We start from the raw sequence: 447500 nt of genomic DNA, 5'->3' as shown, positions 1-447500 counted from the left end.
TTTCCCTTGGTATTTTTTCATCACTGTTCCTATGTCTTTTCTGCCAGGTTGAATAAAATTATGGTAGATTTAACAGGGAGGACTTATCTTAGAGCCAAACTTATATCATGACAAATCAATACATTATTGCTGCACAATGCAAAATGGAAAAAGTAGATAGATGAAGTGAGAGTGCTTAATACTCAGAAATATTTAGCATAACACTCAGGGTGCATATATTGCAAACAACTTTTTTAGATTTAGATAGATTTTTACATCACCTTTTGCACCACTGCCCTATTACTAAACTGAGTGGTAACAGAAGTCTCTAAATCACTAAGTCATTTGAGATTACTTCATCTTCTTGGTGTGTAGGGGTGCATGCAATTCTCACATGGGATCACCAATGCATATGAGCCCCAGCAGTGAGTGCTGCAGTAGATACCTGTAGTTCCTTCACCTTGACTAGAATATTCATCTTTGTGCTGTCCGTAATGTAGTTCATGTGTTCAACATCGAAAAAGCATATATGCCAAGTAATGTATTACTAGCCCTCTCACCCAACCACCCAAATAAACATCTCTCAGATTAAATTTAAAGAAATATTTGTTGGAATAACTGTGAATACAATGTATTTGTCTACTGACAAAATTAGCAATAGCCTAAGAAAGAGCAGATAATAACTTAAATCTACTTGGGAAAGTCAACATGATTTTTACAATGGAGAATCTTGTCTTCCAAATTTTACTAGAGTTCTCTAAGAAATCAACATGTACGTGGATGATGTTATTTCAGTTGACATTTCTACTTGAATTTCCAAAGGTCTTCTAAAAAACCCTTCACAGAAAGTTTTAAGAAAGTTGAGCAGTGATGGGACAAAGGGAAAGGTCCCTGCATGGATAAGCAACTGGTTAAAGGATAGGACAAAGAGAGGAAAAATGGACGGATAGTTTTTGCAACAGAGTGTGTTCCATCCTTAGAGTTCCTGGCATAGCCGATGTATTTATAAATTGTTTGGGAAAGTAAGCGAGTTTGTTCAGGAAGTTTATGATACAGAGTTATTCAAGACAACAAGGACAAGCAGTGACCAAAAAAACCCTATAGATGAACCGTATAAGGCTGAGTGGCTGGGTCATTAAATGACAAATGACATTCACTGTAGATAAATGAAAAGCAATGCACATGGGAAAAACAATTCTAACTCCACATATTAATATGATTGAGTTGATCATTACTCTTTAGGAGATAGATCTGGGGTTATGATAGGTAGTCCTATGAAAATGTCAACCTCATGCTTAATAGCAGTCAAGATGGCAAGTCAAATGTTAGAAAGTATTAGGACATAAATGGCGAACAGAGCAGAGAACATCACTGTGCTGCTGCAGAAAGCCATCATTCAACTCCACCTTGACTGATGTGTGCTGAAAACTGTCTGGCCCCCCTTCTTCCGAAAAGAATACAGGTAAAACAGAAAGTTTCAGAGGAAAGCAACAAAGATGATCGAAGCTGCAGAGCAGCCTTCAGCCTGCATATTAAGAAAAGCTACTCAGCAACTACAAAAGGAGATATCAACGCACTTTGTCCTGGAAAAATGATGATCTGTAAGAACATGATAGAAGTCTGAGAGATCATGAACACAACAAAGAGGATGGATCTTGACTCTTCCCACATGAGAACCAGGGAACATCAAACAAAGATAATATGAACCACATTTAAAACAAACACAAGTGCTTCTTTGTATGGTAGGTGGTAGACCTGTGAATATCATTGCCTTATGACGCTGTGGATGCATGGACTATAAGGAGATACTAGACTAGTAGATCAATCATCTGTTGCGAGTTACCAAAACTACAGACACGGCATCTCTTCAGGATAAATATAGCTGGAGTTTGAGAGAGTAGCAAGAGCAAGTATCACATGGAGACAGGTGTTGGGCTAGATGGGCCTTTGGTCTTACTAGTAATGGCTCTTAATATGATCTTACATTCTTCTAACAGTTTACTGCAGCTGGGATATTAAAAATGTGGTTGACTGACTATGATGAGGGAGGAAAGATGAGAGAATGAATAACACGCATGTTACGCAATTCAGACAAATGGTAGGTATCTAACACTTCATGTCAATACAGATTAAGGATAACTAGTAGCTGGCAGAAGGCAATGCACACTTTGCAGAAGTAAGCCCTTTAAGAAAATTAGATAGCTTCACATATTTCTTCTTAACTCACATGAATCAATCTCTTTATTTTCTTTAATTACTTTAACAGGACATTTCTTATACCAGAGAGACACACTTTTCCTCCTTCTGCTCTCAAATGAATTATGACAGAGATCACCTTATCTAGTGATCTGGGACAATTTGCCAGGCTCTCCCATTATCTTCCAGTGGAGCTGCTACCTTAAAGAAATATTTATACTTTGTTCACGATAATGAAATCTGAATGTTTTCAGATAATGAAGCCAACTGGGAAAGAAGAAAAGGATCTAAATTTGAAAAAAGACTTTGGGGGAGTGAGGCTATATAAAGGAAACTTAAATACATTGCTGTAAAGATGGCATCACCAGATGGAGCCGTTACTTACACTCTTCTAAATTCTCCTTTGCATGCAAGGACCCTCTTAGTTTCAAGACCTTATGTATTGCATAATTTCGTGAAATAATTTCTGTGCCCAGACTACAGCAAGCAGCAGGGGAGTTTGCTCTCTGTCCTAGTGTCTCTACCAGAGCTGTTACTCTGGGAAGTCTTTGGTGCTTTCTTGGGGCATCTGAATGAAGACATTGCCTGAACCCTTCCTACTCTTTACTCAGAGACATGACTACGTGTATAGCGGGAATAAAGTATCCTACAGAAGGACTACACCCAGTGCCTGCCACACTGATCTTGCCTTGTAACAGCAAGCTCACCTGCAAGGCTCTAGCATCCAATGTTGCTTTGGCAGCAAGACAATCAGTTACAGCTGATCCACACATAACCTATTGATTGTCTCCTTCCAGTCTTTCCAGAATAATGTTTGAGATGGGAGCTTCTCTCCCATTTTTCTTGCTGTAGATTTGCTTATACTTTTTGTTATCAGTGCTCCCAACATGCATTATCTCTGTGCATTATCAGTTACAACAAAGCCAAAAGAAGAAAAGCTCTCACTGTAAAATATTAAACTTAAAACCCCAGTTATCTGATCAAAAGCTTTGGCTCTTTCCCAGGGAAGAGAGCAGCCTTCAGCTTATTGCCCATAGAGGAGCCTATTCTTATTAATCGAAGCACCTCAGCACATTATTCAACGAATAGCCATACTCAGTGAAACTGGTCGGGTTGCTACCTCTGTGGATTGACACTTGCAAGACTGTGTTTAGAGAGGGTATCACAACCTTGACAAAAATTGTCTCCTGTTTGTTAAATTCTTGCCTGTACCAAATGTTATTGCAGGGCTTTTAATTCCGCTTTGAAATTCTATTTTTAGAGCTCAAGTGGATTTATATGATGCTCTGACCTAACACGAGCACTCTGCACAAGGCTGAATTTAGCCTTGAATGCACTTACTGCTAAAACTGCTGACTGTAATAAATTGAGGAGGGTTTGTTCTAAATATGTATAATAGGCTACCCTGTACCTTCAATGTGGCAATTCCATGATGGCTGAAATTTAACTAAATGCTTGTAGCACAATAAAAATGGCAAATTATGTTCATAAGTTCGCCTCTCTTTCTCAGCAGCATTTGTACTTCTTTAGTGAGTGTTGTAGAAAAATACCAACACTTTATTTTAAGAATGAATTAAATAAGATTTCCAGGTTATGTTCTCTTTTCAGCTTGGTATATGATAAAGCTGTTGTCAGCCCTGGCTCCCTTCACTTGCATAAATTTAAACTGTTGGCCAACTTAAGTACATAGAAGGGCACAGGGGAAGAAGTCTCATGGATATTAAGCTCCTTTGAGGTTTATTAGATAGGGCAGAGAGATCATATCCCACTGACAGAAACATGCTTAACCTATATTTGACAGTAGAGAAGGCAAATAGTAACATATAAAGACATAAATATCATAGAAAATTAGATGCTGTTGTTTTTGTTGCTCATGGATAACATGTTAATGTGGGGGAACAGATACACAAGGGATCAAGACCTATGTGCTCACAATATTGTTAGTTTTGTATGCTTTGATGTTTATGGTTCCAGCTGCAGGTGCAAACTGGGAAGCCATAAATGGAGGCCATTAATATAAAAATATAGATTAAAAGATCAGTCCTGAGTGTCTTGACCAAGTTCAACGAATGACAGAACATTTACCTATATTGCTTCAAACTGTCTGGTCTAGATAAATTTCTGTTGTAAGCCTGAGCTAGGGTGATGAAAAATATTCCCAGGATGGTCTCAATTTCATAACTACACATTACATATTTAAAAAAAAAAAAAAAAAAGGAGGCCAAGCAACTCACAGTAGTAGAATAAAGCAATGAAGAATGACAAAACCGATGAAGAAATCCACAATGTGTCTGCTTGTGCCTCACAGTAATTGGTGCTTTTTGAGATATTAGATAAACTTTTCTTTGTTGTAATAGAAACAGATTCCCCAGATCTCCTATTTCAGCTCTCAAGCTCCACCTTTTCTTAGCTTTGTCTGAAATTAGCGACATTTTCTACCACTTTAATAAACGTGGAATACAATTTGAAAATTATCTGTTTGCATCAGAACTGGCAATGAACAATAGCTCAAATTTTGAGAGTCAAGGCTTCAATAATGAGGCCTGATTTTCTTAGCAATCAGATGCATACACATGCATACACACACGCACGCACGCACACCACATGTCTTTGTGAATAGGGCCCAAAACAGCTGCAACCTTCCAGAAATTAATTGGATTCTGGATCATTTGCATTTTTATATAGTTTACCACCAAAAGATGGAGATAACTAGTATATTAATGTGAAAAAGAAGAGAGAGAGATGGAGAGGAACAGAGAGGGAGGGAAAGTGAACGTTTTGGTTGAGCCACTAATCCAAATTTTAACACACACAGTGCCTGTTCAACTTATTATAAGGCAGCAGATCATCCAAGTCGGAAATTGATATGCAGGTCTAAACTGCAGGCAGCTGTTAAGGACTCCTACTGCTGCCTAGGGCCTTTACAGTTTCTCATCTGGGTAGGCATTATGATTTAATAATGGCCATTTTCAGACAACACCCAAGGCAATTCTAGGATTTGCTGTCACAATAGACACACTGAAAATAAAGTCAGTGTAAATAGATTAAGAAATTGACAGAATAACAAGGCAGAAAGAATCTGAATGAATACACAAATGGCAGATGACAACTCAATGCGTTGTGCTGCAAAGATGGGACAAGGGAAGTGGAGATGGAGGATTTATCTGCTGCCTGTGTGCCCGCTTACTGCTTGTGTAGATGCCTATTTCATTGAGAAGTGAAATCTTTATTAGATTTTTTATCTCTCTTGCTGCCCACTGTAAAACTTGCGTTCTGCTCAATCAAAAGTGAAAGCTACTAATGTGTAGATGTCCAAGACAGCTACAGTTTTTTCAGGTAGTCAGCTAGTGACCAGTGGGTAAAATTGACACCCCCATTTCACTTGGGAGTAGGAAGAAAATACTGACTTGATATTCAGAGGACAGAGTGACCCTCAACTTCTGTGGCTGTTGATGCGAACACTGGGTGATCAGGTGGCAACCAGGGCTTTATATTATACGATTAATTTACAAATCTTTTAGCAATGCTTGTGTTGAGATGTATGTGAGGTTTAGTGCATTAGCTGTCCTGTGGAATCCCTTCTTTGATGTCATTTTTTGGGCCATAAACAGATGGAATTTAATTTATTCACTTCAATTGTGATTGTGACTTAATCTCTGCCAAAAACAACTCCCAGATCTGCTCAAACCCAGCCTGAACAGCCAAATCATACCAGAGTAAACCAGGTATCAGACTAATTCCTGAGATTCTGAATGTGATTTAATGTGCAGAATAATTATGGATTGTAAATACTTTGTTGGTTGGTGTCTGTATGACAGACCCAGAGTATATGCAGAGATGGAATATTGGGCAGCAACAGCCCCAGTAGTTTGTTGGGTAAAGAAAGGTCTAGACTCCTCTAAGGATGAAAGTGAAACTCAGTGTTGTGGTAGTGCTCAGCTGGATGAGGATCCAGCTAATTTCACTTCTGTGTTAGTGCAGTAAGTGCTCTTCAGGACTGTTAGACCTGTGCACAGCTTTTCTGTTGGCTCATGGAACAAAAGCTGGAGGGGAACATGCAGGAAACCAAGGCAGTAGCACTGCATAAAGCTGTCCTTCAGCAGCAGATAGCTGGGGACTCCATACAGCAATAAACCAACCATCTATTTTGCCTGTGTGAGGGGTTTGGACAGCAAGATTGGCCACCAAGGAGAAACTGGAGTAAAAAGCACTGTTGGGAGGAAGAAGGAAAGAGTAACTTTGACCACTGGGACAACATGAGCAGCAACTTGTACCTTCAACTATCCAGGCCAGCTCCACCTTTTCCTTCAAGCCCTTACCTATTTACTTGTTTTGCTAAAATCACTGAGAAGCCTTGAGGCGGCTCTTGTGTTTGAACAAGGCAAATCGTGAACCGTCAGTGCAGGATATTCAATCAACACATTTTGAGTAATCTGCAGGGAGCGTAGGCTCATTTTGAGTGAAATACTTAGTTTTGCTTGACTTTGTGGGAATTGGGCCAGCACTTGAGTGCTGAATTGAATCAGGGACAAAATTATATGAGTGGTTTGCATAAATAATAATTACATTAATTATTTTATACAGGCCTATTATCTTTATGGATCTTGTATATGTAACTTCTCCATTGAATTCTGAAATACAATGCAATGAAACAGCTTTGAACTTTGATTTCCTTATCTCTTTCCTCCTGCCTCATTTCTTTTATCCAGTAAGTGAGCTCCATGATTTTCCTTCATTTTCTGGGGTTTGTTTTCCTTTTGCATGAAGTTTGGCCACTACTTCTATGAAAACTTGACCACACTCCCCACTTCCACAACTTCTTCCATTTTTTCTTTTGTTCCTTTTCCTCTTTGCTTTCTTCCTTTAGATATTATTTTTATACCTCTTTCTTTGAGTATTCTCAGCTGCTTTTGTTTCATGCTTTCTCATTCTCCTCTTTCTCTGATGAAGTTAGAACCCCTCTTTTTCAATTTTTATACCAAGTACCTATTGACTCTGTTCTTCCCCCTTACTATGTCCTTCAAGGTTAGAGAAAGAGAAAAGATGATGGTAGCAATGGTCAGAGAAAGGAGAAGTCAGGCATCAAGAATGACAAGAAAAGGGTAGAATGTCACAGAGTCTTCAAACATGAGGAAGAACAAGGTAGAATAACAATTATGAAAAGAAGAGGAGAGAAGGTTTCCATAAAGAGCATGGAAAAAAATATAGAAAATAAGGGTACTGGGGGAAGAACTACAGTGCTACTACTTTTATTCCCAAGTTCAGTGTTACCTTATTTTTGAAGGATCTGAAGCTGAAAGCAGTAGGGAGCTCCATTTGGCCTTAAACCAATCCTGTTAAAAGCAATACCTTGATTACAGTTAGCTTGCCAGCATTTAGAAATGACACAGAAACATGGCCAGCATTCTTCTGGCTGAATACACAGATATAGAAAGAGACATTACGGAATGATAAAGTACCTCAGTGCACCAAGCTCTTATTTATCTAACTTTTTTAACCTTACCAGAAAGCCTGCCAAAGTATTCTGGTAGTACTGAAATGCCAAGCAAGTGATAGTCTTATAACTAGGCAACATTTTGCATGGCACAAATCACTGTATTTGTACTGCTTAGGGACTTCATAGCTTCCTGCTTTTGACACAGTCCAGAAATGCAGGAAGTGTAAGCTTGAAATCCTGGTCTCACTGAAGTCAAGGGCAATATATCCGCTTAACTTCTATGGGGCTAAGTGCAGCCAGTTACCAATTAAAAGGGAGATGACCGAATGCTGTCTGTGTGAATGTACCTAATTCAGATGGTTATAAAAAGCGCCAGAGAAGAAAATGCATAAAGCTGATGAATATTAGGGCAGGAGTGACAGAGAAACTACAAGTAGAGCAAGATCATGAAAGGACCAGGCTGAAAGAGTGAAGGAGAAAGCTTATCCAGATAGGACTGCAAAAGGAACATATAATTGTCAGGGACTGCAGATGAGCTGAAAACGAGGATACAGGTAATGAGGACTCAGAGCCACTGTAGGCAAAGCAGAAGATGTTGCTACCAAGTGGGCTGAATTGAGGGCCATGACAGAAAAGCGTGAAGCTCAGGATATGTCTTTGGAAAGAGAGAAGTATTCTGTGTTTGTGCCTAGGAACCTGGCACAATATTGTCATAGCTTGCATCTGTTCACTTTGTAGGTATAAAATACATTTTGCTTTCAAAAGGCACAAAACATATGAATTATTAATATTTAAGAAGTACATAGCACTCAGCTGTATTTCAAGGGTGCCACACCTGAAGTATCCCTGGAGACTGCCTTCTCCTGGATGAGAAGGCAACACCAGGGGCAGCTCTGCTCAAGTGAAAAGCTGTATTTCACCTGTTAAAAATCTTGCAATGCTTCTTCAAGCAGAAATACAAATATTAGACTTCTGCTTCACTAGGCAATATAAATTTATTATTTTCTTCTCTATAGTGGGAAAGGACTAATAAAGCACTAATTTTATTCCCTGAGAGACAGCAAGAGGAAGAGGCTGTTACTTCACTACAAACAAATCCTGGTAACAGAGAACAGTATTTGATATTAATTTTCTGTTGTCTTGTCAAAACTAGTTTAAATTCCCAATGGATAGGTCTTTTGCTACTCCTTCTGGCAGCATACTCTGTTATTCCTAATGTCTTTTTCTTGATTTTGTCTTTGCTTTACAATAAGGTAATTTTTCTTTCTCTTTAGCATTTAAATCCCATAAACATTTAGAACTTGTTACATTTCATCTCAGTCACACTTTCACTGAGTTACCTATACTTGAGTGTGTTATTTTTTTCCGTGCTACTTCATCTTCCTGCTGTCCTTCTCCAGATTTGCTTTAGTTTATCAGCTGCACTCTAGCAACACGCTAAATCAAGCACATACCTGGTATTCTAGCCAGGCTACAATGGAACTACACAGAGAGGGCTATTAAGACAGGACTTAGTGATGCGTGGCTTTTGCACACGCAGCCTGAAATTATGCTACACTTCATTGCAACTGTGTTATGTTACATATGCATGCTTAATTTTCTGTTCACTATTACCTCTTAACAATATGGAAGACAGTGGTATAAGGCTTTTCAGCTGGTTTACGCTCTGAGCACTGTTTGAATGCTAGTAATGATGCCATTAAAAACCCCTGAAATCTCAATTGGGCTACTGTGGACTTTACCCAGAAATTAGAATTTTATTTTATTTCTGAGCTGCTGTATTATGAGAGGACTCAAGTTTAGCAAAATATTTACATTTTGCAGCTTATGTTTTTACTTAATGAAAACAGGTTTTTGCTTTGTGTAGTTTGAAGAAAGCCCACTCAGATCCTAAGCTATCCAAACAAAAGAAACAGTTTTGCTAATTAGAAAACAATTGTAATGCTCCAATGGACATAGTTAGTTCAAAGAGGACTTGAACTTAGAGGACTTAAAATTAGAATGGTGTATAGGCTTGGTGAGGAGTTGATGCAGCACTTTCCTGAGACATTATCATCAGTACCTTGTTGCTGCAGAAGTGAAAGTTCCGAGACAAAATATATACATAGGATCTTCAAAAATGCAACTTATCAGGAGAAAATACTCCAGAAACAGACATGTATATACAATTTTGAATAGAGTATTGTCCTCCCTTTAGATATACAAGGCAGAATCTGCCTCGAACTATCTGTAGATGTGAAACATCCATTACAGTGTAGCATTAGTACTTAATTAGTATTTGTAAATCATTCTGGGGTAAAAGATGAGAAGGAGCTGAGAGGAATATTTTTTCCTTCACTGCCTATGTGCTGTTCATCTGCAAAAGAGGGGATGCTCTAGCAGCATGGATGGCTGCCTTGAGAAGATGTGACAGCAGCTAGTGTAAATGTACCCATGCTACTAGTAAATTGTTTTCCTTCAATAGCATGGACAACAGCATAAGCTGCTCACATTTGCCTGGGACCCATGGTACATAGTCAGATGGATAGTTTACATGGAAGTCTAATTCACATTCCACTGCATTTCCATGCTGTTAAAAAAGTTACGGTTGCTCAGGAAGCAATTAGTCCTTCTCATTGCAATGTAAATGCTGAAAACATGCAGGAAGCAAAACATAGTCCTTGATCCTTGTCACAAGTCCTGCTACGCTGAATTCCTACCCCGAACACTAACGGTTGCATACCAGAAGTTGTGCCTTCCAGCTGTGTATTCTCTTCCTTTCAGATAAAGAAGATATGATCAGCTTGAGACACTGCAGATGAGAAACTTACAGTGCAATGTCAGCTAATTCTGTAGTGTTTATAAATCATTTTCAGATAATGGATGCCATGGAATTCAGATTATTATTGACTCTTTAATCTGTCTTGAAATTGATAAAGCTAACATAGTTTCACAAGCCATCTTTCCTGTAGGTATAGAAACTGGTTTGTGCATAAACTAGGCTTAAACCAAGTTTGACCCTATTAGTACTGGCAGCCCAACCCACATTTAGATCAAAACTGCATGGAGCAGTAAGTTTTTATGCCAAAGTAATAAAAACTATAATGAGACTCACACATACACAAATTGCTATCACAACATATATACATTGTGTCCGAGGCATACTTTTAATCTATGCCTAACTTTTTTAGTAGCGACAAAGCACCTTTCAGTCATTACTAGAACCATTAATTTAAGTATCAGCATTGCCTGGATGTACTGTTCTCCTACAGTGCCTAGGATGTCCACACAGCCATTGATTTAAGAGACAATATCACTTGCTTCCAAGTTTATGAGGCAATAAACAGCTCCCGCATATTGATGAATGCAGAGGTGTTTGCTCAGCACATTTGCAGGGGACGTTTATTACCCAAGTGCTGTGCTTTAAAAGTAAATGAAATTGCAACTATTTTCACTTTCTTCTGTTAGGGTGAATGGAGAAAAATACTGTTGTTTTTAATTTGTTCCTCCACCTTCTCTCCTCCTGTGACTCATTAAAATGACTGACACAGCCATGGATGTTTCCTTCATCTGTGCAGCTGACGACTACAGTCATTTTTTCTTTGTTGGCTTTGCATGAAACTGCTTTAGAATAGGGGCAATTGTCAGAGTACCAGAGAGACATGACTAAGATGATTCCTTCGTGCTTTATTACCCTATTATCGCCTTCCAAGGGATTAAATTAACTCATCAGCATAACCGCTTAGAGTTACTAACACTATAACAATATTCATTGCTCTGTCCATACAATAAAAGAAGGAAATAATTTTTAATCTGCAGAATTGGGATCATGCAAATGTCAGGGATTAAAGGATGAGCCTTTGAATCATACACCTGGCAAATCTAAACTCCTCTTAAGTATATGATACTGTGAAGGAAGAGAGGGTGGAGGAAAGAGATGGGATTGATTGCTAAGCTGCATGCACACTGAGTTGTTATGAGGATGCCAAACAGAGAAAGCAACCCGTGAAAAATGTAGTAAATTATCAAAAGCACAAAACTGATTTAATAGCTGCTGTAATTTCTCCTTTGCTCTTTGTTCCCATGAAAAGGATGTAGGGACAATATTTTCTTACAGGAAAAAAAAAGTCTCTAGCTGTTATTAGAATATATACAAATGTTTTAAAACTATTGTATTTAACTAGGTCAGGAATTCAAACAGAAAGACAATTGAATGAAAAGTTGGAGCACAAAATCTATTAAGCAAACAAATATTTTCCAAAATTCTTGAGATGAATGCAACATTGAATCTCCAGGTTTGTATGAAAAGTCTTTCATCTAAATAGCAGCGTATCTATTGTTTTAAGAAAAGGATGTTTGAAATTTCTAGCAGGGCATATAGTTCCCTTCTTACCCTTACAACACGAGATTAGGGAAAAATATTAACTTAAAATACTTTATAATGCTCATTAACTTTCTTTATTGTTTGTCTCTTCATGTTCTCTTCTAATTTAAGATTCAGATATGCTAACCTGCATTCATCTGTATAAACCTTTTCACCTGAGTAGTGCCACTAAAATCAATGGGATGCATTCCTCGGACAAGCCAGCTGTTAGCAATGTTATGCCAGTAGGCTGTAAAAGATCATTATTTTCCTTCATGTTTGAAAAATGCCTTCAGTCCTTTTGGAGGTATAAAATTATAGCATTAAGAACTAATACTTCTATTTAAAAGCAGAAAAACTTTCATTGGTTGTACTTAACTAGCTTCTATTATTTTATACTGTTAGAAAAAAAAATCTACCATATCTGCTTTAATCCATAATCTTGGTCTTTTCCATTATGGTCCTTTTCTTTCTAATACTTTTTCTCCTCTTTTCAGTTGTTCTGATTTTTCATTTTGCCTTGATTTTTGTCCTTCATTCTCATTTGACAGAGTGAATTTCTTAAGAAGAAGTGAGAGGAGCTTCTGGGGATAACAAGTTATGCTAACACTTGTTCAGTTTTTGTGCGCTGGGCTGGGGCTGGCTCATTGCAAACAGCCAGACTCCAGTTTACTCTGCTCTTACTGTCTTTTGCCTTCCTATTGCTGTGGGTTAAAGGGTAGTTCCTGTAAGTGAGAGAATAGCAGCATCTATTTAATTTACAAGTCAGTTGACAAGACTCAGTTTACATCATTAACTTGGTAATTCTAGGTTATTATGGATTCTGAATTGTGGAAATCAGAAGGAACAAGGCTTCTAACAGATTCTACAACCTCAGTGACTGTTGTTTGGGGAGTTTATTGGGGCAGGATATGGGTGACCACTTAAAGCCACATATTTAGATTCTGCTTTACCATAACCAAGCTGGCTGCAAAAAGTGTATTCCAGAAAGCCAAGGAACTAAAATTGATGTTTTTCCATCCTTATAAATGTAAACAATGGATGTGTGGAATTCTGAAACTGGAATTACTTAAAAAAAAAAAGTCACAGCGATAATAGATAGAACCAGCTCTTCAGTTGGAGAACTAAAGTGAAAATGAGTGTCATCATAAAACGGTGTAAGTTAGATCTAGTTACCTCAAGTGTGAAACAAAATAATGGAAAAGAACGTTTATTACCTATTTTTAAATGTATTTTGTTCTATAACAATCGGGCTACTTGTGAGAACTGTTACGGGAAGCAGCTTCAGTTGCTCAGTAAGCTTTACTACATAATCTGCTCCACTATTATTAGAATTATCTGAATGCCTTTACAGAAGTTCATAGTAGCCTAGACTACAGTCCATGCACGACCTCATCCTTTGCAGGTCTGGGTATGACAACAATTTGCTTAACTGGCAGGGAAGAATGGCAGTGTAGATGTAAATGAGGCATCTCTTTGATTTAATGTACCTAGAGAGCAAAAGTAAATGGCAATATATAATAGCACAGGGCTACCTTGTCTAATACAGAAGTTTTAAACTAAAAATATAAAATAATTCACAATCAAGGTAGTAAGGAAGAATCAAGCCTGATGGTACATACTGGTGATAAGGTATAATATGTCAATGACATGGAGTAAAACAGAGTATGTGATTTCTTTAAATAAATGTTTTTGAAGAGTTGTTTGATTTATTCAGGTCGTCATTGAGGAGGAAATCTGAGTGTAATTTTTGTGTCCTAGTTTGGGGGTTTCATCTTCATAAATTTTTCTATACAGTAAAGCTCAAGACTACTGACTCCTATTTTTCTTTCTTCCACCCTATGTGATTTTCGCTCCCCCCCCCAGCCCCGCCCCACCCCGCCTCAAAGCAATGGGAGCAAAGCAAAGTTGCCTCTAGGAAGTATAACAGTGGCTTTTAACACCATGTGCTGGAGATAAACATCAAGAAGGAGCAAATAGGAACAGTGACTAATCTTTGTTAGGAAAGACTACTATCCATGTCCCATGGAAAAAAGTGGGTGATGGCAACAATTTTGGAAAAAGTCACTCTGAATGTGTGGGCAGGTGCCTCTGTCTCATTGAAAAAACTAGGAGACTGCAATGATTTTGAGAAAGGATAATTTTTTACACATATGATGTGCCAGCCTCTGCAGGAGGAAACTTCAGAAGCATATACCAACCAATAAGACACTTTTCCTTCCCTATTTTCTTTGCTAAAGGTCTCAAATATGAACAATGCAGTGTATTCACTAAGGTTTAATTGCAGGGATAGACTATAATACTTGGTGTGAAGATTATTAGGCAGTCCCCAAAAATCTCACATTGAGTGACTACTTGCTAGCAGCAGACACATTTCTAATTAATTTTAACACAAATTATTCAGATACATTCTTTCATTTCTGAAAATTCATAAGTTAGTTATGCCATTTGCATATGCTATTTGGCCCAAGAGACATGCTAGTGCTGGCAGCAAAAGGAAGCCAAAAAACCACTTCTGTTAAAAGGAGAAAGGAGTGATGCAATCAGGTCTATTCTCTGATGCAGTTTTACTGTGCTATTGAAAACACATGTAACCTCCATATCTCCAAACACAGAAAAAAAACCCTAGGTGATATTCACACTCACAATTGCCAAGTTTGTCTCCTCAGTCTGTTCTGTGCCCCAGAAATTCTTCTCCTTTCTTCTGTTCCCTATTAAAGCTGAAAAAGCACCTTGTATATCCACCTGTAGCTGGAGAACTCCTCATGGCACTCAGCCTGAACTTGAATCAGGCCTTGACATGAAGCCCTTTGCTAGTGCAGGGCACTCTTACTCTTTCCAGCTATTTCATTTGCATAAAGGGGCTTAATCAAGCCTTCCCTTCAGCCAGAATCAGGGGTGTTTAGCACACCTTTAGCTAGAGCTGCCATAGTCTAGAGATCACAGGCTTATTTGACAGCAGCCGCTGACACTTTCTAGCACAGCAATATTGCATCCAGCTACAATACCAGATATGATTTCTTTTCAAAGCCCTTTTGTTCCTGCAGGGGTCCCATCAAGCAAAGCATGCACCTAAAGTATAAATTCATAGAAAACACTGGCTCCCTACATGGATAGGAGATATGTGTTAACAGGGAAAAATAAAAAGGAATTATATCTGGCCTGCTGCTTATGTGTGATTTTCATAATAATCTGATTTCATAATCAGATTTATCATTATTTTTATGTATCTCTTGAGAAGCACAGCTGACTTTTTTTTTTTTTTAATTAGTGAAGAAAATCACATCTCTTAAGCACCAAGGGTGAGAGTCTAGCTTGGAGACAGGGCAGTACTTCAAAACCATACCCTGTGTGTGAGGACACTTTGGATGAGCCCGTATGCATGGGAAGTATGTATATACAGGAGTACTTTAGAGGTCTTGAAAGGAAAGCAGTCCCTTCCTTAATGAATTAGCACAGGCAAGCTTTGCATGCTGAATTTATTCACTCCCTCCTCCCCCCAAAAACACCACCACACACTTAGCTCCTGAAAACTGCACTTTCAATGTGTTCTTAATACCATTTGTTATTTCCTGGGCAAAACTGAACTGTGGCTCACCCTCCAAAAAAAGCAGACGTAGACCTATAAAAACTATCTTGCTATAAAGGACTCTATAAAACAGTATGTTTTAATTGCTTCCTGGCTTCAGCAGACTGTTTTATACTCAAAGTTAACATTAGGTTGACACTTAACTTCTTTGGGATTTTATTATTTTAAAACATAAATTATCAGAAGCTATTTATTTTAGCAGTTGCTTTCATGAATGGAGATAGCATTTGCATGACTGATGAAGCATTTTAAAAAGCACCCCAGTTTTTAATTAGTTGAACAAATTATCACCAAGCACTGCAAATTTAATGTCATCTCTTCTACAATAACAAAATAAATACTGAGCAGGTAATAACACATTTGTATGGATCAACTGAGTATCCTGTGGGTAGGTTACTATTATACTCACTTGGGATAGAGCAAGAAGGGGTTGAAGGAGTTGCCCAAGGTGATGTGCTCAACTGATGGCTTGGGCTCTGAAACTGGGACACTGGCAATTCAGGAAATGAGGATGTTTGGCTTTGTGCAGAGATAACCAGACCTTCCTTCCCCCTGTATAAAATAGTTTAAGAATCACAAATATGATCAGCTGACCAATTACTGCCTTTCTTGGAAAAAATACATGAAACAGTCTCTGTTCGCATTGTATATGTCTAACAATGTTTTAGTGCTCAGCCAGCTAAGTCTTTCCCTTAATAACCTGTCTTCTCACAGGTGTTGAGCCTGTAATGTGGCTACTAAAATGTATTTTTAAGGTTTATTAACTTTGAGACTCTTCTGAAATCTGTGTCGCTACAAACTGGTATCATTCGGGAGAGAAAGATATACAGTAGCTTCCGTAGTGAGGCTTCAGCACTGTTTCTCTCTCAAATGAGATACCAGCTCACGAGGTTAAAAATCAACCAAGTGAATTTTTACATTATAGATTCTCAGAGGAATCAGAAGAAAACTGATGACATGCAAGAGAACTGAAAGCACACGTGCTGCTTACAGCACAATCTATGGTCATTAAGAGCCTGCTCCCAGGTATCAGGTGGTAAAGAAAACCATGGTTGATCTGTAAGCTCAAGTTCAAATACACTTAGTTTTTTGAAAAAGCCATTCCACATGCTTCGCTGTGAAGGACAGGAATGTACAAAGAAAAACAGTATGTTACTTAAAGGTAAATAAGCATCCTATGGAAAACAACAAAAATGAGTCTGCACAATGTGATGACTTAGCCCTTTTCCTGGAGCAGTCAAAACCTTATAAGCCACAGCAGAAGCAACATTGAAACTCTGCATCAGTAATGATATTTTCCTATAACAAGTGCTCTTCCAAGGTCAGGCTTTTAAGGGAGCTTGCAGATGAAGTCTGATAAACCTAGCTGCAGCAATTTAGGATGTTATTTAGAGTGTTTGGTTGGATTCACCTCTCTGCCATGGGTTACCACAGAACACAATGTGTGCTCATGTTTCAGCCCAACTCAGCACTGTTGCTGGAGTGAATGGAGCTGGCTGACGTGCAGACATGCAGGATATTCTGCTGCCCTTGCAACAGTGGCTGTAGCCTGAGGTGGAGGAGCAGGCCAGCTATACTCTCCATGGTGAGATCTGCCTGAACTTGCCTGTTGAATTCACTAGGGCACTCTACAATTCAGAGGCTTAACTGCAACCCCTGTAGATAAGAGTTTTCAGCTGCCAAATATTATGCAGGATCCCTGATGGGCTCAGCAGCCTATGTCAAATCTTGTGAGGTTGTAGTTACCATCATGCTACAATCATGTATCTGAACTGCAGGCTACAATTGCACCTTAAGAGAAGCAGCACTGAGAGAACATCATAACAGAAACCTGTCTAGCATGCAATTCTGCCTCTTAACAGCAAATGCCTAGAGCACAATATGAGAACACAGGTACTTTTAAAGCCAGATGTAGCACCATGAACTTCTCTTGTAGGAATCTAGCTAATTGCTTTTGGAACTCATATGAACTACTGAGTTCTACATGAGGAGAAGCTCCAAATTATAACATTTTATTAAAAAGTATCTCTTCGTTTTGCTTTCAACTAGCCATTTGCTAGTTCCAGTACCAGCACATATTTCTTGGATTAGAAAAAAGCAACAATTCCTTGTCCACTTTCCTGCATCTCTCACAAATTCACAGGTCTGGATTGTCATCATTTTCAGCCATTGCTTCCCCAGACAGAACCATCCTAGTAATTTCTCATCTGGAAGTCATTTCCTACCTTCACTCACTCCTGTAGTTCTTCTCCATCTTCACCACTCTGCTAGTTAGGTAGGGGCAGCGCTCTGTCACCCCTGTATCACAGGAGTCAGAGTGGCTCATGACATTGACACACAGCCATAAGGAACAGCCAAAAGCACAGTGAACTTCCCAGCACTGGGGATGGCCACCAGTTTAGCAGCTCCAGAGGATGACATGCACATCCGTCTGTGACATGCACCTCCATGCTCTTAGCACACTCCCAATCACACACCCTGCACTATGGGCTCATGAATGATTTTCTGCTCCTCTCAGGCCTCTTAGATCTTGCAAAGGGATGAAGGATCCTTGCAGAGATGGAAACTCTCAGTAAATATCACAGCTTGGGTTAAACTGTAACTTTGTGCTGATATCAGATTTAGTCATAGTTAGAAAAAAATCTAAGATACAAGTACTCATTCTGCCCTCCTGCTGCTGGAGCCATTTGGTTAAATTAACTAAATAAGATTATTTCTACCTGATTGAACTATCCAAAGAAACAAACAAACAAAAAAGGCAAAGCAAAATACCAAACAAAAAAAAAATCCAGAGGCATTAAGTTGGATTCCAATAAGCTAGGAGACTACATTACAGATTAGGTTAAAAAAACAATAATAACTTGGGATAAATCTTTTGGTAAAGTAGGGATTCAGTTTCCGTGTTCTTTCAATAGCTGCAAGATGAAAAAGCTGACTTTTAAAAAGAAAGCTGACTATCTGATGCCAGAAGCCACAACTTGGAGGGAAAAAAAATAAATCAAAAAAAATCATTGTAAAGCCAGTGAAGGAGTTCTGGGTGATGACACCATGATTCCAGCCCAGGTCGAAGTCACATGAGATTTCACTCGTCTTACCATTTTCAGTTTGTGCGGTTAAAATGGTGAGATTCAGCTGTTTACAGCAAACTAGTGAAGCAAGACAGTTGTTTCGTATCATATATTAGTTCAGATACAGGTAGTCTGGATTTTATATTCATCTTTAGTACATTTCACGTTTCTTCTTTTCTATCTCCCCTTCTAAATAACGAGAAAAGACTTTTTGAGACTGAAAACATATATTATGGCAATGACTGCACCTTCATGTTCACAGCCTCAAGAGGAAAACTGTAGCTGTTGGGAGTTTGTATCTAGTGAATTCTCTTTTCAGAAAAAGAAATGGGAATCTGAGCAAACTGTGAATGAATTGCCTGAAAAAAAATGCAAAAACACCCAAATCTCATTACAGAGCATAAGCAACAACAACAAAAATACATTGTAAGGAAATTCTAGCCCTCAAAGAGTTTTAGCCAGCTGCAATTACAGTTCATCCAGTCAAGCTAAATACTTCTTCAAAGCAGTATTTTAACAGTATTTGCCCATTGTAATTCTTGATCATGAATTAGCCTTATGCTATTACTAAGCTATTTTAGTGGGGATTGCTTGACCATCACAGGTCAAATCAAGCCCTTACCACTTTGGTAAGATCACTAAATTAACAGAGATGCATAATCTAGAAGGCAGGGCATGATTTGCCATGAATATTCAAAGGGAGTCACATCTTTTCTGTATTAGATTATATTTGCTTTAAAATAAGAACTCATTATTACCCACAAATTTGTACAGGTCTCTCCCTTATCATGTCAGAAACCGGAAAAAGCAGTACACCTGCAGTCCGTATGATTCATGTATGGAAAATATGTAAGGTTTGCTTGATTAACCCCCTTCCTCTGCCACAACGCTACGGAGAAATACAAAGTAGGCAACATCAACATCCATTGCTCTACAAACTTCCACAAACATAAAGAAATTATAAATGCCTAACAAATAATTATACAATAAATAATATTAACCATGGTATCAGACTGTATTAGTGCCTTTAAATATAATTTTTATTCTTGTCCCCAGAAAACGTATTACATTTTTTCATTGGAAATGAGGGCAAACACCCAGTGTATAAAATACCTCAGAGTTTGTTAATTATGAAAGTAGAAATGTAATTCATAATAATTATTGGGATCAGTTTATATTCAGTCTTTCTCAATTAACCTTCCGATCAATCATTTTCCTGGAGGAGATACCGAAATTTCTCAGACCTTGGCAAACCAAATTCTGTATGTGAAAAAGATTCATAAAAGATTGCCATAGAGCAAAGCATGGGCTCTGTTTAAACTGTTCTTGAAGACAGTGATGTTCAGATTTTGCAGTTTGCAGTAGAATAACCTTCCTGTAGAACACATTCAAAGGGTGACCCTGTTCTACTGCAGCCTCTGCCAGTGGTAAGCTGGACTTGAAGAGGGAATGCAAAGGGAATGTATTTTGGCCCGTGTCCATCTTTATTTCTTGATGTGTATGCTGGCAGCCACTTGCCTCTGTATGTAGTTACCTTCCTGGGCTGCTGATAGCCTATGTTGGAAGAATTCACTATTTAAATATTGCCATCAGTTCTAACAGTAAAAACTCCTTTTTAGTGCAGGAAAAGCAACTTTACAGTGAATGAAAGAATAAAGTAAAACATGGTGGACTATGGGCCATGCTATTCTCTGTGGGTATAAAATAGTCTTTTATCCCGTTACACCTTTAAGGTTTGTCCAGCTAGCAGAATCACAGCTACACTTAGGAACATTTTCTAGAAATGTATTTTACCTAGAATCATATCTAAACATTTTGCTCATAGATAGGGGCACTTTTCAGTGCCATTCAGATTAAATTACATTCCTGGTACTCCTCTTAGATCAGCATCCTAAAGCATTTACTTGTGACACATGTGGAGCAGGAAGGCAACACTGTCCCAGAGGCTACATATGAGATATTTAATAATGTATAGTTATTAAAGCATACATATTTGATCATACAGTATGATCAAAGGCAATTATAGATGGAGTCTGGACTACTATGCTATACACCCTTTATAGATACCTCTGTAAGTATTTTAAGGTAAATATGCCTTGATTTGCTTTCAAAAAGTTTTATGGTAACCTTTTTTTTTTTTTTTTTGTATGATTGCATCATCACCAGGCCAAACTCCAATTAAGTGTCTGAAGCACATAACCAAAATGAGTTCTGTTTGCAGAAAACTCGTTTTTGTGAGATGCAGCTAGAAAGAGAAGCTATACCAAGAAAAAGCATGGAAGTACCTAGGTGGAAATCAGTTATTATGTTGTCACACATATAACTTCCATGTTACTTGTAAACACCCTGAACCTTAGTCAGTATCTGTGTAGCTCATGTGTCAGTATGCAAATAGCGCAAGGGGAAATTTATCCTAGAGTGCTTCTTCTCTAATAGCATCTCCATTTTTGATCCTATATAACCTCTTCTGTCTTTGGCAATAATTCTTTGCTTTTGCCTCTGATTTTCAGCGTATTACTTGGAAGTACATATTATCCATGAATACGGACTACTTGAAGATTTTTTTGTCAACGAACAGAATTTTTAAAGTACCACTTATCAGAAGCAGAGTATGTGGAAGAAAATACGGATAATTCAGTCAATCACTGTATCAGTGTGCTTGAAGTCTAGGAATCCAATACTCTGCTCTCTTGGTCAGGTTGTAATTTCAGATACTGCTGGGCAGCTATCTGAATCTCTTTGCATGTTTACGTGGCCTATTCCCACATGCTGACAGGTTCACACCTGTAAATCTGATTAGCAGACAATGTTTGACTTGATTAGTCAAGTGCAAAGCTCAATGCAGTCAGACATTTGAAATTCAAGATTTCCTGGAGTTGTGTTAATAGATTTGAGACCTGAGCAGTGTGCAAATGAAGCAACAGGAGCCACACATTCTTACAGACAGTATTTCATCTCTTCATGCTCAGGAAGTACTGAATCAGGAACTGTTTGAAAGTGACATGTCTCTCCCTTGCTAAATGCCTTAGGACGGACAGTGGTTGCCATCAGAGTTTTTCTGGAGCTTCTTTAAATGAAAAGTAACAAATTTGTCTAAAACTAACCAGCAAATTTCAGTTTTCTATTGACTACTGTTTGTGCATTCAAAGACCTTCAAAGGTCTAAAGGCTGCTTTCAGGTTGTTCCTTCACAGGAGAAAGAAGGATTATATTCTCCCTCCAGCCTTACACAAGGCTTGTCTATTTTCAGTCTCTAAGTTCATAGTCTTCTTATTGCTCTTCCATTCCCATGACTCCCATTTCTCCCCAAATTAATGTCAATGCAAAACCTTCTTTCTCTTCTAACACTATCTCAGCAGAGCGTTTGTGATACCACACATTATGGATGCCCATTTCAGAGTAATGATACGCTGTGTATGCTTAGAAATGCACTTATGTTTCCAAATGCCTCCTTGCGTATTATTAAGGTTAGTGAACCAAAATGATGAGTAGGTCTGTCAGCATAAGGAGACCAAAGAAACATACATGACTGTAGATACAGACTAGTCATAGTTAGCATGGGAAAAAGTCACAGAAGTGTTGTAATCTATTATTCATACTTGCCCAATATGCATACGGTATTTTCCTATCCAGTAGCAAGACATGGATCCTTGCCCCTTGATCCTGTAGGACCTGGAATATGAGAGAAATTCACGCTGCATTGGAGTAACTGCAGTATTGCAAACGCCTAACACTGATACAGTTTGTAAAAAGCAAAGCGAGATTTATTTTCCTGCAGTGTGCTCTATAACACATTGCAATAAGTAGTGTCTGGAATAAGCTCTCCCTTCTGGTACCACACCTGCACATCTGTATTCAGACTCTCAGGATACTGTCCTAAATTAGGTCAAAACACAGTACAAGAATAACAGAACATTATGAAAGGGCAAAGCAACAGTGGAAGGAAAAAAAAAAAATCAATAAATACAAAGAAAGGCCGAAAATTGCTTTGAGGTGAGGAGAGTTATTCCCACAGAAAGGCTATTTGCATTGATTTCATTTCTGACATGCTTTGTTTTCAAGACTTGTAATGAACCGTGCTATTACTGTTCATTATGACGCATTGTCAGAAGGCCTGAGCAAAGTCACGAATACGCAAGAACACCAAAGAAAAATTTTACTGCCTCCATGCTATCAGTCAAGGGAAGGAATCACCTACACAAATTAAGACATGAGCTAGATAAACAGGATAGGCAGGAGGCTGGGAGCAGAACAGAGTTCTGAGAGTGGCAACTGAGATGAGAATGGAGGACTTAACAAAAAAATCATAGGCACAATGCTTTAATAATCTTTGACCTTACACTAAGCAGTATGCAAAAAAGCCAGTGCTCCAGAGATTTAACACAGGGCAAAACCAACAGGACCAACATCAAACAGATTTCTCTCTCAAGTACATTATTCTCCTATTCATCTCTCCTTAGCCATATTAGCTGTGTCCCTTCTCCAGTATTGTAAGCCTGCTCTCCCCAGACAGTGGTTGTCTCTCTCTCTTGCCCCACTTCCCCTGAAACTTTCCTCTTTGAAAACTTCAGGGTAACATTTATATCCAAATCAAGTACTTACCAGTGAAACTGTGTTATTTTTGAGAAGACATTAACAAAAAATAAATCCTAACCCCAAAATTACAACACTATATTTAAACTGAGAAAATCTGTTAAATAGCTGGCTTTCATTTGGTGTTTATGTGGATGCATGAATGAATATCAAAAGGCTTTTTCTGGTACCATTTGCTTTATCGCAAAGCAGCCATTAGGAAACTTAGCAAAGATTTCAGTGAATTTGCATTAAGACCAATGTTAGTTACACTATCATTTGGCATAGCACAAGGCAATTTCAGAATTCATTTATTTTCAGAGCAAAGTACTCCTTGCTCGTGGACACTATCAAAATGAAACCCATACTTTTACAAAAAGGGAGTCTCGGGGATTGACTTCCCTCTGACATTCACTTTCACGTGTTTTGCCTCCTTTCTCACATCTTTCAAGAGACATGGGAAGGCGCTGTGGTTTTTAAGGGTGATATATCTGGTGCCTTCAGTCACAGAACAGGAAAGGAAGCAGCGTACTGCTGCTGGAGAGCATGAGCTTAGACAGTACCACAATCTCCTCTTACCCCATGCATTGAGTAAGTCTGCTTGGTGGATCAAAGGATTGATATTCAAAGGAAGTGCAAGTGCTGGAGGCTGCTCTATAAATGCATGTGATGCGGTGGTATGCTGAAGATGTGACTTTTAGGAGTTGGAACATCCTCTCTTCTCAGATCAAAATACTGGTGCACACTCACTGCTGCTTCCACTTCCCACCTCAGATGACCCAGTGCCCCTTTCATGATTCATCTTTCTCCTTCCACAGGTAGTGTAGAAACTTCTCTCACCCAGGCCTCCTTCACCTCCAAGTTACCCATCCCCTGTGTCTCCTCTTGAAAAATCCTGCTTCCCTCCTGATGAAATATAGCTGCAGGTTATATAGTGTGTGTACGCACATGTACACACACATACACACAGAGTCTGTGGGAAGGCATGAGGTAACCTACTGTTACATTGCCCTCTCAGTAGATATGACTTCCGCAGGTCTCTATCCCTATGGCAACCACTAGCAAATGCTTAGAGGAATCCTTAGGACAGTATTTAACCCAGTGTTTCCTTCACATAGAATGCATTCAGTGGAAATGGAGTGAGCAAATCACTGCTACTTTGCAAAAGGAGTGCATGGCCTCCAGTTTTGAGAATTTCTGCCTCAGGGAAGCAGGCAGTATGAATGGTATTTAAATGTTACCGGGGAAGGCCATTTAGAACAAACTCGGGGGACAGCATTTCTCTCTCTAACACACCATGGTCACCGAGGCTGACAGTATATGCCAAGTGCCTAATCTGGAAGGACCACTGCCATTCTGCTGCTGCTGCAGCAGTTCGTATGAGAGTTTGGGGTCATCTGACTCAGGCAAAACCAGCCAGGCTGGTGTCACCCACTGAAATGTGCAGTGTGAGTTTTCCTGGCTCATTTTATTTGAAGCAGTGAAGGCAGAGCTCATACAAACGGCTCCCCAGCAGAGCCGCAGGAAAAGGGCAGCAACGGGCAATTGGTAGGTAGTGGTGGCTTAAATCAGAGCTGTATGCAACATAAACGTCTGTGGCTTGGTCATTTGTCAGTACAGTCGGTGTTTGTCAACATGGCCAATGAGGTCATTTGTCAAAGCAAAACTCTGCTCAGTTCCCAGATGCCTGATTCTTTCATGTGAACTTCTCTAAAATAAATGGGGGGATAAAAATAATGTTCTTGTCGTTACAAGAATAAACTCATTAAAGGATAGAGCAAAATCCAAAACAATCACAAGGAAGCATTTACCTCTCCACAGACAGAATCTCTCGGTTATTTTTGCCAGCAATTTGGAAAACTAATTAAAATAATAGATTATTGTACTGAATATTTTAAACTAATCAGTAATGCTAACATGATATGCATTTGGTCTTTCCTATAAACACTTTTTTAAAAACCTTCCTAAATTGACACTTTTAAAGAAAAATAATTTTCTTGCTCTTTTTAATTGTTTCCAATCCAGTAAATCAGCTTGCTGATATTTGCATGAGTGTAAGAACACACAGGTCATTGGGCCTCGGTAGCTGAGGAGATTTAATAGCCCAAAGTATCTTTTTCCACTAGTTTCATCAAATTTGGCTTAGATAGCAGTGACTAGAAAGCATCAGCATAACAGAGCAGCTCGACTCCATTTCTCCAGGAGCAATGTCAGCCTCTGATCCTAGGATGTTGATGTACAAATAAATGCAGGTTCATCGACCGACACAGAATCCCATTAACTTAAATGGGGCTTTACACAGGCATCTGCCCTGCTTGCAAGAATCAAGAACTTTATGATTGGAACCTAGTTCCTGAACAACAGGAGTTCACATCTCATAACCTCCTTCCTTGTCCATGCCCCGGTCCCATGTTGTCATTCTGCCAACCGTTTCAGGAAATTTAGGAAACACAAAGATGCAAGAATTCACTTTTAATCCATAGACTGACTCTTCACTACTGTGACTGAAATATGCTTATTGGTACACACAGTAACATTAATGATGAGATGCTGTTTTGTGGATAAACGCTGCAACTAGGTTCACCAGGAAGGTAATATTTTATAAAGCCTTGTGATATTTTAAAGTGGTTGACCTTCCAAAAGGGTCGAGCATCTTTCAGAAGTCTCCACGTGAGCTTTCCAAAGCAGGAGGCCACTAAGTCAGGCTTGAATACCTTGCCTCAGGGTGTTTTTCACAAACAATACATACACATACACTCTGCTTCTAACGTCTGTCTGTTCCACTTGCCTGAGAACTGAAGTCCAAATAAGGGAAAGAGATCCTCAATTGAGTTATAAATTATGAATAGTTCTTCAGTGAATTGATCTTTGAAGCTTAAATAACAGAGCAGTGAAAGGCTGGGAAACTGAAAGATGTACAGTTTTAATTTAGTGCTACCCCCAAAACTCAGTTGAAACATTCAAACATCTTTCTTTACTTTAACCAGAATCTTCAATGGACCAAAAGTGCCTCTGGGGAATCAGCAAAGTGTTCTGCAAGATCTGAAGACGATTTGGGGCGAGGAATTATCTGCACTTCAAAGATTTTTTTCTAAATATCACTATTTCAGGAGAAGATTTACAAAATATTTATTATTTATACATTTAGTTATTTAAACAAATGTAATGTATTACTCAGATGAGAACAAAAAGACTTTGGAAACTTAATTTTTATGCTGTAAAAAAATTAAATCCTGTTGGACTGAAGTTTCCTTTGACGTTCCTTTCTGGGTTTAAAGAGATTTTTTTTTTTCAAACCAAAGGCAAAAATAATGTCGAGTTCTCACCTCTCTGTTGAGGTTCAAAGGATTTTTCCTCCTTCATTTTAGTATTATTTTGTATGGTAAGTATCTCATCAAATGAAGGCTGTGTTTGTTTGAATTTCAATGAAAAATAAGATAGAAGCAAGAAGCCAGAAGCAAGCAATCCACACTGATAGTGCTAAGTTCTGCACTTTTGATACAGCTATTCTAAAAATTCTGGAAAAAAAGAACAGAACAGCAATTGAAAAAAATTTAACCCCCCCATCCCCCATACTGATGTAACTTTGCTGTTATGCTATGTCACATCATCTAAAATTAGCTTCAGGAAACAGGAAAACGCTTTCTGAAGCCAGGGTATCCAGAGGTGGCCAGCAGTCACAGTTGTTTCTTGTGGGCAGGATGGCACAAAAATGCTAGTAGTTTTTTTTTTTTTTCTAAGTTTCTGTGTAATACAAAAATTCAGGAAGTCATTTAAGCATATGATGAACCTAAACAATATGCCTAAATTCTGCATATGACTTTAGAATGGGCTTGATGTTGTTCTGAGCTGGTGCCTAGGTGTGCAACAAACTACCACAACATTACTCTTTTGATTTCATCATTTCCAGGCCTCATTCTGCAGCTCCAAATCATTGCTGTTTCTTTGAAAACATAGATTTATTATGGGAGAAGTTTCATTCACCTTAAGCAGGCTAACGTTTCAAAAACATCTTATCTGCCAGGTGAGACATTTAATAAAAAGTGCTAGTGAGCACTGGCCTTTGTCCTCTGGGTCTTTGTGGAACAGGTCCTTTCAGGAGAGGAGCAGTGCAGGAGGAGCATGTACATCCTTGCTCTCAGTCCACCAGTTTTCCACAATCTCCTGTGCAGTCAGACGTTCTGCCTGGTGATCCCAGGTCCTTTGGGAGCATTTCCTCCTGTTAACAGACACTTGGCTGCACCCAGTCTCACTGCTGTGCCACGCTGGGCTCTCCCTGCTGGCCATGAGAGCATTGATCCTGTTCCACCGAGGGACTGTGCTGGTTTGTCTCAATGTGGTTCACCTGCTGCAGGTGCTCAGGCCCTGGGGAGCAGCCAGAAGCCAGCCCCTCCTTACAGCCTCAGAGCAGCATGTGAGCAAATGGGCTAGTGGCTGTCCTCCAGCAGCTTCCAGGCCAGCGTGGGAGGATGGGTGTACAGAAGTTTCTGTGCAACCTTTGACTGTGAAGGTGAGTTCCTACAGCCTACCCTAAAAGACAGTGGCAAATCAGAAGCTTTGTAATGGCATGTTGCACATTTTAGCATACCTTTAGTAGAATTAGAGGCTATTGATTGATTTTATGGCCATAGGAATGCTGTCAGCAAGACTAAAACGTATGGCAGGCCAGAACTGAGTTAATGTGCCAATAAGACAAAGAGCCTTTGCCAGCAAGGAACTGTAAAGCTCTGAATTCCCTGAGGCCGTAACCAGGTGAAGCAGAGGTATGGCTGGTTACCTATTGCTATGCTAATGTGACTTGTACAATTTACACAGCTGATGAGAAACTCCTAGAAAAATGGAGATGCCTTGGCAATAGTGTGCTTAGTTCTGTTGAAAGCATTGTAATGCTCATTTGCCTTCTCTTTGCTTGAAGTAAAATTTGTCATTGTTTGAGGAATATTAATGGCAAGGTTTTTAGTAAGCTTCTCCAGCATGCTTTCCTTTCTCTTCTTCTGTTATTTCTGTCCCTGCTGAGAGTCAACACCTTTTTCCTGGATGAAAGTTTGTGTTTCCTCAATCAGGTGCTGAACTTTTGCAAAAAGTTACTGCATTCAAATATATTTTTATTAGGGGGAAAATTCAGAACAAACCAGTTGAATTTACTGTTTTGATCATGTTTAATACCTTCGAAATCTTTACTTTCCACAAAATGATGTAGGTCATTATTCTGATTCATTTCCCATCTTTTTGTATTATGTTAAATAGCAGTTAGTGTTCTGTTCTAGGTAAGCTAGTTATTGCTATTCAGCACTGAAGCAATGATGTCCTTTTACTTATCAGTGTTTCAAAATTACAAATTGCCTTGCAACCTGTGTCTTAACAACCTCCTACCTTTCTACAAGGCTGGCTTCAAAATTCAAAAATACTCTCTGGAATGTGGGAAATGAAGTTATAATCATAGAAGCCTCACTTAAAGTTATCAAATGCTCAGTTATTGTAATTTCTGTACTGAAAACTCAGTTTAGATATTTTTGTTTACTGTTGCTCTGCATTAGTCTGATTGATTCAGCCTTCTCTTACTTCACGATGAATTAATGAAATGCAGAAGCTCTCTTGATGTGAAAAATGCGTTACCTGACTCGAAGTCCAAAGAAGCCACAGCTTCAGTGGTGATGCCATTTGCAGGGATGGCTTAAGTTAACATATTTAACAAAGGAAGTAACATTGTAAGAGCCAACACAGCCACAGTTGTTAGCAGCTGCCATGCCACGGACAAGCTTGTGCCCTGTGTTCCTCTGAACTCTTGTCAACTCTCCTTTGGGCTAGAGAAAGGAAGATTTAGGCAGGAGTTCAGAGTGCTGCAAACCTTGTAATGCCTCACAAAGAGCATTATAAGGCAGATCGGACCACCAAAGCCCTGTGGCTGGAAGGGAATATATAAGAACTTCAAGGTTAAGTGCGAACACAGATCCATAGCAGTTTGTGGTCTTTCAAATTAAGTTGTTTAGGAAGAAGTTCAGATAGAAAGCAGTCAGTCTGCTCTTTCATCTAGAGTCTACTTTTTCTGAATATCCGATCTAAATCTCTCCTGGCACAATTTAAGGCCATTTCCTCTTGTCCTATCACTTGTTGCTTGGGAGAAGAGACCAACACCCTCTATGCTACAACCTCCTTTCAGGTAGTTGTAGACCACGATAAGGTCTTCCCTCAGCCTCCTGTTCTTCAGGCTAAACAGCCCCAGTTCCCTTAGCTGCTCCTCATCAGACTTGTGCTCCAGGCCCCTCACCAGTTTCGTCGCCTCCTCTGCACTCTCTCTAGTACCTCAATGTCCTTCTTATGATGAGGGGCCCAAAATGGAACACAAAATATACCAGTCTTTCCTTCCAGTGCACCAATAAAAAATTATCTTCATTATCTTCTCAGTGGGTGAAAAAATAAGACTGATTTATTTATCTGAAATCACTGATGTTATTCAACTAATGACATGTGATTAAAAAGGCGGATAAGGGATGTGCGGTAGTCAGGATGAGGCGGCATGATGTGGGCACTGCCAGAGCCCTGTGGCTCATGGTGGCAGCTCCTGCCTCAGCAGCACAGGTAGTGTTTTCCCTGGGTAAACAGACTTGGACAGAGTGCAGAAACCTGCTAAAATATTGATTCTGCCACGGCTTCAAATTACAGTTAATTTAAATAGTACGTGTAAAGAGTTTTATGAATTGATTTCAAATGACGAAGAAATATTGAAAAAGCATTAAACCCAAGTGCCATTTCAAACAATAAATTTAAGCTTATGATAATTGAATCATGCTTTTGAATGCAAGCTGAAAGGCAGGCTTGAGGGGAAAAACACACCCTGTGCTGCGGCGGGGCTGCCTGTGGGATGGCGGCCTGGCTGCCCTGAGAACATTCTGGAAGGCAGGCCCCAATGGCCGCTGCGTGCAGTGGGGTGGCATGAGGGTCTCTCAAGGCCTCGTGTGTGGCCTTTGAGGGTCTCTCCCCCTGCAGCTGTGGGGATGGGGTGGGAAGGAGCCGGGCAGGCACCTTCCTGCTGCGTGAGGGGGGACCCAGCAGGATCCCAAGAGGTAGGCATGGCGCAGCAGGAGGGGTGGGCAGCAGGGCCAACAGCAGATCTCAGGACAGCTCTGCAGAGAACAAGGTCCCGTGCGTCGGACTGGGAGGAGCTGTGGGTGTTTCTTTCCATGTACCCTTGCCATCTGCCACCCCACTGACTACTAAATAATTAAAAGTTCAAGAAAGACAGGGAACAGCTTGAAAGAGCCCAGTGCAGAGCAACGAAGATGATGGAATGGAGCATCTCCCTTACGAGGAAAGGCTGAAGGAGCTGGGGCTCTTTAGTTTGGAGAAGAGGAGACTGAGGGGTGACCTCATTAAAGTTTATAAATATGTGAAGGATGAGTGTCACTAGGATGGAGCCAGGCTCTTCTTGGTGACAACCAAGGGGCAATGGGTGCAAACTGGAACATAGGAGGTTCCACTTAAATACGAGAAGAAACTTCTTCACCGTGAGGTTAACAGAGCACTGGAACAGGCTGCCCAGGGAGTTTGTGGAGTCTCCTTCTCTGGAGACATTCAAAACCTGCCTGGATGCCTTCTTGTGTAGCCTCATCTAAGTGTTCCTGCTCTGGCAGGGGGATTGGACTGGATGATCTTTTGAGGTCCCCTCCAATCCCTGACATTCTGTGATTCTGTCAAAATCAGAAGTTGGGAGCAACCCTCCCTCCAATCCCCACCACCGCATTCAGTCCCAAGGCAGAACAGCACTGCTGATGGTGGGGAAATGTCAAATTCATATGAATTAGGCAATTACCAGCTTTCTTCTGTGCCTGCTTACTGATGGCACTGCTGCCCAAAGCCTCATGTGTGGCCTTCAGGTGCTGCAACACCTTTGTGACGGATTGACCACCAGCTGGCTGCCCCCACGATGGACAGTAAATGAAAAGTCTTTCTTCTGGTCTTGTAGTAGAATGTGTAGTTTCACAAATAGCAGGTACAGACATTAAAAACCAAGCAAACAGAGTGCAGATTAGACTGCCTGTTAGCGGAGCTTAACAGGAGTTGTGGTCTCCTTTACGTAATGTTTATCAATATATTTTGTAGTGCCCTGTCAGGGTGAATCTGTTATGTTAGCACCACACCCTATGCCTGCGCCTGGGGCAAGCAGCTGTGCTGCACATTGTGCAGTCAGGCTGAAGGTCCAATGCATGACAGCTCTCTCTTATGGTAGGTTTTGGCATGCTCTGGGAGGTAAATCAAACCAACTGGTTCCTGGAGAGTTTGCAGCCAGCAACAAATCATTGTTCATGGTGTAATGGATGAATAACTCTGTGAGTATACGGTCACAGCAGCTGTCAGAATGTTCTGGGTGGGAAAACAAGCAAACCAAACACCAGAATGCATTAAGTGCTTAACCTGCTTTACCAGGGCTAGGTTAGAAACAGTACCACCAGCAGTAGTGCTGCCATGTTTGCAGAAAGGTAATAATTTCTAGGAGATAGAGGCCAGAAATGGTAACCTCCTCAGGTAAGGCCACAGCCAGAAGAATGAACCTAGCTGCAGCTGAAGATAAAATAAGCTAATGAAATTAGTCTTCTTTTTAAAATAAGGTGTTTAATGGATATCATCTGTACATACACATTAAATACTGGTATGTTTTCTTCTATAACAAAATATATCTCAGCTGATGGTCTACCAGTCAATCCTTTGGTTCTGTGAGTCACTTTTCCTAAACGCAATAGGCATGTTGTGGAAGGCTGGCATATGCTAGGATGATAAGTATGCGTGAGCCACTTGAGACACAGAATGAGCTGTGGCTGCACCGAAATTATGGCCTACATAATGTTATTTTCACAGGGTACACTGGTCATGCATCTAAGTGCTTTTAAACGGGCATTTTTATTGATATTTAAAGATCCCTCTCTTTACTCAAAAGACTATATAATAGAAAAGCTGGAGAGGTTATAGTTGCTGACTGGAAAGGCTGGTTATTTATTTTTACTATAAGTAACATGCCCATCTTTTGAAGAGGTGTAGAAATGTCAAATGTATAACTTGAAGCCTTTTTTTCTTCTTTACCTCTTCTCAACACATCTCAACCACCTCCACACTGTTAAGGCTGGGAGCCCATTGTAGTTACCTTTTCCCTGCAGGATAAGAACCTTCAGGAGATGCTGCTGTCTCAAGTGATGCAATCCAGCACAATGAAGAAATTATTCTGTATAGCAAAAGGTATCAATAATTGACAAAACCCGGGCTATTCACTTACTTAAAAAATCAGCAGTCTGTATTTGGTACTAATGTATAGGGGTAAGGAAGGAAGCAACATGAAAGCTATAGGGAGTAAATATTAGGGGGGAAAAAAAAAAAAGAAAAAAGAGAAAAACTTATGTGCTACTCTGTTATGAGAGATGCCAGTGAAACATGCATGACTATAGAAAATGGATGGAAATCCAGGGAAACGCACTTCTTAGGTGGGTACAGGATATTGATAACAAGTAGCTTGCTGTTACAAGTCTGTCTTCTCTAACTGCATATGAAGTGTATAGTGCTAGTTCTGCTGAGGAAGTCTTGTGCATGTCTCAACAGTTCTCAGTTACTTTGTTTCATTCTGTACTTAGTTTCATGTTTCATATTAAAAAAAAATCTATAAGGAGTGGTAGTGGTACAACCAGTGAAACATTGTTTCTTTTCAAATTCTCTCAGAGAAAAATATTTAATAGTTGACTTTGCAGTTTTTTGTTATAATTTGACAGCAAAATATATATTAGATTTAGTTACTTTTCTTCTCTGTTGTAGATGTATACATAGAACTGATAAGCAAATAGCTACATGTGAAGTAGAATTGCATTGTGGAGTGCTGTAGAGCTTTTTCTACCATGTGTCTAACAGTTTTTCATGTTAGATAACCATATATCTTCCTCCTGGCATGATAACATATAAACTTGCCTTTTAAAAATACTCCATAGTGGAGCAAAAGTCAGAACGTTTGTCCTTCAGGAGTCTCTTTGCAGACCAGAATAAACATTGCAGAGATGCTTGAGTCATTAGGGATTTGCTCTGCTAGCTAGGCAATTCCACCCCATCGCCCTTTCAATGTAAATAACTATCCTTAATTAATGGAAACGCAATATATACTACATAATGACAGGTCAAGTAAATTAACAAATGCAGGGTAAGACGTTGTAGCTGTATTGAAGGCATCAGATGAGAATCTTGGTCCTTCATCTCATTAGTTTAGGCCAGTTAGAAACAATCTGAAGTATAAACCTGCAGTTTTTTGCACTGTACAACAGCATTGAAATGAAATGCATTTCAGACTTTTGTTAGAATAGGGAATTGGAAACAGAGATCAAGTCATTTAGGTATGTAAATAGCTGGATTTGGAATGCAGTCCAGAACAGCTGCCTCCTGTACCCACAACTACTGACAATCATAGAAAGGAAGGTGAGACTTTGAAAACTCATTTCTGACAGTGCACAAATAAATAACTGGGGGTAAATTTAACAATGAAGACAATATTAATGCTTCCCCGTTCCTGCTGTCTTGGTGATTTGAAAGGTGAATGTAATTAAATAAAAACTGAATTTACCAGTCTGCATGTGGAGATTCATCCTTTTCCTTCACCTTCCCTTGTCTTGCTACCACTACCTCTTAAAAAGATCTTTTTACTTCCTTTTTCTTCATACCAACCACCAATGCAATGCCAAATTCCCCTAGTTTGGTTTAATTGTTCATTTATTTGGAATGATCCAAATGTAAAAATTGAGCAATGTCTTCATGTTCTGCCTCCCTTTCTCCAAATGACCATGTCTTTTCTCCCTTTCTTATCTCAGTACCTTTCTTTCTTCAGGCTCGATAATCCTTAAATTTGCAGGTGGTATGGGGCCGTGTTCTAAATCTTCATAATTCCACTCTACTACAAGAGTAGTACCTGCCTTTTCATTTACTGTTGCTTTTATTTCCATTTCCTCCTATCTCTCTCCACCTGCAGTTACTTGTTCATGACTTGGAAAATAAGCTTTTTGCAGCAGGAACAGTTTCGTGGTTTGTGTGCAAGTGTGCTTTCCACATCCTTGATATTACCAGGTCAATGGTGATAAAAATAGAAGTAATCATCTCTCTCTGGAGAAGTCTTCTCTCAAAATTTGAGACTGTGCTCCTATTTAAAACACAGAAAAGACTGACTTCTGTGATAGTGTTATTACAGTGTTTGGGCAATAGGTGTGTATTATTTCTTAGGTACACTAGTACTACTGCTTGCAGATTAAGGAGCCCACACACAGCTTCTTGAAAGGGTGAACTAGCTGTGTGCCACCTCAGTTCAGTTTACACATTCCAGTTCAATTTCAAGTTATCTTGGGCACCCGCACTATGGATGTTTACAACTCCTCTTGTGTGAGGGGTGGGAGGGGGAACAGAGGTGATAACAGTGATTTTTTTTTTTTTTTTCTGTTCAATGTTACTTAGTAACAGCTTCAGAAGGAGAGTGAAGCATGATGACATGAGTTAAAACAGTAGTTGAACTGAACCTACCCCCTGCAATGGCTTCATCTTTTTTGGCTGGAAGTGTTTTTGTCATAAACAACAGCTACACTTGAGTCTTTATTACTAAGAGGTGTTTTCATAGTATGTATGTGTAAAATAAGAGGTGTACCCTGCATTGCACTGTAAAAGTGTTGTGTAGGAGTGATTAATGTGGAAGACAGGCATGTGCTTTTGCTACAGTATTTCTCTAAGTGTTTCTTCTTGCTATATCCAGGCCAAAAAGGTAATAGTCTCGCAGTAGTGATGTATAGCACAGAGTTTACAGATCGTGGTGTTAAGCGGCAAAATAAGAGGAAGAGAAACATCTGGACAAATTTTTCTTCTGCATTCTTCCTTTCAGTAGTGGAAAATCTGGCTTTTCTGAGCAGCATTTTTTTTTTTTTTTAATGTGCATGTTGTGTTTTGTTTGTTTTGGTAGTGTAGGAAATGATGTTAACAAGAAGCAAACCCATTTTTTCTTGCCAAAGGGGATAGGCATCTTCTAATTCCTGAAGTGATTCTAAAGATCAGTAAGTTTCAGGGCCTCCATATATCTCATTGCTGCTCTTTCAGTACGTAAGCAATTAGTTGCTTGGGCCTGACAAAGGAACAGGTAGCTTCTATATATTTATATATATATATTTCATACTAGCCAAATATTTGTATTTGATTATTGCCTAAAATACTAATTGGCTGCTTTCCTGTAAATAACTAATTGAGTTTTAGAATTTCAGATATTGCACCTTCTTGTTGGTACTAGCTGGAGCTTCACTAGACAATCTGTGATCACATCAGCACAAAAATGTAATTTGTTTTTTTAAACTGAAAACCAAAATACCTCTTGTAGGAACAATACCAACAGCAGATCACACCTGTTCAGGATTCAGTTAGAACATGCGAAGTTCACAAGTCTCATGAGCACATCTGCTCCAAAGGTTTAGGGAACATTGTGGCAGAAGTGAAATTGTGCATAGACGACAGAGGGAACTGGAGTTCTTATGCTTTGTCTTCCTTCTGATAAATGTGCTATAATACTATACAGCAATTTGGATCATTCACTCCACCATAACAGCATAAAATCATGTTCAGGCAGAATCCGTATAATTAACCTTTCCCTTTCACTTTTCCAATTTCCCAGCTAGTTCTTGGCTTAACTGGAGAAGTGGCAGCAATGTTACATACATATGGACATCATGCGGCTGGCTGGATAGCTGGGTGTTTTTCTTCCCCCACCATGTTGTTTAACCAGACTCGGAGCAGTCCTGAATAACATGAAAAGTGCTGCCTCTGACAGCTCAGAGCATTTTGCCACAGGTGTAGTTCCTCCCAGAGGCCTCTGGGTCCAAATGCTGAAAAAAGAACAGTTGTCCTTTCTTGTCCTTGGCAAGAAAGGGGCAAGTATTGCTCAGCAGAGGGTCTACTTAACAGCTTGCTTGTGTCCATGGGGTAGTATCAAGCAGTGAAATGTTAGTAAGAAACAAGTTTAGCAGGGGATACTACTTTCACACTGCCCACTATTAAGCTGTAAAAATCATCCCTGAAATATACCTCCTTCTGTGATGAAGAGTTACAAGTGGGTTATAATTCACCACGTATTTCTGAATGCAGCGACATGCAAGAGAGAGACCACTGCAGCAGGTGATGTGGGAGTAGAGTAAGAAAAGCTAGAAGGAGAAATTACTTTTCATGACACTAGGGAGTCACGTTTCAAACTTGGCTTATAATTGTATCCATTTTACCTGCCTCTGAAATTCTCTTACATGTATTAATGTTATAGCAACCTATATGAACTAGATGGGCAGTATGCCAAAGGGGGTTGTAATTTTCAAGTACCTCCATATTGTTATTGGAGAGGGGAGGAGGATATCCGCTAACAGTGTAATTACATGGTAATTCCAGGGAAATTGATTATTATTAGCTTTTTATGATCACACTAACAAAGTCAATGATCCAAGATGAAACAGCAAAAATTAGTGCTTGCACAATAGTCAGCAACAAGATTTCACCAGGTGAGAGCGACTGTATCTGAAACCAGACAGTTCCTGAAACTGAGATGGCCATCTCCCACCAATTATAGCGATGGATGTGCTCTATTAAAGCCTGATCCACTTTACCGGGGGAGTCCCAAGATGAGAGGCCATGTAAGTATGCAAGGACACATACAGTATCGAGAAGTGGGTGGGTGTTTATTCTAAATACCCACAGCACTGGGGTATTTGCACCTTTCACCAACAGAGAGACTTACAGGTAGTGAATACAGATCAATTTCTTCAAGTTGGTTATTGCTTTAACAAAATCTTTTGTCACATTTCTAACATCCATCTTCGGTTCCCCAAATGCAACATGGAGGCTGGATACCTGCATAGTCAGAACTGTCACTTGCCAGCCATGTCTTCCCCTTTGAGGCTCCGTGGCTTTACAAATAATAATTAACACACTTCTCTGTGATGTGAGAAGGCTTTTCTAAAAGGAGAGCAACTTTTCTGCAATACAATAGCATAATATTTTTGAAGATCATAATAATAAAGTAGGGGAAAGAGAATAATCATTATTGCTCTTTCTTGTATTAAGTTTGCTTTCTGATATCCCACACTGCAACTAGAACATTATTCAAGAACACCCATCACAGTGCTTAACAAGATTTAATGTACATTTATTCTTAACATGTGGAACATATAAAGATTTTATACTGAATAAATGAAATTCATTAAGCCAGAGGAAAAGGAGGAATTTACATCAAGTTTTTTCTTTTTTAACTACATTATCTTGAAATACAAATGCAGATTCTTGTCACTGAAAAATCTTTGAAGTTGTGTTTCTTCCTTTTTTTTTCCCGTATATATGTTTTTGTCTGTAGACTGGTAACCATTTTCTTAAATCAATCCATACGTAACCATTTCCACACCTTGATTTATAAAGCAAATTGTGATCGGCTGCTCTCCCGAAATAGAGCATGACTTTATACATACAGAAACTTGTACATTACCCTCAGCTGTTGGTTTTCTGTGTTGGGTTTTTTCTTTTTTCTTTTTTTTTTCTTTTTTTAATTATTTTTTGAGATATGGCCCAAATGAAAGAAAAAATAATCCTACTATCACTTTGTAGATACCACATCATGAAAAAGAAACTAAAAACTTTGTACTAAAAAAAAAAAATGAGGGTATGTTTAATGTACAACTTCTATATACATCACGGCCCTTAGGCAATAAAAAAATATTTTAAAAAATGATTAAAGGAATTGTGAAGAACTGTCCTCGTGGAAGGTCAAAAAAACCACATGTAGACATGACAGTTCTGGTGAGGAAGCAATTGATGTTTATCATCAGGTTTTGTTTAAAAATCTTTTAACTTTTTTGTTTTGTTTTTGCTCCTAGCCTAATGTAACCATTTCTCCTGAGGAGAAATCGGGATGGTTTTGTATTTTGACTACTGACTGACACCCTCCTTGATCCCCTAACACCTACATCACTAGCATCTTCTATTGCACAGAGCTTTGGGTGATGGTATACAAGGTTGGTTTTTTTTTTTTTTTTTTAATCTTTTTTTTTTTATTTTTTCCTTATTTGAAAAAATAAAACACACAGGAACTTGGTATGTTGGTTATTTTTCACCTTTTTGTTTCAAAGTGGTGAGATTTCTTTTTCCATCATACAATGGTTCGCCATAACATTTTTTTTAAAAAGTCACTAGTTCGCTTCCCAAAAATATGCAATACAAACATGGAAAAGAACATTGAAAAGGATAATCTATGGAAAAAAAAGTGACCTTTGAATGTACTAGACAGCAACTTTGGTTAAAAAAAAAATAAAATAAAAAGATGTACTTATACACATAGACAGCAAATATTAATTTCATAACTGTTCAAATTAATAATTTCTTTAATTCCCAATTGGTAAATAGTGAATGGGGCAGAGGAGCAAAGATTCTTTTTTTTTTTTTCCTTCTTCCTACATTGGATAAACAAGAACAGAAAACAGCCAGTTATATGTGACCCTCTAATCTCCACTCACACATGCTTGGCTTCTCACTTATGTCATAACTGTCCAATCTGAAAAAGTACATCACAGATGACAGATGCAACCAGAGAGTTCAGGACAGCAGATATTGAGATATCCAGCAAACGACCCTCGTGCAATAGGAACTCCGAGCGGTTCTCGTCCACTCGTGCCATGGCCAGCAAGGCCTTGGCTGCCCTGCACATCATGTCTACGCTAGGCGGCTCCAGGGGTGGAGGCTGCATGTGCATGAGGTTATGCTGGCTCTGCTGGTACTGGGCCATGGTGACCCCATCCTCCAGGAAGCTTATCAAGTTTCCGATGCTTCCCTTCTGCACAGCTATTGCCCTTGCTGCTAATGTGTCCCCCTGGGCAAGGTTCGATAAGAGCGCCATGGACATTTCTCGGCAGACCGGGTTTTTGCGGTCCCCGACGTACCTAACTAAAGTAGCGTAGAGTTTCTCCTGACGACTGAATGGGGGGGTGGCCAAGATAAGGTCCACATTATTGTCCTGGATACTGAGCTTACACAGGGTCTCCAGCACAAGTCTCTGAGGCGAAAGAACTGAGTTGGGCCCCACGGTCGGAAAAGGATCCTGTGCCTCTGCAGACGGGCACACCATCCAGTGCAGCAAGCCATCCAAAATTGGCAAACAGATGCTTTCTGTGTAAGCAGACAAGTCTAGCTGCCCAGAAATGTTGGCTAATGTGACCAATGTATTATCCCTCAAGACCTCGAGGCAGTCCCACCACCACTCATCCTTGCTGCAGGCCACCCCTTTGTCCTCCTCTTCTTCTTTCTCGTAAGTCTGCGGTGCTCGCTTTCTTTCTGGATGCTCATGGTGAAGGAGGATCAGCTTCCCCAGGATCAGCACCAAGCCTGGATGTTTGGACATTTCGGTGTCATTGCCAGGCACAAAAGACAAGCTACGGACAATATTTGACACACAGATGCAGCGTTTGGCCAAGGAGTCTTGCCAGTGAGTTATGGTGCATAGAGGAGTCTCATCCCGGCTCCTTGGCTCATCCTCTAGCAGTTTAATATTCCGGTGGCTTTTGGCTTGATGGATCCCAAAAGGAAATTTACTGCTCTCTGTCTGGGAACTGGAGTTGGAGTCTTCAGGCAATGCTCCAGGACGAGCTGAGAGGACATCATCAATGGTTGCCGTTATACTTTTTTCTTGTTGTTCCTCAGATTCACCTTTCCCCTCAAGGTCCTTCTTTTTGCTAGGAGAGTTCAAGGGAGGAGGGGCTTTCCTGCGTGGAGGAATCTCCATCTTGCTTTCAAAGTGAGTCTGGATATGCTCTGTTGTATCACCACCGCCAAGCTGCCAGTGGAGAAGTCCACTATCAAATTCCTGAACGCGTCCAAGTTTGTCAGATCGGTCAACAACGAAGAGATTATTTTTCTTCACAATCTTTATTGGCAGCTTGTCAAATTTACTGGCTTGTTTTGGCCTCTCACTTGGATCAGCAATGGCACCAGGAGTGGAAAAAACAATGCTCTTTTCTTCTCCTTCCACCTTTTCATCCTCCCCTTCCTCCTCATCTTCATCAAAATAGTCAATACATTCATCACTCTCCTCTTTTCCAGTAACCTCTGCCAAGGACTGGCTATCATCTTTCTTGGCTGCTTTGTGATCAAGTGCTTTGTGGCCTGGATCTCCCACTTCATATTCCATAAGGATTCCAAAAATGTCAATCAGGCATTTTCTAAAATATTCTACTAAAAGCTCAAGAAATCCAGACAACTGAGGGGAGAAGAAAGAACATAAAAATCAGATAAATATTTTCATCTGCATGGAAATTTATTAGGAACACGGATGCATACACCTGTGAATATTTCCCTCCTCCTGCTGTGGATTTGTGGCTAGGTCCTGCATGGCACAAGTTAATCACAAGAAATTCTTCTAGTGTCTGTGCAAACAGTATATAATGTCAAACTATCACGGCTCCGTTTGCTTGAACTGCAACAGCTATGAGAAGTGCAGAACTATATTCGTATGTCTCCCTTAAGCTACAGCAGACACCTAGCCTAGCTGTTCTGTCCCCTTCAAAGTGTTTAGTATTCTTCACTTGCTGTAGACAGTACTGATGTTTCTAACTCACTTAGTTTTTCTGATCTGCACTTCAATTAGATGCCTAAGGTTTACAATTCTTACTCTTCTACTTTGTCTCTCTCAGTTTCTGAAACCAACCGCCCTGTAAGAATCTGCTGTTCAGGGTCTAGGTACTGACATCCTAGCTTAATGTCCCATCTCTATTGGAATAGTTCCATTTTTGCCTGGCAACATTTAAAAACTGTTTTTGGAGCCTGGTGCTGCAAGTCACCCTTCAGAAACAGTTTTCATTTATGTTTAGTCCTCTTAATTAACTTGTAATCACTTTCTTAGGGGAAGGCAGTAGTTGGACTTGGCATTCATTTACCCTCAGTGGCTTTATTATTAAAAATTCTTCACTGTTATGATGAAATTGTATTCAATCTGATTGTCTGGCTTTTTTTTTTTTTAATTGTAGCCTAGTGGGTTTTCAGCAAAATGTATCCTTTTCTCTGTTCTGTGTTCTCCTACAATTGCCAAACCCTTGAATAATTAAGAACATACTGATGCTTCTGAACTGCAGGAATTATCAGTCAACAAAGAGAGGCCTGACTGCCACTGGAAATAGAGTCCAAGGCAAAAGTAATAGAAAATATATACATTTCAAATATGTCTGGTATTCTGTGCAACTTGCACAGGGTGTATTAATGCAATTTCTAATATAATTCTGAGGGGGAATCACCTAACTTAACTTCAAATATCTGCAACAGTTAACACACCTAACCTAATTATCTAGATTCCTTTTATAATCAATAGTTTTTTGCGGGTCATTTCTAGGGTATGAGTCATCTGACCTATTTTAGATGTCTACTTTAGGATGAGATGAATCATGCTATAGATATCCCTAGTTCTAAAGTTAGGTGGGATGAAATGTACCATCTTTGTCTGTATTTTTAAAAAAAAGGTCATTATATTTAAAAATGATGAGTTACACTATTAGTAACCAAAGAATGAATGGAGCAGAGAAACTTAATATTTAATTTGCACAAATTTTAGATGATGTGCATTGTCAGCCTGTCATCTATTACTACCACCTAGCAGGCCACCAGTTAGAGCAGGGCTAAAAAATGCTGGGAGGTAGTGAGGCAAAAGCACACACTGTTAAATCCTGTGTTACTTGCATCCTGTGGACAGACAGTGACTTTCAGCTCTTAATTTGTCAATCTGGTATTTCTGTGCAGACTTAATTTACTGGAAGAAGAAACCAAACAGAAAACAGGTAATTAAAAAAATTCCACAGCCTAGTATGGAATCACTGAATAAGGCAGTCACCAAAAGACAGCCTCAAATCAATATAGTTCTGCAAAGCCTTTTATGGAAATGCAAGTTAAGCAAGATTACTAACATATCACTGCTTTCTAGGATTTTCCTTGTACTATCATGAGTGTGAATTTACACATTAATCTTCTGTCAGTGCTACAATTCCTATATTCCTACATGCTCCTTCTTACAAGAGATGCTTTTCTTTCAGGCTCATTATTTCCCTTATTCGCTCTAAAGCTCTCTCTTGTCGTTCACTGTTACCAACCATAAAAAGGGAAGTTTTGGAATATTCAAATCTATGTTAATTACAATCAATTTTAAAGGACTTCAACATTTGTGTAGGTATCTTACTTTAGTTTTCTTTCCTTGGAAAGTTGAGAAATATACTGCTTTCCCACCTACCTGAGACAGGTTAAAAGTAGCAACAGTGCTGTCATCATACAGAAGAATATTAATAGTGTCTAGCGCCCAGGTACTTTCAGCCAAAAGACCAGATTTAAGGGACATCATCACTCTCCAGGCTTCAGGAGTTACTGTAGAAAGAAAGGAGGAGAAATACAACAGCATTAGTGCATGCTCGGAGACCGTTAATGAGTTCTGAAAGATTAAATGATGACATTTTGAGGATGCAGAATTTAAATGAAATAGTTACCGAAACACTGTTCAAGACCCTGGTTTCACCACTTAGTCCTGTTCAATTTCTCTGTAACTGTTCAGCCTTAATACTGCAGAATATCCTAACAGAGCCATTCTTCCTGTCTTTGCTGAAGCCAAAATAATTTCATGAACTTAAGAGAAGTTGACTAAACCATATAAATCAGTAAATAAAGGTAGAACACACTGTCAGAAGTGTGGGAACTTAAGTATAAGAGCTTGAATGTATGAAATGTAACAGGAATTCAAGATAAGAAGATGCTTGGGAAAGAACAGGGAGAGAAACAAACATGACTAGTAATTTGGAATGAATAAATAGGCCATTCAAGAGAGGCAGAGACTATACAAGGCAGAAGAGCATGAGCTTCCATGGAACAAGAACACAGAAAGCTTTGCTCAGCTACACGCTGCACTGGTGATTTAACAGACATTCTGAAGGACTTTTCAACACAGATCACTTGGAAATCTGAGACAAACTTCATTTTTAATGCATTTCTAGAGTCCTCAGGTCTCCATGTAAAATATTACTTTCATTTCATGACAGATTGTCTGGGATGAGTTCTACCTATCATCCTCACTGTTGCATATGTTATTATATTTTTATTGAAGGCAATCACATTACAGTTACCAAAGCTAACTATTTGTCAAAATAGTCTCGAAATGTAGAAGAAAATCGAAGTCCCTTTCTCCCAACCTACTTTGGTATTTGGTTTTTGCTTTGATGCTTACCAATATCTTTTGAGGTAATCTTTCGTCTTGGTTTTAAGACTGGTTGGGATGCTTCTACAGAGCCTGGGGGGAAAGTAATTTCTCGCCTTATTGGTGGTGGTTGAGGTGGAGGTCCTGTGACCTGTGACACTGGAACTGTAGGCAGAACCTTTTGCATCTTCATGGAGGGTAGGAAAGGAGACTTGCTTGGAGACATACGGTTTTCCAAAGAGCGCTGGAAGGATGCTGGACTTGGAGCTCTAGAGATGTGGTTTGGCATAGAGGGTGGCGTCTGGTAGGATGACTGAGGAGGTCTAGTGATAGGCTGCATGGAGGCTGAGGATGACATATAAGAAGGCTGACGCTGGTTGACATGAGAAGGCCACTGACTCTCATGGTTTATCCTCTGGTCAGGTACCATCATATCGTCAGTGCGATTCATCCCTGGATATGGTGGGGCCTGTGCAGGGCCTCCTGGACCTTGCCTATTCTGGTAAGCGTAAGGCATATCATTTCGCGTTGGCCACATGTTCTGCTGAGGTCCTTCACTGGAGGATGACGACTGCATGGGGCCACCAATCATCTGGGGAGGTATTCCATGCTGCTGCATTTGTCCTGGGCCCTGCATCCTCTCCCTGTTATATGGATACGGATACTGTCCCTGCATGGGCCTCCTGTCAGGCCCCGTGTACGCATTGCTGTACTGGTTATACATTTCTTGTTGCTGGTTGCCATACTGCATGTTATACATATCCCCTTCATGGCGTTTGGCTGGAGGCCCATACATGCCATCCATGTGTCGTTTATAGTTCTGAAAAAAAATTTTGGAAAGAAAATGTGTCACTTTTACACCATACTCAATACAAACATCTTGGATGAAAACTCATTTAAAAAGGTGAAGCTGCTTAGTTCTAGAGGAATCATGCTGATTCCAAAGTCAGGCATGCAGTGCTATGGTTACACTTGATCCAGGGCTTTCTTTTTAAGCCTCTGTTTTGCTGTGCTTTTAACTCTAAAAGGAAACTTATCCTTGGGCTAAATTTTCTTGTGCTTAGTCTCATTTTTTCCCTTTCCCTTTCCTATATGTCAGATTAAATTCCACTGGTCATTTCAGAGATGCATGAAAAGGCAATGGTCCTCACCAACTAAAATATTTTCACTTATTTTTTATGCTTAGTCGACTAAGAAGAAAAACCTTAAAAAAAATAAAAACTGCTCAGTGCATCTTCTCAAGAGATAAGGGCTGAATAAAATCTTAAAATTACAACACATGCTGCAAGCATGCACGTCTGAAACACTGGATCTTAGGGCATAGCCTACACACAGCAAATTTATCAGTAGGAGAAAACATCTGCTGCATTTGCTACTCTGTGTGATTCTCAGGAACATCATCCTGTTTGGGCAACTGTCCTTCTTCCCAAATCATTTTAATCACATTTAATTTATTGTGAGATTATTACAGCAAACAGTCACGTTCAAACATTCTGGTTTAGTTTATGCAGGTTCCTACCCTGCTGATCAGGAATGAGTTCAGCAATGTAACTGCCACCTATGGTTTACTCCCTCTTTGCTTCTCACCCTCTCAAGTGGGGAATACTGTGTGAGGTAAGATGTTTTTCCTTGGGTAGAGCTGAGGTGTTTTTAAATCATACAAGCTTGTATGTATTTATGTTTAAGATGGTAGAACAAAAAAAGACGTTGCAGTTTAAGGGGAAGGTGGTAAGGTTTGCAGCGGCCCTTAGTTCCTGTGGGAGTTTGCTCCACAGTTCAAACCACACAGTGCTCTGAAGCAAAAAATGTGAATTAAATGGGTGATTTTTGAATATATGATCTATGGCAAATTCAAAGTTATGGCTCCCCCGGAAACTGTAGCTCAGTCACATTGCACAACGTATACTAAGGTACTAGAGTTAAGATCAGATAAATTCTGTATGTATTCAACGCCCGTCAGTTAAAACAGCTCTGGGATTCATAAAATCATCTTCCAACTTTGGTGCACATAAAACCACAACTACTGTATTGCATAAAAGTTTTTTTTTTTAAAAAAAAACTTGTTATAGAGCTGTCTGGCTATCTGAGAAATATCTATCATCTTCAGCCTTACATAAACTACTTGCTGTAGTAAATTCCACCCCTGGGGCCAATTTATACATCAAGAACTGACTTGGCAGTTGCCACACCTAAGAAACTGGTGTTTGTTTTGCCACAGTGACTCAGAGCGCTTGAAGTAAGACCCTTGGGAATGAAGTATATGCCTTCATAAAAGCAGTTTCGTACCCTTGTATGCATAGTGGCAACAGGCCTAATGGTAAGCAGAGCTGAGGACAGTGATGCACCTGAACTCCCCCTCCTGCATAAAGGTTTGACAGGAGACTAAGGCTGCACAATGTGTGTCTCTCTCCACCAGGGATGTGGAATTTTGAGCCCTCACAGAGGACAAAAAGACCAACACAGGTCACCTGCTGTGTAATAGCTCTCAGGGTACAAGGATTCGTACAGGAATTGAAAAACCTAGCTCAAGTGCTTCATTAGCCCCAGGAGTTCAGGCTGTAAGCACCTCCTTCCCAGGTCATTCCCTGGCCTTCAGGTTGTAAATAGAGCTTCAAAAGGGTCATTTTTCACATTCTTCCTGTACCACTGTGGAGTGAGATTTAGAAAACCGAAAATAAGCTAGTGGCAACCTAATCTCTAGCTAAATGAAGAAGTGGAATCCTATGGGAATGGGAGGGACAGGCTGAGGTCAGCCAGCCTCCTTGCCTTTCACTCTTCACTGCTTTTTTGCATTAATGCATTTTACATTCAAGAGTCATTGTACAAAGCATATAAACAGCACTAAGGACAGGACCAAATATAACTACAAATTCTAGCTATCTCCTTGCTTAAATGAACATGTAGTTAATATATTCTCTGCATACGTTAGCATGGAATATTATAAACTGTTCTGCTATATATCTTGGCTATTTCCCCACTAAATCACCTAGTCTGCTAGCATATGCTCATCATAACAACCAACAAAACAGGTTTTTTTATTACGCTATGTTAGAGAGATGTTATGAACCAAAGAGATAAGCAAGTAATTCTGAAATCAAAATTTATATACATTTTCAGTATAGTGCAACCTAAAATCCCCTCTTTTAGGCTTCCCCCCTCCAAATTTCCTAGTAAAACTATATCACAAACTGAAAAGGACTATCTGAAATTGGTTGAAAGCTAGCTTAAATTTTTATTTCTATATTATAAGGAAGTACTTTCTGTTTTGGAAGCTAACTTCAATTATTGTATGACTAAAAATGAATTAGAAACACACAGGATGAAACGCTGATCCTTCTGAAGTCAGTGGAGTTCTGCTATTGACTTATAAGATGGGATTTTGCCCACAAGGTATTAAAGATACATGTAACAACAAAAAAATCTTATTAATGATTATGATTTGTATCTTCAAAATTATTACAAAGTTATGGAGACTGGAACTACACATATTTAAACTATTTTTAACACTAATGATGTTCTCTCTCATGTATTTGTACTATACTGTTACTAGAGATAATGTGGGGAATAGGCCATTTGATCTATATTAAAGATAGGTATCTCATATGACCTGTGACAGCATTCTAAATAATTGAGAGGGCTGCACATTTTACTTTGTTCCAGTTTTCTGTTGGGTTCATTTGGCTGCATGGCATTAAGTTAAGGCCCCTCAACCCGGCAGCCAAGCAGCTTTCCTGTTCGTTTCTGGAACTGAGGCACCATCACTTTACTAGCCTCAAATTACGCTTTCCCAATCTGCTGGTTATTAACTTGGGACAATCTCTTGATACACATCCAAAGCCACAGAACATCTGTTAAAATTTACACTCTTCCAAAAGACATACATTGTATAAACAAATTTTTGAATGTATACAGAATTCAGGGGTGACATTTATTAAACAAATGTTATGAATATAGCTGTTTTCCCCTTTCCTACCTGCTGCTGTGGATACATTCCAGGCTGATGTCCTCCATATGGTGGCTGTCCTGAGGGAGGTCCTTGTCCTGGATACTGCTGCCCATATGGTTCATGCCTAAAATGAAGCATTCAAATCAACACTTAGAGCTGCTGGAATTTCTAAGCCACCAGGAAAAGTACTCTGATGATCTTGCGTCTTGAAGATATTTGCCATTTGGAAACAAGGTGAAGGTACAGTGTGGTATGGTCCTGAGCCTGATGTACTAAGCTCTGCTGGAGCTGGTAGTGGAAGGAAGGAGATAAAAGCAGATAGAAAAAAGGAGGAGCAGTGAAGATGTAACAGAGAAATTTAGAGGTACCAGTCAGGAATGGAAACAGGTAAGGAAGGCAGCTGCAGGTGTTGGGAACCCATCTAAAGTGGTAAAGTATGTGATGTACAGCTCCAGGGTTCCAAGTCATAATTCTCATTTTTTAACAAGTCAGTCTCCAAGCAAGACACTTTCTGGATTATTTAAGAATATAATCAACAGTTAACTGCCCTTTTCAAGTGAAATCATGATTTCAGTCTGATGACAGTGAAAAAAAATGAGTATAAATTTCATGACAATTTGTAGCATCTAAAATACATCATTACTGAGTAAAAACAGTACTCATAATTTTGCTAATGTTCAAGTAATTTTTAATTAAAGCTCCATAATGAAGCATACATGTAAGAGGCAGAGTTGCATTGCACTTGGAAACTTACCTGTGGCCATTAAGACCTCTGAGGAGCATTACAGTGCAACTGCAATATTTTTAGCATATCTGAATGAAATTTAGGTTGCTGAAATGAAGTACTTGGAAAGTATTAACATTGAAAAATAACACTCTATCACAGACCAATATGTCAGTAATTCCTCTCTGTACACTACCAGTGAGAACACATCTACTATTCAATTATGGAAGTAATGTATCAGGGAGAGTCAGAGAAACAGAGGACTGGGGAACCTGACACGTTAAAAGAACTAATGGGACCTACTTTTTCCAAAAGCATAGAAAACTCACATTATTTGAGAGCTGACCCGAGTGAAAGCAATAGCTGTTCAGTATCTCCTAGAATTATTATGTGGATGGAGAGAAATTACCTAATGCCAGTTAAAAGAACAATATAGCTGATGGAAATTTTCTGTATGTGTCCAAGACGGTACATGCAATAAGATAAAACTCAACAAAGCTACATGTATGTCATACATAAGGGAACACCTTCTAAATGTTAAATTGGTTAGCCACAGGATAACCACAAGCCAGGTGAAGTGGTGGAAGCTTCAGAAGTGATGTCATTTAATGCTGCTCTGGAGAACTTGGGCCTGTACAATATGTTGTAGTTCAGTGTCGGCAAGGAGATACTGAAGGTAGCATGTATAGTCCTTGTTTAACATCTGTGACTCTCTGGCTACAAAAAGTCAACTGATTCATCCAAGCCTCTGCTCTCCCCGCAAAACCGAACCAACAGTAAAAGCCTAAATAAGAACAGGCAAAAGAGAGATAATACACCAAGAGGCCACATCTTCTGTCTATGTGCCCTCACAGAGGCTTCTGGCACTCATTAGCTGGTTAATGCAGATATTACAAACAGAGAAATCAGTGTTCACCTTTGCTGGCCAGGGTAACGATTAGGAGAGTACATGCTTGGGTCACTGTTTGAAGGCACCATGTTGCTTTGACCAGGTGGTCCCATACTGCCTTCAGGACCCAGCCCATGATCCGACCTAAAAAATGACAAAGGAAACCTCATTCTGTAAAAAGCACTTATTCTACAAAATTGCCAATAAAATAAAACACACCCCTTAAAGAAAACATTCTCTTGACTTATCACCTTCCAGTGGAACCCTCACTCTCACTGAGTCCCCTGCAACGTGACCTGTTGGAACAACATGATTACACTTGTGTTACTCTACACATCTACTCCTTCAAACTACTAACTAAAAACTACTCTGCTGGTACACTTAGCAGACCCACACTTGCACCACTTTGGCTACCACCAGGAAACAAAAAGTGAATCTAAAGTACACAGCCTAATGAAAGTAGAAGTAGGAATACGGCCAGAACTGCAAAACCTACTGGAATACTTAATATAATACAAGCACTTCCAAACCACTCTGCTTGCTATACCAATGCTCAGACATCAGTGATTTTACAGATTTTTTTTTTCCGAAGCCTTTCCTGGGATAAACAAAAGAGGGCTAAATTTATTTTGTGTACTTTACTGAAAGACAAACTTATGAGGGTCCTGATGGACACACTGCAAGACTGGTGCCCCTACAACTCAGACAACAGATGCCAGACTCCTCTCCAAAGGCAATTCACCAACACACCACAAACTAGACGTGTTTGGGCTGTGCCTTGTGTTTTTCATAAAACACTCACCAACAATCGTTTAGGTGAAAACATGGTCAGAAGACTCACTCAAGCGCTACTTTATGCCATCACACCCCAGCCCAGCTGCCAGCTGAAGACAGCTGTCAAACACACCCATGTGCTGATCTGCTGCAGCTTGAGCAACTTCTAAGGTGTGACAATTCCTCCTTATTAATTTCTGTGAACAGCTAGACTCGGTCATTAGCAGTGGTTTGACTCCCAGTGATTTAGTAAGATGCTGTAGGAAACGCAGGCTGCTATGTTCTCTGCAAGGTCTGACGTGAAAATGAAATGAGGAAAGAGAGGATCATTTTCACAAATGGGTATTGCTTTTTCTTGGAGATTGACTCACCTCCTGTCATAGCCTCCATAAGAGAACTGCTGTCGTTGGCTCATGCTCATGTTGGACATGGCTCCAGATGGACTCTGGTTGTACATATCTTGTATTCCACTGTTAGGCATTTGTCCAGGGGTCATGAAAGGCTCATTGCTTCCAGGCACTGCATGAGTAACGGAAATTAAATATATTATTCTGGGTGTTTGAAGATATCTTTCCATTAAATGATGTATTTTAAAATAATGTTCAGACCCCTAATACTGCCAAAGAGAATCAGCTGGTGTCTGACAAGCTCTCCAGGGTCTAATGAAAACACATGAAGTAGGACCATTAGCAAGATGATCGTTATAATATTAAGGAGCTGCAAGAGAGGAAAGCAATCTCATCCTATGATACTAAGCTCATCAGGCACCAGGCAGCTTCTTCCCTGTGATCTCCATAGCTGAACATGAACTTATTCTTTTCACCCCAAACAATGCTAAATATGAACACAAACACAAACCACAAACATAAACCTCACAAAACTGATGAAAGAAAATCCCCCAGTTTGGATTACAAAGTTGTCTGAATCACTCTCTTCTTTTTCCCATAAAGCTCTCATACACACATATATACCATAATTTAGTTACGGAAAGGTTACTTTATTCTACTGTAGCTTCATGAGCAGGATGGGCATATTCTACAAGCCCAAGAAAAGGCACGTTGACCACTATATCGGATATAAATCCCCAAACAGATAGAGGAAGAGACTCTACTCTTTAGTCCCTCATAGCAGATACTGAACAGAAATATTTCTGTTTCAACAGGATGAATATGAAATGTATGACAAAGTGCAATAAACCCACTTAATCTTTCATGGATATAAAACCTACAGTGAATCTAAGACAGGGTTTTCCCTTTCTCCAACTGTGTTATGCTAGTGTCCCTAGTCCAGGTAAAAGGATTTAAAGGGAAGGTTTAAAAAAAACCAACATCAGAATAACAATCTCTTTTCAAGCATCTCCCCACTTCATCACATATCTCTCTTCCCCTTATCTCTGGACCTCTTTTTCCCATTTCTTCCTTTTGCTCCCTTTCAGTTTCCATTTTCTTAATTTCATCTCCTCCATCTACTCTCCTCTTTGCAGCCATTGTGAGCCCTGCTTGTGTCCTTTCATCCCACTTTCCTATATACGAGGCATGCAAGATTGATTAATTTTAGGCACATTTTACAATATCCACAAAACCATCTGTAGGTTAAGTGACCCAAAGGACAAGAGTCGGGTTTGACATTAATTTTAACTTTTGCTTTCTAAAAATAAGCAAACTTTGAGTGTGTTTATTACCTTTTGACAGAGGCTGTCCAAGTGAGAAAAAAAATCAGCTTTCCTATTCTGAAAAATATGTAAACTGAGAAAGCACTAGGAGACTTGCTCAGCTCCACACAGTGAATTCCCAGTTCAGCCCTAGTACAACCAGGCATGTTGCTTCACCATTTCACATTCTAACACTGAAGTCCATCATCTCATTTGCAGAATAGCTAATCACCCTCAAGAAACATACAGCGGTGCACAAAACCTAATCCTATGAATTTATGCCATTTCCTGAAATGTATTCCCACACGCATTTTTAGGATTCTGTTAAGTCTAAAATAAACAATATGACTCTAAGAGAGGAAAATATGACCAGACCAGAATGAAACACAACTGCATTGTACCTCTCTTTTTGCTATTGGGATACCATTTAAGCAACAGCAAAACCAGCAAAGCAAAAAAAGCTCATTGTGATGACTAGAACATCTTGATTACACAGAAGCAGGGAAGAATACTTAAGTTCCCACAAAGAAAGTACCTTTTCTCATTCCACCGAAAGGATCTTTATTCGGCTCATATGGCATCCTTCCCATCATATCTGGCATGTTTATTCCCTGCTGGTATGGTGCATTTGGCGTCACAGAGTTTCGCTTTGGGAACGCTGAATCACTTATATCAGAAAAGGGATCGTGCACACTAACTGCACTGTTTCTAGCAGATGAGAAAAAGGAGCCATTAACATCATCCCGTACTCACAAGAACAGTGAAAAAAAGACTGGACTGTAACACACCCAGCCTTGTGATGCTGCAGCAGTGATCAGTGCAGGATATATCCGAGGAAGATGCAAAACACTTTGACAATGGACAATCATTAAGAAAATGTACCCATTTTTTTCCCCAAGCTTATCTGACTACTTACCTTGAAGATCATGCGTTTAAATCTAATTCAGCTGTACATGTTCTTATTACACAAGAGTCTAAGCCTTTCTGAAATTTCACTGTTTGCTGCACTACCCTAAGGCAGTGAGCTCCACAGATTAATTATATGCTTTGTCACAAGAGTATTAGTTTTTATCAGTTTCATATTTATTACCTTTCAAATTTACCAAGCACCTCATTGCTCTCCTACTAGAGGAAAGACTAAACAGCAACACTTGATTTAACTCCCAAACACTATTCACTGTTATGGAGACGCACTAACCTATATGGTCGCAGCCAGCTTTATTCTAAAGCTCTAAAAATTTGGCTTTGAAAGTGGAGTTTCCCTGCTAACTATTGGATTTATCCTTAATGCAGAAGAATTTTTTTTACATCGTGAAAGAAAAGTCAATCTGAATTAAAGATTATTATGAAAGCTTCTTGCTATCCTTTCTGCAGTATTACAGATGGAGAAAAAAGAACGTAAGTATGTTAAGTTTAGAGTGATTCTGTATGTAGTTCAGAGCTCAGCTATGTGCCTGCTAAAGTCAGTAAGAACATTTTTGCTGGACTTCAGTGGGTTAAGGATCCTTCACGAATGGTGAGAAGGCTCCACTTCAGCTTCAGCCAGTCTATGTGACTTCCACGACATTCAACTGAAGGGGATCTCTTGGTCTATCCAGTCGAATCCTCTGCTATCTCAACCACTGTTAGTATATATGCTTTTCATAATCTGAATTTAAACACCACCTTAAAACCACACATTCCTCCCTCCTAAGCATGAATATCTGGAGCTGTACACCAGAGGAGGACAGGGTAAGCAAGGAAAGGAAGGCTGTGGTTCTAAGTTGGTGCTGCTGAGTTCCACCTTGCTCCCAATTGTTCGCATATTTCCCTGCCTCCCTTTGCACTGGTGTTTGTCTGATGCTTCTCTAGTACTTAGCTAACACAGCTCCCACTTCTTCCTCTCTTTCTCTCCCTCCCCTCCAAAAAGAAATAATTTTCTGCTGCTTTTAAGGCTCTGTCCGGTTCACCACAGAATCAGATGAGTGTCTGAGCAGTTGGGAAAGGGAAAGACCGGCTTAAACTGTTGTAGAACTACAGCCCCGCCAAATGCGGCAAAGCCCTTTTCATACCTGCCACCCTGCATAGGTGTCATCTGTCCATGAGGTGTTGATGCTGGTGTTGGGGGCTTCAAATCGCCTGGCACTTCTGTCATGGAATTACTACCAGTAGACTGTGGAGTCTGTGGGCCTTGCAAGGAACCAGAATTAGCTGGGAAATCAAAGAAAAAGGAACTATTAAAAGGTAGCAGCTGAATTCCTCTGGAAATAATAATCATCAAGGAGAGAAACCGGTCCTGTTCCCCATAAGTCTGCTTATATCATGCATCTCAGCACTTTACAACTTCCTCAAAATCCTCAGAGATCAGGATACACTGTGCAGTAATAGCCATCATCTTTCCTAGAACCATGAATTTAATCTGCTGCCTGAAGCAACATTAATAGAAATCACCTAGATGAAGGATCATTTAAATCAGAGGTCAGAGATACAAAGTTAATTGTCTATAGTTTACAACAGAGTAAATGAAGGTTGTTCTTCAGCACAGTTTCTTCATATAATCACTATCACAACACATACGTTTACAAGGCAAATTTAAGCCAGAAGCTTTTCTTCACAAATTTAAACTCCTGTATTAATAGAAATCCATAATTTAATTTATCACTAAAAGGCAGACATTTCTATGGTGAAACATGGGAAAAGATTAGTGGCACACTGCAGCCCCATGCCATCTTTGAGATAGCATGAGAAAAGGCTGTATTTAAGAAATGTAAAAGGCAATCTGGGATACGAAGAAAACAATCACTGAAAGCAGAATTTGAACAGGAGGCTATAGTTAATGCACCTAATATGATTGTAAAAATAGCAATGGACATCCTAATAAAATGAGTTAGGTTCATTGTAGAGCACATGTAACAAGACCAGGTCAATTCTGCAAAGCATCTATTTCATTTGCAGAAACTTCTATGTTGAGATCTCAGAACATGATGGAGCACCTGCACTACTGTCCTTCTCCATGATGGTAAATTGCTGTATTCTTGAAATGACAAGTGTAGAAAAGCGTGTACTGTTCTGTTCCAGTGAGACTGAGCAGTAATAAGGGCATTAAATGAACACAACATATAAGCTAATGATAGAATACATCCAGACCAGTCTTTGAAAGCAGACACCAAATTTACTGTTTTCATATGACTACTGAGAAGAAACAGCCCCCAACCCCAGAGATCTGACATAGTCATTTTCTGATTTAGAAGATGGTAAGTGGGAATTAGTAACAACGTCTAAGACTTGGATCTGATCAGCCTTGCAGCAGAAATTGTACTTGAGCAGAACTTCTAGAATTCCAATCTTCAGATGCAACTGGGAAAAAAAAAAATTACCAGCAGAAAAATTCACAAATCTAATGGACTCAGAAAGATGTGTCTTTGGCTTGAGAGGTCGTTTTTTTTTTTTTATGAACTGTCATGTAAGCATCTTACAGTGCCTGACTATCTGTGTTCAACAACCAATTAACCAAACTTTATAAATTACTGTTAGAAGGAAAACTGGAACAAGCAGTATGGGCTTTTCTTCTGTATGTGAATGAAAGAGTAGTTTATAATTGACTCAGAATGCTAGAACACTCATCATCTTGACAGGCAGAGCTTGTTTTTAACTAAAGAACACCTTTTTTATATGTGTTTCATTTATATCTGCAACACATGTTCCACTATCTGGAAATCAGTCTCAGTAGCAAGTGCATACGTAAAATCCACATTGTGTAGACCATGTTGTTCTTGTCCTCAGCTTTCTGAGGCATGTTTGGATTATGCTCACGCAGTAATGAAGTTCAAAAAAAGTTCAAGAAAAGTTCTCTGATTGCATTAATACAGTAACAACAACATTTGCAACAACTAATGCTACAGCTGACTGAAGGCTTTAGCACTATAATAAAACAAATCCATATGATAATTAAAAAATCATCATGTTCACATAAAATGAACCCTTTGTACATATGACCCGAGTGAGCCTGGATCATTCTCCTGCCCTTGAGCTTTAAACACAATTCCAGATTACTTCTAAAAAACTTGAAAACATTTTTGAGTTAAGCCACACATTGTCACATACCATCTTGTTATATTAGAACCATGTAAGTAAACCTCTTGGTGTACCCATTTACTTACTATAAAATACGATATTGCCTAACCCTGCATATTTTTCTTATCCTGGGCTACTAAGCAGCAATTAAATTCTTCCCTATCCTACCTAAGCAAGAACATAATTCATACCTAAAGGAAACCTAAAGAAAACAAGTAAAATTTTTTTTCAGTATCTATCAGCTGCATGGGTATAGAATCTTTAATATGAATAACTACGTATTTTATATAATCTTCTTGGATAAGGAAAGGTTTAAAAGCAAAAAGAAGATATCTAATTGAGAAGCTACAAGTCAAATTTCTATCTGCTAGATGGTGATTATAGGGTTGGTTATTTTTCCCACACCTCTTTTTAAACAACTGCATATGAATAGCTGAAAAAATGGAAGGCAAATGCTATCTTGAGAAGTGCCAAGTTTCTGGTACTGCTTTGTTAATATGCTGTGCTCTTGACATCCACTGGGTCAGGGCCACTTCTACAGCTGCAAGTGTTTCAATCTCTGGATTAGGTCATCAGTTCCCAAGAAGAGCCTAAGTGTGGATATGACCTACAATGCAACTGCATACACTTACAGGCCACTGAATAGTTCATCTATATTTTAGTAATAGCTTCAATGTAAATAGGACATTTCTTGAGAAAGAATAAGTATGCACTCTTAATGCTCACTGTTGGTAGAGCAGGTACAATTGTTTAAGCAACTTAACTTACTCTTGTATGATGTGATTTTCAGTACCTTTGCCAAGCTTCAGCCTGTCATCAGGAACTCATCCTGACGAATATTCCCCTCAAGCTAATTTTGATTTGGAATTTGCAGCTGTAACTGGCCAGCCATTTTTAAAAATATGCCTTTGAAAACATATATTTAGGCACCTTTTTCACACACAGCACCAGCGGTCCCTTCATTGTCTGAAGATGAAACTTGGTGGTAGTGTTGGCGACATGCCTGTGATGGGAAACTACTCTTGTTGTTCCAGTGCTTATTCTGATTTGGTCACATAAATTTGTGAAAAATACCTGCTGATAAGTTGAGATTATTAACTTGCTATACATCCACTGCTTGGTTTTCTGAAGATCCTATTTGTACTTATTTCAAGCTAGGGGTGAGCAAGACTCTCGCTGTAATTCAAAGAATTCAGTACTGGGAAGAGTCCAACACTGGGCATGTGAAATTGAATTTTGCACAGGAGGTTCTTAGATGTGTGTTCCTTTTATCAGAGAGTCTGTTTAGAGACACTGTTTTCCAGCTGTGCAGAACATGCAGGGCAACAGATGAGATCATATAAAGGGCTATATATGGCAAAACTTAGAAAACTGGCACCCAGAATTAGTGGATACTCATGTTGTAAATTTTTTGGTAGCCCAGTTCCTCTTCTGTAGAATGGGAATCATACCACTCAAATACACTCGTAGCGAGGTCGAGAAAAACCAAGGAGTAAATTTATAACTTTCTGTTTGAGTCTGGTTGAAAACTGTGGCACAAGTAAGAGCTGTGTACTGGAAAGTGAGGATAACACGAAATGCCGAGTAACTCCTCACTCACTGAGCACTGTTTGTTCCGTGTGCTGAATGATACAGATGTTGCATGGAAAAAATGTCAATGCGACTACATAATCAAGAATGTATTGAAGTGTTTTTGCACAAGGAAACATAATTAAGGTTGCAAAGATTATGTCTCACTTTTGACATTTCCTAACCTTTGAACACTTGACTTTGCATCAAAGCAATATACTTCAAACCGTTTTTGGATATAGCATGGACACAGGTGCCTGTATGCACACATGTTAAATGCAAACTAGTTATGTTCTCTCACACATTTTACACACATTGCTATTAGCAATATTTTCTAGTTGAAGAACATGACAACAACCCTTTCCTCTGCAAGAAAGTGCTATATTCCTTTTTCTTGTTTTACCTTAAATTTTACATTTGTTAAGCAGCTCTCTGAAATTTTTACATCTATTCTTGCAGGGTTTTTATTATGGTAGATGTTTAATTTTGATTGTGGACATCCCAAAATAAAAACTGTATCTTTTAAAGTGCTTTGTAAGGTTCAGTATTAAAAAAAAAGAACTAAGAAGGAAGACAATGTTCTTTTAAAAAAGATAATCTCTTCTTACATGTTTCTGCAGCAGACTTGAAGATATCCAAGAAAAAACCTGTGTGTACATAGCTACTGAATTCTTCATCTCACATCCATATGTAAGTAACACTTGTCTTTCAAGTGTCCTAACAGACTTGGAAGAATATGCTTTTAACAATAGAAAATCCATCCAAGATGAAATAAAATGAACATCTTTGTTAGTGAGGAGGTGAGGTCCCACAAACCCTTCTACAGTTCACTCAATGGCACGTGTTATTCTCGGCAGCATAGAATTATAGCATCAGCACGGCTTTTTCCTTGCAAAGCCTGCATGGCAGCAAGTACTGTTTTCAGGAATGACACTTTATCTACCAGAACAGAAACATGCAGTTAAAAAAACCCAAAAAACCCTAAAAAAAACCCCCAACAAATCTTTCTCTTGCCAGCATTTTCTCCCCTTCAGGGAAAAAAAAAAAAAAAAAGAGAAGAAAAGAAGAATGCAACCTCTTGAAACTCCATTAATAGGAAGCCTGACATGCTCTCTAGGATATCCCTACCTTTTGCCAGAAGCTACAAATGTATACTCTAAAGTAAACAATGGAAAGGTTACTGAAGGTTAAGTACATTCACATACTTCAGAGCGAACAGCCAGCCACCACGCTGGGAAGATAATTTACACAGCACGAACTCAGTGCCCCAGTTAAGCTGGGCTGGGGGCCGGTGGTTGCAGCAGGGCCCCCCTGAGGCGGGTGCTGGCACAAGCATGGAGGCACCTCTGTCTGTCCCCCCATCCACCCCTCCCGACCCCTTGCCATCCATCTTCCTGGGGATTCCCTGGCTGGCCTCATGACACGGTCCATGACATCACCTGCCTCCTAATAATAGCACTTCAGCCAGCCACCCGCCAGCAGAGACGGATGGGTTTGGTTACAGACGCGCTCACTGAATGGCTGTGTTGTGTGGTGCTGTGTCCTGTGCCCTCCCTGCCACCCCCCTCCCCAGCCTTGTTTTTCTGCTGCCAAGGAAACACAGGGAACACACTCTTGTCGTGCTCTGTTCCATCCTTCCAACACAGGCGCAGTTTTTCCAGGTCTGCTGCAATGCAATCTCTGCTGACATCAGGGCCAGCTGCTGACTGTTACTCAGGAGCATCCTCAGCTCTACCACCGCGGCCATCCTGTTCGTTCAGTGTAGCATAAACCACTCAGTCTCTAATTTTGAATCTTGTGCATACATAACTGCATACTGAAGCTCAGAATTTACAGTGCCAGAGTACAGCAATGGAAAATAACTCCTCCTTTGAAATTTGTTCTCCGGCATCCATTAGTGCTCAGCATAATGGCCCCCAGAATTATTGTCAGTTTAGAACTTGCCATATAATTAGTGCATATCTTGGTCAAAACCATCAAACACACATGACAGGAAGAGCATTTTGTCTTTGCACCCACTTCTGGAAAGCACTGGATTCCTAGAAGGATGCTTACGAAGACCTACAACTCTTCTCTCTTTCTAAGGGATTTTCCGTGCAGCAGAAGATGGGTCAACAGTTGACACGGACCTTGGCACAGATCTGACAATCAGGACATAAGGCCAACAGAGGTCCTCTAATAGCTAGTCTGCCATCAAGCATCTGCTGCTGACGGCATTATCTGACCCAGACAGATTGAAGCTGTGACAGAAAGGCCTCAGCCTACCACAAACATATCTTCAACTTACACAGCCTTAGAGCAGTGCAAGCCACAGTAAACCACACTCAGGCCCCCACGTGTCCCTGCGAGTTTGATGAAAGAGCAGAAGAGGTTCTGACGGTAGTATGAAGCCAGAACATTTATTAAAATAGGCAGGTAATGCTACCCCAAACACTCTGGTTACTGTGCAAACCTCTGCTGAACAAAGCCAAGCAGCCTGTCACTTTGCTGCTCTACCCTCCCCTTTTCAGCTTTTTATAATTGCTGACAATATTCTGAATAGCACTAAATAATTCACTCCTTTACACACCATTTACCTTATTAATGATGTTGTAAAAACCAGAAGTGATGGGAGAATCCCTCATCAGTGCTACAAGCAAATGGACAAACACATGGACCCAGACCGCTGCTTTGCAGTCCCATAGATTTTGCGGGTTTTTCAGTGTTCCTTCTATGATTCCATTCCCAAGGTCATCTGTGAGGCAGCCACATAATCATCCCTTGGATATGGGGACATCCGCAACAACTGATTTGCTCTGAACTGAGTATCACCATGCTCCCACCTTGAGAAACACCTACCTGGGAACTACATCTACAGAGGAACTGAATTCTTCTCTGTACCAAGAAGGCTGCCAGTCCCTATATATTCTTATATATATATTTGCTATACATTCTTCTGAGCAATTGAAATATTTAAAAAGTTCTATGAAGATGAGCTGATCTTTAAACTCTCATGACCCTGATTTCATAGCATCAGCTGGTTAGAACTGCACAAAACACAGCACTCTTTCTTCTGAGACAAGCCCCCCCAACTTTCTTACCAGAACTAACTTCAGCCCTAATACTGTAACTAGTTCTCTACAAATGGATTTGGCATCAAAGTGGCTCTGCCTACACTGAGCTAACTGCACAACAGAGGCTAATGGTGAAAGCAAGGACCTTTGGAGGCGACTGTTTCTTGTTGTATTGGGCTCCGATGCCCTCTGAATGCCAAAGAGTAACAGATTATCTAAAGTACATCGACAACTCTACTTCTTTTGTGCAGTTAAAATGTTAATGTTGGTATATAGTAAAGGAAAAGGAGCAAGAAAAAAAGCTGACTATTAAAGAGAACAGTCTTGTACTCTCTGCAGCATCTATACCTCAGCGGGATTTCATGTATTAAAGCTGATACACACTGGGAAAGCCTTTCTCCGTACAGAAGTGCAGTCCATTCAGTGACACGAGCTCTTTTCTTGCCAACAAAACAAACCTTGGGATCTTTGCTTGCTTCCCCCTCTTCTGGTCTCTATGTCCTGCTGTGTTTTTATTTTAGAAAAATAGTTTCAGTTCTCCTCATAGACAGCTTGCTTGAATGTTATGATAAATTTAAACTTGGACCTTGCCATTTTCATCTGTAGTGTCATGACGCAAAAAGTCCCTCTAAAAGTGGTATGTCTGACATTTCTGTTCCTTGTTTAAGGTTTATGTATTTAAATAATGATTCTTTATCTCAAAATTCAGTCAATTTATGGTGATGATCCCCAAACCAACTACTGAGAGCAGTGCTGGAGCGAGAGGCTAAAGGAGGAGAGAGCAAAGCAAAATACTCTTTCATTTTTAGTACTGCTGTTTAGTTCTAGAAACAGATGAATTTCCTCTTTACCCTCCCTAACAAGTTGAACAGTTTCAGCTCCCCTTAGCAGCTTTCTCTGGAGGTGACAGGTAAGTCAAACATCTTTTATTTTTTGCAATGGTACACACTCAGGAGAATCTATGCTCATTTCAGACAGAAAAACATTGGGACTACAGGCTTCACTTCTAGTACCAAGTATTTTTACCCATTTTCTAAACTTGCCTTGCAAAATAACCTAGTGATCTTCTCTATTAAATGATCAGCATTGGGGTACATAATAACCCTAGGTGTTAACAAGGTGGAGGAAATATTTAAGGTATTACACAAAGAGATGTACGCAGGAAGATTTTAACTAAACACTCCCCCAAATCCTTACACTGAATACATTAGGCTGAAAAAGATTTAAGCCTTATGGCCTTTATCTTTTTCAAAACTGACAAAGCGCTGTCATAACAAATGATCTTGTAAAAGCTAGAACTGTATTATGTGATTATAAAGGTCTTTGCAGTTTTCTGGTATCTACGACAGGAATTCTCAAACTGGAGCCACACAGCCTGCAAACTGCCTGGAGAGCTTGCTGTGTCCCTGACTTGCCACTTCCCATCTTCAATCAGTGAACTCCACTAACAGAAATTAGGGTTTTTAATACTTTCCTTATACTGCCCTCTAATGCAGGAAACTGCTGTAAACATTTCAATAATTATATTCTCTTGGCCGTAGAAGGTGGTCTGCCTAACAGTAATTGTGAAGTTAAGTCTTAACAAAATTATTTCGTTGGTCAGAAAAGCCTAATAACCAGCAAATCAAAGGAAACATTTCCTCTTTCATGGGTAGTCCAGAAGTCAACATCATAGACTCTTACTACACCTTTTCCAATCTACTTAAAATGTTACAACTGAAGAATTTTCCTGCCTTGAATATCATGCATGACTATCCAATCTTCAGAGTCTTAAGCCGGATTAATTTAGAAAGAAAACAGCATGGTTTCAAATACCACACTGTACGCTGAACACTGAACAGCTAAAATTGAGAATTTCCAGTTCCAGTTCTTCAGACAAGAAGATAAAGACAGTGATGCTAATGACTAATCTGACATATAGGATTAGCAACAAAAACCAGAGAGCGTGCCTCCAAATTGTGAGGTCTGGCAGTGGGGATGCACCATACTCTCAACTCTCTCCATCCGCCATGCATTCAGCGTGAGCTGTATCAGAGTCCAGCACCTGCCAGCCTGACTCCAGCTTGGGCTCAGAACACAGCTTCAGAGTCATGGTAAGGGAAGCACAAATACCAGAATCTGATCTTTAGACAAACGGACGTTCCTTTTAGTCCTGGCTGCCTCCTGTCCTGCAGTGCAAGCACGTCCATGCAGAATGCTCTTCTCTTTACTATGTTCACGTAACTCTGAATATTCAGGGTAAGCTGGTGCACACGTCTTTACATGTTAGAGTGAGCAATGACAAACTAGACACATGACTGCAGATGGCCCTTCAGAGTTAAATCTGACTTGACTCAGGAGCTAGCTCCAAGTCGGAAAACAAGATGTCAACAACATATTTTACCTTCATTTTTTTTCCCAGCATTAGCAAGGCACGCTTCTAAATACATAAACTGCAACACAGTGAGTATCTTATGCATTCAAAAAATGGTTGTGTAAGAGGCTGCAGTTTTCTTGACTCACCAGGAGATGGCGGCTGAATCTTAGGTTGTTTCTTGGTATCTCCAGTGCTGAAGACTTCTGGAGGGGGCTCCTCCCCTCGCTCAATCTTGCACTCGAAGGCAAACAGGTACTGAATGTATTGTTTTTTCAGGGAGCTGGCTGCACTGCTCGAAGTGCCAACGTTCAAGGTGGTTGCCAGCTCACGCCACTTCTTGTTTTTATTAACCTAGCAAAATAAATGGTACAATCACTGGTTTGCAGCAAAGCGTTTTGTTTAAGTCAGGAGACAAAAAAGGGGGCAAAAGAAAAAACGAAAAAAAAAAAAGCATGTAATGTCTTGGTTTACTTCTACATTTTTCCTCTTCTAACTAATGCTCATTACTCCCACACACAGTAATGCACAGACAGCATTTACAGTTATAAAACCATTAAGGAACCTGCTGATAGCTACATAAAAAGCTTTGCTTGTGGAGAGTCTTCTGCATGGTGCATCTTTTAAATGCCTTGCTCTCTCTCAGGGCCTATGCTCTTCAGTTAGCAATCCATCTCCAAGCAAATGCACGCTCATTCTCCCTCTCTCTGACACCCACCCGCACCCACCTCATTCTAATTAAAAAGCAGCTTCTAAAAACAAATTTAGAAAGCAGTAATAGCATTATTCTGCAATTTAAGTGTTTGAGCATTGAGATGAAAAATAAATTTTTCTGCAAAATAGCCACCAGCTGTCACACAGTTCAGCCTACAATTCTTTCACTTCAGAGTGTCTTGCAGGGACAGACCAGCGATCCCTCAGCTAGATAACAGGCAGAGTGAAGTGAGGTCCCTTAATTAATTAAGGTAGACTTCAAACACACAAGCGAGTCCGGCAATACTCTGTATTACAGTGCTGACTGCACAACTCTGCTGCGAGTTTTGTTTGCAGTGTGAGCCTGAGAATATTTAAAGACTCTGTTCATGAGTTCCTCAAACACAGCTGATCTGTAGTAACAGTGAAGTTAATTTCTCATCCTGGATGACGCCACTGGCTCGCTCAGCTCTACCACTTGCAGCAGGCCAGTATTTTTGCTGGTGCCCCAGAGTTCCTTCTACTTGTGCAACTGCTAGGTATCATCCAAGGAGGAGAGACAGCACGGAAATAAATGGGTTTTAAATGTCTGAGCATCTCAGCTTTTGTTGGGGAAGAATCCTGACTCCTGTGCACCATGATGACTCCTACTTGCCCTGAGGTCTGAGATTTTAATGACTCCAACTTAACTTCCACAGCTACAAAGGTTATCATTAGTCATACTGTTCCTAAGCCTGTGTGCCAGCAAAGGAAACAGTCCTTTGTTTCTCGAAGTGTTTAATCACACTAACTGCTGCCAGTCAGCAAAGATCTTTTGGGGATAGCACTAATAGCAAGCAGGCCAGCATGGCTATGCAAAGTGTTTTTGTTTCTCTGGTACATCCTGCAAGAACTCAGGAGTTAAAGGAGACAAGATTTTCATAAACTGCCCCCGTTAAGGCTTGAAATCCAGTCACACAGTCCTTTGTGCCCACTGACTTATAGCTAAGTGGTGCGCAATGAACACATCGCATACTGCAAACAGAAACATCCACACCTACATGCACAGTATATGGGCATTTAGAAGAAGACTGCCAACAGCTGGTCAGGTCAAGTTCTACACCATCAGCTGCAACTATCCAGACAGAATATGCACTGCTGCTGCGCAGCTCCAGCTCCACTCCCTGTCAGTCTCCAGGTAGAACCGTGAGGAGTGGAGTGCCGTGCTGCAGCTGGAGCAACAGGAGAGCATCACACAGATGCTTTTAAATAAACGGCAGCAAGCACCTCTCAGTAGCCGCGAACAGCTAAACACGGTGACCATTCACATGGGCACACCAGCAAAACCAAGAGCCTTTATTTTCAGTGTCAATTTTTACCCGTAGTGAAGCACACACACACACGTCACTCAAGCCTAAGTGAACAGCATCTATTCTTTGGCAAGGCATTATGTCTGTCACTGCAAATCAACACTGAGTGTCCCAAAAGAAAATAAATTTCCATAATAAGCAAACATGAATGATTCTCTAGAATAACCCACCTGCCCCCCCAGCTTGCTTAGTTTTTGATGCTAAGACTCATACTATGGACACAATCACGCTGTATGAGGCAGAGCAGCTGCATGATACAATTTACCTGTAATAAAGTTTCTGAGCTAAAAGTAATGAAATCTTTATGATGCTGGGGGGCATGAACTGATCACTAAAAGTGTCAGGATAACATCTCTTGCCCGTATACAGCATTTAACAACTGGCAAGGTGAACTATATGAGGTTTCTCTGCCTTCCTTTAATAACAGAAATAGCTAAAATCTCTGGACTTGAAGGGCCAATGATTTAATTCAATGATCTAATTCAATAGTCAAATACTACAGTAGGTATACTATTCAAAATAACATCGAAAATGGTACAAATTGATGTTGGACATTTCCTTCTTGAACTAACCACATAGATCATTGAAATGCGCTCTCTTTCTGAGGATCTAATTTATTTGACGTATTTTTGAGTCCAGATTTGTACTTACCATTAAATTATATCTATTTAAATATTAAATATTATCTATTTTATAATAAATACTGCAGATACATATTTATGTACATAGCTATGTTTAAGACATCATTTTGCAAAGCACTGAAATTCTACAAACATTCCAAAACACACAGAAATGATGGGTCTCTGCACTTCACAGTAGCTTCTAGCACCCAGCCAGAGAGATCCCCTAGATGCAAGGGATGTTTTGTAAAAGCATCAGGCAAGGACAGATGACTTTGAATACCAAATCTAAGGCTGCAAATACCGACCATTTTATCCTCCTTCCCCTTTTGGTGCTGCTAGGCAACGAAACATTTAGTTTTGCTCTGTGGTGGTCAGTCTTGTAGAACTCACAGGTAATTTCCAAATATCTTTTTGTAAAACTTCCAGTGAACTGGTGAGAACACAGACCAAAGCTGCTCTCTCCTGTCTGTGACTTTTGTATTTTCAGCTCTTCCTGCTTTCATTTTCCTTCACCTCGATTAAGTAATTCACCTTTTCCTTGTAATCATTATGTTTGTAAGGCAACTCAAAATACCCTGTAAGCATCTTCCAAACACAGGGATAGCACAGTCCCTGTCTAAGAAATAAATGTACTGTACAGAGATACTCAGAGATTAAAGATTTGGGATGAAGGACTGTGTTTCAATAATGTATCTCTGTCTCTTCTGTGGAGAGATGAATTGATTTGTCTTAGAGGCAGTATCCCTATCTGGGAAGGATGGATTTCAAAATCTCCTTTTCCTTTCAGCTCTATCATGTATTTCTTACTCATAACTTTCATCTAACGGCCTCTTCTTCTTTTCTTCTCTCGGTGGCATTACTGCATTCCCCCGAACAGGTAACAATTTCATCATTCAATGGCCAATTTTGATTCAAACTGTAGAGTTTTAAGGCAATTATGCAGAAAAAAAATGAACTCTGGACAAATATTAAAGCATGAAACTATTTTCTCCAACCATTGTCATGGCTGAAAATGTAACCATGTAACCAGCAGGAAATAGTCTAGAAAAAAGTGCATCACTTTTCAAAAGGTTCACTTTCAAGCTCTTCTCCTCACCTGTGCTAAACCTCCAATCTCCTTGACGCAGACATAGAGCCTGAACAGGTCCAGGGGCTTCTTGCCCACAGCTGGCAGACTGGCCACGGGCGTGCCCCTCTCCTCCATGAACGTCAGGTACCGATCTACCCACATCTTGCGCTCCGGCTCGTTTCCTAGTTCATAGACTTTTGTGATCTTCTCTCCAGTTGTGGTAGATGAACTTGATTTCTAAGTCACAAGAAGAAAAAAAAAGAGTTGGGGGAAGGGTGGGAGAGGGAGGGAAAAGAAAGTAAGAAACTCACAACACTGAAAAAGAGAAGATGTCAAACAAACTAAAGCTATCACACAACAGTCAGGAATGAAGGCTACTAGTTCAGGCACAAACAGTACATTCTGTCCATATAAGGAAAATTCAGCTTTTTAAAATAAAGGGCCCAAACTCCCCATTCTCATATTTCTTTCACGATCTTAACTTTGGATCCCAGAAGGCAAGTTTCTGATGTTGCCTCATATTATTTTAAGAAGATGTAGCTCTCACATAGTGCTTCTCATCCACTTATCTCAAAGTGCTTTGTAAGCAAAAATTTGGGTAAAGTCAAAACCAAGTTTGTCCCACACAAGTTTATATAATCCTAAAAACAAACCAAATCAACCCTCTCCCCTTTGCCCCTCAAAAGGGGCTAGAAAACCTGAAGGTGTTTCTCCAGAACAGGAATTGCACAAGAGTAGCCTAAAGCGTGGTTATGCTTTACTACCTCTTTACACCACTGCAGTCCAAGGAGCAAGATGAGAGTGCCTACAGTACAAGGAGACTGGTGGCCATACTCTTTGTGAACTGCTAATTAGCTGTCGGAGGCAATAATGCTTACCAGTAGCTAGTCCTCCCTTGAAGGAGAACAGAATATAGCCATCTCATACGTCCTACCTTGTAAAGAGAAAGTGTATTATGACCTGGGGAAAACCAAGGATGGAAAGCAACCAGAACTGAACCACCACCAGGAAAAGGGAAAGACTTGGAAAGAGCAGAATTTTCTCATGTGGCAGAAGTGCAGGAGCAAACCCATCCTGCTGCTGCTCTATTTGGGCTTTACAGCTAATGAAAGCTCATGTTGTCTTGATGCCTTTTCTTCTCTCTGTGGAGATGGAAGAAAGCACTGAGGCTGCTACACAAACTCTAACTTCTCACCATATCTTTTCTGTGCAATATAACACTGTGAGCTGGGCTCTGTGCCATGTGTGGACGGACTACATACTACAGCCTAGCTGAGGTGTCCCTGAGGCAACAGCACAGAGGGGCTGCAGCTACTGCAGGATAACCCTCCTGCGTGCAGAAGGCGAAGTGACTTGCTCAGCAGCGGAAGATGGAAGTGGTTCAGAATTAAATACAAGAGAAAAAGATTGACATAAAGCTTTGGGAAAGGAGACAAATATATGAAGGGAAACATATCCTTCATGTCTGTATAGTAAAATCCTGAACTTGGTTGTTGATTGTGGTAGACACTTCTTTAAACTCATCTAGTCAATCGCTCTTTCCCTCCTTTGCCTTCTCCTTATTGAATGGGAGACAGCACTATTCTGAAGCAAACAGGAACTTACTTCTAGTTGAAACACCTCTAAACGAGACCCCAGCTGCACCTCACAGATGTCACAGAATGACCCACTTTGTCCACCTCCCCACATCGTGCTGATGAGGACTGGCACTCAACAACACCAAAGATGAAGTGGGGTAGTGTCCAGCTGCCAAAGATTTTTAAAAGCACTGCCACCATTCATCTTGCATGTTAGCCTGGAAAACATGACAGGTTCTGTACATCCCTCCAGCCATTAGCTGAAACTTGGCCACAGTGGAGGACAGCCAGGGAGAAAAGAGATGTGAAGCCAATGGGGGTGACCCAGCAGTTCCGTGAGCCATTGCTGTTCTTTCCAGTGAATGGATATTCATTTTAATTAAATAAATAGCCTCCTGTAAAGATTTCTGCCTTGCTTCCTGATACTTTAACTTCTTCGCAGCAGTCCTTACTACAGACAGATATTATTACCTGTCTTATCTAGAAACAAGGTGATTCCTGAGTTTACCTGCACCAGATTCAGTTGTGTCACAACTCCTACTAAGGTCAGAGTCAAGGCTGAATTTGTTTTACTAAGTCACTGGCAGGAAACAAGAGTCCTGTAGATTATGCAAAGAAAGCACAAACTGACTCTGTAATGGCACCCAGCTTACTCTAAGCATCACTTGTTATGTATCTGGGTGTTTAAGAAAATCAGTTTAAATCTTTTCAACAAACATACTTTGCTAAAGATTTTTTGGGGGCGTGGGTGGAAAGAGGGAAGTAGGCAAGTCATGTTGCTACAAATTTGATTTTATAGTGAAGATATATGATCACATAGGCTTGAACAGCTGAACGAACTGGAGCTACCCCACCACCAACTGCAATATGAACAGAGTCACTGTACTGCTCATCAGCATTAGTTTTAATCTGACATGATACCATGGGACTCTAATAAAAATGAAGGTGGGAAATTTCAGCTTTTACTCAGAAGATTTTGCATGTGCTTATATTCTAACATGAGAAAACAAAATAGTTTCTGTTTCACTTTTCTGGTAGTTCATGATTAAGAATGTTCAGATTTACCCATTTTACATTTTCATTTTTATATGGTAAGATTATCTTTTTCAAATCAGATTCAGAGCAGAATGGAAACCAGTTAACCATTTTTCATTCTGGGTTTTTCTACTCTACATCTGAAATGATGCTGCTTTTCAGCAGTGTGGCAGCAGGCTCCAAAATGACAGTATCATCTGAAAACTTTTCACAGTTTACACAAGGTTAGAAGTGTTTCTTACTGTGTAAGCTTTCAGGTTGTCATGCTTTGCAAAATGGGTGCAATTTTCTTCTAAAGTGAAATGTTAACTTTAGAAGAATGCACCGGAGGGAAGAATGCTATTCCCCAAGAGTAAAGATCTTTTTATCTTCTCTATTTTTATAAATGTAAACATATAGAAATGACAGATGTGTGCAAGATAGTCTACACACAAACAAACTTCAGCTCCACATGGGCAGGTTCAGCTGGAAGCCTAAATTTGCCTACAGTTAGATGTTAACCCTCAGAAAATAAGGCTTTATTACAAAATGATCCAATTAGCAGATTGTTAACTAAAAGGAGTGCATGTCAGGCAATGCTGGAAGAATACAGATCACGAGTTTTTCTTCTGTTACATTTGTTGACAATTTTGGTGATAAAAGAATGCTGGTGCAAGCCTGTGGAACATAACTCTACTGATTCAGTTGCATCCTATTCTGCCCTCAATCCCCAGCCCTCCGCTACACGGTATGACTGGCCAAGTTTAAATGGTGATGTAGAAAACCCCGTATCTAAATACAAGGATACCAAAGCCAATTCTCCTACTGAATTTGTCAAACCCCATACTTTATTTTTACTGCACCTACCATCCACTAAAACTGTATTATACACAGACTCTTATATGGTGAGTATGCAGAATCCTTGAGAGCAATACAAATTTCTGTAGGAGTTCTTTTCATATTAAGGCAGTAGATGGTTGTTTTCTTACACATCTCTAAGCACCTATATTAGTACAACTATCTACTGTTCACTTTCACCACTTCAATAAAGACTGCCAATATTACACTTACAACATAGACCTATTTTACTACAGAACAGAGTTGACATACACAGGGCAGCAAAACCTGCTGAAGTCCAATCTCTGGCAGAGGTTTTTGCAAGACACAATTGTCTGTCAAGATTTCCTCCTGAAGGACTCTGCAGACCCCTCACAGCTAGCACCATGGAGATATAGTACTGTTCAGGTGCATTCACTATCATATTCATGTGTACCTATAGACATAAACAGCATTTTATGGGGTTTTCATAACCTACAGTTTCATTTCTGTTGCAGTGACCCTGCATAATTCACACCCACACTTGCAAATTCTCTTTGAATTTTAAAGCCACCTCACCACTGTCAGGGATGCAAAACTAGTATGCAAAATTAGCATAGCAGAAGTGTTCTTCACCATGAGGGTGGTGAGGCACGGGAACAGGCTGCCCAGAGAAGCTGTGGATGCCCCATCCCTGAGAGTGTTCAAGGCCAGGCTGGATGGGGCTTTGAGCAACCCGGTCTAGTGGAAGGTGTCCCTGCCAAAGGCAGGAGAGTTGGAACTAGATGACCTTTAAGGTCCTTTACAACCCAAACCGTTCTATGATTCCATGATTTTACCTATGTATCTGAAAAGCCCTCAAAACATAAGGTTCAACAATTTCTTCTCCACATTTTCTCATGCCTCACTTCCATATAAAAGTCCTGAAAGAGAGGATCCACTTAGTAGAATCACAAGGGTACTGTGAAGTGAATCACAGACCATTCACCCTTGCTTTTATTCTCTGCTGGAATGGAGAAGTTGTAGCACATGAAGCAGCTTTGGGATTTAATGAACAAATTCAGACTGTTTTCAACTGTAACGAAATGCCTGCAATCAATCGTTCCAGTCTATGTCAGGCTGCTGTTGCAGTCGATGGAAGTTATCCAATACACTGGCCTTCACAGGCAAAAAGTGATCAGCTAATTTCCAGCACTTTTCCACAGTTCCAAAGCACTGTATTTATCTGTATCTGTGTACCAAGAAGCTAACTGAAGCTAAAGATGCAGCAGCATTTGGACAGAAGGGTATTCAGAACAAACTGAAAGCACAAACTTGCTCCATTTATGTTTTCCAATGCTGTACTTTGGCATATTTACATGGAAAAAACTCCACATACATTCATGATGAGTCTAGGATTTGTTACGCAGTTTATGCAATGATCTCAGGAATGCGTTATTGCTTGGTAACCTTGCTGAGGAAGAACTCTATGTGTTATCCTGTGCAATAGCTCTCTTGCTTTCCTCCAGAAAAACATCCAAACAAGCAATACCCAAAACATTACTACAAAGAAAACTATCAAGAGTTTTTGGTACCACCCTTTCAGAAATGCTGTGAAGAAAAAGATGAGACTTTGTGGGAACAAGCAACATCAGCTGCCTTCTGAGACTCAAAGTTGTTGCCAAATAAACATCAAAACATTCAGGTGGTGCATTTCATGCCATGCTGCCCCTTTGCTCAGGGCTTTCACTACATGTCTGGTTTTTGGATGGGTAGATATTTTTCCTTCCGATTGGCCTTCCTCTGTTTGCCCTGAAACATTCTCTTCAGCATATCAATTTGTGAAAATTAAGTTATCATCTAATATCTGTATTATTAATCAGGAAGTAGACTCAGGTTAAAATTCAGTACCAGAGGTCTCTCTTTATGACCCCAATACTTGAAATCTGGGATTAGAATTGTTGCCCATTTAAGTACATGTTAACATTGGGAAAAAACCTTTATACTCTTCACAAGAATATATTTCAGTATTTTTTCTACAGAGAAATTATGATCATTATGACCTTTGGTAAAAAGAAAAGAGGAACAACATATGTTTTTCTAATTCAAATAAACAAAGCAAAAATGTTCAAGTGGACATTTGCTCCCCATAGGCCATATAAGCTTACGTCTGCATTCTCTTTTCTACAGATGTATAAAGATTTTCTATGTGTATATAAATAGATATATAGGATGAAATCCGTTTTTAGCACCACACATCTCTCAGGTTTTTCTTTACAACCTGTATGAGAATGACTAAACATTATTTATCTAAAAAATACTTTTCTAAAAACACATGTGCATCAGGTTTTTTTTTCTACTCACAATCTGGGTTATTTCAAAATAACTGAATGAAGCAAACCAGAAAGAATTTTGTTTTAGACTGTGCCCTGATAACCTCATTATTGTATTTCCAAATAGGCAATTGAAAATTAAAACTGTTTCAAAAACATACATGGCAGCTTTTCCATAGTGCTGAGCCTACAATTTCAACTTTGATAGATCTCAGTTTCAATAGAGGAGAAGGTTTCTCATTTTGTTTTGCTTTGTTTTTTTCCCTAATTATTCCTAGCAAAGACAAATGCAGCAACCAGAGTGAAGTCAGTTGTGTGAAGGAGTTTGGGCCCAGGAACAGAAATGGAACCGTCCTCAACAACACAGTCGGCATGCTTGGAAGCTGATGCATTACAGGAAGGATGTTTTCTTCACAACAACTGCTGTATTACCAGACAGCACATTTGCATGATGCACGCAATTTTACTCTTTCTTATTTCAAAGTGCTGTTTGGACAAATTTTGCTCTTGGATAAACATGCTCAGGCCCCACTGAAGCCAAGCAGTGGAACTTACAGTCATGTGTCCGAGAGCAGAATTTGTACCCAGTGTTATAATGAAAGAAAACTGTTTAGTGGATAAATAATGAAGAAAAGGAATTTACAAAACAAACAAGCAAGCATTAAAATATAATTAGTCACAAAAAAAAAATAAACAAAACCCAAAAAAAACAGAGCCACTTACAGGGCTTGATGGAGTCTTTGGCCAGCCTGGGCTGCTAATGCTATCACTTTCATCTCCATGAAATGAGGAGATGCTAGCAGAGCTTGGGGACATTGGGGAAGGGACTGGCAGGTTGCCTGGGGTTGGGGGCTGAGAAATACCCTGAGAGCTGTAGCTATCCTGTGGTAGAGGAATAAAAAAAAAATAATATGACAAAGGCAGGGCAAACTTTATTAAAAACAAAAAAAGTACATCCAGTTTAACAGACTGACCAATTTTTATATATAAAATATATATAAACAGAGAGACACATACAGAAAACACAAACATATATAAATATATTTATATATATATATAAGGTATTAAAACGACATTGTTAATTAGTATAATTTGGAAAGTTTGCTGGATGCTTGGCTAAAGTCACTAAGCCACCATGCTTATTTCAAGCTCACATGGAATGCTAAGCATGGGTTTCCCCTTATGAAAGAAAGAAAAAAAACCAAGCTGTTCACCTTATTTTATCAAATAAGGCAGGAAAGCAAAATATTAAAGTACGTTGCTGCTGCTGAGGCGGCCAAAACAGGAAGCTATAACTGAAGGCAGAGAAAAATGGCTGCAAGTATCGAAACCAGGCAAGACCCTTCTTTCCCACCCAGCTGGCACAGCCAAATCCCCACGCAACTTTTGGCTTGGGTTGCTTTGCCCCCGCAAGTTAAAATGCCGTAAGAACTAGTAACTTTCAGATCCATACAATGAAGGAAAATTAAAAAGAAAAATTAAAACAAACAAAGAGATTGCACGTGAATAGAAAGGCATGCAGGAAAGAACAGAAGTGGGTAGGCCAAAACCAGAAGATGAAGGACAACACAGCAGACTTCTGCGGGCTGAACCAACACCACGTGCAGAGGTGGTAAATACCTTTGACTTGCTCTCGGGCTGGGGGGGTCCTTCTTCTTTGCCATCTGCTTTGAGAGGAAGGGGTAGTTTGGACTCACCAGGTGTCATCATATCTGCAAGACCCATAGGTGCTAATCGAAAACAGGAGAAGCAGTTAAGCATGACTATGTTTGGCTTTGCAAGAAAAAAACACGCTTCCTGCTGCAAGATTGTGGCACCATGTCAGGCAGAGATTATCCCACCTCTGTCCTGTTATTCCTTGTCCGGAAACCTGGAAACCTCTTTGGTTGAAGTCAGGAAATAAAAGAGAACGAACAAGGCAAGAATACAAGTACTACACAGCAACAACAACAACCACCACTTTACAAAGTGAAATTCATTCTTCATGCTGCTGGTGTCTTCAACTGGCTCCACGTTTGACCGCTACATTTTAACAGAACAACTGTCTATTTTAATGACTACTGCACCTTCCCTTTAGCAATAGATAAACATAAATTAAAATGATGCGCATTTTGTTTGCAATGTTGAATCTGAGAGAAAGGCTGAATTACCAATTATATCTGTGTTAAGACTGGTGTCCAGCAGATAATTCCTGCCCCTACTGACTTCAGCGTGAATGGCTCAGTCACTGTGAGCCTTAACTACAGAAGTACCAGCTGTAAACTCCACTCTGTTGGAGAACTGGCACTCAACATCTTCCCCTCCTGTCAAAATGAGGTGGGACTATAATGAACACACACATGTCTTTCTCTAATAATGGCACACAGTTGCTTCCCAGGGGTGTGAGGAGTTAAAAGGGTTTTTTATTTGAAGATGCAAGTGCTAAGTATAGTATTATTGCTGCAGAGCTGCTGGGTTCCTGCATTTCTAGAAAGATGCAATGAGAAACATTCAAATAAGCAGACAGAAAATACTGGGCAGATCAGATGCTAGAAGATGCCATGACACTGAATCAATGCAAATAACCAGAGAACAACAGCAAGACATCAGGTGATTCTCTCCCTGCAGAAAACCATGTGCACAGTACTTAGGAAAGACTGGATTATCTTTCCTTCCTCTCCCTTTTTACAAAGAAGGATCTGAAGTAAGAAAAACACAGGACAGAAAAGCCTACAAGGCAATAAAAAGGAAAAAAATACAGATCCCAAACTTACAAATTTTAATAATCGACAAAGCATCGTTGTTTAAAAAAAAAAAATCAGATCATTACCAGAGTAGTGTGCCTCTCTGCGAAACAACAATGCCGGCTTGCACGAGGCAGCAGGCACACTGCAGAGCAAGCCAAAGAGAGGAGGGGGCAAAGCAGCTTTAAAAATACTTCACAGATTGGCCACTACAAAATGATTATTGCACATATTCATGTATTACTATGTTTTAGAAAATAATTAGTTTTAATTACAGCAGCGAGAGCATGAGCAGGACTCTGGCGAATACGCTGGCAAGCTCTGCAGTGCTAATTTGCTAATATCTTTCGCATCACTGCAGGTTGAGACTACGGGTCTGCCAAAAAAACCTACCCAGCCATGTGAGTTTACAACTGTATGCTCAATATTCAGCTTTGAACTGCCAGTGTTGTTCATGGGCACATTTTCTTGTTTTTTCAAAAGCACATTTGTAGCCCAATCAAGCCCTTAAAGTCATCACAACACATAAATCATAATTGAGACTTAAAAAAAAATAAATTCTTGCAATACTTAAGACTTGAAGAATTGGAACAAAAAGCCTTTTTCAAGTGATGCAGCTGCAGAGGAAAATTTATTGGGATCAGCTAAAAATGCTGTTATTTTTATGTATGTGTGTGAAACCTCAACAAAACAGCCAAGCAATATGATACTGGGAAGCCAGCATCCACTAAGCATTTGATTTGTATGCATTTTGCCCTTACACTCTGAGGAGCTGGGGCGGCTTGTGACCATTATGAAGTGAAGGATGGCAGCGTAATACATATTAGTTTTGAATTCCACAGTTTAAAAAAAAAAAAAGTTCTTTTTCTTTTAGGAATTTTTAAAAACTGTAGTACAAAATGGTCAAATGTATGCCACAGTCTGGTTTCAAACTAGGATGCAGAAGTGTTATACAAAATTCATTTTAACAGTTAACACATTTCATCCTGTGAAAGCGCTAAAGTAAAGTCTTAGTTCTAGTTTCAAGGCAACCAGAGATGACCCTTTCCCTCAAAGCATTTTGAGAGAGGTCAAACAAAGCAAAGTTAACAGTCATGCTTCTTCACCAGAATTCTGCATGGCTAAATCCTCTGCTGATATCTCACTGTTATCTAGGTTGGCACACTGTATTTCTGCTACAAAGAATATAATAATTGTGCCTGCTCCTGGTAGTCTTGTTTCCATCAGAATTCCCTTATAAGATTTCTTTTCTAGAGAGGTCAAATTTAAGACCTCATGTAAAGGCCAAGTAATGCTAGTCTGCAAATTACCACACATATTCTGACTGTATTAATCACGTTTAGAAATGTAAAAACACCAATTTGTTTTGGCTTTTGAATATTTCTTGTTGGCATATGCGATTATAACTATCAGCAGTTGGAGACTTATGGAAAAAAATTTCCAAAAGTCTGCTTTCACTTTTTGTTCTAAATTATTTACTTCATGTGCATCCTTTCTTTCTACCTGTAAAAGAAGAACTGCAAGGATTTTACTAGCAATTGCAAGGTTGTCTAGTGTGCCTATAGATTTTACCTAAGATGCTTCCACAGCTACTTTTCTATCCACTGCTGAAATGCTATTTCGTAACTTCTTGCAAATGTACTCTCCAGCGATTTGCTAACAGACATTCCTTTGCCTTTTAGCAAAGTGGTCCGGCAAGAACATTGTTTTGACCCCTTCTGAGCAGTGAAATACTGTTACTGTCACGAAACTGCTAAAATAAGACACGGTCTCTTTCTACACAGGTACTAATCATTCTGCGTGTGAAGTGCAGACCAAAGGATAAAACATTTTAGAGAGGAGGTTAACAGGGAAATCTTGACTCAAAAAGCATTGTAGCATACTGTGAATAGGCTTCAAGTACTAGCCTCTGGCTTATTATAAGAATTTAAGAGCTAGAATGATTTCAAAAAGCAAGTATGGGTCACGGTCCTGAATTAACTATTCCACACTGAATTTAATGTACTCAAAGGCAGATATTGACATGAGTAAAACTGCAGCAAAGAATTATTTTTTGCTAAAGGCTGCTCTATCGGTCCCAGAAGACGATGAAATACTGTAGGAGTAGCAACACACAAACGTTGTTTTTCACTTTATTGCTAGTGCAATAACAAACCACACTCTACAAAACAGAATATCACATCCTTTCTAAGACATCCCTTCCTCCCTTCCACCCCTGCCACTCTCCCTCCAAAAAAAAAAAAAAGTAAAAGCAGCAAATTTGTGACTCACGTGGAGTTGGCAAGAGGATCCCCACTGCTTTTTATGCCCACAGGAAAAATGGCAGAGGGACAACTGCATTGCTTAATGTCCTGCCACAAATGAACATGCACCTCCAGGGAAAAGCACAATTCTGGGTGCTCAGGCGCCTTATCCCAAAGGGACGAGCAGGACACCAAGGACCTCAGTGCTGCGCCTCCTCTCTGCCCACCAAGTCTCAGCCAAGGGATGGCAAGTGCATGCAGTCTGAGATGCGGGCATCTCTGTGCTGGGAGCTGGCTTGATGTGCAGTCACACAACGACCATTGTGTCACGGTCATCACTCGTTTGGGGTACAGGTGATGGGATATGTCAGCTGTTACCAACTGCTGACATCTTCCAGGAAGTTTGCTTAAATGTGCATTATATAATAGCTCATTCAAAAATATCCGCTAAAGCAAAAAAAATAGTGAAATAAATGGAGGTTTCCATTTTTCAGAAAAAACGTAACCAAGCTGCAAACCAGAGAAAACCGATCAAGATTTCTAAAAGAATGCTTCACATTCATAAATATGATAGCTTTCTCTGTCAGAGATTCATCCAAATAAATACAAAGTCAAATATATATAATGTAAACGAAAAGAGTGTTATATCTATTTTTAATTAAGAGCATCCATTTAATTCCTTTAGTTCCAGTAACTTTAGGAATCCTAGAATTTCATGTTTTATGTAAAGTAATATGGTGTTAAAAATTTGTTGGGAATAATAATTCCCAGAAAATGGAAGGTTTCAGTAGGACAGAGGTTGTGAAATTAGGAAAGAATCTTTGTAGCAGTAAGATTACTGCCTTTTTATTGCTTTGTTCACCTCCAGAAGTAGCAGAGATTATATGTGCCAGTTTCTGTGCAAGCACAATACGGAAATCTGTGAGATCCAAATTCCATATTACTTCTTTTTAAAGATAATTTTCAATGGAATTACCAAGGCTCACAGTAGGAAATTGTTATTTTATTTATGTTGGGTTTTGTAAATTTCCTTTTATTATATACATTTTAAAGCCTGAATTTAAAAAATGGGGGGGAGGGGAGAATCTAAAATATATATGGGAAATGTAAATTCACATAGAAAAAAGACAGTGGAGATTATACCATTTTTCTGAATGGCAATTTGTTCTGTAATTTTGAAGGGATTCTGGCACTTTTTCTTGAAGCATTTGTTGTTGTTATGGATGGGATACTTTATCAGAAGGATCTGACTTCTCCGATCTCATAATTTCAGTGCTCCTAAACTGCTCTACATGAGAAGAAGCTGGGAACCCACAGTTCAATGCACAGTCACTGTTGAAGTACCAGGATGCGTAACTGCAACACGATTTTCCTTTCAATTGTGACATTAATTATAAAAAAAATAAATAAAGAAAAAAGGATCAGTTGGTCATAAGGAGTTACAGATACGACTAAAAACATGTGGCAAAACTACTGTTACACTTAGCTGTACTGAAGCTCCAAAATCATATGAAAACAATGCCATTAGCATCAACAATCTTCCTCAATTTTAGAGTAAAACCATAAAGTGCATTTGATTAAAATGAGTATAACTAAAACCTACCTTCCTCCCTCAAAATAGGCAACACAACTGTACTCTCCAAAACCCAGACAAGAGATAAACTACCTTCTCCCTACTGCTTACCTCAGTTTTTCACCGGGCTCTAACTGAAACCACAGCTGTTGGTGCTCAGTGCACGTGAGCAAGTCAAGTAATGCAGCGGCCACTCAGCTGCATTTGGTTTTGACCCCACACATTGACCGAACCCTGCTTTATCTGACAGACGTGTGAATTTACACTTGTGGGGCAGGAAGGCCCAAGAGCCAGAGAGCCCAACTGGTATTTGTGCCACAGAAAATGCCATTTTCAAGGCCGTAAGTAGCCATCACCTGCAACGTGTCTCCACCTCATCAAACACAGGGCCGGAACTGACCCTGAAGCAGCACCCCCCTCCAGACATCATCATTTTAAGTACTGTGTTCACACTTGTCCTAAGCTCAGCCCTTCATTTCTTTAAGCCAAGCAGAAGGATGAGCCAGGACAGGGGCACATGCAGCATTCCCACATTCACACCATTTTCCCTTTTCGTTCCCCCCTCCCCATGCCATCTCTGCGTGCCCTCGGGGACCAGCTGCAGAAAGCAATCCAGATACACGTCTGCTCACACAGAGAGGAGAAGAGGTGCACTGAACTCGTCTACTTCATCTCATACTTACTTTCCATTGGGTAGTCTTTGACTTAATAAAACTGGAACAAAAGAAAACCTCACAAATGCAGCAGCAGAAAAACCTCCTGATAAATGTTTAAATTATTAAAAATCCAATATTTCAGAATGCATAACACAATAAAAAGAGTATGACTACCCCACACAAAAGACTGCTAGGATAAATGGCCTTGCATTGAACAGATTTCCACTGTATGAAATAACGAATGGCTGAATTATCTGAACAAAAAAGCCTCTGTGAATCTTCCTTTAAACTGGTTATTCCTTAGGAATACATAAATCTTCTTAGGCAGGGCACTCTGCCATCTGTTTGCTGTTGGTTATTTTCGCAGCTCTGGGGGCCAAAGGAAAAGGGGGAAAAATTACTTCTGCTAATAGCAAAATAGAATTTATAGCACAGTTTCAATGCTCAGAAGTAATTTTATTTCAGTAAGCCAGACAAAACACATAACTACACAAACAAAACATAATATTACCTGGGACAGCTCTGGTGGGGAAAAGCAAGCTATTATCTAATGGTCTTTTCAATAGCTTTTCCCTCTTCATCCAGACGGTGAAGTGTGCTGTCTGGACTAACCAATGGCTTCCAAGCCAGAACTGGAAAAAGTGCCCTCTTTTTTTAAAAAAAAATCTTAGTGATTAACAGCTTCTTTTCTGTTTCTTCTGCTATCCAGAAAGGTAACACAATATTATTGAAAAATACAACACTGTTAAGCGTCTCAGGAGCTCCCACGCTGAGGAAAGAAACCCTCTGGACTTAGACACTAGCATCTCACAGTGGCCATTTTCTGCCCAGAAAGCAGAGACACACACAAGTGACAGGGAGGAAGGACGGGGAAGGAGGCAAAGGACGAAGGAAAGATGCACACTAAGCCAGGCAGAGAGGAAGATACCGAAACAAAGGCTCTTGGTAAGACACAATTTAAGTAGTAAAGCACTTCTAAAGAAATAAACAAAAGTAGAAACAAAATCAGATAAAGAAGCAACATCAAGTCACCCTAGCACAACCTATCCAGGTTTCAGAAAAACTTCAAAGACCCAAACATTTCAGAAAGGTCTAATGGAAACAGTAAAGCATGCACAGAATCTCCATAACCGCAGTAAGTTTTTGGGAAGATCTACTTCAGGGTCATTGAAACTCCATCCAAAGCCATCCCAATCAAAGAACTGATCTTTACTGAAGTATTATCTTGATGAAAGATACTTGTTAGGAGTTCAAGCTGAATACGGATGATAAAGCACTTTTGCACAGAACTACATTCACCTGTCTTCACAGTCACACACAAAGCTGCAAGGAATTCTATATTCACAAGTTATGATATGAAGGATAAATCCAGCAGCTACACTGAATATGTTTTTTTTTCAAAAGGAAGCTATGATTACATTTCATACACATATTTAAATAAGTGAATGAAGAAACCCTATATATGGTTACATGAATTTTGGAAACAGCAAATATGGCCTATGTTTTCAGAACAGAGTGATTATTTTAAGTGCTCAACTTACAGCTTCTTCAAGCCAGAGCAGGTGCATATCTCTTTTTTTTGAACCAGGACCACATTAAACATCTGAAATTGCAATCTTGGGAACTAACACACTGAAAAGCAAGACCAGCAGCCTCTGAAAAGATGACGTTTTTCTCTCTCTGTCTCTTGCAGACACATACACACAAATATACATATACTTGCTAGTCAACAGCTATGTCAAACTGGGTCCGAGTGTTGCTGGAACTGTTCAGAACATTGTACCCATCTACATGCTGTGCAAAAGGACTTAATGAAAAATGTATGAGTTACTGTACGAAAAAGCGCGAATACCTTAGCCTAGTTTTGAATCACTCCAAACCACCCACCGGGGTGAATCAAATGCAGCAGGCTACCCCTCGGCCCCCAGCCCAGGGCTGGCAGCGTCAAGCAGATTGCTGGAGGAAGGCCACTGCTGAAAGGTTACCCACCATTACCTGTGGAACTGTTCACCATGTTAGGTGCCATGCTGTAAGGAGGAGCCTGCGGGTTCATCAAGCCAGAGCTGTTGTTCATCGGCTGAGTATAGGGGGAGCTGGATCCCATAATACCGCTCTGATTCATGGCAGGAAAATTGCCTTGCCTACGAGAAGAAAGAGCACACACACCATGTCTCATTACGTACCTCATTGCTGAAGGTGCTGTGGTTTGTCACAGAGTACATCTCCTATTGTTTGCAAATAGCTAAGGAGAAGACATGCAATTAGTTTGTTTTACCTACATGGGGAGCTATTAGTCTTGAATTAGTCACCGTATATTTAAGACAGAACTGGACTGAACAAAAAATTTAAGAGATGTATACAGTGTCTTTATATGTCATAACCAATCAGCAGAAAAATACAACTCGTTTATCCTATGAGTAGACAGCCGTGTGACCAGGAGAGAAATTAAAACCTAGGGTTGGCATAAAAAATTTTGGTGAATTGCAATTTTGACCATGTAATAGAAATCCTTTCTGGCCATAGCTTAAAAACCAGTGAAATGACCAGAAGAAAAACGGGTACTACAGAAATCTGTTTCAGATTACTGTATCTGATGTCATTGCACAGGAAAAATGCAATTGCACGCGAACATTTATCTTGAGCACTACTCATGACTGAAAGTGGCATTCGCACAACTCCCAGTGAAATCATACACATGTAACTTCCTGCTTCTCTTCTTCCTCAAAGCAGCACTTTTTTTTTTTTTTAAGTAATGCAACACGTTCCCATTTCCAATATTGATCTAGTCATAGTCATTTAGCAAACACCATTAAAGTGACCATAAAAGTGACTGCAGCATTGAAAAAAATGTACGTCTTATGGTACATGCCATCTATGTCCTTTCTATCTTCAAAAAACCACGTACGTACTACCCTTTGTTGAAACAAGAAACCCCAGCAGAACTGTTTTGGTCCTGAAAAATTAATCACCTATCTGTGTGATGATTTCATAACTGACGCTTAAGTTTCTCTGCAAAACTGCTTTGAATGAAGCCCTTACCTAATTCTCCACATTTTCAGATGTGAAGATCTTCAGAGCAAATATTTTTGAAGGCTAAACCTTTTCTGCTCTTAAGTTCTAAAAAGTACCTAAGTATACTTTGTACTTGATTTGGCAATTATATAGATAAACTGAGGCACAAGGAAGAAAATAATCACCCTATGTAATGCTTGATCCAACTTCAAAAATAATCTTTTATTCTTTGAATCCATTATACAATTATCTACCTTTTCTTGGTATACTTGAAAATTGCACATATTATGTGTATATGGATATAGACTTATACATATAAACCCAAATATATAAATAAAAACACATGCAAAAATATACTTACTTGTATATTCATAGCCCACATAGGAAAATACAAAACTCAGACCTGTTTCTTTAGTGTAACCCCTGTAAATTTATGCTGTTTTTCCAAATAAAGAAGGCAAGAAAGAAAGCAGCCACTCCTTTACATAGCTTTGGTACCTGTCTGCTTTTTTTTCTCATGAAAAACAAAGCATTTAATTTTATCCTACAGGCAGGGAAAGCTGCATGTCCCAGTAGCAAGATGGAGTTTTGGTATAAATTCTGCTTTTCATTATTATATTATTCAAGCAAAACAGACAACCCCCAAACCAACAACCCTGAATAACTTCAGCAGCTTCTTGTGTTCTCCAAACTAGTAGTAGATTCGTAATGCAATTGGTAGAAACAGATTTCTTTTTTAGGAGGTACAGGAGGAAGACCATTAAAGCGCTATCTGGCCTAATTTTTCTTGACACACTGTGAATTTCTTCAAAGGAAAAGAGAACGTGTTATCTAAATAAAGCATCTTTTTCCAAGTCAGTTTTGTCCTTTGCTCTCTGAAGACAAACTTTTCTTCACTCTGGCAAAGAAGGAAAGGCTTTCTTTTGATATGAAGGAGACAACTGCCATACAATGTCATTTCCCTCATGAAGCTTGCAGTGAGTAGTGGAGGGAAAAGATTTAAAATGCACAGTGGTGCAATGCTCCAAGGGAAGATTACAAAGGGAAGAGAGAAGAGCAGGACTGCGTGGCAGCAACTTTAAAAGATTTCTGTCACACAACCAAGCTTTTCTTATGTAAATACAGCATCTTAAACAGCCTCCCCCTTTTTTTTAGCTGAAAATTGCTGTATTTCAACAAATGCAGCTAACTGAAAAGTTCTTTTTATGCTGGATAAGTGAGATCCTTTCTGTTACTGGGTAAAGGTCCTAGTGAGGATGGAGGAAGTGTGCAAGTGCTTTTTTACACTTTAAAAAAGAATTAATAGATTTTAAAAGGTTCTTTTATGGAGTATGGCTGGGATTCTGGAATAGACCGAAGTCCCTACAGGTACCTGTTTCTCCAACACCCTTATTTTGCTTTAAAAATACACAGGAGATACGCACCTTGCAGGTAAGCTGAAATTAGTCCTGACCTGCTAATACTTCAATACTGCCTATAGCATGTGCATCTTCTAAGCTGTGGTGCTGTTGTCTCAAATCGAGGTACAACCTGTTTCATGTTACCCACTGTGGACATCAATCTCAATTGTAGTTCATCAGAGCACACTGCTGTATGACAGCTTTAAATCAAAAAGCAGGGAACTATTTCCAGTTTAGACGGGGAGCAGAAATGAAATAAAAGGAATATACTAGCTCTGGCCAGGACAGCAAGAAAACAACCAAAACCTAAAAAAATTGCTACTGCACCCAGAAAGACCTGAACGGCAGAGCCTAATTCAAAAATTTAATCTGGCAAGGCAATACCTTTCCCTTTCATCCTCCCCTGTAATGCTGCACTGGGAACAGACACAGCTCTCCATCTCTGGAAAGAGCCCAGCAGGTGAAAAGACTCAGCAGCATCCCTGACAGAACTTGGTCCTTCCCCCATCCCCTACCAAAGCGCTGACCGCAGCGCACCCGAGATAATTCAGTAACACCGAGGAGGCGACATCCTGTAACAGTAAATGTTATTTTATGCTGAGATTGGGTGCAGTTCGCAGTACAGAGCTCCTCCTCATTTTCTTCTGCTCTAGGATGGCTTGGAATGGAAAGTTTCTTTAGGGAGAAATAACCAGGTATTACTTCAGCCTTTAATTCTCACTCCACAGTGGGCCTCCTTTGAGTAAAGACAGCCGACTGTGACAAATTGTGCTGCATCAGTGCTATAATATGAAGTGGAGTCCATTAAGAACTGAGCTGAGATCACCAAACTCATTTTGATTAACCTCCAGGTCACTAAACACTTACAAATATGTTACACAGCAGCTGCTAAACATATTTATATATGCTTAAGGTCACAGCATCATCTGTTGGTTGTTGGAGTTAAGTCAAAAATCTTATGTTTCCTTCTGTGCTACTTTCAGTAAAAGCATATCCAACACACTATTTAAGAAGTAGTTATCTCAAAGAGTACTACCAGACTCTCTCCAACATCTCCCAATTCTCTCCTCGATTTTTCTGGGAGGCTAAATAAAAATCAAGTCTTTTAAAAACAGTCTGCTGTACACGTAGTGACATCTAATGGCAAAAATTCAACTGACCGGTTATGAATTCTGTAACAGAACCAACCCAGTTAAGTGAGCAATTTTACAATATTTACCACATAAATACCAGTGGTTAGGTTGCTTAGGGATGACGCAAATTATAATTAGGAATAATAGGAAGAAATTAAGACAAGAAACACTAATGTTGAGTATAATGAAAAAATGTCTTCATGGTGAGATGCAGTTACCCTTCAAGAGAGTGAAGGAAATCCCAGTACTTGACACTTCTGCACACAGACAACACATTAGAAAACGTAGTGGTCAGAGAAATCCTCCATTATAAATGAAATAGGTGACCTGTAAGGTATTTTCCAGCTCTAACTCCTGCCATACCATTATCCTAGGTCACATATTTTTCCCTGTTAAGAAGAAAAAGCAGCTGGGTTAATACTAATGTAGGATTAGGCTATCAATTTAAGCACCATACTTCAAGTCTACACATTTCGTTTATCTGCTCTACTGCTACAAGCAGATCTCCAAGTATTTGGCAGCAAATAGAAGAGATTAAAAATGGGAAAGGGAGGAATCTCCTTGCTTTTTGTGGTTTATTTGTTGACAAATTGGTAATTCGCAGCACTTGCATAATGCCAGAGACAGTTGTTACGCCTGAGAAAAGTGGTGTACCCACGGGGACCCAGACAGGCTGGAGCAATGTGATGACAGGAACCTCATGGAAGTCAACATGGACAAGTGCAAGGTCCCGCACCTCGGAAGGATGAGACCCTGCCGTGGTGCTGGCTGGGGCTTGACTGGGGGCAGTAGCTTTGCTGAAAAGCCCCTGGGCACCTTGGCAGACAGGGAGCTGAGCCTCAGCCAGCAGAGCGTCCTGGCAGCAAAAAGGGCCAGCAACATCCTGGGCTGGGTGACCAGGAACAAAGCCAGGAGATGGAGGGAACTGATAATCCCCTCCTTGCTCAGCACTCATTAGCCTCCACCTAGAGTATCGTGTTCAGTTTTGGATCACCCAGAAAAGGAATATGATAATAAACAGGAGTGAGTCTAGCACAGGGCCCCTTAGATGGTCAGGGCTGGAGCACTCACCCTGGGGGGGGCTGAAGGACGAGGGCTAGTTCGGCCTGGGGCAGAGACAGCCGGGGACAGAGAGGAACTTGACAGCAGCCCCTAGCACCTAAAAGGAGACCAGTAAGAGGATGAAGCTGGGTGCTCAACAGTGGGGCATGGCAGGAGGACGAGACACAACAGGTAAGAGTTAAAAGATGAGAAGTTCAGACTGGATGTAGGGAACCCCGTTTCCCAGTGAAAACAGTCAGACACTAGATCTGGTGACTCAGAGAGATTGTCCAGTCTCTGTCCTTGGAGGTTTTCAAGACCCAACTGGATGAAGCCCTGACCTCTCAGCTGAGCCGACTGAGGAGGAGGTTGGACCAGAGACCTCCTGAGGCTCCTTCCAGCCTGAATGACACCATGATCCTAGACTGTCAGCCTCATTGTGCTGTTGATAGTCTGGTGTGTTATCGGGTCCAAAGTAAAACTGGTCGAAGTCAAAACATTCCCTTCTGCTCTTTTGTTTTCCTTCATTTGACATCTACCTGAAGCTTAATCTGCACTTAATATTTTTTTTTTTTTTTTTCCTGCAAAACAAGTAGCACTAATTGTAGGATCTAATTGTGTCTTCTGAGCTAATGCAGAAGTCCATGTATTTAAAGAGAGGAGATTACATGTGAGATCTGGTCATCGTTAAAAAGCAGAACAAAGAAATTGTAAGAAAGAAAAGCACTGACAACACAAAGGAGCACATGAGTGACCGCAGCTGCCAAGCAGTGTCTCTTACACTGAGGTGTCTTCCTTTAACTGGACCTGACACCACCAGTAGATCAGTGTGTTGACTCTGACCGCTACACAGAAGTTACTCTGTAGCCCTCACATTTAGTACTTGCTCATGTGTGATGTAGTACCTCCTCAGTGCTTCCATCTGATGAACACTTTTACTGTTGTCTTCCTCAGATCTGAATAGACAACTAACTACAAAATTGAGTTCAGAGGCAAGTGTGGTTTAGCTACGAACAATGATGAAAGTGGATTATGCTTCTCAGCAGGATAAGAAACGAAGAAACAACTTTTCATACAGAAACATGTTAAAGCTCAGGCTTTTGCTGTGTGCAGAGGGATCAAGTTCTACCACATCGTGTGGATTTTCTGGCATGCAACTCACACTCTGTGCTCTCCTCACATCTAAGCCTGTAACATTGGAGGAAAGCCCTTCACAAAGCCAGAAAAAATGATCCAGTGTCTGTAACAAGCCCTGTGGCAGTCCGAGCAATGGGGGAAGTCAAGCACAGAAACGTGCAGAGAACAGAAGACATGTTCACAGGTGAAGAGTCTAGAAGGGCTGGAGAAGAGGAGAGTTTGGGGCAGAAAAGATGGAAACGGAGGGGTTCACAGGGGAGTCTCAGAAGCAGGGTGCTACCAGCAACGTGCCTTCATCCAGCTCCTCTGCTTGCGCACACTGCGGTGAGCCAGAGCCAGGCTCCGAGGCGGCCACCCGGGCCAGCAGCGGGGCAAGCTCCAGTCCAGCTGTGTGGCACAGTGGGGCGACGCTGAAGGAGTGGAGCTGCAAGGACTAGAGATGGAATGGGGCACATGGCCCAGGCAGGGAAGAACTGCCACTGAGTCCCACCTCACACATCCTGGTGGCTACAAGCTTGCATCAGTTATTAATTTTAGGCGCCTCTACACTGTGATTTCTGAGACATCCCACAGCACTCACTAACATAGGGATTTCTCCCAGTTATCTTGCCATAGGCACTGGACCTGAAAAATTATCCTGGTACTGCGACCTGGTCACCTGAGCAACTGGCTGGTGAAAAAAAAGCTCGTGGAAGTTTGCCATTTCTGCTCCAGATCTTTAACCTACATCAGTTTTGCAGCGAATGCACTGTAGCACCTCAGGGGAGTAATTTGTGTAAACATTTTAAAAGGAACATTTTTTTTTTTAATGCTGACACACTGCTAAGGTGGCTACTTGATTACAAACTGTGAAAATGACTGCGTTGGGCTGCACTCACAAATCACCGTGTACTGACCAAATTGCCCTGTGCTTATCTGTGCCAGGTCTGCAGCATGACAATATTTCCTCTCTCTTTTAAATGTCAAAGCATGATTTGGGGGGCTGTTATTTAAACACACTGACCCGCACAATAATCAGAAGTACTTTATTTACATCTGTCTTGAGCTGGGACTAGCCTTAAGCGCTTATAATCTGTCATACTTTAACACCAAATGGGTTATTATAATGAGAGTAATTCAGGAGTGAGACCTGTGAATGCTTTCTCCCTGGAAAATTTACACATAAACATGTGCATGCAGACACATATGCTCTTTTGTTATGGATATTCCTTCCTGCTACATTATAGGCTTCCTTGGAGAACTGAAACGGTTTCTGTCACCAGGGGATATGGGAGAACTGGAAGAGGGAGAAGAGAGTAAGGGAAAATAAACCCCAACACTGCTTACTGTGCTCTGACTGAAGTTGATCGGTGTGTCGGTGTCATTAGCAAAGACCAAGACACACAAAATCTGAATATTGTCTTGAGCAGCTATAAAAAGGCATTAAAGGCACTTCCCATGTAAATAACCCAAACAAATTTAACATCGCTACATCTGAAAGCTAAGTATCCCTGTCTTATTAGCTGCTACTGTAAGTATACTAACCTGGATTTACATGTCCTCTTCTGCTCAGTGGGGAAGCCCGCCACTTGCAATAACAAAGTTTTAAATAAGTAACCACAAAAGCTGAGATGTGACAGGTGTTATGTCTGCCACGACACTTTTTCTATTTCTCAGGTTAGAAGGAAAAAGAAAATGTCATACTTTTGTGTGTGTGCATGCATGAAAAGGGGTGCCCAAAGCTCTGAAATGCACTGACACTGACAAAACACTAGGAAACATGAACAAAAAAAGCATCCAGATTTGTACCGGGGTGCATGTGTCTGCTGACATCAGGCACACAGAACCAACACCAAACTGTTCTTCCCCATTGACCAGGTCTAAATGGCAATGCTAAAATGAGGAATAATTTTCTAGCATTATAATTATGTGATGGTACACATCACTTTGTATTCTACTCCAATCTGACCAAGTACACGGCCTGTTTTCTTCATCTGGCTGATCTAAAGATTACTGTGTAAGATACTTTTTGGAAGAATAACAGAAATAGCCTTTCTAAATATTCTTTTTGTGATTACGCAAATACTTGCGCCTTTAGCATCATCACCATTACTTAGATTTCACTAAGAAACAATCAAGGAGGGAGAAGAAACTTAAAAATCAGTTGTTCCTACCAGACTGATTCAATGCTCAGTCCCTCAGAAAAGCAGCCACCAAAGCTTTGTTTGTTGGCATGCTATTGTCATCACATTATCCATTTTTCCAATGAAAATATCTGCCCGATGGGCTACCTACTTGGTAGTCATTCAAAGCCCAATAAAACGCAGGAGTGTCACACCACATCAAACACTGGAAGAGCAACATAAGAGGCACATGTAATTCATAAGTTTAAGGCTAATAACAGAAGTACACAACATTCGTACTGCTGAATGCATGCTGAGATCAGAATAAATCTCCCTAGCCCATTTTACAGAGAGCAAAAACTGAGGAAGAGATCCAAGATTAATAATGGTCTAAAATATGGCCAGCAGAGTAATAAAGTAGTTGAATACAGTGAGGAAAGCATAGCATAAGCCTGCAGAAAAATAAGTCCTTAACTTCATTTGATTCTAATTATATAAGGGTGTGTGGCCGAAAAACACTGAAGATATTTAGTGAAATAGTGTACTTTCTTTTTTTTTTTGTTTGTTTGTGGTATTTTGGGTTTGTTTTTTTTTTTTTTTTTTTTTTTTTTTATAAGGTTGCAGCTATTTAATTTTGCTTTTATAATGCTCATTTTGTGTTAATTAAAGTTTTTTTGGTCTGAACTTCATGGTGACCGCAGTTTTCAAACCCACAGGGATTCCTTGAAATGCTTTTATTGCGCAGCATTCTTACAAGCACGGCAAGACCTCCGTATTTGAATTTAGTTGTATAAGAATAATCCAAGCCCTTTGTACTCATTGCAACCTGTACTGGCTAAACACACTACAATGCTGTGTGACAGAAAACACAGGACTACTGAGAAGCAGGCCTAGTTAAACGGCTGATAATCCCACTGAAGCTCCGCTCTCAGTGACCCCTGCCCACCTTCCTGACAACGCGGATTTAAGCAGCAGCTCTAAAGGCAGCTGCTTGTGCACTGTCCCACCACACATAACAGCAGAGCACTAAAAGGAGACCGAGTTCTTACAGCCCAAGCGGCGTGTGATGGGTAAGAGGGCAGCTGCGATCTGACCGGCAAGCAGGAGCTTGATGCCGTCAATCTGAACCAGAATGCCAAGAAGGACGATTTAGCCCGGCGTGACTCGGTATCAAAATGGGAATGACTCATATGACTCTCTCACTATGCACCTTCTATTTTTGTGCATGGTTATAAATAGCTGTATCAAGAAGTCGGAAGGCCCTACGAACTCTCTCCCAGAATGATTACTTGAAAGCTGGTAAGAGTCTGTTCCCAGCACACAAACAGCTAAGAGGTCACAAGAAGTGTGGAGCTAAAAAGCTATAGAAAGGTAAGGACACACCATGTGTGCCACTGATCCAGTTTCCTCCAGTGTGGCTCTGCCTCTGGGGAGGCTTGACCCCCTCAGTTCCCTCCTCTCCCACAGGGGAACAAGGACCTCCTGCCACCTCTCACCACATTCTTAAAATGTTCAATCACATCCACACACCATTTTTGAGCACCACTGCAGCTCCATGGAGCTGCCCGTGCTGGCAACCAACTGAACACCTAATAAAATCTTGATTGTTTGTTTCATGGCAGCTCTTCTGTGTATCTTTTCACAGTGAAACGTCACCCGGCTGACAGCAGGCCCAACGCAACTGTGCATGTGCAGCAGCAGGGTGAGGAAGTTCTCCAAAGGGATTTCCCAACAGATACATTTTCACTTACCTAACTTTGCCCTGGAGGTGTTACACGTTTATCAATATTATTACCACCACTATTACTCCAGACAGCTTCACAAGAGCAACATGGTGCATATGTCAGTATGGTTTTAGCTGGCTCTTTTCTTCACCTTTGTCTCAGAAGATGTCTGAAACCTACTGTGAAAACTGCAGCAGGTATTCAATCTGTTAGTGAAACTGCTGGCCATCCTTAAAAAGATCTTATTGCTGCTATGTTACCATTTAATAAGATTCTTACAAGGTTACTTATATGTCCAGTTAGAACCAATGTTCCCATCTGAACTCCATCAATAAAGGAAAGGGTTCTTCCCACTCATATTTCCCGGGGTAGCATTGCTAAAAAAAGAAAATTGTTTAATTTTCTCTCAACCATCACCACTGTAAAACAACCTAAAACCTTTAAACTCCTCTAAACCCTGAAACCCTCCTACCATTTTTTATGTCTCTCCCTTTCTGTCACAAAAATCTCAGGCTGTTCAATCACAGTCTTGTACTCGCACAATGTATGTGCCAAATCACACACAGCAGTCGTGGAATTAGCTTTCTTCGTGAGTCCCATTAAACAGATGGTTATTCTCCTGGTTTTTGGTCTTTTTCTTTTCCTCCCCCTGACTAGTGCTGTGATTTAAACTAGTTGATCTTCTGGCTAATAGGTAAAAAGACAAATAGTGTGAAAATCTAGTTCCCTCATCTGAAACATTTCTCAGCACCCAAGAAAGAGTACCGAATCTAAAATAACAACTCATGAAGGACTGCATTCTTAATGCCCTAAAGATCATATTTTGAAGTACAGAATTTCTACATAACGTACAGCTCTGAGGCAGAATGTTAATAAACTACACAGAGTCCTACACTGAAATTTTGTTTCAAAATAATTAGTAGGGCAACAGCTCTCCTAAATAACCAAATCGATCCAAAAAGAATCCTGACACAATAATAATGTAATTAGAAGTATCTTTAAGACAACTTAAAATTCTCATTAGTGACTCTGAAAATCACCCTTCCTTCCCAACACACTTCTGTTTTCACAATGTAAGAATGGTTACTCTCTGAAGGAGGGAAGGAGTAGGACTCTGGAGATCTGTGGTTAATCTCTCATGGCACGAACAGCATACAGCAGTCTACTTGATTGATGAGTAACCAAAACAGAAAAAAAAGTCTTCCCAAATCACTGGTTGCCCGCATGAGCTCTGCAGCACAGTGACACTCAGGGCTCCAAAATGATGGATTTACCTTTTAGCAAAACAAAATTCTAGATAAAAATATATTTCTCTCAGTCTCCCACAAAAAATGCCTTTGGTTGGCTTGGCATGTGAAGTTTCTTCCAATCCTTACATGATTTTATCAGCAATTTTGAGCTGATCTACAAAACACATTTCCATTAAAAAAAATAACCACAAAAGCGTGATTTCCAGCTCTCCCTTTACTATAATAAATGCATATAAGCTAAGCTGTACTTCATCCCTCCTAATACATCGTAGAAAAAAGCCATATATGGTTGTGCTCTGAAAAGCAAAAACATGAGGAAAGGAATTTTCCTTTAAAAAAAAAGGAAGAAAAAATTAAAAAGTCAGCTTGATATAAATGACTATTTCTCATGAAGGGGGAAGAAAAATATTAAGATGTCAATAGTGTTTGATAGCTCTCTTAGAAATTACGGTTACAGTAAGCAGTAATATTTGGACTTTAATCCCTCAAATTGCACAGAAACTTGGCATAAAGAGAAAAATCTTCCAGCCGTTACTGAAACGCCGCCAGCCCCAGGTGGAGCAAGCACAGCAGATACCTGGAGCTCACAGAAACACTGCACAGTCATTTGGGCCAAGAAGCAAAACCACTTCATCCAGCTGAAATGACACGTAGAATTTTTTTTATTTGGGAAGTCAAATGTAGTTTCACGGACTGCAATGGCCTGCCTGGGTATTCAAGGAGCACTAACAGAAAGCCACTTGGGGCTCATTCCAGGGTGATCCCTCAGGATCCCTAAAGGAAACCTGAAGTGTGGGAGAGCTCAGAGGAGCGGGACAGAGGGAAATGGCCGGAGACCTTGAGAGTGGAGAACTGCGAATGGCCTGATCTTGAACAGGAATAACTCCCACCCCTGTGACTGCATGCAAAATAAAAGACCCGGCAAAAAGAGCTTTTCTGCGAGGGGCTTATTTCAAAGGCCCGGCACTGGCTCCAATTATAGCTACCAGTCCTATGGCAGCCTAGTTTACTTTGGGGATTTCGCAGCTGGCAGCCTTTCATCCAGAAGTAGCCTGGTTTGAATAAGCAAAGAAACTTGAATGAGTACTTAACCTTCCTGCACTCCACCGCACTTCCCAGCAGAGAAGAACAGCACCTCCAAGCTTAAGGGGAAAAGGGAAAACAATGGAAAATATACACTCTCCCCAGGGATTATAGAGGATAAGTTTTACTGTAGCACTTCAAGTCTTCCTGCTACATAACTGCAGCTTTTAAAACCACAATTAGAATTTTAAACCCAAGTTTCAAGATCAAAAGGGCCAGACAGGAAAATACTGCGTAGAAACTGACATGCTCTAGCATGTAAAACACCTATAAGAGTTCTGTTTTTTATTTATATTATTATTCTTTTTAAAAAATTTATTCCCCATTTCCACCTCGTTCTTTTTTTCTTTTGACATTTTAATGCACCGTGTCCATTACTATATTTCCTCACCAGTACCTTCTAGTCCATCAGCAGTGCTGCATTACCCTGCTGTTGGAGAAAATAATACGGAAAAAGTGCTTTGCTGGCACCAACGACACAGAATATGAATTATACATACATAGCAGGAGAGAAATGCTGATGGAAGGTTAGTCTGCCTGTATGTGCGCAAGTGTGCATGTGCACGTATACACACATGCAGAATAAGAAGAAGACATATAGAATGTATATTTTTAACTCATGCTAATTTTTTAGCTCTTTCTCTGTGCAACAGAGATTCTCTAATATCAGTGCGGCTTTTACAGATCAGTTTTAGGACTGAATGAAAACTTATCTAAGTTCTTCTGACCTCACCATGATGAGGCTGTAGTATCTAGCCAGCTGCTAAGCAGTTTAGAACCAGAACCACATTGTAGAGTGCCTAAAGGAATGTCACAGCAATGCAACAGCGCACATTACTACAGAGACTTCTCAGGTGGTACGGGGAGCAGCAGAAGATAATGCAAATATCCACTTCAATTTAGCAACCCAATGGCCAGGATTTTAAATGGACAGAGGTTGCAAGTAGCTAAGCTGGGTCCCAATTCCTCAGTTTAATGAACTACAATGTCTAAATTGTCTCCTCTAAAATCAATGACACTCAATTCTAAATTCATTCAATCTATAAAAAAAATTGCTTTAATTTACAAAATTGCAACACGCAATCCTGAGAATTATATTACGGTACAGTACACTGAGTCAAAGATGTTGTCTTCAAAGACAGGACTGCTCCTCATGTAGGCACATCAAAAATAATTTTATAGTAATTACTTCAGGTATTGATAACCACAGTTGCACCAGCAAGACCCTCATTTTAGCATCCAGCTGGATGTGTATTTTACAGCCACCTAGTGCCGAATTACGTCTTCCTAAGGCCACACTGCTAACAGTACGTAAGGTGGCTACTTTGCAACTACGTTTTTACCTTTCTATATACTACAGTCACACCTTTAACTGCAAAGAAAACATGCTCAGAATGACATTCACTGCTAGCATGAGAGATGCTGAAAATGATGATGACAAGTATCTAGCTCCAAAAACATCTGTTAACTTCAGGTATCAACCTAATAATTTTCAATAGCATGTACTTACTGTAAGTACTGGGTACTTAATGGAAAGAAAAGCTCACAGACAGTGAATATCCAGTTCTTAAAAGTTTCAAGTTGGGCATCTGCAAACTGTGGAACTCAAAATCGGCTGCTACTAGAAGATACTGGCTAAATTTGCTGCCTTTCACATCAACAGGGAAAACGCCATCTCATTTGCTTAAAATTGTTTGTTTTTACTGAAGGTTTGTGTTGCAGGTCTGTACACACATCAATGCTTATCTATCACTATAAATACATGTATTATATAAGAACTCCAGTGTGATAAACAACTTTAGTTTTTGGAGCCACCTGGTCCTCAGAGGCCTCTGCTGGGTTCTAACCGCCAGCAGCAGAACCAGCCCTTGAGGCTGGGCCAACGCAAACCTAAGTTACGAAACATCTTTCCTTGGAGTTCAGTGGATATATTAGGTCTTCAACATACAGACCTTACAATGGGTGTGCTGAGACCAAGACAGATATAAAAAGGAAAACACTGTTTTATAGATCTTTCACACTGTCTTCCTGAAAATAAGGGGAATTACTGTACAGGGTATTAGAGAATTATTTAGCATTGCCTGCTCTAAACCGTTACCCAGACCAAGCTTGAATATCCTGGGTAGTGTGAAACCACAGATAGTGCTGGTTCAATTAAGAGGTCTTGAAAAGACCTTCCTTTCCTTTAGCCTCATTTGGAAAACACTGGCCTGCATGCACAAGACACAAGATTTTAGGTTACAGGGGAGGTATCACATAGCTGTAGAAATTAATCTAAGGTTAACACAGAGTAGGCCTCAAGACGAGGTCAAAGGCTAATTCAAATAATGTAAACTCACTATCTTCCAGAGCTTCCACTTCTATTTATATGATTTTATATCTTCTCTAATCAAAAGGGTGGTGGTCTGCACTGACAATGATACCTATGTACAACTGGCTGACACTCAGATCTTGATCATTCAGCCCAGGTTAATGAACATTGATTTTCTGCCCCAGTGAAGTGATTTTATTCTGATGCATGTCATTTAAATTCATTTTACACAGCTGCTGGGTGTAGCTTGGCAAGGCAGAGGCAAACCAGTTTTTCACATCTAAATGAGACTCCTGTACTGGTAAAGGATAGATCCTGTGGATTAACAGCTGAAGATAAATTTCTGTCCCCTATTTATACTCGGCTACTGATTCAACAAGCTGATCTTGAAGGGGATCACAACCAACTGTACAGAAATACTGCTGTGTAACCACGATTCTGACACAACCATTTCATTTTCTTCTTGATTCTACATAGAGAGGTGTGTTCTATAGTAATAAAAATCCAAGAGTTTTTGAAACCCACAGCTGAATCTTATAAAGTCAAGACATTCAAAGAAAAACATGGGGCATCTGCCAGTCCAGACTGGCTGGGATAAGCAGGCGACCTAATGTGTGGTGGCCTAATGTAGACCAGAAGAACAGCCTCTGTATTGCAAATATGAATCACTGTCAAGTACATTCCTTCCATATGCAAGCATGGAGGATTTGCAGGAATAGCCAAAGCTATTACGCTTTCTCCCGTACAGTCGACTTGGGATCAAAGAGGAAAACAGTGTATTGGCAGCCCCCTGGCATCAGAGGGTTGTGACAGCTTTCACTTGATTTGCAGTTTATAAATAGCCCTTCTGCCAGTATTTGCAATAGCAATTTGACTTCCAGGGATGCTGGATCACTAGAACAGGCAGTATGGAATGGAAAGGCTCCGAAATGGTGCAGTTTTGCCCAGGCAAAGCTAGAAACCAAAAGTGGTTTTACAAAACTGTCTTGGGAAGAAGGTCTGAGATAAGAGTAGTAATCATTTAACCTAGTTTTTGATCAAACACCACACACTATGCCCAAAGCCTAAGCTGAATCACAACCAAATACTTTCTGCTTAACATCAAGTCTTTTCTTGCTGTAAAGACCAACAAACGTGAGCTTTTCCTTTCATTACATGATTATAAAGTGTTCCTGCAGCTACTCATTTATTCCTTCGTGTCTGACCTATCAGCTTATAGTCTAAACCAGACACACAGAAACAGACTTTTTCAAATCCTCCTGGACAAGTCTGTTAAAAAAAACAATACAAGGAAGAGACTGCTGGTTCACAGATACCTGCTGGAATATGGTCTATTTTAAGGGAGTGTGGTTCTATTTTACTGAAGAATAACTTGAAGTACACTAAATTTACTGTTATTGTTTTTAAAGTTTGTTATTGCTTATCACTAGAAGCTACCTGTCTTTCAAACTCACAAAACAAGAAAGCAACAGAAACAGGGACACATTAGCCCCGTGTCTAGTTTTACATTGCATTGTGGAATCAGAGCAACTCTAGTATCCAGAAACACTGGTCTTGAATGATAAAAAACTTGTATGCATATATGTGCATCTGTGTATGCATATGCATAAATAAATGCAAGATGCTTAATAAACACACACACCCCCACATACTCCTGCTCACCAGAACAGTACAAACAGCTTCATGTAACTCTCAAACATAATGGAACTTCTTGTAACAAAAAAAGATAATAAAGACACCAGGAGCTATTTGAGTCCAGGGTAATGTGGAAATTATTTCATCTGAAAAATTTCCCAGAAAATATGATTTCGTTTTAAGGATTCAGGTATCTTAAAAATAACCATGGACGACAAAGTGCCTTTGCCAAAATCCATGTACAAACGTCAACGTGCAGTAATTCTGCCCAAAGTGGAGACCAGAAGACAGTTGATGGCTCCACTCTCTACAGTCCCGTTTGCAGGTCCTCTCTTAGGGATGCGTAAGTGACAGTTATCAACTCCAAGTAATTACAGATTGCTTTTACGCCTTCTCCTGCCTTTCCCCTCCAGCTGCTTCACTCAGCCTGCCCTCCTCTTCCCTGCTGCATGCTTGACTAGGAACAAGAACATCCCTCAGATGTGCCATCAGCACTGCTGCTCACAGCATGGACAGCAAATGCAAGAGTCGATGGGCAACTTCATAAGCTCCCTTACTCTCTGGCAGGGGCAAGTTGCCAAGGACATGTTGGCCCTCTCTCTACTGGAAATTATACATACATGTACAGCTAATCATTTTTAAGTTGCAGAGAGCTTGTTTTTGACTCCTAATATCACTGCAACCCTGTTGCAGTGTTAGGTTTTCCTAAAGCCTACTGTGCCAAAAATCAAACTGGAAGTGGCTGTCATCTCCATTGTCACAGCTGCTTTTCAAGAGGGTAACTTAGACACATGTTAACATGCTTTCCTCTTATGTTTAAGGAAAAATATTCTTCCCACATGCCATCTCTTCCCAGAGATAAGGGCACAGACAGAATACGTATAAATACATACGCATGCACATATAGAGTGCCAGTCCTTCAGAAATGACAAGAAAAACATTCCCACTCATTTAAACTCCTTTCACCTGGATGCATACCTGCTCTGAGCGGAGTTTGCAGCAGCCTGCATCACTGCAGCAGCCGCCTCCTGTGCCTTACGGTTCACAGTTGGCATGGGTGGGCCCATCCCGGGGCCCCCCTGCTGAGACATGCCAGGAGAATTGGGGGTCATACTGCTCATGTTTCCAGGAAATGGTCTGCTCTGCATCCCAGCTGATGGCATCCGTCCCAGGGGCATGGTACCGCAAGGCTGGCTCGGCCCCTGTCCATGCATCTGACTGTTGGCATTTATACCCATGCCAGGTCCTGGGCCACTGTAACTTGTGTTGGGCACACCGCTGTACGTCGGTGGTCTGGAGTAGTTTCCTGAACAAAATGATAAAAAGCAGAGAGAAAAAAAAACATTAAATATTTCTGTTTAGGAAGTTAACGGCTGCAGAACTTACACATGTGAACTAAAGCGAACCACGCTGGCCTCGATGTCAGAGCAACTTTTTCACCATGATGACAACAAGCAGTGGAACAAGCTGCCGGAGGAGGCTGTGCAGACTCTCCCCCTTGGAAGTTTTCACGACCCAGTTGGATAAAGTCATGAGTAACCTTGCTCTGATCTTATATCTGACCTTGATTTGAATACGAGGTCAGCCAAGAAGAACTCCTGAGCACCCTTCCAACTTGAATGATCATGTGAACCTGATTTTCACGTACCCATTTTCTGCCTAACATATGTCATGGGACAACAACAAACAGAAAAGTACAGTCTCCAGAGGGTTAACAACATCGCACACAGTACAAAACTGCCTTATGCAGCAAAGAGATACGTGGCATGTAAGAAAGCTATTACATAAGCTCAAGGGAGATTCTTATTTTTGTAATTTCATGTTCTCATCCTTCGCCTTTCTGCATTTTCAGCAATGGGCTAGTCTCAGCGGCTTCCTGCTCCTAATCATTCTGCTCATTTGTGTCAGAGACACTCTGGCACGGACTGGTAAGGATGGCTGCTGGGCCCTGAGAAACACTCCTGTTCCCTCCCGCCTTACCCAGCTTTCCCGGTAAGTTCAAACTTTGGCTACGGCAGCAGAAGGGCTGGTAGCTTACAGTGCACCTCTTCTGAGAAAACTAGTATTGCAAGAGTAATCAGCAGCAGCATAAAGATGCTAATGTAAACATGTGCCCTAGGAAGGATGGCACGAAAACCTGGCTCGCTCCCATCTATGTTGTCACGGGAGCAAACTGCTCTGCTTGTAGCAGCTTCACTCATTTGAGTGCTGATTTTCCTATCATGTGAAAGCTTAAAATAAGTGAGTGTACAGTATTCAGTGTTACAGAAACAAACCCAAGCAGCATGAGAAAGAGGAAAAAAATGATAAAGATACGATAGGAAAGTATTTTAGGAAACAGATCACATTACACTACTTCAGTCATCAGTTTTGACTTGTCTTTATTTCCATCTCATCCAGATTAGTGGAAAGGCGACCCATTCCCTCCCTGTGGGATGCCGCAGATCAGAGTTTCCTGACTACTCTCAGATATTCCCACGCTCGTTCAGAGGCAGCAGCCCTTGGACTCTTCCTCTGAACGTGGATATCAGCCATGTCTCTCCTCGGGCCTCAGCTACCAGGCAGAGGAGTCAGTAGCATGCAATCCTGTTTATATTTAACATAAATATATTCATTCATCATTTGAATGCACACATAATTAATTCATATGCTCCTGATACTGTGCTTTGGCTAATCCTGCCCTCCTCCCCACCCAGCAGCTGCTCACTCTTCTACAAGTTCTCTGCAGCGAGAACGCGTGAGACTTACTCTTCCCAAGGAAACGGAGCAACAATTCTCTCTCAGAAACCAAGTTTCTGCCTGAGGGTCTTCACAAAAGGATCCCCAATATGTGGTTCAACAGAGATGAAAGGCTCCAGATTCAGCTTTATGCTGACTTCAGACTGCCCTATCACTTCTCCTCCCCATGCTCCTGCAGGCTCGGCCGCTGACAGCTGACTATTTTCTGTTCTGCTAGCCATTCCCCCCACAGCCAGAGTTTTGGTTGCTGAGAATCAGAAGTCACACTTCTGATTCACCGTATGTGACAACAAACTGAAGGGTTCACTAGTTTCACACTGCTCTACTTCGTGTTAAAGGTTTAACACACAACTCAGATGTTGCTCTGGTTTTCCAGTTGCTTTGTGCAAGAAAAAATGTAATGCAGCAAGATGGTGCATATGTGTGCTCAAAGATTATACACGGCCAGTTAACACATTTTATGTACATGCTATTGGTAATGCTGCTTCCCAAAGTGAAGCAAATTCCAGCCCTGGATTAGCAGACCTGATATCAATAATCACTGGGAGCTACTGTCAGTCCAATTTACACAAAGCCAATTTGCTTTGTCAGTTAGGGTCTGCGAAATGTGGTTCAGCCGCATGCTTGGAGGAGCAAACACCAATGCTAAATACTATCGTTGTTTTGATGTTATTTTCTATTGGGACAAAAAAATGTCTCTTCTTTCATGTTTTGGCTTCTCCAGTGTAAGCACAACACAGAAAAAACAGCAGAATCTTCTCCATAAAAATATGTGCCTCAGTTAAAATAGCTCTTCATCATTCATCTCCAGGGATACAGGTCCAAAAGCATATGGAAGTGGTATCTTTTCAGGAAAGAAAATAAGTTTAAATGTTTTTTCCATGGTTTTTTCCCCCCTAAGCCTTTCCTCAATACCTCAAGAACTACCTATTCTTATACCTTTCCTAGACCACAAAAAAAAGGGCAAAATAAAAGCCAAACAAAATATGAGAGGAATTGCCAGGAATGAGGAGTGCAATCTTATTTCCATGTTTCTCTAATAGATTAGTAATTTGTTGGCAGTGGCTTTGACAGAAAACAGATGGATGCAGCATTAAACACAATGAATGCAGCAGATGCTAGGCCAGCCCACATCAGCTGGACGTGTCAGGCAGCCAAGTCCAAGAGCCCACACTTTTCAAGTGGGTACAAGCCTGGCAAAAGCAGCTGCACAACACTGCTGAACAACTCCTCCCCTCCATATCCGAGGGATTTTTGGTTCCAGCTCCCCCTCAGCAGAGTAGAATTGTACCCAGAGCAATGACACCAAAAACCAAAGCAGCAAATGGAATGAGGAAGGAAAAAACAAAACAAAACAGAACACCAAGAGTGTAACGAAGATAAAATACAAAAAAGCCTACTAACAACCTGTCAAAGACAGATGTGCGTACTTGTTGCTGACACTCTGGTCCACTTTGTCCAGGTTTGCTGAACAAAGTGCTCTGACATCTTGCCATTTCTAGGCAAGCTGAAAAGAGGGAAATCTGCGAACTACCTACTAGTTTTGCTCTCTGCTTTAGAGACATAGGTGAGAGTCACAATATTAAAAATAGTATCTTAAAATCAAGTTCTTCTTGTACAGACAATTGAAATGTATTGTTCTGAATTCCTCTGAAATTATTTTATCTAGGGAACTTCAGTAGATACGCTTGATATTTAAGTCTTAACTCCACAGGTTGTAGCATATGTGGGGCTGGATTCTGAGGTCCAGACTCTTGAGGTACTACATGCATCCCATTCTGAAGATGCTACCACTTTAAAAAGCAGGATTAAAACCAGTGAGACCTAGATGGCAAAGTGCTTTTGTGACATGAGTCCAACAACATTAAAGATCACAGAGCACAAATACCCAATTCATATTACTTCACCACAAAAAAAACATAGGGGGTTTAACCTTACTGTGAAGTTCTGTGATTGTGGTTCAAAGATATTCAGTAGTGGTTTCTCTCTTTGCTACACCCAAACAGAACAGTTTTACTACTGAATTAGTGCTAGAGTTAGGTTAGGTTAGGTTATGGTTGGACTCGATGATCCTGATAGTCTCTTCCAACTGAAATAATTCTACGATTCTATGAATTAAGCAGGAAAAGTCAGGGAGACAGGGTGCATTTCTGATACGTTCTACTGATCCACGGGAAGTTTTTCTCTGCCTCAGTCTTAAAAGAGCCAACTGACTACAGCATCTGACTGCTCTCCAGAGTGCATTTAAGGGACATTTTGCTGTGGTAGCAGTTTGATGCTCGGGTCATAGACCAGAGCTTCATTAGCCCCCGAGCTAGATGTTGTCCAAATGCAAACCAAAGAGACTGTTTTATTCTGTAACAACTGCCATCCTCACTATGCTTTTTCTTTTTTTCTTGAGGGCAGGAAAATGTTGGGATTTAATACAAAATTAAAACCAATGTTCTGTACTGCATGCTCCTGTGTTGTATCACAGACACACAGAAGCGTGGAGCCAAAGCCATTTTTCATTTTTGTAGGAAATGGTTTCACAGGATTGGACTAGGTCCCCAGTACAGAATTGCTTCCTGGGAAAATATATTCTACTCTTATTATAGATCTAAGTGTCATGTAAACATATGAAAACCAAATAAATCAACCATATCCATGAAACGGATCATTCTGCCCTCACGAACTCCGGGCTAATTCCTCCAACCCAAACTTACTGGTGTAGTCCTGACTATGGTGATCAATTCCACTGCAGAGAAAGGACATGAGCCCTGAGCAACAGTTTTCAGGACAGCACACAGTGAAATATGGCACTTAAACTTAAAGCTTCATGTTGCAGAATACTTTGACATATATATAAAAATTCGAGCAGTCCTGTTGAACTCAGCCTATGCTTAACAATATTCTGGCAGAAGGCCTACGTGAAGCAAACACAAAAAGCAAATAAAATCCTTGAAAATAATTTTAGTTTAATAATTTAAGAACTCTGTTGCAACCTAGTTAATTTTTAATATATTTGCTATTTTGGCAATAAAAGGCAAATGGGGTAACATTATTATATATTCTTCATTGCTGGCATATAATTGTGCTTTATAAGAGGGTATATGAAGAGATGCAATTACAGATTATAGAACCACAGAATGGTTTGGGTTGGAAGGGACCTTAAACATCATCTAGTTCCAACCACCTTGCCATGGCCAAGGATGCCTTCCACTACCCCAGGTTGCTCAAAGCCCCATACAGCCTGGTCTTGAAAAAATTAAAAATACTATTAAATCTAGGTAAATACATGACATTGAAATATCACCATCTTCATTCTAGCATTTTATTAACAGTGACATTAACCTGGTAAAAATGTAGTGTTCTTCTGCTCTGTTTGTTACCTGCAGAGCTGAAAGTTTACAGGGCCCTAATTTTATTATGACCGGCATACAGGATCACCGGTACTCTCCAAGAACTGGCAGAAGAACACGCTTTTCATCCATCACACTATTCACCAGACCCTTCTGAAACGGCCTGTTAATGACAATGATGCTCATTTTCTTCCTGCCCCTCAAGTTCACTTTTTAATAGCCTTTTCTTCCTGACCACGACCCATAAAATCATTACATAGGCACTTTCATCTACAGAGGGAGGAAAAGAACTGCTGAACTCAAGCAAAAAAGAAAGTGGTATTCGGCGTGTTACTTAAATGCATTGATTTAGTACAAAAACCTTTCCATTCAATCAGTGTGGATGGCTAATGTTTTACTGCACTTGACACCCACTATTCCCAGGGTTCGGAATCTCAGCAGCAGCAGTACAGCTGGAAGTCAGGATAGCACATCATAAATCCACTGGATTTTTACCAGTTAAGCTAGTTGCTCACTGTGCAGATAAAAATAAGCACTTGGACAGCATTTTATGGCTACAAAATGCTTTCCAAATAAAAGGAAAGCACTAGTCAACTGGAGTTAGGTAATTAATCTTCACACATGGCTATAAGGTATTACTAGCCCCATTTCACAGTTAAGGAAAGCGAAGCAGAGAAATGAATCTACTTGCCTAAGTTGAAAGACGGTGTAAAAGGCAGAGCCAAAATTAGAAACTGGGAAATCTTGGCTTGTAGCCCTGTGCTCAGAATGCTACAACAAATGCGACCCAGAGATGAAACAGAAAGGAACATTGCACAGGGCTGCAAGGTTCCCTGCAAACAAACATCAGAACTAGTTCTCAGAAACTCCGGAGACTAAAATAACCATCCTTGGTAGTATGGGCAAGCCACCGAGCCATTACAGAATTTCCCATCACTAGTTCCCGTCCTTTTTGAGGATTTTAAGTAAGAAAGCAATAGTAGGAAGTGCTGAAATAGAAAAGCTTCTGTATGTACCTCTAAAGAAAATACTGCCCTTTATATATTCTGTGGCTTGACTTCAAGTTCATTAAACCCCTAAGCAGATGCATACTTTATAAAGGTTATCCATTAAAGGCAAAACAACAGACAAGTTCAAGGATGTATGCGTTCAATGTCCAGGGGCAGAAATTGTGTATGCTATTGTTTAGTCTTCCAGCAATTCTGTCAAACAAGCAAAATAAAAGGAACTGTCTCTCTCACTCTGAAGGTTTAGTTAAGATTCACAAACCGTATGCATTAGAGCTCAATATTATACTCCCACAGTCACCACTATATTATTATGTTCGTTAGAAGACTTTAACCCTCACAGTCACCACGCAATTTCATATTGGCCTTGGGATTCCATCTAAGAAAAGAAGTCCTATTTTGGGATTGGTGTTGTGACCCTTATCCCATGCTCGGTCAAATGCGGCCTTGTCGTAGAGATGAAATGCTTGGGCTCCTAAACAATGGCCCTGGCAAAGCAACAGATTCATCATTTCCGTGCCCAGTTTAAGTTTGCTATTTTTATACAGAGAAAGGTGCTAATAACAGGAGCAGCTTCTTCCACAACGTGCAGCTCCAACTCTGAATGACAGTTTTGTATGTTTAGGTGTTTTTCTGGGGCAGTTTGTTGTGTGTGGGTTTTTTTGTTTGTTTGTTTGTTTTTAAGAAATCATATACCTACCTACATACACTATATATACATATTTTTTTACAAATATACATATTAAATTTATCATCTGTATTACCAGCAAGCATTTTACCTTGTGGTCCATACTGGCTCATCTGGGGCCCATAAGTACCACTTGAATTACTCTGCTGAAAGCTACCGATTCCAGGATGCACCTGGCCTCCAGGTGAGGGGTGTGGTGACATGGAAGGTCCAGTTTGCTGAGGTCCATACTGTGACATTTGGGGGTTCCTCTGTATGCCTGTCATAAAACCTAAAGGGGAAAAAAGCGCCAAAGCAAAAATTAATATTCAGGTAACTTTATTTAAGAGATCTTTGGCATTAACAAAAAACCAGCCCTCTTTAGTTATTTTTAGACTAAAGATACCCAGAAAACTGCTATTGTTCATATGAACAGAAACAAATGCATCTCCAAATCAGCAAAGCTGTCTCAACAACCAAACCCTGTATATATGTCTCAAGAACTCTTACTTGTAAAGGAAAGGGCAGTCCTGCCTAGTTACAAATGGCTGCTGATTATAAAATTAGAGAAAACTTCAGGAAAAAAAAATAAAGGCAATTATCTGCATTAACTAATAAGTAGTACAGAATTTGACTGATGACTTATTGTGGTGGTATCATAACTTCCAAAATTGTATGTGGCTACCAAAATGCATAACTTAAGCATATAGAAATCCACTGTAAATAATCCTACTGCCCACAAGCACTTAGGATCTAAAATTTCCCTTTATGTGAAGACTTCTAATATAAGCCAGAAAAAAATCTCATTTTAGTATGTATTTGTGCTCTAGGTCCTTCTTCTGGTCTGTGCCCAGCACACCTGTCTTGCATACTCTCCTTTTTCCGTTTTGTAAATGTATTAATGAATCCCAATTTAATTTAAGGTTCAAAAGCTGCAGCAAGAGACCTAGTGAGATGATCTTGCACCTCCTTGTGCCCAGTTCTTTTGTGCTATGAACAGCTCAACCCATAATGTGCTAAAACTCTAACAACCACAAGGTTTGGCAGAATATACACAGAGTTGTCCTGATCTTTGTGCAAGCCCCAAGACACAGGACTTGATCACACCTGAACCTCCAAGTCCCCTCAAAGACCGGCTCTGGAGTGAGCTGGGCCACATGCACTGGGTGAAATGGCAGCTTGGAAACAGGCCTGTACTGTTTGGAAAACTCCACACTTCCGCAAAGCAAAGCTCATATGACCTTCTCCACTTGGCTTTATTTTGAAACAGACCCCTTCGATTTTTAGAACAGTTCAAACTCTGCACGCATATCTTATTACAAAGCCTATGCCTTCTGCTGACAGTGATGTAACTAATTTAGAAACCTAATACAATCGTATGTCTGTATGAAATAAATGCTCACATTCCCAACACACATACACCACATACATCACACTCACGGGATCCATTTAAATAAAAAATTTTGTACTGGTCACACTAAGTTTTTTATTATAAAGATAGTAAAGTTACTCTTGTATCTAGCAGAGAAGTGAGGGTTTGCTGTTCACTGTGGGCCTTTTAATCTATATGAGATAACTTTCCAAACATTGTGCTAGTGATAAAGGTTTTTCAGCCCAGTTATTATTGCGGGCAGTACTTAATACCACAACGATAGATGATGCGCTGAAAAGCTATCATTTGCGTGGGCTGTAGTGATTTCCAGTAGTGATGCAGAGGGACTGGTGGTTGTTGAATCTAATGAAGAACATGGACTAATGTCTAATGGAGAATATCAGTTTTAGCCAGCTCTGCTGTGTCAGAAGGGTTCCTGAAGGGACCAGAGCAATAAGTGAAATAAATGTTTCCACTCAAATGGCCTCTTCTTCAGGAAACTTCTCTTAATCCGTTTTTGTGGAGTGGACTTGTGTGGCTATGTGTAGAGTCATAAATAAAACACACCGGGATGATTCCCTGGCCTGGAAAGCCACGTGGCACCCTCATGTCCATCCAGCTAAACCCTCCCACGCAGTCCTGGCAGTCTGTATGACTCCTGTGCGCAGTGCCTTGTGCTGCGTCATCCATGCCTGGGGCTGGGGCTCAGCCAAAACCATGCCATGGGGCACGCCAGCCATTCAACAGCAGCAATAGCTGTGGGAAACTACTCAAACTCATGCTCCGCTCTTAGTTTACAGAGATGTTCATTAACACAAGAAGAATGGAACAGACTCCTTAACAGCTTTTGATGTGAGGCCTGAGTTTCATCATCCCAGAGAGCATGAGATCCCTCAAATGAGGTTGGCTTTGCTGTCTTCTCTTGAGCATGGACAGGTAAAGAATTAAGAAAAAAAAAAAGCTTGAAATTCATGAAGAATATCTGTGCCGTATCACCTTCTATCACTGTCTGTACGGTATGTTGAAGCATGGCCTTAAAATAGGACCCGCTCCAGCTTTCTTCCAGAGAGCAGAAGAGTCATTTCAGCTATAGATGTGACATGGAGAAGAAAGCAATATCAGGTTCTTACTGGGATCTGAATTTCATCATGAGAAAGAGAAGTTTATTCTCATTTACCTCTGCGAGAGCCCAGTGAACGTTCAGAGATCAGTGCATGCGTCTGAAGTGCTTCGAATATTTGCAGAAAGCTCACATGTCTTAGAGAGAAAAGGGGTTCCTGGCCAAACCATTAACATTCTTGCATCATAGAGAGAAAACAACATCACTCCTAGAAATCTTATCAGAAATGAAAGGGAGCAGCTGGCATGCATTCCTTTTTCCTTATTTACACACATTTTCCCTAGTGTTCGTTTTATAAGACATACAAAAAGAAATAAATTTTCTTTCCAGAAAATTAGATCTAAGATAAAGTTTATTTTTGTAAAGAAGGGAAGCAGGATTACATTAGAGCTGCACTGGAGTAAAGCTGGTGGAGTGATTAAACAGCCAGACTGCATCTGACATGTCAACTTCTTCGACGACAACAAGGTGGGGTTTTTTGTCTTTTAAATACAATGCTGCAAAGCAGCTATGAGTTAAGACTTTAAAGACTGCAATGGCAACATGCTCATCAGTGAACAAATATTCTCCCTTCAACATTAGTGATAGAAGAGCTACAGATGATGCTTTACTTGCCAAGACAACAAGAAACTACTTACTGAAAAAACACGTGAGTGGATTTTAGCAAACTCAGCTATTTCAGGAATGGTTGAATAAAGTGAGCCTGCCAGAAGTATTCTCTTCCTTTTTCGTTATTTTTTGTACTACATTTACATAACTAAAGAACGATTGTCTTTATTAAAACACAATTTAAAGCTGTAGAGTCACCTTTGCACTTCTTAGTTCTAAATGGAAAAGTAGCATACTATTAACCACCAGAACTGTAACAAAATATGTCTGCATGTTCAAATAGAACATGTACAAGGTTTAAAGATAGTCAGGTAGCATATTTTCTTCTTTCTTTTTAGCAAAATGTAGAGAAACGTTACTAAATAGGTCATGCTTATGACAGAAGCGTTTCTGCTCCTTTGACAAAGGAAAACATAAAAATTAAACTTCTGTATTCCTATACAGTATTAATATCTGCTAATACCTATCAAATAGCTATTACCATTTATGATACCTTTGTAAAAACATGTAAAATCTTGGTTTTCCCTTATCATATTTATATTCAAGCCAGATGAACAACAGTAAATTACTGAGGTTTCATGAAATTATGCACTAAAGGTGTCTTAATTACATTTGCACACCGACCAACACAAAATCATCTGTTTGTTGAATATGATCTTAGCACTAATCACGAAAAACAGCCACCAAATGTCCTGGGTGTTGCTGCAAAATTTGAAATGGATTCTTCTGATATTTTAAAGTCTTGGCTTGAATACGAAAAAAAAACAAAAACCAAACACCTTTCCAGGAAAGCAGGAGCTCCAACACAAAGGAAGTGACAGCAGAGCACCAAGTTATTGTCCATTAGCTGATGGACAGCAACTGTCTGCTGGCACACACTGAACCTGCGGTCAATGAGAGGTCTTTTGATCTAGCCAGGAGTAGTGCATTGATTTTCATGAATGAATTAAACCTGAGAACACATGGAACACTTACTCATTTTAAGCTCACGAAAACTTTGGAGTTTACAGCGATAGCAGATCATAATTAGATTACGCATCTGATAAATAAAACATGAGGAAAGATACAACTTGCAACAGTACTTTGTAAAAAAGAACTTCTGTAAGATAAAGTATATCAGGCTATCGCTCTTTCTAGAGAGGTGAGCTTAAAGACAGAGCACAGGACCAATGCCACTGAGGAGCTCTTCTGAGTTAGGAATAGGGAAGTTTCCTTGTTCAAGGGCTAAAAAGGAGGTTAGACAGGCTTATTACTCTGAAAATCATGGAATAAGAAAAGCAGAAACAGACTGGATGCATTTGCTAATCATCAAATAATTAGAGAAAAATAACACAAAATTATCTACTTACAAATCAGCTCAAAAAAAAAAAAAATTGAAAAGAGATATTTTCCACTACCTATTAAGGAAAAGCTTGTGTGTATGGGGAATCACACATTTCCAATGCTTGGTATGTAAGCAAGGCACGGGCCAGCACCCTTGAGAATAAAGAGCAAATGTTTGCACACCCATGACACAGTTTTTGGCTGACTTTCCTTCCTCGGATGCTGTTTGGGCTGCAATTGCTATCCCACGATTTCCACCAGAGAATACAACAGAATTGAGATGGATCTAAAATGGCAACTCTGAAATGTAGCTTGTCCATGGGTAAACAATGCTGAGATAGAAATCGCAGGGCAAAGCTAAGCAAACAAAACCCAATATTCCGTGCAGTGGATATAATAAAATTTGGCAACCTGTTAGCAGGGCAGGATGCTCAGGAAGGTCACAGTGAGACTGAAACTCTGCCCAGCCCACCCGTCTCAGATGGTATGGACAGCTCAGGAAGTCTTCAGACTGGTGACCCACATCTGTGTTTTTGCCCAGTTAAATGTGTTCCCAGTCAGCACTTCAGAGCACTGCAAGGAAACATCCAACAGAACAAGATTCGCATGTTCATCAAGTGTTTTAGTAATTGAAAGAGTTTACTACTCTCACATAAACCTGGCATACCAGGACCCTAAATATGCAACCAGCTTGACTGCAAGGACTGTTGACGGTGCTGGAACAAAGATCTTCAAATGGTGTGGTCAAACCTGGAGATGAGCAGCTTACAGACCACAGGAGGTAAGAAAATACTGCTTATGGGGGCACAGTGCTACTTGGTCACAAACTACTGTCGATGGCAAAGAATGCCATGGCACCTCCTTAAAATATACATTTAAAACGACACAGTGAGAGGGATTTAAATATTGGGAAAAAAAATCTAAGGAGCCAAACATTATATAGAAGTCTAAACAACTAACAGAAATGAAGAAACTGGAGAAGGTTTGACCCATGTACCAGAATACAACCCAAGTAAATGAAGTGAAACCCTGCAGGTGGCATAACAAAACTGGCTTCCAGAGTAACTAGCACAGGATTTCTTTACGTTCATGATAATGTACTTTCCTCAGCTCTTCTTTTCACTTTTCAGAAGCCAGCCTTACTTAATATGCCCACCTGGACTGGTGACAGCACATACGAAACCTACGTTTGTCATACCATGGAACATCTGACCTAGTAATATACACTACGAAGTGATGGGTTGCTGAGCATGAGTAGATCAGCTTGTAGTGTAAACCTCATTTAGATGATGCAAATACTAATTTTCAGTATTCCTGTCCAATTAATAGGTTGGTAAATAACAAAACAAAAACCAAAAAACGCCTTCACAAACAGATGGCAAACAAGATTCTGATCCATATTTAGCACAGCTAAGTTATAGCCCTGCACCAATACGATATCTTTGGATGGCTCTGGTATGAACCTGTTCCAAGCAGCCCCACTGACATGAGTAATACTTTGGTATTAAATAGAGTAGATCTTTGCTAATATCCCTGGTACTGAGAGAATGCTTCTGCTGACAAGCAACCTCAGTAACTGAAGGGTAGCAGCATAAAAAGAAAACGTATTGTGACCACTGACATTGAAGAAATTAAAAGGCTTATTCTTTAGTCTCTAACAAGAAGGTTAACGATCTTCTTGCTAATTAGTTTTTACTCATATAAAAGCTAAAAAAAAAATAAATTCAAAAATCCTCATTTCTTTGTCCAATCACAATCTACTTTTTAAAAAAGTACCAAAGAGTTTTTAGGAGAAAGCTCGTTGTTGTTTCCCCACTAACCATGAACAACAACAACAAAAAACTAATTTCTACATTAAGCTCTTTCTTCAGCCCACATAAAAAACCTCATTGTCTTCTCCAAGTCCATCAGAGTGTCAGTAAAAACATCTGAAGTTGTCTGGGCCAGGGTAACAGTGACACGATTTCCCTTTGGTACCAGGACATTTTCATGTTGGCATCTACTAATACCTGCAGAAAGACCAACACATTTCTTCACACTCATTCAGCAAAGGATGTTTCTTTGACTATGTGACACAGCAGCTACAGAAAACATCGCCTTAGCAAAATCGGGGCTTCCTGCAAAGATCACTGCAGTATTTCTTCTTTTCGCACATGGATCAATGTCCTGTTTAAGAAAAAGTGCTGGATTGGTTTTATTTTTTTTTTTTTTAAAGTATTTTCTTATTATGCCTTAATATCTCTCTTAGAGTCTCCACACTGTTTATTTGTTTGACTGCTTCTCTTCACAATGTGAATAGCTTTGGGGAAGATGGAAACTAATGACCTAGCCAAGGTTTTAACCCAGACCCCCTAGTGTTTTACCAGCTGCGCTATTAGGTTAACTGGCTGAATCTCCTCTGCCTCTCTCTCTGATATTACAAAACCCAGTCTATGTATAGCACGCAATAATGTTTAAATTTTTCCCACCCCTAAACCTCCCTCTGCTACTGCCTAGTCTTGAAATTCGTATAATCTATCATTGATAAATTAGAATCTGAGGAAGGATCAGACAGATTACCCAGATGGTAGCTGGGCAAGGAATATCCAGCCTTTCCTAATGCAAACCTTGTGTAATGCTCTCTGATGTAAATTTTAAGTGCTACACCGAGGGCAGAGAAGTAAAGACATTTGTGGAGATGTTGATGCACAGATAGAACAAAAAAACATTGCTCCCACACCATTTTAAACATAATTTGTTACTGTATGATGCCTTACGCAAGATGCTTTTACTATGTGCTCGGAAAATCAGGGTAACAGTGAACTGTAGTACAAAAGCCCCACACGCCGCCCTCCCAGTTGCTCTGCAAGCGAATCCTTAATTTCAGTAGGTGGCTTGGGCTGCTGGAATTAATCCGAGCAGCAACATGAAAAACATGAGGAATCCATCTGCTGTATACAATTGACACTTGTCTGACTTTCCCCAATAACACACATATTTGCCAAAATCATGATGGAGAGCAAAGAACGAATGGCTTTTTTCAGAGTGTAATGTGCAAGGCCTGTGGACTTAATGGTCTAAATTTACGGTTTGAAAAATTTACCCTTCCTGGAGACTGCCATTCAAAGCTGCTATGGATCAACTCAGATCTTCCTTTTAATTAAATTAATATATTGGATACCACAATACATATAGATAGATTTTGTGAACAAGACTAAAATACACGTGGTGTCTCTTCTGTCTTGCACACACACATAAAATAAATAATAATATTTTATAATATTTTTTTCAAAAATACAAAATCAGCATGTTGTCCTCAGTTCCAAAATGCCTTTGTCTTGCTCTTATTTTACCATGAGTTACAATTCACTGATTCTTTCCTTCCTTGATTTGCAGCTGTTCCCTGACGAGCATTTATTCTGCAGCCTTTTGGGATCCTTTGGGATGAGAACTATCCATTGTTAGCTATAATATATACATTATATAGATTTCAACTCACTGTCCTATATATTAAATTAAAAAGACATAAAGGGTCTGAGATCAGAAGTTCGTTATTTTTAGAGAAGCTTCATAAAAACCGTAACTGAGGTACTGAGGGAGTAGAGCATCCTGGAAATGATGGTGCTGTTAAACAGGCAGAGCACCGGCCCTCCTGGTTTACAGGCCATGATGGGAAGCTGTCCCCAGGAACTGTACATGGAGCCTGGGAACAGGAATGTCGACTGTCACTTCATCAAGTTCTTCATCAGTGGCTACTTGTGGCTTATCTTGCTCTGAGCCCAGAGGCAGGGAATCTGATGGCTGCTTAATGAAGTCAGTGGAAACTTTTCTATTGAGAAGTCTCTTTGCTGGCAAACAGATAAACTCTCTCAGAATAACTCAATTCTGCTCCCTAATCTCAAAAAGAGAATCCCCAATTTAGTTTAAAAAAATGAAATAAAGATTTATCGCCAAGTATAACAAGATTTCACATCAGCATGAAGAAAGCAACGACCAGCTACTAGTATACAAAATTTACTTGGGAGACCTGATTCTGGGTTTTGATTGCACAGATATTATTATCTACTTCAAATCCTACTTCTTCAGCTTCCACTCTCCCAGCATGGCTTATCATATGTAAATCATACCCTTTCCTCTTTCAGTTCTTCTTGCAGACGGCCAATACTGCTGTAAATTTAGTGTAGGCCACGAATAATCAGATCAACCTAAAGTTGAAACTGGCTTGTGTATGTTTAAAATCCAAGGACAGTCTGAAACTAGCATCCTGAAATGGCAACTGATTTCTTTAAGAATTAATCTGGTTTGGCAGAGTAACATAATTTCTAATACTTTTGGGCAAGAAAAGCAGGTCTTCCTGCAATGCCTGAGACAGACAAAACTATTCACTCCCACAGCTCAGAGTGAGAACCAGTAACCTTTCATTCCAAAGATCTCAATTACTAGTCAAAGTAGACATACTGTAAGTTTTTTTGCTGTGCATTGCTACATGATGTGGTACACTACAAACAGGTAGAAAAATGGAGGTCTTGAGTGCTACTGTAATTAAAACAGCAAAGGAAAACAGAGTGCATACATTTCAAAAGCCTGCTCATCACACCAACACTATATTTCAGTGCACTACACTTCCACTTTTACAATCAAATTAAAAACACAGTGGTAAAAAATAATGATGGCCGATCTTTTTTTAAAGACTGTTGATAAACTTGGTGCTCACTAACTTGAGAAACTAACATAACTTTTTGAGTCACCACAGAAGTTTAGTGCATGTCTCTACTGCATGGCTCTGTCTTCTCATCCAGATCAGCTCTGGATGTTCCAATGTATCATGTTCCTGTTCTATCGTGTGACTTGAGATGAAAAATGGATGTTTTACAGAGCTAGCCATGCAATGAAACAACTCCTTGTAAAGATGTGACAGCTTCAACTGAAGCCTGTTTTTCCTCCTTATGTGACACACTCCTCTGGCTTTTGAGGGCACAACTGCTCTAAGCGCAGCTTTCTGAACATGAAGATTTCCTTCCAGCCTGGCACAGTGTTCCTGTGTACCAGCTGGCGCTCGGCTCCTCCACACTGACCCACCTGGTCTGATGTCCAGAAGAGGCACTCAGACATACCTGTCTTTGCACTCAATCCATGTCTCAAGCATCTTTCTTTAAGTGCCTGAAACACTTCAGTCTACACCAAGTAAACTTATTACCAAGTCTGATTTAGCCTTAAGTGCTGTCATCGTTAACACAGCAAGCAGAAGAATTTTAATGACAAAAATAATTTTATTCTCTAGTTTAGGGGTGTCAAACTCATTTTTGCCGGGGGCCACATCAGCCTCGCAGTTGCCTTCAAAGGGCCAAATGCAATTTTAAGACTGTATAAATGTAGGAGTAGTTATGTTTATAAATACATTTATATACTTCTATTTATACATTTATACGTGTATACATACATTTATACATTTGACCCTGCTCTAGTTCCTCAGTGCTCTGAATAGATCCCAAATCCCCAAATGAGAGCAAAAGACATATTCTCAGGGAAAAGCTCTTTCTAAAATCTAAAAGCAAATTACAGTATCTCTTTTTGTTGCAATAAGAATTCTTGGATCTATTTTCTTCCTTCTAGTTTCGTTTTTAAGGAGAAAATACATTTCAGGGAAAAGACTCTCTACCATCAAATATCAGTATTAAGCCATAAATCTGATCAGGAACTGTAGGTGCAAACCACCAGATTGGTATTCTGTGCCTTCCACACAGGCAAAACCACTCATATTTTGTTAGAAGAAAACACATGACAGTGGAATTTATGTGATGACAGAGTACAAATAAGCAAGCTCAGAAAACAGAGAGAAATACCTATACGAAATCTAATGGGCAAATTAGGAAATTGTAGTTGCAGGAATTCAGTTGCTGCTTAGTGTTTATAGGGAAGCACAAAGAGAACATCAAGATGCCTGATCACATCCCATCTGTTACTACCTCTTGCTGGATAACATCTTGGCTGCCAAAAAAGCTATTTAAATTTACTACATTGCAGCTACTGATAAATATCACTTCTGTGAAGACCTAATACTAAGTGAGGACTAGATCTGAGGATAAAGCTCACAAGCCGTTATGTCAAAAAGATCCAGATTTTGCTTAATATAACACCTGTACTCCTACAAGCCTTCAGTTTCTTACTCCCTGTTCCTGTCTGTGATATGTTTTTAATAGAGCATTCAAATGTACAACAATCCTCAAAGCTGGATCATGTCAACAACAGACAGAAATAAAGCTAGAAGGGAAAGAATGACATGAAAAAAAAGGAAAAAAAGACAAGGTACTGGGAGGAAGTGATGGAGAAGAGGAAGGCTACTAATTCAACAATTTTGGAGGTGTGTACTCTGGGCACTTTGCACATAGATCTGACAGGCACAGAATGGTGCCACGAAACTGCCTCCAGCAATAGAATACATTTTCCAGCACATCACAGCAGCTGCAACGGCATCAATTCTGCTTGCAATCCATGTCCAAACAGAAAAGTTCTCAGTGGTCCTATTTCAGCATATCTCAAGGACTAATTAAATCCTCATTACTATCTTCTAATTATTCCAGTGCTCTGGGATTTCACTGAGCAAGTCCCCAATGGTGCATTAGATGAAAAGGGTTAAATAACCTGTGTTGATTTTGAGACTCCAGATCTATTTCAGACCTTTAGCATATCATCAGCATTATCATGAATATTTAACTACATACCGCTGTGAAAATTATAAGGGGAAAACAATTAAAGAATTTTTTAAAATTAATTCTGACCCATATACATTTGCACTAATAAATAAGGCTTCTTTAAGTATCCCCATTATGAGAGTGCTTACTAGAGTAATAACGTGAAGTCATTAACTGGTTCCATTAAATTCAATGGTTTTCAGGAGCTCCCAATTCACTATTTTAATATAAGACTAAAACCTGACATGTACATATCCAACTGGATAAGCATGAAAAATACCACTTAAAAGTAGGTAAGTTTTCTAAGCTTTTTCAAAATTAGGTAAGGAAGCGCTAATTTCTGCAGGGGTAAAAGTGCCTATTTCAATAATTACTGTGACACATATTTTCCTGTTAGTGTTTGCATAGGTGAGTATTCACATAGGCAGACAGACGTCTCTGTTAGGTTACAGTGCGAGTATAAGCTAATGGCCAGGATGGACGGCTGCTTTTTCACACTGCAGCTTCAGGAGACTGATTTAGGGGGTCAACTGGGATATGCTGGGTTTCTATTTGATCCATACAAATAACTTCTAATCCATTCAGCAGTTTTGGCTACTAAGCACATCCTCAAGTGACTATGCACCTCCATTATTCGCCAAACGGTTATGACAACTGTGGTATCACCACTGTCCTACCTCTGGGGGCTGATGTTACTAGAGTTTCTAAAAGGCTCTGACCTCATTAAACACACAAAATCAAGCCCCTACTTTCGATCATAGCAAAGAAAAACCTGGAGTAGCTACATCAGAAGCAAAGAGCAAAACATTCCCTTTCCCCTCAAAAGCATAGCTAGTTTCAATGACTAGCTTGATTAGACTACATTTTCATGTGGCATCCCCCAGGTCATGGTAATTGCTGGGATTCAGCAGCAGGTGTAGGTGAGCAGCTCCTGCTTCCCCAAGAGACTTCTGCCCCCTGTCCTGCACAGCCTGCTCCTGCTGGCTCTGCCAGCCTGTTAAGGTAAATGGGCCTTGCTTCAGGTCCCAGTACTTTCAAAGACCTGTGAGCTGACACACAGGTCAGGCACGTAAAAGTACACGCAATTTCTTATTGTCTAGGAACACAACACGTGTCGGCAGAACTGAAAAAGTTTCATTGACTGGGCATCGAACAACAGAGGCTGGTTACTGATTCTGGGACAAGAACTGAAGTGGGCTGCCTAGAATAGCATGTTCCATTTACGCTGACCCAGGTCCAAATGTCCTACGGCTTGAGCAGGATGTGAGAAATTTCGAAATTACTCTGCAAAAAGTATTTTTGCACATATTACAAAAAGTATGAAATAAGCTATATAATAATCAAGCTGAGAGCACAGGAAATCCAGTTCCCCAAGAAATTCCTGTTACTGTACATAGGTACTTATGTTACCACTTCCCTCCTTCCACACGCAGAACGTACATGTAAAAATACGCTCATTGCTTCACGCTGCACTGTATGACACAGGATGTATAGCCTCAGGCAGGCGAACATAAAAATCCCAGCTGGGTGCTGAGTAACCATGAAAAGTAGGGTAAAATATAATCAAACACTTTCATAATAAAATACATAAGTGTAAACTTAATGGTTCAAGGTAGCGGTTTAGCATCCAGAAGTGCTACAGCTCAGACTTCATCTGTCAATCAAGCTTCACAATACCTGTTAAATAACATTTTTTTCAAGTATTGAGAGCAGAGGATTCCGCTCAAGAAATTATGAGCAGTCTTTTGTTCATTTCTCTCTCTAAACGAGGAAAGAAATGTTTTATGAAGTGCTAAATCAAACAACATTACCTCATCCTATGGATGGTCTCTTGTGCTTTTTGTTTTAATCTTTTTGTTCTTTTCTTTTTTTGGGGGGAGAAGGTGTGTACCAGTAAGCCAAGAGTTTAAATAACAGATGCCTATGGATCAGGTGTCCTTAGCAGCAACGATTTTCTGCTCAGGTTTTTATCAGTAAATGACAAGCACCTTCCCTTTGAGTCCCCATCACTCCCCCTCATTCCTTTCTTCAAGTTCAGTGGAAACCAGTTCAAGCAAGCAAAGGAATCAACTAATGTAACAGCCTTTTTAAAAGGTGAAGTTTTCCATTTCAAAGGAGCCTCTAATCAATGACAGGGCGCAGAAGGGAATGCACGCATGTTTATGCGCGTATTATACCACAGACTTTAGAGAAGCTTTAGGGAACATGTTCTGCACAATCAATATGACCTGGCTAGTTACAAATTTCATATCTGCTGCATGAAACACATGGACTGTTTGTACAAGCTGGGTCACGAGGATCATGTGTATTACAGCAGGTTTTGCATATGAAGAGTGCAAAAATCACAACATTCCCAAATACATTTTCTCTAAGAACATACCCACAATTTCCACCTACCCCCAATGAGAAAGAACCAGGCTAAATCAATCTGTAAATTTTATTTCTCTCTCTGTTACTTACTTGTTTGACTTCCTAGTGAGGGCAGCCATCTTCTGATTTACTTTCAAACACTCCTCTGCCTCCCCCAACCATAAAATGACCCCCAGTTTTGTTCTACAGCAGCAATGGAGAGGTTCGATCCTTCCAGCTCTGTCAGACCTGCCTAACACATCCCCCAAAGCCAGATGAGGAACACACACTCTGGAAATAATTATTGCTGGGCAGTGTAACATTTTGTGCCAAGACCCAGTTGTGCCAGATAATGCACACATCTGAGATGCGTGCATCTTCAAAGCCTCAGTCTGATCCGTTCCCACTGCCTTGTGACATTCTAACCCGCAAAACATCATGTATCTGTACTGGGTACCGAGGCCATTATTTTTTCACCAAATGTGTACATTATTCTATTTTTTTTTTAACGGGAAAATAAGTTCCTGCACTAACACCTCTATATAAAGAATGACCTGAAAAGGAAAAAAAAAAACCCAAAGAAGTGGAGTGTGGAATTGTGTGTTTTGTGTTCTCATTAATCAGCATTCCTGGAGGAGAGAACACCCAACATGGGAAAACAGCAAAAATTAAGACTCCCTCCTTCTCTCTGTAAGTCCTCCTAGTTCTTCCTGGATGCCATCCCAGAAATTTGTCATTCTGTGAGTTCAACTTGTTTCGCTGTAAGAAAACTACTAGTATTTATGGTATCCCCATATGGTGCTACTTGGAATATTTCTGGTAGCAAGACATGTTAGGAGGGGCATTTCATAAATAACTCCATGTTTATCACAGTTATCATGTGTCTGTTTTGCAAGCTTGTCGCTGGCACATGTTAACCACTGCATGGACAGGATGCCCGGTTTACGGCAGTTGATCATATGGCCGCGTAACAAAGCTGTGACAACCATCTTTCATGAGCTACAGAGGAAGGAGGTAAAAGGAAAAGGGCTTAAAGTTTATAAACAGTAGCATAAGGAAAAAAAAAAATCGCTGTTTATTTTGGTGAGCACTTGCTAGGAAGCAGTCTTTTAGAACAGCGCTGTTGCCTGCAAAGTTTTCCCTTGCAAGATTTCCACATCTTTGAACCATTTGACCTAAATATTTGATTTTGCTTTATATTTAAAGATATTTTTATTTCTACAACTGGCTAGAGAACTAGCTATCAAGTTCATGCAAAGACAGCAGAGATGAGAGCTTTAATAACAGTGGCAAAACTGCAGTGCTCCTAGCTAGCACTATTTCTATACATCTTAATTCCAAGGCAGACAATGGAAATTTGAATTCTCTAGCATACGAATCAGGTATTTACAGAAAACCGCCTTGATATTCTGGGCATTCGCAGTATTTTGAGAACGCCTTGTTTCCAACTGTATTTTGGTAAACCTGCTGTTCAATTGCTCTTTCCCCAGAGAAGGAAACCCCCTGAGCCTTTTGAATGAAGACTGTCGTTATTTTCCCTGGGAAAAGAAAAGAAATACCAGGAAATCTCACATGGCTAATGTGTGACTTTAAACATTTGGCACCAACTAAAAAAGCCCCAACACGCAACAAACCTCGGTCCTGTGGCATTGGTGACTGGCTCAAGGCAGGGTGGGAGCTGGATTCCGACTGGCTGCCAGGAGGCTGCGGTGGCATCTGACTGCCTGTGACACACAGGGGAAAAAGGGAAAAGAGACTTGCTTTTAGCATCACAATGCACAAACACCAAGCTCGTTGCACTTTTCAACCACTCAACATCAAAGAATGTACCAGCTGTATAAGATACGGGGCTTTAAAATACTTTTTCTTCTATTTTTTTTTACCTTTTTTTTTTTAAACCCACGGAGGAAACATGCATAAACATATTTAGCAACAGGCATGGTGAAATGTTCAATTTCGTATTGAGCGAGTTCCCAACCTCACTGACATGATCCAATTTATAGCTGCAAATCTCCTGACACATATTTCTGTTAGAGAGTTTAACAAAATCCAAGTCTGCTGAACAATAGGGCTCATCCTGCCGAGCTTAAACTGGCCTCCAGCCAGGCAGACATGGACTGCTGCCAACAATATTACCAATGAAAAATTCAGTCAATACAGAAATGACTAACAACAACAGTTTAAAAAGTATTTCAATGAATCAGTGGTTTTAATGTTATTTGAATGCCCATGTAGAATATGGGAATAAAGAATAAGATGTAGGTGCACGTGGCAGAAAGCGAAGCATGTTTGAAAGAGATCAAACAGAAAAATGGTATCTTATTATTAAAATAAAAGCAAAGGGAAGATATTTGCTTATTAAAATATCCACCCAGAACAGACAGACCCATTTTATGGCCTCATTCAAAAGCCACCCACACAGTCTATCCACTGCTGCCTGCCCACCCAAAGAGGAACAGCACTCGTCGTGCCGTCTGTGGGGCTCAGGACATGAAACACTGCTTTTCAATATTACTGGACAGCAAAGCAGGTGCTTATTGCACTGATGCAAGTCACTCCTCTGGGTCACCATTCGACGCCGTGTCAAGCAAGAAGGTCCACGCTCGCTACCACCCTCCCACAGCACAACACCCCGAGGCTCTGGTGCCTGACAGCCAACCTGCCACAGCCCGAGCAGGAGTGTGAACAAGAGAACAAGACGGGACATCTCCTGGGACCCTCCTCGGCTGCTGGCCTGAGACACGCCTGCTCCTGACAGCCCAGGCGGCTTGAAGACCACCTCAGGTGAAGCAGCGATACAGACTTTCAGCGTTTGGAGGCTATAGTGACGAGCACGGTATAAATAGCAGACAGATTTATATCCCCTCATCCTCTGAAACTGCTCAGATTGTTTTCCGTTTGGAAGAAATGGAAAGAATAAAAACACAGGCAATAGATTTGTGCCTGCTGAGACTCATTTCCTCCTGCTCAGCAGCTGCCCCTCCGCAGCGGCGGGGGCCAGAGTCCCACCGCCGGTCCTGGCGCTGGGAGCCGGGATGGGGGGGGGTGCCGCAGGGGCAGCTCTTTCTTTACAGCCACGAAGGGCCCCAAGCTGAATGTAAATGCAGGGCAACAAACGTGTCTGCCCTGCCCCGTCCACTTCCCAGCACCAAAGCAACTGGCTCTCAGCACTGACTCTAAAGAAAGGCCAGATTGGTAAAGAACAAAAAGAAAATCCATAAAACGTGGAGTGTAACCACTGCCTGGCTATTCAGATGAGGTGCATTTGTGCTAAGAAATATGACAGCCAACATTACCGGGAGCAGCTGTGACAACTGTCTCAGAGATGTAAATGCTGGACCAGAGGCAGAATCACTCCTCCAAAAGACCAAACATGCCACTCAGCGCCTGAGGCTTTGGGATCCACGGCCCATTCACAAACTAGAAGGCATACGACAATAATATTCTGGCTTCTGTTTTGATGTCACTCAAGAGTAGGCTGTGGAGATGGTAAGTGCCTGCATTATAATGAAAGCTTTCTGCTTGACAGGAAGGATTCAGTGACTCAAGACTGTAAACAAATAGCAATTCCATGTTAACACAGGGCACTGCCACTTCCACTGTGTATGCCTGAGGCAACGCTATCAGACAGAATACTTGAAGTAGATCTGAACCATCTAAGATTTTAACAAATTCTTGAAAAAGAAACCCCAAAAACCCAAAAGGCAGGGGTAGTGCTGACTGTACCCCACAACTCTCAGTGGGATCCCCTCTTAGGCGGAGGCTTGGCAAACTTTGCGACACATTAATAGTGCATGGAAGATCTATGCTAGGCAACGTTATTTTGAATACATTTATACATGCTCTTTAACTTTATACATTGATACTAACTTCAGTTATCTGGCAGAAGCCTTATCCTGCACAGGCAGGTGTGCAACCATGGACCGGGAAAATCAAAGCTCAAAGCCTCGTACATGTGTGACACGCTACAAAGAAATCATTTTCACCTGCATCCTTTGGGAATACAGACTCAGGACTTTTGGAAATTCACTGAAATTGTCAGCCTCTGCAAACATTAACACTATATGATTAGTTAACTTTTTAAAGTCTACTTCTGGTTTGTTTTGTGGGTTTTTTTGTTTGTTTGTTTGTTTTTTGTTTTGTTTTGTTTTTTGTTTTTTCTGTATTTAAAGCAAATTCTTGTTTCACAAAGGAAAACAATTTTGTAAACAAGACCAACTCTACACATACTCTACCAATAACAAACTTGCAAGAGAAGTGTCCACTATGCTGATTAACAGTGGTTGCTACAAATGATCCCCATGCTGGACATGAAAGTTTCACACCAAAATGGTTTTTTCAGTCAAACGGCATTTTATCCTTAGAGGTGATCTGAAAGGCAAAAGGAGGTTAAGCACACAAGTACCTTTGAAGACTTGAACTGAACTCTTAATTTGGCTATCTAACTCCTATTGATTGGGAGCTGATGACAGGACTTTAAAAACCTTTGAAGATCCTGTCTGCCATGCTTTTTAAGTTTCTTTGTCATGAAAAGAAATGACCTTAAAGATTTTCCATTCCTTTCCTTTAAATGATATTAATCCTTCTCTCTTTCAACCTGCATTGTAGTTGGGATTCTTGGAAGACACTTTAAATAATACATGAACGGACTTCTGTATTTTATTAGGGAAGGAAAACTTCTACAAAACAACCTCTTTCCTTTTTAAACATAAATTCTACAGCTACTTAAGAGCAAAAAAACCCAGCAATTATTTTCACAGACTACTGCCTCCACTGAGTCAATGATACACAGATGGAAGTTTAAACAGGGACAACCTCTTCCCATGTTTTGTATAGTATTGTTGCCACATTGGTGAGATACTCCACCTGCCAAAACTTAGGCAAAGTGAATGCTACAGATGTTTCACAACATTTTTCTTATGCAAAATCAAAGCAAACACAACAATGTATGTTAAAAGGATTGATGCTGCCACACTAGTTCTTTCACCTACATTTAACAGAGGAGCAAAATGGTATTCAAATCTATATAGCTATCTTGTAAAATTAGTTGTTAAAACCACCAAGCCTAGCAACCTACCTGATATCATGTCTGCCATTTGAAAAAAAAAAAAAAAAAAGTCAGTTGAAGAGATGAGAGAATTTTAAAATGCTTAATAAAACAGTTGTAAGCTGTTTTTCTATTTTTAAGATTATGTTAGCAATGCTTTTAAACATTTTGCATGTCACTTTGAAAATCTATGCTCGAAATAGTCAGGAGAGACTGCAGTGCACCTTTGGAGAAGATGGACTGAGAAAAGTACTAAATGGTGATTGACTTATGACAACAGCCATGAAATCTGAAGCTGAAGTGTAAAAAGTAAATACATTAGAGCCAACATAGCAAGAAAAAGCAGACCTCTGATACTGTGCTGAGGAGGGGCCCTTACGAGGAGTTACAGCCCAAATCGGTAACGTTTTGAAACACGCTGAGCGCTCTCCACGGCCATCACTGTAATGACATTGGAGGATGCTCTGCAGTGGTGCCCTGTGCCAGTCGGACAATACCTCACAGAATTGTGCCTGAACAATTGAATCAAGAAAGCACTTCAGCGAGAACTGGTCCCCCCTGGGAAATTACTAGTTAAGGAGGGAAGGAGGGATATCAGCAGCGGAATTTTAAGATGCCTGAGGAATTGGGCAACAGGAGGGCGGGGGACTGATCAGAGCCTGTGTTGAAAGGGGCACATAAGGCTGCAGGACAGGCAGCAGTTAAAAGATCTTGTGGGCTGTCTTTGGAACAATTCTCAATCTAATTTAGGAATTAAGATCTAGGACCGGATTAATGACATTGGCTGATTACAAAGTACGGAATCTTAGTCAACACAGAAGATGATCAAAATACCATCTAGGAAACTGGACCACCTTTTGGGTTGGAGTAATGAAAATCCATACTCGCAGACCAGAAACAGGCCTTTCCAAAGTGAAGAGCTGTAGGGTGTCACCCTGCACCAAACACAGTTACTATGAGGATGAATTAGGAGAATTGTTTCCAGTAGAGGTAAGGAAATATAGCGTCATTTCTGATGAGCCTTCACACAGACAAAACCAGAAAGCCTAATGCTAACTAGAATGGGAACCAAGAGCAGCGACCAGCAGGATGTGACAGGAGGCTCAAAGAATATTATTTAGTATCACAAAAACTAAAGCCGTGATTGTGTGACTTCTTTTAAAAATATATTGGCACTAAGTAGCAGGGAAGAAAAAGACCACAATGTTTAGGATGATAACAAAACCATTACTGGAATTTGAAACAACTTCCCTTTAGGAATAATGAGGTTCAGGAAACCTAGTGATTAAGAAGAAATCTGATAAAATTGATATAATGGGATTATATCACACAGTCAATGTGACAGTAAAGGCTCACAGACCGGAAAGGACATTCTGGGTCTTAGATCCCTACATAAGAAATGAAATATCATAAATAGGCTTCTGTATGGGACTGATTTAAATGAGCTTTTCAGGAAATTGGGAGTGAGGTGCAAATGACCTCAAAGGAAAGAAATTTTTCTATGGGTAGCAAAAAGGGAAACTGGTCATGTGGTTTGTGTTATCTCTTTCATCTTACAAAGTCTATGACCCCTCAAGAAGAAAGATTATTTCTTCCTTAATTTATGCATTGTAACCAAGCTTCCTGTTGCATCAAGAGTATTTTTAAATGACTTATTCATCCAAGTAAAAAGCAAGGGTTGCCTGTATATCCCCCCCAAATTAAGATGTACAAAATATTAAAATCTTCCTCATATCTATACAGTAACCTGAGCACAGATGCTTTAAAGGCCAGCGACATGAGGAGCCTTTCAGATAGAATGTCCTGGGTTGGAAGGGACCCACAAGGATCATCGAGTCCAACTCCCCCACAACCCCACAGTTCACACCATGTGTCTGAGGGCATTGTCCAGTCTCTTCTTGAACACTGTCAGGCTTGGGGCCGTGACACCTCCCTGGGGAGCCTGTTCCAGTGCTGCACCATCCTCTGGGGGAAGAACCTTTTCCTAATGTCTAAGAACCTTTTCCTAATGTTTAAGAACCTTTTCCTAACCTCTAGTAGTGCAGCCGTGCAGCCGTGGCCCCACTGAACCCCACTGAGGGGATACACAGAGTCAGGTGTGCTGGAACCAGCCTTCTGGCTCTGCTCAGTGCCTCGCTGCGGCTCATAACCCCACGCCCACAACAGCAATGCTGGTGACCCACTGCTGCCTGCTCACCCAGACCGTTTCCATCCCTCCCACCTGGGAGCTTGGGACCAAGCCCGCAGCCCTCTCACCCTGGGATGCTTTTGGTGGCTGCCTGCGTGACTTGCTGAAGGTAAGATTGCAAGTGGCTGATTTGTTCCACCGCAGCAATGCAAAACATCTGTAAATATGCAGATTAGCAACTTAAGCCAGACTTACAGATGTTACATATTGCTAAAAGTTATCAACATTGTTGCTAAGTCTGGCCCTGATTTTCCATATTACCTCTTATAACAAATACATCATGCTCCTAACACACACATGAGTATCACTCCCAATCCACATAAAATCAACAAAATGTAAAAAAACCACTCTTCATGAAAATGTGCATTTCTTAGACTACTAATCCTTGAAAGTTACACTCCATCTTCTTGTCCGTATTTGTGTTACGTTTACCGTATCAAGGACTGGCTTGTGAGCAGGTTCTAGACACGTCACATGCTAAATTGCTCTCAAATCTCCATTAAAAATGCAATATTGAGCAAGGGTGGCCTGCAGAAGCCTTGCTCTGACTTTTCTCTGCACAAACGCAATAGCATAAACATCTTAATTTCATGACCGGAAGGCACTTGTTTGATATGATATAACATTTACTTCAAAGCAAAGTTGACAATGACAGGATGAGGTAGCTATTCAATATTTTGTTTCACCCTCATTATTCAGCATGTAGTCCCAAGGTACTACTTATGGAACACCATCCAAATGTCATCCTTACTACAGAATAATTCATTGTATTATGGACATTTTTTTTTTTTTAAAGAATTATTAATAAGTAGTTGAAACTGGGGTCTGCCAAATTAGACATCCAAGTTTTATTCCCAGGTTGTGTAACCTCTGAGCAAGGTATGAAGACTTTAAACAAATACTCAAAGTGAAATAATTGCTAGCATTCCTTAAATTGACAATGGGCTGAGTGGTAAAGGGGAAGGAAAGCAAATATACTGCCCCTCAAGGCCAAAGCTCACTTTGCTTGGGACAGAAAGGGTGAGCAGCAGCAGCCTCTGCAAGAGGGTCTGTTCATTCACGCCCTGTCCAGAAGCCACCTCTGCATTTGGACTGACAGCATTTCTTTCCTGAGATTTTGGCCACAAGCCCAAAGCAAGCTGTCAATGGAGATCTTCAAAAAGCTGTGACTCAACCCAATAATGAACGGATTTCCAGACGGCCACAGCAAGCATCCGTCTGCCTGATAGCTATTCCTCTCCAACCAATTTCAAAATCCTGCTGCAAACCAGGAAGGCACTAGAGCTCCTCAAAATTAAGCATACACCATTTATTTATTTATATAAGCTAAGGCATAAGTCAGTGTAGATCTAGGGATCACTACTTCTCTATCCTCAGTAACACCCACCCCAGATATGTAATTTCACTTTACTGTTATGAGAAGTTTCATTTTAGGGGATCAAATTCTTTCTGCTTTCACCCCTGCCTAACTCCGTGCTCATTTAATGCATTATTTCCACTAAGCTGGGGAGAGTTCCCAGCCCAGGGTATGTCTGCTGGAGGCCGATCCAGAATGGCACAGCCCAGGATAGCAACCAGTTAAATCTTTTCTAATCCCTGCATTCAGAAATGGTGGCTCACGGCGGCTGGCATGCAGGGACTGAATAGAGCAGGCAAGCTTGTATTTCTTTCACCAGGCCAAATTAATAAAAACAAAACCTGATTTCTCCTTCTAGTTTTCCTATTCTTCCTGCTCCCCAATATTTTTCCTCTTTCAAACAATTTTTTTTTTTTTGTTTGAGAAGCTTAATGTTTGGCTGCCTTCTGAAGAAACGGGCACAGTGACAGATGAAAGGCCGTATTCATCGCCTAATTCAGAATAGGGAAAAACCAACTGCTGTGCATTTAAGATTCTAACAACCTTGCAATTTTGTATAGCCGTTTTCCCCAACCCGTTCTTTTGAAGAAATCTGCTTTTATTCTGTTAATAACTAACCACAGTTGCAGCAGCATGGATCCGATTAGCAGTTCTTACGCTACAAAGGAGAGGGGGGAGGGCTGTGAACAGGGTTGCCAATTTGTCCACCTGGGTCCCCAGGAAAAAGATTAGATGAGGCGCTTGCTCCTTTCTTCCCCACTTGCTTGCAGCTCTGCACTAGACAGACCTCTTCAAAGCTCAGGCACTGACTTCCATTTTTTGTATTTTTTCCTCTCTAAAGTCTCATTTAACTGCCCCTCCACATGTTTGGCACTCTGTGTCACCACGTCCCTCCAAAGCGACAGTGTGAATTGGGATGAGAGGGGTTGTGGCTGCAGCTTGTCCAGCGCTTTCTCTCGCACCTCTTCAGGGCCTCTGAATTGCTTTTCTATTTTGTAAATTATATTCTCTTAAATTTCTACAAACCGCTGGGAAAAAAGTGTCTATCTTCTTTAGGGAATGATCCAAATCCTCTACTGATACTATATTTTTACTCTGTCCTTTCAAGCCTTTCATAAAAATGATAGTTTTGCTTGCATTTAGACTGAAGTAGAAGATTGCAAAGCGTTGCATGGATTTAATCATTTGTAATTACTTGGGACATGACATTGCATGTTAGTTAATGCAAAAAGCACATTCTTCAGCTAGAGAAAAAACATTCTCAATTTCTTCATAAAATGTCAATTAACCAGAATATAAAATTGTAATTGATGCAAGTGCTAAATATCTAAAAGCTCCTAAGAAAGGACAGGGTAGTATTTCTTCCTTACATTTGGCCTATTTCTTCCTTCCAGAAATGAAACATATCCTGCCGCATACCTGAAACTTAAAACTTCAGAATTCCATTTAGGGAGATAATCCAGGTTCCAAAAGCAAGAACTTTTCATTATCAATGCTCATGCTCTAGGCTGGATTTATAACTACAGGGGCCAGTTCCTCATTGTGTCTACTGTTTTTAGGAGCCTGAGAAGCACAACAAATGTAGCAGACATATACTTCTGGTATTTGCCACCTAATAAAAACCTCAACTCCTAATTTTAACATTACCAAATTCTAACAAAACCATACATCAAATTTAATTTATAATCTTTGCGGTGTGAAAACATGCAAGACAAAGAAAGGGTGAATGTCAATTGCTGTTTCTTATACATATTTCTTTTCCCTTGATCCAGCAACACATAAGAATTGCTCAGAATAAATATGCATCACTAGGTGGCATTAACTTGAAAGACCAGCAGCGATGGAGTTTCACTCCTCCCTGCTCCTCCTGACTCTCTCAAGTTCAGGCAGGCAGGTGGAAATCGGAGCAGCACGAATATGTGGCAATGAACTATTATGCCAGTCCTGCCTGCTGCTTCTCACATCAGTCCATTTCTGTGATTAACAAGCATTTTAGTAGCAAAGTGTTTGTGCTCTCATTATTCCTATCCCCAGAAGGAACAAACTCTTAGATAATCTATATTTTCCTATTGCATTATATTGCATATTACACAGCCTTGATCTCAACAGTTCTCAGGGATGGGGGAGAAAAGTGCAAGTTGAATGCATAAAGTATAAAAGCACCTCGAGGCAAACTCACTTCCAAAAACCATTTGGTGGGTCTGATCTTCCTGAAGACAAGATCTATCATGCCATATTTCATCTCGCCTGACAACGATGAGCTCCAAAGACTGGCGCAGAAGCAGAGCAATTCTTCATGTAATTTTAATCAACTGAGAACTTTCATCCCGCGAGCTCCCTCCGCAAGGTCACACACACCCCACGCGCGGCCATGTGCCTCTCATGCAGTTTGCAAACGCCAACTTGTATGTCACCTTCTGTTTGGAAGGGGGAGTATCGACGCTAGCAACCCCTGGTTATATCATTTATAAACATGCAGATGTGGATTATTAAAGATTAATGCATTTTGGGATTGGTGTCGGCATTCCGTTTGTCTCACGCCGAAACCAATTCTGTTCTTCATTAGTCAACGACAACCCACATCACCCTGTTGTGGAAGAGAAATCAAAGGTGCAAGCATGAATTGAGAATAAGTGATGAAACTGATTACTAAGAAACTTAACGGCTGTAATCAATCAACACATCACAATAATTTGAGTCCACTGTTATCTGGAGATGGGGAACAAACAGAAAAGCTCTCTGTCAGAGTTGTTCTTTTGCGTTTGCTTTCTAAAAACCCGCTTTGCCATTTGACTTCCATATCTACCGACAGAGTGAGGCTGTCGAAGGGCCGTTTGAATCTTTCAAGCAGCAGCTCAACCTGCATGAATTCTGTCCCTGAGGAGAAAGAATATCTCACCTTTCATTAATTAAGAAACCCCATATTATCTGGAGATGGTGAAAATGTTCTTCTTTTGAGGCTAAATGGCTATTTTCTAGATGGACCACAATTAATTCATGCCATATTTACAATTGTCCAGGTTCCTTCTTCTAAGGAGGGACACACCGCATATCCGTCTAGCCAAGTCTGACACTTAACTGTGACACACGAAGGTCGCTTTAAATATCTCTAATGGCAGTGGTACACAGTCCACTGAAAAACTGGAAACTGCAACAGCCATCACAGCCATCACAGAAATCAAACCACTTATGACATTTATGCTCTGTTTTATCTAGGTGTAACAACGATCTGTCCACAACAACAAAAACATACTGATGGAAACCTAACAGACTTTTCCCCTTCGCTCATCAATCACTGCTTAGTATTGCAAAGGATGAGGAAGTGAAAGACAACATTTTAATTTATGATAATAGGTAAATTAATGCCCTATTTGGCAACACAAACAAGGAGAGGGAATCTATGTTTGTGTAGCCAAGTAACGACAGAATAAAAAATCCCAAATGTTCAAAAACAAATATACACTGTACTAAATTTCTTGACAAACACATAAGTGGGTTGAGCAAAAAAAAAAACATTAGAGAGAAACGCACAGGTTAATGATGAAATGTAAACAATAATTGTCCAAGGATGGCCTTAAAGTATACACCTAAAACGAACAACAAACATACCTGTCAAATCTTGGCAGCTGTGGTTAAGTATATTTGAGTTTTGTTACGTGAACCAGAGCACATGCATAGTTATGCAAAGATTTTAATTGGATTTCGACAGCCGTCATACTCCAGGTGGATTTGCAGCGGCACGGGGCTGCCAAAGACTGGCGGAGCCACCGGGAGCGGCTGGCTGCAGCCGCCCTGCCACGGTGCACAGCACCTGCTGCCCTGCTGGGACAGCGAAATCGGGCCTGGCAGGAACCAACAACGAGGACAAATGGGGCACGGCGCAGAGCGAGGCGATGGGAACGTGAGTGCTGCCCATGTGGGACAGGTTCAGACGAAGCCTTTGTGGGGTGCTGGGTGACCCTCAGGGCTGGGCCCCCCAGACCCTGCCGGGTGTTCAGGCCATGGGCCAGAAATGTTCGCCACTGGCTTACACGGCAAGTAAACACGGAGACTGAAATGCGTGACTGTGAAATACAAACATTGGTAAACCAGATATTAAGCAACTGAAAACACTTAAGACTAAACCCCAGAAATTACCCTTAAAAATAACCACACAGGGCATGCTGGTTTTGGTGACTGATTGTTTTTCTATCTGATGCTTAACTTAAGAGATGATGAAAAACAGCAGGTTCATGGCGCTGGAATATGAGACTCTCTGTCATCAGGAAAATCTAACAGGAGGAACTCAAACAGCATGTCCTTATCTCATTTTATCTCCTGTACCTGTTCTGGGAAGACCACCTCTGCAGAGGAACACAGCTCCCTGATCTCTGGCCAGACAGCGAGTCCCATAGCAGTTTTGACAGTGTCTTTTGTAACATGGTCTCTCCTCAAGAAACTAGATCAAGACTACTTAGTTATTTCATTCAGCCTTGAGACAACAGATTATTCATCAGTTGTGACCTGGGCTGAATTCTAATAGATATCACAGGTTAGAAGCTCCACATGCTAATATATCGAGCTAGAGCGCCTCGCTTATTTTTCCTCTTGTCAAAAGACAGAAAAACCCTAAATGTTGTTCAAACCCTTCAAAAGAAAGGGTTTTAAACTACTGCTATGTGAAACATCCACATATTTCATTTGTAAGCATTCTAGATTTGCAAAACTGCTGAATAGATGTTTTGTGCACTAGCAGTGATTAAGAACACAGCTACGTCAATGGCATTTTGCGTTTTGCTTTTTTCAGGTCTGGATGCCAACGAACAGCATGCATCTTCCTTGCAACAAGCTGTTGCAAGATTTTTGCCTCCGGAGAAGCTAAGGGGGAAATACTGATATATGTGTTAAAATGATCTTTCTAGACAGGGGTATCACATCCATTTTACAAGGATAACATCCCCTTTCTTGTTTCACAATTTTTTAGGGTATCTGTAAAATTTCAAACAAAAAATACAGTATTACAAATTCACTTTCATATAGTAGTCTTCTCTACTTCAAATACCTTTTGAAAATAGTCCATAACGTATAAACATACCAGTGGTCATGGTCAATGGATTAAGTATGTGGAATAGCTCAATCTCAAGCAAAAGATTCTTCCAAACTCCTGTTTAAAACAAGATCTGTCCGATCAGCTTGTCTTACTGCAGCCACTTCTGGAAACAGTTCAACTCTTAGGCTTCTCCTTTTATAAGGCATGAAAGAAAGCATCACTCCTATTCAGAGTTTTGCATAGTCCTTTTGGATTATGATGAACTATAGCTCATTTTTTTTCTTCTCTCAGCATTTTAGTCACTGTAGTCTATCCACACATTGACTAACATTCCCACCACGGCAAGATGTCCCGTTACAGCTCTGGGCAGCCCATTCTCCTCTCGCTCCTTTTTTGTCTGGAGTGCCAGTTGTAATTCTGATGAGTCCTGGATTTGAAGCTAGCTAGCTGATCAATACAGGAGGGGAAGACCTCCAGTTTGCAGATCACTGAATGGAACACGTCTATTGACCCATATCATTATCAGAATTAAAAATTTGGGTTCTTTTTAATTAGAGGTGGGTGCTGATCACTAATCAGCATAAATTAAGATGGCTGTCAATAATATTCCTAAGTGAGAATACCCACACACGGATTTCTTCCTGAAAATTACAACTCCAGCTGTATCCAAGCTCCTTGGCAAAAGAAGACATCAATACAATTGTAATAAAAACAGCAATGCAGTTGATGCCTAACAGAGTGAAAATAATCTTGTCTGTTCAGAAAGTAAATGTAACATGTATTAAAAGCACAAATCAAAATACTGATCTATGAGAAAAAAAGCGCTTTTACATACTTCAAAAGACGGCATTTGCTATTCATTATTAATATAGCGTACCTTTCTTTTCTATACAGATAAAAATTGATGTAGAGCTTTAAAAATATTAGAATCTATTAACTTGTACAAAAACTACTTGTCCATCATGGGTTAAGGGATTCCTGGCCTATCAGCAATCTTACACAGAACTCTTAATACTAAAAATTTTTGCTGCTTACACCGCAAGGGAGAAAGAGCTGACAAAAGCCTTTGGCCGGTGAGATCAAAACTGGGGATGGGGGGCAGAAAGGGGAGTTTAGCTTATTTACATTTTTGCTTTGTTAGTAAACTGGAATGGTTGGAGAAGGAGGGAAAGAAAAAAAAAAAAGAAAAGTAAAATTAACAGCCACTAAATCTTCTGGCAACAGCAGCGCATTTTGATGATGTGCTGTGTCAGCTTCCACTAATGGTTTAGGGTTGAATGAGGCACAGTTCAAGACCCAAAGGAGTGCAGGGCGTCACATCTAATTCTTTGGAAGAACATGTACCCTAATTATGAAGATGGCTACAAAATATAAATATCAGGATTTCTGACAAAGCAGAAACATGATCTACTTAACAGGAAACCAGAATGTCATTTTGAATCCCTAAAAATCAGTAGGATTTCAGTCCTGTAAAAAATGTGCATATGAATGAGAAGTGTTACCATTTTGAGAAAGGACTATCTTTCTGAACAAAACCCACCAAAGTTGCCTTTTTTCTCCTCTGAGGGGTTAATCTCCCTGGTCTATTCCAGTAACGCAAATGGAAATAAAGTCTGCGTATGTGTGTGAAACCACACAAAATATCCATCCAGTATTTCAGAGAGCACAGGAAGGAAATGCCCACTGAGCCAGGGACGTGCCAATGTCAGTGCTGCCTGTGCCAGTCCATTCCTGAGAAATTCACGGCATGACGCAGAAAGCAACGCGGGGTGGCAGGCTTGCAGTGGGGTGGGGAGACAGCTTAAACAGGCAGCGGAGGAGAATCAGCCATTTGGGAGGTTTAATAGGGGGCTGTTTGTTTGTCTGCCCTTTTGAGGTTAAATTAGTCTTCAATTTTGTTGCAAGGAAGGAGGCATTGGGAAAAGGATGCTTCCCTTCCAGTAAACCCTGGGAAAGCAACACCTTTATTTTAACGGCCTTCCCACCAAGAACCCCCTGCAACATTTTGGCTTTCCCTAGCCATAGCTATCAGCAACACAACAGCTGCTCATTTTACAATGACTTGCTGGAGAGGGAATGATTGAAAGAGCCAATCTATGTCACATGGAGAAGCTGTGGCACAACATTGCAGGAGGTAATAGGAGAGGAATGAGGTCAGAACAAACAAGGGTAGGGTGAGAACGGGGAGGAAAATAGCAGAGAACAAAATTATTAAAGGCGAGACGCTGTACTACACAATCTACGTTTAAAACCGGCCACAACCTGAACGCTGCAAACAACCACAGAAGCGCAGACGAGCTCCGTATTAGTTTCTCACAGGGTCTCGTGAATATGGCTGATGAAAAAAGCTCCCAAAGTCCTACTAATGAAGCACAATGATGGGAATACGCCTAGGTGAAAGCACAGTTTAATTCATATGGCTTTAAAGCCCCAGCACCTGGTGGTGTCCTGCTAGTCAGAGGGTTTTAAATAGCAGCCTCACTCGTGTCCTTTTGTAGCTTGAGAAACGCAGGAGCAGCAGCAGCAGCAACGTTACGGCAGCTGCCCGGCTCCCTCTGGAGAGTTCCGCGCTCGCTCACGCCTGGGAGTTCACCTTCAGCAAAAGAGCTGCAGAGAGCGGGAGCTCGCCCACGCCAGGGAAACAGCAGCGGGCGATTTTCATCTGGCACCATTCATAAAATCCCCTCCTGAGGAAGAGCTGCTTTTGTGTTGCCGCAGCAGACCAGAAAACCACCAAGCAAAACGGTAGCATGGTTTGTAAGAAGAGGCAATATTTTTTTCATTAGGCCAGTCACAAAAATGAGCTTTTAGGCTCAGCTGAAGTGATTAAGTGACTCTGAGCCTGACCTTTGGGCCCACACCCCTTCTATTTTTACCCCAGAGGCATCACTGGTTTCATAAAAGTTATTACTTTCCCCTACGCACTGTCCTGTTTCAACCCTTATCTACCATGGCTATAATAAAGCTACTTTCAATGTCACAACATCCTTTCCCTGTTCAGCAGTCAGGCTACTAAATGCAAATCCATTTACTTGCCCGAGTCCAACTTTGTGAAAACGTTTCCTTTCCAGCCAGGTGCACTATCTGGCTTCACTCAACAACAGGGATGGGTTTCTGTGCCACGTACCGGGAAATATGCTGCAAACACAAAGCTGCCACGCTGCAGATAATGCAAATACTCAGGTCCTGCCGCCGTCCCCTCTATTTCTGGCCAGCCAGAGCGGCAGCAGAGGGCAGAAATGACTGTAGGGCACACATGCAGCATCAGGGCTCAACACGCTCAGGCCACAGTGAGTACACAACATTCCTGCGTGCACTGAGCTTGCTCCCCTTTGCTTATCTAGTTTAACCTCTGCATACAAACAGGCGTGCACATTTTACACAGATACCTTTGTATTGAATACCAAAACACATGCCACTCACTGGATTTTAACCTGCATTTGGTTACAGCACATCTAATGAAAAGGCATCACTGGTTTTAATTCTTTTAACTGAGCTCCATGTTGATATTTTTGTGGTTTTGTCAGCAACTGATGTTATCCCTGGAGTAATGTCAGCAGACTCCTACTCTTAGGAATTCCCCTAATATTCACAATGTCAGAAAATAATAAAAAACTTGAGGATCAGAAAAAGAATAAACTCATCTGAAAAACCAAATACATGTTGCTCCCTGACCCCCTGCAAGTACCATTCCAGATGGGTGGGGACAAGGTAAGAATTGGAATTAATGCATGCTTTTCTTTGTTCTGGATGTCTTAACAGATTTCCACAAACTTCTGAATGTACAGGAGCGACCATGTGTCATGCTCTCTGTGGCACAACAGAGCAAGTGGCAAGAATGCCACTGGCATTTCAATCATTACTGGTGGGCTGGGTTCCAAGTATTAATAACTTGGCCTGTGCAAATAATTAGGAAATATACAATATTCTGTACTCGTGTCCAAAATTACATGATCACAATATAGGGTTGGAAAAAACATGCCTTGTCCTACTGGTCTGAAACAACCATACAAGTCCAAGAGCCACAGTCAACAAAAATACAGAGTAAAAACAAAAAAGAGGCCCTGTAAATAATACAGAGTAATATATGACAGAGAGATGACGCATGAACCAAATACAAAAATTACCATCAACTATTCACATTGGTCAATGATAAAGACATGTATCAAACACATATGTGGAGTCAAGTTCAGAATTTTTGACCACTCCGAGGATTTGGCAGCTGAAATTTAGATGGAATTTACCCCTGCTTTAAGAACACTTTTTTTTTTTTTCCAGAAAAAGGCCCTGAAAATGTATGATTCTCATAAAATAAATTAATTTGGAATACAGGAGTATTTCTTTATTTAATAAATGTGTCCATCATTTCACTTTTGTTTGTTGGAACAAACTTACTTGGAATACTTGCTGGAGAGATGGGACCAGATCTCGACTGGTTGCTCCCAACGGGAGAGCCTACAGGGGAAGGCGATGGGCCCCCGGGGATGCCAGAGAGATGTGGAGAAGCATGAGGGGAGAACGGAGACTGTGCAGGGTTGCTCTGCTCCCCTTGGCTGCTCGTGGAGCCTGATGCGCTGACGGCTGAGCTCAGGGTTGCTTCGGTTCCAGTCGGCAAGTCATCAATGGATCCAGATAAATCCTGAGGAAAAAGGAAAAAAAGAACATAAGTGATTGTACGAAGTAATACTCAGGCCACAGGACTCGAGACCTGGCACAGTGACGAGGTCCATTTGTTTACTTATTGCAGCAGATAACTGAGAGGTTGTCTTTAATGTTGGTTCATGTAGTTAAATGATGTCAGAAAGCGAGGATACTATGTACAATTCTTGGCTTAATCTCTAATTCTTTTGAGAAAAAGAACAAGCAAGGGTAACAAATGAATTGGAACCAAATTCACTCAACATTAAATTTAACCTTTTCCATCTGGATTAAGCTTTCAAAATTAATCCCACAAATTCTGCCCGAGCTTACTAAAACTAATGAAAACGAAACTTCAGTTTCGATTTCACAGAGTATTTCATTTTGGGGTTTGCTACCATTACAAGCGCAGCTTATATACTTCACTCTTTAAACCACCACCAAAATGAGAGAAGAAGGGTTTAAAATATGCAGCCCTTGGGTCCCAGTTTCAGCTGGAAAAGAGCGAATTATCTTCCTAGTAGCTGATATCGCACTGTGTTTTGGATTTAGAATGAGAATAATGTCGATAATAAACTGATGTTTTAGTTGTTGCTAAGCAGTCCAGGACTTTTTCAGCTTCTCACAGCATGCCAGGTGCACAAGAAGTTGGGAGGGGACACATCTGTGACAGCTGATCCCAACCGGCCAAAGGGATATTCCACACCAAATGATGTCATGCTCAGCATATGAAGCTAGGAGAAGGAGGAGGAAGGAGGGGATGTTCAGACTGATGGCATTTGTCTTCCTAAGTAACAGTTATATCCCACCGGGCCGAGTGAGTGAGCAGCTGTGTGAGGCTTGGTTGCCAGCTGGGGTTAAATCATGACACCTGGTAACATCCCCAGCTCCTTCATCATGCAAAAGACACACAAGAGGTGGCCCTGCCCACAGTAGCAGCACAAGACCCACTGGCCGTCTAAGAGCAAGGAAGGCTGCTTCTCTGTTTCCATCAAATACCAGTTTGACCAGTGTACAATTCACAGTTTCTCTTCAATTTCATTTGAATACACTGAAAAACAGTTGGTGCATTTCACTTCATAACTGCTGCATTTTCAATGAGAAATTTCCTCCGCAGGTCAAAGCACATCTGAATTCTAACTACAAACTGCTGGGCATACTTCCTAAAGCTGTAACACAGGAGTTACACTGGTCTTTGGATCTGTGGTGGTAATTTGTTTTTTTAAATCATTGTAAAATTAGACATGAAAAACCAAGAATGCTGTAACAAAGCAAATGTGTGGCCCTTAATCATCAGGAAAAATGTTAATTCCTAAGCATCACAGAAAAATCTCATTAAAACAGAAGAGTGCAAAGATAGCTGTGCTTCTGTGACTACTGGCAAGGTACAAGCTAAGGAGCACGTTGCAATTTTTATTAGCAAATTAGGATGCATACAAGAGGCAGGGAGCTACCTCACATATAAAACAGGTCACTAAATGACCCCTGAGGCTTCCAGTAACTGGGGTTACAGAGTGTGTTACTTTGGCTGATACTGACTTCACTTGTCTGGCTCATGCAAGTGATTGCACCATAGACAACAAGATCTGTCATCTGAGTAGCACAAAAAGAACTGGGCTCTGCCTGGGCAAAGAGCTCAGGAAGCAAAGCCTCACCCTCTCTAATTTTCATAACAAAAAATAAAGTTATTTTTAGAAGTTAGAGAACTTGGATGAAATGCAAAGTGGTTTATTTAGAGTTTGGCTTGATGCTGACTACCTCTGTTGGAAGGGAGGCTCCCAGCCAGTCTCCCCTAACAGGCAGCTATAGCCAGTCTTCCAAGGCATGGAAAGAATACAATTAACAGTTTAAACATCAATACCATTGATTAAAAGACACCTAGAACACTACGTGTTATTCCTCCTCGTGCATAAAGGTAGTAAGTACAACCCACCCAACTTAGGTCCCTGCAGGACCTTCTTTCCAAACGTGATACACACACAAATACTTCAGGCACAACTCTCACCACAGGTTAAATTTGCTTTTTCTGACAAGCACAAAATTGTACATTATGCATATGAAAAGCAACAATTAAGTTGGAAACTTCAGTCTATGCGTGGACTCTGCATTCACTCAAGAGTAGACTTCCAAATCCCTACAAATGGAAATTAAATTGTGAAATGGGCAATAAACTATTTTCATTGTTTCTTTTTCAAAACTATTAACTGTAGAAAATGTAAACAAGAAATAACACCATTTGATACTGTACAGAGCAATGCTAGAGATTTTTCAGAGTAGAATGTATTTGGCAAACAGGTAAGCAATTACTGCTTTCCCATACATAATATGGTATTCTTTTAAATGGAATCAAATCACCACTGTTGTGATGTGTAACAAATGCTGCAGGAAGTACTGATAAAACAAATGCTGTTGAAAAGCGTATAATAAACCCCTGAAAACCGAACGTAGCAGAATAGAGCCTATTCTAAAGGAATACAAATCCTGCATAAAAAAAACCAGACAGGCACCCAGCTGATAGAAGATAAATAAAACACAGGGTTTTACATTTAGAATAACGAAGATTTTAAAGGGGTGTTTGGATTAAAGATTTCGTTTGTTGCAGCAAGCCATGAAGTACTTGAAAAACAAACATGCCAAAATAATGAAAAGCCGCAAAGCAGTCAGGACTGTCCGTGATGAAATTATCTGCTGTTCAGAGACCAAGACAAAACGTGACCACTGCCCACAGCACCTCCCCAGCTTGCCAAGCACATGTGTGGAGAAGAACCTGAGGACAGGACTGAAGTTCACTTTTCCCATCAGGCTGCATCCGACTTCTCCAGCCTCCCGCAAGTCGGAGTGACTGACAAGTCCCAGGTGCTTCCCCAGGTGCCTGCCTTCCAGGGATTTCCTCACTAGCGGGATGCAACCCATTCACACAAGTGGAAAGGAAAGGAAGAGCTTGCCTCATGCTTGCCTCACGCCAGTCTATTTAAGGGCAAAGCCGCCTTGGCCTCCTCAGTCCAGGCGGAGGGAGCAGCCAGGTGGGCTCGGCACACCTGGGGTTCCCTGTGCTCCCCACATGTACTCAGCCTCAGCACCGGGATTTCCTCCCTGGGCTGAGGAACTCCACAAAATCCACCAAAATCACCTGCCAAGGATGCTATGGTAGCATTCATTTGTCAGGCCATCCAGAAAGCTGATAATGAGGTTGCTCTCAGCAAGGCATGAAAGGCTGTTGCCTTCTAGATGTCTGGGCGGTGCTACACAACCTTTACCCTGTGTTACAGTGGGCTAAAATGAGAAATATCAGCTGTTCTGCACAGGGTGGTTTGCAGATGATTACTTTGTATTTTTTTGTTAACATATACTTCGTGGCCTTTGCCAGTCTTCTAAAGCAGAAAGCCTGAGTAGGTGAGCAACTGGGAAACTTCCAGCACACAAAGGCTTTAGATACACCTCTGTTATCCACAAAAGCTAATTGGGAAATTAAAGAGAAGGAGAAGAAAGACTCTATGTGAAGCACCTGGAAATAAAGAGCAGAAGTTGACTTACTGTTCCTCTATTATCAGTATTTTAATACTTGCTTTTACCCTGGTGAAACAGAACAGCAATGAAGTCATGTGCTATTTCCACATCACAAACATTTATTTATATATAAAATACTGTACACGTACACATTGTGTATGTAAATTACATGAATATACCTGCATTTACTTGGCATATCCATATGTAAAGCTATTAAAAAGCCTACTAATAAGAGAAATTCACAGTGGTTTAAGCACACAGCCTAGTTAACAAAGAAGCTCTGTAACTAATACTGCTCTAGAGGACAATTTAGTCAGCAGGGCACCAACTCTATTCTTCTTTTCTAAGTACTATCAGATCTATGATGCCTGTAAAGAACAGAGAGACCTTACTTACTGCATCTCATTCAAACCAAGGCACCTTCAAGCTACAGTGCTTCCATTTATCTTGCTGGAAAGTTGGCAGGTTCGGTAATTGCTGGGATTCTTTTAAGGGGCTGAATTCCCTGTACCCTAAGGCATGCCTTAAATTTTGCCTCTTTTCAGAGGCATTTTCTGGATAGCACTCGTTTTTTTCAGTCAAATGTCACAAGTCCAGAATTAGCAGAAAGCTCTTGTTGTACCGATCTGTTTCTTGCAGAGTAATCTTATTATTCTTGTCTATGGTATTGGTTTGACTATATTTTCAAACGTGACAGCCAATGTAAGAAGAAATTTATCATAATTTCTTTTTTCCCTGTCACAAATCCATATCACAGTTCTGTACTCTCTATGCCAGCTTTATATCCTGTATTATTCAGGACTGCCCAAACAGCTTTCAAAGTTCATTTCTAGATAACACCTTGATTACAAACTGAAACGTCCCTGCGCAAGATTTATCTCTTTTAGCAAAGTGTTTTATCTCTGACTATCTTGACTTCTAGCCTCACCTTCCACCCATGCACCTCTATTCTTGTCCCTCTGACAAGCACGAGAGCTAAAATGAACAGGATCACATTGTGCTTGGGATTATAATGTTATGCCTTCCTGGTGGTACGATCTTATCAAACTGACAGGAGCGCCAGTCTTGAAAGAGCACACAATATACTATCGCAACACAGTCAACAAGGGGTAGAAGGAAGTAAACTGCTTATATAGAGCCAGGAAACCCAAAGTTACTTTACAAAGAGAGCACAAGAAAAAATACAAACACCCATATATAACATCATGTTAACTTACTCAAGGAATACACCTAAACCAAATAAACAGCAAAAGGAGACTATAGCAACTCAATAATACCACCACATCATTACACACAAAGTGTGACAGCATTAAAGCATTCACCACGGAGCAAAAATTTACACCGCAAACACTTCATGCAGTTTGCTTGGGAGTCTAGGCAGACAGAAAACAAGATTTTACTAAAGGTATCCCTTGCTAAGTACAAACAGTTGGAAAATGATGAGCACCTTATCTGAAATCGCTAAAAAGGGAAAGTGTGGAGCACCTTGCTAACTGAGCTCCTACGTTGCTAAATTATACCTCAAGTTCACTGACACGTTACTGCAGTTCGGGGCTTTCCTACAGGGCTTGTGTGGAGCATATACAAGCTGGGGCTTATTTAAACTTCCCAACTAATGCCTACTGGTTTCTTTATGCTCAGGGAGTAGAAGAAAGGCAGAGGTATTCTGTAGATATTAAAATTAAAGACACACAAAACCTTCTGCTCTCCAAAAAGCTGAACACCCCAGACTCAACCCTACCATCCGTTTTGCCAGCACGAATCCCAGCGCTACGTGCAGGGAACTGCAGAAACTGCCTGGCTGCAGGATCAAAGCTCTGTTCACTCCATTCAGGCCTTCCTGCAGTATTTTTATTAGGATGGAGGATGGCGCTGCTCAAAAGACGGGATCCTGCATGAAATATCCATCTCCTTAACACGAATCACCACTTTAGAAGTGAAATTATATATACACGCAAACATATTTTACATATAAGTATGTAAATATATATTCAAGCAGACATACACTCTGCTATTGTTTTGGAGCCATGGGGGATTATGAACAATATGCTCTGTAATTGAGATTAACTTTGAACAAATGATTTGGCTGACAAACACACATACGCGCACAAAGGGAAAACCCACAATAGCTCTGTTTAAATTTCAAGATATTTGTAAGACCTCTTTTCATCACAAAGCAGCCCATAATAGCATGTTTCAAGCAGTCTTCCAAAGGCCCTGCTGGTCACATTGTCGAAGCAGCGAGCGAGCTAACAGCCTCCTATCGCCTGCGCAACCAGAAAAACACACAGGCACAGCACCGATGGGGACGACGGGGAAAATCCTTTTGTATTCAAAGGTTGCCATCCCCTAAACAGGCACCTTACTTCCACACCAAGTACACCATGACCCTCAGCAAGCCAGCCAAACATACCTAACGCACATCCTTAAAAAGTTATTTTTAACAGCAGTCAGAAAGGCTGCTGTTAGATTATTGCCAAAGTGCCTTTTACACCCCTTTCTGAAATGAATATGGAAACAGAAAACAAGGCTCCTTCTCTTAATGTTGTTAATTCAAGTTTTGGAGAAGGAAAAGTAGGCAAGATTGCTTCCATTTCAAACACCTCCCTGAGAAAAAAAGCTATATTTTTATTAATGGGCGTAACTCTACCTCAGAAAATGCTAGAGAAGATTTGTTTCATACTAAAAAATTTACTCGCAAGACAAATGCCAACTTTAAAAATACTTGGCATGGGCACTTTTTAGTTACTAATGGTATTTGTCAGTCTTACGCCATTCCACTTCTAAATCTTTTAGTGGTTTCAACCAGATTTTTAACTTTAACCTCTATGTGGTAAACTATTCATGCAATGCTCTAGACAAAGGAATTTCTAAGTATATGGTAAAAATGCTAGCTCCTTGCACTAAATTTAGTGACAAAGCATCACTTGCTCGGGAAACACAGTCCCTTCATTCTGCAGATCTCACATATTCCCCAAAATAACTCAGTTACTGAACTGTGTTGCAAGGACTCCAATCAGTATCAAATATTCTCTCTGAGTAGTTACACAGGGAAGTCCCCAGGGATGCAAAATCTTTTCTCCAAAAGCCCTGTACTCACTCAAGCAAACAAGAAAAGGTGTAAGCAAACAATGCAGTGCCAGGGCTCTGCCTGCTGTCTTTTCAGCATATGAGATCCTGGAATTACATCAGTCTTCAAGAAACAATCTACAAAAAGCCAACTTGGAAAAGCAGATTCAAGTCACAGCTCACTACCTAATCACTAAGCAAACAACTAGTTTGGACAGTTCTTACTTGTAATTTGGGTAAGAAACTCATTCCCAGTCTTAAAAAATCCCCCTGATTACAAGTGCACAGAAAACATTCTTTCTAAGAAAAGTGTTAGTCCTAATAAATAAATGCTTTCCAAGACTGGGGAAAGAACAAAGGAACATTTGCTAGCTCTTCTTTTTTAAACAGGTTCACTAAAGCTGGTGTGAATTTTGCTGATGACTTTAACGGACTTGTTTTTTTCTCCAAACACTCAGTTAATGGGAATGTTTCATCTGTCAAATGTAAGGGATCTTAAGTGGACCCGCTGCAAAGTCAACCAGCCACCCTTTCCCACTCCCCTGTCTTTGTTTTCCCTTTATTTTAGGTAACTCCTGGTCCTACAATATGAACAGCAAAGTGGATGTGAGGAGATGGTGCAGAGTGTCGTTGGCTTGGATCCCCAAGTAAGGACCTGAGCTGTGAGAACCACATAGACTGTGCAGGAGAGGCTGTGGCTGAAAGAACGCTTTCTCGCTCAACACCTCCTTGCACAACACCTCCTCGCAGGCTTTCACCTTCATCGCCAGTGAACACCACTGTGACAAGCACAGCTCGCGAGGGTCAGGAGCTGTGACCAGTCTTCCTGGCTGCCCAGGTGGGACTGCCACCCTAATGAGGAATAGGATTTCGTTCTGTTGGATGTGGCACCTCACAGTGGCGTTCAATTCCCAGCTCATTTAAAGAGAGAGTAATTTCGTACTATATTTGCTAAACAAGCAAAGCATCTGTGTTTGCAAGATAACCTTCACTAAAAATAAAAACTGTTGACCTGTGTATACAGGTGTCCAAGAACGGAACATGATACGCCCCTATCTGTCAGACACAGGATGAGAAGAAGTTGCTAAGATGGATATAGTTGCACTTCTGTGCTTACAGCGATCCATGACAGGGTCTTATTTGCTTGTCCAGACAAGAGCTTTACAGCAAAAACAACTTAGGGCAATTAGAAATTCAAAACAGACAGAGTAGCTTGGAGGAACCAGACGGACACCCAGACAACCCCGCACCTCCCTGTCTGGGCTCAGCGCCGTGTGTTACAGGTCTGCAGCTCCCCGACACTCAACGGGAAGACAGATCCTGATGTCTCCAGCTGCACTGAGAAATATCCTAATGGCATTAAAAAAGTCGCTAGTTTATAAACATTGACTCCTGTGTATGGAACGATAAATACTCGTGACCAACGTGCTACCAAGACAAACTGATAAAGTCTAACAAGGACTGTAAACAGGTAAGACATACAGCTTGTCTGACAACAATACTTAATATCGAAAATAAAACAGCGAATCTCTTGAACAGAAAAATAATAACACAGCGTCTCTCAAGATACAAACTTCACTGTTTATCTCTGAAGCAGAATGCTTAGCACGTAGAATTTCTAGAAATAAAATTTAAAAACAAAAAGCCATGAACCCTTAGGAGCCATTTGTTTCCTCAGTATTGTGGCAAAGAAAAATTCTCAGCCAACAACTCTTGTAGCTACAGCATCAGCTATTTATCATCAATAAATCATCAACATTTAAAACAACCAAATCAATGAAAACCACAACAAATTATGCCTATAAAGAAGAAAGAAAAGTTGCGTTTGCATAACCGCAACCTAATAGAATTCAGCCGGACTCATACTACTTCCCATCCATAGTTTCCTCAGTGCCAATCTTAACCATCACTAAAAATGAAATCCCTTATGTTAAGGTTTTTTCATAAAAAGAACGATGAGATGACACACAACAACCTCCTTCTTTGGTGTCTCTTTGGATTACTGCCATTCTCTAGATGATGTAGCCTGCAGCTGCCTCCCCAGGGAGAAGACAGACAAAACTGGCAGGATAAAATAGGGAGCTGACTGAACGAAAACACACTAATCCAGAACCTTTGGGCTCTCTGGAGCTTGTTATTTTGGGGATCGCTATCCTCCTCCCTCTCTGCAGTATGCTTAGGATTTCAATGGCCACTGGGTGCCTGCCCTGCTCGCCAGCCCAGCCTGGATTCCCAGCTGTGCTTCTGGTCATGCTGAATCCAGCATCACAAATCCACAAAGAAAATACCACGTGCCCGCTATTCCCCCTCCCATTGCCTACTTGTTCTACTTTCACAGCCAGTGTAGAAAGAAATCAGACCAAGTAAGCAAGGAGAGAAGTACCGAATCATAAGAAAGACAAAATGGGTTTGGGCAAAAGCATATGAGAAAGAACAAGACATTACCAAAAGAACATGCGGGCCAGTAGACCTGAAAGAGACCTAAAATTTTAGCAGGAGCAGCGTGATATAAATTAGAAATTATTGCTTATTCTCTTTATTCCCTTTACTCTGGCTATCCTACTTCCAGAAACTTGCAGCATGTGCAGTAAGATACAGACCATCTATCTTGAGACTACACATTCAAAACCCTGATGTTTTGCAGGTGTGGCTCAAGCAAAAAAGAGCAAACATCAATTCAGACTACCGTAACAAGAAATGTGGTAAAAGTCATACCATGTCTACCCTGCAGTACATCCACGTGACTGCAGCGCACACATTCTCAATAGGTTTATGCGGTGTAGCTTACATAGGGCAAGCTCTTTAAACATGACCACACAATCTTGTAAGGCTTAACGTACCTTACTGTTTACTACTACAGGCATACCCTGAGTCACAACACACCTACCTTGCAATTATAAGTTAACATCTTTCCACATGTGCTTCTCAGACTATTCCATATTGCATTCAGAAGGCATCAGCTATTCTGTTAAAAAGGTTGGACCTTCAATACTATCTGACCAGGAGACTGCAACTGAGAGAACAGAAAAAGTGTTGGTCCAACAATCAATTGCCCACTGGTCACTGAAAGCAAATCTTTTCATCCCACAGTATATTAGGCAAGTTGATAATATGTGAGCTGTTCTGACAGTCAAAGGCCACGTATGTGTGGACCATGATAAAGGACTAAACCAACTGATGAACCTATACACCTGTATGCCCAAGGTTTAAAAACCCTTGATCTACGGTACTTGCCTTTTTTTTTTTTTCTGGCTCTTTTTTTTGGCACTTTGTAGAGTTATGATTTGATAAAGAAGATGTCCCAGCAGGTTACTGTGAGAATAAGGATCTACAAAACATTGTTTTTCGTTAGCTTAGGGCTTGTGCGTGCATCATACAGCGTCTCTTTCTTCTCTCTCCCACAACAACCCTGTAACCAAATACCACAATTCAATGAGAGGGTAAATAAGCCACAGACACATCTTACAATTCAAAACCACAAGTGCTTCAATAACCTCCCATCTCTTCTTCTTGAATCAGAAGCTGAAAGGAGCAGAAAGATGTATACACCAAAAACAGAGATAAATGTTAGAAGGGGTTCATTTTTAAGGAACTCAGGAGAACTGCCTCAGAGAACAAATTAATTAAGTCTTACTTAACCAGAACGAACTGGATATACAGCGTTATATTGGGGCACCAGGCAGGAATGAGTGTCACAATGTTTCCTGCAATAAATGCAGCTTAATTTGCAACTCTAGACTCATTCTCTCAGCATCACGCAGGAATCCCTCATACTCCACCCTCTTTCCTTCTGAATCCAGTGCACCTCAGCATCATGTAGCTCCGCAACCAGCAAAGCACAAACAAACAGGGCTGTGATCGCTCTGACGCACTTTGCTCCGCACCCAGACACAAACTGCTTACTCCTTTCTGAGGTTCATGGGCCACAGCAGCAAAACCAAACAATTATGCTTCAAGAGCTGTTCACTCAACCCCTCTCACCTCTTCATTTTCCAGTAACCTGGGAAAATGTTGGGAAATGAAATCCAAGATGGTAATAAAGCAGAAAATAAACTTTCAGATCGTTTCTCACGCATGCCGGCTAGAACCAGACTAGACTCCCTCTTTCACCCCAGGTTCTGAAGTTCACATTGCCTCGCAGTAATTCAGTGCTGGCTGGGCACACCATTGTGTGAAATATAATTGAGCGGCAAGGGAACGCGATATTTTGAGATGATACGGCGTTAACAGACTTGTGTAGAACTCACCTTTCAGAAACCTCTATATAAATTTCAAAAGGCTTTTGAAATCCTAGAAAAATGTCTCAGCCTCAGATTTCTTTTGAAATAATGTCTTGATTACCCTAGTAGGAAGGATAACTTGTAGTACTTCAATGAAGCTTTAAGAAAAAATTCTGAAAGCCCAATACCCTCCCTGGTCTACTGCGAAGCATGCTGTCCCAGCCACAGCTTACAAACCTTGCTTTTGGGGTGGGAAGAGGTATCTTGAGGCTAAGATGGTTGTTCTGATCATTGAATGTATTAAGATAATATTTATCCATCAGGTTCATAATTTCAGGTGCACTCTTGAAATCCAGCAAACAAGCAGAAACGTGTAAGATTCACTATTATGGAAGTGTTAAACCATGTAGACTATGCAATGTACAGAAAAAGCAATATACCAATTACTACTGTTCTTTAATTAATAAGACATAGAAAGAAAAGACTTCCATGATGAATTGTGAAAGCCAGCTTTTTGTGAGTTTTTGAGTTGCTGGGAATGCTTCAAAGTTGCAGCTTTTTCTATCATAGAGAAGACAGGGAGTCCTGAGATCTTTTAGATAAAGCTTTCAGTAGGTGTTTCCTCCAAAATTTTCCTTAGCTTGAAAGGAGGTTGTTGGTATTGCACAGAACTACCAATTCAACCTGATCAAAGTTTTGCAGTGTGGCTTGTAAGGTCACTGCTGCTTTCCTGCAGTGTTGCTTGAGCACCTGTCCCAGTCCCCCATTCGCAGTCTTCCACGTTGAAGACTTCAAATAGAGCCAGCATTTCTACACTGCTTTCTTAAAAAACCCCCAAACCTACCTATCCCACAATTTCTAAGAAGATCTAACTGATGAACTACCAAACCACAGCTCATTTCATCCCCTGAATTATTCATTAGACAAATCACCAAAAAAAAAAGAGAAAAAAAAGCAAGTAAGTAAGTTTGGTTTGTCACAAAGTCTCAAAACACTTCTGAAGAGTGCTTGTCAGAACAAACAAATGCACTAAAGGAACAAACAGCCTTATGAATTGAGTAAAGAAATAAATAAAGGGAAAACATGTGAAAACTTCAACAACCATGCCAATCTGTTGCGAGCTGTACCCGTGCCAGTGAGTGGCCTCAGGGCGCCGTAGGATTCCTCAGCGCAGTGCCAAGCTCCAGCAATATTGTTATGGTTAGAGAGGAATTTCTCACAAGAGCTAACAAAGGCAGAAGGTCATAAATAAACACAGCAGGATCGCCTTGTCAGTTCTCATTATTAGCGCTGCAGGCACTTGCTTTTCTATGGGCTGCTCACAGGTTCATTTAAGTGTACGAGCTCCTCCTCAGAATTTCACATGCTCATAAATAAAGACAACATTTCTCAAGAAAGAAAGGCACACCTAAGTTATTTTTTATTATTATTTTTTGCGCACACAGGAGCACACGCGCATGGGCTGCTCATGCTGTCTGCAGCCATCCTGTCCATAGGCACCCATGCGTGCTTCCCACGCTGGCCCAAAGCTTGTGCGCTAACCCAGAGCTGCAGCATCCTTCTGCACCAGCCTCTGTTACGCCACACAGGCCTCCATCAGACTGTGGTCACAATGAATGAGGAGAGCCTTCCTACTGTAATAATGGTCACAGGAATTACATCTGAGCAGGAAACGAGGCTGAGCTCCTAAACTGATCCTGACGTGCATTACACAACTAGGAAAGCACAGCTGTGTGATCATTATTGCAATTATAAAATGACATTTACTGTTAACTTTCTTTTGTCACTGCATTTTGAAACAGAGAGGGGGCAGTACCACTAGACTTCAGCGGTACAAACATGCAAAGAAGGGAGGGAAAAGTTCTTGAGATTTCAAGCGCTCTTCCTTCATCTCCTGTTAGAAACTAATGAACAGCCAAGCGAAAACATCTCACCCTTCCCATACACATACCTACCTATCTATATAAATGAATGAGAAGCGAGCTCTGTGTAAAACCAGATGCTCCCCACAGCGCTGCTGGTAGCAGGAGCTCAGCCCAGCCGAGCCCCAGAGCCTCCCCAGCTCTCGAGCAGGCCCCTGCTGCCCATGTGCTCGGGGCTGTGCAGCTCCCAAGACGTTGTCCCCGGCACAGGCATGACGCAAACCCTCCAGACACCCCGCGGAAAGGGAATTTTTCTCTGAGAATATACAATCCCTCTCTTACCCAAATTTTTTCTTCTCCTTCTTACTGATAAATCATCATAATCACCAGAACCCTCCATACAACAGAAAAATGAATGCATAAGCAAAGGGAAAAAAGGCCCATAATAAACTACATTCAAAGGATAAATGCACAAAACATTTTTATTCCTCCTTACTCCCAGTGCAAGACATAAGAGAAACAGACTGGGCAAGCCATGAAGCCCTCTGTGATCCAGCACAGTTCTCCTCACACCATCTGTTCCTTCCCAGCTGGAGACAGGGGAGAGTTTCACGTTGACTTCTGAGGTCTCCAAGTGTTCTTGACTTGTCGATTCCAAGTATAGGTATTTCTGAGAGCAGGAAACCCCAGTCAAAGTTGCATTTACATATTTTTCCCTCATTTTTTCTTATTAATTTTAAAAAGATTTAGCTATCAGACATGTTGCAATGAATTTATCTTCTCTGATCAAAACACATTTACTTCTGTAGAAACACTTCTCTGACACTGATTTCAAAAGAAGAGCCAGGTTTCAGCCCACTCACTCAAATGTGCATTTGTGCTAATTCCTGCATCTTGTAAATTATTTCAGAAGAAGGGGATTGCCTGTACAAGTCAGAAAGTGACTTAAACCTATTAAGTGCTGAGTGCTATGAGTGGCAGTGGACAGAGCTGAGAAGAAGGATGTTTCTAAGGGGTCTCTGCAGCACTTTGAACTCAAAGTGAAAAGCACTTTAGGTTTCTCAGGCTCTTTTTTTTTCCTTTTCTTTTCTTTTCTTCCTTTTTTTTTTTTTTTTTTTTTTTTAGCACAATCTGTTTTGTTCTTCTGTGTTTGTGGTCATATTTCAGTAGCATGACATCCCTAGCTTTATGGCATTTTTGGTATCTTGAACTTATTTTACACAGTTACACACTTGGAATTATACAAAACATTATAAAAATGTTTCAAGGGCTTCAGATTTGGAAATCAAATCATTAAATACTTTCTCATATTCAGCAGTATATTTCATTGCCATAGATGCACTAATGTGGAGTTTTTCCTCTAGGAATAGAAAATACTTGTTTTGTACAGTCTGAAAAAGGTAATTTTACATTTTTCAAGAGTGTGAAAAAATTATGCAAGGAACAGTTGAGGAAGGGAAAAAAGCACAGGACATATATTTCTCATAAGAATTATGGACGTATTTTCTTGTTACAAAATATCATTTGTTATTTTTCAATCAAAGGAAACTGCAAGGGAAGACTAAAAAGGTTGAACAAACTACTCTAAAAAATATGAATGTGCCAAAAGATCAAAATTAACATGTTAATGTCAGAATGTGTTCCCGTTGATGTCTCAGTATTTTAATTTTGCTTTTTAAAGGGAGAAAAGCAGAGAGAAACAGAGAAGGCATCATTAGGCTAAATCCACCCTGCCTAGCCTTGATTTTTTAAGCTAAAAACCCTAAACTGTGTCCACGATCTGTATCAGTTTGTACCTGACCACTTCAGCCGTCCCTGACACTTGACCTGCTTCTGAAAAGCAAGAAGTCCAATTTAAGCTGACGGTCCTGCGGGGAGGTAATGGTTTGACCCTTGGTCCCTCCAGCACAACCGTTCCAATTCTCTAATGATTTCTCTGCAGGGTTCATTTACCAGTTCTGGGTCAAAGACCAGCACATCCACGGAGGCAAGGGGCAGCACGAGCACCGCATGATGGATTTGGAAGTAAGTGCATCGTAAAGGAAACCTCCATCAATTAGGGATGGCCTTTGAATTCCAAACAAAAGGAAGCCAAGTGCAAATCATAATGTCTACTCTGCTCATTTTAGCGGCACACGGCTACACACGTTACGAGATGTATTCTAGCCTAGGTGCAGGAGTGGCAACCATCCCAGGACAAACAGTCCCCATTCATCCTCAGAAGAGACGGCCTTTCGCTTGCTCCGAGAAACCGTGAAGGCAAAGCGATTCACTGTTCGATTCCAAGCAAGCTTTTCGTACATCTCACTGCTTTGATATTATAAGCACCATGACTCTAACCAGAAATATTAAGACCTGCTGTAACTAAGAAGTAAAAGATTATTCAGGTAGACTTACACTTTTTGGAATCTGTGCCTTAATTTATCTTTACAGGGAACAGCAAAATTACCAGTTAGAAGTACTGCTTTTCCATCGACCTGTCGCCATGCATATATTAAAGCAGTGCTAATTTCTTTTTTTTCCAGTGGTCCTGAACACTGAAATGCACTACGTGCTTTTTTTTTTTTAAAGAAAGGTATGAGGAAGTAGATTTAGTTGTACAGAAGGAGATGCAGTAAGGGCACAAAAATATGAACACTGGAGAAAAAAAAGAGACCCTGTGCTTGTTTCTAGTGAAAGATAGAGGCGGGGTGGGGGGGGAAGAGAAGAATTATGCCCCTTATTACCAGTGAACATGCAAATTAAAAAAAATATGAGAATACTCAAAGGTCTCTGCTTTCCTGTGTGGAGTGACCAGGTGAGGCCATGTTAACAGCTCGGCTGATGCTGGTCTGCAGAAGCTGTGGCCATGGCTAGTGGTCACTGAGCACTCGTCCAGAGAATCCAGATTAGTTGTAACAACCATGGAGTGTAGCCATATCCACACATGCAACTGTTCTGGTGCTACAGTTATAAGACCACCAAAATTAAAACACAGAAAAAATCCTACAGTGACACTGTCCTCTTTTTATGCCATGCTTTTAATACATCTATGTTTCCCTTCCCTATTAATTTTCAAGGGACAGGGGAAACCTGCTTATATGTTTGTTATCATGCCTCTTGCCGAGCTGTTTCAAAATCAATAGTGACTGAAATCCTGTAGAAATACTCTGATTTTCCAAGAGTTCCAGGAAACCTGGAAAAAAGGGACTTCTTCATAATGTTTCAACATCAGCATCTGAAAATCACTGCTTGCCTTGGAAACTTTTGTCTGCCTGTGCACACGAGTATCGCTCACGCTCTCTCCAATATTCTGCTCAATACCAATTTGTCTCTATTATTCTCCAGCACAAGAGGCATATAAATCTGAGTCTGACTAAAACAGAGAGAAAGTAAAACAAGACAAAACAAAACCACGAACAAAAACCAACTACCACCACCACCAAACCCCACAGCCTCTTTAATGTGACTTTCTCCAACAATACGTGTCTGGAAAAAAATAAAGAGTATGATTGGTAAGACTGAGAACAGCCAAATTTAAACAGGGAGCAGAGAGAAAAAATTATAATGAAAGCATTGTGACAGCCCAACTTTTTAAAGCACACATTTTCTTCACAAATTCAAAAGTGAAAAGCTTTGTAAAACCCCTGGTAATGGGCCCATCAAGCTTGCAGACCTTGAATCTTGTGAATTACCTCCTGAAGCCTTTAGTATTCTCAGTCTGACTTTGGCAAAAGTGAGGGACGGGCAACAGCCCCTGGGATCTGATTTAACAGGGCCTGTCTATCCAATCAGGCTGGCTGAAAATAACTTCTTGTTGCCAACCACACTATATATTACAGGAAAACTTTTGTTAATAAAAACCATATTGATGTACTTGTTAACGACCTGAACACCCCAGTTATTTGAATTTAAACCAGTTAACTAGTCACCAGGGCTTCATCAGCCCACCTCCTTCATCTCCTCTACCCCTGCCTTGTTTCAAAGCAACTCGAAGGGTTTTACACCACCACGGCCCTTCCACCATTAGGTGAGCTCAGGAAGCATTTGAGCAGCTCATTTGAAGTGCTCTTAACTGCGTTTTTCAAAGAACAAAGCAGTTTTATAACTCTATACAAACGGAAGGCACTTACATGAGAGCTTCTCTTACTTTCCGTCCATCAATACGTGACATTGGTACACTACAACTGGCGACCACCGTGGAGACAAAGCCCGTCTGTCCCTGACCTCATAAGGATCAAATCACATCAATATTTCTGCGTTGTGTTTTTTGTTTTTTTTTTCTTAATTAAAAGGGATCAGGAAAAGAAACAAAGCCTCCCCCAGAGTACTCAAGCCCCAGTACAAAAAATGTTTTAACACAAAGTTTTTCAATTTCCTCATCAGCAACAGTATTTGAAAGCTGAATTACTAAAAGGTCGCAATCACAGAAAAACTGTTTTCAGGTTTGGGGTTTTAAAAAAGTAGTAATTATTTAATTATTTTCCCTTATTTTTCATCAATTAATTTAATTTTTGTGTGAGTCAACACAAGGGAGATGACAGTAAAAGCCTGATGCAGCAAACCTTTCTGGAGGTGCTTATGCCAAGTGATTTCAGCTTGTAATCAGGTTATGCTACATGGCTCCACATCTACTCTAAAGTGTGGTTTTCCATGACTTCTGCTAGCCTGCAACATTCTGCTTTTGTAGTTGTATGCAAAGAATGGCTCACTACAAACATTATTGCAAAGAAATGATCTAATTTGTTTATTTTTACTTGAATTAAATTACTCTGTGTGCACATCATTTATCTCACACAGACCACAATTTACTGTTGCAGGTGGGAAAAGAAAAGCCAATAGTTGTCTCTAACTTCACACTGGGTCTAAGACCATACAATAATCACACACATTGCAATACACTTGCACAACAACATTTGGGCAGCATCTCGATGGATTGATAGCTTGTCTGTAGAGATGTGAACTTATCAAGGTTCTGCTTGGTGTAGATATCCAGACAAGCAGTTGGCAGCAAGGTTTCTTCTGCACTAATTACATTCTTTTCCAAAAGTTCACCCTGCCTGGGTGTCCAGGTAATTGCAATTAAGGCAGGAATCTGGTAATTAGAAATTCAAGTGCCCTGCCAAGAACAATACACTTCCTCTTAACGTGCTGCCCACAGAACTAATTCACTTGGAAGGGACAGAAGCTGATGTGAAGTGACAGAGTAGATGTTGATTAAGCAACAACCACAGAAATAAATTCCCTTCCCCCTAAAATCAAATTCATTACATCTCATTTAGACTCCTAGAAAGTGTTTTATTACCTTTGAAACATTTAAAATAAATGAGAACTCAGAATTTCAGACCGCCAAACAGCAGCATTTTCTGCTCCCCAGCTTCAGAGCCCCATCTGCTTAGAACTGCTAGAACACCTCTTTTGAAGCTGGAAATACAATGCTGGTCATACTCCCCTTTAAAATCTCACCAAAATGCTAACTCTGTATCGCGACTCAGCAATTACTGCTCATGGACATTTTTTGGTAAATATCAAACCGCTCAGTAATCTTTGAAATATGTTTAACACAGAACAACAAATACGTTTTTTAAAAGTATAAAGCAAAGCGGCTCACAATTCAGCACTCTCACTAGATAGAAAGATGCTACACTGTCCTCTAAATTCCAAATTTTTAAATGGTAATGCTAGCTGGAAATGAACGGTTATTTTTTACTCTCCCTATACATTTCTTTCTAATTTACAGTTTTCTTATCAATTCAGAAAAACACCTCTATCTCAAGCCTTAGCCTCTTATACTTTATACTAGTTTTTTCCTTCAGGCAACACAAAAAGCCTTTTTCTACTGGTGATAAGAAAACTTATTGTGCGTATATTGTGTGCATGTGCATATTCACATAAAGTTACATGAACACAGAGGTTTCTGTTCAAATCAAAGCCCTGGAAGCAAGTCCCTGGCTTTAGACATAGCGATGTCTATTCATTTTTATATCGTTAAATAATTTGAAATTCAAAGTTGGAGGGCTCTGGGCTGCCACTGTTTAAAATTACTGGAAAGAAATGGGGTGGGGTAGGAATTCCTTCCCTTTCTCAATAAAAATCAATGCCAGGTCCATGTCCGTGCCAGATGAGTCAAGGAAAGCGCTCTCCCCAGCACGGCACTCTGTGGTTCCCCAATAGCTTCTTTGGATGACACCGCTACCTCTTCTAATGAGCTACTGAGGCACTATCAAAGGAGCTTCTGCTGCCTTGTCCCATGTTTCACCCACTGGAGGCTTCAATAAACTCCCATCACTGGGATTGATCTAGGGATCAAAAACCACCACGAGCAGCACTCACATAATCCGGAACACACTTCACAAACGGAGCCCAGAGCAGCGCCGCAAAATGTATATAGAGCCCTGATGGAAAACTATGAAAAGGAAAGGATGCTTTGAAATTCGCAAGATCTGTTATTGGTTTGCTTTCATAAAGCATTATAAGAGCAGTTCTGCCCCCCTCCCGCCCCCAATGTTTTTAACTCTAAAACATTACTCCGTTCTCTCCTGACCTCTGTTCCCTATTGCCTTAGTGGGTTTCCAAGATGCCTTAGATCATACCCAAACATAACTACTAAAGGAACAAGCTGAGATCATCAAAACCTTATGACTGAAACACTGAAAACAAAATAAAATGTACAGTTTTCACCACCCACCCCAGAAGTACATCAAGTGCACCGTAAGAAAAGCCTACAGCAAGAAATTACCTCTCGCTCGCTGCAGCAAAGCCTCAGGAGCTAATAATACAAGAAATAAAACTGCTGTTTTGATTGATAGATCTGTTAAATTTTCTTATCGCTTATTTCCAACAATGTCAGTCAAATATGTTTCATCTTTTATCAGTAACAAAACAAAGTTATTTTTGCCTCAGAACCTAAATTATAGATACTACACGTAGAGAAATAGCACTAAGCCAAGCAACAATTGAGGGCTAATATTTTCCAATTGACCTAACAACGTATTGAACAAAAAAATAACAAAGATTAACTATTACGAACTAACACACTGTTCCTTCCTGTATTTCATTTCAGCTGATCATAAGCAAGGTGTTTAGTTCAGGTATATTGTTTTTCGTTTTAAGTTAGTCTTCCCAACTGTACCTACTATAGGTACCTCTAAGAGCACAGCAGAATAAGCCAAAATTCTCTGCTGCATAGGCATTTGCATCACAATGCAACACAGAAATTAACTATATGGATTCTGTGTTCATGTAACACACGAATCTTACATGTGTTACACATGTATTTACACGTTTTTACATATTTATGTAAATACACGCATATATACAGACAAGACATATAATGACAAATCTTTTAATCAGTAAGGCTGGGTACTGAAAAATGGCTCACTCTCAGCAATATTTTGCTGTTGTATTAGAAGTGATTTTTATTTTCCTGGGTAAGTTAAAATTTATTGTTCAAGGAGCATGAAAATCCTCTGTACTGCACGCTGATTTCATAGTTACGACACGCTGAAAGTCATTGGATGCTTTGTACAAGGCATAATAGTGAAAATAGCGCTTTGCAGGGAATTTGGACTAGAAAAGACTGAAAAAAAGTTAGTACCCTTATCCTCATTGTATTTACACAGAAGCAAATGAATGGCTGACTGCAAACATGCAGCTGGATAAGATCATTTCCCAGGGTGCCAAGGCTATCTGCAAAGGAGCAGGGCTGGGCCCCATTCCCTTCCTAATTACAGGGGTCCATCACAACCCAGAGAGCAAGAGAAAACTGTGAAAGGCCACAACCACAAAAATGGCAGAAGGCTTTAGACCGAAAAAGAAAAGGGTATTTGTCATGTCAGAAGTTACCAAATCCCAAGCAGATGCCACACATGGGTCTGTCCAGCAGCATCTGCATGATGATGGAGGGACCCGCTCCCACCTGGGACCCGTGCTGAGCAGCAGATCCTCTGCCCCTCTCCATAACCCCTCTCTCATCATCTGTGTGCTGCCAGATAGACTAGGACTACAGCTTACCCATGTTAGACCATGCTTTTTCAACGTTATCCCCCATCGGCTCTGTGCAGATGTTAAAGACCCCAGCAGAGCGCCAAGCACTGGCCATGCTCCCCAACACTGGTGGCCATCAGGGGCATCCCGCCTCAAGAAGCAAAACCGCCTGGGTCTCTCTCTGGATGGGAAAAGGCACTTTTTTCACATTAAATATGTTATTACAAACCAAGCCATGTAGAATAAACTTTCTCTTGTAACATCTTTAAAAATGGTTAATAAGGGATTTTTAAAAGTCAGATTTTTCTATATAACACTCCATAAAACAATAACATTACAGCATTTTACTGCTTCTTTCTTCAAAGATCCACAGCTTTTCTGAGAGCTGCATCCATTCAGCTAATGGAAAGGAGCCAAGGTGCAACCAGAAGCACTCACATTCTGAAATCCAAGTGGTCATTTTACAAAAATTATATTAACCAGTACATAGCAATATAAATTGCTCCATAAAAGCAGCAAACTGCCTTATAAACTGCTCTTTTAAAGCTAACTTAAGAAAAAAAAAATTAAGTTAACAATGGGCTGCACAGCTGTAAAATAAGTTGCCAGTCTCCAACTAAGATGATGAAAAGCAGCCATAAAGAAATTTTGGTGAACGGCAGAAAGAACAAGGTGGCGATTATATTTGGGGGAGCTATTGGGCCCTGCAGACTCTACTTCAGTGGCAGAGAACCACATCCATCTCAAGTTGGCATCCAGCTCACAAGGCATGATATTCTAGACAAATCAATTACCATTCAATAACAATGTCTTGAGAGCCAGTATTTTCTGAAAAAATAATTTAAAAAAACCAAATTCCAACGGACAAGTAGCAGCCTCCCAGCAGTTAGATGGGTCCAGGGATAAGTTAACCACACTAGCGGTAATTTTCTCCATTTTATAAAGGTTCGGTCTCCAAACACACGGATGGCTTTTATTTTCACAGAACGTTAGCTCCGAAATGCAACGGGGCGATCACAGGGTAACGTTCTCCATGAACCTGTAGGGTTTGTTAAGACAACAGTTCTGGCAGCCTCACCCTTTCTGCCAAGCCTGAATTTACGCATCCTTCTCACCAAAGTGAGAAGGTCACGCTTGTGACTGAAATCCTGGATCATGACGATGAACTCCATGCTAGCAGGCTTTGCACGGCAAACTGCACATTGGAAGTCCTTCCCAAAAACCCATCCCACACACGGCCTCACAGAACAGGCTCCAAATATTTTTCTAAACCACAGGCAAAGGCTCGTGCATATGCAAAGAATGACACAACGGGAAAATTGCTTGTCGTCTTCACTGTTTTTCACAAGGTAATTTTTTTAAAAAAGAAGATACAGTTTCTAATGACCTTCCCACCCAAAGGGTAAGAGCTTCGTCACTTGTGAGTTATTTGTATACTCTTGCTAATTGTATCGCTACACTCCTCCAACTGTTATGAATATTCATTTTATCTCACTTCTCTCTCTGTGCACTTATTAACTGTATAACACATATACTCGAGAGATTTTGTGTGTATGTATATATGTATATGCGTGCGTGACATTATTTATGTAAATCTATATCTGACCTATGCACGCAAAACGCGCTGTTCAGCAGCGGTACCGCAGCCCTCAGAAATGAGGTTTTAAAGCTCTGAACTGCAACAGAAATTTTAAAGGTTCCAAATCATCAAATATCACCTCAAATAAAAACAGTTCCTTTAACAACGATTTTTTTTTTGGCGAGGATATGAACTCACCGAGCATTTCTTATCATTATTATGATTATTTACTGAACACTAAACCGTGTTTTGTCTTATATATTTAAATTAAGAGAGCAAGTTGCCTAAAAGACCTTGTCTTGTTGTGTTTGCTTCTATCTGCTGCCACAGTTTTAAAGCACATTTCCCTTTATTTCACTTTTCCACAAGCCATAAAAAAACTCATTTCTAATTCATCCGTTCGTTCAGCTTAACCTCTCTTCTCAGCAATTAAAGCACTCTGCGCATCCCTCATCTATCACACAGCCAGCTAAATAATGCATTGCGTCCTCCGCTCATCTTTTATCATCCCAAATGACAGGTATTAGCATATCTCCCCAGTCAATTACAGTGCAGCGGAATAATCACAGCATAATTGGGCGAAAGCCACTCTAATCACCAACCCTGCAAACTCGCAGAATAAAAACTGAGTGGCAGTTCAGACAGGCCTTGCTCTTGCCCATGACTCCAGCCAACACGCTTGGCAGGTCTCCATTTCCTTCTGCCTTTTCAAACTTCTTCTTTGGGGCTAAACTTCCCAGCATACACACATGTAACTCGTTTCATTTTTCTTAAAGGAAGACCATGCGCATTGATAAATATTACCCAGAGCCTGTTTGCTAACAAATACAAGCCTGGAAGAGAGCGCGGCTGTTTTCTGCCCTTCAGATCATGCGGCTGGGCTCTGCTTTACAGACTCGCTTTGACAGATGGGTTTGTTGCACGAGGTAGAAAGTTTTACATTTCATGTTAGAGCAAGCAGGATTTCTCTTCCTTCAAGTATAAAGGATTTACGAGATCTAACACAGTTAGGTACTGCTTTAGATGGTACTGCTTACTACAGACTGCCTTTTGTTTTGCAACTCAAGAGAGATGCCCACAAAGCATAATTTTTATTTGTTGTCTGTTTAATACATCTAGATTAAAATCTGACATATACATATTTGAACATAAAACAAATGTTTCATTTGTTAAACAAAGAAACACAAGTAAATTAACATCAGGTTGCTGTCTCCCGTGCTCAACTTGAGCAAACGAGAGCATCAACAGAAATTCTCCGTGGCCATTATGCCAGTTTAAGACTAACATGCTCTTGGACATGAGCTCTCACAGCAGCTCCCAGATTGGTGGTGCAGGATAAATCTCAGGTCAGCTGCCTGCTCCAGGATGGTGGTGGGACCAGGCCTACATATGCCCCTGTGACCTGCTTACCCTACGGGGCAGGTGTGTGTCAGCCCTAAGCAGACCGGGATCTTCTCAAATTCAGGGCACAAAAAGTGCCCTGGGAAATTAGGATATGCGTTTAAAAGACAATTTTTGATAATACTACTTCAGCACAGTTAAAATTTTCAAATGTATTAGAAACATGGGAAAGGTCATCTGAAACACAACAGCCAAATTATCTTATCTGAAACTCCAAATGAGATGTACTAAATCTGTGCTGTCACCACCCCTGGTAGCAGATTTTGGTTGCGCTCATTTGGAGGACTCCTCTGCCATTTACCAGTGTACAGACGTACAACCAGGCCATCAGTGTGGTGCATTCCTGCTGTTTGGATAGGATTATGTGTAAACGCAAGTTCTACCCACTATAAGGTTAAATAGCATAAAATTAGGAAAATTAAGACTTTCTGGATGCAGACTTTGGACAAGTTATGTACCTGTTTTAATCTAAAGGGAGGGGGTTGCTATCACCTCTTTGTACTAAATGGTTGAGACTTTACTCATTACTTTAGCTAGAACACATAATCATTTTGAACCAGCTTTTAATGTTCCATCTTCTTTCTAACCTCTTCTCTCCTATAACTCTAAACCACTTTCAGATTTCTACCTTGTTGTAATTCCTTTGTTAGCAATAGAATTACATCAAATACATTTAATCAGTGGTGACCTTCCTATCCTTGCTTCCCAACATGGAGCTGAACAAGATACGGACTTATTTTTAAATTCATCTTGTATGATGTCCCATCACATGGCTCTGTGTGCCAGCACTGTTCTGTGCAGTGCAACCACATGAACAATTTGGTATTAAACCAGTGTTGCGAAGCTGGGGAGGGAAGAACAAAAGCTTGTGTATTTGTAGGACAAAGACCAATGCCTTCCTAACCCCATGCCTGCCGTGAGACAGACAACACTGATCCGCACCTTCTTTCTACGGCCACAGCACAAGTGAGAACGGGAAAGCGAGGCTCAAGGCCATCTGACACTGGAAATGCAGCTGAAGGATCTGTGTCACCTTCCTCGCAAAGCAGCTGAGTTTCCACAAAGACAGGGTGATTATTCAGCTTTCTGCGCTGCTTCTTTCTTCTGTGCCACTGAGGAGCTCCCTGGGGCCAAAGCCTGTTTCTTCTGCTAAGTGTCGCAGAGCAAAAGACATACTAATTGTACCTCTCCAACTCCTTTCATCTTAAGTTGTTTCTCATTCTCACTTCTGCTTAAAAAAAAGAGTATAGAATAGCTATACAAATAACATTTTCACTGGTTTAAAAATCATGGTTAAAAATCCTGTTGTATCGTTTCCCAAGCCCGCTTTACTTCATACAGATAAAGGGAGGCCTCTTTTCAGATTCCAAGTTTTTACTCCTTAAAACGTCAGGCGCTGTGCTACTCTCAACAGATTCACCGAAAACGATGTGACTTGGGGAGAAGCCAGTCACAGGGAAAGAAAAAAAAAGCCATTAAAAATTGGCTTTAAATCTTGGCCTTGAACTGATAGAAAGACTTTAGGGAAGGAAAAAAAAAAAAAAAAAGGCAAGCTTTTAAAAATTTTTGTTCTTTTTTTTTTTTTTTTTTTTAATTTCTCTCCTGCGATTGCTGATTTCACTCTTCCAGTTCTGTATAAACCCCAGCAAGCTGAATGAAGGCCAGTCAGCTAGGTCATAACCGGTTATGTTGAAAGAAACACTACACGAGATGCTGTTACAGGAACCTTTATAAAGCCCTACACCTATTACTTTTCTTTCTGCAGTTTATTTACTGCTCACAAAATGTGTTCAATAGCTATTGAGAAGAGGTTTCTTCATTTCTGCAATATAAGGGGAACACAGCGTCACTAAACACGTCTCACTGGCACTGCCCTTCACATCACCCTGCGCTAAGAAATGTATTTGCTCTGCTTTTGTTCTTCCTTTTTATCTCTCACCAACATCCAGCTTAATGAACTTAACAACTTCTCTGTGAAGAAGCAGGCTACGATCAAATCCAATGTTGCAGAAGTATGCAAGTCCATTTTTCAATGGATATATCTGGGAAAAACAAAAACTGTAGGATTTGGCAGCCTGTGATAGAAAGCCTTCCCAGGAACTGGTGAGGTATTTTGAGGTGCAAAGCAGCCTTGTTCATTTGCTTTATCTACAGGGACCAAGGGTTTTTACAGCCCAATTCCAACAGGGAACTGGGGCAGGTTAGGGCTGTTCGACCTGTCTAACTCACCACTTAGCTGCTTTTACAGAAAAATCATGATAAGAGAATGTAAACTTGCACCCAGATGCTCAAACTCAAACTGGATTCATGTTTTAAACCATGATCTGCGGTTGTCTGGACTACTGCAGTATTCTTTCACCTGTTATAAGGTGGGTAGTTTCTGGTAACTATTACAGTTAGGGGTAGTTAACACCTTCTGCAATAATATCTGTCAAAGGGCCTCTTGGTAAGCATCTAATCTAAAGAATCCAGAGATGATCGTTAAAATCACACAACTCAAATTCTACAACATTACGTTATACCATGACCAATCTCAGCTCATCCAAGGAAGCAAATATAAAGTAGGTTCATCACACAGAATCATCAAAATCTTAGCCTAAGTTTTGCATATTATTTACTTGATGGCACATTCAGGCACATACTGTAGTTCTTATTTTTGAGATAAAAGGATAATTCATCTAGTAACAACATCCAAAATCATGTGCAAATAAGAAATTTCCACAGAGAATACGAAGGGCTCTACAAATAGTAGCTGTTAAGACAAGGTCCCAGAACCTCAGGCAGAAGAAGATGCTATACAAAGCCCTCCACCAACATCTGGAACGAAAAAGAACTTAAAAAGAAATTTCCAAATCTACATTTTTTGGAACAACTGAATTTCAGAAACAACATTTCCTTTCATCCACGACCATGATTCTGTAAGCAACAAATGGATCGAGTTCCACCAAGATTTCCTAGAGACGCAATATATTAATGCCTTCAAGCTGCATGCAAATTTCTATCCAGCAAGGGAATTTCTGTGTCAGGGTTTAGAAAGTGCAAATGTGTCATGCTGCAGCTGCCTTGCATGTTATGAAACATGTTCTCATACTCTTGGACAATGCCTGTCGGCCAAACTAGAAGAACAGAGAGACATAAACTATACATCATAGTCAAGAAAACAGTGGGGGGGGGGGGGAGAGGGGGCGATGCGAGTGTATCAACAACTTCAGTTCTATAGCAATGATGGAGAATTCTGTGTATCTGTCTTTACTTCTCCAAACATCACCCTGCTGGTAGTGGACATGACTATGGTGTCTGAATGCAAAAGAACAGTCTGCAGAAAAGGAACTCAACATCAATCAAAGAAATGATGGGAAGATGTAATCTCTGAAGTAAGTGGTCAGTAGGGAGCCACAACCTACTACTCAAATGAGAACTTAAAAGACTACTGAAAGTGTGTTGATGTGCAAAGTTTAGTCACACAGCAATTCTCTCCTGGATGCAAACTCTTCATGTCCTCACCAAGGACAGTTCTAGAGAAACAGACACCAACACAGTTGACTCCTTCACAACTGCACTGGTTCTCGTTTAACAAGTTAGGCAGCAGTATCCCTTTATCACTGAACTTTTACCATCATTGTAGTACCATAATTTATTTGTAAGTCATGTTTGCATTTGCTTTGTAGAATGTGACAAATGTTAAAATACTGACATTTTTATTAAAATACTTTTCTTTTATTCCAGCATCTTACAGCCCTAACACTTATTTATCTTTTTCAAGAACGCTGCAATAGTGTAATAATTATGACCTATGTTCAATTCACTTGACAACTAATGAGCCTTCTGTAACCCAAGTAAAAATCCCATAAGCTTTGATAAATTGCATAGATGTAACATCGTAGCAACACTCAGTCACTGCTTTTCCTGAGCGAAACAGAAGCACCAAGACAAAGCTGGGAGGATAAATGTCTTCCCTAGAACGTTGTTTACCAAATGGGAATTAAACAAATGTTCTTCTTCCTTCTTTTTTGGAGGGGGGGTGTGGGGAGGCAGAACAGGGAAAATATGCGCTATGTTCCAGTCCCAAAATCCTCAAATCTGAGAGGAGGGTTAGAAACTATGGGAACCTCTTTTAATTAAAAAGACTTCCTATGCTAGCTGGATTATACCATTAGTGGGAACAACGGCTCATTTTTTCCATGGATCTTTCAGCACAACCACACCTATAACACGGGGATACAAGTGTCTCCAAAGTAACACCATTTTCCATCCAAGAGAAAATACAGCTGTTTTGAGATCTTATTTGAGAACATAATCCTCTGCATTTTAGTTACTGTTTGGAAGACTGTAAGAAAAACATACATGGTCTCAAATATAGGATTAGAGTTCCCTTTATTGCAAGAAAGACTCTAAATACAGGGAAAGCAATCAGTTCTACACATAGATGTTCTCATTTTCCTTCTGTATGTGCATGAATGAAAGCAGGTACTTACAGTTAATGTCTTAGTATACATACGCTATCAAGGAAATGATGCAATCTTTGGTTACCTAGGACTTTCAAAATCCACATTATTAAATAACTTACATCGTCTTACATACAGGTTAGCAAATTTTACATTGTTTTCTTCTATACACAATGTTAAAGAAATGAGATGAATCAATAAAGTAACTGAATTCAGAGAATGGTCACAAGAGTGTTCTCTCTAAATTGAATTATTAAAACAGCTTATGACTCCCTGAAAATATTGCAAAACCTGGATAATGTCCAAATAGTATTTTGGAATTAGACACCTGCTCATCACACCAGCTACCTTACAATTCCCTTGCAGACTGGTTCAAGGAATTAACAAGTTGTTTATAGGGTTTTTTGTTTTGTTGGTTGTTTTCTTTTTGGTCAGGGATGATGATATAAAACTAGAGAACAAAAATGCTAACATAGATCCCCTTTAAAACAGTTTCTGTTTTAAAATATTGCCTTCTTTCTGATTTGCAAGTTTGTATGTATGTGAGAATAGAAAGCATTTGTAATCCCTTTAATAATTCCTTGATGGCAATTTACTAGGGAAACATAAATATTATTATAGAGTAAAGCATTTTGAAATCCAGAAACACTACGTTCTGATTTTGAATATACTAGCAAACTATCTTTCCAAATTAATTTTAAAAACTTTCTTTCCATTGTTGCACAGTAACTGGAAAATGGGAGTTTTTCTCCTTTGCTCAGCTATGGGAGGTGCCAACTTTGGGAGGGAGACATGCAGCAGAAGCTTGTGCAGCCCTTCTGAAACTCTGAAGACTGGCACCTGCAAGACTTCTCCTAAATTTGTCTTCTCCTAAATAGCTCTTTCCTACAGCTTAGCGCTGACACATAAGCAACAAGTAGAGCTGTGGGCAATCTACAGGCACAATATCAGGTTTATTTTATTTTTGCTGAAGAATTTAATATTACCGGTATCCATACGGTTGGTAGGTACAAAACAGACACAAGGTACAGGAAAGTCTTTGATTTTGTTACTTCCAACTGAGCACGTATTGCTCTACAGATACACAGCCTGAACATAAGGCTTTCACAAGATCTTCTCAATGCAAACATGAAAATTCAGAGTGTATGCATAAAGAAATCTGAAAATTGTCAGAAAACCAACTTAGCTTTTCCACCTTTCCTAGAACAAACTGTAGTATACAGTGGGGAGCTGTAACTTTGAAATACTAACACATAACATTGCGTTCGAACTGTACTTCCTGTTATTTGGAGGTGTCTCTTGCTTTTGTTTCCTTGTTTCCTTTTTTTTTAAAAAAAAAAAAAAAAAAAAATGGCAAGAGGACAAAACCAATTACAGAAATAGGGCAACCTGCTCTTAAACTCATTAGCCTTGATGTCAAAATGATTGTATTCACTTTCACTGCACATCTTTCCACAAAAGCAAATCCACTCTCTTCCAGACCAAGTGTCACACACAAGTGTACATATGCAAATATGTACACTTCAGTCTACCGAGTGATGTTCGACCAATTTACATAGCTGAGCGGCTCACTCAGACTTTCTGTGCTTTGAGGTTATGTGTCCCAGAACATACTCAGCTTGTTGGCATTTGGAAAATTAAATTTAGAGAAACGTATTACTTCACAGTTCCTTCCTCCAAGTTACTAAAATATTTAGGCGTAAGATATTCTATATCTAGATAAAGGGATAAATCAAAGACCAAGATGATGAACTTCCACTCAACAGCAGCCCTTCTCTGCACCTTTCATCTCCTTATCAAAACAGAGATGAGCCTGGAGGGAAGTGAGCCCCGGAGTGAGATGGTCTGAGTCTGCTGAAGTATGCCAGGAGACCATGCTACAATGATTGCATGTATTTGAGTGTAGCAAAAACCATCTTTCACTCCAAAATTAGAACATCCTGAACTCAAATATCTTTGTAGAGCAAAATTGGAAGTGCAAGACTAAAATAAGAGGAGACAATTTTAACCAGGAGAAAAAAAGGAAGCTAACTCTTCTCCCCTGCTGAAGCACAGCAATTGCCTGCACCTGACCAAAAGCCGATTTCAGATTTTGCACACTGTTGTCCCCAGTTCTGGGGAGACTTAGGGCTTCACATAACAGCGCATTTGAAAAATACCTCCAGTTGAGGGCTGTTGACATATTTAAGGTTAATCAGGAGTAAAGTGCCCCGTGTGGCACCCTGGCCTCGAAAGAGTTGTGGTACCCAGCCCCAAGAGTGCTAGGTGTGCTCAGAGCAGCCAGCGCTCCCCCCCAGGGGTAAGGCTGATGCTGCAGTTTATCACATAATAATTTGTATTCTGATGGTGTAAAGTTAAAGCACCTGGTATCCCAGCAAACACCACAAAGCGTCAGGCATCCTAGGCACGATTGTTTTGTATGCGTGTGCACATTTGGGATTTTAAATTCATATTTTATCAGATTTAGCAGAAGGATGGCCTTTGCCAGAACACGATGGAAGGGTATGTATGGAATGCAATCTCCAAATTACACTGTCTGTCATAGTTTAGAGTATAATTACTTTACCTCACAGTAAAATATCATAAACTCATCTCCAAATCTTAGTGAGCAATGCTCTTTGGTAAAATACATAGTTACAGTAAAGATCAACAAGAACAAACTGTGGCAATACCTGCAGCAGAAAAAAAAAAAAAAAAGAACAGGTGATGCCATATAAACTGTTGTTTATAATTATTTGTAATTATTTCACAATATAATCTAATATTGTAGGAATTCCTGCAAAAAAAGATTGTATTACGTACTTTTGAAACATTTCTCTTCTGGATGGAAGATTCCATTTTGCCTGGCAGTGAGCGAAAGGAAACCTTCTTTGGCCTCACTTACTGGGCTCTAGTGATGAGAGATTAAAAAACCGAAACCACTTTTTCCCCAATTCCCTAAATTTTAAGGCAAAATAAACAGGGTTTAACTCTTAAACACAGAATTGACATAGTTCTCTTTTTCCCTTTTAACACAGGTTTTCTTTGTTTAACTAAGACAATTTATTTCAAATCTGATGAAGACACAGCTGTAGGACATTACCCACGCTCTGCTTCTCTCCAGTAACCCCAAAATGCTATAAGCATCATTCAAACAAACAAGGGCACACCCTAGGAAGGGTGTATTGTGGTGTCTATCTAGTCCTAGCTGCATCTCACCAATATCAGAGTGGGGGCTGCCCCACGCTGCCTTCCTCACTCGTCACAGAGCACCAACTTGCTTCTCTGCAGAGTCCCATCGAAGACGATTTTCAGCTCAACTCTCACTTGCTGTGAGAAAAAAAGGTAGCTGAAATGAACCCTGAGAGCCCACCAGTTGCTTCAAGTAATGCTGACTCCCTGATAAGGCTAATGGAAGAGCTGTGGAATATGGCATTTACAAATCAAACACTTCTGCACATCTCAACCAGCAACTGGACCTATGCCATAACATGCACGTGTGTACACATATACCTGATGATAACATGATCCATACTATGCATTCCTATATTTCAACTTGAAAACTGTGACTGTCATTTTGGCACAAAAATGAAACTCATGAAATTAAGTTTCCAGAAGGTGCTGGGGCATCGAGCATGGGTAGCGGTTTCCTGCAGAGAGGAGCACTGCAGTCACAGTGAGCTTTTCTGCTGTCTGCCCCAAACACTCCTGCCCCGAACACAATAAGTCTAAAAGAAGGGACATTAATGCCACCTGCCATGACACTTGCCCAGTGGCCTGAAATGCCTGATCAGATGTTGTGGAAAAGCCTTTTCTGGCTGCCATTTACAGGCATCACGAATTCTGCTGGCCTGCAATCCAGTCGCCACCAACTCCCAGTCAAGTCTGTAAATACTTCTTGTGATGAACGCAGACTAAGAGACTGGAATTCAGGATTTGAAAAGGGTATATTACAAGTTACACTGGAAAATATGGAGAAGGTAAAATATAGCCTAAGCTCTACAACTGCAGTTACTTTGCTGTAAACCATTCTGAAGAAAAAAAGCAACCGTTAGTTGTTTTTTTGTTTTGTTTTGTTTTTTAAAATACAGATTTGGGATGAGATGGCATTAGAATCACGAGTGTATCTTAATAATCAAGAAAAATATACTCTCTGTAAGAGAAAATCTGTACACTAGAACACATCAGCGGGTGACCATGTGCAACTCCAAGCCTTCAAACCATGGGGGGCCCCATTGGCACCTGACTGACAGGAGCAAAGGGACAGCGCTTAGAGGTGAGCAGAAAATCCAGAGAAACTCTGCAAGCATATAGGAGGATTTAGCGCACAGGTATGGTATGAACCAACTTATGAAAAAATTACAAGATCTCCAATTATCCCCGGTTTCAAGCCACGCAAAAATCCTGCCAAAAAAAAAGGAGAAAAAAACTAAGTATAGATATGTAAGGAATAAAATTATACATATATATTTAAATATACTTCTCTCTGTATATACATTTTATATTTCTCTCTGGGTGTGCGTATAAAAATACAGTTTTGAGTATTTTAATAGAAGCGAGCACAAATTGATTTAAATTAATCTCTGAACATACTGGAGAGCCAGCACACTAATTAACTGTGTTATTTATTAATTATTATAGCCATACCAACTGTCCTTTCTCTTCATCTGTCCAATAAAAACAATTCATCTCTAATTCACTACAGCTGCAGAAACTTTTATGGAATGTTACATAAGGTAATAAAATAGCTCCAGTTTTAGGTCTGCAGGATCCAGTTCTGGCCTTCGATGAATCGTGTCAGATTATAATCTCCAGTGAAGAATTTGATGTTATTTCAACAATCCAATACTTCACTGGCACATGTGAGCACACTAAAAGATTTTTTTTTAATTACACAGCAATATAGTCTGAATAGGAGATTGGTCACTGAACAAGCTAAATCTGCATGAAGGAGAAAAGACTGAAAGCACAGGGAGGGAGTGGATGTAGCGAGCAGGATCAGAAAAACGAAAATAGAACTGAAAACTGAGGAAGGATCATAGAAATGTACCTTAGTTGAAAAGGTTTCTTGCAGTATCTGCTGGTGGTTTCTTTTAATCTGTGCAAGTAGTTCCCTCTATTATTCTATTGCAGTCAATAACTTGTGTGGGCATAAAATAGAGAATTTCTAATGGTTTAGATCAAAACAGGATATAAGCCACAGCTGAAATGTATTTCCATGTGCTAAATTCAGCAATGATAATTGTAATCCAATTGCTTATATAGCATACTTTGACAATTGAGGTGGTAAGCACGGGGAATGTGGAGCAAAAAGGAAGGCAGAAATACGTTTATTCAGATTACTGCTTACTGAATTTACCTTTGTTGTGCTAGTACATTGTTAAACCTTTTTCTGTGTGTTTCTCAAGAAGATACACATTTTCAAGACGGTTAGTCATAACAAGTTCTTTATTTTGTTTTTGCTTTTAAATGCCTGTAATTTGCACAACCTGACACCTGCTGATTTCATGCCCTGCCGTTTCCCGTCAAAGCCCCTTCTCGGCTCTCCACACAAGGAAATCTCATTTATCAAAATTCTGTTAGCGTAAGGGGAAGGGCTATGCTGAGCCAAGCCGTGGCCTTCATTAAACATGCAGAACATAAACTGCTGACACTAAGCACAGTCAACTTGCAGCACAGCAGAGGAGGGAGGAAAGAGGAAAAAAAAAAATAGGAACAAAAAAAAAAGAGCAATGAGACAGAAGGAGTGGTGCGATGGTGAGACGGGAATAAAAGCCACGGTTTTGCAAAGCGCTTAAGTCATACTGGAGTCAGTGAGATTTAATCACAGACCTGAAGTTAAGCATGAGCTTAACTTTGCTAAACAGAAATAGATCACTGAATTATGAATGGAACAATCTATTTCTGTTCCCTGGAACACGCACACTTTGTTCTCCAGACCATTCCCTCGGGGAATGAAAAAGGTGAGGGGGGAAAATGATAATTAAATTGGAGAAAACAATCCCTTCTTCAACTCAAAATATTGGTCTGGATAAAGGAACCATACGTTATGTTTAACATAACAAGATTTTAAAAGGTTGGTATCCATCATTTAGATCTCAGAAGAGGGAAAAGAGCAATTGCCATTATGGTCACTAATTTCAACAGGGTACCAAAGACAGGTGCTCTGAATAGGGAGAAAAAAAATAAATCAGAAGCAGCAAGCATGGAAACAGAACCACACTGAAAATCAACATTAGGGCTGAGGGAGAACAAACTGGCTTCTAAAATTTTCACTTCACAGTTACTGTTCTTTATATTTTTCCCCTTTAATTCTCAAAGATAGCTGTGTAATGCTGCCTACAATAGAAACTTGAATTTAATAGGCACGAAGCAGAAGGTGTGTAACATATTCCTCTGATCACAAGGAACAAGCACTTAGCTGTAAGAGAGATCCACAATGAGTCACTGCAGGGAGGAATCAAATGCATCACAGGTACATGCAAGCCTCTTTTATTATTATTGTACCAACTGAAAACACATTATAACTTACAGCCTTGGGAAAAAAAATCAATTTTAAACCTCCAAGTCCAACAAAAATATATAATATCCCAACCATATATGCCTGCATCTATACAGTTTGAGCAGAAGCTAAGGCAGATGCAAGGGCAGGGTGGGAGGGAGAAGTCAGCATTTCCTCTGAAAGCTTTTTTGTGTGTGGCTTTTTTTTCTTAATAAATAAGCTAAGATAATCATTGCAAGTTGAAACTGTCTCAGTATCAAAACATATTATTTTCCATCAAGTTTCAAACAGCAGCTAAAAGCTATTTCAATATTAATTACCTGAAAAATAATATAATATTAACATTTTCTGATTCTTTGACACCTTCTAAAATAGTTCTTCAAAGCTAACTTAGAATTAAAAGTACCATAAAATTAATGGCTGGATGCTGCTACCCTTTCCCACACTGAATATCTTTTTATTCCAGAAAGAAATAATTTGGCTCTGATCAACTAACTCTTAATACTAATTTTTCGTTCATCTTCCAGGGTTCTGGGTTCATGCAACCTAGATGGAAGAGAACAGAAAGCAGACACACACTTGTGGCGGTGGGGCATGTACATCAATCATTCCCCATAAGTAATTTCTGAGGATTTTTTTTTAAACAAATGTTGTACCCATTTAACAGAAATCAATAGTTGCTTTCATAGTGAAAAAGCTCTAATGTTATTGTTTTTCTTAACATCACCTATAACATAGAACGGGATGGCCCAATTCTTCCATCTTTTCTTTGGACTTGTAAACAGTGCAGTATTTTCAGTGTTTTTAGCTTTATTCTGGTCAACAAGGCACTGTATCCTGCCATATAAAGCTGCATGCACACCACATGGCACCATTCAACAGTACATCTAGGTCAGCTTGCATTTTTAATGGGCTCCATTAGCCTTCTCTTGCTCACTGTATCAAGTTCAAATTTCTCTTTCTCATTTTCAAACCTCTGTACAACTAAGCGAGGCAACACACAGGACCTCAAGAGTGTCCTCATCATGTTCAACATTTGTTCTACCATAGACACGTGTTCTAATCCTAATTAATTTCATGCCATTTCCGAGTCCAGCATCCCCAAATTTCTCCTTCAGGATCCTTTTCCACAACACTGCTGGTAAAAAGAGAGTTTATTTTAAAGAAAGAAAAAAAAAAAGAGAGACAGCTTTAGCTAAAATAATTCCTTCCCTCAGTACTGTGTGGGGATGCTTAACAACTTTGACCTTGGCAGCATTCTGCACACACCACAGATGAAAACTACAAGTTAATAAGCATATAAACAGCCATACCTACATTACTGTAAAGCTTTTGCATGCAATCATACGTGTTATAATGATATTTAGTTACTTAGACAAAACAAAAGCCAGTTCCACATGATTCACTTCATTGCTTTCTTTCATAAACAGCAGTTAACACATTTCTCAAAAATACATTTATTAATTTTTAAATTAGTATGTATTCTAACTGCTCTTCCCACAAGTGCTTCTGAGGTGTACATCCCTCCATCCACTGGAGCACAGCCCTTGCACAGGGACTGAAGTTGTAAACCCTCTCTAGATATACATTACATTTACGAGGTGATCGTACATCAGTTCTGACACAAGGAATAACACCGTGAGGAAGTTTCACAGGAGGCTCAGGGAGATTTAAACAGATCTTGATAAAGGGAGGTAGAGGGGGGGAGGAATCAGCTGGTGGAATGAAAACAGCCACATTAAACTGAACAGTACGAATGATGCTTATTTTGCTTCAGATTAAATTGTTAAGGCAAGTTTCACTAAAAAGACTGTAAATCTATGCTTTCTATTTCAGGTAGTAGGAAGGATTCAGTAGTAAAATCATAGAACACACAGAATGATTGCTGCATTAGAAATATATCATAATAGTTTACATGTGTATAATATTAAACAATTTAAAGCATTGCAGCCGTATAAAAGTCATGCCAAAACCATTTGTAATCTTGATCTTCCTACGTAAGAAAATATTAAGTCCCTGCATAATTAACTGTTCACCAAGAAAATCGAACAAATGACCTTGAAAAACAAGATTTCCCAGTGTCATTCTAATCCAATAAAATTATCCATCAAAATCCCAACTCACTAGAAAACACTGTCTCACAAGAAGAAATTCTTAAAAAATGAACAACGCAGTAATTGAAACTTCAAAGTTACAAAATGATGTTTTATGTAAAGAAATGTACATTCAGTAAAAAGCTCAAGATTCTGCATTATTGTCAATGCTTTCTTCCTCTTTGAAATCTGCAACATGTCAACAGCCCTTTTTCCAGCAAAGCACAGCTCCGAAGCATGATACACACCTGACCTTGTCTCAGGAAAAAACAAGAGGAAATGAAAACCTAAATCACATCTGTCTACCCAACAACTTTCTCACGATCCTCTCTGCAATTCCTATTATTCAACCCTAGTATTACTTTTAACAAGCTGGCTTGACAATCAGGGGAAGCAGCCACATAGCAGAAATCTGAATCTTTTTTCTATACATGTATTTCATGCTACCAAAGAAAAAAAAGAGAGAGAGAGAGAATGATGTATATATAAAAGCAAGCGAAGAGTAGTTTAAGAAAAATAAATATTTGTGGTTTCTTTGTTGTTGTTTTTTAAATGGTGATGTGAATGGGAGCATGATTCCTGCAGCAAGGTGGGGTTGGTTGCTGGAGGGAGTACTTCTGGTCCCACCAGTTAAGCAAGCAGGTAGAATTTACAGCAGAAAAAGAAATCTGGTCTAACCTGCTTTCCTAATCAAGAACAAACAGCAAACTACTTGCAAATACTCTGTCCTGCCCCCTTCTCACTCCCAAACAAAGAGACCACCTGCCTCAACATTTTATTTAAAATGTGCAGGTATTTACAAGCAAACATTGTGTTCCCATTGTTAGATGACTCCTTAGTAAACCTGATACTCCCTCAAAGTTCAAACCAGCAGTATAAAGCAAAGGGGCCACAAAGAACCACAAAGGACCCACCATATCAGGCCAGCATCACCCCGGTTACATGTTACCAGGCGGCAGAGCGAGAGGGGACCCTGAGAGCATACCCGGCCAGACACGGGCAGACAGCTCAGGCACACCAGGCTCGGGCCACCGAAGGGAGCCCACCCATTATAAACGTGGAGAGTAGCAGAAGACAGAGAAAACAAATTCTCTTATTTTTTTTGTGATAACTTCTGTCATAGTGACTGGTGTGAAATAGTGGGTTCAGTCAAACCCTCAAGGTGATGCATGTTCCCATCATGAAAGCAGTACCACTTTGGAAAGTGCAAACCATACTACAGCCTGTCCCTTCAAAAAAGCAGCAAGGGGAAGTACAGACTAGTGCTGCTGCCACCACAAGAACTGGGGGGGCTCCAGGTTGCAGCAGTTAATTACAACAAAGTGGCAATGTAAATTGGCACAGAACTGCCCAAAAAGGGATACTTATCAATCAGAAAAGCAAAGCCAGTTGCCAAGCCTTCTTACTTACAGACATCACTCGAGCAAATACTAAACAGATGCCTTGAATCACATACGCATGTTCTGAAAACCGCACACTGATTTCTGTCCCCTGGTACTTTGGGAAAGGCGATGGGAGCTCTAAGCTTGCATCAAACCCCCAAGTGTGGCCCCATCCACGCCTTTACAACATCAATTGTGCCTTACTGGAGACGAAGGCTGTTCATCACGTCTATGTATGCCTGGAAGTAGAGGCGACGCGGAGGAAAGCCAGCAGCTTACATGTTTTTAGTACTACTCCCAGCTGGTCACAGGGCACTGGGCAAACCACAGGCCAGAGATGTTCAAGGGTGCTGAGAAGAACATGATGTTCACCAGCTGTGCTCACACCAGATTGCCACAGGGTGCTCCGCAGCTCTATAAAACAAATCTTACCACATGCCTATGCAGACTGCCCAAGTCTAACCCCGAAGCCATCAGTATTTATTCTGCAAGCATCATGAGATGCTTCAAACTGAAAAGGAGCATTAAACATGGATTTATCTCTAGTTTAGAGAAAGAAACAAAGGAATATCGAAGCAAGCCTGACATGCTGTACCCACACTGTGAAACTGCCACAGGAGACCAGCCCTTCCTGAAGCCTTGTCTTGTCTTTCCTGAGACTACAGGCCAGGAGCACAGGCTACAGGGCACAAGGAGGAAAGAACCAACTGTTACCGTGCCATTTACACAGTGTGTCTTGGCATTTTCACATCTGGGCATTCTCAGCCAATGTATGATTATTTTTCCTGTTCTACGTACCATTTCATTTTTTTTTCTTCAAGATCGTGCTGCAATTGTCCAGATCTACCTCCACTGCACAAAAAGTCACTAGGACCTCTAAGAAGTGTTCACTTTCCATACTCCCAGAGAGCTTTAAAATCCTCTCTACATCAGAAGTAGCAGTGAGCTGTGAGGAGTGGGGCGCCACAGCAAGCAAGTGCTGTTTGAAATAGATTTTGATGAGGTCCCACATTCGTGTTCTGATTTCACCCTCTATACTGTTAGATACGCTCCTCTGCAGCCCCCAGCACTCGGGACAAACTTGGACCAAAGTCAGGACTATACAATGGATGGAGAGGAGTTCAGGGCTTTAAATACATTGGTGCATCTCTTAATTTCTATAAAACTAATAGGGAAAACTAACAAACAAACCACAGAGATCTTCACTGAGACTGAACTTACCAAACATCAGAACTATGGATTATGTAAGTGAAATTTCTATAACATCACAAATGCTCCGTTTTGCATGTTCCTGGATTGTCCTGAATAACATAGCGGTGATATGGATAGGTCCAGGTAGAAATACGTTGCTGCTACTTCCTTAGTCATAACTATTTCAAAACACTTTGACACATCTTTAAGGGGTCCCTAAGAATATTAAAAAAGCACCTTGTTCCCTGCTATAATGCCGCTCCCTGCTCTTAGAAAACACTCAGCACAGAGGGAGCTCAGACGACTTCAGCAATCCTAAAACACAGCAGCTTTAAAAATGACTCAAAGCAAGCTGGAAAATCCTTTTAGTTATCTGAACACCTCAGGTAAAACAACTCCACACAGAACACAACAAAACCAAAAAAAAAACCACGGGGAAATGTGTAATCCTAACTCTGTTCTGAGTAGCAAAACAGAGGTTACTGGAGGCTAATATGAATATCTATTTTTTCTAAGCTGAAACAAATCCAAAAACTTATTTACTACCCCCAGAATCCTACCTAAGTCAACAGTGCACAGACAGATGTAAATTATGACTCATTTCTTTGTATCTTCCCATATACTAAGCACACACACAGACACTCCAAGTGTCAACATATCAAGACAGAGATAATTCAGACTCTTGAAAACATCCTCTTCTGAAAAGGATTAATTGGTTTTAAAACAATTAAATTTGGCTTTGAAGATGTAACTTTTATTAGCAACCACCAGATGGCAGAAGCAGAGGCTGCTTAGAGTCTTCAACAAAAGAAAGCTGTCTTAAACAAGGCGTGCATTAAAAGAAAACAATTTTGAATGCCTACTTTTTCTTTAGTGTCTTCTCTTCTCCTTCTTTCCCAGAAGTATTATTTTGTTGCAATCAAGCTAATACAAATTTTAAAATAAATAAACAAATAATAATAAAAAAATATCTTGAGAACAAGTTTTCTTGATCTTCTCAAATGGCATCTCTACTCCATCTTGTAGCTCAAGGCTTCTGTGTTAAGGATACCACTAGAACAACAGTTTCTTTCCAGATTTGCAGAGTCATAACTCGCAGTCAGCCACCCTGGTGTCCTGTGCTTCAAACCAGGAAGCTGACACGTAGCTACAGCGTGTAGTTGAATTTCCCCTCAGGATCTGATCTTCTGGTATCTGGAACCGTGCAAATACGTGGGCTACAGAAGATGCACCGTGATGTGCTGAGGGTTGCAATAAAGCAGCATTTGCAAGGTGAAGAAATAAACAAACAACAACAACAAACAAAAAATCCTCTTAATAAACTCAAGTAAAAGTAGCATGACTGAGAGGAAAAAAGGTATTTTAGTCCTAAGCACGCTTGATTTTTAAACCCATGTATCCTGTATCAGAGAAAAAGCATTAAAAAATGCATCTCAGCAGCACACACTTAAAAAAAAGACTTAGGAACAGAGTCTCTCAATAACTCCCAGAGTTAATAAATTATGGAGTTGAGGTCATCACTTTATGCTGTGTCACAGAACAAAAATACAGCCAGTTCCATGAACAATGCTGAAATGAAAGCTCCACCACGCAGACTCAGCCCCATCAGAAATGCCACCCTTGCTGCACTTCTTTAATAGAGCTGTGTCTCCATTATGCTGATGTCTCGATCAAAGAGAAAAGCTTTTCTCCTGTATTTGTCTTCTGCAAAGGAAATATAAAATCACTCCTACACTGAACACATCCATTGGGAATCAGATTCTCTTTCCTCAACCCCAGCAGTACAGTCCCAGAAACAAACAGGTGAAGCTCGCTCCTACTTCAAGACAGCCTGAGATGCAGTGGCGTAGTTAATTCTGCCTCTGTACATTAGCAAATACGCTGCTTGCAAAATATGAAACGCTTTCTTCCCTGCCCCATTTTTAAATGACACCTGCAAATCACTAATCCAGTTGCCATTTATTTCCATATGTCAAATTACAATCTTAACTTGTGCAAAGCAACATAATAGTAATGATTAAGCCAATTACATCACAACACAGCTTAAAACGGCACACAATGGAAGGATTAAAGCTCACTACCAAATAAGAGAGTCCTGTTCTCGGTGGAGCTCCCCCACTGTGGGAACATAAGTGTCTCTTTTCCTGTTGCACAAAGTTGTGAGCCTTCTGACATGTAGCTGCTGGACTGCCATTAACAAACTTATTTATATTAATGCTGCCCTAAGCCGGAATCACGGCAGCTCGGCATTAGCTGCGGTAGGCGGCTCGGCGGCCATCCCTGCGCACAGGGCTGAAGGCACTTGGCACGTCCGCAGGCAGGTTGAGACACGTGGCCGAGGTGATCTCACCCTGCTTAGGCTGAGCCCAGCCTCTTCCAGCCTGCGATATTTGGGTCAGGGAGGTGCTGACAGTAAAAGCCTTTGGGAAAGGGAGGGAAAGGAGAGGAGAGTAAAAGGAGCACAAATACTCAAAAAGTTAAGCAGCTCCTCTAGATAGGGCCAGACACCATTTGTAACATGTCTGGAATATGTGCTACTGCGTTCGACACCATAATTCCAACTGATGTCAAATATGCGGCTCCTGCAACAATAAAATGTGGGTTAAATCTTTATATAATAATCAACCTTTCAGACTAAGATTTTCAATTTGACCTCAAGGATTAAAATGTTCTAATGGAAACTGAGCATCTGAATCTCTTATGAGGATTTAAAAAAACTCAGGCACTGTTATTTTTATTTGTTCATTGCTTTATAGTATTGAAATCAGCATCACTCAGAATGGTTAAACCTTTTAACCTTTTATTTCAGCTCTGCACACCTTATTCTTTTTTTTTTCTCTCTCTTTTTTCACATCTTTGAATCCCTCTTGATTTTCTCTACCATCTGGGAACACTGATCCCATCTGCTAAAATGTATCTTCCTATTCCAGCTAAAATGAACTTAGAATAAATTGGTACTGATAGTATTTTACACATCATTATTAGGCTTCAATAAGATTAACGGGACTGAAGGAACTTCCAACTTCTAAATGCATTTCTGTGTGTTGACTGCAGACTTGGGCAGATACCGCTCTATCAATTCACTCTTAGATTCTATGTTAGTTTCTTGGCCACTACGGTTTTGAGGAAACTTAGTTATTAGATGTATAAGTTTGTCCTCAGCAGAATTTGAAGGAACCAAGCATAAGTGGTGTTGAGTCTGTCCCAGATCATCTGTCAACTGTTCTGATTCGCAAGGTGCTCATTTCCCCGACATCTCTCCATACACAACCACACACATATCACAACCCTTCTGAATATTGAAACAGAAGGATCAGTGGAAAGCCAGATATTTTGGTTTTCTCTTTTCTTTAAGAAACAAACGTGAACACAAACACACAGAGAGATGCATGTGTAAATCAAACTGAACACTATGTGTACCATCTTCAAAAAAGCTGCTACAGCACACTAACAGCTTCCCCTTTCTCTAAAATTAGTTGCAAAGGAAGCTGAATGGTTTTGCTTCCTACAATTCAACCAAAGGAAGGGTTCAGACAGCCATGCTGTCAAATCTGGTGTCTTTATAATTATCAAAAAACAACTTTTACTTAAACTGAAAAACTGCTTACACTTTCATGGCCCATTAAGGAGTAGTGGTCTCACATATGCACAAAATGAAAAAAATGTTCATATTAAAAATACAATTTTTACTCCAATAAATGCTTTATATTTTACCTTTGTTTTGGAAAGACTCTCATTAAAAAGGTGATGTGGACAGAACATTTTGAAGAACTATTGCTAACGGTTTGCAATTTGCACCTGTTCTGTGCATACAGAGTAAAGATAAGATTTGGCACTTCAAAGTGCCTCTTCCCTGGGTATTTTGACAGTGTGAAACAATAGCTTTTGTTTTAATTTTCTTTTCTAAAATAAGAATTATTTTGTTGAAATCTATGTGCATATCTTGCATCAAAAGCATCCTGTAGCTGATTTCTACATGCGCTTATCATCAGCATCAAAGACTCAGCTATTCAAGGGGCAGATACATCAGCCAGGTTTTCACTTCACCGACAATAACTACAGTGAATCTGAACAATGTTCTGTCGTCTCATTCAGCACATTTTCCTGGGCAACAGCCCCATTTGCTACCAGTATGCATATTTACCCTGAGACTAAAACCACGCAGAATTTAAGACTAACAGATAACATTGTAAGCTCTTTCAGCAGTCTAGAAATACTAAAAACAAAACAAAACCAAATCCCACAGTGTTCTAGTATCCACTGGCAACACGACCTGCCACCAAGCCTTAGACTAAGGGGTGTCTAAGGACAGGTGGAATTGATACAGTCAAAAGAAGAGCACCCTCTGCAGCAAATAATGCTTCTGCTTGTGCATACAGAGGGGTCCTAGTACCTTTCAAGCTGAGGCATATGCCACACTCAAAACCATAGAGTCTCCAACAGACCTGGAGGAAAATTCAGGCTAAAAACTAGTATCAAGGAAAGCATTACATTGTGCAAACTCTAACCTTACATCCTCCTCAACTGTGCTATCTGGTATTTGCTGTACAAACATATTTTCTAATTTATAAAATTTTATATATTTTTTTTTTTATTTAAAAAATTGTGCTTGTGTGTATTCTCTGTGGGCATACCAGCTGAGTTGTTAATATAACAGAGACACTAACATTTATTTGTCATTGAGAAAGACAGTAGAGGAAGCATTTCTTAAGGTAGAGGAGGAAAGAAAGTGCTTTCACAGCATGCCTAAATAGACAGTTAAGATAAATTCCGAGATCAACAAATTTGGGATGATACATGTGCCTTTCTTCTTGGTGGATAAAAAGTACACGACAGTCCCAGACATACGTAGTTCACTATATAATGTAAAGCTACTATTTTAAGAAAGTAAAATGGTCTGTTGGTTCTGAAGCAGAATCTTACAGAAAAGTTGCTTGGAACTCTGGAGCATGCCATTAAGAGCTGGCAACAGCACCAATTTGGTTTTGTAAAACTGAAGCTTAGCAATAGCAAATTCTTAAAACTTTAGGTAAAAAAAGGAGTTTCAAAGCATGTCCATCAAGGTGATTCCAAGACTGAAAACCACCTTGCAAGTCCAGCCATGAAAAAAAAAAAAAAAGCAGCCTCCTCCACAGTGTTTTAGTTGTAAGAGTAACTTACTATAATAATCTTCAGTAGCATTTCTGTTTACCCCCCTAGTCTGAAAGATTATGGAGATGAGTTCACAAGAGCTGACCCTCCAGGTTTATTAAATATTCAATGAATATTCTGTATGCATGCTGGGTATTGAATAAAAACAACAACAACAAAAAAACCCAGAACAAACAAACAAACAAAAACACACCAAGAATACTGCACACTATCATATGTTAAATACTTCAAATAATACTGGAGTAGCTCCATCTGTTTTTTAATAATTTATTTAAATCACTTTATCACATATCAACACAAAAATGTACAATATGGACACAATGTAATTTCTGGCATCATTCATATTCTATGAATGTTTAGGTGCTTTTAAAGCTTTTTTTTTTTCCTCTCCTGTCGGTTAGTTTTGTTTATGGCATTCTGTACAAACTTGGATAACTTATTTCATCTTTTCTTGATTTCTTTTTTTTTTTTTACCTTGACAGTAATAACATTGCTATTTTCTCATCTGCAGTAGTATCACAGCATGTGGGCCTTCAGCAGCAGGAAACTCTTCACTGTCATGATTTAGCCTACTGTTCCTACAAGCTTCTGCTTTCCCTCCCCATCCACTCTCTTCCTGGCGAACTAGATATAGCCTACACACAATATGCCCTGCTTAGAATCATCTGCTATTAGTGCTCAATTAAAACTGTGGTCGCCACCATAATGCTCACCAGCCAAAGAAACTCACGCAATATTTGGATGCAGCCTATCCAAGCAACAGAGCAGATCTACACTGGTCTTTCCAACACGCATACTGCCTGCTATACATTGAGCTACAACTGAACACAGGGTGATGCAGCTGTTCAATGTACAACTTTCTGCTCAAGATGCACTGTGAAAAAGGACCATGAACAAAGGGGCTTACTCAACAGACTAGGAAGTGGATAACAACTACAATTTTTGAGCTGCAAATCAACGGAAAAAGAACAAATCTGGCACTCGGGCAACTCCAATCTTAAAAGTTACTACAAAGCTGACATCCCAATTTTCCACACGGGCTTCCGCAAGTAAAATTTTCTCACAGGTTTTATACCAAATAAACAGGATGGAGAGACTCTGCGTGTTGTTCTCAGATTGCCATAAATTAGGGAAAGTTTCTGAATCAGTGGATATAAGTCACAGGATCCTCAATTCTCAGGTTGAAAATTGTCATCTTCTGTGACATCACATCCAACAATTTAAGTTGATGGGACCTACAGAACAAAACTGCATCAAACTACACACCTTGTGTCCAAATGTAGCATCCTCGGAGGCCAAGACTTCAACCTGAAATCATAAGGAGAAAGACAATTTCAAATTTAGCCGCTACCAAGAACCTCTCTCTCCTGAGTACAGCACCACAGTCCAGGCAAAGAAGAGATCTGTATGGAGAGGGGCCGGGCTGGGTCAGCCCTCGGAAACCTACATACGACAGGACACGTGGAACCAACAGCTGACGACAGAAAACCTTGAGAGAGGAAACTCAGAAAGCATGCCTCACAACACAAACAACGTTTCTCATCCTAAGCGACGGAAAGATTATCTGTCAGTGTCCCAAATTTTACTGTACTTCAGCTGGAACACTGTTCTGCATATGGAGTCCTGGCTACACCAAAAAGCTGCCTGAGCACAAACAGAATTATCTACCATGATAACTCCCTGTAAAAAAAAGGCTGACAATATCTGAACTTTTTCCCTCCCATCATCTTCTAACCAGGCTGGGTGCTCCTGCACCAGCATCAAGTTGGAACAGCACTAATTGGAAACTCTGCAGCAGAGGTCTTGCTTGCAGGCTCCTGCCCTGTCTTGAGAATGGCAAAGTCTTTGAAAACTGTAGAATTCAGGGAACACAAACACTGCAGGCAAAGGTTGAGACTAGTCAGCTGCAAAATACGGCGAATGTTTGAAAGCTGGAGAAAAGCAAGCTGCTGGGTCATCTAGTGCTGCTCCAAATCAAACTCCTTGCTGGCTGCCACGCACCACACAGCTCTAGGGGCTGATAGGCACTAACCCGAAACAACAGGCAAGAGACGCAGAAAAGCAGGCACACTGATTTTTCATTAGGCTCCTTACAAATACTTCACACTTCAGCACCTTTCACATGAGAATCTCAGTGCTTTTATGCATTTTAATTAATTAAGCTTCCCAGTACACCAGTGAAGTAGGAAATGTCATCATCTCAATATACAGATGGAAGAGTGATGCAGAAAGAGGTTAAATAATTTCTTAGTAGTCATGTGCCAAGCCAGGGACACGCTCAGCAAAAGAATCCCAGATTTCTACTCCCAGGCTCACAGTTTAACAACTAGGAAATTCTCTATTTCTCTGATTTACATCCTATTTAAAATGCCTACTGCTGCACTGTAATTTATACAACTAGTATAACTATAACTAATGTACCTAATCTCCAGTTTAACTTAAGAAGAGCGAAGGATTTAAAGCAAATCAAGAGGGAAAAAATATGAATGTCAAGTTTCAGCCTGAAGCACGTTATAATGCCAGAGTTATAAACCCCTGAATAAGAGGGTTTATAATGGAGAGGCTGATAAACTAACAATGATGGTAGCACTTAAATATATTTATGTCATGATCTAGTAACATATGGTATCTCTTCATCTCTAAATTAAAAAAGGGGGGAAAAAAAAGGCTAAGGAGATAAAGCATTTATAGGAACTAGGAATAAAAGAAGAAAATGAATCTGAAGTTACCCAATTGTTACCTGTCCAGCTGATTAGGAATGGCAGTAAGAGTCTACAAAATAGTATCTCATTCAATAGGAGGTAGGAAAAAAAATCCAAGTAAATAATATCAATCTAAAATGATATGTATTAGCTACTAATATTAAGCTTCTAATCCTTTAGGCACTTTATAAATATTAAACAATCAGTCCTGGTGAGACTGATAAATATCCATAATATATTTTACAGATGAAGAAACAGACAGAGGGTTAAGTGACTTGCCCAGGGCCAAAAAGAGAATGATCAGCCACTGGATTGCAAATAACAGTATGACTGCCTGTCACAATACAGTGCTCTACTCAGATGTTTGAGTGGCTTCTGAAAAAGGCCATTCCAATATCAGAAGTAGTCCAGGTAGGGTTAATGTGGTACCCAGTTAAGCTGTGAGCACTCATTTTCACTAGGCTTACTGTTTTGGTACAACATCCAGCTATCGTAACTGGACAGCCCCCAAAACTTAAACAGTCTTGTTCAAAACTTACTCCGTTTTCTCTGTCCAATATTGTGCCATATTGTCACATACCCTAGATGCTACCTCCAGGCTCATTAATGCTTACTACTCTGCTGCACTTCTCTTGTGGAGATTCATCAGCAAAACTGGAGCCTTCTTTGTGTCACTGGGTCCCTCTCTGACTCCCTCCTTGAACCCAGAAGGGCTGCTGACTCCCTGCCAGCCCCAGCCCACCCTGCCTCCCTTGCCTGATGTCCCTTCCTCTTCCTCCTCCTCCCCTTCCAGATACAGCCCAGTTGGGCTGATGGCTGCGACGAGCCTGTCCAGAGCCTCCTGCCCTCTGCCCTGGGCTCCCGCAAGGCTCCCAGCTGCAGGAGCACACGGCAGGTGGCATGAACTCCTGCATGGACTCACATGGATCAGGCAGAGCATCCTCTGTTTGGGCTCCAAGCTCTGCCTCACCTGCAGAGGCCACCTCACCACGCAGGGACCTTCGCTGCAGAGCACGGTGGTATTGCCAACACAATGGCTTGTGCTAATTAAGCTCCCGCTCAGGGCCAAGAGACTGCCAGTGACTGCCATAGTTTCAAAACACATGAATTAACACAGCACAATGACCAGCACGTTGGCAAAAGTCAATCCTCCTCCTTTTCACTGCAAAACTGAGAAGAGGAACAAACTGTGACATCAAAGAGTATAGCAGAAGTTTACGCTGATGTATTGTAACTTACTGTTAGTCTCTTTTACATATAAAAATATCTTCTTCTATGCTCAGAAACTTAAGGCTTGCAGAAACAATAAAACCGTTCAGAGTGCAGTTACTGGTGTAGATAATAATTCTAATAAAAATGCTATTGAACAGGTCTAATAATGCCAATTCTGTTTTTCCAAGAGTGATCACACCACTTCTGTGATGAATACTCGTCCCCACTTTGCAGATGATGCAATAAAACATCCTCCGTTTTCTTTGTTACTACTGTGTTTATCAGTGTACTAGTGTGTTAGGCCATTCTCTGTATAAAAGGCAGTTAAGATCAGTAAGAGACAAGTAGCTGCTGACACCGTAAGATACACAATATGAAGTACTGAAACAAGATGTGGAACAAGGTGAGGTTCTCCTCATGCTGAGTTTCAAAAAATAAAACAAAACCAAGCTTAAATGCATTACAACCTAGGCTGAGCGGACCCCCCTCTAGTGGGAATGAAAGTGTACTTCAATCAGCACCCATGTATTAGGCAAGCACCACATTTCTCTTCATCATCTTTAAAACATATCATTTCCATTCTAATAAACAAAAAAATCAGCAAAAGATTCATTATCGCTTCAAGACAATCAGACATTAATTAAGAACTCCTCATTATATACTTATTTGTGGCACTTACACATTTCCTATTTCAGTTGTCTGTTCTGACTGTATATATGTAAATATATTATATTGGGCAGGAGGGTGGTGAAAAAATCACTTCATTATTAAAAAAAAGTCGACTTGGTTCTCAAGTGCTGTTGATTTTGTGTCTGTCTATCTGTAGCAAGATACAGTAGCTCTGCCCTGGGCACTGCTCCGAATCTTTGCTGAATGCCCCTCTCCATCTCCACTTCAGCCCACTTCCCACAGTACAGTGTTGTAGCTGAATGGGGCTGTTTGCCCTGTTTTTTGTTTCTATGTAAAAGCAACTTTTAATCACTGTTCATTGGTGGTTTTTCCAGTTTATCTAAAGAATCAAAAAGTGCTTCTGCTTCTAATAAACAAACCCAAACCACACTACAGTATCTTGGGCTAGAAAGCTACTGTAAGTGGTAAGGAGTAAACGATGAAGTAGTATTCTAGAGAGAGTGTGTATTAACCACACACTGCACATCTGTTACAGGAGACGCAAATCCCACGGCTGGAGCAAGTCTGTCCTGCAGGGGCAGCACCAAGAAAACCTGTGGGCTCCCCAGTCATTTTAACCTACCTGTCAAAAAGACAATGGGTTGAATCATAGAATGGTTTGGGTTGGAAAGCACCTTAAACATCATCCAGTCCAATCCCCCTGCCATGGGCAGGGACATCTTCCACTAGATCAGGTTGTTCAAAACCCAATCCAGCCTGACCTTGAACACTCCCAGGGATGGGGGATCTACAGCTTCTCTGGGCAGCCTGTTCCAGGGTCTCACCACTCTCATGGTGAAGAATTATTATCCCATTCAATCACTCCTTGTTTAAAGAGATACCCTGACAGCTCAGATTATAAAATACTTAAACACAGATCAAAACCTTAACGAGTAATGCTGAACAATACCTTTTTGGAACAGAGTTGTACAACCTAGTGATCAGAGGAGACAAGGAACTCTGATAATTTGGTCTTCTCCAAAGCCATACTTGGCACGGATCTGGTCCTCAGCTCAGTCCAGCTCCTTGTTGTCTCATCAAGACTTTGTTTGAGATAGGATTAGCTGGAACTGAGCAAGCGCCACGGGAAGTGGAATACCGTTAACAAGAGAAATTACAGCTGCGCTTAGTACCCAGACTGTTATCCAAACAACAGAATATGAGGCAGTAAGTACGCAAGGACAAAATAATTAACTCAAAAAAGACACAGGTCACAGAACCACTCTCTATCTTTTTTTGGGGGAAATCTGAAAACAAGCGCTAAAAATAATTTCTGATGCATGTGGATTTCCATATAACATCCTGTTAAAATTAATGCTGAAAAGGATCGTCAATCTATGTTTAAATACCCAGGCAAAAACTCCCAATACAACACACACTTAACGCTGCTCTCAGACGGGGGTCGGAGCTCCTCAGAGTTCATCTAATAGAGCCGCTCTTTGCAGCTGGCAGGTGAGGGGGTGACAGCTACTCTGGCAGGGAACGCAGTAGCCTGGAGCAGCTCTGATCCAGACAAAATATTCTGCGCAGGCACTTACGGTTTCCATGGGTCACACACGAGAATTTGCCCAGCTGGCTGCAAATTTTATAGGCTTTCTATTGTCATTTATTTGACATTATTATTCTAGGAAAATTACAGCACGGGGCTTCTCTGATACCTAGAGGGTTTTTGCCAACTGCCTGCTTGCTAAAAAGGCATGCCTCTGGCACTTTTAAAATATGCTCAAAACAAAATAAATGTATATGTTAATACTTGCATTTTGCAGTACTTTGGTTTTCTCTGTTCGGTAAAGATCAATCAGATCAAAAATTACTCTCTTCCCTGTGATAACAAAATCCCAAAAGAATGATGAAATACAGGTGCTTCAGTGAATTACTGTCAAATTACCTCTCACTGTTGGGGTGCACTTGCTCAATCATGGTAAGATAAACTGCATCACACCGCCCAATTCATAACCAAACTTGGCTCTTGTACCCATGGTTTGTTCTGTGACTTACACAGGAACTCATGGCAGGTTGGGGGAGGCTCTGTACCCCCAACAACTTAAAAATTGGACGTGTTTGTCCTGGCGCAGAGCAATGCAAATGCAACTCCAACTGCTATTTCCGCACAACAAGCTTGCTGAGCTGTCTATAGAAAATAGCCTGGACAGCGTGAAACATGGAGGATGCTGTAGCGTTTGACACAGATATACCCTCACAAACCTTTCTAGTGCAGATCCTCAGCGTTTAAAGTTTTGCTTCAGCCCACCCAACCACACACCACCAGTTCTGAACCCATCTTTTTTAAACAAAAGTGACAAGAAGTTAATCCAGTTTTCATTTCTCAAAGTCCTTAGGAAGTTTCTTTCAAAGATGAATATAGCTATAGTCATTCATATCTTCACAAAATCCAGCCTAACTAGCTGCACTATCTCCTCCCTTTGCCTTCCTTTTAAAGTAATTGAGTATTCAGCAACTGTAAAAGATGGTTCTTCTCTTTGGAGCAGGGACAATCTAAATGACCCACACACGTTTCTGGCAATTCTTCGAGGACTTACTGAAGGCACACACAGCTTTTAATGCATGCAGTACTGTAGAAATAAACTTTGGTAACTGCAACAGCCCTCCCTTCCCTTATTGTCTGCTACCTGCCACCAGTTTTATTTTTTCATGGCAATCATGCGTGTACTTCAGGCTAGGTTTCAGGTCTGTAGCAAATGAGGACCAGGCATGTTCCCTGGGCAATCTTTGAACAAACACATCAAAGACACGCCTTTGTTATGACCCTGAATCTACGTATGGAATAAAGGCATGGCAGTCACATGGTATATATCTCGTGAATTAAGGACAGATCAGCTGAGATTTCCTCACTTGCTATACAAAGTTCGTTCAGACTACATACTCAAGGCCTTTTGGTTAAGTATTATAAATTCCATCTCCTCAAAGCCTGACCTGTGTAAAAACTGGATACAATGTGACCCAGTTCAGGACAATTATTTACTAAATCTGGCATCCACTTTTTCTTAGACTTTCCTTTTAATTTATTTTGTTTGTTCTTTGTGGTATCAGTCATTTATCTTCTAGCTCACCAGGTCTAGCAATAATAAAGATCAGTGTTCTAATTTTTGAAGCCACATTTTTTAGCTCCAAAAACACAAATTAACAAAATGATCTCTCTTTAAAGGATAGAATTGTTTCAAGAAACTATGCTGCAACTTGAATTGTTTATTAATTCTCCTCATTCTCCTTATTAGCATGTACAGACAACACAGTGGCTCAAGGACACAGCTCGCTGAGGCAGCTCTGTATTTGGTCAGCCGGTATTCAAGATAAAACACAACAATGCCTCACGTTCTTAAAAGCTGTTTAGTAGAGCAGATCTGTCCTGTTCATATTTTTAAACTGCTTCTTAAATGTCCATACTTTTGGGGAAGCTGATTTACAACGACAAAAAAAATCATGCTCATCTTCAACATTGTGCCCATCACACATTCTTGAACATGCTATTGACTAGCCTGCTGGTTTAGTTTCCCATTGCAAATATTTTGCAGAATCCTGGGATCAAGGCCAATCCCTAAGAAGCAAAAAAATTAGACTCTAGATATTAGCTAACTAAAAGCAATTGCCATCAGCCTTGTGAGACGTAATACTTACAAGAGAATTACATATATTAGATGTAACTTGGGAGAAAAAAAGTTGTGTGTTATAGGGCAAGTCCTGTAACCTCATAAAGACCGAAAGGTACAAACATTTAGGTCTGCACCAGGAAACAACCATTACAAATCTCAGATAAATTGACATTTGAGACTGTGTATATCTCTGCTCAGGGCACGCTCACTACAGGGGAACCTTTGAGACCAGTTTGTGAGCACACTCCCATCCCTTACAAATCTGCTGTAACTTATTTCTCCTCCGATACCATATGAACATCTGACCAGCAGCAGATTATTGACAGTAACATGTTCATCTGCTACTACCACGAGGAGATGAAACAGGCCAGATATATATACACACATACATATGCACGTTTTCCCTTTGCAAATACGCAAATTCTTTTGTATCTTTCTGTCATACTGTTTTTCATATATATATATGCAAAGACGTGTAACATAGTTCTTTCACACCAGAACGCTGCGTGAAACAGAGTAACTGCACTGCAAATTAGCTTTCGATATTTGTTTGACAATGTAGAGATCAAAATGACTGTTGTACTTAGACAGAAATCTCAGAGCAGTCTCTATTTAATTTCCCTTAAGAAAACAGTGGTAGATATTATAAAAACAAAATTCCAGCCTTTCATCCTCACACATTCTAATATATGGGAAAACCTGAAAAACTGCCATCATCCCACATGACATAAGCAGTAACAGTTACTGCCATCAGTGAGCCTTTTATTTAGGTACTGTGTCTGCACCTTCTCTAACCCATTTGTATTTCTCACTCTCTTATTCCAACACCACGATCTCATTTTCATTCTGCACTTCCAAAACCGGGAATCATTAAACCTCGTCTACTGAAGCCCACTGCAAAGTGTCTCTACAGCAGCCACCTCTGTGGGCGACCACACTCTCAGGGTACAGAGGGACCCTGCTATGGAAAACACCAGAAAAGGTTAAAATGTTTCTGCCCTCTACTTGCAGTGCTGAAGGTTCCCACCGCCACAGCTCAGCACCCAAGGGACCACCTGAACACCCCCAACAGCCCTTTTCAGACAAAATTCTAAATAGAATATGTCATCCACCAGCAACTAGGGGGTTGGTACCAAACATCTGCAGTGCCATAATGCTTTCAAATATTCCAGAAAGTTCCAGAAAAGCATGTTTTAAAGCTGCCCTCACCAGCAGGGAGGGTTTTTGCTGTTCAAGGCTGCAACTACAGAGTACCCTCCCTGCTCCCTCTCAATATAATTACTGCACATACCACCTGTAAAAGTGACAATAAACACAGTCCTAGCTAAAACTGCACTTCTTACCTTAACAATCTTGCCTAAAAGAAGTCAAACAATCCACAGCAAAAAACGAAGATAAGTGACCAAGAACAAAATCTTTACAGAAACAAAGCTTCAAGTTTCAACTCCACACCATTCTGTCAGCAGCCTTCTCATTTAATTGAGCCCGCATACAACCAACATCAAAGATACTAAGCTATTCTGTGCTGAAAATATTGGAAGTATGTTAGGAAGAGGTGGCAAACAGAAAGGATCTGTCAAAGGTAACAGATGTATCAAGGGCACCAAGCACTATGAAGGCGGCATTAATTATCTATGCTGAAAAAGAAAAGGTGTTTGAAAAACAGAAACTGTTTCCAAAAGATTCAACATATTCCTATTGTGTTCAGGAGAAAAAGCTTCCTGTACCTTAGACATTATTTTAGGTATGCGGGTTAAAAAGATTTTTTTTTTTAGGCAAGGCAAGCACACAATGTTGAGAGCAGCCTGTTTCAGAAACGGCTTTAACTTCAAAACCTTTACCGTGTCTCACAACCAATTCCAATCATAAATTGCATTCTTTATTCCTGCTTTTAATGGAATGGGTAACTTTCACAACATAGCTGAACCTCAAAAGTAACAGGGAAAAGAAGAACACCTTTCTGAGCACCTTTTTGTAATTTAGCATAATCTCCACAGTACTTTCAACTCCCGCCCTACAAGGATTGCTTCATTTTTCCTTTTGCTTTACCTGAAAGAAGTGGTACTTTTTGAGATTAAAACACGAATAAGCAAAAAAAGTCACACGCAGGCAAAATTTTTCACCAGAGGACCTACCCTACATACAGCTCATGTTCTTTTTTTTTCTAGACTGTATATGGTTCTACTTGTTCACAACGTAGTTCTGAGCCAGGAGAAGAAACCAATTCTTCATTATACCTATGCTCCTCCTCTTCACCTGCCCTCACAGGACTGGTGAGTTGGGACTTTCTGAAGCATGATTTTGAGAAAAGTGGTTAACACAAGAACAACCCTCTTCATTTCCAACAGAAAAAAAGGGGAAAAAAAAAAGGAACATATCAGAAAGGAGATGTGCAACAATTAAAAGCACGGAAAGCCTCCACCTTCATTAAAAAAAAAAAAAAAAAGACTGAAGCATATTTCTCTGAAGATAATTAAAACATACTAAACACATGTCTGATATTGCACACTCAGTTAAATTAATATAGTTGCCATAGGAGTGTGATATGATGGACATGGACAACAGAACCACGGTGGTCTATGCAACAGTAAATTACATGGGGAAATGGTCCAGGCAATTGCCGGCAGGGATGTAGCAGGCTCTCAGAACCTGGTCCCCACTTTCTCAACTAGACAGAAGGTTCTTTCTGACACCCTCTTCTACCGTATCAGCACTATGCAAATACAGAGGGTGGTTAATACTGGCAACGTCTGGGTAATTCACTTGGGCATCAACTGGGCATCGTCATTTCCAGAGCACAGATTTGGAAGGGATGGTTTCCACAACAAAGTATCAACAATCCTGCCAAATAGTCAAGTAGAAGGAATCCCCTGGGTAATGTTCTGTATTTCATACTGTATCTTGAAAAGGTAAATCTGTGGCACAAGACTCAGTTGAACTGAATTATTTTTGCTAATGACCTGAATTTTTCTCTTGAATTATTTTAGGCTGTGTCCCCATTGCCTCCCCACGAGGCACAAAGATTGATAAATACTCTGTGTTAAGTGCTTTAAAAATTATTTGGATGTCACAGCTAGCCAGTTTTTGACCCTTCCGGTATGAGGATTTAAGAGTTTACTGGGAAAGAACAAGTGCTTCAGTCAGTGCCATAACTCCTCCACACTCTTCCAGCTCACAAGAGCAACACAATTCCTCAGAACTGAAGGAAAAACCGCCTCTCAAATCCAGTCCAGCTTTACATCCAACCTTTCAATGGGCCAGCCAAAAATACAAACTCTCCTAGGAGAGTCACTTCAGTCCTTAGTAGGGTGCATAATAATAAAAGCCTCGATAAACTGACAAAGTTTTTGTGTTTTGTTTCTTTTTCATTCTACTCCGAGTTCTCTAATAGAGAAAAATGAACACAAGCCCTGAAAACATCCTCCTCCAAAAACACACATTGCGTGATTCAGATGAACAAAGTCCGAATCTGCATACAGGAATCAAACGGTCAGGTCTCCTCAAACACTTGAACTACTTACACAAACTGGTACTTTTTTCCACCAAAGCAAGTGCACAATGTAAAATTTTGCAGAACACTTCAGCATTTCACTGTTTTGCTATATCCATAAACAACGATTTAACTGCAAATTCTTCTCCAAGTTACTTCAAGCAAATAGCAGCTCACTTATAAAAGCCTGATTAATTGCAGAATCTTGGCTTCAGAATTTGGTTACATGTTAGAATATTAAAAACTCTGAAGTCCATAAACAATGACTATAAAACCGTTTATAGCATTTTTAGTATTTTGTTTGAATACTGCGCAATACGAACTACAAATGCACTTTCCCCTGCCACCCCCTTGTTCCCCCTTATTTGTTTGCTGCCGTTTCTTCATGCGAACAGAACAACACTCAGGGTGAGAGGAGGGAGAGAGGATGTGGCAGGCTATTGACACGCCACCTCCTCGCAAACTCTGATTCTTCATTGTGCTTTATGTGCCTGCTCTGTGAGTTTTATTCTGGGTCTACAAGGGTGCTTCTGGATAATTGCAGGATACAAGCCAGCATTTTTTTCCAGCCTGTCTCAATTTCAAAGTAAGCCCCCCATTCATGCTTTTATTATAATATTATTCAAAGTAAAACAGCAAAACAAATCAATTGCTAACAGCCACGCGCAATTTTCTAAACTTAGCATTTCTGCACAACGGTGTGCATGTAAGGTAATATTCAGTGCAGCAGTACATGCTCAGGCACAAGAACCTTGTATAAATCCTCAACTTCAATGACCGTTTTTGTAAAGATTTATTTTTTATGCACATATGTATTGCACAGGTCAGCCTAAAAGAGGATACAGCAAATACGCAAGCAAAGATTTTTCTTGCAACTTTTCCTGAAGAACTAAATGCCAGCACACACCCTGCTTTCCAATTACAGTATCCACACCAATTAGAACAGTAAACTGGCAACCCTGGAAACTGCTTTTTATATTCACTTTAAGCTCATTTTACTCAGAATGTAAAGAAAGACTTGAACTACAATCTCAAAGGTGAAAGGCAAAAGTTTTAATTTCTGGACTATGCAGCCCTGGCAGGTCTTTTCAACACTTTATGTTTGGTGGAGTCCATTTTGTTTCTGTATATATTCCTACTAAGCTTCCCCTTTTCCCTTAAAACAAATAATATATCACTGTATTTATAAGGAAGGCAGTCATGGACAGGTTTTGCTGCAGCCCATTTGTTATGTCTGAGTTTACAAACAGCTGTCCCAGGCATCTCCACTGGATACAATTTTAGTCTAGACAGGGGAAATCCAAGCTACTGCTGCCCAAACAGCATAAACACAGGAAGATTTTCAATCAATCACTTCATTAATAGGAACACGTCTAATAATACACGGGGAGGGTGTTTTGGAAGAAAGCCTATTTCAGAGCCTGAAACAGTATAATTGCATGGTATTGTTCTTGTGCTAGGCAGGGCTATGGAACAACACTCTCACAAACCAGATTTTGGTGCCATGGTAGATTTCAATAAAATGAGCCTTGTTTCTCCAACACAAGTGGCTTTCAAGACCACTGACAACTTTGAATTAAATGGTAAAAAGACTAAACAAGACTTGCACAGCACTGGCATTCATCTCCGCTTTGATACAATCAGGTCAGTCCCCCACACAAATATATTTCTAGCACGACCATTATTTCTGGCTTTCTTCAAGTTGTTTTACCTGAGAAGTAGCATTAAATACAGCAGTTACTATCATACGAATTACTTTCTTCTGTTCTCCTCTGTGTCACCATGTTGTCTGTCCCTCAACATGTAAATATCTAGAAATAAACTCCTCCTAATGCAGTTATTTCTTTGTTGCTATGTTTTTAGAGAAGAGCACTGCGTCCTCCCTTCTTATGTTTGGAGCATCCACACACTTAATTCCAAAAATAATTCAAAAAATAAAATAAAAAAGAAGAACATTGCAAAGCTTTCCACCTCCACCCCCCACAGTGGAGGAAGGAGAAGCAGCTTTTCTTCGGTGCTTATGATATTGTTTTGTTCCTGAGCAGTAGCTGTCCCTTCCACAGGCTCAGTTTACGATCATGATCTCAGAACAACTTTTACCAGTGGGTGTCAGTGTAACAGTGTAATGATATAATGGGGGGAGGACAGGGAGAAAACATATGAAAAAAACAAAGATTAAGTTTCTTTACATGCTACATTTATAGAAAAAAAAAAAAAAAGAGGAGAAACTGTTTCCTTTCAGAGCCTATTTCACTGCTGATCTATTATACAAAAATTCTCTAACTTTGCATGTGTCTGTGTTAACATGCCCAAAGTAATTAATTTCAATTTTTGTTTTCCAGGCCTATGTATGTTCTGTGTGCATACACACACGCACACACTGTAAGCATTTGGAATAGAAACCTTTTCCATCGTCTTGACGAAGTGAGACTGTCTCTTTAATTGAAATTTCACAGTGAACAGTTAAGAGGCTCTGTGGACCCCAACTTATTAACCTGTGCCAATTTAACTAGTATTACTCAAGAGGTTCAAAAACCTAAAAATAGGTGTTAATCTGTGCAGACTGACAGCAGCTAATCAGTACCTGCCCTGTCACAACTTCTGTCCCTCCTACTCACTGGAGGGAGGAGGGGAAGTACAGCACATGGGGAGGGCAAGAAAAGGAGAGCTCTGGGCTTTTTTTAAAAAAAGTGTATTCGGTAGAGCTCAATTTGAAAACTTGTTCCCCTACCAGCAAGCGATGGCTTCCTGAAATCAAGAACTACTTGAACCAAATCCTTCTGTCAAAATGATAAAACCCTTCATTCTTACTAACCATAAAAATAAACAAGCTTTAAAAACCACTGGCCCTAGTTTCAAGTCTAATTAAATGCATAACGTGCATTTGAAGTTTTAAACATGCAACTTTTGTCTTTTGAAATGTTGTTACATTTATAACCTGGTTCAGAGAGACTTTCTCCACCAAAGCAACAAAGGTATGCATGGCTGTTTACGCAGGTACCGATTCTTCCCTTGCCCAGCTCCCTGCACTAACCCGGTCCCTGTGCATTGGCGACAACCCCAGCAGTTACGTGCTCACATACCCAGCTGCCTTTTATTAATATAAACAGAATGATCTGCTGAGTGAAGACCAACCCAAGTTGCAGATTACGGACTACCGGCTGCCGCAGCTGCAGGCACAACCGTAGCTCTGCCCTTAAAACCATACTCTGGAAAAGTGGATTAAAAAAAAAAAAAAAAAGGAAAGAAAAAAAAAGTGTCAGTTGGGCCAGCTCACAACTAAACTGTCAAAAAAAAGCACTGAACTAGGTTATGTCTTTCTGTATATAACTCGTGCTGACCGGGCTACGCCGGATTTTGTTAAAGCGAAGAAATATCTTCCCGAGTAAACCATTAAGCCATCACGGTCAGATTTGCAGGAAGTACCAAAATAACGTAAAACAATTCTGTAAAGCCATTGTTAAGAGAAGGAAGTAAACAACAGTGGGTTAAAGAGGGGGAAGGGGGGGCGCTTTGCGAGTCTCTTTCGTGCGTGGCTAGAAGAAAAAAAAAAAAAGCGGCGAAAGGCCCCGCTCGGGCTCCCGTTCCCGCACCGGGAACAAATGGCCGCGGCCCCGGCTCCGCCGCCCCGCGCCCGCAGCTGCGCCCGCGCCCCGCCGCGCGCCAATGGCGGCCGGCCCGCCCGCCCCTCCCCCGCCGCCGCGCGACCAGACCTGTTTTTGTCTGCCTCAGTCAGCGGCGCTCCCGCCCGGCTTCCTCCCCACACACACCCCCCCGGCCTTATTTTCCATCCCTGCTCAACCATCAGCCACTCGCTTTAATTACGCAGAACGAGTTGCAACTCATCGAGGCTGAAAGTTATATTGAAAAAGAGCGAGCGAGTGTGGGGAAAGAGGACGGGAGGAAAGAGGGAGATGGAAATGGGAGAAAAAAAGCAGTCGAGGGTGGAGTTAAAGCCGGGGAGGGCATGATAAACAACGCTCCTTCCTTACAGTAAATTTTAATGCAACTCTTTTATTTTAAGCTTTCTCCAAGGTCAGCAGAAACTCCCCTCTCCATGTTTCTCCTGCTCTGCCAAGGCTCCTCAGAAAAAGATCAGTATCTTTGGTGCCTATCCTTTTAAAACACCCCCTAAAAAAAAAAAAAAGGGGGGGGGAAGAGAAGCCCCGAGGGCCCAGCAGACCCCCGGGCTCCCACCTGCGCCCAGCCCCGCAGGCAGGGCGAGGCAGGCCGCTGAGGAGCGGGCCCCTCTCCGCGAGTTCCCAAGTTTCCGTATTTAGGCCGCCTCCAAGTTTCGCTGCTCTTTAAGCCACTCTGAGGAATTGAACAAGGGCCACTAAAAGCCCGAGAGGGGAGGGCGGCCTTGGGGAAGGAGAAGCCGCCTGCCATTTGCCTGGGCCCCGGCGGGGCGGGTGTCTGCCCTCAGCACGCAATCCTCCTCAGCGTTTATGTGCATTTACAAAGGCACATCTGTGCGTGTTGGAGGGCCAGCCTGACGTGTTTGCTGCTCGCAGCAGCTGCGGTTTCTGAGGAAACAAGGCTGATTTTCTAGTCAGGCTGGAAGGGCTTTTTTTGTCCCCCCCCCTACCCGTTCCAAGCGCCTACGTGCGGGGGAGGGGGAGAGGGAACGGCGGGGGGAGGAGAGGCGGCGCCGCAGCGGAGCCTTGGGAGGCGGCGGGGGAGGGGCGGGCCGCGCCGCGCGGGGCCTGCCGGGAATCGGCTGGGGCCGCTTTCCGAGGGCGGCTCTCGGTGTCGCAATCCCGCTCGTTGGTTTGGTGGGGTGTTTTTATTTTTTTCTTTTTTACTTCAACGTTTGTAGCCGACTGTTGCGCGAGGCCTCAGAACTGTCAAGGGCTGTCTCGCACCGTTTGCCAAAAGTCCCTTTAATCCTGCCAATTTGGGAGAAAAAAAATTGAAAAAGCCCCGCTTAACTAAGTCCTCGCACTTTGGGGTCCTGCGGGGCGGATTTCCACGGTTTCCCCTTCGCGGGCGTCCCCTTCTGCTTCCCCAGCGCTTCTCGAAAGGCAAACGGTTAATTCGAGCCGCTCCAATTATTTAAATAGGCGGCAGATTTCCAAAGCGATAACATTTTGCAGGGGATGAGCACATCTGAGCAGGGGGGTTGTCCTTCCCCTCTCTCCCTCGCATTTTCCCCAGTCTTCCCCCCCCCCCCCCCTTTTTTTTTTTAAAAAAAAAAAACACCTCGGCCCTGGCAACCAATAAAAACAGATAAAATTCCCGTCCCGATGAATGATTAACTCCGGCGCTGACACGCCGGCCGGGCGGCGGGGGAGGACAGCGGGGGGGTGCGGCCAGCGAGGGGCCCGCGCGGGGAGGGGCTCGCGCCGCAGCAAACCGCCGCCCCCCTCAGCAACCGCCGCCGTGTCTGCCCCCCCCCGCCGCCCTCCCGAGGGGGCCTTCGACACCCGATTCTGTAAGGGCTGCGCTACCTGCGTAGTGAAAAGAGACGGAAATTAATTAAAACTTAAAGGCCGGAGAGCGAACCCGGGGCCAACAAGGACACGCCAGGCGAGATCAAATGTTCCAAGTTAAAAACGAGCGTAGCGCTTCGGCTCCCCTGTTCTACCCGCTCCCAATAAAACCCTCTAATAACGAAAACTGAAGATTAGGGGGGAGGGCAGAGACTACTGCTGTTCCGACAACGACGGGAAGAAGAAAAAAAAAACAGATAAAATACAAATGGAAAGACTTGTGCTAAGTTCGGTAAAGTACTAATTGACTGTAATAGGCAAAGGTGGAAGATAAAAGAAACATTTGTGCTCTTTGTTCTGATACTAAAAGTGTCAGATAAAATCCCTTGTAGCTGTTTATTTTTAAAATGTCCAAACATTTTCCTGTGCACACAGCATAACAAATTAATTTCACTGATGTTTAGCACTTGAGATCACTGTAGACAAGCAAGGAATTGATTCCGAGATATGAAAGCTAATGTTACAAATTTTTCAAACTTGGTTGCCTGCTGTTAGGGTACCTATGTTCATATTTAGTCACTGAAATAATTGGCCTAATTTTCAGAAATGATAAGCACTCACATTTTCAATTAATTTCACATCTCTGAAAATGAGGCCATTACGTATTTAAATTTGACCTAGGTTTGAAAATTTTGGTTGAATCTCCGAAACAGAAAAAAATTCTCTTAAAGTGAATTACAACCAAATACTGGCATACTTACTTAACATCAAATATGGAGAGACTAGAAAGGGAATATGTGTTTATTTGGCAGTGGTATCTAGTGCTACAGAAGCTACATGACAATTGCATTAAAAATATTCAAAGCTCTATTTGAATCTGATACTTAGACTGGTTCCAGTTATTGCCGTGGAAAAAAAAATAATATAAACACCTTTCACCTCAACAGAAAACAAAGCCCACACTTACAAATTGTCAAGGCTGAACCGACACATTTGGCCATATTAATCAAACTTAACACACATTTTCCCACATGGGAACTTAATTAAAAAAAAATCACCTCTGCTTTAAATAGGAGAAAAAGGCAAACTGAGGACTGCATGTGCATGTATACCTCACTGAATGTAATTTAACTGTTATTTCTAACTGTACAAAGGCTGTTTTTCCCACAATTTGAAATGAACTTTTCTGTAGGTCTGAGCAATGCACAGGGGTGGCTCTAAAGAGTAGTATTAGAAATTGGGGGGGGGGGCGAGGGGAAGGCAGTAAGATTATTGAGAAATACCAAAATAATCATGTTTCTTGCCTTCTGCCAGAACTGCAGTCAATTTTACCAAGCCAAAGCACTCAGAAATCCTATGTTTTGGCTCAGAAAAAGGAAATTAAAAACTTTACAAAACATCAGACTTTTAGGAGACAACTTTGGATTCTTTTTATGCATCTTCTAGTTTGTGAACATGAAGTAGGTACTTACGATCATTATGCTCACATCCCTCCCCCTCCATTTTACAAGAGCTAAAAAATGCCCCCCTACAAGCACTGGAATGTAGAGGCTGAACGGTTTTGTTGTTGTTGTGTGTGGTTGATTTTATTTTTTTTTTAATACAACAAATGATACTCCAGTCTCTGTTCCATCCTCATCTCTTCCCCTCCACCCTGCAATGCAAACCGTGAAGCAAACTCCCAGTCAGATTGCCCTGGGAGCGGGGAGCCAGCCTTCTGCCTTAGCCTCACCCCCATCCAGGGCAGCAGCAACAATCGCTCCTTCTGCCGTGTTCCTCAAAAAAAGGTCAACCCAGTACCCTGCTGTAATCATTAGGTAATATCTTTAGCTTGATCCAGGTCCTTCATGCAGGGAAAAATCAACTGCAGTGGCTTTAAAAGTACTAGAGCTCCTTGCTGCTAACAGGCCTCCTAGGCACACAGATTGCAGGAAACAATTTACGGTTTTCTTCCAGGAATCCTGCCTCAGCCCTATTGCAGTTGGGGAACGCAGCAAGCAAGGAGGACTTGTGCACTGCCTTCAGGATGGCCAGCGCAAGGAGAAATTTCTAGCCACAGTCGTGTGGTTCTCAAATGATTTAACTAAGTTGAAATCCTCAGAGGAACCTAAGGGTTACCTTGACCTGCTAAATTGTTTGAAAAACCTAAATTATCTCATCCTCATCATATTACCTCATGGTAGTTAACTTGCTAAGAATGCTGCTCTTTGATGACAAGCCATTAAAGGCACAGTGCAGAATCTCACCCACTGTTCTTGCTTTCCCCATAACAGCTTTGGGAAGCCCTGTAGGAATGATGACCTGTCAATTTATATGCCTCTGCAGGCTGAGACAATTTCAAGTAACCGTCAGTATTGAGGGCCAGGGGAAGAAAAAAAAAAAAAGCTTCAGGAACTGAAAGATATGGAGGAAGAAGTATCTAGTAAGCTGCTCTGATGTATGGGGGAAAGCACAAATGAATGGGCACACTCTTTTCAAAGAGAACACCGACACTTTTTCAGTACTTTAATATGGACAAGTTCATGTACAATGACTTGTAAGCAGCAGATGAGACCTTAAATAAGGAAGATGATACTTTTTTCAGTCTTGTACTATGTGGCAGTAACAACAGCAACTGTTCACATATAGAAAGCAAATGGTCTGTTTATACTTGAAAAAAACAATCTAATATGTACAGCCTTTTCAAATGAAAACACTAATGCTTGTACGTATGATTTTCTGGGACTGCCAACAAGACCATTAGGAGATAAAAAGCATAAAAACCAAATGCAATCTCTTTCAGTGTCTGTTAAACAGAAAGTGACCCCAATTCCATGAAAATAAGCTTTCCAAAACTCTAGAAAAGCAAGAAAATTCCCTTGCTGGTAACTAAATCTCTATTTCCAAATCTTCCAAAATCCAATGGCAACATTAAATAGACACACACACAATCACAAAGCTCTGAAAAATGCTTTTAGAAAGTTCTAAGACAGCCTATACTGCCTCATAGGAATTATTCACATCTCTTTTCCATGCCATGGAACTAACACTTGAAAGGGAAAATAAGGTATAGATGCATAAATATTTGACATACTGGTTCAATCCTCTTAAAACTTAAGAAAATACAGAACATGTGAAAGGAGCCAACCCAGACAAACGCCTACATGATTAGATGAGTGCTGCCTTCCATTCCCTTCCTTTTACCCCTAAATGAAATTGTCATTAGCAGAGTGTCAGTCCCAATATCATCAACTTAATAAAACAAGATTGAAGCGGGAGACGAAGCCAGTTAATGCAGTCCTCCAAATGCAACCCATATCAGAAGAAAACTGTTTGAAAGGCATGGTGCTGCTTCTAGTGGAGCCACTAACAGACTGGACAACGGTTCTTGAGGAAAAAAAAAAAAGCCAAGATACTCATTTCACCATACAGAACATTGAAAGCCTACATCCAGTAACAGTACAGGTAAAGAAGAAACATGAGAACAATACAAAAATGGGTTATTTACTATTCAGTTCAAGTATTTAAAAACTGTTCAGTAATGAATGATCAGCAGACAAGCAGTAGCTTTTTTACACAGGTACAAGCTTGGGCTCTTAAGACACTAACATTGAGATGAATTGCCACCACTCCTGGATATTTCTCTCCCTGCCACCGTCTGAAGGACTGTCATCACCGCTGTCCACATGTGGGTGGGAAACACCCCCAAAACAAAATCAACATACTTGCTGATGCATTGTATGCAAGGAAAATCCTTATATAGTCCACACACACTCCTAACAAGGCTTCTCTGCAGGGAAACCTATTCTAGCTGATGTGGGCAAAAGTAAAAATTCATCATCATTGGATGAAGTTGAGTCTTCTTCAGGGACTGGAATTGTTTCAGTACTGTACAAAAGCCAGGCACCCAAATCAATATGAGGAAAGCCAAAGAAGTTTCAGCATAGCCATTCAACAACCTATTGAAGTTCTCCTCTTTTACCATGCATCAAGAGATTTACAAACAGAGCTCTCCACATGCTCCATAGCACAATGGGACCAATTTCTGAAACAAGAAACCTGTAACAAAGCTAATTTATTCCACCAGAATGAAATATCCTTCATATTAGGTTCCCCGCAACCTTTCATAAACATGTTTTTTATGTGAAAATGTTCAAGAATAAAATTCTTCAATAATTGTTTTTAACTGTATTTTACAGTTACAGGTAACTGTTCTTGTATAAATATTGTCTATGTGTACGTTTTCATTTGGAGTGAAACCATAAGTAAGCAGGGAAAGCCTAAAAAAATTATTTTCTCAGCCATATCTGTGGAGGGAGACAAACATTACCTCCTCCACGTTCCCAGCATACAGCTATGAAATCAATGGCGTGTGCTCCTCACCTTCAGTTCCTAACTAAGAAATTTTTTTCTAAGGGACTACAAGCAGAAGGATAACAAGATAGTTTATGAAAATGTAGAATAACAACATACCTTATGAGGCAGAATGTCAATGAGTAAATAACCGTTCCATCTCCTTTAAATGCCTCTCCATGTGACCTCCAAATTGTACTTCCCACAAAGTATCATTTACCTAAAGGAGGGTTCCAGAGTCTGTGGGAGATTGAAGCTCTGCTCTCCCAAAACCAGAATCAATCAGCCAGGCTCCAAGAGCGTGCAAAGCTTGGTAAACATATTTTTAAAAACCCTCTAGGTAATATGTTGGAAAAAACTTGAGAGAAAATCTGCTGGCATTGCCTGAGCTATGGTGGAGCATGCCCAGGTCATCACATGCCTTCCACTTTCCTAACTTGCACTTCCTAACTTCCACTTTCCTTCACAGCATCATTGTGACAATCTCTGTGTTGCAAGCACCAGGCACTAAGAGTTTCTAGTCACAGATCCAGAAAGCTGAGGGAATCCCCTGGATATTCTTTTTCTTCTTGTCTTGATCACAAAACATGTAAGACACACAAGGAAACCTCAAGCCCTCAAAGCAGAGTATGAGCAGATAAGCCTTGGAGGCTCAAATGGAATTCTGACATGGCCCCATAGGGGAAAACTTAGCTTTTGTCCTAGAAGTTACCTTGTCCTGAAAAATACTTAATTATGGTTCTAGCACAAGGCCCTGGATCTCTCCTTTCCTTTTGGCCATGACATGAAGACAATCATAGTCTTCTCTGCAAAAATAACAGAGAGGGTAGATGGACTCTGGCTGTAACAGATTAATAATCCAGAAGGTAAGGCCAACAATACTGACATTTAAGTGAAGGACCTACCCCTCAGCCAGTGAAGAGATTGCATGTATCCTTATGGGATCTCCAGAGGGTGGGGTGAATTAGCACTGAGAAAATCTCTACTTGTGAGTTCCAGGCAGAAAAGGAAAGCAAGTGCAACCTGAACAAACTTAACAGAGGCCCACTTCTTTTCCGCTCAAGCAAGTAATCCAGAATCCTGCGCAGAGCAACCTGAAACAGGGTCATGTTTGTTTTGTTCCTCTGCAGATACTGCTGAGGAAATAAAATTTTCTGGCTTTCTGTGCTTGCATATGGGTTCACTCACATTTTCAGCCACCCACCAAGCTGAAAATGTGGTTTATCTGGCTATATACATCCATTTAAGATACATTCCCAATCTTCAGTGATTTGAAATTCAAGACTTGCTGAATCAGAGGTCACACATCTTTGTACTAAGTAACACTTGATAGAGTTTTCTTCCACTGATTTGTCCAATCTTTATTATAAATCCATGTACTTTTTTTTGCACCTGCAACATTCTGCAGCAAAGACATCGACAGCTTAATTTGGCTCTTTTTGTTTACTTTCAGCATGCTACCTTGCTTTGGAAGAGACAGGAGTGGGACTGGACTTCACCATAAGATAGGACTTCTGCACATGTACACTTGGTCCCAGATTGCAAGAACACGAACACAAGCTCTGAAGCACCCAATATTCTTCAGTCAGGAATGTCCCTTATAAGCCAACCACCCAATACTGACATTGATATATTAACACACACACACACGCATACATAAAATCACACCTTTTATGAGCAGGGGACCTGCTCCTGTGCAGACGTGAGGTGGGAATCAGAGGATTCCAGGTTCAGCACAGTTCCTGCACCCATCAGTTGCCTCCATTACCGAGCTGAGCCGGAGCGACAATTGCAAACACTGGAACTGTCACTCTGACACTTCGGTGCTGCTGTTACAAGCTAACATAGCCCCCAAAACATGCCAAGAAGTTGGGGGGTATGTGAAGATGATGCTCCTTGTTGGACCAAGTCTATGTCTGTGAAATCTCTTCGTGAAAAGCCAGCCTTTCAGTCTTGGAAAGCACCATTTGAAAGGTTAAGTAACTTTGGCATTTGAGATAAAACTATCTTAAGTTTTGCTTTAGGAGAAGGAATGAACAACTAATAGAACTTGTTACATTGACTACTTCGCACTTGCCTTACCAGAGGAAGAATGTTTGTTGGGAATACCTTGGTTAAACATGCACTATCAACTAAGTGCAAAATACAATTTGTTTAAATCATGCTATTTTGCAAAATTTGAAGTCAGCCTTATTTCAAGGGTAAGGTAAATACCTCTTAAAGTACTACCAAAGTTTTGGAATGACTGTCAGTATTTAGTTCCTTTACAAAATATGTTTTTCAGAGAAAAATACTCTCAGACAAACTGAAGCCATTAACATAATCTTAAAAGGAAAAAAAATGCATGGGATTGTCAGTCCTATCCATGGAGCAACACTGTAGAGGAGAAGTTGTTAGAAACAGTTCACAAATACTAAAAAAAAACCACCGAACTTCACTGCCCCCATCTCAGTTATACTTTTATCAAGAGTAACTGCAATAACTTTTAAATTTAACAGCTCAAATTAAATAGGAAGAAAATTTGCTCTGGCTCTTTCTTGTGTTGCTTGTCTTTAAGGAAGGAGGCTTCCTGAATGCAAGACAATGAGTTTACCCTAATTCTATTTTAAAGGGGTAAAATAACTACTGCACTACACAGCCAAACTTCTTCAGCTAATAATGAAGACAAGCTCTTCAAAAGATGAGTTAAGTACAAGACAATCTACTATGGAAATGGTGTTAATTCAAATCCAACTACAACAGCTCAGAGCTATCAGGTCTTCTCACCTCCAAAGCATTAACATCTGTGTGTGTGTCTATATATACACATTTAAAAATAATTTCTTAATGCATTTCTCTAACAAAAACTACGGTTCAAAGCACTTCATGAGTTGGAGGGTATTTTAGGCAAGGAAGGGTGATGACTACAAAGGTGAGGGAGATTAACATTAAATTTGGCTTTGGATCTCACAAACTACCTTTCAGTGGAAAATCATCTCTGTTCTACAGAGCATGTAATTTACTTGTCTTCACAAAAGGCAGCTGACACTAATGTTCCCAATACAAGGCTCTTTGAGTCTCAATTACAGGAATTAACTCCATTTGGCCTGCCTGGATTTTGTTCCCTTGCCTCGCTGCACCCATGTTTCAATGCAAATTCTGAGCTCAATCAGAACACAAATGATAGCAAATGTCAGGTTATTGGTAAAATATATTTGTAGTTCTTCTCAAAAGACCTCAATTAAGGTGATGTACAATCTTCCCCTTTTCAAGAGTTCAGAGTTGTGTTGCATCTCTCAGTACCAACTGTGTAGATCCATGTTACCTTACTGAACAACCATCCAAACCTACCCATCACACCAGCAAAATTTCAAAACCAGAAGTGAGCAAAATGAGATCCAGAGTTCAACAAGGGAGACAGCACCGTCTTCAGCAACAAGCTGTAGCCTGCAGCGTGTGCAGGTCCCAGCACACAGTGCTCCACGCTGCACCTCCGCAGAAGGAAAAATTAGGATGGCTGCACTAGATCTGCTGCATTTAACAAAAAACCCCAGGAAATAAACACCATGCTTTCTGTAGTTTTTATGCTATGATCTTAATGTAAACCTGTGTAAAAACAGATTTTGTTTGCATAATACGGGAAAAAGCATGTTTCCAATTAATCAAAAAGACCCCAAATCATATAATCCAGTGATAAAGACAGGAAAACTTGATTTTCACAATTATTCACAAAAGCTGTTATGTTTAAAATAAATGGTTATTTTCAAAATGAGATGCAAAGCTTTAATATTATTACATCTCTTAATACCTGCATTGCTTTCATGCTTTGGTATGTATTAAAGCAATGGAACACAGCTTTGTGACATGTGATAAGGAATTTTCCATCTTTCTTGTCCAGTTCTGTACGTGTCTGTACACACAGATACACACTCTCTCTCTTCCCCCTTCTCCCCCTGACCCAATGGTACTTGCACAGTTACAGTGTTTCAGTGAGCAAAGTGTGAAGAAAACTTCATTTTTTCCACCTCTGCTTTCACACAAGCATCTAAAAGAAGAGTAAAATAAGGAGGGAAAGTTCTGCTAATGATCATGTTTGCTTCAAATCATCATCATCTCAATTTTCATTTCACACACACTCTCCAGCTGGTGCATGCAAGTGACCAGTACCCAGCATCTAGTTAGGCAGTCCATTGATAAGAGAAAGAATACACAGAAAAGGTTAAGAGAAGACTGCAACTCATTCATAGTCAGTTTTTAGCTACGTTTGTTAGAAAATATATATTCCCATAAACAGGGATATGTTAAAAGTTATATCACAAACAGGACAAATTATTTATATTTTGTGCAAAATGACAGGCTATTGGATGGCTCTGTTTGCCTTTGGAATTAATACCATAACCAGGATATGCGGGCTGTAAATATATACAATTAATAAATGAAAACTTGCTGGAAGTAACTCCCTTCTGAATTTTATAAGTACTCTTCCCAAAGCGCCAAAGAACAACATTTCCCTTATAGTTTAATATTCAGACAATCTCTGTGTCTGAAAGCCTGCCCTATTCTACATATTTGGTTGTACAGCAATAATTAAATACATTCTTTAGGGCTAAATGGTACTAGTATTGACCTTGACTTCTACCTACAGCTGCAACAGACAGACTTCTATGGAACCAGTCACAGTAACACACATTGTTTGCTGGGCAGAGGGCTCAGGAGAGAGCTCCGTTCTAAACTCCAGTTTTGTCTATCTACGTGAAGGAACCAATGGTAAATCAGTGTCTTGCTATGCCTTGGCTTCCAAAGCCTCCCTGTTCCAAAAATCACAGAGACAGGGGGTGGAAAGAAAAGCTTATTTGTCCTTTATCAGTCTTTTGGAAAGCTTAATTCATTGCTCCAGGAACTTAAAAACTAACAGAAAAGTTTCTCACCTTGCTATCTCCCACACAACAGCCCCCAAAGAAGTCAACTCAATAATTATGTTGTATCAGCAAATAGGCAATAAAATGAAAAGAGAATAGGGAGACAGGCTTCTAAGACACATATAGCAAGTAGAAAGTTAGCTCCTAAGTGGCATGTTAGCCTTGGGGCCTTCCTCAGGCCCTAGAAAAAACAGAGCAATTAACAGATAACCAAGCTGCATGTTTTGTTTGCTTGTTTGGGGTTTGGATTTTTTTTTCCTGTTGTTTAGTTTTTTAATTCTCAAGAACAGAGATTATTCATAACTTGCAGATTTCCTAAAAAGCCACGGCAGCCAAATAATGTAACATTGTTATTTGTACTTGTTAACAACAGAAGAAGCAATAACAAAATACTGGAAAAGAAGAGACAGCAGGGAAAGGAATATGATGTTTCCTTTCTTTCTCAGCATTTGGAAAATGGCCTATAGGGAAACACCACTGATTATTTTTCAGAGAAATAACAACAGAAACCGTGCCTAGTCCCCTACACTGAGGATTAGCTGCTCAGAGAAAAGATTTTCATTTTCACACATGCACACGTTTATACACACCCTTGGTTTAGATAAATTTGCACAAGCTGCTTTAACTAAACTGATGGGAAGCTTGGCTGCATCTCAAATACATGGTTATTCTGATGGACAAGAGGGTGGGTACTGCATACATGTTGTTCCGAATTAGACAGCAATTTAGGACTTCAATTTGAACTGGGAAGAACAACCATGCTTTTATTCAGTCGCCTACTATGAAGCATCTGATCCTGTGACCATAGTATTAGACTCGGGTGGCAAGTGTGTCTGCAGGTGGAAGAAGAAAGACAACATACTTTGCTTGTTTTCCCTTTTTAGATTTTAATAAACACCAACAACTTAAATGGAGCTACTCATGCCCAGATCTAACTGTCAGGTTTGGTTCACATGAAACATAATTTACCTTCTCTCTCTTCTTTTCCCTCTCCTCCCCCTTCATTTGTTCTCGCTTTCCATGCATCCCTTATAGTCCAGTTTGCAAAATTTGACCATTTTATTATAACATCTTTCAGAAGGTACGTAAGAAGTAAGTCTGAAAAACCTCCATGACTATGGAACCAGAGCTCAAGAGGAGATCACTCGCTATGGCTTACTCTCTGTTTTAATGTTCAGTTTTTCATTACTAGCTACAGTTACTCCTCTGCAATAATATACTTCAAAGAAAAAAAAAAAAAAATTTCAGCTCAGCAAGTGCCCTTTGTGTTGTTTGCCAGATTCAAGCCTAACTCAAAAAAACACCAATGGGTTTGGGATAAAGAGTCCACTCATTCTCCCTTACAGAAAAAGCTTAGCAGCATCAAATTGTGGGAGAAAAAGGAATAAGGTCCTTGGAAATTCAAGTACAAGTCTGATGAATTCTTTGAGACACCACTAAACTGCATTTCTAAAGAGACTTTTACAGAGTTATATTTACTGTAAGTCACATGTGCTCTATAGTAAAGAATACAAAATAAGCTTTAATCTTTGAGATAGTCAAATATTGTAATATGTGAGAATGTTATCTTCTGTAAGAATCTTTTTGCCACTATACATGTTTTTAACTCGTACTAGCCTTCCCTTCTTGACTTATGGTATGTACATTTTGCTTAATTTTTAGAAGTGTTCATGTTTGCACATGGTATTCCCAAGGGATATTAATAGCTTCCTACAAAATACATAATTCATCTGTCTTTTGCCATTGTGCAAATACTACCGACTCTACTTAGTACACAGTTTCCAAATATCTAGTAAGCATTCTAACACTTAACATTTTCCAGTCAAAAAAAAACAAAGACAAAACTGTTTTGTGGCACTCCATATAACAGTCCAAAAATTTTAAAGTTCATGCAAAGTCAATTAGCAATTTTAAAGTAAGTACATGAGAAAGGATTTTCAGCCTACTATCAAGACACTGCTCAGCAGCATCGCTACCTACCAGTCTCCTGGTGTGGTAACCCCTTTGTCTGGAGTCCAGCAGCACACAGTAATGTGTACAATGTGCAGAAGGAAAAAAGAGAACCAGACCTACCTGTCATGGGGATTTCCCATCGCATTTATTCATCGATAAATAAATCTGGGAAGTGGGGGCAACCTCCTCTCTTCTGTTTTGGTTTACTGTGGAACCTGTCATGACTACAAGTGGCCAGGACTTTGGTTTTACATCCCATCTGAACAGGGCCAGCAAAAGGTGTCCCGTCCCCTGACAGACTGCTGGGGCATTGCCTCAGCACGGGTTGAGACAGAAGAGTGTCACCCATTGAATGACAAATACCACTCGCTAGAGCAGTTTTTCTTCTATGTGTCACATCTAATCAGCATAGCACAATTCTCACAGCTGCTAGGAAGGCTGATAACATTTTCTTTCAAGGAACTAAAATTTAATTTTATTCAGGCAAGACACTAGTATTGCTGGAAAGAAAGGCTTTTACTGAGATTTGGAAGAACATTAACAAAATGTTATAGGGCCATATGGCCTTTAGTAATCTGGTCAAGCTAAAGACCATTTAGGGGTAGTTTGAGATGTGGAGGGAGTTTCACCACAATGGAAACATCTCTCTTTGTGAGAGTGCAGAGCTGATGAATCTGGCAGAGATGGGTGACACACGCAGTGACATATCCACACTGCTCACCAGATCGCTATTTTTTTTTTAAGTAATATCCAGAATTTTTTTTTAGATCGAATTTGCTATTCAAAACAACTTAACATGAATGTTCTTTTAGTATTAGCGATAAATCTGCACAGCCTCCATGCAGCGTGGAACAGTGAATCCATGTGGCTAAAAAACTGGTTATGCAAGCAAGGCATATGCTTGAGGGGATGAAGAAAAATTGGCAAGATACAGCTTGCCAAGGCATGCCACACATTAGCTCTACTTTAAAACTTTTAGCAAATTTCAGCGCTCGCAGTTCATTTTTCTCCACAGATGCACAGAATGGGATGCATCTTCTTTCAAGAATCATCATGAGATGTTCTCCCCTCCCTGTTTCTCCCCTATTTTGATCACATCTTCTCTTTGAAATTAATGGCCATGTTTCATCAGATGATGTTATCTCTGGGCCTAATAACACTACGTCCTTCATTATTTCAAATTCGGTATTAAACAGAAGCAAACATTTTTTGTAAAGCTATTACTGCACATTTGTGCAGCATACAACATTCTTCTTGGAAATGGCTTAAAACATTGTACAAACATATAAAAAACCCGATTGCATACACAGGATACTGCCATTTTATTTTAAATAACTGCTTTACCATAAATTGCCTTCTACCCACTCCCCCTGAACCTGTGTTCTGAATTTGTTCTAAATTCTAATCCTGGGGATTGGAGGAGTGGGGGGTGGAATCAGACAGCGTCAGAAATCTTAAGGAATCAATGTCACCTACAGCGTATCTTAAGTAAATCTCTTAAAATGACCAACTAAACACAATATGTTCTGTGTTTATAACATGAAAGCAACAAAAATGTTGGAAGACTGTTAGTTTCTTATTTACAGGTAGTACAGAAAATAGATATTAGGCACTGACCCAATCTATTACTGTTTATCATGGTATGGTGAAATATTAAAACTTTTCTGGAAAAAGAAGCTAGAGAAAACACAGAAGGGGAATAAAGGGGGCAAACTGTCTGGAAAATACACAAGAACTACAATAAAGATTAAGCATCAGATTAAATCACTGAATATCAATATTGACATACCAGTCTTTCTTACATTTCCAGCAACTTTTAGGAAAATTCTAGATTTTCAATATATTTTTGAAAAAGTTAAAACTAATATAAAAGGATTGTTAAAAATCCTGTTCAGTATATCCAGACTATTTTCCTCCTCCCCAAGGTTACAATTAGCTTTCTGCTAACCCCCATCAATGTAGTTAGCATAATTACTGAGCAGCTTTATATTTAAGCTTCTGCTTTCAAAGTGACCATATATACTTAGAGTGTTGCACCTGGAACCCTGCAAGCAAAACAGGGAAAACAAAACAAGCCCCCTAGTATTTTAGATTAAAACTTTGCATTCAACCAAATTCCTGTCTCCCCAAGTTGCTTCTGTGTGTTCATTATTTTTTTTAAGAGGTTAGTTTCATTAATAGTAATGATGTAGATCTTCTTTCTCCTCCCACTCTCCCATTATCATTATTTTGAATATAGACACACTAGTTACTGTGAAGCAGAGGTTTTACCCCAAACTTCCTGGAGTCTGACTCAAGATTGTAACTCCATAAACTCTTAAAGCAAAGCAAAGCTCAGGGTATCTTCCCTATGACCCCATTATTTTCTCCCCCAGTATTTGTTCACAAGATAAAAAAATGACCTCGTTTAACATTTGGGGGTGGCTGCAAAGCTATTACCCTTGCTAAATACTCAGCAAACATGTAATTTACTGGGCAGCATTAGACAGAGTTCAGGCTCTTCCTTGGCATGCATTTAGTATCTCAAGCCCATGACATTTCAATGCAAAGCAGGCTTCCTGAGAAATAAACTAATGCTCATCAATAGATCTGACTCAGTGAAAAGCCTTCGACTGATAAAAGAAGGCATCAAACATGAAGACAGATCATTACCTCGTCTAGCAGCTGTCTGTCATTTCCAGTGAGGTGCAAAACTGTTTCTTAAAACATCACTTTAACACAGCTCAAACTCAAACACCATTTCAAAAGCAAGCTTTTGGGTTTAGTGTCACTATTTTACTCAAATTGGTCAGATCCCATTTTGCAATGCCAGAAACCATTGTTATTAGCCGTGCTCAAAACACTTCCACGAAGGCTGTTTTAAGTCTCCACAGAGACACATTTAGATATCCCCTTTAAAGTCAGTACTTGAAAGGTTAAAAAAAACAAAAAACAAAAAAAAAAATCTGTAAAAAGGCAGAATTTCTTCCTATATAAAAGGCTGTAGTTGAAACCGATCAAGTTTTCTCGCTTTGCTCTATATAACAGGTGTTAACAGAGGCAGCATTTAACCCTTGAGCCCAAATTCATTCCTGATAGAAGCATTTGCTTCAAATGAGCTTTCGGGAGCACAGATTAATTTGGCTCCCACTATGAATAACAGCCTATCAGTAGAATATTTAAGATATTTAAAGTTTTTATTAAGAAGTGAAAGGAGCTATATTACCATCTGGAAGGGAAAAAAGCTTGCACAAAATCCTACCTCATTTACAAAAGATTTCTTTATATGCCAAAGCCATACTGAAAGCTGGAAGAGCATGCTATCAAGGAAGATACCATGTTTTCAAAGTTAGCTTTGAAAACATAACCAGTATGTCCAGTAATCACGTTGAACACGCAGCTTTCCCACCTTCAAAGAGTCTTTTGGTAACCTGGTTTGTCTTAAGCCTCTACGTCAGTTTACAAGCACTTCATAGAAACAGCCAACCAAAACTGAAGTTTTGCAATATAAAAATGATGTGCAGTTCTCCTGAGGGAAAATTTTATATTTATTTGCTTCAGATCGCAGTCAGCTTATTTCAATGAATCCTTCCCTCTAAAAAAAAAAAACCACACAAATCTCAAGATATGTCATGATTGTTTGGAATATGAGCACTGGAGGTCACGGAGGTTGAAGTATGTACTTCATGAAATACAGGCTGTGTTTTTACAAATGCTCATACAGTACAGATATTCTACGTTCTTCCAAGGTCAGGTATTTTTAATACCCCTATGCACAGAGCCCTGTATGATGAAACATTATATTAGGTCACAAAAACAGGATCAAAAGTTAAGAAGTGAAAATCGAGGTTGCCGATACCAACTCAGATGTGGTCCTCTTTCCCTGTCACCTCCCACTTGTTCATGTCCTAGTCCCTGCTGCCTTTCCTGTGTGAAGCTCTTGGTCTTACTCTCACAGCAGATCTAGAGGTTTCACTCTCCTGTCCTCAGAATGTTCATCTCCACAGCTCCTTGCCTCTGCTCCCCCTGCAGTACACCCTCCCCAGGCACCGTGTTCCCCCTGCCTTCACCCCTCCTCTTCCTCCGTGTCCAGGCTCTGCATCCCCTCCAGCACTCACTCCTGCCCTACCAGGGAGCAGCTCCAGCCTCCCCATGGCTCGTCATCCGACCTCTGTTTAATTTGTCCCCATTCTGCCCTTTCCTCCAGCCAAACATCCTAATTTCTCACCCTCACAAAGTGTTTTGCCCATCCTCAGCCCAGGTGTTGGGCCTCCCCTCTGCTTCCAGAGCAGCCTTTCTCCATCACTGGGTGCAGCTGCTGCCACAGCCAAGAGCGTGATGTGGAAAGGCTCTTGGAGGAATTTAGCTCCACTCCCGGACCAGGCAGCGGGCATCTTTATGGACTCGGATCTTCCAGGTGTGGGTAACGGGGGTGGATTCACGGCAATGTAAGTGACCTACCCTGCATGACAAGTGTAGCAGCAGTTCAGTTTTAAGTTTCTGCTAAAAACAATGGGACTGCAAGGTCCGTTTAAAGAGAAGGGGTTGTGATGCCTTGTGTGAGGTTTTTTTTGTGTATATGTGTTTGTATGTCTAAAATAATTTTTCTTTAGACCTGTTTTCTTAAAAAAAGATGAGCTGTTCTTGTGAAATTTTCAAAAATTTTGAAAACTATATGTAAGCAACTTAAAACAAGCTCTTACAGTAGGAAATGTCAGACACACTGAACATTAGCGCTATTACGCCTGCCCATAACAATTTCCAAATTAAATTTATACAGATTCTGTGGTATATCTTCACCTAAACAGATTTCCATAACTACCAACCAGTAACTGTTAATTTCAGAGTGCTAAGCTAGATGAATTTGTTCCCAGAATCAGACCATGAGGCCAGCATCCCAAGAGACACTCCCACCTCTTCCTGGGGATAAACAAGCCAGCCCTGGGAACGTGGAACAAACGGCAAGAAACACTATTTGGCTTTTATAAATTCTAATAAACTAAAACACAAGATTGAAAACTTGAAATATTCTGAATTTACTATTACGCTGAAATATTTATTTGCATTTACTTTAAATACATAAATATACCATTTTTGCCATTCAATACACTTCCCACCTGCGCATCCTTTTGAATTGGCTTTGTTTTTTAAGCAGTCTGGCATTAGCCAAAAAGCTAACTTTTTTCTTTTTTATCCGCAAGGGATGTCTGCAGTAGGCTTCATAATCCTAGTAGACATTTTTCATGGTCGTTCTTCAGTTTGTGAATCAGGCAACTAAAAGTAAGTCGTATCACTGCCATCACCACTTGATCACCACATGCGAGAAGTTACTGTTCTACTTGCAAACCTGTTCTGGAGTCTGTTGTCCTAACTGCACATTGCTCCTTCCCCTCCACCATTTTTATATTATTATAAACATTAATCTCTACGCTTATAATTCAGCTAAGCAAGCAATTTTTTACATTCCTAAATATTTAAGCTTACAAAGGATATTTATAATTAAAAGGGTCATATCAGCCTTTTATCATTGCATCACTAATACTTATTTCTAACGTATTGCCATGTTACAGAAATGTGCATGTAAGGTATGTTATCACTGGGTGGAGAGGACAAAGGGAAACATGAAGGTACATTAAATACATATCTTGGAAAGAGTGGAAGACATTAAGACAGATTACCAAGAAATTCAATATGTATTGTTGAGAATGGGTTAGTATCAGCTTTTAGAATCCAGGAATTGCTCTGCTCTATCATATAAATGGGAAATGAGGGGGCTGCAGATGATAATGGCTCCTCTGACCTTCACCTTCCTGCCTTAAGCAGTCAGAAAGGAAAACTGTGTAAATACCATTAGTAAGAATGCAACAAAACTGAAGATCCTAAACTACTCCAGAGTACACTGGGTCTCCAGTGACTCATACTAGGATTTTTCTTCCTGAAATGGGCTATCTCCTCCCACCTTTTGCAGGCTCAAAAACCCAGAGATGAGAAAGCTGCCATCGCAACATCAATACTTGAGCTGTGTTTTTCTCTCTTCATCCCCAGAGCTATCACTCATTCACTCCACATGGCAAAGACAGCCTCATCTCTTTGAACTTGTCTCCACTATTTTTAAAAGATATGAGGGGCAGTGGGAAAAAAAAGAAGAGAGGGAGGGAAGAAAAGAGAAAGAAAAAGACAGAGAGGACACATCAAGGTGAGTTAGATTTCCACATGATTTATCCTACAAGAAAGCACACGCTTTAATCTACCCTGAGCCAGACACAGGCATTGTTAGGGTTGCATTTTGTCTACAAAGCTAAAGAAGTAGCGAGTGTAGTATTATGCTGCTGTGTCAGTCTAGTTTGACTAGTTTCACAAGTTCGCTAGAAAAGGAAGTGTGACATTTTCATTGAGAAGAACATGAGTGAAGCTTAAAAACATGGCTAGGCATGTTGGAGTAAATGGGACAGTGTGTTTCTGAACAGGAGAGAACTTTGTTTTAAAATCAGCCAGATATTCCAACAACTGATGACAGATTTCCCTGAACTTAAAATGCAGAAAAAACTTCACTGAAGATAATGGAAATGAGGAAAAGAAAGGTTATCTATTGTAACCTCAGTTCTTTGATATCCACAGCTCACAGGTATGCTTGCTGTGGCAGATACAGATAGACACTGTCACTCGGATACCCTGTACCAGTATCTGTCACACCAGCATGGTCCTCCCTGGTCTTCCATGCATGTAAACCAGAGTGTGCTCCGTGCCACGCCAGTTTTCAGTCTGACTGCACTACCCCAAAGACAGGAGCTTCAAAAAGACTTTCAGGAGGAGAGAGGAAGGGGAATGCAAAACATGAATGCAATGCAAGCAAGTGGGTTGGCTAAAAACAGGCAGGTTGACAGCTAGGTTTAAGAGGAATTAAAAAGCCACCTTTCAGATAAGCTCCAAACAGGGCACGGGAGCACCCTGTCCAGACAGAGCACTGTCTGGGAAGGATCAGCAATAAGGGCCTGGATTTCTTCCACCTTCCTGGAAAAGGTGATTGCAAAAGGAATGCCACCTTCACAGTAAGGTGAAAGAAGCAACAGGTTCTTGTGGACTGAAGGTCAGGCCAAAGAGAACTGAAAAAGAGTACCTGGAGGTTGGTTTATCCATCACCACACCACCAAGACAATTTTAAAAAATAAGCTAGAAATGCCTGTCCCTTTCACTTGATCCTGTCATCACAGGCAGGGGTAAGAAAATTCTGCTCCCTCAGCCCTCTGTGCTCGCAGCCAAAATGTGCGCTCTCATTAAAAATGAAGTACCTTTCACAACAAATCTCAGCCAGCCAGAGAGGAAGGGTTTCCAGTGTCAGGGCTGTCCAGCCCTGAAGAACATATTTCCTTGCTGGGATGTGAACCATTTGTCCACAAACTGAGATGTCTCAGACACTTAGTTGATGACCTCATGAGTCAAGAGTGAAAGCAGATTTAAGTGCAATTGATGGAACGATAGATAAAGATACTGTAGCTTATTTTGCTAAAGGAACCAACCATTCCTCACAAATCAGGAAACAGTCTAAACCTAGGATTTTAGGTTTTGTGTCTGTTTATGAAGCTACATGGTTTAGAAGGGCTGAACAGAACCATATTGATTGGGGGAAAAAAAAATCAGGACGCCAAGACAAACAGCACATGGTCTAAAACCTACGCTGCTGCACAAAGACCTTTGAGCCACTGAATCCAGATTCACTACAATGACCTTTAAAGCCTGGACAGAGCTAACCTGTAGCTTTTCGGCATTCATCTTTATACCTCCAGCTCTTAAGGCATAAAATGCTGCTACACAAAGACTAAGATTCTTTCACCAAGCAGTTGTTCAGATAAAGTGAAGAAGATAGTGAATTCCCCTGAGAAGGAACAGCTTTGTTAAGGTGCTCACTGTAGTAGACAAAGGGACAATTTGCAATTAGAAATGGTCTTGCCCATCCTAAGACAAAGCATCTGTGGGATCTTCTCATAGCTGTATGAAACCAGAAACCTCAAGATCAAAAGATGTGAACCAGCCTTTTACCTCAAAAGCCAAGAATCATAGCAGCCAGGATCACCATCCTGAACTTGACCTTGTGAATTACAATGCTTAGTTTTCTTAAACACAGAACAAATTTAAATCTGCTATTCCTCTTCACTTCCATGAAACAGCTGGTATAGGTATCTCACACAATTTGTAGTGCATGACAATTATCTGTAGGGCAACCTAGCATCACAAAGGTATTTACTACGTATATGAAGTAACTCTAACGAAATAACCTTAGGAGGTAAAAACGTTTTGGGGCAACAACACATACAGAATAACTTCTGGTAATGGTGTGCTGGAGCCATGATTCTGACATTGCATGTGCTCCTCAAAAAACTCAGGTCTCTAGTGGTAATGTTGGTCAGCACTTACTAAACAGTATCACTGCAGGGGAAGATATAAGATTATATATAAAAATGTATTTATACACATGCAATCCACATCACTTCCAAAGGTATAATAAATTTTAACATTCTGGAAATCAGATGCTATAGAAAACAACATAATAATCAAGGACATCGAAAAGGATGTCAGAAGTTGCCCAGTTCTGAAATACTGGATGTTGTGTTATGAATGGTTTCTGAAGCTATGACTGTAGAGAGCGCTACTCCTAATCTGCAGAAAAATTAGACTGTTTTATTTTATGTACACCACTAGTTACAGGTGAAGCATTCCTATTAAAAAAAAAGTTACGGTAAAATAAACTACCCAAATTGAAACTATCGGAAGATAAACATGACAGGAAAGACAGCTAAATAAGCAGAAATGGGTAAAAACTCCCAGCAACAACTGCACATAGGCTGGAAGTGAGAAAAAGTTCCTAAGTACTTCCAGTCAGCGAACCAAATGCAAGAAGGTCCCTGTTTGCAGTGAGATAACGCAATGGGCCACCTGCAGAGCCAAGTAACAGATCTTGTATGATCTTCTGTGATATCAGTTTGAAGGTTCCTCACCTGTCCCAGGCACAGCGCTATTCCATCATCAAGAAGTGTGCCTGTGTGTGTTGCTGACCTTGTAATAATGTACATTTCAGCGTGAATGTACAAGCATTAGCAAATTAACTATGTTTCCTTGGTTTCTCCTTTTCTCTCTTCTTTTTCCCTTTTTGTTAGGGGTGGGAGGGCAGGTGGAAGAGTAAGAAGGCAGCAGAGAAAAAGGCATGAAGAAAGACAAGCTAAGAAGACATTTTAAGCAAGCCTAAAAACATACAACATGAATTAAAATACTACCCCCAGAACGGAATATGGCTGCCCATATGTCTACAGAGAATTTTTAAAAAGTAATATAAAAATGATACTCTGTTTCTCCTCCTTACTCAAAGGCATGCTGCAGACAAAAATGGATCCTCCTAATAAGTTGTGAATGGTGAAAAGATCTGTGCTTCAGCCTGAGGCTGAAAACCGGATCTATTTCTACTGCATCAGTTTCCTCCTAAATATCAATAAAGACCACAAATCTTGGGTGACTTCCTTGTAAGACGTGCTGTTTCTGCTTTTGTTCATGCATTTGTGTTGTCTATTATATTTCAGGTTAAATGCATTTTGTTAATTATGCAGCAGGACAGGATACATCTTCCATTCATATGCTTTTAATTAAAAACCAAACACACACAGCAATAGGTAGGGTTTTCTAGTGATTTAAGCCTTTAAGCTCAGGTCAAACCCTGCCCACCAAATGATGCGATTACGTTTTATTTCCCTGCACCTACTTCTTCATGGCAATGAAAAACTGATTATACTTTTTTTTTTTTCATATACTGCTGAGGAATGAGTGACTGTAAGGCCAGAAGGAGAGTGCTGTGGTGGCACAGAAGTGCACTGAACACAAATGCTCGTCCATTGCATAAACCAGAATTTAACTATAAAAATGACCCATACAAACACAGGAACATCAAACCACCACTAAAAAATATGTGACAAGTGCTATCTTCTGCCTTGATGTAAACTGCAAACACGTGGTCATTTTCTTATTGAAATCAGTCTTCACCACACTACATTTGGTGGGAATCAGTGCTCAAGCATGCCCACTGCTGGGCCACACAGCCGGTTTACGGCAGGTCACAAAACAAGTCAGTAAAAGCTCTGGGATGCAAGTGCTGGTGCAGCACAACTGGGAGAGGTTTCACAGAAACATCTGCTAGGCCAGAGACCGTGAAGAAGAATTATCCAATATTAGAAGGCAATCATGCACAAGTCCTCAGCAACAGACAAGCAATTTATTCTCCCACAACATGGGAAACAAATAAAATTTTGGACAAGTTCATCAACAAACACCTTATCTCCCACCTCTCCTTCATCAGCAAGATCAGCGAGTGTGCTTCACCATGCCTTTCCATGTCCTCACCTACATTTTCACTCTCTGCTTTTTCTAAACACACTTCTGCTGCTGGATCTCTGCTCAAACCCTTCTCTCCAAGAACCCCTTTGGGCTTCACCAAAGCCCCAAACATTCCCACCTTCCCTTGTCTACCCTGACAGCCTTTGTCTTGAACCCTTCTCGCATGGCTTCCTGGTGTCCATCCCTTACCAGTGCTGACCTCACCACCAGTGACTCCTTCTGTGCGCTCCTGGGAGAGCCGCTTCCCATCTTCTGCCATCTCTCCTAGAGAGGTGGATGAGTTTGGGACACCTTGGGGAGAGGAACATCACTGAGCCAGGAAGGCAACTAAAGGAAGGAGAAGGTAGCCAGGAGTTTTAGAGAAACACGTAACTGTGAAGCTGTATTTGTATAAATACTGCACTTTTCATAACGGCCTCTCTGCAGAACATAGCATCTCACAGAGCACTTGAAATGTAATCCTTGACATTGATATCTAAATAAAAACCAGTGTCAGAGTTGCTGCCACCATTCCTGTTACGCCTTAAAGACTGGAGATAATGACCAATATGGAAAAGGGACATGCCCAGAGGGAAAGACCTCATGAACATGTATGAAAAGAGGTACTGGGAGCCACCAAATCACTAAAAGGGAACAGGGTCACATGTATTTTTAGGATGTTATTTTCATATTTTTTTAACCTTTTTTACTTTTCACATAGCGTCTTTAAATATCTGCAGAGTATATTCGTATTAATTCTATCTACGTGCTAGGTTTGACTTTCAGTAAATTCTAAATGATTTATCAAGAAAGAAATTCGGTTATCAACTTTACCATGCCTCCTTCTTGCATCCATTTACATACCCCCCAAAAAATTACTGTTTTGAACTCCCAAGTCCTGATATCAGAATGTTTAACTAAAACAAAAAATACTTTTACTGATTAAACACAAGAGCTTGTATCTCAGTATGAACTATGGCACTGCTTCCATAGTGCTATAATAATTAGAGTTAACATAATGAAAATCTAGTAAAAAGACTATAAATTCACCATATGAGCACATACGGATGTGAAAAAGGAAATCAAACGAGCTCTCCAAACTAAAATTAGATTCAAAACAGAACAGCATCCCACAGAAATAGCACAGGCCTAAAAAGTCTATAAATTTACTATGCCAAATCCGATTTTATCTAACATTCAGTTTAATCTATCCATGTTTCCAGAGAGTATTTAAGGTATTGAGAGTTTAACTGTTCACGTAAGTCTGGACTACAGTGTAGTTACTTTTGATAGATTTCCATGTTTGAAGCAAACCAGAGCTGGGTTCATCGCACAGCTACAAAACCAGGAAGCCCAGTCAACTGAGTTGTGAATGTCGTTTTCTTAACCGCGTTTCTGTGCTGAGATTTTGCATCGCTTGTTCTGTTTATGTTTTCTGTACAATTGAGTCTTCCTTTCTGAGGATTTTAACGGGATTCATTTAAAATATACCTTCTGAAGAGCAGTCTCATCATAAAAGAGGAGAACAAAATCCATTTATTCTCTGTTACTGTATTTGTATTCATCTAAATATGCTTTTAAAGCAATTCATCTGTGAAGATGAGCCAGCCACCTCTCAGTTCAAATAAAGGTAGTTCTGAATATGATATTGCTTTTCTTGTAGCCTCTGCAACTTTCTGCCACAAAACTTTGCTGTAAAAAGCTTGTGACAGAGCTCTGAGCAGTTTTTGTTTCCTTTTGGTTATGCTGTATCCTCCATGTCAGTTCCAATTGCTGTGTCCTGAATCTTCTAACATGTCACAGGCACTGACGGTCATGTCAACCATCAGTTCGGGAATCAACTCAAGTAGCAGTGTGTCCATTTTGCTTCTGGACTGCCCCAAAGGTGTTTGCTGCAACCAATGCCAGTCATCACATGGAGAGTCTGTTAAACTTGCAGGCACTTCTTTTGTGGGATAAAACCACTTTCTTCCAAGCTGTTTAATTACCTTGTGACTTCTGGGATTTAGCTTTTTTGAGATGTCAAATAAATAACAGAGCTATGTATGTATCCACTAATGCAGTTGCAAGAGATGCAGCAGCTGAGGATGTGCTGTTTCTACTGACCAGGGAGCCGTGACAGCGGACAAGCCAGTTCACCACTCCCTGCCTACACCTTCCGTTCTTACTGTTCAGGTGCTTGGTGATCCCATGTTTCACAAGCATCCCAAAATATTCAGAAAGAAAGAACTACTTCTAACAGATGATTTAAGATTCGCATCCCTCATCTTGCTGGCCCATTTTACTGCATATCAGCCCTTAATGCTGCTTTGCCATGCGTACACTCCCTGGCATGTTTCTATTCTCGTTCTATCTCTGAACTTTTTATCTTCTGCTGCATCTCCCCCTCTCAGCAATCCTCCTCTCAGACCTTCCAGGCTCAACAGCAGATTTCGTGCACAAAAGGCTGTAAATTTTTAGGGCAGGAATTATCTCGCTGCTTTTGTTAGTTAACAAGCTATGTAGCCTTGATAGGGGAGGGAAATGCAACCTACTACACGGTTTTAAATAACCACTATACTCATAAATTATTTGTAACAGCAACACGCCTACACTAAAGAGCAGAAGGAAAGGTCAGGTACAGCCGTGGTCTCTCGCAGTCGCCGATGCCATCTGGAGCTGCGAGCAACGGCAGCCTGTGCGCGCTGCCTCGCATGGCGTGCAGGAAAACATTTCAGAACTTCGCAGTTCCTTCCCAAGTAACATGTTGATAACCATCTCCCACCCATCGCTGGCACTTGGGCTGTGAACATGATGTTGCTGATGAGGGCAGCACGGGTCCTTTGGGGGGAGATGGACCAGCTTTGTCCCCAGCGCAAAGTCCTCGAGCTCCGACATGGGCCTCTCGCTCAGGCTGCCCGTGCCCCATGGTTACACTTGCCGACAGCTCTGGCGGGACAGCTTGGGGGCTACGGCAACTCTCTGAGGTCCACAGGCCTCTGAGAAGGGACAGGCCACCTCCTGATCCGCAGTCGGGATGAAGGGATTAGCGGCGAGTCGAGCCAGCTGCCACAGGCTTTATCAGCGCGCAGCCCCGACAGATGGGGGCCCATTGGAAAAGCCTCCTGGTCCAGCCCTCGCGGCCCTTCTGCTCACCCTGCCAACACGAAAGCATGTAAAAAATATGCAAAAAGGGGCAAACAAGCATTTAAAAAATACATGCACCCGGCTTGGTATGCTGCTCAGGTTAAGCAACACCGAGCGAGTCACCCTGGAAGGGAGAGCTGGTTTTTACTGCAGTGAAGCTACTTGCAGTAAAATGCTTCATTTTTACTGAGTTTGCAGTTGGTAGGATTTCTAGCAGAGGACACTTGTTTCCACCAGAACAACTTATCTGATGGCATTAAAACTGCATATATAAGGACTGTAGTAAGAGACACACAAAAGACAGAAGACACTACAAACTGTAGAGACTGATTAAAATTAATTTAGTTTTTCATAGATACTGGAAACGGTGCATACCCCAACTTGATCTAGCAGAAACTGGGACCTCCATGTTTCAGACAAGGCAGGTACCATCCATCTGACTTGCAAGTCCTGAAGCATGTGCCTGCTCCAGAATAATATGGTACTTTGTCCAAGACAAAGGGTTGCAACAAGACCAAAAACTCTGGCAGTTTTTATTGCTGCAATTCATATTCAGGAAAAGTAAAAATCCTTAAAAATCACAGAAATAGAAAATCACCTTTAAAAGGAAAATACCTAATTACTGCCAGAAAAATAACCACCACACTTTACTGTTGACTATGCCACACTGAAGTACGTGTTACACTTATGCACAGCAGCACAAAAAAAGCAAATCACATTGCTGCTATCTAAGAAAGAAAGAAACTCTCTTAACAGATTGTTATACAGCCAGATAAAAGCCCAGCAGAGTCAATGGCAGCCTTTGCATTCATTGCTAGGGACTCTGTACCAGACACCACATATCAAAATACATAGTTTCTCTCGTATAATATCTCATGAGTCTACAATTGACTTCATTTTCTGTGAGCACAAATGTGAACAATATTTAGAAAGAAATGCTACAATTTGCCAGCCTGGTATGTAAAAGCCTCAATTTTCCTCCTCTCTTGCTCCTTGAAAGGGGTGTCACATGAAAGTATATTCCAACCTAAGTTTAAAGCTGTTTCACTGTGCGGGAAAAAATTTTGCACCTCAAAAAAGCTGCCTCGCTTAGAGCAAACAAAGTACACAGAATTTTATTTATACAATTTACACTTGTGCACCATAGGCAGTATCAACCTTAATTTATATTTGCATAGGTAAATTCCTACTAGAACTCAGAATCAACCTGATACCAACCAAGAAATGTTTACATCAGTACTTTTGGTTTCTGCCAGTGATCCACAGCCCCAAACCAGTTAATGCAGCTTCAATGTAATTTCACAACTTCCTTAACTTAAAAACATATTTAATGCATAAAATTAAACATTAAGAAATTAAGAAAGCTAGAAACAAATACTGCAATTTAAACACAGTGATTTTTGTGCTCTTTAATATAAGTACATGTTGAGGACAGCTCTTTTATGATGCATTTTCCAAAAATCAAATTAAATAACTGTCTTCACTTTATGGAAATCAAGACTACAAATCTATTCAGGCAGTGTCCACCCCCATAAACAAAAGTAGCCAGTACCTACTTCTAAGGACAGATCAACTTTGCATCAGCAAATTACATGAAAATGTATACAAAATGTACCAGGTACCTCCCGAAAAATAAACCCTATTTCTCATTAAGGATTTCCAGTAAGCATAAAATCAAGATAAATGAGTAAATATTTTATTGTAACTCTAAGTCTCGGACCAGAGACAGCAAAATTCTTTGTGACATTCAAAATCAAAAGCAAGACTTAAATAAAACCCGAGGCATCTAAACTGTAAGTAAAGAACATTTCAAAATACTGTATTTATATTAAAAAGTCTTCCGAAAGTTGTTTTCAACAGAAAAATGTTTTATTTTAAAAACAAAAACAAACCCCAAACCCACACACAAACTTATTTATTAAAAAACTAGCAACCAAAAAACACCAACAAAACCTACCCAAAACTCTAGACGAGATAAAGATCAGTTAAAGACAGTAAACAATCATTAGGATTCCACACTTACACTTGTGGGACTTCATCAGTTAAGCCTAAATCCCATGTTTTATAAATCTATTTATGAATTCTGTGTGTCATTTATAAACCTATTTTCTGATATGTGTCTGAAGAAATGTGTCATCTGTAGATCTCAGTCATTCACTTTTAAATTCTACAACACAGACAATATTGGAGGAATTTATGAATATTGCCAAGCAAATAATTTCAAATGGAAAGGTTTGGGATTTGTGTTTTGGATTTGTGAGGGGAGAGGGCATATTAAGTGCAGGAGACATCTGTATATCCACCTTTCATGCCATGCAATGTTTATTTGTAGCACACTGACCTAGTTAAGTCTGACGGCAGCATTAACAAATACAGACAACAAATTCAGAGGAGGAACACACACGTTTCATGTGGACACAGGAACAGAGGAACAACAAAAAATACAGTAGCTCTCACACACTGACACATCAAACATCCAAAGTGGACCAACACAGTTGCATCACTTACAATGCCCGAAGTCCAGATGCACTCTAATTCCTACTTGTTACAGAAGCTTGACTAATGTTGACAAACACTAGCTTGGGGAGGGCTGCAGACAGTCCGCTTCAAAGACAAATGTATAGAAAGAAAAGCAAAAACACAGAAGAGATGGGTCTGGGCAAATATTGGAGCAGCAATCCCAACAGAGCAGAGCAGGTGCAGGTACAGCAACCGGTTTGAAGACTGAGCTCAATCAATCTATGAAAAGGCCCACCTGATCTACCTGCCTACAGTGGTCCCTGGTTTCCATCACTCTTCTGCTGCAACAGCCAGTTCAGCGTGTCCAAACATGATGTCCTCCTGCTTGAACGTCTAAATAGATCGAAACAGCCTTTTCCGACATTTCAATACACTAAGCTTGCGGAAGATCACAAGGAAGGAGGAAAGGAAAAGAAATGGCAGAGAATGAACTGTCTTCAGGCAGGTCTAACGCTGTTCCACTGTGTGTCAACTTCATCCGATGTTCCATCACAAGCAAAACTGCACAACAAATGAGCAGTGGCAACACACTGATGTTCTCTCTCTCTCTCAATCTAAGTTGTAACTGCAGCTGTGTACAAGAATCCATACACATGATCATCAAAAAAAAACCCAACCCCCTAAAAACCCTAGATGAAGAAAAGTTGCTAAAAGATTGAATGAAAATGCAAATATATGATCAGAAATTCAATGCAGTTGAGATTACCAATGGATCAAGACAATGACTGGACAGAGAGAAAAGAAATAAGGCTGTGCTTAGGTCTTCTGCTTCACAACTTCTGGAACATATCTTCACACTGGAGAGCACAATGAGCACCATATCCAGGTGTCCTGAGGCAGCAGAATATTGCTGCTGATGTGAAGAAGCTTTATGTGCAATCCTCTCCTTTGCAGTGAACACCTTCCCAGCTGATTAAAATACTGTGACCATCTCAAAGCTTGTTAAATCCAGGAGAAGTAAACATATGGATTGCTTTACAGAAAAACTGGAATACCGATTCGTGTGTGTGGGGAAACTTTTTGCCAACAGTGCTCTAATGCATCTAAAAGGTAGCTGCCAGTATCATTAACAGCTGGATTGATGTTAATGCAGTACAGGTGGTACAGGGCATTCAGGGCAGAAAGCATTTCTCTCTTTGCCTATTCCAAAGACAATTAGAAGCCAGCTCACCAAATTCCAGTGCCCAGCCCTGGGAAGCCGAGCACAGGTGTATGAACGAGTTACCACCTCCCAGCAGTCATTTGCTCTCCTCTGCTGAGGGCTGCGCTGACAGTGCCAGGTATTGACGGTGACCACATGTCCAGTCTCAGTAACTACAGAATTGGGGACCCATGGGAGGCTCATGCGCTGTGGGAAGGCAGGGTGTGCCCAACTCGCGGACAGGGGGTCACGGATGCTGTGGAGGCCGCTCGTTCCCAGCAGAACCCCCCTGGCTGTCACACGCCGCTCACAGCACCTACATGACCGCAGCAGCAACAGGCTTGAGGTCAAAAACCCAGCTTAGGCTTTGTTTATTCCAAACAAGTTACTGATGCAGAGAACAGATGGGGCAAAAAGAGAAACTGTTTAAAGGAATAAAACAAAAATAATAATTAAAAAAAAAAAAGGTGTGGGAAAAGCCAAAAGTAACACCAGTGATTACTTAATAAAAATGAAATATTTACAATATGATGAGAAGAAAAACTTAGGAAAAAAGCAAGGTGCACAAAAAAGTGTGGTTTTCATTTGCAGTGCAGATGTTTAGGATTTACAATCAATATGGTTCGCTTTTTCATGCTATAAAATGCATATACAATTATGCCCAAGATGTGTTTAAATGTCTAAATATTAAAACAAAACAGATATTCTGAATGGTTTATGTTTGTTTTTGAAAAGAAAAAAAATGTATTTTACAAGGAACCAAGCACTAAAGTGAAATTAACACAAAACAAACAAACCAGTGTAATAAAATAAAAAGCTCAAAACCAAGTTAACCAAGGTCGTTAATGTCAGTTAAATGGCAAAGATCCATGTTAGCCAATGTTTAAATATCAATTAAGTGGGAAAAGACGGCCTTGCAATTACACTTCAAAGATTTATTTCTGCTTTTTCCAGGGCTTATATTGTCTCTAGCAAACATGCAAGTTTCCTTACATTTCTGAAGCTTAAATTTTCGTATAGAAATACTCAGCCACCCAGAATTTCTTCATCCTTTTTGCCATTTAATTTTCCAAATATTTAGGAGAATGCTAGTTCTACCTACCTCTTCCTATGGTAAATCTGTAACTCATGAAACCATATGCTTAACCTCTCTATTTGAACAGGAGACAAAGCTCTCATCCACCTCTTCACTCTAAAAATACCACAGCTTAAAATCTTGAAACACCAAAGGCACAATACGCATTAGCACAAATTCAGTGTTTTGTTGACCATTAAAAAAAACAAAAACAAAAACAAACAAAAAAAGGTCCTTGTATGGAAAATGGAAGTCTGGGGGAAAAAAAAGTATTAGGCAAGAAGGTTTTTTCATGTCCTGTCTCTGAGTGATACTGCCTAAATGGAATTTAGAGAGGGCCACCGCCTAAAAATACAGAGGCTGGGAACAGCAAAGCAGCTACAGGGATTACACTCAGCTCTTACAACCCCCCGTAGCCTCACAGGAAAGCCAGTTGCTGCAGCACCCATCGACAGTGCTGTTCCTTCTCCTATCCTGGAAAAAATAACTATTTCAGGGTAAGACATAAAACATACCAACTACAGGAAAGCAAAGTCAAGTGTTAGCCACTGTACAATGCCCACATAAAATATTCACACAGGCAAATGTCAGCAATAACAAGTTCTCATAGAACATAAACACAGATCAACCAGTGGAAAAACCTTTTTAAAATAAAAATATTTTATTTTAATAGAAATCCTCCCTTTTTTCAACCTATGGGAGGTGAAATAGATACAGCTGAAAGCTATTTTATGTTCACAAGATTAGGGGAGACCCAGCAGCCTGTGTACTACTAACATAGAGCTATCTATTTAAATAACATAAAATCTGATTTTTTACTAACCCTCAAAAGAGAATGAAAAAGAAGGGTTTCACATGTTTGGGGTTTTTGGTTTTGTTTGGCTTTCTTTTCTTCTGTTCTGCCTCCCCCTCTGCCCATTTACTTCAGAGTCCTGGGTAAGTTTACCTTACGGGCCCTATACACATGTAAGCGTGCCAGAGCTCCTCACTGGGGTTAAGGCACAGCATGGGGGGACTGTCTTTTGATTGAAACAAAATTGTGTCTACTAAACCTTTCTTTCAAGAGGTCAAAAGAGAGAATGTGATTTTACCAGCAGTCCCGGCCTTTTCACCTTTCTATATTCATTAGTAAGTTTAACAGCTAAGTTACTTAAACTGCCAGTGGAAACATGGATGTTGTTTATGCCTGTAAACAATCCCCTGTCCTTTTCCTCTCAGTCCTTGGGGTGTGGATTTTTTTTTTGGGGGGGGCAGTTTGCTCTTCCAAACATGCTATCAACTAAACAGTTAAGCTTTAAAAGAGATTTTATGTTATTGATTCTTTACCTGGAATGGGAATGTTCAAATTTGTCCAGTATACAGAGAAGCAACCCAATTTAGGAAAGATGTTCTTAGACCCTTGCTTGGTTTACTTGCATAGAGACACTACGGCCACGCTGAGCAAGAGAGGGTGTTCACGCAATCCCTGCTTTAAGGTAAGGAAGATCCTTTGAGCAGCACTGAGCTTGCAAATGCCAAGGCAGAGATTCCTCATATGCTTTAGAGACACTGCATAATTCTTCAGCTCAGATGAGCTCTTCAGCCTCCCAAACTATAATCTGTGGTCAGCTAAATGTAAAACATATGCACCAGAAATCTATCTTTCAAGGTATAATTTCTCTCAGCCTACTGGTAAGAAAAGCACGTTACACAAAAGCATACTCCTCTCTCCAGAACTGTGTCACGACTGTTGCAAAGTCAGTTTGGGTGTCAGTCAGTCACTATTTTGCCTTCCTCAACGTAACACTGAGACAGAAGTACCAAATCTTCCAAGGAAGCACCGGCTTGGAAAGGTCATGGGGAAGCAGCAGAATAGCACGCCTGTGTTTCAGGGAACAGTCGTAATGTACATCCAAAAGGGAATTACTAATATTGGTAATAAATGAGCTCTCCACAAACAGACACATAAGAACTTTCTTGTGAATCCACAACCAGGCCCAGACAATCAGGCTCTTAATTCTCCTGACCATCAAAGCAATCCGCTCAAGATCCCATCTTCTAGGTAACACATACTAAAAATCATCTGATGGAGGTCTGGCAGCACAATTGTCCAGCATTTCTGTGAACAACTTGAAGATAAGGACCACATACAGTAGGGTGGGGTAGAAATCAAGCAGATCCACCAACGATTGTCAGAAGACAATGAGAAGATGTGTAGACAGAGATGTGCTTTTCCAGGCTGGATCTTTCCTGAAAACACTCAATAGCCTAGCTTTATTGCTCACGCAAGACACTTCAGGAATTAGGTGCGTGATTTCAAGCTTTCCTGAAGACCAGTCTTGATGGATTTTTGGAACAATATTACCAGCCTTAGAAAAGGTCAAAGGCAGTAAGTATGTAAGTACAGAGACACTAATAGCATTCTTCCAGCTCCTACTAATGACGAGAAAGACACACGGTATAACTCAGAGTCTAAACAGTACCCATCCTTTTCCAGAAAGAAAAGGCAGTGTCTCTTGAAAAAAACCAAAAAATGCATTTTGTGCAATGCTAACTGTACCCAGATCTTCAGAAATGTGGGAGTATGTAACTTAAACACAAAAAAATCTTGATTAGGTATGTCCTGACTGGAAATAGGAACATGCAAATGAGAAGTTCTGACAATTACCAGTCTGCTCTCAAGGTGAGAAATAGGAGTTACCAGTCACCCAGTGCTCGTGGTAACAGGTATATACAAGCATCAGGTACTCTACGAATACATCAAAGCATCGGTACTGGATATTAAGTAAGCCAATGGAACTTTAAAATGCTTGGAAATTAAAACATACAGGTTTTCAAAGCAGATATTAAACCAGAAACAGCAAATTCCTCCACCTCATTCTGCAATTTATATAGGAAGCATCGCTCCTCTCCCTCCACCACCTGTTTAAAATTTAAATAAGATACTCAAGAGCCCAGGACAGTCTAGAGATGTTCTTAAGGTTCCAATAGGGCAGGTTTCTGCAGTAAATGAAATAAAATTAAGGGAAAAAATAGAAAACCTCAATAGCATTATTTTTTCTAACAGTCCTTTACTGTTGTGCCTTTTATACAAATAATTTCCTTTCCATGGATTTGGTCAGTAGTATCTTTGAATGGTTGCAAGTGCAGTGTTTTTTTGAGAGCAACCTGAAAAACTAGGTTAGCCTAGAAAGTGAATTCCATCTGTCCTGGTTGTCATCAGTAAAAGATACCTATTCACTTCCTTTCGAGCACATAATTTTAGTACTCAGGCTAAAATAGGATTTTAAAGACTTCTCTCATCAGCTTTTAGCCTTACTTCAGTAAGCAGAAAATCCACTACTTTAGGCTGGTGCTATACTGAAATTAGAGAACTGAGTATTTTTTTTTCTCACAGAAAAAAGGAACGAACACAGATAATACAGGAGGTCAATGCAACAACAGATACAGAAAGAATAAAAATATTTTGCAGTCACAATAATAGGTACTACAAGCACTTGAAAGAATCATACAGCATGCAAATTGGGGAGGGGGAAAAGGCTGTTGAATGATTATCACAGCCTAAGTTTGATACTTCAGTGGCTAGAAGACTCTGCTTATTAAAATAAACAACATTTCTCTGAGTAGATGAATTTAAAAAAAAAAAAAAAATCTATTCTGCCTACAATGGAATTATTTCAGAATTTTGCTTATTTCACTGGAAACATAGCATATGAAGTTTGGGAAAAAAGGCTGCTACCTTCATGAATCGTGAAAACTGAGAAAGCTGGTCCAAACGCACAATATTTTTTCAATTAGATCCATTTCTTCGCAAAGTTTCCAGGATGGTTCAGTTTACTCAAGACTCTGAAGACAACAATGGCTCAGCTTGCACTGAAACCTGCGTTACTTTATACAATGCCTACACATTTCTCATTTCAGTATAAATGTTTAGAAATGAAAGTATCTTCTATCACAGTTAATTCTAGGATTTGACAAGATCAGTATTCCATGCCACATATGGAATGCAAGAAGTGATTTTCTAGTTAAAAACGCAAGGTAATATGACTAGCATGTTATATACTGTCCCTCAATAGATTAGGATTATGTAAATTCTTTAGCATTTCAACACTACTCATACATTCAAACCTCCAGTACAAGAAAAAGTCAAATTCCTAGCTATTATAAATTGACTTTTACTCATGTGGAACGGTATAGAGAACATTCTACCATTTTTACACTTTCCAAGATTTTGGGAGGAGTCAACATTCCTATACACGCAAGTGAACCCAAGGGTTTCACTTGTCAGTGTGCCTGGTTATAAAAAACAAGACTGATGCGCAGGAAATTAAAACACACGCAAGCAAAACAAAGCAGCGTTATCAATTCTTCAGCAAACCGCTCTTCAAAGCAAAGATCACTCAAAAAGTTTTGTCACGCTTGTGATGGGAGGAGACCCAGCACAATCCATCTCACAGCTTCGTGAGGGTTTATCGTGCAGAGGAGGCATGGGGTGCACCTTGGTGAGGCTGTGGGGAGCTGCTGGCATCCAGAGCCCGCGCAGGTTTCCCGCACCCTGCCCCACGGATGGCTGCAGAGGACCAGCCAGGGCGAGAAAAGCCACCCGGATGAGGTGGAGGAGAGCAAACTGCAGTGCTGCTACAGAACCTCTCCGAGTTCAGCAGCCCTCCTGCAAGAACTTCACTGACTTCTTCACACTCGAGGCCTCAACCCTCCAGCAAACACCCCAACTGCAGCCTCAGCCCTGCAGTGAACCCAGCGACTCTGCCGCTCACTGAGGCGTGATTTCCTTCAGACAGCAACCAGTAAGCACCCTGTCAGCTCACCCAAATTATAACTGCACACTAAGAAGGTTGAGCAGTTATTTAAAAAACAAAACAACAACAAAACTAAATGGGAAGGATGAGTGATGGTGTTTGAGCACAAGAAGACTGCACGGCAGCTACCACGAATGCACTTTAGCTAATGAATTTATGAAACAACATTACTGGGTTTACGCAAATTTCTTGGTAATTACAGAATATGCTATAGAATTGTCAGATTAACAAAATGGCTGGCTTTTCCCCCAAAATGTTCTGGTTTGGAACACCTCATTTAGTGCTTGATATTTACTTCTTTTTTCTTTCAAAGCACAGTGTGTAAATTAACTTTCTGCTATTCTACTTATTCGATGTGGACCGAAACCCAACCAGGATTCTTTACTGCGGTACTTTCCCAAGAAAACCTCCAGTATAAGAAAAAGTCAAATTCCTAGCTATTATAAACTGACATTTACTCATGTGAACTAAGCAACTACTGACATATGAGTTAATATGAGCATACCAAACTTTATTTAGGAAAGAGAAATGGGCTATTATAATTGTATTTGATTCCCATTCACTTACTACATCCACTCTGGAAAATGAAATAAACCATGCCAAAAGACATTAATTCTCTTCAATGTATCAAAAGTACTTTACAGAAGCAGCGTAAAGAGAAATAGCTATTGTTCTTCTTTTATTTCCAATCCCCTCATGTCCTTACTGTTATGAGGATCAAATTCAAATACACCAAGTAGCTATTCTGAATGTTTGCAGCCCTAGTGAAACAGAACATGAGCACACTGCAGCTTCATCCAAACTTGCCTGCCTGCCATCCACCCGTCATTTGGATGGGTAATTTCTCCCCTCGGGACCATATGCAGTGCTTAAAGCTGAGTCAGTTTGCCATATGGCATTATTCTATAAAAGCAACACGGCTTTGCTGGAATCTGACCTAGGAGAGTAAAGGCTTCTACGTATTTGGCTCAGTAGTTGCTAGACATGTTAAAGAAACAATTCCCCCCCCCCCCACGATATTTCAAATGTTACTGTAATCCACTCGTTTTACATGGCATTTTTCATATCAACAAGTACCAGCTTTACACCATTAAGAAGCAAGAGTTCTGAACATTATTCTTGTTATTACCTACATCCAATTGCACACAAGAAATGAAAAAATATAGAATGCACAAAATAATTACTTTGCACTGAATTATAGATCTACAGCCAAATTATAAATCCACTGAATATTGTATCTACTGAATTATACAGATATATTTCATACTTTTGTTTCATAATTTGCACTTTCCATCTCTGTCCCACTGTGCTGCTTTTCTTTTCAAACATTTTATACAAATAATTTGGAGAACATTGGACATCAAAGGCTTCTAATAAATGCCTGGTGGATGCACAACTAGCATATTGGAAATGTTTACTAATATTCTCACCCCTTACTTTTGTTTTATGGCAGCTACCTATTTCAGCTTTTTACTGAGTAGTGGGAAAGTAATTATTTCAGAAAGCTCTAGACAGACTCACTGTTTCTTTAGCTTGAGTGTGATTTAATAAATCAAGCCAAGAAAAAGGAAAAAACCCAAGCAAACAAAAACACACCACAGAAGCAGAATTCCTTTTTTTGTGTTGAAAATGCTGGTAACATCGTCCAAAATCAACAGAAACAAAAAAAAAAAAATATTAGGAACAATCTTAACATCCTTACAGATGCTGGAAATTCTGCTGATGTGCAATTGCCAACCTGCATAAGAAGTACAGTATTACTTTACAATCACATTAGACATCAGAGGCAACAGTGGCTAGCTAAGACGATTACAATTAAAAAACACATTATCGTCATCAAATTCTTTCTGACCACCTCTTTTATACAAGTTTTACCACGTACATGAGAAAAGGAGGAGCGGGGCATTATAATGTACTTGTTAATGTAGACCTCTGCTCCGTTTCCACAGCCCAGACAACTGGCGCTCAGAAGGGGGCCAGCCAAAATGGAACATGTGCGCGTAGTACAACCCACTGGCCTTGACCACGGGTATTAAAATATTCATATCTCCTTTCAATGTCACTTGCATACAAACAGCTTTTCCTCCTCCTCTGAACATTAACCTCTGCTCTCCCAGGTGATACCGACTGGTCACAGAATGAGAACCGCCTTTCCTTGCAAAACCACCACTCAGCTAAGAAGGGCAGCACCTGTCAGGCACTTGCTTCTGCCTCCTCAGTGCTCAATTATCTATTAATTACAGCCTACCCACTCCACCAGGAGATGGGCCAGAACAGGGCAGGGGTGTTTGTTCTGAAACAAAAGGAGAGCCACACTGCTCCCCCCCAAACTTCACCCCTAGGGTGGCCACTCCTTCCATCCCCCCACTCCTCTCCTGCCATCTGCATTCACCATCCGGGCTCTTTGCTAGAGAAAACTTCATCCTCTTCACAGAATGTTTTATTTCAAAATGCAAGGCTCCATAATGCCTCCTTCGTGGCACAGAGAGGAATATGAATAATAAGCTGAGGATTCATATGGCTTTATTATTACAGGGCTTTACAAGATAAAACACCCAGAAGAGTTAAAACAAAACAAGAAACCTCCTACTGTAGTCAATCTAAAGTGTTTTGATTACGAACTTATCCAGATTAGGTATTCATCTTTTTAACACAGAACACACACGCACAACTATATTCCTACAGGAGTTTAAAGCCCAGAATTATGTTTACACATTAATCCAAGTCGGGAGAGTGGGGCAAACACTAAACCAAACCAACCAGCAACCCCTCACCCCACAAATACCCTCGCAACCAAGAAATAACCAACCCCACCCCCAAAACCTGCTCCCCAGCCAGGCACTATCAGCCCCTAAATGAACAGTAACAGTTTGGAGGATGTGTGTCCACTGGGAAATCACATCTGTATTGGCCCAGAAAAATATGGCTGGAAAATATTTACTTGGAAAATTCTGTCCAAAATCTGACTGAAGCTTATCTCTGGCTGTGACACAGCTACCCTGTGCAGGCCAGCAGTGGAAGGGAACGTCCTCTTCAGTGCTTTCACCACTGCTACCCATGGCAAGGGATACAAGGAGCATCATTCTGCATTTTGCTTTTTCTCGAGTGTAATTGTCACCGTGATGGATGCATCAGAAACACACATTAACCAATTTCACCATCCAGAGCATAGTGCTCTCCCAAAGCCAGGCCAGTCGCCACAATGGAAGCAGCACTCAGGTTGGTAGGACCATTAGACAGAGCTCTCTTGCTATAAAAGCCTGCAAATAAATGTAGACTAAAATAAACAGCAAGTCAGATGTTTTATCTGGGGATGTTACCTCATTAAAGGCTATATATGCCAACTCCAATTCAATTTGAAGTAACCTTATGAGGAAAGACATCACCCCTGCTCCCCCCCCCCAATTAGATCCACTTGATCATTTTAATTATACTGCACTGCTCTTTTCAAGAGTCCTGCGAGCCTTTATGGGCTGCTGTGCTCCCCTTTGAAATTAGCAAATTAGGCTTGGTAATTAGAGAGTCAAAATGGGGTGTTGTATTGTTTGGGGGTGACAAGGGATTTAAGAGTGTTTAATTTTAAGCCGTTTTCAAGGTTTGAAGGTAAAATACTATCACTAATCATGCATGTTTCCATTTTCCACCTACGCTGATTAATATCTACACAGTGCAATGAAAAAAATTGCTTTGCATCTTAATTAAGAACATTTCAAGGCAGATTCCTCCAAGTTCTGTTCATTTGAAATGATGCTGTAAATATCTTTTAAATGCTATTTACCACGAAAAAAAAAAATCCCCAAACAACCTTCTAGGATATAATAGTAAGTACTAATTTATCCCAGAAATTATAAATTACTATTTTTTTCTCCTTAATAGATCTGTCGACAAATCTTAGGATGTCACTGCAGCCTGATACATCAACTGAAGTATATGGCTGAGTCATCCTTCCTCCTGAAAACGAGACTCTGCATTTGCTCACTGTCAAACAAACTTTAATAATTTACGTTTCAGTTTGCATTGCTTAAGATGACGCTGCAAGCAGCAAAATTGATTATTATTAACGATACAGCCCCCACAGAAGGATTGCCGTGATGTACCATTGGACTGATGTCCAGTTTCATGACAACACCAACATCAGATCCGAGCAAAGTGTGGCCTGAGAAGCCATAAGGTAACATTTACAGCACTGCTGCTTTCATCTCAGACTCTCAAGCCTCTTCACATATCCAACTCACAGGCAGTTAATTACTTTTGTATGATATACAAGGATAAACACTTGGCAATCTTGGTCACTGATCAGGACACAAAGAAAACAGAATTAAAGAAATCCTGATACCTCCCCCATAGCAAGTAAGGTACAATATGTTTCGATACTAGGATATTTTTCACTTTCAACAAATCTAGAGCAAAAATATGGTGCTGCCATTTTATTCTAATTTTCAGTACATTTGTTTTTCAGCAAATCCACTGACTTTCTGGTGACACTCAGAATAAACACAACATAGCAGTATTTCCCGCAAAATTACAAAACCTGAAACATAAGCTATTTTAATTGTATTCAAAGTATTAAAGCACAGAGTATATAGACTTTCTTCCCCTGAAGTACTCTTCTAAGCTGGCATTGTATAACAGTAGGTGAAAATGTCAGAGAGGAGGATGGAACTTCGTTCCCATATATAGGATCAAAGCATATAAAACATAGGAGACAATAAAAAGAAAGCAAGCAAGAAAAGAGGTATTAAAAGGGTATGATGAATGGCATATACATCCTTGTGATAATTCCTTTCCTGCTTTATTGCTCGGTAATGATCATACAATACTATACTTCATTGATCACTGCTTGAAATCTAAGCTTCATTTCCTTCACATACGTTAAACACCTTTGACTTGAATTCACTTCATGTAACTTTTCAGTACTTTCTTTTTAGTGTAAAGGGAAACTGAATATAAATACTGAATGAGGGGTGGGAAAAAAGAAAAGTCATCTGACATTATTGTTCTCTAACATCTATAGAGCTAGAAGATGTCTTTGAGGTTCAAACGTGTCTGTGGCAAAGCAGGGCACCACATCAAGGCACCCTATATATTAAGCATGTGCCTTGGGCTAGTGATTGAAAACCCACTTTGACCACGAACTGCCAAGGCTGAATTCAGATTTCTCCATAGACAAATCACTCACGGGACAGGAAAGACAGAACGCCCTGTACGGTCCTACAAGCAGCTGGACCTCAGGAGCAGAGCACTGCCTGGGCCAGTCCTGCTGGCTGCTCCCCGTCCTCTTCTCTCCCGGGGCTCAGAGCAGGTTCATGTCCCCATAAGCGGTCCACCTACCTGTAGCATGTACCAGGCAAGCGCCTGCAGACACTTATTACAGACTACTATGCTTTTTCACCATGCACACATTTTTAGATGTCAGATGAACAAATAATGATGCTGGCAGCTCCTTTTACACAGAAAAACTCCAGCTGGAAGGGCATAATTTATGAGCAGTTCCTCACTACATATACTTCCCTCTTAATCAACTGCTAATGGTCACTGCGGTGCTCCCCTTGGACAGCCCCATCTCCTGCTCGCTGTGGAGCACAATGACTCCACACACATGAAGGCATATAATGAATTGACACACCACTAACAGCTAATACTCATTTGACAGTGTAATCATTTATTGTGATGAATTCTCTCCCACAAAACATCGGGGGGAAAATATATTAATTTTAAAAAAAAAAATTGCTTATATTGCATTTTCAGCTTCTGATTTACTCAATGAAACAAAGTGCAACCACCTAAAATCTTAGAATTAATATATATGAAAGAACAGATGGCACTTAAACCTCAAGTCTCTAGAAATCCTTTTCACCAGGACAAAAGGCACACTGGGTAAGGATTGTAAAAAGGCAAAATAAGGTTTTTAAGAGCACCTAGTTAATCAAACAAAATCACAAATGTTGAGGGGTTACAGTCCTGTGATTAAGGCATCTGACCGGGATGCAATTCCATCTTTGCCTCTCACTTCCTCCATGACCTTGGGCAAATCAATTAATCTTTCTGTGCCATAGATACTCAGCAGGGATAGTAATAATACAACTTCCTACCTCCCAGGACTGTTTCACTGATGTTTGTGAGGCCAGCTGCCTCCCTCTCAGGTCATATAGATTAACTCTATTTTGTTTACATCAAAGTGCTAACAGCAGCAACCCAACACTATCTGATTCCAAACAGCAAGGCAACTATTTCTGCAGATTGTTTTATGCATTAAGGAACCTGAAATGCTGAAGAAACCTGAATTTTCCACATGAAAGTGTACAATAATGGTGTATTATGGACTTGGAGCTTATGACCACCAAACACATAATAAGTTGAAAGAGTCAGTAATTCCTAGGCCTTCATCACCTACGTGCTTGACTGGAAAATCATTTGTGTTCACGGCATCTGGGAGATTTCTGTATTTCATATTCAGAAACTTTTTAACTGTTTAGACAATCACAGATTTAAAAAATAACTGTAAAGTGGAAAAAAAAAAATAACCAAAGAACTAGAGGGAAGTGGCTGTCAGAAAATAACCTCTAAATCAAAGAGATAAAGAAAAAATTTCTAAGCAGGCATATAATGAGGATTTCCAGTATGGACTTTATGCTGTTCAGAAAGTATCCAGTAATTCCAGGGTTTCTATATTAAGTGTGAATTGAAAGACAGGAAAAAATGACTACTTTTTTAAAATGGTCCCACAGTCAACTTCAGCTACATGAACAAAAGACAGAAGAAAGTGACTTGCACTTAGAAACACAAGACATAAGCAACTGTGTCATGAGGAGCTTATAGATCCTGTACTTGATTAACAAACACACAAACACACAGGCCAGGCCATCCTGGCAAATACAGCATCACTACAGGTGAAAGGAAAAGACAGCAAACAAAACAGAACTTATATATACCTACCATTAAACAGCCTGCCCAAGATTTGAGCATGCTTAAATTTTGAACATCACTGTCCAATATAGACAAGTACATGGCTGGAAAATCCCCTAGAACATTCCTAGAAAAAGCATCAAATGTGTGCAGCTTCTACATTCACACTGCTGGTTCAGTACACGTGGGTGCAGGCATAAGGCACTGCACTGCTCTCAATTCCAGACTCTCTTGGGCCTTGTATATGTGATTAAATGAGTTTTAGAGATTTATTATTTTTGTTTTGAGGGAAGAAAGACAAATACTGTATTCTGTACGCTTTAAAGTGCACTATGAAATATATTGTAAAGTATGAGAATAAATAACTAGACAAGAAAAATAAGTAGTCTGTCTAGTCAAAACAACACTTGATATTTTTATACATATTTCTTTTATTGTATACTTCAAAGAAAAATATATTTTAATTTTGAAAGACTGGACAGGTGAGTACCAAGGAATTCTTGAATAAAAGAACATAAAAAGACATAAGGATGCCTTAAGGTCAGTTTTGCATTTCTCCAATTTTCAAGCCAGTTTGGCCCATTAGTATAATTCAAAACCTCTGAGTTTGTTCAATTTTCATCCATCTGCCAGAGTGCTCAAGAGATGAGAAAGCAGTCACGAGCCAAGTTAGCAGTGCCACAAAACTCCCCCAATTCAGGGTCTGAAGGATAGGTAATGGGGCAACTGCACCACCTTGTTGCTATCCAAAATTTGCCCTAAGGCAGGGCAATTCTCAAATACCTACGGAGATCACAACAGAGGTACATACACAACTCTATAGATCCCCCTCACCCAACTCTTTTAGCAAAAAGATGATGTACTAAGCATAATCAGTTGCTTGCATTTTTATTATAACTTTCATCATCCAGTAACAAAAAGTAGTAAGAGAGTACTACAGCTGTGCTGTATCACTATACCAGGCTTACTAGTAGTGACAGAGGTCTCCAACAGTTGTGTTTTCATTTTAAATTAAGTTTAAAATATTTTAAATCAGTCACGTAAGCTGCACTCAGCATGAAATAAATTAGAATGTTTTAAGAATTTGGGACTAATTTTACTGGAACTTCTGGGTTCTTCCTAGCTCTCAGCCACAAGATTAGCCACTCATCAGGAAACATTCACAAATATTTTCTTGCCCATCCATGGCTGGAAACAAGAATAGGAGATGAGGGGAAATAAAAGGAATTTAAAGCTGCTGAAAACTAATGTCTACCACATGAGGCACAAAATAAGCATGCCGTTGTATATTTGATGAAAAAATAACTGTTATGAAATATTCATTTGAAAAGTGATTAAGCTTTGCAATTGAAAAGCTAACCCTTCACAACACGAAATAATCATGCAGCTTGGGAACGAACACATCCTGTGTCCTCTGGTGCTCATTATAATTTATGCAACATCTCTACCCCAATACATTGGTTGCTTAGATTTTTTTTTTTCTTCTTTTTTAAATATTTAAAATGAAAAGATCGCTAGACTTGTTTCTTATAAGCATTCCTCAAACCCAAGGAACCAGACTTACCATCTCCATCCATTTCCAGGCAAAGACTGGTAACGCTTTGTCCGAATTACCTGCCGGGGAGAGCAGGAGGCTCTCCAGGCCCCAGCAACAGGGGCCTGCACACCCCAGGGCAGATTCCCACCTCCCACCCTGCAGCAGGAAGAAGCTCCTTTCTTCCAAGCTGTTAGCAAATTCACTCACCAGCGCCATGCAGGATGACTCTCCTAAGGGTTAAAATGAATGACCCTTCATACAGAACAGGCAACCTATTCCCTAAACTAGGAGCAATTAATCCACCGAGCAAAAGAAATGTTTTACAATCCCATTTACTTTCTTCAGGGATATGTAACTTTACATATGAAAGCTATACTTTGTACACGGTATACATGCAGACACATTATTTATTTACAAATCCCAGGCACAGAAACCATGAGTTCAAAATTTTCTTTACAATGAATTTCATAATTAGCCCTTCCGTAGTCAAGGCACATAGAGCGATCAGGGATTATTCATTAGAGGAAGGAATTAGCAGGATTTTAGGCTTCAATGGCCTGTACAGACTATTAGCTTGTATTTGGCTATTAGGCGGGTAAGCACAGTGGTCTCTAAAGTGTCAGCAACAGATAACAATAAATTCTTAAAATGAGACTTAACACCTCCTTTCCTCATCTGGAAGGGAAGGGGGGAAAAGCCGATTCAGCGGTGGCACAGCACCCCTTCCAGCCGCACTGGCTCGCGGTGCCAGCTCCCCGCCAGGGAAGCCAGAGGTGCCGTGGTGAGCGGAGAAGCCAAGACCACGGTGCCACACAATGTCCTCCAGAGCTGTGTGACAGCACACAGGCTCAGCCACTGCTCCCCTCGATAGACAAGCTTCTCAAAATGAAACCAAAGGAGGGTACGCGGGGCTGGCTCAGTCAAGAGCCATCAGTTGGTCTCCTTCCATCACTTCCAAGAGATAAGAGGAACAGGGGGGTTGCCAGTGGAGACACAACCACTGTCATGTCCTGTCCATTCGTTTTATTGTTTTGTTTTAATTCTGAAAACCACCAGCACCTTCTACCTTCTCATAACACAAACCACCATCTAGTAACACCATCCTATGCTTTCCTTTTAACAAATTAATTCCTTGCTTCAAAGCAGATGGGAAAAATGGGAAGATCTCTGGTATTCCTCTTTTGCTAAAGTTAATGCACTCAAAGATGAAGGACAGAAAAATGTCTTTACCAAAAATACAGCGCAAGACCCACAGGACCACTTTGGCTACAGTTGATGCATAAATACTAGAAAACCATTGAATTTTGATTTAAACTTTTCTCCCCACTCCTTTACATTTTCAAGGCACACAGAAATAACTGCATTAAATACAGCTACTAAGAACAGAAGTGCTGACAGATAAGCAGCATGAACCCAATCAGCAAAACGTCTGACAGCCTGGTACAACGTTTCATCCTCACCTGGATCAGGAGAGTATTTCAACCGGAATAAAAAGCACCATCAAAAGCGCAACTGTAATTCACCACTACTGCAATTTTGTCTCAGCATAAGTTCAACCATTTCAAAGTAATTACACAGATGTAAAACAAGGATAACTGTGATAAATCAGCCCCAGTGCAAATTCAGAGGAACTCTTCCATGCACACGTACAAATAAAAATATTAAGACAAACCATTAGAGAAAGACACACACAATTACATATAATTGTAAATGCACTTTCTACTAGATCCCCGCATCCAAAGATGAAATGGAGCTACGCTTTGTTCCTAGATTGTTCAAATATCATTATTATAGTATACACCTGTTTTGGAAATTAAAAAAAAAAGTACAGATTTTTGTACTTTATGGAAGATGAAGACTAAGTAAACAAAATAATACAGTAAATAAAGAAGAAGTGCAACAGATCCAAGCTGTCCACATTAATTTGTTAAAGCAGTAATTTGATTTCCTACCTCACATGAAAGCAGTCAGAGGAAGTGGGCAGAGAAAAGCTTTTCTGGATACTGATCACACATCTTATGTAATTAAAAAAAAAGTAACTGCACACAAAACAAATTGAGATACTTTTCCCAAAGCGAGAAAATTTTGAGGTGACCGTGTGAAAGCCAGGGCAATGGAAAGAATTCATAGGTTACTCATCAGTTAGTAGGACAGTGAAATCCCATCCTCACCTCTAAAAACAAACTTGAGATTTTTTAATTAGCATTGGTTTTAGACCTATGGTATCACTAATCTCAGAACAACATGAGTACAACTGAAAATTGAGTTTCCCCTTCTGCTTTCCTACCTTTTTACTTCAAAACTGTGAGGAAAGTGACTGTTGGTGAGAATGAGGGGCTTATGGCATGATTTTGAGAGGAGCACAGCTGCACTGCGTACACTTCTCCACTGCCTGTCAGTGCAATTCAACCCATGACCCAAAACTCCTCTGCTAATTTCAATTTTGGACCTTACTTAAGCATTGGATGCTAATTTTCTGACTTCCGCCCTCCCCGCCCCCCCCCTCCAACTAGGACAAAAGGATTCCAGGAGAGAGCAAGAAGCTCACTTCCACTTGAGAACTGATCAGGCTATTTGAACTCTGTTCTTTAAAAGGTAACATTTTCTCATTATAGAAAAATCTCTGAACATCCCTTTTCAGATCACAACCAAATCATTAGGGCCTGCCACAAAGCCTGTTAAAGTCAATGGAAGTCATTCAGAAGACTTCAAAGGACTTTGGATCCAGACCTTACGTAAAACATCCAGATGTGGCCCAGCGGCATCCCGTACTGAAGGGGAAGGCGGTGCCTGCCCACACGGTGTTGCAGCTCTGCCGAAGAGCCTGGTGCCAAGCGCCCAGTGCCCACGCCATATCCCGTCAGAGGCTGTGTCCTTCGGGCCAGCCCAGGGACCAAGTGCCCTCTAGCACCTGCAGCGCATTGGGCAAGCTCCTGGGGTGCATTTTTCCATTTCATTTCATCCGAAAGGAATCCAGCTTGCTCCTTGTCTGCTAGGTAATGTGAATCAAAGTATGGTAACAGGGCTCAACTGGGAGAGTTGCTTCAAAAGCCCGCCCGTGACATGGACCAAAATGTTAATACAGTCCCACTCCTGCATCAAACAGCTCGAGCGGCCACTGAAGAAGCAGGGCCAAGTTTCTTTGAAGTAAGGTCACAGAACCATAGCACAGTTTGGGTTGGAAGGGACCTTCAAAGGTCATCTAGTGCAACCCCCCTGCAATGAGCAGGGACATCTTCAACCAGATCAGGTTGCTCAGAGCCCCGTACAGCCTGGTCTTGAATGTGTCCAGGGATGGGGCATCTACCATCTTTCTGGGCAACCTGGACCAGTGTTTCACCACCCCCATTGTAAAAAATTTCTCTCTCATATCTAGCCTGAATCTACCCTCTTCTAGTTTAAAACTGTTACTCCTTGTCCTATCACAAAGACCTTATGAGGAATTGAGCAGATTTCCAGAAAAAAAACTATGGACTTCCGGGGCCACAGCACAGCAAGTGCCCTCAGGAGGTTCTCAGCAATTCTTGTTTAAATTTGAGGTGTCTTAATCAGAAAACCAATTAAAAAAAAAAAAAAAAAAAGGCAAAAAAAATAGTTCAGAAAGAAAACAAAATATCCCATTGCTGTGTTTCCCCAAAGTGACTCCAAAACAGTTTTGGTTTTCCAAAAAATTAATATTTCAAAATTCCAGCTGAGTTCTTTTAAAAGTGTCAACAGGCAAACACTTGAAAATCTCACCACAGTGTATAAAGATTTTATTTTAGACTGCAAAGAAAATAATCTAAAAAGGTCTTCCTTGCTGTAAGGAATTCTACGTAATCCACTGATCAGCTCTTCCCCGAGCTGAAACCACATCTGGTAAAGACTACTGAAAGGAAATTTGCAATGAAGTAGATTGTTTACTGATCTTCAGGGCTGGTTTAAGTAACTTAACTCTAGAGTTGCTGTTCATTATTTTCACAAAATACATTACTATGTTTTGTACTCTGAGCAATTGCATCTTAATTTTGGAACACATACCTTCTTCTGAGGTATAAAAGCAAACCTAACATAAGAAAGGACAAACTAGTGTTCTTTTCATTTGATAAGTGAATGAAATTAAAATACAATTTCATTATGGCAGTGCTACAGGAAACAAACACACAAAAACCACCAGAGCAAAACCAAACTACACACTTAACCTAATTCTGAAAGGACACATCCAACCAAAAATGGGTGTGTTACATCACTATTATTAGCTTTAGAAACAAAGCTTTTAGGAGCAATTTCAGTTCTTAGTCCGTTACACCCTAAATGATGGCATATGTAAAAAGAGCACATACAGAAATGTAGTTTGGAAAAGATTAAGAGATTATTTTAGAAGTAAATCACTCCATAAATAAAGCGCAAAGGCAACACAGCATCATTCAGGAATGGACATCTGTCACCCAAAGCAGATACCACATCCACACATTTGCAGCTTAATTCTGCGAAGTGGAAAAACAAGACTTAAAACAACACATAGAGCCTTACATGCATTGCATTCATTTTTAAATTTCTAGATGCCAAAAATATCCAGACACCATCAAGAAGTATAAACATTACACACAGAGGAAATGGTGAGAAATAAAATGAACAAAGAACAGAAGAGAAAGTCACATGGAGTTAGAAAAATCCAGCCCTATCCTGAGTAGTTCCAGTGACACATTTCTTCTAGTGGGGGACGGAAGAGCAGTCACATTCAATGTCATCTTGACAGCAACCTCTTATTCAAAAACTATTATTTTTCCATCTTGAATAAGAAAGAACCAAGTGCTCTTCATAATCACATAAATGACCTACCACTCTCTAAGTGCTCTCTCTTAGATCAACAAAGAGCTATCGGAAACAGAAAGTATTGCACGCTGCTCCCCTGTCGTCTCAATGTAAGTCATTGGCACAGTTCAACCTTACCATAAGAGAAACCTTGAAAGGCCAAAAGCTTTAGGAAATACACTTATCAGGCTATCCTTCCTCCTCGCAGCAATTCTTTCACAATTTTGCTGAGTTAAAATGATAAAGACACAGGGACCAAAAACCAACCAACCAAAACCAAAAAAGCTAAAAGGGAAAGAGACAAAGAAAGAAAGAAGCAGCACGACAGATACTATCTTTTATTTTTCTTGGGGAAGGAAATCAATAGCTTGAAACTGGTGTTTAACAAGGGTGGGAGCAAAAACTTCAGTTATCATTAGAATCACAGAACGGTTTGGGTTGGAAGGGACCTTAAAGATCACCTAGTTCCAACACCTACTGCCATGGGCAGAGACACCTTCCACTAGACCAGGTTGCTCAAAGCCCCATCCAGCCTGGCCTTGAACACTGCCAGGGATGGGGCATCCACAGCTTCTCCGGGCAGCCTGTTCCTGTGCCTCACCACCTTCACAGTGAAGAATTTCTTCCTGATATCTAACCTAAATCTAGCCCCTTTCAGTTTAAAGCCATCACTCCTTGTCCTGACACTGCATGCCCTTAGAAAAAGTCCCTCTCCATCTTTTTTGTAGGCTCTGTTAGATAGTAGAAGACCACAATAAGGTCTCCCTGGAGACTTCTTCAGGATAAGCAACTCTCTCAGCCTGTCCTCATTGCAGAGGTGTTCCAGCCCTCTGATCATTTTTGTGGCCTCCTCTGGCCCCTTTCCAACAGGTCCATGTCTTTCCTGTACTTCAGGCTCCAGAGCTGGATGTGGAACTCCAGCTGAAGTCTCACTAGAGCAGAGCAGAGTGGCAGAATCACCTCCCTCGACCTGCTCAAAGACTCTTCCCCAATGCTGCATTCAGAAGATCTGTGCAATTAACTAGGAGTTCTTATTGCAAGGAACTCTGCAGTAGTACATAAACTGACAAACTTCCCCTCCTCTCTCTCCATGGAGATAGCAAGAGCCTGTCCCCATAAGGTCAGTGGCAAGGCTAAGGACATTTATCCCAAAAGAAGAGTTGTTTGAGGGGGTGTATGAGTGGGGTTTTTTTCTGTTTAAGGGAAGGATGAGAGGAGAAATCCTATTCATTTAATTGTCTCCACTTCTTTCCATATAATTAAACAGGGAAAGTACCCAAGGAAACAAATGAAAATTGTATCATGTGAAAGGAAAAGGGGAGGGGGGAGGAACACTTTTGCAGAGTACCGTATTAGCAAACACACAAATATCTCCCAGAAATGCTTTGCTGTTATGTTGAAATCCAACTGCAAATTAAATTAGTTCAATAACAAAGAAGGATCTGGTGCACTGAGTGACTCAGCAAGTCAGACCTCAGGCCAGCTCGCAGGGTGGAAAGTTAAGGGGGCAGTCCACATCCCAGATATCCTGCCCATTTCATGTGCTCGCTTTGTTACTGAAACCGATCCAATGTACTTCTCAACCTTCTATTCCACCTGTGAAGAACAACACAAGGATCACACATGGCAGTGGGGGGGGATCCATTTTTTCCCCTTAGTCCTCCAAAGGCTTAGCAGTGATGAAAGGCTACCTTTGCCAGTCAGGTCAGCCTGAAATACTGACTGTACAAGAATTTCCATTCATCCATCCAAATCACCCGAAAAGGTGCAAAATAACCTATTTCCAGTAGATGGATTTGCTGGAAATTCAAATCCTCCCAAACGGAATAGGTGAACCACAGCTGAGAAACAGTGTTTGTTGAAATGCTGTGTTCACAAGGCTGCAAGCCACTTCTTGCAGTAACTGAGAGCTGGGGAACACACAAGGACCATGGCAAGCATTGGGATGGCTCAGAACTCCTTCAAAAACTAAATCCATAAATTCCCCTCTACCACTACCATGAAGCAAAGGGATCAAGTGTACATTATCAGTAGGAGGAACCAACAGTCTATAACGCTTTCTTCTCTCTCTACCAAGAGTGAGTAAAATACGCCACAAAGGAAAAAGCAAACATGAGAAAACCCTAGGAGAATCCTTGGATCTGACCTTCTCTCCAATTTTTATTTATTTATTTTTAAGCTTCTATAAAATCTTTGCTGTACTGCTGACTGGAGAACATTTACCGAAGAATGCATAATTACATCTCTTTAACCCCTTGCTGTCACAATGTATACACTGTGCTCAGACCTGTTTAACTTTCCCCTTCCCGCTCCCCACCCCCAACCCAGGAGAAAAAAAAAAAAAGAATGATGAGAATTTGCACAGGCTAGCAAGATAAAAAAATTACAAAAATACCACTAATACAGTACTATTGTGAAAGATTCCAACCCATACAAACTAGACTCTCCACATTATTCCACTACTAGCTGCTCTCATGGACTCCTCCGCATTATGCTTTGCTTCACACTGCTCAAGTACACACACAGTGGAGTCCATGAAATGCAAGAACATCACCAACAAAGGAACATTTCAGGCCCAGCAGCTTCTGTTCACACACCTTTCCATATGAACCTTGCAGTGTGCAAGTCCAACAAGGCTTTTTTCACTGCCAACATCTCAATCCCTACTCTGGAAGAGCTTGAGAACCCACTCACAGGTTGGAGCCAACAAGAACTGCCCGTGAATTCCACCCTTCATCCAATGTCTAAAGCAAGAAGCAATTCTTCAGATTAATAAGTAATTTTGAATCTTTACGGTATTGTTTTGAAATCTCGGGATACAGTACTTGCGTTTTCCAGAATTCAAAAACTAGCCACTCTGAAGCAATGCTTTTGTATACAAGTAATAAGTATTTTTGTAGACCCTGGCTCCTGCCAATAAGAGGACAAGAATATTTTCAAAAATAATAGTTGTAGTGTTTCAACAGAAAGGAGACCTGAACTAATAAGCATACATGATCACAGTGGCAGTCAGTTGAAAGAGATACGAAAACAAAGATCTTGACCTAAAAGACTGAAAATCCTTTCTTGAGACCATAACCTAATTAGGAGTAGGGGTTTGGATTTTTGTTTATTTGGTTTTTGTTTTGTTTTGGTTTTTTTCCCCCCTCCATTTTGTCTCTATTTCTAGCTAGGTAGAGGAATAGCTAGAGGCTAAAGGGTCTGAATACAGATACTGAAGACATGTAACTGGTTTCTAAAGGACTTTTTCTTCATTTATGTATGATTTGCAAATATATTGTTTCCAGCGAGGTTTCCACCTGTGCTGAAATGTGATTTTGGCTCAGAGGGCTGCAAACATTACCACGGAGAGTTGTATTTGCTGGTCACTACAGGCACAGCATACACAGCTGTGCACAACAGGTTTACAGACCCTGTCCAAAGAAAAAGGCTCAGTAAAGATGTTAATATGGAGGAACAGGGTGACAACTGGGGAGAACTGACATAAGAATTAATCGGCCCATACCAAAGCTCACTGAAGTCAGTGAAAAAGACTGATTTCAACAAAGTTTGAGAGGGGCCCTCAAAGAATAAGGAGATGGAAAAAATCAGACAGAAGTTTATACCCATTTGGGGCTACTGTGGCTGTTGTTCATTGACTGGTTTGGAAATAACCACCTGCAAAGAAGAGATATTACTGGCATTTTAAGTGTGAGTCTGGATTTTGCTTCCATGTGGTATTTCCCTTTTAAAAAAAGTCTCTCTAATCTTTTCTTCTCATTCCAAATCAGTGGTATCAAAGACTGGTATCAGGTACACCTAACCAATATGCTGTTTGACCCCCATGGCAAAAACTAATATAATATACAGACCTTTTTCACCTTCTGTCTTCTATATGTTCTTCTGTATCATGCATTATTATAATTCCAGCTGAACTGGTTTTAGTTAAATTGTTCTATGTGAACTGTCATAGTTTTATGAAGTCAGAGATACGACAACTTGGAGCAGTGAAACGCTTAGTCAAAAGATTTAAAAAAGAACAGAGGAAGTGAAAATACTAGGCATTCTGGAAAAAAGCAGGAGAAGGAATCATTTCAGGTTGTTCTGAACTCTGCAAATACAGTGCTAACAAGAATATTGAGTACCTAAATAATTAAAGTTTATCCTCTTTATTGAAACAGTCCATGTTTGAGAATTCGTGAGAGTTTCAATGTTTAATTAAGGGATTTAAACATCGTTTTAAGTGAAAACTCTGCAACCTTAACTACGGACCTACTAGGTCACCTCTATAATATATTCATGTTGGGAGATCCAGGACCTGGCTTTTACATAAGTCAGTTACTACAAACACACAGTTCAAATATCAGTCACAAGCACATGAAGAATCAATTTACAAGGAGATGAAAAAATAAATGTTCTGGGAGATAGGATATGCTAATGAAAATTAGTGTAGTGTGTTTGCTTTTTGTCCATATCCAGGTTTTGGTTTCACATGCAGTGGCTGCTGAGACATGTTTATTTAGTGATTAAAAAAGAAAAAAAAGATTAAGCAGTAACTTTAAAAAGCCCTGTGCAGATAGAGATATGCCTGTTTTATAAGCTATCAGTAACTTCTTATTAATGGAATGCAAACCGTTTTGTCTCATTTTCCCAGAATTCACAGATTTAAGGGGAAGGCAACTAAAAGGATGAAATTTATACACACAGAAACAGGAGAGTAGAGTAAACCTCCAGCTCAGCCCATTTAATACACACAGTTATACAATACTGTATCCATGCTCGGAACAGATTTGCCAGAACTGCCTTTATATATATATATATATATATATATATATAAATAAATAAACTGAATTTTAAAAAACATATACACAACACACAGACTCCAGGCTGGGCTGCAATACAGCCCGCAGCTGCTGTTGGCGAAGAGCAGAGATGGGCCCTGTGCTGGTCTCAGGTGGATTTCACCCGAGTTTTAGAAGCAGTGCTATGTACCGAAGGTTGTCGGTGGGAGTCACAGCTGCACACAGAACAAATGCTGAGCTTTGAGACCACAAGAGCTGAAGATGGACACATGGTGCGGAGCAGGAGCGCCGTGCACACAACCTCCCTGCTCAGAGACCCTACCGCAGTCTACAGCCCAGCTGCATAGGTGAAATAAAGGTTTCGGACCACTGTCCAGAAGGTAAAAGTCCATCCCACGAGAGATACCATTTACTTCAACATCGGTACACAACATCAATTAAAAAAAAAAAAAAGACAAAAATGGAGGAAGATTTGCCTTTTCCTGAGATGTCTTTGGAAGTGTTCAGAGAGTAGGATCTGTCATAGATACAGACAGATAAAGTGAGGTGCTAGTAAGCACCAAATAACAACAAATTCATTACGAAAAAATATAAAAGGGGGTTGGAGGGAACTATGAATTCCTGATTTCCCTGTTAGCCTTCAAGTTTTGAAGTAAAGAATCCATTTGTGTCGGCAGGGATGACTGAATCCCTGTATCCACAGCACTTGACTGCGCTTGGTTATACACCTCCTACTAGTGACTAAAATGAAAGTTATATTTTGGAGCGCTGGAAAAGTGAAACAAAGCCTGCAAGCTGTGTTTATAACAATACTTGTACTTGTCTAGAGGAATTTCACTGGGTCCGTGTTAAAGAGGAAGATGGTGGAGGTAAATACTGTGTCCCCAGGATTGTGCGGGATTTTTTGGTCCTTCAACCATCAGGTGCATCTCTTTTGAAATCTGTCAACAAAACGCTACATGCACAGAGTGAGATGACAACACTAGGGGCAGAAGACAAGCTGGGCAAAAAATTAAAATGCAAGAGCAAATTACTTCCTCGACTCGAACCGTCCACAAGCCTACCAAAGCTCATGTATGCCGACTTCAGCATCTGCTTCAATTAAATTACAAGAACAGATCCATCTGCATCACCTTGTAGAAAGCTCTAAAAAAGAATTCTTTAAAAAACGGTAAAAAAAAAAAAAAAACAAACAACTAAACTTCTTTTAAAAAAGCCTTTTTCTGTTTTAAATACATTAAATAGGAGCAGCCAGAACTGCTAGAGGCTCGCCTCCAAGTTTTTAAAGACACAATCAAGTAGTGAAAGAGTTAAGTCCTGAAAAATAAAAGAGCAACAGAGCAAATCTGACTACATGTTTGAAAGAGCCTATAAAGTGTTACAAGCAAAACAGGAAAGCTTGTGTTAATAATGCATAAACCAAAGGAGGGGGGAAAAAAGCTACCCATTTAACGGAATAATGCTTTTATCCTTGCAGTTAAAATGAAATAAACCATGACTATTAAACTGGTAAGGCCACGTAAAAACGCGATTTTTAAACATTTTCTAAGAGGGGACAGTTCAGTAACCGCTCTGGAGAGCGAGGCCTTGTGCGGGGCCGCGCTGGGCGCTAAATACCAGGCTCCGCTCGGCGGAGGCCATTACCGCCCCGTCGCCATGGCGACGCTAACAGTGCGCCCGACTTCAAAGACAAAGATGTAATTTCAGACTTCCAGCAGCCAGAGGGAGCGGTGAGAGCTTTCTGCCCGGGCGGTGGCAGCTGATGATCAATTAGAAAAATGCCCAGGACGGTTCCGAGGCGGCCTTGAACCGCCGCCCACCCTCCCGGACCCCGGGGAGCCCCCCTCAGCCCCCGCGGGGCAGGACGCTCCTTCCCGGGGCCTCCCTCACCAAACCACCTCGCAGAGCTGCCACCGCTGCCTCTGCCAGGGGAGAGCGGGCCCCTGCGCCCGGCCAGCTGGGAGAACCTGAGCTTGCTAAATCAACAAGCTTTTAATTTTATAGAGTCATTCCAACAACAAAAAAAACCCCGGTCGTTTTCAGTTTGTCGTCCTACATGAAAAGCATAGGGATGCTTGCAAGATTGGTTCACTGGAGAAAACCCTCCCAGGGAAGGAGAAAGCTCACTTTCAAGTTTTGCCACTATGTGGATACTGGCAATAAAGAGTAATAGCAGTGCAGAAAAAACGGACATTAACTTAGCTTATACACTGCTGTCTCATCAATATGCTGTTATTAAGCATGACAAAAATATCCACTGAGAAATCAATCTATAGAGCGGGCCTTTGTAGGCTAGCAATAGTGCCATGTGCTGCTCAGGAAGTCAAGAATTCAAGCTCCAATGTGTTTTGTTTTTTAAATCCACCTCAGTGAGTCTTCATCAGGTAACACAGTTCTTCTAGGTGCCATGTTCCCCACAGCATCACAGCCACATGCCATAAACCAAGGGAAAAGTAACATACTCCCTTTCTGTTTACTAAACTTGGGTTACCCTGCAAACCCCTTAGAAAGGACACAGAGGAGCCGCAGAAAGGACAGATCCTCAAACAACCCAACACCTTGAAGTATATTTTTTTATGTTAACATAAACAGATATATAATGTAAATGGCATTACATCCATAACTTAGTTGTTACCTAGCCTGATGGAAAACTAAGTCTGTTCTGCAGAAACTGAGACACTTGGCCCTCCATTTGCCAGGTCATGGAACTCCATGAGCTCTTGCATCCCCACCGGAAAGGCTGCTTCCCACCTGACAGAGCCCTGAAGTGTTCAGAGACCAAAACCCCAAATACAGCAGTACAGAACATATATAGCTGGCCAGCAAACACTAACACATCCCCCCCACACACATTCCCGCCCCAGATGGAGCAGTGGCACACGCCATCACACCGTGTCCCTGCACCATGTTCTCCTGGCCCCAGCTGCAACACAGGCCAGCACTTGCTGGTAGATTTTGTCACTCACCCCGATAAGATTGGGAGGTACGCAGCGATCCTGTGAGTGACCCTGAACCAAAAGCCCCAGGCTGAACCTGGAGGAGCATTAGCTGCCTGGTCTGCGCTTGTTTAATCATGAACGTTTGATTTCTGTGAGCTACAACATTTGGCTTTCGACAAAACAGAGTCCATGTGATCTAAACTCAGCACACAGGAATCAGGAGTCTGCGGGAAATTCAGATATACACAGAAGGATATACAGAATGTCTTAGACTGCTAGAAAAGAAATTTTTAAAGTTAGAGATGGTTGGGGTTTTTTTGTTGTTTGGTTTTTCCTCTAAATAAGCATTTAAAAAAAAAAAAAACAAAACCTTTGTATAGCTGATCACATTTTGTTTCCAAGTTACATTTTTCGTGTAGGTCCTTTAATTACTCTTCAAATCTGTAGTTTCACTGCACACTGTAAGTGACAAAAGACAGTTCTCAGGCTGCGTGGCTAGCTCACTATGGCCCTCTGATCACATCTCCATGGAAATGGAGGTCAAGTGATCAAAATTATTATACAGGAGGGGAAAGTTTGTTTTTCTGGCAGAAGTAACGTAAAGGATTTATAGGACTGACTTCAATCTGACCTGTGAATATAGGCATTAAAAAGCAGGCACTAGAAAGCACTGGTTTCTAAACAGCAAAAGTTAAAGAGCTAAAATGTTTGTAAGTGTATGTAAGCATGCGCACGGGTGCATTTCTCTGCATTTCATAGGATCTAATATCCAACCTCTGTTTCTTTGCAGAGAAGAAAGACAACTCTGTAGAAAGACCAAATGGCCCCTCTCACACCAAGCTGCCACCCAAGCACTGGAATGACCCTCTGGCCAGAAGCAGCCAAAGACATACAGAGCGAAAATATATTCCTGTACTTCATACCTCAGAATGGGAACAAAAAGGCAGTTACTGTGATTTCCACTGGGGCAAAATGTCTAATAAGCCATGCAGGAAGAACTAGCAGTCATTTAAAAACACCAGTGGTGTGTATATATAGTCTTCGTAAGTCTTCTTTAATGGCACAATCAAAACAAAGGAAAGGAAAGAAGACGGAAAGAAAACAGACTATGAGAGAATCCAAGTGAAGTCACAACTCCGAGATGTTACTTATTAAAAACAAACAAACAAACAGAAACCAAGCACGGACTCTAAAATTTTACGGCCTTGTTTCAATAAATCCTGAAGAGCTGTGCTGAAAATTCCTCTGAACAACCTTACTTTTTTCCTACTTTCACGTAGGCACCTAATGGTACAATAAACAGGCTTGAAAAAATATAGGTTTTTATGAAGCTTTCATGAAGCCCTATTATTAAAATCTTGACAGTCTGTAAATTAAATAAGGTAGAGAGATAATCTAGAGTTTTTCTTCCATATCCACCACAGTATCATACAAAAAACTGCTAAGGCTTTCAGTTTACTATAAATGTCTAAAATCAAAAGATCACAGTTTGCACTAAGTTTTTATCCTGTGCCATAATGATTTAGTTCACTAGGGCCAATGTCTGTACTCAATCCATACACCATTTTATCTACCTATATATAATCTTGCGAGTTATTTTGGTTTTAGTAAGTGAGTCTAAAAGTCTCAGATCACTTCTAGTGCCTTTCTTTCCGCACTCTTCAAAAACAAGCACTGGCCATTGTACAGTTTGCAGTTTAAAAAATAAAAATGTTTTAGATCTCTTTCATTACCTTTTTCTGCAAAATGCATTGGCAAAATTCATCATCTTTGATACTATAAATGTGAGTGCACACCTTATCCTGTGGCATGAAACAAGCTTTGTTCTTTTAACTACGTCCACTGCTGCACATTCAGCAAACCTTACTGATCCATAGTGTATTACTACATGCAAACATATAAATATTAACTCTCATGTATGCTTATCTTTATATTACTTCCCAAAATTATTACTTCAATACCATGGTGGAAGATAAACTATTAAGGGAATTTCCATCTTGAAGGGGAAAAAAAAAAACCCAACACCACACATTCCGTTACACATTCATGCCACTTAACTATGATGTGAAATAAATGATCCAGAATGGCATATTTCCCTATACTAATGCAATTATTCAAATGTGCCTCAAAACTCAGGTCCTAATTCTAATTTAACACAATAAGTCTCATTTCACAGGTTGAGCTGATTAAAAGGGTCACCTGCAATTGCTTGCATGGAAGGAAAGAGATCAAAAGCCTAAACTACTGGGAACTTAGAGCAGCCTTTTCCTGATACTAACAGCTTTTCTACCTTGATTTCAAAACACTATGATGCTTCACCCCCGAAATTACACTGCTGATTCAAACAGGACCCTCTTTATAAAGCCCTGTGGGAGGAGAATTGTGTGTGGAATCGTGTGAGAAATAGCACGGAATAATCTGCATGACGTTAAGGAAAACTGATGCGATCAGTTAAAGTGTTAGTGCCTTCCAAAGACAAATGCAGAGACCACCCTAATTTAGTGTGTGCATGTTTTGTGTGTGCATATATATACATACACACTTTTTTTAAAGGTAAATTGATAATGGATGCCTATTTACATGTAACACCCTTCAGAAGCACGGTATAGCACAGATTCAAAAAAGCCACAATGAATCGCTGTCTTCAAGGGAAGACTTCCTAGTGAATCTAAGATGTATGGCTCCAGGAAAGGAAGTAAGGTTTCAGAGGTTTAAGCATTACAAAACATCAGGTTTCAAGAAAACACATTTGAGATAAATTCAAAAAACTGTTTCAAACCTCAAAAAAATAAACCAAAACGTGTATAGCCTCACACACTACAGGACTGACTTTATTGCGATTCAAACCTAGTACTACAAAGCAAATAATACATTACAAACACTTCCCGTTTGCACTATGATGATACCTAAAATCCCCAGCAATTATGGATACACCATTAACAATCAGACAAAGCACTGTGAAACCTGGCCTAATCTTAACACTATTGACCGTGACTGCACAAACATCTGCTTACACAGAGACAGCAAGCTGAGCAGGACCCTCGGAAATGAGCTTCACATCAAAGAATGGTCACTTTTTTTTTCTTTCTTTTTTTTCTTTCCACGAAAGCTGCAACAATAGCACCAGAAACCAACACATTCCCAGCAAACAGCAATGGATGGTAGAAGAAAAAGAAAAGGCACATCTACTGCTAAGGCTTCGGATGTTGCTGGTCAGAATGAGTGTTTAGTCAAGGTTAGGAAGCTGAAGTCACACTTCACAATGGTTGGTGAGCACAAGAAAAGGAGTCATTCTGGAAAACAAAATTCCTATCGTACAGGAATACTTGTGGTAAAAATAAAGAAAAAACATCTGAAGTGTCTCAGGTACTTCCTGAAATGGTATTCGAGTGAATAACACTCTTTTGTCTTACTTTCTGCATCGTAATCCCAGTGTTCACACAGGCATGAACAAAGACATGCACCAGTGAATATATTAAGCTTTGGAACTTACAGTATGCTATCAACTCAAAATTCACAAATAACCAAGTAGACAAGGCATACATGCTTTTATACACACTATATATATGTACACACATTGTATAAAATGTTTTTTAAAAAACCCCAAATTAAAACCAAAACAAAACAAAAATCCACTAAACCCTACCATTTTAGAGTCAGGTTCCCACAGGCAGAACCTAAAGGGACTGACTTGGAAATTTAGGCAGATTAAGAGGACAGCTGGCGCAGATACCCAAAATCCCCAGCAACTACAGACACCCCCCAAACAATCAGACAACCCGCTACTCTTGCAGCAGGTATATCTGTGCCACATGTGCAGAGCCACCCGCGCTACTACAGTTTCTGGCCTTGCACACTGAAGTACTAACTATTGGGGCCTTCAATTTGCCTCTCATCTCAAGCTGGAAGCTTTGGTGGTTCAGGGGTTACCACAAGTACAGTTCAGTCACCCTGGCTATGGGGGCAGTAACTTGTGGAGAGGGAACAACTAGAAGGAGGGGGAAGCTTCAACCACCCAAATTAAATCTAATTTCCTGAATTCTTTAAACAACATCGATACTGTCCTGGTATTTGGAGGTATAAATTATGCTGGCACAGTTCCTCATGGCTTAAAAAAACATTGCCAGATAAAAGCTACTAATTCTTTAATATTCCACTTAGGACAACATTGGCCTATTTAAATACAAGTTTTTGCAACTTTAACCACTACTGGGATCTATAATCCCTTAGCAGGTTTCCTATGTAAGCTTCATGTAGAGGTCAGACTGAATATTTCTTTCTGCATTTGCAATTTTTCTTAGATCCTAAATTAGTAATTTTATTATTACAGGAATATTGTGAACCTTGTAAAGGTATTTTGAAAATGGAAAAGGTGATGGAATAGCCAAATATCTTTTTTACGGTACTTAGTTAAATTAATTTTTATACTACAATAACAATCTAAAACTGCTTTTTAAATAAATATGATCAATCTGCCAAGCAAAACCAAGTAAACCTGTAAAGCACAAAATGCAAATTAGTAACAACCTTATTACAAATTTTGATTTTAACAGCAAGAATCAACACTTTAAGTTTCAATGTTTCAGTTTAACCCTGCACGGACAACATATGCACAGGGCTGCTCTGCACCACCTTATTCATACTTTTCCCCCAAAATGGGACTTGAACTGAATGTACAGGTTGATTCTTGGACAATTAATCTGATCAGCTACATGAAATCCTGGTTCCACAAAAGTCAAACGTAAACCATGCACAAACACTGCGTGGGCCACGATTTTCAATGACACAAAGCGTAAGGCGCATAACGTCACCGATTCCAGCAGTGCTGCTGGGGCTCGCACTGGACTTGACGCACTGTTCTGACTGACACCAGGACACAAACAGGAGGCCACATACAGAACCTGTGTGCACACCAGCACCAACAACACAGCATATTTTACACCTCAGAAACACAGTGAAATACATACACTTGACATCTCTACACATATGTATTGTGTGACACTTGTTCTAGCTACAGGTTTGTTACATGGAATGCTAAGAAAAAAAAAAAACACAACACACAAACTACTTGATCTAGAATTAATATGTCTTGGAAAAAATAGCAAGTTTTTCCAACTCTGTGCATAATGGCTAAGAAAAGCCTTTGAGAAAGCTTAGTCACTTCTTTGCAACTTGAAGCTTTTTTCCTTTTATTCCAGGCTTAAACAAAGTTCAGTGGGGCATCAAACTGCCTCAGTTTTAAATTACAGTCTGTACTTTAAAATAGAATGCATGCACCACATGTTCCTGAAGCTAGAGGGTGGGAGTGTTATTCACTGAAAATTGAAGGCTTGTTGAGTCAATAATCTTCTTTCACAGAGTAACAATTTTCAGCTAAAATTTCTTGACCCAAACAAAGGAAAACAAGATCATTCAGTTATTTTACAACACAGCAGAAAAAAAGAATGGAAAGTGGTGAAGAGGCACACCAGTCTTATCCTACTTGATGTAAAAACAATGGAAAACTTAATTCACAAGTATTACATACATTTCCTTCTTGTTCACGGTTTAACATACTCCCAAACAGTTATTTTCAGATGGAGGCAAGAGTAGAAGTGAATAACTACAGGACAGAATTGCTATCATGTACTACACATGCATCTATCAATTGGCAACTGCATTTGCCTCCCAAGAATTACCAAGCATCCTTTTTCCTCAAATCAGAAGCAATCTTCTGGATTTTTAAAATATCACTTGAATTTAGAAGAAGTTTTCTAATTTGCTTACTTGCAAAGAATCCAACAAAGATTCCCAGAAAAAAAAGAGGACTGCTGCACTACCTCTGCTTTAGTACTGATTTGTCCTTACCAGAGCAGTAATACATATTTACATTATGGTAGTGCCCAAAACCTCCATCATGATTAAGGCTTACTGGACTAAGCTCTGGATAAATGTCACCAGAGTCCCTTGTCCCAGGAGTTTAACCTCTGAGAAAAGAAGAGGTATCTCCTGCTAACTCTCAACCACAGTTTCTCAACGCTGGAAACGGTTCTCCTGATCTATTAAGACTTCAGCCATTAAAGGCATTCATTCAGGGAGTGCTGTTGCTCGAGATGACTTTCCAAGCTACTTCATATTCTAGAAGTGAGACAGAGAATGTGGATTCCCAGACCATCCCATGTATTTTCCTCACAGTCTGCACCTGAAAGAATCCACATGAAATGATGTTGTTCCATGAGCCAGGTATATCTAGTCTTACATTTTGTTCCCTACTTGTTCTCAAAACAGGTCCTCTGAAATCTTATTTCATTGTAGAAGGAGAGGATACTAAGTGTGTCAACCAGAGGAATGACTGTCTAGCACTTGAGACATCCTTTAGAGGCCCATTAAAATGAAGTAAAACAGAACTGTGAAGCAGTTAATAATATCAGGACGGGATTGCTGATGTACTGTTTTCCATAGTACCAAGAATAATGAAACAAGACAACCATCATCTTATAAAGTTTATCTGTCCAAGGAAAAATACGTGTTATTTGAGACCAACTTGGCCCTGAAGCTCATACAACTACGGACATCGTAGAACCACAGTCAAATTTCTCAGGTCATGGCACTGCAAAAGATACAAGCAGCAGCCTACCTCCATTGCTGGCTACTGTTTTGTTTTGCAGAGAAATTGCTCAGCCTCCATGAAAAGACTCAGCAAATAAGTGATGTCAAATAATTAATCCATGAACTCAAGAATTCTAGGTGACCTCATCAAGCGCCAATTCCCCCAACTCCAGATACAACCTTCCCCCTTCAACACTGCATGCCCTCCAGCAAACAAACACAAGATGACTCTGAGCTAAGTGACGAGACTAAGGCCACGATTTCCCTGCAGCTGACACCAGAGTGGCTGAGGGCTGCCATAAGCCCCCTTGCCTACAGCCTCCAGTCACGCAGGCTCACGCTGCTGGGCCTGCACTCACCGACGGTGTTAAACAGCTCAGGGATATCAACTGGCAGAAAACTTACCTTCCAAAAAGAGGTGAACTGTCTTCTGTCTGTTTGGGGCTCTGCAACTGCCAAAGACCAGACTGGGAACACTGAGATCTGCTGTGCCCTGATGTCTCAGCAGGCACCTTAAACCCTTCCAGCAAGACCATACAGACTTCTAGGATGTGGCTACAATCAAAGCTGTTGCTGTCCCCACTGTCCCTTTTCCCATCACAGCTCCTGTCTCCTCTTTTGAGGTACCATTGATGCCTACGCAATTACACAGTGATTCATGAAAAACTAACCCAGAAATAAAACGTGTGATTATTTCCCAGTTGGTTCAGTTCTCAAGCACTGTAGGACCACAACAGCCCTGGCTTACAACAGCTCAAAAAGCTGCAGAACTTCACCTGTATGTTGCGACAAAAGAAAATTAGCAGAACCCATGTTTCAAAAGCATGGCAAACTTGAGGAGGGCATTTGACCTCACACCTCAAACAAACACACCTGACAGTGGGCAAAAAAGGACCTTATTAAAACAAAACAAAGTAACAGCAAAAGCACCAATGCCTATGTGAAATTGCTTCCATACTTACTCCAATTAAAAAAAAGTTTCCTGCTCTTCATTCTATCAATACAACCTAACATGAACATTTACAAAACTACTCATTAAAGACAAAATAGAGGCTTAGTCTTCCTAGACACACATAGCCTGCTGCTGACACAAGCTCTTTTACTGCAACAACAAATCTGCAGATATATCATTTCAAATCTTTTTCCTGTAGGTCTGCTCTAGCTTTCTCACAATAGAAGTGTGTGTTTTCCTATTATCCCTTAAATCTCAATAAACGCATTCCGTAGTAACTGTTGTGCAGATAATTTCATTCAGGCCTCTCCCCCTTTATTCTGCCACTCTAATAGGGAACAGTTTCTGTTTATGACTTCCTTTCCTTCACAGAGCACCGAACTCCCACGTTTTCTCAAAAGCTCGGGATTTCCTTCTAATTGTGACCCCAACAAAAGTGCTCGGAGCACTGTTCTGTGCAACTTTTCATCTGGGCTCTCAGTGACTCCACATGGTCAGAGACCCACAGGTCAAACGCTCCAGATCCCGGAGCAGTTAGGAGAAGGAAAGCAAGCATTGTCTAGAATCTGACAGGCCATTAGAAGTAGCTAATAAAGCCATATTTTGTTTGTAGCCGTTTGTTACCAACCCGCATTACAAATTTGTCCGCTTTGAACTTTATGGGAACATTCATGCCAGGACTTTTATATACAATGTGTGAAGGAAACGGAACAACTATTGAGCTGTTTAGCTGTGCTTACTGTGACACAAACCTGCTGAAAAAACTCCCCCAAAGGATGACACAAGCCAGCATTCAGTGCCGCAGAAAAGTGGCCAGCTCCTCTTCAAATCCATCAAAGGGAAACACTTTTTTCAAAGCCACATCAGAGAACACCATTCACCATTTAGTATTACATCTCTTTTGTTGTTTTTAGACACTTGTATAAACTTGCTATGTAGCAGCCATGATTTTACACAATGCCCTTAAGAAATAAAAAGATAAAGGGCAAATTGTATAAATACCAGAATAACATGGAAAACAAAAAAAGCCAAATTTTATTAAAAGCATAACACCACTGCTATCATTTTAAGCTTCATTGTACAAAGATGACTTACTGACTATGCTCAAGAACAGCATTATCTTGAAAATTAGCTTAAGGAGCCACATTTAGCACCCCAAAATGACACTGTAACTAGGAATACTAAACAAGGGATAGTGATCACAGGTTTTCATTAGCAGTCCAAAACTGAACACAGAACACTTGCTCCAGGGGAAAGAAAACAAAACCAAACACAAACACCACAAACAAACTAAACATGTTTATACGGTCAAGCCATCCATACCCCAAACAGAGTTATATTAAAGCATTTACCATGCTCACCATATTTTGAATGTATGGATTGTTCCTAACTTTGAAAACATTTTTCTTGAAAGTGAGATGACAGGGAGTTTGCTTACACTTGCAAAATAAGCATCGTCGCCACATACACAGGGTTGCAGTTGTTTTTAAATTGGAAAAACAAAACAAATAACCTAACCAAAACCCCAAACCAAAACCAAATAGAAAAACATAATAGCTCCGTTCCCCTCCATATCTGAACAGCAGAGTTTGAGTGTATTAAGTGCTCTCTGGTTATGTATCAAAGCTTTTCAGTAATGAAGTGTTTCAATATCAGCATTTAATCTATGTGGCCAAAATGGTTAACATTCACTGTTAATACTACCAGCTTACTCATACCTAGAATAATAATGAGCTACTAAATATACCAAACACTCAGGGACACAGATAATATCCGATACCCTGCTTAGATATCATGATGATGTAGGTAGAACAGAGCATTGATTAAAAGTGGGACAAGTATTTGAGAATAAACACAGGCAAATTAGTAGAACATTAGTTGATAAATAACTTCACTTCTCTATGCCCTAACAAACACTGTTCACTAAAAACAGGGACGGTAAAAAGTCCCTTTTAATATCACTGCTTTTTAAAGCAGGTAGTTGTTGCCAAAACAGTTCCATGTCCACAGTAGTTACTATTTTTAAACTAATCGCCAGCATTCATTTTTGAGGCCTGTTCAGAGAAACTAGCATTTTTAAAAACCGTTTCCTGAAAAAATATCAAATTAATACTAGTTCAAAGCAAATTGGTATCTCTTCTCACACCGGTTTCCATAGATTCTCCCGAGACATCCACATCTCAAACGTCATGTAAAGAATTGGTGGCACATATACTCTAGGTGACAAAGATACAACTTTAAAATGCTATGAAGATGTTTGCTGCCATGTTTATAGGGGCTGACAATAGTGCCGTGTATCTTGACATGGTAAACTCTGTTCAGAGAGATCTGCTGCGAACTGGAAATGTAAACTGCAGAAAATATCCTATATATTTATGATACATTATTCCAAGTCAGAGGTCACATAGTTTATAAACAGTTTTCATCAGTTAAGCTGACCATATTTTAGTTGGTTTATATTCATGTTGTTTTACTACCAACAGGAAAATCCCCAAACCATTAGGGGCAACTCAGAGACCAGGCCAAGGACTACTTTGTCCATTACAAAGAAGTAAGACCTTCAAAAATGCTAGTAGCTGCAAATGTCTTTGCGAAGTATATTTGTGCTGTTTCCACCACAGCAGAATGCACAGAGCTCAGAAAAAAATAAAAAATGTTAGTCCAAAATAATCTCCTAGCAAAACATCAGCCTAGCCCATGTATCGCTATCATTCCCACTTCTACATCTCTGTAGTAACAGGCAGTAGCAGAATTAACATGTCAAACTAATTACTGATGCACTGTGTTTGGAGCAAATACCTCCTGGTGGTAGTACTCTAAACCAGAATCTACTGAAATCCTTCAAAAAAGGGCACAGAAGAAAAAGCCTCTTCTTCACCAGACTGTTTTGTGCGAGTATGGAATTCCTAAAGCTAAAATAAAAAAAAAATCAATCCATTTCCTCTATGCAAATACACATGTGCACAACCACAAAACATGCACGTGCATAAATAGTGCTATTTTGAACCAGAACTAAGCCTAAGCTAAGTCCACTCATACACAAGCAGTTTCTTCTCTATACATTTTTAAAGACAGTTTGTGATCAACCTCATTTTAATATTTCTTCTTTCAGTATTTCTCATCTGCTCATCCTAGATGCAGTGAAATCCTATGTAAAGTGCTTTCATTTTAAAATACTGAAACAAACATGAGTTTCTTACTGGTAAGCTCGATGGTCTTTCTTGCTGGATTAGGTTCAAGTCTTCATGGTTAGGCTTTCCTGGGGCCATAGGGGCTTGAGATCTGGTTCCATAGCCTTCCTGAGACATGTCCTGCAACAACAGTTTTAACAGGATTATTAACGCCAGTAATTACAATTAAGTCTGCATCACAAAAAGGTGAAAATCCAACAGCTGAGTGCTGATGTTTTTTTGATCAGAAATTTCTACTAGTTAAACCTTCTTAATGGAAGTATCAAGCCCACAGAGGTACCACTATGACGTGTACTGTTCATAAAGAAATCCAAGGACCAGACTGACATGTTGACAAGCAGCAGGGAATACTGCTGGAACACAGCAAAACACAGAAAGACAAACCTGCTAAATGAACAACCCCCTTTCACTGTAAAACAGTAGCAAGCACAAAGTGGTCAAAACATGGACCTAGTCTGAGATGTATTCTCAAGCCTTTTGATGAAGTACTGAGCCAGGTGGAAGGCTGAGTTAAAAGCAAGATTGTAATCACACTGTGTAACCAGACTCCCGTAACAACCCTGGATTTACCATCACTACTACTGGCACAACTTTCAAACGCTGGCTATCGGGTCATAGCACACAACACATTCACTACATCTGCTGGAGGCACGTTATGTCCGACGGATTGGAAGGAAAGCGTATTTCACCAAAAGCAGCTCCAAAGCTCATACCAGCAACCTGGGGATGTTCCTCCCTATGCAAGCCCAAGCAATCTTAGGTAATGGCCGAACACCACACCCACCACTCAGGGGCAGGGGGAGACACGAAACAACCTCCTCCACACCACCCCCATCCCACAGCACAGGCTTACTTCACACATACAGATACTTGCCCACTGCAGAGCCTTACATTCAGGCTTCATTTTAGCTACTGTAGCAGCTTCTAGACTGACTTGTCCAAGGAAAACAACAGAAAGTGCAATAGCGACTGCAGCATGTGTAACTGGCAGGGAAAGTTGGAGAACCAGTTCCCGCCTGCTAGAAAAAGGTATCACACCTTAAAGGTCTTTCTCTGTTGTTTCTAAACGGTTTAATTCTCCTCTTCCCCCTTCTGAGTCTCCTACCAGTTCAATTTGCTTCAGCCACCTCACAGCTTCAGTTTGGACGCGTACCTGCGAGCAGGCAGGTGCTCTGGGCACGAAGGGGCAGCTGTCTGCTGGCCCACCCCACCGCAGCCCAACCATCACCTGGCTGCTGCTCCTGTGGCCCCGCCGGCAGAGCTGCTGCTCACGCACAGGCTCCAGCAGGCAGCTGGCAGGGTGGGAAAGCTGCTTCTGGCTTTAGCCCTGCTCCTGACAGAGGGAAATTTGTTAACAACCGGACTGTTCTCCATTCGGCCCCTTCCATCGCTTCCGACTCTCCCAAATTATTTTAAGGGACGCAGAAAACTCAACGAGGCTAATAAAACAAACCCCAGCAAACCTGATACGATGCTAACCCGGCAATAAACGATCCTATCCGTAAGCCTGTGCCAAGTAAAAAAAAAAAAAAAAAAAATCAAGAAACACTTAAAAGGCCAGCACTTCAATGTGGTTGCCAGCAGAGGGTAACAATTAGGCTTAAGGGTGACAAAGGCTGATGGTTGAATGATTATTATCCCCTGTGACCCCCCGCGCTCCCCCCCGCCCAGATTTCCACTTGTCACACAGCTCTCCTGCTGCGCACACCAGCAGGTTCCTGTGGATTAACAGGGAGGTTTAAAATCAACAAATGGCACAAGGCCTCCATTCAGCAGCCTTCACCCCAGCACAAAGGAGCAGAAAGGTGCAGGACAGCTTCACAATAGGCAAACAAATGAGCAAACCTCTGCTTTCCTTTTTATTTAAAAACACACACGCATACGCACATGCACGCTAGGGGTTGTCACTGCGTAGGCTTCTGTAATAAACCCAGCAACCCTGGATTTCAACTTCCAGTTCAGTGTTCGACTCTCTTCTTAATTCTTAAAAAAATACACCAAATAAGAACCACTTGTTAAAACAGTAACAACAAAGAAACACCCAGAAATACCAAAAGTGGTGAAAAAGGGTAAATGGAATATTCAATTTAGGAGACGTCACTTTAGAAGCACAATTGTTCCTTTTTCCAGACCCTACAGGATTTTGATGGGAAGCAAAAGATGGTTTATATTTTGAAAAATCAAGAGCCATTAATTCCTTACAAAGTACCAAGCATGTCTTTCTTCCCACATGTTTGCAAGATTTTAACCTCACTTCCTACTGAAATTTCCAGGGGGACCAGAGTGGCACAAGGAAGCGACAGCACTATTTCTCATGAGAAATACTGCATGTTGAATGGAATTTACTTTTACCTGGGTATTTGAGACAATCTATGAAATGTCTTTCCACACAGTGAAGAGCACATTAAAAACCCAAGATGTGACACCCTTCGTCTTTTTAAATGTACCATTTTCATAATGCTTTGCTTTCTGACTGTGGAAAAATCAAATCTTTCTGCTCAATTCTAGATTAGCTTTGGAAACAAATACTGTAGACACCCATGTTTGTTAAAATGCAGATACCTCTGCACTCCAAATGAGACCAAGATCACATGCTCTTTTTTATATTCTCTGTAAAGCTGTTTAGATACTTGGATCACTCTAAACTTGGAAAGCAGCTCTTGAGAAGTGCAGAATCAGTTAACTCTCAGTAAGTTGCAGGCATGGGAATCTCCCAGATGAAATATGCATGGGGCTGTGTGTATAATTTTATGGGTTTATACATATGCATTGTCCAATAAAAACAGTTCATTTATATACTAAACATAACGATGATTAAATAATAGCACATTTCACTAAGAGGTTGGCTTCATAACCAAAATAGAGCTTAGTATCATTTTCACTGAAAAAATGAGGAGAGAAAATCCCTACTGCCTTTCCTCAGTTCTGCATTAGGAAATTTTGCTACAATACAATATATTACAGAATAGATCCAACAGATTTTGAGAGATAAATAAGAAATAAGGAACAAAGTATCAGGGTAAATTGTCTGTCGCTGAACAAATGCATGGAATTGGCAATTCTCACTTTCAGTTTTGAAAGGTCATTTTTCTTTCTGCCATCTAGGAAGGGATTTATTTGGGACTGAACAGAGGGAACATGTTACCATGTGTTGTGCTACAGTCACGGCTGAGGAGTCCCCCACTGACATTCGGGTTCAATCTTCCCTTGGAATCCCTGATTTTTTCTTTTGACTCTCAATATTTCATCCATCAACGACATCGGCTTTCAAAGCAAAGCTTATCATTTTTTATGAATCACAGAAAATACTTGCTCCCATAGAAAAGGAGCACATGTGTAAGAGAGAAATCCAGGCTTTTATAAACAGAAGGCTACAAGTTTCCACTCAGAACTTCCCAGCTTGGCACAAACCCAATCATATCATAGCTGTTATAGCACAAACTGTCAACAAAGTTGTAAAATAACTAAAAGCAGGGTTTCCCCCATCAGGTTTTCAAAAAGGCACAGGGACAAATAATCAGCAAGTCACCAACACCTACTCAAAATAGCTGAAGTTTGGACTTTTCAAAAAGCATATATATTGTGAAACAGGTGGAGCGGAAAAAAAAGGGGGCTATGCCTGTGTATACACACCCTAAAACCTCTGTGTTTGGTAAGCTGTTCGGAAATCAATTCATCTACAGTTAATGTATTTGGGTAATAATAACAGCAACCAATTGCTTATTGTGTACAGAGCCAGGACTAGTTATTCACCTCCTGTTCACGTACACTTTTATCTTGCTCTGTAAATTATGGTATATGAAGCTCAAGATTTGTTTAGTCTGAGAAGTAAAGAAGAAAACAGGATATTTTCTTCCCTCTTATTCTCTGTTACTGTATTCATCTTACAAACTTCTAAAGTCTATAATTCTGGTGTGGGATTTCACTAACATAGAGGTTTAGAGCAACCAAATAAGCCAAGGTACCAGTCTGCAAGAAAGTCAAAGGCCCCTTGTTCCTGCCGCCTCAGTTCTTGCAGTTGGACACACACACCCCTTAGTCTGTGTTAGTTTTTTCTTTATTGGACCACCTTTTGAAACAGTGCAACTTAGAACTCACCCAAAAAGTAACCCCCTACCTCCCAGCTTCATCATGGGTTGCTGAACAGAGCTGCCCTCGGGAAGGGCTGGGTGAGCAAAGAGGGGAAGGAGAACTCTGGCGAAACTATCCTGTGATTCTGTCAAACTTCCCAAACTGCTGCCCAGCTCAGCTGCCCTGCAACCACTGTGGTGCAGGCTGTCACCTTTTCCTTTCTGGTGTGCAATGCTAATTAGTGTTGTGCTTTCATTCTCTAGCTGGACCTAATTTAAAACAAGTCTCTCCACATTTACATGTTCCCTGCAAACCTGAATCAATATGGTGCTGATAATGCTTGAAATCATGCAGATGAAATGCACATTTGTTGTAAGTTCTACCAAAGAAGATAAGATCTAATTATTAAATAGTTTAAATTATTTTTAATGGAAAATGAAAGCATAGAGAAAACATTAATGTTCAGGGAAAACCACATTTAAAGGAGGGCTGGGTGAGAAATATCATTTAAGCTTCATCCGTTTCTACTGCAGCAAATTTCAGAGGGATAACATGACCACCCAGAAAGATAAGTACCACGATGGTTAAATAGAAGGAAAATAATTTATGGAAAATAATATACTAGACTTCAATTTGGAAAAAACTCATTAAAAACTATTTTAGCTCATGTTCTTGATTCAGTTCATTGATCTTTAGAAGACTTCAAGTGTGAGAGCAGTGAATTCCATGGTAATGTGACAACAGCAAAACCAAAAGCAAATGTTTTGGTTTGTTGTTTTTAGTTTTTTGTGTTTTTTTTTTTTTTTTCTCCAGACCACTTGAGAATGGAAAGTCCAGACCCAGTACAGCAGCCAAGAGGAGCACAGAGCCCAGTAATACGAGATCATCTTACATATCTTACATATCAGAACGTTGGAACAGCCTGCCGAGGGCAGTTGTGGAGTCTCCTACTCCGGAGACATTCAAAACCCACCTGGACACCTTCCTGTGTAGCTTCATCTAGGTGGCTCTGGCAGGGGGATTGGACTAGATGACCTTTTGAGATCCCTACCGATCCCCAACATTCTGTGATTCTGTGATCTCTGAAAGGGTACTATGGAACAGAAAGAAGGCAAGTGGTATGTTAGGGGTTATAGAAGGAAATACCTTATTATCACTTCACCAAGTATCTGTTCTGTGTAGGTAAATACACAGCAACACAACTTCCCCTCTTTCTACCTTCTGCAATAAAAAGCTACAATTAAAAAAAAAAATCACTTACTAGAATGCGGACATATCCCTACAGAGCCAGCTTCTAGCCCAACTCTTGTACCTAACATGTCATCTCCCAAGTTGTACACTCTCCGGCAGCACGAAACTGACAACAGAAGACAGCCAACCTGTTAGGGGAACACTGCAGGTAAGGCTGCACTCAGAAAAAATGTTATGCCCACGGGCACAGGCAACACTAAGTTTCATGCAAGCAATCAACAGAATGCAGCCCTGTGGGGAACAATCCACCAAACACAAAAAGCAGAGAGGTTTGCTTGAATCCTGGGCAGATGGTCTGCAGAGGTCCTGCAGGATGTGGGTGGACTCCTGCAGAAGGCTCTGGGTGAAGACAAAATACTTATGTCTTTAATTTTATGAATCAGAAATGAAAAGAAAAAACCCCACAACCAACCAACCAAACAAAAACAACAACAAAAAATACCACACAAAACAAAAACACCCACCAAAAAAAAAAAAAAAAAAAACCACCACACCAAACCAAAACACACAACACGAAAACAAACAAACCCCTCTAAAGCCTTGAAGAAAAGGAAATTGGTACCATGCAACTAGAGAGCATTGTGCACAAGCCAGCAAGCAAGTCTCTTACTGCACAGAGGGAGCAAGTGATTGCAGGAAAGAAATTATTTGGTAGTTCCCAGCACCTATTACACCAACAAAAAAGAAGAGAGCTAACCACCAGAGGCGGATTACCAGTGCAGCCTGGTAATCCCCTTCAACACGCTGGTCTGTGTTTACATGATGAAGTGAATAAACCCTGCTCATAACCAAAACATGTAAATCATTTCAGGCCAATCCCTTAGCACCACAACAGAAACCTGAAGGGAGATGAGGAAATCAGCTGTCCCCAAGTCCAGCAAGGAACAGCCCGGCATCGACCCCAACATGTTGATGCTATTTGTTGACTGCTGTTGCAGCAGGTGGTTATCATTTCCCCACAGCCAAGCCAGGGCAGGACTGTGCCCTCAGAAACAAAGATGACACAGGTAGGCATTTGCCTCACCAAGTTAAATTTCAGTCTTCATCTTCATTACATGTACGAGAGGGAGTCAAGACCTTCAGAGACATGTCAAAGCAACACAGACCTTTCCTCTTCCAAAAGGAGGTAATTCATCCAGAAATCACACCTAAATACTCAGAGAAAAATCCTACCATGTACCTGGAGAAATTTGGAAAATTTGCCAGTTTGGATGCCTCAGGTGTAGACCAGTCATCGTCAGCAAGACATCCCATCTTCTTCTTCAATGCTATTAATACCTTGCCTTCCAAGGTATCTGCAGTTTCATGCTAAAATTTAATATTTCTTAGATCTCTTTTTTTAAGCTAATTTAAAAAACCCCCTACAATTAGAACATCATTTTGTCCCTTCAGGACTCCAGTTATCATAGAATAACAACTAAGTTAAGTCTTAGAACACTGGAGGGGGAAGGAAAAAATAAACTTTATGTAGCAGTCAGCAGTTGATGAAAAAGACAGTTAACTTAAGTAAGCAAATATATTATTGAGGTTTGGGCCACCAAAACTCTCAGGAAATTACTAGAAACTCAGACTACCTCACTACAGAAGGTTTTCCTCTGCAGAATATACTGGAAGCGTTTAAAATGCAGCCAGGGTCCAAAAAAGCCACCCCCCTTTTACAGGAAGAACACTGTCTGGCCAGCAGAGCTTCCAGTCACCTATCAGGTAATCTGAGACAACTAGTCCCTCTAGTCCATTTTCACATGTGTCTCATCTCTATGGCCTCAGGAGCCACATTAAGGCAAAGACACAGGAAGAATTCCAAGATTAAATAATTCCCTGAAACCCTTATCTTGCTATTCTCTTTCTGCCACTATTGCATTCCACGGATCACAGAGCATATCAATAGTGGATTTAATCAGAAACAAGACGTTTCTTCTGGTTTTCTTCTCTCATACTTGTAACATGCCACATGAAAAAAATACACCAGTTTGATGTTTATATTAAAATGTGATGGTTGCACATTGCACAGCCTGATAAACAGCTGTCAGTTCCTCATTTACAGGCAAAAAGGTAGTTTCTTTGTTCTACAGATGTAAAGTTTCAGTGTAAAAGAAGAGATGAGAGAAAACCTGAAGAGGTGATCTGAGAAATATAACTTGGAAATAAGGGGTAAAACAAGTCTTTTATTTCCACGAATTTTCCCATGCTTATAGAGCTTTTTGGACTTTTCCTAAAAAAACCCTACAAGGCTGGGCAGTCCAACCACACTTTCATTTTCTATACTCATTCCTTCCTCTCCCTGCCCATCCTTTCACTGTCAAGGCTGTATTTAAAAATAAATACATAAATAAATATAAAAGGAAGAAATGAGCCCTGGCAATGAGTCCTATTCCTTAGAGTCACCTCGGATAGACAACCATATTACTGTGCTGACTTACAGATTCTGTGCCATCCAGCGCCCAGCCCTGCTAAACTAGTCCTGCCTACAGCTCTGCACCCCATCAAAATGCAGTAGAGTGACAGGATTTAAAACCTTCCATGTCTTTCAACAAGGTGGCTGCAGAAGCGGGGAGCCAGGGGGCTCTGTGCCCCCCAAGAGGGCAGCTGCCTGGCCCAGCCTGCTGCCCCCGAGAAAGCTCTGTCTCTCCCGAGCACACGTCTCGCCGGCAGAAAGGAGGTCAGAGCAGCGCCCGCAGCTCCCAGCAGCACTGCGAGCCTGAAGCCGGCTCGCGGAATAAAGACAAAAGCTGCACCAAGAGCAGCTGCTACCTCCAGGCTAATGGAGCTGGGTACCCAAGGATGAGACTGCCTCGCTGGAGATCGCAAAACATCTCTGCGGTGTTTTCTTAGGGGCACGTCTGTAACTGTGCTTGCAGGTAAAAGCCAGGTCTTCATCTAAAGGCTCACGAGCATCTGCAAATCTGTGAGGAAGGGCTGCGAGCAACACCTAAAACAGCACTGAGGTCGCACACACGCGCTCCCAAACACACAAAAACCACATAACAAAACCAACCACCACCACCACCACACACAGAATGGCAAGGTTTGTTGTGTGTTTTTCCTCACCCTCCTCCCCCCACCCGTAATATAAAGCTATATTATGTTTTAGACAACATTTATATCACAGTCCAGTGACACTTGTTAACTCATTCCCTAATTCTCCACCACGAAGGTCCCTTAAAAGAAATAACTGAAATGAGGTTTACCTACTATTTGATCAACAGCAGAATCACAGGTGAAGGAATTGAAGTTTAGATGCAAACAAGTGTCTCGTAATTTTGGCAAAGAAGATTTCTCCGCTGGACTGTACTATTTAGGTTACCTTAATTTTTCAATATGTGAGAGGGTTAGCATGTTACATTTGGGGCTGCTGGAGGTATTCATAGATGATTAGCTGCAACACCGTCATCTCTCTGCGGTGTGTGAAGACACAGAGTATCTGCACAACAATCTTTAAAACCAGCCACCACACGGAAAAGTACGTTAGTCCAAGGAGTGGAAAGAGAACCGTAATTTACAGAAAGAGAATAATAATTTACTGAAGGAAGCATCCAGCAACATAATCAATTAAATGGACTCCACCATACGACAGTTAAAACAATAGCAGCAAAGAATTTCTTTAATCTTCGAGGTAGACAAGTCTTCACCACCACCACTACAGCCATGCACTTCTTGAAAGGAAGTATTCCCAACTGGTTTGGTGTTGGGAGTGCCAAAAGAAGGATGGAGAACAAGTGAAAGAAGCAATGAAAACTTAAAAACCATGAGACCAGACCACTGAATAAGCTTAAATACAGCAACAAAAAAACAGTGTCTTTCATTAAAAGTTGCTAACGGATTGCTAAGTTAATAAAGCAACAATAAACTTCTTATTTTTGTGAGTATCAAGGAGCACGATCTTTACAAATTCTGTAGGCAGGCACCCAAAAAACAAACATGTATAGCTAGTTATTTAATTTTCTACCCAAAGCCAGGCATGTGGAAGACATGTGAGATGGGTACCTGGCAATCGGGGAGAAGCGTGAAAAAGCCGTGAAGAGAGAGGCTACGCTCTTGCAGAGCTTGGTTTATTGAGGGACGGCTCACAGAAACCAACAGTTGTTCTCCTCTCTCCCACAACAAAAACACCAGCAGTTTTGTCAACATGTAAAGGTAAACGTGTTTTTTTTAAAGTGGTATTTTATTTACTTTGATTTGCTATTTTATTCTTTGTTGTCTGTATCTGATTGTAACAACCAAAACACCCTCCAAGGTTTCAGCTGCATGCTCCAATATCTATTCTAACTCCTACTACAGTAGGAGGGAAATGCAGTAAAAGGGAAATACTGGAAAGGATCATGAATACATATAAAATATATGCTGACCTATATTCAGATAATACATTGTCTCAACAACAAATTCTTAATTTGAAATATAGAAAATAAAACTAAATATATGTACACTGAACATCTTCAATTATTAAAGAAAATATGGGCAGCCAAAAAAAAATACAGCGGTAAATTTTATGCTGGGAAATACTAACAAACTTATCTGCCCAACCTCTGAGGAGAATAATGTGTGTTAATTTAAAGGCCATAAGAGAATACTGTTGCACTGCAACTGGCCATGAGGTGTAATTTACGAGACCACTAAAATTTGGAATGTAAACTGCTCATACAGAATTAAAAAAAAAAAAAAAATCAAACAGAAAACAAACACAAAACTATCACTCAGATTTATCGGTACTTTTCAGACTTTACAACTTTATCACTTCATTCGCAGTATTATACTATTTGCATTTTAAATTTTGTCTTGAAACAGGATTTGTGCATTTATATTCATTTGTGTAGACAACTTTGTCTATGCACAGCCATCAGATTAATGGATAATAATGTAAATTACTATTACACAATCAGGTATCTTTTGATAAACTCACTATTCTGTTTAACTTGCTGCTAAACTTCAAAGGTGTGGAAAAATTAGTTCTGGGATATTAATTTTGCTCTCTGAATAACAGTAAAAGAAAATCACCTCTGACTAATAAGGAGAGTGGTATGGGGAACAACAATAGTTATGATCACTAATCTCCTAAAACAAAATAGTTTTTATCAGCCTGCATTCCAATAGTTTTACTATCAAGTTAATTAATTGACTCCTACACTAATATCTAAATGCCAAGCAATTAGTGGCACTGAACTATAAATGGCTTTGTCTTTGCTCTTGTAGAGTTATTTTATAAAGCAAATGCAATTCTATGAGTTCAATGATTTAATGCAGGCTTTGTGAGGTTAATATTCCCAAGCAATCGCAAAATAAAGAACTGCTTTAATTAACCTTCTGTGATTTACGTACTGAGAGAAGTCAGAATTTAGGAACTTTAAATAATACCACCATCATATCAACAACAATAATGATACTTTGTGGATCAAAGCCAAACCACCGATTTGAGAACTTGGAGAAATGCATTTGAACACATGTACTTACTGAACTTCAAAACTCATTAAAAAGACTTTTCTCTGAGCATAACATACTAAACCCATGATAGATTCTACGTGGTTTCTGCAGGATTACTAACCTATAAATACCAAAGTTTTCAGTTCGAAAAAAATTATCTGCATCACCACCTTCTGTACTGGAATGCTTTGCAGAGATTTTTGCTACAGATGTGGGACACTGCCTGCTGAATCTACAAACTGACTGCACGACCATTAACTGACCACTTAAAAATGAAGGAGCAAAACAGGACTTCCTTTTTCCTCTCAAGACTACATTTTCTCTCTTTCCAATTTCGCAGAAAGGAGGCTCTCATTGCCAGAGTTTCTTTATGATATGGTACACTAACTTCATTTCAGCACATCAGGGCTCCAGCATTTCTGCATTGCTCATCTTACAAGCTGTGGTATGTCTACTAGGTTTGCAATGATCTAACACAAAAACGGGGGCTAAAAATTAAAATTAAAAATTAAAACCCAGCAGAGTATACAGGTGGTCATGAACAGGTTTGCAGTGTGCGCTGACCCATCTCCTCCAACTACCCAGCCAGATACCATCAAACCCTGTCAGCAGCAGATGCCTGAGGAGCTGCACTTGCTGCTTTCTTGGGAGAAGAAAGGCGACCTTCAAAATTTCTCCTTTGAGCTGCAAGCTGAAAAGCCTATTTTTTGCAGAAAACCATTAACAGATGAACACAGCATAAGAACATGCAGACTGGGAAAATGTTTCTTATCTACAGTGAGGGAACTTGAAACTGAAGGTGCCATATAATAGTTAAGACAACGTGGAAGCAAACAAATACTTTCATTGACAGCCCTTTGGAAGATTATAAAATGGAAGCATAAAGAAGTTTGCTACATTTTATATATAAAGAGTAGTACTGCTTTGCAAGATAAAATATTTCTTTTCCCAGTAGTATCGCTTCACAAATCCAAGTTACTAAAAAGACAGATACAGGTAAGGGGTAACTACACATACTAGCTTTAAAGGTTTCAGACCTAATAGAATAATAAAACCCTTTTTGGTTGCGAAAAGACCTTTAAGATTATCGAGTCCAGCCATTAAGCTAACACTGCCAAGTCCACCTCTAAGCCATGCCCCTAAGAACCTCATCTGTGTCTTTTAAATACCTCCAGGGATAGTCTGTAGTTGATTTTTATTTGGCTAAATCAGTTGCTGTGTCTGTAAACACTCACTTCAAAATAACAGAGCAGAGAAATTCTTCTCAAAATCCAAGCAAGGATTTTTGGGTTTGGTCAACATGCCTGCAGCAAGAACAAGTCTGTGCTGCTGTGAGTGCTGCTCCATGCTATGCCCTCAATTTTGTGTTTGTGCTCAGGTGTGAGTTCACAATTATCCTTGCTTTTTCTGCCTGACTCTATTCCTGCCAGCTACTTGGCTCAGGAAGATCATTCTCCAAGTCTGACAAGCTAGCACCTATAAATCACTGAGGGAAAAAGACAAAGGTTCGACACATTTCCTGGAATGATATAAGCAATGCTGAGCAAACAGAGCATTCCCCAAATGGACAACAACCAGCAGTTCCTGCTACTGGGAGATGATGTGGCATAACGGGAGTCACGTTTTCACTGAACTCCTGAGCTGAGTAACCTCTGCCACAGAGATAAACAGCCATACGCTTAACACTTATTCGCTATTATAGTAGCATCACGATTATGAAGTAAGACTTTATACAAGCAGAAATCTAGCAGGCAAAGATTTCAATCCCGTAAGTGTTCATTGAACTAATGCAGGTCCAAACCTCATCTGCCCTTCCTGAATACATCACGCCTTTAAGAAAGGCTCAAAATTAGTTTTGTTCACAAGATCAGTACAGTTCCTAAGTATTGCAACAGTTCATTTGCTTTTAAATCACTTCTGTGTTCAGCAAGGTGAGGTGACAAGTGCCCTTCAGAGCTGCTGGTCACTGGTGGCTTGTCCATGAGATTTTCCACCTAGATAGTTTGTTGTCAGGCATTTATCTGCTCACTACATACAAGCAGTCCTGGCTTCCAAAAGCCAACAAACAAGCACCCATCAAAGCAGAAGTTCTCAGTGCCATGAATTTGAGGTTGAATGGTTTAAAGGAATCACTTCTACCTCTTTACCTGGGAAAGAAAATAATCACTTCTACCTAAAAACAAGACCAGCATTTCACGACAGTGTGGATCTAGGTACCTCTGCTGAGATGGAAGCCATGAAGGATTTACGGTACACAAGAAGGGTGGTGTCGGCCACTGCCAATGATGGCAGGTTAACCATCTCTTCTGAACATTAAATTTTATGAGGAGTTCCCACAGAACTTCAAGAGGCAACTTCCACAAAGAATGCTTTCCTATGTGCCTGGCAGCAAATGTCAGATTAACACAGAAGCTTGTTCTTTCCCAGATTTCCTGTGGTTCATAACACAATAAATACTAAGGGCAACCACTCATCTAATGTCAGAAAATTAGAGACATACAAGTTAAAAGTGCAGAAGGACAATCAATTTTTATTACAACTTTAAGCTGTGAGCAGTTATACATTACTTGCAAGGCCCTATATATTCTAAAAAATGTTTAAATTAAATTCTGCAGGAGACTGAACTACAGTACAGCCCACTGCTAATTCTGTGCCAGTTTCTAGTTACTTTGGAATGAAGATTTTATTAAAAAGAATCATTGCACTGAGGTATAAAACTTATATTTCAACTCACTGAGGTCTGTCTGTATTACTAATGAATTCATTATTTGCATGCAACGCAACTATTCCTAACTTACAACAACAGTATTTTTGTACAGTGTTACACCCCAAACAGCTTGACAATGTTAATTAACATGCTGCTTATTACACTCTTAAAAGAACTTCAGCAGCTCGCATCAAATTCAAAAACAAGACTTTATCCCCATTGTACCAAAATCACTTTAATAATTTGATGCATTTTGCCACAATACAATTTGTTCTGTTTTCATGACAGTCATACAGCTTGGACATGAAAACAGATTAATTAATTTCACATGTTGTTCACATTTTCAAAGACTGTTTCAAATTGGGGAATGTTTTATCTGCCCTACCTTGCACTGACTCAATGCTAGAAACAGATGTCTTCACAAGAACATTCTCAGAGCCACCATCCTCTCAAGCTTGCAACTAAGACTAGCTCAAACCACTGTCACCAGCTCAGCAAGGAATCTGAAATTTATGGCTTCCATTGATTCAAGTTCAGGGAACCAGAGAGAAACCACAGCCCCTTGCAGGAGCCTAAGTGGTCCCTGGATGTCCACCTGGAGAGGCCAACCAAGGCATCACCAGGCATGTCCCCCACCTCTGCTGCCTTCCTGCCTGGGAGGCTTTTCTACCTGGGACTACTAAAACACTTCACATATTGACCTGAACTGCATTTGTCCCCCTGGCCCACTCTCAGGGAAAAACAAACAGACAAAAACCCAAAACCTCCACACACAACCAAAACCACCACCACCACACAAACACCACTGACTATTCTGCCCTTTGTCTAATGACGATTTGGGTTGAAAAAATTCTTGTCATAATCAGTAGGTGAGGTATTATACTGGTGTGGAAAACAAGGTTTTGGCCAGCTTTTAGAACATTGTAATCAAGCCTGACAGGGAGGGAGTCTTGTTTGTTTGCTTGTTTATACATCATTTTCTCCTTTTAAATAAAACCAGACTACAGACTAAGCCTGAACTACTTGTCTGTTCCTTTCACGCATTCAAAGGGAATAATGGTAACCACACAGGAATGGTGTGATAAACACTGTTAACCAGAAGGACCGATGCCCCAGAAAAGTGCACACGTGTGCCCCACCACACTTTTTTCCCCTTTGAATCCCACGCCTGCACAGGAGAAAAGGGATCAACACTCCAGCATAATCCCACTCTCTTCTGGAAACTTGCAAGCAGAAAAATTTCCAGGAATACTTAAAACAAAAGATGACTCCAGGTTAGCAGTAGCAGGTGTAGAATAAAATGACTTTTGTTTGTTTAACTAAGAGTTAGACCATAATTATTTCCCAGATCCACTTCATCTGTCAAAAAGCGATATGGTCCCAACTCATAAAACAACACATTAAACCTCAAAGGCACGATCGTCTCTTGATACATATGAACACATGCTACATAAAACAAGAAAATATATAAACATGGCTGTTTAAAAGCCAGTTGGAAAGCATAATAACCCAAAATATACACCACACTATCTTAACAAAATAATGTTTAGTGATGACAGTTTAAGTTTGCAATTACATGACATTCTTGAGCAAAATATCACTTCTACTTATGGCAAAAGATTTAAAACTGCAAAAACAACTGAAGCATTTATTCATTTATATGCCATTTCAAGATGAAAAACCCTGCCAAGGGCAACACTGTAGTACTGTAGCACATCTTTCTTTCTCCCTTTTTTTTTTTCTTTTAAAGAGTAGTAAAGGTAAAAAGAAGGGTGTTTTGGGTTGGTTTGGTTTTTTTTAAAAGTGTTATCTACATCTACTGGCAGTATCTAATGATCAATGAATCTGCTACTGCAATAAATTTGCTTAAAACAAAGCTCTTCCTTTAATGGTTTTTACACAGCAGGCTCCTGATATGAAGAGGGGATGACTGATGCTGCCTTGCAATATGGCTCTATAGTAAACCATGCCAGTATCACTATCAAATCACCTCTTATGAAACTCCCTTTCTGCCCACCATGCAATCAATTTAACGAAGATCTAAACAACTTACAGTTCAAACATTCAAATAAATCCCATTCTCCTCCTTCTCCTCTAAGCTTATTAGAAGAATGGAAAGTCACAAGTCACTGGAACAGCCCCAGAAATTATCTGTTTACCTTTATTGACAAGACTGCATATTGAATTCAAGTGAGGCAAGGAAAAGAAGGAATGGCTTCACACTTCCACAATATATGGGAAATAAAAATGAGTACCAGTTCCAAGGTATAACACTAAGAGTTATACCTGACTGCAGAAGCTCACTCACATTATGGCTGAAAGAGTAAAAATAAAACATTATCCCTATGAAATTTCGTATCCGTTTTCTTCCCATAACAGAATACCCAGCACATCACACTACAGGGTTATACATTAAAAGAAACTAGTGGCAAGAAAAAGTCCATCATCCACCCAGAATAAACACTACTTTTGGCTTGATAATCTCCAAAACAAGTAGATTGACATAAATCTAAAAGGAAAATAAGAGAAAATACAGCAGGCAAAAGAAGCCAAATCACTGAGAAGCCTACACTTAAAACTCCTAAAACTATACAAATACCTATCCCTATTTTTCTTGCAAAAATTTTACATCAAGTAAACTCTAATTTATAAACTGTTTTCAAAAGATAGTCAGTCTCATATAAGCAGAGACATTTATGCTTAAATAAGCACAGCTTTAATTTTTCTCAGCAGCAGAATTTGACATCCACTCCCAAGCTTTTTTCATGCTAGTATTTATTTTTGTATTGTGCACTAGTTACCACTTGACAGTAACACTACTGTGCATCAGCAACAGAGAAAGAACACTGATGCTGAAGTGTCAAAAGTATAGACTTGAACTTCCTGTGTCGGGAATTTTTCTTCTATATTAGCAGTTCCCAAAGAATGGGAAAGAATAAAGTAGTGAGGTTTAACAGAGCAACGTTAGAGAGCAGGTGTTGACCTGATGACACTTCTTGAGACAAGGGGAAGAGCAGCCACGGAATCAGTCTGGAGATGGGGAAAAGAAAAGGAGCAAGCCCCAAAGTCTTAAAGACTACTTATTATTTATATGAAATAGTCCCATCTACACACAAATACCCAGGAAAAGCCTGTATAATTCAAAACGTGGCATCAGAGTTGAAGACTTAAGAGGTTGACCACTACTGAAGAACAGGATAACTCACCAGCCCGAAAGAAACCACAAAGAATTTCAGGTGAGATTCTCACAGTAAGGATCACCAGCCACAAGGCTGTGTTGGTGACCAGCTAAAGTATCATCTGAATTTGCAGATTCAGACAAAAACGCCTACTGACCTTGAAATGTCTGTATCACCCTTGAAGCCTGGAGTTAGACACTTGCTTGAATGTACCCTAAAATCCTCAAACAAATTTGGCTGCATCAGGCTGATATTTTCTACTAGTGACTCCATTCCTGCCTTTCTCTTCATCTCAGTTCTCTGAAGTCCACAATATATGGAAGGCTTTACTCTCATTTTGCCTTCATCCTCTTTTACGATACCCCTCACTTCATTTCACAAACCTCCACTTTACTGGCTATGATAGCAAATCATGTAATTGGAACATGTATCAACAGATAAATCAGTATCCTGTTACCTCCTAAGTCCGGTATAGTTGGTGTGTTTTGTATATTTTTTTAAACTAAAATACTCAATCAATTCAACTGCCAGGATTTAAAATATAACAAGGTGTCCAAGGCAGCAAAAAAATATTTCAGTTTCGCAAACTGTGATATGTAGACATTGGAGCAGCTGTGTGTCTTCTATCTCATAGGCTGTATTACTAGGACTTTATCTGCTAAGGCTTCATCAAGATGCTTATGAACACTATTTTCAAGTAATAGAAAAATCAAGCATTTAATGCCAAAGTAAAAAGGTAAAAAATTAAATTTAAAGATAACAACTGCAATCTTTAAGTCACAGTTACACATAATCCAAAAGATGGAAAGTGGTGACATTTACAAGAATATCATAGATACAATTAAGAATTCTATTTCATAAAGCATCCAGCATTTTAATGAAAAAAGTTAATTCTCAATGGAATTTTAAAATGTAGATGAAGAAAAATTAACATGTAATTACACAGTGAAATTATCATAGCTTTATTTTAAAATCAAAGGAGGGGAGCCTCCTGTATCATTGCTACTTACAGGATCTTTTGTTAGTTTATTTTACACACTATTTTTATTTCAAGCTAGGATTTCTACATCACACCAGCATCATCCCAAAATGTTAATCAGCCATGCCTGACAGAATTCCCCAGTGATTTGCAGCAAGCACTGATGCTTCCACTAATACCCAGTCTTCAGCAACTCACTTTGGTTAGATTTCCCAGGATGGCCAGTATGCTTTAGTTTCATCCTTCCATTTCCAGATCGCCTCTCTGTGATTAACAGAGCTAAGACTGTAGATAGAACTGAACCTACATGTTCAGCTGCATCAGCTCTGCACATCCATTTTGTTCAGTATCTAAAATGTGGATGTTTCTCAAGCTCGGGGAAGCAGACCCATACACTATCACTTCTGATCTTAGTTAAAAACAAAATCACTTTAAATTAACGTTAATGGCTAACATATAAAGCACAATTCAAGAACAGCAATGGATTTTGAATTACATAGTCTCACTAACTGGATGTACAAACTGACAACATTCAAATTAACAGCTGTAATATCAATTTTAAACACCTCTTAAGAAGCTGTCTTGACAAAGCAGCTTCAAACTGCCTTTAAGTCATCTACCCTCAAATGAACTAACAGAAAAAACAAAATAGCAGTGACCACATTAGATGCATGAGCTCTCAATGATGTCTGTCTTGTGAGGGGGAAATAAAACCAAACAAAAGCAAGGAAAATCTCCAGCCTCCACTAATATCTGATCAAGAAAACATTATTTCTTTCTAAAACCAGAATTAATAGTTGCTGGGGTATTTACACTGGCTTTACTCAAAAAGTTGATATAAAAGAAAGCCTGAAAGTGGGTGCAGACGTACTTGTGTGTCTATCCCAGAAGACTTTTCAGACGGATGTGGTCTGACTCCATGTTTATTCAATTTTGTTTTTAACACCGTTCTCAGGAATAGGGGTCAGGTGGGTTTTGTTCATGTCACACAGATCAATTTTTACACGTCCAGCTCCACGGGAATTGTCAGTAGCGGAGGACAGCGCTTACCTGCTGAGTCTGGTACCTCTGCTGTGCCTGCGACAGATACTGTGCCTGGGGCAGCAGATGCTGGGGCTGCTGGTTGTAGTAGGGCTGCTGGCCCTGCTGGCAGTAGCCACTCACACCTTGCTGGCCGTACTGGGGCGGAATCTGTTGGAAGAGCCAAGCAAAGCAAACGCATGAGTTGAGGCAGGAGGACATGAAATCCAGCTGTGTCACATCTGTATGGCAACCCAATCAAAATAGATATCCCTCAGCTACACACCTGACCCAACAGTCCCGCTCTTCTGTTCAGTTCACCCAAGCCCTTCAGATCCTCTTGCCCGAGCAGGAGTCGTCAGCCCGAGCACTCACTACAGTTACTCTTTTCAGGAAGAGCTTCTAAGGAAAATGCTGTGCTTCTGAACATCATGATCCCATAAAGCCCACTCTTAAAATACAAGAGTGGTCATTTTAAATGTTTGCTATCCATGGGCACGCTACTGAGGGAAATCGACACAGGAATCATTCTAATGGCACTGACTCAAAAGTAGAATTGTGGGAAAAAAGGACAACTCTAAAACAGACATGGAAAGAGAAATGCCCTTATTTTAAAAAAAATTTTAAAAGCCAAAAAATAATCGGAGCAATAAAGCACTAAATTTGTGAAATGTTTTGCCCACAACCCTCAGGTTTTTAACAATTGTCTGTTTAAGCCTTACACAAAAAACATGGGGTTTGGCAGGCTTTTGGATTTGTCAAGTTCAGTCTCTCTCTCTTCTCTAATAAGATTTTTTTTTTTTTAAACGAAAACAAAATGCCAGTGCAACACAAAATAAGCTGTTACAGGGCCTATTAACGGACAAATCAGCACGCGACATATACTGAGAAGCCCCACACACTGAGAATTTCACTTATAAGCAAAAGCAAGTCAGCTACAGTGTCATAGGAATTTTCAGCATCAGTTTAGTCTGTAAGCCTTGTATCAATAGACACTGACATTTTCTTGAGATATTCAAAAGTGTACATTTTCAAGAAACTCCTGATATTGTGTATAGACTGCCCAAATTTTAGGTACCCATGCCTTCCCCCAAACACTGGTATTTAGTACCATTTCAGATGAATGACAGATGCAACACAGGGCTTCTCCCTTCTAGAACAGACCTCCTGCTGGTCCTGCACATCCCTGCCCTGAGCAAACGTCTCACATATCTGAGTATATCTGACATCTGAAATGCTTTGATCTCTGAACTGTTCCCACTGAGTTTCTGATACACTGATAAATCTGTTTACTCAATATGTGAACACACACCTGTTCTACCTGAAGTTAACTTACTACATTCATTCAGTAATATTGACTAGGTGATGATAATAATACAAAGTCAAATTTAAACCCTTGTTTTGGTTATTTTTACTAACACAACTTGATCTGCTTCTGGTACTTCTCCCAGAAGCTGCTGGTCCTACTTCTTGCTAACTCGTAAGGTCAGCGCTCCAACCCCACTTCTTGCGCTTGTTCGCTTCACTTGTGCTTCCACTTCCTTCACCATCATTTTGCAAGCAGTGAGATGTTTCTGTGACCAAAACAACCCTTTCTGACAAATGCCTTCTCCCTGCTGATGCATAAATGAGGCCGTTATAATGCAAACTAAAAAGGGTGCGTTGGAATATCATCAAGCAAACAGACAGCTGGAGTCTGGGATCTGACAGAAGACCACATGGTGATTTGCCCGTCAGCTGCAAAGGTCACAGAGCCTGGACTGGTTCCTAGGAAATGCTGAGGAGAAACCTATGTTGTGGTCCATCTGGGTCCCAGTAACAGTAGGAAGGAAAGATATTCTGACAGCAAAATACAGGCTTCCAGAAAGAAGAAAAAGATCATCTGAATGCCTGGTTGACAGGATGGTGACAAAGCAAAAGATCAGATTTATCAGGAACCAGAGTATCTCTAGAATAAAGACACTCATGCAGGAGGGCTGGAGCTCACCTGAGCATAGGAGCCTGGTTGCTGGTATCTATGGATCAAGAAAGTGAAATTTTAAGCTAAGAGAGGGGATTAGAAGAACACATGTCTAAAAAGCACGGCATTTCTATAACAAATGAAGACATGGAGATTCTGCGTCATCACATGAAGATGTTGAGAAGAATCCAAGAATGAAAACCGACATACAGACGACTGCAGAGTAAATAGGGTAGGCAAGAAGAAAATTCAACAATACATTGCCTTGTACACAAAGGGAAGGGGGTAGAAAAAAACCTGGAACACTGGAACATCAAGCCTCAAAGAAAAGCATTAGCATTAGTCATATAGGAAATCTGGTAGAAGGGAGACAATTTGTGAGTTGCTATTTTTCATCATCCTAGGATACAAATACATAGGAAAGACAGCTGACGATGAAGTAATGTTACATTCCTAAACATAAGAGTTTAGGAACAAATCAAAACTGCACCTCACCAAGCAGCAGAGCTCTGGAGCTTGGTTGGATCAGGAAGGGCGAGCGCCGGGACCAGCAGGCACGGCCAGACCACGGCAACGCTGCCAGCAGCACAGCGAGCCTGAGCAGCAAAGGCACAGCACGAGGTTGTACAGGGGCAGATTTCAACTCCTCCACGTAGAGTGAGCAAGCAGACTACGAAGCAGGGATCGAAGTATGAGAGAACTGACAACGGTTGTTCCATGGAGCTGCTGGGCAGGGAACCTGCAAAAGGAGCCACTGCCTTTGGCTCAGTTCTGAGCAGCAGGAATCATCTGCTTCTACATCCTACCGAATCACTACACATAGGTGACCACAACACAGGTAACTTGAGCATCCCTACAGGAACAACGAAAAACAAGGAATCTACTACTGTTGTGTTTAACTTCAAAAAGTGTAACCACATAAAAGGAGATAGCTTGTTAAAAGGAAGCTCTAACAGACAGCTATGAGAAATAAAATCTGACTGGCAGCATGAAAGATGCTTAACAACGATCACATGGAAAGCACAGAACCAATATTCACCACCTATTCAGAAAGAGTAAAGGGACATCAGCATGGCTTATCACAGGTTTCTAGAAGCAAAAAGGCATCTTTCAGTAAGCTGACACCAAGTACAAATGAGGAAAACAGAAAAGACTGTAAACTCTGGCACTTCAAATGTAATAAGGCAGGCCAGAAAGAACTGGAGAAACAGCTCAAACGAGTAATGAAGCATTTCTTCAAACGCATCAGGAGCAGGAGGTCTGCCAGAGAATCTCAAGTGCTAAGTGATGCTCACGGTATAAAAGGAGATTCAGAGAAAACAGGGCCATGACATAGAAGCTTAACAATTTTTTTGCACTAGTGTGCACTTCAAAAAAATCCTGGGAGGTTCCCATGCTGGAGTCCTCCTCTGTGAGGGACTCGATGAATGTGTCTGAATCTGATGAGACTATTCATGGAACAAACTGACAAATGAATGCTAAGAAACGCTAAAGACCATACAGCATCACCCCGAAGGTCTGAGCAAATCCAAGAACGAAACAGCTGAATTACTAATGAGAGAACACAGCCTCTAACCTGGAGCTGCCTTGGTGCATAAGAATTTGAGTATGGCTTTATAAAAATAAAAAGCTGAGATTTGAGTGATTTAAGACTGTAAAGGACTGATGATTGTTGTGGATAAATCAGGGCAGACAAGAATGAAGATCAGAACTGGGAAATATTAACACAGCTTTTCTAAAGGAAAATCCCTCTCTTTAGACTTCTTGAACTTTCTAGGAAGGGTCAAACAGAAAGGTTCTGAGAAATGCAGTAAGAATTATCAAAGGTGTGGAACAGTTTCCACACAAAGAAACTATAACCCTTTGAGTATGGAAAAGATGCCAGGAAGTAGGAATACGATAGAAAGCTACAAAAACATTTTGTCCAATGCAACAATGAGGCGGCATTAAATGGTAAAAGCTAGGAGAAGAAAACTTTGAAACAAGAGAGACGTAAGTTCTCCAGTCACAAAGGTAGCAGATGTTTGAAAGCTGAAAGCTTATGTGGGCTCAAGTAAAGACTGGACAAGTTCACAAAAGAGACATCCTCTGAGGGTTACTCAATAAACAGAGCCACATCTGGCCCAGGAAGTCCCTGAACTGAAAACAGCTGGAGGCTCAGAGAGCATTGGGGGAAGTACCACACACTTGCTTTGCTCTGGCTCTTCTCTAGGTGTTCAATTAAAGCCTCGGCTGGAGAGGACAGAGGGCTGCGTGAATCCTTGATCTGACCTGATACGGCTGTGCCTCTCTTCTAACCCCCTCTTTGCAATATATGTTTGTGTCCTGTGAGACAGCACTGAAAATTTAGTGTGCGAGGTGCTAAGTAACAAATGTAAGCAACATGAAGTGGCAATAACACCTTGATTGCCAGAAGCTGGGAGACTGTTTCAATTTTGTAAAGGTTTTCCCTAGCAATCTGCTTTCAGACACTGGTGTAAAAACAAGGTACCGGGCTCTTCTTCTGACCTTATGTATCAGTCGCTACTTTCCTCCATATTCTCCCAAACAAAACAAAAAAACAAAATCAACAAAACTACAACAATAATCCTGATGCTACATGTACTTTCAGATGCTATTGTACCTTTCAGTGCAGAGACCCATCATCACTGCCTTAGCCGAATGCTCAGCGTAATTTCTGTGGCTATTTAAATAAATAACAAACAACAACATGCAAATTAATCCTCCTGCTTTACTGATGGGGATCACAAGATACCGCTTATGGACAAATGTTTATTAAACAGCATATAAAAAAGCTTAATTAAAACCTCCCCAGAACAAAACAAATCTGAAGCCAATTACTTACAATGCTTGAAGTAAATGACCCGAGCATCCTCTTTTTTCATAAGGTAAAACCTTCCCTCCCTTTCTACCTTACACCCACATTCTTTGTGGCTACACAACGCAGGAGATGCGAATTCGGGAAACTTCAGCATGCCTGTGGTAACACACATTCTTGGGACAGTTCAAGGAGAGAAGAGAACAAAGTTTTAATCTATCTCTAAGCAAGCACAGAAACTGCTTTGCCTCCTGACTTGCACAATACAAACAGCGTTATTTTGGGAGAAGTATGATGGATCATCAGTGATGAGACCACTCTGAATGTTAGCAAAGGCAGGGTGAGAATAAAAGAGGAACAAAACTGGCAGCCATAATGAAAAAGTGGGAGAAATCCCATTAAACCTATAACTTAGCCCATTATCTTTAATTCTTGCTTGAACAAGGCGTCTTGTGGCAGACATTCTTTGTCCAGGTAATACCTTGATAGTAATGGAAGTTTTAAGCAATTTTTGCATGCATAATCCACAGCTAGTGTCAAAGGAGAAGGATCATTAGACAGTATTACAGTCATTATAATATTTTTAAAAATTAAAATGCAACAGAATTAGTGTTAGCATAGGTACATTAAAATTCCAGCAATATGCAGCTACTGCAACTTTTAAACCAACCTAATGGCTAGATCTGGTCAATAATGGAAGAAACTTTACATGTCCTCTGTCACAAAAAGCCCTGCCAAGTCACTTGGGACCCACCTGAACATGCCAGTCACCATCACATGCTCACTACATGGAGCAGAGTCCTGGCAACACTGGTCATTGCTTCTCCCTGCAATCTACTCCATGCCCCAAAAGTAGGGCAGGCAGGGAAACAGAGCTCAACACCGTGATACAAGTACCACCTCCAGAAATGTAATCATCAGTAACATTCCACTTCCCTAGCAACTATAACACTGTAATTACATGGAAATCGGAATACAAAATGTAGAGTGAGATTCCCAGGAAAGGAAGGAAGAAAAAACAAAACACCACCAAACCCAACCCAACCCAAGCAAAAAAACCCACCCCAACAGCATCACCTGGTACTTCACACCTGGAGTAAAACAGCACATTCTTGCAGTCAACAAGACATAGACCAGGGGTGTCAAACTCGTTTTCACTGTGGGCTGCCATACCATATACATTTATAACTACTCTTACATTTATACAGTGTACATTTATATACAGCATACATTTTTAACTACTCCTACATTTAACCGTCCTAAAATTACATTTGACCCTTTGAAAGTAACCACGAGGCTGATGTGGCCCCCAGTGAAAATGAGTTTGACACCCCTGACTTAGCAATATTTAATTATAATTATTTTAATTTTACAGTGGTCACTTCAGTAATAACTATAAAGAAAGCTGTCATACAGTTCCCAAACCTTCAAGTAAAACTCTTGTGATTTTCTAAAACATCTACTCCTTCATTCTTAGATTTCCAAAGCCAGACTTCTTCCAAAAAATTTCAACCATGCATTTCTCCACACTTTTGAATGGAAAATTATAAAGGGAAAAGTAACCCTCTGACTTGGAAATATCACAAAAAAAAAAAAAAAAAAAAAAGGTTCATATCTAGAACGTTCAAGTTCACATTTAGCTGGATTACAGAAAGAATATATAACATGCTTATACAGCATAGAGAAATCCTTTGGCACACATTCAGCAGCAGTAAAGATTCTATCGCAGATGGTGCAGTATGGTCTCCTGTCTCAAATTCACCATGTCCAACCCCAATGTGCTTGTGCACCCACAGTCTTAACGAAGGCTACACGTCCTTCTCAATAAACAACAGAAAAAGAAAATCTAAACGGAAACCAAGTAAAAAGCTGGGTATTAATGTCAAGGCTATTAATCAGAGGTAAATTAGAAATCCTGATGCTAAGGCATTCTACGCTAAGGCTATACATTCTATAACTTCTTATCACTTATCTTTGACCTTTTGACAGTATATGGGTCACAACGTTCACCTGTGTTACTGTCTTTGCTAGACTGCTTGCCTTTACACTCAAGTGTGAACTTTAAAATCCTATTAAGAGCCTTTAAAATATTAACATTGGGCCTGATACTGGTCCACCCTGTGACCCAGAGCAAGGAAGCAAAAGGATAAAAAGCATGTTTCTGTGTCACAGCACAATAATCCCCATTCCAGAATGTGCAGAGCCATTAAATGTGTCTACGCTGAAGACTGCAGTGCAGTACACAGATCTGCAAACTAGCTCCGATGTTGGAAGGAGCTCACACCAAAAGCCGTGCTGGGCTCATCTGCTGAGCTCCATGGAAGGGTGAACTAGGTCAGAGTGAGATGCACGCTCTCGTAGACAGACTGCTTCTTGTACACATGCCAGTGCACTTAAAAAGGTATCTCGAGTGTCTTTCCAACATGCTGCAGTCTGCAATGCAGTCATACCCGGTGCTCCTGGTAACGTGCAGGACAGAAAGGACAGGACTTCGAGCACAAGCCCGTAGTCCCCTTTTCCATCAGTGCAATGTATATGGCATCAAATATATACCTGTCAGGAGGTGCTCTCTATATACTGCCTTTTACTGCAGCTTAAAACAAAAGCAACATGAACCAACCCATTATTACTACATGCAATTTTTCTCTCTTTAAAAAAAAGAGAAACTATAAAAAATAGAATGTAAAAAACCAGTAAGATTACATGATTAAAAAACTCTCCAGTCAGAAAATATAGATGTCAAGGTTCCAAAAGCAACATTAACTGAGTCATGTTGCACATATATAGCACCTTCTCTTTCTGATTTATGTTGTCAAAGGCATTTCATAAAATATCGCAGATGTGAAATGTAGCTCAGTTAATGTGGCTGCTAGAATCTTATCATTTATGTTTTCTGACTTCTTAGCTGTGCAACCTTCACATCTTATTAACATAGTTTTTTGCATAGACTGTAGTATGGAATAGTACTTATGTTTTATGTATTGACATATTTTTGATGTACTGAGATTTTGAATAAGTTTGCTATTCTTCATGATGAGAGCCAAATAAATAAAGACTACTACCACAAAATAGTCAGTCATTTATAAGGAAAAGCAATATCTCTCCTTCCAAAAAAGAACACTTTGATTCCCTTGTCAGAAATTGATGAAAACTACCTCTGCTGTAAATGCTAAATCTATGACAATATCACAACCACCTCCAACTCCCACCTTCCCCTAAAAACCGCAAACAAACAAAATAAAAAATTTGCATGTTTTAGATGAGCTAAAATTAGTTTCAAGGGAGATGTAAACAGCTGAGACTAGAAACAATAGGAAGAAATTTTTCCGACACAAGAGCCTGATAGTGTTGATTTGTACACTGTATTACGGTTTGAACTAATGCAACATTTGGTCCTTTCTGCAAATTGAAGAATGAAAATATGATAATCTCTAGTAAGAGATTTTCATATTGTTACATCCATGCACTCAGACCAACATAATAGAGATGACTGAAAATTCACAACAGAGTTATTTTCAGAAGAGCTATTTTGATATATCGAATTAAAAATAGAGAGAAATCACAGTGCCTGTATATAAAGACACACTTAAATTATGAGTCAGATAAGATATCTATTCTTATACTCTGCCTTCCTTTCCTTTTTTAAAGTGATCAAAACAATTATAAGGGATCATGTAATCTGCTTAATTATTTGATTTCAATTTTACAAAGCAAGGTAAGAAACAGCAGACCAGAACTGCCACAATCAACGGAAGATTCACCTGATCCCTATGGTGTCTCCAATGGCTGGAGCTTCAGTAAAATGCACACAGGACACCTTACTCCTCACTGCACTAACAGCATGAAACCCACCTACAAAATGCCAGCCATCAGTTAAAGAAAAAAAATGCAAAAGCCTGTATTTAACCTGATTTTTAATCATAACAAATCATTTATCACAGAGTACTTCTTGTGTGTCTATGAATGGACTGCACAACAGTCCTTGGTCCCCAAATCCTATATTTGTCATTTTTTCTCCAGGAAACTGGTAACAGCTTTGACCACTATTTCTCAAATCGTGGTTAAAATAAAATACGATGAAGAAAATACACACATATAAACATTTTTTCTTCAGACACATTTTGCAGTGACATTCAAACCTTCCAAAGCAAGGGACACAAATGAGAAGTATGGGTTGAGTCTGAATAGCAGGTAATCTAGCCACATGAGTAATCCTCCATTTTGATGCATTTATGCACAGAGAGACTCCCAACACTTAACTACTGGAGACAGAAAAATCCCTCTGTAAAATAGCTTTCACTCTACACTTCTTCTGGCACACCATCTTGGTAGCTGGAAGAAATGCAAACTTCATTATTTAACTGCAGTAGTGAGAAAAGGCAGAACACACACATACTGTTTACCATCGCTTCCCCAAAATCTTATACACCTTTAAGCCTTCCTTCTCTCTTCCGGTCTCTGTCAATAGAGAAGGGTGCTTTTTAACTCATTCATGTGCTCCTCCAAAGATACCAATCTTGATTGTCTTTATCATTCCTAAGTTTGATGTGAAAGCCACATCATGAGACCACTCAGAACCCTTCACCGTACCCCTTAAAAATGGCAAGAGAAGAATATAAAATATCTTCTACAGGATACAATGTACTCTCCAGGAAGCCATGCCATTCTCCTCCTCCCACCCAAATCTCCTCAGTTCCACCAGACTATTGGGTTCATAGCCCTTCAAGGTGCTCACACTCTCACCCCGACAGCTGCTTCTCTTCTCCCTTCTTTACTCCTTTTCTTCTCTTGTCTTCACCTGGGGAGTAACAACCCTGTGCACCAACATACAGTAGAGGCCACCCGGCTGGAAAGTAGCTTGGCAGAAAAGGACCATGGGATCCTGGTGGACACCAAACTGAACACGAGCCAGCAGCATGCCCTTTCCACAAAGGGGGCTAATAGTATCCTGGGCTGCATTAGACAATGTGTTGCCAGCAGGTCAAGGGAAGTTCTTCCACTCGGCACTGGTGAAGCCAGCCCATAGCACTGTGTCCAGTTCCGGGCTTCCCAGTACTAGAGAGACATGCGCATATTGGAGTGAGTCTAATGAAAGGCCACAAAAATTATTAAGGGGCTAGTGCACCTCATATGAGGAGAGGGTGAGAGAGCTGGGACTGTTTATAGCCTGGAGAAGGTTCAGGGGATCCTGTCAATGCATTTAAATACCTGAAGGGAAGGTACACAGAGGATGGAGCCAGGAACCTTTCAGTGGTGTCCACTGACAGGACCAAAGGCAATAAACACAAACTGAAACACAGTAGGTTCCCTCAGACCATCAGAAAAATACTTTTGCACTGTGAGGGTGACTGAGCACTGGGACAGGTTGCTCAAAGAGGTTATGGAGTTTCCATCCTTGGAGATACACAAAAACTGTTTGAACATGGCCCTGGACAAACAGCTCTCCATGGTCCTGCTTGAGCAGGGGCTAAACATACTTCAGTTTAGTGTCTCGGTACAAAGTTAACAGTCAAGGCGCACACCCAGTTTCTGGTGTTGAACAGAGAACCCATCTGGTTTTCACCCAGAACATATTTGATGAGACGGCTGCTTTGAGTCAGCCCCCCAGCTCTGCCCCCTGGCACAGCAGAGCAGTTGGTTGCTGTTACACAGCAAGTCACCCTCCAGTTCCAGTCCTTCGCTTTTCTAAGGCGTATCACACTTTTTATAATGAAAAAACTTTCCCTGCACATACAGGAGAACAGATTTACAGCTCTTTGTGTTCTCATTATGGATTTCAATTCCCAAATAGTATCCACAACATAAGAGGTCAACACACAAAAGAAAAAGGCATGACCTCCCACAGCTATCATTTAGGTTCAGCAATTTCTGTGACAAATGTAGTCATTTGAACAGTCCAAATTCTGCTAGTTCCTTCTACTACAGCAGGATCAAAATCATACTTTTCATCTGGACATTAAAAATTCCCCTCAGCATGGAATCGTGAGGCAAACAGAACAACTGGCTGAAACAACTGGATAAGAAAATTTGATTATATCTCTACCAGCCTGGCATAATGCTATGCTGCAAAGTATTAACTGCCCAAGATCAGGATCCCATTCCTGTGGTACAGTCCCTCAACAACAGCAATCCTACAGACATAGGCAAATACTCTGGAGTACTTGCGCTTGCTTAAAAGAAAAAAAAAAAAAACTCAACCCCCTGATTTTTTTGAAGAGTTTGAACAGTATCAGCAATTAAAAAAAAAAGAGAGAGAGGAAGATGTGTATCTTTTCTGTGCTGGCTTTTCCATCCCTTTCTCTATTGAGAACAGATAAAAAGACAAGTCAGCCTCTTAAGTAAGAGTACTTACATAATGGTCCAAACACCATCTTACAAACTATAATACATCTATAACTTCAAATACAGCTGCAAGTATTTTAAAAAGAAAAGTTTCAAACCCCTCCTTGTAGTCACAGAGTTTAGATCCCTGAATTACTCCATTCCTATTATTTAATTTGACCTATTACTTAGCACTGAAAAACATCAAAAGAACCTTGACAGAAACATCAAAGACATCGATCTTACAAATTCATGGCTGAAACCATATAGCCCATCATCATTTCTTAAATAATTACAATTTTATTAGACTCACAATAAGATGATTATTGTAAATTATTCCTCATATCAGTCATAAGTAAGCCTTGAAAACATCTGCTAAATATAAGTATCTGAATACAGATAATCCAGTTCACATAACATTATCCTCAAAACGGAACAGAAAAACAAACAAGAACCTTTATAGTCGTAACATCACTTACTAAAAATGACCTGTTTTGATTAATTCAAAAATAGCCCCCTTAAAAACTTACAAAGAAACAACCATCAAGCTCATTCATTCTGCCAATCTACAAGAATTCTTTTTTGCGTTAATTAATATTGCAACTTAACTTAATTGTGCTTCCTCCGTTAATCTTTATAATACCTACTATTCTTTCAAAGCATCCAAGCATCTCCAGTACATCCATGCAGGCTCCTTTCCTTTCTTGGAAGCTTGAACTTCCCTTCCCCCTCAAGTCTGGTTGTTTTAGGCTATTATCTGAACATTTATTTTGCCTAAGCATTCACAAAACAAATTCTTTCGCTCACAATAAAATACTTATTTCTCATTTATGGGCAGACTGAAGTAATATCTATTTGTACACAAAATTAACACACAAGTGTATAATTGTAGTTTTATGCTCAAGTGCCCCAATTATGCACTTTAAGACACTTTAAAGGATCCATCAGGAACATTCAATACCTCCAAAACTGTAAAGTCTAGAGGGAAGTCTTTTGACAAAACAGCTGCATTACAGGAAGATCTTTCTGGTTTTTGTTTTTGTGCGTTTTTTGGGGTTTGTTTTTGGTTTTTGGTGGGTTGGTTTGTTGTGGTTTTTTTGGTTTGGTTTGGTTTTTTGGTTTGGTTTGGTTTTTTTGGTGGGGTTTTTTGGTTTTTGTTTGTTTGGTTTTTGTTTTAAATCAACTTTGTCCTTTTTACTCCAAGACACCCAGACTGTAAAGAACAGAAGGAGCTGCCTGGTGCAGCACATTTTGCCAAAAGTAACAGAGAAGCCAGAAACTGAGTTTGTGTTCCAGGTAGACTTTGTCTTGGAGCACGAAGCACAAAGGGGGCCCAGACTTCAGGTTGCTCAGGAAGGTGCTGAAGGATGTGCACACACAGGTGAGGACCCTGCACCTTCCTCATCTCCCTCCCAAGGTAACAGCAGCTCCCCACATGCACTCTTTGAATACTCAGTCCTCTGCTTTCTCACCTCTCCCTACAAAATACTGTCAAGAAGCTGCCACTACACACGTGGTGGAGACGGGAAATCTAAGTTAAACCATCTGACTTTGCACTGAAGTGGATTGCAAGTGCTAATGTGATGTATTATGCTTTCTCACCCAGGCTGGTGAAAAACATGCAGATTCCTGCATTGTTTAGTTTATTAGAACCATTTAGGGTGTTGTTGTTGGGGTTGTGTTTTGTTTTGTTTCCCCCTCCAAAAAACTCCAGTGGACAAAAGAAGATAAGGAGAAGATTATTTTTATTGTTTCCTATGACAAGCACACATGAAGTTCTTAGTAAGAGGTGGGTGAACTAGAAATGGCAAAAATTTTACACATAACAAGAAAGTAGACACTTCACTGCATTAAAAAGCAACATAAAAAGAAAAGGGCTTCAGGTTGAGTCAAAGATGGTTAAATAGTGAGGCCATGTTAGAAAAGATTTTCCTCAATAAAATCAAGAAAGTAGAACTGGTAACTTACAGTGAGAAAATGCAATGCTCTATGCAACTCTCAGGGGATTTAGCATCAGGTGTATGTAGTCACTTCCTGCTGACCATCAACAAGGAGATGAGAAGAATCTATTGAGGGGTCACAGTACTTCAAGAGAGATCACAAGCACCAGGCAGAGGGAGTCAAAATAGCAGTTGCTGTTGCAGTTCTCCAGAGAGGCCAAGAAAGAGCTAAGCTCTTCCAAAGGTGATGGAAAAAGCATATGTTTTCAGAAGAGAGCCGTTCAAAGCTGTTCTACAGGAAACGCTCCACGCAAAAATGCGTCTGAGCTCCTCATCTGCTCCACTGAGTGGTTCCTGCCCCACAACTGCCCAGCAGCAACCTCCACAGGCTGAAGAACGAAGGGGTCTCCTGACAGCAGGCACCACAAAAAGGAGGACCGCCTCTTCTGGAAAGACAGGACACTGCGGAGGCTGTTCAGCTTTTGTATAATGCTCCAGAGGCTAGAGCACCACAACGGCTGACCTACAGCTCCAAGCCAATGCATCTGCTGCTCCAGAAGTCCCATTGGCTTCTCTCTTCACCCAACCTGTCAGTCCTCCACAGCTGGTCCGATCCTCTACCAAGCCATTCCATCAGACTAAACCAGCAGATTAAGGGACAGCCTTCTGGTGGTTTAGCACACAGAGACAACATGGTCAGATGAACCAAACCAGACGTGATGCAAGAGAAGTGGCACTGCAGCTACCAGTGGGGTTGGCTCTGGCTACTGTTGGAACTGCAGAGTATTTGCTTTTGGTTTTTCTGGGCTCTCCTCATCCTATGCATCCAAATCCACAATTCTCACTTTCCAAAAAAGCACCTCATATGCAAAGCAACAGCTTCCAGTTCTCCACAGAAGAGAACATGTAGAGGCATCTACGATACAGGCGCCACGAGAAAGCTGCAGCCCAAAGTGAAGCTACAAAAAGGAGCCTCTCTCCTTGTCTTTCAGGGTGGACACTGGCTTTTAAGGGCTCCTCAAACCCTGATGCTTAAATTCTGCCATAAAATGTAACCCACTTTAAGCGGGAAAGCAGTCATTCCAGCTCTTGCCCAGAAAGACACCCAAAGGGAAAGTAGTGATGCAGGGAGGGGACACACACACAATTCTCTCTCCCTTCTTTCCTTGCAGGAAGCAGAAACCAATAACTAATGCATTTCAGGGACATTATTTGCATGTAAATGCAAGTGGACAATGCCCATTTAGATTAGTTCTTGAATATTATTAGGTCAGTGATCTCTTTTCTACGTTGGTAGTTGGATATTTAAGCCTCCATTTGGTTTGGCAAATCTTTCTCCAAGTACCAGTTCTACTTTACCAGCTACAGCATTGTTCAGGCGTGAACATCTAAGATTAAACTAAGCTGCTGATTTTGCAGCTGCATAGCTACTTAAAATATTTCAAACAACAGGTCAATATTTCTCAGCAGCTGTATATACCATCCATAGCACAGAGTTCATATGTCCTGACAGACAATGGGCAAGTTACATTTTAATTTTAAAAGCAGATATTTTCACCACTTAGTTGGGTCTGAAATACATAAATCTGATTTTTCTGGAGAGTACAAAACTAGAGAGAAAAGCTTAGGAAGCAGCACTGTCTGTCTGCTTTGGAGGGAGTACTTACCCATCTGCCCTTCTGGCCAGAGGTTTAATAGATTTCTATTTTTATAGAGGACATAAGGGGAGGGGGTGGCTCCATCAGTTTCCTACAGAAACCCAGCTGCCAAACTGGATGTGCCAAAGGGGAATTTTAGGGAATTTTAAAGAGATAACCTCTGCTGAGACTGCAATGTCAGCTTTGTAACCTCATGACTGGAACATGTGCAGTGAATGCTGGATTGAAAAAGCTGTGCTATGGGAGTTAGAAGAAAGAAAAGGAGAAAACACAAACAGCACGAACTGGGATTATTACTCTGTGATGACAAGGGGACTGGAGCTCAAAACACTGTTAGTTCACTATGAAAAAAATACATCTATAGAGTAAGCTCACTGTGATTTGAGTATTTATTGATAACCTATGCACACTTCCATCCTCTCAGACCTAATACAATCTCTGCATTTTATGCTGATGCTGTTGTTCCATTTAGCAGTTCAGTTGCAGCATATTTTAAACAACACACGGCGCTGAAGTGACCTCTGCTTTAAATATTCAGCACAGAAATTAGGGGGTGGGGGGTGGTATCGAGTGGGGAAGACGAAAAGGAGAGAATAGGAGCACTGCCAATCAAAAGCAAACACCAATTTAAAAATCAAACCCCCACAACATTAAATAATTCGTGCTTGTTCAGTCTAGTCCTTCAGCTTCTACTCAGCTCTTCTTTCAGGTCCAGAGGTAAAAATAAACGAGGTCCCCTCAGTTTATCAAGACTCTTTACAGAAAATAGGTAAAATAAAGAATTATGGCATGTGCTACTATTTACTTGCCAAGATGACAATGCTTGAAGAAATGTAGTAATCTAAGAAAGCTGCAAAACATTTGTGAATCAAAACTAAGATCAACATTCAAAACAGTAATGATAGCCAAACAACCCACACAAATCTAGTTGCCACAAATACCTTCAAAGGTCTATAAAAAAGTATTACCAAGGAAGGAAATAGAATTGACAGCCTTACTCAGGAATTTAAAAAGGTGAAATTGGCAATTCTCACTTCAACAAGTACATTTCTATATGAAATTACAGTAAGAGAAATCTCTTTTGGGTAAGATCCCATTAACAAACACTTCTAATGTCCACCTGTTTTCTTCCTCTCATCACACACAGCAGTGTGCTTGCAAAACCTACCCTTTTTACTACATTTAAAATAGATAGGAAAAGATGATGTCATCACATTTCACCCAGAAGAGCAGCAGTAATAAATACCCTTTTGCAGTGAAAGCAGGAATGCTTTATGATAAAATATAACAGCTCTTTAAAAAGAAAGATTTCAAAGTAACACGAATGTTAGAAAGGTAAGATAAATTAATAGACTATGTTGTTTAAAGCCATCTACAAATCCTCATAATCCAATTCTCTCAACAGCTCTGATATGCGGTGAATGTCATTAAATTACCAATCTAAGAGAAAAAGCTGTCTTCAAACTTGAAGATATATATTCTGTTTAGCTTGGAAATTTAGGAGTGTTTAAAAATATTTTTTTTTAACATTTTGGGTTAGTGGTATTTGGGGGGGAGGGAGGGGTGTTGGATTTTTCTGAAGGAAGCTGTCAACTGAGGACCCTTAGAAACCAGCTAATTTTAGAACGCCACATCACCAGGCACACAAGACACAGCACTAGATCCTGTCTTCACCTAAAGGCTTGTTTGCTTCACCAATGATTGCTCTTCTTCCCGGGAAGCACTTCAATGAGGACCTGCGCCCTTGAGCAAAGAGCAGCTGATTCAATGCAGCATATCTGAATGTCTCTCCAGAAGAAAAGGCATGTAATCAAACAATTAGCATCCAACATAACCATTCTGTGCATCAGAAGGAAAAAAAAACAAAACCAAACACTAGACAAGCACTTATTTAAAAGCATTGCCTCTTCTACTCTGTTGCCTATATCTAATCATCTTCGAAGTCTAAAAGAAAACAACTTGTTACACTGCAAGTCATTCTTCCAGGGCCTTGCAGTAAGAAAAGCGTTGCAAAGCCACAAGATTTTTGCTCTATTTAAAAAAAAAAAAAAAAAAAAAAAACTTTCTATGATGTATTGTAAATCTTTACTTCCCTCAATTGGGAGGTAGGTTTTTATGCCTTTCAAAATTTATTATGTCTGCTTGACTGTGCTTTCCTAAAGATACCCTTCAGCTTCTGTTCCAACTAGCAAGTGAAAACTCTCTCAAGTGCAGTAATATAAAAGGAGTAGGAAAGAAATTCAGCACATGAACAGGGCAGAAACACAATGTAGAAGCACATTACAGCTGGTTTCATTAAATACATGAACTCAAAGTACTTGCTATATAGGTCTTATAATTTATTAAAGTTTATATTCTAAATAAAAACCAGGAAGTCAGTCCCAGTTGAAATGCATACATTTCCAAAGATACCCTACAAACTCTGCAAAACCTTCAACCTTTTCTATACATCTTTCCCACCCACATTTTTCTTTATTTCCATTGCATGTTATTCAGGCTCCAACTCTACAAACTGCTACACATTCTTAAATTTTAATCATGTGAGTAGGGCCACTGAGCTCAACAGGACCAACGCTACCAGCGTTAGCTAGTGATGCACACATGAACCTACGAACTAAGGGATTTATACTGCAATAGTCTTGGGGCAAGGAATATGGATTTGTCTGCATTTCATAAAGCAGCCCATAATTTTGCTGGCAAACAGGAAATAAAGATTTCAGTTTTTAAATTTTCATAAATCATTATGTGAAAGATAAACCCACTGTTACACTATCACCTACAAGCCCAGAAAAAACTCTGCGTCAGACCGAAAGGATCTCCACAATGTTTGTTTAGTGAAAACAGTCAGGAAAGGTCCGATACGAGCTATGGTACAAGCACTTTAGGAGTAAATGGAAGACTAATCAGCACCCCATTTTTCCTGCTGGCCCTTCTCAGGTATCTTTTTCTACTTTTGTCAAAAGCAAAGGAGTTGCAGTAAAATAAGAGCAGACTATACTACTTCTATTTAAAAAAAAAAAAAAAAAATCAAAAAAACAAACACACAACAAAGAAAAACAAACCAAACCACCCCACCAAACACGTGCAAAACCAAAACCAGTTTAAACTACACTAACTGTTCCTTCCTTACATGTTTCCTACTGTTTATTCAGTTAATAAAAAAGGGTAAAATTACATACAGAAGCACTATAAAATTCAATGTCAGAAAAACAAACAATAATCAACCTGGGGATGAATTTTCCTCTGATATTTCAGCAAATACATTGCAATAGACACTCAACACTATTTCTAGGCTTGAACAGTAAATACATCCTTCCTATGTGGAAACCGCAGCAAAGTCTCTGATACTGTAATTGCAGGAGAACCTTGATAATTTTAATTATTGAGAAACTTGTCTTGAGTTTCTAAATTCAACCAATAGCAAGGTAAACAAAGGAAGCAAGAAACAGAAGCCAAGGCCAGCTCCGTTATACCTTGCTAATACTTTAATATTGCAGAGTTCGGTTTCACTATCAAGTATTAGAAAGTATATTTCACTAACTTTGTAAGACGAACTGATTATCACTATGACATTTCAACTACACACAACAAAGTACAGATAGACTAGAGCAGAAATGTACTATCAGTTCAACAGCAGTGATTTTGAAAAGAGGTTCTTGAGTTTATACAAATAGGTTTTTTACATAAGCTGAAAATAGTTTTATTCCATTATGTCAAATACCATTTCTGTTTGAATTATGTATCTGTAATATGTATCGTACCACAAAAAGGGAGACATGGAGCAAAAACATGACTCCACGGACATGGCCCTACCATCAAAAAATATTGCTTTATAAATAATGCTGAAGTAAATAGAATCTGTATATAAACAACAATTATCATATTGACTGTTAAATACACTGACAGAAGCAAGCAGCAGCAGCAAAACATTGCTTATCGAAAAAATATACCTCTGCTTTTACTTTAAATATATAGCCAAAATATTTCTGTAACCATCAAAGCATTCAGGCAGCTGATTCTTAATTCTGTCTGTGAGGAGCACACAGCTACAAATTAGGGAAGAGGAAAACAAAAAAGGGGGGTGGGGGGAAAAACACAAATGAGTTTTCACAGTATTGACAAGGCCTATAATCCTGAAAAATCTGTCATGCGAGTCAAGGCACAGCAACACAGTGTTTAGGCACATGGAGGAGAAGTGCTTGTAAATTCCACTGGTCCAATGAGCAGAGACACAGTTTTCATAATTTTATCATTGTGCTCCACGGCTGAGCGGCTGTCAGGCCAATGGCAAGGCACAGGTTCCCATTTGAATGACATATGGGTTCACCCAACCAGAGAGATGTTAGAGCATTAAATACCACAAACAGACAGGATGAGAATACAAAAAGCCAAATTAGCGCTGGCGCAGCGGCACGCTCCGGCAGGGACCCGCTGCTCCCCACAACTCGCCCCTTCGCCAGGAGAGCCGCATCCTCCGGGTAACAGCCCCACACCTCCCAAAACTGAAAGACATGCTATCAGACTTCAAAGGGCAGCAGGAAAATAAGAAAAAGCATATTTAAAACCACTGGGAAATGCAGATTGAGGTATACGGGGAGAGAGAAGCGAGCAGGAATTGCTGTTTCCCACAGTAATTCTAAAACTCACCATGGAAAATACATTTTACCTTTGTGGAAAGCTGTTCTTCAGACAGAAGTGTTTAACATGTTATATAAACATGTTATGCAGCGAAATGTAAAACACAGAGGGATTTTCATCACATTTATTGCATTTGTTAGCCAAAATGTAGTAGTCTTGTAATCACTGCCGCTGCTGCAGTAAAACACCTCAGTAACATTAACAAAAAAGTGCTTTCAGCCTGGCTTGTTGAAGGGTAAAGAGATTATATTGAACACCTTGGACCTAAACAAAATAACGAAAACCAATAAAAACCCCAAAGAACTGCAGACGAGTGCACAGCAGGAGAGCACGGGACTGATTTCAACTGGCAATTCACCATCCTTTGAAATCCTTTTCTCTGAGCAGACCTGACCTAAGCCCCAGAAATGACTGAACACTGCGTAAGACGGGGGCTGTCCCCTCCCTGTGCAGGGTGGTGGAACAGCAGGGGAGCCACATGAGGACCCCCATCCACAGGAAAGGTTCGGACTTTGGGGAGCTGAGAGAGGTTGCATTAGCAACCTTAGCTAGTTGTCCCTGCCCATTGCATGGGGGTTAGACTCAATGACCTCCAAAGTTCCCTTCCAACCCAAACCATCCTACGATTTTCAGGCTTCGGTCAATAAATACAAGTCAAAAAGTTCACCATCATCATGTATAACCAACACCAACCTCGCAAAAGTAGCAAAAGACCTCACTCACAGGGAACTCCATGGGTGAGCAGGAGCAGGGATCCCGGCCCCTGCCCTCCCCAGCTCTGGTACATGCCCACCACAGCACCTTCCGCTGACCTGAAGGGAACTTTTCTTCTCAGCCTTTCCGTGCTCTATTTTCCCCTCTGCAGGTCTCTCTCTAGACACGGTCTCTTTAGATTTGTTTTCTAACACCAGCATCCTCTTCTGTTTGTACTGTATTGTCTCCTTCTTGTGTTTGTTTTACCTTTTTGTACTATCGCTATCGTCTTGGCTGTGCAGAAGACTTGGGAGGCTTTACTGGGATCCATAACATTCTCCAAGAATCAACCGAAGTGACCAGAAAGGAAGATTATCATCAGGCATCCATTCAAAAATTGCTGTTTAGGTCAAGGGTCCTGATTAATTACTGCAACTCAGAAGTCAGCGACAATCTCTTCCCAATCAAGAAATAACCACCCAACAAGAGCATCAATCCACAGTAATATATATTAAGAGTTACTTAATCACACAAAATTTATTTTTTAAGTAGTTGAATTTGTACTGTACTTGCAAAAATTTGGTTTGCTTTTTCTTGGGAAAAAACCGCCAAATACTTTTTAGGACAAAAAAGAACTGTTAGGAAAAACAGCAACAAAACCATTTTTTTCCTTAAAAAGTCCAACACAACACTACCATCTACCCACCTCTTCTTTTCATTATCTCCAAATACATCATGTGGTATTTTCCAGTAAACCGTATTACAGATTAAGCCCTGCCCCAAAATTAATCCCAGCAGTGTCTTTTCACCTCTGAATTTGTTTTGCCTGAGAACTTCATACTGAAATTCCAACTGAATACACGCAACTAGTATCCTCCCACCTTCTTGTTCGCAGTTAATTACTAAGAACCTATTTCAGGACTATGTACACTGAAACACCAAAAAAAGCCCCTCTTACTCAGGAAAACACCCAAAAAAGCCCATTTAAATATCTCCCTAATTATTCTTCACATAAGCAAGCAGTATGTCACTTGGACAAGATGAAGAGCGAATAAATCAAAGACTATGAAATGTATTCCTTAGCTATTTTAACATCTAACAGTGGAAAATTATTTCAAAGCTACCAATACATACACAGAACAGTTCTGGCAAAACACAAGAAAAGTGGATGTGAAGCAGAATTGCCAGTGATGTCCTCCTTAAAATACTATCTTACAGAACAACTCTCATACCTTCTAGGCTAATCCATTCCCCTGCTCTGTGCTGGAAGATGATGCTCATATTACAAGATCCATCAGCACCCGCCCTACCTCAGACAAGGAAAAAGGCGGCAGCGCAGCTAATGGAGAGAAACCCCCCAAGCCGCAGGCAGAGCATTGCTCCCCTCGCCGTTCTCCTCCACACTAAGGGGGGCTGGCGAACCCAGCCGCAACTCCCAATTCAAAAATGCGGGAGTTTTCAAAAAGGCTCAGAAAATGTGGAAAGTGAGGTTGAAGATTAATAGGATCATCAGAGCTCAGCACAGTGCAGCACAGAAGGGGAAAAATGAAGTCAATGTCTATGACATACCAAAATAAATGTGAATAACACCCTTTTCTAAGAAGCTAAAAATTTTAATTACATGGATACAGATTTTGATGCCTGATACGGTGATGTGAAAACTCGCCAGGCTTAGTTTCAGGTGTTGTGGTTTTTTTGTTGTTTTATTTTAAATAAAGTGTAGTACCAAAGCACAGCAGACTGGTTTTAGTAGTTTTCAACTCAGAATGGAAGCAACTTTTGCACATACAGAAACAAAAATGAAGTCTGTCAAAACAAAACTGAAAAAAATTTAAAATGTGAATATATAGTTTTTACTATAATTGTCAAAAACATACAAGTTCAAAACTACAACTGAAAAAAAAAAATCACTGAACAGTAAAACATCATGCTAGAAAAAATTTTAAAAAGAACTTTTCAATTCCCTCTCCAAACTACTTCTTCTGAAACAAATTTTATTTCACAGATGCTTTAACAATAACAAAAATTAATTGCCAGGCAGAAAACTACACTCACCACGTTTTCCAACAGCTTACAGGTATCAAAACTAATGCATTTCAATTTACCATCCTAGTTAGGTAAACTATGGAAATACTCAGTATTAATAAGCACTTAATAGAGAAAAAATTAATATGGACTTAAGAGTAGACTTAGGCAGCACAAAGATAAGTATACTGAGTTTAATTTATACATCTTACTATAGGTTGTTTTATGTCGTGTCCATAAACCTGTAGGCAGACACACATTAAACTCCAAGCAGAACACAACTTTCTTGGACATTGAGATAATTTTAACATGGAAAAATGCTGTCCCCAACTACAGAGACCCAAAACATCAATGGACCTTTTCTAATTCTGTTTCTGTGGAACATAACCAACTAAACATCAGTAAAACAAACAAATCATTCTCACAAATTTAATCAACTGGCATCCTCTCTTTCCAAAATTACGCTCAAACCAAAGGCACCAAAGACTTGAGTAGCACTAGTAAAAAAGTTCAAGTGTTTTCAGGTCAGAAAGTAATTCAGCTTGATGCTTAATGTCTGGGCTGCACAGCCCAGGGGTTTTTCCAAGACAAGGAGATTTCAGCCGAATCCCGAGCTCTGCAGGGGAACGAAACCTCACAAATTTTTGCTTCTCTCACCCTAAGGCAGCAAAGCCCATGTGCAAATATCATCTTAAGTCCCAACCAAATAGGTATTACAATAAATAAACATGGCTCACCTAACACTCACCAGCGCACACTTAAAAAACAGAAGGATTTTTGAGTTTTAAGGACATATCTGACCACTGGCATCCCCTTCTACTCTCTGACCCAATCTGTGTAATAGATGGAAATGGTAAGAGCTCCACCATTGTGAGCACTGCAAAAACGAACAGCTGTCCTCATCCTTCATCTGGCTGAACAAAGACACACAAAAAGTCAAGACCGCACTCGCTCCATCTTCAGTCCTTTTTCAACTGATGACCGAGTGGTACTTAATGCAGTGACAGAAAGACAATGACTGGAGAGGGAGTGGACAGAGAGAAGCACATTAACAAAGCAGTGATGCCTGTACTTCAAAATATTTTCAGAATATATAAATTAAACATTACATTTATAACTATTAAATTTAAAATTTCCAAAAATGATTTATCATAAGGACCAATATTCCATTATAAAGCTGTTTCTAGCTTAAGGGTATACTTGGAAAAATACCCTCTATTTTTGCCTTCAGAGCCAACAAGACAAACACCAAAGTCCTTCAAGGAAGATAAATAAGTCTTCGGCATTGATCCAGAAAGAGGAAGGTTTCAGATATTAGGATGTAAAACTGCACTGAAAATACAGCCTAGGCAGAGGGTTAATGATAGTTTGATAGACCTGATTAAAAAGAACACATGGATAGATGGCAGTCAGTGCCCATTACTGCAAGGCTTGGAGGGGATTATTTTAATTAATGTTCTACCTAAACTCTTACTTCAATAGCTGCTAATTACTATTAAGAACTACCAGCTATATCCACAGATTAAACATTTCTCCCCACTCCAAAGACCCAATTTTAGAAGCTGCTTCTACAACAAATTATTTGTTATACTGTTTATGGTACCGTAGAAACCTTTACATGCTTTTGTATTTGTGGTAAGTTCCTTTGATGTAGGTCCTTTAAAAAAACTTGTTGAACAGATACTCACAAAACAAATGCCTCTTTACTGTATGCCCAAAAGAGAGTGTGAAAATAATGTCAATACGCTACATAACTTTATAGCAAAATTAGAGGACTCGCAGTATTTGATGTGATCTTCAGACTGAGTTAAATCCTGTAGCTTTCTCTTTGTTTCTGAATACGCTTAGGAACAGAGAAATAAGAAAGACCTTGTCTTGAAGATGTAATTTTTTGTAGATTGATGTATTCTCTTTTAAAGGGATATAATTTTACAATCCCTCACAGGTGAGATAGTGGGTTTAATATCTAAAGGAAAGTACATATTTGTCTTTATGTCAATCTACATGAAAGAAAAATCACTGGGAAAGTAACAATAAAATACATGCGCTGCAAGGATCCATCTGCATTCCTATTTCGTGGCTCAGATTTGACATTTTATTTGCCATACTCAGAAATGTAGTATTTCTGTATGCGCACACATGCTGATCCTATTTTTAAATTTATTTAATACTCAGCTACAAAAGGAGAATATTATTTTGTAACTGAAAGGACACCATTGTTGAGAAACATTCCTGACTGAAAATACTATCTGGATGGATAAAAGAAAAATCCTACTGTGTTTCCTTTAGAAATCAATAGAATAAGACATATGTACAGAGTTTGGTCACACTAATAAACAAATTGCAACAAGAACAAAGAAGTCTTAGCAGTTTCCTCTACACACACTTCCAATCTCAGTCATATTTTCCCCCACAGTATTGTGAATTTAATATAAACTACACTGAGTACCTCTATGAGATGCTTTAGTCAAGAATTTTTACATCTGTTTAAAGATATCCGCACATTTCAGTAAAAAATTATACAGGCTTGCAGTTTAAAAATAAATAAATAAAAGGCCAAAATTCTAGCACAGGAACTCAAATCTCTTTGAAAAATGCTTTTAAATCTATCCTCCTGCAAGACAGAATCTCTCATTTTACACTGCTTAGCTGAGAAACTCCATGAGAACATATTGGTACAATTATATGCTACCTCTCTCTTAGAAAAACAATGAAGAACAAAGAATAAATTTAAAAACGACCAACTGCTGTGTACTGGTTATGATAAAAAAGTGACTATTAGCACAGATACTATACTTCAGACAAAATTTTTAACAACATTTGCTTTCTCCATCTGTCTTTTTTGAAGACATACTTCACAAGTGAGTCAGATTTTAGACAATATTTGATGTGGTGCCATTTAAAAAGACTTAGGAAGAGATGGTATGAAAAATCTGGAATATGACAACAAATTCATGTCAAATAACAGTCTTAGATTCTTAAGACTTATTTAGGAAATGTGAAGAAAAATAATTAAGCTTAAGGAACTCAAGATTCTAGTGCATGCAACATCATAGAAGAAAATTAGTAGATACATGAATTTAACAAAACAATCCCATGTTTGCCTAGTGCTGTTATACACTGAGGGGCAATCATACAGTGGTAGCAGATCTCTGTTATCAGGGTGACCTTCTGCAATTTTTCTTTTCCATGTACAAAAGCCACCACAAGTCTACAAAGACAGTAGCAAGAGCGTCAGCTGCTACGGATTTTACTTTTGTTATTCACCTTCCTGATCAATGTTGTACAGGTTCTTCCCTCTACCAGAACTAAAGACAGGAAGGAAAAAAAATAAGAAAACAGACAGACAAAACAAACACAACCACAGCAAACCAGCATTTCAAAGAGCAGGATGGAGCAGATGGAGTTTGGTGAGTGGACCTCCTGCACAGAGACCAAGTTTGCAAGCTAAGAGTGCACTGACAACACATTTTCTTTACCAAAAAAATTAAAAAAAAAAAAAAAATTACTAGCTACTCTATTAGAAGTGCCTACCTAAACAGTGCTTTTCTAACAGGCTGCTGAAATATGCCAAATTAACCCAAAACCTCTTGCGTAGTGACATCATTACTTCTCATAAATGGAACTGTTGAAGAAAAATCCTATGCTAATGTATTTTATAATTGTTACCAGTCAGTTGCCGTCCTTCTGAATACATCTGGTTTGAGAAGACAAAGCACCTTGGCAATAAGCTGTTCTATAAAACCAAAATAATATAATGGAAACTTAGCAATTTATTTTAAACATTTATTAGGTCCAGAATGGAACTGCTGGACAGAAGAGCACAAGGCACCACGGCACAGCTTTGGCAGACCCAGTCGCAGGCCCAAGATGCCTTACTGAAGGACCTGAGCCTTAACTAGCAAATTACTGCTTATTTTGAAATTGTTCTGACTGTGTTAATACAGCAAAGCAAGCCCATCTGACTGACAAGTGCCAGAGACCCACCCTCCTCTCCATCCTCCCAGCACACCGCTTCTTTTTCTGCAGGGCCCTGGCACCCGCCTGGCCCTGAGCTGCGCCATTTCAGTGCACTAAACCAGTAGAAAACTAAATATCCTCCCCTCCTTCCCAACCAAAAAAAAAAAAAAAAAAAAGTCTCAAATCTGTTCTGTGAATCATTGCTAAGCTCCACTAAAATTAGCAAGGCACCGTGCTGATCCACAGGGAAAGCCTGAGATCCAAAGTGAATCAGCATGCCGCAAGGAACAGAAAACTGTCCAAAACTAAGGAAACTGTTGCCCCCATCCCCCTGATTCTGACTCAGATTTGTAACACCAGCAAAATGCACGTAACAGTGATGCGATTGATGCATGCTATATTTGGCATCAAGCAAAGCATAAGCAAATCTCAGAAACACTAAAAAATACCTCCAACATCCAAGACACATTAAATACATGTACACATCTATACTTCACACAGACATCCTCACTGAATTCTGTAAGTAATTAGTCCCTCATCTGAAAATCTTCAGCAATTCATAACTATATATAAAAAATAGTGGTGAGGCTGACAGATATTATCACCTTAGCAGAGACAGAATATTAAATCTTTTGTTCAAGTCTATGGCAGAGTGATGAAGCCCACCACTTCTCTCAGCGCTTTAGAACAAACTCCCCCCATACAGAATTACATTTTCCCTGTTTATCTTCTCCCACCAATTTAGTTTGCTAAATATTTTTCCCATTTGCTTTCTTCCAAATATGTTGTAATGTGTCTAGCACACTGTAGTTTTTGAAGCACTTGGGTAGTCAATGCACATACATAATCCAGTTCTCCTAGTCATAATGTGCCTTAAGGGATGTGAAAGGTGTTAAGAAAAATAAATAAGGCAGCAAGAGTTTTAGTTCAGCCAACCAGCTTGAAGTTACATTTTTCTAAGTACTTGTATGTATTCTTAGCCACTTTTAAGTATGTGTTAAAAGCACAGAAACAATAAAGAATTTGTAGTTTTTCTGTAAGCCATGAAAACCTCCGTAGCTCCCTGGTGTACATGCAGAGGGTAAGAGACGAGGAAGAAAGCCGGTCACCTTCTCACTGCTCACTGGATTCAGGTGTTCGGCGTACTTAAGCTCTTCAGTAACAACTTACTTCAGCAGCTAAACCAAAACCAATACTGAACAAATTCAACAAATTTCTAACAAAAGCTTGCTGAAAGCACTGGCAGAGGAAAGCCAAAATTTATATGAAACTTATACTGCCAGTACTCTCCAGACATAAAAGGTTGGCATCTTAATTGTTCAATTTGATCCCTGCATGTCTAGATGGTTTAAAAAAGCCCCAAACAATGACATTTTTGGTATTTTTTTTCCAATTTCAAGAACAGTTTTCTGAAAGATGCAATTGTCTCATAAGTGAAACATCTCCAGAACAACCCAAAATTCTTGCAGAAAACAAGTGGGGATGAGGGAGAAACACAAGCTTAGATGTTTAAAATATTGCTATTACTAAGGATATCAAGGTAAAAACTGAAAGGATGAATTGAAGGTGTGCTCAGTGCTCAGAGCACAGTTCTAAAATACAAGATAAAGAGAAGATATTCTCTGACAAATAGTTATCTCCCCCAGAGCGTTGTAAGATTATTAATCTCGAGAGCACAAAACACTGCAAAACTACAATTCCAGGTGTACCCTGCAGCCCATTCAATTACCACAAGTACAGCTGTCCTTGCTAAGAGGAGGTGGATTAGTTTTTAGAAAACACCAACCTCGCTCTGCTGTGCAGTTCCCAGGTCTTAGTAACTGGGCATGATTTTTTTTCCCATGCTCTATGTCTCTTGCAGAAAAAGAGAGAACTAGTAAACAGAGAGAGGCTAGATAATATTTTTTGTTTCCTATGAAAGAACAATCTCAAGGCGATACTGCAAATATATAACCACTTTTGGAACAGGTTTTGGCAATGCCTACTACATAACCGTATGTGGTATCATAACAGCAAACTGAGAAAAAGTGCGTGTTACTGGGTTTCCACTATCCCCCAAAATGCTTCAGTTGATCAAGAGAAGAAACAAAACTCAAGCTGAAATAATGAAGTGGCACCTGTGAGCAGGAACAAAACTTCCTCGTATGGCTCAGAAAAGAGGATCAAAGCAGGACAGACCCATGTTTCCCCTCTCAGTTTAGAGCTGCACCCATGTGCCAGTGCTCTGGAGTCAGACAGGGAGAACATCTCACCTACTGCTGTAAAAGTGAGCATACACATGGCACATGCATGCATGCGTACATATGGATGGTATCATCTGAGATGCACACCCTTCCCAGGCCTGAGCACGGTTACCACACCAGGGTTTGACACAATACATTATGGCTAACAGAGAGTGCAACTTCAGCTGAAACATCTCTGATGCATGGCTTTTCCAGAAGGTTAAATAGTGGAGCGGAAAGAGCTGGGGCGGGGGGGGGGGAAGTGTTTTATCCCCATCATATGGTTTGGTTGAGCTTCATGACCTGAGCTCTGTCCCACTGCCTGGCTCCTCAATCCCACTCCCCGAGCTCAGGCAAGCCAAGGGGTGCATCAATGGGTGGAGCAGAGGGGCACCCACACCCTGTAAGCACAAGAGGCCCTGGCAACACCAACCTGCCACTGAAGCCTCCGCCGTGTCCAACGGTGCTAGAAAAATGCACCTAGTCACCAAGGAAAACAAAGATCCCTTCAATTAAAGCCACAAGGATGCACGAAACATCATGTAAAAGTAACTTAATTACATGTATTGCATCCATTAAGCAGCAGCACAAGAAAAAAAAAAATCATACAGAAGATGACCATCGCTCTCTGGAAAAGTGAAGAAGAGATGGCTTGGTGAACACACAAGGGAACTGCCGGTCACTCCATGGAGAGCACAAGGGGTCTCACCAGGAGGCAGCCAAAAGCACTTTGTCCCACCAGAGCCCCAGTGAGTCCAAACAAGTTGAATAATAAACTCTACCACACTGGAGATAAACACACCTGGGATTTGGTGCCTGTGTCCATACTCACACCATTACCCAACTAACCAGCAGGGAGGGGGCAGATGACATGCAGCAAATGTAATGCCTGTACTGTAAGACCATTAATTTATCTTACAGCTATTTTGTTGGCACAACCCCCGCTCTCTAATGGTGTTTCTTTTCCTGACTATGAGAAATTATTGGGCAGTTTGTGCTGCTTTCCCGTCATGTTTCATTTCCAAATACCATCTTCTGTCAGTTTATTCCCATTCAACCCAAAGCGACTGTCAGTGTGAATACAGATGGTCTGTTCATTTTTATAATCATCAAATTTTGCGAGTAATTTCCACCTCCCCTGTTCCTTGAACTTAAAAGGCTAGCCAAATCCCCCTCCCAAACAAACACCAAAACACTATTAGATTAAACCTCAGCATTTTAAGAAATATATTCTGCACGTCATTGATCCATTTACATTTTTCTTTCTTTCAGAAAAGACATGAATTGTGGAAAAGGGAAATAAACCCAACCTAAAAGAAAAACAACACACCAAAACCAAACCAAACAACCAAACCGAACAAAAAATAGCCCCCACCACCACCACCCACACACCCCACCCCTCCTATTTTAACTGTATATAAATATTTTGCACCCTAAATATCCACATTCTGTTTCTCCATTCCTGCTCATTCTACTAAATTTTAGCATTCAACCAAAAGGAGAGGTCCTCCTTGAGGGGTTGAACCCTCACCTCCTAGCACCCACAAACCTTCATGAGCCCTGGAAACACACTCAAAATGCAGCAAAACCCAGGAATGCTTGGGGGAGGCACAGGAGGGTTAAAAAGAAAATAAGGAATTCCTGGAAATGGTCCTGCACTGCAATTATGTAACTCTATATCAAAGGTGCGAAAGCTGGAATGAAAATATTTGATGTGACAGCTCTTCACCTCAGTTGTAGCATGCCCTATCTAAATAGCAGGAGAGCAGATGGTAATTTTCAAGCACATTTAGACCGGAATACAAACGATACTTAAAAATAAATACATAAATAAACAAATAACAGCACACATGGAATAAATAAAGCAAAGCATGTGTAGCGGGAATGGCTTACTAGGCTAACCAACGTAGTTGTGGAAAAAAATCCAGCACCACCACACACACAAACTTATAGTCACACAAGCCCGTCTTCAGATCTGACATTTAAAATTTATTTCTAAGCTGAACTGCTAAATTGTAGACTAACACAAAGATACATGCACTTGTCCTGGCAAAAGCTTTGAAGTTCATTGGTATTAAATCTACAGCCCGGTAAGCTCTGAAAACTCTGTCCTTTCAAATGAAAAAGCTTTTGAATACTTGTTTTGAAAACTTTAAGTGAATAAGTAGACTGCATAAAACTTGTTCAAACACCTACCACTATCTAGAGATTTAATCCAACGTCAGATGCACCCTCAAACTCCAAATTATTTTGAAGATAAGAAGCAATAAATCATTTCAATATTAATAAAGACTGGTTTCAAAATGCTGCTTGCTCTACAGATAATTCTGAATAGTTTTCCAACTGTCCAATCAAATAAATCAGTATCTGGGGTCATGGTGAGGTAGATTTGTGAGCTATACATGGTTTGTATTTAATTGTCATAGCAAATCCCAGATTTAAGGCATCACTACAGCTGACAGAGCCAAGAACAGCCAGTGCCCTTAATAAGAGTGGTGTTGCCACTACTCAGGAATCCACACTGTCAAGATACTGCTGGATATAGAGATATACATACCACTATATATGTGTATATGTATATGCAATGTATCTATGTATACGTGCGTGTATATACTATGTCGAAGACAAAATTTAACAAAACTGGGACCAGATGAAGGACAGAAATACATGGTCACTTGTTCTTAAGGATCTACTAACCACCAGTACAGCTGGTGGAAGGGGATGTCCACACACACCTTTCCCAAATTCTCTTCATCTATACAGTAGGCCAAGATGTTTTTTGGCTGGTCATTTTTGCAGGATTGCCACTTATTCTGAAAGGTGAGGAAATGACAACCTACCACAGACAACTACATGGAAACTGCTACAAATTTTATGCTTGAATTGCTGTGTTTTCAAGGAAAATGAAAGAGTTTGCCCACTTAACTAAATAAAACTTCTAAAGCTGCTTTTACACATACTATTCTAAAATGTCACACACATACACATGCCCACTCCACGATACCCATCTTCCATGGTTACAGTAACACGTCAATAAATTGTGAAAGAAAACTTAAAACTAATCATGTCTAAATAAACTCTTCCGTGCTGCGGTCACACCAGTGTGGCCACCCCCTGTCCCACACTCCTGTGGACACCTACCCAGCTCCCTGCACTGGACGTATTGTCCCCTCTCTGTTGATCCCAGCTTCTCCTCACCCTCTTTTTCAAAGGGCTCCCCAGCTCACCTCAAGCCCTTCTCCAACGCTGCTGACTTAGGCATGAACACAACACAGCAAACCTGTGACTAAAAAAGCTAGAACCCTGGTGCTAGAGGGGGGCAGCTCCTCATGACGGCCACAAGGCATATTTTTGACCTGACACGGAGACTTGAAAGATTTAAAGACTGTATTAACAGCATTAAAAAAAAGCTGAGATAAAAACAACTATTTGCTGCTTCTACAGCACAAGTGTTTCCACCTGATGTGCAAGAGCACATTTATTCAAAGTGTGCTAGAACTCCAGCACATTTAAAACTTGGATTTTTTTTTCCCATATTTTGCAAGAACACGATTTCTGCTCAACAAACATTATTTGGTTAAATGCTACTGAATATGCAGCACCAGGTAGGTATTTTATCATTTATTTGCAAGTATCATGCATTTTATAATAAATTAGCATAACAGTTCAGCAGCAGAGTCAAAATTTGTACCTGAAAATCCTAATTACTAGGATTCTTTCTATGTTCCAACTCATTAGTATGTATTCTACACGCATTACTAAAAGCACACACAAATGAAATTATCATAAATATATAACTACAGTTACATTTTTATTAGGTTTACAGAAATTTGAAAGAAAATTGAACTATTAAAAGCAAAACTTACATATCAAATTGCAACAAATTGTATATTATGTTTAATTTATTCTTCAAAATACCCCCAAAAATTCTGAACTGAAGAATTATATTTTATACAAAAAGTAGTAATAACTATCTATTAATCGTCTAGAAGAACTAGAGGTTATCATCTGAAATAATAACTTGAGTGTATTGTAACATGGTTCCCAGGCATTAAAAAAAAATAGCTATTAGCAGAGTCAGACTAAATTGATATGATTAAGTCACAGTTTAATCTACTGTATAGTTTTATGAATTTGTTTAGCTTGCTTCCTTGTGGTCAATTTTGGAAAGTAAACTGCTAATGAAACACTGTTAAGACCCTTACTCCCAAACCATGCCAAGACAGAGAAGAGCACATAGAGAAGAGTGCTTAGTATGCAACACTTCCACATACTCTCACACGGAAATTTAGCAAGGTAAGCTTTTCTTTATTTGTATATTTACAATTTCATAAGCTGTGAGAATCAAGATGGATGGTTAACCAACATACAAAACGCAAAAACCGTTCTCCAGAAGTGCCTCATGCAAATGCATTAAAACCTACAAGCCCACACCCAAACTCAATGATCTTCAGTGGGACACATTTGGGGAAAAAACAAAACAAAACAAACAAACAACAACCAAACAAAAAACAACACTAAAAAAATTAAGATCGTCATGGTTTCAAGGGCCTTTACGCAACTGGACCAAGTAAAATTCAGGAGAAAAACCTGAATGCAGCCCATTCAGTTTGTCTCCCGTTCAGAAGTCCTCCCTATGAGTTGGTTAGTGCTTCTCCCAGCCGTGCTTGCCCATACTGCAGAGACCACAACAGCCCACAGACCAGCCTGCCAGCTTGCTGCCATCTCAAAAGTTTGTTTTTTTCTCTGGAGGATGCAGGTATTATTTAGCTCATTATTTAGCTCGTATTTAGGGTTGTTTAGCCTGGAGAAAAGGAGGCTGAGGTGAGACCTTAACACTGTCCACAACTACCTGACAGGAGGTTGTAGCATGGAGGGTGTTGGTCTCTTCTCCCAAGTAACGAGTGATAGGACAAGAGGAAATGGCATCAATCTGTGCCAGGGGAGGTTTAGATTGGATATTAGGAAAAATGTCTTCATCAAAAGGGTTGTCAGGCATTGGAACAGGATGCCCAGGAAAGTGGTAGAGTCACCATCCCTGGAGGTGTTTAAAAGACACGGTACTTAGGGACATCGTTTAGTGGTGGACTTGGCAGTGTCCTGGCAGTTGGACTCAACGATCTTAAAGATCTCTTCCAATGACTAAACGACTCTATGATTATGCTGTCTGTGATTCCAGGCAAGACGCAAAATAGCATTTCTGTGTCTTCTGAACTCTCACAGTTTACTTGGCGTGTTTCAGAACACCTTCCATCACTAAAACGCCTTTTCATACCTTCTACACGCATTTTAAATTACTTGCCTGATGACAAACATCTCAGGCATAGAAAACCCACCTCCACAAAAAGCATTCACTCACAAAATTGAGAACCACATTAATTTTAGTAATTCGAGTTCCTAGCTTCTGAACACCTAACAATGTGCTACAGGTTTAATAAACTGATCACATTGCTGGAACATGAGATTCACTGGAGAAAGAAAAGTAAATACTATGACTGCAATAATGTAGAAGCAAAGTGATTTCACATTTGTGTCACCCAAAACTTTAGAGACCAAGTTAATTTTCAGATCCTTTGGGGTTATTCTGATTGTTTGAAGATATTCTGCAACACTTGAGGGATGCAACAAGCCTTACACGGCATCCACATGTGGCCACAGTTCTCCAGTCAATGTGTTTTCCTTGTCTGCGGAAGTATAGCCCATGTTACATAACTGTACGCTGGACTGAAAAGAATATTCTTTAAAATTCTTGTTCCACTGTTAAACACAGATTCAGGCCAAGAGACCTGAATCACCTCCTTTTAACCTAAAAGGTTATTAATTAATTGAGAACCTAAAAGGTTATTCAGTTCTTAAGAATTCTTACGATTAACCACATTCTCCAGTTCACTGCAGACATCCTAATTCTTCATCTGAGCTCCATCTCCACTAGTAACTTTGAGAGACCGAAAACCAGATTCAGTTTTCCAGTATCACTTTCTTTTCCTCAGCCAAGTATCATATTAATGTTTTTAAACTGCAGGATTGCACAAGAAATTTGCACTCAACTGATTACCTACCATGACCTTCAAAGCTTTCTCTGTCACTGTTTTTCCAGAAGATAGTGGTATCCCGTAAAGCAAGACCTGCATTTTAGTTCCTAGATCACAGCGGATTTATTCAAATCAAAGTATCGTCTATCAGTCTGGTCTTATCTTCATTTAAATTGGCAAGCAGGAAAATCTGGTATGAGTAATATATTTTAATCTGTGCTGCATTCATAGTTGTTGTTTGTTTGTTTGTTTGTTTGTTTGTTTTAAGAAAGGTTTAGTCTCACAAATTGGTAACTATTCTGTTTTGTCTTGTTATTAGTTCTAGCTTTCACAGAACACTTGGCAAGTCTTTTTGCTAACCAGAAAAACATATTTAAATGTCCACACACACTTATTTAAGCAATTATGTACTTAAACAAATATTTATTCAGTTCTTAAATTTAACATGCTTAGTACATTAGAAAAATGGCAAACAGACATTTCTTTGTTACCAGATCATTTTTTAAATTCACAATTAGTGCTCATTTATATTTGAAGGAATTTGACTCCTTTTAAAATAGGTCTTTGTTAGTTAAGAAAACCACTTGGAAATAAACTTGATTCACATTCAAAATATCCTTATTAAACAAAACAAGAAATAGCTTCAAGAAGTGAAGCTTCTAGTTCTAAAATTCTGACAGATGCTGGAGACAGAAACAGCAGGAGAGAATTAAGTTTTCCCTCAATTATTCATTTAGTAAAAAACCTTTAAGCCATTTCCAAGTACCATCTATAGAAAAACAAAATTCCTCCCAACCCATTTAGCTTATGACCATTCCCATATTTGTGTTGCTGTCTCTCTGACAGTAATAGACACGTTTGTATGTGAACACAATATATCTACCGATCTCTATATCACCATGGTCACAGATTTTATGTTGTTGCTTATTTGAGCTCTATTATTTCTGCACATAAAACAGTTAAATCAAGCCATGGTCCTTACAACTAAAATCCACTAACTTATTTCTCTGAGCAGTTCTTCTTCATCTGCCTTTGAATTCCTCAGTGTCAGATACAATGCTCTTCCCAACAAACGGTCACCTGCCCTCACGCAGTTTTTAATAGAAATTCATAAGGATTTCAATCCTGCCAGCAAAGGCATTCAGTCCCCGTTCCTCCCACTTTCCCCACTGCAAGTAATATTCTTAAAGGACTGGTCATCCTGCTTCTAATTTATTTCAGTGGTATCTAGCAGGTACTAGCTAGTACCCTCATCTCCTGCCTTCTCTGCCAGGACAGTAACCGAGAAGCATTTAATATCATTTGCTTTTGAGTACTCAGTGATTCAGAAATACATAATATCACTCTTGATATAGAGTACCACTTTCCCTCCCCTTCTACCCATTCAATTCTCTCTAAATAGGTTATAACCGTTTATTTTAACATTCCAATCCTGTGAAGCTTCCCACTAGATTTCAAGTAATACCAAGTAGATGAAATTTATAATCGTAAATGAGAAATTTCAGCTCCCCTTGTTTATTACCCTGGTTGCCAGCATTAGCGTACAGGCAATTAAATAACGGTGGGCTTTTTTCTTCCCTCCTGTCATGTCAGAGTACCTTGATCACTTTTGTTCACAAAAGCAAGATTTAGATAGAAATGTGTGCTTGTATGTTCCTGTAATCTTATCCTCCACCCGCCCTGCCCTGGGTCAGAGCTCTTGCACCCGCCCAAGCCAAAGTGCCCCCCAGCAAATCGCCTCTCTGGCTACTGGAGGGAGCCCAGCCAAAGCACGTGCTCCCTTCCCTTCACAGAAGATAACCAGCTTCTCCAAAACCCCAACAGCTTCTACACCGAATTATTCACCCCATCAGCGGGTCAGTTCCAGAATCTTTGTTTCTGTCCTCCTTATCGGGAAGAAAGGCTTTTCAAGCACATCATCTGGATAAAGAAGCTTTTAAAAGCCTCCTGGCAACTAGTGTCAAACCCTATCTTACTAAGGTGAAGTCTCCCACCCAAGCTGACTGACAGGACAGCCAAATGTGGCTGGGGGGCAGGGGAAGTGGAAGAGGGGGGCGCTAGGTTTATCACACTGAATCAAAAAGGTGGGTTTTCTTCTATCTCATGGGAAGTTGTTAGACTTGGGAATGTCCCAGCATCATATTGGGAATAACCAACATCATCTTCCAGGAGTCTCAGCAGCCTCCTGAGTGTGAACCATATTTTCCTTTCTTTAGGTCAGAAAATGCCTGTTTGGGTGTATTTTCTGGCCAGTGGAGCAATTCAAGCACCACAACTCCGAAATCCTCCAATCCTTAGCATGGATTTAGTCCGCTTATTTCTGCTACCTTGAAATTTCTGAGATACTCTGCCATTTTGTTCTATATCAGAAAAAAAGAAGCCACTGCTTCAATATGCAGCATGGTTTCAGCAAGTATCACATTCTAAATTAGTGGTACTGTAGGGTGTCCAAAGGTATGACAAGCAGTCAAGTCCAGGTGAAGACATTAAACCACAGTGACCAGTCACACCACTGTCACCGGCTTCACTCAGGAGAAAGATTATAATCTCTTCTTTAAGATCTGCATTTGCACGCTTATTTTCACATGGTAACTCTTTTCTCAATACTTATCAAAACGGATCTCCATCCAAATGACTGCTGCATCAAGACATACTTTTTGTAATACAGGTCCACATTTTTCCATGGCCCTACTGTCACTATGTTGACCTCGACTGTCTCCCAAATAGAAGGGAGATCTTTGAGACAGATCAGCTCACCACCACTGCAGTTTTCCACTGAGTAACTCCAAGGAAGGAGAGGTCTCTGCAGGAAGGAGCAGGAAGCCTCCTGAGCCTCCCATTGGAAACTACAGCTGTAAAGGCAAAAGTGACATGCCTAGCACAACCTGAGGCAAACTTCACTCAAAAAAAAAAAAAAAAAAGAAAAATAATGTAAACCAACAGGAGAGCTAATGGCTAGTGGTGGTGTTCCTGAACACAGAGGGAGCCCCCCAGCAATACAGTTTCCTCCCCGAGAAGGGAAAGCATACAGAAGACTGACCAAGCATCCCTAACACCTCTATCCAGCACAATGTTTCAGGCTTCCTTTAGTCATTTATTTTTCCATGAGCAAATATAAGGTAACTAACAATATTAATGTAGCAATAATGGCAAACATGTACACCTCTGCCCAAGCTGACAAAAATATTTGCAAGGCTCATTTCAGCTGCAGCTAAACAGAGAAAGTTGCCCCAAGACAGGGAAAGCTTAAGGAAAAAAGACAAGAAAAATCCCTCAAGGCAACTGCACACAAATATACTGTTGTATGTTGCTTACTCCAGTAAGTACTTACACTGACTTCAACCACAGGAAAAATTACAGGACAAGAGTGAATTCACATCCTTTCAAGGGGCCCTATCACCCAATTCATTCTACTTTTTTCAGCACAATTGGGATTTTCACAGCGTATCACATTCCAGTGTCTGCATATCTCAATTTCCAAAACAAGATGTTAACAGCATAGATAAAGAACTCCAGCAAGTGCATGAAAACAACGCTACACTTTTTTCAACCACAGTTCAAGTATCAGCTACAATCTCTTGCCAAGTTGTATGAAAATAACAACAAAAAGGCATCTCTTCAAGGAAGATATTAAGTCTTAGTATTCTTATTGCATGCTTTAGGTGAGCCATTCACAATATTTGTTTTCAATTGTAATTTGACATACTCCACACCACGTGCATTACTAGATGAACAGCACTACTGAAAGCAACACAGGGAGAGCAAATATTGCATTGCAAAAACAATGACAGCATAGCAATAAAAATGTGCAGATTTATGTTAGATTCACTGTAAAAATATCTCCAGGCTAATCACAAACTGTTATAGCATCCTCAATATTTCCCACTGCTATTGTCTTCCTTTAACAGGGGAGAAAAAAAAGAAAATAAAAAGCCATGATTCAAAATGGAATTCAGTAATTATTTACAGCCCAGTATGTAATCGGCAAAAAGACTGGCAAAGTTCTTAGCACATCAGCTCAGTAAGCAAGGCATTCCTACCCCGCGGTAGGCGGCCCCATGTCAAGTAGCTATGTGCTAGAACTTGTCCTGTGCTACCTGTTCAAAGAGAACTGTGCAAGAATATTTCAAGCTCTGACAGATACCACTTCGTGCAAAAACATCCACAGGAGTATTACTAAAAAAGACAGCACTGATGTTTTCAACAACTCCTGAGTCAAGAAAGGTGCTCTCCTGCATTTTTATTGACATACAGAAAGTGGATGATGATTCCTTGTACAATCAGCACTAGCACTGCTGATGCTGATTCTCTACTATAATAGTTCCCTGCTCCTTCTCATGTCTTTTAACAAACTCTAGTATTTAATACTCTGCACCTCCCTTTTTCTGAGATGCTATTAAAAATGGCAAACAACCTGGTGAAACTTTGCATTTCTGAGACTGTAAAAAATGCCCAATTAAAGGCAACTCAATTTTTAAAAGCTATCATTTGCAGCATTTTATTACTACAGGATTAACAAGTGCCAAAGTGTGTTTTCCTTTCTCTCAGTAAGTATTTATGAAAACCTAGAAGACAGTTAAATATATTAAGTGGTCACCGTCATTCCTGCCTGTGGCTGGAAGGGAATACATAAGATCAGGTCCACATATAAATAAATGTTTTTCAAGTAAAAACACATTTTCTCCACTAAGCAGAACACTACATGCAGCATGCATCTTTCCATATTCTTATAACCAACAGCCTTACAACCAGGTTTCATAACAATAACTAATTTTATCCTCTGAGCTAAAAACTTTTTTTTTTCTTTAATAAAACCCCAGCTTTACATAAAGCAGAAGTTTCAGAATTCCTGCAAGCAAGTCTAAAACAACTCCAGCAAAAACACAAAAACTCACACGTACACAGGGTTCTGATATTTAGTCAAGTTTTTGTTCTTCTGTACCGTATCTTAATACATGCCAAGAACAGGAACATATTTTTAGATAGTTATATATATGAAAGACAAAAATGGGATAACAAAACAGGAGAGAGAAAGAAGAAAGAAGAGCCTACACTGAACACACCCAAAGTATATCTGTTCTTTGCCTGGATATTCTTCTATTACTTTTTGTGGTTATGCTCCTCTTGTAAGCCCTGTGTTATAGGCCTAAAGCAATATTAGAAAACATTATTTTTCTTGTAATGTATAAAATAAAAAAGGAAAAGCCAAGTACCCACACAGTCTTGGCATTTACTAAATCTACTCTTCACCATTTGCTGCAAGACTGCAAATTTACTCAGGTCATAAAACTTAATCTTCTATTTGAGAAGGATACATAGGGTTTCTCACAGCATCACCTCAGAGGACTGAAAACCCACCCGCCTTCTCTCCGATGTCAGGTAAGCTTTTTTTTCCTTGGTGAATGCAAGGTCTAAAGTATCATTTCCTGCAGAACTTAAGGTCCATTTTAGAAATAATAGTTTCCTCTCTAGGACAACTTTCCCAACGTAAAAGGGCCATAAATCTATTAAGTACACAGTTCCCAAATCTGCAGGGGGATATCTTGGCCTCTGATTTTCTTCAGTTTTGCCAACCAGCAATAAAATAAAAACCAATGAAAAACACAAAACCAGTCAATTTGCATCTGTCCTTTTAAATACTCTCCAGCAGGGTGGGAGAGCCAAAACACATACCAATTTTCAGCGCTGCCAGCTGGGAAAGCCGGAAGGGAGGGCAGAGGCGAGCGGGGCTCCTCCGCAGGGGCAGGGGAGCCCCAAGCCGAGGTCCCGCGGCGCCAGCCCGGCCTGCTCCCACCCCACACAGCCTCCCTCTGTGCTCGGTACAGACTCCCAGGTACTTGTTTTTACTGAGCACCACTTACACAGCCTGAAACAGCCCAAGGAGAGAGACAATTCTGTGAAAAGAACAAGGCGGCTTTGCTAACCTGTCCTGTAAAACATGTATTCGTCAACATGGCCTGTAAAACACAGGTATGTACATAGATTCAGGATAAGCCATGTCACTTCTGTAATTAAAACATCATCCTTCCTAAGTGGCTATATGAACTTTTTTTATTTTGACTGGACTCTTGTCTTAAAAGACAAGTTTTATATACAGTTTGCCAAGAAATACACAGAAATCTCTTCAGCATTGTTCTTTGAAACAAACTAATACCAAGTGTAATTTGTCCCTTTGATGTATATACCTAAGCCAAATTCACTCACTTTCCAAAAGGTGTATTTGAATATAAGATTCAAATATGCTTTCTAATATTGTCCAGTCACTGATTATTACTGTTATGTGTCTTTTTTCTTAACACGCAAACGCAAAAAGCACTACTAAGAAACAACGTTCAGAAAAGGAGGAAAAGAATGGAGTGCAGAACAAAATAAAACAGACGCTGACTTTCTCTGCTGCTCTTCCCCACACCCAAAAGACACTATAAGATTCAGAGACCAAATACTTACCAGCAAGGACGTAAACATTTAACACATTTGTTCTATTTTACGCAAAGCTATGAATAAGAAGCACCCGTACCAGCAAAGCACCCAAAATGGGGTCACCCAAGGTAGCAGAAGAATAAAAGCCTACAAAAATTAAATGAGCTGTAGCTTTAAGTTATTCCTTGAGTTCTGAAATTTTTGTTTCCTCGGTCTTGAAAAACAACAAAACACCAAAAGCTTGAAGTATTTACATTAGGATCTTTATAAGCCCTTAGCTACTATAGTTATAAGGAGCAATCAAATACATAAACAGAGTTTTAGAAAAAAAAGACCTACAGAAAATGTTACTAAACTTTTTTTTTTAAATAATATTTTATAACTCATTTACTCCCACTAAAGTCTTAATGTTTTAGGTGCTAAAACATGCAAAACTGAAGCAGGTCGCTGAGCAAGCTTTGATTACACTGTATTAGACCCGCGTCATTTAAGACTGACTACATAAAAAAGGTATGGAAAATGCCTTTGATTTTTTGCAGTACTTGCTATGCTACTGTAAATCTAATTTTTCCTCAAGTTTTGCTGAAACTAAACACAAAACGTACATGTTTTTTGCTTAAAATAAAACAAAAAACAAAAAACAAAAGCAACAACAAACCACAAACCACTAACAAAACAAGCTAGCTGCTGGTAGCAACAGGAATCTAATCCTGAGCTAGTGAAATATCAGGTATTTTTTGAAAGGCCTATTGTTCCAAGAAACAAGCTACCTGACTCTGTCCCAGGGTCACCGAAGTGAAGGGTACTGACCTGTCTAATTCTGAAATTCTCTACAATTCACTTAGAGGGCTGATTCTGCCTATGGTGCTATCAACCGAAGACAACTCACCCAACCCCAACCACGTGGCCCCCAAGTGAAACTGCAGCGCCACTAAAGTCACAGCAGATTTCCCACTAACTTGAGGCAGGTTTCGCCTTATCTTCAGCCCTGTTTTCAGCTGTGGGAAACGCAGTGTCTATTTTTAAAAAAGCAAACTCTAAAGCCTCCCTTGCTTCCTCTGAGCAAGTTCAAGTTTACAGACAATTGATAGTATCTTCTGAGAAATTTATACCAAGATTTGAAAAAAAAAAAAAAAAAAAGGCACTGAGTTGCCCCCTGGGGCCATTACAGAAAGTATGGTTACACAAATCTTAACATGTGCACACATGGTGGTCTGGATGTCATTTCAGTAGTTTGGTGTGCCAGTTATTCTTTGATGAATATTATTAACAGAAATCTACTATAATATTAGGAGTAACAGATAATTATTCCTTACCTACCCTTTAAAACCCTCCTGGCACAGTCGTTACATGGCAGCTGTTGAACAGAGTAACACAGCAGCCTTTTCTTAAATAAATATGTTTATTTTACTTCAAACATAAATAAACTCATGCCTCCTGTTGCCATTTAAAATGAGCTGTTCATAAGTAAATGATTTTGTGTCTTCCTAGTAAAGCAGCAAACGGCCCTCTGTTCTCTTCTTCTGATCACCAAAATCTATTTCCTACCTAACTCCCGTGTAGACTGACAGCTAATACTTCAGCAAACCAAGTTTTCAACAACAAAATAACCGCTGCTTCCTTAACAGCAATCTTTTTCAGAACACCAACACACACAGTTTGCATATTTTCCTCTCTCATGCCCCCACTTCCAAGCAGAATAACAAATACGATTACAGCTATTAAATCTATTAAATATTCCAACTGAAGTACAATCATTTAGCAGTAATGAAAATATATTTTATTTGGCATAGTAGGTTGATGATTCTTACATATTTTCTATACAAACGTAGACTGCCATTTACTCCAGGATGGAGGCAAAAATTAGCATTTACTGAGCATCAGTACATAGTAATTGAACATATAAAAATGTCGACCCTGTCTCATTTCCAAGCACACTCTCACCAGCTGAAGGATCAGTTCTTTTTCCTTTTCAACCTACTTTTTTTCCACAGTTTAAAAGAAATGATAGAAGCTACTCAAATGTTTCTATTTACCATAATAATGCAATTCTGCTACTTTAGGGATTTTCTTTGGTAAACATTCTCAAATGACCAGCATTAAGATGAAGAGCTAAGCTACCATAAAGACCCCAAACTTATGTCAAATTTGATTCTGTGATTATCTGTAATCTGTGCTCACCTCCCTCTATAGAGTGAATTACACTCAATAGAAGGGATAATTCTAAAGGAGACAATACAACATAAAGCCTTATCCTGCCATGAACTAAAGTAGCAGCCTTTTTTTCAATTTAGTCAATGAGGCTTAGTATACCCAAAAGAAAGAACCACGCTAAACATTTTCCTACAGTCTGCACAAGCACAGTATTTAGCATTTTCCTACATCTGAAAGTTAAAAATCCCATTTCTTTACATGACAAAGAGTAGCAACTTTTCTTCGCATTTATTAACACTTGACCATCAAAAGATCCATTCTTAAAGGTGACCTTAGAAGGAAGACATATAGCTGTAACTTCTCATCCCTTTTTCTCATTCATTAAGGGAAGGATTCAAAACTTTACACTCTCCAGGAAGCATTTCTTCTACTTATTGACAGAGGTTTTTTGATGGAAGTTTATTGCAGTTCAACAGGATGGCAGATAAATCATTCAAATCAAATTTTACTGAGGAATTATTTCCACTCAAAGTAATTTAAAGTTTTTAATTGAAGAGAAATTTGGGAAAAGATTCATCTTTAAGAGTTTCAACCGCTCTGCTTTCCAGAATTACTAAGAAGGTCTATAATCTACTAGTGAGAGCTCTAACTAAATGCCCAGGGGGGAAAGGCAGAACAAAATAAACAAAAGAAACAAACACCCAAAATAAAACACAAACACCCTGCAAAAAAAATTCCCTTCCACCCCACCCAAACCAAGGCAAATCAAACAAAAAAATGGAAAAACATACTGTTGAAGCACACACTGATTAAAGCTTCACACTCCCTTTTTATGTGTGTGCAAGAAATGCATCTATTCATCTTTAAGAAAAAGCAACACATCTCAATGTTTTGTCTTCCGCTGGCTTTTCCTGAGATTTGATCACACTGATTCATTCTGTTCTTGCAAAATAAATAGGCTAAAAAATTAAAACTTGCTTACTTTCTGTGTCTGCTTCCTTAACCAACATCAACATCAACTGCACTAAAAGATGCTTAGAAGCACAAAAAAAATCACAGTCTACACCATACTCTCTAGCTGGTGATGGCAATCACACACAGAAGACAAATGTTACCACTCGACTATTATTCACTGTATGGATATGCTACATTTTAAGTTAACGGTTCAGAGCAAAACATTACAGAAAGCCTCAATTTCTTACTGTAACGCAATCTTGTAGAATTAAGATTATTTCAGAAACTAACACACAACCAGCCACCTAGTAGTACACATATTTGTGTTTGCTAGCTTTAAAACTCTACCTGCCAAGCCAACAGTCAATTGATTTCTTTGGCGTAAATTTGACATTTCCATTCTAGGACATTACCCAACACAGGCACTGTAAAGCCTTTCCTAAATGAGGTAATCACACTGGTGCTGCTATAGTGCTGGTTGACTTGCAATTTCCATTACAATAAATCCTTGCTGCACATTCCCAGAGGTTTTACAACTTCTCTGCCCCTTTAAAAAAAACGTTGTCACATTAAAAAAAAAAAAAAAAGGCAGCATATTTTCCTTAATCCTGAAAATAATCTGTACTTTTAAATAAAGAGGAAAAAAAGGAAAAAAAAAAAGTTTCTCTGAATATTTACAGTTTCACTCTTGAAACTATGAGGACACTGACAATGTTTATTTTTTAATTCTGCAAATCAAGACTATAAAAACTGTTAAAGGGACAAAAGATTAGCACCCTTTCGTCTTAGAGTATTTCTGTAGCAAAAAAGGGAGAAAGAATAGACTGAGGCTCCAGCCTCGTAACTGAGTTACTGCAAGCAGGCTCAAAGCACTAAGACAACTGGATGACCAGTACTGAAACGAAAAAGTACTGAAATACTCCAATTTAAACAGTTATTATGAATGGCTACTGTATATATTCACACAACTGTTCTTCATGAAGAATTTACTATGCATCACAGCAACATGATCCTATTGACACAATAAGTTGTTGTTCCAGTCCATCAAGTACAGAAGAAATTTTAATGCATCCTAAAAAAATCAATTAGGCAATGATCATCTGATTAAACAGGCACATCACACCATTCGATTCTTCCAAACATGTTCATAAATCCAGACCTTCAGAGTTTCCTGAAAATTTCTGAAACCTACATGTGGGGATTTCAAGGAGCCGATTTTTAAGCTTAATGAAATTCAGCACAAAATAAAGTATTACATAACACTAACATGAAAAGCAACACCATCAGACAGAGGCAGAAAAAAAAACAAACCACACTTATTTTCATAGGTACACCAAGGTATTTCTAGCTTTAGGAAAAATCTTTTTACAAAGTAGCAGAAGGCTTTCCTACAGCACTAACCCACAGAAACACTTCAACAAGGCATTCGAACCAAAGCCAGAAGCTGATTAGGACATCATAGCTTGCTTGAGGTCCAAAAGGAGTAGGGGGAGAAAAGTGAGAAGGAAATTATTGCCTTCATAATCAGATCTTATTACTCATCTTATAGTGAAACGTATTGCAAAATCAAGCCTGAAGTCTGCAGGTGCTAAGTACTCCTGCATATTAGGCTTTTCAATTTTGACATTACGTCTCTTTTAATTCCAAGAAATATCTAAGAGATAAGAAACTGAAAGTTAAACCTTAAAGTATGTTTTTCTGCTTTCTCTTTTTTACATACACACTGCAATCTCCCTGAAGTCTTGGGTGAGGAGCACTAATAATCCTAAAATTACATTCATCCCATGCAAAGCAAGAGAGAGAGTACACAAGATGATGAGGAGGCAGTATTAATATTCACATGCAAGACCAGCATTTTAAAACCTTGGGATGCAAACAACAGCCTTGCTACAACCTGTGTTTCAATCATGTTGAAAACTGACAACACAGGCGCAGGTCAACCTGGCCTCAGTTTTCCCTTGGCTCCTTTCCCTCCCCTCCCACTGAAAGAGGACAGGAAAGAGACAAAACCCCAGCAGTTTCCTAACAACATGAAAATATCTTTGCAAGTAATTCATTCACCATACCTATGTATGCCTACTGACAAAAGAGACATAAACTGTCAAGTCTGCAATCCTATAAATTAAGTATATGACTCTTTTAGCAGCGCCTTTCTTTCTTATATTTCCGCTTTTATCCAGGTACACAATCAATTTGATTTTTGATCTCCTAACCCATTAAGACAATTTTGCACTAATCAGTCCAAATGCTTTATATATTAATTTGACTCACACTGACTTAACCAGACATGCCCTTAAAATCTAGCAAAATGCAGTGGCATTCTTCAAATTGCTTAGCACTTTGTCACAACAAGCTATCACCCATCTCCACTTGATAAATTTGGATCTCTGTTGTTAAGCATTGGAGAAGAAAAAGCAAACCTCAGATTACCATTAGCTTCATCACAGTTTTACCTCTCTTTCCCACATGCCTATGTATATATCTCAACCCCTTTATCTCTGGTTAAATTAGTGAGTAATGCAAAAAGCCTGCCTGCGTTTCAAATTTTGCTCCTTATATAAGGCTTAGTGTTTTGTTCTGGGGCTTGTCATCGTAACTCATGAGAGATGGGTTCCAAGCTCAAATGCTTAGATCCGGTTTCTCTCTTCACAGCACCCTTTTGCAATCACGTCACAGCGCATACCCCGTACCTTCTGTACTTTCTTCAACATCCTGCCATTTCCACATGGAATGTTAAGAAAATCTGGGGTTTTATTTGCACCTTCCTGTTTGGTATCAAGCACGCCTAGACCAAAGAGCAGTTGTAAGAGGATGTCTGCAGCGTTACATAGATGCCACTTCTTCAACGGGTTAGCAGGCTGTGCTTGACACCCATGCTGCAGATATGTAGAATGACTGCACCTGATAACATTTCAACTTTTTCATCCTCTCTAATCTTTCACTGCTTATGCCAGAGGCCTCCCTTCCTGCAAGCTCCCTCTTCCACCTCTGGGCTGCGGGCTGGAACGTGACACAGACTAGCTAACTACATCTAGGCAATTTTTCTACCATTTCCACTAATTTTAGCTGCATTTTTAAGGCGTTGTTTTTCATCTTTATTTCTTCATTTGCAGCATCCTGCAGCAGAGCCTGCAAGTTAAAATATGTCAAGTCCCATAGTTCTAACCTCAAGCCACAACATTCGCTGACAAAGAGCCAGACTTAACATTTCAAGGTCTTCTTCAAAATTCCAAAGTCCTCACAGTCTAACAAAACACCAACACCCTCAGCTATCTTTGGGCAACAACAGACTAACTTAAAATAAGAACGTTTTCAACTGCTGTTTTCCACCCTTCCTACAGTGTGGTGCTTCCACCCTCATAATGCATCTACCCAATGCTCCCTCTGTACAAGACTTAAATCTGAGCACTGTATGTGTTTAAGGCCCAGTTTTTTTAACTGATCAAGTATTTGCAAGTGCCTTGCACTTTTGATAAATTAAATGTGACACTGTAAAGGACTCCAATTTTCAGAAAGCGCTGAGATTCATCTTCTAAAACTTCTGGCAATATTACTTATTTTATATATATATTATATCTAGAAATACGTATATGCTACACAGCCAATTTTAACAAGCATAGCTAGGCTCTCCCTATTTAATATTCATGTCACAGGAGTAAAAATCCAGCCAGGAATCAAACTGTGGCATCCTGTGCCAAAGACAACTTACCACTCAGCTGGTAAGTTGGCAATTCAATTTACAAACCTGCATTCGTGCATTTTAATCCTTTGTAGAAAGGTGGTAATATACGAGCAATATGAAAAGAACTGGATTCAGATCATTAGAGGTTCACAAACCAAACACACGAAGCTTTGGAGGCTGTCCAAAACAAAATCATGCCTACGTGGTGATGTCCGTTCAATAAAAATTCAATGTCATAATTATCCTCTCACTTTTTCCCCAAAGAGCATTAGTGCTCAGAACTGTGCTGCTGCTCAGCCAATTATATTAATGCTGTGAGAAGACGGATAGGGCCGGCAGCCAATCGCTGTGCCAGGTCACTGCCTGCTGACGCGTAATTTACAATTATCAAGCAATTAGCAAATGAAGTGAAAATTCAGCACTCATCTTCACATAACACAGAATAACTCATTTTAAAATTAAAAATATGTTTTAATAACTTCATTTGGCTACAGCCACACAGAAAAATAAAGCCGCCTTTTTAAAATTTCTCCTCCTTTTACAGCTGACAAAACATTTGCTGTTTGAATCTAGCAACCAAGTACACTGACACGTCTACACAAAACAATCTCTTCCTTACAAGTAAGTATCTATTTAGCAACAGAAAATAATAAAAATGAAGACTATTGATAATGGTCCTATTCACCCAACTACTTTATTTGAAACTGTTATTTAATTAACTGCCTGATTAATATCCTGTCCTGGTGGATTGGTGATAAAAAGAATTAGCCAGGCACCTATCTGCCAGCCAGGGAGTCCAAAATTTTCTCTTCTTCTCTCTATTTAACAATAAATGCCAAAAAAAGCTAACCTTCAATCAGTCAGTTGTACAAAACAAATGTTCCTTCCCATTAATTATAAAGTTATTACTCTGTTGTGCTCACAAGAAAGTACAGAGCTCTCATTTGCCTACACTCACATTACTAATTTTTTAAAAAAATTAGTAAAATATAACTTCTTGATAACTTTGGTTTATCCTCCCCTCTAGAAAACTACTGTACTACTTAGTACGTGGTACAAACATTGGGACTGATCTTTAAAAGGGTCGGAAAAAGGCAGAAGAAATCACCATCGACAGTAAAATCCAAGTAGATAAAAGGAAAGCCTTACATTTCTATGTAAAAAAAATACTGACTTTAAAAGAGTTGGTAAAGGAAAAAAAAGTAAAATAAAAAAAGCAAAGCTGCAGGCTCCTACCAAAATGAGGAGAAGAAAGGAAAAAAAAAAGTAAAAAAAACCCACCAGAACAAGCAAAAAAGTCCCAAACGAAACAAAAAATTCACACTACTACAAAAAACAGCTGATGTAAATATGTAACACTTTTGTAAATTTGTAACACTAGGACAACACTAGTCTTGCTACACTTCTGTCAGCTCTAGGGTTTCATCTTATATTTAAGTGTATCTAAGCCTGAAAGAAAAAGAATTTTTTAAAAAAATATATACACATACAAGGCTAAATGGTGTCAACTGGAAAAAAAGAAAACTGATGGCGATTGACATACTTCTCTCTCCAAAAAGATGCCAGCAAGAAAGCAAACTTTTTTCTGACTGTATGGGGTTTCAGAAAACATGACGCCACGAACGCAATATATTTACTTTCAAAACAGTCCTTCACCCTCCTCCTGCAATGAGCAACACTTCTTTCTGAATTTTTTCTCTCCGGCACCCTCGGTAGGACACAGCAGGGTCAGGAGGGAGGGGAAGGGGAGGTGGGAAACCAGAGGGGCACGGAGCGAACCTGCACTGACCTGTTGCTGCGGATACTGCATCCCGGCCATGGCGGGGGCCCGGCCCTGCATCCCCAGCGGGTAGCGTTGGGGGCCAGGGTGGCCGTAGGGCTGCCCGGGGTAGGGGCTGCTGGGCTGGGCCTGCGAGTGAGGGTTGTTGCCCAGGCCGTACAGCTGGGGCCTCTTCATCACCATGGGATCCATCGGACTGCCCTGGGGTGAAACACAAACGCAGAAATGCATACGTTAAATACAGAAAGAAAAAGGTCAGAATAGTCACGCTCACCACTGGCAAAACGTATATGTCTTTTCTCAATGCTTTATACGTCAAATACTGACTTGACATACAAACGAAGTGCCATACTCTGGTTCTCACATTAATTAGATGAGTTTTTGAATGGTGAGTTCAGTACTTCCATTGCATTAAAAAAAAAAAAACAAACTGTACTCAGTGTTCTCTTACCTACAGAAGATGCAGAAAAACTGCCCAATAAATTTCAGCTTAAGAAATAATCAAGTATATTGTTGTAAACTGATGAGCAACACTGACTTTGATGTTTAAACATAAAACCATGTCTATCAAGAGACACACAAGTAGTGGACAAGCCATTTAACCTTGAGAAAACCTCTGTTTTCCTACCTTGAAAAAAGGGTAAGTGGAAAGAAAATAAAGTTTCCAAGAACACACTGTATTTTGACATTTTCATATCACTATCACGTGCATTAATAAATTTCCAGATCAAAAGGCAAGCTATAAGCCACATTTTTCATGAAAGTTTATGTGCCTCCTTAACAGACCTTAGAAAATCCAAACTGCAATCACCCATGGAGGGGGAGGGGAGAGAAGTTTTATTTTTAGACTTTTTGGCAGCACTTACCAAGCACCGTAACAGTTTCAAGACAGGTGTCAACCATTGTGTGGTATTACTCTCATGTTTTATTACTGAGGACTAACTGAACCAGAAAAAATATCATATTTTGTCAAGCGCAGCACTGCATTGTTAATATGACATCCATTTTTTAATTCCTGAGTGCCAGTTATATTCACAAAAGAAAGACGGGGGGGAAAAGCTTTTAAAAAGCCTATCACAATCTCATTTTCATGAGAGAGACATATCCCCCCCCGCCTCCTCCTCTCAGGGAAAAAGACCTATTAATTCACCCTCCCGCCAGGAGCAGGATTCCTTCCCATAGCACATTCTGTACGTGTTTTCCTACAGTGTACTGCTGACCAGTTTCATTTTAAAGCCTGCTATGTAACACTGCTTCTGCAAGTCCTTTTTGGCAATTATATTCTGATGTAATAGTTATTACAATAAGAAATTAAATTCCCCCCCTCCCATCCCTGTTCCTTCTCATTATTGCTGTTGGTACTACTAACACACTATGGCTTTTTTCCCTTACACATACAAAGCATGTACTCTCCAAAGCAGTCACTGTTTAATGAACTATTGTGTGTTGTTCTTGCTCCTTCCTGCAAGTAAAAAACTCAAACCTTCTCATTTTTATCACTGGCTCCCCATCCTTACCAATACTGATTTGACAGGAAAGTCACCTAACATAAATAAAGTATTCTGAACGTGGACACATGACACCTGATGAGATAGAGACGATAACCCTCTCCTCCTCCTCCTCCCACAACACCTCCATTCACTTCAAAAGAGGACTGCCGTTTTCTGACACTGTAACAAACTGCACATTCACTTCTAATTTGGGGTTAGTATTAGTCAGCAATTTTCCCTCTATTATTTGGCTTCTTCGTGGCCAGATCAGAAGTTTCTATTTTTCACCACTAAATGTCCCTGTGTAATTTACTATTTATATTTCACACTTTCAAAATCAACGGTTCTCCAAACCCTTCAGGCCATCTGACCCATAACACCACTTTTTTTGGTTTTGTTTTTCTTTTTTTTTTTTATTTTTTAGGCTGTCATGCACTCTCAATACACTTCTAACTAAGAACATAAACACGAAGGCTCAGCAAGTGGACGAAAGATTCCTACTTATGGGGTCCCAGCAGAATCAATATCGTTCTCAGACCAAAATAAATATCATCCTCAGACCAAGATACTTTATCTATGTTTATTTCTGTGTTTTAATGTTCATCTTGTGCATCACCTGTCATATTGATCTTCTCAAATATAAATCCTTGTTCAAAGCAAGTCTTGAGCCTCCTTTGTGAGATTCTCATGAAGCCAAACGGCACTGTTCAGTGCCACCATTTTCTGTTTCAGGGTGTTATTTCCAGGTCTCAACTCCAATTTAATTTTAATTAATCTTGAGCACAATACTTTCTGTTCAGCATCCAGTACTTAAATATAGTTGTAAACAACGCAGATAGCTATGCAGCTAAAACAGTCTGATACTTGCCACTATTAAGACTACTTTCAGCTGCATATAAACTTTGCCAAACTTCAAGCATTCAGGCTGAAATTTTCCAGGCCATATGTATGCCTGAGGCTGAAATTCTCTGGAAAATTCAGCAGAAACAGTTCAGCTATGTCTTAGAATGAGGTCACAGAAAAATACATCGTTTATGTTCTTACATGAAACACTTAAAAATACCTCTTGAGTACCATGCTTTGAGGTAGAGAATTTTAATTTGCCAAGGTGACACTAGGTGTTCAGGAACGGCAAGGTGTGCACCCCTGTAGAGAGAGAGCACCTGAACATCACCAGACCACGAGGAGCATGGGAGGAAGAAATGCAAACACACACGTGGCTTCAGAGGATTTACAAGGTAGATGGAGGTGGCCTCAGATTTGCTGGACAAAGAAAGAAGGACAATGGGTTAAAAAAAGCAACAGAGACAGAAGGGAGGCAGGAAGAGTTGAAGGAAAGGAAAAGAAACAAGGTCAGGAGGTGACATGGACACAGGCTGAAGAGTCTGTCCCCCAGACTAGTGACCTCCAAGTGCTGGAGAGGGGGTTTTTTTGTGTGTTAGGAGAGTAAGCCTGTCAGTTCATCCTTCCTTCCCTTCTTCCCACCAGTCTGTTGTCTCTTTGCTTCCCCTTGTCCTCTCCAGGGCCAAGGCTCCTCTTTCCCTCGGGTGACATCCCTCCACTTCAGAAAGGTGGAGGGATAAAGAGCCTGAGATACTGCAGTAATCCCAGTCTGCAGGTGACACACACAACCCTGAAACCAAGCAGGCTGTGGTCATGGGGTATAAGGAGCAAGGGACATTGGCATACTGAGAATTCACTGTGGCCACTGCAACTGAGGCATCAGGATCAAAGACTGGAGATACTGATTATTGGAGGATGAGACTGTGAGAACGGTGGATATGTCCAGGTGAATTACTGGGACAACCCCAAGAGACCTACCCCAGGCTGCCCATACTGCCTGTTCCCCACTCCTTCTGAGGTCTTGGGGAAAGAACAAATAGGACAGAAGAGCACTTTGATCATCTTTAGGGATGGAAAAGACAGACCCAATGAAGAAGCATGTCTCATCCCATGCACTGACAGGTCCTTATGGCAGGCGGCAACTCACCACAGCCATCCCTGACTCCCTTCAGATCAGATCCTGATCATCTGCACAGCACAGCTGAATGTTATAACACCTAAGAGGGACTCAGTGGCTGTCATCACATTCCTGCAAAACAAAACAAAGCCCAACAGCAAGCTCTTCCTTAGGTTTAAGAGCCATTACTACCACAGCAGCTAGAGCTCTCGGAATTAAGTTTGGCCTTGCAGCGTTAAACATGTCTCCTTCAGAGATATAACTGTATCAGTCTTTAAATACAGTCAAACTTTTGTCCCCTGCTGCAGGGACCTGTGGGCAGCAGCGCAGTGAAGGGGCTGTTGGGTGCTACAGGATACAACGTATCACTTGTCTTGTGGCCAGTGGGTGAAGCAGATGTTCTCACTGTTGAGACAGCTGCAGGCTGCTCAGGCAGAACTGGAGTCCACCCTGCATCTGCCACGGTTTTTCGCTAAAACAAAAAATTTTCAAAGTTTACCAACTCAATGCATTCCTCGTTTCTTGATTTGAAATAACGGGATTTAAATTGCACAAAATGCTGCATATCTGCAGCTGCAACTACTTTTTAATTTGATGAGGTGTTCTTTGAAGGTGTTTTCAGAAGCTGTATGTTTCAGAAAATTTAACCTATGGCCATCATAAACAGGCCACTTCCCACAGCAATGCCTCAGTTTCCCAACTATAAAAATGGAGAGGGGAAAAAAAAAAAATCTCTTCACCAGAAATGTGATTTTAGAATTTAATATGACCATGATCAATACTACAGAAAATTCTGTAACAAAAGAACAAATTTTGTCTTCAGAACGGCATACGGTGAGAAAGACCTGGAGCCATACACTTAACAGAAAGAAAAAAACAGCTGCTCATCCAGTACGATGTCTCACATACAGTGGAGGTAAAAATGTAATTAGAACCTTTCCCAGCTTAAACACATGCACAGTTTTCAGCTTCAGTATTCCTTTAAAGTTTCATTTATATAGACTTTCTTTCATCCACATTTTCAAAAGTTATTTAGGAGAAGTGAGTGGTTGAAAAATATGTATTGTGATCTTATCTGAAGGTTCCCTTAACATTTAATAAGTTCAAATATTTTCTTTAACATTGGTTCCAATAGTTTTCAAACACAAGTTTTGGTGACAGGATGATCACAAGTATTAACCCCACCATGTTGTAGGGACCAACAACCAAGCCCTCCACACCTGCTCCCTAACACTTATTGAAAATGACAGCATTGCTGTAATGGCATCACATGCTAAAACCCAGTGGGCATGCATGACCATGAATGGATGATGGCACCTTCCATGCCTGTACTTAATTCTTTACATGCTGTACTAGAAAGTTTTAATTACTTCTTAAATTTTATTCTAGTTTCATTGCAGTTATCAATCTCCATTTATTTCCTTCATCTCCCTTTACAGAAGGGTCCAATTCTTTTTCTAGTGCTATTTTACTCCCAAAATACACATCAAGTTTTCACCAATTTAGCTAATGTTTGCTTATGGTATTTTTACTGCATATTTTTACTCCACATTCTGCCAGGCAAGTCTGAATGGATTCAGCCTTTTACTTCTGATTCTGCACCTCCTCTTTGACTCGCTGCATTTAACTTAAACTTTGCATAGACCTGCAGTTCCTCAAAATACCTCAGTCTTATTCTTTGCTTCAGTCCACAGTACTATTATAATTTATAACCCCGTTATTACAGTGCCTATCTTGTGTCAGTATCAGATTCATTTGCACATGTACTATCAGGCTTTGTAAGAACAGAGCATTTTATAAGAGTCCTTGCCTGTTATGTACCTTGTGAATGCATTAAAACACACAACAGAAGGTTTGCTAATGATTGCAACAGGGCCAAGGTTTCATTCCCAGTCTTCAAATTGACAGTTCAACCATTAAAAAAAAAGCCTACACTGCCTACAAATAGTAACTGACAACCTTTTTCTGTTACCTGCTCCTTTTTGCAATGTTTTGTGTAGAAGAATGCATAAACTCAGCATCCCTGCCACAAGCAGAAGAGGAAAAATTGATATTCTGCATCCACTTGTAAACTCAGTATCACCACCACTTCTGCTCTCTTCCTAGCCAAAACAATCAAATCATCTCACCCTGAAGTACCTGGAGATTCAATTTTATCTTTTCTAAAGTGAGAGGAAACCCACACTACCGTTTTCTTTCATCTTTTAACCAGCGGTTTGCTGGGTATCTCGTGTCCAGTAAGATCTGAGGCAGGGTGCACACCAGAATAACTTGAGCAGCAGTCTGACCAATACGTATCAGCTCTTCCTTTTGAGACATCACTGCTGTTACACACACATTATATATGCGTTACAAAAGTTATCAATGTATGCTTCACATCTAACAACCAAAATCTTTATTTGAAAGACATTTATCAATACAAACAACACTGGTAACAGTCCCCAAAAGCAACTTAGCCCTTTAAAGATACTACAAAGAACAAAGGTCACAGTGGGATTCAGATGTGACGCCAGAGCTCTTATACAAGGCAGACATAGCAATTCACAAGACAAGAGCATTCACATGATATAACTACTCAAGTGAAAGTGTGCTTTTTTCGTTTGTTTAAACAAACAAACAAACAAAAAAACCAAAACTGAAATAAGCATTGGTTTGGTTGACAACAGCAAATGCTGCAATTTACAGGGACTATAAGCCACAGCGCATCCCAACAACTAAAGCTACGTCATTTGCGCCTACAAGAAAACAACACGAACTCAACACTCTCAAGCAGGCTTGCCCTCAAACTCCTAGAGCTATTGAATACAATAACCCTTTGTTTATTCGTTGATCTGCAGCCAAAGCTTCTGTCTCCGTATTAAAAAAAAGCATCTCTTTATTAATACCAAAGCCTTGAAACTTCATAATAAAGACAGCTGACAATCAGCTACCGACATTCCAAGAGAGATGGGCATGGAGCTCTCAGCTCTAGGTCAGGCACCAAGTTACAAATTTATCGCTAGAGATAATCACAAGTATTCACCGTAATACAATGACACAGCTGGCATAAGGACGCAACTGGGGAAAAGATAATCCATTCCTATATAATGTCATCATTTGTATGAACATGTACAAGGACTCCTCAGCCAACATTTTTACACAACAAAAGCATGAGTATCAAAACACAACTCTCATTACTTGTGTTTTAAGTATCTTTTTAAGAAAGATGTGAACAACTATTAAAAAAAGTATTAATGTACAGCATTAAAACTTGCATTAATATTAAAATCTGCGAGTGACTAGCAAACACACTGTCTGTGCTTTATTAAAACTTTAAAAGGTCCATTGCAAAAGTAAAGAGCCAAGCTCAACGTATGCCTATGATGAGGGAAAATCCACTGAATGAAGAAGCATATGCTAGCAGAGATTTAACAATAATATCAATTTTCCTTGTCTTAAAGGCTCTACATGCTGTCTGATTTCAGCTGCAGAGAGACATTGTAAAGATAATTTCCCGCTCAAATCAGAAAGTACATAATTAAAAAGGAGAAGAGGAGAAAGTCAAAGCTATACACAACCAAAGAATCAACTATGTCTCCACTAGAACATTTAAAAATAATTATACAAAAAACTGTCTCTGGGTGTGGGGGATAAGGACATTTATATGCCTGTTTTCCAGTTTTCTTCTGGGTCCTCTTTAATACAATCTGCAAACTGGAAAGTCAGTGATTCAGCCACTCTCTACTTATTATTTTGTAGACAGATAAACCTAAATGCCTACTGAAAGAACAAACCACAGTAAACACAGCAAAGAAAATATACTGTTTTTAATGAGCTACACAACTGACTTCTTCGCGTTGCCACCAGGAGTGCATGCAAAGGTTGAGACAACATCAAAAAGGAATCATACCCATTTATCACACCTGATGGCCAAAATAATCCTCTGACAAGTTGTATCTCAGAACTGTTGCCCTTCAAACTGCCTTTGTCACAGCCAACTACTGATATATAGGTAATACCCTGATTGCTCTGAAGTCCATTGAAGGTGTGTCATCTGTCCCCACCACATTCAAACCCTCAGCCTTCTTCTGTAACCCACTGTCCTAATTCACAGCTTCTTCAAGGGAACTCAGGAATTATCTTTCTGTCTTCATTTTTGTTTCCTCCAACTTTGATGCTCTGTACAGAGGAGACACCTTCCCTTAGGCATGCAGACACTGTCTCCTAGCAAAAGTGCTCCCTGGCAAGTTAGTGGTAATTTCCAGTGCACCAGAATTCAGGGGTTCTTACAGACATCTTCTAGCAAACCTATCTGCAACCACACACAATACAGCATCAATTCCAGCTGTTCTTCCCACATGCTGCCAGATCATGACCGAGCTTAAATTAAAGCTGTCAGTGTAGGGTGGTTTTGCAGCAATACAACATCTTTGGCAGTGCAGCATGTGAGACAGGGGCACAGTTCTAATTCTGCCATTTCTGCTACTGAAATAGTAACCCACGGCAGGGGAGCAAGGCAGATAGCGAGGAAAAAACAGCATCTTTAAGCTGTCAAGCTAGGTTCACCAGAGGATGTCTCACAGCCCTAAGGCTGCCTTAGTAGCCAATGCTATGGCTCAACAAGGAAGAGAAAATCCATTCATAAACCCAGAAAACTGTAAGTTAAAAAAAGAAAAGCCCCACCCAGAATACCAGTGACTTCTATTTTGTCTGGCAATGAGGTTCTCAGCTTCCCAGACAAGTACACATCTTCACTCACTGTGCACGGCTGCCATCTGGAACTTGAAATAAATTCCCTTACCCACTTTGTACAGCTCCTACACAAACACAGGGTTAGGTGGACAGAAATGGATGTTCTAAAAATAGTGTCTGTCATGCAAGAAGCGGAGAGCAGCCTGGAATGGAAGGAGGGGAGCTCTGCAGGAAGGTTCCCTGCAGAAAATACTGGAGTAAGAGGGGGAAAATACAGAAAGTCCTGAAAACCAGTAAGTGACAGAAAGAGGGGGAGAGGGGATAAATGAAAGAAACCCCACATCTACTTGGAATTTTAAACATTTTAAAGAAAAATCTTCCTAAACCTAATGAATATTCAAGTAGATCTGAATACACTTTCTCAGTTACTTGATTTTATTAGCAAAAGTAAAATTAAAGGTTAGATGTATTTAATTGCTGGAGAGAGCACTAGCTGAGAAAGTGATGTGATGGACACTGGGGAGGACAGTGTACCCACAAAAAGGTATAACCCATCACAACTAGGTCACAGGCCAGAAGTACATACAGTTAGCTGCAGATTTTTTCCACTCAAAGCATTATATATAGTTCTATATTAACACACACAAAAAAAGGTATGCTGGTCATATAGCCTCAGCATTTATGGCAAATTATTAATCAAGTCCCACCTGAAACAATTTGTTAAATTGATTTTAATCACTGGGCCTCTCATGTGAAGCTTTGTATAATCAGCATTTCATTTACAAAATTAATTGCCTGATTGATTCTCAAGAGGCAGTAGCTGTCATTACACTGCTGTCATAACTTTTGAGTAGGGGTGTCACAACACTGAATTCTGATAGTATGAAGAGCACTGCTATTTAAAAATTGAGGGCGGGGAGGTAGGGGGGAAACAAATACAGTGATTTCACAGAATTGCTCTTTTGCCCGATAGAATGTTAAACCATTTCCCAGCCATTTCAGCCAGCCTCCCGTTTTCCATTCATTGAATAATGCGGTATTCAGCTATTCAGTCTCTTTTCTTAGAGGCAGGTCCATTTAATTCAATTTTATCATAGTTGCGGTTGCATAAAATGAGTTGTTTGTTGAATATACAAAAGATTTAATCACAGGCCACTCTTAAGGTTATTTATAGAGCAGAGTATGACTTTCAAACATGTAGAACTTCTTTTTCCACGTCCACAACCTTCTGGAAAGCTATTTTCAACTAGATTTTTTTTTTTTTAACAGAGCAAAGTAAACCATAACTTTACGAAACTTATACAGGAGCTCCTTTAGGAAGCTTTTTTTCTTCCCCCAGTATTTTAAGCTACGTATAAGCCTCAAAGTCCCCGACAGAGTTGGAAGCAAAGCTCCTATACTTGCTGTGGCTACTTCTACTGCCCATTGCTACTACATTCTTGGAAGAGCTGAGTGCTGGGGAGAGGCGGCGCAGGCCAGCGGTTAAGGCAGAGTCATAAGACAGGGCTTCTATTCCTGGCTCAGCAGCTGACCTGCTTTGCAAACACGAGCATAACACTTCACCTTTCTGCGACTGGGTTTTCACTCGCACAATAACAAGTATTATACGCACTCTTAACAAGCAAGAAGACGTGAAGACTTTGGGGAGACTGATGTTAGTTTTTACCAACAAGAAACAGGACTAAGAGTGAGAAATGGGTAGGCTAAGAGATCAAAAACAAACAAAAAAACCACAACAAACAAAAACCCCACCTCTTGAAGGTTTTAAAAAACACAAACTGCTGTAACAAGATATTTTAGATTTTCAGAAATCTACCTTCAAAAAAAAAAGGTGTCTGGAAACATATTAAAAATAAACAAACAAAACAAAATAAAAAACCAACAAGCCACACTTCATTTTGTGCTAGATCACTTGGAACAGTATTAATGCCTTTGAGAAACTGACCTATTTCTAAGATAAGTGCAAAAATAAGCCCCAGAACATCTCAAGTTCAACCTTATGCACTAGATTTCATCAAGTACTCCTGAATGAAATATATTCAAAATTTCTAGGCCATGTTCTGGGATTACACTATTACAAAAAAAAGGAAATGACAACTTTTCAAAAAATGAATTATACCTGCTGCTGGCATTTGTGATGGACCTCACCAGAATGCAATTCCAGAACAAATCAGAGTCCAGACAACATTGGAATCTAGCCGATACTCTAGAAGACACAGCCCTTTGTCCCCTTCCACCCCCTCAGATCTTACTCTCATCCCTGACTGCTGTCAAATATTTTCCTCCACTCCTTTCTGCAAAGTGTCCCGTCACTCTCTTCCAGTCAAAGCGTAAGTTGCTTTGGTATGAAGACTCCTGACACAGTTCTCTTCTCTCTTTTTGCAGGTCACCGAGTTCATGCTGAATAAAATCAGAGGTCTAAAGAAACCCAAAAAACACTTACAAAATAGACAGGATACTGGGATAAAGAGGTATAAAAGGGTAACAGAATGGAAAACTCCACCAACAAAAGAGGCTAATTGTTTTCCTTTTTCATAGCCATAACATGAGACTGCAACAAAGAGAAGTTCAGAAAGTTCTGGCCACGCTGAGAAATGGTTGCCAAAGAGTTCTGAGAGATATATGCCTCTGCCACACCAAGAAGCAAAGAAGCTCAGAAAAAGAAGAAAAATCAGTCACCAAGTGATAGCAGATCGGGACATTAAAAAGAAGCGTAAAGCACTGACTTTCTGTATTTGTTGCTTTCTAGCCTCATAGCAGGTAGCTTACCCATTAATCTAGCATTTTCTCTTTTCAGCTCAAACTTTCTATTATCATTATTATTATGCAATATATGGTCTTAATTAATTATGAAAACAGAGGAAAGCCCCTAGCTAGAGCCAATACATGCAAAATTCCTAAAGGATGTATTTATGATCAGGATCATTGGAATGCAAAGTCAGCTCTATAACAGAAGCCCTATCACTTCTTCAACTGCCAAGAAACTGCTTCTCCTGTAATATATTTTCTACGTTAAAACTGTTTCCTGTATGAGATGAAAAACTTGGTTTTAAATAGTGCAAAATATTAATAGTAACCCGGAAACTAACCAGTTTGTTTGTTTGTTTTCTTTTTACCATCCTTCCATACCAGTCTCTGTATCCTGTCGGTTGAACACCATAAAAATCCACTGTCCCAGTTAGAGACATACCAGCAGCATCAGCTCAGATCAAGGGCCAACTGGACACAGATAGCAAGTATGGGGACAGACACCCGTATTGTGGAGCTGGAGCAACAGAATTTTGGTGAGTACCTGCCTGTGATTATTTTTCATTTATAATGATCTTCTTCATCAACATGGACACTGTCAGGAGCAGGGAACTAACTTTCTCAGAGGAGCTAAACAAACAAAAATTTAGCCAGCAGCAGGTGATTTAAAGCATTAGAAAATAGCTTTTTTTTTTCAGTAGTTAAAATAAAAGAGACCCTCAATTTTAACTTTTTTTAAGATTTAAATCAATCACCAGAACAAACTACAGTTCCAAGTGAAAATTTTCACTATTGATTGAAAACATTTAATAACTAATAAATTAGAAGAAACAGGAGACTGAAGGTCAAAGCCCCTGTATTACTTGAGAGAACAATGTGATTGCAAACCATGAATTCACACACATGCCTACATTCACACCAGCTCTTTTCTATAATGTAACTGATTCCCAAGTATCATTTTACAATTCTGATTAGGTCTTACAAAAATCTTGTTTATTAAATTGCTTTCTTTAGGCATGCATAGCTGCTAATTTGTTTCCAACTAAATCATGCATCATCTGAAAAAGATTACATTGCAACAGCAAAAACAACACTCGTGGGATTATGCTTCATCTGGATTTTAGAACTGAAAGGACAAATATTAAAAGAGTTGTAAATTTCTATTTAAAGGTGATGGTGGCAAAACCACCCTGCAACAGGGTAATTCCAAACAGAACTATTAGTGTACTTAACATGCAGCAGCCATACTAAGAGACACACATGAAGCCAAGTCAAAAACTCAAAAGCATTAAGCGATCTGTTCAGCTTTAAACTTTAATTTCTACAAGAAAAAAATTGCTCTTTAGATCAACATATATGTATTTATACAGACATATTTCGTAAGCAAGATAAATAATGATAGGAAAAAAATTAAAAGCTCCACTGATTTTAAAATATTATCAACTCTAATACCCACAGGATTTAAACAAACTTTAAAAATTGCAGGGATTCAGGAATTACTTCCAAAGAACTCTACAGAACAGATCTCCAAAGATATATCTGGATACTAAGAGAAAGTTCCCCATAGCTTACTCAGGAAAAAATTCTGACCTGTGTTTAAACCAGGTCAAATTCTGGTTTAACCCTTGTGCCTTCACCTACTTCTCACTCAAAACAGTAGAAGCTGCTAAGTCTTCATTGCTCTTTGCGCAGTCGCTCCAAAGGGGCCAAGTCCTTCAACACTGGTAGACTATGAAACATCCTAGAGCACCTCAGCACAAAGAAACACATGCATATAACACATGCACATAGGTAACTGCAGAAATAGGAAAGAAGGATTAATTATGGGTATGAACACCTCTGCAATATATTATCCTGGATGTTCAGAATTAAGTGCATGGTTTTAGTATAACTCCTATGCAGAACTGTCAGTTTGTATACAGAGAAGGCATGTGTTTTCAATATATGATCATAATTTTCTTTTAATATCAGACCATTTAAAATTAAATTAAAAATCAACATGCGAGACACATCTGGTCTGAGAAATATGCAAGCAGGAAAGCTGATCCACTTCTTCAGTACTTCTCATCCAAAAAACATCATCTCACAGGAAACCTGACTATGCCATATTCATAGAATTTCTTCCCCTCTCCCCCAGCAGAAACTATTAGTTTCAAATTCTGTCTGCCTGAAAACTCTTGGCTTCTTTCCACTTCTATGCCCACCTCTTATTTCCCAGTCCTTAAGAGAGCCCACATCAGCCATCCTGTGAAAACACCACCACAGCGTTCCTAAAATCACTTCAAAGAAACTCCTTTTTTTGCTAGAGAGTATATTCAGGATTAATGAGCCCCCTTTGGGCACTACCTAAAACGCCGTAGTCCCAACTTCCCAAAATTACTAAATCTAGAACAGAATTAAAATTAACGATCAGATTAAACGGGAAGAGAGAGAGGGAAATTACTGCCTTCATAAGCACTGAAGTAGTACAGGTATGGGCAATCTCTCCTTTATGTCTGAGTAAGCTATTTCTGAGGACAACGGCAATTTGAGTATATTTACATCTAATCTTTCTCCCTTCTCCAAGGCTGCAACTTCCAGCAGCCTCTTCCTGCAGCTGATGAGGGCTGAAGACAGTTCATTCTGTCAAAATCACTTGGCCCAGTCAGAGAAGGTCATTTAGCAACAAAGACAGATGCTTCTCAGCTGATATAACTAAACTAAAAAGGCAAAATACAGCAAACAAGCCCAAGGACCCATTTTAGCAACAGAGTATCTGCAATTCCAATTTTAGGTATTGTTCAATTTAGAAAGATGTTGTTCATCCGACACTCATTTGCAAACTTCAATTTAGGATTAAAGAGCTGCAGATACCATGTGTAAAATTCTGAAACATACATTCTATTTATTCTTCAAAGAAAAAAGATCTTCTCTTGAAGCCACATTACTCACTTCATATCTAACCTGGCGTTTCAGCTAAACCCAGTTCTTCTGACAAGTATTATGATCTCTTGAATACATTCTTCCCCTTCTCCATTTAAACTCCTACCCCTAGCTGTTAGCATGTTTTTTGTTTGGTTGGTTTTGGGTTTTTTTGTGTTTTGTTGTTGTTGTTTGGGTTGGGTTTTTGTTGGTTTTTTTTTGTTTTTTTTTTTTTTTTTGCTGAGCTCTTTCACAAAGAAAAAGAATTTTTAAAAAGTGAAACTGATTATACACCAGAAATACTGTCAAGGTTGAAAAGGAAATGCTACACATTTTTAAACTAAATTGCTCAGTGCCCAAGCAGATGAGACTCTGATTACAAAGAAAACACAGAAAAAGAATCACTTCAGGAAGAAACACACCTGAACAACAGACTATCACTTAAAATTAGAAATAGGCATTACACTCAAAACTACACAAACATCATTAGACTATTTTGACAGAAAGCATCAAGTTTCCAAAAACGAGAAACAACTACTTAGATACTTGAATAATCCTGTATGAATCCACATATCCTCTCACACCAACTCTATGCCAAGTTCAGCTGCACAAAGCTTTGGGTGGAGGGAAGCGTATGTATAAATAATTCCTTTTTGCTTATTCCGTTACTACTACAGGACAGAGCAGCATCTGTCGTGAATGGTTTAGGTCCATCTTATCGTGCCTTAGAGCAGAGAGATGGATTAAATGACCTCTTGATGTCCCCCCCCAGCCCTGCTCTTCTATGATTCAGAGGTTATTACATCATCTCTATTTTATTTTAAGACTTCCCTGTTTCTGCAATTTGCTTTTCATTTCAAGTCATAATCTTCAATTTCTGACACAATGAGACAACATGGACTTTATAACACTATAAATATAATATAAATACCAATAAAAGATAATTAAGAGGACAAAAAAAAAAAAACTACGATTTCAAACCAGCCATTTTGCAAGAAGTAAAAACGATACATAAGAAAAACTGTTTCTAAGGAATTTATGTTGATATTTGCAGAAACCGCTATAACACTGTGAAGAGGTGTTCACATATTCTTCTTTTGGGGGCCGCACAAACATAGGATGAGACATGCTGTATTCTAAGCAGCAAAAGAGATACGGGCAGAAGAGAACAAGAGGAAATGGCCAACATCAAAGCACCATCCGTGTAGATACTAGGTACCCACTTCTGAGTGAACCAGGCAAGGGAGATCATCCCTACCAAACCTACCTTCTACAGAGCATTACATTATCATCTGACTGCATCACACACCAGAAGACCACCTGCACCCTCCCTTCCCTTTGTTTCCAATTTGAGCTGTTCCTTGTACAACTTGAGCCTAGTAACGTCAATTATGGTCCCAACTGTCTTGTGTTAAGATCAATAAATCTCAGCAATTCCCTAAACAATCAACATTTTTGGAAGTTATTTTTTTTTTCCCCCTCCAACTTCACCAAGGAAGCTTCTTTCTGTGATCCAGAGATGCATGCAATTAGAGCAACAGGACAACAAAACTCGAGGAATAATGAGAAGCAGGAGACAAAAAGTGTCCAACACAGAATTCACTAGGCAGCCACAGACTATTCCACCTGTTGCATTGTACACTGTGTACTCGCAAAACCACAGAGGGAAGAAAAAAAAAAAAAAAAGGCAGATATATCCAAGCAGCTAGGAATATTATTTTTGATCCCTTTTTATATCCTATTGTTATCCACAACCCAGGAAGCTGTTAATTGGCCTAAGTAATTGGTTTAAATACCCAAGTCCCATTATAAAAAAAATATACTATGAAATGCTTCGACACTTATCACAACCAAGAAATTCTTAACTAAAGTTCAAAGCTGAAAATGCACTAGGGACTTGTCTACACTGAAGGAAAAAAATACATAATTATACCAATGTAACTAGCTCAGTGTGGAAACTTACTCCAGTATAAGAGTACCCTTTCCCACTTAAATTTACGTGCTTTGGAAGCAGAATAAGATAAACCATGAAAACTCTTATTCTGGTATAAGAGTGTCTCCATAGGGAGTTATATTGGTATAATTATAGCATATAATTATAGCACATAGTTGTACCATTAAATTTCCTTGTGTAGACAAGCACTAGGTGCCCAGTCCACATACATTTTCTAGCAAAACAAATGGTTATCAAATTCCAATAGAGGCACATAAAATACTTAGCTTTTATTTTTGTTTGATGAATCTTCTTCATTTTGAAGTGATGAATTACTTCAATTAATCTTCCTTGCAAATGCTTTTCTCTCTGCTATCCTATATGGCAATAGATTATTCTTCTGGTGGAAGCATCATAAACTAACACTTTGAGAATGGCTGCCATATCTCCCACACTGATTTAGGCTCTCATTATATAAAGTGAGTGGTGAGAAATCAGGTACAAGGAAGGAATAAGGTGCTGTTTACACATTTGACTGTTAGACTCGCACCTTTTATAGTACATCCCCAGCTACTTTAAACAGTCAAGTGCTTCAATAATTTAGTCTCTATCTTTCTGACAATTTAATTCTCACCTCATTTGCTGTAGAAGTTAAAACATTTCAGACAACCTTGAGGAAGCCACGCTTCCTCCTCCTATCCCTGTACACAAAGCAGAGAGAAAAAGTACATCTAAAAACCATGCTACTAGGTTAACTTCAAAATACAAAAGAGAACCATAAAAGATCTACAAGACTCTTCAGGATCTTTTGAAAACAAGCAACTTTTCAGAGGATACTGAGCTCAGAAATCCAAGCTTAAATGAAATAAATCATAATTTTTTATGAGAAAGATCCCTTAAAAAGGGAGCAAACACAAATACTGGTTACACCAGCCTCCAGAAAGTGGAAAATACCTAAAACCTGCCACAGACATGTCAGCGAAATTATTAATAGCAATAATACTTTAGTTTGGGTATTTAAAACGCTCTACTAGGAAAGGTTAAGTGATCCTAGAGATAATTAAGGATTACAGTAACCATTTTGCAGGACACATAGGTAAATCCCTTTTGCAAAATGCATTTTTTTTTCCTCTTTAACCGTTTCATAAAAAAATCGCATTGCCCAAAAAGGAACTCTTTGCAGGTTAGGCATCCTCATGTTTTCTTTGGGACTTCTGAACAATTTCATCCCTTAGCACTACACTGGGTTTCATCTCTTTAGTTTTGGAACACATCCCCAGCACTCCAAAACTTGCTTGCTTCCACAGACACCAACTCCCTTGGTGGCAGAGACCCCTCGCTTGCGCTGCCCCTTCTTCCCCCCCCATACCCAGCAGAGCCCCCCAGCCCTGCCAGAGCCCCCAGACAGACCCAGAGGAGCGACCAGCAGGAGGGCTGCAGAGCGAGGACCACACCTCCACAGCAGCTCCTTCCCAGGGGTGCCCACGCTTGCCACAGCCAGAACGCCAGCAATGGGCCAAGAGTTTCCAATGGACTGTGACAAAACTGCTGCCCCATTTCCAAATTGAAAGCTCGCATCTCTCTGCGGAAATTGCGTTCCTAAGCGTTAAGGTCAACTGATCTGGAAATTCATCCTCGTACTTTTAAGTTTGCCTCATGTCTGCAAACAGGCTTGAAAAGAAACACTGACAGTTCTTACATGCAAAAATTTAACATATCATGATAAAAGCAACAGCAGGAAAAAGTCTCAATAGGTATTATAAAAAAGGACAACAAAAAAGAAAACTATCAGGCTTGACAGAAAATATTAAAACCATTAGTTCTAATGGGTTAGCAAGATAATGAAGGAAGGTTAGTCCAGAACTCCAACAGACGACTGGAGTCATTGCCTGTATGATTTGAAAACACTGTAAACCATGGAAGAAATTAACTTCACCTGTCCTTCGACAAAAACATCTGAGCTTATCAACCTAGACTTCTTTAGAGCAAGGGGAAAAACATTTAACTTTAGGAGCATGATTCATTAGACCTGCATTATGTATCTACTTTAGGATGAGATGATTCACACACACAAATAAATACTATTTCTTTACACCAAAGTGAAAAGCTGCCACAAAATGATCAGGTATAAATGCCTACAATATAGATGCTTAGATGAGTCTCACCTGCGAAATCTAGTATTTCAAAGACACTGAAGGCTTATGTGGCCACTGCAATCTGTAAAATTCTGTAAAATTATCATCTTGGGGAAAAATATACATATATATCTATGTATATATACCTTTTACTTTCTGCCTCAGATTTCCTGCTCCAGAGAAACTAAATATTTGCTATGATTTACAGAGTAATTCTACACTCAAGATACAGCCTCATGATGAGTTTAAGCTGACACAACCCAGTATCACCACCAAAAGGGGCTGTCCTGCCCTGACCCACACCCTCACCACACTCTCCCTTGCTTTGCCTCTGTCCTGTGCAAGCCAGACCAGCTCAATGACCTGGCTGGAAGTGAACCATTCACAGGTTCTATTTGGCAGGATTACTTTTCAGACAAATCAGCCAGCTGATGCGACTCACCTTACCACACAAGGGAAGCAGCAGGGAGCTGACAAAAGGGTGGGACTGGTCTTTACAGCACAAGTGAAGTCTTACATAAGCTCCAGACAACCATTGGAATCACCCTTCACTGAAAGATCTTCTAGCAACAGAAAACTCGATAAAAGAGTGCCCAAGGAGTGTAACAAAACACTACAGAAGAATGCAGAGATAACCAAATTATGTTTTCAAGTCTTCCTCAGTTTTCCCCAAAGAAATTCTGGCTTGGTATCTACACAAAAGGCACATGTCCATTTAGTTCAACACATACTTTCCTATATAATTTATGTCTAACAATCTTTCTCCTGTTCGTTTGCTCTTTGTCTCAGCCTCTGATCCTCAAAAGCCAAGAAAAATAAAGAATACCCACTTGGATCTTCTGATCAATGTCTAAAGAATTAACTCAATTTAAAAAAATATTCCCTGCTTATTCCCTAGCATTAATCTAAAAATGATAAAAAACATGCTACAGAATTCTCAGTATCAGATAAACATTTAGGAAAAGGCGGGGGGTGGGGGTGTTGGAAATTAAAAACATTCATTGTGTCCTTCAGTCTACAATAGGATATATAACGCCACTTCCAGAGATAAAAACTACATTTTCACCTATTCTTGGCACGCTGGCTGAGACAACTTGCTTGAGTAAGACAACCACATGTGAGTTCAAGGACTTCAAGAAAGTAAAAATGTCATCAGAAATCATAATTATTTGAACCGTCTGTTATGATGCCATGACCAGCTGCAGCCTTTAACAAAAAGCACCTAATTTCTTCCTTCATCTCTTCAATGAAGACATCAACACCAAGCAAGGAAAAACTTTAAACTGAATGTTAAAAAGCAGGAGTAGAGAGAAGGAACAAACAGGGTAAGCCAGACTCAGCTTTTTCAAACCTAAGAAGACCAGTAACTATCACAGGTAAACCTGAGAATTTTTTTCAAGAAACAAGAATTGTGGCAAATAAACATCTAGATCATCTTAGAGGCAAAACAACAGAATTTGGAGACTACCATGCAAGAAGATATTGGCTTTTGTTGTTCTTTGAATACCTAAGGTATTTTCCTAGAACAATGGAACCTTAATTAACTTTTTACACAGGTTTCCTTCACCATCTGAACAAGCTACATCCCCCAAAAGAAAATACAACACAGTAGCATAACAAACAACCATCTTTGGCAGCTTGCTTCTCTCCACACTCCCAATCTTCTGAGGACAATTAAAAGGAAATCTACAAAATGAAATATCAGGTACCATAAAACTGCACAGACTGCCTCTAGTACACCGCATTCGCTACTTAACATAGACAATTACATGCAAAGTGTTTACTCTCCTCCGTTCCTCTATTTTCTACTTTGCACATACTCAGCAACACCACACTTCAATTTCCATGCTGACATCTTTTCAAATATCTTTTGGGCAAATATAGAGAGAGAGATTTTTAATTGTAGCTGCCATGCCAGGTAAAAAGGAAACAAATTGTGCACATCACATTTCCATTCCAGATTGGTTTTGTCTCCTTTGTTTTTTTCCCCTCTATTCTAAGTCTGCTATTATTAATACTTAGAGGATCACCATTACAGGAACCTAAAATAAAAAATGAAAATAAAAAAAACAACAGCAAACAAACAGCATTATCACCCACAGATACCTACTTATATGATTCTTCCTAATATACTGCCAAGCCTTGCCAGGATTTGGGGGCATGCCTTTTTTTTTTTTAATGTAAATTGACCTCCAGTCACTTTAAGTCCCTACACAGGAAGCTGGCTTGTGAACGAAGGCACTTTCCCAGCTGTCACTCTTTCCCCAACAACTTTTGTGCATAGATGTCTTGGAGGACAGAGAGGAGCAAATACAAGTAAGAGGGAGAGATGGGTACTGGGGTCACACAAGAGCTTCTTCTCCTCGGATATGTGGTCACACTACTCAGCATCATACAACTGTAAAATGGCAGAAGACAATAAGGATGGCTGTTCCATCACCCTGATGATTTGGAAAGTGAGAAGGATAGGAATTTGGAGACAACGTTTAAAGAAGGAAAACAAAAAATCACAAGAAAAAGGAGCAAAAAGGAGCAAAAAAGATGATGACATTTGCCTAAAATAAAGTAGCATAAGTTTGGGAAGGAAGTGAAAGATAAGCAAATAATCCACAAATAAATCTCTCCCTGCAGGGAAAAAAAAAAGCAGAGGAAAAGCCTTGAGCAACCATATCCCACAACAAATCTGACACACAGTAATGTTAGTACCTCCAAAAATGTACACAAATGCATCTACCATTCTGCCAATCACGCTAGCAAAGCACCAGCTCATTCAGCTTAATCCCCACCCCCACATCTCTCCCAAAAACTAAGAGGAGGAATGGGGGGCTATGCAAAGTCTTCCTGGGGCAGTCAATCCCTCTCCTCTGCTTGTCCATAAAGTGCTGCGTTTGGCAAGTTCCTTATGAACAAACATATCCCTAAATGATACCCCCAGTATGAGACTGCCTACCCATGTACCTAACCTAGAATTTACTGACAGTGTCAAGTCATCCATAAAACATAGCATTCGTCACCAGCATTCACACATAAAAATCTCGACAGCTTAGGCTGCGGTAGCCCTCAGATCCCAAGCTAATTCTTGGAAAAAATCTTTGTTTTAAAGTGTTGGCATAGTTGCCAACACATTGAGCACTTCAAGAAGACTGTTGTAAAACGCAAGACCGTTTGCCTCAGATGCGACTCAATCATCCCCTCTTCTTTAAAGGAAGAGCTCAATTAAGTTGGGAACTTTTCTGAATGATTTTAAATGGTTTTTTTTCATTGTGGTTAGATCTCAGTTAGTGTAATTGCTATTTATATCAAAACATTAAAAGGTCTGGTTATGGGGTTTATTAGAAAAGCAAAATCTTTTTAATACCTGAAAAAACCCACAACAAAACGCTTTGTAGCACTATTTCCCCTGTATTTGCATACCACATGTTAAACAACAACAAAGACTATTTTACAAAGTTAAAAATCTCAAAAATATCCCTAAAGTAGTAGCTCCTACGTTGTGTTAACAGGAAAAATGCTTTTGTGCCATGTTGGAAGGGTATATCAAGTGACACGTGTTGATGTCAGGATTTTAAAGAAAAAAAAAAAACATTGTAAACCAAAATATAACATACAACGTAAACAAATACAACCTGCACTTATTAGCAAAAATACAATTTTAAATGTAAAAAAGTGTCACTTGAAGACAACCACTAGAAGTACCCCACATAACGTTGTTTCAAAGACGTGAAGGCAGAGGGTGACACAGGAGAAAACCACCTTCGACAGGCTGCTAAGTGACACACAGTCAAAAATTAAAACAAACAGTAAAAAAAAAAAAACCAAACCAAAACAGAACTGAACTAAACAAAGCATTCCTCACACCTCTCCCTTTCCACACGTGTTTCCTTCCGCCGCTGCCGCTCACCCCCCCGCACGCCCCTGGAATCCCATCTCCTCGCGTTACCTCTGCCCAGGTCAGGGATGAATGGCTGTCAAACACCCCGAGGAAAGAAAAAAAAAAAAAAAAAAGAAAAAAAGAAAAAAAACAACATACACACAAAACCCCGCACCATCCCCCCCCTCCCTTCTTTCTTCCCGAGGCAGCACGTTTCCATTGAGACGCACATGGCTAATCTCCATATGTGAAGGTCAGGGCACTCCAGCCGGGGAGGTGAAGAATGGAGCGGCTCACGTAAGGGGCCGCCCCGCACACCCTGGCCCGCTGCCCGACCAGCGAGATTGTTGAAAAGCAATAGATAGCTTCTGGCAGCGGCCCGGGGAAAAATATTTTGATCATGTGACGCTATACAAGCTAACTAGTTTGCTTCATGTGTGAAACTTTTACAGACGCTACAAATACCGCGTTTGTAATCGGCCCCACAACCCGGCCCCGCTCTCCCCCTCACCTCCCCGAGGAAGCCTCTGCCGCCAGCCACCGGTTCCGCCGGCTGCGAAGCCCTCGGTCAAGCAAAACTTCGGTTTAAAACAAATCACGGAAAACAGAATGCAACCAGCTAACAGCCATATATATATACACACACACACACACATATTCTTGTTACATTTCACGACTATTAAATACACGGCACCAAGAAGTTATCCACCTCACAGAAATCTCCCTTTCTGTTTACAGGAAGGGAGAACTTTGAAATACAAGTAAAACCGCCAAGTTATTTTGCCATTGCTGGTACAAAACTAAAGCATCCTCAAACGTACCTACATGTATTTTCCCAGAAACATACATTAAAATAGCCTCTATGACCACCTGTAAACATCTTGAAACAAGAACAGCTCTAAAGAATACGCTCATTTTTCTTTCCTTGGGAATTTTAAGCAACTTAGAAACACTGAATTTATAAAAGAAAAATCACAAAAGCTAAATTATTTTCCAGAAATCATGTCTGAAAGTAAGACATCAATACTTCTATTTCATATAAACAGAGAATATCCAAAACATTCACAACATAAATTGCTACACACAAAAGAACCGCACAGAACTCCATACATTCCACCCAAATCAAAGGATGCAAATAAAGAAGCATATTCCTTTGATGCTGTCAAAACAAACCTCGTTATCTTTATTTTTAACTTTAAAAGAATAAAATTTAAGAACTACAAATCCTGTCCTTGTGCTTTCAAAATAAAATTTCAGAGCTGATGTTTCAGTATCTTGTTTACAAACAAGTAAGTCTGACAAGCTAACCAAATAACATGATCAGTGTTGGGAACACCTAGTCTCAGATCTCATTCAAACAAATAGAGACCAGAAGGTACAGTGTAGACTGGATACCTTCACATAAAGTAAGAATTTAGGCTGCTTATTTATTCTGCATGACATCGGAATTAAAAATGCACATCAAACTCGGATATTTAAATAAGGCAAATATTATCCTTATTTTAACATAGGGAAACTGAGGTATTCAATAGTGAAATCAGCTACCTTTATATCATGCAGACAGCAGACAACTATCCAGAATTCCTGCACCACTCCTCCACTAATAACGTTTTTCTGAAGTCACATAACTTACTCATCACGGCTGAACTCACTACTTGTGTAAAGAAGGCCCTTTTCCACTTCACTCTATGAATTAAGCCATGTCCACACTGGGAACTGCACACATGACTGCAATTATGTTTTAAAACAGCATGTCTCCTTTCGGGATTTTCAGAACCAATTTTCTTTCTCAAGTAAACAAAAACCAACCAAACTTCACGTCTTCCTGTGAAAGCCAGCAGCACAGGGGCTGTGCTACAGAGCAAGGGAGCCGTGTCTTTCCTGCACAACACAGATCACTTGGTGCTTTTAAAACATGATCAAAACATGTCATGCAACTGTCTACTTCGTGAAAAACTCAGCAAGTTACTTCTATCATAACAGCCATACCTATAAACCCCTCAGGAGAGGCTACTTAATAAAGACTGTTGTTACTTTGCCAGGCAGATACACTACCATCCCAATGGTAAACTAAATACAAAAGGGTTTGCCACAACTCTTATTAGTCAAGGATGCAATTAATTCCTTGAACCTAACTATGTAGCTACAACAACAGAACTTCACAGTGGACCTGGCCACATGGTCTTTAAAGGGAAAATAAATTTTTTATTCAGTAACTTGGAGGAATCAAAACCATTTTTTAACTAACATAGCTAGAAAAAGGACTAACATCTGACACAAACCCCTGCTACTGAAGATTTTTTTTTTTTGAGAAAGTAGATACCTAAAATAAATTCCGAACAAAGCTGTCAAAGGAAAAAAAGATCCTGAGTGTAACAGTTCAGAAGCTTGCAAGACTCTATTAGTAACACAACTAATACTACCCCATTAAACACGGTGGTTATACATTAAAGAGTTTCTCCTTTTTTTTTTCAGCAAAAATGCTAAAGAAAATAAGTGACAAAAAAAATTCCCACATACATCTAATTTCTTAAAAAAAGGGCAGAAAAAAGATTAGTAGAAAATGCCTTGCCCACCCCCCCAATAGTCAGAAAGAGACTGAGAGGGGGTTGCAGGGGGAGTTCAGTGACACAGCCCTACAAACAGAAATGTCAGAGGGCCTATCACTCAGATGGAAGTTTTCAGAAGCCATTATCAGATCGCAAACCTAAATTGAGTATATTTTCAAATCTGAGAATGCTATTACAAAGCAGGGGGGAAGACATGGCACAGCAGTGAATTCTTATATGCAGAACACCATTTGGCAATTAGGGAAGTTCAAGTGCAAAAGATCAACTAATACTGAAGTTGGAGAAAGGAAACAAATTACATACTTCTTATGCTTACTCCTTCTGACATAGTTAACTAACACCACCATGACTCAAATACAAGTAGTAATATGCAAGTAGATAAAACATTGACAGCTCAGTACTGAAAGCAATTCCTTTCACACACTGCACAACCATCAAATTCTGTTACATTTCCACGAACTGGCCACTACCCATTCAGAAATTCAGCAGCCTCATTACTTAGCTTGCTAGTTTATAATGAAATTAACGCTTCCACTATACATAGAATATAAATGCGCAACACATCAACACCCGTTCAAATCTACTGACTGAAAACTATCACACAGATCTCACATTGGTTTTAATAAACATAAATGAAATATTTTTATAATAGCATCAGGATAATGATCTTGGGTTACACAATTTTCTAAATAGTTGCAGGGGCCTTCAGATGAAGTAAGCTACCTATTCAGGGAATACAAAGTTTGCTGAAGGTACTTCATATATGCAGTAAGAACAATTCCCATACGAAAAGCCATCTTTAAACAAGACACAACAACTGTGATGGCTGCATCAAATTTGCTCGCTTTAAAAACTAAGACAATTTATCTGCCAGACCAAACAACTGGACTTGGTGGTAAGGAAGCCTGTGCATGAACTCTGGCAGCCCCCAGCACATACTTGTGCTCTGTGCATCATATTCATCAGAGGGCAAGTCCTGCAACACCAGCTAACCTCCTGGGCACCTGTTCAACTCAATTTTCCATTGAGTTTAATTTCTGTGAGAAATCCAGTGACTTGATATAGATGACACAGAGTATATAATGATAAAACAGTGCAAGGAATACTTGAATTTTAGATGACAGTGCTTTTAGTTTAAGGTGACTATATTGACACAGCAGACAAATCCCTCGTTTCGCTCAGTCATTTGTCTTCTCAGTTGTCTCAATAGAAAGAAAAAAAAAACCTAAATTCTCCCACAACAGAATGTGATCACAGCAAGACTAGATTTATTCAAAATCTGAAGTTTACAGCACCAAGATTCTATTTATGTCTAAGAGACCCCTGTTTTCTGTTGTGCCTACCTGAAGGAAGGTGTATGTAATATGCCTCAGTTTCCTCACCTTTTACTACGGGAAGAATTGTCCGTTTCTTAGTCCAGTGCAAGGGACACTACAAAGACAGTGTAAAGATCAAACATGCTTGGAACATTGTTACTGAGAAAATAAATTTGGTTAAACATAGTCTTGCTCTTGCACAAATTAGCCACCTATTGTCCCCAAAGCGCACTGTTCACAAATTACATCAACACCTTGGGACACATTTATCACTGAGGACTCCTTGACTGGATGGGTCTGGCCCTTGTGGAACTGAGGTGCTCTTGGTGGACCACTGGATGCCACACTCTCAGAAGCACAACAGAAATCCTCTGGCCCACCTGCAACAGAAACATTGCAGCTCTGAGGCCACACATTAGCATTTTTTGTGTATAACTGAGCATGAACAAGTAGGATTGGATAACAGAAAAACTGAAAAGGTAACCTTATGATCTGACAGGCAAAACATAGATCAGATATACAAAAAGCTTTCAAGTTTACTAAAAAATAATATTTAAATTCACTGACAGGTAAGCCTTCTTTAAAATAAATTTTACTCTAATACAATTGGTTCCCAAGATTTTGATGTATTACATCTATTTGCTTCTCTCGGCACCAAGCGATACAAAACCAACACTGCTTAGTACCACTTTTCTATTACTAGTTTTCAAAACAAATTTGAAAACCACTAAGGTATACTTTTAATTTAAGTTTAATTAAAGTCCTCATTCAGTCCTACCAAAACATGTATTTAGCACTATGTAAATAGCCCCAAAATTGAAAGAAAAAAGGGTTTTTTTTCCTAAGTACCTTAATAATCACAATTCTAAAATATATTCTAGCAAGTTAGCCTAACACAAACACATGCTACTGAAATTCTGCAGCCTTGAGCATGCATGCACAGCAAGTACGGCAATACTACTTTACATATCCACAGAGAATCTTCAAAGCCTCCCGATAAATAGCACATTTTGAAAAAAGTACTGAAATGGAACTAGTTAGGACACAGGTACATCCTTAAGAACAGAAGGATAAATAAACTGCTGCCATTCACACATTAACAATGAGAATTTCAAAATATCTATGATAAAATATTTGAGGTGCAAAAGTAAAAAAGACCCATCAGCAGCTATTGAAACTTGTTTTCATCACACAAATTTCATCTAGTTTTAACTAAGATACTATCTCAAAATGAAATAGCATCACCTAACAGACCATGCTGAGTAATTTCAAAAAAATTATGATACATATATAACTAGAAAATCTACCGAAAGATTAAATGCCTTAGTTTTTATCCCTAGAGATTTGAATCAGGATACCAAAAAGATAGTAATCGACTGTTTAGTTGTAGAATCCTTAAACGATGGAGGCAGTAATACAGTAGACAGGTTTGCATCTCTCTTTATTGTATCTCATACACAGGGTCCTGCTGTTCAACATGTAGTCATAAGCACTACTACAGAAACCAATAACTGAACATCAAACCACAAAGTGTCCAATATACAGTCGTTACATATATATATATAGATGCTACTAACTGAGAATATTGCTATTTGCTACTTCTAAATAGAAGCTATGTGAATACTAAACTGTTTATTCGAAAATGCACAGGGAAAAATATATTTTATTCTCCCATTGAGACATCAAGAATCTATTCACCACACTAACAGCTGTTTAATGGCCTTCAGGCACAGGACATGATTCTGCAGCCCTGGCTTAGCCAGAACTCCCAGTACAGGCACTCTATTTGGCATAAAAAGAGCTGCAGAATCAGGAATATTCCTAGTTTCTCCGCTGCAAAACAAAAGACTGATACACACACAAACTCAGAGCAGCTCGACATTTTTTTTTCTATAGCACTTGATATATACCTTATGCTATATAGGTATTCCTGAAAAGACCGAGGTTCTCTCTTTGTGTGTAAGCCTATGTAAATCTTACACACGTGCACAAAGGAGAAAGATGTATACAAAGCACACACACAGAGACCAACTAATGTGTTAAGATACTGCAGTGCAAATCAGAAGTGAAGAATAAAAGGAGCCTCAGGACTCAAAATATCCATACACTGCCAGGGAATTGATCAATAATCAAAATAACTGAATGACAAGGTACTGTATCAGCACCACAGAACTCCTCCACGATCAAATCAATGTATCCGCATGAGCGATATCTATCTGCTTTGAAAACGTGTGTTTCTTCAGAAACGAGAGGCCTCTTTTTCGAGTTTACATCTCATGATTGGGTAAGGTGATTAAATAAAATGGCAGCAAAATTTTCTTCAATAACTTAACAGGCTGGACAAACACACAAGTCAGTTCGGAGTGAGACGTCACAGTTCTGCATATCACAAAAAATTACCCGTGCTGAGGCAAGTATTTCCTGAACAAGCATCTCAGATGATGTAGCCTGCTGATGGTCCTTTTTCTCTGTTAATAGCACAGTAGTTTCTTATAGGCATAGGGGCCAATCATCATCTGCTTTGCAAAGACACATGACAAGTGAGTATACTCTAAAATGTGTATACACATACAGAGAGTATACACACAGATGATTATTTTAAAAAATAAAGATAAGCCTTCTGTTCAAATTCTGGACTAATATTAATGTTTTTCTCTTTCAAAAAGCAATCAATTTCTCAACATATACAGACACGTGAGAATTAAAAATAAAAAAATCACACAAAAATAACTGTGTTCTGTATTTCTTTTCTATTTGACACAATGTATTTTATACATAAAAATATTAATCTAAAATCTAAGAAAATTTCTTATCTCAATAACTTTCTGGTTAGATGGAAAAATCATAATACAAAGAACACTGATCACTTGCCTTTATGACAATTACTTTGAGGAAAAAATAATAATTTTTTAAAAGATCAGAAAAATTATGCCCTTCCCAGACTGCTCTAAGCTGCATCTTGACTCTTATGCTACAAAAAAATGAAACAAAGAAATCTGTAAGAGAGGATGTAAATCCGTAAATACAAGGAAGTATTTCTAAGAGTCATACTGAGGACATAATGAATTTACTCTCACCCCTCCAATAAAAATAAAATACTTTAAACTATTTCTGCAGAAACAGCACTCTGAACTAATATGTACTATGTCTACCTGACAATGGTTTTCCTAGCTTTTGAAGCCATAAATTCTGAACTGTGTTCAAATGCAAGCAGAGAATGCAAATATTTTTAAATTAATTATGAAAAGTTATGCATATGAAGCCTCATTACCTTATGGCTTCCAGTGACCCTTTCACCAGAGCAAATTAAAAAAGGTAAAAATTAACACTCACCAAAAAAAAAAATCTTGTTTCCCTAGAAGAAAATAGAGAGGAAACAGAATAAAAACCAAAATTGTGACAAGAGTGGCCTGTTGGAAGTAGACAAACACATACAGCCAGTCCATCCAGGGTTTCTATTACGATTTTTTCAGGATTAATGCACTGTTCACAAAATTAAGCGATGTTTTCTCCATGTTCTGTTCATTAGTTTATGGAAAGATCCAGCCATTTGAGGACCCCAAAAGCATACACCTTCATTTGTTCCTGTCACTCCTCACTGTTAAAAGCTATTAAAAGATTTAACAGTTCTTAATAGAAAGATCTTGTTGAAGGGAAAAGAAACCCATAAAATTCTAATGTACTACTCCATATAACACAATTCACTTTCCTACTGAGAATTCAAGCCTAATCTCACACTCGTGTAGAAAAATTAGATCAACAACTCCCGATGCTCCTTGAAGTATTCGAACGCAAAAGCACATTTCCCCCCCAATATCGGGATTTGCTGCAGAGATGAAACAAATGCAACCTCTGGCAGAAGAGCTCCTTTTTCCCTTCTTTGTACAGTACACGGCGTTTTCTCACCTACAGCAGCTACACGCAAACAAGATTTTTTTTTAAGAGCCAGGCACAGGTTAGGCACCACGCTAACAGAAATGTAACGAAATTAGTATTTGGATTTATTTTTTTTTTTTTACAAAAAACTAATCCCCCGCATAGTATCGATAAGCTGCAATATTAAAAAATGGTTTTTTAGAGGCACAAAAGCGCAACTTGAAATCCCGAATCCTCGCCCAGGCGCTGTTATTACAAAATACTCCCCTACCGCCTCCAGTTAGCAAAGAATTAAAAAAAAAAAGAAACAAACACCAAACAACAATAACAAAAATAAACAAACTAATAAACAGATAGATCGATGCCCAGAGAAGCCACGCCGTCTAACCAGACTGGATGGGGTGGGAAACGGGGGAAGGGAAAGGGGGGAGGTGCCCCTGGCTTCTCCGCGCGCCGGTGGCCCCCACGGCGGGTGCCGCTGCCCGGGCCCGCGCCTCCCGTCCCCGCCGCGCGGCCGCCCGCGCTATTTGTGCCGGGGCTTCTGTGACTGCGCCGCTCAGCGCCTCTATTTACATCAGCGGCGCGAGGTGCCCAATGGCGAGTGGGGAGCCAATCAGATGGCAGATTAGATGTCAACTCGGAGGCAGCTGTCTGGAGACGGTTGCAGCCAGTTTACCTCCACAATTCAAATTCCGAACCTGGCGGCGGGGACCCGGCCGCTCCTCGGGCACCGGTCGCCCGGCGGGGCCCGCCGGCTCCCCGCACCGCCGCGCCCACCCCGGAAAGGCGCTGCGCCGCGGCCCGCCGCCCCGCCATCATCGCGCCTATCTACCCATCGATCGGCGGAGTTACCGGGCTGGCGCAGGGGGTGCGGGCGGAGGTGGCGGCCCGCCCGGTGCCCGCGTCCCTTTACTGACGCCAAGGACTTTTCCTTTTTTTTTTTTTTTTTTCCAGCACTTTTTTTTTTTTTCTCCCGGTTTGATTTCCGCGTGTGTTTGGAGAGAGAAACGTAGTTATGCGCGCGCGCATCCACGCGCGCTTCTGCTGGTGGGCACGTCCCCTTCAGGTCACCGGACCGAGGAGCCCCACGCGCTCCGGCCCGCGCCGCGCGGACAGGGGCGCGAGCACACGCGCTCACACACACGCACACGAACACACACACGCGCACTCTTCCCACAGCGAAAGGAGCCCGGCTGCTCCCAGTGGATCTCACTGCGGTACCTCCACCAGTGACAAACTAATTTGCTAAGAGCGTGCAACGGCGCAACTCGTTCTGTTAAAAAAATTTAACAGGTTAAAAAGAGGAAAAGAAAAAAAAAAAGGCACCGTGGAAGATAATGGACGTTTATCCCCCGGGAAGCCCCGGATCCGACACTCCGGTTACAAAATCCACCCCCCCCCCCTCCGCCCCCGTCCCAAGCTGCCTGTCCTCTGGGCCCTGCCTCTCTCCTCCGCTGTTTCAAAGTGGAGGGAAAAAATATTAATTGGGTCTGAGAACAACCTAATTTCGGCAGCGAAAACCGCACTTCGGTGCCTCCAGCCCCAGCGGGGCCGCGCATTGTGCGCTGCTCACCCCTGCTAGGGAGGCAGCGAGAACTGGCCCGGAGGAGGGAGGAGAGAGGGGAAAAAAAGAGGGGAAAGAAGGATAGGAAAAAGAAAGTTAATGATAAAGAAACTAAGACCTCGACACGAGTGGCACGGAGCCGTCATTAACCGGGCGCGGGGGCTTACCTGGGTCCTGCTGATGGCCTGCCCGGTGTTCCCAGGGCTCATCGCCGGGTGATTTCTTTGTTGTGCCGCTGCCCAGGCCGGGTTTGCCGCTCCGTACTGGGCGCCCATGTCCTTGCCCATGCCCATGCCCGCCGCTGCCTGCTGGCTTCCCGGGGCGGCCGCCGCTGCCTGGGGCTGGGGCTGCGGCGGGGCGCTGGGGCTGCTGTAGTCGGGGTAGCTGCTGCCGTAGCTCCGCATCATGGGGCTGGGGGACGTGAGCAGCTGGTTCAAGGTAGGGGTGGCCCCGGACGGGTGCTGGTTCTGCCCGGAGAACCGCGCGAAACCGCCGGCCCCCGCGCCGGCAGCAGCCTTGCCGAGGCCGGCCCCGCCGCCGGGGCCCATCATCATGCCGCCGCCCGGCTGCCGCGGGGAGCTCAGCACCCCGTAGCCCGCCGCGGAGCCCCCGTAGCCGCCGCCGCCTGCCCCGGCGGCCGCCGCCGCCACGGCTCCCGCGCCGCCACCGCCGCCGGGGCCGCGGCCGTAGCCCGGGTAGTGGTTGTACTGGCTGTTGGGGTAACCTTCGTGGGAGTTTTGCAGGGGGTCCATGCTGTTGGGGGCCGCCGTGGGGTGCATTATCCCCATCCCGGGGCTTTGTTGTCCGCCATGTTGATCAAAGCAAGGCCCGGCGCGGCTCGCCGTAGCGCTGCTGGCAGGGGCAGCGTTGCCATAATAGCTATTGAACTCCGAGACACCCACCGCGGAGGGGCCGCCGCCGCCTCCCCCGCTCCCGCCGCCGCCGCCGAGGCCGCCGCCGCCGCTCCCAGCGCTCGGGGGCGGCTGCTGGGGCTGCTGCTGTCCGCCCAGGGGTCCCAAGCCGGGGTGATCGTAGCGGCCGCTGATGGGCTCGCCCATCTTGCCGGGCATCTCCTCCTCGTCGGCGCCTTTATTCAGCATTTGCTGCGGCTGCTGGGGGGGCTCGGCCTGAGCGCCCAAAACACTGTCTTTTCCTCCATGTTGCTGCTGCTCCATGTCTGCACTGGGCTGAGCAGCGCCGCCACCGCCGTTGTTGTTGCTGCCGCTGCCGCCGCCGAGGCTGCTGTTGTTATTCTGCACGGGATGGTGCTGAGGCGGCGGCTGCTGCGGCGGCGGCGGCGGGAATTGATTTAGCTGCTGCTGTAGTGCATGGTGGTGGTGGTGCGGGTGGTGGGCATGGTGGTGGTGGGCATGGTGATGCGGGTGGTGGGCATGGTGGTGGTGGGGCGGCGCGGCGGGGTGATCGCCTCCGACGCTCTTCAGCTTGTGGTTGGGGAGCAGCCCCGTCTCCATGGCCGAGCCCGGGTTGGAGGAGGAGGAGGAGGAGGAGGAAGAAGACGAAGAAGATGAAGATAACGCCGAGGAGCTTCCACCTTCCTTCAGAGCCGGCTCCGAGGAGGAGCCGCCGCTGGCGTTGTTGTTGTTACCGGCGGCAGCGGCGGGAGCCGCGTTATTGGCCATGTTCAGCGGCTCGCTGTGGTGGTGGAGGACATGGTGATCTACATTATTCACGCCGCTGCTGCTGCTGCTGCCGGCCGGACTCCCCTCTCCGACCCCCAGCGCGGGGACCGGCCCGGGCGCCCCCGCGGCGGCCGCGGCCCCGGCACCTCCCGGACCCCGGTCCGGGCCCAGGCCGCCCGGCAGGTTCGGGGCTTTGCCCTTGCTGTTGTTCGCACCCGCCGGAGCCGCTGCGACTTGCGCGGCCATGATCATCGCAACATTGCGAGTCCGGAGAAATTAGTACTGATAATAGTAACTACTAAAAAAAAAAAAAAAATTAAAAAAAGTCGACCCCCACCCTCAAAAAAGGAGGGCGAGACGGGTGGGGGGAGGGAGAGGGGTAGAAAGCGAAGCGGCCGGGGAAGGGACTTGACTGAGCCAAGAGTATCCCCTGCGGACCGCTCCGCACGCACCAAATTACAGAAATTTCCCTCCCCGAGTCCGTGATTGCGATTAGAAATGGTAAGAACGCCTTACGGTCTGTGCCTGCTCCTGCTGTGTGATTTCATGTTGAAAGTTTTTTGTTCAGGTTTAAATGAAACTTTTTTTTTTTTTTTTTTTCCTCCTTTCCTCTCTAACCCGGATATGGGTAAACACACGTCTGCCGGAGCCGCGCTGGCCCAGCATGGCATGAGCGAGCGAGCGAGCCAGCGCCGGCAGCCATCGCCCCCTCCGCCCCGATCGCTCCCGCGCACTCGCAAAACGCGGACTGGACTCCGCACGGCTCCGGCTCCTGCTCCCCGCCGCCAGCAGCGGCGCGACGGGATGGGGAGCGGGGGCGTGGACCCCCTCCGCTGCCCCTGCTCGCAATCGGGTCCCACTCGTGTGCGCGCCGAGTGTCGCGGCCGGCGCGGGATTCCCTCCGGGCTCCGCGGAGGCGGCAGCCAAACGCGGAACTTGAGCGGGGGTTGCTCCGAGGCGCAGGGTCGGGCCGGGCGCCCCGGGCCGCCAAATGCCGCGGGGGGCTGTGGGGTGTGGGTCGGGGCCGGTCCCGGTCCCGGTCCCGGTCCCGGTCCCGGTCCCGGTCCCGGTCCCGGTCCCGCAGCTGCTGCGGGGCCGGGGGCAGCGGCGGCGGCGCTGTCCCGAGCGGGCCGCAGCGGCGGGGGAGGGAAGGGGGCAGCCGCAAACTGGGAGTTCCGTGGCCAGATGTGCTGGAGCAGATGGATCGGTGGAACTTTCGGGGGCCGCACGTTGCCCCCCAGCCCCCTGTGGCATGCTCAAAAGACCACTCGTTGTATTCCGAGGGCAGGAGAACGTTTTCTATGACACTGAAAAATAAGCTTTTTTTTTTTTTCCCCACCCTCCATCCCCCCAAAGTTTTATATTGTGTGTGCAGACGGTTATAAAATTTAACCTGAAATTCTGCAGCGGTAGCGTCTTTGCAGTTGTCCACATTGTCCAGCTGTCTCCAAATCCTAACGGTCATTTGCACTGATGATGCTTTTATATATAGGGCTGTTTTCAATATGTTCTAGGTACTTATTTGTAGATCAACAGGAGCTGATCAAGGAGAGCAAGACATTTTTGGCCTCATAATTGTTTTGCCAAACAATATAATTTCCAGTACACACAAGACACTTGTGAAAACGTAGTAACACAAAACCCAAAATATGTAATCTGAGTAACTCTTACTCCAAGTGGGAAGCTGTTGCTGATGACCTACATTTTTGAGCGATCTTTTGGAACGGTTTGAACGGGCTTTTTTATAACTATCTTAATACAAATGATGCCCTAGTATAAGAAAAGGTAATAGTCACACACTATATTCAACAAATAAAAGCATTTGGGAGATAAAATACTTAGCTATGAATATAGAAAACTGGGATATTAGCAAGCATTTTCAATATAGTAAGGGTCTAAACCATGCTGTTTTAAATGAATATATTTATGCACTCTGTTAAAGGTAAGCACGTCTTCAAATTTCAAAATGGATAAATATGAGATTCAATAATAATGGTAGAGAAAAACGCAGCATATCAAGACAGATGCTGTCATGGGTAGGCAGGCTTTTTTGAATCCACTGTGAAAACATTAAAGAGCAGAAGCTTCATGCTGTAATGTTGAATTACATGCAAAGATTATTGATAAATGAATGATGTGATTCCAGTGTCTATTAATTTTAGTTCTGTCTGAAAAGACAGAAATACTCTGATTTCCATTATGGAGTTAGTTTTGAAAAGTCTCAGTGCTCATCAAGTACACCTTGCTAATACTTCTGTTACAATTATATTTTTCTTTTTTTTTTTTTTTTTCCTACTCTTTGCAAGATGTTATATGGCCAGGAAAAAAACACAGAGCGGGAAAAAAATGGTGAGTAATTCTAGTGGGGGGAATCAGGTGCATACCCAAGGGTCATTACAGTCTGTAACAACAACAAATCGCAATTCTATGCAAACTGCTAGAAAGGGGTATATCATCTTTGTAGGAGAGAGAATAACAGAACTGTAAGATGAATTCATGCCAAATCATTCATCAGCTTTTGCCAAGAGAATACTACATCTTTGTTAGTGAGCCTTTTTGACATTTTCTCCTGGATTTTCTTCTTTTCTATATTCAAATGCACGCTAATTATACACATTAAACCACATGAGTTGATTTTTTGAAGTCTTTCATATGCAAATATAAATATAGATGTCTACTTGTGTGTATTTATTTACATGTGTACTCCAAAATAAAATATAAAATCAATTACACGTTTATACATTAAGACATTTATATTCAAGCAATAATACATATTTTGAAAATCTGATAAGATGTACTGATAGCGCCTTGGTTGCAGATCGCAATAGTTCCTCACATGCTCCACAACTCTTCCTGATCAGGAGAGCAACCCGCAAAGTTTAACGTAGATTTACTTTGAAATGTTTTCCCCAGGAAAAAAAAAACAAAACAAAACAAAAACGGATGAGCCTTTAACCTGAAGAATTTATACTATTAACTCCTTTTCTTCGCATTTATTTCAGCAACTTGGCTACAAGGTTGGAACTAAGAGGCTATAAAATAGAGGCCCTCGGCACAATGAAATCAGTCTGCTATAAAAGGCAACACATGCCAGTTTTTCCTCCCCAATGGCAGATGCCACACCCTAAAGCAGACAGAAGGCACTGCAGTCTGTGCAAGGGAAGCACAACACAAAGCAACAACCATGGTTCAATTTTTTAGATCACAAATAGTGTTGAAATTCCTTTTGCCATCTTTGCTCAGATGATGAGTGGTGGTGTTTGTTAAATTCAAATGCTCCTTTCCAAATGCTCTCATTGTATGCATGAATTATGAATTTATTATAATATAATGTAAAAAAGCTCTAATTGCCATACATATTATCTGCCGCAAAATGATTGCATTGATATTTGATATCACAAGTGCTCAGTTTCAACTTTAGTTCCATTTTCATTGTTTCTTCAATTTAATTATTTTCTATAAACCAATGTTGTCCAAGCACGGCTTCTTTCTCTTGATTTTTTTTCTGATAAGTTATAAACTCTGGTGCTCTTGGGACCCCTTCCCAGCATAAACAACATCACTTTCTAAACTTACTGTTGGTAATGTGTTTATTCCATTGGCTACGACATCCATGCAGACCCTTGGCTGCCTGGCTGTGGCTCAGCCCCATGGCAGTGAGGCGCCTTCCCCAGCTGTGCAGCAGCCGCTCTCCATTTGGCTTTTAAATCATACAGAGAGTAACACTAAGGAGAGATACAGAAAACAAACCAATATTGTAATAGCCCTGAGGTGTTATTTTAGAGGTGTCGGGAGCAATCTTAAATTTTTTTGGTGAGGTAAAAGTCCAATCAGATGTTCAAGAACCTGTTGCATCTGACCTGGGTACCCACGAGAGTCTGAAAAATCCCTCTGTTAAAAAACACCCCACTTTTTATTGCATTCTTGTTATGCTTTATGTTTCAATCCACTGTGCAGTTTGATGAAACAGTTGTCAAATTCACCGGAATTCTCAGTTTCCTTCTTTTAGATTGACATTGGATTTAATGAGGAAAAAAAGAAGTATGCGGGCTTTTATTAAATTATCACTTCTTTTACTGTTTAAACATCCAATCGAAATCATTCTGAAGTCAGTGCAAATCTTTTAATTGATTTCAATAAGGCATAAATCAGATCACAGAAAAGTAAGCAGCCAGCTCAGAGCTTTAGCTTTATGCTTTAGCTTGGTACTTGGACCTATAGTAATAGGATTTTGCTTTTATGAGAACCTTTATGTGGTCAACATATAAATATAATCTAGTAGTGCTTTCTTTATTATGTAATATTTACATTTCAGTCACAAATGTAATATGTAAACTATTTCGGTTGATATCCAGCTGATAAGCCAGAATCTGTTAGGTGTAAAGCCTGTAGGTAAGTGTAATAGTTTTATTTTAGCTGGTCATAATGAACTTTGAAAAAACAGGGTTTATGCCAACAGATTGTGGCCTAAAACATGTAGAGAGTGACACATTCAACCATTTAATTAAAATCCATTCTTTAGCAGCTACTAATCCTGGGCAATTTAATCAATTTCTTCTGGCAATGTGTAAACAAAAGGACTTCAAAACATCACCATCTCCATCTCAAGAATGTCATACACAATTTTATTATGGAAATGCAACATTAGCAGTTCCTGGATTTAGACCACTTGAATAGAATGTTTAAATACCTCAGTTTTACAAATGCGAATCATCCATTGAAGTCAATAAGATCACTCACTTCCTTAAAGTTAAGCCCTGATTAAGTGCTTCTGTGGACTGAGGCCTCTAGGAAAAAAACACCTCTTGAGTCTGCACTTTGGTGAGATAGCAGCCCAACCAATTATCTAAATCAAAACAAAATCTTCCACTTCGCAGTAATAGTAGGGGTTGTTGATTTCTGGGTTTACCTGCCAGTGAACTCTGAGCCTTCAAACTGAATTACCTAATATTTCTGTATCCTGTTTCATTGTTTGGGAACATCACTGCATTTTGGAGAAATCTAGGAAAAGGCCAGCTTTCCCTTGAATTAATAGTGTATGGTCCTTTTCATTTATAAATTAGATAATTTCAATGACATACAGTACAACTGTAATCATAGAGTTCTCTGCCAACAATTCTTTCCTGTTCTTCTGCCTTTTAAAAATCTTTTATTTGCTGATGTGAAGAGACACACGGGAAACCAAAGGAAATATTTGCTGTTTAGCTACACATTGGTTGGAGGTCCCTTCTATCATCAGTTGTAGCATGCAGGGTTGACTGATACATCGAAGAAACAGTCAAACTGACAATACACAGCTTTCACACTTATAAAACAAACGAGATCAGTACCTTAGCTGTAAACATGCTGGTTCTTCCAAAAAAAGACCAAAAAAACCCCTCTAGTTTTCTTTCCTAAACTTTTTCCACAGTATAGTTACACGTTTTGTCTAACCCAATGCAAATATTACCTATAGCCTGCAGTATTTATCAGTTGCTGTTTCTAGGAACAGATTACTGTGGCCTCCATGTGTTCACCAAGAAAAATAATTTGTCGGTAGGGTATTTTTATGTACAGCCAGAAATGCACGGATTTTAATAGAAGATGGTTCTTTGCAACCCAAATTCATTTACCATAACTATAGTGTATATGCAATTCTGAATATTTGCAAGGGTGACAAAATTATGATTTAGCCCAATGCACTCGTATTTCTGACCCGTTTATGTAGTATTTAACCATTCACAGTCTCTAATACAGGCAGCTCTGTGTCTTTTAGCTGGAGCCCCACTTTTCTCCTTTGCTGTAATAGTTGTAATTCCCTCCTTCCCCCACCTTATCTTCATTCTCTACCTTTTTACACATGTGTGCACATTTGCTCTTTCAGTAACCCCAAATTCCTGCAGCCCATCCTGGAGCCTCCCGAAGTATAGTGAGTATCACTTGTACTGTTGTTTTCTCTCCAAATGAATCCTGCTCTCCCAGTTCTGGCAAAGTTTATCCCCGTGCCAACTTTCTTCAGCCCCTCTGTATAGGGGACACAAAGTGAATGCTCTCAATGAAGAGGAGAAACCACAAAGGCTGGAAGAGGATGAGGACTACCCAGACTTGTGCAAAGCGTTTGACACTGTCCCGCATGACATCCTTGTCTCCAAAATGGAGAGACATGGATTTGATGGATAGATCACTCGGTGCATAATGAATTAGCTGGGTGATTGCACTCAATGGGTTGTGGTCAATGGCTCAGTGTCCAAGTGGAGAACAGTGACAAGAGGGGTTCCTCAGGTCAGTATTGGGACTTGTGTTGTTTAACAACTTTGTTGGTGACATGGACAGTAGGACTGAGTGCACCCTCAGCAAGTTTGCTGACAACACCAAGCTGTGTGGTGCAGTCAACACGCTGGAGGGAAGGGGTGTCATCCAGAGGGATCTTGACAGGCTTGAGAGGTGGGCCTGTGTGAACTTCATGAAGTTCAACAGTGCCAAGTGCGAGGTCCTGCACATGGGTTGGGGCAATCCCAAGTGCAAATACGGGTTGAGTGGAAGATACATTGAGAGCAGCCCCAAGGAGAAGGGCTTAGGTGTGTTGGTTGATGAGAAGCTCAACATGAGTTGCAATGTGCCCTTGCAGCCCAGAAAGCCAGATGTGTCCTGGGCTGCATCAAAAGAAGTGTGGCCAGCAGGTTGAGGGAGGTGATTGTCCCCCTCTACTCCACTCTGGTGAGTCCCTGCCTGGGGTACTACAGCCATTTCTGGGGCCCCCAACATAAGAAGGACGTGGACCTATTGGAGCAAGCCAGAGGATGGCCAAGATGATCAGAGCGCTGGAGCATGCCTCCTGTGAAGACAGGCTGAGAGAGTTGGGGTTATTCAGCCTGGAGAAGAGAAGGCTCCAGCCTTCCAGTACCTAAAGGGGACCTACAAGAAAGATGGAGAGGGACTTTTTACAAGGGCGTATAGTGATAGGACAAGGGGTAATGGCTTTAAATTGAGAGATGGTAGATTTAGATATAAGGAATAACTTCTTCACCATGCGGGTGGTGAGGCACTGGAACAGGTTGTCCAGAGAAGTTCTGGATGCCCCTTCCATGGGAGTGTTCAAGGTCAGGTTGGGTGGGGTTTTGAGCAACCTGATCTAGTGGAAGGTGTCCCTGCCCATGGCAGGGAGGTTGGAACTAGATGATCTCTATGGTTCCTTCCAACCCAAACCATTCTATGACTCTATGAGGGTGGAGAGAGGTGGGAGAGGCCAGATGAAATTTTCCTGAGCCTTCCTCATCCCAGCCTGGTACACGCTGTGCCTTCCCAAAGGAGCAACTTCCAAGTTTGAGAGCTGTTGCTTTGATACATTTATCCTTAAAACACGCCTGTAAACTGAGAAGTCCAGTTACTCCCACTTCACTGTCAAGGAAATGAGGCACAAGGGAGGAATGTCGTGACTGCATTATTGTTTCTTTCAGCTGCAGCACCAGCTCCAGCAGCTCCAGGTGACTGCCATGATCACCTGCCATGGACCTTGGGGGTGCTGATGCAACGGTCTGTGCAGCTGCATGGTGTGCCAGTAACCCAAGGGGGGAGAAAGAAAACTTATTTTTATCCAGACCCTTGCACTGACTCACCCAACGGCCCAACCAGTGCTGTTGGCATAACAGGAAGGGGGAAGAGAAGGGGCAGAGCAATATGAGGCTGTTACCGCTTCTTACTGTTTGACCAAAGAGGAGGTTTGGAAGCAGGGGGAGATTAATAGGACCTGTTTAGCCAACACTACTGCCAAAAGAAATGTCCTGAGATTAAAAACAGGTGCTCTCTTCTAAAGCCCAGCTCTGCCAGTGAAAGAAGTTACTATCCCCATTTTTTTGTCAGCATCACCCCTGCTAGATACTAATGCTCCTCATGTCTACCAGTACAGTTGCTTGTATGTGTGTTTCCCAACTTTTTCAGATTAAGTGAGCCAGGTTACCAGACTATTTAAATTATCTGCATTAACCTGGACCCATTTGCCTAAATAAGATTAGGATAAAGTGAGCCGACAGATCTGAGGAGACACCAGACTCCAGCAGAGGGACAAGAAATAGCTGTTAGGTAGTAGTAACCTCTTCGATAAGCACAACTTCTTATGTACTGAGGGAGTCCATCCATGTAGACCCTAAATGTTGGTCACGGTGATGTAGACAGTAACATGTCAGGGAAGAGAGTTTATCCATTTTTTTTGATGTCTGACCTAGACTAGTAAAAGCTCTAGGGTGTGGGGTTTACTATCTTTCATTCATTTTACTATTATTGCATCATGGGTATGTGCATTTGTGAAACATATGCTGAACTATATGTACATCTCCAGAGTCCCAGGCTTGTATTACAACTGCTGGTCCATCCTCTTTGCTCATACAGTGGCTCCACGGAGCCTCTAAGGTGCAAAAGTAGCTAGCAATTCTTGCCTGTGTGTATGAGGTGGGAAGGCTCCTTGTGCAGCAGGCAGCTGAAGTCCTGTGATCTCTAGATTCATGGAGAGAGGATGAAGATGCTCCACACACCAGCTGGAGAAGGTGCAGCAATGGCTTGGTGCTCAGGGAGCCAGCGCAGGAGAAGGCTGCAATCCAGAGGGGTGCAGCAGCTGTGGGTTACGCACGCCATCCCCAGGGACATGCCGAGTTTGGTCCTGTCCTCAGCAAACAGGACGTCACCACCAACTGCCACTCGGGTGCTTCACTTTCACATCCTCTCTGCCACGACGTGCCTGATTGTCAAAGCCACAATCAAATCCCCATTGCAAGGGCAAAGTATTTCTCAAGAAAAGCATCCTCTATGGCTGGCTCCTTGCTTCAGCTAAGCTAAGAGCTAAAGTAATCTAAGAGAAGGGTTATTTTAATATCCTCGAGGTATACTTCAAGATATCCAGCTCTAAGAAATCTAAAAAATGATCCTGGAAATGTTTAATAATTCATGCAGTCCTTGCTCCTGTTGAGCCATGAAACTTACTGACAGACTTGAGTAGCTATCACATGGTGAGGAGTGGTCTGTCTAAAACATCTGTTTCTTCTTGCTTACATTAAAAAAAAAGTTATTAAAATTACAACAACCATTTTATTAATCCAAAATATAATCTAGCTATTTAACAAAGACTTAACAATGTGAGTCATCTGCATTAACAAATTCAGATGCTATAGTCAGAAGCAGCAAAGGCTCAGGGACTGACAATAGGCTTGCTTTGTACACTAATGATTTTTTTGCTATTTGTTTTTCATTCCGAACAGACCATCCCTAATATTTCATCTCTTCTGGTAGATTTTAGGAAAATCATATGAGAACAGAAAAATACAAGGTTCTCTCTCTTTTTTAAAAAAGTAATGTACAAATACTATTAAGATTTTTCTGATCTTGATTTTGTCTTTTCAGTGGATTTCATAGAAAGATGAAAGGTGCACATATCATTTTGCCATGTTACAGCAGTTTTCTTCTCATCCAGGATGGGACAAATGTGGTTTTCATTTAACCACATCTAAGTTTAAATTGCCACACCATTCTGTGCGGAGTGTAAACTTACTAAGCGTATGTCTAAGAAGAAAGGAGCCTAATTTGAGAACAGCTATCCATGGTGATTCTCACCAGCTAGAAATCAGGGACTGTGCTCGTTCTGGGAAAGGACACATAATGTAAAATCATCAAAATCATCTGATCCTTTTTGCTTTTCACTGAAGGGCTGGTCCCAGTGAATGGGAATTTTCAAAGTACCTTGTGACAGAAGAATTAAAGTTCAAAAGGAGCAAAGTGAGGCCAGTACTAAACACTGATTTAATTTTAATACGTATCATTTTTATACAGGGATCTCATTTGCACAGCTCAATGCAGCCATGTATTTGAAGAGCACTGCTGATTAATTAGGTTGGTTCAGTATGAATGAATTAGGTGAGCTCTATTTTAAGTCTGTTTTGAAGTTCACTATTGTGAACTTCACCCCATTCAGTGCTTCATCCTGTTTAAAAGACTTATTACTAACTTTACTTGGGCAGGAAAGGGAATCATTAAAAGTGCCACACAAGCCTCTTGAGTATGATGGGTTCTGTTACAGATGTATAAATCCAGTTCATTACTCATCTGAGGGGAACTGACTTTCTAGGTAGGTTTTGAAAACAGAGGGATCATGAGTTGGCAGGTATGAAAACTGCAGTTTTTATGGACCAGACCTGAACCCACGTTCTCTGTTCCTGGGGTGATGTCTGTACCAGCTGTATAAGTAATCTGCCTCTTTTTATAAGTCTGTTGTGTATTTTGCTCCTATTTTCTCGAAAGACTACAGAAACAACTTATGTCAATTATTCGGAATATTTCTCAGCCCTTCAGTAAAAACAAATTCATGTTTCACTTAGAAATACAACAGAGGTGGAACATGCTAGACTTCTCTCTTTGCATCTTTACTTCCAGTTCAGGAGTTCCTTTATTCAGTCTGATGTTAAATCTATTTGTATTAGAGATTCCTTTTTATCCGAGCAAATCTTATTCCTTAGCATTGAATCTCAGAACATTGTGGGGTGATTGTATAAAGCCATTGCTTTTTCTTTATTGCCCACTAAAGAAACATTTATGATTAAATAGGAAAGGGAACTGTCTCATTCTCCGGAGCTGGAGATATTGGACTCAATAATGTCCTTCATACGTGTATGCTCTATTTCAGCTAACCTGTTAGAATTGCAATATAAAATTGTAAATCAATGGCATCAAAAACCTGTGAAGATGAGTAAGATTGCAAGCCATTTCTCAGATAGATTTGGAGAAGCAGCTCCCAGCCAAGAACTATTTTACATGTTCTACATGGTCTGTCCTAAATTACTCCAATAAAGTGACTTGTTATACATCATATTGAGAAAATTGCCAGCTGTCTGATGTCAAGTGCTCAGGAACACTCTACATAGGGACACTTGGACTTTGAGGGACGTGACAGACAACTGGATGTTAATAAAAATCAAGTTACGGGTTATTCAGCTGGTTATTTGCAGAGCTAAAAATTCAGACTCTTCTTTAGTAACAGAAGTGGATCCTTAGGAATCTGTTCAAATCTGTTCTGTTTAGCTATAGCTGCAGAAAATGCAGTTCTCTATACAAGGTGTTCCTTTATCGATTACTTCAGTGAAGGTAGGAATAGTTAAACCCAGCTACTCATAAACACTTTATGGGATAGAAAGAATGAAAGTGAGGAGGAATTTTGTTTGTTTTTCTTGTCTTTCTGTAATCACAATGGTATCTCTTTTAAGCTTCTCATCTTCTGCTTGGCTGATTCTCTTGTAAGGGCTTTAATAATATGAATTTAATATGAAGTGTACTTTTGTACCTACAAATATGCATCAGTCAAAACCCTTACTCTCTGTATTTTGGAATAAACTTATTAAGATTTATAGATGTGAAATATCCCCAGACCTAGAAAATGCCGAGTTGTTATTGCCTAGGCGTGCTCTTTACCTTTGCAGAGCATGGAGACCAGTGCAGTAGGAGCACTTGGCTGCCAGGAAATATAAAATAAAAATATACATCACCCAGCTAAGGGTATTTCAACCCCACTCACAGAACTGACAGTACCCACAGAACACAATTCTGTCACAAGGGTGTTCTCCTGCCCCCTGCAGAGGACATCAAAAGGTGAGGAGGGGATATGTTCTAATGAGTCAACCCAATGGTATATGCTGCTCTGGAACGATGATGGCAGGTCTGCTGCTGGAAAAGGGATTACAGTGTTACCCAGAAGAATGGAGCTAGAAGGAGTCAAAGAATGATCAATGAAAGGATCAGAGAGAGGAGGAACTCCAAAGAGAGGCACCCAGACAGAAGAGGGCATCGCAGGGGTCAAAACATTTTGTTATGGCTCTGGATTCAGTAACGTGATGCAAAAGTTACAAGCTAGAAAGGAAAATGGTGACTTCTTTGCTTGGTATCTTTGACTTAAAAATTATGTCTAGAAGTTGCTTGCTCATCTATGAATCATGAGGGTTAATTACTTAAAATTGCTTGACCTGTGTTATACCTCAGGTTGTATGACCTAAAGGTATCTTCTGACCTTAAATTTTATGAATCTGCATTAAGTAGCTGTAAGGAAGGAATGGCAGAATGGGATGGTGTTTCACTGATTTGAATTACAACATGTATTTGCATCTTCATTTGCATTTACTGTCTTAAGAGTAACTGTACTGAATGCAGTTGTGGAATGGAGTTGTCAGTGTGAGCTGAGAAGAGGTGAATGTGTGTTCTGAGAGACCAAGATCCCGTTTACAGGACTGACATTGACTACCATGGCTGTAAAAAAATGCCAGCCCTCACAGGCATAGCAGTGCCAGACACAGTTGTACCAGTAAAACAGTATTTTTACCAATAATGTCCTAGTGTTGGGAGATGGTTTTATTCTACTAGCAGAAAATATTGTTTTGCTACTAGAGATGTATTCATGTTAAACTGCTGAGGATTTTACTATTCACAGCAAAACACTCCCCTCAATGATTCCTAAACCAATAAATTTTGTTGGTGCTGCCAGAGAAAGGGCATTCAATTGGCCTTGGCAACTGTCAGGTGTGTGGTACCATACATGACAGCATTTAATACGGGGAGAGTGTTTCAGGAGAAGTCCAGGCTCAATCTGTTACCCAAATAGTTTTGTCGGGGAGAAATACGAAAAGATCAGGGTGAATGAAGTTGGAATAAACAATGAATAATTAAAAAGTTCTCTTTTAAAAAATAGTTTCTGTCACTTGAAGCAAAGGTTTAACAATACTGGCAAAAATGACACTGGAATAAATTGCACTGACCCCGTGGTTTTAGTAATTGCAGCTATACTGGAAAATTCTTTGTGGTGTAAACTAGCTCACAGAAAAGACTCTAGGGGAAAGGGTGAAGGGTGATAATAGTCAGCACTCCATCCAGGAGCAGGGAACAAGGAGGGAACATCGCTACTTTGGTCTCTTAAGTGCAGGCCAGATAGAGCAGCCCTGATCGGACCATGTGATCCACTCTCAAGCCTTGCCTGTGCGAAGTGTGGGTGTTATTCTTTATTCGGCAGTGTTCACAGCCTCCATTTCCACGGATTTCCAAGGACGTGGGTGTGCACAGCTTTAGTATCAGCCTAGCAGATGCAGTCTCTACTGAGTTAGCGCTCAAAAGTGCAATTCTTGCTTTTCACAGTTCATGTCTAGGCGTTGCATATCTTGGAAGGGTATGGCCACTAATAAAAGTTTACTCCACCTTAATAAAGTTTTGCAATATTCCATGTCCTTATACTTTTTTTTTTGTTTTTTAATTTCCTATAACTTTCTCAAAACCATCTAGTACTCTGCTGCAGCTTTTTTCCTTCACTGCTTCCGTAGCTTTAGCAATGATTCTCCTGGCCAAAATGGTGACTGGCTGCATTCTAGAACTTCCACTGCATCTGCACCACTCACATCTCAGCCCTTCTCACCCAGGAACAAGACCTAAAGGCTGAACCTCAGGGCATTCAGAAACCATTTGGATGTGATGTGGAAATTATTGTTGGGAATGTGTTTTCAAGCAAGGCAGTGCATGTGGGGAGGTAGAGGGGAGGTTTTCGGGGAAGCAAAGTGCCCTGGCTGCTGTTTCTTGTCTCTCTCCCTCTTGTGCTGTTGTGCCATTTGTGCCCTGTGGTGCTGCTCACAACGCTCATCCACCACAGGGCTTTCATTCTCCTTATTTCCAGCATGGCAGCTCTGACTCTTCTCTTGCCCATCCCACCATCGCCCATTGCTCTGACCCCTGTTGCAGCAGCTGCTAGTCTCACATACATGTGCAGACATCCCATGCAGGACTCCTTCATTTCATGCCTCCTCCTCACGGAGGACTGGCAGCGAGGGGGATAAGGTGAGGGAGCTGAGGGGATGCAGGCACACCTCAGGGCAGGCGCAGCTAGAGGCTGGGAGAAGCAGAGGAACAGTAAAAAGATAACAGCCTCTGCTCCAAGGTTGTGCCTTATCACCTCAGAAATGATGGCACTGGCATGCAGAAGGCCTGGAGAACACTGAAGGGCCCTGTTCCTCTCCATGAGTTGTTCAAAACCACATGAACACCTAGAGGAGATGAACACAGCTGGGAACGGGATCCTGGGGAATAGTGAATTGTTCTCTTCACCTCAATCACCGCACATTCTTGCTTGCCCTTTCCGAGGGATTTGGGCTCCCACATGCAGGGGAGAAGGGCTTAGCTGCCAGTGGCAGCAGGAGCAGCGCTGGAGAGGCTGGTGTGTGGCCAGCCATAGTAGCAATGAAGGGCTGCAGCTGGGGAAGGGAGATGCCGCCCGGCTTGGTTCAGCCAGCACAGATGAGAGCAGGGCAAGGTGTGCACCAACAGCCCACCCTGGGCCAGAGGCGGCTAGGAGGCCCCCAACATGGGTCAGGCTGCGCACAGCTCTGGAGTGAGAGAGGGAGATGCTGTAGAGGGCTGTGCTGGACTCCTCCTTGGGGCTGGGGCTGCAAGTGCCGTGCGGCCCCTCTCTGAGGCATTGCAGCCAGGAGCAGGTTTTTGGGGCCCCTCCTCAAGAGTCTGTTTTTAAAGATGGTAGTGCTTCTTGGCTAGAGCTGTGTTTGCTTTTGCTGGCATATAAAAGGGCGATAAAAAAAAAAAAAAGCCCCAACGGGTGAAACAGTGAATTCAAGCATAACTTACATTAATGTATTGCAAATTTGCTGCACAAAAAAAATTTAATTCAGCACAAAGATTTTTAGGAGTGTGAAAAACATAGATCCCACGCTGTCGTAATACACTTAATATGTGAAGAATAATTTATGTGTAATCCTAAATTCAGTGGGTAAATAAACATGTATCTTTAAATTAATTCAATCCAGCACAACAGAACTGCGCTGAATCTGGTGCTACTCATAATGAGCCCAGAACACTTTATGAAAACAATAAATTAACCGAAACAACGGCCGCGCCGGCCGCGGGAGCTGGCGGGGCACGCGGCCGCGGCGCCGCTCTGCCCAGCGCCACCTGGTGGCCGCCCGCTTGCGGGGCCGGTGGCGCCCGGTGCCGGCCGGGGCGCGGTGCCTGCCGGGAGCGGCCGCCATGTCGCGCACCGCAGGCTGTGGGGCTGGGGGGGAGGGGAGGGGCCTCTCCCGGGGCTCCTCCCCCTTGTCACTGGGGCTGTGGGGCTGTGCCGTGGCTTCTGCCACCTGCTCATGTGGTAACACTAGCTTCCAGGGTTGAGGTTTTGGGGTAAGGTGTTCCCCTGTACCTGCACACGCACCTCTTGTTCTACTGAGAAGTAAGCGCTTTTCTGAAAGATACACCATGTAAGTTCTTCATCATGGATCTTGGCAAACCTATTGTCTGTAGAGAAATGCGAGTAGGAGTGGGAGTTATTATAAACCACACAGTTACTCTGAAGGAGTATAAATGGAGAAAACAGCAAAAGTCTTTACATTTTTATTTGGTGTACAAAGAAAACAAGCTCCGCAGGGAGGCGTCACAGCCCCAAGCCTGACAGTGTTCAAAGAGACACTGCACAACACCCTCAGACACATGGGTTGTCATATGCATAGACAGGAGTTGGACTCGATGACCCTTGTGTGTCCCTTCCAACTCAGGGCTTTCTATGATTCTATGGTTACAAATGCCAATGGAAAATCATTAGAAGGATTAAACGAGTATTTGTTTTATTACACCTTGAATGCTCAGGTTGTAAATATACAGCAACCTTACTAATCTATAATAAGAGTTCTCAGCATACTGTGTGGCCCTGCGGAAATCAACAGTTTTTTCCCTGGATCTGGAAGGGCTGCGATGTGTCTTTGCTCCATTCCCGTTTGGTGGCCATTGTTTGTTTCCTGATGCAGGTCTTGGGAGCAGGTGAGGAAGAAGTCATGACACCACTGCACCACAAGACAGTGTTGTCCTGTGTTGCCGCTGTGAAATTAAGTTAGCTGTAAAGTTACAGTGATAGTCTTGATAGGTGATGCTTTCATAGCAACTCAGTGTTTTGCAGTCTTGTGAGAAATTAAATATCTTAATTTTTATTAAAAAAAAAAAAAAGAAAGAAGTGTCCATGTTTGTAGTGACAGACGTAGAAATGCTGCTGAAATATACCTCTCAATGGCTGGAATGCCAGAAGACATAGACAGTCGTTTTTTGGTTTTCAGTCTCATAATTAGGATAATATTGGACTGGGGATGGGGTCTGACTCCTGCTTTTGTAATTTCTTGGGTTTGCAATACTAAGTAAGTGACACTGGATTTTATCCTAGTTTAGTGATGGCCAGGTGTGCCATGCACATAAGAACATGCTGATGCTCACAGAGGTGTGAGGCTCCTGGACAGCTGATTGATAGTATCTTCCCTTACAGGACATAGCAGACCCTCCAGTGTACAGACTTCTGAAAACTGGAGCTGCTGCTGCCTGGCATGTATACTTCTCTCAAATCCTCAGGGCTCACAATTCTTTTCTTGCTTTGTGCCATTCATAAAATGCCCATGTGCTGTTCCTTCCCTCCTGTAAGCTGCTGATCCCTGAAGTAACATGTTTGCTTAGGTGGTTCTTCTATATTGGACCCATCGGGTATAGTCTAATTGAGAGGACAAAGTGAATTTCCAGTTTTGCATAGTCCTCTGTGCATACATCTACATCTATGGATGGACAAAGACTTCTGAGCATCTCACCCTGCAATGGAAACAAAGCACTTTGTTTGATGTCTTCGAAAGTAATTTCCTACGTCTACGGAATAGCTCTGTACTACTCTGACTAGAGAACAGGGCTTTCTCTCTTGGGTTTTGTAAAATGTACTCAAAATGGGGGCCAGAGAGAAAATCAATGATCTGAGACACTGTATGCTGATTTACAGATAGATTAGGAATATAAATATTACACCAATATGCATGTTTATGCCTTGTATATACTGTCTGTGGTGCCTTCATCTTATCCATAAGCCTAAATCACATCAGAGATTCCCGAGCATTCAAAAGTAGGAAATGTTACATAACTGAGAAAGAATAGAAAGATTCTGAGGAATATAACTGCATTCTTGGGCGTGTATCAAACCCGTGATTGTAGAGAATTGAAAAACAAGTTCATCAAGTTCAAGCTTTTTCTCCTTTGTAAAAACAAGAGCAACGTGAAAGATGGTGTAAGTTTTATAATTCAAATGGCTCAAGTGCCTTTCTCTAGGAGTTGGAGGAAAGAACATCTTATCCATACTGCTACCACTTACATGTATTTAAAAATAGACAACACAGAGACCCCGTATATTCCTGATGCGTCTTGCACAGTGAATATAACTTTGATGGTTTATGCCATGTCCAAAACAAAAAGAGTTCCCGTACCTTCTGTTGTAACAAAAGCTTTTGTCTGAACTGAATGTACTTGAAAAGGAGAGGGGTAAAAGCACAACTGAAACCAAGCCATGTTGTTTCCCCCACTCTAATTCAGCTGAAATAATATCAATTCCCAGCTGAAATCTTGAGAAAATCAAAAAGGGATCCTTCAGTAAGACTGGATTTTTCACAGAGACGATATGTGAGGCGGAATATTTTCCCCAACATTTTCTTTGCACAGTGTCTTTTTATGTGGCTATCATGTAGATAACAGCAGGGAATTCCACTTAAGTAGATCCTTAATGGATTTAACTAATGGTTTCTTTGTGATGCTCTCAGACAGTTCTCCTGTAATGTGGATCCTCTAAATATTTAAATCCACCATTGAAGCATTTAATAGGAAGAAAGTCTCCTACAACTAGAATAAAGAAAAGGCTCTCAGCTGGAAACAATACCAACCCAAAATCTGATTTGTACAACTGCATCAAGAACCTAAGCCCACTTGCTCTCTGAGGCAGCTGCTACAACAAGGACCTGTGGTGCCAGGTAAACAACAAGCAGTCATCTGTATATTGAGACAATCTCTCTCTTTTCCTGTTTCTCTATATACCCCATGTTTTTGAGAGGTGTTTGTAGTGTTTAATGGTTTGAGTGAGCAATAAAGCTGGTGAATTAATATTGCTACTTGCTGTTGGTATGGGGTAACTGCCTAACCCAGAGGCTTGTGGCATCTTGAAAACAGTGGATAGGTTAACCTGGGACACTTCTCCTTGTTTCGAGTATTATTCTGACTGCCTCAAAGTAATCTTTCTCACTATTGTATCCATTATCCTCTTATTTTATTCTTTTTACAAATGGAGCCTGATGTTTCCCCAGTTCCATAAAATATTTGAGCTGGAAGGAAAAACCTTTTAGAAATCTACTTCATGTATTGTCAAGATCCATTTTTTTCTCTCCTGTCTCTTGCTTGGGAGGAACAGTCACTTCAGAAACTAACGTTGTTCTTTAAGCTGTCTGCTTTGCCCTGGATTTTACTCTGTTTCCTTCGCACAAAGAACAGAATCTACTGTTTTCAATCTAGATAGTTTCTGAAAATGAGAAATAAGAGAAAAATAAAGGCTCCCTGTAGTTCCTATTCAGGGGAACAAAACCATAGAGTTGCAATTGCTCCACAGCTGCTTTTGTAGTATATAAGATACATCCCCTACCTTTTAAATACACAGGACTCCTCAAAAAGAAGAAATGTAGCTCTCAGCTAAGTACATGTTTGTTCTTCTCTGCACAGTTTGGGCAGGGCAGTTTACTTCTGCAGATTATATCAGTACATTTGTAGAAATTTTCTGCAGTCACTTCACAATCCGTATTGCCTAAATCCATGTGTAACTTGTTCCACATCTAGCCCCTAACCATAGACACTTTTTGAATTTTACTCTCTGATATATCTGTGATACAAATAATTTCTGCACTTATATCGCTTGGTATTACTTACATACACAAGCATGTGAAACCATGCTGAATTTCTTTGTGCACAGCTGTGGTATAAATAATGCACAATATAAGCAGCAAAGTTTCTCACTTGCTGTGGAAACTGGCCATCCAGAAAGGGCACACTGGACCAACTTATCCACCCTCACTTGGCTGTGATGAGAAGGTTCTCTAATAAAATGAGCGTGCACTTAGATTTTCCTTCTTGTTGTGTCTTGGTGCTGTTAGGGATAATGCAGAACTACCAGCATATTCCTCTCACTCTTGTACTTTATGTTGCATGGATACACTCAAAGGCTCAAATTAAAGGCTTTCTTGCTATCCTGCGCGCTGCCAGAAAGGGAGAGCCTGTTTTAAAACCAAGCGCCTGGTTCTTTGTTACTCTGTATCTCCTGCAGTTACATAAACCAAAGCGAGTCAAGGGAAAATGCGCATTGGATATTAACATCTATGTAAATCAGTGCAGATGTTGAACCGATAGCATTTCCTATCCCCTTGCAGAGCAGAATATGATTACCTCGAGTTAAAATGGGGCGAAATTTATTTTGAGTGAAGGAAAGCAGCAATGAGTGAGTACATAGGAACTGCTGTTACTTAGAACCACTCAAACTTTTTTATCCAGGTACCTGTGCATTTTACTTACATGGTGGTTAAAAAGCAGAGAATGCAAGTATTAAATTCCCAATAAAGGCCACTTAAGCACCTAACTCCTGTTTGTGCCTTTGAAAACCTCCTGTTCTTACCTATTCTTTTAAATAAATTTAATTTTGAAGATATTGCCTATTTTATCCATGAGAGCAAAGAAAGCATATAGTACTAGTTTGAATTGTTACAGGAGCAAATGTCTCCATTAATACTGTGATTTTTTTTTTTTTTTTTTTTTTTTAATGCAGAGGCATATGTGTGAATTGCTGCTTTGTGCCAACCCACAATTTATGAAGCTTTTGCCCAAAGCTATCAGACAAAACTCTTTAAATGGCTTAAAAATAGTTTGTAAGTGTTATAGGCATTCAGTCAAATTAGTCGCTTAGTCAAATCATCCTTTCAACTGGTGCTTTCAGCAAATGGTTAAAACAGCATTTGAGGAAGGACCAGGTGTATGATCTAATGCCTGAGAGCAGCTCTTGCTCAATGACATAATCCTAAGAATAAATGTATTGTAAGTGTATGGCCAAACACAAGAGAGTATCTGTCATCAAGTAGCTGGAAGTGCCACATGGTTTTTGTATCACTGCGCTTCAGCTGGAGCCACTGAAACTTGTGCAGCACTTTTGGCTCCTTCTGAGAAAAATACCACCTATTGCTTCAGTGCTCCCTGGATCCAGGGCAGATACTTTTAAGAAATCCTTACCTAGCAGAAGTAAAATCTTGCTGGATCTCTTTTCTTCTAGATGGAAGAAACTCAAAATTCACACAATTTTTTCTAGTGGCCTGAGCCCAGTGGCTTGTGAGACAGTGCCTCTCACCATGCTGTGGCAGTACAGCTAAACAGACAGAGGAGGACACTGGGAGTCCTGTGTACAGGGATCAAAGTCTGGGTCTATCCGTAGCATACATAATGCCAGGTTAATCACTTGGCCTCTTTATGCCCTGTTTCTACTAGTGTATCATCAGGATAACATACAATATGGACATTGGGAAGAAAAAAAAACTTGGAAGAAAGGAACTATATTTTTAATATGACAATTATTATTACAGTTGCAGTTGTGCTCTCAGAACTCACAAACAATAATACCTCACTCATTTAAACAGTAGTCCAGATTTCTCCAAGAATACCTCTTGGACTAGCCCTCATTCTTCATCTCTATTTATGTTTTCATTGTGAACATGTACAACTCTGTCATTACTGTCTTTATAGGTAACTTTAAAGTGGACTCTGTCCTTGACTTCCTGCTGGTTCTTGCTAATCAGCACTTGTGCTAGAGTTCCTTGCTTGTTGATATTTTTCTTTTCCTGGAGAATGGTGTGTCTCCATTTACAGTTTAAAAACTAGCACTTAAATGGAGTGTTAAATCACTTCTGGAAACTGGGCCTAAAATAAACAGTTATACTCTATGAAAAGCCGCATCAACCTTTTGACCCTGCTTTTGCCTCTTTTCAGAGGCATCTTAGGAACAGCTGTGTATACAAATTGAATGCACTCTCTGTCTTCAGACCTTTCACTAGGACCCATCCCAGTATTTGAGCACTCATTGCAACTCTATGACTGTTCAAAACCATCCTCTTCTGCTAATCCTGCAACTAACTCCTCAGCTTTCCTCCCGCAGCTTCCTGCTTCTCCTGCGGCCACTGCCATTACACTCTGCACATCACTCCCCAACCACTCTGCATTACTCCCTTCACTGCTGAGCCCTCTGACCTTCTGTAACTTCTCCCACTCAGCTGATTGCCAGCTAATTTTCCCAAATAGTTAAAAAAAAAAATCAAGAAAATTACACTGCTGTATTAAAACAGAGGAATGAAACATTGCAGAATGATGAACCAGAACTCAAGTCAGCATGGATTTTGCCTTTTCTGAGGAGGACGGCAGTTTATGGGCTTCATTTCTCACAAGTACTCACAAGCCAGTGAAAAAAAAAAAAAAGAAAAGTAAACACCCTTAATGATCCTTAATTTTTTGTTATGGGTGGGAAAAAAAAAAAAAAAGGAAGGAAATTAATAAATTGAAAACAAGAAACAAGAATGCAGAATGAAACCTGTTCTGTGACCAAAGTAGCAATGGTGAATACAGCTCATTCAGCAATCACCTCTTTTGGCAGCAGATGACTAGGATTTTTCTTGCTTCTGAATAATTGGTGCTTGTGGGGTGAGAGGGGACTGTGAGGCCCCATCTTGCACCAGCCAGACCCAGATTCTTAACCTAGTTCCGGAGTAAAAAGGACAAGAAAAAGAAGAGAGAAGGAATTTTTCTACAGTCTTTCTTCCAGGAACGGAAGAAGGGTGCAAACAAGTGAATCCTCAGAACAGCAGGTAGAGATAAATATTTTCTCTTCTGCCCTGATACAGCAGCTTGATCCAGCTTGGGGTGTTCACCAGGAAACCCTTCTTGCAGGCTCCTGGTCTGGGAGGTGGTGGGTAGTCTCACAGCCTGTTTTGTCATTCTGAGGTGAAGGCACTGTTTGAACAAAGCTCTCACTGGCTTAGAGAGGGAGGCAGGGGTAAGAAAAGAGATCTTTCACACTGTCTTTATTTCTCTTGATGTGGAGTTCGTATCCTGGTGCATTTCTGTGTGTACAATGTCCCTTGATGTCAGCGGAATTAGTGTTGGGGAGGAGCAGCAGCAGATCCCGCAGGCATGGTCTCAGGGCACGGAGGAGGACTCCCAGGGGCCTCCTGAATTTGTGAAGGCAGTGGAACAGTAGATCTGAAAAGGAATACTAAATGTGAAATAGGGGGGTGGGATGTTTCAGCTCATTAGTGATTGTTAAAAATAATCATTATTATGTGAGTGTAAACAGTACTGAATATGCTGAGCTTAAAATTAGATTGAGCAAGATGCTTCTTCACAACCCAGTTATTATACATGGTCATTAGTAGTCACTGCTTTTTAGGTTGTGGCTTTCAAAGTGTGTGAAAAACACTTTATGCTCCTGTGTGTATCTAAGTTGATTTCACACAGTCCAGCCCTGTCGCCATGTGCAATCGTTTAGTGATTATTTTCTGTTCCTTTCTAATGTAAGACTCTCAGAGCAATGACAGATATATCATTGATGGCTCTTTTTGTAAAGTATCAGCATTCAGCCAGTAATCAATTTATTACCAAATGTTGCTTGGAATGAGCAGCTTTCTCCCTGACAGTAATCTCATCAGTTGTGAAAGGATATGATCAGGTGACAATAAGACCTTCTCAGTAATATTACAGTAAATCACACTCAATAAAAATAGTGTCCTGAATAAAAATAATTCCATTTTCTGTTAACAAAGTCCTTGGCAATTGGCATCCAGTGCAACACTGGCAAAGCTGCACACAGTGCTGGAATACTGAGCAATTGTTGTCCGAAACAGAAAAAGTTACTAGGAAGATCAGTTTAACCGAGCTTTCTACATACACCAATTTTTCACTGCTATCTCTGACAACCTTTTCTGTGGTGTGTGTGTCCCATTTTAAAGCTTCTCTGTTGCTCTGAAACTGTCATGTAAAACTTAATCCATGGGATCTGTTAAGGCAGCTATATCCAACTTACCTTCATGATATCTAATATAATAATTATGCACAGAGGTACATTTTCCCCCCTAATTTTGTATTTTGCAGTTAGCATTACATTTGTTTATTTGTAGTATTGTACTACCATTGTGTCTATTTGACAAAAAGCCGTCTCGTGGCAGGAAGATCTGTGGCTGTTCCAGTGTTTTCAAAAGGCAGATAGTTCCACATTCAGCTTTCTGTTTCCTGTACTGACACCTCTCTTTCTTGTTGCAGACAGTTGTTTCAGAGAGGTGCCTTGAGAAGTCTGAAGAGGTTCCTAACTCTCTCTGACCTGGCCCACAAAGGGCTTTGAAAACAGATGAGAATATTAAAAAGCATTAGGTATAGTGGCTTAAGAAGATACACGATTTCTGTAGTGTAAGAACCGCACTTTGTATGATGGAAGAAACTTTCGAAGTCTCCTTCCCTGATGCACATGATCCTTTGTAAGCCACAAACATGGCGGTACTGTGACCAAGACGCAATGTCATTGTGCCCAAGACTGGATGCTTTTGGACTGAGTTTGGTCAAGTCAGGCTGTTACTGCAGTGCTTTGTTCAATTGGCTTCAGTCTTCTCAAGTTGATTTGAAATAAATTTATTTGTCACAAGTGCTGATAAGATAATCACCCTCATGCTGGCACCCTGACCTCTGCCTGAGTGTGCAGATGACCTGAAATAATAATTCGAAGTATTGAGAATTTCCATATTTTTATCAGTTATGGTAATCATGGCCAGTTAAGCATTAATTCTGAGATTTTTAAGTCTCTCAGTCATTAAGTATTGCTTTTTCTGGTAAAACCACTGAAGAACAAAAATTGAATTATGAAGACTTGCACTGCCTACTGTGTGTGGTCCATATTGTGTCACAGATAGACATGAATGGCTACTTAGGATACCAGATAAAGCTGAGAGAGTACCATACTTCGTTTTCCTCCATGAGCTCCCAGCTAACAAGTCACCTCAAGAAAAAAAATGTCCATGATGTATCAGTTCCCTAAATCAACCATCATACCCAGGACAAATACTTTTTCTCAAAACTCAACCACCTTCATGAAATAAAATCTGCAAAATTATTTTAAAATGAAGAAAAAATATTTTCCTATGTATTTCTGCAGACTTAAAATGGCTAAAGAAATTTTCCTGAGATTTAGAAGTTGCCTTTGGCCACAAAGTGTGAATGGAGAGTTTTAACCCCCAAGGTGATATTTTCAAGCAAGATCTTATCAAACTGGGAGCTGTCATGAAAAGTTTTTCCTCATCCTCTCTGTTACCAATGGATGCTGGATTTTCCTTTTGTCTTCTCTATAATACCTCCCGCAATTGCATCTGAGTCCATCATTAAATTCATGATTGCTAATTAATACAAGTTATTATTTATTGTTGCTCTTATTAAAGAAGGGTAGGACTGCCTTCATCTGTCTGGAGGGTCTGTCATTATATCTGCTCTGTGCATTGCTACTACAGTGGAATTGAATATGCCTCAGCTTCATGCAGATGCAGTCTGTCAGAAAACATCTGCTAGCTGCTGATTTTATGCATATTACAGAGACTTTATGTACTGTTAAATGGACCACTTTTTCATTCCAAACCATAATTTTCCATGTGGCATCATTTGATCTGTCCTCACTCCAACATTTGGTTTGATCAACTGATTTCTTCCTACCCAATGTGTGTATTGTAACTTCCTCTATGGTTCTATATGTGTGTGTGTGTCCTGTCTGTGAATGGCAATTACAACAGTGCTCCTGTCATGATAATATGGTTGTAGAGCAAAACATGGCATTTTAATCAATATACTTTATTTTCCTTCGCTTCTTTCATCACTGAGCTTTAGTCTAGACAACTTAGGTCTGATAATGCCAGCTGCTACCCAGCTACCTAGTGGAATACCATGGTCAAATGCACTTTTCCAGAAGTACCAAGGATACTTCGAGCTTAAAGGCAGCTGGTGAGGAAAACACATCCTCCACACAGCACTTTCCTGTGCAAGTACACCAAGCTTCAGAGTGGGAGAGGCAGAGGGGCAGCTCATTTGTGTCACTGCCCTTTGGGGACACATCCATCTGAGCCCTGCTGTTTCACCTTGGTGAGTCAAGCTGCAGGACCATGGCAGCAGAAGGTGCAGGAGGCAGAAGCTGGAAAGGGCTCAAAAGAAGACAATTCCCTCTGGGACTGGGGTACACTTTGCTATTAATTGTTTTGCTTTGGTTTTCTTGTACACCTCAACTTTGTATCACCCACCCTCCTCTGAGAATGATGCGTGCTGCAATCATTCCCCATGGTTAAATTTGAAATTACTGCAGAGAGAGTTACCTTGCAGAAGCAGACTGTTCAGGACTGTTCTGCATGGGCTGTGGAATAATGACTCTGCCTGTCCATTCCTATGAGTTCTTGAAACAATAAATCTCTTCTCAACCTGTTGAATCATAACTCATGATTAGTACAGCTCTAATTACAACAGGGAAGACAGTACTTCTTTGTTAAGCTTTGGTCATGGTGACATTTCTAGAGGCTATAAACAGAAATATGTGAAGTTTGAATAACACCTACTGATCATTTCTTATATATATAAGTGGCAGGAGGAGGGGCCCATATTGCTGGAGAAACATTTTTGCCAAATAAAACATGATGAAGTCCTTCTTAGCATGTGGAGAACTCCATTGTTATGTTAAAAGAAAATCAAAACCCATAGATTTTGCATATTTCGTGATTCTGACAAGTTAGAATAAATATAGTTTATTATTAATAATAATAAAAATGCACATTTAGATAGCTCTTTTAATCTTCAAAGGACTTGATAAATGCTGGTTTGTTAACTAATCCTTGTAACATCCTTGGGAGGTGGAGAATTATTATCCACATATTAGAGGTATATAATGGTGGGCAGTGTACCAATATCCAGTAACTTTTAAACAATGCACGGAAGTCTGATAGACAGCCTTTATCTCTATATATCTGGAATACCACTGACATAAATGTATATAAAATTAGCAATTTCTAATATGAAAACAGAGTGAATATATCACTTATGTATATACAATTGTCTCTAATCCATTTTCTCAAAAAACAGTCATTATCATTCAGTTGTGCACGAGGTAACAGGGAACTCAGCAGTGATGATGATGGGAATACTGTGGTACAAGGCGCTAAGCTCACTTGTACCTGTGAGTGAAAAAGGCTGGTTCCCACCCCAGATATTTTGCAGTTCAAGTCTATGATAAGAGACAATAGATGGATACAACCAAGAGACAGAGACATCACGAGGTTACAGTGAGAAGATTACAATTACTATAAGAAGTGGTGGTCATAGCACACCAGCTGTTAAACCATTCTCAGATAATTTTTCAGTCATCACAACAGTGAGAGTAGGAGAATGATTTGAAGGAGGATGACAAAGTGACTAGACAGACTTCCCTAAGGTCCTCGCCACATATGGAGGCAGAGGCATGGGGAAAATGCCTTCATAAGCAAATGGGTTGAAAAGTATTTCACCTTTGGTAAAAATGAAGTTAGAGCTAAGGATTCTAATTTACCATATGAAATCATGATGGATGAGACAGCGATAAGCCCGGAAGAGAGAAACTGAAGTGAATTTGGGTCTGAAGTGAAATGCAAGGTATGGGCACTCAGTGACAGTGAAGTGAGGTGACAGGAGTGAAGTGCCAAGACAGAAGATGACAGCTGTGTTTTGATTGAGCTGTTTGGTGGAAGCTGTTGCAGTTCTAAGGCTGTAAGTGCATCTGTTTTTCAAAGTCTTCAATGAAACCCCAGTCTATCTTGGCTATTCTACTGGAGGCTGTGAGGACAGTCTTCCGACCCTGACTTTCTGTGGCCTCCATGAGTGACATGGACCCCAGTTCTGTGCTTTGCAGCTGTTTCAGTCCTGTGCACGAGCGACTTGCACTCTTGCTTGGTGTTCAGCTAAAACACTCACTGCATTTGCATATGTGCCTTAAGACCCAGTTGAAACACAGAGAGGGAGAGAAGATTTATATGCCACATTCGCCTCTGATTAATCTGGCCTTTGAAAAAGGCAGTAACCCTAATTTGTGTGTTATTTCCAGTGTGAGCATTAGGGCTTTGATCAAGCAATTCATGTACTTGATGGGAGTCTTTCCATTGCCTGCAGTGGGCTTTGGATTGGAACCATAATCCGGATGTCTCACATGCATGTACATCCTTAATTAAAATTTTCTAAATTGTTGTTACATAATGAGGATCCCAAACCTCCTGTGAAGTGTTTCCAGTTAAGCCAGTGAAAAAAAAAATGTACTTAATACCTTACCATCACAGTTAACATGAAGTACAGCAATTCTCTGTACTGAGTATTAAGAAGACAGGTGAATATTGGTACATTGAGAACCCTAAGTGAATGTCCTGACTTTTGAATGCTTGTGATTTATAAAGAAAAGAGCTTTACTGTAATTTTACCATATAACACACATACATACATATAAACACACTCAAGAAACTTAGGATCAGCTTTAAAAATAGGCTTAGAATGAAAATAATGAATCAACCTTAAATATAGCAAGTGCTTCTCCTGTAATTATATTCATTCAGTTTGCCAGGCATATTTTAAAAAATATATTAGATTGCTACACCTTTTTACTGAGCAGCAATGCATCTTGTGAGAGATGTCTGTCATTAACCATGGAACCTTTTCACCCTGACCTATATGAAAAGGGTGAAGGAGACCTCAGTCAAACCCCCTCTGTTGTGCAGTAAAAGCAGTCATTCCAGATTTTAACTGATTTTATTTATTTATTTATTTATTTTCCAGCAGGAAATACCAATGTGGTCTCTTAGAATGTGCTCTGACTTGGATTTATATGACCTGCTTTCTATTCCTGGTTCTGCCTCTGAATGACCTTATGAAAGTCATTTTTATCTACTATTGTTTTTAAATGGGCAGAAAAATGTTTCCCAGCAGAACTGGCCAAACATAGGCACTTTTCCATTATCTCACCTAAAAAACCCATCCATGAAGAAGATAGATACACACCTGTACACATACAAATGCCACTCAAGTGTTTGCCTCAAATAAGCTGCTCTGCCCCTCTCCCTCCTGCTCTCTCTCTCTTTTGTTCTTCTAGCATGAGGGAGTCACAGCGGAGTGCCTAAATAATGTTCTTGAAATATACATAACTTGAAAAGCCTAATTACATATACACATTTCTGCTCCAGTAGGCTGAGGTGATTTCTGAAAGCAAATACAGCCTGGACCAAAGTGAGCTTCCAAAATATTTATGGGCTTACTGTATTGCTACACCCAATACATGATAAATATTTTTTTGGAAAACTGCCTTCCCCTTTAGTGGCAGAACTGTCAGACAACAGTTCATACACAGCAACACAAAGTCATAACTTGGGAGATAATCTTTTATATGCTCCTAACCATATGCTCTGAAATCCTACATTTAAAAGGGTTTAAAAACACACAATACCCCAAACCATCAAATAAGCAGTAAAAGTTACATGCAGAGCCAGACACAAAACCAGAATGAAAAAGATTTTTTGTTATTCTCCTCTGTATTACCATAAATGACATGCTATATTTAATTTTACAGTGCCCCTGGACAAATCATCAAATACTTTAATAACTACACAAACATTAATATTTAAATACAAGAGATCCCCTCAGTTACTGAATAATCATAACTCTGGATTGATAGGCTACTAAATGGAAAAATCTTGTTTAGACAGTTGTAAGAGGGGGAAGGGTGTTTAATGAAACAAGTTTGATGGTCTTGTCATCATGAAACTGATAGATATTTGGCACAATTTATATCTTTGCTGAAAAGAAGTTTGAGAAATGGTACAATTGTGGTGAAGATTAATTTTCCCTTCTTCTGCTGTGGGAACACAGTCCTTTAGGTCATTAGCAGGAATGTGTGCTATAGATTGCACTTTACCCATGCAAGCCCTGTGCTGACTCTCAGAAAATGCACGTGTTAAATAGCTGCAGCTTCTATACTTGTGGGATGAGCTGCCCAACTGTCATCACAGCTGGCCTGGCTCATTCGATGACAGTGAGGAATACAGACGGTGGAAGAGGCAGCATGAGGAGTTCTGACTGTCAGTGTTTCTTAGACCTGCCCACCTATTCTACCCACTGTTCTCAGTGGAACTCTTTTTTTTAAGCCAGATTTTGTACCAACACTTCAGCCACTCTCGCAATTAAATATTCCACTTAATAATGGAAGTTTGACTACTAAAACACAATAAGAACTGCAAATTGCGAGATATTTCTTAACTCTTCAGCACACACAGACACACACACACACAAAAGACGACTGAGAGACTCACTGACATCAAACTCCCTTACATAAACATCTAAACTGGAAGTCTGAAACTTTTAGGTTGCCAGATCTGGGACTATGTTCCTGCATGTGTACTAGGTGTTAGAAGCACACATGCCACTTAGCTGATGATAACATTTGGTCATTACTGGACAAAGGGTATACTCTTATTTGTATCATAGCATATTCTGCTTGGGTGCCACAGCATTTGTAGCTCAATGCAATGCTTATGGATGGGGTAGTGGGTTGCCTTCTCTGACCAATTCCTTATACTGTTTGACCTCATGTCCGTTTTCAGAAGAGTCTGTCTCTGTGACTTGTGACATTTTCTTTTCCATTTTGGGCCACCTGCTCGGACTCTGCACTTTTCAGATTTCCTTCTTCTGTGCATTAAAGCTCCATGGAGATAGTATAGCTCTGGCTATATTATGTTTCTCGACTGGGAAATACCCCTTTGAGGGAAGTTCAGGAGAAAACATGTATGCCTTTACATTCTAGCTTCAAGGGAACAGAGAGGGGAACAGGCACAGAGACATATGGCCTCTGAATTATAGGTCATGGCCTGTGGGAGGGTAGACCCTAGAAGCAATACCATTAGAGTACTCCTCCAGATGTGGACAGCTGACAAACCTAATAATGAAGGCTGCACCCAGGCCACTTATGATGACCTAATTAAATCTCTTGCTCCATTTAAAAAAGGAAGTGTGGGAAAATACAGAGCTGTCTCTATATCACCTACCCAGTGCCCTGTAGAACTTGTACAGTGGCAGGAAAAGTGAACTGAAGAAAAAGACAACAGGGCAAAACCAAAGGACTAAGACTGATGGAAATTTCTGTGCTAGGAAAAAGTTGTCACCACATCCTAATGAAAAGCAAAATACCCTGGAAACTCCAAAGCTACAGACGTAGAATCAGAGCAAAGAAGATTAAAGCAGCAGAAAAAGTTAGCATGATCACTGCTTCATAGAGTTGAGCAAATCTTTAAATAAGTAATTAATTATTTGTCTCAGCTTCATATATTCAATCATAATTTATCATTCAGTTTTTGTAACTTCATTTATTTTTTTCCCCCTTTCCTTGTTCTAAAATAGCAATAAAAGAAGAAGTTGAAACTGAGTTCTTGATATCAAGAAAAGGTTTGATTACTGCCTGAGACTGACTCGGGCTTGGGCTGCCTCCACCTCTGCTGCTGCAGTAGCAATGCATGTTCCCTTGAGAGGACAGATTTAGCCACTGAGCGCAACCTCTTTTTCAGGAGAAGAAAATGTAAAGAGACAGCAGTTTCTAGCAATAAAATAAAACCCAAAACAACATAAAACATTTCTCTCCCACTCATTTCTTTCCCCCTTGTTTCAGTTTTTCTTGAAATAGACAACCTAGGCCCATCGATGAGATTTTGAGCTGTTCATTATTATCTGTAGTGCTTGACAGAAAAGCTATTTTTCACTTACATGTGAACAAGAGAAAACACATTTTCACCTTTTTAATTCACACCAAAAATCTACCTGAAACGTGGCTAGAAACTAGAAATACATTATTTTAGATGAATCTCATTTGAAGACATTGAAACATTTGTGAGGAATGAAATTCTACAAAACTGTGTTACTTCATGATAAAATTGTGAATGTAATGTACTGGAATGAGTAATTGAACTCCTCAAATTGCAGTGATTTCTTCCTTCCCTTGTATATGCATGGGTGTTTCTGTTTTTGTATAGAGAGCAACAGAAAGGTATTGTAAAAAGATGTTTTAGTGAAGTATTTCAATTTACTGTTAACAAAGTTTTGGAGATGCACATGTATTTTTCTCATTTCTCAGCATCTTGTCTCCAATAAATATTCAAAGTCCTACAATTTGAAGGTTAGAGTGGCTTTTCCATATCACTTTACTGCGCTAATTGCTTCCCATTCCTTGACAGAAACAGATATAAGCAACTATTTTGTGAAATGGTATTTTGGTCAGCTGGCATAATTTCTGGGGCTAGACATTGTCCCAAGGTATATTGGAAGCATGAATGAATCCTATGTGGACTAGAAATCATAAATGGATGTGCTGAAAAAGTCTTCTGTTCATGATAACGCAGCTCACAACAGAGACACTACCTTTTTTGAGCCTTCTGTGAAATAAAAGGTACAGATGGTAGTCTATGTGCATAACATCAGTGATGCCCAAAGCAAAGACATTGCAAATATTTTACAGAGCTGTTATCACCAAATATGTACTCAGGATACAGAAAGGCAGAAATTCACCTTAGAGTTATGGAAGGTGGTTTGCCACTCTGTTGCTTGTTTGTTGCCATAACCTCTCAGAAAGCACAGGTTATTTTTCTATTTTTCTTTTTTCCTTTACTTTTTCTGGATTTAACTTAGGATATCACTTGACTCTGATGAAGTTATATTTAACTTTGCAAATATTAAATGAATTACTGGAAACCATCTTACACAAACTGCATGTGCGGTCAAAGAGTTTGGAAAAAGCCACTGTGGAGACCAAAACTAGTTGGAATATGCAGTGGTTGAAATCTTGTCTCTGTAATGATGCAGTACATAAATATTTGGCCTCGTGGATTTAGCATCTTAGGTGGGATTCAGGGACACAACATGTAGACTAGTTGTGCTTAGCTAGGATACCCTCCCAACTCAACTTGTAAACTACGGCTCTTTCCTCTGAAAGTCTGTGATATTGCAGAAGACAGTAACCAAAGTTGGTTTTGCTTTGTTTTGGTTTGGTTTGGTTTGATCTGTTTTTTTTTTCTTCACAGGAGGAACAAACTTCATGAAGATAACTGGTTGCTGAAGGGTCAAGAAGTCAGTGCATACATTTGTTTCACTGTAAGACAAAGGCTTGACACCCTGCAGGCTAAACTAACATCTTCAGATGTTTCTATGAATGCCTGGATCGGGTTGAAGAGCTCCAGCAGTTGCTGTTCTTGCAAGAGTCCCTCTTTAAACTGCTGCAGCCCTTCTCATCTTGTGCTCCTGTTTGTTTTCCTGACTGGCATTGTCTTTTAACAACAGTAAAATATTTTACTGAGATGTGGTTTATCTTGATTTAATTTCCTTCAAGATTTTTTCAGCACTATTCTCTATTAAGCTAGATGTATGTGTTTGCACAGTAAATATCCCAAGAACTGGCTGACATAGTTTATCATAAGGTCCTAGAGAACAACTCAGTGTTCACCACACTAGGTCCTACTGAATCAGCTAAGCTTACTCTTATATACCAAAAACATCAAAGACAAAAGAAGAGCCTGGTATGTGCTATAGATCAGGTGCCCATGGTCGAGCTACTACTTACTTTAGGCAACGCAGTTACGGAAGGTCCCTCATTTCCACCAGCACTGTCACTTGAGTAATAGTGACTTGTACAGATTCATCTTCAGACAGGCAGGTAGTAAAAAAACCCTTACAGACGACTGTTAAGTAACTTCATCAAAGGCAAGAACTGTTATCAAAGGAATCAAGAGACAAACTTTTTCAAACAATTGTTACCTAATCAGAAATTTACATTCACCTTCTTCTTCTAGGAATTAACTGCATGATCAGTAAGAGTGTGCTTGCAATAGTAGTTATTTGGGACAACACTGAGTTTCCTCATATGCACAATGATGTTATTAAGCTGTAATACACCATCCTTGGAATTTTCTAAAACGTCTGAGGAGTTTTGATCCCTTAAAATCAGGGGTTTAATTCCATTGAAAATGAAAGAGAATTTGAGGTCTGAATCTTTTCCAAATGGCCGACGTAGAGGTTATGATACTTGGTGAAAAAGTCAAAAAACCACCCCAAAACTGGTGATAGTTGGGGAAAGAAACGAATGCTACGGGAATATGTAACAGAGCTCCCCCTATTGGTGGTTGCTTCCTCCTCTCCCATTTTCCCAAGTGAAACATGTTCTTGCCAATTTTCAAAATCCTGTGTCCACTGGGAGTGTTTTCTACAATGTGCTAACTGATTTCCAGGGTAGATCAGTTCATATGACCCAACTATTGTAAATCCTCACAGCATCTTCAACTGGCTACAAGATTCTCTTCCTCACCTAAATTTTACTGTAACACCACTTAAAGCTGTTGAGGAGATGGTGCTACGCTTAGCTGCAGTGCTGGCAATATTTCACTGGTGGGTGAAGAGATTCTTGTAAATATCTTGTAAAGTTATTTCAGACCCTTTGGGATAGAAAGCATTGTAAAAAGGAGAAATTACTATAAAGGACTGGGAAGAGGGAGGGAAAGATATGTTTCTCTTCTTTTAATGAAAGACTTGTTTGCTTTTCTTCATCCTGGAGAAACTGCTGAAGAACAGGAAGGTGTGTGAAAATGCACCTTCCCCCTTCTGTAAGACTGCCAAAGTCAGCAAGACCTTCAGTGGCCTGCAGTGGAAGTGTTGATTATTCAGGTTAATAGATGCTTGGGGGCTGTTTTGAACCTTATTTTTTGACATAAACCTTATTTTTCTAAAATGCTGGATAAGGAGACCATTTATAATTCGCTCCTTTACAGGCCAATGTCATCTTTTGGTCTTTTTATTTTTTTAAAAAATTTCCTCCTCCCGTTCTATGAACAAGTTTTTCCAAAGCCTTCACACTCAGAAAAGGGAAACACCTTTAAATTTAAATGAAGTGGCTGTGTTACAACATACTATATAAGCACATAAGGTGAAAAATCTGAGAGGTATGTAGTTGTAAGTGAAACTAGAAGGCACTTCCACTGGCCATGCCCTTAGGATAAGCTGTAGTAGGGCGAGGTTTCGTGTTTTAGCTGAGCTGATCTACAGCTTGCTGCTGCCAAGAGAGAAAATCCTACTCCTTTCCTCCCTGCTCCCACTCCCTGTTCTGTCCCCTCTCAGTTGCCCCTGCTGCACCCATCTGTCCTGTCACCAAGCCATCCAGCTCACAAAAGTGGCAGAAAACTAACCCAGAAGAAAAAAATGGAGTGTAGTGACCTGAACTGATTAAGTTTTTAGTTGACTGGAAAGTGCTAGTGCAGCGGAGAGGATGCAACTACACATCAGAAAAGGGGGTGAGGAAACGGGGGACAGGACTGTGTCTTTTAGCATGAGAAAAAATGCCAGACTGACATAATAGCTGTATCAAAAGCAGTGGGGCTCTTGCCAGGGCCAGGTGCGCACTACGGCTGTATCCTGACTCCCTATCAGGGTCAGAACCAGGCACTTCCTCTTCCTGCCACTTTGATGCCTGTATTTTCCAGGAGAGCACGCCTGAACGCAAGGGCTAGAAGAGCGACATGGTGTGCGTGGTCTCTGGTCTGGACACTTGTGGAAACAGGACTTGGAGGCATGTTGTGTGCAGCACTCGCTTCTCAGCAGAGACAGAGCCTAAATGTCTCAGCTTTCACCAGGGCTGCAGGCACTCACAAAGCATGCCAGGCAGCATGAGTAAGAGCTCTATTCCTAAGTGAATTAATTTTAAAAATAATTAACATTCCCATGAAAATTTCTCCAAACTTTCATTTCTGCCAACAAAGAAATTTATCATGGTGAGGTGTTACTGTGAGTGAATCTAAATTGATACCTATAGGTAGTGAGATCATAAAAATTTCACATCTCCATGCTCCAGGTGCTGCCATTGCAGCCAGCAGTTTGGATCCTTGTCAATTGCCTTCTTTCACTGCTTGCTGGAAGAGGCTTAAAAGCACTAGTAAACTCAGGACTGTGATCTCTATCAGTTGGAAGCTCATATTTTCAGTATATAACAGCACTGTGCGCTTGTGACAGAGAATCCAAAATCTATAGCTTCTTTGATAGATGCTGATGTTTTCAAAATCTTCAAGTAAAATCCAAACCTGGTGTGCCTTAAGCAGACTGTGGGTGTTGGTTGAGATGCACCCTTTCATATTAATACAGAATGCAGATTCCTTTACTGTGTAACTGCATTTCAGCATCCCGTGTCAGGAAGGTGCACATAAGTAAATCCCAGAGCTGCACAGCCTGGAAGGTTCTTTCCAGGAAATATATTTATTTAGGAACATAGAAATAATTTCTGGATTTTAGTGCCAGCTGAACTGACATTAGTGCTGACAGTTTCTGCAGGTAGCTCTCCTTCAAATATGACAAGAATTCAGGCTCTGTCATCACCTCGATCACAAGGAATGCCACCAAACTCTAAGAGACCTTCATCCATGTGCTTCAGGTAATCCAACTTTATCTGACATTTTTGATTCTTGATTATTTTCTTTTTGCATCTCTTGCTGGAATGGACTGAAAATTAATGTGTTTCACTGGTGGATGTGATTTCCTGATCCTTCTGGAGCACACGGTGACTTTTGTCTGTTTTAATAGCTTCTGTAAACATGCAGGCAAAGCAATGGTGTACTATGAATATAGAAAAATAATCAAATCATCTGGTTTTGATGAAGGTGTGTAAAACTCTAAAGCACACTAAAAAACACGAACCAAAGTTTATTGAAAATATAAAGCAGCTTGTCCTCAGCAAATTTATGATTTACATCAGATTTAAATGCACCATAATACACTTGGGTCAGCTTGAGAGAGTTGGTTTTGAATGTCTGTAATAATATGTAAGGTGCAGAAAAAAATGTGCATTTGCAGCAAATATGCTCTGATGGAACAGCAGCAATAATGAGCTCAGATCTTTGAGCTCCTGGTGACATGAGAAGGATCCTAGAGGCTTAAAGATCAGCAGACAGATGGCCCATTTTCCAAGACAGGTAACACGGATGCCTCTGAAAATCTTGTGAAGAAAGGTGGTATTTGTTGCAGGGGGCAAATCCTCCTCCAGCTGGAGAGCTCCTATGGCTGCAGAGAAACTGCCTTTGTTGCTATGTTCATTTGCAGGGGGCTGTAGCTCTTCACGCAAGCCTAACCTGTAAATGTCCCTGGGATGGGACGTAGTCCTGCACCCCAGACCAAAAATAAAGGAGACTTTTCTGTGGACATAAGAATACTAGAATAATCATGCTGACTCAGATCTCTCTGTCCCAGTGACCTATCTCAGGCAGTGGCTGTTACCATTAGCTCACAGGAAGGTGTCAAAGCTGAAGGAATTCACCTTCATAGTTAACACTGGATTAAAACCAGAAGCAAATTTTCATTTGCTTTGTAAAGTTGTTATTATCTCTGACTATGACAATTTTTGATAGTTTAGTCTCAATGCTAAACTTGATAAATTCTTGGCATCAGGGACTTTCAGGAGTGAAAGGCTTCCACTAGATAATTACCAGTTACATGACACCATTTTCTCATTAGCTTTGAGTTTCTCACCTCTGAACTTCATTGCATGTCATTTTGTTCTTGCGTCATGACATAGTGAGAACAGAAATTCCTGACCTACTTTTTCTATTCATCATTTTGTATCATGTAATCCTCTCCCCTCTTATTTGTCTAATTACCTACTTAAGAACTCCTCCATCTACTCGGTTTCTCATCAGTTGCTTTCCTTAAAACCACAGCAGTTACTTTTTGGTGACTAAATTGTATGCTACAGACAGGCAGAGAAGCAACTGAGGTGCCCACAGCTCTTTGCGGAGGCAGGGAACTGATTCTGTGATGTAACATTTTGTCTTGTGTACTCTTCTAATAATGGTTTGTTGAGCGAAAGTCCTTGTTGATCCCAGGTCTACAAGATGTCCTGGTCCTGTTCTGAGTGGGTACCTCCCATGAGAGCACAAAGTCTGCAATTTTATTTTGACACAGGACAGGCCAAGAGAAGAATTCTGTGCCTTCTTGCATGACTTTGCACCATATGCAATGTAGCCCTGCCAAAATAATGAAGACACATTGACCATTTAATACTAAATAAGATCCCTCAAATTGCTTTTGTTGTGTGTGTTGTTTTTTTTCTATTTTTTGTTTTTTATTTTTTTATTTCCTGAAACAAAGAAAAGAGCACATTTGGAAGAAAAGATTTTACTATAAGCCAAAATGTCTTTCCTGTCTCCAAAACACTTATCTAATAGGAGTGAAGTAATGACACTAAACTTTTGTTTATTGAAGATAAAAATCACAAACTGCGTGGCTAAAACACCGGTTTTCAGTTGGTCCGTTCAGTGGAGCTTGGCTACTCGGAGCCTTACCGCTTTCTTCATTACGTGACACTGAAGTGGAAGCACTGCACACTGAAGATTCAGGGCAGTGTAAGAGAGAACAGAATTAGGCCCTCATGAAATCTTAATGCGTTGTGAAGCTTTCCAGCTCACATACATACTCCTGTGAGACTGGGAAAAGCCTAGTTCAAAAAATGACTAGCAACGGGAGGATATGGTTCAGTTCTGCTGTGATCTAATGAAAGATGAACCAAGCTTCTTAGAAGTCTCGTAGGATTTTTACCTCAATTGTTAGAGACAGGTATGTAGATGGTATACCTAAGCTGAACAAAAAAGGGAAGAAGAGAAAGGTCTGGAATTAATTAAATGCCTTCTCTCAGAATAGCCCCATAAAACTCTTGTCTGAATAAAGTTCCTACAAATAAGGCGCAAACAAAAAAGCCTGCCTACTAAACAACAAAAATTAAGTTAAACAAATGGTGTTCTAAAGATGGCACCCCGTGAGTGAGAGAATTTCCATGAGCTTTTGGCTTAGTTGGCTGACAGCCTTTTCTGAATGGCAAATGCTTCAAGGCTCAGTTTTCAGGACAGGTCGTTAGTTGCCCAAATCGACTGAGTGCTCCCAGAGGTTGTCTGAGTCTGTGGTTAAGGGCTTGCTGCTCAGACAGGCTATACAGAAACACTCAGAGGACCCTGTGTGCTCTGCCACATCCTCCTGATTTATTCAAGTGAATAAGTACCAGGCCCAGACTATGCTCTTCAGACAGTACTCATTTGTAGGTCATTCTGCAATTCCCTCTTTCCTTACAACCACCAAACAAATTAATATTAGCATAGATATGCAAGACGGTTGCTTCTGTTAAAAGCTGAGCATTAGGTGTTGAGAGGGCTTTCAGATGTAGCCTTAGAAAATTAGGGTCCAGTCCTGAAGGCTTTTTAGGAAGGGACAATCTTGAGTCTGGATGATATTACTGGCTGGGAAATACGATACTGACTGTGCAAATACAATAAGATAGAATCTCATGTTTAAGCTGGTGGACATGACAGGAAGGGATTACACCATAGTATCTCCATGTAATGACCACATTATGAAGGGTGGAACACAGATGAGTTGGGCTTGGGCCAGTGGCTGCTCCAGGAACTGCCTACTGATGTGCAGAAAGGATGGGGCATGTTCGACAATCAGTTTTTAGTGCTTTGAAGTTAACCATTACATGTAGTCACACTGCATATGTTTCTGTCAGCATCGTACAGGTAATGAAACACAAGTGTGTCAGGTTTCTCTGTCTCCCATATGCATTATCTTCCCCCCGGTCCGAGTGGAAGTGAACCAAAAAGTAGTCATGAGATGAACTGATCTCCTCCATAGGCTTGATTTCAACTTCCTAAATTAACCTAATATCCAAGTTGCTTTGCCTTCACTGTTACTGTAACTTAATTTAGCTAATTCTGGATAGGTCACAATGACAGGAACACAGATTCTTGTTTAATGACTGTGATAAGCATTCCTACTATATATTTTTTTAACTGCAGTTTGGTTGCTTACCAGCTCTGAACAGGGCCCTGGTTATTTGATCCTGGCTAACATTATTTTTCCAGTGACAAAAAGAGACCAGCCACATGTGACTTCCTAAGTACCAATACAAACTGGCAGTCAACTGACTGGACATACAAAAGCTTTTATGCAGGCAAATTCTGAGTTACCCCACAATTATTTACTTCTGTTGGCCACAGCAGATATTGGCTGCTAGCCACACTGGCTTCTAGTTGGCTTTGAGAACTCCTGGCCTCCACAGCTGTTTCCTCCTGTGAAAGGATGGCCATATCCCCACCTGAAAGAACTGGGTGAGTCTGAATGGAGCTGATAACTTCTTTTTTTTTCTGAGCTGGATAAGGATGGTGCTTGGTCACATGGATTTGGGAGAGCTCTGAATCAGCAAACCCTCAGCAGCTGAGTGTTCTGTGACAGAAGCAGGAACCAAGAGTTAAACATGGCAAGTAGGAAGACAGATATCTCAGGAGACAAGCAGTCATTTCTTCCCTAAAAGTGGCACAATATCCAAGGAGGCTAATCTAGGAAGGATTTTGTCTCGCTTCCATATGCACTAAGTGAGGCATAGGTATGAAATATCGCCAATGAGAAGCTAAACAGCATATTGTGGTGAGAAATGTCACTTCTGGATGAGTGTGCTGGTGACAAGGAGAAGTTCACAGAGAAATGTTTAAAGTGAAAACTGCTCTCAAAGAAGGACTGACCCACCGCCGTGCATGCAGCTCCCTGTTCTCTGTGATGGTGCTCACAGGAGTCGCTGGAAGAGACTGCTTTAAACCAGCCAGTGAATGCTAGACCATGTGTCTGCTGCTCCAGGATAGCCAGACATCCGCAATCTTCTGGGTAGCTCCATGCCACAGGTCACTTCCCAATTGTCAGTGTCCTCCAGCTGCGCTCATTTCACATGCTCCTCTATGAAATTGCTGCAATAAAGGACGGGGTGCTAGAACTGCAGATGCTCTTGGCATTTGAAAGAAGCATCTGCAACATTTGATTTTCTTTTGCTTTCTTCTGCTTCTCTATCCTGTTATCCCTGGACCCTGTGTCTACCTCTTTCTTGGTCCTGTCCCTGTACCAGCTGCTTTGGCCAAAATATTCCGATTGTCACTGAAACCCCTCTGCTCATATGCTGAACATCTCTGCATGAGCAGACCTCATTATCATGTGGCAAGAGGTCATTTACATATGCAAATCAGGTTAATGAGAGCAGAACTGTAAAAGGCTTCATTCCAGAGGCATTTGCATATCTAGCTTTAGAAATATTTGAGTGCTCTGCCCCTAGCTGTGCAAGCAGGACACAGAAGCCCTGGCAGTATGTCTTCAGTGGTGATTATACCCGCAGACAGCTGCCATCCTGGTTTGCAACAGCTTCTGTCTGAGGTATTGGCTCGTTTGAACACAGAGGGTAGTTGTGTAATGTGTGCTTCTGCACCAGACTACTAAGAGGCAGTTAAGCCTTGGCCCTTATTGGGACAACATGTGGGCTTCTGACAGGTAGATACATGCAATTTAGCATGAAGAATACAATTTCCTATGGTGCTGTCACTAATGCACGCCTGGTGTATGATGAATGAGGAAAACAATGCAGGTACCAGGCACGGCTCTCTAGGGAGAATATATTCTGTGTGACATGGCACTACACAAAATACTATATTTATTCTCTAACTAACTGGGCCTTTAGCCCCCCCAGAGTACAAGCAGGGCTCTCTTTTGGATATTTGTAAATAATCCATGAGAGAGCCCCAGTTCCCTCCTCTGCCTCGGACAGAATAGGCAGCCCCCGTCCCTCTCTTAGACAGGCTCTGGACAACCATGTTTGGTGCCTTCAGAGTGTCTAATAGTGAAGCACATTTCCACAAAGAGCTCCTTAGAAGAAGCATCTCTTGTGGATCCTTTTTTTTCCCAGCTCTTCTGTTTTCAGGAAGAAATATGAGTGCTTTTTCACTTTAAAGGTTTCTCAGGTATTGCTGTCTGCCAGGGACTTCCGTGCCTGGTTCTAGAGAGAAAAGGCAATTACCTCATAATTTCTGAGAAAAGCTACTGATTTTCCCTTTGCTCCTGCCCAGTCCTCATGACTAAACTAAGCACATTTCTGGCACATCCCAATGGCTAATTTCATCAAAGACACTCCTTCTTGAAGGAGGAGGTTCTCTGCCGTGACGCACACTACTATAACCTTCTACACAGCTGCCAGGCAAATGCCAGGTGGGATGCCTCAGAGTATGTGACACAACCCTTATCCCCTGTAAACAGAGGGAGGCTCTTCTAAGTTCTCCAGAGCAAGTTATTGCTGTCTCTTTGTCCTCAATCAGTAGGCAGAGCTCTGCACATCTCGCAGTTGGACAAACACAGTGGCAATTCAATGTGCTTGGTGTATGGTTTTGGTGATGACCCTGTATCTATTTGGCTGGAATTGAGTAGGGATTTTGCCAACCCTCAAAGCACAGGATCTAAAGCAAACTGCCTCATTCATGCCTGCATTTTATTTCTGCCTCCACTTATTCTTGAGGACTCCCGTCCTCATACCATGTCCACATGCAGATCACAGAGAATAATGTACCATAATTCAAATAACCGTGTCCAACAGTTCAACAGTATGTTCAGTCTCGTGTGCTACCATCCATGGATTTTCTCCCATTTGGCTTTGCACTTCTAACTCTAAAGCGTCAGCGTGGGTCAAACTCTGCTGCAGTAGCTCCTTGGAGTCATTCCTGTACTGCAACACGTTGCCTGTAGCGATTCTCAGCAGCCCTACTATGACAGACAAGATGAATTATTTGTGCCTATAGGAGCAAGAATTGCACTTACTTACACTTATGTCTACATTTCGTGGGACTGAGCTGGTTCCTCCTCTCAGCTGATGGCTACCATGAAGGACTGCTTCTGTCCACATGCAGTACACAGACACTTGGCATTTGCCGGCTCTATGACACATCAGTGGGTAGATACCACCAGCTGCTTTTTGCACTGAAGGCAAGATTCTCCCACCCTGGAATGAAGCACAAATTTGCCAGTGTGCCTGAAAGACTGGATACCTGTTAAGGCCTGTGCCATGCATCCTACGTGCTCATGTGTAGGAGGTATAGCCACACTCTTGAGCAGCCCTCCCTATTGAGAGGGCAGCTAGATATGGCCAGGACTTCCCATAGTGTCTGGGCTGTGCCCCCAAATTGTCACCTTTGGAAACTGATCTCTCAGAAAAGGATTCCATCACTTCAGAGCAGAACTGTCCTCCTCTGTTCAACAAACTCTGCCACCACTCTGCTTTTGCCAAGAGGAAAAGCGAAATACAAATTGCTAAAATAAATACCTATGGGAATAATGCAAGTTGATTTTTTTTTTTTCCATGTTTGAATTCTACTTTTCAACTATGAACATTCAAATTTAAGTACCTCAGACTTTCTGTCTTTGTTGTTTCTGGAGGTTTATCTTTGTTTCAGTGAATATTCCCCTTCCATTATTCTCATGTTTAAAGCTCCTCACACAGAATGCAATTCACCTCCTTGTGCAGCATGAGATCAGAAGTCAGAGATTCTGTTTAGTAAATGACAGCTTAGGAGGTGTTCTGTTTTACATAAGCAATAGCCTAAAAGCAGCCAAACCAGAAGGGCAAAGAAAACTTAATCATTGCTAGGAAAAGGGAGCAGCCCTCTCATTATCATTCGCTTGTTGGAAATATAAATTGATTTTTTTAAGTATTAGTAATAACAGTTTTTCACTTGCTCACTTTTCAGGTTGATAATATATCCTCCATATTTTGTTTAAAATCCAGCCCTTCCCATCTTAAGAGCACTGAACTGATTTTATTGCCAATTCTGAAAAGTGTTAACAGGAGTAAATCACCCCTCACATTACTGCTGTTGTTCCCTTGCCCTGAGCCAAATTCACTGCTAAGCACCTCTGACCACACAGCTCATATAAATGTTCATAATAGAGGAAGCGTCTCACATCTGCTTATTCTCACACAATTAGAAAAAAACACCTTACAAAAAGCTATGTCACCATAGTTTTTGATATATATACATAAAGTGTGGTGATAGCTTACTTCTTCATGCCGTATGCTCAGTATTCAGCAGAAAAATTAAAGTCAGATATGCAGATGCCAAAAAAGTGCATAACATCAGAAAAAAAAAAAAAAAGAGGGAAACTAAAGCCATTTGGTGGTGTCAGTTTTCATTGTGCCCTACTTTGTGGGAGAGCTTTTGAACTCTGGTATGGAGGAGCTTTATTAGAAACCAATTCTCCTCAGTGACCTCTGGAGGCCTAGTCCTATACAAGAGCAAGCCAGGTGTCAAAATGAAAGGGGGAAACTCATTACACAGAGGTGTATTTCTGAGGTATGAGCCAAACAGTGAATTGCAGCAAGGAGGATTGCTACTGATGAGCCTAAAATATTCCCGCAAGAAATGAAAGACATTTCTCATTTTTTTTTCCATCTTGTGTATTTATCTCTCCTATTTTATTTGACATTTGTAACATCTCCCTTGTTTTTGTTCTTGCCTCTCTTATGATATACTGTTCCTTTTCTTCCTTAACCTTTTGCTCTTCTGATGTCCCCTATTTCTCCTTCCTAATTCCCATCTCATTATAGTCCTTCTCTGTGTTCCATGTTCTTCTTTTCCTTAGTTTATTTCACTCCTTTCCTTGCTCCCTCTGACTTAGAGTGGCATGAGTTAATATAAAAGCTTAGCAATATAACTAGGAACTTCCAAGAAAAAAGTGAAATGGTAAATGACTTTGTATTATATTAGCTGGAATTAGTAAGCGCTGTTAAAGAATTTCAGCTCAGCGGAAGTGCCATCACTTATGTACCTGGAGAGTTGGGACTTTAATTTCATTTTCAGTGCTGCACTTCTCTCTGTCTTTGCTGATAGACTGACAAAGCCAGAGCAACCTGGTTGAAAATGAAATGATTTCGACAACTGTGAAATACTGCATGACATAACGGCCAACATAAAGCCATCATTCTCTGTGTTTACATTGGTACTGATTCTTAACAGCATGCTGTTAACTCAGCATAAAGCTCTGCTGCTCTAAACCAATTCAGGTACAAGGACAACTCTTTTACAGCCGATCATGCTCCGTCCCTATAAAGAATTATTATATCAATCTAAACTGGCATGTAAGTTAATGCTCACCCCTCGGCAGCTTAAATTTACATTGTGACCCACAGGCTTATTCATCTCCCACTGCTGAGAATCGTAACCCCATGATCACTACATGCACATCCACACTATCCCAAGAATGAATGAATGCTACAGTGTTGTACATATCATCAAATTCAATTGCTTGTCAATGAAACCAGTATGACATCTGCATGGAGGATTTAAATAAGGAGCATCATATTATGCTGTGTGGTCGATAAAGTAAAAATGCAGGCACTGACAAGGCTTACCATTTGGCCTGCTACCACAGCATCCATCTCTCTGAATGGAAGTTATTTATGCACCCGCTGAATTATGGCTTGTATTTGAATATTGGCAAAGCTGCAATGTACACAAAAATGTAACATCTACAGTATGCTGTGGTTGGATACAGCTCTTGGGGATATCTTGAAAGGGTAATTTCTCCTTCAGGAGGATGTCTGTCAGTCCAGGACTTATGGTGGACCATTTTCATCTTAGACAAAAAGGTACTACCGAAAACAGTACTCAAGTAGCAAATGTGATCTTCATCACGTACATGTACAGTGGAAAGGACACCTTTCACAGCACTGGCTAAACAGAACTTCTACTAATTACAAAAAATCCTGACTTTTATAAAATAAAGTGAGGTTCAGCTTTTTTCCCCTTCAGGAAAAGCAAATGAGCTGATGAGGATAATAAACTGCATCACATTGACAAATGAGTTGAATCTGGACACTAAGAAAACTAAGTTCCTTTATGATTTAAGATAACAAAACTGCTCCCAGTGTAGTGAGATATCCCACATAAAATCAGTGTGAGCACATGGAACAACTGTCTTCCCAGTTAATTTGACAGCAATGACATTGGCTTTTCCAGCTGGAAAGACATCGCATGCTCTCAAACAAACTGATGATCTACAAGTTCTGTGTGAGAGAAGAAGAAAGCTCTCCTGTTGAAGGCTGCAAACAAGGGAGACAAAGTAATTTTAAAGGATTCTTCATTTACCTCAAAATTTAGGCTCTGTGTCAAATACTTGTTACCAACTTATAGTGATGTGTTTCCATTAAGAAATATTCCAGTGGAAGCAACTTTGGTTAAAAGATAGATAGACCTCAGCAGTACCAGCGGAACAAACCTGTGGCAACGTGGCACTGCACGAGCCAGGCATGATGCATATTATAGGAAAGAGAGGCTGTCTAGTGTCTTTCCATTGATCAACTCAAAAGGAACTCAGAATAGAAATATGGGTCAAGATCTCAAATTTAGGAAGTGAGTGTCTACACAGCATTGGAAAAAATGTGCTACTACATAATCCAGTATTATTTCAGGCTACAGGTTGACTGCAGAGATCAGTTCCCACATCCAGTGCCACTGCAGGCAGTGGAAGCTCTTCTATTGACTTTAATACTATAGGCCAGGGGTGTCAAACTCATTTTCACCGGGCGCCACATCAGCCTCGTGGTTGCCTTCAAAGGGACAAATGTAATTTTAGGACTGTATAAATGTAGGAGTTACCTTTGAAGGCAACCACGAGGCTGATGTGGCGCCCGGTGAAAATGAGTTTGACACCCCTGCTATAGGCTATAAGATTCCATTACAAGTTTATTTTCCTCCTCCCTCTCTCTCATCCACAAAATAATTTTTGGCTCACAATATTTCAGGCTCATCCTTCTGTGTGCATAATTTCAAACTGTTGACATTTCTTGTATGAATGCATGATATAGTAAGCCCTATTAAAGCATACAAAGACAACCTTCAAGTCACACTTGAACATTCTCAAAATTTGGGAGCTCCCTAAATTTGAGAAATTGGTTTGGTATAGTAGGAAAGCGAACCAAAATGTTTCCTTCTAACCTCCCTACATCCACAGGTGTCCAAGTGTGAGGCCTGAGAGGAATCACATTTCTTCAGGAGATAGGCAGCATAAAGAACAAAGAGTATTTTTCTGTGCTGCTTTAACAATAAGCGAGAACACAATCAAGATTTTGGCTTTTAAAAAATTTGGCTGATTGAATAAGACACGGCCTTTCTGAAACAGAAACTAAATGAACCCTCTTCACTTCTCCCTTTTGCTCAATTCTTAAATGAAGTTCACAGCATTACATGTAGCCCACCACTCTTGTTTAAAGCTCAGCTGGTTTAGTACACAGTAAGGATGTATTTCACTGAATAGAGACTTATGTGTTGTACAACATGCTTATTCCTGGGGTATATGTAGCCTCTGAGAAAAGAGGCTGCCATGGAAAACTGGAAGACTCACAAGGACTGTGGGCTGCATCTTTGGAAAGCGTTGCCATGGTTGCAATGGAGCAAACCCACCTCTTCCTCTGGTTCTGCCGTGGAACTCGGTGCCTGTGACGAGGTGGATGTTACAACCAGCCAAATGAGGGGGCACAAGGGAGTGGGAAACAGGAATATACCTGCAAAGAGACTCAGGCGGTCACTGGATGGGTGGCCCAAACTGTGATGTTGGCAACGCAGCCCCATGACAAAGAATGGGCACTCCTCCCAAACCACATGGCCAGCATCTTCTGAAAGGTGAAGAGTACAGGTATGAGTGTGTGTATAGGTGGGGATGGTTGGCCTGCCTGTGACAAGGTGAGGAATCAGAACTGATAAGACACAGATGAATGTTCTCACGGTAAAAAATAGTAAGGGAAAATTTGCTTAATAGGTATGGAAAGATACAACAGATACATCTCCATCTCAGTGATGGAGAACTAAAACAAAGTAAGCCTCTGTAAACAATCATCTCTTTCACTTGTAGATTCTGCATAGAAATGTCTGAGAGAAAAAGGGACTGAAAAATTCCTGAAGATCTCTCCCACGGCAAACTGTGAAAAGCTACAACATGCTACAAACAGCTAGAGAAAATGGCCTCTTCCTAGTACAACACAGCCTTCTACTGAGATACTAACCCGTGAAAATAATGAATGACTTATTTTTACAGAAAAGTAATCATCCAGACAGAATCATATACTCAGCTACCAGAACTACACACCCTCAAAGCAACACAATAACAGATACACACCTTGATTTTGCAGAAAAAAATACCATGACTCTGTGTGTGTATCATAATTGCAAGTGCAAATAGTGTAAGCAATAAGTAATAATGCTTATTTGTCTCACTTTTAAATATATTTGAGACATCCAAGGATGATAAGGAGACAACAAGGGCTTGTGAAAGCTGCACAAACCTATTTATCTCTGTCTCATATTAAGTATTGCCAGGCTATAAAGAATCAGGGACAGAAGTGTCCAGAGAACTAAAATAAAACAATACCAATGATGGTCATAATAATACATTTATGTTTCTTTCCCTTTGGTTCCAGAGCTGCTACATTATACGATGCAAGTTTCTGCTGCAAATAAGAGGACCAGAAACAGACTTTTTTCTTTTCAGATGAAAGCCGAAATTCTTACTTGACTTGTGGAGCTGGAGCTTTACAGAATTTCTACCACAGTACAGTGGCATCACAAAAAAAATCATGAGAGCCGACAGCACTATATTACGAAAAGTACATTTATGAAATGAGTGAAAATTGCACAGCAGCGTAAATCACGGCTACACCTTTTTCAGAGAGCCACATGCTCAATGTTGAAAATGGGCAGGACTCCAAGTAAGATGTGTACTTGTCAATTAGTGGATGAAATTTAATATGTAAGAGAAGAAACATATTGCACAGAAGATGGCTCATTGAGGGGTAACATCCACATTAAAAATCTCTCCCATTTCACTGAAATGTAACAGCGAGTGACAGCAGTGACCACTGGATGGACAGCCTGAGGCTGGGCTACAGGGAACCAGGCAGGCAGGACTCAGAGAGTCCTGCTCAGCTTCCTGAGCTGCCAGGCCGGTCTGTGCAGGATCCCAGTCCCAGCAGGCTCGGGCGGGTTGCGTGGCATTTAAGAGAACACTTGTGTGTTTTCAGAGAGGAACTCAAGGCTTGAAAGAGCAGGCGTTGCCCCACACCTGCTCCCCAAGGAAGGTCCGAGGGATCCCATTTGAAGGGGGGCTATGTAACGGGGATTGTGGGGGTTCCCAGCATCCTGAGCCCACTGATGGGCCACCAGTTCAGATCCTCTGTGCGGCACAAAACAAGAGATTTTTCTGTTTTTTTCTAAAATCTTCTTAGCAATTAGTTCTGAACCTACAGAGCGTTTCTAATTTCGGGATGCTGAAGACAGTGAAGCGAGGGGAGAAGTCCTGCCCGTGAGGGAGCGGGGAGCCCCTCGAGAGGCTCAGCCAGAGCAGCTTCAGCCCCCCCTAAGCCCCGACTTTCCGAAGTTGAAGCCCTGCCGTAGAGGGCAGCGTGTCGGCTTTTAACAGACGGAGGCCCATTCCCCGCGGGGACCTGCGCCTTCCCCTCCCGCCCCCGCGGTAAGCCGGCGCGGAGCCCTCCCTTCCGCCCCCCCAGCAGCGCCACGTCCCGGCCCCGGCCCGATCCAGGCCCGGTTTTGCGCGCAGCCGGGCCCCTGGCCGGCGGCTCCGCGCTCCCCGCTGCAGCCGCGGGAGGCGGGACGGCCGGTGGGCTCGCGGGCGGCCGCCCCTTTCCCCACCCCCCTCCTGGCCTGGGGGCGACCCGCCAGTCGCTCCACCGAGTTGGGGGACACTGGCGGGGGGCAGGCAGCACTCAGCGGCAGCCAGAGTACGGGTACTATTTTCTGTGTCCGCGTCCCCTCGGAGGCCGCGGTAACGAACAACATTCCTGGTGCGGGGCCGTGTCGCGGCGCTGTGCCTGCGGGCTGTTCCGCCCCCTCCCGCCGTTGCGGGCCCGGGCGGGGTGACCCGGGCTTGGTCGCGTCCCGTGTGTAGCTCCGACGTGTGCGAAGGGACGCGCCGTGGGCTGTTAACGTGTATAACGTACATAACGTACACTGCTTCCCCGAGCAGCGCCAGCAGGCAGGGGGTGGGGGAATCTGCCTGCGATTGCTCCACATGCATCAATAGTTGTCAGTAAAATCAAACTGACGTCATCCTTGGGTAAAAAGATCTCTCTCTTTTGTTCTCATTCCCTCCCACCACTTCTCTTCCCCCCCCCCCGCCTTGAAAAGCAAAAGCAAGAACATTTGCAAAAAAAATAATAAGAATTCCTCTCCCCCACAGTAATTGCAATGCAAAGGGAGATCTTGCATTAAAGATCCTGCCTGGGCTGTGCTAAATTTTAATGAATGCATCAAGCCTTTTGATCTCTCTGAGTCAGTTGGGTTCAGTTGTGCCGGAAGGTTAGTTGCATATCCTGGCTGATCTGAAATTCGATCAGCAGAGGGGGCAAAGAAAAAGAAAAGCATTTTAATGGGAATCAATAGAGGATCACAGGGTCCTGGAAGGAAATAGGTGTTGATTAAAAATGCCTTTTTTTTTTTTTTTACCCCTCCCGTGTACACGACTTGTTTAAAAACAAATAAACACCAAAACCAGCGCGGCAGAAACGACAGAGGGCAAGCTGAAAAACAGCTTTCCCAATCACCCGTGTGTTTGTGTTCCAGGGAGGCAGTCAGCAGACCAAGAGTTTGTGCAATGCTTCAAGCTACAGCGCGCAAATTTAAAGCAGTAGGCTCCAAAGGATAACACAGATTCTTACTGCACTGCGTTTCTGTGCCTGAGCTGTTTACTAGTGTATTATTAAATCAGAAACACTCGGCCCCCTCCCCTCAAGCCAACTCGCTTGTTCTCCTCCCGCCTTCCACTTTTCCTGCCTGCTGCTGCACCACCCGGATTCCTGATACCTGACACGGAGGGGCAAACCTGTTTTGTTGCAGTTGCAGGTTTTTATAGCTAAACTTTCTAAGCACGTTTTTCACTGTTTAGGAAATACTGAGCTGGAAGGTTTTGTGTACGTTGCCTGATTTTACGTGAAAAAGAGGGAATTGCAATTGTGTTGAACATTTTTTTGCTCAGAAGGAGGTGAGTCAACTTCCTACACAAAGACTTGAATCACCCGCCCTGCACATTACAATAAAAGCTGGCGTCTCATCCATTCTTGTGCTCGTGCACACACGCACATACAGAATTGGGGATTTCAGTGGAAGAGCAGGGAGAAGAGCCTTCCCTAGAAGGCTGAACGTTCCTGGCAGGAGAACACGCTGGCCGTCCTCGTAGAAGGAGGGCATTGCTGTTCCATGGTGGTCATGTTTTCACCCAAATTGGAAACCTTCCTACCAGTTGAAGTTTCTGGCTGAGTTAACCATTTTTTGGTTGTCGCCCTCTGGCGTGGCTCTCCCCAGCTGCTGCTAAAGGCTCTTCCCCCATAATTCAGAGCTGTTCGTGTTAGTCGTGTTACAGTAGTGTCTACAAGTTCCATGTAGAGCATGAACCATGGTACCTGCTTCATGCTTTTAAAAAGGGGAGACAGGATGGGAGGAACAACAAACATGGTTTGTTTAGGGTCATAGATGTCTCCTGACTCCTAGGTAGATGTGGGTTGTGTTGTCTCACCATGTGGTGTTTTAACATCCCTATAAATAGGGAGATGAATTCCGTCCTGAATAAGAAATGGGAAACAGTTTTTATAGTTTTTGTGCAATTTTTATTTAAAAAATACTTTGGAGCATGTCTTTGGGTGTTCTGGCAAATACTTGTCATAATTTCCCTCCATTTTAATTAACCACTTATTTACTCCACTGTGATATCTGGTCACTGTAAGATCACTTTTTCATTAGAGGAATGACAGTGACCCATAGGTACCAGAGCCGAGTTTGGCATTGACAGGTACGTGGGTGGAACCACTGAGGTTGTATAATGTCCTTTCTTTTGCATCTGGCAGGAGACACCAAAAAGGTGATTTTTTCCTGATCGTTTTTAATCTAAGTGTTTGGCCATGTGTTGGTTAATCTTTACTTCGATGGTCTGTGGAGAAAACTGGTGGAAAGGCAGTGTTAGTTAACATGATAAGTTGAGGATGACTGTTTCATAACAGTATGAGGACTTCTACTATTAGAAGTAATTAATTTATTTTAAAGTGATGACAACAATAACAATTTCTCTTGTTTCTGCAAGACAAACTGCAATAGAATATGGGATATAGTAAGCTGCCCTTGTCACTTATCCTGTAAACACATGGAAGACAATAGAAAGTCAAGTATCTAATTAACTCTTCTAAGTGTGTGCTCATGGAAGGTACTAGATTAATAGCCTAGGAGAATGAAGGGCTTCTTTTATTCTCAGAATAGGTACAATCATAGGATCTTTCCCACACCTTACCTTACTCTTCACTGCCTCAAACCATTTTCAGGATAGACCGCAATTACACCCGGAACCTGCATAGACTTGTGTGCTTAAATTTATTTGTACTAAGAGACTGTGGAGTCCTGAAAAGCTGTGGAGGCTGAGCTATCTGCTGAGAATGCTAAGAAAGTTGTGAATTATTCAATTTTTATGTGGATACTTTTGAAATACCACTGGAACGTTTCATATAAGCCAACAGTCAGCAGATTACCTGCTTCCATCCTGGCCTAGATTTGATCTATGAATGAATGGCTCTCAAGCCCTTAAAAATGCCCTGGGCAATCCTGTCCTATTATCTCCACCATTGTTTTTCCATCCAGATACCACTGGGATGAGCACAATCAGCAGAGAAAATGAAAATCAAATTGCCTACCAAGAGCTGACCATATGGGGCAGCTGGTTGCTGCTTCCCAGCCCCCTGCCTGATGTCTCTTCCCTGCCTCAGATGATGCGATGCTGAGTGCCAGTCAGTCCACGTCACCCTTCCAAATCTGTTTTTATGCTGCAGACAAGCAAATTTCCTCAGGTTTTATATTTTCCAAGAATGTATCCTCATTTCCTTCCAGTTTCCTTGGGCCTGTGCAGGCTACAGCTCTTTGTTTGGTGTGCCCGTCCGTTCCAAGCCTCCCCCACTCGGGCCTTCTTCTGCTCTCTTGAATATGAACACTGGGCCTAGAAATAGGGAAGGGAGGCCAAGAGAAAAATGTGTCTCACTGAGGCTTGCCAGATATCCAAGTTGTATGTGGAGAGATGGAGTTTCAGCTTGTATGTCTGGCTTGGAGGGCAGTGTAGACCATTAAGCATCCTGATGCCTTGCCCTAGGCAGACAGCACAGCTCTTCATGCCGGCACCTGGAGGGACTGGGAGGGCTAGAGGAGCGGGAGGTGCTGCCGTGTTGAGCCGAGGTGGATCTGGTGGGTTAGTTTTGCTGTCTGTGCCCAGGGATGCATTTTATGTCACAGGTTAAGAATGAGGATGCTGGGAGGAGGAGAAGTGTCTGCAGTCAAATCCCATCACCTATCAGGCAGAGGAGCACAGTGCAGCTTTCCTCCTGCCAACGTGTCCCCTTAGAACCTCTGGCCCTTGGGTTTCTGCAGGATTCTGCAACAGTGACATATGGTACATTATTATTATTTATTCGTTGCTTCATGGCAGTCCACATGGCCCAGCACAAACTGGATCCTACTCCACTTGGCACCATGTAAACTCTGGTGCTGTGTACTGCCACCCAAGGAATTTGAAGTCTCAATAGGTAAGGCAGGCAAGGGCATGAGACAGAGGCACACAGGAAAAAAAAACAACCACCAAACAAAAAAACCCATGCCTTGACTTACAGACTGGCTGTTATTTGACAGTTCCAGAAGAGAGTGTAGTTTAAAATGCCTGTGTTGCTAGATAAAAACACCCTCGTCCCCCAGGCGAATGAACAAAAATTAACAGAAAAAATTCTGAGGTGTGTCTGCCACGGTGCCTTAGCACATTTTGCTGTGCTTCATGGTTCTCCGTCATTGTTCTTGGATGATGGAGCACACAGATTGTGTAATACCTCTGACTATTCTGGGACAGCCGGGTTAGCACATTACTCACAGTGGGGCCAAGGAGGAACTCTGCAGTAGCTTTGGTTGAGAATGCTTTACTTCTCTTGGTTTCTGTCCTGACTTTCAGAAATCCTTGAATGCCTGAGGACATACATAAATTAATCTGTTTGACGGTTTTGAAAATGCCAATGTTCTAAAGGTTAATTATATTTTTTTTTTACATATTTGTTTGATCTGTAATTTATTTGGTAGAATAGAGCTATATTTTTACAGCATTTTCCACAGAAACACCACCTCATTCTCCTGACTTTGTTGATATGGGGTAGCTAACAGCATATGCTTCCATAAAAAAAAAAAAAGTAACACCACTATTACATTAATAGTTGTATTTGACACAATCATAGAGTTAGTGCGGTGGTCAAGCACCTCTCTGTCCGAAATACCAAGTCTCCTGATTTCTCCTGAGCTCCAGTGGGGAAGCTGTGAAGTGACAGAAGAGCAATTCCAGATTCTGTGCTGTGAGTGCTTTCCTTTCCCACCGGCTGGCTACATCCATGCGTGTAGAGCTTTTGATTAGATCTGCTGTTTTGCCTATGGCAATCTTCACTGCAAACATCCTTTGTCTATACATCATTTAAGCATCTATACATGATAAGATTGCCACCTTTTATTACAGTAAAAACAGGAGCTTTCATCTCAGTAAGCTTTCCTCCTTCCTCAGCTCTCCAACCACCCCTAGGGGAAGTGAGAAGGACAGGAAAACTTTGAAAAACCTTTCACCTCTTTGTTCTTCTTGGAAGAATGTGGGAACAGTGTTTTTTGGTTTTTTGGTTTGTTTTTTTTTTTTTTTTTTTGTAAAGACTAAGATAGATATTCATAAAAGGGGACTTACCTGGGTGGCATAAAAATGGGGAACTTGGTAAAGCATGTAACTGTAAATACATGCACACACAGAGATCACCGTATTGATAAGGTCACATTTTCCCCTAAAAGAAAAATTATATCTACGTATTTCTTAACTTACATGCTAGTTTCAGTCTTTTTTCCCCAGTTACTTTTAACACCAAGGTCTTTGAGCATTGCAATGCACTTTAGCATTAAAAGCTTCCTTTTTCACTATGAACAAATCTCTACTGTAACCAGACAAGTTCCAGTGTGTTCCATGAGAATGCATGTTAAAGTATGGAAAATTTGAAAAGGAAGAGACAGTAGGCATGAATAAGCAAATAAATAACTTAATAATATTTTCCTTAGAATATACAAAATACCTTTACACTGAAGAATCACATCACTAAAAACACATGTCTGCTGACAAAGAAGTATTTTTTATATGAAAGCAGGTCAGGCATCTGCTTGTCTCTGGGTACTTTAAATAGTCAACTCATGCAGTCAGATAGCTTTTATTTACAAATAGACTTTGGACCAGGACTGAAGCATATGTGATATGCATTCCCTTGAAACATACCACTATATGTAGGAACCCAGTAACTGAGCAAACCCACTAATGAGGCTGTGTGTTGGAACAGTCACAGGATCAGGGAGTTTAAATATGGAAATTAGCTCTTAGGCCAGGTACTTCAACTTTGGGCAAGTGCACAATTGTTTACTACAGCTTGGCTTTGGGTACTTTACCCTCTCATGATTTAAGTGCTTTGTTTGATGGGACTTTTCATTCTCCATTTGAAAATGATCTGCTAGACTGAATTATGTGGTTTCTGAGAAACTGTCTGATACTTTGTCCAAATTTTGTTCTTTCCTAGTTTCATTCCGTTACATTCAGCTGTACCACTGCACGTTAGCATCAAGAAATTCCTCTCCATTCTCTCTGTTCATCTTTCTTATATTTCTAGACAGTTGTCGTTTTGCCCTTGTCACCTAGATTAATAAATCAGTCCCTTTCCTTGTCTAATCAGTTTTGTTGCTCTTCTCTGAAGTCCTTTCCAGCATGCCGACATCCTTCTGTTATGGAGGTGTCTAGCGGTGGATACAGTACTCAGCAGAAGTCTTCCCAGATGCATAGACAACAATTTTCCTCTTCTGACGTTATTCCCCTGCATGCACAGCCCAAGATTACATTGGTCTTTTAAACTAATATATCTCCTTGAGAACTTGTATTCAATTTGTTGTTCACTGCCACCCCTAGATATCTTTCTGCACAGATGCTTTCCAGGTTTTGCTTTCTCGTAGACTATCCGTGTTTCTGATTATTTTTCCTCAGTAGTGTGTTAGTCTACTTTTTTCCAAGTTGAACCTCAGTTTGTTGCCTGCCTACATATCTAACCTTGTTAGTTTCCATTTATATTATTGCTCTCCTCTCCAAGGTTTGCAAGCCTCCTGGTTTATTGTAATTTGTGAATTTCATTAATGTGCTATTTACCTCCTTTTCCAGATCATTAATTGAGACATTAAATAAGGACAGACCAAAAACATACCACTACAGCAAACCAGCCCAATATGTCACCTCCCATCATTACCTGCTGCTTACAGTCCTTTGACCACCTTTTCTGTCCAGGTCACAGGAGTCAGCTTCAAGTCCATTTCAATTAGATTTTTCTAAGAGAGTCATTTCAGTTGTTAAAGTGTTTTATAGGATTCAGCTCCATGACCTTTTCTCCTTTTCCTTCACAGCACAGGTGAGACTGATACTCCTTCCCTGTGTTTCCATAGATAGCAATAGTGAATTAGACAGTGATATGGGGAGAGAAATGGCTGCTTTTGGCTGATTAACCTGGAATGCAAAATTGTCCCTAATCTTAATATCTTTTTTTTATTTATGCACTTTAAAGTTGTAATTTTCTGTCCTTTGTATCCTGATGGGTGAAACGTTGTTGCTTCGCTCAGGCTCGTGTTTGCAAACACCACTCTTATTTCCCTTACTTACTTTGATTATCTGTAAAGCACATTGTTTTATGATGATGTGCTCCTCTTTGCAGACTTCATCTAGCTTTGAACATCAGAGACTGGTCATGTCTCCATTATGTAGATAAAATAAACTTTGTGAAGGTGAATCAGTTAATTTTTATTTTCTGTATTTTTTAGGATGAAAAATTACACAATACAGAGTGTTCTTGAAACTGTCTCTTATGTTGCTTTCTCTTCACCTCTCCTTCAAGCAGCGTGACCCAAAGCCCACTGGAGTGGGCAGAGACTCATTCACTTTGGTGAGCTTGGAATCAGGTCCTTCAGCGCCCACTCTTCTGGTGCAGTGTAACACCCAGGGTTAGAAGAGGCCTTTGCAATGACTTTTGAGGTGCTTTTAGTGTCTGCTGTATCTTGTAGGGTCTCTGGTGACAGCCATGTTCCCAGGTACTGCTTTGTATTTCACAAGAGATTTGGCCAAATCTAATGTGTGTTGCCAATGATGTTTTGAAGACGAGCTTTTAGCTGTTATTTTAAGGACTGGTGACAAAACTGTTCTGTAGGAGCAATATTCTAAGAGCTGCATGGCTTGGTAATGCCACTGTGAATTTAGCACCTACTGATTGTTTGCAAACAATATTTAATGGCCAGACAGGTTTTGGCAGCAAGGATTATGGAGGGGAAGGAAGTGCAAGAGGCAGGTATGAGGGGAAACACTATGAAAAATGTTTTTCCTCTTGTTTCATTCCCTGGCTCTACTTTTTGTCTGATAAATGCTGGAGCAAGTAAAGCCACCAGAAAAAAAAAATGCCCCCCACGGGAACAAGTCACCCTAAAAACCTCAGCATCTTTGGAGGTTTCTCCTGATTCCTTCCACTGTCAACCCAGGTCTGTCACTGCTGCTCACTTCCCTTCCTTTGCTGTTCTTGGCCACTCTTTCCCCTCACTTGGCTTTTGTTGCCATGGCCCTGCAGTATCCTCATACCTGAGGAAACCCCTGTGTGCAACTGTCTTTTGGTGAAGGTAGGCTGTGCTTCCAGAATTACGTTTTGAACTAACAGAGGAGTTAATGCGAGTCCACATTTAGACCCATGACTTGCTAGGAAAAGGAATTAGGTTTGGAAAATATATTCTAGGGTTATCTGTGTAGTCAGGCATATCCAAATATGTTTGAGAAGCTGGTTTCTTGGCCTGGAAGAGGCAAGATTCAGTTAGTCTTGTCTGCTTTGGATATGTTGAATTTTCTGAAATCAGTTTCTGTCTTTTTCATTGAAAGAAGTGGAAAATCTGTGATTGACCTTTTATCTACTGATATTAGAAGATCAGTAATGGCACTGGACAGGTACAGTTTTGAGGGAAGGAGGCTATGAAGTCTGGTAACATATTTATGCTGATGTCTCCTGAGTTCTATTCTTGACTCTGTATGTAAGATCCTGGTGTGATATTAAAGAGTGTACTTGTCACAGTTTCCCCATCTGGAAACTAAAATAATCATACTCTGTCCCTGTCTCTCCAGGACTCTGAGAGATTTGGAGCTACTCAGGTTTTCTAACATGAAGCTATGGAAGTAAATAATATTGCCATTATTCTTGTTGAACGCTTTTGAACACTGTCTATCTTCCATAATTCTATCCGTGGCACCCGATTTTACGGCTGCTGAGTGTCTGTTGCTTATGTTGAGTTCAGATGGAGTTGGGGGGCTCAGCACTGATCTGATTCACACTGAGGCAGCTGCCAGTGTTTCTGCCATGCTGCTCCATACACATACGCTGGGCAGCTCAGACTCTTTTTTACACCCCCCCAATCTTTTGAAAGTTAATAACTGCAATAGCTATAAACATAAACGTTAACTATGGCCCTTTAAAATGTTTGCTATAAAATGTTCTGCTTTTTTGGTTTAACTGAAAACCTTTCTTTTGGGTGAGATGTGGAGTGATGGGAGGATAGGGTGAGGCAGGAAGGGGTGAGAGTGATAGCTTGGTCAGTGAGGGCTAAATCTCTACTAATCTTCAAAGCAAGATATAACTCAGGATTTTTCTTCTGTTTCTCTCCAAACGAAGGCCATTGTGTTTCCATCCTTGGCTGTGTCAGCAGTGATAGCCCTTTTTTCCAGCATTGATTGTTGACTTCCCCTGACACTGTATCACAACCCATTAGTGCTGAAAACTGACAAGCCCAGCTGCAGCAGCAAAATGGCAAGTTTAAAAGAAAATGTACAAGGGACAGACATAGAATGCTATTAGTATAAAAAAAATAGTTGTTTTTTGTCTTACCTCTGTAAAGGTCAAGAATGCAAACATTTTTTTCTCCTGCTAACAACAACTTGTGTATTTTTTGAACTAACAAAACCATTCTCTCTCTATCTGTATTTATTTATTTATTTATTTATAATTCAGGCTGTAATGTGGGTTTTACAAAGGCAACCCTGTTGCACATAGTAAAATAGAATCCTTCCTTTAGGAAGTGTGCAGGAAATGTTTTGCTTATATATGTACAGAGTATGGGGCTTTTTTGTAAGGCAGAGACATTTCAGAGAAATTAATGGCTCAGCAGTTCTTGGGTTCTGAGGTCCCAACCTGAAGATTTTGTTTTGTCTGTAGAGTGGGATTCTTTTTTTTCCTTTCCCTTTTCCTCTGGAATTATATGGTGGGTGTCAGCACTCTCAAAGGTGCAGTAACAGTAATGGCATATGTTCCTTCTGACTGTACTGTTCTCCCCAGAGAAAGAAAGCAGCAGCCTCCACAGTTCCAATGGCGTGTACTTACAGAGATACAGGGCTTGAGCAAGGGCAGGGAGCTTGTCAAAACCTTAGCGCCAAGGTGCCCATTTGATATCACTCTGAGGGCCGCATGCACGTTTTGTTCTGTCAAAGCCCAAAGAACACCGTGACCCAACAAGCAGAGCACAAGATCCATCTTGATACCCAAGTTTCTTGCTAATAGTTTTGTAGCAGCAGCAGCAGCAGCAGCAATGGGAAACAGGTGAAGTACATTAAGGAAAAAGAATTGAAAGTCTAATTGAGTAAAAAAAGATACAAAATTTATTTGGAACCCTGTAGGGCAGTGAGGATAGAAAAAACCTCAACCAAAGTAATGAGTTTGGTTTTGAACAGGCAGGATCATTTAGATTTGATTTTGCAAATCAATAGCTATGGACACAAAGGACCTTCATCTCAAGTTATCTATTCAGATAACTCTGTTGTCACAAATATACATGGGTTCTTTGAAACTCATGTCTATGGACACTTGTATGACAGTAGCTGGTAGAGCCCCAGTCTTGCTAGGATGTTGCAAAGCAATGGTTTCTGCCCCAAAGTGCTTACAGCTAAAAAGCTACTCATAAGGTGAAGGAAATGATGATCTCATCCTAATTTTATGGGTGGGAAGCTTAGTCTTACAAACCAAGTGGCCTATCTAAGGTCACACTGTACACCTCTCTTGGAGAATAATTGCCATGTGCTAAGGTATGAATTTACAAAGCCCAGCTTACTCTGTGGTAACTTTCTGGATGATTCTCTAAGCATCTATTAAAACGCTTTTGTATGACATAGCTGAAAGTGAAGCATGTGGATAGACAGTGACCACATTAGGACATACAGTTACGGCATAGGAGCTAGAATTGAGTCAGATGACACTCTGTTTTCCCATGTGGCATCTTTCTCATTTATTCAGAACCTTGGGCCTGTGACTGATATTGAGCTGAGCCCCATCCTCTGTTATTCATTGCTACAGAACTAGTCTGTCTTTGAGGCCTCCTTGGTTTTCCTTTCTCTTCTGCTTGCTTGACCAACCCAGGAACTTTCCGAAGTACTCAGACACATTTCTGAAATTTCTTTTTAATGCATTGGGATTCAGGCCTAGTTTGTCTTCACATGGAAACTACAGTTTTAATTGTGGCTCGGATTCCAGAAAGGTATTTCACAAAGTATGTTTTTAGGGGTTGAGCCAGGTATGAAATGTAAGACAGAATGGGATTATGTTGTACACAAAGTTATAGCAATGAAAAATGCTGTATCATGGCAATCCTACTCCAGTCATTCATGGGAAGTCTTCTCCAAATAGCTAAAATTTCCAGAAACACTCAAGTATCCAAAAAGCTGACTTCCTACTTTTTTACTCCATTTTTACTGTGGCGTGATCCCACTGAAGCCAGGAGAACAGTGATGAATCAGACTTCAAGCCTCCTTGGAGCAGGTCTCTCTCAGACAAAGAAAGAGCATAAGTTCACATAGTTAAAAAAGGGGAAGAGATGAATGGATAATTACAGTAAGACTAGGTTAGCACTTGTTTGTTTAACATTCCTAGGTAATCCAGCTGTCTGGGTTTGGATACAGAGCTTGCTGCTGGTTTTTCTTAGATGAAGGGCTAAGTTTACATCATGGCTTTGGACACACATGAACTGATTTCTGAGATTTTCTATTAGTACTTTGTCATCGCTTGTCAACTTTACAAAGCAAGCATGGGTTTAGTGGCAGCAAAGCATACAAGAAAGGCTTCCAGTAATCAGAATTAGGCAGAAAGGCATTTCTCTGTCTTCTTCAAGGCTCAGTACTTTCACTGAAGTTGCTCATGTCTCAGTGAGCCAATCGAACAACATTTCGTGAGATTTCATCGATCTGGTTAACCATTAGCTTAAACTGTGGTAAAGCTACCACAGTTAGCTTTAATAAAAATAAAAGGCAGACAAAGCCAGACAGAATGCAGAATAAATTAATATTTGCTTGGGAACCAATGCCTGTAGAAGAATGTATGTCTGTGTTATGGCTGATGGTTGATTATGAGTTAATCTTGACAATAATCGAGGATGGCACTGAGGCTCAGTTCACTGGAAGTGGCTGGGTTCATGCATTTACAGCCAAACAGGTAAATGCGGTGGAACTTGACTGTTGCTGGGTCCCTCTTCTTCTGGGCATCTGTATTAGAAGCCTGATGTGCTGTTTGTCAGCTGTCCATAGCCCTGAGCAGTCTCAGCCATACGCCACTTGGACAGGGATCTACAATCTCAGTTATCTGAGCTGCTCTGTTCAATGCACTCCTTTTGTAGCTTCTGAGATAGCATGGGGGAGAGTAACAGTGCAGACTAAGCACTCCACACCGTTTCAGATATTGAGAGGAAACTGGATATCATGGAAGTTGTTGCTGGAAGTGTACTGTTTCTCACTTTAATCAGCCCTCTCAGTGCTAAAACAGACACTAAAAGAAGATAAAAAATACCTGTGTCTGTGAAAAGCATCTGGAACTTCACTGTACTTAGTTTTCCTTGAGAGGACTTCCACTCTGAAGAGCACTTTAAAACTGCCTATGTGTATGTGTCAGCAAGAATTTTCAGAATTTTCTTAGGCAGCAGACACTTTAAGTGTAAGGTAAAGCAATATAATGCAATAATTTATTTAATTCAATCTCAAGTCTCACTGCATCCCTTCCCTCAAATGCAGGGTGGGTGTCCTCCATCCACTAAACATGTCTGGATTTTTTTTTTTTTTCAGTGCTGTGTGGACTGATAGTCTGTCTGTGACACTGCTTGGGCTATTTTCTGCCTTTATGGATGGGACTATGTTTTGGTGGAAGAAAATTCTTTCCATTCTTTTGAGGAGTTTCCCTCCTCCAGAAATGACCTATCTGTCTTTAAAACCAGAAGTAATTGTAGCACAAGAGAGGGAAACCAAGTTCCTGGAAGATCTTGCAGAGCAGTTAACATGCTGAATTCTTTAGTCAATAGGTATCATCTCTCAGAAAGAGCTGGACTCTAATTTAGGCACTGAATTAACTGAGGAATTTTAAAAATGAGCTCAGCTTCACTGGAAACCTGTCCCTTATTTTTGTGTCCGGGTTTTGAGCTCTTTTGAGTCTCTGTCTCAGAGTAACCCAAAGGCCACTAAGACTTGGCATCTTCAGCCTTTTCATGTCTTTCAAGAATTTTGCTATGAAAATTCTCCCTTGGAAATGCCTGCCTTCCTGCTTAGGAGCCAAATTCTTCCTCCTAATATCAGTGACATTAAAAATGCATAATAGAGGTTATATATGAAGGTATTTTGTCTGTGAAGGAGAAAAGGCAGCTTACAGGTGTGATGGCGTGAGCAAACTGAGAGTATCCCCTGTGGTCTTTAAAAGTTAATTGTACTCCCTGTGCAGCACCAGCTGATGTGGAAGGGAGTAAAGTCGTCTCCCATGTTGTTCCCTTTGGGAAGAGCAGCCCTTTGGGGAAGCTGGGGCTCCCTCACTGGGAGTGCCGAGCTGGCAGGCAGTGGCAGAATGGAGACACCTGAAGTGGCTTTAAAACAGTTAGTTCGGGTGCAAGGAGCAGTCTGGCTATGGTAACACAGAGCTCAATAAAACCAACTAATTTATTTGCCAACCCAGCTCCTGTGTCTTGATAACACCCTAGCACATACCAATTTCCCTTGGAGATCTGGGTTTCTTGTTTCTCTTCTCCTGTGAAGAACCAGTATTTGGCCGCTTTTGTGCAAGACAGTTACTTTTGTAGTAGTTAGCTCTGAGTTAGTTTTCTTGTATCATGTTTGGGCAACTAAATAATTAGCCTGCTTTGGAAAATGCTGAGTCTACAACAGCTCCCAGTGAAGGGAAGAAAATTACAGACTACTCAGCAATCTGGAAAACGAGACCTTTTGCTTATTAAATATGGAGCTGGAACAGAATTTATGATGTTCTTTTTTTGAAATTTGAAGCTACATAAGCTATGGCTTATATTAGGGCTTTACACATATAAAGTTACTGAAAGTCTAGTAAATGACTAGTAAATATTTCGATAAATTATCAGTTGCTACATCCAACAAGTTTTTTTCTTTTTCTTTTTCTTTTTTTTTTTTTTAAATGACGCTTAAAATTGCCTATAATACACCCCTTCATGCACTTTTAATGTACCTTTGACCTCCGTAACAAAGAAGTATTATTCCTTTGTCTATTTTATATCTCCAGAACATCATGTGTGGCCATGATGTATTTGTAGAAGGGATTCTTTGGTTGAAATGGCTGCTGACTGAAGTCAGCTGGGGCTGACTTCAATCCAGCACAAGAATCTTGGTTTGGGGACCCAAATAATAGGGCACTGTAGTCTTGTGGACAGCTTAACCAGGCAGAGAACGGAAGCAGGTTTTTTGAATAGCCTTCCTTTGTCCACCATCATGAAATCAAAAAGCAAATCTTTTGAAAAACACTAGGCAATAACTCTCATGGGGCTTTCCTAGACTCATCCATCATGGAGAAAATCCAATTTTCCTTCTTTCTCTATTGTACTCCGAGAAACCTTGTGACTAGTTAGGTCATTTTAGCTTTAAACGTTAACTTGGCTGAGACGTTGTAAATTAGTAGATCCTTTTCGAAATCTAGACCGTAATCTTCCACTCATACCTTAAGAATAATGATCCATACTTTTTGTTAAAAGCTTAATAATTTTTGAGTGCTAAGTATTTTTTTTATGATGTTACTGTTGAATAATAATAATAATTAGTAGTGCTGTTGTAACAGATATTTTTAAAGGTCTAGGAGGCATATGACTTCCTACCAGAGAGTTGATGCAAGACTGTTTTACTCTGTCAAAGTTAAATTCTATAGATATTTTTGTGGTAATAAGTGTTAGGCCTAGTGTTTCGGTTAGACTATATCCCATTTACACTGAACTATTAAAATGTTCATTCCTTAATTTGTTCATTTCCTGAGTCATTCCAGAATGTCCTACAAAGATATTTTGCCAACCTTGTTTACATAAGTTGCCCATTGTGCTTTGCATTTTTATTAAATAAAGGTGGTGTTTGAAATAGCTTGCAAATTGACAGGATACGAATTAGTGGGAAAGCAAATGTTAAGGAGTTGGTGATGTCTCTTGGTGAGCTTTGAAAAACATTCTATTGAGAATCAATTGTGCAGATGTATCATTTATTTTTCTGCTTTTCCCCTTCATTTGCTAGAACTAGGGAAATTTGCATGAAAATTGGTTGTGTGGGTTTTTTTCACCGTTTACCTGCTTTGCCTGTTTATTTTATATCTACAGTTTTAATGTTTGCCTGGTGACATCACTGTTCATTGCTGGAGAGATGACGCTGATGTCCCAAAAGTTACAGTTTGTAAGACTGAATGCTTGTTGAGGCTGGGGATGACTATAAAACCTTTATTTCTTTTGTGCCACTAGTTGTTGCTAGTCTGTGATTCTCATGTGGAAAGAAGACAGGAGCCTAAAGCCAATGTGTTAAGGGTCAGCACCTTTGTATTTATGTTTGTGTCACAAAACTCTCCTGAAAACTTCACTGCAGATAACCAAGTGTTCCTGACCATGGGAGACCATGTTTCCTTGTCATCCTTACTCAGGACACAGACTTATTTAAGGATGAGGACTCCACTGATGTTTGCCTTGTGTTTTCTGTATCATATCTGTTCTTTGTCTAAGGAGTCACCTATGTCTCTATCAGTTCACGTGCAAAACCTTTCAGGTAAATGAAACTCCCCTAGTCCAGTTTGGGGACTATGGTTCTAGGTGAACGAATAAGCAGGAAGGAGATTAACCTTACAGGTAAAAACCCAAACATCTTCCTTTGATATGTAGGTTCATTTGAATGAGAACTGACAGAAACATGACAGGACAAGAAGAAAAGATCTGTCTAAATATAGTGTATTTTCCAAAATGTTTGTGACACAAACACACACACACACATACACACAGAGGCCACACTGTCATCTGTTACCTGCAATAGGCTCTGACCTCTTTCCATGCATCTTAAAACACCCTGCTGTGTAGCTCCAGTGGCACACAGATATTCACCCTATGTGCAAGTATCTCTTCCCCCCACTTTCAAATCCCATCTTCAAAGCCCATTTGGTACCAGTGGCTTGGGTTTTTGTTTCTTTTTGGAAGGTGTTAGTTGCCTTTGATAGAGAGGATATATGTATGTATATATATATATATATTATTTTTATGGTGGAGGAAGTAAAAATATGCTTGTCCATTTTAAGTATATTTGAATAATTGCTAAAACTAAAATGAAAAAATCAGGGTGCTGCTCTGCAGAGTAGTTTTCAATCCCCTGAAGAGTAACATGGCTCTCTCTGACTCCGCACAGGCAGACAGGCCTAATTCAGCTGACTGTTGCATAGTATGTTTAAGTGGTTTTGTAAAACAGTGCTCCCTAAATGTTGACAGTTTAATGGATTTCATTAGTGCCCACGTACTGGCTGAGGGCTCAAACCTGCCCCCACCAGGGTTAGCACAGATGACCTCAGAAGTGGCTATGTGGAGGACCACCCTCATCTCTGTCAGAGCTGCTCCAAGGGCTGCATCTGGAGCCCTAAGACAAGAGCAGGTGTCTTCTGCTGTCCTGCACCCACAGCACAGTGTGGGCAGTGGCTGGTGGATGCATGTGGTCACGTGTCCACTCATCTGCCCTTCCTTCTTGTTAGGCAGAAATGGCCCCAGGGCTCCATTGTACATCCAAAGATGCATGGGCCTTCTCAGGGTCTTCTTCCAGATTATCATGGAAGTGAACGGCCTCGGTTCACCATCTTGGTGGCTGGGGGAGTGTCTTGGCTATGCCAAAACATGCTTATGCTTCATCCCCTGTGCCTGTGAGACCTGTGGCTGCATACAATGTCAAATGACCCTGCAAATCCAATTTCCATGAGGAAATAATGTTCACGATCTTGTTGCAGTCACCGCTTAGTAAGTCGAATAGCACAGGAAAGATACCCTCACCAATGTAAAAATTATCTGAATCAAGTCTTTGTCTACATGCTGTGAGATCAGAGGAAACTTCGCTTCTTTATCTGGAGTATGTATTGAGTATGTATTGGGGGAACATTTTGAAGGGGAAAGCGTTAGAAGTAATAATATGAATAGACAGCTATTTTGTTTCTTTCATGAACAAAACATCAAAAAAGATGGTCCCATGAAGTCATGAGTTATAACTGAGAGCCTGGTTTAGTCATCTCGTTGCATGTTAGACTGTTGGAAAACCCAAGTGAAGAGGATACACCAAAACTAGCAGGAGTAACTTAATATTTTGCTGGCATACTGAAAATCTAGAGAATAGAAATTCGCAATAACAATGACAAATTGAAGGCAAATATCTAATGATTTCCTTAATTTTCTTTTCTCTTTTCTTTTCTTTTCTTTTCTTTTCTTTTCTTTTCTTTTCTTTTCTTTTCTTTTCTTTTCTTTTCTTTTCTTTTCTTTTCTTTTCTTTTCTTTTCTTTTCTTTTCTTTTCTTTTCTCTTTTCTTTTCTTTTCTTTTCTTTTCTTTTCTTTTCTTTTCTTTTCTTTTCTTTTCTTTTCTTTTCTTTTCTTTTCTTTTCTTTTCTTTTCTTTTCTTTTTTCTTTTCTTTTCTTTTCTTTTCTTTTCTTTTCTTTTCTTTTCTTTTCTTTTCTTTTCTTTTCTTTTCTTTTCTTTTCTTTTCTTTTCTTTTCTTTTCTTTTCTTCTCTTTTCTTTTCTTCTCTTTTCTTTTCTTTTTTTCTCTTTTCTTTTCTTTTCTTTTCTTTTCTTTTCTTTTCTTTTTTCTTTTCTTTTCTTTTCTTTTCTTTTCTTTTCTTTTCTTTTCTTTTCTTTTCTTTTCTTTTCTTTTCTTTTCTTTTCTTTTCTTTTCTTTTCTTTTCTTTTCTTTTCTTTTTTCTTTTCTTTTCTTTTCTTTTCTTTTCTTTTCTTTTCTTTTCTTTTCTTTTCTTTTCTTTTCTTTTCTTTTCTTTTCTTTTCTTTTCTTTTCTTTTCTTTTCTTTTCTTTTCTTCTCTTTTCTTTTCTTTTTTTCTCTTTTCTTCTCTTTTCTTTTCTTTTCTTTTCTCTTTTCTTTTCTCTTTTCTTTTCTCTTCCCCCCCCCCCCCCCCCATTTTGTTCTCCAGTAGCAACCTTTTCAGGCATGGTTTTCTGTTGAAGCCAGGCAAGAGTAGTGAGACATATAAGCAGGTTTTTCAGACTCCAGCAGAGGTCAGATACCTACCTACAGTAAAGGAGCTAATTCATTACAGCATGATAGATCATAACAGCTTATTTGAAGACCTATTACATAAATCACTTAAATGTGTATTTACATAACATTCCTATTAATTACCACAAAGACTGTAATGACTGTGAGCTGTTCCAGTTTATCTTGTAAATATGTACTTAAGCAATTCTGTAACAGGTAATATTTAATCAATAGACTGTAACAGATCATTAATCATGCCAAACCTTTGTGTAAAAAGTGAATTTGTATTGGTGGCATGTAATGCATCATTTGGAGTACCATTTAACATATCACACTACTCATATGAAAACTTTACGATGCCACTAATGATACATGTTAAAAGCATTAGTGTGACCTCCTGTATGGTAGGTCTGTGCATTGACACATGAGAGTATGTTTTTCTTGAGGTAAAGAAGCCAAAAAGTTACTCAGCAGTGATTCTTTTGGACACTTGCAAGGAGCTGAAACAACAAAGTCCAAGAATCTGTACCTGCCTTATTCTTTCTTGGCTGAAAAGGTACTGGGAAAAAATATCTATGTAAAGCTCGTATACTTACCTGGTATCTGTAGTTGTGTCTGAGCATCACACAATAATGTTTGACATGAGTCATGGCAATGGCCCTGGAAGGTAGAGTAACATTATTCTCATCCTTACTTTAGAAGTGGTGGGAAAAAAAGATGCATCATGCAAAACAGGCTTGACATATGCATACAAGAAAGGGGTCGAGATCTATCCAACCCTGCATTGTTGCTGTTAAGTAGGTGACCATCATTAGTTTACTTGAGTGTAGGTGAGTAATGCTGCTGGTTTTATGGAAACTTAAGGTATTTTCTCAAGGGAAGCATGTTTATGTTCAGGAGCCAATGTTTAAATGTTAGTAGTTTGGTGGTCTTCACTAAACTCTTCAAAACACAAATGCAGAAATGGAGATCATCAGCAGGGGAGTTATTTTTTTTCAATACTTGATGCACAAGGTAAATAGAAAAGTGGAAGTAAAAGCTTAAAGAGCTTTAAAGAGGTCCAATGAAAGTCCTAAGAGTTTTGTTTCCCTCACACAGTACAGAAGACAAGCCATGTCATCAGAAAGCAGAGAACTTCAGAAGGAAATCCTGATCACTTTACCTGTGCCGGCAGCCTGACTGATTTTAAACAGACTGCTTTGGAGAAGGAGGTGAGCAGGATGTTTCTGCAGAACTGAATTATGAAGTATTGTAGCTTGCGCCACTGAAAATCCACATGATGTACTGCCTGCGTGCTTGCCAAACTGTCCTGGGAAGCTGGCTTCAGGCTCTAGCTGAGGTCATAGCTAAAAGTTAAGAGCCAAATCGTGGTCATGTGAGTCAGTCCGCTGGCATCATGCAGGACTACTGTACAGGTGAGGTAGGCTGGGTTGGTTCCAGGCTGGGAATGTCATTCTAGTAACTGTCCTACGACACAAACGTGCCATGCCATTTGTGGTGAACAGCAGTGTGTGCTCAGAGAGGATTCATGACTGAAACAGTAAAAAATTCTTAGTACAGATTTCTTGCCATTTATTGGCAAAGCCTTATAGGAAGTCTGTACATCACTAGCCCTGGCCAACTTCACTGATCTCTTGCTTTCATAAGCATTAATTTTTTTTTTTTTTTTTTTTTTACAAGCTTTTATTAATGGTTCCTTTGGAGCTTTTGCAATCTGTTGTCTAATGCAAGCTTTGATTAAGTTTTTTTTAAAAAAATCTCTGCAATAATAGTTCTCCAGTGTAATGACTAATCAATATATGCTAATTATTTGCCAAATACATTTCTTAAACAGAAATGGTTGCAAAGTTAGGTGATTGCCAAAAAAGAAAGAAAAAAAGAAAAATAAAAAAGCTTATATAATTCCTGAGCCAGTAGGATTTCATATCTGTAAAAGATTAACCACTTTTATATTTTTGCCAATTAGTATAGAGATTTTTATGAGCTGGCATGAATATTCAATTCATATGATTTTTTTACAGCTAAGTTATAAACCTCTAGAAAACATGGGAGGCTAACTCAACCCTGAATATAGCGGTGAAGCCGAGTGCTGCTGTAATAAAGTGATCTATTAAAATATAAGATTGCTTTCCCTAAGCACCTAGGCATATTAACAACATCTGAAATGTACTTGTAATTATACACACCTCAGAAAAGGTTTAAAATTGCCTTCTTTGTCCACGCTTATAAAAACATGTCAGTCGCTCTGTGATCTTATTTTACTTATGCACCTCAAAGCTTGTAAAAGGAAAATGGGAGAAGCAATCACCCATCAGAGAAATGCTCATAGGTGAACTTTGGCTGTCTCTAGTGGCTTTAATTTTGCTCTCTGTGAACTGCACTTGACACCCTTGTAAGGTCTGGAGAATTTTTCCCATTTCTGACTGGCCTACATGACTATTTGCTATTAATTTGCTCTTTGAAGACGATGCACCAGGAGAAAAACTAAGTAGTTCACTTAGTCCCTGAAGAACAGCTTTCTGGCTAAATCCTGCAACATTTTTGGGAAAGACTGGTCTTTGCCCGGTCGGTCAGTGCCGGTGAAATTAGCAGTGTGCTTGCATGGCTGGGAATGGCAGGAGTGGACACTGCAGCAAAGGGAGAAGCGCGCTGCTTTGTCCACAACATCTTCATGTTTGAACTCCAGCTGCCTTTCCTCTGCTTGCTGGCCATACTAATGAACCTAAATGCCCTGCAACGCTGTTGCTGTCATCCTTCATTATACTGCAGAAATACATTGTGTTAACACAGAAAGAAATGGCTACAACATGTTTACTTCTGGCGTGGTATTCAGTTTCTGGACCAGGCACTAGGACCAGCAAAACACACTTTGTGAAAATGCCCACACAGCGAGAGCAGAATGGCTTGAATAGCGCTGAGATTTTTAGGCAAAGACAATGATAATACTCTTAAAATTGCTATGCCTCTTTGCCTTGTTAGAGATCTGATTTTGCTGTCCTACTCAGACAAAAATACCTTTGATTTTAAGCCCTCAGAAATTCCATTTGAAGATTTTCAGCTGGCTCCATTTGGCAACTAGGTTTAGGGAAGAACGTTTTTATCTGTCTTCAGTCTTCTGGGGCTACTGGTTATTTGGTGAAGAACATTTGAGCTGATGGTACTCACTTGAATTCGCCTTGGGAGTTACATTCTTTCCTGAATAAGGGCTGCGGGATCAGTTATCAGCTGCTCTGCTGAATAAACTGAATACCCGTGGAGCTTTTTAGCTTTTCCTTTGTGAAACCCATGGCTTTTGGAAAGGTCTGTGAAGGTGCTGGTGATTTTTATTGTGATAATACTCCTAAATGCCCAGGCACAGCTGAGAGTGGTACTAATATACACCCCATGCTACCTACAGAATTGCTACAGCAGAAGCATGGGGTGCCTGCCCTGAGCACTTCATGCTGTAGTGGTTTTCAAGATGATTAGTTGCAGAATTCTACTTGCTGGATTTTTCTTCCTAAAATGATCTTGTTTCCAAATGTTAATTTTCAAAATGGAACATCAGTTATAAGTGTATATGTTATTAGGGCATTTTATCATATTTAAGAGGACTTCCTAGCATCTCCTTTGGCAATTTTATTAAACGGAAGTATTCATTTCCTGTTTCAGAAGGGAGAAAGCTGTGCAGTTTGGTGCTAGCTATAGCAAACTGATAAAAAGTGTATATAGAACTTAATGGAAAAATCCTGCAGATTTAAAAGCAAAATACTGTCTCTACCACACACATCTCTTGGATGATTCGAAGGCAGATGAGAAGACTAGCATAATTTTACATCTCTGTATTTTAGGAGCACTTTCTTAAAAGCTGAATATTGTCTTCACTGTGAAACTTTTATCAGCATTGAGTCAAAGAAATAAATTATAATACTTTTGGATGTAACACTTCCCAGATTAGGATTGGGGGCAAGTGTGATGGGAGGTAGAGGGAAGTGGGGAGTCTGTTGCAGTGATGGATTCCTCTGCTGCATCACGTAGAAGAAGGACAATATTGCACAAAGCATTTCCAGGGTAGGAGACATAGCTCCTGAACTCTCTCCGCTCCTGCAGGCTGGGTGGAAGAAATGCCTTTTCAATGGTAAGAGAGGGTAGTGGATGCTATGGATTCTCTGTCATTAGAGCTGTTTAGGTCAAGACTTGGTCTGCTCGAGCCACACCTGTATGGTAGGTGAGACTGGATAAGGTGGTCGCAGTGGTCCTTCTTGGCCTTAATGAAATAGGAAAATCCTGCAAAGCATTTGCATAGGATGCTGTCAGCAGATATGGTTTCATTTCTTGTGGGAATTGTATACATTGTATAAAATCATATGCTGATTTACAAATGGTGGAAGTATTAGGCTTGTATTCTACTGTGGTGGTACAATGGAGAAATTAATTAAAAAAGTAACTCTGGTAAGTAAGCTGAAAGAGGACTAGAAAGTGCCTACTTTCTCAGACTGTGCAGAAAAGTCACTAATTGCTCTAAACTAATCTCACTGAAGTGCAGAGCAAGGGAATAGATAACACAAAAATTTATTAGTTGCTTTTGTTGCAATATAAAACGCTGCGGCAAGGGATTAGGGTTTTCTGTTCCTGCAAAGGCAGGGACTGAGTTTCTCGCACATTCCACATCTCCTCCTTTGCTATAGTTGAAGAATCTCAAGATACTCAAAACAATTTGGCAGCATGAGCAGCACAGTTTGACAACACGTGGAGTGGCCCAGCACTGTCTCACAGAACAGTTTCCTGACAGCCTTTCGAGACTGGTGCTTATGAGCACGCTGTATGCTGAGAACATTTTCATGAGAACATTCAGGCAAATCAACACAGATGGCTGCAATTGCCCTCCCCCCCTCCCTTTCCCTGGTGGGTAGTTGGCACTTGTATTAAACTGCATAATTATTGGGGGTAATACCGTATTATCAGGTCAGGCAAGTTTTCTTTATGAGGGTTCACCTGGTAAGTGCCGCATGGTGATAGATGAGTTTTGTGTTACTTCACATTACTTGGGACTGGTGCCAATCAAATCACTGCCTGACTTGTGTACCAGGTAATCAGTCACACCCAGGCTATCTAAAGCTGTGCTTGCCTGGGCCAGTATTCTGTGAAAACAGCTGGGAAGCGTGCCATATCGACCGCATTCCCGTGCAACAGGAGATAAAAGCAGCTAGAAAAGTTCAGCTGTGCTTTAAGTACACGATGGTCCTTCTGGTGCTTGCAGGGAAAAGGAGTCCGAAGGGCAGGAGGAGGCTCAGAGACAGAGCAGGAGAGGATCACAGCAGAATGGTTTTGGCTGGGGCAGGGGAGGAACGTGGGATGGTTCCCCCAGCATCTCCAGGCTTTGGGAACCTCTTCCCTTCCAGCACTGCCTGCTCTGCGCTGCCTCCAAGGGCATGATCGGATGTTTGCTTGAGAAACAGCTGCGGTGGTTTAACAAGTTACTGCTTGATTGGGTATTTGTTCCCGCTCCCCTCTGCTGAGGTGCAGTCACCGGATCCCTGGGCTCTTCCAGGCTATTGCTGTGTGAAGGGATAGAGACTTTGCTTCAACTCTTTGCAGGTATGGACAGTTGCCATGTCTGAGTTGTGGGGCAGAGATAAATAGTTACGGGGCAGCAGCTTCTTAAGCGGAGACAGCTGTCTCCCAAACAAATGTCTGACTGTGCCATAAAAGACACTCAACACCATTAAACATTGGGCTGTCAGCAGTAATTACAGAACATGTTCACACTGTTTAGAAAAGCAAAAACTACAGAGAGGAAGAGAAGTGACATGAAAATTCAAATGTGAAGAAAATAAATAACTACACTTGGAAAAATAAAGTGTTGCTTATGTGACTAGAGAGTGTTGTTCCAGAAAACCACAATTCAGAAGCAAATTTTGTCAGTGAGCCTTTCACATAGGAATGATGATGAGAAAAACTGATTGACTCTTTTGCTGTTTGCCCCTTCCTTTCTGGGAGTTGAAAGGTAGGCAAGCTACACTGTAGTTTTGTAATGCTGATAATATAGTGCACATAAAGTAATACATAAGGCACACATAAATTCAGCTGTCTACTTCAATGTACATATGAGAAATTGCGAGGTACGTCTGCACTGTGGAAGCTAAGCAGTCTGAAGTCCATTACTGTATCTTGTAGTCTAAGAGGGAACAGCTCAAGTAGAAGACCCACACTTCAGGCAACACATGGCTTTTTACCTTTGGTCATCACAATGTCTCCAAGGACTCGCAGTCAAAGACACCAATGAAAAACTGTGGGTTCTTGACTGGTTTGTGCTAGATGTTTGCTTTCATCGCAAAGTCAGCTCTGAGTTTCTTAATCCTGGTCATTTTGCCTTGTCTATGTGACTCTCTATATCAATGGGAAGGTGTGATTGTAAAACGTGGGCCCTTGCGGTGTACACAGGAGGAGGTGTATTGCTGCAAATGTATTTTATTTAAGTGATTAGATATAGAACTGCTTCTGACCCTCCAAAGAGAGCATCCTTTTGATGCTTGGCAGCATTCTGATTCAGATAATAGTAAAAAAAAAAAAAAAAAAGACCCCCCCCCCTCCCCCTCCCCAACAACAACAACAACCAACCAACCAACCAAAAAACCCCACAACATTTCCAAAAATGTGTGTAATATGTTATGGAAGGGCTATTCATATCCCTTGGTTTACTGCCTTAAGTAGAAACATTTTAGAAACACTATTTGAGCCTTGATTTCTTGCATTTCTGCCAGCCCTTTGTGGAGCCATTTGGGACTGCCTGTGACCCTGCTTCTAGCCCAGCACCCTGGTGTTGACACCTCTATCATAGACTGTCATGTTCCAACTGATTTTTAACACATTCACGTGAACTTCAAGAAGACAGCAGGTATTGGCTTGGGCCACACTGTGCCAGGTACCAGCACCAGGTACTCACTCTCTCTGTATCAAACACACCTGGAGTTGAGCAGCCATGCATTGGCAGGAGTGATAGTGCAAGCTGTTACAAATGCTTCTGGCATTAAACCCTACGTGGGTACTGGTCTGTGCCTGCCAGTGCCCTGCAGCCTCCCATCCTCTCTTGCAAATAGTGTTTAGACTCTCTCACAAGGACTCTTGGCTTCTCCTATGTGCAGCAGTGAGGATTTGGGAACAACTTCTTAGTGCTGTTTGGCGCAGGATGTCTTGACTGGGAAATACAACTAAAGGCTTCATGCAAGTTGTCTAGAAAGGGGTAAATCAGTTCATTAACCCATTTACAACATCAGTGTATCACACAGGGAGCTGAACAAAACTTGACATCTCTGCCTGTATTCCCTTTGCATCTCAGGGCCTACCGACCGTAAAAATAAGAGCCCCTTCACTCTGTCCTTTGCAGTGTACAGTAGCCATGGCCCTCACCAGGATACGCAGAGCAAGCATTGCTCACTAAGTTAGCAATTGCAAATTTTTGTGCATGGGATCTCCAGTTGCAGGAAGGTTTTTCTTTAGTGATACTGGAAGTTCACACAGAAGTAGAAGATCTTCATGAGCCCTTAGTGACACATGTCCCAGAGACCAGGGTTATGTGGGGTCAGTCCTCCTGGTAGTTCCAGCCATGACGGAGAGGTAAGAGTGGTAAATCTGTTATTAATTCTCCAGTATTTCATCTGCTTTCTTTTGTATTAATCATAGGATTAAAAAAGTACATCACATGTACTCATGTAATCCATGTTTCATGAATGCCGTCATCATTTTCTCATGCAGAACAGCTTGTTGAAACGTGGAGCTGGAAAAACACAATGGCCCGTTTGGTGCTCAGTGGGCTCCTCTTGGTGTTATGCGCTGGCATAAAGGACATGGCTTTTCTGCCAACTGCAACAAGAGGTAGGGCTATTTAAACAGTTTTCCCTGGCATTGCTTTAGTCATATGTGTTTCCACGTGAAGCAGGGTTAAAAGACTCTATCCGCGTCCTTCCTGACTCTGTGTTTCACCCTGGTGCTTGAAAGCAGCAGTGGGGGCAGCGAGAGGAAAAGGAATACATTACTACACAAGGAGAAGCTGAAACCAAAAGACTAGTCTGTGCTGCATGTTCCCGCTTCTCGGCAACTGTGAATCACACGTGTAAAACACATTTGTGCTCCGGCTGTGTGACTTGTCCCTAGAATGCTTCAAACTTTTTATAGCTGCTCCCACTTGCTACAGTGTCACCTGCTGGTGAGATCAAAGTTCTCAATAGCACGCTCCCCTGTGCCACATTGAACAAAGTCACTGAAGCCCTTGAAAACTCCTCCAGATGTTTCCTCTCTGAAGACAAAAGGATATTTTTCTCCCCTCCCTTCCTCCTTCACACCAAAGAACAAATCCTATGCCTTGCCGAGTTTGTACCACCTCAGATTAATTGGCACTAATGCAAATGTTCGTGGCTGTGTGGAGGATGTTGCTGAGAGCATAATGGTTGTCGTGTTTGCTTGCATGTGGTTACTCCACTTCAGCTGTGTAATTCATTGGTTTATAAAATGCTTTACAATGCACTACAACACAGGAAACTAATCATATGCCGTGGCAGACAATACAGCAGAGATTCAGAGAGTTACTGCAGGTCTCCTAAGGCCCATGCCCTGAAGTCTCCAGTCCTTTTTCATCAGAAGTCTCCCTTGAGTGAGTGTCTATTTTGCCACCTGGAACAAACTCTTAGAACCACCAGAATGTCTGGAGCTTTTCTGCCAGCTCCCCCTGGAATTCTCTTTCATTGCTTTTCAGTCTAATTCCCCTTCCCTTCACACCTACCCCGAGTTTCTCTCCCTCTTTTTAGGCATCTTATTGGCAGAGTACACCAGGCATAGCAGTATGAAGGATGTACGAGAGTTTCCATTCTAAGGGGGTTATTTTGAGTTGCTTATGTTTCTGGCTGCAGTTTTAAGCATTTGATATCAAGCCCAGAAGCAATTTTTTAATTGGAAAGTGTAAGCTGAGATAGGTACAAGAATAAAGATTTCTTAAAAACTGACACTTCCAACTGTGTAATTTTAACAGTTCTCATGGATATGGGGATGGATTGGTGTTTGGTTCTGAGGTATCTCTTGGCTATTCTGGTACAATTGATTGTTTCTTGCTGATGTGTTCACAGGGTGTTTTCTGTGTATGCAGTCTTTACTCTCTAGGTACCAAACTATGTTGGTACCATGCTCTCATTTTTAGCTTAGGGAATCTCCCTCTCTTTGACCAATAATGCACTGAGGAAGAAAGGTGATCTCCTCCACTAGGAAGTTACATTAGAAGAACCGTTGTGGAAGGAAATGGCGAATTTGCCCAGTTAGTTTCACGAGTTTTTGCCTTGTTCTAGTGTGCTGGCCTAGCAGAAGCTGAACCATGTAGAAGCTCATAATTTAATTTATTTTCTAAAAATGCACGAAATTCTATTAAAAACCCTAAATGACAAGACTATCAAATTGCAAACACTCAAAGGCTAACAAAATGATGAAATTGAGCTTGCCTACCCGGCTTTAATTCCGTTTCCTTGCTTGTATAGTTACAATAAAATTTAATTAGGTTGTCGCACATTATTTTGGGAGGGTGTTGGATCTGGGCTCCTGCCTCATTCATTTTGCATGCTAATGCAGCACAAGGTAGTTTTTAGTGAAATGCTGAGAGCCAGAGTACCTCACTTACTGCAGGGCCTATATGATGTGTCATAAATAAGATTGGTGTTCGTAGCAGGCAGGAGCTGTATGGCACACTGCGAATGTAGAATGATAATGAAGAGTTCAGATAGGGACGGGGTAACCACTTACTCCTTCACCTTGCCAGCCACCAACTGCTATTCCAGTCCTTCCAGTCCACAGCCCAGGAATACTAAACTGATACTCCCCTACCAGCTGCCTCCTGAGCACACATATACCCCCATGCTCCGATTGCCTGGGAACTATTCAGCAGAATATGTCAGGATGTTGTGTGTCCTAATTCAGACACCCATCCTGAGGGACACGCTGACCCTCTTAAGTGCTGTATGGTAAATTGCTGCCGTGGAAATGACAACTGCTCCACATCTCACTGTGTCCTTCACTTTAATAATTTTGCTGTATGGTTCTTCATAGTTAGAGAAGTTTCTTCATAGGCAAACATGCTAAGGATGCATTCTCTTTTCATTTTCAGGCAATGGTAAACACAAAATTCAGTTTCCTGCGACAGAGTTAATTCATATTCAGGCAGTTATTCCTGTTCCCAGCAGATGAAAGGTTTATGGCCATTTATTTGAGGGGTCACCCATCAGTCTTCCCCATTCACAGTTAAGGCTGGCAATTGCTCTTCTGATAAAGATTGTGTATTTCCCTTCAAATGTTTTTCTGTTTATTTCTGATTGGTTTTAAGTGCTGGACTGAGTTTTCCTTCTAGCTACAAATGCTGCTCTTTGAAATGGGAATGAATGGCAGTAGAACTTAAGCATAATAACAGAAGGCATCTCTGCTCCTGTAATTTCACTTGCTTCCTTCCCATGTTCTTCTGCAACTGTAGCAAAATGCTGAATAGCTTCAATATTTAATCTTCAGAAACTTGGAAAATGTAGCGAAGGACACTGAGCCACACTGAAATGAGAAAGAGCTCCCAGAGCACTGAGAAATGTTCCAGTTCTTTTAGGTTCAGGCAGCCCTTTCTGTTTGTTGCTTCAACTTATGTAAATTACAAGAGTTCAAGTAGATTTAATATTTATCATCCAAGACAGGAAGGGTCAGTCCTCCTTTCTTCTACATTCCCTCTACTGGAAAAGTGTATTTTCAGTAAGATGTTCGTGTTTGTGATTTAAATACATTTCAGCAAGAAGAATTGCAAATTGTTATTTCTGCTGTCCCTCTTATTTTTTCTCTCTCAAACAATAAGATCTAAGGAATAAAGCAAGATGACTACAGTTGCTACATAACAAGACTTAAAGTCTGTTTCTTATTTTAAAGCTCTTAAGGTTCTTGAGAATCTTTGGACAGATTGCTTAATAAGGTACATCACATTAATAATGGTGATCCGCAAGTGCCTGGCAGGATCCCTTCATGAGATCCCCTTTCTAAGATGAGATCAATAGATGAAGTAGCAAAATTATTTACTTGTTCATATTTATTATTGGAGACATCACCATGTGCACTAAAAGAACGTGTACACCCCATTTTGCCACACGCTGAGCACCATGAACTCCTGTGATTTCTCTTTATTTCAACAATGTAATGTCAATATGTGAGCCATACTAGAACCATGTCCTTGATCTGTTTCAGAAAGCCCAAGTCTTGGACTGGTCTGGGACATGGTGGATTGTCATACCAGCATTTTCTGGTACAATCATCAGTTCCTACAGAATACAGGCTTTCATTAGGTAATTGCCCCATGCAGTTTGAGAGATTACACTCTTCACAAGGCAGGTTCAGCACCACTCCACTGGTCCAATTTGTGTTTTGAAAAGCAGGTTCTGTGCTATTCCACTCGCTCTTCTGGCCTCCTCCTTCAGGATCACCAGGCACTTTGTTTTGCACTATGTGTCAGGTTTTAGAATATGTAGGGGGTTCTGGACATCCATGCATCCATCTACGGCTGTCTAAAGGCATCCTTCAGTCTCTCTCACATGGTTTGTTTGTGCAGGCTTTGTCCTGCTGGTCATTCCTCTTAGTCCTGGCTTCACAGAGGACTGCAGGACCTGTTTCCTGAGCACCTTTCCTGCTTCTTGCTGTCTTGCAGGTTGTTCCCTGATTGACAAGTCCTCCAGGGCCCTGCACATACCCTAACTCTGGGAAAGAACAGAAGTTCATGAATGCAGTTCTCACCTTGTATTAGCCTCCATTTCCTTCTGTCATAGGTAACAACACTTTTTCTTTCTTTTCTAATTGCAAAATGGTGGGTGTCTTTATCCTATGGCTTACATTTTTTTTTGGCCTTGGTACAGCTTCAGTTTTACCGAAAATCTTATCTGGAGAAGACCTAGCTGTTATAATTCCAAATATTGCTGTAAAATCTCATGTATCAGGTATGATACACACCACCAACTTTTTTGTTGTGTTAACTGTATCCCATTTGAGATGTGGTGTGTAACTTGTAGCCTTCTTCCTGATGCTGGGCCTTGCAGGCAGCTACTAGTGAGTGAAAGCATCTTCAAGTCAGAACATTTGACATGGGGTGGGGGTCACAAAATGAGAGGCTATGGCAGTAAACCAAAGTGACTGGGGCCAGTCTTGCAGATGATCATGCTAGATGTTTTACTAGATATGGTTTAGCGCTGTGGCCTTGTCTCTTACCCACTAGGTGACCTGGTAAACAAGAGGACTTGGGGAATGCTATGCATTGGAAGAGAAGAAAGCTGAGATGTCTGTCCAAAACAAATTCACTGTGCATCATCGTGACTCTTCTAGAAAGTTGGTGGCGGGAAGGAAAATTTCACATTTCTTCCTCCCATCCAGTTCCTTGAAACAAAACATTAGGGCCTTATTACAGAAAGGGTATTCAAAAATCCATCAGCTTCCTTGCAAATGTTGTTTTTTATTATCCCAAGCTTTCTGTCTTTTCATTTTGGTTGGATACTTCAGCTGCTCCCATCCTTTTTGCTTTTGTTTCAGAGCCCCTGTCTGGCTCTCCTGCAGCAGCCCCAGCACTACCATGTTTGCATTTCCAGGGTCTGCAGAGGAAACAATTACCTTAAAAACAAACAAAGCAGATGGTTTCTTCTGATAGGCTTCACATGGTAAAATAACTCCAGAGTATGCAAAGAAATTAATATGAATGTATGTGTGTGTTTATCCCTCTCTTCAGTCACAGCCTGCTGAGGGAAAGGTGTGCGTGGGGGGACAGCTGATGGAGCTCAGTGCCACAGCTGGGCTGGCAAACTACTGCCTGCAGGGGCAGCACCAGGGCAAGAATTAAAATCAATTCCAGACAAGAAAATCTTGTGCTTCCTTTTTAACAGGCTGCAGCTGGGGATGCTGGGGGAAGGAGCCAGTGAAGAAATGCACACACACAACTGCAGGGTGCAGGAGGGAACAGCCTTTGGGATGGGGAAGCTTTAGTTCAGAGCTGAGGAAAATGGCAAAGGGTTGTAGGTTTATTCCTGGGTGGAGCCGGAGATCAAGGACACTGCTTTCATGATGATGGAGAAGAGAAAGTCTTCAGTCTCTTCCTGAGAGCTGTTTGGAGAGAGTGGGGGAGATGCAGATAGGATGGTTCCTGGTGTGGGGAGGAGGCACTGGTGTAGGAGAGACACTGGGAAAGACATAATGCTTTGGGGCATCTGAAGAAGAGAAATTGTGCAAGCTGGCTGCTCTGGTGTGGTGAGACAGGGAGAAGGGTTGTCAGAAGCTGTAGGTGGTAAGCTCAGAAGCTGGGATGTGCTCTCCCTTTTATTACCAGTACAAGTGTCTAAAGTGCTACTTTCCTAAGACTACACTCTTTTGAGCTGTAAGAAGAGGAAGAATAAAACAAATCATATAATGGCTTTGAATAGCAATGGATCCATCCAATAGCTAAAAAAAGTACTGCCAATAAGAGCAACTAATTTATGAACAGTTTACAATATGCATTTGCAGAATGGCAGTTGCACTTTCTCCCCTCTCCTCCACATTTTCCCCTTCAAATCTTGTATGTGACCATTATGAATGTCTGTTAAATAAATGGTAACCCTTTGTTTATTACTGGCTAGGGAATATGGTCATTACATCTGAGCAGCCATTAGGTACTTACTGGTTTTGTGGAATCAAATGCACAGTTTTACTGTGACTGCAAATTAACCAGGATCACCAAATACTTAACAAATCTCCATGTTGGACTTCAGTGTTCTCCAGGGCCAGGTGTTTTTTCTCTGAACTGTGTGTGCAGGGCAGGGGAGACAGTAGAAGTTTGCACAGCTTTTGTAGTGGTTAAAAAACCAACAACCTGCAAAATTCAATCTGAGTTTTATTCACTCATTAGATGATGTGTGTGAGCATAGATACTAAAAGTGCTTTAGGTTAGATGTTACACATATCTGACCTGAGAATTTAGCCAAATTCAGGGTACTGCCACTCTTGTTAGGAGTAGAGATGGATAAGGCAATCAGGTGGTCTTGATGAAATCTTGTATTATGATAAAGAATGCATGAGGAACTGCTCCCTTGAACCCATGGGGGATCAGGCTGGAGATAATCCTTTTACATACAGGGTCATGTCTCTCTGCCCCAGCCCCCGCTCATCCAGATGCTTATTCTTTCCTGTTTTGTCAGAATAGTGACAGGGTCTTTTTTTGTCTTCCTCCTCAGCTTTTCTGGTCTTGCTGTTTCTGTCATGCACAATCCCTCTCAATATAATTGCCTGTGAAACCTCTCTGGCCACATGTGTCTTTGTTTTGGGAGATGACATGTAGTTATGTTTGGGGTGGAGATTATTATTGTTTCAAACATCTGGCTTCTCTGAATTTATTCTGAATGAAAGGACCAAGTGTTATGCCCACCATCTTCCTCTAGCTTTTACTCAGCTCGCAGCAACAGACCAACTGGAAGATACATAACCTGTCAGGCTGCTTATTAAAGAAGATATCAGGAGGTGACTACTAAACCTCTCTACTCGGAGGAGGACATGTGATGACTGACCTATATAGCAACCTGTGTTGCTGTGTTGGAAGAGCAAAGTTCAGTACACTCCTTGTTATACAGAAAGGGGTAGATGTTGTAGACAGAGAAGGCACTGGTGAGGATTGCCCTGAAAGGGCTGTGTTGCTGTGACCTTGCCTGCCCTTCTCTCTGGAAGCAGGCTGTGGGCCCAGGGCTCTGGGGAAGTGGCCAGCACTGTTCCTTCAGAGCTGTGGAAATTTCGGGCAGGATCACAGCTCGTGGCAGCTTGACCTCTCCCTGTGCACCATGGGGTCGTGTGTAAATCAAATCACCCTGCCCTGAGAGGTGATGACTTTTTGTGGTGAGAATCAATATTTGTTCTGTAAGAGCAGCTTCGAAATACATATCTCTTTAATGTGTGAGCAGATGGGGAACTACATCACGTAAATGCTCATTTACACACATTGGATACACAAGTGAGTAGCTAGTTCATCCCCTTGACACCAGAGGAGAGTCCTGTGTAGAAAGTATATGAGATACTAAACAGATATAGCTCTTAACCTTAGGTGGTGGTGCATGTGAGAGAGACACCATTACTGCTTGGGTGGTGGTGAGAGAACAAGATACTCAGTGGTGCTTGTGAAGGTTTGCAATACAGTGTCAGGAGGACGTGAGTATCAAGGATCTTGTACCTCAGCCATGGGAGCCCTTTTACTGGGTGGAAATTAAAGAATAGGAAGTGTAGGAAAGCTGCTGTGAGGATAGCCAACTAAATGGAGATAAAAAATGATAGATTCTTGGGTGGCCATAATCCTGCTTATAATTTCCTTGCTGTAAGGCAGCTATGTGCTCCCCCACGGAGCCTTGATTTCTGATTGTTTGTGTGGAGGGTCTTAGCGGTTTCTGGCAAGTTGTTCCTTCCAAAGTGAGACTGCACCAGTGGAAGAGAGCTGCTCAGCAGCACACTATAGAAATGTATTATACATGACACTGTACAGCAAGGTTCCTGATGGGAAACAACAGAAGAAATGGTGCTCCATTAATAGCAAAAAATGGGTAACAACATAGTTTTATAGGCCCTGTCATCCCTGGGTCTTACAGGATATTTTAGAGAGAGGCATTATGTAAAATTAGATAATGTGATGCAAGGATTATGGCCATTTCACAAACAAAGAGTGCACTGAAGAGTTAAGGTGGTGTTTTCAAAAGCCTTTATCTGTGCTCGGTTTAGTATGTACTTTGATCTTAACGATGTGTTATTTGGGGAGGACTGGAAAGTGAGTGTGTGTGTGTATGTGAAAGTAGAATATCGTTCAGACTGTCTACCAAGCACAGCAACAACATGGAGCAATATGGGATTTTCCACTGGCATTATGTGCCCAACTCTCTTTTTCTGTAAAAGTCAAAATTCGCTCCTCTACAGCTACTGTTGAAGGCATGGGAGACTTGAATCAACCAGTGTTGAAAAATCATGCTGAAGTCACAATAAATTTAGTCACCAAATGTTGCAACTGCATTTGAGAGAAAAAAAAAAGCCTCATAAAAGCCTTTTTTACTTCAATGTGAAAGATGAATACACTGCAATCAAAGGGAATACAGCAGTTTTAGCCTCTCCACACTGCTGCCCTAAATGTAAATTGTACCACCTCCCAGATAGATACCATTTTTGATTTTGCTAAATTACTTGGTATAAACATTGATCCGTCCATGGCTGAACATCTAATACTCTCACTTGAACATTTTCCTGTGATGTTGAGTTACTTGCTGTGTTGTAATTCAGGTGTGCCATTATTTTATGAATGTGTGAGTGTTCGTGTTTGCTCCTGTGTTAAGCCCTCTGTACACTGGGTTTATGAGTCTAATGGTCTTCTCAAAAGAATTCACCTAATCACATGGAACAAATTGAAAAAGCATCCTCAGCTTTGGACTATTTTTTTATATTGCTGTGAATATTAGTTTTGCTATTTAAATTAATGTTCTATTGTGTTTTATTTTGTCCATAGTACAACAGAGACAAATTCTGCAATTAAACCAGAATCGTTTGTTACAGATGACACTAATAATTGAACACAGACATTGGAAGGTATCTCTTCTCCTTTATAGCAAGTGTGCACAATTATCAGAAGGTTATACTGGATATAAAAAGTCACATTACAGTAAAGGAAGCACATGAATCCTTAATCTGGATGATGGGAGAACATTGCTGGCAGAAACAAAGACCATTTCAGAGTTCCAAAGTCTAATGAGTGGTGAAAAAGAGTAGAAACGAAAAAAGA

General features: G+C 40.5%; 1 protein-coding gene and 1 long non-coding RNA gene across 7 annotated transcripts in view; one reads left to right on the top strand and one right to left on the bottom strand.

The window, feature by feature from the left end:
* Positions 1-3609, top strand: part of LOC139827574 (uncharacterized) — a 15712-nt gene extending 12103 nt beyond the window's left edge. Inside the window, exon 3 of the long non-coding RNA XR_011738362.1 lies at positions 1-3609. This exon is cut by the window's left edge and continues 1114 nt beyond it. This is a non-coding gene — a long non-coding RNA (uncharacterized lncRNA).
* A 33719-nt stretch (positions 3610-37328) lies between these two features.
* Positions 37329-364962, bottom strand: ARID1B (AT-rich interaction domain 1B). 6 transcript variants are annotated; one of them, XM_065835865.2, is made up of 22 exons: positions 362768-364961; positions 331575-331766; positions 282339-282479; positions 263696-263806; positions 181973-182014; positions 136118-136361; positions 119736-119825; positions 104770-104949; positions 97882-98209; positions 81071-81216; positions 73501-73610; positions 72604-72762; positions 66189-66398; positions 62577-62781; positions 53451-53589; positions 51935-52107; positions 50120-50267; positions 49002-49118; positions 47389-47485; positions 43446-44235; positions 42465-42595; positions 37329-40451 (listed from the first exon to the last, which is right to left on the bottom strand). In XM_065835865.2, exons 1-22 carry the CDS (start codon positions 364490-364492, stop codon positions 38739-38741), a joined length of 7191 nt encoding a protein of 2396 aa, XP_065691937.2. In that variant the 5' UTR covers positions 364493-364961; the 3' UTR covers positions 37329-38738. The 6 variants fall into 6 exon arrangements, with proteins under 6 accessions (XP_065691937.2, XP_065691942.2, XP_065691940.2 ...); XM_065835870.2 differs by lacking the exon at positions 72604-72762 and having other exon boundaries at positions 362768-364962; XM_065835868.2 differs by lacking the exon at positions 49002-49118 and having other exon boundaries at positions 362768-364960.
* Positions 364963-447500: the final 82538 nt, after the last annotated feature.

This window comes from Patagioenas fasciata, chromosome 3 (genome assembly GCF_037038585.1).
Source record: "Patagioenas fasciata isolate bPatFas1 chromosome 3, bPatFas1.hap1, whole genome shotgun sequence".
Lineage (NCBI taxonomy): Eukaryota > Metazoa > Chordata > Aves > Columbiformes > Columbidae > Patagioenas > Patagioenas fasciata.
The sequence above is the reverse complement of the archived record's forward strand: the minus strand, read 5'-3'. Positions and strand labels throughout refer to the sequence as shown.

Excerpts from the sequence above, each read along its gene's own strand:
- ARID1B (XM_065835865.2), bottom strand. The coding sequence starts at position 364,492 with ATGATCATGGCCGCGCAAGTCGCAGCGGCTCCGGCGGGTGCGAACAAC. Across the intron at positions 81,217-97,881 it reads GCAAACTCCGCTCAGAGCAG|GCAAGGCAATTTTCCTGCCA; the intron begins GTATGCATCCAG and ends TTCTTCTCGTAG. Across the intron at positions 73,611-81,070 it reads CATGGTGAACAGTTCCACAG|CACCTATGGGTCTTGCAGAT; the intron begins GTAATGGTGGGT and ends GTTTTCGATTAG.